Here is a 576,716-nt window from a genome sequence, read left to right as displayed (position 1 = left end):
CTCCGAATAACTAGTGCAACTTATATCCTTGTGAATTTGCTTTCTGTATTCATCTCTTGTTCTCCCTCTACGATTGTTAACCCCCACACTTCCCTTCATTAGTGATGCCATGATGCCTCAGAACACATTCTATCATCCTATCCCTCTTTTAGTAAAGTTATGCCACAGATCTAATTTCTCCTTAGTTCTATACTGTACCTCTTCATTAGTTACGCGATTTACCCATCTAATCGTCTGCATTCTTCAGTAGCATTACATTGCAAAAGTTTCTACTGTCTTCTTGTTTAAACTGTTTATCGTCTATGTTTCGCTTTCACACATTGCTACAATCCAAACAAATTCTCTTCTTCAGAAACGCTTTTCTTGTCTTCGCCAATCTACATTTTATATCTTCTCTACTTAGTCCATCATCAGTAACTTTGCTGCCCAAATAGCAAAAGTCATCTACTACTTTTAGTGTCTCGTTTCCTAATCTAATTACCTCAGCATCGCCTGATTTAATTCGATTACAATTCTTTATTCCTGTTGTGCTTTTGGTGAGGTTTATCTCATATCTTCTTTTCAAGACACTGTCCACTCCGTTCAGCAAACCCCCAAGTTTTTACTTCTTCTCTCAGAACTCTATGTCCTTCATCACAGTTTTCTGTGCTTTACTTTACCGCCTGCTCAATGTACAGATTAAATAACATCGGGGATAGACTCCAACCCTGTCTCACTCCCTTCTCAACAGCTGCTTCCCTTTCATGCCCCTCGACCCTTATCATTGCAGTCTGGTTTCTGTACAAGTTGTAAATAGCATTTCGTTCACTACATTTTACCCCTTCTACCTTCATAGATTAAAAGACAGTATTCCAGTCAACATTGTCAAAAGCTTTCTCTACAAATGTTGTAAATGTAAGTTTGCTTTTCCTTGACAATCTTTTAAAAGAAGTCGCAGGGTAAGTATTACCTCGCGTTTTTCGGCATTTCTCATTTCTCCGGAATCCAAAGTGGTCTTCCATGGGTCGGCTTCTACCAGTTTCTCAATTCTTCTCTAAATAATTCATGTTAGTATTTTGCAACCATGTCTTACTAAACTGACATTTCGGTAATTTTCACACCTGTTAGCAACTGCTTTCTTTGGAACTGGAATTATTACATTTTTCTTAAGCCTGAGGTATTTCGCCTGTCTCTACATCTTCCACACTAGACGCAATAGTTTTGTCATGTTTGGCTCTTCCAAGGATATCAGCAATCTGAGGGGATATGGCCTACTCCAGGAGACTCTTTTGGCTCAACTCTCTCAGTGTTCTGTCAAATTATTCTCGCAGTATCATAACTTCCATCTCATCTTTATCTACATCCTCTTCCATTTCTATACCAATGCCTGTAAGTTCATATACCTTGTACAGCCTCTCTATATACAAGGTGTACAACTTTGCTTCCGCCGTTTGCCGACAGGTGGCGACAACGGTAACTAGCGGTCGTAAGAAACAGATCGCAGACTTCAGGCAGTTAGCTTGGAACTCTGTCAACATAACCTCATTCAAACATTAGTCGATTTGTGTCTGCATCATAAAGTTGTTCTTAATTAAAAATGTCAGTTTACGAGCCTAATTCTCGTCATTTGCGGGAGGTGTTACTGTTTTGTTTCAATAACAACAGCGGCTGAGTCTCATCCAATACTATCAAGTACGTATATGGTATGGACCGTATTAGTGAAAGAACGTGTCGTGAATGGTTTCAACGCTTCAAGAACGGTGATTTTAACGTCGCAGGCCGTCATAGTGGTGGAAGAGAGAATGTTTTCGAAGATGCAGAATTGGAGACATTGCTGAGTGAAGACTTGCGTCAAACTCAAGAAGAATTGGCATGATTATCGGGAGTGACACAGTAAGCCATTTCAAAATGTCTCAAGGCTTTGGGCATGATTCAGAAAGAAGGAACTTGGGTCTCGTGTGAGCTGAAACCAGAGACGTTGAACGGCGTCCGTGAACAGTTGCTTCAGTGGCAAAAACGGAAGGGATTTCTGCATCGCATTATGACCGGGGACGAAAAATGGGTTCATTACGATAACCCTAAACGCAAAAATCATGGGGATATCCCGGCCATGCTTCCACGTCGACGGCCAAACCTAATATTCACAGTTCCAATATCATCCTCTGCATTTGGTGAGACCAGCTCAGCGTCGTGTACTATCAGGAGTTAAAACCACGTGAAACAATCACAGGCTTTCGTTATCGAACGCAATTAACGCGTTTGAGCAGAGCATTAAAAGACAAACGGCCACAATACAGCGAGAGGCACGATAAAGTGGTTTTGCAGCACGACAACGCTCGACCCCACGTTGCAAAAGAGGTCAAAACGTACTTGGAAACGTTAAAATGGGAAGTCCTACCCCAAACGCCGTATTCTCCAGACATTGCTCCCTCTGACTATCATCTGTTTAGATCAATGGCGCATGGCCTGCCTGACCAACACTTCCGATGTCATGAAGACGTCACAAATTGGATCGATTCGTGGATCGCTACAAAAATGAACAATTTTTTCGACGCGGGATTCGTACACTACCCGAAAGATGGGAGAAAGTAGTGGCCAGCGATGGAAAATACTTTGAATGATACATGTGTAACCAATTTGTTTCATTAAAGCCTCAAATGTTGGGGAAAAAACGGCGGAAGCAAAGCTGCACACCTTGTACTTCTTCCACTTTTCCACTTTCTTTTCTCTGCTTCCAATGGTTTTCCATCTGAGCGCTTGATATTCATACAGCTGCTTCTCTTTTCTCCAAAGGTCACTTTAATTTTCCTGTAGGCGGTGTCTATAATTTCCTAGTGATATATCCTTCTATTTGTTCCCCAACAATTCCTGCTTAGCCATTTTGCACTTCCTCTCAGTCTCACTTTTTACACGTTTGTATTCTCTTTTGCCTGCTATATTTGCTGCATTTTTATATTTTCACCTTTCATCAATTAAATTCAAGAGCTCCTGTGATATCCACGGACTTCTACAAGGCTTTGTCTTTATACCTATTTGATCCTCTGCTGACCTCAACTATTTCATCTCACAGCTACCCATTCTTCTTTGACTGCATTCCTTTCCCCTGTTCTATCAATCATTGCCTATTGCTTCCTCTGGAACCACCAATAACCTCTGGTTCTTCAACTTATCCCGGTCACGTCTCCTTAATTTCCTTCCTTTTGTAATTTCTTCATTTTTAATCTATAGCTCATAATCAATAAATTGTTGTCAGAGTTCACATTTGCCCCCTGGAAATGTCTCACAGTTTAAAATCTGGTTCCGAAATTTATCATTATATAATCAATCTGAAGCCTTCCAATGCCTCCTTCTACGTATACAATCTTCTTTGATGATTCTTAAACCTAGTGTCAGCAATTATGAAATAATGCTCTCTGTAAAATTCCCAGGCTGCTTCCTCTTTTATTCCCTCCCCCAAGTCCATTTTCACGGACTATTTTTCCTTCTCTTCCTACTATGAATTACAGTCTCTCATCAATATTAAATTTTCTCCTCCCACAACTATCTAACCAATTTCATTTGACTCTTCTCTAAGTGTTTCGACTTAGATATCTCAGTGCTCATCAAATTATTCTCGCACATCGTATCTCCCATCTCATCTTCATCTAAATCCCCTTCCATTTCTATAATACTGCCTTCAGGTTCATCTCCCTTGTATAGCCACGCTCCGATTCATAAGGGTGGTGGTAGGGGCACATCATGCTCATCCGCTACTTCTGATCCAAAAAGGCTTGGCCGACTATCACACCTGAAGGCATCCACTTCACTCAGGATTCCTGGAACTGCTTACACGATTGAACGCACGGCACTGGGGAAACAAAGAAAATATGGAATTTGTAAAAAAAAAAATAGCAGCTGACCGATATATTGCGCAACGGGCAAGGAGGAACCCACGTCAAACCGCGGTTGCAGCTGCAGCAACATTTAACAGGACTGCAAGGCATGCAATCTCACGCTCCACAGTAGCACGGCGACTGCATGGGGTTGTTTCTTTGCTCGACGACCAGAACACTGTATTGCTTTGACACCCGTACATCCGCGGCAACGTTTGCGACGATGCCAAGAACACAGGTACTGGACCAACGAGGAGTGGGGTGGCGTGTCCTTCTCGGGTGAGAGCAGATTCAGTCTGAGTAGTGATTCTGGACATATTCTCATATGGTGAGAGGCGCGAACACCAGGAACGAGGTCCAGCATGGTCATTTTGGTGGTCCAACTGTTATGGCTTGGAAAGGCATAATATTCCATGGGCGCACTGACCGCCAAATCTTTGGAAACGGGACACAAACGGGTCAAAGTTATTGTGACACAATGTCTTCCTTCCCTGGGGTGCACTCCACCCTGATTTCATTTTTATCGATGACGATGCGCGACTGAACCCAAAGGAGCAGGTGGAGGAGCTCTTGGAGTGAGAGAATATTCGGCGACTTGGTGCCCGTTCCCCCGACTTAAATCCTGTCGAGCACGTGTGGCATGCGTTGGGGAGACATACTGCGGCACGCCCACACGCACCAATGACCATTCAGCACAAGTCAACTTCACTGGTGGAAGAATGGAATGCTCTACCAAAGGAACTCCTTACCAACCATGTGGCCAGCACATTGCAAAGCATGCACTGCTGTCCGCAATGAACACATTTCCTATTAACAACCCTGTCCTGCCTTTTGTAATGTCCAGGGGATCATCATAAATCGTGGTGACTTCACTGTGATTACTGGTTTTGAATAAAAGTGTCATTTCTGTTGGTCTCATTGAGAATTTATTTTAGTAACGATCAGTGCTGTACTGTAGCAATTATTTCTACAAGGTGGTCCATTGATAGTGACCGGGCCAAATATCTCACGAAATAAGCGTCAAACGAAAAAACTACAAACAACGAAACTCGTCTAGCTTGAAGGAGGAAACCAGATGGCGCTATGGTTGGCCCGCTAGATGGCGCTACCATAGGCCAAACGGGTATTAACTGCGTTTTTTTAAATAGGAACCCCCATTTTTTATTACATATCCGTGTAGCACGTAAAGAAATATGAATGTTTTAGTTGGACCACTTCTTTCGCTTTGTGATAGATGGCGCTGTAATAGCCACAAACGTGTAAGTACGTGGTATCGCGTAACATTCCGCCAGTGCGGACGGTATTTGCTTCGTGATACATTACCCGTGCTAAAATGGACCGTTTACCAATTGCGGAAAAGGTCGATATCGTGTTGACGTATGGTTATTGTGATCAAAATGCCCAACTGTAGTGTGCTATGTATCCTGCTCGGTATCCTGGACGACATCATACAAGTGTCCGGACCGTTTGCCGGATAGTTACGTTATTTAAGGAAACAGGAAGTGTTCAGCCACATGTGAAACGTCAACCATGACCTACAACAAATGATGCCCAAGTAGGTGTTTTAACTGCTGTCGCGGCTAATCCGCAAATCAATAGCAGACAAACTGCGCGAGAATCGGGAAACTCAAAAACGTCGGCGTTGAGAATGCTACATCAACATCGATTACACCCGTACCGTATTTCTATGCACCAGGAATTGCATGGCGACGACTCTGAACATCGCGTACAGTTCTGCCACTGGGCACAAGAGAAATTACGGGACGATGACAGATGTTTTGCACGCGTTCTATTTAGCGACGAAGCGTCATTCACCAACAGCGGTAACGTAAACCGGCGTAATATGCACTATTGGGCAACGGAAAATCCACGACGGCTGCGACAAGTGGAACATCAGCGACCTTGGCGGGTTAATGTATGGTGCGGCATTATGGGAGGAAGGATAATTGGCCCCCATTTTATCGATGGCAATCTAAATGGTGCAATGTATGCTGATTTCCTACGTAATGTTCTACCGATGTTACTACAAGATGTTTCACTGCATGACAGAATGGCGATGTACTTCCAACATGATGCAAGTTCGGCACATAGCTCGCGTGCGGCTGAAGCGGTATTGAATAGCATATTTCATGACAGGTGGATTGGTCGTCGAAGCACCACACCATGGCCCGCACGTTCACCGGATCTGACGTCCCCGGGTTTCTTTCTGTGGGGAAAGTTGAAGGATATTTGCTATCGCGATCCATCGACAACGCCTGACAACATGCGTCAGCGCATTGTCAATGCATGTGCGAACATTACGAAGGCGAACTACTCACTGTTGAGAGGAATGTCGTTACACGTACACACGTGTATTCTCATCCCACCTCTGATTGCTGCATTGAGGTTGACGGACATTATTTTGAGCATTTATTGCATTAATGTGGTATTTACAGGTTATCACGCTGTAACAGCATGCGTTCTCAGAAATGATAAGTTCACAAAGTTACATGTATCACATTGGAACAACCGAAATAAAATGTTCAAACGTACCTACGTTTTGTATTTTAATTTAAAAAACCTACATGTTACCACCTGTTCGTCAAAAATTGTGAGCCATATGTTTGTGACTATTACAGCGCCATCTATCACAAAGTGAAAAAAGTGGGCCAACGAAAACATTCATATTTCTTTACGTACTACACGAGTATTAAATAAAAATGGGGGTTCGTATTTTAAAAAAAGGCAGTTGATATCCGTTTGACTTATGGCAGCGCCATCTAGCGGGCCAACCATAGTGCCATGTAGTTTCCACCTTGAAGTTAGACAAGTTTCGTTCTTTGTAGTTTTTTCGTCTGACGCTTATTTCGTAAGATATTTGGCACGGTCACGATCAATGGACCACCCTGTATATACAGTCCAAGCTACATGGAGCTATGTTGCTTGGCAGTGACATCATGCCAAAGTTACTTTCGTCCTTAAGTTAGGCACAACACTGTAATATTTGTGTACAGTAACGGCCCTACCAAAGTTCCGTAAGGTAGTCCTGACAATGTCACTCGTTTCTAGCCAATCTCTCACATAACGCACGAGTGGCATTCTCCACAGTGACATAACTCATTGCAAAGGCACCTCGTATGGTATGATATCATTGTATTCTCATCCCACCTCTGATTGCTGCACATACGGTTGCTACTATTGCTTACAGGGCATGCTACAAAAGCCACTGGCATAACTTACCAGTTCTTCGATTATTCGCTCTTAGAAATTCAAACACAAATACTGGCCCACACCAGGAAATTTCCACGTGCCGCTTTACCCCGTTTCTGCAGAAAGAACACAGGATATTCATGATGTTCTGGATGAAATTCTCTACGAGTACATTCTCTGAGTAGGGGCTGTTGTGGTGGTGCGAAGTGACGTGTGCGCAGCGTCGACGCTGCCGTGTCCCCGACGCCCTGCGCGCCTTTACAACAGGAAGGGGCGGTGTCGATACGAGGCGACGGTCGGCTGCCCGGAGCTAAGGTCATTCGATAAGCGGCTGGTCTGGGCTGCCGCCTTACGAGTACAATGCTTTTGCTGACGACACCACAGGCCGCGCAACCTTCCGGCTCCTACAAGCACAAGGTTCCATCGATAAGCTCGCCTAAGGGCTAAGACAGGACACAGCTCGAGTGCTACAAATGTTTTTGTAGGCCTGCACTGCCTAATATTTTCCACGCAACACCCTCGCAGCTAACATGGCTGACTTTCGTTACCTTTGAGCTGCAGCTTACGTTTTACACTTGGGTAATGGACAGCCTGGGTGGCTGACTAGTGGGATAAGGATATCATGTAGAACAAAGCGGGAATTATATCAAAATGTTAGAAGCAGTCACAATCAAGCTACAGTAGCCCGTTACAAACAGTATTGTAAGGTGCTTAAAAATGTTATTAGGAAGGCAAAGAGTATGTGGTATGCAAATAGAATAGCTAATTCACAGGATAAAATTAAAACCATATGGTCAGTTGTGAAGGAAGTGTCTGGTCTGCAGCACAAGGTCGACGATATAAAGTCAGTTCGCAGTAAAAATATTTCTGTTACTGATAAATCAGACATATGTACAGTATTTAACCATCATCTTCTGAGCATTGCTGGTGAATTAAATAAAAATTTAGTTTCTACAGGGACTCATATAACTTTCTTGGCAAATGCCTTTCCGAGATTGATGTCTGAAATACTCCTCTGTGATACAGACAAGAGGGAGATTGAGTCAGTAATTAAATCACTGAAGACTAAGAACTCTCATGGTTATGATGGAGTGTCTAGCAGAATATTAAAATACTGTGCTGCACATGTTAGCCCTGTATTAAGCCATATTTGTAATTTTTCCTTTAGGAATGCTCAGTTTCCTGAGCGATTAAAGTACTCGGTAGTAAAGCCACTTTATAAAAAGGGAGAAAGGGATAATGTACACAATTTTAGACCTATTTGCTATCAAATGTACAGTTCGGCTTTAGAAGTCGTTTAACAACTGAAAATGCTATATTCTCTTTTCTCTGTGAGGTACTGGATGGGCTAAACAAAAAAGTTTCGAACGCTTGGCGTATTTTTTGATTTAACTAAGGCATTTGATTGTGTTGATCACAAAATATTGCTCCAGAAGTTGGACTATTACGGAATACGGGGAGTAGCTCACAGTTGGTTCACCTCTTACTTTAGCAACAGGCAGCAAAAGGTCATTATTCACAATGTTGATAACGGCTGTGATGTGGGATCTGAGTGGGGTACTGTCAAGTGGGGGGGGGGGGGGCAGGGATCAGTGTTGGGGCCGCTCCTGTTGCTTATTTATACAAATGAGATTCCCTCTAGCATTACGGGTAACTCTAAAATATTTCTGTTTGCTGATGGCACTAGCTTGGTAGTAAAGAATGTTGTGTGAAACATTGGCTCGGTTTCAAATAGTGCAGTACATGACCTCAGTTCATGGTTTGTAGAAAATTAACGTTAAATCACTGTAAGACTCAGTCCTTACAGTTTCTAACACACAATTCAACACAACCTGACGTTTTAATTTCACAGAACGGGCATATGAGTAGTGAAACTGAACAGTTCAAATTTCTAGGTGTTCAGATAGATAGTAAGCTGTCGTGGATAGCCCACGTTCAGGATCATGTTCGAAGACTTAATGCTGCCATTTTTACTATTCGAACGGTATCAAATGTGAGTGATACTTCGACACGAAAATTAGTCTACTTTGCTTATCTTCATTCACTTACGTCGCATGGTATTATATTTTGGGGTAGTTCTTCCCATTCTACAAGGATATTTTTGGCTCAGAAACGGGCGGTTCGGGCAATGTGTGAGTTCACAACCTCTTGTCGACCTCAGTTCACGAGTCTGGGTATTTTGACATTGGCCTCTCAATACGTATATTCCTTATTGTCGTTTCTTGTTACCAATATTAGTTTATTCCCAAGAATAAGCAGCTTTCACTCAGTTAATACTCAGCGGAAATCAAACCTGCATTTGGATCAGACTTCCTTAACTCTTGGGCAAAAAGGTGTGCAGTATACTGCAGGATCCATTTTCAATAAGCTGCCACTCGAATTCAAAAATCTTAGCAGTAATCCAAGCGCTTTCAAATCGATCCTGAAGAGGTTCCTCATGGGTCACTCCTTCTATTCCGTCGAGGAGTTCCTTGAAAATTAAGCTGATTTTTATTGTATTGCTGACAGCGAATACTTAAACTTATGGACTGACTTTTTTCAGGTTCATGAACATTTATTTTTATCTGTTATTACTTTTATGTTGTAATTTCATGTACTGACACGTTCCGTTACCTTGGAGATTTGCTCCTCAATTTGGTCCTACGGAACTTGATGTGTAAATAAAAAATAAATAAATAAATAAAAGTCACGGTATAGCGATATGCACATATACAGATGGCGATAGTATCATGTACACAAGGTATAAAAGGGCAGTGGATTGGCGGATCTGTGATTTGTACTCAGGTGATTCGTGTGAAAACTTTTCCAGCGTGATTATGACCGCAAGACGGAAATTAACAGACTTTGAACCCGCAATGGTAGTTGGAGCTACATGCTTGGGGCATTCCATTACGGGAATCATTAGGTGATTCACTACTCCGAGATCCACAGAGTCAAGAGTGTGCCGATAATACCGAATTTCAGGCATTACCTCTCACCACGTACAGCGCAGTGGCCGACGGCCTTCACTTAACGACCGAAAGCAGCGGCGTTAGCATAGAGTAGTCGATGCTAACAGACAAGCAACACTGCGCGAAATAATGGCAGAAATCAATGTGGGACATACGATGAACGTATCCGTCAGGACAGAGCGGCGAAATTTGGTGTTGAGGTCTACGGCAGCAGACGACCGACGCGAGTGCGTTTGCTAACAACACGACATCGTCTTCAGGGACTCTCCTGGGCTCGTGACCATATCGATTGGACCCTAGACGATTGGAGAACCGTGGCCTGGTCAGACGAGTCTCGACTTTAGTTTCTAAGAGCGGAAGGTAGGGTACTAGTGTGGCGCATATACCACGAAGCGAAAGACCCAAGTCGCCTACAGTGCATTGTACAAGCTAGTGATAGCTTCATAATGATGTGCGCTGTGTTTATATGGAATGGACTGGGTGCTTTGGTCAAACTGAACCGATCATTGATTGGAAATGGTTCTGCTCGGTTACATGGAGACCATTTGCAGCTATTCATGGACGTCCTGCTCCCGAACAGCGATCCAATTTTTACGGATGTAATGTAACAGGGGAAAGCAGATACGGCCTACACAAACTTTGTGAGTGCGTAATTCGTTCCGATTGGTCTATAAATGGAGCAAAAACATTAAATGATGCTGAAGGAATGAAAAATAGAGGTACACTACTGGCCATTTAAATTGCTACACCAAGAAGAAATGCAGATGATAAACGGGTATTCATTGGACAAATATATTATACTAGAACTGACATGTGATTACATTTTCACGCAATTTGGGTGCATAGATCCTGAGAAATCAGTACCCAGAACAACCACCTCTGGCCGTAATAACGGCTTTGATACGCCTGGGCATTGAGTCAAACAGAGCTTGGATGGCGTGTACAGCTACAGCTGCCCATGCAGCTTCAACACGATACCACAGTTCATTAAGAGTAGTGACTGGCGTATTGTGACGAGCCAGTTGCTCGGCCACCATTGACCACACGTTTTCAATTGGTGAGAGATCTGGAGAATGTGCTGGCCAGCGCAGCAGTCGAACATTTTCTGTAGCCAGAAACGCCCGTACAGGACCTACAACATGCGGCCGTGCATTATACTGCTGAAATGTAGGGTTTCGCAGGGATCGAATGAAGGGTAGAACCACGGGTCGTAACACATCTGAAATGTAACGTCCACTGTTCAAAGTGCCGCAAATGCAAACGAGAGTTGACCGAGACGTGTAACCAATGGCACCCCATATCATCACGCCGGGTGATACGCCAGTACGGCGATGACGAATACACGCTTCCAATGTGCGTTCACCGCGATGTCGCCAAACACGGATGCGACCATCATGATGCTGTTAACAGAACCTGGATTCATCCGAAAAAAATGACGTTTTGCCATTCGTGCACCCAGGTTCGTCGTTGAGTACACCATCGCAGGCGCTCCTGTCTATGGTGCAGCGTCAACGGTAACCGCAGCCACGGTCTCCGAGCTGATAGTTCATGCTGCTGCGAACGTCGTCAAACTGTTCGTGCAGATAGTTGTTGTCTTGCAAACGTCCCCATCTGTTGACTCAGGGATCGAGACGTGGCTGCACGATCTGTTACAGCCATGCGGATAAGATACCTGCCATCTCGACTACTAGTGATACGAGGCCGTTGGGATCCAGCACGGCGTTCCGTATTACTCTCCTGAACCCACCAATTCCATATTCTGCTAACAGTCATTGGATCTCGACCAACGGGAGCAACAATGTCGCGATACGATAAACCGCAATCGTGATAAGCTACAATCCGACCTTTACCAAAGGCGGAAAAGTGATTACCACGTTTTCTCCTCCCTACAGAGGCATCACAACAACGTTTCACCAGGCAACGCCGGTCAACTGTTGTTTGTGTATGAGAAATCGGTTGGAAACTTTCTTCATGTCAGCACGTTGTAGGTGTTGCCACCGGCGCCAACCTTTTGTGAATGCTCTGAAAAGCATCTTCTTCCTGTCGGTTAAATTTCGCGTCTGTAGCACGTCATCTTCGCGGTGTAGCTATTTTAATGGCCAGTACGGTATTTATAGGGTTGGTGCATAAGTTCGTAGCGTACTTACAAAACTGTAATAAACACAATAGATACATGTTAAAAAGTAAGTTCAGTCATCAATAATATATTATTCTTCGCTATCGGCAACAGCCGGTCGACGATGGTGTAACTTTTAGATTCCGCGTCTGTAGAAATCAAGTGGACTTGAAACGAGGAACTCGTCGAGCCTGGTTCGGAGCGCATTTACAGAGAGCGGAAAAGGTGAAAATCGGAGGGCGCAAGATCAGGTGAATAAGGTGGGTGCAGAATGAGTTCCCAACCCAACTCCTGTATAGTGTTTTTTTATCTGTCTAGCAGAATGCGGGTGGGCGTTATCGTGGAGTAGCATCACTTCACGCCGTCTTCCAGGTCGTTGTTCTTGGACTGCGTCTGCAAGATGTCAACAATTACGGATACACCTCTGGAAACCAATTCATAGGACACTACACCGTCTCCCGCGTAATGCATAATACACTACTGGCCATTAAAATTGCTACTCCACGAAGATGACGTGCAACAGACGCGAAATTTAACCGACAGGAAGAAGAAGCTGTGATACGCAAATGATTAGCTTTTCAGAGCATTCACACAAGGTTGGCATCGGTGGCGACACCTAAAACGTGCTGACATGAGGAAAGTTTCCAATCGATTTCTCATACACAAACAGCAGTTGACCGGCGTTGCCTGGTGAAACGTTGTTGGGATGCCTCGTGTAAGGAGGAGAAATGCGTACCATCACGTTTCCGACTTTGATAAAGATCGAATTGTAGCCTATCGCGATTGCGGTTTATCGTATCGCGACATTGCTGCTCGCGTTGGTCGAGATCCAATGGCTGTTGGCAGAATATGGAATCGGTGGGTTCAGGAGGGTTAATACGGAGCGCCGCGCTGGATCCCAACGGCCTCGTATCACTAGCAGTTGAGATGACAGGCATCTTATTCGCATGGCTGTAACGGATCGTGCAGCCACGTCTCGATCCCTGAGTCAAAAGATGGGGACATTTGCAAGACAACAACCGTCTTCACGAACAGTTGGACGACGTTTGCAGCAGCATGGACTATCAGCTCGGAGACCATGGCTGCGGATACCCTTGACGCTGCATCACAGACCGGAGCGCCTGCGATGGTATACTCAACGAAGAACCTGGGTGCACGAATGGCAAAACGTCATTTTTTTTCCGGATGAGTCCTGGTTCTGTTTACAGCATCATGATGGTCGCATCCTTGTTTGGCGACATCTCGGTGAACATACATTGGAAGCATGTATTCGTCATCGCCATACTGGCGTATCACCCGGCGTGATGGTATGGGGTGCCATTGGTTACACGTCTCGGTCACCTCTCGTTCGCATTGACGGCACTTTGAACAGTGGACGTTACATTTCAGATGTGTTAAGACACGTGGCTCTACCCTTCATTCGATCCCTGCGAAACCCTACATTTCAGCAGGATAATGCACGACTACATGATGCAGGTCCTGTACGGGCCTTTCTGCATACAGAAAATGTTCCACTGCTACCCTGGGCAGCACATTCTCCAGATCTCTCACCAATTGAAGACGTCTGGTCAATGGTGGCCGAGCAACTGACTCGTCACAATACATCAGTCACTACTCCTGATGAACTGTGGTATCGTGTTGAAGTTGCATGGGCAGCTGTACCTGTACACGCCATCCAAGCTCTGTTTGACTCAATGCCCAGGCGTATCAAGGCCGTTATTACGGCCAGAGGTGGTTGTTCTGGGTACTGATTTCCCAGAATCTATGCACCCAAATTGTGTGGAAATGTAATCACATGTCAGTTTTAGTAGAATATATTTGTCCAATGAATACCCGTTTATCATCTGCATTTCTTCTTGGTGCAGCAGTTTTAATGGCCAGTAGTGTATTATCTTTTGTACGGTTAGTTGGTGCTTTGTTTGGATTCAAACATTCCTATCTTTTTTTTCTGTTCTCATAAAGACACCATTTCTCGTCACAAGTAGCGGTACGGCCAATTTATGACGAGCAAGCAGAGATGCACAAATGGCTTAGAGCATGTTGTACCCATACATCCGATATTTGAACCTTCCACACTGCATGAAAATGTTGCACGATAGTGGAATGGTCACAGATAACAACATTTGCAGTTATCGAAAACACTGACGTGGATCATTGTGGATTAATGCATTTAAACGATCTTCAGCAAACCCCAAAGGTCTTCCTGACCATGGAGAGTCACTAATATGAAAACGATCCTCCTTAAAACAAGCCTTACTCTGTTCAATGGCATTATACCCCACACAGGGCGCAAATGTTTCTGGCTGCCGCCGCTGCTGTCACCCCTCTGTTGAACTCAAACGGAAGATTATGTTGGAAATGTTCCGAGTCTCCACTTGTCACTCCATTTTCTAGAATGTGCAATTCCATTACCTATCTCCAAACGACGAAATGTAAACTCAAATAGCAACAGTGAACTACAAATAAAAAATTTCAGTTGATGAATAGACCCACAGCGATCTGAATACCAACATACAAAACGAAAACACTATCAATTTATGTACCAAACTAATAACGTTGCAGCCGACCGCAGTGATAGAGCGGTTCTAGGCGCTACAGTCTGGAACCGCGCCACTGCTACGATCGCAGGTTCGAATCCTGCCTCGGGCATGGATGTGTGTGATGTCCTTAGGTTAGTTAGGTTTAAGTAGTTCTAAGTTCTAGGGGACTAATGACCTCAGAAGTTAAGTCCCATAATGTGCTCAGAGCCATTTTATTTATTATTATTATTATTTTGTATAACGTTGCCTAAAACTGTGAGCATATGAAATGAATTGACAAACGAAAAAGCTATCTGTAGTTGTTAATAACCGACGCGAAATACGAATGAAAAAGAGAAAGAATTTTATTTATTACGCTTTACCGCGGCATTCAATGCGCTGAAAAATTTTCAAAGTGAAAACTAATATGTAGAACACGCATAACTTTCTTTCGTTGAAAGTACTCTTCCAATTGAGGTCTCTGAATAAGCCTCGACTAGCAAGATAACGCCCCAACGTGGTGTAACTTCCGCCCATTCTTTCCTAATTCTATCTATGAAAATTAATGAGGCGTTCCACCGAAAGGAATTGTTGCATCATTTCGTAACGGTCTATGAAACACATTCATTATAACCAGCGTGAAACAAAACAGTCAAAGCTGTTATCTTTAGTATCCACAAGGCCGAAACGGCATATGTAGTGGAGAAGGTCTTTTCTTAAAATCAGATGGTCGTTCTCATTCTATACACTTTACTGACGTTTCGAAAAAGGGTTAAACAATAATTAGAAAATATCGTTAACATAACCTTTTAAGACAAAATATGGAGGCATTTCTACCTCTGTCTTGAAACATATCTCTCTTCAGTCGCGAAAATAAGCAAAGTTCCTCTCCTGCTGTATAGCAATGTTAGTGGAATTACTCTCTCAAGTATTGTATTCCGGATTTGGTTTACTAAGTTCGCAAGGTGCTCGCATTAAACAGAGTTTATTTCAATAATGAATTAACACTAATGTTTTCTACGCAACTGGCGAAGTTGTAATACACTACAGTGGAAAAGAGAGACACTGAAGGTGTTAGGAAAAAAAAGTTCAAATTTGTATGAATTCCTAAGGGACCAAACTGCTAGGGTCATCGATCGATCCCTAAACTTACACACTACTTCAAATAACTTATGCTAAGAACAACACACACACACACACATCCATTCCCGAGGGAGGACTCGAACCTCCGGCGGGAGGGGTCGCGCAATCCGTGACATGGCGCCTCAAACCGTGGCCACTCCGTGCGGCAAGGTGTTCGAGAAAGTAAAATTATGTAAACAACTTTTTCTGAAAATAATGATAGGGCCTTCGTTATTTATTTAGCGTGTCGCAGCAAACAAAATACAACACAGCTGCAGATCAGAACTTGGCAGCCTGAAGTGCACTGATGGTAGTTTTTGCGAAGTCCATCTTGCACTAGACGGAGCACGAGCGACACTGCAAGTGGGGTCATATCTGCTCAGCCTCAAAATTCAGGGAACACTGACTCCGCACTGAGATCTCACGTCTGAAAAAAAAAATGGTTCAAATGGCTCTGAGCACTATGGGACTCAACTGCTGAGGTCATTAGTCCCCTAGAACTTAGAACTAGTTATCCTAACTAACCTAAGGACATCACACACATCCATGCCCGAGGCAGGATTCGAACCCGCGACCGTAGCGGTCTCGCGGTTCCAGACTGCAGCGCCAGAACCGCGCGGCCACTTCGGCCGGCCTCACGTCTGGAAATTTGTTTTGACAACGTGACGCCAAAACAGATTTGGATGAATGATTTCCCGGTAGTAGATCCTTGTGTGAGTCCTTGAAAGACGTCCAGCGAATTCCATCTTTAACTTCTGATATTCTTTCTTTGGTCTTTTTTCTTACTCCTTGCCGCCGGGGGGGGGAGGGGGGGGGCTCTGAAATATCATTTGATACGCTTTTTATATACAGTCGGAAACCAGTTTGATGTCACTTCAAACTCTGCTCGGAAACACAGACACTAACGTGGGTAGTCTTGGAGCGCAGTTAACGTCTGTTTGAAAAATATCGTTTTGAAAGTTTCTCAACATACCCCTCCTCCAGCCTGAGGCGACTGTCTTCACGTCCCTCACCTCTGGTTCTTTAGAGGTATTTACCAACTCTGTTTGCGTTACATTGAGATTTTAAAAAAATACATCAATGTTTACTCCACTCCCAGTTATTTGATTGAACAATGGTACAAGTGTACTTAAGCGGCTGCTCGTAAGGTGCTGACTCAAATCGATACCTTACAATTTTCGGTGTTCCATACCACGCCTACGAATTTAGAAACTTAAACTTATTTTTCTTTTTAAAATATTTTGGTTATGGCTTAACATTTATTACGTATAAAAGCTTTGTTTAGAAAATTACAGTTTTTATTCACATTTTATGCGCGCATAAAGACTTGTTATTACCGCGTCCCGCTTCCCACTCTAACCCGCCACATTGAGAACTTCTGCAGTATCTTATGGGCGTCTTCCAGAAGTAATGAATTCCTTGGAATGAGACTGACACCGTTGTCATTAGCGACGAAGCAGCACTTACCTTGTCAATGATGGAGGTGCAAATGTCACGTAGTCTTGTTGAAGAACCATCACGGCATTCTCTCTGAATTTATTAACGGAAACCTTAAAACACAAAGTCCGAATTGTCTGTGTAGTGTGTTGCAACCCCTGTTGCGTCTTCCTGATCAAGGCCTTTTGTTGACCCCCCACCCCCACCCCCCAACCAAGTGAATGCTGGAATGATTCCTACGGCAAGTTCTGGTCTGTTCCCTTCGTCCCTTCTCTACTGAGCTTCACAGGACACTCAACATCAGCCTCTTTCTATTAACGGATCATCCACAGGTCATACTGATACATACAGAATGTCTACTTTTGATGCCAATGAATTCGTATCCTACTTTGTCATTATATTTAAGATCTGAATAAAGTCCAAAGCTCAAAAATATAAAGGAGGTTACACTATGGTATGCTTTGCTCACTCGAGAAATAGATACTCGTTGTCGTGACAAATTCAATATACTAACACATTTAACATGGTGGCAACGTAGAAGGCAACAAGCTTGTGATACTTTGCGATCAATATTCACTAAAACGTGTTTCGGAGCAAACCTTATTGCTGTGTAACAAAAGCTACTCATTGTTCCAGAAATGAAAGCTTTCGCTGTCGCAGACAGTTGAAAGGATATGGAATTCTCCAATGGAAGGGTAAAATTAAATATAGAAACAGCGAGAACATATAGGTACGGCTTGTATAATCTCCGCAATGAGGAAAGTGTTTTGTATTGAAGATCTGGAACTTCAGGACCATAATACACGCAGACGACGCCGGAACACCTAAGTCACATTTGTGAATTCAGAAAAAGCTTACGATTCTGTTCATAGGCAAACTCTGTTTAACAGCCGTGAAGAATTAGGAGTCGACGGATATGTCAGAGCCACCATACAGGAAACTATATCAGGAACCACGTCAAAAGTGAAATTAATGGGAGGAATTTCAAACACATTCAAAACTCACACAGGATTCCGACAAGTAGATGGCTTATCGCCAATCTTGTTCACCAGCGTACTGGCAAAAAATAATCAGAGAACGGGAAAAGCACGACGAAAATATCCAAACTGAAAAAGGAGTCACTGTGAAATGCCTGGCTTTTGTCGGTAACCTAGCTATATTTACGAATAACAAAGATGAAGCAAAAGTAACACTAGTAGATAAACTAGCCTACATAAAATCTCCTGTAGAACTAGACACCAGATTTCCTATGAAAACACTCAGTATATGGACACCAAACCACCCGCCGGAAAACTCCCACTGAAAACACAGTATGGAAAAATCTCACAGGTCACTCACTTCAAGTACTTAGAAGAAACCATCCAACCCACAGGGCTGAACAGAGTCTTTAACACAGAAACTATGTCCAAACTGCCACGGAATCACTACATCAAAAGAGCAATTCCTCGTAATGCAAAACTACGACACTACAAGACAGTTGTTTTACAAAAGCATTGCATACGGCACAAACCACAGTAATTAGATAGATGAACGATAAAAATCGTGCCACAGAGAAATAAGAACGAAGATTCACGGCGCTGTTCTCCGAGATGGAACGGTCAGACGAGCTACAAAGGAACTCGATGAACACACATCACGGACAACATTAGGAAAAGACACCTAAGTAAGTTGGATGAAAACAACTAAGAAAATTTTAACATCGTTAATGCAAGCAAATCAGAGACAAAGTTAGTTGAAAGTAAAACAAGAAAACATGCAACGATTTACAATTTGAGAGAGGACAAACTGAGGAAAGAAAGCAATTCAGAACCAAAATAAAAAAAAACAAGAAACTTGCAAAGTCTCAACGAAAGAAATTAGACGGAAAAAATGGGTAGACGAAAGGAAGGAAAAAAAACGTAGTGAATTAATGAAGCGGTTTGGGGGATAAAAGGAAAGAAGAAAAGGAAGTGCAGCAGTGTTTGGCTCAAAAGTTTACACACTCTCCTAAAGGGCAATAATCGAGAATAATAATAATAATAATAATATATACGACCAAAGATCTGAACGTCCAATATACTCAATCTAAACATGAAGATCAGTATTAAAAATGCAGGATCCACTGAGAGCAAAAGTTTCCAACACAAAAAAAAAAAAAAAAAAAAAAAAAAAAAAAAAAAAAAAAAAAAAAAAAAACAGTACAACTTCTGAAGAACACTTGTCTCCATCGTTACACTCGTCTTTCAACGAAATATGAATACATGTAACTCCAGGATCTAACAATGAAACACGAACAAAATTAAAAGTTAATTATATGATTACACCAATGAGAGATGGCTTTTTCAGCGCTTCCAGTCTTAGGTTAAGTTTGGCATAGTGTTTATGATCGCTGTCCGCCCAGCTGTTTTATGTAGCGTGAAACTGCCGTACACTATTAATATCTAAGCTCTGTACACTATTAATATCTAAGCTCTGCGGAAACGTTGTTGACATTTCGTCCACAGAGCGGCGTTTTATAACACGGACTGTTTCGTTTCACGTGTTTGAGAATCTTGTCTCTTATTAAAGGCGAAAAAATATTCAGTGGTTAATACAACATAATACAGTGACAGAGGTTCTGCGAACAATTAGGAGAGCAAATATGTATTACGAAATTATTAAAAAAATAATATTGCAACATACGCAAAGTTCAGTTATTCCCCGTCCTTCAGGACAGTAATTCATGTTACCCTTAACTACGTAATTGAGTGATAATTACAAATACAATTGAATAATAAAAAAACTACACCCTTGAAGTATTGGTCAGTTATTATTGAAGCCACACAGTACACAACTACACGAAGTATCAGGAGACTATTTTGATCCATGAGACAAATATGAAGGCCAAGGCAGAAATGTTCCGGTCATGCAAGATTTAAGAAGTCATAATGTAACCGCAAAAACAATATCGGAGGGTATGTCTTCATGTTAAGCGCTAATAGCAATATATTCAATTAAAGTTGGTAATTTCTAAGCACTACACATTGCCATGATATATGCTGTTATTAAAGGCGTCACTGACGCATTGTTGTACGTCACACGAACGATGAACTAAGAATGCGTTGACCTTACTCTAATAATATCAAGTTATATATTTGTAGAGGCCTAGATGTCACGCGTTATAAACACTCCAGCGATAAATATTTTTGGGTATATTTCTATTGGTTAGGATCGCATTTCATACGTAACGTCAATCTGTGAACACAAGTATTTTAATTCAACGATTTTCTTCTGCGAAACGCACCACAGCTATTACCTGCAACACTCATCTCCGTTCAGAGAAATACATCTGTTCCTGAGGACTTCGAGAAAGCTTCTTAGAAAATTATCGAGAAAGCAACTGCGATATTTCACATTATGCCTCGCGAAATAAAAAAAACCTGTTAAACCACCACCAAATGATAGTAACTAACCAAAATTGGAAGTCTTATCAATTGCGGTATCATAATTCAGTAACAAACAATTTAAAAAAAAATAACAAACGCGACTGCGGGCAAGGACCATGAGACTGGAACAGAGACAGCTAAAATTATGTCTGTTTATGAACGAAACATGAATCTTTATTTTACAAATGTATTCAAAACAACCACAGTGTCCTATAATTCATCATTTTCGACAGACTCTGCATATCGCCAGATCTCGATGGATTAGGTTTTCTAAATCACGCATAAAAAGCGCTTCAATGATTGGAAATTGACTGTATATCAACAATACACAAAACTGCATTCCCATTAATTTAACAGCAGACATTCATAATAGGACGAACTTTCACCAACTTCTGGCGCTTGTACTGTTCGGAATCTTAGACAAAAAAAGGAAAAGGAAATTTCGTCTTGAAGGCATGAAGAACACTGATTGATGCTGATTGTCAAAAATCATCTCACGATCACTTACCTGAAAAATTGTCTGGTTCAAGTCCTGAATCCAAATTCAGTCCACAAATAACAAAATAGTCCGCGAAGCGCTGGGATCCTTGATTGTGCGCATTCATTTTCGAAAACGAGAATTTCACTCACTTAAAACACAGATCACCCTACCGCACACATGCTGCTTGCAGCCATCTTTCGCTTCTGCTCAGCTGACGGCTATGTGATACACAATTGATTTGAGCGCTTGGCGCGCCATCTGTGAGGGAACGCAAGAGTTTCCTTCGGTGAGACTCTATGGCTACCTAACATCTTTGCTTGCGGAACTTCCGAGAAGCAGACTGAACCTGCTAGATTGCTGCCTGAGTTCTTACAGCGGTGGCAAACTTAATATATTCTTTCAGAGCGTTGGATACCCTGCAAAAAGTTTTGATCTATACGTACCGTGAATATAAAGTTAAAGCAAGGTTTTCTGTGTATCACTTTTCTGCTACACAGCTTAGCGTAGGTGTCTCTTTTATCTTCACAAATCTATTTACATTTTTCTTTAATACGCACCACGCATGTTTTGTTAATTGTTTTGTAATACGTGGAATGCACTGCGTGAGACTTACATGCTACCACTAAATTCGAGTTGCAATTACTTTTTCGAACGGCCTGGGTGTTAAATTAAATATTATTGTACAGGTCATTCATCAGTCAGTATGTTTACTTGTACATTTTCTGTGTAACACTTCCACCGAAAACCGCTCACGCATACCTCAAAGGAGCCGCTCTACATTTTGTTTATTATCGAATGAGTTTCTCTTTAAACATAATAGGGTACATACTGAGTCGGGCTATATGCAAATGAAGGTTAGAATTTATAGTCTTGTTGAAAGCCATATTACTTGTGTTAAGAGCAACACCGTAGGTATTTAAATGAGAATTTGGAAGAACAGCAGTTTCACTTTACGTCATAAAACAATAAATTCATTTGCTGATGATAATCTATAAGAGGCAGTCAAAGGAAAAGGAGACACACGAGAAAAAGTAAGTAAACTGTTCATTATTTCAAAAGTAGTTACAATATTTACTAATACATTTATCCCACTGTGAAGCAAGATGGTCAATGCCGCCTTACGGAAATGTTTGTGGTTGCCTACAGATCCATGACTGGCACGCACTGATTGGTCAGAAGTAAACCGACGACCATGAACGTCTTTCTTCTAGGTTCCAAAAATACGGCGAGAGATCGGAATTATATGGAGGATGTGTAAAGGCTTCCCAGCGAAACTTTTACAGAGTAGTCGAAACCGGTGAGGAAAGACATTCGAGGCGGTCGATTTGCTTCGGTCTAAAAGGTTCTCGTCTCGGTATAACCGTGGTTCCGTAGGCAATCGAAACATTTTTCCATGAAGGCATTGATCGTCTTGTCTCACATTGGGACAAAAGTATTGGCAATTACTTTCGAAATTACAATTTGCTTACTTTTTCCATTTGTCTCGTTTCCATTGGACTGCCTCTTCTATAGGCATCTTAGTAACGGAAGTATTTTTATGTGTAAGAATCGGAACAATAGTAAACCGTAAGGATCAGGGGTACTGGTCGCATGATTCAACCCAGATCTGGGCGGTGTGCGGTAATACATTTTCGAGCTGCAACAACACTTGGTTTAGTCTTTCCAGTTGTTCAACTGGTGAGACTGGTCGAATGAGCGAATGACAATAACTATGAACAGTTATAGTACGTTTTCCGAGAAGCAGTGTGTATCTTGTACACGATACCTTTTTAATCTCTATATGTTTGCAAAATCTACAGTGTATAGGCAGAAACTTTCGTGGTTGTTCCTTTTTTATTAGGGGATACCCACTACTTTTATACTGATACCGTCGCAGGTTCGAATCCTGCCTCGGGCATGGATGTGTGTGATGTCCTTAGGTTAGTTAGATTTAAGTAGTTCTAAGTTCTAGGGGACTGATGACCACAGATGTTAAGCCCCATAGTGCTCAGAGCCATTTTTTTTTTTTTTTTGCCTAAAGCCATAATTTTCGTTGAGAGAAAATCTTGGGTACAAGAGATTTATGTGGTTTATTAGTTTACGGAAACGAAACACCAGAAGTGGGCAGGCCTCTCATTCATCCCGATTTTTCTGCGGCAGTCCCAATCTTTGACAAAATGTCTCCGTGTCCCCAAAACCTCGTTGGACGTCACGGATTTTCGTCTTTCTTAGCGCGAGTTTTTTTTCCTAGACTCATCACCTGTCCTGTTTCAATACTTTGCTCGTCCGAAGTTTCGGAACGCGGATGTTACGCTTCTCTCGCTCGAAAAACTAAACTGCCGCAAACACGATGATACCACGATCTCGTAAACAATTGCGCGCTCTCTAATGTCATTGTGTTAGTGTTGTACGGTATTTTAACCTTTCCAGTGCTTGTGGCAGTGACTTTGATAAACTTAATATTACCTGTGTTAATAATGGGAAAACGCAATAGCAAACTAAACAGTATCACGCTGCAAGAATTCACGGAATTGTGGAATTCTCACGGTGAGAACGCTGAACGGGGTCGGGCTATAACCAAATTAGGTTACAGTTTATTGTCTTGTCGAAGCCGGCCGGGGTGGCCGAGCAGTTCTAAGCGCTACAGCCTGGAACTGCGCGACCTCTACGGTCGCAGGTTCGAATCCTGCCTCGGGCGTGGATGTGTGTGACGTCCTTAGGTTAGTTAGATTTAAGTAGTTCTAAGTTCTAGGGGATGTATGACCTCAGAAGTTAAGTCCCATAGCGCTCAGAGCCATTTGAACCATTTGTCTTGTTGAAGGCGATATTACTTGTGTTAATAACAGCACCGTAGGTATTTAAATGAGAATTTGGAAGAACCGCATGATCATGTTACGTTATAAAACAATAAAGGAGCAGTCAAAATAAAACTAGAAATTTAGCACTGGACACGGAGGACGCAGCTTGGCAGTACCTCACGCAAATGTAACAAACATACAGCTACTCTTCAGGTTAACTCTTCAAGATCAAAACTGATAGATGCTTATCAGTGAACGTTGTTTCAGACATGGATAAGCACTTTTTGGTGCAAGAAGCGATATTTACATACCACACAGCGATGGATGATCAGAGTTTAAGTCAATGGACTGTACCAGCGACATAATTAAGTCACTGTTTAACGAGAAGTTCTCGTGCATGTACAGGGCTATTACAAATGATTGAAGCGATTTCATAAATTCGCTGTAGCTCCATTCATTGACATATGGTCACGACACACTACAGATACGTAGAAAAACTCATAAAGTTTTGTTCGGCTGAAGCCTCACTTCAGGTTTCTGCTTCCAGAGCGCTCGAGAGCGCAGTGAGACAAAATGGAGTCAGGAGCCGAGAAAGCGTATGTCGTGCTTGAAATGCACTCACATCAGTCAGTCATAACAGTGCAACGACACTTCAGGACGAAGTTCAACAAATATCCACCAACTGCTAACACCATTCGGCGATGGTATGCGCAGTTTAAAGCTTCTGGATGCCTCTGCAAGGGGAAATCAACGGGTCGGCCTGCAGTGAGCGAAGAAACGGTTGAACGCGTGCGGGCAAGTTTCACGCGTAGCCCGCGGAAGTCGACGAATAAAGCAAGCAGGTAGCTAAACGTACCACAGCCGACGGTTTGGAAAATCTTACGGAAAAGGCTAAAGCAGAAGCCTTACCGTTTACAATTGCTACAAGCCTGACACCCGATGACAAAGTCAAACGCTTAGAACTTTCGGCGCGGTTGCAACAGCTCATGGAAGGGGATGCTTTCAGTGCGAAACTTGTTTTCAGTGATGAAGCAACATTTGTTCTTAATGGTGAAGTGAACAGACACAATGTGCGAATCTGGACGGTAGAGAATCCTCACGCATTCGTGCAGCAAATTCGCAATTCACCAAAAGTTAACGTGTTTTGTGCAATCTCACGGTTTAAAGTTTACGGCCCCTTTTTCTTCTGCGAAAAAAACGTTACAGGACACGTGTATCTGGACATGCTGCAAAATTGTCTCATGCCACAACTGGAGACCGACAGCGCCGACTTCATCTTTCAACAGGATGGTGCTCCACTGAACTTCCATCATGATGTTGGGCATTTCTTAAACAGGAGATTGGAAAACCGATTGATCGGTCGTGGTGGAGATCATGATCAGCAATTCATGTCATGGCCTCCACGCTCTCCCGACTTAACCCCATGCGATTTCTTTCTGTGGGGTTATATGAAAGATTCAGTGTTTAAACCTCCTCTACCAAGAAACGTGCCAGAACTGCGAGCTCGCATCAACGATGCTTTCGAACTCATTGATGGGGACATGCTGCGCCGAGTGTGGGAGGAACTTGATTACCGGCTTGATGTCTGCCGAATCACTGAAGGGGCACATATCGAACATTTGTGAATGCCTAAAAAAACTTTTTGAGTTTTTGTATGTGTGTGCAAAGCATTGTGAAAATATCTCAAATAATAAAGTTATTGTAGAGCTGTGAAATCGCTTCAATCATTTGTAATAACCCTGTACATTAAAACGAAATCGTGATTGTGCCGCTTGCTAGGAAACACATAAAGAAGGAACTGAAAAAAGGACAGTTTATTTCAGTGATGATAGATTCTTCCAGCAACGTTGACTTCAAGCTGATTCGTTTAGTGGTTAGATTTTATCATCCTGATAAAGGCATTGTACTGAGACTGTTGGAGGTGGTGAACTTTGGTGTTGAAAGTGTAGGGCATTTGACTTCGCTTCTCTTAGGGGTGTTGTAAAAGAAAAGGTTGTAGCAATTTCGGCTGACAATACAAATAACTGTCAGAGAGGGAAGAAAGGAAGGGTACAAAAGATCTTCAAGTTGGAAGAAAAGAATCAGAAAACTTTAACAGGTGTAGGATGTCCTGCTCATATTGTCCACAATGCTGTTCAAACTGGAGCTGATGGTTTACCCACTGATATAAAGCTCGTAACTGGCAAAATCTACATACACTTCCACATTTATGCTGCACTTGTTAAAAAAAACTAAAACCATTCTGAGAGATCGCTGAAGTATAATAAGAGAAACTATTAAGTCATAGTAAAACTAGATGATTACCTTTCTACTACCTGTTGAAAGAGACATTGATGTTTTCCAGGCATTAAAATCCTACTTCTTGTCCCTTGGTAAGTGTCCTATTAACCTGAAATTTTTTTTTCGAAAATGAGCTCCCCTTAATTTCTCTTTTGTTTCTTTCAAGCCCGTTACGTATTTTCCCCACCAGCATTCTGCGCACTGAAAAAGAAAATTTAACTATAAGAGGTGATCAAAAAATTTCCGTTCGAAGGCCGTACAGTCCCGAATCGGTATGACAATTAGGCAAAATTGCCGTGATCATTGAGGCAAACATCCGACTGGCACCAAGCTGCTAATACCCGTTTTGTAAAACAACATGTCATGCTGCGTGAAGAAGTCCGTTACTACTTGCTGTATGTCCTCGTCCAACGGGAATTGTCGACCCTGAACGCCTTTTTTAAGGGACCGAAGGCGTGATAACCGGAATGGGAGATCAGGATTATAGTGCGGGCTCTCGAATCTCACCCATTTGAGTTGTCCCAACTTCTGTCTTATGACATTTGCGATAAGGGGACATGCTTTATCATGAAGGAGCAGCACCCCTTGTCGCAATTATCCCTGACGTTTCGTCTTAATTGCACCCCGTAATTTCTCCAGTGCTGCACAGTTCCGTTCCCCAGTGAAGGGCCTCGGTAATCAAAGAACGGGTTGATTATCACCTTTCCAGCAGATAGATGGCTCTTAAACTTCTTGGGACGGGGAACGATGAATAACACCTCTGCATCCTCCACGCACATTCTTCATTCTCCGACGAATGACCGGTGTTTTTCCTTCAGTAGCCAAGAAATAGGAGATATGGTACTGCGGGAAGAGTTTGACAGAGCACTGAAAGACATGAGTCAAAACAAGGCCCCGGGAATAGACAACATTCCATTAGATCTACTGATAGCCATGGGAGAGCCAGCCCTGACAAAATTCTACCGTCTGATGAGCAAGATGTATGAGACAGGCGAAATAGCCTCAGACTTCAAGAAGAATATAATAATTCCAATCCCAAAGAAAGCAGGTGTTGACAGATGTGAAAATTACCGAACTATCAGTTTAATAAGTCACAGCTGCAAAAATACTAACGCGAATTCTTTACAGACGAATGGAAAAACTGGTAGAAGCCGACCTCGGGGAAGATCAGTTTGGATTCCGTAGAAATGTTGGAACACGTGAGGCAATACTGACCCTACAACTTATCTTAGAAGAAAGATTAAGGAAAGACAAACCTACATTTCTAGCATTTGTAGACTTAGAGAAAGCTTTTGACAATGTTGACTAGAATACTCTCTTTCAAATTCTAAAGGCGGCAGGGGTAAAATACAGGGAGCGAAAGGCTATTAACAATTTGTACAGAAACCAGATGGCAGTTATAAGAGTCGAGGGACATGAAAGGGAAGCAGTGCTTGGGAAGGGAGTGAGACAGGGTAGTAGCCTCTCCCCGATGCTATTCAATCTGTATATTGAGCAAGCAGTAAAGGAAACAAAAGAAAAGTTCGAAGTAGGTATTAAAATCCATGGAGAAGAAATAAAAACGTTGACGTTCGCCGATGACGTAATTCTGTCAGAGACAGCAAAGGACTTGGAAGAGCAGTTGAATGGAATGGACAGTGTCTTGAAAGGAGGGTATAAGATGAACATCAACAAAATCAAAACGAAGATAATGGAATGTAGTCGAATTAAGTCGGGTGATGCTGAGGGTATTGGACACTTAAAGTAGTAAATGAGTTTTTCTATTTGGGGAGCAAAATAACTGATGATGGTCGAAGTAGAAAGGATATAAAATGTAGACTGGCAATGGCAAGGAAAGCGTTTCTGAACAAGAGAAATTTTTTAAACATCGAGTATAGATTTAAGTGTCAGGAAGTCGTTTCTGAAAGTATTTGTATGGAGTGTAGCCATGTATGGAAGTGAAACATGGACGATAAATAGTTTGGACAAGAAGAGAATAGAAGCTCTCGAAATGTGGTGCTACAGAAGAATGCTGAAGATTAGATGGGTAGATCACATAGCTAATGAGGAGGTATTGAATAGAATTAGGGAGAAGAGGAATTTGTGGTACAACTTGACTGGAAGAAAGGACCCGTTGGTAGGACATGTTCTGAGGCATCAAGGGATCACAAATTTAGCATTGGAGGGCAGCGTGGATGGTAAAAATCGTAGAGGGAGACCAAGAGATGAATACACTAAGCAGATTCAGAAGGATGCAGGTCGCAGTAAGTACTGGGAGATGAAGAAGCTTGCACAGGAAAGGGTAGCATGGAGAGCTGCATCAGACCAGTCTCAGGACTGAAGACCACAACAACATCAACAGCCAAGAAAAAGATAATAACTTGTTGGTCCTGTTTGGACACGTTTGGTAATAGCGTCTCCGAAGTTCACGTTTCCGCAAAGACGCGGATGCCACACCAAACCATTGCCTACATGTTGGTACTGATAGAGGACGTCCCAAAGAAACACCGACAAGCTCTAGGGACACTTTCCTTACACAAAAATAAGAAAGCATTCGTTGAGAGAAATGAGCACTTGTTCATCTTCGATGCTATGGAACACATATTTTTTACTGCAAGCTCTTTGTTTTTCATTTTTAGGGAAGGGGTAATAGACTCGAACTCGGGACCTTTGGAAGGTAGGAGGCGAGGTACTGGCAGAAGTAAAGCTGTGAGGACGGAGCGTGAGTCGTGCTTGGGTAGCTCAGATGGTAGAGCACTTGCCTATGGAAGGCAATGGTTCCGAGTTCGAGTCTCGGTCCAGCACACAATTTTAATCTACCAGGAAGTTTCATATCAGCGCACACTCCGCTGCAGAGCGAAAATCTTATTCATGAGGTAATATGGCCCAAAACAAGAAAAAAATTTGAAGTAAACATGGCCTTTAAAATGCATACCTTAAGACCTGTGGTCACTTGTTCAGTAGACGAGATGTGTTTCACACTAGCGAAGATGAACAAGTGTTTGTAATGGGAAACAAACCGACACTGCCTGTCGCTACTGTGCGCCACGTGAAAGACGGAAGAGGCAATTTTTGATTGGGCTAACTCCAAGGCACATAATACGAACACAAAACTGCAGAAACCTGGTGAAACACCGGGGAAAATGCGCCTGACGACTGTTAGGGTTGGGTTGTTTGGGAAAGAGACCAAACAGCGAGGTCAGCTATCTCATTGGATTAGGAAAAGATGGGGAAGGAAGTCGGCAGTGCCCTCTAAAATATACCATCTCGGCATTTGCCAGAAGCGATTTAGGGAAGTCACGGAAAACATGAATCAGGATGGCCGGACGCAGGATTGACCCGTCTTACTATAAAGTCGAGCGTTGGAATCCAAATTAGCACTCTCGGGAATCAGGAATGTGAGAACTTGAATGACTCGTGCAATTAAGAGGCATGATAAACTTAAAATGAATGTACGCTACTGGCCATTACAATTGCTACACCAAGAAGAAATGCAGATGATAAACGGGTATTCATTGGACAAATATGTTATAAAATGGTTCAAATGGCACTGAGCACTATGGGACTTAACTTCTGAGGTCATCAGTCACCTAGAACTTAGAACTACTTAAAACTAACTAACCTAAGGACATCACACACATCCACGTCCGAGGCAGGATTCGAACCTGCGACCGTAGCGGCCGCGCGGTTCCAGACTGTAGTTCCTAGAATCGCTCGGCCGGCAACAATTTATACTAGAACTGACATGTGATTACATTTTCACGCAATTTGGGTGCATAGATCCTGAGAAATCAGTACCCAGAACAACCACCTCTGGCCGTAATAACGGCCTTGATACGCCTGGGCATTGAGTCAAACAGAGCTTGGATGGCGTGTACAGGTACAGCCACCATGCAGCTTCAACACGATACCACAGTCCATCACGAGTAGTGCTGGCGTATTGTGACGAGCCAGTTGCTCGGCCACCATTGACCAGACGTTTTCAACCAGTGAGAGATCTGGAGAATGTGCTGCCCAGGGTAGCAGTGGAACATTTTCTGTATCCAGAAAGGCCCGTACAGGACCTGCATCATGTAGTCGTGCATTATCCTGCTGAAATGTAGGGTTTCGCAGGGATCGAATGAAGGGTAGAGCCACGGGTCGCAACACATTTGAAATGTAACGTCCACTGTTCAAAGTGCCGTCAATGCGAACAAGAGGTGACAGAGACGTGTAACCAATGGCACCCCATACCATCACGGCGGGTGATACGCCAGTATGGCGATGACGAATACACGCTTCCAATGTGCGTTCACCGCGATTTCGCCAAACACGGATGCGCCATCATGATGCTGTAAACAGAACCTGGATACATCCGAAAAAATGACGTTTTCCCATTCGTGCACCCAGGTTCGTCGTTGAGTACACCATAGCAGGCGCTCCTGTCTGTGATGCAACGTGAAGGGTAACCGCAGCCATGGTCTCCGAGCTGATAGTCCATGCTGCTGCAAACGTCGTCGAACTGTTCGTGCATATGGTTGTTGTCTTGCAAACGTCCCCACCTGTTGACTCAGGAATCGAGACGTGGCTGCACGATCCGTTACAGCCATGCGGATAAGATGCCTGTCATCTCGACTGCTAGTGATACGAGGCCGTTGGGAGCCAACACGGCGTTCCGTATTACCCTCCTGAACCCACCGATTCCATATTCTGCTAACAGTCATTGGATCTCGACCAATGCGAGCAGCAATGTCGCCATATGATAAACCGCAATCGCGATAGGCTACAACCCGACTTTCATCAAAAGTCGGAAACGTGACGGTACGCATTTCTGCTCCTTATACGAGGCACCACAACAACGTTTCACCAGACAACGCCGGTCAACTGCTGTTTGTATATGAGAAATAGGTTGGAAACTTTCTTCATGTCAGCACGTTGTAGGTGTCACCACCGGCGCTGACGTTGTGTGAATGCTCTGAAAAGCTAATCATTTGCATATCACAGCATCTTCTTCCTGTCGGCTAAATTTCGCATCTGTAGCACGTCATCTTCGTGGTGTAGCAATATCAATGGCCAGTAGTGTAGAACAGTCCAAAAATATTAGCGTAGTTCAGACGGGAAAAAGTAGGTAACTATGCATGAAATTCATGGACCAGAGTAAGTAGTACAAAAGTAGAAGAATAAACACTGTTGCTGCTGATGTATGCAGCGTCGCTGGTTGTCGCGTGATTCGACTTTGACAGCCGCGATAACACCACCATTCACACAGCAGACGACAACTGTCAGGCGCTATAGGAGCCCCCGAGGCTAAAGCTAACAAGGGGAGGCCGCCAATTGTGAAATTCAGATTCGATTCATACTGCGCGTAATAACAGCTCATGGCCAGAGGTGTAATGTGGCAAAGCACCGAGATGCACTTCTCAGCCGTTGTCGAGAAAATAGACAGTTAAAAGAAACCGTTGCGGTGAAATACTCTCTACGATTAATAATTTCCTCCAGCGTCGTGGCGTAGCGGTAACCGCTCGGGTTTGTAACCCGAATGTCGCCGGATCGAATCTCGCGCCATCAAACTTTTTTTATTATTTGTTTTTTGTAATACAAATGTATACACACATACACACACACACACACACACACACACACACACACACACACACACACACAAAGGCTGTCCTGGTAACCCGACAGGACATGAACAAGGTGACGCATTCGTATACGGCACAATATTCAATCACGATGACTGTACGAGTCTTGCCACTTGTTTTCGTATGCCTCCAAGAGTCCACAGGTACGTTTGGACCCAGAGTACAGAAGACAGTCGACGAGTACGCCAAGGAGTATACCAACGTTGTTATTACATCCTCCAAATCCGGTAAACTAACAACGGGTTTGTTCATGGACTTCTTGCGTAATGCTTTGCAACCATACGATGAGTATACGATGAGATGTTCCAGGACGATAAGAAGTTACCAACGTGCACTATAAAAGTCATTCCTCCAAAGAGCACTCCTCTCGTCCAACCGTGTGACGTGTATTTTTACCGGCAGGTAAAAAATTTGATCAAGCGCCTTCAAAATTGTGCTTTTTTAATCGAGCGAAACCGTGACATCAACTCCAGAGACGATTGTATAAAAATCCAGTCCATCGTCCACCACCAATTCTCTTCTCCGATTTTTGCCGATATGATACGATACGCGTGGTATGCATCAAACCTGACGAACGATGGAACAGTTTTTCAGAATGTCAATCAGGTGTGTTTCTCAACAGATAATTTAAAAAACAATTATTCTTGTAAAAACGCATCGTTCATCAGATGTGCTCGATGTCGTGCTGTTTTCTGCTTCCCATGTTTCTATGATAACTGTCACTCTGGTTCGTGTGATACTCCAGCTACTTCTGGTCACTAATTGTTAATTATGTGCGAGTGTATACCGAACTTTTCAATACATTGTATCCACTTGAATATTATTTGTGATATTGTGTTTTATTTCAAGTATTATTTTTCCACGACAAACGACTTTCAACAACTTATTATATGCATAATTGTTACAACTGATTACCGGGAATTTTATATATATATATATATATATATATATATATATATATATATATGAGTGAGTGTACACATTTGAATTACCAAAAAAATAATAAAAAAATTTGCATGCCGCGAGCTTCGATCTTGCGACATTCGGATTACAAACCCGAGCGGTTACCGCTGCGCCACGATGCCGTAGGAAATTATTAATCGTAGAGGGTATTTCACCGCAACGGTTTCTTTTAACTGTCTATTTTCTCGACAACGGCTGAGAAGTGCATCTCGGTGCTTTGCCACATTACACCTCTGGCCATGAGCTGTTATTACGCGCAGTATGAATCGAATCTGAATTTCACAATTGGCGACCTCCCCTTGTAAGTGTCGTCGAGAAAACGCATAGAAAAATTCATGGCGACATCCAGAACGAGTCGCGCGCACTGGATGCGGTTGTGCATCAGCTGGTTGTTTCCTCCGTGCTTGTGGTACTGGTACCGGAATATGAATCTGTCTTCTTGGTGATTCAGCTGTAAGCGTCTCCTGAAAGATATTGGCACGCTTGGCGCTATCGAGAGAGATGGTTGCGTGTATTCCATTCAACCAATGCCTAAAGTTCGCGTATCTCGTCTTAAAACACAGTTTGGACCACTATAAGGAACCTGTAACGATGGTTTCACGCCGTCCGTACGCAACATTAGTGTGAGCAATCGTCCAAGCCATGATGTTCGTAACTACGGGGGGTACATGAAGTTCGGGAACATTTTCAATTATTTATTGCACAAGAACCAAACATTGTACAGATATCATACGTATGTCATTTTGAAGAGAAACCCTGAAAGTTATTTTTCATGTATACCGCCACAGCGTAGTTTGGTAATTTGCCGATAGTCAGCGCTAGCCGCAAACATGGCGAGTTCAGGTGCGGAGCGAGCTGTTTCATGAAGTGGCCTCCCCGATCACCACATCTCACTCCGTGTGACTTTTTTCTGTGAGGACACATTAAAGATCTGGTGTATGTACCGCCTATGCCACGTGATGTAGCAGAGCTCCGGGAGAGAATACGGGAAGCGACTACCACAGTCGACATTACCATGCTGGGACGGGTATAACGTGGAAAGTCCTACGACAGAAGCTGTCTATGAAACCATTCAAATTGGAGCTAGTGTTCAATGACGACGACAAAGACAAGTGTTTTGAGTTTTGTTCGCATTTGCAACAGTTGAATGAGGATGGGGGTAGCATTGTCGATCGCTTAATTTTTGGCGACGAAGCCGCTTTTCACACTAATGGGAAAGTGAACAGACATAATTGTCGATTCTGTCCTTGTCACGTCGAAAACTGTACGGGTCATTATTCTTCGCCGAGAGCACTGTCACTGGATATTCCTACTTGGACATGTTGCAGCTGTGGCTGATGTTTGAAATGCAATTGGACTCTCCGCTCATCTCTTCAGCAGGATGGGTCTCCACTCCTTTTTCATCGTAGAGTTCGTGGGTACCTGAACACGGAGCTGCCGCATCGATTGTTGGCTGTGCTACAGAAGGGGGTCGGTCGCGGTGACCGAGCGGTTCTAGGCGCTTCAGTCTGGAACCGCGCGACTGCTACGGTCGCAGGTTCGAATCCTGCCTCGAGCATGGATGTGTGTGTTGTCCTTAGGGTAGTTAGGTTTAAGTAGTTCTAAGATCTAGGGGACTGATGACCTCAGATGTTAAGTCCCATAGTGCTCAGAGCCATTTGAACCATTTTACAGACGGGGACAGCTGTTCCATGAAATGGCCTCCCCTATCACCAGATCTCACTCCGTGTGACTTTTTTCTGTGGGGACGCATTAAAGATCTGGTGTATGTGCCGCCTCTACCACGACATGTAGCAGAGCTCCGGGAGAGAATACGGAAAGCAGCTGCCATGCTTGGACGGGTATGGCAAGAATTCGATTATCGTATTGACGTGTGCCAGGTCACTCATGGTTCGCATATCGAATGTTTGTAAAATAACTTTCAGAGTTTCTCTTCAAAATGCAATATGTATGCCATCTGCACAATGTTTAGTTCTTCTGCAATAAATAATTGAAAGTGTTCCCGGACTTTATGTACACTCTGTATATAGGATGATTCAAAAGTGACTCTACACACTTTGTGCGTGTAATGTATACATCAAAATAAAAGTAAAACGTAAAATAAAGTTTGGTCTGGAACTGGTTTATTTCCGAGATATGATACGCAACGTCATTTGAGGTAGGCATTATATCATGGCCAGTACAGGATTCTGGAGTGTCTTGTTCGGCTGCATGTCGATTGATGTTACTATATACACCACTCTGCACTGCTCGGTTGATTCTGGCACGAAATGTCTGTGTAATTGACTCCTGTGTCGACCGTTGCACTCCGCGACGCTGTTCTAATGTAGCGCCACCGACGTAGTACGCACATTCGTTGTGTTGGTAGTTTAGTCATAGTGCACGGCACGATGGCGTACTCAAACGGCGAATGTGTAGATGTGCACCTCCTTTACGGCGCAGGAGAAGGCATTGCAAGAGCATCAATACGGCGTTATATGGAAAAGTTTCCAAACAAAAGAGTACCAAAACACCAGACATTTACAGCTGTGGACAGCCGTTTAAGGCAATATTGCATTCGTGGTTCGCCACGGTTAGGTCGGCCTCAACTGGATTGAGAGATTGTTGAGAGCATCCTGAGAAGAGTAGACGCAGATCTGACCAGAAGTTCCCACAGTAGAAGTGCCACTGTAAGGTTTCCTCAACTAACCGCATGGCGCTTACTTCGCAGACAGCAATTAACCACCATTTCACCAGCAGAGGGGACAGGAGTAGACACCTGTAGACTACCTTAGATCACAGAATTTCTGTTATGAACGCTAGTAACACGCACACCTTGCCGTAGGTGAATCCTTGCGTAACTACAATACTAGGATATCAACATCGTTTTCCAGTGAACATTTGGTGTGGTACAGTGGACAATCGCTTGTAACCTCCTCGTATATGGTTCCATATGAAATTTAGCCCAAATTTATCTCCCATTCTTCAAAAGTCTACGAGTTACCAAAACTATGTACCCCAAACTGTTATTCAACTATACTAATCTTTGACTAAGCAGAACCTAATTTGAGCTGAGCTACGAGGTGTGATTGGAAAGTTTTAAGAGTGGATGCGCTACAGCTTCCTGGTTTGGTTGGCAGGTAAACGGAGGGTGGGGACTGAATCAATGCTTTGTCATTGAACGCCCTCTGACAGGAAACAGCGTTTCCTCTATTCAGTTAGTTGAGGCAGCTGGTCGAGTGCGGATCTGTTAGGGCTTGTTGCCAGATACTGTCTGTGTGAAAATGGACGTAAAAACGGAGCAACGAGTTTGTGCGAAATTTTGTTTTAAAACCGGGAAACCAGCTTCTGAGACTTAAGAACTATTAAAAACAGCTTTTGGAGATGCTTATATGAGTCAGTCAGATGTTTTTGTCTGGTTCAACAGATTCAAAAATGGCCGCGAATCATTTGAAAATGAACCACGGTCTGGCCGTCCTTCCACCTCAAAAACGAATGAAAATGTTGTAAAAGTTCGCAACTTAGTGCGCTCTGATTGTAGACTGACAGTTAGGGAGATGGCTGATGAACTTAATTTAAGTTTCTATGCAGTTCAGGCAATTTTAAATAAAGATCTGAACATGCGTCAAGCGTCCGCAAAATTCATTCCAAAAGTGTTGTCAAGTAACCAGAGACAATACCGACTTGAAGTGTGCCAAGAACTGACTAATCGGTCTGAAAATGACCCAGATTTGTTAAATAGGGTAATTACAGGTGACGAATCGTGGGAAAAAGATATGGTCCTGAAACCAAAGTGCAGTCTTCACAGTGGAAGACTCCAGGTTCACCATGACCGAAAACATATGGCAAAGTCGATCGAAGGTGAAGACAGTGTTCGCGAGTTTTTTCGATTCTAGCGGTATTGTGCATCATGAATTTACCCCTGGACAATTAACCGGTCGGCCTGGGTGGCCGAGCGGTTCTAGGCGCTACAGTCTGGATCCGCGCGACTGCTACGGTCGCAGGTTCGAATCCTGTTTCGGGCATGGATGTGTGTGATGTCCTTAGGTTAGTTAGGTTTAAGTAGTTCTAAGTTATAGGGGACTGATGACATCAGAAGTTAAGTCCCATAGCGCTCAAGGCCATTTGAACCATTTTGAACAATTAACCAGGAATACTACAAATGTGTGCTTGAGCGTTTGCGCAGAAAGGTGCGGAAGAAAAAGGCTTGCATTGTGGAAAGATAGAAGCTGGGTGCTACACCATCACAATGCTCTGGCTCATCGTGCCTTCTCCAGCGTTGAATTTCTGACCATATTCAAAATTCCTGTGCTTCCACAACCGCCATATTCTCCTGATTTGGCCCCTGAGGACTTATACCTCTTTCCTAAACTGAAATTTTCACTGAAAGGGAAGCGATTTGACTCGATTGAAGACATCCAGGCAAGTACGGAGAGCGTCCTTAACACACTTCAGGAAAAAAAATTCCAGGAATGCTTCCAAAAGTGGAAACACCGTTGAAGTCGGTGTGTTCAGTCAGAAGGGGACTATTCTGAAGGAGATGCACCAGGGTAGCATGTAAGTACCACCATTGTAGAATTACAAGCCCATTCTTAAAACTTCCCCATCACACCTCATACACCTCGTATAACTGTTATGAATACAACGTGTCTTTACATTAAATGCGCAACTGAAGTAAAACAGTTATCTGGCCATAATCAAATTTTCCACTTACCTCACGTCTTGACAATACTGTTTCAGATTTCTCGAAAGCCTAATAGCAAATAGCAAGCAGGCAGCGTCTAAGCTAGATTTCTATTTGTAAATAAATATTCAAACTGCTGGATACCATATGGTGCCATGTGGTAACGCGTAATGATAAACCTTCTTTAAACAGTAGGGTGGTGAGAGTAATTGTTCTTATGAAATTACATTCCAAGACAATGATTTTAGAAAAAAGTATGTATTCGAAAAGACAGAGTAAAATTTCGCGTGAACTTCACACAAAACATTGGCCTGAACAATGCTGTTCTTAACAAAGTGAACAATGATTTGAAAAAGGTACAATGTTAACAGAGAACTTCTACAAAAACCACACATTTTAATCATTTGATATGTTAATGCATGATACAGAGAAGTGGGGTAGTATTCCTCTCAGCTCTGAGCAAGTTAACTAGCTGAAAAATTTGAACTGAAGTGTATCAGAGTGTGCAGAGGCAAAGACTGTGCCACAACAAGACCAAAGGTTGTTTTACAGTAACATAACTTACTCTCTCTCTCTGAAGTGCACATCGATAACTTACAAAAATAAAAAATGACATGCTCACCTTACATATCTTCCATCTTCCCCGAGAAGAATTTTGTACGAGAGTCATTTCGGATGGGAAGGGGTTCGAGGACAAAATTCTAAACGTTAAGATTAGGAACATACAAAACACGCTACAAATACAAGGAGCCAAATAGCTTTACAAGAATATGAGTTAAAGAACCGTAAGTAAAAATGAATGTGAATGAAGTAATCAATAGAACTTACCACAGCTAGGTTACCATGTTTTATGATGTCTACAAGAACATTCCGCACTGGCCTATTTTGAAAGTTTATATGTCACATTTTGTATTGTAGTAATATTGGTGATCTACATTGTTCTTGTAGCACACACGAATTAGGTTAGAGTGTCTGCATTACACATCACCTACATTTCTGAAGCACAGTCACATATGGTAGTAGTAATTGGCACAATGAAAGTAGGTAGAAGAATGCCTGCCACAAACGACCAATTTTCTTTAGCTCGTTGCGATAATGTCACTGTTGCACTAAGCACATTTCTCAGCTGAAATTCCACACATGCACAAACAGTAAAATATGTTGTAGTATCTGCTTGAAGCAGACTGTAGATCCACTGACAATTCAAAACCGTCTTTTAGTATTGAAGAATTCCTTATAAAAGTCAAATGCACTTTGTATCAGTGAAGTATGCCAACAATTGACAGAGAATATTTCAGTATATAGTCAGTAGACATATTTCGTCTGCTCTGGCAAGTCACAGTCATTTGTGGTGTATCGTCAATCAGTTACAATTTTTTACATTTTCAATAGACAATTACCAATATCAAGCAGGAGTAATAAGATTTTACATAGTTCTACATATGGACTGCACATGTAGTGTAATGGTAACAACAGATTTTTGTGTCTATAAAAATAGTAACAAAAATTGTGTAATGGTTTTACAATAATGAATGACAGAAACATCAACAAGGAAATCATGCGAAACAGTGTAAGTAATAGGCATGATAAGAAACAATTATTATATGTATCCAGAATGACCTACAGAAAATTCTAAAGCTATTGAAATAAATATGTTTATGTGGTTATTAGTGAAATACATAAAAGTATAGAGAGTAGGGTAGAAAGAGACACATGAGGATAGTGATCAGACACAAGAAAGAAACACAAGAGGTTGTTGGTCACAGAGATAAGGACACAAATATACAATTTGGAAAAAACATGGATTAGGGAGTAACCAAGGTTCACATCAAAGAATACTTTACACAATCAGTGAAACGTTAGTCTATTGTTGTACCAAATATGGTCAGTAATTAGCATGATATCCAGTTATATTTCATCCTTTAGTTTGTGTACCTCTTAATAATTTTTCCCAAAATTTCATCAAACTTCCAACAAATACTACTCTTTACCTTATCTCTTTGCTTACTTCTTCATACACTTCATAAAGTCTCATGAGTTCTCTTTGCTTACTTCTGTCATATACTTCATACAGTCTCATAAGTTTGGCTTAGTTGCCCTACTTTAACCATTCATCATCATTTCCCTACCTAACCAATTCTCATATTCTTCCCACCTAACCAATTCTCATCTCAAATTCATCTCTGAATCATTTCTTTGGTCATATATATATATATATATATATATATATATATATGTTGTACAACTTCCTTTCTTACCTTTGTCTCTTTGCATCCTAATTACATCTTTCATGACTTCTTACAAATATTCCATGACTTATGAGAGCTCACTACAGTACTACACTTGACATAATTGTTACACCGATGGAGCTGGATCCTATAATAACAATTTACACAGAGAATATGCATTATAAAAATCTCAATAAATAACATAATAGCCTGAACATTCCTCGACCTAAAGCAATGCATTTTATTGTGTTACATCATATGTAAATGCAAGAAGACAGTTAGTCTGCAGTGCCACACGATAGTAGGTATATAAAAGCTTCTTATCCTATACCACGGGAAAAAATAAGCTGTGAAGTAAAAATGATCATCATTAGTATCCCACATACTTCCTGCATGTCCTTTCTCTCTTTGCAGTGCAGTGTCTATCCATGTCCTCTTCTTTTCCCAAATTTCCCAAACACGTAGACCAATGAACAATATCGTTCTGATCATTTCATTCATATGTAAGGTTTATCTGTTAGACAAAGAAAAGGCAGATTAGTTCTACAGAATTCAGTAGAAGTTAAATACTGCATGAATGTAGGTACATACAAATCAGAAAAAATGTCATTCATCAATACAAACAAGAAAATAGACACTATCACAAAGACAAGTCACTAAAGTTCAGTGAGGTACCATGTGCTAAATGAGTGTTTCACAGTACAGAGGAGCAATCTATGCTGAACCAAAGGTTTACAGATTATTTTTCGTGCACAAATGGAGACAAAAATAAACACATCTCGAATTACTGTAAAATCCGTATAACTATTATAAGTTTTGTTGTTCCCATGAAAAAAGTGACACCATATGTTTAGTAAAAGGTTGAATAATTTGCATAAGATAATCATAAACTTAACCTCAGAGAAATAACTGTGTTGCCTCAAGTCACATTACCTTCATTCACTACTGTCACCTAGTCACATCTTATCAAAAACTTACCCTTTACACTTGTCAACACGAAATAAATCCATGTGGCTTAAAAACTGGCTACAGCAAGAAACAGGGACAATATGCCCTAAACATTACTCATTCTTTCTCTGTATTAATCATCGTAATCACTGTCTCATTCTATTACAGTATGCATCATAAATCTCATAATTAACGTCTCATATACCTAACCATCATAAATCTTACTATCCTCTCACAAAATTAATCATATTCACTGTCTTCATCACAATGTACACTTGATATAACAGTTTCCTGCTCTATTTTCGTCCACTTATTTCGACACAAAGAGCACCTCAAAGCTCTAATCGTAAATAATTCACTTCCATAAACACAACTTCACTACCTCACAACAGATCTTGAAAAACTTCTTATCAAAATACCTATCTCTCTTCTTTCCAGACAACACAGTTACCATCCAAAAATACTGTATATCTCATCAAAAGTGGTAGAAAATGTTATATGTCTGCGTCTTATCATCACTGTGTACAGCCAAATTAACAACACATCTGAAAACCTGTGTATCCTATCAGAACTGGTTTAAAAAATACTGATAATGTTCATTTTAGATGAAATTATTTATTCTTATTCGGATTCTAGATGAAATTTCTATGTTCATAGCAGTTTGTTTACATCATGCATCGTGACAGCAAATCGCTCGATTTGTTGTGTGATGATAAAGTTTGTTGCACGTCAAAAGTTGCCCAATTTTGTCAAAAGCTGCCTGTTGCGCGACGGGAGTCGCTCTGGCATGCTGTGCAATATCATTGTTTATTGCTAAGTATTTCTGTGAGCTATAATGCAAGAAATGTTTTAGAAATAGGTAACATGTATTTCAATCATCTGGTTACAACTTTAGTAAATAGAATTATTCTATACATGGTTTGTTATGAGAAATATGATAAAGTCTCTTGCTTTTGTGTGTCAGAATAGTTTCAATGTCGTCCTGTATTGCTTCGTCGTTGTTGATTAGCTCATGGATTTGTTGATCTGACTTCAATTATTTCTATTTGTCGCGCTGGACTTGCCCTTACAGAGTTTGACATTGTGAATTATGATAGTGATTACTGTGACGGTGTTGGTTTAGATTGTGTTGCCTGCTGTTTGCAAAATTGTTGTTGTGTCATGTATTTTGGAAATGTGATGTATCTGAATTGTGCCCATGAAAATTTGCATGATTATCAGCTGAATTAGAGTGTTGTATGGGATTACTTTGATTGCTACAATACTTATGATTACGCCTGTTCTCCTTACCGTAATTTCTGTAATGTCTGTAATTATGTTCATAGTCAGAGCTATGGAAATTACTTCTATCACAATTATCATTATTGAACTGCGAGGATTGTCGAGACGCTGTCGATTATCCTGTCTGTGATTGTTATTGTGTTTGTTATGCGAGTCCCCATAGTTTTAGTTTTCAAAGGGTACAAAAGCCTCTTCCGTGTTATAGATTCTGTTCTGATTGTTATTGTGTATTTTCGTTAAATCGTTTCACTGTCTAATTCCAATTCCTGAAGTAATGTTTGAAATGCTTCTAAATTATCTTTACATCTGCCGGTCAAGATCACGTGTCTCAAATGGGAAGATAACTTTGTTAAACAAATGCGAATTAGTTCTGACTGTATGGGCTTCACAAGTACTGATTTCTGCGTACCATGTCATCAAAGTATTTTGCTGGGCTAGAGAAATCAGACTATTCAAAGTTTCGTAACATTATAATGTTATGTTTTACCTGATCTTCTGTGGCCTGCGACCAGGAGGCTGACAAATCTGCTCGTTAGGAATCATTAACTATTGGGCGCTTTCTTACTGCAGGTTCATTTTCCAAATAACCGCAGAGAAATTCTAATTTGTGGGCAATTTGGTGATAAAGAATATAGGAACTGATCAATCCAAGCTTGGGGATAAATTTCGTTACTGTAATTCCTGCAAACTTTGAATTTAAGTACTGCCAAAAAGTGTTTATAATCGAAGATGCAATTTTTGTGTGAAGCACGTCTATTGCATCACGTCAGCGGTTCGGTGTCGTATCCAGACGTGTGGTACTGTTCTCGTGCAAAATCACCGAGACGCCATAAATTTATATGGTCACCAAAGTTTTTTGAGTATGATTGTAAACCGTCAGACTCGTCCTTTCGTCGTCGCGATTATCCTTTTTTTCAATACGCTCGACTTTTTCATTCATAGTATTCCTATAACGCTTATTTTTCCCTATTAATTTTCTCCTTGTTGGGTAGCTGTTCTGAAAATTGTGCTGACATTGCGTCATTCCAATCTCTGTCTGCGCTGGTTGACAACTTTGCGATTTTCATTGTTAAGTCATCACTTTTTCCTTTAATGTTACTTAACTGTTCTTTCTGCTCCTCGGAATTTAATGACAAACTTTCCACTTGTTCGCTAATTTCTTTTACCGTTGTGTTAAGCTTTTCGTTCTGTTCTCTTATCTGTGTAACCATCGCACTCGAAACTACAGTGTTGATTTTTGCTAACAATTCGTCCCTGTCATTACGCTGGTTTTTTCGTGTTGTGTTTCAAGGTCACATAATCTAGTTGCGAAGCTGCTAATTATAGGGTGATAAATTTTGTATTTTCAATTTCATTTGTACCTGTGATTTTCTGTTCTCTTTCAGTGATTTTCTTATTTCTTCCCTAAGTGATTTGCTATTTTCTTCCTCTGGTTTCCTATTTTCATCTTGCGTTTCTTGAAGCATCTGTCGAATTGATTCTAGAAAATTTGTCGGATTCGAGCGGCGTGGTTCTTTGTAATTGTTCACTGAAGGCGATGTCTATTCGTTCAAAAGACATTGACGCAAAAGTTGATTCTCATTTTTCTGTTACCAGTTGAAAAATTTCGCACGACTATGGCGACTCTGGTAAGCTTTCGCTTGCTGTGTCAACTTATCACCGACCGACTCACCTTCATAATTTACGTGTTCATTACCCATCGTTTGTTCTGTTTCATTACTGTTCGCTAAATTAGCTAATAGTTGTGGATCCGCGCAATTTCCTGCAGTCTCATGTAAACTGTAGGTAGTTACTAATTGCTCAACGTGGTTTATCTCATCGTGTGCCGAATCGTTATTTAGTAACTCACTTTGTCTTATCTTGTGCTACGATGGACTTTCATACTGTTTACTGTTGTGCCGAAGATGATGAAACACTGTTTATTGGACAAACAAAATTGCTACAATGACCAAACAAATAAAAACAAAAACTTTACTATAAAACACGCAAATACTAAAAAATGAATGAAAGTCACACAGAACTTGTACTATTATGCCCACAGTTAATGTAATAAAGTAGTCGATAATCTCACACGACACAAAATTTCACAAATTGAACACAAATTTTAAATGAATTGTCTGAAAAAGAAGTAAAATATTGGTAAAATTGGCGTAGCAGATTTTTATTGCTTTTGAGAAATCCAACACTATCTGAGGAGTACATATTAGCAAAGTAACCAACGAACTATCCTGTCAGGCCGCCCGATGTGGCCAAGCGGTTCTAGGCGCTTCAGTCTGGAACCACTCGACCGCTACGGTCGCAGGTTCGAATCCTGCCTCGGGCATGGATGTGTGTGATGTCCTTAGGTTAGTTAGGTTTAAGTAGTTCTATGTTATAGGGGACTGATGATCTCAGATGTTAAGTCCCATAGTGGTCAGAGCCATTTGAACTATTTTATCCTGGCAGAAAAGTTCGACATATGTAACTTCCCCACTATAGGTTTCTGTGTGAAATTTAGCCGAAATTTACGTACCACTCTATTAAAGTCTACGTATTAACAACACTACGTACCCACGAACTGTTATTAAAATTAAACCTTTGACTAAAGAGAATCTAATTGGAATTGAACCTCAACTGGTCTGAATACAACTTTCATTAAACGCGCAACTGAAGTATAACAATTACCTGGCCCTAATCAAAATTTTCACTTAATTCACGTCTTGACAACATTGTTGCAGGTTTATCGAAAGAACAACAGCAAACTGCAACCAGGCAGAGGCTAAGCAAGTTTTCTGTTTCTAAATAAATATTCAAACTGTTGCATACCATTTGGTGTAATGTGGTAACGCGTAATGACAAACCTTCTTTAAGCGGTGGGATGGAAAGAGTAACTATCCCTATGAAGTGATATTCCAAGACAATGAATTTGGAATGAAGTATGTATTCAAAAAGACAGAGAAAATTTCGCGTGACCTTCACATATAACAATGGTCTGAACGATACTATGCTTAACAAAGTGAAGAACGATTTGAAAAAGGTACAATGTTAACAGGGAATTTCTATAAAAACCAAACAGCTTAATCAGTCGATATCTTAAGGTATGACTCAGGGATGTGGGGTGGTCTTTCTCCCTCAGGTCTGAGAAAATTAACTAGCTGACAATAATCATTTCTAACTGCGCAGTGCTGCAGTCTTACCTCACACTTGTTCTTTTCAAAAATTATAACATTATTCAACATTCATGTTCTTTTCGCCTTCCAATTTATATACCGTATTCATCCTTGCTATCCTTTACAATAAATCTTTCTTCATCTAACCGACACAATCACAAGTCAACACGGCACCACTGAATACGTTCATCACCTACCACACTACAACTAAGAATATATCAGACAGCACAGAGGCAAAGACTATGCCACAACAGACCAAAGATTGCTTAATAGTAACGTAACTTGCTCTCTCTCTCTCTCTCTCTCTCTGACGTGCACATAGATAACATGCAAAAATAAAAAATTATATGTCGATCTTACGCACTTACTATAACCTCATGTGATTTAATAGTGCCTGACTCACAATGTGTATCGATAGTTTTTGGAACATGATTTGGGTGGTCTACTTCGTGACGTCTCACTCGCTACAAGAACCAACGTACGGTTTACGCACGACGGTGCCCCTGCAGATTTCAGCCTGGAGGCAAGAGATTATCACAGCGGGGGATCGGTGCTCCAGGACTAGTTACTAGGCCCGCCAGATCTCCTGATCTTAACTTCCCTGGATTTCATCTCAAGAAGCTCATATGTGGTATTGGAACTGAGAATGCAGCACAACTACAGAAGGGAACTGAAAATGGTTGTGCAACTATGCAGAAAGAGATGAACGAATACGGCAACATTCCGAGAGCGGTAAGACGTCGAGCACGTCACTTTCTTCATCTACCTGGACATTGTCTTGAGCAGCTTCTGGAATAAATGTACAGACGTAGTTATGTTGAATTTCAGGTCCCTTGGTGTCGTTGCTTTCATAGAAAAATTAATTTTGTGGTGTGAATCCTTCTACTGCACAACAAGCAATTTCAAACAAACTTTTATTTAACATGTGTTTTAACATTATACCCACGAAGTGTGTACAGTTACTTTTGAATGACCCTGTATAGGTGGTGCCCCATGGCTGCAGGATCCGAACTATGTTGTGCTGCAAAAGTTTATATATAAAGTTTGGATAATCACGAGATGATAAATTCTCCCGGAAGACGTAATGCTTCGTCACAACGAATTCTGCTGCGGAGGAATCCATGTCTGGCTTTTAAGTGTTCCGCAGACCAAGGAGGACTATGGGAAGAGCAGTCATCCGGCTGATGTCATGACAGACAAGTGCAGCTTCGAGAGAGCAGTCCCTTCGCTGGATCATGACATTGCTCGCTGGCTAATAACTGGAGGTCTTATGGTGCACATATTCACCGAACCTTGCGAGCTGGCGAACAAATCAGTGCCGGCCGCTGTGGCCGAGCAGTTCTAGGCGCTTCAGTCTGGAACCGCGCGACCGCTACGGTCGCAGGTTCGAATCCTGCCTCGGGCATGGATGTGTGTGATGTCCTTAGATCAGTTGGTTTTAAGTAGTTCTAAGTTCTAGAGGACTGATGACCTCAGCTGTTAAGTCCCACAGTGCTCAGAGCCATTTGAACAAATCAGTCTCAAATTGTCATCCATGGTTGGCTGTAATGTGCAGAGGACAACCAGACTTACCTAACCAAGTCGACACGATAGCAGAAGCTAATGTTTCTGCTGAAATATTTTCCACCTGCACCGCTTTCGGCCAACGAGTGGAATGATCTATCACAGTTAGTAAGTAGCATTGGCCGTTAGATGGAGGCAATGGTCCTGCTACGTCGACATGCAGGTGTGCAAAACGCAAGGACAGAGAAATCACCGACAGGTGCGTGCACGTGGCGAGACACTTTGTTACACTGGCATTGAAGGGTACTGTAGGTGTGTACGTGTCCCGCCACAACAATCTTTTTCCGTACCGTTCTACTCAAGACGTGCCTACTCTAGGTGAAAAGTTGGATGCATTCCAGGTGACGCAAGTTGTGTAGGCTGCCGGAAGCTTGACTACGGAATACGGCTGGTAAGAAGAGGCGAGATCATCCCTGAGAGACATTACAATACAGTTTGACTTCCTCTCCAGGCACGCTGACCAGCTGCAACTGTACCACAGATGTGTCATCAAGTAAAAATCTTTGGAACTCTTGATCGTCTTGTTGTGCCTGGGCGAGTTCCGTGAAATCTATAGATCGTGAGACACTGTTGACACGTAAGAGGCAATCAGCAACTACGAGGATGAGTCAAATGAAAACCTTAAATATTTTTTAAATATTATTTATTGTGCAGCAGTGGTACAAAGCTGTATCACTGTTCAACATAATCTCCCCCAAGCTCAATACAAGTCCTCCAGCGCTTACAAAGTGCATAAATTCCTCTAGAAAAAAAATTCTTTTGGTAGTCTGCGCAACCACTCATGCACCGCGTGGCGTAGCTCTTCATCAGAACGGAACTTCTTTCCTCCCATTGCGTCTCTGAGTGGTCCAAACACATGGAAATCATTTGTAAATAATAGATTTCAGCTATCAGTCGTCCTTTGAAATTTTATTGGCAGATCTAGATTTCAGCTAGAAACTAGCCATCCTCAATGCACTATCATTTTTGATCAATTGGGCTTCATCCACAGTTCATACTATAGTATTCAATGAACTGTGGATGCAGCCCGACCAGCAGGCATTACATGCATTGATCAAAAATGATAGTGCATTGAGGATGGCTAGTTTCTAGCTGAAATTTAGATCTGCCAATAAAATTTCAAAGGACGACTGATAGCTGAAATCTATTATTTACAAGTCAATATAACAGTCGCTGCGTGCAACAGCCTCTGAATGGAGGGTAACCTGATATGGAGATCACTTGGGGCAAGGTCTGGTAAGTATGATGGATGAGAAAGACACTCAAAATGCAGGTCTGTGATTGTTGCCACTGTTCTACGGGAAGTGTGAGGCCTTGCGTTGTCATGTTGCAAAAGGGCACCTGCTGACCGCAATCCACGTCGCTTTGGTTTGATTGCAGGCCACAGATGATTTTTTAGGAGGCCTGTGTATGATGCGCTGGTGACAGTGATCCCCTAGGCATGTAATGCTCCAAAATGACGCCCTTTTCGTCCATAAAGAGAGTCAGAATAACCTTCCCCGCTGATGGTTCTGTTCGAAACTTCTTTGGTTTCGGTGATGAGGAATGGCGCCTTCCTTGCTCGCTCCCTTCGTTTCCGGTTGGTGGAAGTGAACCCAGGTTTCGTCCCCAGTAACGATTCTTGCAAGGAAGCCATCACCTTCTCATTCAAAGCGCCGAAGAAGTTCTTCACAAGCATCAACAAGTCGTTGTCTCATTTCAGGAGACAGCTGCCGTGGTACCCATCTTGCAGACACTTTGTGAAACTGGAGCGCATCATGAACAATGTGATGTGCTGACCCATGACTAACCTGTAAACATGCTGCAATGTCATTCAGTGTCACTCGACGGTTTTCCTTCACTATGGCTTCAACTGCTGCAATGTTCTGTGGAGTCACAACTCGTTGTGCCTGACCTGGACGAGGAGCATCTTCCACTGAAGTCACAGCATTTGCAAACTTCCTACTCCATTCGTAGACTTGCTGCTGTGACAGATATGCATCACCGTACTGAACCTTCATTCGTCGATGCATTTCAATAGGTTTCACACATTCACTACGCAAAAACCGAATAACAGAACGCTGTTCTTCCCTGGTGCAAGTCGCAAGTGGGGTGGCCATCTTTATACTGATACTGCGACGGTATGTGTGCATCTGCACTATGCTGCCACCTACAGGCCATTCTGCACGCTGTTTGTAGCACACTTACCAATTTACAAGATAACGGCGTGAAATTTCGATTTGTTATTGCAAATTTAAGGTTTTCATTTGACTCACCCTCGTACATTGTCAATACCCGAAATGTGCTTGATGTCTATGAATTCCAGATGATTACGCTGACGAGGTGAGCAGTTGTTGCCGTTCTGCCTGAAGGCGTACGACAACGGTTTATGATCACTATAGATGGTGAATACTCTTGATTATAACTATGGCCGGAAGTACTTAGTTGCTTCGTGCATGGCAAGCTCGAGCGAGGTGGCGCATTGGTTAGCACACTAGACTCACATTCAGGAGGACGACTGTTCAAACCCGCGTCCGACCATCATTATTTAGGTTTCCCATATTTTCCTAAATCGCTTCAGGCAGAGGCAGGGCCACCTTCCTTCCATAATCCGACGAGACCGACGACCTCGCTATTTGGTCCCTTCCCCCAAACCAACCAACCAACCATGGCAACAAGCTCACAGCCGTAGGCACTCCACCTTTCCTGTGTCGATGAGAGTTTGTATGCTAGTACACAAGTGGTTGCCATGAGTCATCTGACCATTGTTCCAACACTGAACCAAAACCCATCTGACTTGTGTCCACCACTAACGCTAAGGGTGCATCCAGCGTGGGGTGCGCAAGAAGTGCAGCGTTTGCTGTACTCAGTTTTGCGGCTTCAAACGTGGAACTCAACGTGTTAGTCCACTGACTGGGATATTGTTTCTAACTTTTACCGCTGTGGGCGACCGGTTCTAGGCGCTTCAGTCCGGAACCGCGCGACTGATACGGTCGCAGGTTCGAATCCTGCTTCGGGCATGGATGTGTGTGATGTCCTTGGATTAGTTAGGTTTAAGTAGTTCTAAGTAGGGGACTGATGACCTCAGATGTTAAGTCCCACAGTGCTCAGAGCCATTTGAATCATTTATCTTTTTTTTGTGGGAAGTCGTTAATGCCTCCCTGCGCCACATGTCAGGATGAATCACAGCTGGACCCCAAACTACTCAGTTTATTTTAGATTACTCACTCAAAGGCAGACTGAGTGTCTGACGTGATTATGGCCTCACGACTGGAATTAATAGACTTTGAACACGGTATGGAGTTGGAGCTAGATGCATGGGACATTCCATTACGGAAATCGTTAGGGAATTCAATATTCCGAGATCCAAAGTGTCAAGAGTGTGCCGAGAATACCAAATTTTAGGCATTATCTCTCACCACACAACAACACAGTACCCGACGGTCTTCACTTAACGACCGAGACCAGTGGCGTTTGTGTAGAGTTGTCAGTACTAACAGACAAGCAAAAATGCGTGAAATAGTTGAAGAAACCAATGTGCGACGTACAACGAACGTATCTGTTAGAACACTGCGGCGAAATTTGGTGTTAATGGACTATGGCAGCAGACGACCAACGCGAGTGCCTAACTGACGCTGGGAATCTCCATTGGTGATGGTGGCGGAGGATCCCATACCCACTTGAAAAGGGAGAGGAGTGCTGTTCAATTGCACAGTCAGAGTGACTGCTGCCGCTGTGTGTGGAAAAACGGATTATATGAAGGAAATTTGCAGCAGCGGGTCCGTCTCATCCACCACGGGTTCGGAGGAGTCCACAGCAGTGTAGTCCACAGCCATCAACGATGATGACCAATAGACCTCAGCTTTGTTACCCAGCTTTCCACAGGCCGAACAGGTCACCCGCCGGAAGCAATAATCTTGCCTCTGATGTGTGACAAAGCATTGACTACAGGAGGGCAACGGTTGTCACTGCTGCTGCTGCTGCGGCCGCCGTTGGTGCGGGTGGGGACCGGCGCCCTGGTCGTGGAGGGCGGGTGCGGCCTCCGAAGGGGACCCCTGGCGCCGCTGTGGGAACTGGAATCGTGGGGGTGGGCGGCGAAGGCGTGCACCAGGTTCAAATGGCTCTGAGCACTATGGGACTTAACTTCTAAGGTCATCGGTTCCCTAGAACTTAGAACTACTTCAACCTAACTAACCTAAGGACATCACACACATCCATGCTCTAGGCAGAATTCGAACCAGCGATCATAGCGGTCGCGCGGCTCCAGACTGTAGCGCCTAGAACCGCTCGGTCACCCCGGCCGGCCCTGCACCAGGATCCGCAGCGTGGAAGTAGAGCGAAAGGACTGCTCATGAGCGCCGATAATGGATAAACAAGTGTCTAAAGAGGGATCTTTCAGCTTCAGAAGATCTATCTGTAAGGTATCGCCGGCCGTAGTGGCCGTGCGGTTCTAGGCGCTACAGCCTGGAGCCGAGCGACCGCTACGGTCGCAGGTTCGAATCCTGCCTCGGGCATGGATGTGTGTGATGTCCTTAGGTTAGTTCTAAGTTCTAGGCGACTCAGAGCCATTTGAACCATTTTTTTTGTAAGGTATCATCTGGGGCATGGACAAGAATCATATCATGAATGAGTGCTGAACCATAAGACTGCTTGCAGTGAGGGCTGTCACAGAAAAAACAACAGTCACGGGAGAGACTTTGCAGGGTAGAAATCCATTCCCTGTGTGACTGCGCGGGAAGCTTCTGACAACAGAACTTGTGCTGCCGTCACTTGAACCTGAGAGTGAAAATAATCCAATTGGCTAGAAATCAACGCCTTTTAGGATAGAGCATTTGGTTCTGTATCAGGATGCAACTGTTGCAGAAGGTGGTAAACTTCCGGGGCCATGAGCTAAAGTGTTGCTCCAGATGAGCCACGTAGTTGCCCCGATGCTTAACGGATCTGTCGAACTTCAGAAACACGGAGCCCCAGAAGTGGGGAAACTGGGTGGGACCCCTTCAGAGGCGCCTCAACAGGCGGGGGAGTGGGAGGGGGGGGGGGGGAGGAGGCGGCGGAGAGTGAACATCGTCTGTAAACGCTGAATACTGAGCTCGTTCGTTTGTTGTATACGTTACAGCAACGCTATGACTCGCGCTGACAGTTCATCAATACCTGGAATACCTTCTGCCAGTGACAACAACCTAGCAAACGCAGGAAACTCGTAAACCAACTTGTCGCCACTGAAGGCTCTGCACTAGCAAAATAGAAATGCGGAAAACAGTTTATTTACCTACAAAAACAGAACAATAATATAATCTGCAAAAGAACAACAGCCTCGATCCCAACTGCAGATCGACACAAATATAAAATAACAAATAATAATAATAGTAATAGAAGAGAATCGATCATCACGGGGAGCAATAACAAAAACAGTTCTACCATGCAAAGAGGTTCGTCAACTGGGTAAAGTCCATCTGCAAGAGATCGGCCAGCTAGAAGAGGCGTCTAGCCATGTCTGCCCAGGTGGCAGCTCTGTACACTTCCAATTTTTTTTTTCTTTATTGTATTTCAATTCCCCATCGGGGCGGGCTGGCAGCAGCATATGCGCTGCTCTTCAGCCGAAAGACATAGAAACAAACAATAGAAGACATTTAAAAATAACAAAGGAGAGAATATGGTGAACATAGATATAAAAAAAGGGGGAACATCATGGAAGGCAATATAGAAAAAACGTGGTGACTGTAAAATGGAGATAAAAAACTGTTTATAAAAGTAGCACACACAAAAAGCCACACACTGCGACAATTAAAAGAACACAAGGCACAGTATGACTGGAGCATAAAAGGTATCGACGGATGGCGTAGCACATAACAAACACTGACGGCGAACCTCAAGGCAGTACACAATTAAAATCACACCTCTTGACGCACAGGAGAAACGGCACTAAACACAACACTGATGTGCACACTGACGATGATCAAAACGGAGGATCTGCCAGGCACAAGGAGATGAGGGAGACCGGAAGAAGGGAGGGAGGGGAAGAGATGGGGGAGACAAGCGGGGGGCGCGCTGAGGAGGGCCAGGTAGGGATACGCTTCCAAGTGGTGCGTCGAACTGTCTTTTGCCAGCAGTGCACCGCCTTATAACGCCCATTTGGCAGATGCCGGAACTATTTGCGATCATGTGCCTGGCGTCTCGAAGTAGTTCCTGTGCTAGCTGCGACATCTGGTGAAGGTGTTCTGCAGGATTCGCGAACGGGTAGCGGTCCCTGGCGGCCGTTGGTGGAGACCTGGTGTTGTGTTGTGGCCGCTGGTAAATATTTGTTGACAACACGGTGTAGGTTTTCCTAGTGAATATACGCCTTGTGATGCAGGCATCCCATGTTGATTGGATGTGGAGTGTGATGCCGATGCAGTAGGCGCCACGATGTATGAAGTGGGCGGCCACAGCAGTTTATTTCTCTCGATCGACGAATGCGGGAGACTGGCACATTGGAATATATAAACGAGTGATCTGGCAACATGAGGACCACTTGCACACTCGATTTTGAAGAGGAGGTGCTGGAAGATGTTGCAGTGGGCCACACAACAAGTACCCGTCGAGTTGCACGTGAAATGGGCACTACACATACCAGCATATGACGAGTACTCCACGAACAACAGTTACACCCATATCACCCACAACGAGTCCAGGTAATACTTGTGACTGACACTGCACCAAGGGTCGCATTGCATCAGTGGTTACTCCAACAATGGATTGATCTATTTCCTCCCGATCGTGCTGTTTACTGACGAGGCTCATTTGATCCTGATGGTATTTCAAACAGCAGTAATAGCTATGTATGGGACGAGAAAAACCCTCACACTGTATTAGAGTCACACCAGCAAGTACGTTTTGCTGTGAATACCTGGGCCACAATTTCATTGGATCATATCTTCTACCTGGCCTTCTGAATGTCCGCCTCTACTTGAGGTTCGTGCAAAGACTTCTACCTGAGTTGTTGCAGAACGTACCCTTGGCTGTTCGTGAGAGAGTGTGGATTCAGCTTGATGGTGTATCGACTCACTTCAGTGTGGATGTCCGCCACCATCTCGATGCTGTATTTCCTGGTCGCTGGACTGGAAAGGAAGGTCCTATTCCGTGGCCTGCGAGGTCGCCTCATCTGAATCCTGGTGGATACGGCGCTGGAATTAGTTGCCGGAACTGTAGCTGTATGTGATGTGATTCGAAACACACTAGGCATATTTGACAGCGTGCGTCAGAAACTTGTTCGCCGATGTCATGCTTGCATTGAGGTTGGTGTCCGTCAGTTTCAGGACATTTTGTAAGAGACAGTACAAATGGTACGTTCAATGCATCAGTGGTGGTATTTGCAGTACTGTAACTGATATAAATAAACAAGTGCACAGTAATGTGATTTTATTCCTATAATCTCCTTAAGCTGACTTCTCCGACCCCAGGTACCCTACCTCAAATTGTTAAGTGGAGCATCCTCTGTGGCCTGTTAATTTTTTGCACTCTCTTACGGAAACACACTGTATATATATTGGACGGACTTAGACTACATATTTTTAATATACATGACATATAAAGATACATATAATATATAAAAGGGGAAGATTGTCAGCAAAAACCTCGAAACCAGTTTACTTCAGATTTTTATATGATACTCTAATAAACATTTCGACGGACATAGTATTGATATTTTTAATGTGTATAGTATATAAATAAACAGGATGTATCTGAAATGAATATAGACAATGAGATGGCTGGTAGGGTGGGTGATAACACGCATAATTCACGTAGAAATCCCGTAGGCGTCGTTGAGTAGCATCCCGCGCACATTAAATGCCATCCGGGCCATCGTGGTAGCAGGTCTGCAGGACGACGTTCTCAGTTTTGTGGCATCAAGTTACATGAGAAGCCGGGGTAAGGTTTATAACCTTTATTTGAAAACAGTTAGAAAAAGTGATCGAAATTACGCCCTCCTCTTGAATGCACGCCGTGCAACGAGGCTGCAGTGACCGTCCCACTCTTTCAAACACTTCTGGTGATATGGCTGCCACAATGCGGTTTATCAGATCTTCATCAGCCTCAATAGGCGTTTCACAGACAACACATTTTTGGTGGCCCCCGAAGAGAAAAACCAATGGGCGTCAATTCGGGAGAACGTGCGGCCATATCCAGTTCTCACCAAGGTTTTCATCGCAATGCATTCACACTGCATGTACGAAGTGTGCAGGCACATCATCGTCTTATTATCACATTCGCAGTCACGCGTTGAGTGGAATGGTTTCTAACAACTCTGACAGAGTTTCTCGTAAACTGGTTAAGTATCTAGAATGAAATTTTCACTCTACAGCGGAGTGTGCGCTGATATGAAACTTCCTGGCAGATTAAAACTGTGTGCCGGACCGAGACTCGAACTCGGGACCTTTGCCTTTCGCGGGCAAGTGCTCTACCAACTGAGCTACCCAAGCACGACTCACGCCCCGTCCTCACAGCTTTACTTCTACCAGTACCTCGTCTCCTACCTTCCATACTTTACAGAAGCTGGGGGCTGTGGCTAAGCCATGTCTCCGCAATATCCTTTCTTTCAGGAGTGCTAGTTCTGCAAGGTTCGCAGGAGAGCTTCTGTAAAGTATGGAAGGTAGGAGACGAGGTACTGGCAGAAGTAAAGCTGTGAGGAGGGGGCGTGAGTCGTGCTTGGGTAGCTCAGTTGGTAGAGCACTTGCCCGCGAAAGGCAAATGTCCCGAGTTCGAGTCTCGGTCTGGTTAAGTATCTGTTTGCGTTCAGTCGCAGAGATAACATCTATGGACCGGTCTGATTATCGCCTAGCAAGCCGATCAAAATGTTGACAGCGAAGCGATCTTGGTGACGACGGACAAAGTCGGCCGGCAGATTTTCCCGTGCCCACATGTGTTGATTGTAGTTGTTGAACATACCCTCTTCAGTAAACAGTACATGGTTCGGAAAGTAGAGCTTGAATGGCACATCTTAGCAAAAACCACTGGCGGAATTCAGTTCGAGGTGGAAACTCGTCTGGATTAAGGGCGTGAGCCTTCTGTAGGCGCCGGCCGGTGGGCGAGCGGTTCTAGGCGCTTCAGTCTGGAACCGCGCGACCGCTACGGTCGCAGGTTCGAATCCTGCCTCGGGCATGGATGTGTGTGATGTCCTTAGGTTGGTTAGGTTTAAGTAGTTCTAAGTCTAGGGGACTGACGACCTCAGATGTTAAGTCCCATAGTGCTCAGAGCCATTTGAACTTTGAACCGTTTGTAGGCGGTAGAGATGCAAATCATCTTCATGCCACACACGCCAAATTGTGGACTGACTTAACCCATTTCCGGTGCAACACGCAGCGACCTGTCGAGGTTATGTTTTCCAGGAGTGCTAACGCCTCCTCTTCAAGTCCTGGTGCATGTACTGTGCGTTAACGACCACGTCCGTCAGGTCTTCGCACCTGTAACACAAAATGAATACACGGGTTTCGAAGTAGGCATTAAATGCAGATGTGCCATTACGAGAACGCGAACCTGTCTCTCGTTGGGACCTGTGGATGGCAGTAAATTTACATGGATCCGGCACTCGACGATTCGGAAACCGCCTGAGAGACGTTGGGCAGCGTGAGCTTTTCCATCCGTCACCCAGGAAGCACAGTGTATTCTGTCTTTTCGTCCCTAGAATAGCGCTCCATATGCTGTTCTCTCCACACAGTAACAAACACAAGAGTGTCTCCGTCTGATGACAAGTTGACGCAGGGCGAACCAGACTCTGCAGTGTGCACAGATGCTGCTCTCAATGTATCTATCAAACGGGCATTTGCGCAGACAAAAGCAATGCGTTCACGTCCCAGTAAGGCGCGGAAAACCCGAAGTGTTTTCTCACCTGAAATATGCGCAACTACGTCGACTACAGCGTTTTCAGATAAAGGTTATAAAACTTCAATCCTACGTCTCTTTTACCTTGATGTCACAAATACACTGAAATCTTTGCCCTGTAGATCTGCTACCACGACAGCTCGGACGGCATGTTGTGTGCCTACCCTCTTGGCGGCGCGCGACGCTGTTTAACGACGTCTAGCGCCGTATGCTGAGTGATGCGGACATGAGTTGCTGCGTGAAATATGCTTGTTATGGCATACTCTGCCAGCTCTCTCATTTTCTGCATTGATTTCAGATGCACTCATATATACAGGGTGGTCCATTGATAGTGACCGAGCCAAACATCTCACGAAATAAGCATCAAACGAAAAAACTACAAAGAACGAAACTTGTCTAGCTTGAAGGAGGAAACCAGATGGAGCTATGGTTGGCCTGCTAGATGGCGCTGCTATAGGTCAAACGGATATCAACTGCGTTTTTTTAAATAGGAATTTTTATTACATATTCGTGTAGTACGTAAAGAAATATAAATGATCTTGTTGGACCACTTTTTTCGCCTTGTGATAGATGGCGCTGTAATAGTCACAAACGTATAAGTACGTGGTATCGCGGAACATTCCGCCAGTGCGGACGGTATTTGCTTCGTGATACATTACCCGTGTTAAAATGGACCGTTTACCAATTGCGGAAAAGGTCGATATCGTGTTGATGTATGGCTACTGTGATCAAAATGCCCAACGGGCGTGTGCTATATATCTTGCTCGGTATCCTGGACGACATCATCCAAGTGTCCGGACCGTTCGCCGGAAAGTTACGTTATTTAAGGAAACAGGTTCAAATGGCTCTGAGCACTATGGGACTTAACATCTATGGTCATCAGCCCCCTAGAACTTAGAACTACTTAAACCTAACTAACCTAAGGACAGCACACAACACCCAGTCTTCACAAGGAAACAGGAAGTGTTAGCCATATGTGAAACGTTAACCACGATCTGCAACAAATGATGATGCCCAAGTAGGTGTTTTAGCTGCTGTCGTGGCTAATCCGCACGTCAGTAGCAGACAAATTGTGCGAGAATCGGGAATCTCAAAAACGTCCGTGTTGAGAATGCTACATCAACGTCGACTGCACCCGTACTATATTTCTATGCACCAGGAATTGCATGGAACGACTTTGAACGTCGTGTACAGTTCTGCCACTGGGCACAAGAGAAATTACGGGACGATGACAGATTTTTTGCACGCGTTCTATTTAGCGCCGAACCGTCATTCACCAACAGCGGTAACGTAAAACGGCATAATATGCACTATTGGGCAACGGAAAATCCACGATGGCTGCGACAAGTGGAACATCAGCGACCTTGGCAGGTTAATGTATGGTGCGGCATTATGGGAGGAAGGATAATTGGCCCCCATTTTATCGATGGAAATCTAAATGATGCAGTATATGCTGATTTCCTACGCAATGTTCTACCGATGTTACTACAAAATGTTTCACTGCATGACAGAATGGCGATGTACTTCCAACATGATGGATGTCCGGCACATAGCTCGCGTGCGGTTGAAGCGGTATTGAATATCATATTTCATGACAGGTGGATTGGTCGTCGAAGCACCATACCATGGCCCGCACGTTCACCGTATCTGACGTCCCCAGATTTCTTTCTGTGGGGAAAGTTGAAGGATATTTGCTATCGTGATCCACCGACAACGCCTGACAACATGCATCAGCGCGTTGTCAATGCATGTGCGAACATTACGGAAGGCGAACTATTCGCTGTTGAGAGGAATGTCGTTACACGTATTGCCAAATGCATTGAGGTTGGCGGACATCATTTTGAGCATTTATTGCATTAATGTGGTATTTACAGCTAACCACGCTGTAACAGCATGCGTTCTCAGAAATGATAAGTTCACGAAGGTACATGTATCAAATTGGAATAACTGAAATAAAATGTTCAAACGTACCTACGTTCTGTATTTTAATTTTAAAAACCTACCTGTTACCAACTGTTCGTGTAAAATTGTGAGCCATACGTTTGTTACTATTACAGCGCCATCTATCACAAAGCGAAAAAAGTGGTCCACCTAAAACATTCATATTTCTTTACATACTACACGAATGTGTAATAAAAATGGGGGTTTCTATTTTTAAAAAAAAACCGCAGTTGATATCCGTTTGACCTATGGCAGCGCGATCTACCGGGCCAACCATAGCGCCATCTGGTTTCCCCCTTCAAGCTAGACAAGTTTTGTTGTTTGTAGTTTATTCGTTTGACGCTTATTTCGTGAGAAATTTGGCCCGGTCACGGTTAATGGACCACCCTGTATATAATACATAACAGGGGAGCAAAAATCTCGAAATTTTTTGACTGATTTACTTCAGATTCTTACACGATAATCTAACAAACTTTCGGTCAGCTTCATATATTTTTTCAAATAACAATGTAAGTTTTTCTGCAGGGCCGTCTTTAACCTATTGGAGGCGCTGAACACATTAGGATAATGGGGCCCCTATGACCTAGAAAGAACACTCTTTTGTAAGAATAAACAAAAAAAGGAGATAAGCGAGGTTTTTATTTCTTTACAGTCACATTAAATGGATAACATAATAGAATCCACAAAAATAGCTACTAGCATGCACAGGTTAGTGCTTAAAAATCTCTGTTGGTTGTAGAGGTACCCTTCCTGATTTGAGATGGGTAAAATCGTTAATCACTTCTTCTAAATCTGTGTTTTTGAGCATATCAAATTCTATTGACATTAGCGATAAACTGGTTAATCTCTCTTGAAGCATTGTACTTCTTATTTCATTTTTTATCCTTTTCAAATTGGACAAGGAGCGCTCCGTACTGCAGTTCGTTACCATGATGCTGAAAAAGATTCCGAATGCGATTTATACATATGGAAATGTCTTCAATTTTGTTTTCTTTCAAAATGTGATATATACTATTAGTTCCCGCAATTTTACTATGAACAGTTTTCAAGTATTCTGGTAAATGCAGGCATTCCGTTTCCAGCTCTTGCTCGTTAACGACTTCATAATAAAATAATTGAAAAGCCACAATCGCTTCAATATCGTCTACTAGATGACCGGTTTCAGCACTCTGAGGGTGCCATCATCGATGATGGCACCTCCACAGTGCTGAAACCGGTCATCTAGTAAACGATATTGAAGCGATCGTGGCTTTTCAATTATTTTAAAAACAGAGTGATCGCCCCACGACACACCATGTGTTCACTGCAAGACTTCATAATAAATTTCAGCAAATTCTTTGCAATTTTGTCCCAGCCATTCGGAATTCAGAGTTTTCAAGCGAAAAAGAAACCAAGACGTTGACTAATGTTCTCATACGAGCTTAATCGCTGCTTTAGATGAACGCTCAGGGTATCAGTTATGGGAATAAAGGTTTCTACTTTGAATTTATCTTTTCCATTCAGTTGGACTGACAGTGCAGAGACATAAAACAATCTGGCATAAGCTTCTACGTTTTGTTCTTTGAGATAGGTCCTTATAGTCAGACACCGGTTTTCTTTCTTTGGCGGACGATTCGAAGTCATCAAATTTATCCCTAAGGTTAATGATAAAATTATCAAGAGAAGCGAGCAAATTATTTGCAACTTGCAGTGTTATTGTTTTTTTCTGAAGTTAATTACTTGTTTTGTTTATTATTTTAAATATAGAGCTCCAAATTTCAGTAAGTATAATAAATTCTAGCTTTCCCATTTTTCCGAACAGACTGAGGGCTTTGTCTCCAGTTTGTTTTGGCTGTTCTGTATCTTCTGCGATAGACATCAAAGTTTCTATAATTTGTTATGACCTTCATGCAAGGCACTTACTGCACCAGCTCAGGCTGACCATTTGGTTTGTGAGAGACTTTTAACAACTCTGTCAATATATACCACCGGTGGTTAGAGCTCGACAAAAAGTTTTACACATCCTGAACCATTTCAAAAAACATTTTTGCCTCTGTTACACACCCAGCAGCTTGGACACCTATCAAATTTAGTGAATGCCCCGCACATGGTACAAAGGTGGAAAATTCACATTTCTACTTGATTCTTGCTTGTAGATCAGTATACTTCCCCGACATATTTGAAGCATTGTCATAGCGTTCTCCTCTGCAATATTTTATGGGAATTGTGCTGGCGTAAGCTGGCACCAGCACACTAGGCGGCAAAGAGGTTGCCAGAAGATCAATGGAGGCCAAAAACAGACGCACAGGAAACGCGTCGCCAACGCCCCCTTGGCTGCCAGTATTTAGATCTCCGCCGCGCCGAGTGAGTTCCAGTCTGTCATCGAGTGACTCACCGAGACATCAGTCGCAACGCTGTCGCAGGAAGTCGCAGGCAGCTCATTGCAGCCACAGTAGTGTACATAGCGGACTTGTGTTTAACCAGCAGTGAGGTTTGCGTGGACTAGGCGGAAGAGCTTGTGTCACAACGACTATCCTGAGTTAAATAATTTTCTATTCTTATGGATAAAGAACCCAGTTAATATATGCGTGCTATTTGTGTTACAGAAAGAGGATACCGGCCACCAAGCAACATCCTCTCCTTGCTTCCCAAGGTACAGCTACAGTGACGAGATGACACAAAAGGAATATTATGATTGTCTAAAAAATGCAAGATGGTTTCCGCTAAATATTCAGATGTATGGTCTTTAATAGGAATTCACTCAATAGTTCCCCACATCCCAAATAATTCCCATTGATGGGAGATCCTAGGATTTCATTGTCACAGTGAAATGGAAGCCCTCTCGGTGTCAAAAATTTTACAACAGTTACGATCCGTTTAAGTACATTTCTCTAGTAATCCACTTCTTTTTGATGTTGAGGTAATAAGTCTGCATCTGTTCTACCACCCACTTTACTTCGTGCGGGATAAGTCATCATAGATTGCCCATGTGCAGAGCTATTTTCATGTGTTTAATTTTAACACATGGAAATATGATTAATGTGCTTCCAATCATTACATCCACTCGGATTTACATCAGAAGAGTTAAATAAGCAGCATGAAAAACAAAATGCAGAGCTTTTCGAAGGCGAATACAACAACCAATTTCTTTCGTCGCTTTCATTGTTCTTTAATTTGCGAATAAATAATGCTTTGTTGAAATAGCTAGCTACTGATTTATTTCCGTCTTTGTAGGTTCTGGATGCCTCGGAAAAGTCAGAATATTTTGAAAATATACAGGTCCCTAATGAATCAAAATTTCGCGAATTCTCTCTGTAAATTTTCATGGAAATAATCAGCGGGATAGTGTGATATTTCTTCTGGGTTGGAAAACTGTTGTTCGACTGACACAGTTGTCGGTGTTGGTGAAGTCAATGAAGTTCTTGCACTTTCGTCATAGAGAGGATCGCTTTCTGATTCAATCTTTTTTCGTAAATTGGTAGAAATCGGAAATTGGTGTAGAACATGAACAATGAGAAATTCCTGTAATTTATGATCGAGACGACTCATCACGTGGAAGATTTATTATTTGATTGCTACTTACAGAAGTTGCTCCAGTAGTTAGTAGTAAAATATGCTGTTAATTTTGGTAACTTCTCAAGTACTTCCTTCTGAGGCACAGATTTTTTCGTTTTTGCAGCTCTACTAGGATATGACCGTTTCGATATTTTATATTGTAATTCAGTATTTATTTTTACACCGAAAATAGTTGCTAACACAAAACGAAACAGCCAAACGACGATTTAATCAAAGAATACCTCAGAGCACAGTCAGGAACAACTACAAACAAAACAAACGTCACAACATCGGAGACAAATACAGGGGAATTCCCGATCGTCGAGTCGTTTTATTTAAGTCGGTGGGTCACGTTTAATTTTACGTCGCTATTCGCTCCGTGCAGAACTGTGCACCGCGCAAAGCTAATAAGCAATTGTCAGTCATTATCATTCGAAATAAATTTGTTGTTCGGTGGTAATTATCGGTTATCGTTAGGTGATCTGGTAGGATCTAGGGGGGTCCCTATCGATCGCGGGTCCCTGGGCACGTGCCCAGAGTGTCCAGTGGGAAAGAGGGGCCAGGCTTTCTGTTACAACGAAGTGCAGGGGAGAAAATGCTGTGCTATCCCTTTCAGACCCTCTGGCTACAATTGTGTACATTAACTTTTACTGTGTCTTAGCTGCAACAGAAGTATTTTTTCCAATGGAAACCTGAGGTACTCATTTGGAATGTTCAACTTTTTCACCATGTGCAAGTGCTCCCAACTGCTGGGCACCAGTACGGAAATATCAGCTAGTCAGTATAGCAGTGCTCAGCAGCTCGTGACCACCAGAATGCACGAATGTGGTTGGTTCGCTATATTCCACTGCATAATTTAATACTGTTATTGTTATTTTGCATGGTAATTATCGAATGATCATTTTACTATTTATTACAATAGAGAATATTTCGTAATTAGTCCATAAAATGAAGTCAAGTGTGCAAAACATGTTTTGAAAACGGGTACATATTTCCGTTTAAATCTTGCACCTAAAATCGTTCCAGAATCGTCTAACTGCATTATCACATAAAGAAAAATTTTCCTTCCTCCAGGAAAAATTCGTGACTGAAAGGGCTATGCCGGCCGGTGTGGCCGAGCGGTTCTAGGAGCTACAATCTGGAACCGCGCGACCGCTACGGTCGCAGGTTCGAATCCTGCTTCGAGCATGGATGTGTGTGATGTCGTTAGTTTAGTTAGGTTTAAGTAGTTCTAAGTTCTAGAACATTCCAAATGAGTACCTCTGATGACAGCAGACATTATGTCCCGTAGTGCTCAGAACCATTTTTTTGAAAGGTCTATGCTGTGCTGAAAAAAAGAGATGCGGTTTCGTTTGCTTTGTCGCAGTCGCTTTAAGTACGATAAAAGCTCATGTAAACATTAGACAAATCGTTTCTCCCACATATATTATTTCTCCTTACTTATAGTTTTATGCTCTTGTATTTAGGGCTTATCGGCTTATGACTGAAATACTAGCACGGAATCTAATCCGACGTGTTTCAAGATTAAAATTATGCGAAACAATGTCACTGAAGCTAGTATCCTCATAGATCTAGCAGCATGAGATGTCCCAACCATTTACCCATTCATTTGAAATGACTTCAACTCCCAGTCAAAGTTTCGTTGACGATAACAATAAACAGGGCTCAAGGTATTTTTTTTTTGTTTTTTTTTGTTTTTGAAATTTGTGGTAAGGTACATGGGAGCAAACTGCTAACGTCATCGGTCCCTAGGCTTACACACTACTTAATCTAACTTAAACTGACTTGTGCTAAGGACAACACACACGGCCATGCCAATGGGAGGACTCGAACCTCCGACGGGGGAAGCCGTGCGGACTGTGACAAGGCGCCTAAGACCGCGCGGCTACCCCGTGCGGCTCAAGGTCAATGAGAGGGGTAGGAGAGGATATGGGCAGACGTGAGGAGGGGGGGATGGATGGACAGGAAGGGGAGGAGGTGGTGGAGAGAGATAGTGGGGAGAAGGGGATGGACAGAGAACGAATTTAGGACGCATATCAGACTCTCATACATATTTAGCAATTGTGAAGCACTTCCGGGTTCACTAGATATAGATATTATAGTGTGAGTGTATAATGTATGTATTTTTATCTGTTCCTATTTAACTGGCGCTTGGAGTGACATCTTGTATCAATGCTGGGAGCCACCCAGGGGGGTGAAACTCATATAGTGATTTCCGGTAACACGATGTTGGTTTGGTCCCAGGCCACTTGGAGCGCTGCAAGTTTAGCAATTTATAGTCTCGTGTTCCTATTGGATGACGTAGTCTTCCACAATTGTTTTGGTATCGTAGCAACGTGATCGAGATTTTTCGTTTAAACTGCTGTGTAAGTATGTTGCTATTATTCTGCTTAATTTTTGGATGCATTCGTAATATTTGATGGTATGATGATTCAGTATTTACTTTTTTACTTTTGTTTCATATAGAACACGGGGTCGTATCATCACATTACGTTCTGTGGACTCTTGTATATTTTTTTCTGCAAAGAAATACAATTTCCGTTGCTCAGTTTACTTAAAGGGTAAGTATATTTCTTATTTCTGTTCATATTTCCTTGTATTTCATAGAGAATCCCATGCTAGCAGCTTTTGACGTAGTTGGTATTCAACTTTCCGAATCCTGTAATGGAATATAATTCTGGCTTTGATTCATCTTCCTTTTTGCCACGAAGTACTCTTACAAGGGGAGGCCGCCAATTGTGAAATTCAGATCCGGTTCATACTGCGCATAATAAAAGCTCATGGCCAGAGGTGTAATGTGGCAAAGCACCAAGATGCACTTCTCAGCCGTTGTCGAGAAAATCGACAGTTAAAAGAAACCGTTGCGGTGAAATACTCTCTACGATTAATAGTTTTCTACAGCGTCGTGGCGCAGTGGTAAGCGCTTGGGATCGTAATGCGAAGGTCGCCGGATCGAATCTCGCGCCATGCAAATTTTTTTTTTTAGTATTTGTTTTTTTGTAATTCAAATGTGTGTACACACACACACACACACACACACACACACACACACACACATATATATATATATATATATATATATATATATATATATATCAGTTGCAACAATTATGCATATAGTAAGTTGTTGAAAGTCGTTTGTCTTGGAAAAACTGGCGACTTCGAACATCATTATGTTTTCCGCAAACAAAGTTGTATTTCACAAATGTTATTAATTGTCTTCATAATGTTAACCATGTATAGTTAATGGAAGACGTAGAAACGATATTCCGAAACGAATAAGCATAGCGTAAGTCAAACGTTCGAATTAGAATAGAGACCCCACGAACACAAATTTGCTGTGGCAGGTATGAAATATAAACTCCGTTACTCGCTCGTTACACTTGAAGGACAGATGCTGAATGGGCCGAAACGAGCCGCCTTATAACAGCGTAGTTGCCTGCTAACTTCGAAAGAAGGTAGATGCGGCCCCTAGCGCAACTTATACAAAAAACTAATAATGAAAAAAATTGCATGGCGCGAGATTCGATCCGGCAAACTTCGGATTACGAACCCGAGCGCTTACCGCTGCGCCACGACGCTGTAGAATATATTTAATCGTAGAGAGTATTTCACCGCAACGGTTTCTTTTAACTGTCGATTTTCTCGACAACGGGTGAGAAGTGCATCTTGGTGCTTTGCCACATTACAGCTCTGGCCATGAGTTTTTATTATGCGCAGTATGAATCGAATCTGAATTTCACAATTGGCGGCCTCCCCTTGTTAGTGACATAATAAGTACCACTTATTGTGCCGTTTACTACATACCAAATATTGGACGTGTTACAATTGATTCGTAATGGCTCGAGTGTGTTCTATTTCCCGTTTTCGACAGTAAATATTCTGTATAGTACATAACACTCTATCCAGGTAAAAAGTGTTTGTCGCTGTTGTATCGACAAAGGTTGTGTTCTCACATAATAAGACATTTGTTTGGAAGTCACACAAAGCAGGTCATTCAAGCAGTTGGACATTTACACGTATTATTGTGGCGATATCCAATGCAGTAGAAATCTTCTCGCACTTTAATGCTCAACACAATGTAATACAGATTTACAGCTGTAACTGTTACTGATAATGTACAGTTGAATTTGGTATCTTCCATGGTATCTAGATGCTGAAATATACTGAAATGGTACAATAAGCAGTGTTTCTACTGCCTGATAGCACTGTTAAACGAAGTAGTGTTGAATATAGAATATAGTGCAACTACGCTCACGCAGTTATATATAGAGTGATGTGCATATCCGTAGTAGAAATGAGAATTTGTTTCGTTTTTTTACTATTTTGTAGCAATACCACATCAGATTACAAGCCATGGTAACAGTTATCAATACTTCAGTACAAATTGGTTCAAATGGCTCTGAGCACTATGGGACTTAACATCTGTGGTCATCAGTCCCCTACAACTTAGAACTACTTAAACCTAACTAACCTAAGGACATCACACACAACCATGCCCGAGGCAGGATTCGAACCCACGACCGTAGCAGTCGCGCGGTTCCGGACTGAGTGCCTAGACTTCAATACAGGATAGCTGCATTTAGACATAAGCTAATATGATTTTTGATAGTGAAATTAATTTCACATCGAGTTTTCTTTAACATTAATCAATGTAAACCATACCTGATCTTTTTTATCGTTCCTAATTTTTGGTTTGAATAACATTTCAGACACATGAGGATGGATCATACAGGAAGAGAAGAATCCAGTTTGAGATTGAAATTGAAATACTCGTGCAAGTTTCCCGGATGCAGGAGTAGTTATTATGCAAAAACAAATTCCAAACATAAGAATAAACATTTCTATAAGTTTCCAGCTGCATCAAAAAGTGAGACCTTAAAGAAGTGGAAATAGATCTGTAATATAGATGGGTGTCATCTGTAGTTATTATTATGTGTGTGAGGGTCATTTTTATGAAGCTGATTTTGTGAACTTTACTAGACACAGGCTAAATCCTGGTGTTATACCAAAGCACATGGAATTGGTGTTGTATCACCCTCCCCCCACCCATCTGCGTTACACTGGTGGTGGTGGTGGTGGTGGTGGTGGTGGCGGCGGTTTCACCACATCGGGTGCAAATATAAGTGTGCACGAGACAGGTCCCATTGCAAAATCTACAGTAATACAAAGAAACAGTCCCCCTTTACAGAGCACAGATGATGGTGAGTACAGCTTTTTATCCTCACCTGTTTATGATGTTGAAAGTAGTCCAGGTGTAATGAGATCTGGCGTTTCTAAACGTGATTTAACTCCAAGAAAACACAAAATGTATAAACTGCATAAAATTACAGTTTCCAGAGTGTGTAAATTGAAAAAACAGCTACAGAATGAGAGGAATAAATTGAAAATTCTAAAAGAGTTGTATGATGACAGGAAATTTCAGTTGATTGAAGAAGAGTTGAATGATGTGACTAAAACTTTTATTGATAGTCAGTTAAGAAATGCCAATATGCAGCCCACAGCAGTACGGTGGTCTGTACAAGATAAGGCATTTGCTTTATCTATTTATAAGCGTAGTCCCCGGTTGTACAGATATTTGGCCACATACTTCTCCCTTCCATCTGTCAGGCTGCTCAAGGAAGTGCTTTCCCACTTGATACAGGACTTAATCCAGCTTTATTAACTTTTTAGAAAGGGAAGTAAGTAATATGCATGAAAATGACAAGTACTGTGCTCTACTTTTTGATGATATGTCTCTGGATGATGGTATGTACTATGATGCACACAAACAGCTAATCTATGGGTATTAGGACTTGGGTCATTTAGGACGTTCACCTGTAGCTGCTAGTCAAGCATTGGTTTTTATGCTGAAAGGCATTCACAGAACTTGGAAAAAAGTTCTAGCATATTACTTTACCACAACCACTTTCCACTACACCCAGTTGAAATCACTCATTGTTCACATCATAAGTGAACGATAGAATATTGGGTTGAAAGTGGTTTGTACTGTATGTGACCAGAATGCAACAAATCAAAAGCCCCTTAAGCAACTGTGTGAAGCAAATTTGTTGAAGCCCAGTATATTACATTTTGTTGTCAATAATCAACCAATTGTTACCATTTATGATGTACCACATCTGCTCAAAAACACTAGAAATGCTTTGATAGATAATCAAATTCAATTTGAACCTCACAAAGCAGCAAAGTTTGAGTACATCAGTACAGTGTTCTTTTTGGATAAAAAAACGGTTCAAAACTCTACCCAAATTAAAAGCACAACACTTTAACTTTTCTGATTCCTATGTCAAAATGAAGGTAAAAGTTGCTGCTGCACAAATGAGCCATACTGTTGCAGCTGCAATTGAAACATATATTTCTACTCACACATTACCATCTGAAGCTATACACACAGCTGAGTTTGTGGAAAAGGTAGATAATCTCTTTGATTCACTCAACAGTAATGAGCAATATCCCAGGGATGGAAAACAATTTAGATGTGCTTTATCAGAAAATTCGCCACATTTAGAAATGTGGTATAGCATATTAAGGGAAATACGCAGCTGGCAAATAATAGATTTAAAAACGGGAAGAAACAAGACTAATATGTTTAGCTTCATAAAAGGTTGGCAGATTACATTACAGTCTATTATTTTCTTGTGGAAGACCTTGAAAGTGGTTGGCTTTAAGTACTTAAATTTAAAGGCGTTCAATCAAGATGCTTTAGAAAATTTCTTTTGTTGTATAAGACAACATGGTATTGCTAATACAAACCCAACTTGTTTTCAGTTTGTACAAGCTCTGAAGACTTGTGTTGTCAATCATATGACTTTGCCTTTCAAAGCCATGAGTGTAAGTAACTGTGAAAATGATGATTACACTCCCTTGAGCAGTTTGTGTCACTTTTTGGCAGCTAGTGGTAGGAGTGAACATTCAAGTGAACGTGAGATGAATGACACTGATACACCTGAGCAAATTTATTCTTACTCAGATGGTATCATCGAGTCTGTAGAAGATCAACAATCCTTAGCCTATGTAGCAGGCTATGTACTAAAAGCCATAGGTGTACCAGATGATTGTGAAACATGTAATACCAGTCTCTACTCCTCTGTTGTGACTGAAAATCATTTGTTTACCTCATTTAAAGAGAATAGTGAGGAGCAATCTCATTCGAAGTATGCAAGTGAAAGAGTCATGATTTTCCTAAGGGCACTCCATGACCACCTGTATGAGTATCTAAATAGTCATGGTCACACAACAAGACTACATGATAATTTAAAAAAAAACATTTGTTCTGTCTCATACAACAATTTGTAATAAACATGACATTGAAGAGAGACTTCTGAAGACAAGTATTCCATTTATAATATACAAGTATGTGAAAGAAATGAAATTTACAAACAAGAGGAAATTGTGTATGCAACAACTTAAAAAGAAGTTCAAATCATGTAAAAAGACTTTGTATTTTGTTTATTACGTGTAGAATGAGAGTAAGCTCCCTATACATATACAAATGTTGTGTTAAAAGCAGAGAATTACATGTTCTTGTATCAAAATCATGCCTTTGATTTGTTATGACAAAATCTGGTAATTCAGCAGGAACATAACTTAACACTTTCTAGACATGATGACTGGATTCTAAAAGTATAATGAATAAAGTGCTGTCAAGGGGAATTTGTGTTAATTTTCAGTAGTGTACCAAACAAAGTTTTCAAAGAGGAAGTAAATAAATAAAAATGTTAAAAATGAATGTTGTACCAGCGTCTTCTTTCATTATTTAAACATGATGGGTGTTGCCAAAATAACAGCCAAGTTGAGGAAAATAGAAAAAAAAAATGTTATGTTTTGCAGTTCATTTTCTTTGTATGTCTCATTGGCAAAAACATTTTGGCTTCATTCATGGAGTGTCTACCTGCTCTGCTCTCAATTTGTTTTTCAGTTGATGTAAAGTAGTATTTTGTGTGTTTCATAAATTTATTTGAACTGTGCAGAAGTTCAGTTTCAGATGACTGAATATCCATAAATAACAATCAACAGAAAAAATAATAAATCGGATTTTGTAGACTTTACAGTACATCCTTGGTTTATAGCACAGATTTTTTTGTAAATGACCTCTTGATTATCCATTAGCTGTTTAGTTATTTATTTGTGTAACCTACTATTCCACTTTCGATCATGCGAGTGGATATAATGTGCTTTTGGATATGTGGAAACGTAAAAATCATTTATATATGCATGCAATGTCAGATGATGTTTTAGTCTGACATGTGCTAAAGCTCGTTTATTTCCACATGATAATGGCCACACGGCCAAAATCGCAATATTGAGTTTTACAAAAAAAATTCACAGTCTAAAGGTGACATCGTAATTTACGAGCTACGAGTAGTTAATGTTTGTTTTTGATTGAGATTTCTTTTATATATTACTTTGCAAGATCTCAAAAACCTTTACTACTGCACTATGCAGCCAACATTCAAAGATTAAATGAAAAATATTGTCATCTAATTCGCGTATTTAGAAATAAACATAAGAGCTTTTCGCGCCACATTTTATCGTATTGAAGTTCACAGCCAGGCCACAAGTAGCGCTGGTGTCGTTCTGTGTTTCCGCATAATAACGTGGTCTTTGCACTTCTACTATATTGGTGTTCTGTGGAGCTACCAGCTGGTCAGCTACAGAGGAGGCGGTATCTGGTGGGGAAATCCATAAACAGCCGCCACAACTCAAGAGAGAAGCGAAGCCTGACCAGAATCGATATATATCTATCTATACAGCTATAAATCTATAGTTATTGCTAAATGAAATTCCCCTTTCGCATTTTGCTGTCTTCATGTGAAGCCTGATTTTAGTAACTGCTGTAGTGATTTTGATTCGATTTTCACTGATAGACTGATTCACGAGGAATGTTGGTGTATGTAATTTATTATCGCCGCGCCAGACATGTCGTCCAGCTGTATATGCACAGTACTACCCCTGTGAAGCCGGAACAGATCGCTAGTACGGTATCTAATTTATCGATATCTACTGCATATCACAGAGATGATTAAAACAACAACGACATGGATGAGTGAAACATAAGTCAAAATCAAGTAAAATCAATTTTCTGATCAGTCTGTAAATGTTTAAACCACACTGCACTTTTGAGATGATACAGCGGAATGTTGAATGTTTTTACAATTGTTTTGAAACAGTTCATTTTGACCTCCTCTAGAAATGTGGATCAACCACTGTAGCCGCGCGGTCTAGATCGCCTTGTCATGGTCCGTGCTGCTCCCCTGTCGGAGGTTCGAATCCTTCCTCGGGCATGGGTGTGTATGTTGTCTGTAGTGTAAGTTAGTTCAAGATAGATTAAGTAGTGTATAGGCTTAGGGACCGATGACCTCAGCATTTTGGTCCCATAAGACCTTACCACAAATTTCCAAATTTTCGAACCCTTGTAATAATAGATTCATAACAGTGTAGAGTTTGAAAATATTTTTTATGGCGTTCAAGTTGAATTTTTTGCCTATGTATCACATGAGAACCACCGAGTGCTAGGTTACCTGGCTGGAACACCCCCAGCAGTTGCAGTTCGTCATCCACCTTGTGTTGAGAGCTCTAACTGCGTGCCACTGACAGATTTGAAAACCACTTTTACTCGAGTCCCTCTCTTTTTTTCAGTTGTCTTCTTATGAAAAGTGAGTCTACTTCTCCGCCCTTAGGAAGTCATTCCTATACCGAGTCTCACCCATCGTTGAGTGCTCATTTCTTCGTTTACAAATTGCATGTTTGTGACAGCTGCCTCCAGAGCAGTTTTTTTCCCGAATGGTGAACGTGAGGTTACAAGGGACTGTCCTTTTTACAGGAAGTCGAAATATAGTAACATAATTAAGAAATTGGCAACGACGAAAGGGGTTTTCAACTTCCAAAGCAATATCCATAGAGGATGCTTTTGACGAAGATCATACGGTACTGCTGAAAACTGAGAGGATAGGCAAAATTTCGTTCAAACATTTCAAAACATATACAATTATTTCCTCCAGAGATAGTTTGTACCTTCGTACACTTCTCCGACCTTCGCCTCTAGCCAGCCCTGTAACAGAGTTCATTATACAGGATGTTTTAAAAAGAATGACCTGATTTCAAAACCCCATATTTATTGATAAGAACATACTGCAAACATGGGATGGATTGCAAAATACTTACAAAATCTTTAAGTTTTAGCTATGCTGTTACAAATTCTCTACGTGTCCATCAGCAGCAGCACGAACAACATCTACACCGTAGCTAAATTCGTCATAAGCTTTACACAATGTATCTGCTTTTACAGAAGTTATGTCAGAAGTTATTCTGACCTTACGTCACGAAGTAAACGGGAGATGAACACACTTTCCTTTACATATACATTGAGATACTGACGTACGTTGTTGTGCCAGTGTGATGAAGCTCCATTCTGTTGGAAAATGAAGTAATTGGAGTCCTCCTGAAGTTGTGTATAACATTTGAAGATAGCTCAGCGCTGGATAGGGCGCACGGGACCAAGACACTGCCCAGCATTCTTGGCCTCAAATATCGCCAGACATGAGCCCATGCGATTTTTTCTTGTGGGGGTATGTGAAGGAAAATGTATTCATTTCCCCCTTACCTGGTGACACACAAGCAGTGAAGAACAGAACAACAACCGCCATAAATTCTGTAAAGTTTATCAAGAATTTAGCTATCGTCTAGACGTCGCTTGTGCTGCTGGCGGACGCATAGATAATTTGTAATAGTATAGCTAGAACCCTAAGATTTTGTGAGTATTTTGCTATCGAACCATGTTTGTTAAATGAACTGCATTTGTAGCGAGGTATCAACAAAATTTCATTTACATGTCTTCTTGGAAACACCTTTGAAATTATGAAACAGTCGTACAAAGAAATATGCATATTGTACAAATGTATAAGTACAGTGTCTAAATTAAGAAGCCTGATCGCGGACAATTCATGTGCCAAGAAGCCTGCATAGCGCGTAACAGTAAGACACAATGTGATCAAAAGTATCCAGACACCCCCAAAAGCATACGTTTTTCTTATTTCATTGTGCTGCCACCTACTGCAGGTACTCCACATCAGCGACCTCAGTAGTAATCAAACATCGTGAGAGAGCAGAATGGGGCGCTCCGCGGAACTCGCCGATTCGAACATGGTCAGGTGATTGTGTGTCACTTGCCATACGCCTGTATGCGAGATTTCCACACTCCTCAACATCCCTAGGTCCACTGTTTCCGATGTGATAGTGAAGTGGAAACGTGAAGGGATACGCACAGCACAAAAGCGCACAGGTCGACCTCGACTGTTGACTGACAGAGACCGCCGACAGCTGAAGAGGATCGTAACGTGTAATAAACATCTATCCAGACCATCACACAGGAATTCCAAACTGCATAAGGATCCACTGCAAGTACTATGACAGTTAGGCGGGAGGTGAGAAAACTTGGATTTCATGGTCGAGCGGCTGCTCATAAGCCACACTGCATGGGGGTTTAATTATATATAATGAATGCAAATTCTTTTTAATTTTTTAAGTAGCTAGCTGTCCGGTTACGCAGTCTCGTAAACGGTTGGCCCTGACTAGTTTTAGTACGCAATCTGACTGCATAGAATAACAACAAAGAATGAAAGAAAATTTCCGTTAACACAAATAATTAATTAAGTCCCCAGCAACTATAAAACGTACGAAACCAAAGCACAAGTGTAACTGTTCTGTGTGTGGAAGTGTGATTCAACGCACACATCTGGCACGGTTCTTCTTCAATAAGACAAGATATTTTGAACACCATTTATACTGCAGCAATTAAAAAAATATAAATACTATAATTGCGTAAGGAAACCAGAATTACACTCTAAAACAAGAACACAAGCCAGCTGCTTTGTTGACTGAACCTGTAATGACGCATTATATAAGACATTGAAATAATGAAAAAAAGGGAATTTTTTTTACCTTCATATATATTGACGAAAAGCACTCTGATCATTACAATATCTCCATTCGAACAACATCTGCTGTCTAGCCCATCAAACAACTGCATAAAACATGACCTCAAATAGTACAGCTATCAATATCCTCTCAGCAAGATCTGCACAAGCACTCACTACGACGACCTCTCAACAACGACTGACTCCCACTACTTCTCAACAAGCACTGACTACTGCCACATCTCGACAAGCACTGCCAGTGGAGGCGGCGGAATAAAACTCTTTGGCGCAATCTCTGGCGCTGTGGCTCAGTGTAGCCACCTTTCATATGCCCTTCCTCCACGGGCCAGAATTTGATGGTATTTTTGCCAGAATTGGTGGTGAAAATACCACCAAATTCGTCCACAAAAATACAGACAAAAATAAAAGATAATATTAATACGTAAATATCACATAATTAGATAAAATTTTGGCTTTGCACTGACCTTTCAATAACCTAATATATAAAATACAGTAAGCAATACAAATTCTTTCATACATGTGACTTTACATAATAGTTTACACAATACACAAAAAATCAGTTTATACAAATGTTCACATAAAATGCTTTCAATGATTCAAAAAACAAGTAGTTGATAGTTCCAGCAGTAGCACCCAGCAATGGTCAACAGGTGCAAACAGCAACAAGTAACATCATTACAGTTGAAGTAATTCCATCAGTGGCACCCTGCAATGTTGAACAGGTGCAGACACCAACAAGTGACATCATTCAGCAGAAACAGTTCCATTAGTGGCACCCAGCAATGTTGAGTAGGTGCAGACACCAACAAGTGACATCATTTCAGTAGAAGCAGTTCCATTAGTGGCACCCAGCAATGTTGAGTAGGTGCAGACACCACAAGTGACTTCATTTCAGTAGAAGCAGTTCCACCAGTGGCACCCAGCAATGTTGAGCAGGTGCAGACACCAACAAGTGACATTTTCAGTATAAGCAGTTCCATTAGTGGCACCCAGTAATGTTAAGCAGGTGCAGACACCAACAAGTGACATCTTTTCAGTAGAAGCAGTCCATCAGTGGCACCCAGCATTGTTGAACAGGTGCAGACACCAACAAGTGACATTATCTCAGTAGAAGCAGTCCATCAGTGGCACCCAGCAATGTTGAGCAGGTGCAGACAGCAACAAGTGACATCATTTCAGTATAAGCAGTTCCACTAGTGACACCCAGTAATGTTGAACAGATGCAGACAGCAGTCCATAATATTCACTATCACTAATCACACAGTTCATCAGCAGAAATTAAACATTTCTAAGTGTCACACATCAATGATGAACAGGTGCAGGTGTGAACAACAGTTTGAATGCACACACAATTGCTTTTACAAAATTATTATCAATGCTCTTACACTAAACATACAAATTATAATAAACACACAAATGATATCAGATAATTGTCATATTAACTATTACAAATACACAAAATATCAGTAAACCTATAATATTTATGGGTGTCAGTGCAAGCCACAACAAACAAGTAAAATAATATTTAGGAGATAGGTCGGTACCAATTATTTGGGATTAGGAAGGGAAAACACACAAAACACACTCACTCATTTTTCATCCACATTAAGTACTACTGTGTAATTGAATAGTGTTAACTGTGTAAATGCAATTCTGTCAAAATTTGATGTTTATCATGTGTATCAAGTAGTAGTGGCAGCAATGTATAACAGTCAATAATAGTTAGTCAACGTCATAGTCATCATGTCAAGACCAATGTTTGTCAAGCCAAATCAAAATGTACGGTTGCTGAACAACTGTCAGTGTACCAAGATATGCAAATACTTCCTCTCTCCAAAAAAAAGTATATACTGCTTAGTGATTTAACAAAGTGTGTGTAGACAATCTTCCTTCCACTTTAGTGTTCTAGTCTGCCATCTTCGTCCTCCTTGTTCCACATAAACCAACAAAAAAAAAAAAAAATATGCCCCTCACTTACTTTGCCTCTTATCCACCAAAACTCCAATAACCATCAGCATCATATAATCTCAATACTTCAATAATACCTCTTACGTCGATACATATAAACCTGATGATCAATATCATTTACCTTACCTCTCGTCCACCAAAACTCCAATAATCATCAACTTCACATTATCTCAATACCTCAATAATACCTCTTCAATACGTCGATACATATAAACCTTATTACCAATATCATTTCACTTCCATAACAACTCTTTCCTCTAGTCAGTCTCCTCGAACAAGTACAGATAAAATCCTAGTGCAAACTTCAATTCATCATCCCATACAATCCGAAGACACAATGTCCACACACAGCCTCTGTGTAATCCATCTGACCCATATCTTCTACTCATTATGAATCATAAAATACAATTTGATTACTTTGTCCATCATTAAATAAAAGAAATGCCTACATGACCTCTAACAGCCTTTAGTTTGAATAACTTTCAGTAAGTAAGTACGAGTACGGAGTGTGAATGATCATAATATTTCACAGTGTGTACACCACTTCAAGAATCATGGCAAAACATAAGCAATTTCTTGTGTCAAGTGTCACTTGCTATTTCAATTGCTCACGAAGAATGTAGTGTAATAACTGTCAATGGTCTAACCCTAGTGTTGGTATGTCATGTCGTTAGCTTCCTTCCTATTAGCATAAATTTATACAGCTTCCATAAAACCTCCAGCTCATGTGACTTCTATGAAGTTTCTTGTACTAATGTCGTTCGTCGAATTATAGCAGCTCATTTTCTTATCTTAAAAATATAAGGCACTGAGCGTAAGCAAAACATGCAATAGCGGGTAAATATACCAGTAGAGAACAGAATGTCAACAAGTGGATGCAGCACAATTCCTACAACGAGGCTCTGCCAAGCAAACAATCTATAATTAATACCATAGTGTGACCTAAACTCCATGTTCGTACACCATATATCAGCATTTCTATATACCAAATTGAAGTGTAGTTATGACAACAAAACAGAAATGTGTAAATATGCAATCCATACGCACAGCAGCAAACAAATATCTTACGTAATAAACAGGTCATTAGCATCATATCAGCATAAGCAAATAAATGTTAGTATGTAATCTTAATAAGTAAACATGAAGGCGCAAGCAGATAAATCACAAAGTATAACCTACATACATAACCATATCAGCACAACTAATCAGGTGACAATTATAATTTAAATAAATAAGCACAGCAGGCACATAATAAAAAATATGACGTCAGTGAAAAAGCATAGCAGCCAAGCGATGCATAATATACACAAGTAACAACCCTGTTCATTAATCAATCATTGTCAAAATCAGTTAATGTACGCAAGCACGTCGCTTCACAAGTAAATTCATAGAACATGAAATTTAGTACAAAGTCTGAATCACGTAATCGCGAGCAGCAAATTACGTCTAAAGTACGTACCTAAGTGGAAATATGTTACCTGAAAAACAAACTCAATTATAGTTACCGTTTTAGTTTATTACTTTCTTCTTCGAAATTACATTCTTCCTGAAATTTTCTCGATAGCAAGTCCTCTTAACGTCGGACACACACAGAATTTACCTGAAGTTCTTAAATATTTTATACAACCGTATCCTGAAAAATACTGAACGTTAATAACATAATTTACCAAGTCACTATGGCTTTATACTGAATTGAATGAGAGAAATTAGACTGTATATTTGTTTACGGCTGTCAGTGCATTCGCACTGAGCGCTCGATCAGCTGTAGGCACGTGACGTGAGAAGTGATAGTTTGCGGTCAACGACTGCCTTGTGCGGCGCGCAGACTTGACTGTTGCTTTGAGTATGTGCTGCCGCCAAAACACAGCGCGGTATCCTTGTATTCTCTGCATGTTTACATGTAGCTGTTAGTTTCTCAAAAGTATGTCATTCCACAAAAATTTTAACGTTAGATATATGATGTATTCCCTTAGAGCGCCGAGATTTAAGAGTTTCTACTTCGACAGTGTTATCATGAATAATTTTGCGAATTCTATATGGACCGTTATAAAGCAGAAAAAATTTGCAACACAAGCCCTTTCCTTTGTGAGACAAACGATGAGACTTAATTAACACCTTTTGACCAACTGACAAGGTTTTTAAACGACCAGGACGTTTAGCTGATTTCTCTCTTCTAGCAGCCGCAGATGCAATATTTCGTAGAGCCAGGTTGACAACTTCAGAATGCCGCAGTTTCCATGTAGGCGGAAAAGGAACGATTTCAGAAATGCGATTTGTCGGTGCTTTATTTTTTAATATCAATAGAGGCGGTAAAGAAGTTGAATCATTAGGAAGTTCATTCAGAATGTTTTGAAAAATATGAAGATACTGATCCCAAGTTCTGTGATTCTGATGACAATAAAGTCGACACAATTTATTGATTTCCTTCATCCATCTCTCTGAAGCGTTAGATTGAGGGTGAAAAAGTGAAATGAAAATTGGTTTAATATTACGACGCCGTAGAGTACGAAGCCAAATTTTAGAGCGAAACTGTGATCCATTATCTGATATAACCTTATCAACATGACCCACTTCTTTAAGAAAATGTTTGATGAAAGCATTAGATACTGAACGAGCTGTTGCTTTGCGTAAAGGTGTAAAACACACATATTTTGATGTCAATTCCACTGCTACGAAAATGTTCGCAAAACCATTAGTAGAGCGAACCACTGGACCGAACAAATCGACTGCAGCCATCTCCTTTAATTTCGCTGGAATGATAGGAAACAACGGTGCTCTGTGAGAAATAGTTGGCGGCTTAGCCTTTTGACATAATTTGCATTTGGCAAGAACAGATCGAATGCGTTTTTCCATATTACTGAAGTAGCAATTTTCTCGTAATTTATGAAAGCGTTTTCTGGGACCAAAGTGTGCATAACTGAAATGTGTGTACCAAATCAATTTATTGTCCCACTCATCAGGAATTCAAACTAACCAAACAGAGTTGTCGACCGATTTTCATTTAAAAAGAACTTTCCAGACAGTTCGCAAAAACGAGGTGTGGCCAAATTGTCCAATCTAACAAAGCGTCTAAGAAAATTACAGACACCAAGGAAACTACGAACATCACGTTTTGTGGAAGGAACAGCATAATTACGAATAGCGTCTAATTTCTCTGGATCAGGAAGAATACCTTCTGTAGAAATAATGTGACCAAGAAGTTTCACCTGAGAACGACCAAATTCAGATTTTTCCAAGTTCACTGTAATGCCAACTCTTGCAAAGATACGTAATAACGAATCCAAAATTTTGTTGTGCTCACTCCAAGAACGTTTAGCAATAAGGATATCGTCAACATATGAAGTAATATTGTCACGAAGATAAACAGGTAAAATTTCGTTTTAACTACGAATGAATGCTGCTGAAGATACAGTAAGTTCAAATGGTAATTTCCGAAATCACTTTTGGGTAAAATAGTCATATCCGGTTATTGTTTACTGACTCTCTAGATAGATTGATAGTCGAAGAGTTGTTTTTATAGATTCAAAGAATAGTAAAAGAGTAGGCAGCGGTGCAGAAAACTAAAAGGGAAATAGCACCACTACAGCTCGGGGCCCTATGAACGCTACGGCACATATTCATTTAGTGTAGTGAATCCCCTGAGGACTTTAATAGCTGCACATAATTTCAAGTTGTGACTTAGTGGCAAATTTGGCGGGAGTGCGTACATAAATTGATCTAACCATGAACATGGATGTATGTCATTCTTAGAATTGCGAAAGATCTTAAATTTCCGAACAGTCAAAAAGTGTTTATAATCAAAGTTTTCGCCTCGTGGCGACAAAGGCCTACCGCGTCTGTCCCAGTCCGAATGTCGATTATTGTCAAGTTCGCGCGCCTGGCGCTCTCTTGTTGCTTCTCGTAAATGAAATAAATTACTTTCTTCAAACCCCTCTGCTATCTGTGATTCTAAATTTCTTTTGCTGTCTTTTCCTACGATTTCGCCTTCAATTTGTTTGACTTGCTTTTGTAATGCCTCAAATTCCCTTTTAACGCGTTCATTAAATTTTCCCTGATTTTCAACATGCTTATTTATGTTCTGGGAATCTTCGGTTTCTGCAAATGGCAATGGAGCTGTATCATCTGAATCTCTGTCCCCATTTAAACTAAGACTTGTCAGTTTATCTGAAATCCCCTCAACTCTTTCCGATAAGTCACCTATTTTTTCTTTCTGTTTATTTACGTCTTCCGTAAGTGTCACGACTCGGTTTTCGGTATTGACACATTTAGTCGTTAACTGTTCATATTGTTGTGTTAGGTTATTTATTCTGTCATTTGGTACGGATTCCTCGATTCTCTCAAATATTTCTTTTTTATCGTGTGCACATTGTAAATTTAACTCTGAAAATTTCTGTACTATCACGCGATCTCTTTCGTCCTGTTCTCTATCCTGTTCCTTTTGTCTGATTTCTATTGAAATTAATCTATTATTGTGAGCATTCAAAATCGGTTGTACTTCTTCTCTAATTTCTTTCTTTAATTCATCTTTCATGTTTTTGAATCATGTCCCTATTCGTGAGTCTAACCGTGTTTCCATTGTTTCCATCTATGTTTTAATTGTTCCTATCTGTGATCCCAGTGAGTCTAACCGTGTTTCCATTGTTCCCATATCAGTTTTAATTTCAGATCGTAATTTAATATTGCACCCATCAACTGCTCCATGTTAACTGGTTCAAAATTCTTTTCGCTCCTAACATTTCCCGTAAAACTAACTTCCTTCGGCATATCCATAAAGCTATTTGTGTTCGATACTATTCCAGAGTCTTCTATCGTTAATCTCGTATTCTGAAAATGTTGTGATTGTGAAAAATTTTGAATTGGTTCCGGACTATTTTCCTTGCTTATTAAATTATTTTCTACTTCATTATTCATCATACTGTTCTCCTGTGTTGGCGAGTTCGCCATGTTAACAATTTCGTCATTCTCACTATTCATCATTTTCGCCTTTTTCATCGATCGCGTAATCATTTACAAAACATGCAAAACTCGTCACAATACGAAAATTACAGAGAATATAACACGTTATCACCAACAATACCATTCACACGAAATGCTTCCCTCAAACACGATTAACGAACAATTGAAATCTTCATAATTGCACAAAATTGTCAAACCCATGTACAAGAGAACAAAAATTAAATTCTGCAAAAAATAGCATTAGAAGAATGACAATTACCAAATCTACACATGCAATATAGACTACAATTACTAAACTACGAATTACTACAACAATACTATTGTCTGCTATTTATACAATCAGAAGAATTCCAAGGGACGATCCTGGCAGGGTCGCCACGTGCATGGGGGCTTAATTATATATAATGAATGCAAATTCTTTTTAATTTTTTAAGTAGCTAGCTGTCTGGTTACGCAGTCTCGTAAACGGTTGGCCCTGACTAGTTTTAGTACGCAATCTGACTGCGTAGAATAACAACAAAGAATGAAAGAAAATTTCCGTTAACACAAATAATTAATTAAGTCCCCAGCAACTATAAAATGTACGAAACCAAAGCACAAGTGTAACTGTTCTGTGTGTGGAAGTGTGATTCAACGTACACATCTGGCACGGTTCTTCTTCAATAAGACAAGATATTTTGAACACCATTTATACTGAAGCAATTAAAAAAAATATAAATACTATAATTGCGTAAGGAAACCAGAATTACACTCTAATACAAGAACACAAGCCAGATGCTTTGTTGACTGAACCTGTAATGACGCATTATTTAAGACATTGAAATAATGAAAAAAGGGAATTTTTTTTTACCTTCGTATATATTGTCGAAAAGCACTCTGATCATTACAATATCTCCATTCGAACAACATCTGCTGTCGAGCCCATCAAACAACTGCATAAAACATGGCCTCAAATAGTACAGCTATCACTATCCTCTCAGCAAGATCTGCACAAGCACTCACTAAGACGACCTCTCAACAACGACTGACTCCTACTACTTCTCAACAAGCACTGACTACTGCCACATCTCGACAAGCACTGCCAGTGGAGGCGGCGGAATAAAACTCTTTGGCGCAATCTCTGGCGCTGTGGCTCAGTGTAGCCACCTTTCAACACATCACGCCGGTGTAAGGAGCGTAAACATTGGACGATTGAACAGTGGAAAAACGTTGTGTGGAGCGACGATCACGGTACACAATGTGGCGATCCGATGACAGGGTGTGGGTATGGCGAATGCCCGGTGAACGTCATCTGCCAATGTGTGTAGTGCCAACAGTAAAATTCGGAGACGGAGGCGTTATGGTGTGGTGGTGTTTTTCATGGAGGGAGCTTGCACCCCTTGTTGTTTTGCGTTGCACTATCACAGCACAGGCCTACACTAATGTTTTAAGCACCTTCTTGCTTCCCACTGTTGAACAACAATTGGGGGATGGCAACTGCATCTTTCAACACGATCGAGCACCTGTTTATAATGCACGGCCAGTGCCGGAGTGGTTACACGACAATAACGTCCCTGTAATGGACTGGCCTGCACAGAGTCCTGAACTGAAGCCTATAGAACAGCTTTGGGATGTTTTGGAACGCCGACTTTGTGCCAGACTCACCGACCGACGTCGATAACTCTCCTCAGTGCAGCACTCGGTGAAAAATGGATTGCCATTCCCCAAGAAACCTTCCAGCACCTACTTAAACGTATGCTCGCGAGAGTGCAAGTTGTCATCAAGGCTGAATTCCAGTATTCCTATGGAGGGCGCCACGAACTTGTAAGTCATTTTCAGCCAGGTGTCCGGATGCTTTTGATCACATAGTGTATTTTGTCATTATCCTGCGCTCAAACTCTCACTCATTGTTCTGTCTCAGTTCTCCATATGGACTGGAGGGAGGACATGGACACGTGGATGGAGCGTGATAGCATGTGTACGGACCTGAGTCAGTTTTCTGAACACACTGAAGGGACTGAAGCGGTATAGCAGCATTTCCTTTGGTTCTGGAATCCCTAGCGGGTGTCTTAGTGAGTGCAGTGATGCAGATGAAAATTAGTATTATAGGTTAACTGGTGCATATTGTGTGGAAGTAACATCATACAATAGGGAACACTCAATTGAGGCAGTGCAGTTTTTAAGGCATTGACCTCATATTTGTCTGTCCAGCCATCTTGATTTAAGAAAGTTTGGGATGGTTTCTTCAGCAAGGCCACAGCTTGTCACCTGTGCTACATACTTATATATTCCATGTGCATGTATATTTGAGTTAGTATTTTCATTGTCTTATGATCACAAGTCCTGTATCATTCTGATATGCTCCCTGAATGAATAATCAGATAAATTTATTTACGTTCTCATTTATGCACAGTGCAGGCTTTGTCACTGTACAAGTGTTGTGAAACCTAATTACCTTTTTCCTTTGAGATATTTGGTCTGTCATGTGGAAGAACACTAGTAGGAAAAATATCACGTCCTCGTGTAACCTTCGCACTAAGTCATGAAAATGAATAAAAGCAATAAAATGAAGATCAAGAACACACAAAATCACTTGCTATAACAATAATAAGCGAGGCGAGAAAAGTTTAACTGCTGATGTTGCCACAGACCCCTGTTTCCGTGCAAGGGCAGTCTGCAGCATAGTCAAAATTTCTGAACTCTCTATTCGGGACTGTCAACCGATAACTGTGACTGAGCCACTAGCTACGTGTTTGGTGGCTGATTTACACGCAGGAAAGAGACGCGCACCCACCACAGCCAGTCGATTTCGCTCCGAAAGTCTGTTGAAGCAGACCATCTACTTGCATCGAAAGTTAACAGGAAGTGTTTGTACAAGCCTTGTTACATTTCCTTGTCGGTTAATTTTCGATTTAATTTGGATCTGAGGGAGAAAAAATACTCAAAGGATGAAGTAAAGAGGCGCCGTTTGCTACCTTTTAAATACTGTCTGATATGCATATTTATATAGGCAGAAAAACGTGGCTTCCGACTGTAATTTATTCATCGGTACAGCACGGAAGTGCTGTGACAAATATGAAAGAAAAAGCCGCGCGCAGAATCATGGTTTGAGGGGGTGTTGGCAATCGATTTCTGTTTAAACTAGGAACATGGGGTGAAAAGATTTTGATTTAGCCTCAACCAGTGGCCATTTGTATAGCCACACGAATATCTGTCTTACTGTAACTATGTCACAAGCAATGTTTGAACGGCGAACCGGAGCTGGCATCCAGGCAAATTTTGTGAACCAACTAATTCCTTTTGCAAAATATATTTTGAGGTGAAATTAATGCTCAGTTAATGGCATCATTTGTATGAGCATTCTTTGGAGTTTACGTGCGAAAAAATATGTTTTTTCTGGGACGTTTCTGAAGCTCGATATAGCGATTTACAGTTCCATACAAAATGGGCGTGAAATCTGGTTTTACATGAATCGCACATGCTGACACGATTTCAATTGATACTTATGATAACAAAAAAGAGACATTTGCAAAAATCTTTCATTGTTCGGATTTTACTTGCGAAAAATCACGCGTTTGCGCATGAAGTTTTGTACCATAGAAATGCGTTGCATTTTAAGCGCTGCATTTGGATTTAATTAAAAAAGTATTTATTACAGCTGATTATCCTTTCGTTGTTTATACGTTGACCAGTTGCTTCAAATAATCGGAAAATCTTTGGAAGTGCAAAATAATGCATATACCAAACCAGAATTATGCCCAGCTGTGTACAAATGATATACTGTTTGATCGAGCATTTAAAACATTATCGATGGTTACGCAGAAAATTAAACTAACCCGAAAACTGCTACAAAGATAATTTTCAGAAAAAAGATCACCTTATTTCTAACCAAAACGAAATGTTCGACTGCGTTTTCTTTAAAAACTAATATGCTGTCTTGTAGAAGATTTATTTTTGGACATAACAAGCTTAAATTCATCAATTTTCGTACAGGATCGAAGATTTGATAGTATTTTATCGTGTATACCTTGTTTTGCAGTTGTTCTGCTTATTTCAATCAATCATACTCATACTAAATCCGGATTGGTTGTTGCAACATTTCTCGCCAAAGCATTCACAAGAGTCCTTCTAGCGCCGGATTCTTAATTTTCTATTTTTGTTATTGCATGCTTTAAATAAACAATGACAAGAATTTTTAGATAAAATAATAACAATATATATGCTTTTCATTAGTTTATAATTTGTTGAGTGAATAGTTCAGCTTGCTATACAGTATGCTTTTTGATAGGTTTATCTATGTAATATGGTAGTATCGTAAGTTGATGTTCGTAATATAAATTACTTAGATATATTATTATCACAAAATTCACACAGTACTTAATATTTCGTTCGATATCGTGTTTATGTTTGCTGTTATTTTATTTACAACTGTATCCCATATGTTTGCGTATACAGTCGTATGTGAATAAAATGAGCGTAACTATAAGACAAAAAAATCACAAAAAAACCTAAAAAATAAAACAAAAGTAAAAATATAAAAAACGACCGAATAACAAAAAATATGAAAAAATTACAAAAATAAAAAAAAAACGCTCACAGGCATGTGACCACGACGTGGAGGTGAGGGTGTCCTCTAAGGAGGCAGTAGGCTGCACTGGACAGGTTCAACCACACCAAGCAGATAACCATAGTGGAGCCAGACTAACGATGCTCAACTCAAGCAACACGGTTCGAAAAATAATAAGAAAACCTATACTGGATCTGTCGTGGCCCGAGTCAGTCTACACCGGTTGTCAACCTGTCGCGATCTAACGTCAAAATTATGGCAGAGTAAAAGTTGGGAACCGGAATGAAAAATGCGCCTAACAAAGCACAAAAAAGGCGAATATGTCTTGGGCAGAGTTAGGGAAGTAAGAATAGGGAACTAGCGGTTCGACTTATCTGTCAGCTTCAGAGACATTTAATTCAAAACAATTTGACATTTTTACGCTTTTTCACGAGGTAACCCCATTTCCCCAGCGCAGTGAGCTCTCTTAGCTGCAAAGTGTTGGCATCCTACGCCTTGAAAACTGATCATGTGATGAGGGGTGTAGTAACAAATAGATGGGAATTTGTGTGCTTCTGGATTGTGGTACGCATCTACAATAAGAAGTATCCGAGAGTGGGGGTGCATCTGTAAGAGGAAGTATCCGAGAGTCGGGATGCATGCATCCTAAACTTTAATGAAGCGTAGTGTCGTACTGTGCGACATGACAAATGTCATTTTTTATGTGATGATGGCATCTGTCATGTTATACGACATGACACCATATATGACGTTACTTTACTTTACATGATGCTTTATACACTCCTGGAAATGGAAAAAAGAACACATTGACACCGGTGTGTCAGACCCACCATACTTGCTCCGGACACTGCGAGAGGGCTGTACAAGCAATGATCACACGCACGGCACAGCGGACACACCAGGAACCGCGGTGTTGGCCGTCGAATGGCGCTAGCTGCGCAGCATTTGTGCACCGCCGCCGTCAGTGTCAGCCAGTTTGCCGTGGCATACGGAGCTCCATCGCAGTCTTTAACACTGGTAGCATGCCGCGACAGCGTGGACGTGAACCGTATGTGCAGTTGACGGACTTTGAGCGAGGGCGTATAGTGGGCATGCGGGAGGCCGGGTGGACGTACCGCCGAATTGCTCAACACGTGGGGCGTGAGGTCTCCACAGTACATCGATGTTGTCGCCAGTGGTCGGCGGAAGGTGCACGTGCCCGTCGACCTGGGACCGGACCGCACCGACGCACGGATGCACGCCAAGACCGTAGGATCCTACGCAGTGCCGTAGGGGACCGCACCGCCACTTCCCAGCAAATTAGGGACACTGTTGCTCCTGGGGTATCGGCGAGGACCATTCGCAACCGTCTCCATGAAGCTGGGCTACGGTCCCGCACACCGTTAGGCCGTCTTCCGCTCACGCCCCAACATCGTGCAGCCCGCCTCCAGTGGTGTCGCGACAGGCGTGAATGGAGGGACGAATGGAGACGTGTCGTCTTCAGCGATGAGAGTCGCTTCTGCCTTGGTGCCAATGATGGTCGTATGCGTGTTTGGCGCCGTGCAGGTGAGCGCCACAATCAGGACTGCATACGACCGAGGCACACAGGGCCACATCCGGCATCATGGTGTGGGGAGCGATCTCCTACACTGGCCGTACACCACTGGTGATCGTCGAGGGGACACTGAATAGTGCACGGTACATCCAAACCGTCATCGAACCCATCGTTCTACCATTCCTAGACCGGCAAGGGAACTTGCTGTTCCAACAGGACAATGCACGTCCGCATGTATCCCGTGCCACCCAACGTGCTCTAGAAGGTGTAAGTCAACTACCCTGGCCAGCAAGATCTCCGGATCTGTCCCCCATTGAGCATGTTTGGGACTGGATGAAGCGTCGTCTCACGCGGTCTGCACGTCCAGCACGAACGCTGGTCCAACTGAGGCGCCAGGTGGAAATGGCATGGCAAGCCGTTCCACAGGACTACATCCAGCATCTCTACGATCGTCTCCATGGGAGAATAGCAGCCTGCATTGCTGCGAAAGGTGGATATACACTGTACTAGTGCCGACATTGTGCATGCTCTGTTGCCTGTGTCTATGTGCCTGTGGTTCTGTCAGTGTGATCATGTGATGTATCTGACCCCAGGAATGTGTCAATAAAGTTTCCCCTTCCTGGGACAATGAATTCACGGTGTTCTTATTTCAATTTCCAGGAGTGTATTACATGACATGCTTACTAATACTACCAAGTAAAAAAGCGTGAATACGTCAACATGTTTAGATTTAAATGTGTTTGAAGCTGCCAGATAGGTTGAAAAGCTAGCTCCCTTCTTCTACATCCCTAACTCTGCACAGGACATATTGACCTTTTTTCCTATAATAGGAGCTTTTCTCATTCTGGTTATATGTGTGAAGATATGGAGCCAAACTTTGTTGCTCTCTGCAGTTGTGATGGCTATTTAATTTATTGGTTTTTCCCACCAAATACCACCTCTGGGTAATTGATCAGCTTGTAACCCCCAACATTTTCACGAGATGTCACTCTAAAAGCCAGTTAAATATAGATCAGATAACAATAATCATGATTTAAATAATGAAACCTGTACCAGTTACTTATTTTTTTTATGCTTAGCACAACACGTTTAGAGAATTTATTCTGATTTTCAAATGCATTTGTTTATATGAATATCTTTGCATGTGTGGTTTTCTGTCTCTCTTGCGTCGCTTTGTGCTAAGCATAAAAATAAGTAACTTTAGCAGGTTTCATTATTTAAATCATGAATGACACAGTTTCAGACTTTCCTGAATCATCTAATATGGTGAACGAAATTAAGTTAACATAATAATACTGCACGCTCTCCATTAACGTTATTATAGATTATATACACAAACGCTCCTCGTGAATCAGTCTCTATTAGTGGAAACCGTATCAGATCTATAGAGCCGACCACGGTGGCCACGCGGTTCTAGGCGCTGCAGTCCGGAACCGCGCTACTGCTACGGTCGCAGGTTCGAATCCTGCCTCGGGCATGGATGTGTGTGATGTCCTTAGGTTAGTTAGGTTTAAGTAGTTCTAGATTCTAGGGGACTGATGACCTCAGATGTTAAGTCCCATAGTGCTCAGAGCCATTTGAACCATTTGATCTCTAGAATATTTACTGAGATTAGGCTCTACATACGGACAGAGAAACGCACTGGGGAACTCTTGTATTTTCGAGCAAATGCCTATCTTGAAATGTGAAAAAGACTGGTCGAGATAGTGACTTGGCAGAGTGTGAAGTTTTTAAGGAGAATCATTTTTCGGGCATTTAGTCACTGAACGGAAAAGTCCAAAGGACAGCTCAGTTCTCAGAAGAATTATGTAGTCTGTACGAGAATGGCTCGGAAGCGTTACAGATAACAGCTTACGTTTCACGACGTGACGCACTGGTTGTGTCTAGACTGAGCATATCTTCGAGTCTCATTCATTACACAAGATATTGTAATTCTTTCAGAGAGAGCAAAAGACTCGGAACGTCAGTTGAATTGAGTGCAAAAAATAAGGTAGTAAGATGAACATCTTTAGCTATAAAACAAGAGCAATGGTGACTAATGGAACTATATCAGGTGACGCTGAGAGAATTAGATTACAATGAGATTATGAAAGCAGTAGAGAAGTTACAATACTGGAGCAGGAAACTGGCGATCGAAGAAATAAAGAGAATACGTAGATTCCCAATAGCACGAAAAACTTTCCTTAACAAGGGAAATATGTCACAAATGAATACAATTTTAACTGACAGGCGGCCTTTTCTGAAAGTATTTGTGTAAGGTGTAGCCAGTACGGCATGGTGGCCGGCAAATGTTCCACAGAACAAATGCAGGCATGCCTCAAGAAAGCGTAATAGTACTGCTGATGTACTGAATACACACAAGCGAATTATCAAAAAGGTTAGCAGCCCTGTAGGATCCTTCGCTGACGATGCAGCTGCTTACAGCCGAGTATTACTGAATTTAAGAAAATCCAAAAAAGATGTGGACAACGTTCCACTTCTTGTAAAGACTACAAGCACTACTACAGCGTAGGCTTTTCCGGTGTAATAATTCTTGATAAACTCCTCCGGTTTGTCGCCAGGCCGTAAAATCAATCTGACTCGATATTTCGGCGAACCATCTGTCCGCAATCTTCAGGGGAAATGCTGCCTTCTGAAAACTTATGCCAAAGCTGGAAACCGTCGTCGTGTATAGGCTCCCATACGTAGAAAAGTTGTATGGGCGCCTACACGAGTGTAGGCCAACGCTCTCCTTATTTTCAGCGGGACTCAGGAACAACGTTTCTCCTGAAGATGGCGGGCCGGTGGATCGCCGAAATATCGAGTCGTGTAGATTTTAGGATCCGGCAGCAAGCTCAATGAGACTACCGCTATCAGAAGTCTTTAACTTTGGAGTAATGCAAGAAAATGCCCTTAATAGGAAGATAGAAACCGATGTATGCGATTGAAATAGTGATGAACGTCTTGGACACGTCATGTCGTTTGAATATTTGGGGCTTTCATTAAGAACAGATATGATGTGAGACAGACAAGTAACATCCGTATTAGGGAAGGTAAGTGGAAGAGGTAGGTATGTTGGAAGGATTCTGAGTAAGCACAGGACATCTATAAGGAAACCACAGACAAGACGCTAGTGCGACCAATTATAAAGCCACTGCGTTTGGAGTTGTTATTAAATTGGCACGACAGTCTGGGGTTTGCTAGTATCCCTTTGGGCGCCTCCTCAAATGGCGGATAGCGGACTGTTGTCCACATATTGAGGGTCCTGGGCAAAATACCCATGGAGAACCAAAACTAGCACGAGCAGAGGCTAGGCAAGCCATGGTGAAGCAGCTCTCCTAGGGGTAGGGCATCTCTAAATCAAGACTCCTGGCTGACCAGGTTGGTTGTTTTGCAGAGGGCTGCCAACCCACTTCCGTAAAGTACTGACCGATCAGGATACTCAACGCAGGCCTCGGAAAAAGTACAGAATTTACTTGAACAAAAGTTGGCAAAGTTACAAGGATTTATCTTTTGGTGCTTAGAATATCGGAAGTCTATACCACGTTGGAAGTGTGCCAATACTAGTAAACGAATTAGGAAAATAGAGACTACAACTGGTAGCTCTCCAACAAGTAAGATGGCAAGGGAAGGGGTCACTGAAAACTGGAGACGAGTCAATAAAGTGTCGAGGTTGCACTCAACGTCATGAATTTGGAACCGGATTCTACATTCATGAATCAAAAAAATGACTTAATAAAGGAATTCGAACTTGTTAATGATCAAATACCATACACTACAATTCAGACATAGTGGTTACACATTACATTCGTAAATGCACGTATACCAACATAAGGTACAGATGACGACATGAAAGAAGAATTCTACAGTCAACTGCATTATACGCAAAACTCAATAAGTGAGCATAGTGTAAATGTAGTGTTCGGAGGTTTTAATTCCAAAATAAGAAATAAATAAATTTACAAATCAACCAGTGGCAATTTTAGGTTGCACGAAAGAAGTTCAGATAATGGGGTTCACTTATAAACTCTCACCCCAAGCAGCCCGAAATTTAAACACAAACGCATTCATTTAGCGACGTGGATATCACCAGATGGACAAGTAGTATATCAGATTGATCATGCAGCAATCCAAAAAAGATTCCAAAATACACACGTCAAAAAAGTTTTGTATCACCCCGGTTCACAGAACTCCTGAAGACAGACGTTGACAGTGGATATTGTATCACAGACACAGTCCCTTTGACTGTTCAGAGATGTCATTAAACCCACCCAAAGATGTAAACAACCATGCGTGAGCAGTGCCTATTAGACGGAGGGGTTCCGACAGCCGATCAGTTCCAGTCACTGCACCAGGAAGGAGGTACACGGCCCTTGTTGTCTGTAGTTCAACCATGCCCAGAAGGTCAATACCGCTGTTCGATTGCGTCCACATTGTTACTTTGTGCCTAGAAGGGCTCTGAACAAGGGAAGTGTCCAGGCGTCTCGGAGTGAACCAAAGCGATGTTGTTCGGACATGGAGGAGGTACAGAGAGACAGGAACTGTCTATTGCATGCTTCGCTCAGGCCACCCAAGGGCTACTACTACAGTGGATGACCGCTACCTACGGATTATGGCTCCGAAGCACCCTGACAGCAACGCCACCATGTTCACTAACGTTTTTGGTGCAGCCACAGGACGTCGTGTTACGACTCAAACTGTGTGCAAGAGGCTGCATGATGCGCAGCTTCACTCCCGAGGTCCATCTTTGGAACCACGACACCATGCAGCGTGGTACAGATGGGCCCAACAACATGCCGAAAGTACTGCTCAGGATTGGCATAACGTTCTCTTCACCGATGAGTGTCGCATATGCTTTCAATCAGACAATAATCAGAGACGTGTTTGGGTATTTGGAGGCAACCCGGTCAGCCTGAACGCCTTAAACACACTGTCCAGCGACTGCAGCAACTTGGAGGTTCCATGCTGTTTTAGGGTGGCGTTATGTGGGGCCGACGTACGCCGCTGGTGGTCATGGAAGGCGCCGTAACGGATGTACGATACGTGAATGCCTTCATCTCACCGACAGTGCAACCATATCGGCAGCATATTGGCGAGGTATTCGTGTTCATGGATGACAATTCGCGCCCCATCGTGCACATCTAGTGAATGACTTCCTTCGGGATAACGACATCGCTCGACTGGAGTGGCCAGCATGTTCTCCAGACGTGAACCCTATCGAACATGCCTGGGATAGATTCAAAAAGGGCTGTTTATAGACGACGTGATCCACCAACCACTGGAACCGCGTGACCGCTACGGTCGCAGGTTCGAATCCTGCCTCGGGCATGGATGTGTGTGATGTCCTTAGGTTACTTAGGTTTAAGTAGTTCTAAGTTCTAGGGGACTGATGACCTCAGATGTTTAGTCCCATAGTGCTCAGAGCCATTTGAATTTGAACCACCAACCACTCTTAGGGATTAACCCCGAGTCGCCTTTGAGGAGTGGGACAATCTGGACCAACAGTGCCTTGATGAACTTATGGATAGTAAGCCACGACGAATACAGGCATGCATCAGTGCAAGAGGACGTGCTACTGAGTATTAGAGGTACCGGTTGTGTACAACAATCTGGACCACCACGTCTGCAGGTCTCGCTCTATGGTGGTACAACATGCAGTGTGTGGTTTTCATTAGCAATAAAATGGGCGGAAATGATGTTTAGTTGATCTATATTCCAATTTTCTGCACAGGTTCCGGAACTCGCGGGATCGAGGTGATGCAAAACTTTTTTTTATCTGTGTAATATTAAAGATGTTAAAACCTCTAGGGGTGGGCTTGTGACATGTATGTTAATCATATTCAAAATGAAAATAAAACTCAAAAGGGAAGTAAATAGAAACAGTGTGGAAATTATTAGATAGAACGTAGGGAATCTTGCGAAGGAAAATATAAAAAAAATTTAGAAAAGAAATTGGAAGTAACCTATCAAAAAATAAACTGACCAGTAGGAATGGCAAGATATCGAAAGCAGATGGAAACGGCTGAAGAACAGTATTAAAACAGTAACTTACAAAGTTATAGAAGAAAGAAAACGATCTAACAAAATTTGGTTTAACATAAAGTGCCAAGAAAAAGTGCCGGAGAAAAGAAATGAGAGGAAAGCATGAAGAAAGGAACAATATGACTCCTGAGGAAAGATGCTAAAAAATCCTCCAGCAAACAAAACGCACCCTAAGACAAGAGAAATGGGATTACTACAGCAATATGATAAGAGAAGCAGAGGATGGTTTGAAGCAGCACAGGGCAAGGCAGATGTATCAAGATATTTTAAAATCTGTTGATAAAGTGAAGTAAGTGGACACTGAAAATATTGAAACAGACGCTGCTGTGATCGTAGCAAGTTGCTATAGTCTATACGAAAGTGTAACAAGACGCTGTTCGAACTTAAATGGAAATGGGAGAAAGGGTTAAATTTGGAGAACTTTAGAGAATAGGTTCGGTGCAGCAGTTGTGCTGCCACCATTGAATATTTGGCGTAGGGAACATGGCAACAAGACGAGAGGGACCAGGGCGCGTACGAAAGCATTTAGACTGCCATTTTTCCCTCGCTCATTGTGCAATGTTCTGTTTCCTCATTATTCGACATGGCATATAAGGGGCAGTCAAATGGAACCGAAAAAGAAGGAAAAAAAGAAAGTAAAGTGTTTGTCTCATGGAGGGTTCGTTATGCGCAGCACGTGATCATGTGGTAGCGCTCTCGCTTCCCGCGTTCAGGGTCCCGGGTTCGATTCCTGGCGGGGTCAGGGATTTTTTTTCCTGCCTCGAGTCGACTGGGTTTTGTTATGTCGTCCTCATCATCATCATCATCATCATTCATCCCCATTACGGTCGGAGGAAGCAAAGGCAAACCACCTCCAATAGGACTTTGCCTAGTGCGGCGTTGCGGATCTCCCGCATCGTCCCCTACACTCCTCGGAGTAAGGGGCCTCATCATCATCAAACTGTTTATTATTTCAAAAGCATCGCCACAACTGTTAATACATTTATCCCATTGTGAGACAAGACAGTCAGTGCCTCCATGGAAAGATGTTTGCCGCTGCGTACGGAACCATGATTGTACCCAAGCGTGAACCTATTCGTCCGAAGCGAATCGACGGCCACGAGTATCTTTGTGTATGTGTGTGTGTGTGTGTGTGTGTGTGTGTGTGTGTGTGTGTGTGAAATCTTCTGGGACTTAACTGCTAAGGTCTCAGTCCCTAAGCTTACACACTACTTAACCTACATTATCCTAAGGACAAACACACACACCCATGCCCGAGGGATGACTCGAACCTCCGCCGGGGCCAGCCGCACAGTCCATGACTGCACGAATACCTTTCTTCAGCGCTCCAATAATGAGGAAATCGCATGGAGAGGGATCGGGGCTGTATGGAGGATCTGCAAAGGCTCCCCAGCGAAACTTCTGTAGCGTTGTCGAAATAGAATCTTTCTGTTGCCAAAGTTGATTCGTCGACTCTGCAAAAGTTTCGCTGGGAAACCCTCAGCATCCTCCATACAATCCCGATCTCTCCCCATGCGATTTCCATATTTTTTTAAAACCCTGAAGAAAGGCATTCATGGCTGTCGGTTTGCTTTGGACGGAGAGATGCACGCCTGGTTTATAGTCGTCGTTCCGTGCACAATCGCAAACATTTTTCTATGAAAGCATTGTCCGTATTGTCCCACAGTGGGATAAATGTTACAGCGATTACTTTTGAAATAATAAACACTTTTCTTACATTTTTCATCTCTCATTTTCATCTGACTGACCTTTGTATTTCATTACTTGGATACGAAATCAAGTTCTTTCGCATAACACAGCAATCTGTTGCATTTTCAAAACACATTAATCCTAAATCTAAATACTGTAATTACTTCGACGATAGTAATCGGACTTCGAAGACTGAAACACCGCTGAATTCATCTCTTTTAGAACTACTATACCAGTAGAGGAAACTAGTATAGTTCCATTTGAAAAAGCGAAGTTGGTACTGATATCTCTGCAATTAATACGGCTACGAAAAGTATTTATACGTTGTTTATTGAGGTCTTACAATTATTTTTGGTGAACGAATCCGGAGATATCTGACGTTAACAGCCTAACTGAATCACCCTGCATGCGTAGATGTCGAAAAAGCCATAAATATCGCCGGCCGGAGTGGCCGAGCGGTTCTAGGCGCTACAGTCTGGAACCACGCGACCGGTTCTAGGCGCTACAGTCTGGAACCACGCGACCGCTACGGTCGCAGGTTCGAATCCTGCCTCGGGTATGGATGTGTGTGATGTCCTTAGGTTAGTTAGGTTTAAGTAGTTCTAAGTTCTAGGGGACTGATGACCTCAGAAGTTAAGTCCCATAGTGCTCAGAGCCATTTGAACCATAAATAACCAGCAACAAAAACAATTTGTATATCTTTTACAGAAACAAGGAAGAAGCTGTGTGAGTCGAAGGACATGAAAGGGTGACAGTAATTGAGAAGTGAGTGAGATATCTTGCAGCCTGTCCCTTGTGCTGCTCCATCTCCAGATTGACAAAGTACAAAATAAAAGTAAGAAGAAACTAGAGAAAGATATTAAAGAAGATATAAAGAGTTGAAAATTGACCGATGACACTATTATTGTGTGGCAGACGGTGAAGGAAGAGAAGCTGAAAGGAATGGTTAGCATGTTTGAAAGAGGTTAAAAAATTGATGTCAACGAAGGTGAAACAAGGGTAACGGAGTATAGTCGAACGACATAACGTGATGATGATGGAATTTGATTAAGAAACGAGACATTGAAAGTAGTAGACGAGTTTTTTTTCTTTGGGTAACAAAATAAGTGAAGATGGTACAAGTAAAGAGGATATAGAATGCAGGCTGGCCACTGCAAGAAAACCTTCTCTGGAGAAGCGAAATATGTTAAGTTTAATGCAAATGCAGTTGTTAGGAAACATTTACAGAAAGTACTTGTGTGGAATGTGCTGAAACATTTAAGATAAATAATATACACAAGAAAAGAACAGAACTTTTGAAATGTAGTGTTGCAGAAGTATGCTGAAGATTAGATGGATAGCTCTGATAGCCAGTGAATAGATACTGAATCGAATCGGGGAGACAAGAAATTTATGGCACAACTTGATTAAAAGAACGGGTCGTTTGCTGGGGCAAACCCTGAGCCATCAAGGAATCGTCAGTTTGGTAAGTGTGTGTGTGGGTGGAGGGGGGGGGGGCGGTGCAGGAATGGGGGCGGGAGGAGAGAAAAGGGGAGATGTAAAAATTATTTGGAGAGATCAATCGTTGACTACAGTAATCAAGTTCCAATGCCTGCAGGTTACAATATTTATGTAGTGATGAAGAGGCTTACATAGGATGGAGAAGCGTGGAGACCTGCATCAGACTATTCTTCAACTAACGACAACACAACACAAGAAAGCTGCTTAGCACCGAACAAAGTCTGAATTTATCTGTGACTGGGTATGAGGTCGTGGCTCTACTAAACTTGAAAACTAAAATCACAAGAAAGCTTTTTAGCACCGAACAAAGTCCGAATTTACGGGTGATTGGGTATGAGGTCGTGGCTGTAGTAAACTTGAAAACTAAAATGTAGCTGCAATCAGTCACAACGCAATAGCTTTAATTTAACGCGTTTCCAAGGTACATATCTTCATCAGAAATATCTTCACATGATAATGTTCATCGCATGAAAATCATTAGCAAACGTTCATTCAGGCAATGAAGATTATTATCTGAAGATATCTTTTATGACTAAGGGATGTACAGTACCTTCGAAACGCGTAAATTAGTACTTCTGCATTGTGAGCGGCTGATCCTAAATTTTAACTTTCAAGCCGAAAGATGTGTTTGACAAATAGAAAAAGTGGTCTGAATCATAGGAGGGCATTGCAGTACTGACTTAAAATAAGACAAGAAGAATAATATTATTGACTACTGAAGATGTATACCCCTTAGACCGAAGATACATATTATGGACCGGGCACGGACCTATCTGTACCGCAACGTGACTAAGGGCAAAAAGACGTGTTTCTGTCATTACGTACTATGTGAAGTGGAGCTGACAGTTACATTTATCCTTACTTATAGCTCTGAATACAAGCATCAATTTTAACGGAAAGACCTGTTGTACGCATGCAGTAATGCTGTTAACCTAATTTCTCGAAAAGTCCCAATATTAATGCTTTGGTTATTACTTTTACATTTGGTCAGGTGAAAGCGTAGAAAAGATTTGGACAAGAAGGTGTATTGATAGTTTTTTCTTTTTACAGGCGATATAATTACCGTTCGTCAATGATTTGCTGATTTGTTGCACTGCGAGTCATTTGCCTTACCGCTGACATGGGAGATGAGGACAAAATATTGGTTTGGTGGGGAGCAGTTAATTTTCTGATGGTTCCTTGACAATACGTGTGACACGTTTCACTGTGCTTTCATAAGAAATGACATTTATTTGTATCCATAATTACCGCTTTGTTGCATAAAAAACCGTTCGTGTTCAACAACTTTAGCTGAATCGAGCACAAAGAGTGAAATAGTGTGCAAATTGTAAGCACAATACTATATCAGAAAACGTTCGTCATAGAGAAAGCTCTTGTAGCGTGCTACATATCAATATTTTGCTGTCTCGAAGTCTTCGTCAACCACCGAATTTTAGATCTGAGGTACAACGTATTTTTACAACGTAGATATATGATGATCCATATCATTCAGTTCGCAGTATTTAGCCACACAGAAATACACTCAAACTTAACATCGTTCGCATTTGTTTGGTAACATCACTCCTTGACATCAGCCTGTAAATTCACTGACATAATCTCGAGAAAGGTGCTTGCAATTTTTTTTAAGAAAAAGGGAAGACTACGGTTGAATAACATTACCTGAATTACTGTGGTAACCCGTGTGTAAATTTCATCCTGTTTGCGATATTATTATACCGTATCTGTTCGTCGATATGAAACAGATGTAATTCAGTAAGGGACTTACAGTTTCAGTGGAACTGGACAGACTTTATACCTTTATAAAAGGTTTTTACTTGGCAAATTAAAATGTAAGCACAGTAAATTGCGTATACTCAATTACTTTGTTGATTTTTACTTATAAATCTATATTTATCTTCATGCGGACTGACAGTCCGCAGCAATTGCTAACGGTAGGAAACATGGTGCGCCTACTACAGGATTAAACAAGTTTGCCTGTGGAACGAAACATTACTTCCTTTCGTGTATCTTTCGGTGCAACCAAAAACTACACAAGATTTAACCATCGAAGAAAAATTTTTCTAAATATGCTGCACGTGAGGTAAAAATAAATTGTAGAGTACCCCAGAAGACGCCTGCAAATGGATGCGCCATCAGTCGACCGACCGCGGTATGATAACGACAACTGTCTATATTATGTGTGTGTGGGCTAACCCTCTAAAGTGCCTCTTACAGGATCGAACTCGATTGCCAAAATCGCTCTTATCTAGCAACAGATTTCTCAAGCAGCCTCAGTTTTGAAGCAGACGTTGTTTGTGTATGCTGCATTTTGACACTACTGAGAATGGTTACAAACGTAGATAAAGCATTTATAACATTAACTCTGGCACTCTCTTTTAACGAGGAAAAGAAGAAGAAGAAGAAGAAAACGAGACGCTGGTCCAGGAGATGGTTCAAACTGAGAGAGAAACATAAACAGGAAAACCTGTTACAGGAAAAGTTACTCTCGGAACCTGATAAATCAACTTTCTGCTAATGGACAGTGAAACATTTGATAACTCGTTTAGAATTATTTAGACTTCAAACTGAAAAGGAAGATACGAGTATGCGGAAATTTATTATGTTCTCTTTGGTCTTTCAATCACAGATCAGTAAAATATATAGGTTACATCGTGCGTGAGTGCATAACCAACTTTATTTATTTCATTGCGCTTTCATTTTTATGTTGTTGCGTAGCATACTGATTTTTATTGTTAACCTAATCCTGCGTAACATATGGGTGAGAAAGCTGCGATACCTCCACTAATTTTGTAAGTTTCAGTGGTGCTATGTTTTCATCCACGACCGTAGTTTCCATAGTTATGGAAATACTATAGAGTAAGATGAATGGCTCTAAGCACTATGGGAGTTAACATCTGAGGTTATCAGTCTCCTAGACTGAGAACTGCACTACTGGCCATTAAAATTGCTACTCCACGAAGATGACGTGCTACAGACGCGAAATTTAAAAGACAGGAAGAAAATGCTGTGATATGCAAATGATTAGCTTTTCAGGGCACTCACACAAGGTTGGCGCCGGTGGCGACACCTATAACATGCGGACATGAGGAAAGTTTCCAATCTATTTCTCATACACAAACAGCAGTTGACCGGCGTTGCCTGGTGACACGTTGCAGTGATGCCTCGTGTAAGGAGCAGAAATGGGTACCATCACGTTTCCGACTTTGATAAAGGTCGGATTGTAGCCTATCGCGATTGCGGTTTATCGTATCCCGACATTGCTGTTCGCGTTGGTCGGGATCTAATGACTGTTAGCAGAATATGGAATCGGTGGGTTCAGGAAGGTAATACGGAACGCCGTGCTGGATCCCAACGGCCTCGTATCACTAGCAGTCGAGATGACAGGCATCTTATCCGCATGGCTGTAACGGATCGTGCAGCCACGTCTCGATCCCTGAGTCAAGAGTTGGGGACGTTTTGCAAGACAACAACCATCTGCACTAACAGTTCGACGACGTTTTCAGCAGCATGGACTATCAGCTCGGAGACCATGACTGCGGTGACCCTTGACGCTGCATCACAGACAGGAGCGCGTGCGACGGTGTACTCAAAGACGAACGTGGGTGCACGAATGGCAAAACGTCATTTTTTCGGATGAATCCAGGTTCTGTTTACAGCATCATGACGGTCGCATCCGTGTTTGGCGACATCGCGGTGAACGCACATTGCAAGCGTGTATTCGTCATCGCCATACTGGGGTATCACCCGGCGTGATGGTATGGGGTGCCATTGGTTACACGTCTCGGTCACCTCTTGTTCGCATTGACGGCACTTTGAACAGTGGACGTTACATTTCAGATGTGTTACGACCCGTGGCTCTACCCTTCATTCGATCCCTGCGAAATCCTACATTTCAGCAGGATAATGCACGACCGCATGTTGCAGGTTGTGTACGGGCCTTTCTGGATACAGAGAATGTTCGACTGCTGCTGTGGCCAGCACATTCTCCGGATCTCTCACCAATTGAAAACGTCTGGTGAATGGTGGCCGAGCAACTGGCTCGTCACAATACGCCAGTCACTACTCTTGATGAACTGTGGTATCGTGTTGAAGCTGCATGGGCAGCTGTACCTGTACGCCATCCAAGCTCTGTTTGACTCAATGCCCAGGCGTATCAAGGCCGTTATTACGGCCAGAGGTGGTTGTTCCGGATAGTGATTTCTCAGGATCTACGCACCGAAATTACGTGAAAATGTAATCACATGTCAGTTCTGGTATAATATATTTGTCCAATGAATACCCGTTTATCATCTGCATTTCTTCTTGATGTAGCAATTTTAATGGCCAGTAGCGCACTTAAACCTATCTAACCTGAGGACATCACACACCTTCATGCCCGAGGGAGGATTCAAACCTGTGACCGTAGCAGCAGCGCGGTTCCAGACTGAAGCGCTTAGAACCGGTCGACGATACAGTGAGATAAATTGTAATAAAACTATTTTTCACGACACGAATACCACGAAACAGCAACACGAACAACGTCCGCATTGTTGTCAGTTTTCTGGCAATCAAAATTTCTGGCAAACACGTCGAACACGCTGTATGTTTGACAGACGCGTCAAATAGCACTGGACACGGTTAAATATTTCTCTAACATAGTAGAATTTGACAAACTGTTCGTGTATGAGGAGACAGAGAGGAGAGAGTATATGCGTGTGGGTTGCGAAAGCGGGCTGAGGAGCAGGCGTGGCGGCGCGGTGGGGCGTCCGCTGCGGCCGCGTTCTCTGGCCGGCGGTCTGCCCGTCCGCTGCCGCGGCCCCAGTTGTCCACAGATCGCCGCGCTGAGCGCAATGGACCGCACCGCCCCGCTGCTGTCTCTGCTGCTGCCTCTGCTGCTGCTTGCTGCTTCCGCAGAGGGCGCGCCCCGGCGCGCATCGCGCAACTTCGACGGCGCTGCGCGCTGCTTGCTCGACTGCCAGGTCAGTTCCTCGCTGCTGCTCCGGTGAGCAAGTGACAGGAGTTCATTTCCACAGACACGACGCTGTGATGTTAGGTCACCGAAATTTACGGTGTGAATTCGAATTCCACTGACAAAATTTCTGAAGTTGGTCAAGCATATTCTCTGACAAGGTGTTGTGTTGGCATAAGAGCCAACACCGTGTTACGAGTGGAGGCCGAAATGCACGCGTTTTAGCTTACGCAGGCTGGCTTGAGGAGGAAAGAACTATACTGACGTGACGTCTGGAACATGACAAGGAATTAGAATTCAGAAAGCGGACGAAATTAGTTTGATACTTAACTTTAATCCATTAATGATGAACGTCGCTCTTGACGGTACATGATTCACAATATTATCAGTTCAGAATACATTCTTGAAGAATATGGCGCCTTGCTAGGTCGTAGCAAATGACGTAGCTGAAGGCTATGCTAAACTGTCGTCTCAGCAAATGAGAGCGTATGTAGTCAGTGAACCATCGCTAGCAAAGTCGGCTGTACCACTGGGGCGAGTGCTAGGGAGTCTCTCTAAATTAGACCTACCGTGTGGCGGCGCTCGGTCTGCAATCACTGACAGTGGCGACACGCGGGTCCGACGTATACTAACGGACCGCGGCCGATTTAAAGGCTACCACCTAGCAAGTGTGGTGTCTGGCGGTGACACCACACAAGGGAAACTCCCCATCGCAAATCGCCTGAGATATAGTGGTAAAATGGCACAGTGGATAGCCCGTCAGAACCTGAACACAGATCAAGCATGAAAGGGTGAAAGGAACTGTGGATAAAGAAGCAAAACAGGAACAGTGAACGGTCCAAGGCAGAGATGTGCAACATTGAGCGAATTGCAAGAAACACTGCGTCGTGGTTGTGTGATCACGGTTTTGAACTGCAAAGCGGAAGACCCGTGTTCAAATCTCCCTCTCCCCTCATTTTTTTTCCACAAAATTATGAATTTTCCGTCCGCTCATTGACATGTTCGTTATCCTTCCGTAGTCTTGTCAACTGCAGTACTATACATTGCTTACAGACAGAATATGGGTCATGTGGTAAGAATATATTACTGTTGTAAGTAAACTTTATGAATAGTGAGAGCAGGCGAGATGCAGCACAGACCTCTTCAGAGAAATGAAAACAGCAAATAAACGGATGTGAACAACAAAGAGTTCTAGAGTCAAAACTTCCACATCGAAACGCAAGAGTCGTAACATGTGGTACTTGTGTAGAACGAATAGGACGGCCCTTCCTTACACCTCCCTGTTAGAAATGGACGTTACACCCCGACACAAATACTAATCTGAATACAGCGACAGACACGTAAAAGGCAGGACGGACAGCTCATAATTTTGAGTGAAAAAATATGGGGCACTAAGGATATTTGAAGATCGATCTCCCCTTTGCCGTTCAACACCGTGACCTTATAACCACGACGCTGTGGCTACCCGAACTCGCTCGGTGTTGCACATCTTGAACTTGGATCGTTCACTCTTTCTATTTTGCTTCTTTTTTCACAGTTCAGTACACTTTCTTCCTGTTTGCACGCTCGATCTGTGTTGTCGTTTGACAGGATATGAACTGGGCTATCTACCACTAAATCTGAGGGGGATGCGATGGAGAATTTCCCTTGTGAGTATTTTGGCACAAGGGGCCTCTGGCTTTGGTTGCTCATTACACAGTGATTGCATTTCGTTTTATTTCTTACGCCCAGATGCAATGAAAATACTTGCACAACAGTGCGAATGTCGATGGTGTGCGCTGTGATTCTTATTGGGAAACAGCCTTATTCCTTTCACTCATGGTAGTTATTCATCGTATGGCGTTATTACAAATCACACCATTGAACATAAATTAAGAATAACAGCCATATGGAAACATCTACGTCAGAAATACAGTTAAATGAACTATGAGTTGTATTCAAGAAGGCTTCAAATTGCCCGGTGTAGCCTGTTAGTGAAGATGTCTGCACTATATGCTGGAGTGTCTGCCTTTTTGCTTCACGGTCGTACTTAGAAGGTTTAATTATATCGCCGCTACCCTTTCCGGCTGCTCTATAATGCATTTCTTGAGCTTGGACCGTTCACTGTTTCTATTATGCTTCTTTTTTCACAGTTCAGTACAGCGTTGTCCTGTTTTCACGTTTGGACGGGCTGTCCGCTGGGCGCTCTTACCACTAAATCTGAGGTGGGTGCGATGGGGAGTTTCCCTTCTCAGTAGCGCTGCAGCTAGCACGGGTTAGGGCAGTGTTCTGGTTATTCTTCGAATTTTACTGTGCCTGTTAATGCGTATAGAGAAAACAAATATCGCACTAATCTGGGGCCGCTCTATAGAATGAGCAAGTAAAGTTCCGGTTTAAAAATAATTTTGTTCGTAACGTGAAACAAACCGATTCCATCCGTCGACAATGGGTGTCGCGTGAAAGACACGATAAGCACTACTTGTCTGGGCTGACTCCGGCTACACAATGCAAACACTAAATGGCAAATATCTGTTGAACCACCAGAGAAAATGTGCCTGATGTCTCTTAGGAGAGGCAGCCTGCAAAATGAGAAAGCAAATTTGCCATGGTTGGCTCTAATTCGGTTTAGAGTTACCCAGGACTGCTTTTTGGGTGGTCAAAGTCAGTCGGTTTTTCAGGGATGAATCGGAATTTGTTGAGATCTGCAGTTACACTATTTTCCCAGGCTTTCTTTTGATGTTGCACAATATCAAGGTTGTAATTTCTTAGGCTCAGAGCTTCAGCAAATGGTTTTCTAGAATGGTCAGCAAATGGTTTTCTAGAATGGAGTCCTTTAATATTTATGCAATCAGAGGACGAATCAAAATGAAGTTGTTGATTGTTTTGAATTTTTATAAATTCTTTAAGAAGTCCTTGTTATCTTCGCAGTTGTGGTGGAGATATAAGACTAACGACTGACAGCCAAAAGACGGGAGTTTCTTTGGTAGAGCATCTACCCGCGAAAAGCAAAGGTACCGAGTTCGAGTCTCGGTCCTGACCACAGTTTTAATCTACCAGAAAGTTTTAATCATATGGTATGAGAAATGGTTGACAACATTACCGAAAGATTAAATCCTGAGACGCCAAATAGTGTGTTGAAAACCTGGAAATAATAGTGAAGAAATAAAATAATTGATCGAAGATAAAAGAAAAGCAACAGAAGCAGACAGGAAAGAAAAATGCTGGGAGTGTGATGACAATGTCAGTGATACTGATTCATTGGTGGATAGGAGCGGATCACCTAGGATGAGTACCTGTAATCCCCTCCAGAATTCCGTATGGTTTCGCATTAGCAATGGTTTTCTGGGTAATATGTTCAACAGGCAACCGACGAAAATGGGAAATGAGGTATTTAGATGCAGTTTATTGTTGAAAAGAAGGAAAACATTTAAGATACGCCAATATGGACCCTTGCTGATGTGAATACGTGACAATATGATTTAACCACCTCTTGAATACAGAGCAGTTTTAGATAAGACGAAGGTTACTATTAAGTTGCTCCACAGTCGTATCGCTGAAACAGACAAGGAGACAAAGTATAGTCATACATAGTGTTATGTATAGATGTTTCCAAGACGCTAACACGCATACAGTATTGTGTAGCAGTTAAAGAATGACGAGAGACATTTAATGAGCGGGGAGAGATACTGAGTGGCAAAGAAGCTAATAAAGAAAATTGAGCGGGTAAAATTAATTTACGCTATTTGGTCACATGTACCTTAAATGTGCCCAGGAACGACTAACACCATCAAACAATCGAATGTCACACACACTTTATACAAAAGCGTTCAGGTCGTCAGGAATGTATTGCACTACATCACAGTAGTTGACATTTGGCTATGCTAACGTCTGAGCTAGTTTTTATTTTATTTTAGGTGGCAACATTTTTTAACCTTTTGAATATCATATAAATTAGAGACAGATTTTCTGTATGCTGTGACAATCTATTCTCCTCAATTTACATGTTTATACATGATTAGCTGAAATATTTTACCGTCTTTTGATCGAGGAACTGGGTACATCAAGGATTGCAGGAAGAAGTGCTTGACGAAAATGTTTGTTGATCAGCTTTATTTGCGGCATAAGGGCCACCTATGGCTTCGTAGGTATTAGTCTGAGACCGAGGTTTTGTGATCCTCTTGACTGGTTTCACGGTAAATGATAACAGTCAAACAGTTGCAGTATAAAGATTTGTTGAAATCCTTGACCACGGTTTCGGTATATCTAAATATACCTTCATCAGAAACAAAAAATACGCCTGAACAGGAAGACACCTTCATTAGCAAAAAAACTTGACACCATAACAGAGAGAGGGTGTGGAAGCCCTAGGGCAGACAGTTTCACCGAGAGAGGGCACTTGGGGTATGCGCCAGACACTCGCGCTCATTGAAACCCGGGGATACATACTCATACGCATCAAAATTTTAATAGTTGTGCTAATTCAAATCCTCTGTCTTAATAAATAAAACATATCAGAACCATTTAAGACCCTACATACAATAGAAAATATGAAACCAACTTGCCTGTGTCTTAGAGTCAAGCAGGCGAAGTTTGCGCTAAGGAACACATCTAACGAGAGAGGGCACTAGTGTTATGCGCGGCAATCTCGCGTAACTTAAAGACTAGGATACATACTAGCGAAAACGCACAAAATGTTGTAGTAAAACGAAGCCATCTGTCGTCGTGAATAAAAAACATAACAGAATCATTTAAACCACACATACACATCGAAAACCGTGAAGAGCAAGCATCATAAATACAAAAAATTTCAACAAACCAGGAAAGGAGCATCTCAGCAGCATCAACAGACAAGAAAACTAGCCCCTAGTCAGCCACACTATATTACATTAGAGCAAGGAGGGGTTCGAAACTATCCAAATTTTTTTTTTGTTTCTAAGCTGCGCCTGTCCGATAAAATAAAACAATCTTTTTGAGACAGATGCTTGAAAATCTCTAATTCCTCGAGCAGGTCCAGTTTGTAGCCCTTACTCACTTCGTGTAGCAATTCTACGTCACCCAGTTTGCGTGGTGTATGCTGTAAGAGCAATAGATGCTCAGCGAACGTGGAACTGTGCACGTTTTCCCCGTTTTTACCTAACATGTGTTTCTTATATCTTACTTTAATGGGTCTACCTGTCTGTCCAATGTAATAGTTGGGGCAGTCGTTACAAGTAATTTTGTAAACTCCGGATTTAGTGCCAAGTTCTTTCTGTGCCCCAATAGTATGAATCACTCTTTGTTTCAAGCTATTATTTGCGGAAAAGGCAACTCTGTAACCGTATTGCTTGTGTACAAGTCTTCCGTATCTTGTATGATAGGTTCCTCAAAAATGGAATAGAAATAAAGTTATTACCCTCACTCTTTTTCACCCTGTTAGATAGTTTTGATACTAAACAGATGTCATCTTTCACGCTTTAAAATAGAACTGATATTCTTGGAGCTGGCACTCGGGTAGAGTTGAACATGGTTACAATGTGTCACAGTCGTAAAATTGTAACGGAGATGAGGTATCATTGATAGAGGGAAGCAGCCCAGTAAGGACTGAAGCCTGGGGGACCGTGGAGAGCACCTTTTTCCGTGATGACTCCTCCAACACGTGGACGATACCCATTTATCAGGTATGTTTTAATTTTTCGAGAGTAAGATACTGAAGCCAACGTTATCAGAGTCTACGCCAAAATCAGTCTTAAGATGGCCGCTTCTCGCCTGTCCGCGGCTTATTTGAGACAACAGTCAGTGATTTATTGGTACGATAATGCGAAAATAAAGTCTATGTGCCAACGAAATCTCCTTCAAAACACTTACGAGACCTGAAATACTGTTAAAGTTTGTGACATCCAAATCTGGTTGGTCTCACTGGGGGCATCGTGAATGTACAAAGGGCAGTTAGCAATCGTAGGCCGATTTGCTTCACGTAAAAGTGTAACACAGGTATTGAGAAATATCAGCTGGCAGACGTTATAAGAATGAAGCCGAACATGTAGTGAAATATTGAAGACCCGGATTTTTTGGTAGAAAACACAAACACAATAACAGAATAAAAATACTCGTTGACACGCAATTCATAACGGTTCGCACCGAAAGAGATGGATCAGTGATAAGGTACTGCGTTAGCATTCGGGAGGACGGCGATTCAAATCCTCGACCGGCCATCCAAATTTATATCTTTTGTGATTTCCCTAAATCGTTAAAGGCAGATGCTTGGACTGTGTAAACGTCCGATTCCGCGGCCGTTGTCACAGTCAATAAAATTCTTCTGGGTTTCAGGCCGCATTGCCAACTATAAAATTCCGACGTTTCGGCGACCATTGCCGACGTCTTCTTCAGGGTGTACTGATAAACTGCTGAATGAGCATTTTTTCCCTTTATTGTATTTCAGCGCCCCATCTGGGGCGGGCTGGCAGCAGCATATGCGCCGCTCTTCAGCCGAAAGACATGAATTATACAAAGTAAGACATTTGAAAGAACAGAAAGGAGAAAATACGGTGTACATATACACAAAAAGGGGGTAACAGTACGTAAGGGAACAGTCAAAAAGGGGGCGACTGTAAAATGCAGATAAAAGCCGTAAAAAATTAGCGCACACAAAACAAAATAGCACACACTGGATCACAAAAGTACTGAATGAGCACTAGTCTGGTTACTTATGTACTATAGAGGAGTGCTGTCATTGGATATGTGGGTGAGGAGGAAGGGTATTAGGCGCTCTTTTATTGGTCCAAAATGTCCAAATGTGTGTGAAATCTTATGGGACTTAACTGCTAAGGTCATCAGTCCCTAAGCTTACACACTACTTAACCTAAATTATCCTAAGGACATCACACGCACCCATGCCCGAGGCAGGATTCGAACCTGCGACCGTAGCAGTCCCGCGGTTCCGGACTGCAGCGCCAGAACCGCACGGCCACCGCGGCCGGCACGGTCTACCACTCTTTCATTTCCCCGACGATACAAATCCGCTCCTTGGTCACGGAGCCATTCGAGAATTCTTGTACGAGCTTCCTCATCGGAAAATATCGTTAGAAAATATATCCTCCCCCCCCCCCCCCCCCCCCGATAAGTTCCTTCAGATTGCCGTAAAGACGGAAATAACATGGTGTAAGAACTGGACTTCCCGACCAACAATACCCACGCCTGTGCGGCGTTGGTCACTATTTCATTACGAATGTGCTGCATATACGAAAGTCATTTTTAAAGTAAGAACCGACAGGCCATCGTGTCCGCACATCCTGTCACGTAACGTCCGTTGACGGTCGGCCACTCTTGGCCGGTCTCTCACTACGCCGCCATAACGTTTTACGTCTCTGCCGGTGTTGGTGCTTCGTTTCTCGCCATGTCAATAAGTAATCCCGCCGATTGTGATGTGCGCTCGGTTATTCGGTTCTTAAATGCAAAACAAGTTCGTCGTACTGAAATTCACCAGCAGCTTGTTGAAGTTTATGGTGAAGGTGTAACGGATGATGGAGATGTGCGTAAATGGTGTATGCTGTCTAGTGGAGGAAGGACAAATGTTCATTATGAAGAACGGTCTGGACGGTCTACTGTCATGAGTGAACACTTGATACAAAAAGCTAACGACGCAATTGACCAAAACAGGCGCTTCACTATTGACGAACTGCATCAGAAATTTCCACAAGTTTCAAGATCAGTTGCTTATCACATTATTACTGACAAACTTCATTGTTCCTGTTGAAGTGCAGTGATTTCTTACAACAAGCTTGTTGAGCGAATAACTATACTGTGAAACGAGTACAATGCTACTCACACGCCGAGCAGATGGCAGTCACGACGAAAAGCGTATTCACATAAATTTTGAGCCAAAGCCTTCTTCAGAAGGGAAGCACAGCATACACAAACATTCATACAATCACACACACAAAACTCAACGCTCACATGACTGCCGTCTCCGGCTGTTTTAGCCAGAATCTTTTTTGAAGAGGGAGGAAATGTGAATAATGAATAGTAATTATTGGCAAGAGGAATTTACAGCATCAGATGATGCCACAACCATCATCACGGTTACGTAGCCGTGTGTTGTGCGGGGATGAGACCATTTTTACACTGTGGTTCGGATGCTGGAGCGTTTGCGACTTGGGAGGGAATGAGAACCACAGGAAAGCAGAGAACGGACACTGAGTGAAGTAAGGCAAATCTAAAGTGAAATGACAGAAATAAAACCATTACAATAGAAGTAAACAGTGCAACAATAATTTATGTAGGCTATACGAAAGAAAATATTGCTTGAATTGCTCCATTTACGAATGAAACGTGATTTCTTTAAACTTTAGATTACGACTGGATTGATTAGTACACCCATAAACAACGCAAGCTGCCATTTTTGACGAAATAACTATGTCTCCAGACAATCAAAGCACCCAACACGCTCGAAACTGGGCACGGGAACGTCAGAGTGACGTCACGGGAAAGTACTGCAGTGAACTATGGAGGTATGAATGCGGTGAACCTTATGTTTTGGGCTAGTTAAGATGGTGGACATCGGCTTCAAGTTCGTGACGTAATGACACCTCCCTACTCTTTTTTACCTCCATGTTGCCAGTCTAGTAATGTTTGCCTGTGAACAAACTTGCACTCTCTCCGATGTGGTCATTGACAACTTACAAAAATCAAAATGACATCACTACCTTACAGCCTCTGTGTTATATAGCAATAATTGTAGAATGTGAACAAATACCGAAACTGAGGATAGCAAATAACATAGCATTTTCCGGCGGAAGGAAGGAAAATTAGACGAACTGTGGAATGAATGGCTTACTGCCGGCCAACACGCTCTCACGTGGGAGATACTGCGTTGGCGGCGTCCCGTGCAGACGCTACGTCAGCCCCAGAAGACGACGCTCAGCGCCCTTGCTGATGTAGCAGCTGTTGAGACAGCTGGAAGGTCAGACGTGTCGTCCACACAACACTGAGGCTCTCTTGCGTCTAGACCAGTCGTCAAATTTTTATGCTCAAGAGCCAACACTGATACTGCGAGGCGGTACCTCAGGCCGCATATGTACCGTTTTTATTATTAATTGGTGTCCTACGTAAATTATTAGGTTATGAGCCCCCAGTAAACTAGCTATAGTAAGGGCGCGATAACTTGGCCGCCGACCCGCGGTGTTGATCGTTAAAGATCGGCGCCGTTCGGGACACTTCGTGTTGACTATTCTCTGTTTGAGATTGTTGCTGCCCTCAGCGACCCCGAACTTGACGCTGTATTTGCCTGACGAAATGTTGTTATGTTGTCTGTGAGAGAGGATGATGACATAATAACAGTAAAAAAATGTAAATGTCGTGTAACGAGGGCCTCCCATCGGGTAGACCGTTCGCCGGGTGCAAGTCTCTCGATTTGACGCCACTTCGGCGACTTGCGTGTCGATGGGGATGAAATGATGATGATTAGGACAACACAACACCCAGTTCCTGAGCGGAGAAAATCTCCGACCCAGCCGGGAATCGAACCTGGGCCCTTAGGATTGACATTTTGCCGCGCTGACCACTTTGCTACCGGGGGCGGACAATAACAGTAATTGTACTTATATTTAAACACATTATGCAGCCTGAGACACGATAGCATGTGTTTACCAAATATTTCAGTGTCAATTTCTTCTACTGACTGCGTTGTACTACAGCAGCCTTAACCAAAGGGGGAAATAATGTTACATTACCGCAAAACCATCGTAAATTTTACTGCTCCAAATTTTATTCAGAGGAAGTCATAATTTATAGGTTATACACTAGTTAATTACAATTGTTAAATCTCCAGTTGGACGTTACATGCAAAATAAGTACAAAATGTCCTGAGAATTTTACTGCTCGAAATGTTGTGGGAAAGAAGTAATAATTTACGCTACGCACTAGTTACAAATTACTGTAATTCTTATGACTCCAGGAATATTTTGTATACAAAATGAGTAGAGCGTCTTGTGATTGCTTTGACAGTCACCGAGGAGTTCTTCATTCGATTCCTCCCAGTATGTTAGCGTCAATATCAAACTCAGTACTACCCATACTATGTTAATTTCAGTAGCAAAAGACGAGATTAGCACTGAATAAGGCCAATGTGATACAAGCTAATACCCTTCTAACTATAACTGCATGATATTTTGCACCTACGATGCCAAACTGGATAAATTCTAAGTGATAAAACACGTGTGCCGACTATTAGAAAAGCAATATTTACAAGGACATCTCTACCAGCGAACCGATGGAGCCGGCCGGTGTGGCCGAGCGGTTCTAGGCGCTTCAGTATGGAACCGCGCGACCGCTACGGTCACAGGTTCGAATCCTGCCTCGGGCATGGATGTGTGTGATGTCGTTAGGTTAGTTAGGTTTAAGTAGTTCTAAGTTCTAGGGGACTGATGACCTCAGAAGTTAAGTCCCATAGTGCTCAGAGCCATTTGAACCATTGTTTTGAACCGATGGAGGCAGGCAATAAATATTTCAGCCATTGTTAACAACTGTGTTTTCCAAAAAGGTACTCAAGAGCACGTCCCACTAATATGTTCACATTGTCGGAAACCAAGAAGAGATACCAACTGCAATCGTAAACTTTAGGAGGGTTTAGTAATAAAAAAAATGGTTCAAATGGCTCTGAGCACTATGGGACTAAACATCTGTGGTCATCAGTCCCCTAGAACTTAGAACTACTTAAACCTAACTAACCTAAGGACATCACACACATCCATGCCCGAGGCAGGATTCGAACCTGCGACCGTAGCAGTCGCGCGGTTCCGGACTGAGCGCCTAGAACCGCTAGGCCACCGCGGCCGGCGATTTAGTAATCTAGGATTAATTTAATGCCATATTCCCATCTGCATTTGAAGATAATCATCTATATCACGCGCATTCACGAATCCATGTTTTTTCCGCTTGAATTTAACGCCATAGCAGCTTATCAATACTGTACGAGTCGCGCATGTTCGGGAGTTGTCGGAACTGGATGACAAAAAATAAAACATACCCCCTCTCGCATCTTCTGACCCTGCAGCAGCCGGACTACTTACCCTCTTCCCCTGAGGTAGCGTTCAACTGTACTTAGCCCAAGCCAATTAAAATTAAGTCCGTCTTAAAACATTACTTTTTCTGCAAGTATTTTTGTTTGTTGCTGAACATAAAAGCTACACTCTGAAGAAGCTGTAAATGGTAGTCGACGAAAAATGGTTCAAATGGCTCTGAGCACTATGCGACTTAACTTCTGAGGTCATCAGTCGCCTATAACTTAGAACTAATTAAACCTAACTAACCTAAGGACATCACACACATCCATGCCCGAGGCAGGATTCGAACCTGCGACCTTAGCGGTCGCTCGGTTCCAGACTGTAGCGCCTAGAACCGTACGGCCACTCCGGCCGGCGGTAGTTGACGTTTCTGGATTCGGCTGTTAGTTGCTAGAGGCGTATTATTATAAAATACGGCTGAGTGAGGCGTCTCGCACGAGCACTAGACTCGGGCCGCAAGTGGTTGGCGGACTGCAGTTTTACAACCACTGGGCTAGACTGTTATTTTTTTTTCTTCTTTCAAGCTGCATTATGACTACTAGGGCCTGCTGTCTTATTACTTTTACAGGCCGTGGTGTTCCACACTGACCCCTTAGCCAGTACCATGGCCACCATGCGCAGCAAAACTGTGCTACGCAGTTCAGGCCACCTGCACTGTTGTCCATGCGGCACCACATGGAAGTGGGGCTGCGGTGAGTTCTTTTCCTGCACATTGATGTTAACTTTTATTTACTTACTACAGTTAGACTTATTTCTAAAGGAAAATACGGGTATTTGGACGCAGGAATTTATAAATTTATGATATAAATTAGGAAGTGAATGAATGAAGATAGGAAGGAGTAAATACAGATATCCCTTCAACAGCATCACTCGGGGAAGAGGATTGGGTATTGAACTTCAAGTCCAGTGCCCACGTGTGGTGCTGCCCATTTTAGTATTGTCCACATGAACATCGCTCTTCCGGAAAACTCGATTTGTTCAGTCCATGCGGATCTACTCTGTGTCGGTATTAAACTTCCTGGCAGATTAAAACCGTGTGGAAGTGAGGTGAAGCTGTGAGGCCGGGGCGTGAGTCGTGTTTGGGTAGCTCAGATGGCAGAACACTTACCCGCGAAAGGCAAAGGTCCCGAGTTCGAGTCTTGGTCCAGCACACCGTTTTAATCTGCCAGGAAGTTTCATATCAGCGCACGCTCCGCTGCAGAGTGAAAATCTCATTCTGTGTCGGTATTGTTTGTTAGAGTGCTATGTGAGTTGATGTTTGTTAGGTTACATAACAACTAATACTATTGAGTAAGTTAGTAAAAAAATTCTGCATGGCTTTGGAACAATATCCTGCCGTAATCTAATTATGTTATATACTGTTCATAAATAGCTGTAGGAGAAATAACAACCCGCCACTAACCTATTATTAATGTTGTAAAAACTTTTTTGTAGAACAGAACTAGACTTTTTTGAATAGTGGACCCATTATTTTTGTATAATTGTGCGTTATGTGTTCTAGTGCGTATATCTAATGCATTTCAAAAGGAAATGTTCCGGGGAACCAATTTCCCCGCATGTGCAACGATTGCTTTCTGAAAGCGACGTGGGATAAGCGATGTCCAGTCACAAAATGAGCCATGGCTCGGCCGGGGTTGACATGGCACAATCGTAAACGCTCCCTGATATTGGGGGAAAATGAACAGACTCGACGGCCCGTATCACTCTCGTCCCATTCTTTTTGCAACGACTGCTCTCGACTACAGCGGACAGGACACAACTCGTGAACCATCAACGTTTCTACGCCGCCCACCAGAGCAAGGGTAGTCAGCCTTTTTTAATTACCACCCACTTTTGTATCTCTATCAGTAGTAAAATTCTCCAAAGTGCAATTGCATACCAGTTCTGCTGTAATACTGACTCATAAAGTAAGAAAGTAATGCCACGATATAAAATTTGCAAAGTGTAGTTGCAGCAAGTTCAAGCACATAATAAAATTCGGTTACCAAATACTTTAAATCAAAATTTTATGAAAACCTAATGAAATTATTTTAACCGCCCTCTCCCACCGACCTGCCGTCCACCATGAAAGCTGGAGCGCCCACTACTGGGCGACAGGGATCATGTCGACTCACACTGCACCAGATGATCGTAATTCAAGTTTCCGTTAGGGCATTCAGATCTATTAAAAAACGTCTTGCTCTTCGTCATGAGTTGCTTTTCAAATATGTAATTACAAGGCTCGTATTCGTACGTATATCGATAATCAACAGGGGCCAAACAAATGAATGTATACATATCCCCTTCTACAACAGTAAGTAGGCTGTTTAGGTTTTTATGTTGGCAACGCCACGTAGCGCTCTGTATTAATATGGCTGAATGCGCTGTGGCTGGTTGGACTCTTTGTTGGAAGTTAATCGTGCAGTGTTGGGCAGTTGAAGGTGAGCCACCAGCAGTGGTGGATGTGGGGAGACAGATGCCAGAGTTTTGAGATGTTAATATGACCGGACGTGTGTCCGTCAGAAAAAGGAAATTTGTCGAAGTGGAGTGACTTTTGAACACTATTAAGGTAAATATATTGTTTGTTCTCTATCAAAATCTTTCATTTGCTAACTATATGCTTACCAGTAGTTATTGCCCTCAGTAGTTAGAATCTTTTATTTAGCTGACAGTATTGGCGCTCGCTGTATTGCAGTAGTTCGAGAGTAACGAGGATTTTTGTGAGGTAAGTGATTCATGAAGGATAGGTTATTGTTAGTCAGGGCTCTTCTTTTGTAGGGATTATTAAAAGTCAGATTGCGTTGCGCTAAAATATTGTGCGCCAGTTTAGAAATGATCAGAACAAATAAAGATAAAACAGTCGGAGTACGTTCAGTTTCACTCAGCTGTTTCAGTATCAAATAACGCAGAAGTTTACTAGCACAGTCTTTCTTTGCATTCAAAGGGGAAGTTTCACAACATAGAACATTTTGTACAGTTACAAAAGAAATAAGAGGTTTACATATTGTTTACTTCTGCATCTAGTGTTGTCAAGTTTGAAATTTTTTTTTTTGTTAAGATTGATGTGGATCTAGAAAACGCAGAACCCGATGGATATTTAAAGTGTTATTATAACAATGTTTATGCGATTGCGATAGAGTCCATTGTGTATTTTACCTCTGTGGTACACAAGGAGTTGTCGTGTGTAATGTTATACGCTATCTGATCAAAGCAACCCAAAACCTATTAGTAGACATTATTATGAGGTGTCCACCGTTCGTCTTTACTACTGCTTGAACTCTGCGGGGGAGACTTTCAGTGAGATGTTTCAATGCTGTGGACGAATTGCAGTCCATTATTCATCACGAGCAGAAACCAACAAAGGTAGTGATGTTGGACACTGGGGTCTGGAGCAAAGTCAACGTCCGAGCTCATTCCAAAAGTGTTCCGTTTGGTTCAGGCCGGGACTCTAGGCAGGCCGGCCAATTTTATGAAAGTTATTGTCCACAAATTGTTGCCTCACAGATGCTGCTTTGTGACAGGTTACGTTGTCATACTCATGCAAACAGTAGTTGTCTCCGAACTGTTCCTCAGTACACAATGGCTGTGAAGTGTGTTCATGATCCTTCCACGTTTAGAGTTCTATTAAGGCAGTAAGTGGACCTCACCCTAACCACTAAATATACCCCTTTACACCACCCGCTTTGTGCTTCACTTTAGGCACTATACACTATGACAGGCACTGCTACACGCCTATGTCTTAATACGAGGTATGTCCACAAAGTAAGTTCCGTTTGGTTACATAAAACAAACGTGTGCAGATACAGAAAAAATATTTATTTTACAGAAAACTGCAACTGTTAAACTACTTTTCTACACAGCTTCTGAAATTTTGTAGGCACTTGTCACAGCGTGGCACAAGTTTCTGTATGCCTTCTTCATAGAAGGTTGCCGCCTGTGCGTTCAATCATGTGGTACAAATTCTTTCAACTCGTCATCATCGTTGAAGAGTTGACCACCAAGAACAGATTTTAGGTGTAAGAAGAAATGAAAGTCGCTAGGAGCGAGGTCCGGGCTGTACGGAGGATGATCAAACGTGTCCCAGTGAAATTCCCGTAAGAGTTGGTTGGTCACATTCGCCGTGTGAGTTCGGGCATTATCGTGAAAAAAAAAAAAAAAAAAACCTTTTGACAGTAATCCTCGGCGCTTGTTCTGTACTGCGCGGCGCAATGTGTTAATGGTCTCGCAGTAACCATGTGAATTGATTGTTTGGCCTCGTGGTAAGAAATCAATCAGCAAAATGCCTTTTCTGTCCCAAAAAACGGTGCAAATGACTTTTCGAGGCTTTAAGATTTGCTTTGACTTAACCTTCGTTGCGGATGAAGTATTGTTTCCTAAGTTTCATCCCCCGTGACTATCCGAGAAAGAAAACCATCGCCTTCTTCATTGTAGCGTGTCAAAAACTGAAGTGCACTGCCCATGCATTGTTTTTTGTGTTGTTCAGTAAGAATTTTGGGTACCTAACGTGAGCAAAGTTTTTGAAATTTCAGTTTTTCAGTAACAATTTCATGAATTAGTGATCGTGGGATTTGCGGAAGTGTGAACCAATTCATCAGTAACCACAGACGGGCGTTCGCTTCGTTCTTCATTGTGCACTTGATCATGTCCTCCATTGAACAGTCTAACTCATCTTCTAACCATTGCATCACTCATAGCATGCCGGCCATGGTGGCCAAGCGGTTAAAGGCGCTACAGTCTGGAACTGCGCGGCCGCTACGGTCGCAGGTTCGAATCCTGCCTCGGGCATGGATGTGTGTGATGTCCTTAGGTTAGTTAGGTTTAAGTCGTTCTAAGTTCTAGGGGTCTGATGACCTTAGAAGTTAAGTCCCATAGTGCTCAGAGCCATTTGAACTGATAGCATTTTGTCCGTAAACATCGCAGATATGCCGATGAATTTCCTTTGGTTCAACTTTCTTTGCATTTAGAAAACGAATCACAGATCTGATATCACACGCGGTGGCATTTTCAAGTACTGCTGACATTATAAAGAAGCACTATAAAGCACACGTCGACAACAGCGATCTGAAAATGGCGTACATGTCTTCTTCTTGAGTCAGAGTAACTGCCGCGCATGCTCGGAACTGCTATTGTAGCGCTGCCGTGGATAGAAATAGAAAAGGAACTTAATTTGTGGAGGACCCTCGTGTCTTTCCGCATTTAGCGTTTTCTTAAGCGCAATAAGGGTCCCATACCCCAATCACGAAACCCCCCTCCCCATATCGTAACAGCAACTCCTCCATACTTCACTAATGGCACTACACACGATGGCAGGTAGCATTCTCCAGGCATTCGCCAAACCCAAATCCTTCCATCGGATTACCACAGGGCATGACGTGATTCATCACTCCTAATCACTCGATCTCAGTCATCCCTTGTCCACTGGCGTCCCTCTTTACATCATCTCAAGCATTACTTAGAACTAAAGAAATGGATGTCTTATGAGGAGCTGCTCCATCATTACACCCCATTCTTTTTGACTCCATCATCATCATCATCATCGTTTTCCAACTCCAGTTTCCCAGGTGTGGTTTTTAACTACTTACGGACAATGAGTATCCTTGCTGGACTGCAGGTAGCAGTGATTCCTTCCTCTGATTTTATGCAATTTTTTACAGTCACCCTCCACAATGCTCAATGGTCCCTATCCGTCAGTATATGAGATCTGCCTGGTCTCGATTTAGCTATGGGTGTTCCTTTGTGTTTCTACTTCACAACATACTAGAAACACTGCCCAACACATTAGTGCAGAGAGGTTCACCGGATTTCTAGAGTGGTTTCCATTTCGCGCCAAATCGGACCTTACTTTCCGAATACACATGGATTTCAGGAATAGTATCGCAAATGCTTGTTAATTTGCTACAGCTTTTAATAATTTAGTGGTTACTTTCTGTTAGAACAAGAGAGCAAGCAAAACTTTTAACTTCTGTAAAGGAAGGAACTATTCTCGTAATGTAGCAAGCATGTAACTAAATACTGCGCTGTTGTGCTTATCCAGTAGTATCCCGATACGGATACTGTTGCAGTAAAAGACAGTAGATTCTTGTCTATAAATAAATAATCCTTCATCACACATGGACGATCGAAATTATTTGCCGAATTGCGATATAGTCTGTTGTTACTTTGTGTTTTAATTCGTAATGGCTGCTGGATGAAAATACTGTCTGTCCTTTCCGACATGTTCAAAAGGATATACAATTAAGGCTAGGATGGCCAATGATCTCTTCAGTGCAATTGCACACCAGACTCTAACTATTATCGGAATCGGCGAAACGCCATAAGTGATGAGAAGAATGGACAAGGGACACTACGTTAGTATTGTCTACATAAGCTGAGAATTCGAGTGTGACGGGAGGCGTGCTACTGTATTCCATGCATTGCGATAACCCCTGTGTCTGGATGGTGCAGTGGTTACTGCATCTGCCTAGTAAGCAGGAACCCCGGGTTCGAATCCCGGTTCAGCGCAAATTTTCAACCTTCCCCACTGATTTGCATCAATGCCCACTCGCAGCCAATGTCTGTAATTGCTTTGTGTCTTAATTCATAGCGGCTGCTGGATCAAAAGATGGTGTGTGTTATTTCGGACATGTCTGAAATTTATATAAAATTCAGAATGCTGTACGAGATTGTAGATCAGTCCCGAATAATAATCATGGAGTAAAAGAGAGAGAATGAGCAGCAAACAGAGTTAGGAGTAGGGCCTAATCCGTCTACACTAAAACTAAAAACTCCTCTCGAACAGGTCGTGAAGGCCCAACGGTACCGACCGGCCTCCGTGTCATCCTTAGTCCACAGGCGTCACTGGATGCGGATATGGAGGGGCATGTGGTCAGAACACCTCTCTCCCGGCCGTATGTCAGTTTACGAGACCGGAGCCGCTACTTCTCAATCAATTAGCTCCTCAGTTTGCCTCACAAGGGCTGAGTGTACCCCGCTTGCCAACAGCGCGCGGCAGACCTGATGGTTACTCATCCAAGTGCTGGCCTAGCCCGACAGCGCTTAACGTCGGTGATCTGGCGGGAACCGGTGTTACCACTGCGGCAAAGCCGTTGGCCAATCCATCTACACTGCCTGACAGAAATAAATGAAGCACCCAAAAAGAGGACGAGGAAATGAAACGAAACTTCACCGGTTGAGAGGGTCCTGTTGCGGAGTAAAATCGAGTACCGCCACGCCTGTCGGGAAGGAGAGAGCAAAGAGGAGTGTGAAAAAGACATCAGCCAACTGCATGCCGACCGACCCCTCTCTAGCGTCCTAGAGCGACAGCAGCGGCCTCTATGCGAAGAGAACATACGTTCTATGCAGCTCAGTCTTGGAATTGTTATACTGAAGAACATTGTTTGTTTCGGATGTTGCCCTTTGCTTGCCACACATTTATGTAATTCTCAAAGTATGTCATTCACTTTTCGTAATAAAACTCATTAATACGATTTGCTTGAATTGTTGTCTAGCAATTAGAGAAAGCAGGTTTTCTAGACACTCCATAATTGTACAACTAGGCAGGATTTAACAGGTCCGACATGTTATTGCAGTGGTTAGAAAATCGGTTCAAACTGTTATAGGTCCCGGCGGAGGTTCGAGTCCTCCCCAGGCATGGGTGTGTGTGTGTTTGACTACGTCTATATCTACATCCATACTCTGCAAGCCACCTGACGGTGTGTGGCGGAGGGTGCCTTCAGTACCTCTATCGGTTCTCCCTTCTATTCCAGTCTCGTATTGTTCGTGGAAAGAAGGATTGTCGGTATGCCTCTGTGTGGGCTCTAATCTCTCTGATTTTATCCTCATGGTCTCTTCGCGAGATATACGTAGGAGGGAGCAATATACTGCTTGACTCCTCGGTGAAGGTAAGTTCTCGAAACTTCAACAAAAGCCCGTACCGAGCACTGAGCGTCACTCCTGCAGAGTCTTCCACTGGAGTTTATCTATCGTCTCCGTATCCTTGGGATAATTTAGGTTAAGCAGTGTGTAAGCTTAGGGACTGATGACCTTAGCAGTTAAGTCCCATAAGATTTCACACACATTTGAACATTTTGAACAAACTGTTATATAATTTGACCGTTTGATGACCCCTTTGGCCTGGATGCATGCACTGGTTTGGCTGGAAATGGTGTCATAAAGCCACTGTATTCTCTCCTGAGGCAAGGTGGTCCACAACTGTTGTAACTTAAGTCCGATCAAAATTATTCGGTGGTTGAAGTCTGTCACTTGCCGCTACAGCGTTCCCGCGTCGGTTGCAGCTACCGCTCGGTATGTAAGTAGGGGAACTACAGCTGTAATTATGAATGAAACACACACAACAATGGTTGTAAATAGGCTGTTTAGGTTTTTATGTTGGTAACGCCATGTAGCGCTCTATATGAAAATCACTGACTGTGCTGTGCGCAGCCTGTGGCTGGTTTACATTGTTTGAATTTGCTATTGTAGTCAGTGTTGCCAACTCTAAAAAACCCGAGTCGCTAGATTCGATATCAAAAGTCGCTAGAAAGTCTCTAAAACTGATTTTACTAGGAGTATACTGGAAATTTCGTGCTGTGAATGGTGCAATAAGCCAGTGAGTGGGGGGTGGGGGGGTGGGGGGGGGTGGGGGGGGTGTAATAGAATATTAATAAAAATTGTCTCATACCTAATTGCTATATTGTTTTAATTAAATGATGCATCGCTTGCAACAACATACATATAAAATACGCTAATGTTTAATTAAACATGTTATCATAATTGATGCAACACATAAATTGTAGTTTCAATCACAGTAGTCGAATACACTAGAAATATACAACTATATTTGTAACAAAAGAAAGCAAGAACTCAAATTAGGTTTCAAAATATATACATACCGCTATGTGAGCTATTCATCGTCGTCACTCAGAAGATCGAATAACTCTTCTGTTTCATGCTCTGACAGAACTGTAGTTGGTATTCACCAGGCGTGCGAAACTGCAAGCTGAAGAGAGTGACAAATGCAACGGATCACTACCAAATGCTTCAAACCATATTCTCTCTTGAGTTGTTCGAAAAGCCCACTGTTTATTCCAACAATTGCAGAAGCATTATCTGTGCCAATTCCTACCATATTAGCGATTGGAAGTTTGAGATCTTTCAAAGAATTCACAAGAACAGCAGCCAGATTTCTTGCATCTGCAGTTTCTACTACAGCGAGTTTGAGAAATGCTGATTTAATGGTTTGGTTCTTTACACTATAGCACCGTGTAACGATACCTAGCATTTTAGATATTGATATGTCTGTGGATTCATCTATTAGTACACTGTATTTTTGGTCACCTATATCTTCAACCAATTATTGTTTAAAATATGGAGCCAAAACTTCGGTTATAATGTTAGTGCACTTTGTACGATGTAATTGCATGTTTTTAGCGCCCTCATCACCGAAAAACACCTTCTTGCACAGTATTCCTAAACGATCTACAGCTAAAATAGAACAACGTTCAGCAATAAATAAAGAAAGGGCGCCTTCCTCTCTGCTTGCTATTTTAACTGTAGTTTTCGGAACAATTTTCACAGGTGAGATGATTTGTGTTGTTTTAAAATCAATTTTTTGTTTATGCTTAATAGTTTTCGAATGCTTTCTAATATCACACAATTTAGCATAAAACTCTGTTGCACATACTTGACATCTTGCCTTGGATAAGTCTCCAACGACTGGTTTCAGCCACCCATTGAATTCAGGTTCTGCTTCCCACGCAACCCGGTATTTTTGAGCGTACTGCTTCTTCTTCTGCGGTAAATCCATTATGTAAGACACCACAACATAAGTTTCACCAATTTATAATCAATGAAAATACATTAAAACTCAGGCGAAATAGAGGACATGAAACAATCTACTCACTCGCCAACTCGATATCAGTCCTATTATTCATTGTTTAAAATGTAATAATGTCTGAGATACCCCCACCGAATTGTTCTTGTGTTACCACTGTGCATGTGTTAATAATTTGACTGCGAGTTAACATTTCGAAAAATTAGAGGTTGCTGGACAGAAATGTATTTTATTATACTTAATATTACGTATGTTTTTTTGTCAATTCGAAAAATAAAGGGAGTTCAAAAGTTGAAGAATTATAGATCGATACGCTATCGACGATAACAGGCTAGCGGGTAATGAATAATGAATTGTTCTATAGTCAAGGGTTTCTTACTCTGTAGGCAATTCCCACATTCAGGTTTACTAAATGCTGAACAATGCTACATGATCTGCTAAGAACTTAATTTGACTTAGTAAATCTAGAACAAACTCAGTGTAGTACCCATTCTACAGTTAAAATCTTAGTTTTGCCAATGAACATACAGGCACAAAATAGTTTTGATTTGTACTTCAAAAGTCGTCAGTACTCAAAAAGTCGCCAGATAAGTCGCTAAATAATTTTTGTCGCTAAAAAGGTTTTTTTTGACTAAGACGAAGGCAATAGTCGCCACTTCTAGCGACAAAGTCGCTAAATTGGCAACACTGATTGTAGTGTTGGGCAGTTGGCTGTTAACAGCGCGTAGCGTTGCGCAGTTGGAGGTGAGCCGCCAGCAGTGGTTGATGTGGGGAGAGAGATGGCAGAATTTTAAGAGCGGACGATCTGGACGTGTGTGCGCCAGAAAGAGTAAATTTGTAGTACTGGGTATCATGAAATGATATATATATATATATATATATATATATATATATATATATATATATATAATGACTTTTGAACACTATTAAGGTAAATACATTGTTTATTCTTTATCAAACTCTTTCATTTGCTAACTACGCCCATCAGTAGTTAGAATCTTTTATTCAGCTGGCAGTACTGGCGCACGCTGTATTGCGGTAGTTTGAGTAACGAAGATTTTTGTGAGGTAAGTCATTCATGAAAGGTATAGGTTATTGTAGTCAGGGCCATTCTTTTGTAGGGATTTTTGAAAGTCAGATTGCGTTGCGCTAAAAATATTGTGTGTCAGTTTAGTGTTGTTCAGAACAGGTAAAGAGCGAAATGTCTGAGTACTGCTCAGCTGTTTGAAATCAAATAATGTAAGAGGTTTATCAGCACAGTAATTCATAAATTTTTCTAAGGGAACGTTTCAGGTAATAGGTGACACACAACAACAGCGAGTCGCGTCAAAGATGCTGTCACATATGCTGTTAATGTGTAGTGCGCACCAAAGTTGGAAGCGGCGGCCGCGAGGTATGAGGGAAATGCGAAATGCTCTGTCGACATCTGATTTTAAGCGACCAGTGACTGAACTGCGGCGTACGACACGTTTTATAGTCCTGAATTTACGCTCATGTCCTAACCTAACCACACCCTAGAGATGTGCAATGTATCTGAAAAAACGGAGGTCAACAGTCAGCGGCAGAACTAAAATTACGGCGATTGAAGCTAATTTATACGCGCAGACTCAAGACAGAAAAAGTTCAGTTTCAGCGCTAAACAGCAAAACAGTAATTTCTCTCTGTCATTCACTAGTTGCGTGAAACTATCCTCACACTGGCTACACGAACTGCCGCTTCATCAGCCGACGAGCAGTACTAGTCGGCACTTGGTTCTAGATTATGGAAGATACAGGCAGATTTCAAACGAAAAAAGAATGGTAGAAAAAAAAAGATCAAATGAAAAAGTCAGTACGAGAATGAAAATGACTCTATGAAGTATTAGACATTAAAAATTACAGTTAAATCGGTTAACTGAATAAAAATAATAATGAATGTAATTAAGTCGGAACTCATCAAATACAGTGGAATGTCAGGTCTTAAATGGCTACACAGGATAATTGAAATGGCTTGGGAGTCGGGACAGGTTCCATCAGACTGGACAAAAGCAGTAATCACACCAATCTTTAAACATGGAGACAGAAAAGATTGTAACAACTATAGAGGTATCTCTTTAATCAGCGTTGTGGGTAAAATCTTCTCAGGTATTGTTGAAAGGAAAGTGCGAGTATTAGTTGAGGACCAATTGGATGAAAATCAGTGTGGGTTTAGGCCTCTTAGAGGTTGTCAGGACCAGATATTTAGCTTACGGCAAATAATGGAGAAGTGTTATGAGTGGAACAGGGAATTGTATCTATGCTTTATAGACCTAGAAAAGGCATATGACCGGGTTCCTAGGAGGAAGTTATTGTCTGTTCTACAAGATTATGGAATAGGAGGCAAACTTTTGCAAGCAATTAAAGGTCTTTACATGGATAGTCAGGCAGCAGTTAGAGTTGACGGTAAATTGAGTTCATGGTTCAGAGTAGTTTCAGGGGTAAGACAAGGCTGCAACCTGTCTCCACTGTTGTTCATATTATTTATGGATCATATGTTGAAAACAATAGACTGGCTGGGTGAGATTAAGATATGTGAACACGAAATAAGCAGTCTTGCATATGCGGATGACTTAGTTGTGATGGCAGATTCGATTGAAAGTGTGCAAAGTAATATTTCAGAGCTAGATCAGAAATGTAAGGACTATGGTATGAAGATTAGCATCTCCAAAACGAAAGTAATGTCAGTGGGAAAGAAATATAAACGGATTGAGTGCCAAATAGGAGGAACAAAGTTAGAACAGGTGGACGGTTTCAAGTACTTAGGATGCATATTCTCACAGGATGGCAACATAGTGAAAGAACTGGAAGCGAGTTGTAGCAAAGCTAATGCAGTGAGTGGTCAGCTACGATCTACTCTCTTCTGCAAGAAGGAAGTCAGTACCAAGACCAAGTTATCTGTGCACCGTTCAATCTTTCGACCAACTTTGTTGTATGGCAGCGAAAGCTGGGTGGATTCAGGTTACCTTATCAACAAGGTTGAGGTTACGGATATGAAAGTAGCTAGGATGATTGCAGGTACTAGTAGATGGGAACAATGGCAGGAGGGTGTTCACAATGAGGAAATCAAAGAAAAACTGGGAATGAACTGTATAGATGTAGCAGTCAGGGCGAACAGGCTTAGATGGTGGGGTCATGTTACACGCATGGGAGAAGCAAGGCTACCCCAGAGACTCATGGATTCAGCAGTAGAGGGTAGGAGGAGTCGGGGCAGACCGAGGAGAAGGTACCTGGATTCGGTTAAGAATGATTTTGAAGTAATAGGTTTAACATCAGAAGAGGCACCAAGGTTAGCACTGAATAGGGGATCATGGAGGAACTGTATAAGGGGGGCTATGCTCCAGACTGAACGCTGAAAGGCATAATCAGTCTTAAATGATGATGATGATGATGATGATGAATGTAATTTGATTAGCTTTAGATATATAAAAAAAGACTTTCGCTGAGTTTTACGAGATGTGAACCTGCGACCGTCTTCACTACAGGTTTTAGTGCTAACCAATGCGCTACCTCACTACGCTGCGTGGAGGTATCACATTTATGACTCTGTTAGCCCAGTAGCAATGATGAATTGCAGTTTCCATGCCGTGCGAAACTTATCTGATGTAAGCAGATCTCTGTGATTATAATAACTGTCTATGTGATGCTGAATCGTGTGTAGTCGGAAGGATCCAGTAGTATGAGTTAGTGCTATGAATGGGACGCGTGTGTACTGTTAGCATCATTCCGTGTGTGTGAGCGTGTGTATGGGTGTGTGTGTGTGGTGTTTTTGGCATGGTTATAATTTCTGATGAACTACGAAATAAAAGCGCCAGACCCAGGATTCAAGAAGCATCAAACAAGAAAGCCGGATAAGGAATTGAAAGTGAACTAATTGTTGTGGCAGTTTGGCAATGGAGAACGATCCGCGATAGACGCTGTTCGCTCTGATTGGAGGAAAACAGCTCCAGCACGTGAAATGTCAACTATCAGGTTATTTTAATCGGACTATAGTCCTTGCTACCCCGGGTACAGAGTTGACGTTTGAGCTTCTCCCATATATATTCTGTCGGGGACACAACTGGGGATCTTCCTGTCCATGGGTGCACATCAACATCACGCAGGCAGTTGATAGAGACACGTACCATTTGTGAAGCATTGTCCTGTCGAAAAATGGCGTAACGATACTGTCGCATGAGAGATAGTACATGAGAATGCAAGATGTCTGGTAGTGGTGATAATTTCCTATGGGACCAAACTGCTGAGGTCATCGGTCCCTAGGCTTACACACTACTTAATCGAACTTAAACTAACTTACGCTAAGAACAACATCCATACCCATGCCCGAAGGAGGACCCGAACCTCCGACGGGGGGAGCCGCACGAACCGTGGCAAGGTGCCTGAGACCGTGCGGCTACCACGCGTGGCGCAAGATGTCTGTGACGTATCATTGTGCCATCACTTCCCTCTACCAATAGCAGCCCCGATATAATTCATACCCAATGGGTCCCCACAACCACTACGCCTCTCCAAAACATTGGATGACTGAGACCTCTCCGCAGGTCGCAACCATACTCGCCGACGATGCTCATCAGGCGCAGTGCAGAACTGCGATTTATAGCTGAACACAATACGACACCATTCACCACCAGCAGTCCATGCTTCCTGGTCACTGAACTAAAGATGAAAATGTTTCTGTTTTGGCGTCTACGGTGGATTACGCGTGGGACCATATTGTTGTAGTTGGCAGAAGAGCCAACACCGTGTTACTAGAGGAGGCCGAAATGCACGCGTTTATCTCACGCAGGTTGGCGTGAGGAGGGATGAACTATACTGACGTGAGGTCTGGAACATGACAAGGAATGAGTATTCAGAAAGCGGACGTAATTAGTTTCATACTTAACTTTAATCCATTAATGATGAACGTCGCTCTTGACGGTACATGATTCACAATATTATCTGTTAGTAACTGAATATGGCGCCTTGCTAGGTCGTAGCAAATGATGTAGCTGAAGGCTATGCTAAACTGTCGTCTCGGCAAATGAGAGCGTATGTAGACAGTGAACCATCACTAGCAAAGTCGGCTGTACAACTGGGGCGAGTGCTAGGGAGTCTCTCTAGACCAGACCTGCCGTGTGGCGGCGCTCGGTCTGCAGTGATTGATAGTGGCGACACGCGGATCCGACGTATACTAACGGACCGCGGCCGATTTAAAGACTACCACCTAGCAAGTGTGGTGTCTGGCGGTAACACCACAGATATTTCTGAAGTCCGGAAGTTCTTAGTTTCCCTCCAATGGTGCGAAATAACAGAGAATGTTCCAGGGAGACCATTATTTGTTCTCGGATGGTATGTGGAGATGTTCATGGGTTACTATGTGTCTGGTGCACAATACAGCGATCCTCACTTGTGGTGGTCAGACGTCGTTCACTGGAACGTTAACAATGAGTATACTGGCTCTCACATTCCCTTAGAGTCCACCTTCGGGCCACTGCCACATCCGAATGCGCAACAAATCTGGATATTGCACGATTGAACTGGCCAACAAAATGGAGACCCGCTGTGAGATCCTTTTATAGCTGATAACGCTGTCTCACACTAGTACGCATCATCTCCTCCTTCACAGTGATCATTCAACATCTGAAGATGTTCACGCCTCTTATGTACCATATTAGGCCTGGTAAAAACACTAAAGGCTATCAAGAATATGCAAGTTGGTGACTGTTCTTGTGGTGTGCGTACTGTAAGACCTTCGGTACACACACCATCAGATTATTTGACTTGTCGCTCTAACAAAGTAGGCGAGTGTCAGCAAGATGTCTCTTGGTCTTACTGTGGTGTGTTTATCTTCTGCCGTTAGGTCAGGCGATAGAAATGCCACTTGCACGGTTAGAGTAGCAGAATGACAGTGACCAAAATTGACAATCTGAAGTTCCTTTGCTATTGGTACGTTACTCTTATTCTCACATATATCTCTGATACTTGACAAAAGTGTCTATACATTTATCTTCATGGCTATGTACAGGAATATGGTAATCTTATTAGGCGCAGACTGAAACATGACTATACAGACTAATGTAGACTCGTACAGACTAATGCAGACTGGTACGGACTGTGCAGACAAATGCAGACTGACTAATCGGAGGTATGTACGCTCATTATAATACCTCGCGCGTTCAGGTATCACTGCGCGATTGTGATCTGCGAGGAGAAAAGGTTCTACGTTAGCAGCAATCTCATTGGCTGCGTTGCATATTAATACGCAGATCGGCGGAAGCAGAATTTGGTCCGTCTCTAAGGCAGCGCCATCTCGTAGTGCGGAGACGGACGAGTGCTGCGCTTGCGCTGTTGTGCTTAGCGGGGCGCGCTCTAGTGGGAAAGTTGTGTACGCGCCGACTACGCGGAACTATGTACACATCAGTTCTACCTGTGACAGAGAATACCAGCTGTTTGCTGATGGTGTATTGATGTATGAAGTTAGAATGACGTCTTACCACGTCTTGTAGCTGCTTAACCTTTTTTGTGAGGCAGTTTATGTCTGTCTGTCATAAGAACATTTTTATTAACATTTACGATCTTGTTTTCTTGACTGAATTGTAGCAAATTACCGATTTTGCTCTCTTACTCTCCTAAACAGATACACAAATTCGCTTAATATTTTTGCCTAGCACATGATGACCCCGATGTAAATTAAAAATAGTTCAAATCCCCCCAAATCCGATTAATGCTTCGGGAGGTTGCACTTGGTTGCAATGGCGGAACTGAAAGTACTCTCCCAGATATTCCAAATTGGGACCAGCTATGCACCACCACCAGTTGCCTAGCATTTGGCTGGAAACAACTGAGCTCGGCAAAGGGGCTGATTTCAGGCAACCAGCCCTGCCCTCTACGCTGGAGAATGGAAGACAAAAGCTCGCGAATCGCTGTGGGCCATCACATGCATGGCTGAACAGGCATCGCCTTGCAGTTGCGCACTGCAGCTGTGCAGCTTGGAGCCGTGACTTTCTTGGCTGCACCCTTGACACACATTCGTATTTCGGTGCTGGAGGAGCCGCTAGTGCAGCTGGTTATGCATGCGGCCCGGGTGGAGGCTGCGACCCGTGGACTCTTGACAAGATCGCCCAGCTAGCCGGCGAGACAAGGGAGCCGCCAGCTGGTGACGCACAACTCTGTGTGCAGCGGGCGGAGCACCGGCTGCAACGTTCTCGGCCCACGTATCTGCACTTACACCTAACTACCAGGACACTGCGGCGCATGTGCCAGTGTCTAAGATGTACCGGTATGAGATGTTGCGGCAAGTGAAAAACACCTGTTGCATTACCTGGTAAAGTGGAATTTGCAGCAGGAATAAGCACGCTTATAAATGAAATGAACATACTAAAAATTAATTAAATTGCTTTGATTCTCATTTAGGAGGTAACTTTTCACTTAGTTAAATATTACAGTGATACACAAAATGCAAAGGTATAAGCCTCTAAAATTCAGCAAACAAAATACACTACTAGGCCATTAAATCTGCTACACCACGAAGATGACGTGCTACAGACGAGAAATTTAACCGACAGAAAGATGATGCTGCGATTTCCAAATGGTCAGCTTTTCAGAGCAGTCACACAAGGTTGGCGCCGGTGCCGTCATCTACAGCGTGCTGACATGAGGAAAGTTTCCAACCGATTTCGCATACACAAACAGCAGTTGACCGCCGTTGCCTGGTGAAACATTGTTGTGGTGCCTCTTGTAAGGAGGAGATATGTGTACCATCACGTTTCCGAAGTTGATAAAGGTCGGATTGTAGCCTATTGCGATTGCAGTTTATCGTATCGCGACATTGCTGCTCGCGTTGGTCGAGATCCAATGACTGTTAGCAGAATATGGAATCCGTGGGTTCATGAGGGTAATACGGAACGCAGTGCTGGATCTCAACGGCCTCGTGTCGCTAGCAGTCGAGATGACAGGCATGTTATCCCCATGGCTGTAACGGATCGTGCAGCCACGTCTCGATCCCTGAGTCAACAGATGGGGACATTTGCAAGACAACAATCATCTGCACGAGCAGTTCGACGACGTTTGCAGCAGCATGGACTATCAGCTCGGAGACCATGGCGCGCACGGAGGCTTTCAGACAGTCGTTCGTCCCGCGAACCATACGCGACTGGAACAGGAAAGGGATGTAATGACAGTGGCACGTAAAGTGCCCTCCGCCACACACCGTTGGGTGGCTTGCGGAGTATAAATGTAGATGTAGATGTAGATGGCTGCGGTTACCCTTGACGCTGCATCACTGACAGGAGCGCCCGCGATGGTGTACTCAACGACGAACCTGGGTGCACGAATGGCAAAACGTCATTTTTCGGATGAATCCAGGTTCTGTTTACAGCATCATGATGGTCGCATCCGTGTTTGGCGACATCGCTGTGAACGCAAATTGAAAGCGTGTATTCGTCATCGCCATACTGACGTATCACCAGGCGTGATGGTATGGGGTGCCATTGGTTACAGGTCTCGGTCACCTCTTGTTCGCATTGACGGCGCTTTGAACAGTGGACGTTACATTTCAGATGTGTTACGACCCGTGGCCCCACCCTTCATTCGATCCCCGCGAAACCCTACATTTCAGCTGGATAACGTACGACCGCGTGTTGCAGGTCCTGTAGGTCCTGTACGGGCCTTTCTGGATACAGAAAATGTTCGACTGCTGCCCTGGCCAGCACATTCTCCAGATCTCTCACCAATTGAAAACGTCTGGCCAATGGTGGCCGAGCAACTGGGTCGTCACAATATGCCAGTCACTACTCTTGATGAACTGTGGTCTCGTGTTGAAGCTGCATGGGCAGCTGTACCTGTACACGCCATCCAAGCTCTGTTTGACTCAATGCCCAGGCGTATCAAGGCCGTTATTACGGCCAGAGGTGGTTGTTCTGGGTACTGATTTCTCAGGATCTATACACCCAAATTGCGTGAAAATGTGATCACATGTCAGTTGTAGTATAATATATTTGTCTAATGAATATCCGTTTATCATCTGCATTTCTTCTTGGTGTAGCAATTTTAATGGTCAGTAGTGTATATATGCGGAGATAATAGCAAATAGAATGAGAAATATCGTAGCATATTACTCGAAGAACAAACAGGTTTTCGGAAATGAAGGACCTGCTCAGATAACATTTTCTCGTTGAAACAAATAATCGAAAAAAGAAAGGGATACAATTTAAAAAACCTACATAATCTTTGTAGATTACACTGGTGTCCAAAATTAAAGCAACAAACCGTTATTTGCCCCACCTATGTCTAGGGTACGATATAATCACACCAACTGTCAACAGATGTCCGTACGATCGTGTTCTGCACGTAGGATGGCATTCTGGTCAATGGACAACCACGCCAGCGATGACAAAAGGGCACCCATCAAACGGGGTAGTATTTGTTGGGTAGTCCCACATCCACAATCGCTGTGTACACAGTCACAGACGGTGTAATACAGCAGAGAGAAGACGCCTGCCAGGTTTTCTGCAGTGGAGAGACGTAGGAGAAATGGAAGCAGGACAGTCGCAAACTGATGTGACCCGATGGCTTAAAGTGAATCGTTCTGTTGTTTCTCGGATACGGCAACAGTTTGTAGGGACCGAAACTGTATCCGAAAGGTTGGGACGACCAAGATTGACATCAGAAGGAGAAGACCGTTATTTGGCTGTAAGGCTCGAAGCACTGTGGGACTTAACATCTGAGGTCATCAGTCCCCTGGACTTAGAACTACTTAAACCTAACTGACCTAAGGACATCACACACATCCATGCTCGAGGCAGGATTTGAACCTGCGACCGTAGCAACAGCGCGGTTCCGGATTGAAGCGCCTACAACCGCTCGGCCACAGCAGCTATTTGGCTGTAAGGGCACAACTGTACTGCCTTAATACTGCACAGTAACTGACTTCTCACTTTGCAGCAGTCGACTGGATGCGTTATATCGAGGCAAATGGTGTACATAAGGCATCGGCAGTGTCGAAGACTTGCTGTGTGTATACCTCTGACGCGTCTCTGAACGTCCTAGAGTGGTGTCCTCAGGATGCCACCTGGACAGCCAAACAGTGGGCCAATGTTCCTTTCACAGATGAGTCCCAAATTGTTCTGGAGAGTAATTGTCGACGGATTCGCATGGACCCAAACTTTGTGGAAAGAGACCGATATCGAGGAGGATCCCTAATGGTGTGGGCAGGGATTATGTTGACCACTCGAACAGGTCTTCATGAAATTGTACGGATGAATCGGCAAGGTTCATCTGGTGTCAGGTATCGTGACGAGATCTTGGGACCAATGTGCGGTTGTTGCGAGATGCTGTGGGCCCAGACTTCGTATTCATGGACTATAATGCTCGACATCATAGCGCAGGTGGTTGATATTTTCTCGGAAGCGGAAAATATTGCACGCGTGACGTGGCCTGCTCGCTCTTCCGATTGGTATCCCATAGAGCTTGTCTCAGATGCGCTTCGGAGACGGGCTGCATCATGGCAGCATCCACCAACCACACCCTAAGACTTGCGATCAGCTCTACAGGAAGAATGGGCGTTATTGCCTCAACGTGAGATTGATGATATCATTCACAGCATGACCCGTCGTTGTCAGGCCTGTGTTGCTGCCAGAGGTGGTCACATCCCGCACTGAGCACATTAACCAGTTGTCGGAACGTGTGTACAAATCCGTTAAGACGGAAAAAACGAATAACGTTTTTGTCTACCTTCATGCTTGTTGCAATTGATTACGTTCTGTATTCTTTACATTGTTTCTAATTTACTATCATCCGTTTATACTGTTTTGTCGCAAAATAAACGCAACCTTGCAAGGAAACTGTCGAATATTATGAAAGTGGAAACTGGACTATGAGCGCTAGAACATGTAATACATTCCAAGCAGACGAGGTGAGAGTTTTGAGAATAGTCCAGGGAGTAACAAGAATAAGCAGATTAAATATGAGACCATCCGGAAGAGTGTAGAAATTTTCACCTGAATTGAAGAGGTTAAGGAACACAGAAATGAATGAAAACAACATACAAAAAGAATGAGCGATGAACGGAATCCAAAACGACTGCTACAGTGAATTACTAAAGGAAGAAGAAACTTTGGTAAACCCAACAGGGAAAATGGATGCATTAGGAAGTTGCAATGGACAAACTGGTCCAAAGCTTGAGGCAGAAGAATAAGAAGAAGAAGAGGAAGAAAAACACAAGAAGCACTCTCAGCTGCCAGAGTCTGAGGCAGTTCCATCCACACAGGACGCAACAGCTCGTTACCTTGGTGTCACGCTAGACAGACATCACATGGCGCCAATGCATTAGCAAGCTGCACTTGAAAGCGTTGGGGAAGTTGAACGCCCAGTGCTAAATCCCAGGTCAACATCGTTGTCACCAATCGGCCTCGTCATCAACAAAGCCTCAGAGGACCGTTACTGGAGTATTCGGCGATTGTATGATGAAATGCCGCTGATACCCAATCAGCAATCTTCACTGTATGCAAAACATGGTCGGAATCTGTAGTATGTCACTGAAGGTGATCATAGCAACTTCTACGACCTACACTGATGATTCAAAACCTTGCGACCACCCGCTTCATAGCGTGTTATTCCCCCTTTGGAACGCTATACTGAAGGGATATTGCGAGCACAGATTCGACAGGGTCTTGGTAGGTATGCGGAAGTAAGTGGTACCAGATGTCTATACAGGGTGAAAAGTATTTAAACCGACAAACTCTTGGAGGTTGCAGGGGACATCAAAACAAATATTTTTCCCAATGTCATTTTTTCCTATGAGGATTATTTAACTGCTGTCCATCAATGTAGTACCGCATTGTCTCTGTCTACTAATGGAGCGATACACCTGGAGTGAGTACACTGATATGGTTGGTGCGTACTGCGTAGCGCACCATGACGGACGAGCTGCTCAGCGGGTTTATCAACAACAATATCCTAATCGCCGTATCCCGGATCATACGATCTTTGCTGCTGTGTACCAACGTCTGCGTGAGACCTGGTCATTTAGCAGATTACCTGGACAGGGACACCGTCGCACGGTAAGAACGCTGCAATTTGAGGAAGCTGTCTTGCAGCATGTGGAGCGGGATCCTTCAATCAGTACTCGTGCAATTGCACACAACATGGGGACGAATCAGACGAATGTAAGAACAGTCCTTCGAGAGCAATTGCTACGTCCATTTCACTTACAGTGTCTCCACAACCTGGAACCAGTTGATTATCCACCCACATCACAGTTCCTCTACCGGTTTAAATACTCGTCATAGGAAAAAATAACACTAGGGAAACATATTTGTTTTGATGTCCCCTACAACCTCCCAGAGTTTGTCGGTTTAAATACTTTTCACCCTGTATACAAGTCAGGCAGCTCTCGTAAAGTACGGGACGTTTTGTGGGCACGGAGCCGGCGCCGCATATCAGCTCAAATGTGTTAAGTTGGGTTCAGACGGGGCGAATTTGACAGCAGTGACATCAACATGGATTCACTTTAATGGTCCTCAAACTACTATGGCACGATTTTGGCCTTATGAGATGGACAGTTACCTTGTTCGAAGAAGCCATTTTTGCGAACAAAGACATGAAGCATGAAGCGATGCAGATGGTCTACAATGTTCATGTAGTCAACAGCTCTCATTGTGCCTTTGATTAGTACAACAGGATTCATGGAAGACCGGGTGAAAGTCTCCCATAGCATAATACTCTCCCCACCAGCCTGCATCCATGGCGCAGTCCATGTTTCCAGTAGCTATTCGCTTGGAGGACCCACATCAGGCCACGATCATCATCCTGGTGTAGCAAAAAACATGATTCATCTGACCAAGTGATACGTTTTCATTTATCTGTGGTCCAATCTCGATTGATCCTGTGCCCATTGCAATCCCGATTGACGTATCATTGGGTCAACATGAGAATGCATAGGCATTGTCTGCTGTGGAGCTGTATGAGCAACAAAGTGCACTGCACGGTGTGCTCCAAAACCATTATGCCTCCACTAGCATAGTACTCTGTCGTGAGATCTGCCACAGATTGACGCCTATCCCGTTTTACCGAGTGGGCTAGCCTCAGAACTGCACATTCTGTGGTGAGGCGCGGTCTTCCAACACCTTGTCGTCAACTCTTGGTTTCACCATTGTTCAACCGCTTTCCATAGATACGTACGACAGTAACATGTGAAGAGACGACCAGTTTCACCCTTTCCAATATGCTCGTTCCTAGGCGCTGGGACATAACAATGTTCCCAACGTCAAAGTTGCTTATGTTAGTGGGTCTGTCCATTTGCAGCCTGTATTGTCGCTAGAATGTGCTGTGTACGACTTCTTACACAACGGGAAGCAGAGATTGGCGACAGACTTTTGCGGCAACTGCATGGTAAGAAATCTGGATAAGAACAGAAACGATTAGCGAACAAGTTAACCCAGTAAACGGAAGATTTACTTGTATTTCTTCAAGCATACAAAGACTCATTACAAACAATGCAACAAGAAATACAGGGTGTTTCAAAATGAATATACGAGTTTTAAGGCTTTGTAGCACGTATTACGTTCACCTTACAATTATAAATAATACACCAAATGAAAGAGAAACGCAAACAGTTTTTCTTTCAATTATTCAGTGTGAACACCGATCACACATAGAGTCGATAGGCGAGTTGTTCCGAAATCTTGATCGATGTGTCAGGAGTAACTGTTGCAATAACACTGTTTCTAAAGTCGCATAGATCAGCTGGAATCGGAGGCACATACACATTATCGCGTCAGATCGTGTGTGAACGTGGAGGACATGCATAAAACACTGTGTCCACCGGCCCCTTGCGCCCAATCCACCGGTCGGATACAACGTCGCTTAACCAGTCGCGTACTGAGTTATGCCAGTGAGATGGCGCACCATCTTGCTCCCAAATAAATATGTGTTGTTCAGCTTCTTCCCATTGAGGCACGAGCCATAGCTGTAGCACATAAAATAAAAAACATCAGTTACAGTTGATTCACCGAAAAAGAAAGGCCCATAAACTTCCCACAGGGATATTTCTTGAGGCTAAGCGTGAAAGACCCGCACTCGTTCAACACGTTTTTCAGGCACGCTTTGTCATTCCATACTCTTCCCATTGCGCACAGGTATACAAACAAAACTGTTTGAGTTGGTCTTTCATCTGGAGTATTATTTACAATTGTAAGTTGAACGTAATAAATGCTACAGCGCCTTAAAACCGGTATGTTCATTTTGAAACACCCTGTATAATCCATTGCACAAAATAGCAATAAAGATGAGGCTCTCTGAAATAAGCACGAATGATGGTGACGAAACTGACTAGGCAGCGTCTGCGTAGCGTGTCATAGCCAACTAGCCCCGAGTGCGAGTGGACTGTGTGATAGCCACCGGCCATCCTACACTACTGGCCATTAAAATTGCTAAACCAAGAAGAAATGCAGATGATAAACGGGTATTTATTGGACAAATATATTATACTAGAACTGACATGTGATTACATTTTCACGCAATTTGGGTGTATAGATCCTGAGAAATCAGTACCCAGAACAACCACCTCTGGCCGTAATAACGGCCTTGATACGCCTGGGCATTGAGTCAAACAGAGCTTGGATGGCGTGTACAGGTACAGCCTCAACACGATACCACAGTTCATCAAGAGTAGCGACTGGCGTATTGTGACGAGCCATTTGCTCGGCCACCGCTGACCAGACGTTTTCAATTGGTGAGAGATCCGGAGAATGTGCTGGCCAGGGCAGCAGTCTAACATTTTCTGTATCCAAAAAGGCCCGTACAGGACCTGCAACATGCGGTCGTGCATTATCCTGCTGAAATGTAGGGTTTCACAGGGATCGAATGAAGGGTAGAGCCACGGGTCGTAACACGTGTGAAATGTTACGTCCACTGTTCAAAGTGCCGTCAATGCGAACAAGAGGTGACCGAGACGTGTAACCAGTGGCACCCCTAACATCACACTGGGTGATACGCCAGTATGGCGATGACGAATACACGCTTCCAATGTGCGTTCACCGCGATGTCGCCAAACACGGATGCGATCATCATGATGCTGTAAACAGAACCTGGATTCATCCGAAAAAATGACGTTTTGCCATTCGTGCACCCAGGTTCGTCGTTGAATACACCATCGCAGGCGCTCCTGTCTGTGATGCAGCGTCAAGGGTAACCGCAGTCATGGTCTCCGAGCTGATAGTCCATGCTGCTGCAAGCGTCCTCGAACTGTTAGTGCAGATGGTTGTTGTCTTGCAAACGTCCCCATATGTTGACTCAGGGATCGAGACGTGGCTGCACGATCCGTTACAGCCATGCGGATAAGATGCCTGTCATCTCGACTGCTAGTGATACGAGGCCATTGGGATCCAGCACGGCGTTCCGTATTACCCTCCTGAACCCACCGATTCCATAGTCTGCTAACAGTCCTTGGATCTCGACCAACGCGAACAGCAATGTCGCGATACGATGGTACGCATTTCTGCTCCTTACAGGAGACATCACAACAACGTTTCACCAGGCAACGCCGGTCAAATACTGTTTGTGTATGAGAAATCGGTTGGAAACTTTCCTCATGTCAGCACGTTGTAGGTGCCACCACCGGCGCCAACCTTGTCTGAATGCTCTGAAAAGCTAATCATTTGCATATCACAGCATCTTCTTCCTGTCGTTTAAATTTCGCGTCTGTAGCACGTCATCTTCGTGGTGTAGCAATTTTAATGGGCAGTAGTGTATATCGCCACAGTAAAGAGTCCTTGCGCTACAGACCCGCTGTAGACGTGGCTAGCTGGGCATGTGCCATTGGGGCCGTCAGTTGCACACGATTTCTGTCAGCATCTGACGTAAATTTTCATTTCTGTTGGCAGTGTTTGCCAACACTGAGACGTTGGTAGAGTAGTATCGATATGTGGTTCCACAAAGTGGTTCCATATTTGTCTCTGTTCCACTTATATTCTTTCCCTACTGCATCACATCCCTGGGCAGTGATCATAATGTTCTGGCTCGTCGTACATGTGAATGCTTTCCAAGTACTTGGGATTCACATTAATTTTGAACAGTTATCGATATTGTCATCAAAACACTAATTATGTACTTAGCGAAAGTAAGGGCATCTGAGGAGGAGCTTCTGTTTACTACCCTTGAGTGGTGAGTTTACCCGTATGTAAACGGTTCGAATCCTGGTGGCGTAAAGAATATTGATTGCCATTATTTGATTGGAAAGAAGAGGAGAGGTTGTGGTGTAAGATTCTTGATCGCTAGACTTTGCAACAGTGTCCTGGATATTCCAAACCTTTCTACAGTGTCTTATGAAGTGAGGGCTCATCACAAATAATCTACACCGCACGTATACACACTGAAACTATGCGAAGGAAATGTTTTTCAGTTAAACATCCTCTTGTGGGTCTCCCAGACAAACAAAGCCATATCATTTTATACGTCTTAGCTTAACGCCAGGGTCGATGTTTCCCAGTTGGCTCGCCAGCGGACAGATGACGGATCTGGGATAAATATTCTCTCTGCTGAATTATGTAGGAAGCTAGGCTCTTATGCCACAAACTTGATCTGCTGCCAGACGCGATAAATCAGAGATTAGCATTTTCTTTGTTGGAATACACTGGCGTTGAAAGACCACGGAGATTGTCTTCTCCACGGAACGCCGTGTCACGTCGTCACACTCTGACGTAAGACAAAAAGCACAATTCTTATACACTGGCGGAAAAAAACACAACACCAGCGAGATTTTGTGCGACGTAAACGAAAGTTGGTGAGCGTGTTTCTACACCTGATAGATGATGTGTATTCAAATTTCGCGCCAGTCGCATAAGAGTGGAGCTAGTAACGCCACTATGAGAACGCAAACCAGATTTGCTTTAAGTACACACTGCAACGGTCGTGAGCGTTAGTTACCTTTGAGATTGGATGTGGTGGATTGATATTAGTCAAGAATGCCTTTAAGGCGGCAAAGACACCAATATCTATACCTCACTGAGTCTGAACGAGGTCGTGTAATAGGAATACGAGAAACTGGATGTTGCTTCTGTAGAAAGACCTAGCGGGAATGTAGCATTGTACGTGATTGCTCGCAGCGGTGGTCACGACTATGTGCGGTCGCAAGAAGACTGGGCTCTGAACGGCCACGTGGTACTACCGAGAGGGAATAGCATCGTGTTCGGCGTATGGCTGTGACGCATCGTATTCCGTGTGCGGCAGCACTTTGAGCAACGCTTGACACCGCAGTGACACAGTTATTACTTCAACGGTGTCGAGCGAGAGCTCATTGGAGGACAGAAAGGAGGTATGTTGTGTTTTCTGATGAAAGCTGATTATGCCTCGGTGCCAGTGACGGCTGCGTGTTGGTTAGAGACAGGCCAGCTGCATGCGAGACACACGGGACCTTCACCTGGGGTGCGATTTCGTATGACAGCAGAAGCGCTCTCGTGGTTATCCCATGTGCCCGGACTGCAAATTTCTACGTCAATCTGATTACTCGTCCTGTCGTGCTTCCATTCATGAACAGGGGGTGTTTTCAACAGGGAACGCTCGCCCATATACTGCTGTTGTAACCCAAAAAGCTCCACAGAGTGTCGACATGTTGTCTTGGCATCCTCGATCACCAGATCTGTCTCCAGTCGAGGACATATGGGAGATAATCGGACGACAACTCCAGCGTCATCCACAAACAGCATTAACAGTCCGTCTATTGACCGAGCAAGCGCAACAGACACGGAATTCCATCCCACAAACTGCAATCCGGCACCTGTACAACACAATGCATGCATGTTTGCGTGCTTACATTCAACATTCTGGCGGTTACACCGGTTATTAATGTACCAGTATTCCTCAATTGGAATGGCTTATCTCGTGCTTACATTAACCCTTGATCTTGCAACGTTAATCAGTTAAATATGTTACCTACACATATGTATTACCGATATTTCATTACTCAACATTAATTATTTTTTGATATTGCGTTTTTTCCGCCAGTGTATGTGCTATATTCATAGTAGTTTTACTTCAATTTAGAAAAATTTAATCTGTCAAAAGTAGAAGAAACAGTTGTATACAAAACTTCATTTACTGGTATAACGCACACAACGGGGAAGTGAAACAGATCCGGATCGTGGGGTTAACGATCGTGGGTTTACTCCATCCCTAGTTAGTGTGTTGGTTGTAAATGGTTTCCCACACGTCCTAAGGTAGTGCCAGTCTACGGTTGGAGTAACGAACGACGATCGTCGAGTTTGAGCATGTTCTGTGCATTCCCCGACATCCAGTGAGCATTCAGTAGTGTTCTGAGAGCTCAGCTATGACTGTAGTAGCCAGGCGAACATTAAATGTGATCGTAGCCACTTATTTAGTGAATTTTTGTTCCATGATGGTGGTAACTGACAAATTCTACATAAGCAAGCGAGAGGCATAATTTGCAGAATATAGATTTCTTCACGGGCAAAGCCCCTCTACGCGCGCATCGCAATTGTCGCTTGGAATCGGCAATACGGCAGTTGCCGTGCGTGCCTCGATCTGCGCAAAACCGCCATCGTTCGTGAATCAGACTGTAGTCGTCCGGCGTCTAAAAAACATGCAAACAGCCGAGAGCAGTCATTATTCGAATGACGCATAGCCAACATTTGTGTGCAATTTTCTCTAGTGTTACTGAGTACTGAAATGCACTGTTTGCCGCTAACCTCCGAATATGTGCGGGCAGAAAGTGTGCAAGGAAATTCACGATACCTCCAGTGTTTCAGAAGATGAATGCACGGAAAGCACAAGACATACAGAAAAATGACACATATCAGTGGATAAGATGTCTCTCCAGGATCCGATTAGTAAAACGTACTGAGTAGTTGCAGAGCAAGTCGGTAGGGGGCAGGCAAGTCAGAACACGGAGTGTATTGGAGCGATGTGTGCGTTTTATGTCCTTGATTCGCTAGATCTGAGTCAATTGTGGGGATTCAGAGGCGATTTTGTATCAAATACCAGGTAAAAACTCAAACAGACAGAACAATACATTGGTGGTACAACTGGTGGCTTATGTGGTGCAAAGGAAACAGGTTGCCCGGTACCGTGAGGAGAGAAGTTGGAGCATGTGCGGGAATCATTCTTCAGGAGCCGGAAAAAATCGACGACATGTGGAGTACAGAACTGCAGGTATCACAGTCAACTTCTGGCACATTCTATGCAGACGACTGCATGCAAAAGCGTACTTGCTGTATATGCCATCTAATGATTTCCTCACCTACTTTTAACTTGTAGATTGTCGTCACGGGTCACGTCGTAAGTTCATACCTTGAGAGAGGGCCTCACAGCAAACTAGCTCTGCGAGCACACGCTGAGCGGAGTACTGCGAGCAGCGAATACCATAGCCCCTCCATTGTCTCAGGGTACAAAGTGGGGAAACTTGTGCAAAGCAGGAAATCGATCCTGAGGAAAATCTAGATTGTCTTCAGATTCCTAGTCGATTTACAGGGCAATTACTTCAAGCTTCAGATCAGTGCAAATTGAGTACTGGAAGCTATTTCATTTTCCTATTGAGATGCGCTACGATTCCTGATATTTTTTTCCGAACATGTCTGGCAGTCCGTCTGTAGACACACAAACTAATAAACTAAACGACGAACCCATATTTTTTACACTTTCTTCGACACTGCTAAGAATGTTACATCCATCTGCCTGCCTGCGATGTCTACGCTTTCGTACAAAGCTAAATAATGTGCAACCTACTCTTTACACAGACATTGCACGCTGGCTGTAAACGTTGTCTGCCATAACCTATGCGGGACGCATGATTGTCATATTTGGTAACAACACCACGCAGAATTGTTCTACATGAAGTGGACATCAATATTCATCTGCAACTACCAAGTGTCTTTTTATTAAATTGACATTTGCGAAAGGACGCGAGAACTTTGCTACAAGCAGTGCAGTTTTGTAGCACATCCGAACAGCACACTCACATGACTTATCCTTCTTCTTCTTCTTCTTCTTCTTTTTCTTCTTCAGAGGGATTTAAGTTTTTAAAACTCTTGTACACGCTCCGGTCCTTCACATTTTCCGTTTCCGCACTCTTTGGTTTGGTAATTAGTGTAGAGCCTTTGTAAATTGAACTTCCTGAAAGTACTGAGCGTTTTACGGCATACTAACGTTTTGCGAACCCATTTTCTGTGTAAAACGGTAAGATCCTTCGCATTGTTAATTTGAGTGCGAAGACTTTGCCGGTGTTACACAATGCCGACTCGCCATTGCTGCTGTTAGATGGCACCGCTATCAAAACTGACCTTCCCATATATCACAGTTAGAGCGTCTCCCGTGTTGATTGCGATCACATGATGCGCGTGCATTTCCCTTTTAGTGTTGGCAGAAGAGCCAACACTGTGTTTCTAGAGGAGGCCGAAATGCACGCGTTTAATTACACGCTGACTGGCGCGAGGTCTGGAACAGTTAAAGGAATTAATAGTAGCAAATAAAGTAAGTAGATGATGTAATACTTAACTTTAATCCACAATTGTAGAACATCTCTCGTTACGGTACATGCTTCATAAGATTAATTATCAATTGAATACGGCGCCTTGCTAGGTCGTAGCAAATGTAGCTGAAGGCTATGCTAACTATCGTCTCGGCAAATGAGAGCGTATTTGTCAGTGAACCATTGCTATGAACGTCGGCTGTACAACTGGGGCGAGTGCTAGTAAGTCTCTCTAGACCTGCCGTATGGTGGCGCTCGGTCTGCTATCACTGACAGTGGCGACACGCGGGTCCGCGGCCGATTTAAAGGCTACCACCTAGAAAGTGTGGTGTCTGGCGGTGACACCACATCCCTCACTCCCCATCAACGCCGCAAATGGTCCGCTCGCGAGGAAGAGCGTGAAAGGCGCTAGTGCTAACGCTCAAAATCAGCGAGTTATTAAGCTCTGCCTTAAGAGCTATGAACACCTTGTTCATCATCGCTTCTGTAAAAAAAGTCTCTTCTACTCAACAAATGCCCGTAGCTCTTAAGGTATGCATTTTATATAGCCTATGTTTACATGACTTTTCTGCTTCGAATGATCGTTCCTGTCATATGCCAGAATACTGACAATTCCTACATAGACATCCTATATACCTTTCGTCGGAGTGTTGCGAATAAATGTCATGTGTGTTATTATCCGACAACGTCGAAGGGAAATTCCCATCGCACCACCCTCAGATTTAGTGGTAAAATGCCACGTTGGTTAGCGCGCCAAAAACTGAAAACTGATCAAGCATGAAAACAGGAACAAAGTGTACTAAACGGTGAACGAAGGAGCAGAAAAAGAAGCAGTGAACGGTCAAGCTCAGAATGTGAAACATCGAGTGTATTGCAAGAACCACTGCGTCGTGGATGTGTGGCCAGGTGTTGGACTGCAAAGTGAGAGATGCGTGATCAAATCTCCCTCGTGCCCCATTTTTTTCACAAAATCATGACCTTTCCATCCGGTCATTGACATGTCACTTCTCCTTCTGTAATCTTGGCAACTGTCATACTATACATTGGTTATAGATTGTGAGTCATATGGTAAGTATGTACTACAGTCGCAATCAAATATTATGAATAGCGAGAGCAGGCGAGATGCTGCATAGGTCTCTAACAGAAATAAAAACGACTAATAAACGGGTGTGAACAATGTTGCAACAAAGGAATTCAGAAGTCAGAACTACTAATATGGAACGCAAGAGTCATAACATGAAATGAATACCCCTAGCTGCATACAGGCGTTGATATGTCACCGGGGACAGCTGAAAATGTGTGCCCCGACCGGAACTCGAACCCGAGATCGCCTGCTTACATGGCAGACGCTTTATCCATCTTTTTTTTTCCTTTTTCTTTCGTCATTGTTCGCTGAGTTTGGTCTGGGCGGACGTCACAAGACATCCGTTCAGGTTGGTCATTGATTCCTTTACTCAGCTGCTCGCCCTCTGACCGAACACGCTGAGCTACCGTGCCGGCAACCATCTGAGCCACCGAATCAACCTGGGTTGAATAACGTTGTTTGCGGTATATTATGAGGTTTTACATTTATGTGCGTATGCCACTGGAGCAGTAATACTATTTTAAAGCGTTGACCAAGACGGAAAGTTGCTCTCGTTCGTGTTTATAGCGACAACTGTTGCGTATTATAATAATAGGCAGTATGCACCCACAAAGGGGGACTATAAAAAAATTACGAAAATGGCAAACAGCCGAAATCAGCTGATGGCGTATAGAAATGTCAGTGATTGCATAACAGCCAGGGTGGAAAATGGAATTGTTCTTCATTTCAGTGTTTTTAGATCAGTGTAAGAGTTACTAGTGTCTTGATGAATCATCTGCTTCCGAAGTTGATTTTCATAGTGAATTCTCTATATGTCTTTTATTTCAGCTGTCTCGATGTACTCCATGATTTATTGATATTGGCAGCCATATGGACGTATGAGTTACGTAGCTCCATAATCGATAACATAATGACCTATATCTCTGACGTCGATCTGTTGTAGAATTTTAGAACATGTTTTTTGCTCGCGTATCATGTCATTTCTGGAAACCCAGAATCTACTATGTAGGAATCAACATGGATTCCGGAAACAGCGATCGTGTGAGACCCAACTCGCTTTATTTGTTCATGAGACCCAGAAAATATTAGATACAGGCTCCCAGGTAGATGCTATTTTTCTTGACTTCCGGAAGGCGTTCGATACAGTTCCGCACTGTCGCCTGATAAACAAAGTAAGAGCCTACGGAATATCAGACCAGCTGTGTGGCTGGATTGAAGAGTTTTTAGCAAACAGAACACAGCATGTTGTTATCAATGGAGAGACGTCTACAGACGTTAAAGTAACCTCTGGCGTGCCACAGGGGAGTGTTATGGGACCATTGCTTTTCACAATATATATAAATGACCTAGTAGATAGTGTCGGAAGTTCCATGCGGCTTTTCGCGGATGATGCTGTAGTATACAGAGAAGTTGCAGCATTAGAAAATTGTAGCGAAATGCAGGAAGATCTGCAGCGGATAGGCACTTGGTGCAGGGAGTGGCAACTGACCCTTAACATAGACAAATGTAATGTATTGCGAATACATAGAAAGAAGGATCCTTTATTGTATGATTATATGATAGCGGAACAAACACTGGTAGCAGTTACTTCTGTAAAATATCTGGGAGTATGAGTGCGGAACGATTTGAAGTGGAATGATCATATAAAATTAATTGTTGGTAAGGCGGGTACCAGGTTGAGATTCATTGGGAGAGTGCTTAGAAAATGTAGTCCATCAACAAAGGAGGTGGCTCACAAAACACTCGTTCGACCTATACTTGAGTATTGCTCATCAGTGTGGGATCCGTACCAGATCGGTCTGACGGAGGAGATAGAGAAGATCCAAAGAAGAGCGGCGCGTTTCGTCACAGGGTTATTTGGTAACCGTGATAGCGTTACGGAGATGTTTAGCAAACTCAAGTGGCAGACTCTGCAAGAGAGGCGCTCTGCATCGCGGTGTAGCTTGCTCGCCAGGTTTCGAGAGGGTGCGTTTCTGGATGAGGTATCGAATATATTGCTTCCCCCTACTTATACCTCCCGAGGAGATCACGAATGTAAAATTAGAGAGATTAGAGCGCGCACGGAGGCTTTCAGACAGTCGTTCTTCCCGCAAACCATACGCGACTGGAACAGGAAAGGGAGGTAATGACAGTGGCACGTAAAGTGCCCTCCGCCACACACCGTTAGGTGGCTTGCGGAGTATCAATGTAGATGTAGATGTAGATGTGAATATACACTTTTAAAACAAGACAGCTAGGTGGAATATTCGAAACATATCTGTTGAGAAATCCATCTGAATGCCCATGAGACCTGTCAGGAGAGCTCACACACACACACACACACACACACACACACACACACACACACACACACACACACAATTATAGTTAACGGTTTGCCATGGAGTAGTGTTGCTGCTGCGTTGTAGTTTATTGATGGATGGTGTGGACCTTTACAACAGTGAAGGCCGACTGCACCAACGTTGATTAAACCGCTGTTAAGTCGGCAGTTAACCCTGGTCAACGCAAATCTACTGCACCAACCCTAGTTAAAGTCAAACGAGGGAGTTGATCATGGTTAAAGTTGACCGAGGTTGGAGGGTCGTCTACTTTGAACTGATCATGGTTAGAATAAAATAAATATGTACAGCATTAAGTTGACGGCGTGTTTCGATATTTTAGATGAAAAATGTTATATCTTGACCATGTAAATCGTCTCCGCAATTGTATTGGTGTACTTGTCAAAAGGAGAAATCCTTCTGAAGATTACGGAGACAGAACACTTGAAGATAGATTTCGTCATTCAAAAGAAACAGTGTGATGGTTATTTGGTCAAATCAACGAGAGGGCGGAATTGCATACTTATCGAAATAACCCTGCAACGCCCATGAACAGACATTAAGGGCTCTTGCAACTGATGCATTTAATATAGTTTTGATACAATTTGTCACAGTTAAATATCGAATAATGACATTTGTAGATGCGATCTTTACGCAGTATCGATACAGAGACGTAACTGGTCTGTTGAAGGGCAATTTGTAGCGTCATGTGCTGCGAAGAGAGAGGTTGCAGGTTCGTGTCCATCTCCTTCTAAATTTTTTTCATCTTTTGTTTTCCATAATATTTTTGGTATGTCTTCTTAATTTAATAGACGTATTACATGAAGTAGTCGATGTTATTTATTACAAAAATGTATTTGCTGCAATTCTTGTTGCAAAGGCCAACGTTTGCAATGTTACCCCAGTGGGGAGAAAACGTAACGTTCAGTTTATATCAGAAAGTAAACACCAGTTACACACTGGAAGTTTTTGTTATTATGAAACTTCGTGCAAAATTTGTGTCCCCATCTCTCGGTTTTACGAGCTGCCTCACGTTTGTATCTTGTAGGCAAATATCTTTTTCAGTGATGAGCAGCTTCGAAAATATGTGCTCTTCCATTCAAATGAAATTACGAAACGAATCGCGATCTTGAAATCTATCTGATGAAATACGTTACTTCAGAGTGATGGTAGTCAACGCAACATCGGAAACCTAGATATTATGCAAGTGCAATCTGACACTAGACACTATAATTTAAGTACATTCAATTTAAAATCGAAAATGGTGTGAAGCTTGAATTGTGTTAACGAAAAGCTTCTACAAGTACGAATGCCAGATCATTGTACAGCATTATTCGCTGTTCAAACTATCGACAAGTCTAAAACCTTCTTAACACCATACCCGTCCGTTTTTTTTTTTAATTCGAATTTTCACATTACAGCCAACCATTTCTAAAAGGATATCAGTTTCAAATGTTGAGAAGCTAGGTCTCCTTTTCTTGCTCTCCATAGCGCAGTAACAATACCCACGTTCACGACAACGAACTGCGAATCACCTGTAAGTACCATAGGCAACGATTAACATTAACTTTGTATGTACGCTGATGAGCCAAAACATTATGATCATCTGCTTAATAGCTTTTTTGTCCGTCTTTGGAACGAAATACATCACTGATATTGTGTATCAGGGATCCGACAGTTTGTTAGCAGGTTTGCGCAGGTATGTGGCATTAGGTGTCTACGCATAGGTATTGTAATAACGGGCCTTTGATCTGCGTGTTCTTTGGTGGGGCCCGATAGCGGCCAAGATGGGTTCAACAGGATTTACATCGGGCGTATTTCGTCGTCGAGACATCAACGTGAGTTCATCATAATGCTCCTCAAACCACTGTAGCATGGGTTTTGGGTTGTTTGGGGGAAGAGACCAAACAACGAGGTCATCGGTCTCATCGGATTAGGGAAAGACGGGGAAGGAAGTCGGCCGTACCCTTTCAAAGGAATCATCTCGGCGTTTGCCTGGAGCGATTTAGGGAAATCTCGGAAAACCTAAATCAGGATGGCCGGACGCGGGATTGAACAGTCGTCCTCCCGAATGCGAGTCCAGAGTGCTAACCACTGCTCCACCTCGCTCAGTACTGTAGCATGGTTCTGGCTCTGAGACACGGACAATTTTTCTGCTGAAAGATAAACGACGTCGCCGTCGGGGAAGACATCAAGCATGAAGGGATGCAGGCGTTGTCTTCGATTACTACCAGAAGTCCCATGCAAGGGCAAGAGAATGTCTCCCATAGCGTAATAACTGCTTCAACCATCGACCTAGCGCAGCACATTTGTGATTCACCCGAAGAACCAACACGTTTCCGTTGATCGACGGTCGAACCGATGGTCCCGTGCCCACTGCAATCGTAACTGACGATGTCGTTGGGCCAACATGTGAGTCCGCAGCTCGTGGTCGTGCGGTAGCGTTCTCGCTTCCCACACCCGGGTTCCCGGGTTCGATTCGCGGCGGGATCAGGGATTTTCTCTGCCTCGTGATGACTGGGTGTTGTGTGATGTCTTTAGGTTAGTTAGGTTTAAGTACTTCTAAGTTCTAGAGGACTGATGACCATAGATGTTAAGTCCCATAGTGCTCAGAGCCAGAGCCAACATGTGAACACGTAGGGGTGGTGTGCTGCAGTTCTCCATGCTCAACAATGTACGATGAACGGTGTGATCCGAAACACTTGTGCATACACCAGCAGTGTGCTTTTGTGGCAAAGGTGCCACAGATCAGCATATATCCCCCTTTACAGATCAGACAAGGCCCCGAAACCTACGTTCTGTGAAGAATCGTGGACGTCCTACCATTTAGCCCCTATGGTAGTTTCACTGTCCCTCTACTTCTTTCCGTTGATTCTCACGACAGTAGCACTTGAACATTCGACCATCTTTTCCGTTTTCGACATACTCGTTCACAGGCTCTTCCCTTTGTCAAAGTCGCTTATCTCAATGGATTTCCCCATTTGCAGCCCATTCCCTCGCTAGAGTGATCCCCCATGCGCGCAACGCCACCAGGCGGCATCCAACGTCGCGGTGGGTAGTGGTCGTAATGTTTTGGCTGATCAATAATGGGCGTCCTTTGTAACACACGAAGTTAACCGTAGTCAAATTCCTGGTTAGCTGAACGTGTTATCCAGCATTTTACGTTAATCGCTGTTAATCTTTAACCGTGTTCAGGAGATCCTCGGTTATCTTCCTTTTTAATCGATGTCGGTGCAGTCGCCCGTGAGAGGCAGAAGAGGTCGGTGGCGGGCGTCAGTCTGGTCGTAGTGGCGGCAACCCCGATCTCTGGAGCGTTATTAATGACGGAAGAGGAGCCAGCTGGCAGCCCGGGCCGCGGCCGTTAATGTGCATGAGCGGCGGTGGCCGCGATCAGGGCATCTCTGCATGGCGAGCAGCGCATACGACTTGCAGATGCGGCCGCTGCGCCGTCTCGCCAGCGCCGCTCACCCGCGGCCCGACAGTCTCCTACTCCGCTTTGACTTCCTGCAACATCATCGCCAGAGGTTTCGATCCTGAGCACCTCTAGCGAAAGAGAAAAGAACGTGGTTTGGAATTCATCCCCTCCCCCCATCCCATTCCTATCATCCTCCTCTCTCCCGACATAAGGTCAAATTGTTCAGATGGCTCTGAGCACTATGGGACTTAACATCTGAGGTCATCAGTCCCCTAAGAACTACACTACTGGCCATTAAAATTGCTACACCAAGAAGAAATTCAGTTGATAAACGGGTATTCATTGGACAAATATATTTTACTAGAACTGACATGTGATTACATTTGCACGCAATTTGGGTGCATAGATGCTGAGAAATCAGTACCCAGAACAACCACCTCTGGCCGTAGTAACGGCCTTGATACGCCTGGGCATTGAGTCAAACAGAGCTTGGACGGCGTGTACAGGTACAGCTGCCCATTCAACTTCAACACGATACCACAGTTCATCAAGAGTAGTGACTGGCGTATTATGACAAACCAGTTGCTCGGCCACCATTGACCAGACGTTTTCAGTTGGTGAGAGATCCGGAGAATGTGCTGGCCAGGGCAGCAGTCGAACATTTTCTGTATCCATAAAGGCTCGTACAGGACCTGCAACGTGCGGTCGTGGATTATCCTGCTATTTTATTCTCGAATCAGAAACATACAAATTTACAGTAGCCATACACATCAATAAATATGTAACTATATTCATCGATATGATGGTCAACTGTGGTCCTGAAAAGTACCAAGATGATGTTTCTGGTGTGAAACGATCAGCCGCCAGAGAAACCTGACGCCCAGGGTACGCCCGATTGCAAGTCTTATCTTGGTCGGAAATCATTGCAATCTTCGTGAAGACTCCTTTCATGTACCCCTGCTGAGATGTAGGGTTTCGCAGGGATCGAATGAAGGGTAGAGCCACAGGTCGTAACACTTCTGAAATGTAACGTGCACTGTTCAAAGTGCCGTCAGTGCGAACAAGAGGTGACCGAGACGTGTAACCAATGGCACCCCATACAAAACGCTGGGTGATACGCCAGTATGGCGATGACGAATACACGCTTCCAATGTGCATTCACCGCGATGTCGCCAAACACGGATGCGACCATCATGATGGTGTAAACAGAACCTGGATTCATCCGAAAAAATGACGGTTTGCCATTCGTGCGACCAGGTTCGTCGTTGAGTACACCCTCGCAGGCGCTCCTGTCTGTGATGCAGCGTCAAGGGTAACCGCAGTCACGGTCTCCGAGCTGATAGTCCATGCTGCTGCAAATGTCGTCGAACTGTTCGTGCAGATGGTTGTCGTCTTGCAAACGTCCCCATCTGTTGACTCAGGGATCGAGACGTGGCAGCACAATCCGTTACAGCCATGCGGATAGGATGCTTTTCATCCTGACTGCTAGTGATACGAGGCCGTTGGGTTCCAGCACGGCGTTCCGTATTACCCTCCTGAATCCACCAATTCCATATTCTGCTAACAGTCATTGGATCTCAACCAACGCGAGCAGCAATGTCGCGATACGTTAAACCGCAATCGCGATAGGCTACAATCCAACCTTCGGAAACGTGATGGTAAGCATTTCTCCTCCTTACACGAGGCATCACAAGAACGTTTCACCAGGCAACGCCAGTCAGCTGCTGTTTGTGTATGAGAAATCGGCTGGAAACTTTCCTGATGTCATCACTTTGGAGGTGTCGCCACCGGCGCCAACTTTGTGTGAATAGTCTGAAAAGCTAATCATTTGCATATCACAGCATCTTCTTCCTGTTGGTTAAATTTCGCGCCTGTAGCACGTCATCTTCGTGGTGTAACAATTTTAATGGCCAGTAGTGTAATATTCAACACACTTCTGTTGCATCACATCTCAAATCCCTCGATTTTCTTATTTTCCAGTTTTCTCACAGACAGTGGTTCCCAGCTATAGGTGCTGTGCACCAGTATCAGAAATTTCTTCCTCAGATTAATGCCGATGTTTGATACTAGCAGACTTCTCTTGACCAGGAATGACCTCTTTGCCTGTGCTATTCTGGGTTTTATGCCCTCCTTGCATCGTCAGTGATATTTTATGTGGTTTCGAAGGTAGCAGCACTACTTAACCTCGCTTCCGTCGTGGTCACCAATTTTTATGTTTGTCTCTAATCTTATTTCTGCTACTCCTCATTACATGATTGTTCATTCTGTTGAACACGTCATTTAATTATTCTTCACTTTCACTGGGAATAGAAATTTCATCAACGAGTCTTACATTGATATCGTTTGACCCTGAATTTTAATCTCACTCTTGAAAGTTTCGTTTATTTCTCTCATTGTTTCCTCGATGTATAGACTGAACAGTAGGGGCGAAAGACTCTTTCCCACCCTTACACCTTTTCTAATGTGAGCACTCCGCCTCTGATCTTCCATTCTTTACGGCAGTGAAATTGTGCAGAAAATCGTTAATATGGAAGGAAGTTCCCTAGTCATGCACTGTACAGTGACTTGCGAAGTATATATTTATATGTCGAATCTTGCATTTTTGCTTTGGGCAAAATGGCTGTAGGTTTCGTTTGGCAAATCCTTCCTCTGACCTTTTTATGGGATTTCGAGTATAGTGGTTGTCTGTGGTGGGAACTTAGGTTATGGAAGGGTCGTATGTTTCCCTCCACAACGCACTCATAACATTGTGCGTTGAACGAACAGGGTTTTATGCAACCGAATTTCACTCTTTTCATCGCTGTTGATTTAATTTATTTCATTTCAGCGAATTTAATTCAACTGATGTACATCCTCAGGGTAGTATAGGCGACGATCTGCCGTCATATTGTTTCTTTGATGGCGCTATTGCCGAACTGATAACCACTAGTTGTCTATACGGAAAACCAGGACTAAGACAAGTGATACTAAATGTTTGGGTCGATCCTAGAGGTGTGTCCAGATGGCGTAATAGATGAATGTGGCTGCTCACTGGAAGTAGGAGACCCGTTTCGGATACTGGTTTGTCACAGTGTTTATATGCCCGTGCACATGAATTACAGCGCGAGTGCAACATTTCTGAGCAGATTTCAGTGATAACATTTCACGTTACTGAATTTCACTGATTTCATCCCCATTTCATTCCAGTGAATGTAATTCAATTGGAGAGAGAATTGTTTGTGAACTTCGTGATCGTACCGTCTGGCATTTACCTGTCGTCATTTAAGGCAATCACGTTAATCTGTAAATCCGATCTTGATATGAAATTTTCTCATTGTGGATACAAATCTAGTGTCTTATGCACATCACCAACTCGACTAGCCGTCAATGTGTGTCTGTTATTGCCTTTTTTTTAAATAATTGAAAAGTTTGGCTAATACTGCTTTGTCCAACGTGTTTGCCCACTGAAGGCGTGGGTTGGAACTAGTTTGGCGGGGGGTTGCCAGTATGCTTGCACTGCACTGACTGGGCTTTGGTCTCTGGTTCATGGCAGTGGAGTCAAGTCTTGTCGACGGTCACGAGTCTGGATATGAAACATTCTGGATCCTGGCGGAGGCGTTGAAGGAGATCACTACACACGTCTTTGTGCGGTTGTATTTGTGCCGCATTCAGGGCTTTGCGGTTACACCTGTTGGACACATTGCAGAACTTAATGTATTCGCACACTCTGCGGTGCAAACTGCTTCTGGCAAGTCCTGTGGCCACCTCCAGTTCCGTGAACGTGACGCACGAATTCTCATGAGTGTGCTTTTCTACTCTTGAAATGTTGCCTGGTGTTACCACAGTTGCTTTCCTTCCAGAACTGGTCCCTTTCTCTATTGACTTGCTGCCTCTTTTCCAGCCAGCCATCCAGTTGTATACGGTTTTTCGTAATTGTGCACTCTCTCCACACACTGCCACCAACGACCAGTGAACATCCTCCTACCAGAGACATCACGTCGTTCGATGTTGTTCTCGATGCTCACACTCAATGTTGTCCACTCACGTGATGTCAGCAGTTGTGAAAATGAGATTTACTGTGCAGGGATTACGCTTCCAGTGATTAGTTACTTCCTTCTTACAGATGAGGGAAAGCCATCCGACGTGAAAACAATGAAACAGCAATGACAGCAAAGACGTCGGCGGGGGAATTTTGTCAGATCGTGAGCTCTACTCAATGCTGGTTATCAAAAATCCTCGATATAGTGATATAAAAGTTATATTATCCGTGGATGAGTGGATTCGCCTGTGTGATACTTCAGTGAAAATTGCTACCATGTTCAAGGTCTCTCAGTGTTACTACCTGATCATACGATCTCTGTTGGGGGTTTTCCACGAATGGTTTAACTTTAATGAGAAAAAATGCTCTCATCTGCAGGAGCAAACATTGAAAAATGTAACGTGTACCAGTTAAGTGAACCAGCATACTCTAGACAAGCGGCTAAGCTGCCAGCCATATGTGTACAGATGTAGACTCATTGGTCGGAGTTACCGCACCAAACTTCGCATCCACTGGAAGAAATTCTCGTTCACCTGTTTGGAAATATGTAGGAACCAGCCATGCTAGATGTAGACACTGAACTACGTTTTTTATTTAAGCATGTACATATATATTAACTGTATTTAAGAATTTATAAATACAACATAATTGTAAGACCCACAAGCGTTTCTTTTTTCTCTCTGTAAAATCCGCTGCATGCTAATGTAAACCTATAGTCATCACCATGACCATATGCATGAAACGCCCTCATGACAAGGACTTTGTCGTAACCAACTAGTCCCGCAATGACACTGAAAACCAGAAGAAGAAGAAGAAGAAGAAGAATGGACCATTCCTGTCCAACAGTATACGAGCCAAAATTGTACCTCCATTGGATAGCAGCAGACGAACGCAGTTCCGATATTGCTAACACGTCCTGATGGTATTCGCTTCCAACATGTGTACATATTTTCAAACACATTATTTCAGCCCAAATAACAGCTGTTACAGGAGATACTGACCAGCTCTGATGGTGTAACATACACGTCATTCAGCAAAAATGGTGATATCAAAATGTTCAAATGTGTGTGAAATCTTATGGGAGTTAACTGCGAAAGTCATCAGTCCCTAAGCTTACACACTACTTAACCTAAATTATCCTAAGGACAAACACACACACCCATGCCCAAGGGAGGACTCGAACCTCCGCCGGGACCAGCCGCACAGTCTATGACTGCAGCGCCTGAGACCTCTCGGCTAATCCCGCGCGGCCAATAGTGATATCCCCCCACCAGAAAGAGTGAAGATGAACACTGTTTTCATATTTGGCGATATAGCTGTGGAAAACTAGGATCACTCACATAGTTCTCTTTCGGTCACGATATTGGGGCTGATGTCATTTATTTGAGCCAAACATACTCTAGGATTCCGAAGCACTTAGCAAGAGATAACATAAACCTTATTATTGCTTTCAAACAATACAGTTTAAAACACACGTAGGTACTGACACGAAACTGAATGAATTTATAACCATACGTGGAGACTGCTAGAATCACACACAGTACGGGTTTCTGATTATTGATAGAACAATAAAACTGAGTGACAGATGATATAGACGAAAATTCCAGGAGCTCTTTTTAAAAGATAATGCACCAACACATTAAAGTGCCAGTATATTGTATACTATCGACTAGTTCGTACGCATGTCATGCACATATTCCGAGGAGAGCGATGCGTCATGCCCTGCCTCAGCTGGTGCGGCGTTTATCGTTAAGACGAGCTTTCTTTGCGGCGTGGCGCCCTCTAGTGACAGTGAACAAATTTCTTTTAACGTGTCAGTAAGTGAACTGTAAAGAATTGGTAAAGAAAAGATGAGTTCTTTAAAAGATTCTAATATGTCAGTAAGTATAGAACACACTGATAATGTTAGAACTATTTCATTAAAGAAGTTAAAATTATACGTTAGTGCTGCGTTGGTGTGTTTTCTGGTAGTTGCATGTTATATCACAAAACTACTCTAATGACAAAATGTCTGACCTCATTTCTTGGGTCATAACCCAAAGAAATTATAACAATTCAGTCAATAGAGAAACATCAATTTGAGTTTCCCGCCATTTTTGGATCAAATAATTGTAGCTAAGATAACTCAGCCATTAGGGTGGCACCCATTTGAATTTCCCACCATTTGCTTTCAATCAATAGCAAAAGAGAAGCAGGGGTGGGGGTAACAACTTCAAAGTGCACAGTTTGTTTACGTGTCAAATTACGCTTGTGCAAACATAACTTACGAGCGCATATGAACGTTTTGATGATCTACTAATAAAGCAGGCTGCACTTGAACACAGTATTCACCCCCCACCCCCCTCACTACTCACGCATGCACGAGACACCTGTAGATATTACAGAGTATTTCCTAGCAAGAAGTCTCGCCGTCGATGACACTGTTCAGAGTTGATTTAACGGTTTGTGTGACGTTTCCTACCAGTGGAAAGCGAAAACGACGTGTGATGTACAAGGTAAACTCCAGGAAAGAGAGTGAGTAGCAATTACGATCCCAACTGCAGATTTCCCAAATCCTATCTTACGCTTCAATGACGTGAAACCCCTACATCTAAATTTAGATTCTATTATGTAGACCAATGACAGTACATGATGTAGTAGAATATCTATTTGTCTTTCCTTGGGAGTGTATTGGACGGAAACTGATCTGCGTCTACTTGTGGAACTCATGATGTTATCACCAAGTCCTAGATGCACTGTGAGAACAACTGAGTTCTTAGACTCCGTGCTGATTTCATGTTTCTGCAACTTCCAAAGCATTTCTTGATCAGAATAGCGACATCTTTTTGTTTATTGTTTCCCATCCAGGTTATGAAATATGCACATTCTTAATGAAGAATTCAGCATATGCGCCCTATTGAAATTTGATTTTTTTGTTTCATTTTTAAGTCACCCACTGATGCTCCGAATGGCTGTGAGTTGATAAAAACTGATTTTTGAATTGTAAAGCGCTGCATCACTCATTCATTTTTGCAAATTAATTCGTTAACTGTATGATTCATGCTTGTTCAGGAAGGTGCTGAAATACGTCTACAACCTGTTTTCTTCCTGCCTGCTGTAGCCTCTTTTATAATTTCACTGTTTCATTATCACAAGGTGACTGTTAGTAAGCTATCTGTTCATGTTATACACTACTTTAATGAGTTAGGGACTTCCTCGTCTTTCCTTTGACGTTCCAAAAAAGGTGTATGCAATTATTTATTTGATTTTTATCGACATACAATACGAAAATGAACAAAGTAAGAATTCGAGAACACAGCAGGGTACAATTGCAGTCGACTATCAATGATTCCAACATCAAGAACCTAACAAAAAGTTCGGATGATTGAGAGTTCGATTTAATGCGAATTTGACTGCTCAAGGTGGCATCGGGTAAAATTAGAAGTAAGGGTATAAAGTTGAAAGATAGAACTGTTGTTTCAATAGTGTATGTATGCCTATGTTAAAGGAAGCAGAAGGTAACAACTATAATTCAAAATGAAGTTTAATTTTTACAGCTTAATTATTTTTTATTTTAACAATTAAAAGGAAAGACAAACACAAATTTCCGCGCATACATAAGAAATTCCTATATCATTCATTTTTCCATGCTAAACAAACTATTTCATCAACCATCGTTTTTGTTCCAAAAATCTTCTTAAAATCAAGTTACCGATATGTCTTTTTTTTTAAGTTAGTGGCCGGCCTGTGTGGCCGAGCGGTTCTAGGCGCTTCAGTCTGGAACTGCGCGACCGCTACGGTCGCAGGTTCGAATCCTTCCTCGGGCATGGATGTGTGTGATGTCCTTAGTTAGGTTTAAGTAGTTCTAAGTTCTAGGGGACTGCCGACCTCAGATGTTAAGTCCCATAGTGCTCACAGCCATTTGAATCATTTTTTAAGTTAGTGATCCACTCTTCACTTGCGGCAAAGCGGGCAAACATTTTATCTTATAGACTAACAACGAGTGGCTTGTGTTTTTTTTAAATGAATAACCTCCAAGAGGGATATTTTATTCTTGACATTGATTCAACCATTTCAATATGCATTCTTCAGGAGTTGGGAACAGATCTCGCACTGCTTGCTTCCCCCTGTTTATGATAACCAAGCTTACCTTTCTGTTTCACGTTTGTCGACAGCATGGATGACGCAATTCAGAAATCTTTCGTTATATACTAGTTTTTTTCACTCCACATTCTACTCGCTCAATAACCCGCGTTTTCTGCAAAGTCAGTTTTACAGCTGAATTATGAATTGTAGTAAGCTATGCCCTGTTACGAAAACAAAAGAATGTCGCCAAGAGTTGAAGCTGAAAGACGAAACAATTATCTGAAGAACTGACGAAATAATTCGAATTATTGAGTTTTAGATGGCCGCACACTTGAAATTATCGTGGTGCAGTTGCTCATGACAAAAGCTTCGATTTATCGAGTGTACTAATACAAATAAGATTTCCTCGATTTTTCAAAGATTTTTCAAGGGACTTGACAAGTTCGACTTATCGAGAAATTTGACGTATCGAGGTTCAAATTAGCAAGAGGAGACTGCATATATTTCCGTTACCAACTGTAACTGTACGGTCGAAGATTAATGTAAAAAGTCTCATATATACACCGACCTCTGGCAATCAGCAGCAATTTAAAAAATAAATACATACAGACAAATGTATTTCACAACATCAGTATGCTAACATTACTCGTAGAAGACCAATGAATTATCAATGGTTAGACGGTAGTATTTTATAAAACAAAAGCGTACTGCTACTGAGTTGCTTGTGTGTACTAATTTCAGACAAAAATACGAAAAGAGCTCTGCCAGACTTTGTGCCTGCAGAGTTCTAGGATACACTTTACATCAGTGGTGACATTTTATTAACCCAAGAACGTAACATGCGGTTTAATTCTCCTAATGAACTATGAGCTGTTGTCACAGTTGCAGAAACTGAAATATCTACGCACTACTAGAATACAAATTCTATCAGTGGAAACACGTATATTCCACTTCTGAGATTAACAAAAACATATAATTTGATTTTCGTAATGAACTATCAACTGTCGTCACAGCCGAAGAAACTGGATTGCCTACAGACTTTTAGAAAATGTTTTGTCAATGGGAACAGATATATACGATCTCTGAGGTTAACAGAAATTTATTTGGGACATACTCTTCAGACAAAAAAGTAACATATGGTTAAATTCTACCTACGAGGGCAGTTCAATAAGTAATGCAACACATTTTTTTCTGAAACAGGGGTTGTTTTATTCAGCATTGAAATACACCAAGTTATTCCCCAATCTTTTAGCTACACAACACTATTTTTCAGCGTAATCTCCATTCAATGCTACGGCCTTACGCCACCTTGAAATGAGGGCCTGTATGCCTGCACAGTACCATTCCACTGGTCGATGTCGGAGCCAACGTCGTACTGCATCAATAACGTCTTCATCATCCGCGTAGTGCCTCCCACGGATTGCGTCCTTCATTGGGCCAAACATGTGTAAATCCGACGGTGTGAGATCGGGGCTGTAGGGTGCATGAGGAAGAACAGTCCACTGAAGTTTTGTGAGCTCCTCTCGGGTGCGAAGACTTTTGTGAGGTCTTGCGTTGTCATGAAGAAGGAGAAGTTCGTTCAGATTTTTGTGCCTACGAACATGCTGAAGTCGTTTCTTCAATTTCTGAAGAGTAGCACAATACACTTCAGAGTTGATCGTTTGACCATGGGGAAGGACATCGAACAGAATAACCCCTTCAGCGTCCCAGAAGACTGTAACCATGACTTTACCAGCTGAGGGTATGGCTAAACTTTTTCTTGGTAGGGGAGTGGGTGTGGCGCCACTCCATTGATTGCCGTTTTGTTTCAGGTTCGAAGTGATGAACCCATGTTTCATCGCCTGTAACAATCTTTGACAAGAAATTGTCACTCTCAGCCACATGATGAGCAAGCAATTCCGCACAGATGGTTCTCCTTTGCTCTTTATGGTGTTCGGTTAGACAACAAGGGACCCAGCGGAAACAAACCTTTGAATATCCCAACTGGTGAACAATTGTGACAGCACTACCAACAGAGATGTCAAGTTAAGCACTGAGTTGTTTGATGGTGATCTGTCGGTCATCTCGAACGAGTGTGTTCGCACGCTCCGCCATTGCAGGAGTCACAGCTGTGCACGGCCGGCCCGCACGCGGGATATCAGACAGTCTTGCTTGACCTTGCGGCGATGATGACACACGCTTTGCCCAACGACTCACCGTGCTTTTGTCCACTGCCAGATCACCGTAGACATTCTGCAAGCGCCTATGAATATCTGAGATGCCCTGGTTTTCCGCCAAAAGAAACTCGATCACTGCCCATTGTTTGCAACACACATCCGTTACAGACGCCATTTTAACAGCTCCGTACAGCGCTGCCACCTGTCGGAAGTCAATGAAACTATACGAGACGAAGCGGGAATGTTTGAAAATATTCCACAAGAAATTTCCGGTTTCTTCAACCAAAATTGGCCGAGAAAAAAAATGTGTTGCATTACTTATTGAACTGTCCTCGTAGAATTATGATCTGTTGACACAATCGCAGAAACTGGAATGTTTTTTGAACAGTTTAATACGATTAACTGGAAGAACATGTAACTGAACTGCATCCTAGTGGTTGATGTGATGTTCCTTATGGGTCTAAAATTATGGAACAATCAGAGACTTGTCAGGTCTCTTTGGACAGATGAAGGAAATTGATATTTTCTCTTTATTAATTATTATTTACTCAACATTTTGTGTGGATTCTTTTATTTACTCTTGTACGAAAATATGGCATATGAATAATTCTAACGCTCATAACAATTCCGTTAACTTTTTCATGTACTAATATTTTATTCACACAAGGTTTCATATTCTTTCTCGCCAGTATTATTTTTCCGTCTTTTTAACAATATTCAGTCCTGTATCTGCTTTTGGCGTTCTTCCAGTTAAGATTCTGAAAGCGCTCTGTAAATCGAATAAAATGAGATATGAATTAGTTCACTGCAATGAAATGAATGGAAGTAGGAGGATGAAATCCTTGCAGACGCAGTGGCATGAAATGACGTCACTGGAAAATAAGAATATCCGACGATTATGTATTGTGAATTCTGTTGTGCCTTCATTATGGTTCAATGGTTCAAATGGCTCTGAGCACTATGGGACTCAACTGCTGAGGTCATTAGTCCCCTAGAACTTAGAACTAGTTAAACCTAACTAACCTAAGGACATCACAAACATCCATGCCCGAGGCAAGATTCGAACCTGCGACCGTAGCGGTTTTGCGGTTCCAGACTGCAGCGCCTTTAACCGCACGGCCACTTCGGCCGGCCCTTCATTATGTCTATGGCTTCTGAAGTACATATTGACTCGCCTTATGCTTTTTGTACTGTTCTTCATGAATAATTTTAGGTTACGATGTAGATCATCCTATCAAGTTTTATCCTATGATACTACAAATATCAGCGTGTATATGCAATGAAGTGAGATAATTTTATTCTTTACAGTTCAAGAAACCGATATGTGGATTTACATTACACGACTGGATTTTGTTTCCATACGTTAATAAACTGGAAGCTGTTTCACGTTCTTCGTTTACACGGAGCTCACAAATCCAATTTATAACTTTGGAAGAGAGAGCAATTACAGTCGTGATGATGCAATATTAGTGCAGAAATAATACACAATTAGTAGCAGTAAAGAAGACAACGTATATGTTGCTGAAAGATAAACTTACCGTTAACAGAAATACAGCTCTGAAGTTAGAAGACAATTCGATCCATGGATAGGCTGTGTGCACAATCTGGGCATATACCAAGAAGAAAACTTAATCTATCCATAGCGCATCATCAACGCAGCTCCGAAGTGTCTGAAGTGAAAAGTAATAGCAGCAGGAACTACCTACCGCCTACAGACTTCCATTGTTGGCAATCAGTAGCTAACAAAATGTTATATTTGCGTCCATCACTTGCTTCATGGCCAGTGTTTGGGTGGCAAGAGTTGAAACTGAAAGACGAAACAATTATCTGAACAACTGACGAAATAATTCGAATTATCAAGTTTTAGATGGCCTCACACTTGAAATTATCGTGGTGCAGTTGCTCATGACAAAAGCTCGATGTGGAAATATCTTGCAGTAGACGCTGAGGGGCTCGTCAATAAGGCTAACTAGAGCATTTGGAACCGCTCTGGTAGGATAACTGGTTGTGATTTTAGAAATATTACAAACAGATATTGTTGCTCTTGTTGTTGTATGGTCTTCAGTTTAATGGAGCTCTCCATGCTACTCTATCCTGTGCAAGCCTCTTCATTTCCGAGTACCTACTGCAACCTACATCCTTCTGATTCTGCTTAGTGTATTCATCTCTTGATCTCGCTCTATGATTTTTACCATCCACGCTTCCCTCCAATACTAAATTGATGATCCCTTGATGTCTCAGAACATGTCCTACCAACCGATCCCTTCATCTAGACAAGTTGGGCCACAAATTCCTCTTCTCCCCGGTTCTATTCAGTACCTCCTCATTAGTTACTTGATCTACCCATCTAATCTTCAGCATTCTTCTGTAGCACCACATTTCGAAAGCTTCTATTCTCTTCTTGTCCTAACTACTTATCGTCCATGTTTCACTTCCGTTTCATGCTACACTCCATACATATACTTTCAGAAATGACTTCCTAACACTTAAATCTATACTCGGTGCTAACAAATTTCTCTTCTTCAGAAACGCTTTCCTTGCCATAGCCAGTCTACATTTTGTATCCTCTCTACTTCAACCATCATCAGTTATTTTGCTTCCCAAATAGCAAAACTCGGCTACTACTTTAAGTGTCCTACTTTCTAATTCCCTCTGCATCACCTCAATTAATTCGACTATATTCCATTATCCTCGTTTTGCTTTTGTTGATGTTCATCTGACATCCTCCGTTCAAGACACTGTCCATTCCGTTCACCTGCTCTTCCAGGTTCATTGCTGTCTCTGACAGGGTTACAATATCGTCGGCAAACTTCAAAATTTTTGTTTCTTATCTACGGAATTTCTTTTATTTCCTTTACTGCTTGGTCAATATACAGATTGAATAACATCGGGGATAGGCTACAGCCCTGTATCACTCCCTTCTCAATCACTGCTTCCCTTTCGTACCACTCGACTTTTATAACTGCCATCTGGTTTCTGCACAAATTTTAAATAGCTTTTCGCTCCTGTATTTTAGCCTTGCCACCTTCAGAATTTGAAAGAGACAACAACAACAACAACACAGATACTGAAAGAGAGTCGATGTTACCATCAAAAGTTCCAGGTTTAACGCATGGAATTTGCAATAAGGTCCAGCTGACGCCCTGGCCGATGGATAGCTGCCAAAGCAACTGGAACTCACCTGATAAAGTTTGGCAGGTCTAGGGAATCCCTCCAAACATCCGGGAAAGGCCGTAGCTACATTATATCTCACCCAGACGAGGCATTACATTCAGCTGTTGACTCGGCGCGGCCCTTATTGAGAGCGCCTTTCAAGAATACAACGCCAGCAGAGAGGTGAATGTGATTGTGGAGTGGATGACTCTCCAGAGTAAGCTACATAGAGAAGAGGTAATAGGAGAAAACCGACTACATGTAACTTTTAAGGACCACTGTCGGGGAAGACTGTCAACAGTATGGCAGATGCGATTTCCTGATAATTTTAAAATGTAAATTTCAACAGGTGTCTGGGAAATCACCAAAACAGGCTTAGAGCACGCAACACACACAGTCTGAGTGGTAGTTACTGACATACTACGTGAAGCAGATTCGATGCATCGAATTAAATTGTGACTTTCGCCTACATCACCCACATCGTTAAGACCATCACCTATGACCATTGTTGATTTGAACAGCTGCAAGGCAGTGTAGCGGACGGTATCTGAACGTTTACCCAAATGTTATTCAGTGGTTAAGGGATAGTAGCTTTTAATGTAGTTGTTAAGGGTCACAGCGGTTTCGTTTATTTTGAAAATATAAGCCACATAGATTATGTGGCATTTAGAATTGCAGTTTCGCTTAAAAAAATTCGGGAATTCCACAAATTTAGTGAAATATACTGGTGGCAGTAGGCGTAATTGTACTTTCCATAGGTGCAGCGTAATATCCACCCCTCTTATTTTGTTAGATATAATTTACGATACGAGCGACACAGTAAAGGCAATTGAATGTGGGGCAGATCTTATAAAAATAATTTTGACTGCCGATTTGAAGCGGGATCTGGGGAAACAACTTCAAATAGTATTAGCATCGTTTGTAAAATAATAATACAAATGTTTTATATACTTTTTCTTTATTTTGTACCATGTCTCATATAATAACATTTGATTATGCGAAGTCTAATCTTTTAACTTTTCAAAACAATCAGTCTTAATTAATATAAATTATTTGAGCTTAATGCAGTAGTTTGGTAGAATGGAAACTTTAGATCTTTTATGAGCGCTTCTCTCTAATAACGGACTGTAACTCTTTTTCCAAGATATGGATGCATGTTGTCTTCCTCTACGGAAGTAAGAATATGAGAAGACTAGCACAGATGTGCATTATTTAACCCTTATCTCTGACTTTACGTAAACTCAGTTCGAGGTCACTCACTGATTTACCAATTAATGTTTTATAAAAAATTTACAACATAATTTCTACCCACGATGGAAAATGGAAAGCATACGAGATGTTACAGTAGTAACAGCTTCTAACTGGCTGTAGATCCCTGACGGTGTGCGAGCAAACCTCGAATCTTTTCCAGGAGAGTCACATAACCAGCGGCTGTTGAGGGGACTCTGTATGTTAACTTAGCCTTTTTTAAACCAATTTCCATTTTTAATTTTGTTAATGAATAACTATTTCCTGTTAGCTTCTTAGACTTTATTGTTCTTTCGTACTATAAGCTTATAGTACGAAACAACAATAAAGTTTAAGCAGCTGACAGGAAATAACTATTCATTAAAATGTCATAACGTGACCTGTATTACGCTGGAGGCCCTACAATGTGGAAATTTCTATGCTGTGTTAATAATGAGTTTCTAATAATTTTTAGATTACATTTAGCTATGAACTGATCCAAAAAAAGAAACAACAAGTATAAAGCAAATTTTCGGAAAGGTGGTGTAGATTGCAGCCCATGGAGAATGGATTTAATAAACACAACAATAATAAATAATAAATGATAATAATAATAAAATACTAAATTTATAAGTTTTCACGGTACAAGAAATAAGAAACCAAGAACAACAAGGACAGAAGAATGGAAAACACAGCATGGGGAGGAGATGAAGGAGTAATGAAAAAGTAGGAAACAACAAAGAAGGAAGAAGAACTGCAGTTTTACATTGTCCTGATTGGTCGTATAAAACAAAACTGTGCATGTCGATACGTGTCTTACTGCAAACAAACCCATTTTCTAGACAAAGACACGCGAAGTGGCTTTATGATGCTGAATGACAGAATGGACAATGCGCTGTCCTCTCGGGCGCTAGTCGCATGGAGCTGCTGAGATTCTGCATTGATTGAGTATGGTCCTCCTGAACTCATCGACTCCTTACTTACATGACAATCGTGGGATACTGACCGACGCTAATAGCACTATCACAGAACAAAAGACCGCAGTCTCAATGGGCCACAATCCTCCCACTGCCACAAACAACCGACATTCAAATGCAATTTCTGACTGAGAAACCTGCTGTATTGTCTTTCCTTCTATGCATAATGTAGATGACGTTGTTAATACCTAATTTGTACGGTTGTGCTCTAAGACCAATCATTTGCATGCCCACACATGCTGTACGCTTCATGCCATTTTGACGTTTGTTATATGCGTCTTCAAGGTACTATGGTTTTAATAGCCAGTGGTGTAATACTGTTATGTGCAAGAAGTTCGTGAAAGTGGGTGTCTCACCGCAGTACTGTTCGTAAGTGAAATGTGAACCACAGGAAAACCATAGAAGAAGAACCGAGAAACATTTGAAATGTTGTGTTGTTGAAGAGTAGTAAAAATTATGTAGGCAGACAAAATACAAAATGGAAAGGTTACTAAAATCATAGGTGAAGAAAGAAGTCTATGGAAGATATTTCCAGGAGAAGGAGTGTGTTAGTGTGAAATGTCCTACGACATCAAGGTATTGGTAGCTTGGCGCTGGAAGGAGCAGCAGTGTGGAAAATAGTAGTGGCAGACATGCAGAGTTACAGCTGATATTGAGTGTAGTACGTAGACGTCAAAAAACTAGGACGACATGGTACAGGTTTCTGTTTAGCTGTAGGACTGCTAGCGTCAAAGAAAATAATGGATTGCTAACTTTACTCTTGAGCCTAATGAAATGATGGTTCCTATGGCTCCGAGCACTATGGGACTTAATATCTGAGGTCATCAGTCCCCTAGACTTAGAACTACTTAAACCTAACTAACCTAAGAACAGCACACACATCCATGCCCGAGGCAGGATTCGAACCTGCGACCGTAGCAGCAGCGCGGTTCCGGACTGAAGCGCCTAGAACCGCTCGGCCACAACGGCCGGCTGATGAAATGAATTCTGCAAATTTCTTCTTAATAATTCTGCCTAAGGACATCGGTAGGGAAACGCGGAAATGAAAACTCGTTCAAAGTCGCCTATCTGGAGAAGCTCGTAGCTGCTTTATGCATCACCATTTGACTCCCTCATTCGAATTTCATGAAGCGACGACCTGCGGCCGCGTTGGCTTCCGGTGAGCATTTATTTACATCTCCAGTCAGGAAACGAATGATCTCCTTCCTTGATTTTTACGAGATTTTTTATTTAGTGACATCGCGTGTTGTGGTCTGTGAGCCACTGCCCAGCATCGTTGCCCTCGTTTGATTTTCTTCCAAGTTGCCTTATGCTTTACTAACGGATTTTCAGTAGACGTGAATATCATTAGGAACATAAAAGAGGTCGGAAATTTTCAGTTTCAGATAATTTAACAAGAAACATATGATGCGGATGTATTTACAGAAGTCGGTGTGGTTGGTTTATTTGCAGTATTTTTTCTCTAGAAAGAGGCCAGATTTCTACGACGAATCACTTAAGGGCAATTTACAAGAATTATTGCCTATCGAAGTGGCGGGATCCAAACGATACATATCTAATGTGCGATCGTAAATCGGCCATGCGACTCTGGTGGCGGGCGTTATGAGTATGTTTACGGTGGTCGCTACAGCAACGACAAAAGAAGAGCGTTACAAAAATACTTTCAATTGCAAAGCAAACGACTTACCTTACTCGTCGTCGGTGTTGGAATCTTGTGAAAGTCCATTAGGTGGTCTGGATGGCTAATTTGGAAGAGCCGAACCATATATTCTTCCTGATACTCGTTCGTTTTCCACACTGTCCACAATGAAATTGTAAACGGTATTTCAGCATCGAAACTGTACTTACGAAGTTTTACACACTTCGCACCGCCACAGTGTACACAGTCCCTTCTTTCCTCGTCCAGTAGTACTCCATATTTGCGACAATAAGTCGAACAATTTTCTGCGCTGGATAAACATAGAATTACATTTTTTCATGTGAGAGAATCCGCCATGGAAACGTCAAGAACACCAGACATCCCACTCACTAACCACATAAATCGTCTGGGATTCCCTAGCAACTCACAAATAATTCGCGGAGGTATGTAATTTAGAGCAACTAAGGGAACGACGGAAAACAGATAAAATTGACGATCACAAATAACTGATCACGCCCACCACCAGAGTCACATGATCGACTTACGATCGCATGTTCGATATGTATCGTTTGGACACCGCAACTTCGGTACGCAATCATTCTTGGAAATTTATTTCGTAAGCGACTAGGAGGATCAATATGTGACCTGTCATTATTTATTTTCAAGAAACTTACAATCATTCGTATTTATCCAAGAATAAGCAAGATTCTAGAACTTCCGTTTTGGACATTATTGATTTGTTGAGCTTAAGAATTTGTCGCGTCCCCAAGAATGTTATATGACAGGTATTATAAAAAACTTATTTCAAAGATTAAATATTTTCATATCATTACTTTTTTGGAGGTAGAGTACTGAAATACCAAAAAGATAATCATAATTCAATAGTAGATACAAAGTACGTCTTTTAATCTTATTAGTATCAATATGGATGTCACCTTTTTGATTTGACAATCTGAAATTACACACACATGTGAAGATATCCGGCAAGCCCAACGAGTTAGGCAACAAAGTAAGAAAACATATACAGAACATTTTTTTTCATTGATATTGAAAATTAAAATCTGAAATGGAAAAACAATCATATCATTTCAGGAAATCCTATAGATATAGAAATAAATATGCAACAAAAAATGCTCTTAATTGTACACAAAGCTGAGAAATAGGGAGTAAAATTTTAAAAAAGCTTATTGAACTTGGATTTGATCTGTAACAATTTTTTTGATTACAATGCTACGCATCTGATTATAATAATCGGTTTATTGCATTATTATCATGTCATGTATTTTTTGATGTTGAGCGAAATGTTAAAAGTTGAACTGAATTTGTTTTGAAAGCTATGATTCTTGTTGTGTTTTACTAACATGCAACCCATATCCGACATCTGACGAGATGAATGTGGGAAACCTTCCAAAAGAAATTGACTATTAGAACCGACTCTAAAGGTTTTACAAAGGGATCACGAAGATCCTTATCTTCGTAGTTTGACACATTATCTTGCAGCCTTGCCAACTGCAATTCGGAAACACAGTATATAACGGATACGTGTACAGATATTTTCATGCAGTATGTGCTACGTTAATATGTGTACATATCAGTGTGTTGGTTGCTTTTTTCTGTGCGTCGAACAGTCTTCCCACAAACACGTCACATAATATACATCCTGACGTTTTCCGCACGGTCGTAACTGCATCACTGATTGTTAAGTTGACTACTCCTGTCAGTATAGACTACCCTTTAAGCGTGCACCTCATCTGCTGTCCAGGGGAAAATGAGAATTACTGGTTTGCTCTTGCCACACGTACCTGGAAGCACTAAGAAACGTTAAAACATACTACTCGTAACAGCTATAGTTATTAGTCTACAAATGACGTAAATACTGACGTAAAGTTGTTCAGTACAACGTCCTCAGTCACCACCAACTGCACTTATGCCCAGTGTTTCGCAACACATAAATTTATACTTAACGTTGACATATTTCTTTTCTCCATAAAAGTTTTCCTTGCTATTGTTAGTCTTTATTTCATATCCTCTTTACTTCTCCCACAGTCACTCATTTTTCTTTCCAAATAGCAAAACTCGTCTACTGCTTTTCGTGTCTCATTTCCTAATCAGATTTGCGCAGCGTCACCTGATTTAATTCAACGACACTCAATTACTCTTGATTTAGTTTAGATGATTTTGCGCATTTAGTTAAAACAGGAGCCGACGCAGTATCAGTCGCAGTGAAATACCGCATAAAAACTGCACTCCATTGGATAGGAGTACTAGATGAGCTGTAATCCGTTTCGTGTCTTAGCATGCAACTCACTGTCTTCCTGCGGCTGTTCTTGATAAATGTATCTCGCATTACTATCATGTAGGCCACATGGTACAAGCCAACTAAAAAGTAATAAATGTTGCAGGACCACTGGAGAGTTTGCGCCAAACGCTGCTTGCCGCCACAGCCGCCGACCAACTTGACCATTCTCGAAGGTAAGTGTGTTGCAAGCTTTGCTTGCATGTAATAGATCAACCCATCTTCAGAACTACTCAGTACTCTTTAGTAATGCATGCCATTCACTACGAAGACTACGTTATCTACGGAAGACCAATATTTGGTGCTCATAATTATTATAAATACGTAAACTTATAGTCATCTGTATTTCTCTTTCGCAATATACACAATGTGATCAAAAGTATCCGGACATCCCAAAAACATAAGTTTTTTTATATTACGTGCATTGTGCTGCCACCTACTGACAAGTACTCCATATCAGCGACCTTAGTAGTCATTAGACATCATTAGAGAGCAGAATGGGGCGCTCCGCGGAACTCACGGACTTCGAACGTGGTCAGGTGATTGGGTGTCACTTGTGTCATACATCTGTACGCGAGATTTCCACACTCCTAAACATCCCTAGACCCACTGTTTCAGATGTGATAGTGAAGTGGAAGCGAGAAGGGACACGTGCAGCACAAAAGTGTACAGTCCGACCTCGTCTGTTGACTGACATAGACTGCCGTCGGTTGGAAAGGGTCGTAATGTGTAATAGGCTGACATATATCCAGACTATCACACAGGAATTCCAAACTGCATTGGAATCCACCGGAAGTATTATCACAGTTAGGCGGGAGGTGAGAAAACTTGGCTTTCATTGTCGAGCGGCTGGTCATAAGCCACACATCAAGCCGGTACATGCCAAACGACGCCTCGCTTGGTGTAAGGAGCGTAAACATTGGACGATTGAACAGTGTAAAAACGTTGTGTGGAGTGACGAATCACAGTACACAATGTGGAGATCCGATGGCAGGGTGTGGGTATGGCGAATGCCCAGTGAACGTCATCTGCCAGCGTGTGTAGTGCCAACAGTAAAATTCGGAGGCGGTGGTGTTATGGTGTGGTCGTGTTTTTCATGGAGGGGGCTTGCACCTCTTGTTTTGCGTGGCACTATCAGAGCACAGGCCTACACTGATGTTTTAAGCACCCTCTTGCTTCCCACTGTTGAAGAACAATTGGGGGATGGCAATTGCATCTTTCAACACTATCGAGCATCTGTTCATAATGCACGGCCTGTGGCGGAGTGGTTACACGACAGTAACATCCTGGCCTACACAGAGTCCTGGCCTGAATCCTATAGGACACCTCTAGGACGCCTATAGGACGCCTATAGGACGCCGACTTTGTGCCAGGTCTCCCTGACCGACACCGGTACCTCTCCTCAGTGCAGCGCTCCGTGAAGATTTGGCTGCCAGTCCCCAAAAGACCTTACAGCGCCTGATTTAACGTATGCCTGCGAAAATGGAAGCTGACATCAAGGCCAACACCATACTGAATTCCACCATTACCGATAAAGGGCGCCACCAACTTGTAATTTTCAGCCATGTGTACGGATACTTTTGATCACATAGTGTATCAGATATTTGTTGACTCAGGCGGCTGTGGCGTTTGTTGAAGCAGCGCCTTCTCTGGAAGTTTGAAATGTAAACAGTGTGAAGAAATAATGTTTTTGTTAATAACTCAACTGACAATCAATTCGAAGTAGAGAGGAAAAAGAAATAATCACATACGGAACGGAACAGGTTTAAAGTGTTAATGTCTTAAATGACAATCCAACAAATATATGGTTGTATTATTTTTATGTTCAAAGTATAAAAGAGTTATTTTCATTTTGTATCTTCATTATAAAGTACTTTTATCATTTTTGTATTCACAAAGAAAATTCAGCAGACAATCAGGCACAATTATTTGTCGAGACGCTTGTCATGCTCACTGTAGTTGGAACAACTCAGTTTTTCGTAAAATTCCTATCGATAGAGATAAGATAAGTTACTGTGGACATTCGGAACATTACATACCGGTGCATCATACATTATACGCATGTGTGTATGTTCCTGTCACTAATAATACTCCACCTTAGATAAGGAGACTGAACACGCTTTAAATAGTGGTAAAGTCCAGCGTGGACGCATAACAAACGATTAAATGTTTCAGGCGGTCGAAGGTACTGAAATGAACAATGCATTTGTTGCGCGTTGAGTAATAAAAAGTTGTCTGCCGGATGAACCGACGTGGATTGTTCATTTCAATACCTTCGAGCGCCTGAAACATCCTCCACCGTCTGTAAAATGCTTTTCCCAAGCTTTTGAGAGACTCAGTGTACATAATACCATTCAACCGATTTCACAGGACTAAATAAATTCATATATGAAGATGATACCATTGTATAGGTTAAAGTTAGATATAGTGGGAATTAGTGAAGTTCGGTGGCAGGAGGAACAAGACTTTTGGTCAGGTGAATACAGGGTTATGAATACAAAATCAAATAGGGGTAATACAGGAGTAGGTTTAATAATGAATAAAAAATGGGAGTGCGGGTAAGCTACTACAAACAGCATAGTGAACGCATTATTGTGGACAAAATAGACACGAAGCCCACGCCTACTACAGTAGTACAAGTTTATATGCCAATTAGCTCTGCAGATGACGAAGAAATTGAAGAAATGTATGATAGTGAAAGGAGACGAAAATTTAATAGTCATGGGTGACTGGAATTCGGTAGTAGGAAAAGGGAGAGAAGGAAACGTAGTAGGTGAATATGGATTGGGGCTACGAAATGAAAGAGGAAGCCGCCTGGTAGAATTTTGCACAGAGCACAACTTAATCATAGCTAACACTTGGTTCAAGAATCATAAAAGAAGGTTTTATACATGGAAAAAGCCTGAGGATACTGACAGGTTTCATATAGATTATATAATGGTATGAAACGTCCCCTTTTGAAAAATTATACAAGACTGTGCTTATCCTGACACACAATATTTTTAGCGCAACGCAATCTGACTTTCAAAAATCCCTACAAAAGAATGGCCCTGACTAACATTAACCTATACGTTTCACAAATCACTTACCTCACAAAAATCTTCGTTACTCGAATTACTGCAATACAGCGAGCGCCACTACTGCCAGCTAACTAAAAGATTCAAACTACTGAAGGCACTAACTACTGATAGGCATAGTTAGCAAATGAAAGATTTTAATAGAGAACAAACAGTGTATTTACCTTAATAGTCATAATATATATAGCAGTTCATGACATCCAGTCTGACAAATTTCAAAACTCTGCCATCTCTCTCCCCACATCCACCAATGCTGGCGGCTCGCCTCCAACTACGCAACGCTACGCGCTGTTCGCATCCAGCTGCCCAACACTACAATGGCAGACAACAATGTAAACTTGCCACAGACTGCACACAGCACAGCCAGTTATTTTCATACAGAGCGCTACGTGGCGTTACCATTAAAGAAACCTAAACAGCCTACTTACAATGGTAAGACAGAGATTTAGGAACCAGGTTTTAAATTGTAAGACATTTCCAGGGGCAGATGTTGACTCTGACCACAATCTATTGGTTATGAACTGTAGATTAAAACTGAAGAAACTGCAAAAAGGTGGGAATTTAAGGAGATGGGACCTGGATAAACTGAAAGAACCAGAGGTTGTACAGAGTTTCAGGGGGAGCATAAGGGAACAATTGACAGGAATGGGGGAAAGAAATACAGTAGAAGAAGAATGGGTAGCTTTGAGGGATGAAGTAGTGAAGGCAGCAGACGATCAAGTAGGTAAAAAGACGAGGGCTAGTAGAAATCCTTGGGTAACAGAAGAAATGTTGAATTTAATTGATGAAAGGAGAAAATATAAAAAATGCAGTAAATGAAGCAGGCAAAAAGGAACACAAAAGTCTCGAAAATGAGATCGACAGGAAGTGCAAAATTGCTAAGCAGGGATGGCTAGAGGAAAAATTTAAGGATGTAGAGGCTTATCTCACGAGGGGTTATACTGCCTACAGGAAAATTAAAGACACCTTTAGAGAAAAGAGAACCACTTGTATGAATACCAAGAGCTCAGATGGAAACCCAGTTCTAAGCAAAGAAGGGAAAGCAGAAAGGTGGAAGGAGTATATCGAGGGTCTACACAAGGGCGATGTACGTGAGGACAATATTATGGAAATGGAAGAGGATGTAGATGAAGATGAAATGGGAGAAATGATACTGCGTGAAGAGTTTGAAAGAGCACTGAAAGACCTGAGTCGAAAGAAGGCCCGGGAGTAGACAACATTCCATTAGAACTACTGACGGCCTTGGGAGAGCCAGTCCTGACGAAACTCTACCATCTGGTGAGCAAGATGTATGAGACAGGCGAAATAACCTCAAACTTCAAGAAGAACATAATAATTCCAATCCCAAAGAAGGCAGGTGTTGACAGATGTGAAAATTATCGAACTATCAGTTTAATAAGTCACGGCTGCAAAATACTAACGTAAATTCTTTAAGACGAATGGAAAAACTGGTAGAAGCCGACCTCGGGGAAGATCAGTTTGGATTCCGTAGAAATATCGGAACACGTGAGGCAATACTGACCGTACGATTTATCTTAGAAGCTAGATTAAGGAAAGGCAAACCTACGTTTCTAGCATTTGTAGACTTAGAGAAAGCTTTTGACAATGTCGATTGGAAAACTCTTTTTGAAATTCTGAAGGTGGCAGGGGTAAAATACAGGGCTCGAAAGGTTATTTACAATTTTTACAGAAACCAGATGTTAGTTATAAGAGTCAAGGGACATGAAAGGGAAGCAGTGGTTGGGAAGGAAGTGATACAGGGTTGTGGCCTCTCCCCGATGTTATTCAATCTTTATATTGAGCAAGCAGTGAAGGAAACAAAAGAAAAATTCGGAGTAGGTATTAAAATCCATGGAGAAGAAAAAAACTTTGAGGTTCACCGATGACATTGTAATTCTGTAGGAGACAACAAAGAACCTGGAAGAGCAGTTGAACGGAATGGATAGTGTCTTGAAATGAGGATATAAGATGAAGGTCAACAAAAGCAAAACGAGGATAATGGAATGTAGTCGAATTAAGTCGGGTGATGCTGATGGAATTAGATTAGGAAATGAGATGCTTAAAGTAGTAAGGGAGTTTTGCTATTTGGGGAGCAAAACAACTGATGATGGTCGAAGTAGACTGGTCGAAGTAGATTGGCAATGGCAAGGAAAGCGTTTCTGAAGAAGAGAAATTTGTTAACATCGAGTATAGATTTAAGTGTGAGGAAGTCGTTTCTGAAAGTATTGGTATGAAGTGTAGCCATGTATGGAAGTGAAACGTGGACGATAAATAGTTTGGACAAGAAGAGAATAGAAGCTTTCGAAATGTGGTGCTACAGAAGAATGCTAAAGATTAGATAGGTAGATCACATAACTAATGAGGAGGTGTTGAATAGGATTGAGGAGAAGAGAAGTTTGTGGCACAACTTGACTAGAAGAAGGGATCGGTTGGTAGGACATGTTCTGAGGCATCAAGGGATCACCAATTTAGTATCGGAGGGCAGCGTGGAGGGTAAAAATCGTAGAGGGAAACCAAGAGATGAATACACTAAGCAGATTCAGAAGGATGTAGTTTGCAGTAGGTACTGGGAGATGAAGAAGCTTGCACAGGATAGAGTAGCATGGAGAGCTGCATCAAACCAGTCTCAGGACTGAAGACCACAACAACAACCATTGGTGATCCTGCAGCTTTCGAAGAATGAAATTACAATGAAATCTAGACCATTAGCTGCTTACAGGCGTTGATAAATATCAACGGGGACGGTTGAAAATATGTGACCCGACTGGGAGCTTCTGCTTATATGGCAGACGCTGTGTCCGAGTGAGCCATCGAGGACACAGAGGACAGTGCGACTGCAGGGACTTATCTCTGGCACGCTCCCCGTGAGACCCACATTTCCAACTTACTCTTCACACACTACATTTGTCGTGCTCCAGCCCACTATACTCATTACTCGAGGCAGGCAATCTACCGACATGTCCCAAAGAACAGATACCATCTTCATGCACACAAGGCTTACAAGCCAATGATCTTCTTCAGTGCGGATGCACTCATATTGCTCAAACTCTTTCGGGAAGCGGAAGACTGACTGCTGCAAGTAATGAGTGTAGTGGGCAGGGGCACTACAAATGTAGTGTGTGGACAGTAAGTAACGTGGGTCTCACGGGGAGCGTGCCAGAGATAAGTCCCTGCAGCTGTAGTATCCTCTGTGTCTTCGATGACTCAGTCCAATAGTGTGTCTGCCATGTAAGCAGAAGGTCAAGGGCTCGAGTCCCGTTCGGGGCACACATTTGCAACTCTCTCTGTTGATATTTATCAACGCCTATAAGCTGCTAATGTCTGGATTTCATTGTTAATTCATAAATTATTTCAAGTGGTCGTGGTGATCTCGTGAGTGCCGGCACGGTAGCTCAGCGTGTTTGTTCAGAGGGTTGGCTGCCCTCTGTAATAAAAAAAAAAAAAACGGAGTGAAGTATTCAACGATGAACTTGATCAGGAGTCATGTGATGTCCGCCCAGACCGAAGGACAAGGAAAAAAAAGAAAGCGAGTAGAACGCTAGACTGGCCATTGAGATCCGGTGTTCAATCACAGTTGAGGGATTTTTACTTGACCCAACCTCTCCAGCACCGTCCCATTTCCAAACAGCCTACTGTCAACATGAATACCGTCGGTAAAATGCGGCCGCATGACTAACACGCCACCCCTCATCCTGCGAATAGGAAAGCGGCAGTCTACTTGCTGTGAGGCCTATAATCCGGTCATGGGCTTGCTGTATAGACTTTATCTTTTACAGCTTTTTCATGAATCAAGTTAGAAGGTTGAAGCGAATATTGATTTTATGCAAGAGCTTAATTTCAGCTCACGATTTGTTTTTAAAAGCGTTTACGCATCCGCCGTGGACAAAAATATGGAAACATCAAAAAAGACATTACTAGGCCCAATACGTTGTAGGAATGCCGTTGGCATACAAATCAGCGCCGGCCGCTGTGGCCGAGCGGTCAGGGCGCTACAGTCTGGAACCGCGCGACCGCTACGGTCGGAGGTTCGAATCCTGCCTCGGGCATGGATGTGTGTGATGTCCTTAGGTTAGATAGGTTTAAGTACTTCTAAGTTCTAGGGGGCTGATGACCTAAGAAGTTAAGTCCCATAATGCTCAGAGGCATTTTTTTTTTTTCAAATCAGCTTCCAGTCGTCTCGGACTGGATAAATACTGGTCATGTATGGTTCTCAAGCGAATTTTATACCATTCTTCCAGCAAAATAATGGCAATTTCAGGTATCGATGCTGGAGGTGGAGAGCGATGACGCTCCTTCTCAAGGTTCAATAGTATTGAGATCTGGTGCCTGTGGCGGCCAGGGAAGATGCGACAATTCGTCCTCCTGGTCAGAAAACCAGTCCTGGACGATGCGAGCTGTGAGAACAAGAGTCCTGTCGTCTTAGAACACAGTATCGCCATTGGCGAACAAAGATTGTGCCACGTGATGAACATGATCGTCCAAAAAGGTCACATCATCCTTGGCAGTAACGATGAGGCCCATGAAATATCTACATCTACATCTACATCCATACTCCGCAAGCCACCTGACGGTGTGTGGCAGAGGGTACTTTGAGTACCTCTATAGGTTCTCCCTTCCAGTCTCGTATTGTTCGTGGAAAGAAAGATTGTCGGTATGCCTCTGTGTCGGCTCCAATCTCTCTGATTTTATCCTCATGTTCTCTTCGCGATATATACGTAGGAGGGAGCAATATACCGCTTGACTCCTCGGTGAAGGTATGTTCTCGAAACTTCAACAAAAGCCCGTACCGAGCTACTGAGCGTCTCTCCTGCAAAGTCTTCCACTGGAGTTTATCTATCATCTCCGAAACGCTTTCGCGATTACTAAGTGATCCTGTAACGAAGCGCGCTGCTCTCCGTTGGATCTTCTCTATCTCTTCTATCAACCCTATCTGGTACGGATCCCACACTGGTGAGCAATATTCAGGCAGTGGGCGAACAAGTGTACTGTAAAACTTCCTGGCAGATTAAAACTGTGTGCCGGACCGAGACTGTAACTCGGGACCTCTGCCTTTCGCGGGCAAGTGCTCTACCAACTGAGCTACCCTAGCACGACTCACGCCCCGTCCTCACAGCTTTACTTCCGCCAGTACCTCGCCTCCTACCTTCCAAACTTTACAGAAGCTCTCCTGCGTACCTGCAGAACTAGCACTCCTGAAAGAATGGATATTGCGGAGACATGGCTTAGCCACAGCCTGGGGGATGTTTCCAGAATTAGAATTCTCATTCTGGATGTGTACTGTAACGTACTTCCTCTGTTTTCGGATTGCATTTCCTTACGATTCTTCCAATGAATCTCAGTCTGTTATCCGCATTACCGACGATGAACTTTATGTGATCATTCCATTTCAGATCACTCCTAATGCCTACTCCCAGATAATTTATGGAATTAACTGCTTCCAGTTGCTGACCTGCTATATTGTAGCTAAATGATAAAGGATCTTTCTTTCTATGTATTCGCAGCACATTACACTTATCTACATTGAGATTCAATTGCCATTCCCTGCACCATGCGTCAATTCGTTGCAGATCCTCCTGCATTTCAGTACAATTTTCAATTGTTACAACCTCTCGATGTACCACAGCATCATCCGCAAAAAGCCTCAGTGAACTTCCGATGTTATCCACAAGATCATTAATATATATTGTGAATAGCAACGGCCCTACGACACTCCGCTGCGGCACACCTGAAATCACTCTTACTTCGGAAGACTTCTCTCCATTGACAATGACATGCTGCGTTCTGTTATCTAGGAACTCTACATAACGATATAGGTTCCCAAACGGGCACCGAACCTCCCGCCATTTTTCACTCTTGGGACGTAAACTCGTCCAGAAATTCGAAAAAGTGTGAAACAAGACTTATCCGACCAAATGACTTTCTTCCATTGGTCCGTAGTCTAGACGTTATGTCATCGGCACCACGGTTTCCTATTATGGGTATCTGCGACGCTGGTGAGCAGCTTGGAATCCAGCTCGCCGTGCAATTCCCTGATTATGGAGATCTCTTCGTGTCGTTTTGGTGCCTACACGGTTCACGAGTGCATTTAGTTCTGCAGTAACTGTTGCAGCTGTTGTCCTCTTATTTTTCTTCACAGTTCTCTTCAGTGACCGTCTGCCATGATCACTCAACATAGACTTTCGTCCACTTTGTGACTTAGCGGTTGATTTTTTTTCTACTTTCCCTGTATGCCATATAAATTTTCTGTACGATGCCTCTTGAAACACCAAACACTTCGACTCTCTTGGTTACGGAAACACACACCATACGAGCACCAAGAATTTATCCACGCTCGAAGTGACTTAGCTCCGACTTAATACACTGACAACTACACATAACAACGTTCTGATCAAGACACATCTGCAGCCTAGTAAGGATGCTGCACAGCTACCTTTCGTGGTCAAACACAACAGCGCCACCTGCAGGCTTAGCCGTCATCTGCATTTATGTTCAAGATTAAATTTCTCGCGATGTTTCCATATTTTTGTCCAGCGCCTGTAAAACGTCAGCGTACTTCATTCGATTATGTTTAGGACCGGACTTTTAGAAATGTTGAATGTATCCTGTAACGAACGCAAGACAAACATAAAGACGTTTGTCATTCTCGCTCCACAATTTTGCGAGCAAGTCTGGTGTACTGCATTCATTGCTGTTTCTATTCGGTGTATCAGTTTACCCAAAGTTGAAAGAAGGGCAGACACACCTCGTCCCCCCTTAAAAAGAGAGAGAGAGAGAGAGAGACAGAGAGAGAGAGAGAGAGAGAGAGAGAGAGAGAGAGAGATCAGACGACGTTACAGGTCAATGGTGCATTGCAGATCTGTACAGATCTTATGGCCACTTTTGAGGCAGCTCATTGCCGTGCTATAGACGAAAATCACGCCACACGGTTGTAACTGAATTGTTGCTGATGAAGTAGAAAACGGGAAACACTTTTTGCTGATGTGTTATCACCAACGTTACTCTACGCACATTGGGGGGATAATAAATGGAAAACTGAACGAGCGAGTGAGCTAGCTGCGCCAGAGAGACTCCGACCAGTAACCAAGTGAGCCTGGAACTTACAGCTAGCGCCCCGGGAAACTTTTAATTTCGATCCGTAGGTTGAAATGTACCCAAAGGTTATATTTTCGTTCATGTGGAAGAGACAGTCTTGTGAAATCGGATAAATCTTTTTGAAACAATATGTGTTAAGGTAAACATGAAGCGTCTGTCTACCGTAAATAGAAATTTATACATCACATTTGTACATAAAGTATTATTTAGTTGTTGGCTTTCACAGATTACTTTGTAATACAGGATTATTCATAAGTACCTCTCGGATTCCAACTGCATGGCAACTGTAAGGCATAATCGAGTGACTGTCTGTGAGATCACTCTCTAAGTTTTTATATATTTTTAGGTTTCAGATACATATTTTAACGGCTTTTGTGATAATATTTACTATATAAGTGACTTATTAGTGGTTTCTTCATTCACCTCTGCATTTCTTGTGTTGTGTCCTGACATCTGTGAGTGTTTCGTATCGAGCAACGTAACCTCTTACCTGTGTTTACATTCCGCGCTGACCAGTTGCAGCTGTAGCGGCGCATCGAAAGCTAAGTACTAATTAATTGTTTGTGTATAGTGGTTTACTTAGGAACTTTAGTAGTCTTCAACCGGAGCTTTTTGTGTTTTCTGGTGAAATAATTTCAGAAGAACCTTTTGGGAACTGTTTTCAGCTTCGTTACTGTGTCATTAGACGTTTGATTCTCTTTCTGTATAAGTCTTTTGTTATATTCACATTTGTTGCTTATTAATACTGTTAATAATAGTAGTTACTTCCCTTGTAGAGTAAGTTTGTGATTATTGTAGTCAGGTTTTTAACATCATCTTATTGTAGTAGCGGAACTTAGAAAAAGTAAAATTTTACCATGAGTGAGAAGTGTGGGCTTTGCCGTAGGTTCGTGAGTAGTGGATTGCGGTGTGAGACTTGTTCGAAGTATTTTCACTGGAGGGAATGCAGTGGGGAAGCCAGTGGGCATTCTGGTGAGATCCTCTCCTGGAACTGCAGGTTATGTAGCAAGAGTAAGTTGATAGGGGAGCAGGAGCGTAAGATCTGTGCCCTTCAGGTGCAGTTGAAAAACGCACAGGAGGAGCTAGATAGGATGAGGAGGGAGAAGGGAGTTGGGGAATGGAAGCTGGCTGTTGGCAAGAGATCTGCTAGGAGAAGATTTTCAGATAGTTTTACTATTGGTGTTTACAATAGATATGACCAACTGTCAGAGTCTAGTGGAGACGAATCTCTAGTAGCTGTAGATGTAGGAAGTATGCAGCAGACCTCAGTAGTTACGGTGGCTAGAAGAGTTGCAAAGTCGAAGAGGAAGAAGAAGGTTCTGCTGTTAGGTAGTTCTCATGGCAGAGGTATAGGCCAGCAGTTGCAGAAAGTGCTGGGGAGAGAGTACCAGGTCACCAGCATTGTGAAGCCTAATGCAGGACTGGCTCAGATGACTTAACATAGGGGGGTTATGTAGGGATTTTACTACAGAGGATCATGTAGTGATTGTGGGTGGGGCTGGTAATAGTATTGATAGGTATAGGGAGCATGACATAGATGGTGACCTGGAAAAGATAGCCACTCAGACTGACAACACGAATGTGCATTTCGTGGAACTGTTTCAGCGTCTCAATCGGCCTCATCTTAATACAGCCGTCAGGCTTAATAACATGAGACTTGGGGGTCCGCTGATGACAGAAAGCATGGGTCACATTTCAGTGGTGTCGGTGGAATCTATCAGTAGGACGGGTTTCACTAGACATGGCCTGCACCTCAACAGGTATGGGAAGGGGAGGTTGGCAAAGCTTATAGGTGACAGCATAGGTGTGGTTGGTGGGATCACTCATGGGAAAATTCCTGCAGTAGTGGGTGTTAGAGCTGCACCTTTTTTAGATTGAAGTCAGCTGACAGGTATTCCTGCTTAAGGGAAGTCTCTCTAACAAGGGAATCACTTTTGACAAAGCTTAGGTATCCGAGTAATGAGGGAATTAGTATACTTCATCAAAATATACAATGGTATTAGAGATAAAGTTAGTGAACTGCTTGTAGATGTTGACTCTGAAATTATTGGTATATCTGAACACTTCTTAAATAAGGAGATAATTCAGAGGCTTCCTTTACCAGGATACAGGTTGGCTGGCAGCTTTTCGAGGAGCTCTTTGCGGTGTGGGGGAGTAGCCCTGTATGTGAAAAACGGCATCCAATTTGAGTCAATTGATGTTTCAAATTACTGCACTGAAAAGGTGTTTGAATGTTGTGCAGGTATGGTTAAATTTAATGGAGCTTAACTTCTAACTGTTGTTATTTATAGATCCCCAGACTCCGATTTCACAACATTTTTGATAAAGCTAGAGGAGGTTCTTGGTTCACTTTATAGGAAATACAAAAAGTTAGTTATATGTGGTGACTTCAATATTAATTGTATAAGTGATTGTGCAAGGAAGAGGATGCTGGTAGACCTCCTTAATTCATATAATCTTATGCAAACCGTATTCTTTCCAACGAGAGTGCAAGGGAACAGTAGAACAACCATAGACAACATTTTTGTTCATTCCTCATTACTAGGGCATTCTGTTAGCAAAAAGGTGAATGACCTTTCAGATCATGATGCACAAATTTTAACTCTAAAAGATTTTTGTGCTGCAACACGTGTTAAATATAGTCATCAGCTGTTTAGGAAAGCTGATCCAGTTGCTGTAGAGACCTTTGTAAACCTTATCAAGGAACAAGAGTGGCAAGATGTTTATAGCGCTGATACAGTAGACGATAAATATGCTTTTCTCAAGACTTTTCTCGTGCTCTTTGAAAGTTGCTTTCCGTTTGAACGTTCAAAATAGGGTACTAGCACAAACAGACAGCCTGGGTAGCTGACTAGAGGGATAAGAATATCTTGTATAACAAAGTGGCAGTTATATCAAAACTTTAGAAACAGTCAAAATCTAAATGCAGCAGCCCATTAAACAGTATTATAAGGTGCTTAAAAATGTTATTAGGAAGGCAAAAAGTATGTGGTATGCAGATAGAATAGCTAAGTCTCAGGATAAAATTAGAACCATATGGTCAGTCGTAAAGGAAGTGGCTGGTCTGCAAAGACAGGTCGAGGATAAAGAATCAGTGCGTAGTGGGAATGTCCGTGTTACTGATAAGTCGCATATATGCACAGTATTTAATAATCACTTTCTGAATATAGCAGGTGAACTAAATAGAAACCTAGTCCCAACAGGGAATCATATAGCGCTCTTAGAAAAAAGTGTTCCGAGACTTTTACCTGAAATGCTCCTCCATGATACTGATAAGAGAGAGATTGAGTTAATAATTAAATCACTAAAGACCAAGAACTCTCATGGATATGAAGGGGTATCTAGCAGAATACTGAAGTATTGTTCTATGTATGTAAGCCCAGTGCTTAGCCATATCTGTAACTTTTTCTTTAGGAGTGGTCGGTTTCCTGGCCGATTAAAGTACTCGGTAGTGAAGCCACTTTATAAAAAGGGAGACATTGATAATGTTGACAATTTTAGACCTATTTCTATGCCATCGGTGTTTGCTAAAGTTATCGTGAAGGTTGTATATACAAGGTTACTGGAGCATTTAAATTCACATAATTTGCTGTCAAATGTTCAGTTTGGTTTTAGAAATGGTTTAACAACTGAAAATGCTATATTCTCTTTTCTCTGTGAGGTTTTGGACGGATTAAATAAAAGGTTGCGAACGCTATGTGTTTCCTTTGATTTAACTAAGGCTTTTGACTGTGTTGACCAAAAAATATTACTGCAGAAGTTGGACCATTATGGAGTAAGGGGAGTAGCTTACAATTGGTTCGCCTCTTACTTTAAGAACAGAAAGCAGAAGGTAATTCTCCGCAATATTGAGAGTGGTAGTGATGTTCAGTCCCAATGGGGCACTGTTAAGTGGGGTGTTCCCCAAGGGTCGGTGCTGGGGCCACTGCTGTTTCTTATTTATATAAATGATATGCCTTCTAGTATGACAGGAGATTCAAAAATATTTCTGTTTGCTGATGACACCAGCTTGGTAGTGAAGGATCTTGTGTGTAATATGGAAACAGTATCAAATAATGTAGTTCATGAAATAAGTACGTGGCTTGTGGAAAATAATTTGATGCTAAATCACTGTAAGACTCCGTTTTTACAGTTTCTAACTCACAATTCAACAAGAACCGATATTTTGATCAGACAGAATGGGCATATTATAAGCGAGACGGAACAGTTGAAGTTCCTAGGCGTTCGGATAGATAGTAAGCTGTTGTGGAAAGCCCATGTCCAGGATCTTGTTCAGAAACTAAATGCTGCTTTATTTACCATTAGAACAGTATCTGAAATAAGTGACAGTTCAACACGAAAAGTAGTCTACTTCGCATATTTTCATACGCTTATGTCGTATGGTATTATTTTTTGGGGTAATTCATCTGATTCAAAAACGGTATTTTTGGCTCAAAACGGGCTGTTCGAGCTATATGTGGTGTAAGTTGGAGAACCTCTTGTCGACTCCTATTCAATAGTCTGGGAATTCTGACATTGCCCTCACCGTATATATTTTCTTTAATGTCGTTTGTTGTTAGCAATATTAGCCTATTCCCAAGAGTTAACAGCTTTCACTCAGTTAATACTAGGCAGAAATCAAATCTGCATGTGGAATGCACTTCCTTGACCCTTGTGCAGAAAGGAGTGCAGTATTTTGCTGCACCCATTTTCAATAAGCTACCACAAGACTCAAAAATCTTAGCAGTAGCCCAAACTCTTTTAAGTCTAAACTGAAGAGTTTCCTCATGGCTCACTCCTTCTATTCTGTCGAGGAGCTCTTGGAAGAGCTAAAAAATTAAGCAAATTCCAGTGTTACATTGTTGATTTTCTTTATTGAAACTTACGACTTGTCACCTGAATATGTTTTTTTATATTTCATTTTTTCTGTTTATAATATCGTGTTATAATTTCGTGTATTGACTCGTTCCATGACCACGGAGACTTCCCCTTAATTTGGTCCCACGGAACAATAAACAAGCAAACAAACAAACAAACAAACAAAAAACAGACACGTGTCTATGGACAGAGCATCTCTACACGATTTTAACCAACACTGCAGGTGCTTAATATGGAAACCGTTTGTGACGCGGTGGACGTCAATTCGTGCGTGCGACATGCGTACTGCGAAACGGCAGCAGCTCGCTTTGGAAATGGGTTCATTGGGCTGGCTATCTGCATGCGTGAACTAATACGAAGCGAAAATACGGAGCGGATGATGTGTCTACATGTTGTGACATGCTTACCGCCCACTGGTGTTCTCTACAACTACATCATGGCGCGTATTACGAATAGAAACTTGAGACATGCTCTATCCACTGAGATGTAGTTAACATATTCGCGAAAAGTATGATGAACTTAAGAGAAACATGTATGTAATGGTCACAAAAAGAAAGGAAAAAAGTTATGCAAGTAAGGCACGTCCTTCTTTCACGCTGTTGTTGTTGTGGTCTTCTGTCCAAAAAAATGGTTCAAATGGCTCTGAGCACTATGGGACTCAACTGCTGAGGTCATTAGTCCCCTAGAACTTAGAACTAGTTAAACCTAACTAACCTAAAGACATCACAAACATCCATACCCGAGGCAGGATTCAAACCTGCGACCGTAGCGGTCTTGCGGTTCCAGACTGCAGCGCCTTTAACCGCACGGCCAACTCGGCCGGCTCTTCTGTCCAGAGACTGGTTTGATGCATCTCTCCATGCTACTCTATCCTGTGCAAGCTTCTTCATCTCCCAGTACCTACTGCAAGCTACATCCTTCTGAATCTATTTAGTGTATTCATCTCTTGGTCTCCCTCTACGATTTTTACCCTCCACGCTGCCCTCCAATACTAAATTAGAGATCCCTTGATGCCTGAGAATATGCCCTACCAACGGATCCCTTCTTCTAGTCAAGTTGTGCCACAAATTTCTCTTCTCTCCAATTCTACTCAATACCTCCTCATTAGTTATGTGAACTACCCATCTAATCTTCAGCATTATTCTGTAGCACCACATTTCGAAAGCTTCTATTCTCTTCTTGTCGAAACTAATTATCGTCCACGTTTCACTTCCATACATGGTTACACTCCATACAAATACTTTCAGAAACGACTTCCTGACACTTAAATCTATACTCGATGTTAACAAATTTCTCTTCTTCAGAAACGCTTTCCTTGCCATTGCCAGTCTACATTTTATATCCTCTCTACTTCGACCATCATCAGTTATTTTGGTCCCCAAATAGCAAAACTCCTTTACTACTTTAAGTGTCTCATTTTCTAATCTAATTGTCTCAGCATCGCCCGATTTAATTCGACTATATTCCATTATCCTCGTTTTGCTTTTGTTGATGTTCGTCTTATATCCTCCTTTCAAGACACTGTCCATTCCGTTCAGCTGCTCTTCCAAGTCCTTTGCTGTCTCTGACAGAATTACAATATCATCGGTGAACCTTAAAGTTTTTATTTCTTCTCCATGGATTTTAATACCTACTCCGAATTTTTCTTTTGTTTCCTTTATTACCTGCTCAATATACAGATTGAATAACGTCTGGGAGAGGCTACAACCCTGTCTCAATCCCTTCCCAACCACTGCTTCCCTTTCATGTCCCTCGACTCTTATAACTGCCATATGGTTTCTGTACAAATTGTAAATAGCCTTTCGCTCCCTGTATTTTACCCCTGCCACCTTCAGAATTTGAAAGAATTCCAGTCAACGCTGTCAAAAGCTTTCTCGAAGTCTACAAATGCTAGAAACGTAGGTTTGCCTTTCCTTAATCTATTTTCTAAGATAAGTCGTAGGGTCAGTCTTGCCTCACGTGCTCACGCTGTTAGTGGTTGAAAAATTGTTTACATTTTAAGGCTTGAAATGTTTAGCGTGCCTCACTGTATACTTCACGCTAGAATAGCAAGCTGGGCCCTTTGCCAGTGGGGTTACAACAGGCGGTGGATGTATACTGCGCCAATCGCTGAACACGTATTTCCTTAAACCAGACTGAACATAACGATGGTTGCAGGCGAGGGTCAAGTATTCGTCTGTGGAGCACATGAGCGTCAAGAACACTAGTATCTAATCTTCGAATAACAAACTACATAAAATTTTGACTGTTCGCCGAATTCACTCTCTCGTAGTGAAACTATTAGGGATATTCACCAAACAGGTAAACAAGGTTCCGTAGTGGCTCTGGAATGCTATTGTACGACGAGATCTGAGATGTAAACAGATTTCAGCCAGCACGCACCTATCAGATTTGAAATTCTCCCTGCAATTATATGTAATGAAACACAAAAAAACATAAAACTGAAAATTTTGTGTCACTGCAGATGAATGTACAGCGCACGTAAATCTCTGTATATAAAAAGCAGTGTCCCGACTGACTGACAGATTCATCATCGCCCAGTCAAAACCACGAAGGATAGAACTTGAAATTTACAGCAGATGTTGATCTCATACTGTGTGCGTCGCTCAAGAAAGAATTTTTTGAAATTCTACCGTTAAGGGGTGAAATAGCGGATGAAAGGTTTTTTGAAAATATGTCGCTATATGACATTTTGAGAAAAGGACTACAAAAATTGGTGTTGGTTTTTTCAGGCAGAAATAAAAAAGTGTCTCAGCAATTTTGGAAATTCAACCAATGAGGGAGTAAAATATCGAGTGAAAGGTTTTTTGAAAATAAATAGTTGTTGCAGAACTAGTAAAGCAATTTCAAAGCTACATGTATGAAAATTAGTATTTGACTTCTCGGCTGGAGATATAAAGCATATCTTTCAGCGTTTTTCCAAGTTCAACCCGTTAAGGGAGTGAAGTAGGGGATGAAAAATTCTGTGTAAAGGGAAAAGTTGGAAAGTTGTGTTAAGTTCCTATGGGATCAAACTGCTGAGGTCATCGGTCCCTAAGCTTACACACTACTTAATCTAAGTTACACTAAAGATAACACACACACACACACACACACACACACACACACACACACACACACACACACACACACACACACACACACACACACACACACACACCAATTCCCGACGGAGGACTCGAACCTTCGACGGGGGAATCCGCGCGAACCGTGACAAGACGCCAGAGACCACGCGGCTACCCAGCGCGGCGAAAAGTTCTGTGAAATTATTCATTATCAAAGCCTTCTCAAAATTACATCTGTGAATATTTGTATTTGAAATCTCTGTTTGAAATTAAAAATGACGTGTTTCACTGTTTTTGAAAATAGGGATTGAACATTTTTAAGAAAAAAAGTTAAATCCAAGGAAGTTGATATTTCACTTCTCGGTTAAGTATAAAGAAATGTGTGTTAGGGGATGAAAGTTTCTGTGGAAATATCACCGCAAGAACGCAAAAGGCATGATTAACAAAAACCTTGGACTCCAGCTATCAGAATCGCTCCTTGATCACGAGTACTGAAACCTCCCCCTTAGAAAAATTTATGAATGATTGTGCTGGTAAACCTCTTACGTTATTTCATTTTCAAACAGCCGAGCAAAACTGAACGTACTCAAATGGTTCAAATGGCTCTGAGCACTATGGGACTTAACATCTGTGGTCATCAGTCCCCTAGAACTTAGAACTACTTAAACCTAACTAACCTAAGGACAACACACAACACCCAGTCATCACGAGGGGGAGAAAATCCCTGACCCCGCCGGGAATCGAACCCGGGAACCCGGGCGTGGGAAGCGAGAACGCTACCGCACGACCACGAGCTGCGGACTGAACGTACTCAGACATTTCTCTCTTTACTTATTCTGATCATCACTAAACTGGCACACAATATTTTTAGTGCAACGCAATCTGACTTTCAATAGTCCCTACAAAAGAATGGCCCTGACTAACAATAACCTATACCTTTCATGAATCACGTACCTCACAAAAATCTTCGTTACTCTACTGCAATACAGCGAGCGCCAATACTGCCAGCTACATAAAGGATTCTAACTACTACAGCACAGTCAGTGATTTTCATACAGATCGTTACGTGACGTTACCAACATAAAAACCTTAACAGCCTACTTACAGTACATTAGCAAAAGACCATGCTTTAGAAGCCGTAATTAGCGTGAAAGGTTTAGAAGGTATTGAAACTTGTGAACTAAATCAAAGAAATCTATTTAACAGTCACAACGACAAATTGATTTGTCAAAATTGCATGGAAGAGGAAACGACTCATTAATACATTAATTTTTCCGTGGGCCTAATATATGTTTATAAAATTATTTTTGATGTAATTACTACGCAAATGCGAGCGAAGGAGGTGGCGCTAAGCTAGTGCTATATAAATGGAAGAAATGCCAAAAGAGACAGTTATCGCAAATACTGTACATAATATTTTCCTACGAAAAAGCATATAATAAAAGAAATCAGTTTCAATTTAACCTTTTTAAATTACTTTTCAGTACCATTTAAAGTACATTAAATCTGTACACTGAGCAAGCAATAAAGGAAACCAGAAAAAATATTAAGGCCAAGACTTAAATATCTGAAGGAAGAAATAAAAAATCTGAGGTTTACCAATGAGATCGTAGTTCTGTCAGAGATGACAAAGGACTTGGAAGAGCAGTTGAACGGAATGGACAGTGTCTTCAAAGAATATAAGACGAACATCAACAAAAACAAAATAAGGATAATGGAATGTAGTCGAATTTAAGCAGGTGACTCTAAGGGAATTAGATTAGGAAACGAAACACTTAAAGTACCGTATGAATTTTGCTATTTGGGCAGTAACATAACTTATGATGGCCTAAGTAGGGACGATTTAAAATATAGACTGGCAATGGCAAAAAAGCGTTTCTGAGGAAGAGAAATTTGTAAAAATCGAATATAGATTTATGAGTTAGGAAGTCTTTTCTGAAGGTACTTGTCTGGAGTGTAGCTATGTATGGAAGTGAAAGGTGAACAATAAACAGTTTAGGCAAGAAGAGAAACAAAGCTTTCGAAGTGTGCTACAATAGAATGCTGAAGATTAGATGCGTAGATCACATAGCTAATGAGGAGGTACTGGATAGAGTTGGGAAGAAAGAAATTTGTGGCACAGCTTGACTAGAAGAAGGCATCAAAGGTTACCAATTTTAGTCTTGGAGGGAAGTGTGAGGGGTAAAAATGTAGAGGGAGGCCACAGGGTGAATACAGTAAACAGATTCAGATGGATGTAGCTTGCAGTAGTTATTAGGCGATGATAAGGCTTGCACAGGATAGAGTAGCACGTAGAGCTGCATCAAGCCAGTCTTCGGATTGAAGACCACAACAGCAACACGATGTAGTGTCTGCGAATGAAGTTACGTGAGATGGATAACAATAATGAGAAATCGTAAAATTAACTTCAGCAAAATAATTATATATTTTTTACATGAATTCTTTTGAAACAAATTCACGAGAAGGGCCCTACACACTCACCATCCGACCTACAAATCTGACTTGTGTAGGCACTTTGGCCAACTGTCTTACCAATTTTTCTTGTCAGGATGTCGATCGGATAGTACCATCCGGTAGCCGACCCCCCCACCCCCCTCCCCAAATCAGTCCAACCGAGGGCTTTTTATTTTTTTGTGGCGCTGTCGTGACAGCCGCTCGACAAAGTTCGTCTTTTGTCACTGTGCGTGGGACTAAACGCTGTTCTTGGAAATATGCATGACAGAGTGCTGCGCGCACGAAGTTTTAATGACAGAGATTCTGGAGAAAATTAAAGACTGCCGATGTTTGTGAGAAACGCCGTACGAGGAGCATAGCAATAGAGATGCAAGAAATGAAGCATTTTTTTTAACGAATCGATTTTTGTTTCATATGGAACACATAGAGATTAAAAAATATATATTTTATGAATAAAAAGTCCATCGAAATTCTGTACATCGGTTTTGTGTTTTATTCGGAGGTTAGCTCTTACAGTTCATTTCCGATACGAAATATAGACAGTCAGTGGACGTTTATTCATAAAATATACTTGCTTCATTGTCATAAATGTTAAAAAAGTCCAGCAAGCCATCTGCTATGAAGAGCAAAGTGTGCGGTATTTTTTACAGTTCTGACCGTTGCTAAAGGCTTCGTTTTTTATGTATCTGTCGTTGTATTTATTAGCCGCTGTGCGCCACCATCATTTGTAGTCTTTCTTTTTCTAATTCGAAGTACCTTTCGTAAACTTACAGGTGCATGTTTTATTCTACATAAATAATTAAATGAATGAAGTGTATATGAACATTTTTGTTTTATTTAATTTGCTTTACCGTGGTGTATTTCATCAGGAAACTACAAATCACGCTGCAGGTTTCAGGAATCATTTTAGATAATAATTGTTGGGATGAAAATGCACTGAATCTGAGATCCTCGTAACTTCAGTCAGCGGCTAGAAACCTTACTGTACCTAACAGTCTCGTCGCAGCCAACAGCCTTTCTATGACTGTATTCTTTTTCGTTAACAGTGTTTTGGTGATGTTCAGCAGCTCATAAATTCATATTTCATCCGTTCCTAGATAATTACGAAAATCATGGGCTCCCAGCTCGTTAAGTACCAGAGCGTAGGTGAATCTTTGCATTAGCCATTTCTTTGTCCACAGCTTTCTCTCGACTTTTTTGCCCTTGTTACCTATAAAACAGCCGGTCGGAGTGGCCGAGCGGTTCTAGGCGCTACAGTCTGGAGCCGCGCGACCGCTACGGTCGCAGGTTCGAATCCTGCCTCGGGCATGGATGTGTGTGATGTCCTTAGGTTAGTTAGGTTTAAGTAGTTCTAAGTTCTAGGGGACTGATGACCTCAGTAGTTGAGTCCCATAGTGCTCAGAGCCATTTGAACCTATAAAACAACCAAGGCAAACACCTGCTATATTTCTGAGTGAAACTAAGCGGGGCGTCGTAGAACATAAACGCAATGAGCTTAAGATAAACGAATGACAACAACAGAGAGGCGCTGTAACCGCCGAGCGCAGTTAGTCAGGACATGGGTAGGTTGCCACGAAATTGGTCGGTCGGTCGTTAGTTCGACCTATAAATTGGTGCGTTTGAAGAGGCCTTAGGCGAGTTTTCTTTAATGTCTGAATCTGGCCAACTAGGACCGCAAGGAACATAAGATTTCTCAGCGTCTCTGCTCTTCTCCTCCCAGAACCTCTTCATTCTTTCGTTTTTTGTGTCTCTCTCCCCCTCGGAAATGATACGTTGTGCCTCCTTTTTGGTGATTCTCTTGAAATGATTTTATATTGTTAACTGTTCTTCCGAACTCACTTCTATTGTGGTCCATCTGTAGCATAATTCCAACTTCCACTGCATCCCTCTTTTCATCTACCTATTCACATGTGGCCTTCAAACACACGCAGTAGCTGAAGATCCTTTTGGTCAGTCTGCATTCATCCATCCTTAGTAGGCGTCCGTAGAACGTCAGCCTCTGCACCCACACTGTGTCCGTGATCTTTCCAGTGTATTTGTAGAGTTCTTCATTTTTTCTCTTCTTCGAAGCCCCATCAGTAGAGTTCTGTAATTTGAGTATTTTCCTCAGAATCTTCTTTTCTTTCTTACAAAGTTCTTGAACCTCTCCTTTTTTTATTTAAAAAACACACTCCAAAGCGTGCATTCCCTCATGTTGTACAACCAATTTACAGTGTCTGATTTTGCCATTGTCGGATAACGCCCGTTTATTGTTCTGTGTTAGCTCGTTGACCTGGTCTAGTTTCCTGGCTCCTCCTTTGTTTGCCTCCTTATCCAATCCCTTGGGTTGGATCTGTTGTGTCTGGACAAGACAGCCTAGACACAATGAGAGGAAGCCGAAAGCCATGCGTTTAGCTAAAGCAGGATGGCGTGAGGTCTGTAACAGGATACGTAATGAATGCTATAAAGAAAAGTACGTAGCTTCTGGAATACTTAATTTTAATCCATCCTTGGTACATCTGGAGATTGTGGCGATACAAGTGAGACTCTTTAGATACATGCAATGTTACTAATGGCGCCTTGCTAGGTCGTAGCCATTGACTTAGCTGAAGGCTATTCTAACTATCTGCTCTGCAAATGAGCGAGGCTTCGTCAGTGTGCGTCGCTAGCTACGTCGTCCGTACAACTGGGGCGAGTGCTATTCCGTATCTCGAGACCTGCCGTGTGGTGGCGCTCGGTCTGCGATCACACAGTGGCGACACGCGGGTCCGACATGTATTAATGAACCGCGGCCGATTTAAAGCTACCACCTAGCAAGTGTGATGTCTGGCGGTGACACCACAGGATCCATGCCCCAGGTATTTAAACTCTTCTGTCGTCTTAATCTTCCCATGATTTACTTCCATGCATCTGTCACTTCTGTGTCTATGCTCCATATATTCTGTCTTTTCATAGGAGATTTGAAGATATGTATTTTTCTACGATTTCATGAAGACTCTCAAGCACCTTTCGAGGGTCTTCTCGGTTGGTGTATAAGAGAGCAAGGTCGTCGGCAAAAGCTAAACACTTGATTTCCAGGTTCTGTCTTTCCCTCCCAAGGCGTATTGCTTCCAAATTCGGAGCCACGTCCCAGGTTTTCACTGTTTTCTCCAGCCAAAGAGCGTTGGAGATAATCCATCTCCTAGTGAGACCCCTGCCTTAATTTCAAACGGATCAGCAGTTTAAGAACTTGACTTTCGAGATGGCATCTGTCAGTGTTTGTTTAATGATTTCTCTAGTTTTTTGTCAGTTCCAAACTCTTACAAGGTACTAAATAATGTTTGTCTGTTTACTGAGTCGAATGCCTTTTTCAAGTCGCAAAGATCAGCTGAGTTATGGCTCCTTAGCGCTGTTTTTCGCAGAATGCTTTTTAGGTTGAATATCTGTCTGGCACGTGATCTTCCTTTCCGGAAACCCAGCTTGGTATTCTCCAATGAGGTAATCAGCTTGTTCTTCAATTCGCCTCAACAGAGTTTCAGCGAGTATCTTATAGGCGACTAGAAGTAGAGAGATCCCTCTATAATTATCTGGACCCGTTCGGTACCTTTTTCATAAAGCACGTGTGTGACCGCACATTTCCAGTCATTTGGTATCTGTCCAGTGTTCCATATTCTGCTGTAAGGTGATGGATCATTTCTGCAGCGATCTCTTCTGCGTTTTTCCACATTTCTGCTCAAAAAATTTTCAAATGTGTGTGAAATCTTATGGGACTTAACTGCTAAGGTCATCAGTCCCTAAGCTTACACACTACTTAACCTAAATTATCCTAAGGACAAACACACACACCCATGCCCGAGGGAGGACTCGAACCTCCGCCGGGACCAGCCGCACAGTCCATGGCTGCAGCGCATGAGACCGCTCGGCTAATCACGCGCGGCCACATTTCTGCTACAATGCCATCTTCCTCTAACGCTTTGTTATTATTGAGCACTTTGGTTATTTGCTCGATCTACTCCACACATGATGGTTTGGAATCTGGGTGTGTTTCTTGGCATCCAGTGTTACTAAAGGTTCTTCATCAGTTTATTATTCTCTGTTCCCACCCATTGCTGTCAACGCCTCTTTTAACATGCCTACGATTTTAATAATAACAAAACTATAAAGTGTTTTAATATTCAACTAATAATAAATTTTTAGTGACAATAAAATGTGTAATGTAATTTAGTATAATAATGGTAATTATTATTTGTTTGCAACAGTACGTAGTAAATCGCTTCAGCACAACTTCCAAGAAATTGCAAATCTGAATAAAAACAACATTTGAAAACGATTCACCCAAAAAATTGAGAAGTGCGTGTGCCATGCAATTAAGAACACTAATAGCATCTCCCTCTCAAAACTTTGACAACTTCACAGTTTACACGACATAAATTCGTAGTATACAATCATCCTCATCAGTATCTCAATGAACGCTACGATTACCAATACACATCTGCAGACTATGGGTTAAATGAGAGGAATGCTGTTTCTTTCAGTGATTTCTGGATGTATCTTTCTGTTATTTTTTTCTTCCCCGTTCTGTTTTGCCATAAACAAACTTCCTTCCTCTTCCACCTGTGGATTCACGAACTGTTTCGGATTTGTTGTTGGCAGAATGTATGGTCAATCTGGAATGTTTTCTGTCTTCGTGAGACCGCAAGTCCATCCACGTGGACAGACCCTCAGTCAAACAGCTGAAAAATATCTTCCTTGGCGTTTTCGAGACTCTTCATTTTCATTCTACATCATTCACCGAAACTTACCGAGAAATAGAGGAGCGTTTTCTTTTAAAAACTCGATATATGCAAAAAAATTCAAAATTGAGTTAGGCATGGTAATGCCATAATGTTGATCTCTTACATCAACCCCTGAACCAAGTTTTACCAAAAGTCGACTACTGCTGTGCGTATGAACACTCCAAATCACAAGGTTTCAGCAAAACACGAGTATGCATTCTTACAGTGACAGCAAGCAGTTAACAATAATGGAATATAATGGTTGCTTTAAACGATGTTATTCATTGTTGTAATAATACAGTATTTACTGGGGGGAAATGTATTGCAAGTAGACTTTATTGTCGTCAGAACACTTGCAACTGACTTTTAGACAAGTATTCACTTGACAATCACGCGTATGTCTACAAAGAAGCAAAATAGATGATGATTCTTCTGATTCTGAAAACGGCATACAGGTCAAAGAATGTTCCGATGGGAGAAAATTCCGATTCGAGAAGAGCTTGCAAAACAAAAAGTGTAAAAAGAGTATATCACTAAATTCAATAATAGATTTAAGGTTACGCTTCCAAAAGCTTAAGGAAAGAAAGAATGCAAAGCTGCTGAACTCAGCTATGAAGATATTTCCCGAATTTATCATCACGTGACATCATTAAATAAAATGGATCAAGATAAGTTTGTATTAAAATTTCTTCACCTCAGCGCAGAGTGGTGGACAAACAGAATGCAAAAAGGGAGAAAACAGTGACAGTGAAATATACCATTAGAAAAATGAATGGTAAAGTATTGCCTGTTTGTGCTGCCACTTTCCATGGAGTACCTGGCATGTCAAAGGACAGGTTATCCTATCTAGCAAGCATGTTCCATGAAGGAGGAAGGTTGCCAGAGGAAAGGAGTGGAGGTGACAGAACAGAAAAGGTTCAAAGAGAGGTAACTATTGCCTTCAAGAATAATATAAAAAATATAAACGTAGAGAGATTCACCATGGAAGGCGAAGTCTACGAGTGGTTATTTGTCTTTAGGTCTCACAGTCAATAAAATGTTCTAGACATTCTGTGAAGAAAGAAAGAAATTAGGACTGAAACAATGCTCCTTATCAAAATACAAGCATATATTTTACGAACATTCCGATCTGTCACTAGTGCAAAGAGAGTACTAAACTCCAAGCTACCATTTAAAATGAACAGCCAGCGTGTCATCTAATACAAGAAAGCAAAGAGAATTGTTAATGTATCACAGTGGTACTCTGGAGACCCAGTACAAGTTGGCATCTGGAGAAAAAAGAAACCACGCCATCCAACGTTATTAACATCCACCTTTTTACCAAAACAAAATATGTTAAGCAAAATAAGGAAGAAAGCTGGGTCTGCCCCGCTAAAATATTTTGAAATTCCAGATGATGCAAAGGAGTTTTACAAAGATGTCTCAGATGAATAATGTATAGATTTAAGGGGAAAAACTTGACAATAAAAATGTGATCGTTACATGTAACGTTTTTGGTGTTATTAATTTCATAATTCATATAGTATTAATAATAATTATATAAGCTAAATAATTATGTTAAAACAGTTATCATTGCTATTATTGTAATATGATACCATATTTCCATTATTACTGTTTGTGTTATCAAGAAAGTAAAAATCTATAAATTTAAAAAATGCGTATTGGCAACAGCCTGCTGCAGTGGCTACATCGGTTCCGTGAGATCACCGAAGTTAAGCGCTGTCGGGCGTGGTCGGCACTTGGATGGGTGACCATCCAGGCCGCCATGCGCTGTTGCCATTTCTCGCGGTGCACTCAGCCTCGTGATGCCAATTGAGGAGCTACTCGACCGAATAGTAGCGGCTTCGGTCAAGAATAGCATTATAAGGGCCGGGAGAGCAGTGTGCCGACCCCGCGCCCCTCCTATCTGCATCCTCCACTGAGGATGACCTGGCGGTCGGATGGTCCCGGTAGGCCACTCGTAGCCTAACAATGGAGTGCTGTATATAGTAAGATATGCATTTTACAACAATCCAGGAGTATAATAAACATTGCAGCATATAACAAATTAGTTGTAGAAAAAAATACATAGAAGTAAAGGAGGCAACTTAACTGATACTAGCAATAATAATAAGCATTTATCGACTTTTGCAAAAAAAAAAAAAAAACTGGAAAAATCTCAACTTAATATACTGCTATAATAATTTGTATACATTTCATTACAATGCTTTACTAATGTCATTGAAATCTAGTACTCACGTAAAAATGCAAACTGTCAGCTATGCCTAGGTGAAAGTGGAAAACGCATTTTGTGAAAAACCGTATGAGTTGCATTTATCAAGGTTTGAAAAAATGCTCCACAACTTGGAAATTTGTACACGTATGTCAGTAAAATGTTATTTTGAGGGGTAGCGGAGTCACGTCAAGCATGACTCATCCCCTCCCCTCCCTCTCACATACACGGCTAATGTGGGTGTCATTTACGACGGCGGCCGAGTTTAGGTTCGTTCTGCGCATCTGACGTCACAAAACACAGCCAACCAGTGAACAAAGAACGACGTTGCCAGAGCTCGACTGCAGTGCAGAGCATGGACGAGTGTCTTCAGTTTTAGAAACGTTCGGTCATAAATAAAGTAATTGAACAAAAGTAGTGTCTTGATAGCAGACTTTCTATAAAAGAAAACTTGGAAAAAGCGTTCTTTATACCAATTGCTTCATATTCTATTAATTAATTAAACCAAACAAGCAATAAGGCTCCTAATTCAGGCGGTAGCAGTTAAATTCATTTTCACTAACTGCTTTTTCGCAATAAAGAACAGCGGTAATTGTTTATTTCCTATTGTACTTCGACGAAACGTGAGTAATTCAAAGTCATACTAACAGTGTTTGTCGGTATTTTGCGTGATTCTTTAAAGTCCTCCAGGACTTCTGTTGAATGACGAGCTGCGTTAGCATAAGGTTAAGGTGTTTGGCTGCTAAGCAAAAGGTTCTGAATTCAAACCTTGTTAGACACTAAATATTTTCCTTATTTAAAAACAATATCGAAGTGTCTTACTTCATGAATTTTATTGGTTTGAATGTAATTTATTGAAATTTCTAGTGGCAACTAAAATCGACCATATGGAAAGTATATCCGCTGTGGACTTTTACCTCTACAAACTCATCAAAATTTCGTGTAGTGCTTTACTACACTACTGGCCATTAAAATTGCTACACCAAGAAGAAATGCAGATGATAAACGGGTATTCATTGGGCAAATATATTATACTAGAACTGACATGTGATTCCATTTTCACACAATTTGGGTGAATAGATCCTGAGAAATCAGTACCCAGGACAACCACCTCTGGCCGTAATAACGGCCTTGATACGCCTGGGCATGGACTCAAACAGAGCTTGGCTGGCGTGTGTAGGTACAGCTGCCTATGCAGCTGCAACGAAACACCACAGTTCATTAAGAGTAGTGACTGGCGTATTGTAACGAGCCAGTTGCTCGGCCACCATTCACCAGACGTTTTCAGTTGGTGAGAGATCCGGAGAATGTGCTGGCCAGGGCAGCAGTAGAACATTCTCTGTATCCAGAAAGGCCCGTACACGACCTGCAACATGCGGTCGTGCATTATCCTGCTGAAATCTAGGGTTTCGCAGGGATCGAATGAAGGGTAGATCCACGGGTCGTAACACGTCTGAAATGTAACGTCCACTGTTCAAAGTGCCGTCAGTGCGAAGAAGAGGTGACCGAGACGTGTAACCAATGGCACCCCATACCATCACGCCGGGTGATACGCCAGTATGGCGATGACGAATACACGCTTCCAATGTGCGTTCACCGCGATGTCGCCAAACACGAATGCGACCATGATGATGCTGTAAACAAAACCTGGATTCATCCGAAAAAATGGCGTTTTGCCATTCGTGCGACCAGGTTCGTCGTTGAGTACACCATCGCAGGCGCTCCTGTCTGTGATGCAGCGTCAAGGGTAACCGCAGCCATGGTCTCCGAGCTGATAGTCATGTTGCTGCAAACTTCGTCAAACTGTTCGTGCAGATGGTTGTTGTCTTCCAAACGTCCCCATCTGTTGACTCAGGGATCGAGACGTGGCTGCACGATCCGTTACAGCCATGCGGATAAGATGCCTGTCTTATCGACTGCTAGTGATACGAGGCCGTTGGGATCCAGCACGGCATTCCATATTACCCTCCTGAACCCACCGATTCCATATTCTGCTAACAGTTATTGGATCTCGACCAGTGCGAGCAGCAATGTCGCGATATGATGAACGGAAATCGCGATAGGCTACAATCCGTCCTTTATCGAAGTCAGAAACGTGATGGTACGCATTTCTCCTCCTTACACGAGGCATCACAACAACGTTTCATCAGGCAACGCCGGTCAACTGCTGTTTGTGTATGAGAAATCGGTTGGAAACTTTCCTCATGTCAGCACATTGTAGGTGTTGCCACCGGAGCCAACCTTGTGTGAATGCTCTGAACAGCTAATCATTTGCATATAAGAGCATCCTCTTCCTGTTGGTTAAATTTCGCATCTGTAGCACGTCATCTTCATGGTGTAGCAATTTTAATGGCCAGTAGTGTACATTTATTGCTGCACAATAACTGCGTTGAACAACGAAACAAAATTAAGCCATTTATGGGGGGAGGGTATCAGTCAAGAAGATGTGTAAAAATCGAATTTTTGGGCCAAATAGTTTTTGTGAAATCGAATGATAAGTGTGTGAAAGCAGCCTGAACACCATGTGTCTGCACAGGCGAGCAGTGGAGTGGTGACAAAATCGCGCGCAGCGCGGAATGCGGGGAGCACGTCTCTGAAGCAGCGATAGGGTTAATGCGGCCGCGGTGGCTTTCCTTCATAAACTGCGCGCTACCCCCGAAACGTAAGTTTGCGAACTATACTATACTATGGCGCTGCTTCTCTTGGCGCGTGCAACTGGCAACGCAGCAGTCTCCCGCGTCTGTGCGGGCATGCGCGAGCCGCCAAGATGAAAGAATTGAACTTTCGTGGCGAATGATTTTTGTGGTGGCAGGTGCGTCCCGCTCAGGAGCGCTGTCCCCGCGTCTTCTGCGGCGCGTGTGCCGCGGAGAGGACCTGCTGCGCGTCGCCTGGGACCCTCCCCCAACACAGCTGCCAGCCCCGGACCTCTACCTGGCGCAGGCCACCGACGACCGCAGCCGCCGCGCCACGGCCAACTGGGTGAGCACATCGAGTCACCAGCTGTTCACTTCGTCTGCCATAATACACTGTCTGAAAAAATAAAGTGAAGCACCCAGTATAAGTGATTAGATCCAAAAACAGCTTCAAACACGCACACACCATAAGGGATGTATAAATGATTAGAGTCAGCAATTCTTTGTAATGGGCAGAATGGCCACCACAGTGCAGTGGTGTCATTTGTATTTAGTGTCTGCACAGAGCATAACTTAATCATAACTAACTCAAATAGGGGTAGTACAGGAGTAGGTTTAATAATGAATAAAAAATGGGAGTGCGGGTAAGCTACTACAATCAGCATAGTGAACGCATTATTGTGGCTAAAATAGACACGAAGCCCACGCCTACTACAGTAGTACAAGTTTATATGCCAACAGCTTCAAACACGCACACACCATCAGGGATGTATAAATGATTAGAGCCGGCAATTCTTTGTAATGGGCAGAATGGCCACCACAGTGCAGTGGTGTCATTTGTATTTAGTGTTTGCGCAGAGCATAACTTAATCATAACTGACTCAAATAGGGGTAATACAGGAGTAGGTTTAATAATGAATAAAAATTGGGAATGCGGGTAAGCTACTACAAACAGCATAGTGAACGCATTATTGTGGCTAAAATAGACACGAAGCCCACGCCTACTACAGTAGTACAAGTTTATATGCCAACTAGCTCTGCAGATGACGAAGAAATTGAACAAATGTATGAAAGTGAAAGGAGACGAAATTTAATAGTCATGGGTGACTGGAATTCGGTAGTAGGAAAAGGGAGAGAAGGAAACGTAGTAGGTGAATATGGATTGGGGCTACGAAATGAAAGAGGAAGCCGCCTGGTAGAATTTTGCACAGAGCACAACTTAATCATAGCTAACACTTGGTTCAAGAATCATAAAAGAAGGTTATATGCATGGAAGAATCCTGGAGATACTAAAAGGTATCAGATAGATTATATAATGGTAAGACAGAGATTTAGGAACCAGGTTTTAAATTGTAAGACATTTCCAGGGGCAGATGTTGACTCTGACCGCAATCTATTGGTTATGAACTGTAGATTAAAACTGAAGAAACTGCAAAAAGGTGGGAACTTAAGGAGATGGGATCTGGATAAACTGACTAAACCAGAGGTTTTTCAGAGTTTCAGGGAGAGCATAAGGGAACAATTGACAGGAATGGGGGAAAGAAATACAGTAGAAGAAGAATGGGTAGCTTTGAGGAATGAAATAGTGAAGGCAGCAGAGGATCAAGAAGGTAAAAAGACGACGGAAGTCGTTTCTGAAAGTATTTGTATGGAAAGGAAACATGGACGATAAATAGTTTAGACAAGAAGATAACAGAAGCTTTTGAAATATGGTGCTACAGAAGAATGCCGAAGATTAGATGGGTAGACCACATAAATAATGAGGAGGTATTGAGTAGGACTGTGGAGAAGAGAAGTTTGTGGCACAACTTGACTAGAAGAAGGGATCGGTTGGTAGGACATGGTGTGAGGCATCAAGGGATCACCAATTTAGTATTGGAGGGCAGCGTGGAGGGTAAAAATCGTAGAGGGAGACCAAGAGATGAATACACCAAGCAGATTCAGAAGGATGTAGGTTGCAGTAGGTACTGGGAGATGAAGAAGCTTGCACAGGATAGAATAGCATGGAGAGCTGCATCAAACCAGTCTCAGGACTGAAAACCACAGCAACAACAACAGTCAAATGGTGCAATATCTATATTTTGGGGTACTCGAATGTGACAGTGGTCAGATGTTCGGCTACATAAGAATGTAAAGGCAGGCACACTCATGGTCATGGTTGTGGTCGACCATGTATGACCACACACAGCAGTATCGCCATATTCTGCACCAACCACATCGTAACCCTTCACTTATATGCCTGGCGTCCGAGAACAAGTAATGGCGCCCCTGCAAGATTCTGTGTCTTCCACACCATTGGTCAGAGACTAGCAGCAACCAAACTAGGGAATTACTGTTTCATTTGTCGGCTGCTGCTACACCACAATATGAACGGCTGCGTTTTGAGTTGATCCTTGACTGGGAAGCATGACTGCTAATGAATTGCATCAAACAGTGTTTTGTGATAATTCATGGTTCTGCGCTACCATAGATGACCATCATTGTTGAGCATGGCAGTGACCTGGAGATATGTCCCATCTTTCCAATGTTTTACTCTTTGCATCATGGTGCTGAGAGCTATCGGATATGACTTCCGGCCACGGCTGTTAGTGAGTGAGGGAACTCTGGCAGCACAGCGATATGGTACGGACGTCATGCGTCCTGATGTATTATATCTCATGTGACAGCATCTTGGTGCAATTTTTCAACAGGACAATGCTTATACACATATGGCATATGTCTCTGTGAACTGCCAGCGTGATGTTAAGGTGCTCTTATGTCCAGGAAGATTCCCAGATCCCTCCCTAATAGACTGTATGTGGGACCAGCTCAGACATCAAATTGTCCCAGTGTCAGTATCAGGGATGTAAGGACTGTGCAAAGGCTTAATGACACTTTTCTCAACGGAAGCAATGCATGCATACTCATAAATGGACTTTTACTGCCACGTTATTTGTAAATTTGACTCTATTTTATGATATCTCCTGAGAGTCAGAACCAATGAACCGTCATAAGTCCACCAAATGTGGCAAAGACTATTCTGAATGAAAATATACTCCTATCATAAAACAGAAACTCCCATTTAAAGGTGTGATCTATAGTCCTGACTTACTGTTTAAAGATGTAGACTTCATATACCATGTATTAACGCTGCCCATTCTCCTTGGCATACTGATATAGTAAAGGAAACTGTTGTGTTATTAAGAGGAAATACTGGACTTCCTATTTTACTTGCATGGTTCATCAATCCCACTTATTAATTGGATTTATCGTGAATTTGGTACCATATTTCATGTAGGAAAGTAATACTACGAACAAGATAATGATATTGACCCTTATTAGAACAAATAAACATAAATTCTCAGCAATAAAATATACAGTTACACAGCAACCTCAGAAACTTAATCGGAACGAAGAGGACAGTAAAAATGCCAACAAATAATAAATAGTGGAGAACACAAATGGAATGAAATGATATGAAAAACATTACAAACAAATGCAAGTAGTCACTCAACTCTGCCTCTTTAACAGTGGGCAGGAACAAAATTAAGATGAAAGATTAAAGGAAGAGATTACTGTGAATAACGTACCAAAGAAAGAAGGTGACACTAATTTATGGCCCTTATGTAAACAAACACCACCCACCACTTTCAGTGTCACCCCCCCCCCCCCCCCCCCACGCCTCTCTGGTAAAGTAGGTCCATTCTCTCTTTATGTAAATAGACTGGTCGCTTGGCACAGCACTCTTATGTAAACAAACTGTTTACTTGTAGTCTTAGTTACATTTATGCAAGTCTATTGTATGACCATAGGCTTTTACCACAATCTTAACAGCCGTAATTTATGACGCAAAAAATGGCTGCCTTCACCGTCCCGCTATGCCCTACTCCTGCTCTCCTAAGTTCTCGATTCATATCGGTAGAAAAAAAGGCGGGAAGTTATCCCACTGGCGGGATTTGACCCCTCCAACGGCCCCCTACCTCTCATTGGGGTATGGCAGCCATCATAATGAGATAGGCACGTTATTTGTGCTCTGTATGTTGGTTGATCAGTGTGAAACCACAGCTGCTGCAGCGGAACTCAGTTTTTGGGCAATTTGTTACAGTTTTGAAGTAATTTCTTACAATTTTTGCAGAAACCTTGCCACTTTTCTCCAAGCGTTCCAAATACCCACTTTCAACTACTCTTCAAGATCGTCATCAAAAAATACATACAGATTACATTGAAAACGTAACTTTTTATGATTAACACGTACCACAGTGCATTATTTAAACAAATACACTGATATCCCACGGTTTAATGTTTAACCTTTACCACAGTGCATTATTTAAACAAGTACACTTTTGTAGAGTACCAATTTGATTAATGTAGGAATGTTTCACTGTAAGGACCTTATCCTTACCTTACTAATGTATTAATAACAATACAACACTATCAAACGTTGTGTAACTACACACATCACCCTTATCTTAATTTGCATAATTTATGGCCCAAAAACTGTCCGATACAGTATGACATCACTATCACGCTGCTTCAGAGGAGTATGACACTATAAACTTACTGTGGATTTGTAACACACACAAGACATCATTAAATTACACTAATATCACAAGTTTTTAAACGATTTCACACACTTGTGTTGTTACCACCAGCACCGCTTGAATACGATGGTATGGGTGCGATAACGATGACTTTATTTGGAAATACGAGGGCAGTTCAATAAGTAATGCAACACATTTTTTTTTCTGAGACAGGGGTTGTTTTATTCAGCATTGAAATACACCAGGTTATTCCCCAATCTTTTAGCTACACAACACTATTTTTCAATGTAATCTTCATTCAATGCTACGACCTTACGCCACTTTGAAATGAGGGCCTGTATGCCTGCACGGTACCATTCCACTGGTCGACGTCGGAGCCAACGTCGTACTGCATCAATAACTTCTTCATCATCTGCGTAGTGCCTCCCACGGATTGCGTCCTTCATTGGGCCAAACATATGGAAATCCGACGGTGCGAGATCGGGGCTGTAGGGTGCATGAGGAAGAACAGTCCACTGAAGTTTTGTGAGCTCCTCTCGGGTGCGAAGACTTGTGTGAGGTCTTGCGTTGTCATGAAGAAGGAGAAGTTCGTTCAGATTTTTGTGCCTACGAACACGCTGAAGTCGTTTCTTCAATTTCTGAAGAGTAGCACAATACACTTCAGAGTTGATCGTTTGACCATGGGGAAGGACATCGAACAGAATAACCCCTTCAGCGTCCCAGAAGGCTGTAACCATGACTTTACCGGCTGAGGGTATGGCTTTAAACTTTTTCTTGGTAGGGGAGTGGGTGTGGCGCCGTTTTGTTTCAGGTTCGAAGTGATGAGCCCATGTTTCATCGCCTGTAACAATCTTTGAAAAGAAATTGTCGCCCTCAGCCACATGACGAGCAAGCAATTCCGCTCAGATGGTTCTCCTTTGCTCTTTATGGTGTTCGGTTAGACAACGAGGGACCCAGCGGGAACAAACCTTTGAATATCCCAACTGGTGAACAATTGTGACAGCACTACCAACAGAGATGTCAAGTTGAGCACTGAGTTGTTTGATGGTGATCCATCGATCATCTCGAACGAGTGTGTTCGCACGCTCCGCCATTGCAGGAGTCACAGCTGTGCACGGCCGGCCCGCACGCGGGAGATCAGACAGTCTTGCTTGACCTTGCGGCGATGATGACACACGCTTTGCCCAACGACTCACCGTGCTTTTGTCCACTGCCAGATCATCGTAGACATTCTGCAAGCGCCTATGAATATCTGAGATGCCCTGGTTTTCCGCCAAAAGAAACTCGATCACTGCCCGTTGTTTGCAACGCACATCCGTTACAGACGCCATTTTAACAGCTCCGTACAGCGCTGCCACCTGTCGGAAGTCAATGAAACTGTACGAGACGAAGCGGGAATGTTTGAAAATATTCCACAAGAAATTTCCGGTTTTTTCAACCAAAATTGGCCGAGAAAAAAAAAAGTGTTGCATTACTTATTGAACTGCCCTCGTAAGTAAACTGCAGGACATTTCCTTGACAGTCTACGCAATGGACTGTAATCGTAGCTGTACCTGGCTACATCTACATCTTCATGGATACTCTGAAAATCACTATTAAGTGCCTGGCAGAGGATTAATCGACCCATATTCACAATAATTCTCTATTATTCCAGTCTGGAACAGCATGCGGGAAAAACGAACACCTACATCTTTTCCTTGCGAGCTCTGATTTCCCTTATTTTATTATGATGATCATTCCTCCCTATGTAGGTCGGTCTCAACAAAATATTTTCGCATTCCGAGGGGAGAGTTGGCGATTCCACCACAACGAAAAACGCCTTTGCTTTAGTGACATCCACCCCAGACCTGGTATCACGTGAGTGACACTCACTCCCCTATTTCTCGATAGATAGTACAAAAAGTGCTGCTCTTTTTTGAACTTTCTCGATGTATTCCGTTAATCTTATCTGATAAGGATCCCACATCGCGCAGCAGTGCTCCAAAAGAAGACAGACCAGCACAGTGTAGGCAGTCTCTTTAGTAGATCTGTAGGATCTTCTAAGTGCTCTGCCAACAAAATGCAATCTTTAGTTCGCCTTCTGCACAACATTTTCTATGTGTTCTTTCCAATTTAAGTTGTTCATAATTGCAATTCCTAGGTATTAACTGGAATTTACAGCCTTTAAATTTGACAGATTTATGGTGTAACCGAATTTTAACGGATTCCTTTTAGGACTCATGTGGATGATCTCACACTTTTCATTCTTTAGGGTCAATTGCCAGTTTTCGAGCCAGACAGATTTAGAAATCGTTTTGCAATTTGTTTTGATTTTATGATGACTTTAGTAGACAATAAACGACAGCATCATCTGCAAACAACCTTAAAGGGCTACTCAGATTATCTCCTAAATCGTTTATATACATAAAGAACAGCAGAGGGTCTATAACACTGTCTTGGTGAACGCCAGAAATCACTTCGGTTTTACTCGATGACTTTCCGTCAGTTACTGCGATCTGTGACCTCCCTCACAAGGAAATCACTAGTCCAGACACATAACTGACGCGATATTCCATAAGCACGCATTTCACTACAAGCCGCTTCTGAGGTGTAGAGTCAAAAGCCTTCTGCGAACCGCCCTGTCTCTGCATGAACCTGTGTTGCCTTGCCACCGCTGCCACAGCCGAAATACGCGCGAAATGACTATTGCTTCCCCCTCTGAGGGACACAGTCAGCCGTCACCCCTTCTGAGTTGAAGTGTAGTATGATTTTAATACTGAGATGAGGGTGGAGGCGACCAGCAGAATACTAACATCAGGCACAGGGTGCATAAACAAGCGGTGGGCAAACAGATAGGTCTTTGTTCAAGCCAACGCACCGGCTGCCACAAGGATCTGCAGTCTTAAAATGATTGTTAATACCCAGAGAAAGTGATGTATGTAACTTGTACGGAAAGTAGCCTCCATCATAGCAATGTGCGATCTACAGTCTGCATGGACTACCTAATCAAAAGCATCCAGGCACCTACTAACAATGCTACCACTATCTCATTGATCAGAGATACAGTGTGTCCCTCATATGAATCGCCAAATGCATTTTCTCAGTAGTTTCAGTGTATATTTGCAATTTCGATTTTGCAATTTGTAGATGGAGTCTGTACAAACAGTTACTGCTGATCTTGTTTTTAACATGCTACCCGCTATTGATGGAAAGCGTTGATTTGTTTCCCATTATGATCTACATGATTTTAAATAGGAATGTAATGCGGTCGAGAGTGGTCCCAGGTTGGTCTAATGGGATATTCGTTTAATCAGTATGTATTAACAGAGACATCAAAACACAAATAATAAATCGGTAGGAGAGAGGGCATGGGACAGGGCGAAGGCAGCCCTTTTATGAGCATAAATTATTGTTATTAACATTGTACTAAAAGCATGTGGTTTTAAGTTAGACTTGCATTAATATAAATAAGAGCACAAGTAGTGGTTTGTTTATGTAAGGACACGAGGCCGCCGGCAGCTGTGACCGAGCGGTTCTAGACGCTTCAGTCCGGAACCGCGTGGCTGCTGCGGTCGCAGGTTCGAATCCTGCCTCGGGCATGGATGTGTGTGATGTCATTAGGTTAGTTAGGTTTAAGTATAGCGGACTGATGACCTCAGGTGTTAAGTCCCATAGCGCTTAGAGCTATTTGAACCATTTTTTTTTACATGAGGCCAAATGACCAATGCGTTTATGCAAGGAGAACAATGGAGCCATTGATTCAGGGAGGGGTGATGGCTGACCTTGATAATGGCAGGTGATGTTTACGTAAGAGTCATAAATAACTAGCCCCATTCTCTCCTTGGTCCACTATTTATCTGGGCAAGTGCTGGGGATAGATTGCAGCGTAGCTTACAGATGGCTTCATCATTTCTCTGGCTGTAGGTCAAGTAGATATTTTCATAAATGTAAAGGAGCCACTGTTAACGGACCTTGCCGTCGGCGGGGCGGCCTGCGTGCCTCAGTGATACAGATAGTCGCACCGTGGGTACAAACACAAGTGGGGTATCTGTTGAGAGGCCAGACAAACGTGTGGTTCCTGAAGAGGGGCAGCAGCCTTTTCAGTAGTTGCAGGGGCAACAGCCTGGATGATTCACTGATCTGGTCTTGTAACACCAAACGATGCAGTGTTGCTCTGCTGGTACTGTGAATATTTGCTAGTTAGGGGAACTAGAGCTGTAATTATGAATGAAACATTCACAACAATGGTTGTAAGTAGCCTGTTTAGGTTTTATATTGGTAACGCCACGTAGCGCTCTGTATGAAAATCACTAACTGTGCTGTGTGCAGTCTGTGGCTGGTTGACCTTGTTGGAATATTCGCTTGTGTAGTGTTGGGCAGTTGGATGTGAACAGCACGCAGCGTTGGGCAGTTGGAGGTGAGCCGCCAGCAGTGGTGGATGTGGGGAGAGAGATGCCAGAGTTTTAAGAACGGACGATCTGGGGCTGTGTCCGCCAGAAAAAGGGAATTTGTAAAGATGGATGTCATGAATTGATTATATATATATATATATATATATATATATATATATATATACATATATGATGACTTTTGAACACTATTAAGGTAAATATATTGTTCTCTGTCAAAATATTTCATTTGCTAACTATGCCTATCAGTAATTAGTGCCTTCAGTAGTTAGAATCTTTTATTTAGCTGGCAGTATTGGCGCTCGCTGTATTGCAGTAGCTCGAGTAACGAAGATTTTTTTGAGGTAAGTGATTCATGAAAGGTATAGGTTATTGTTAATCAGGGCCATTGTTTTGTGGGGATTATTGAAAGTCAGATTGCGTTGCGCTAAAAATATTGTGTCAGTTTAGTGATGATCAGAATAATTAAAGAGAGAAATGTCTGAGTACGTTTAGTTTTGCTCAGCTGTTTGAATAACAAATAACGTAAGAGGTTTACCAGCACAGTAATAAATAATTTTCTAAGGGGAAGATTCATGGTGTAATATTCTACACTATATTATTTGTTATACAAACCGATTTTCGGCTGTTACGCCTTAAACCGATACAAAGAAAAGTATGTGGTACAGTGAAATTTCTTTGGATCAAAGACTTTTAACTAGTGCAAATCTTTGATCCAACAAAATTTCACTGCAGCACATACTTATCTTTGTACCTGGTGATGGTGTAACAGCCGAAAATCGGTTCGTCTAGCAAATTATAAATGTTGTATAATATTTCACCAGTGTTATGTGTGTTTCATTCATAATGTACAAAATATTCTACCAAGAATCGATGGAACAATCAATCAATACAGACGTAATTTTTCCTGAGAGCATGCAGCTCCACTGAAACGTTAAATGTTGATGGCGTTCTGTTGGATAAAATATTCCAGAGGTAAAATAGTCCCCCATTCGGATCTCTGGACGGGGAATACTCAGGAGGATATCATTATCAGGTGAAACAAAACTGGCGGCCTATGGATCAGAGCTTGGAATGTTAGATCCCATAATTGGACAGGAAGACTGAAAAATTTAGAAAGGGAAATGGATAAGTTGAAGTTAGTTGTAGTGGGAATTAGTGAAGTTCGATGGCAAGGGAAACAGGACATCTGGTCAAACTGTATATAGTGTTATAAATACAAAGTCACATAAGGGTAATGCAGTAGTGGGTTTAATAACGAATAAGAAAATAGAAAGAAGGGTAAGCTACTATAAACATCATAGTGAACGGGTTACCATATCCAAGATAAACATGAAGCCCACACCTATCACAGTAGTACAAGTTTATATGTCGATTGGATCCGCAGATGATGAACGGACTGAAGAAATGTATGATGAGATAAAAGAAATTGTTCAGGTAGTTAAGGGAGACGAAAATTTAATACTTGTGGGGGTCTGGAATTAGTAGGAAAAGGAAGATAAGGAAAGATAGTACATGAATATGGACTCGGGGAAAGGAATGACAGAGGTAGCCGCCTGGTAGAATTTTGCACAGAGCATAATTTAATCATCGCTAACACTTGGTTTAAGCCTCATAAAAGAATACTGTATACGTCGAAGAGACCTGGAGACACAAGAAGGCTTCAGACTGGTTATATAACAATAAGACACAGATTTCGGAACCCTATTTTAAATTGTAAGATATTTGCAGGGGAATATGTGGGCTCTGACCACAATTTGTTGGTTATGAACTGTAGATTATAACTGAAGAAATTGCAAAAAGTTAGGAAAGTAAGGAGATGGGATTTGAAGAAGTTGAAAGAACCAGATGTCGTTGAGAATTTCAGAGAGCATTAGGCAACATTTGATTTGAACATGGGAGGGAAATACAGTAGAGGACTAATGGGTAGCTTTCATAGATGAAATAGTGAAGGCAGCAAATGATCAACCAGGTAGAAAGACAAGACCTAGTAGAAATTGTTGGATAACACGGAAGATACTGAGTTTAACTGACGAAAGAAGAAAATATCAAAATCTGCAAACGAAAGAGGAGAAAGGGAATACAAAAATATAAAAAATGAATGTGAATACATAAAATGCAAGAAGTCACTTTTTGAATAATTATTTATTATTCCATGAAGATGTTTTGGAACGTCTTCAGGTTCATCTTCAGATGGTTTTCTGGAAGTTGCATCACTATTTCTAGCATAATTATAGTTGCTGGATTGCGACAATATGGGCGGCTTTTTCGTTAGTTCATCTGTCTGCTTCCATTTTGATGACCAGTTACGTAACTAATGAGGAGGTACTGAATAGAACCAGGGAGACAAATTTGTGGCATAGTTTGACTAAAAGAAGGGACTCGTCGATAGGTCACATTCTGCGATGTCAAGGGATCACCAATAGAGTATTGGTGAGAAGTGTAGGGGGTAAAATTCGGAGAGGGAGACCGAGAGATGAATAAGGCAATCAGAATCAGAAATATGTTGGTTGCAGTAGTTATTCGGAGATGAAGACGCTTGGCCAGCACAGAGTAACATGTAGAGCTGGATCAAACTAGTATTCGGACTAAAGACCACAACAACAACAATAACGTAATATTATTTAATGCGTCACTGCTTTTCTGACATGAAAGTAATCTGTGAATATTTATCGTGATGATCGTATTCACTGCATCCTTGTAATGTGGTGAAGTCCTTTAAATTAGTACGGATGTATGTGTTGTACCATTTCTTCTGCATGCCATTGTTGTCACATGTTTTGTCTTCTAATTTTGTACCTCAGATATCATCAACAAGTTGTGCTAGTCTAAATAAATGATTGTTTTGCGACATATTTCCATCTATTGCATCATCATTCTTGGATAAACCTCGTCCCTAGAAGGTAATTTACAGGGATCTACAATCAAAATTTTCAGGTCTTTTCACATGCCTATAGCTGTATTAGATAACTTAAATATAACGATTATGTTACCATCTATATCCACTCTAGTGAATCCAGTTCTTTTGTACACTGTCACAACCTCTGTTAGTACACATTAAATCAGGTTGTAGGACGGTTTTCATGACACTAACAATGTTTAACACTTCATTATCAATTTTGTAATCTTGTAATGAAATTTTCTACTTCCGCTAGTCTGTAGAGAAGGATTAGGTTCTTTGACAACTCCTGCCACTTAAATTTCTAGGTCCTGACGTAAATACTAACTGGGGAGGGGGACGTGTTTCTCCAGATACACTGGTATTCGATTTACTTCCTGTTTGCTGATAATTGTCGATTGCATGACACGGCGCTGGATGAAATCTGAAGCAGCTTGAGGAAAAGGGGAGGGGGATGGGGCGAGGGAGGGCAGCGGATTGAGACTTCTACCAGGTAATTATTTATTTCAAGTTTCTGCTACCAGTCACTTTTTATTTTATGCTTAATCTAACATAATGCAACGCGTTTAGAACATGTTCTGTTCATCTTCAAAGTTTATACATACATACATAGAGAAATGTTACTTAAAAATAAAGTCTTAAACTACATTAATCTAGAACACTTTGTCCATTGTTTTTTACTGTAGCTGCTGGTGTGGCATTTGGGGGGGAAGGAGGGGGGCAGTGTATATCTAGAAATCGAAGGCAGTGATGTCTTCTGCTGGTTTTCTTCTTTGTTGTTGACTGTGTATATCACAGCCTGTATAGGATGCAGATAGATTTGCATCAGTTATGTGTTACGAAAATTGTGTGAAAGGCTTTTATATGACAGTTGATCACTTACAATTTCATCAACTTGCTGCTTCACTTGCATCACTGGTGTAATGGCGGAGCTGTTGATTGACACTACACTATTGCACATCATGTTTTGTCACTGATTGCCACTGCACAAATTGCTTCGATGTTATACACACAACACAAGATGGCGGACTGTAGCATGTGAGGCTGTATCGATTATCGAGGATTTCTATAGATATTCTTGGTTCTAGTCAATTGTTTACATTGACATTTCTTGAATCTGTTGAGTTAGAACTGGATTAAGACTGTTGAAGAATGTTGAGTTTTTGAATACGGTTATTTCATTAAGAATGTTATCTCCATGCTTTGTGTTATGTATGAAAATTTCCATTTCTTCCATGATATCCATTCTTTTACGTTTTCCTGTTTTGTGTAAAATTTCGAGGTTGTCTTTGATTTTGAAAGGGTGGTCTGTGTCTTTAATGTAAGTTGCTACTGCTGATTTGTTACATCTATCAAGCCTGTAGCAGTCTAAATGTTCTTTGAATCGGGTTCTGAAATTTCTGCCTGTTTGGCCGATATAATATTTATTACATTGGCTGCAGGTAATTTCTTGTGGGAGGAGGGATGTGTTGAGGAGTTTGGTATAGTGGTGTTATCCCACACAGTCACGGTTCACAAACATAGCCATTATGGCTGAAAATAATTCTACCAGGTAGTTGGAAGCGATGAAGCAGATGTGAACGGCGAAACGGCAGACCTGCACCACGTGTCATTGCTTTTGGCTCTAGTGGCTGGAAATGGGCGCAAGAAGTCCAGATGCATAGCATCGTCTGGCGTGGAACGTTGGAGCTGCGAGATGAAGATTCAGCTGAGAAGGCGAGAGTGTTGACAATTGTGGAACAAGAAAGGTGGTCTGGTTCCCTTACTGGCCTCGGCGATGATAGCGATCCACTTTCTGCCGGGTCATCTAATTAAAAAAGGAGCAAGTTTAACGTCCTATCGACACTGAGCTTGCTCAGGTGGATAGAGGGAATAGGCCTCGTCGAAGGAACAAGGTCAGCTGTGGTGTGCTACTTCTTGGAATCCATCGCAGAGCTTTCGATGACAGGCTATTTCTGCGGCGTCTTTCTAGCAGAAGTGGCCATAATCGTCGAACATTCTCTCCATTACTGTGGGCGGATCGGAATCGAACGTGCGTCTGAGGATTACGTGTACCCATATCTGTAGCGCTACTAATATTCGCCATGAATAGGAAATACAACTCCCTTATATACAGGAAAGCAATGGGGATGCGGAAGCGCAGTTAAAGATTGAACAAGAAGAACGCCTCAAAGGAAAAGGAACCTGTATTTCCGATGAAGGCAACTTCCGTTGGTGTAGTACAGTTTGCCACTTGTCTTTTTGTATTTTTTTATGTTTTCAGTATCGGTAAAACAGGCACGACGCAGCAAGGAAGATATATCTGTAAATACACTGCCTGACAAAAGAATTTACACTCGGAGAGGGGGAGGAGGAAAAAAATAATACTTCACGGGCTGAGATTATGTGTGACGTTACCGCAGTGATTACAAAATCGAGTCAAATTCACAAAGAATTTGGCAGTGTGAGCCGACTTATTTGTATGACGTTAAACCACCTCTGGCCTGGATGTATGCACTGATAGCGGCTGAGAAGGGCGTCATAAAGCCGTTGCATCTTCTCGTGAGGCAAGCTGATCTAGAACTGTCGCAAGTGGTCGTTGATATCCTTGATACTGCCACTGGGATGAAGTTTTCCAAGTTGGTCCCACATATGTTCTGTCGGGGACAGATCTGAAAAACTTGCTGGCCACGAAGGTACCTCTACGTCACGCAGACACCTCATAGAGACATGTGACTGTTCGAAAATGGCACTGAGATACTGTAGAATCTTAGATAAAACATGAGGACGCAGCACGTCCGTGACGTAGCGTTGTGCCGCCAGAGTTCCCTCTATCACTAACTACTATGATTTGAAGTCATGTCCGATGTCTCCACATACACTACGTGATAAAAAGTATCCGGACATCCCCAAAGACATACGTTTTTCATATTACGTGCATTGTGCTGCCACCTACTGCCAGGTACTCCATATCAGCGACCTCAGTAGTCATTAGACATCACGATAGAGCGGACTGGGGCTCTCCGCGAAACTCACGTACTTCGAACGTGGTCAGGTGATTGGGCGTCACTTGTGTCGTGAGTCTATACGCGAGATTTCCACACTCATAAACATCCCTAGGTCCACTGTTACCGATGCGACAGTGAAGTGGAAACGTGAAGGGACACGTACAGCACGAAAGCTTACACGCCGACCTCGTCTGTTGACTGACAGAGACCGCCGACAGCTGAAGAGGGTCGTAATGTGTAATAGGCGGACATCTATCCAGACCATCAAACAGGAATTGCAAACTGCATCAGGATCCACTGCAAGTACTATGACAGTTAGGCGGGAGGTGAGAGAACTTGGATTTCATGGTCGGGAGGCTGCTCATAAGCCACACATCACGCTGGTAAATGGCACACGACGCCTCGCTTGGTGTAAGGAGCGTAAACATTGGACGATTGAACACTGGAAAAGCACTGTGTGGAGTGACGAATCACGGTACACTATGTAGCGATCCGATGGCAGTGTTTGGGTATGGCAAATGCCCGGTGTACGTCATATGCCAGCGTGTGTAGTGCCAACAGTAAAATTCGGAGGCGGTGGCGATGTGATCGTGTTTTCCATGGAGGGGGCTTGCACCCCTTGTTGTTTTGCATGTCACGATCACAGCATAGCCCTACATTGATGATTTAAGCATCTTCTTGCTTCCCACTGTTGAAGAGCAATTCGGGGATGGCGATTGCAATTTTCAACACGACGGGGCATCTGTTAATAATGCACGGCCTGTTTCGAAGTGGTTACACGACATTCACATCCCTGAAATGGACTGGCCTGCACAGAGTCCTGACCTGAATCCTATAGAACATCTGTGGGATGTTTTGGAACGCCGAATTCGTGCCAGGTTTCACCGACCGACGGCGATACTTCTCCTCAGTCCAGCACTCCGTGAAGAATGGGCTGCCATTCCCCAAGAAACTTTCGAGCACCTGATTGAAAGTATGCCTGCGGGAGTGGAAGCTGTCATCAAGGCTAAGGGTGGACCAACATCATATTGAATTCCAGCATTACCGGTGAATTGCGTCACGAACTTGTAGGTCATTTTCAGCCAGGTGTCCGGATACTTTTGATCACATAGTGTATCATGGCGTCAGGAATAACACCACTGTGCCTCTCCAAACCACGAAAAGAATCCGACCCCTTCCTAGGTCGCCACCATATGCACCAACGATGGTGATATACGGCATGTGCAGAACTGCGATTCATCGCTGGAAACAATGCGACGAATTCATCTGCAGTCCACGCTTCCCGGCCACAATACCACTCTAAGCTGAGCCCTCTATGTTGTGGTGGTGCCTGCAGCCTACGTCTTTGGCGGTGTTTTCCTGTTCCACCTATTGCTAGTGTCTGAACAACAGTGTGGGATGACAGAAGTTGGTGGGAGTCTTTGGATGGCAGGCGCCAAACGCAGATGTTAAGAGGTTACGATATGGTTAGTGCACAATACGGTGATCCTTCCTTGTGGTGTTCAGCTGTGGTCTACCAGAATTTTAACGACAAGTATATTTGTATGTGCCCTCACGTTCCCATACAGTCCAACATTTGGGCACTCAAACGTCAGAGTGCCCAACAACTCCGGATGTTACACGAGTCATTCAACTGCCCAAATGGAGACCCACAACGGGACCCCCTCAATCGGTGTCAGCTGCTCATAACGCTGTCTCACATGAGTACGTGGCATCTATGAGTCCTTCAGTGATTATTTACCACCTGATGCTGTTCACGACCCTTATATACCTTACCAGGCCAGGTAACAACACTAAACATCAACAACACTAGTGTACTCTGGTGGCAGATCAATTACATATCCGACGATGGAATGTACGTGTACGAAGTTACAGTGATATCAGACCATGTCTTCTTGGTGCTTCACATGTTTGTGAGACAGCGTATTAATTATCCTTTAAAATTTAATCCAGATTCCATTATGCTTCGTTAGGCTTGAAGGTAAGCACGTTAGTGGAACATATATGAACCAGCGTCCGCCTGCTTAGCTGGGTGGTAACGTGCTCGCCTCCCATGCAAGCGGGCCCGGGTTCGATTCCTAGCCGGGTTGGAGATTTTCTCCGCTCGTGGACTGGGTGTTGTGTTGTCCTCATCATCATTTCATCCTCACCATCGGCGCGCAAGACGCCCAATGTGGCGTCGAATGAAATAAGACTTGCACCTGGCGGCCAAACTTCCCCGAATAGGGGCCTCCCTGTTAACGATGCCATACGTTCATTTCCATATGAACCAGCTTCGTTTTGGTGATAAGGGTTTAGTGATTGCCGTTAACTTAAAAAAAAACTTAAGCAACGAATGGAAGAATGGAATACAGCAGTTTTGAAAATAAGACTGATAATCTCTTACGATGAGACTGAAATATCGAAAAAAATAGCACAAATTAACGTCATAGATCCAGTTGACAAGATTCTGTGTTCAAGGCAGTTGAAGACAGAGTTTGGAAGGGTAGTTAAGGAAATGAGAAGGAGTGTATAAATATTCTGGAGTGTGTTGCTAAACTAAATGAGGTTTTCAGAATTAAGCCTTCAAAGTGTCCGAGAAGGAAAGTTTACAACCATAGATACCACAGACTATAAATGAGCACCACTACTGTTCACAAATTGTTTTTCGTATTCATTTATGACCAGAGTTGGGATGCCAGCCTTACACAGGCGTTGCGGAAGAAAACATGTTCGTCGTGGATTGTCTCGGGGCTACCAGCACAGATTTTTGTCCTTGACGAGAGACAAGTGTCTCGAACGATTTGCAACGATGATTTCTCGAACACGCTCCACCTTCACTGGTGTTATAGCAGTCGCACGAATGTTCCTATGTGATTCCTTTGTCACCATCGTAGGACCTTCACTCCACTGTATATGTGCCATTTGTGCACAAGTGACGTTGACAAAGCTCGTTTTCCATCATGTAGTTTTCACATTATCAGCTACACTGCTTTCCGTCGTGATTCATTTCTTTACCGCACACGCGCATTCGGCATAGATGTGGACGTGGTATTCTGAGGTAGCTCTGGGGCAATTCTGTCATACTCCGTGTATTCTTACATCTTCCACATTAAAATCGTAAGACCTTCTTGAACGAGACTTGTATAATACTTGCTTTCGATGAAAGAGTTACACAGTACGTGAACTTTTCTGAATCGATCCTTTACCAATTCAGCCGCGAGCGAAATGCATTCTTTCTTCATGCACACTCATGTTCAGAAATAAACAGAACTCCTTGAACGACTAGAGATAGGACGTTTATATTCACAGGATATGTACATTAGGATGTTCTACAGAAATGATTAGAAAATGAGTCACTTCAAATGGCTCTGAGCACTATGAGACTTAACATCTATAGTCATCAGTCCCCTAGAACATAACTAACCTAAGGACATCACACAACACCCAGTCATCACGAGGCAGAGAAAATCCGTGACCCCGCCGGGAATCGAATCCGGGAACCCGGGCGCGGGAACGCTACCGCACGACCGCGAGCTGCGGACTGAGTCACTTCGGTTCAACATGTGTCATCCGCCATGAGTCCTGATAACTTGTTCCAAGCGTGAAGGAATCGACTCGTATAAGGCGCGAATGCCATCCATGCTGTATTCACCTGGTTCCAAAATTCATATGTGGTGGTTGGCAGTTGGCCACAGCGCTGCACCCACCCTTTGACCATATCGCTCACATTTTCGATTGGCGACAAGTCTGGTGATCTGGCGGGCCAGAGCGAAAGGCTGACATTCTGTGACACCAAGAAGGCACGTGTTCATGTAGCAACATGTGGTCCTGGGTTGTCTTGCTGAAAAATGGCGTCTCGAGTGTTGTGCAGAAGGGGAGTGTCTACCGGTCGCAGGTTGTCATTCACACTGGTCACAGTGCCCTGGACACGCACCATAAGGCCTTGAGTTGGCGCCGTGTGTCGTCTGCGAATGCACTAACTGTGATGCCGCTCCCCCTGTCTGTGGCGAACTAAAACGAGGCCATCATTTTCAAAAAAACAGAAGGTGGACTCGTCCTAAAACACTATCTGATGCCACTCATGTCCCCAGTGACGTCGTTACGTACACCATTGCCGTCTGGCATGTTTCTGCACATTCGCCAAAGCTAGGTGGATTCGTAGACGACGCGCATGTAATCCCTTGCCGTAATAAATGGCGACGGATTGGCACCCCTGACAGTGTGCGACGCGGTACACTGTTAAGCCAGAGCCGAGGAGGACGCAGATCTGTCCTGCAATGCCATTCGGATGAGGTGTAGATTTTCTCGGGGGTGATCTGGCTGGTACGACCCAACTCGTCGTTTTCTATCGGCCTTCCGTGAGCCATTCTGCACACACCCGTCTCACACGAGCAGCAGTTTCCCGGATTGAAACATTCTCCCATGCCACTAACGCGTCTTCTTTTAAACCCACTGATTTGATGGTACGGTTATCGCATACGTCCACGAGGCATCCTGCACATCTGCACAAGTGACACTCAAGGCACCTTCGGTTTATAGCGCATTTTACCGGTAGGTGGTGTTGCGCCGCGATGTCGATGAAGACCTTAAGCCCGATGGCCGACATGGTCCAAATGCTACTCATTTCTGCAGAACATACTAATGTTCATGTCCTGTGAATATGGACGTCCTATCTCTAATGTTCTATTTCTTCTGAACATGAGCGTACATCTGCCAAATCAGCGTACATAATATGACAGATTGTGAAATACGTCCTGAAGACTATCAATCTTATAGCTTGTGGCACTTCTGAGATCAGATGGCCTGTCAAAGTGTTGGTGGACGTAATATCCCGTCACTGTTGGCTTTCCCCGCAGACGCGACACAGGGACGTAATACTGGACATGCTGAGTCCGGGCCGCGACTACGTCATCACGCTGCGGCCACTCTGGCTGGAGCCCGCTGTCGGCCGCCTCTCCAGCGCCGATGCAGACATAGACGGCGCTTCCGACGCTACGGTGGCCGTCTTCAGAGACGCAACGCTGCCTGGTGAGTAAGACGCCGCTTGTGACCGCTTTGCGATAGGAAGCTGAGCAGTTCTCGGTCTGGCACAAAGCTGGGGTTGATGTTAAGGAAGTTGGTTTTTGTTGTGTTCATACAATGTCTCCTAGAGATCAGAAATGACCACTCTGTACTCGCTTTAAATTCCCCATTGGTCCTATAACGTCATCTGCGAACTCCCCGTCTCCGTGCGCTCGGAGACTTAATTCATCAGTTTCCGCCTCTGCCCTTTACCAGAAAATCATCAGTAGAGTCTGTTGTTGGGTACAAATGGATTCTACCCGCATAGAATACACGAGTACGCAAGTATAACCGCGGACTCAGGGCATCCCTGCTACATACACAACAGCTGGACGTTGCAGCGCCACACCTCTCTTTATGTTATTATTTAAACATACCTCAGTAAACGTGGTACTTAACACACAGCCGCGCGGGATTAGACGAGCGGTCTGGGGCGTTGCAGTCATGGACTGTGCGACTGGTCCCGGCGGAGGTTCGAGTCCTCCCTCGGGCATGGGTGTGTGTGTTTGTCCTTAGGATAATTTAGATTAAGTAGTGTGTAAGCTTAGGGACTGATGACCTTAGCAGTTAAGTCCCATAAGATTTTACATAAATTTGAACATTTTTTGAACTTAACAGACAGTTGACGTAACCTTTCAATCAGGTAAGTACACTGATAAACCAAAATATTATGACCACTGACCACTGCCCACTGCTACGTTGGATGCCGGCTGGTGGCGTTGCTGGCACGTGACTCGGTGACAAAAGTATGTAACCAGAGCAGACACGGCAGGAGATCACCCTAGCGCAGATATGGGCTGCATATGGGGAAATTTATTGAGATAAGCCACTTTGAAAAAGGGCAGATTATTATTATACAGAGCCTGTGAACTGTGGTGTGCATCTGCGGAAAGAGGTAGGACAGTGAAACTGCCACGAAGCGCAAAATGGTTGGACGTCCACGGCTCTTCACAGAATGTGGGGTTCGGAGGATCATCTGCTCTATGAAGTGGGGTAGATTGTGCTCTGTGGGATCTCTGCCGAAAGAGCACAACGCTGGTGCACGCACATGTATTTCGGAGCACACTGTTTATCGTACATTGTCCAACACGGAGCTCCGCAGCAAACCACACCTACGTGCTCACATGTTGACCCAACGATATCGTCAATTACGATTGCAATGGGTACGGGACCATCGGAACTCGACCTTCGAACACTGGAAACGTATCGGCTCTTCGGGAGAATCACATTTGCGCTACACTGGGTCTATGGTCGTTTCTAAAAACGTGGCTCGAAACATACAGCACGTCACGGACATAGGCTGGTGGGAGCAGAATTGTGCTATCGGAGACATTTTGCTTGCTTGCTTGGGACCTGTGGTAGTAATCGATGACAACTGCTATACACCTTCATCCCCTCATACTTGATGTCTTCTCCGACGGCGATGTCATTTTTCAGCAAAATAATTGTCCGTGTTTCGGAGTCAGAACAGTGCAACAGTGGTTTCAGGAGCGTTATAGTCAAATCACGTTGATACCTAGGCAACCAAATTCGCACGATGTCAATCCCATTGAACCCATCTGGGTCGCAATGGGGCGCCACCACCGCGTACGCAAATCAGCGGCCCGTTATTGACGCGAATTCCATGACTTTTGCGTACATCTAACGCGACATACTTCCACAAACCTATTAACAAGCTGTCGGATCCCTGATAAGCAGAATTACTGATGTATTTCGTTCCAAAGACGCACAAACACGCTATTAAGCAGGTGGTCATAATGTTTTGGCTCATCAATGTATAGTAATTCAACTTGACAGTTTCAAACTCCTCACCAGTTCCATAAAGGTTCTATGCGTTCCCAAAAAGTAACAACTGGAGATCATCTCTATACTTTCCTCTAACTATCGATCACCGATTCAATTCAAACTACAATAACTCCAAAATACTCAACAAGACTTGATTATAAAAAAAAGCAATGTTCTCTTTATGAAGTTATATTTAAATTCAAATTATTATTGCAACATATGCATTCACTTTAGAAAATCACTTGCATCGATGTATTTTATCATAGATTAAGTTTTACATTAACATCGATGTTAGTCGTGTGAGATCAAGACTAGAACTAACTAATTATCTTTACATGTTCAATTTACAAAATTGATCGTCTACTGTAATGTTTGTTAAAGACAATTGAATGTACACTACTGGCCATTAAAATTGCTACACCAAGAAGAAATGCAGGTGATAAACGGGTATTCATTGGACAAATATATTATACTACAACTGACATGTGATTACATTTTCACGCAATTTGGGTGCATAGATCCTGAGAAATCAGTACCCAGAACAACCACCTCTGGCCCTAATAACGAATTTGATACGCCTGGGCATTGAGTCAAACAGAACTTGGACGGCGTATACAGCTGCCCATGCAGCTTCAACGCGATACCACAGTTCATCAAGAGTAGTAACTGGCGTATTGTGACGAGCCAGTTACTCGGCCACCATTGACCAGACGTTTTCAATTGGTGAGAGATCTGGAGAATGTGCTGGCCAGGGCAGCATCCAGAATGGCCCGTACAGGACCTGCAACATGTGGTCGTCCATTCTCCTGCTGAAATGTAGGGTTTCGCAGGGATCGACTGGAGGGTAGAGCCACGGGTCGTAACACATCTGAAATGTAACGTCCACTGTTCAAAGTGCCGTCAATGCGAACAAAAGGTGACCGAGACGTGTAGCCAATGGCATCCCATACCATCACGCCGGGTGTTACGTCAGTATGGCGATGACGAATACATGCTTCCAATGTGCGTTCACCGCGATGTCGCCAAACACGGATGCGACCATCATGATGCTGTAAACAGAACCTGGATTCATCCGAAAAAATGAGGTTTTGCCATTCGTGCACCCAGGTTGGTCGTTGAGTACACCATCGCAGGCGCTCCTGTCTGTGATGCAGCGTCAAGGGTAACCACAGCCATGGTCTCCGAGCTGATAGTCCATGCTGCTGCAAACGTCGTCGAACTGTTCGTGCAGATGGTTGTAGTCTTGCAAACGTCCCCATCTGTTGACTCAGGGATCGAGACGTTGCTGAACGACCCGTTACAGCCATGCGGATAAGATGCCTGTCATCTCGACTGTTAGTGATACGAGGCCGTTGGGATCCAGCACAGCGTTCCGCATTACCCTCCTGAACCCACCGATTCCATATTCTGCTAACAGTTATTGGATCTCGACCAACGCGAGCAGCAATGTCGCGATACGATAAACCGCAATCGCGATAGGCTACAATCCGACCTTTATCAAAGTCGGAAACGTGACGGTACGCATTTCTGCTCCTTACACGAGGCATCACAACAACGTTTCACCAGCCAACGCCGGTCAACTGCTGTTTGTGTATGAGAAATCGGTGGGAAACTTTCCTCATGTCAGGACGTTGTAGGTGTCGCCACCGGCGCCAACCTTGTGTGAATGCTCTGAAAAGTTAATCATTTGCATATCACAGCATCTTGTTCCTGTCGGTTAAATTTCGCGTCTGTAGCACGTCATCTTCTTGGTGTAGCAATTTTAATCAGAGGGCGATGACACACTCTGGCAGAATTTTCTTCCACACGACGGCCTTCGCTTTTTGAACAGTACCCGTCAGCTTTCTGTTTGGCGGCAATGACGAAGATGCTGCCGACTTCGTGTTACGACAAGGAACAGATGCAAAAAACTTTTAAATATACTAATCCAAACTTTACAATAACACAAATTGCACTGACAATAATGCTACTAAATATTTAACGTCATACACGTATAACACATATAGAGTACTATTACCTGCCAACTGACCTCTAGGAGACATGATGGAACTGTCTAGATATTCGGTTACACTAAAACATGACTTCTTCTTTCTCTTGTGCCTTTGGCCAACATCGACGCGCATGGTCAGCATGGTTATTGGCGGGATTGGCATTCTTAGTTTAAGGGGCGGCCGGATGCCTTTCCTATCACCACCCTGTTACCCTCCAGCCCGGCACTCGCCTTGTGATATGTGGGAAACTGCCGAAGAACCGCATCCAGGCTGGCCTACACACTAATCTTCATCGTTAATCCGCCGGGCGGATCCAGTCAAGGGCTGGCGCACCCTCCTGTCCCAGAAGTGGCGCTGTAACACACACAGCTATCCATTCGGATTATAGTTGGGCGTGACGATTATTATATACTAAGACAATGTCTGATCGGTCAGCAGTGAATGTTGCTCTGTTTATACACACACACTGAAGAGCCAAAGAAACTGGTACAACTACCTAACATCGTGTAGGGCACTCGGAGCAGTACTGTGTTTGACATGAGCAATCCTGATATACAATGTCTGTACTGTACATATTTCGATCAGCCCTAATCAAATGGAGTTGTACACGTTGACGGAACTTACAGGCATGGTTTTCGTGTATGGACAAGCAAGTGGAAGTAGCAGAAAAGCTGAAAGGTTGTATAGGACCAAATATTTGTGCAGAAGACATCATGCTCACACCACGTTTCCAACGATTAAATGGAACAGGCTGTGGGTCAACAGAACAGCGACCGAAGAGGATGAGCTTGGATTTCATAGTTGAAGAATTGCGGAACTTCACACGCTGAACTACGAAATCCTTGCTTGAATATGACCAGCCCTGCTTGTGCAGCAGTGAAACGCGTGCCTGAATCTCGGTCCGACCAAGCACTGTTTCATTCTGCTTTTAACCTAGCCTTCACCTCTGAACGCTATGAAGATCCGCAAGGACCAACCAGTGGTTGGGATTCCACGTTTAGCCGTAGAGTCCTTTCTCTGGTAGGATTAACGGGGTGGGTTAGGGACGCGCAAGTCGCCGGCTTCGCGTCCAACTGAAAGACTTTGTCAGGCCTTGGAGTCACAAGGGTTATTACCGCTACGGAAGACTACAATACCTAGCGTCCTTCTTCCGATTTTGCAACTAAGTTACTGACTTTGTAATGGTCTCCGAAATGCAGTACACATTTTCCACATAATGAGAGACATTAGCATCTCAGTTGGCTTGAACACAATTGAAGCAGGGGCGTTGAAGCAGCATTTATCGACGGGGCTACGGTACAAGGTGCACTGCCTTAAACACGCATTTGCCATTGGAACAGCTTATTGCTAGGTACTTCCCGTAGTACATATGCACGTAACGAGTATGAAGTTGGTAGGTTCTCACTGTCAAAGAAAGAAAGGGCGGGCAACAGATTCCGAAACTGCGCTGAATGAATCTACTGAAGATAAATTGAACTTCTGCTTTAATTCGTCTGCAAGAACAGCTGTCGCGTATTAGGGTCAAAATACAGTGACAACAGTGACATCTATCGGTGACGTGGAGAAAGTTGGAGCCGAGACGTGTGTTCGTACATATTGCGCAATATCTGAGTCAAAAGTTTACTTGATTTGCGGACTGTTTTTGTTTGCACGGTTTTTAGGCGTTTTTTTTTAGTATTTCGGTAAAATGGGTAAATTTTAATACTGTACAAAAATAAAGTTACTTTTTTTGAGAGTTTCCCCTTTCTGGAAAAAGATTTGTCAGGAGAATGTTCCTTCTTTATTGACACTAACGAAACAGGCTTGGTTACCGTCACGTACAGGAAATTGGCTACACCGCAATAGAAATCGTTCTGTTTTCTCGAGTTTTCGAAGTGTAATTCCATGATAACAGTGCAAAGACATTTCAGGTTGAGCTACCGAAACTGATCCTCAGAGTGGATGAAACATTCGCAGTTGGTACTGACAGTTTGTAGACACAGGATGTGTATTTAAAGAGAAGGGCCCAGACCGCCATCGTGTTTCTGACGAAAATGTCGCACGAATTCAAACTGCGTTTCATGAAGTGCTACAAAATCAACTCAACATACCAGTCGGGAGTTACAGCAGCCTACAACAACAATTTGGTATGCTTTAAGAGGTCGGTTGATTACGAAGCCGTACAAGTTACAGGCTGTACGTCGTGATGACAAACGAAAACATGTATTTTCTGACGAGCTTCAGAATGCTACTGACAATGATAAAACTTTCGCAAAATGCATCATGTTCAGGGACAATGTGACTTTCACCTTAGTGGGAAAGTAACGAACAGAATGTTCGATTTTGGGTCCTACAGAACCCACATGCACGCAGTGAACATTACAAGATTTACGCAAAGTCAGTGTTGTTTTTTGCGAAATCGCACTCATCTGTTTGTGGCCGTTCTACATAGATGGATTCACTGGTAACACCGAGTGAGGTGGCGCAGTGGTTAGCACACTGGACTCGCATTCGGGAGGACGACGGTTCAATCACGCATCCGGCCATCCTGATTTAGGTTTTCCGTGATTTCCCTAAATCGCTCCAGGCAAATTCCGGGATGGTTCCTTTGAAAAGGCACGGCCGGCTTCCTTCCCCATCGTTCCCTAATCCGATGAGACCGATGACCTCGCTGTTTGGTCTCCTCCCCCAAACAACCCGTGTCAACCGAACGGTTAACGATCTTGTTATGTGATAAAACTGGTTGTTTCCGAGACTGAACGAGGACAACTTCATTTTTCAACAACACCCGACAGCCCCCTCCTTGGAGTCGCCAAATTCGTGAATATCTGGATGAAACGCTAACGAGTCACTGGATTGGTCGTCCTACAGCCGGCGATTTCGGACATCTCAGCTGACGCCCTGTGACTTCTTCCTGTGGGGTTTCATTAACGACAACATTTATGCACCAACACTACCATAGAACCCAGAAGAGTTGAAGAATCGGATCTATACTGCCATATCATCAGTGACAGTGGGCATGCTTACCTGTGTATGGGAGGAATTCGAGTATCGCTGTGATATTGTTATTGTCACTGATCGAGAACATAACTGAATGTCTGTAATCTGAGCTTGAGAGATTCATAAACATATATCCCAAACTTCATAGATGTATGTCTTACAGTTTAATAAATATATGCATCCAGTCCATTCCCTGTAAAAACAGCGCACACCATTATGAAGTCATCACCTGCTTAGTGCCTAGTTGACAACCAGGGTCGATGGCTTCAGTAGGGTCTGCACTACACCCGAAACCTGTCGTCAGGTTTTACCAACTGAAATCGTGACTCATCTGACCAGGCCAACGTTTTCCAGTCGTTCAGGGTTCAACCTATATGGTCACGAGTCCAGGAAAGGTGCTTCAGCTGATGTCGCACTGTTAACAAAGGCACTCACGTCGGTCATCTGCTGCCTTAGCCTGTCAACGCCACACTTCGCCACACGGTCTTCGTGCGTCCCACATTTATTTTTGCGGTTATTCCACGCAGTATTGGTTCTCTATTAGAACTGACAGCTCTTCGCAAACACCGCTGCTCTCGGTCGCTAAGGAAGGCCGTCGGCCATTACGTTGTCCGTGGTGGGAGGTAATGCCTGGAATGTGGTATTCTCGATACACTCTTGACACTGTCGATCTCGGAATATTGAATTCCTTAACGATTTCTACATCTACATCTACATGGATACTCTGCAAATTACATTCAAGTGCCTGGCAGAGGGTTCATCGAACCACCTTCACAATTCTCTATTATTCCAATCTCGTATAGAGCGTGCAAAGAATGAAAACCTGTATCTTCCTGTACGAGCTCTGATTTCCCTTATTTTATCGTGGTGATCGTTCCTCCCTATGTAAGTCGGTGTCAACAAAATATTTTCGCATCCGGAGGAGAAAGTTGGTGATTGGAATGTCGTGGAATGTCGTGAGAAGATTCTGTCGCAACGAAAAACGCCTTTCTTTAAATGATTTCCAGCCCAAATCCTGTATCATTTCTGTGACACTCTCTCCCATATTTCGCGATAATACAAAACGTACTGCCTTTCTTTGAACTTTTTCGATGTACTCCGTCAGTCCTACCTGGTAAGGATCTCACACCGCGCAGCAGTATTCTAAAAGAGGACGGACAAGCGTAGTGTATGCAGTCTCCTTAGTAGGCCTGTTACATTTTCTAAGTGTCCTGTCAATAAAACGCAGTCTTTGGTTAGCCTTCCCCACAATATTTTCTAGGTGTTCCTACCAATTTAAGTTGTTCGTAATTGTAATACCTAGGTATTTAGTTGGATTTACGGCTTTTAGATTAGACTGATTTATCGTGTAACCGAAGTTTAACGAATTCCTTTTAGCACTCATGTGGATGACCTCACACTTTTCGTTATTTAGGGTCAATTGCCACTTTTAGCACCATTCAGATGTCTTTTCTAAATCGTTTTGCATTTTGTTTTGATCTTCTGATGATTTTATTAGTCGATAAACGACAGCGTCATCTGCAAACAACCGAAGACGGCTGCTCAGATTGTCTCCAAAATCGTTTATATAGATAAGGAACAGCAAAGGGCCTATAACAGTACCTTGCGGAACGCCAGAAATCACTTCTGTTTTACTCGATGACTTTCCGACAATTACTACGAACTGTGACCTCTCTGATAGGAAATCACAAATCCAGTTACATAACTGAGACGATATTCCATATGCACGCAATTTGCCAGGTTTCGAGACAAAGTTTCGTTGTGGAAACTGTTATAGGCGTCTCGCATTGAAGTCCGTGCTAAATTTCGAGGTTCTGTAAAAGATCGCCAATCTTGGGGATTTTGCGTCTCAAATGGAAGGTCCCATGCATCTAGCTACAATTACCATTGCGCGTTCAAAGTCTGTTAATTCCCTTCGTGCGGCTCTAACCACGTCGGAAACCTTACCACATGAACCACCTCGGTGCAAATGACAGATCCGGCAGTGGTACTGCCCTTTATACTTCGTGTGGGCGATTCTACCGTCATCTGTATATGAACATATCGCTTGTGTAACCTCAGTGTATTATTGTCTCTCCAAGTTTATTTGTTTGTTACTACCGTTGTTTCACGCTTTTGGAATCGAATGTTAGTCGCGAGAAGCACATCTGAATCGGGCTGCATACTGCCGCGGGCCGCAGTTTGACGACCATTGAACTAAAGGCTATACGGTTCCCCAAGCTACCCTGCAAACCCCCCTGAAAATTCGTTTAGTAGTTTTGGATATCAGCTTGTTCAAAGAGAAACCAAAGACACGACGGTTTTTCAGGTTCAGTTATTACTATAGAGATACAACTTAGCTGAGTCATCCTGCATATTTTCCACAAACCGCACTATGGCCTGAGGCGGAGAATGCTTCAAGTATCACTGTTATTGCTCTGTTTCCTGTCTTATTCGCGAATGATGCGTTGGAAGCCTCTGTGTTCACTGAGCCATATGTCTGTGAGAGGAAGTAATATGCTGCATGACTTTTATTGAAGCGCGAGTTATCATAATTTTAAATATAAACCTGTCCCTTGTGCACAACGCTCCACTTATCAGCGTCTGCCACTGGAGTCTGATGAGCGCAATTAGTAATGGTCATGCGCTTACTAATGAACCTGCGCAAAACGTGTTACTCTTATTTGGACGTTCAGTATCTCTTCCATTAAACTGCCTGGCAAAGCATCCAGGCGGACGAGAAATGCATAAGACTCACTCAAACTATGGCTCTGTTAGGTATAGATTCCTTGGGATTCTTCTGATGACTGTCTCACAAGTAACTACCGCAGATAGTTTCCGTGTGTCGCTCCAGTTTAAGTCGCTTGAGCGTATACTCCTAGATACTTACTTATAGAGACTCATTCCAAAGACTGAATGCCAAACGTATAATTGAACAATAATTCGCTTTTCAGGTTTTTTTGTACGCAGTACGCTGCTATATTGGCTGAAATTAGAGTCAACTGCCAATCTCTGCAAGGAGTGTCAATAGTGTGTTTCGTTCCACTTATCTGGCGTTACAACTTCACTATATACGAGGTCTGTTCAAAAAAAATTCCGAAGCATTCGTAATTTCGCACCATTGGTGTACTGGAGCGAAATGCGGTTGGCATCCCTGCACATCCTGTGTTTTAATGTGTAACTGCCGGAAGTTTCATTATTGTATCTTTGTTAGTTATTTTTCAGTGCTGTATTGAGTAGAACGTTGTGTTGCACAGTTTGCGGATTTCGAGAGGATAGAGCTAGAGGAGCAACTCGTTTGCACTAATTTTTGATGAAACTCGTGGAACTCTTTACAGAGACGCACCAAATGATACAGGAAGCCTACGGTCATGAGTGCTTAAGCCGTACTCGTTGCGAATGGCCGGACAGAAGTTAAAGGTGACCCTCGTTCACGGCGCCTTTCGACGGCTACCGATGACGCTCACGTTATGAACATCAACGAAATGCAGGTGCCAATCGAAGACTGACTGTTCGAGAGATTGTAGAAGAATGTGACATTGCAGTTGGATCATGTCATGAAATCCTGACACAGCATTTTGGAATGCATCGTATTACCGCAAATTTCGTCCCACGTTCATGAGTCAAGACCAGAAAGACCTTCGCCTCACAATCTGTGAAGCGCTTTTGGAGCGCGCAAATGAGGACGAGATGTTCCTTAAGAGAATCATAAGCGATTATGAGACATGTTGTAAGTAGCCTGTTGTCAGCGCTATAGACTGTGTTAATATCGCTGACAGTGCTCTGCGCCCTCGGCAAGAGATTCTGTGGTCGGACGGACTAACAGACAGCGAGTGGATAGGGAAGTGTATGGACATGATTTTCTTCGTGGAGACTCTGTTTTGCAGGACACGCAATGTAAAGTGAGATGAAATGATGTGTTTATAAGAAAATGTGCAAGGAAATGTATGTGATGGATGGTTGATAATGCTTGGGCAGTGGAATTATTGACAACTCTATAATTTTTGGAACTGGATGTCACAGGAATAAGGTAAAATTTTCTAAATACACTGTTTGCTCCTCAACAAAAATCTTTCTTTTGCTAACCACATGTCTCCTAGTAGTTAGAGTCTATAGTAGTTAAAATCTTTTTATTGAGCTGGCCGGTGTTGCTACTTGCTGTAACTGCTGTAGTTCGCGTTATCAAGATTTTCTGTGAGGTAAGTGACTTAGGAAAAAGAATGAGGTTTGTATTATCGGGATTCGTGATTGAAATGAGTTTAGACAATTAACAGAGTTGGAGGTAGTTTCATATTTCTTTAATTTCATGTTTTTGGATTTGTATTATTGTTAGGATTTTTTGCAATTCAGGGCCTTTCTTTGTGTTAATTATTGGAGGTCATGTTGTCAATGTATAGCTGTCAGATTGCGTTGGGCTTGTATATTGTGGGTTATAAATGAATGGGTTAAGTTTGAGTTGTCTTTGGCAGGGAAAATTCGGTAGGTCAGTGCTTAATAAAAATAATTAATTCAGTGTGTCTATGGTTATGGTGTTGAGTTCTGAATGGGTCGGGAAGGGTACTCCAAGACGAAAGAAACCTCGTCAGATCAGGTCAAATATCAAACCTATGCTGATAGTTTTAACTTTGAAGGATCAGTTCACCATGAATTCGTTCCACAGGGACAGGCTGTTAATCGATGGTTCTATTGGGACGTGCTGCGACGTCTGCGAGAAAATGTGAGAAGGAAACGGCCTGAAATGTGGCGATACAATTCATAGCTCTTCCATCACGAGAACGCACCCGCCCATTCATCCCTATTGGTGAGTGACAAAAAACGCAATCACTGTGCTGCCTCATCCTTCGTACTCTCCAGACCTGGCCCCTGAGGACTTTTTTTATTTCCAAAGTTGAAAACTGCATTGAAAGGACGAAGATTTACAACGATAGACGAGATAAAAGAAAATTCGCAAACGGCGCTTCGTGCGATCCGGCAAGAGGGGTATGCAGGGTTGGGGGAGGGCGGTGGGCGGGAGGGGGGGGGGGATTAAGTGGAAGAGACCAAACAGCGAGGTCATCGGTCTCATCGGATTATTGAAAGATGGTGAAGGAAGTCGGCCGTGCCCTTTCAAAGGAACCATCCTGGCATTTGCCTAAAGCGATTTAGGGAAATCACGGAAAACCTAAATCAGGATGGCCGGACGGGGGATTGAACCGTCAACCTCCCGAATGCGAGTCCAGCGTGCTAACCACTGCGCCACCTCGCTCGGTCCAAAAGGCGTACTAAGATTACTTAAGGAAGTGGAAACGGCGATGGGAGCGGTGTATCAACTGTGGAGAAGCGCATTTCGAAGGAGATCATTCACAATAAGTATAATGAAGAGCCAAAGCAAGTGGTGCACCTGCCTAATATCGTACAGGGCCCCCGCGAGCATGCACAAGTGCCGCAACACGACGTGGCATGGACTCGACTACTGTCTGAAGTAGTGCTGGAGGGAACTGACACCATGGATCCCGCAGGGCTGTCCATAAATCCGTAAGAGCACGAGGGGCTAGAGATGTCTTTTGAGCAGCACGTTGCAGTGCATCCCAGATATGCTCAAAAATGTTCATGTCTGGGGAGTCTGGTGGCCAGCGGAAGTGTTTAAGATAAGAAGAGTGTTCCTGGAGCCAATCTGTAGTAATTCTGGAAGTGTGAGGTGTCGCATTGTCCTGCTGGAACTGCTCAAGTCCGTCATAATGCACAATGGACTTGAATGGATGCAGGTGATCAGAGAGGGTCAGTCAGAGTCGTATCTAGATATATCAGGGTTCCCATATCACTCCAGCTGCAATTGCCCCACACCATTACAGAGACTCCACAGCTTGAACAGGCCCCTGCTGAAATGCAGGGTCCATGGATTCATGAGGTTGTCTCCATACCCGTACACGTTCATCCGCTCGATACCATTTGAAACAAGATTCGTCCGACCAGCCAACATGTTTCCAGTCAACAATAGTCCAATATTGGTGTTGACGGACCCTGGCGAGACATAAAGCTTTGTGTCGTGCTGTCATCGAGGATACACGAGTGGGCCTTCGCCTCCGAAAGCCCGTATCGAATGGTTCTCACGCTGACACTTGTTGCTGGCCCAGTATTGAAATCTACAGCAATTTACGGAAGTGTAACGCTTCTGTCACATTGAACGATTCTCTGCAGTCGTCGTTGGTCCCGTTCTTGCTGGATCTTTTTCTGGCCGTAGCGATGTCGGAGATTTTATGTTTTACCGGATTCCTGATATTCACGGTACACTTGTGAAATGGTCGTACGAGAAAATACCCACTTCATCGCTACCTCGGAGATGCTGTGTCCAACCGCTCGTGCGCCGAATATATTACCACGTTCAGACTCACATAACTCTTGATAACCTGCCATTGTAGCAGCAGTAACGGATCTAACAAATGCGCCAGACACTTGTTGTCTTATATAGGCGTTGCCGACCACAGCGCAGTATTCTGCCTGTTTACATATCTCCGTGTTTGAATACGCATGCCTGTACCAGTTTCTTTGGCGCTTCAGTGTAATAGATAAACGTAGAAAAATTTTGTGGACGAAGTTCCAGAATTTTTTGAACAGACCTCGTAGAATAGAATCATCCACCAACTTGACAAACAACAATAAGATGCAGAACTGTCTGTTGCAGCGAAGCACAACGTGTCGGGCGTGGTGGACGTGCGCACACGTGTGATAGCGCGACCGGACGGCACCGTCGGCGCCTTCGTCTCCTGGCTACCTGGTGAAGGTGAGTCAATCATAACATTCTAGCCACGCTTAAAATATGTGCTTGATCCATTTCTGTTGCCCATTTCTGTTTATTTAATACTGGTACTCTTTTTGACGTACTACACTCATTCATCTTGTTGAACTGCCGAAGATTACTTTCGGCATGCAAATTTCCTCGTCAAATGCCCATTCAGTGCGCTTTTTCAAAGTTATACTTAAGTTTTTGAAAACGATATTAACAAGTGTTTATAGGGTAATTACCGTATCGGGAGACCTACGAATGAGTAAGGCGCAATAGCAGTCTCAGTTCCGCTGTGGTGCAGCCGAATGATGTACCTCATCTCAAACATCATACATGGAAGCTCAGTAGGGTTTCTGAGCAGGCTGAAGTGAGATAACAAATATTATCACATCCACATGAAATAAGAAAGGGAATGAAAATGTATTCTGCACTTGCATAACTTTCCTCATTTCTGACAGGTACGTGAATTATCATTATTTTTATGACTTTCCCTGGTCCTTAGAAACCGAATGTGTGTAAATCACGTTCAAGTCACGCAGTTAATATAGCGGACAAACTTTTCGCCTGTTTCCTTGCGCACTGGGCGTGGCTCACTCGTCTGCTCTGTTTTGATTTCTCACACAAAACTGCATCGTCTTCCCGTCCGTCATTTTCCTGTTACGAGGGCCAGTATACCAAAACCATATTTTTTAAAATATTTGTTAACACGTGACATAAAGCCGCGTCATTCCCACGATCAATTTAAGTTTGCCTGTCCTTACAAAGTGCCTGAATTCCACAGAAGATCGTTTGGCAGTCTGTACAATGTAGGGTACGGAGGATCTAATGACTTAGATAACATAATTTCCAAAATAAAGCAAATGCAAAACTGTATAAGCACGCATGACGACGACTCATTTCCTCGTTTACTTGCTTGATAGAATGTTAACTACACAGGTCATTACCTGTTCACGACTTTTGCTATTCAGACTACATTTGGGCCTTAATACTATTAGGCTATCTTCAATTTGTGTGACATTGAACCGTACGTTATAGTCTTTATTGTGTGTTTCCACAGCGTCAGTGTAATAACCGAAATAAATTGTACTCGTAACTGCAGATTTCTTCAGCGGTGACGAATTCAAAAATCAAAGATTGCAGTTGCAGGAAATTGAAAAAAAATCCAAGATGCTGTCGGTGGGAAATTTTAAAGAAATCCAAGATGGCGAAACTAGCTCAGCTGTGCTTCATAATCCCATCCTGTGATGTTACAGTGTAAGATGGTGCCTAATACAAAATTTTTTATCAAATATTGTACCTGCCACTTCACAGTCTGCACTCACAGCAGAAAAAAATATACGTAAGCTTCACCTTAATTACATAAGGTGGTACCGTGTTCAAAGATATTTGCGAACACTACAGTACTTTCCAAAACATCACGAAAACATCACCTGAATTACATAAAATGGCGCCATGTTCGAAAATATTGTCAATACTACAGTATTGCCATGTTGAAAAATACTCAAACTTCACTTGAATTAGCGCCACGTTCAAAATAGATATTGACAATATCTTAGTACTTAAAAAAAAGCATAAGCTTCTTCACCTGATTTTCGTAAATCGGTGACAGTCTGCACATGCTCACACACGTCTGTATTTCATCTCACTTTTAAAAAATGTTTATGTCAAATACTGTACACTTTTCACGTGTCATCTCTCTCTTTGTCTCTCTCTTACAAAGTAATCATGGAATTGTGTGTTTTTTTAATCAAAACCCAACAATTTTTTACAAATACTCCCTACCCACCCCTACACACATACACACGGACACACGCAAGTATATGCACACACGAACACCTGACTTGCATTAAGTCCAAAAGTATCCGCAGTACCAGTATTTCCATCGTCAAAAATATGTAAGCATCCATAATTCTGACCCATAAGTTTTGTTTATTTTCTATAAAAGAGTGAAGACCGGAGATTATTTGTGATTCCTAAAGTGGAATATAATTGTGCAGCACGGAACTACAAAAAACAGATAACCATCCACAGTATTTAGTTGAAAAAATCGTATGTAGAAAAGGAAACTAAACTTTCGTAAAATAACTGGATTTTGACAAAACACACACCCCTGTGTGTGTGTGTGTGTGTGTGAGAGAGAGAGAGAGAGAGAGAGAGAGAGAGAGAGAGAGGGGGGGGGGGATATCATGTAAGATGTACAGAATTTGATATTAACATTTTTCTTCGAGTGAGATGAAATACAGATGGTACAAGTACATGTGTGTGCATGTGCCGACAGGTGTGAATTTACGCAATACAGCTGAAGAAGACTTTGTAATTTTTTAAAGACGTCATCAATTCAAGTGAAGTTTACGTATTTTCCGACATGTAAACACTGTAGTATTGACAATATCCTTTACACAATATAAGTGAAGCTTATGTAATTTTTGAAACTACTATAGTACTGGCAAATATATTAGACGTGGCACCATTTTATACAAGTTAGGTGAAGCTTACTCATTTTTTTATGCTTTGTGCATACATATGAGATGATGGGTTCAAATGGTTCAAATGGCTCTGAGCACTATGAGACTTAAGATCTGAAGTCATCAGCCCCCTAGAACTTAGAACTACTTAAACCTAACTGCCCGAGGCAGGATTCGAAACTGCAACCGTTGCGGTCGCGCGGTTCCAGACTGAAGAGCCTAGAACCTCTCGGCCACAACGGCCTGCTGATGATAGGTACTGGTACAATATTTAATATAAACGTTTGGAACTTGACACACTCTTGGATCGTAAAGTCAGAGGGATCACAAAGCACAAGTGTGTTGGTTGAGCTGTTTTGGAGCTTGTTGGTTGAGTTGTTTTGGAGCTGGAGCTTTTTGTATGTTCCACCTCCGCTATCTTGGATTTTTTCAGTTTCCTGCCAACACCATCTTTAAGTTTTGAATTTCCCACACCACCATCTAATATTATATTTCGTACCAACACCATTATTCATTCTTTTTAATTTCCTACTACTGTCATTGTGGATTTTTCGGCGACTGCAGCGCTGACTAGTGGTCGACACTTGAACTGTGTCCCAGAAGCCCTATAGACAGACTAATGCCAATAACATAATTTTCTCAGTGACGGAGCAGTGAAAGGACAGTGCTTTGGAAAGAGATTATGAGAAAATCAGCAACAAAGTAAAACGATTGTAGTTCAGGCGAATGAAATCAGGCAATGCTGAGGGAACTGCATTAGGAAATCAGTTTCTGAAAAAAACAGATTTTTAAATACTTCAGATATTCTTTTATGAAGTTATTTGTGTGTAGTATAGTCTAGTACTGAAGTGAGGCGTAGATGATAAACAGTGCAGAGAAGAAGGGTATAGAACCAACTGAAATGCAGTGCTACAGAACAACGCTGCAGATGAGATGAGTGACTCAGATAACTAATGATGAGATACTGATCTGGAAGAAAAGGGATTTATGGCAAAACTTGATTTAAAGTAGGGATTGGTTGATTGGACACATCCCAGACCACAGGTTATGGAGAAAAGTAAGTGGATTAGAATTATAAAGGGAGATGATGACGTTACTACAGCAAACAGATCCAAATGGCTGTAGGTTGTTGTAATTATGCAGAGATGTGGAGGCTTTCGCTGGGGGGACTAGCGTAGAGGGGGACATCAAATCAGTCTTCGGACTGTATATGAGAATAACACTAACAATATTTCAAACGGTTTTTTTTTTTTTTTTTTTTTTTTTTTTTTTTTTTTTTTTTTTTGTAGATAACGTAGTCATTGTTGTTGTGGTCTTCAGTCCTGAGACTGGTTTGATGCAGCTCTCCATGCTACTCTATCCTCTACAAGCTTCTTCATCTCCCAGTACCTACTGCAACCTACATCCTTCTGAATCTGTTTAGTGTATTCATCTCTTGGTCTCCCTCTACGATTTTTACCCTCCACCCTTCCCTCCAATACTAAATTGGTGATCCCTTGAGGCCTCAGAACATGTCCTACCAACAGATCCCTTCTTCTAGTCAAGTTGTGTCACAAACTCCTCCCCAAATCTATTCAATACCTCCCCATTAGTTGCGTGATCTACCCATCTAATCTTCAGCATTCTTCTGTAGCATCACATTTCGAAAGCTTCTATTATCTTCTTGTCCAAACTATTTATCGTCCATGTATCACTTCCATACTTGGCTACACTTCATACAAATACTTTTAGAAACAACTTCCTGACACTTAAATCTATACTCGATGTTAACAAATTTCTCTTCTTCAGAAACGCTTTCCTTGCCATTGCCATCCTCTCCACTTTCTACCATCATCAATTACTTTGCTCCCAAATAACAAAACCCTTTACTACGTTAAGCGTCTCATTTACTAATCTGATTCCATCAGCATCACCCGACTTAATTCGACTACATTCCATTATCCTCGTTTTGCTTTTGTTGATGTTCATCTTATATCCTCCTTTCAAGACACTGTTCATTCCATTCAACTGCTCTTCCAAGACCTTTGCTGTCTCTGACAGAATTACAATGTCATCGGCGAACCTCAGAGTTCTTATTGCTTCTCCATGGATTAGAATACCTACTCCGAATTTTTCTTTTGTTTCCTTTACTGCTTGCTCAATATACAGACTGAATAACATCGGGGAGAGGCTACAACCCTGTCTCACTCCCTTCCCAACCACTGCTTCCCTTTCATGTCACCCGACAGTACAAATTGTAAATAGCCTTTCGCTCCTTGTATTTTACCCCTGCCACCTTCAGAATTTGAAAGAGAGTATTCAAATAACGCAGTCATCACACATTAATTTCCGTGCCTTTCATGAGAATTATTAATGCTGCAAAGATAATCTTGGAATTTTACAGCTAATTTAGTACCCTGAAGAAGTGCAATTTTATTTTTTCTATGTAATCGGGAGAGAGCAACGCATTTCCGATATCTATGTGAAAGTCTTTGCCAGCAGTAAGACATTTTGTCCCTGATACTTTTTCCATTAGTGGCAGCGTAATGTTTTTTTTGCAGACGCGACCTGTTTCAGCGACATCTGGCGAGCGCCGCCGGAGGACGTCAGGGTACATCGCGCCCACGAGGTAAGACACAGCAGGATTTAGAAGCTCTGCTGAGTCGTACATCTTGACATCTGACTTGAAAGAAAAGCTTTGATTCGCGCGCGGAAGAACACTACCTACAGGGTGTTTCAAAAATGACCGGTATATTTGAAACGGCAATAAAAACTAAACGAGCAGCGATATAAATACACCGTTTGTTGCAATATGCTTGGGACAACAGTACATTTTCAGGCGGACCAACTTTCGAAATTACAGTAGTTACAATTTTCAACAACAGATGGCGCTGCAAGTGATGTGAAAGATATAGAAGACAACGCAGTCTGTGGGTGCGCCATTCTGTGGGTGCGTCGTCTTTCTGCTGTAAGCGTGTGCTGTTCACAACGTGCAAGTGTGCTGTAGACAACATGGTTTATTCCTTAGAACAGAGGATTTTTCTGGTGTTGGAATTCCACCACCTAGAACACAGTGTTGTTGCAACAAGACGAAGTTTTCAACGGAGGTTTAATGTAACCAAAGGGCCGAAAAGCGATACAATAAAGGATCTGTTTGAAAAATTTCAACGGACTGGGAACGTGACAGATGAACGTGCTGGAAAGGTAGGGCGACCGCGTACGGCAACCACAGAGGGCAACGCGCAGCTAGTGCAGCAGGTGATCCAACAGCGGCCTCGGGTTTCCGTTCGCCGTGTTGCAGCTGCGGTCCAAATGACGCCAACGTCCACGTATCGTCTCATGCGCCAGAGTTTACACCTCTATCCATACAAAATTCAAATGCGGCAACCCCTCAGCGCCGCTACCATTGCTGCACGAGAGACATTCGCTAACGATATAGTGCACAGGATTGATGACGGCGATATGCATGTGGGCAGCATTTGGTTTACTGACGAAGCTTATTTTTACCTGGACGGCTTCGTCAATAAACAGAACTGGCGCATATGGGGAACCGAAAAGCCCCATGTTGCAGTCCCATCGTCCCTGCATCCTCAAAAAGTACTGGTCTGGGCCGCCATTTCTTCCAAAGGAATCATTGGCCCATTTTTCAGATCCGAAACGATTACTGCATCACGCTATCTGGACATTCTTCGTGAATTTGTGGCGGTACAAACTGCCTTAGACGACACTGCGAACACCTTGTGGTTTATGCAAGATGGTGCCCGGCCACATCGCACGGCCGACGTCTTCAATTTCCTGAATGAATATTTCGATGATCGTGTGGTTGCTTTGGGCTATCCGAAACATACAGGAGGCGGCGTGGATTGGCCTCCCTATTCGCCAGACATGAACCCCTGTGACTTCTTTCTGTGGGGACACTTGGAAGACCAGGTGTACCGCCAGAATCCAGAAACAATTGAACAGCTGAAGCAGTACATCTCATCTGCATGTGAAGCCATTCCGCCAGACATGCTGTCAAAGGTTTTGGGTAATTTCATTCAGAGACTACGCCATATTATTGCTACGCATGGTGGATATGTGGAAAATATCGTACTATAGAGTTTCCCAGACCGCAGCGCCATCTGTTGTTGAAAATTGTAACTACTGTAATTTCGAAAGTTTGTCTGCCTGAAAATGTACTGTAGTCCCAAGCATATTGCAACAAACGGTGTATTTCTATCGCTGCTCGTTTAGTTTTTATTGCCGTTTCAAATATACCGGTCATTTTTGAAACACCCTGTATATACAATACCGGAAAGAACAGTAGCAACACCACTATTATTATTTGTGGCCATATTGGCTACATTCGGGGACCGTGACTGTGTGTAATAATTACTTACTTGTATTTTCTGCTACCAGTCACTTTTATTTGTTTTTACGTTTAATTTAACTTACTGCAGCGCGTGTCGAGCATATTCTATTCATCTTAAGGCGTTTATACGAGGGCGAGTCAAATGAAAACCCATAATTTGTAATAACAAATCGAAATTTGGCGCCGTTATTCTGTAAGTTGGTAAGCATGCTACAAACGTTGTGCAGAATGGACTGTAGGTGGCAGCATAGTGCAGGTGCACACACACCGTCGCAGTATCAGTATAAAGATGGCCGCCCCACTTGCGACTTGCACCAGGGAAGAACAGCGTTCTGTTATTCAGTTTTTGCGTAGTGAAGGTGTGAAACCTATTGAAATTCATCGACGAATGAAGGTTCAGTACTTCAGTACGGTGATGCATGTTTGTCACAGCAGCAAGGCTACGAATGGAGTAGAATGTTCGCAAATGCTGTGACTTCAATGGAACATGCTCCTCGTCCAGGTCGGGCACAACGAGTTGTGACTCCACAGAACACTGCAGCAGTTGAAGCCGTAGTGAAGGAAAACTGCCGACTGACACTGAATGACATTGCAGCATGTTTACAGATTAGTCATGGGTCAGCACATCACACTGTGCATGATGTGCTCCAGTTTCACAAAGTGTCTGCAAGCTGGGTGCCACGGCAGCTGACTCCTGAAATGAGAGAACGACGTGTTGATGCTTGTGAAGAAGTTTTTCGGCGCTTTGAACGAGAAAATGATGGCTTCCTTGCAAGAATCGTTACTGGGGACGAAACCTGGGTTCCCTTCCATCAACCGGAAACGAAGAGAGCGAGCAAGGAATGGTACCATTCCTCATAACCCAAACCAAAGAAGTCTCCAACAGAACCGTCACCAGGGAAGGCGTCATTTTGGATAATTACATGCCTAGAGGGACCACTGCCACCAGTGCATCATACACAGATCTCCTAAAAAATCATCTGCGGCCTGCATTCAAATCAAAGCGACGTGGATTGCCGTCAGCAGGTGTCCTTTTGCAACATGACAATGCAAGGCCCCACACTGCCCGTACAACAGTTGCAATAATCACAGACCTGCATTTTGAGTATCTTCCTCATCGACCTTACTCGCCAGACCTTGCCCCAAGTGATTTCCATATGTCTGGACCACTCAAAGACGCAATGGGAGGAAAGAAGTTCCGTTCTGATGAAGAGGTACGCCACGTGGTGCATGAGTGGTTGCGCGGACTACCAAAAGAATTTTTTCTAAAGGAATTTATGCACTTTGTAAGCGCTGGAGGACTTGCATTGAGCGTGGGGGAGGGGGGGGGGCGGATTATGTTGAAAAGTGATACAGCTTTGTACCACTTCTGCACAATAAATAATATTTAAAAAAATATTTAAGGCTTTCATTTGACTCACCCTCCTATATACAGAAAATTGTTACTTAAAAATAAAATTAACTTAAGAATTTTTGTGTATTGTTCGCTGCTGGTGTTGCTATTGGGATATTTGGAGGGAGGTAGGAAGGGCAGTGGTTGGCAGAAATTGAAGTCTAGTAATGTCTTCTGCTTGTGTGAAACTATTTCTCGTTGATTATTATGATTGACACAAAAGTCTGTGTAGGATTAGATAGTTTTCCATCAATTGCTACTGCGCAAAAATCATGTGATACAGTTTTTTATTTGACAGTTGTTCACTTGCAATCTCGGCGTCCCAAAGCTTCTTTTGCATGATTGGTACCTTGGCGGAGCTGTTGCCAGACGTTACACTATTGCACTGTTTAATTTGGCACTGTTTAATTTGGCACTGTTTAATTTGGCACTGTTTACACTTAACACAATATGGCGGTCTTGCACCGTGTGAATGAGTATTGACTAAGGCATTTTACATCGATATTCGCGATACTTACAGTCTGTTAGTAGTTTGTTTCACATTGGCACATCTTACATCTATTGCATTAAAATTGGCAAGGACTGCAGAAGAATTATGAGTTCTTAAAACTCATCATTTCACTGAGAATATTATCTCCAATATTATGCACTTTGAATGAAAATTTCCATTTCTTCCATGATACCCCCTCTGCAGAAAAATTTGTGCAGTGAATTATTTAGACAGTTAGTGGCAGAATCCACTGAAGAGGCAAAGAAGCTGGTAGACCTGCCGAATATCGTGTAAGACCCCCGCAAGCACGCAGAAGTGCTGCAGCACGACGTGGCATGGACTGGACTAATATCTGGAGTGGTGCTGGAGAGAATTACACCATGAATCCTGCAGGGCTGTCTATAAATCCGTAAGAGTGCGAGTGGGTGGAGATCTCTTCTGAACAGCATGTTGCAAGGCGTCCCGGATATGCTCAGTAATGTTCATGTCTGGGGAATTTGGTGGCCAACGGAAGTGTTTAAAACCAGAAGAGTGTTCCTGGAGCCACTCCGTAGCAATTCTGGACGTGTGGGGTGTCGCATTATTCTTCTGGAATTGTTCAAGTCCTTCGGAATGCACAATGGACATGAATGGATGCAGGGGATCAGACAGCACGCTTACGTCCGTGTCACCTGTCAGAGTCGTATCTAGACGTATCAGGGGTCCCATGTCACTCCAGCTGCACACACCCCATACCATTACAGAGCCTCCACCAGCTTGAACTGTCCCCTGCTGAAATACAGGGTCGACGGATTCGTGAGGTTGTCTCCATACCCGTACACGTCCATCTGCTCTACACAATTTGAAATGAGACTCGTCCGAACAGGCAACATGTTTCTAGTCATCTACAGTCCAATGTCGGTGTTGTCGGGCCCTGGTGAGGCGTAAAACTTTGTGTCGTGTTGTCATCATGGGTACACGAGTGGACCTTCGGCTCCTAAAGCCCATATCGATGATGTTTCGTTGACACTTGTTAATGACCCAACATTGAAATCCACAGCAACTGGCGCAAGGGTAGCACTTCTGTCACGTTGAACGATTCTCTTCAGTCGTCGTTGGTCCCCTTCTTGAGGCATCTTTTTCCAGCCGCAGCGATGTCGGAGATTTGATGTTTTATCGGATTCACTCGCGAAATGGTCGTACGGGTAAAGCCCCACTTAATCGCTACCTCGAACATGCTGTGCCCCATCGCTCATTTGCCGACTATCGCATCACGTCCAAACTCACTTAAATCTTGATAACCTGCCATTGTAGCAGCAGTAACCGACCTAACAACTGCGCCAGACACTTGTTGTCCTATGTAGGTGTTGCCGACCGCAGCGTCGTATTCTGCCTGCTTACATATCACTGTATTCGAATACGCACGACTATACCGGATTCTACGGCATTACAGTGTAAATAGTTCAATAGTATAATGTCTCATAACAGCTCCGCCACGTGTCAGTGAGGCAAACGAAGATTTGGGATGCCAAAATCGTAAGTGAACAACTGTCAAGTAAAAAAGTGTATTACACTATTTTCGCGCAATAACAATTGATGCAAAACTATCTACATCCTACACAGGCTGTCGTGTCAGTCATAACAAACGAGACAGAGCTGCACGGCAGGAGAGGACGTCACTAGACATCGTTTTCTGGCCTATCACTGCTCCCCACCCTCCAAACACCCCAACAGGCACTTTAATACATTTTATTTTTGAGCGATTTTTTGTATATATAAACGCCTGAAGATGAACAGAACACGCATGAAACACATTGCAATACGTTAAATTGAACTTAAAAACAAATAAAAGTGCATGGTAACAGAAAATACAAATACGTTAGTTGTAACATCACTGCTATACTAGCAGTTCCCTTGTTGGTTTCAGCGAGGGGTTTAGTACTGTTAACTTAGATATTTTACTTTTGAAAATGAAACTGCAGAACTGATCAAAGAGTGCTGTACAGAGATCCGACAGCTACGTGGAAAATAAATGAGCCCAATCATCCGTGTATTAGAGAAGCCATCACATTAAGAAAAAGTGCTCTGAGAGATCTCACAAGGGAGCACTTGCTCCGTTCTTGGTCCGTTGCTTTTCTGCCTGTACATCAATGATAATCTATCTGCAGTCTTGTAGCTATCATTTATCTATGGACGACATCTAGGGTCGTTACCCGTGAACCAGTATTTATTAGCAGCATTGTTTGATCAGATGAGGGGCAAGTCAAACTTGATGGAATTGTCAAGAAGCGCAATTGTGTACGTATTGAGCTATAGATAATTGCCACATTACTACTGAAAAGGCTTTGACTATGCCTGGTGCGGATTTGTGGTGCAGTCCGTGTCCTAGGGAACTCATTGACGTTTCCATTATGGAGGTAGTGTAACTGGAGAGCAGTACCCGACAACGTGTGCTTAATTTATTTTATTGGCAATTCGTACAGTGTATTGTAATGACAGGTTTTGCTACAAACAAGATAGTTCCCCGCCACACTGTCATAGACATATGTGAGCTTACCGGTATCAGAAAGCGGGGGCCCAATTGAGTTTCCTGCAGGTTCTCCTGATCTTATGGCTCTCGATATTTGTTCTTATATGGCAAAGAGGGAGAGTCTACCGATGTAGATCGTGTAACCTGGACACATTTTTGGATGGGTCTCAAGAGGAGTGTGTAGAAATTCCATTAGTACAATCTATGAAACCTGTCGTGAAGGCCAACAGTTTAAAGATTATTTTTAACTACCATTTGAATCATTTAGTTCAACCCGAAAGTACTCTCGTTGGTATGTGGATATATTTATTTTTGGTTCACCCTGCATTAGTAGTACGTAACAACTGAATGTGTTTTCTGTGAATGTGTTTCTTGTGCTGTAAATCGCCCTTGGCATTCAGAAGATTTAGTCTACTGTCGGTGTAACTTCGTACTTTTACGCACCATGGGAGAGAATGTAATTGGTAAGACTTACAATTCTCTTCGGCACTTAGAACGGCTACCAGAGTGCATTAATGTTGTTTGTGTTTAGAGTTATCACTAAGACTGATAGGGTATCCATCAGATGTTGACTGATCACTGTGAAGGGTTCGGAGGTGCTGCAAACTCGCGTGAAGCAGCGTTATCAACACCTGACGGAGTTTGAAAGTGGCCTTGTTGAGGGTCTCCATTTGGCCGGCTGGACTAATCGTGCAATATCAGATCTGAGGGGCATTCGATTGTGACAGTGGCCCGATGTTGAATCGTATGGGAACGTGAAGGCATTTATAACTCGTCGCCAAGACCACATCTGACCATCACGAGAGAGGATCGCCATATATGCACCAAGCACATCGTACCCTTCGCATCTGCCCCTGCCATCCGAGAACAAGTGATATACTCCCTGCAACATTCTTTCTAACCCTCCACCATTGGTCAGACACTAGCAGCAGGTGGACTAGGGATTACCGTCCCATACGTAGCCTGCCGTTAACACCAGAACGCAAGCGACTGCGTCTGAAGTGGTGAGTGGCCAGAAAGTAAGGATTGCTTATGAATGACGTCGTATTGTGTTCAGTGATGAATTGCGGTTCTGTATTGCTTCGGTCCACGAATGACCATCGTCAGCTAGTATGGCGGCGACCTAGGGCGATGTACTATTCTTCTAATTTTTTGGAGAGCGACAGTAATGTTACGCGTGGCACCATGGTTGGGAAAGCCACTGGGTATGACTTGAGGCCACGGCTGGTGGTGACTTAGGGAACTCTGACAGCATAACGGTGTGTCTCGGACAGCCTGCATCTTCACGTGTCAACAGTATCGTGGCCCCAGTTTTCAACAGGAGAGTGCTCGTCCACACATAGCATGTGTCCTTATGAATTGTTGTCGTGATGTTGAGGTAGTCACCTGGCCAGCAAAATCCCCAGAACTGTCTCGAATAGAATATGCATAGGACCAGCACAGATGCTCTGGTTTTCCGACAAAAGACAGTTCTCTGCTTGGAACACACATTTGTTACAGACGCCATTCTGAAGACTTCGTATACCGCCACCATGTATCAGAATATCAGAAAACTATAGGGGCCGAAGCGTGAATATTCCACGATGTACCACAACAAAATGTGCATTTTTCTAACCGAAAGTTGGCGAGAAGAAAATGTCTTGCATTACTTATCAACGCCTCTCCTCTATTTATGCACTAAGCACTCCCTCTTCAGGCCACGAGTGGCCTACCGGGACCACCCGACCGCCGTGTCATCCACAGAGGAGGATGCTGATAGGAGGGGCGTGGGGTCAGCACACCGCTCTCCCAGTCGTTATGATGGTATTTTTGACCGAAGCCGCTACTATTCGATCGAGTAGCTCCTCTTTTGGCATCACGAGGCTGAGTGCACCCAGAACAATGGCAACAGCGCAAGGCGGCTGGATGGTCACCCATCCAAGTGCCGACCACGCCCGACAGCACTTAACTTCGGTGATCTCACGGGAACCGGTGTATCCACTGCGGCAAAGCCGTTGCCTCCTCTGTTTAAGGAGTCGCAATAATTTTTCCTGCTGTTCTTTCTACGTTCTCTTGACTTTCATTGAACTCTCGCTGTTGTCTTCTTGTACGCAGTGACATTTTCTACATTTTGTTGTTTCAGAAAAAGTTTTTGTGCACTAGCTGTGCGATAGCTCTAGTGGACTCTGGTCACCACCAGGTTGGAGGCTGTTGCTTCAAAACGGTTGTGTGTATTGAACCTGGAACCTAGAAACGACGGAGAGGCTTCGTCTCGCGTAGTCCTCAGTTGTTCACAACCCCACAACAGGCCACAGCGGTCCACCCACCCCACCGCCTCCCCACACCCAACCCAGGGTAATTGTGCGGTTCGGCCCCCATGCAGTTATTTCTGCAAAGGTATCTTCTTTAGATAATGCTATACCAAGATGGCGCATTAACTCCTGGCCTCTGTGAGAAAACTATGAAAGTAAACCTCCACACTTTTTTGCCAGAAGTCATCAAAACTCTTAATCCGTTTGGTAACTACCTAGTTTTCGTTTCAATTTTATACCTGCTTCTACCACTAGTTGAAATATTAATAATTTCACGTCGTAAATTGTTACTTTCTTTAAATAGCATTATTCGTCGGGTCATTGGATGTAACTCTCCCACATTACCATTTTCTCCCTCTACAAAGTCAACATATGGGCATGATATGTGTTATCTTTGCTAGCATGTTTCCTGATGCTAGGAAACATTTTACTTCCTGCAGGAGTTACAGCCGTGACTCTTAGGGCAACCAAACTTTTGGGGAGCAGGTTGGCCATTGGAATTTATTTCTACTGAACTAATATACAAGTGCTAGGTATACAGCTTCTACAATGTGATCTGCATCTACCATATCTACGTCCACTACGACATTACTACTAAGCGTTTCACTATGTTTCGGCTTCTTTGGTACATTTGTGTCAGGAGTCGGTACATATTGTGATGGTGGTGAGGGTTACCTTGACTTTGGTCGCTGGACGTTGTTTATATAACACTGAGATGGGACTAACGTATATGACAACTGATGTTCCACCTTCGTCCGATAATTCCGAGGGCAGTGAAATGGCGGCATATTTCGGTGGTACCCAATTTATGCTGATCTGTAATTAGCACTCTTGGAGGAGATTGCATCATGAGTGGCGAGATGTTTTGGCACGTATGCAGTGCCATAAAAGAACGCTGGCCAGTATCGGCTGGCATCTCGTCATTAATTTCCATTCTAATTATAGCAGAGTAGGCTCCCAGCGACTTTGCTGTAACACAAGTTGCAAGTGATTTGTTTTCTACAAAGCAGAACTCGTGAAAAACTTATGAATCTACACCACACTACTGATATAGGAAAAGTATGTTGCTGCGCACTTCTCTTACTGCAGTGTTACATGTTGCTTTCGTATCCTGTACGATAAACATTATATGTAACGGTACTGGTAAACTTACAGGTGCGAATGATTATGTTTAATTTCCGTAAGGACGAACAAATATTGTACCAGAAAGTAGTAGTAATTAAAATAGTGAAGAATTAGGTCCCTAAAAATATTTCAGAGTGAGATAAGTAGGTAATTTATTGCATACTTGCTCAAAACTTTAAGTTTTTCGCGGCACTTTCACTTTGGTTTATTAGAAAGCCATTACACAATGTTACCGCAGCATCTATATTACTCGTACTATGTATGGAATAGCCCAGCTCATAGTTCACGGTTCACAATCTGAGTTGCAGGTTACCTGTCTAACGGCCACGAACGTGTCTTTTCAGGGCACCAAAAATACGGAAATCGCTTGGGATGTGATAGTGACTGTATGAAGGGTGTGTAAGAGCTTCAGAACTTCTGCAGTGTAGTCGAAACAAAGGACCCGTTACTCATTCACTTCCTGGAACACCGCACCACCATTAATGCATAGTGGTACGTGGACACTCCACAAAAATTAACGTGCACCTGCAGATCCAGACGCCCAGGAATCTTAAGAACGGCATCATTGTGTTGCAGGATAAAGCCCCCTCACACGTTCCTACGCTGGGAAGGCCTTACACATCGCCCGAACAATCCCGATATCCCCTCGTGCCATTTCCATATTTTTGGTGCCCTGGAGAAAGACGTCGTGGCCTTCGATTTTCTCCGAATGAATACGTGCACGGCTGAGTACAATCATGGTTCGTAGGCAACCGCGAACAGTTTTCCATGAAGACATTGACTGTCTGGTCTCGCAACAGACTGAATGTACACTCCTGGAAATTGAAATAAGAACACCGTGAATTCATTGTCCCAGGAAGGGGAAACTTTATTGACACATTCCTGGGGTCAGATACATCACATGATCACACTGACAGAACCACAGGCATATAGACACAGGCAACAGAGCATGCACAACGTCGGCACTAGTACAGTGTATATCCACCTTTCGCAGCAATGCAGGCTGCTATTCTCCCATGGAGACGATCGTAGAGATGCTGGATGTAGTCCTGTGGAACGGCTTGCCATGCCATTTCCACCTGGCGCCTCAGTTGGACCAGCGTTCGTGCTGGACGTGCAGACCGCGTGAGACGACGCTTCATCCAGTCCCAAACATGCTCAATGGGGGACAGATCCGGAGATCTTGCTGGCCAGGGCAGTTGACTTACACCTTCTAGAGCACGTTGGGTGGCACGGGATACATGCAGACGTGCATTGTCCTGTTGGAACAGCAAGTTCCCTTGCCGGTCTAGAAATGGTAGAACGATGGGTTCGATGACGGTTTGGATGTACCGTGCACTATTCAGCGTCCCTTCGACGATCACCAGTGGTGTACGGCCAGTGTAGGAGATCGCTCCCCACACCATGATGCCGGGTGTTGGCCCTGTGTGCCTCGGTCGTATGCAGTCCTGATTGTGGCGCTCACCTGCACGGCGCCAAACACGCATACGACCATCATTGGCACCAAGCCAGAAGCGACTCTCATCGCTGAAGACGACACGTCTCCATTCGTCCCTCCATTCACGCCTGTCGCGACACCACTGGAGGCGGGCTGCACGATGTTGGGGCGTGAGCGGAAGACGGCCTAACGGTGTGCGGGACTGTAGCCCAGCTTCATGGAGACGGTTGCGAATGGTCCTCGCCGATACCCCAGGAGCAACAGTGTCCCTAATTTGCTGGGAAGTGGCGGTGCGGTCCCCTACGGCACTGCGTAGGATCGTACGGTCTTGGCGTGCATCCGTGCGTCGCTGCGGTCCGGTCCCAGGTCGACGGGCACGTGCACCTTCCGCCGACCACTGGCGACAACATCGATGTACTGTGGAGACCTCACGCCCCACGTGTTGAGCAATTCGGCGGTACGTCCACCCGGCCTCCCGCATGCCCACTATACGCCCTCGCTCAAAGTCCGTCAACTGCACATACGGTTCACGTCCACGCTGTCGCGGCATGCTACCAGTGTTAAAGACTGGGATGGAGCTCCGTATGCCACGGCAAACTGGCTGACACTGACGGCGGCGGTGCACAAATGCTGCGCAGCTAGCGCCATTCGACGGCCAACACCGCGGTTCCTGGTGTGTCCGCTGTGCCGTGCGTGTGATCATTGCTTGTACAGCCCTCTCGTAGTGTCCGGAGCCAGTATGGTGGGTCTGACACACCGGTGTCAATGTGTTCTTTTTTCCATTTCCATGAGTGTATTAACAGTTACGTCGATTGCTTTTGAAGTAATAAACCGTTTACTTAATTCTTTCCCTTCGTGGAGACTGCCCCTTGTAGCTGTTTACTGCTAACTCTATTCGCAACACAATTTGCAGGCAGCATCCACATATATCACTGAACGCAAAATTATATCATTTTACAATAAACAGTTCAGGGGTACAACGTCGTAAACAATCAGATGCCTGAAAAACTAGCTTTTATTCCGTAATTAGAGCACTTAGTTACTTCCAACTTTTTCTTAACTGTTTGTCGCTTACATGATTAATGTCAAATACACTCTAAGAAAACAACGGACGCACCTCGAAGGAATTATCCGAATTGGACAGAAATCAGTAGATGTGATGTACGTGTGCAGACAACCCAAAGATTAAAATTTCTGAAAAATTGTGGGATTTATTCAAGAGAAAGAGCTTCACAAACTGAGCAATTCAATAACGCGTTGTTTCTCTTCTGGCCCTTATGCAAACAGTTATTGTTCTTGTTGTTGATTGATAGAGTTGTTGGATGTCGTCCTGAGCGACACAATGCCCAATTCTGTCCAATCTGCGTGTTAGAGCGTCAACATACTGAGCTGATTGGAACAAATGTTCTCAGTTGGGGAGGGATCTGGCGACCTTGCTGGTCATGGCAGGGTTTGGCAAGCTCGAAGAGAAGCAGTAGAAACTATCGCCATGTACATGTGGGCATCACTGAACCGTAATTGGCGGATGGCTTGCCATAAAAGGCAACAAGACTGAGCGCACAATATCGCCAACGTACCGCCGTGCTTTAAGGGTGCCGAGGATGACAGCCAAAGAGGTCCTGACCATCACTCCTGGCTGTCGGAGTGTATGGCGGGCGACAGTCAGGTTGGGATTTGGTATGCCACCGCTGTTCGGGGCGGCTCCAGACATGTCTTCGGCCTGGAATCTCACTGACTGGAGTAGACTTGTCTTCAGAGATGAGTCCCTCTTCGAACTGAGCCTCAGCAACCAGCCACAGAGACGCCCCAGGCGAGAGTGCTATACTAACCTGATGGATCTAAGCGCTGAGGTACTTAACATCTGAGGTCATCAGTCCCATAGACTTAGAACTACTTAAATCTAAGTAACCTAAGGACAGGATTCGAACCTGCGACAGTAGCAGCCGCGTGTTCCGGACTGAAGCGCCTAGAACCGCTCTACCACAGCGGCCGGGTATACCAACCTGACTGTTACCCGTTATACGGCCCGACAACCAGTAGTGATGGTCTGAGGTGCCATTTCTTTTCATAGCAGGACCCCTTTGGTTGTCATGCTCGGCACTTAAAACACAGCGATACGTCGACGATATTCTACGCTCCGTTTTGTTGCCCTTCCTTTCAAACCGTCTTGGGCTTACATTTCAACACATGGCGAGAGATTCTTCTGCTTGCCTTACAGGGGGAAGCCACGACGTTGGGATCACAGATTTACTTCGAACTTTGTACACGTTAAACAACATAATGTGCAAGTAGTGTGGTGCATTGCCCTGGCAATTCGTAGATTATCGCAAGAGAAGTTTTACGCATTTGTTATGTGGCTTATGCTTTGAAACGCCGCCTAAACCCGCTGGGCAGAACAGGTTATTAGGATTGTGGAAAGGGCCAAATAAGGTGTCGGTCAGCTTCACTTAAAATTGTAATTTATTGTAATTTAATAACACATTTACAACCAAAGCGGCACATAGCCGAACTTTTACAACTACGAGTTTCAAACTCCAATTATTTCACGGCTGAAGGCCTCCAAACAAGAAATCTTAAAAATCGACAAAGTAAATTTCAAGTGACTGAAGACACACAGTTAAAATTACAAATAAGATTATTAAAATATACAAGGTGGTCCATTGATAGTGACCGGTCCAAATATCTCATGAAATAAGAATCAGACGAAAAAACTACAAAGCACGAAACTCGTCTAGCTTGAAGGGGGAAAGCAAATGGTGCTATGGTTGGCCCGCTAGATGGCGCTGCCATAGGTCAAACGGATATCAACTGCGTTTTTCAAAATAGGAACCCCCCCATTTTTATTACATATTCGTGTAGTACGTAAAGAAACATGAATGTTTTACTTGGACCACTTTTTTCGCTTTGTGATAGATGGCGCTGTAATAGTCACAAACGTATAAGTACGTGGTATCACGTAACATTCCGCCAGTGCGGACGGTATTTGCTTCGTGATACATTACCCGTGTTAAAATGGACCATTTACCAATTAAGGAAAAGGTCGATATCGTGTTGATGTATGGCTATTGTGATCAAAATGCCCAACGGGCGTGTGCTATCTATGCTGGACGACATCATCCAAGTGTCCGGACCGTTCTCCAGATAATTACGTTATTTAAGGAAACAGAAAGTGTTCAGCCACATGTGAAACGTCAACCACGACCTACAACAAATGACGATGCCCAAGTAGGTGTTTCAGCTTCTGACGCGGCTAATCCGCACATCAGTAGCACACAAATTGCGCGAAAATCGGGAATCTCAAAAACCTCGGTGTTGAGAATGCTACATCAACATCGATTGCACCTGTACCATATTTCTATGCACCAGGAATTTCATGGTGAGGACTTTGAACATCGTGTACAGTTCTGCCACTGGGGACAAGAGAAATTATGGGACGATGACAGATTTTTTGCAATAACCTTTCAGCAAATATCCACTTGCCGGAATTCAAACTTACTTATACCTGGCTGAAGGCCTTAGATTTACATAAAACACAGTAAAACCAAAAATTTTTTAAATCATTGGCTATGATAACAGACAATTAAACACTGGTGAGAAAGATAGTAAAGACAACGGCACTCAGAAGCCTCCAGGGTGTCGGTCTGCCCTCGTTCACTTAGGTGAGACAGGTAGTTAGCCGTACTACACTTGATCCGTCGGTAACCCAACCAAAAGACAGTCACGGACCGACCGACCAAACGACTTGCTAGCCACCAATCGGTACATAAAAACTGAAAGACCAAACTGTTACGGACGTGATTATCCACAATGAAGTATGTATTAAGCTGTCAAAACTACACACCATGTTGGACAGCGACAACAGGTGAGGAAAAGACGCTGCCTGAAATTAAGTTAGTGGCCAGGGCAGGTAAGCGGAACACTAACGGCCACAAGGCAGAAAACTTCGCTGGTGCATTTGAATTGTAGTGAACCAGTATAGTTAATTCCACCGCACCGTGGCTCGATTTCACCACTACAAACACTCGGTGTTGCTCTCAGGAAAACGTCACCAAAAGCGAACCACCGAAACGAACGAGACAACATGAACGGACATGGCTTGGGTACTTAACACTCCACTCAACTTTGACGTCCTGGGTGAGCCTCGAAGCTCAAAGCGATCAGACAGCTTCACACACGCTCCGACACTGCGCAGGGTCCGCCAGCGGGCCCAGCCGACTGCACTGCACGGGATATCCTCCCTGCTCCGCACCAACCGACCGACTCCCTCAGAATGCCGACAACATCTAAAATAGTCGTAAGTGGAAAAAACGCCAACTGCATACACAACCTGACAAACACTTGCAGGAAGACCTGAACGATACCCAACAGTAACTAAGCACGCACGAAGACAAAGCGGAGTCAATGCACACACACACACACACACACACACACATACACACAGCCGACTCATGAACGATCACCGAGCCAAAACGCGTCGTCCGGTAGGACGACCTACCAACGATCCACCAAGACCGTGGCCCGGCTCAAGTGATGCGTGGCGGCAATGGTCGGGCAAGCCATGTCGACGCAGACCTCACTGCTCCAACCCGACTGCACTAGTGCCGCATTGCAACTCCCCGACTGGCAGGTCCGGACTGCGCTCCAGACGCATCTCAACTGACTGGCAGCCCGAACTCTCGACCCGACCTGGCTTACAACAGACAACGACCGGGAAGTAATAGCGGTGGAGCAAAGATACTACGAGAGGGGGTAGTTGATACGCGCTGCTAGCGCCGCTCACGGTCATGCAAGGCAGCAACTCAGTGACACCAGTAATTGAAATTAACGTAGTGAGGTGGAAATACTTTAAAAACAGGGTGTAAAATACAAGAAGGCTGGAACATGAGCCACGCACGGCTCATGTATCTGTGTGTAGGCGTCGGCCGTTAGAGTTTATGGTGGTCAAGTGATTTGCGTTCGAGCTTCGTAAGACGAACGTGTATGAGGCGACGGTTCGACTCCCGCTCAAACGAATTATTAATCTGTCTTTTTCATCACTAGTTATATTACGTAATTTATGACATTTGAGAGGTAATATAATGAAAAAATCACGTGTATTTGCGTGAAGTGTCTGTCTGTTTTCCATGTCTGTATGACAACTTCCTGCAGCGTGTGATGTCGAGAGCACATCTGAGTAATTGTACGTTACTCTTGTGACATGATGTATAACTGATTGTGAATAACGTCATTCGCATGATTATTTATCGAAGTTTGACTTTCGCTTCCCAAGCCTGTCCCTCGTCCTTGGAAATTTAATTACAAATATTAAATAATCCAATAACATATGAAATTCACTAAGTCTTCATAAAAATGCGCATGGTTTTTTTTCATTACATTGCCTCTCACTTGTCATATAAATTGAGTAATGTGACCAGCGATGAAAAAATATGGATTATAAAATACTTTTCGGCGGGATTCGAACCGTCGCCTCATCCAGGACCCTCTCGCACAGCGCGAAGGTTCACTTCTTTTTTTTTTTGCCTTTTGTTCCTTAATGTTCGTTGTATTTAGTTGTGGCGGCCGTCAGATGACATCCGGTGAAGTTCGTTGTTGATGCTGTCACTCAGTTTTTGTGTTACAGAGAGCAGCCAGCTCTCTGACCGACCACGCTGAGCTATCGTGCCGGCTCCACTTGACCACAACGACTCCTTACGGCCGGCACCTTCGCACAGATACATCAGTTACATAGCAGACGCTTAAAACTTCTCTTGCGATTTTCTCGGAATTGCGATAGCAGTGCACCTTACTACTTGTACATTGTGTTGTTTTAATGGCCCTGCAAAGGTGTACAAAGTCTGAAGTAAATCTGTGATGCGAACGTCGTGGCCTCCCCCTGTTAGTGCTAGCCAAACCTTACCTTAGTCAGCAAGGTCTCCGGATCTCTCTCCAGTTGAGAACGTTTGGAGCATTATGGGCATGGCCCTCCAACCATCTCGGGATTTTGAAGATCGAACGCATCATTGGGACAGAATTTGGCATGATATCCCTCAGAAGGACAGCCAACAACTCTTCCAATCAACACCAAGCCTAATAACTGCTTGCATGAGAGCCAGAGGTGGACCATCGCGATAATGACTTACTCAATTTGTGAAACTCTTTATCTTGAATAAATCATCCAGTTTTTTCTGAAATTTTAATCATTTGTCTGTCTTTATATGTACATGACATCTAACGTTTTCCGTCCCATTCGGATCATTCCTTCGTGGTGTGTCGTTCTTTTGTATTAGATTGTATTTAACACATTAACTCATTTGTAAAGTAATCTGGCATTTGAAGCTGTTTTATAGATGGGAGTTCTATTCTTTAAAAAGTCTGGAGATTACTGTTAATTTATTAACACAGAGGCTCAGCAATTCTAACTTTTAGTACTTGAGAATGCGATATTTTAGTCGTGAAACATATTGTGGTCAATATATCGCTCATTCTCGACAGCTGGAGCGAACCATTCTCTGTACTGATGTATTCATGTGCTTCTTACCGCTGTGGTTTTGACTTGTTCGGTAAGGGGCAGTGTTGTGTACATAGTTCCGCGTAGTCAGCATGTACACAACTTTCCCACTAGAGCGCACAACAGTGCAGGCGCAGCGCTCGTCTGTCTCCGCACTATGAGATGGCGCTGCCTTAGAGACGGACCAAATTCTGCTTCCGCCGATCCACGTATTAATATGTAATGCAGCCAATGAGATTGCTGCTAACGTAGAACCTTTTCTCCTCGCGGATCACACTCGCGCAGTGATACTCGAATGTGCGAGGTATTAAACGAGTGTACAGACCTCCGATTAGTCAGTCTTCATTTGTCGGCACCAGTCTGTACCAGTCTGCATTTGTCGGCACCAGTCTGTACCGGTCTGCATTAGTCTGTAGCAGTCTATAGTCGAGTTTCAGTCTGCACCTAATAAGATTACCATATTCCTGTACATAGCCATGAAGATAAATGTATAGACACTTTTGTCAAGTATCAGAGATATGTTAGAATAAGATTAACGTACCAAGACCACAGGAGCTTCAGATTGTCAATTGTAAACAGCATACAGAATCAAGTTATGTAATGTCTATGCTTTTTGTTATTTTAATAAATGTGTGTGAAAATTAAACAAGTTCTGTTTAAAGTTGGTCACCGTCAATCTGCTACTCTAAGCGTGCAAGTGGCATTTCTATCGTCTGACCTAACGGCAGAAGATAAACATGCCACGATAAGACCACGAGACATATTGCTGACACTCGCCTACTTCGTTAGAGCGACAAGTCAAATAATCTGATGGTGTGTGTACCGAAGGTCTTACAGTACCCACACCACAGGCAGCAAGGTAGCTGTGATACGGGAAACGTGGCTTGTCCACAGCCGCTGTACCTGCCAGAGGATCAGAGAGGAGGCGGCGCCTGGCTGTCGTACAGGCTGGACGGCCTGTCCTTCGACACTAGGTACGAGCTGCGGGTGATTCCTCGCGACCGCAACGAGACACGTGAAGGACCCGACCGCCTTGTGGAACTTGTCGTCCCTCCCTGTGTGGACATCTTCCCAGGCAACACACAAGTTTGTGGTAAGTACTGCGGCCTCGCCAGCCCTAAGCTTTTAAGTTGGCATGACTGATATATCTGACCACGGCCTACTCGTTCTCACTGTGTCCAACGGACATAGGTATCCGCAGTATTCTTGGCTTGTAGCAGATGGGAATGACGAGTTGCAGGCCGGCAGGAGCTGAAATGCTACTAGTTAATGCTTTCTCTAGTAGGTGGTGCGTCTCGTCAGTGAAGATAATGTGTCCTCGGCCATTTATATCGTTTTTCTTTGTTCTGTTGGTGAGGACACAAATTATGGCAATCATTACTCTGAAGAGAAAACAATTTCTAGAATAAACATGGAGGTTTTCCGGATTTGCTTAGAAATTGTTACTGTATTTACTTGTACAACCCATAGATTAATCCAAATTTGGTTGAAAAACTAATTAATAGGAAAATCGACTATATCGACACTCCGCCCACCCAAGTTCTGTAAGTCCCTCCAGATCCCAGAACGCCGAACAGTCCACCTCGCTTACAGCATCCACTTACCTTCCCCCAAATGGATCCTTTACCAACTCGCCAGATTCCCGCTTCTCCTCGCACACTGAACACCTCCGAACAAACTACACCATCCGAAACTCGACTCCAATAATCCTGTAGTTTCCCCTCAACGTTCCAATCCTCGTACGCTGTTGCTCCTTCACCAATACATCTCACCAACCCTACACTTATACACCCATCACATACTCTCCTAAAGAAACTTCAACCATCCCCCTCCCAGATTATGTTCTGCGCCCTGACATTTATGCTCCTAGTAGCTATAAGTGCACCTTGCCAATTTCACCTCATGAGGGCTACATTTCCGTCCCCTCCCCACGTTTACTTACCCCCCATTGCCTCCCCATCTCTCTCTATATACCCCCTCCCTCTAATCCATCCCTCATCTGTCACAATAGCCACTCCCACCCCATCGATACTGTGCACCAGTCCTTCATCCTTATACCACCACTTCTCAATTCAATAAACTTTACCAACAGCCATAAACAGCAGGTTCGAATCCTGCCTCGGGCATGGATGTGTGTGTTGTCCTTAGGTTAGTTAGGTTTAAGTGGTTCTAAGTTCTAGGGGACTTATGACCTCAGCAGTTGAGTCCCATAGTGCTCAGAGCCATTTGAACCATTTTTGAACAAAGAAAGAAAATGTGTAATGTGGACATGTGTCCGGAAACGCTTACTTTCCATGTTAGAGCTCATTTTATTACTTCTCTTCAAATCACATTAATCATGGAATGGAAACACACAGCAACAGAACGTACCAGCGTGACTTCAAACACTTTGCTACAGGAAATGTTCAAAATGTCCTCCGTTAGCGAGGATACATGCATCCACCCTCCGTCGCATGGAATCCCTGATGCGCTGATGCAGCCCTGGAGAATGGCGTATTGTATCACAGCCGTCCACAATACGAGCACGAAGATTCTCTACATTTGGTACCGGGGTTGCGTAGACAAGAGCTTTCAAATGCCCCCATAAATGAAATTCAAGAGGGTTGAGGTCAGAAGAGCGTGGAGGCCATGGAATTGGCCCGCCTCTACCAATCCATCAGTCACCGAATCTGTTGTTGAGAAGCATAAGAACACTTCGACTGAAATGTGCAGGAGCTCCATCGTGCATGTGAACCACATGTTGTGTCGTACTTGTAAAGGCACATGTTCTAGCAGCACAGGTAGAGTATCCCGTATGAAATCATGATAACGTGCTCCATTGAGCGTAGGTGGAAGAAAATGGGGTCCAATCAAGACATCACCAACAATGCCGGCCCAAACGTTCACAGAAAATCCGTGTTGATGACGTGATTGCACAATTGGGTGCGGATTCTCGTCAGCCCACACATGTTGATTGTAAAAATTTACAATTTGATCACGTTTGAATGAAACCTCATCCGTAAAGAGGACATTTGCACTGAAATGAGGATTGACACATTGTTGGATGAACCATTCGCGGAAGTGTACCCGTGGAGGCCAATCAGCTGCTGATAGTGCCTGCACACGCTGTACATGGTACGGAAACAACTGGTTCTCCCGTAGCACTCTCCATACAGTGACGTGGTCAACGTTACCTCGTACAGCAGCAACTTCTCTGACGCTGACATTAGGGTTATCGTCAACTGCACGAAGAATTACCTCGTCCATTGCAGGTGTCCTCGTCGTTCTAGGTCTTCCCCAGTCGCGAGTCATAGGCTGGAATGTTCCATGCTCCCTAAGAAGCCGATCAATTGCTTCGAACATCTTCCTGTCGGGACACCTTCGTTCTGGAAATCTGTCTCGATACAAACGTACCGCGCCACCGCTATTGCCCCGTGCTAATTCATACATCAAATGGGCATCTGCCAACTCCGCATTTGTAAACATTACACTGACTGCAAAACCACGTTCGTGATGAACACTAACCTGTTGATGCTACGTACTGATGTGCTTGATGCTAGTACTGTAGAGCAATGAGTCGCATGTCAACACAAGCACCGAAGTCAACATTACCTTCCTTCAACTGGGCCGACTGGCGGTGAATCGAGGAAGTACAGTACATACTGACGAAACTAAAATGAGCTATAACATGGAAATTGTTTCCGGACACATGTCCACATAACATCTTTCCTTTATTTGTGTGTGAGGAATGTTTCCTGAAAGTTTGGCCGTACCTTTTTGTAGCACCCTGTATGGGTTATGTTATTTTATTTCGAACGTAACGAGTTTCGGCAATTCATTTTGCCATGTTGAGGCCCCATACGCTTTTGTCGAATCAACGAAGTTATTGAATAGCGCCATAAAACTGGATACAGTGAATCCCAATCTTTGTGCATCTGATTCACACGAAAGGGTGAGTTGGTGTCACCCTTCCGTATGAATCAGTTGCACAACGATGTGACCTGATGACGGCAAAATGAATTGCCGAAACTGGTTGCGTTCTAAATAAAATAAAATAACCTAAAGTATACCGCTGTTGGTAAATTTTATTGAATTGAGAAGTACGTCATAGCCAATGTCCCCTGGCCATAATGGACCGACAGAGACTTACACCACCACATTCGCACCCTGCTCACTGGCCAATCTCTTTCTCTTCAACAACTGACTCCCTATTTCAAGGTAAGTATTTGAGTATTTCCATTTTTTGGTGTCATATCGGTGTTTTGGTATCATGTTTGAAATGTTTTTAATGTGCTCTTATTATGTTTTCATTTTATTTTTACTGTTTTTAGCTACAAGTGCAAAAAGCCTTATCTCGTATATACAAAATGTTTTGTTTTTCAACCTTTAAAAAGTTTTAAATTAATTGTTATTTCTCATCTTTTTGTTTCTTGTTTTTTCGTCTGAGTAACTTGAAACGTCCCCTTAGAAAAATTACAAATGACTGTGCTTAACCTGACACACAATATTTTTAGCGCAACGCAATCTGACTTTCAAAAATCCCTACAAAAAAATGGCCCTGACTAACATTAACCTATGCGTTTCACAAATCACTTACCTCACAAAAATCTTGGTTACTCGAACTACTGCAATACAGCGAGCGCCACTACTGCCAGCTAAATAAAAGATTCAAACTACGGGAGGCACTAACTACTGATAGGGATAGTTAGCAAATGAAAGATATTAATAGAGAACAAACAATGTATTTACCTTAATAGTCATAATATATATAGCAGTTCATGACAAATTACAAAACTCCGCCATCTCTCCCCCCACATCCACCACTGCTGGCGGCTCACCTCCAACTGCGCAACGCTACGCGCTGTTCACATCCAGCTGCCGCTGCCCAACACTACAATGGCAGACAACAATGCAAACTAGCCACAGACTGCACACAGCACAGCCAGTGATTTTTATACAAAGGTGGCGTTACCAATAAAAAAACCTAAACAGCCTACTTACATAGCACTCATGCTCCCCACAAAAAATTTTACAAATTGTTTTGGGCAGTGGCCAATAATGATTTGATAAAATTTTTCATAATTACAATAACAAAGATATCAAATGCACACACTTATTGATACAATATTGGTCAAAAGCTAAACTTTCTCACAGTCCATAAAGACAGTCCTGATCATTCATCACATTAAAATTGCAGTGTTTTTCTCAAAGTCTGAGCAGTAAAAGAAAATGCACACGGAAGTAGTGGATTTCCATACAGTCTTGAAGAAGTAGTGTTGTCCTTCCAACAGAAAGACAGTGCTGACTCTTGACATGCAGACAGGTAATGGGCCACAACAGAGCAAACCCACAGCAGAGTCAGTCGAAGTTTTGAAGAATATTAGTAGGTAGGTCATCACAGAGTAGACCCACTGTAGTCCTGGTAGAGAGTATGGTATTGGTGGGCCACCAGAGGTGCAGACCCACTGTAGTCCTTGTAGAAATAATGGTAACGATGGGCCATCAAAGATACAGACCCACTGCAGTCCTTGTAGAGACGGCCAGCAGTCATCTGTTGCAACTGTGCAGGTACACAATCACCATTGAAGAGTCTTGCGGATAATGTAGCAAGTCCATAACCACCACTTGTGCACTCACAAAGATTTTGGAATTGTCCTCAGAACCAGCAATGCTGTTATCCAGTCCCTTGCTGAATTATTAACACACGTGCAAACACTATCAGACCCTACTTCTCACATATTGTCCATATACTATGACCAACAGAAACGTGTGCAGTGAAATGTAACTTACAAGTTACTTAATTTGATGAACTGATGTCAATTACAATTTTATAACATAAGAATACAATAACAAAGGTACAAAATACATCATTAAAAAACATAACAATACAGATAACATTTGTAGTACAGGCTTTACAAAAAAATCGAAGTAACATATACATCAGTGTTACAGGAATTATGACATGAGTACATACAGAAAAGATCAGAATAACTTTTGAAACACCAACTTCACACATGAGCATGAAAACAAAACAGAATCAATAATGTCTAACATCTTTACAAAGTAAATAAGATATTATTAATGCCAGTTATATTTGAGGATAACAGTATTCCTCATCATAGTGAATGTAGCTTAGTATTAGAAGAGAAAAAAAATTCTATGAAACAGTACACAGAGACAGGAAGAAAACAAATACACAAGGGTACACAAACACATAGCATAATAATACAAAAGCAAAGGACAGGGTTTGTTTTACTGCAGTATTTTGCAAACAAAACTTTCTTTACTTCTTGGAGATCTCCCTTTGTTCTTCATTATTTCAAAAAGTGCTATCTATATCTGCTTTCTGTATTCTATTCATATTTCTTTCAAAATAATGATTTCTCAGTGTACAATACTCATTTTGGCCCAAATCTTTTTCATATAACTTCTCAATGCATTTTTTTCCTATTGTCCATAGTCAGTTTCTTATGTAGTCTACCCCCACTTAAGCTAACTTAAATCTACTGAGCTCAGATGCTAAATTAAGGGACGAGGCAATGCAGCAGCACAAAACAATTAACACAAACATCAATGACAAAAAATTCAAACTGGCAAAGCAATTGCAATATTACCACTAATATAAGGCACCGTGCAGCAAACAAGAAAAATAAATGCGTAGTAAACTGGCTTAACAGCGTAATACAAAGTCAAATTCAGTAACATTATGCCTGGCAAACAGCAACAGCAAATAAAAAAAACATATATCTAAACATGACATAGCTCAAGCAGAAAAAAATAGTACACTAAAAATGGCCATGTCTAATACCTATGTCACATCTTAACACTAGAGTGATACATCACAATTTATTCTACAAAAGAAATTACCAAGTACTTGAAAAGAAAATTATGAATGCAGTTCCTGTGACGGTAAATGTCTTTTTGTGCTCCCTCATTTTTTTGAAAAAAAATTATTATTTACTCGATCTGTAGGCAGAAAATATTTATATTAGTACATCTATAAAATTTTATTTTAACCAATGCTGCAGTGCCGCTACAAACTAGATATTAAACAAAATGAGCAATCTCTCAACTAGAAAGACAATGGATGTAAAATGTTTCTCATCATTTCATTAGGCATTTTAGTAAATATCATAAATTAAGAGCTCCACAGTGTAATCATATGTTTTCAATTTCGAGCGTGTCGTATTTGCGATGCTTTCTACAAATGAATGTCAATAGCGAGGATAATGGCCTTCTTTTTTTTTTTTTTTTGCACCTAATTGCTTTCTTTTGTCAGACGTCTACCTCTCAGCTGGGCGCCCAAAACGCATTACGTGCAGGTGGTCACTTAACGTTCTTATGGAAATATTTACGACAGCAGTTTCCGCTACAGTGGCAGTCTCATACAAAAAATTTCAGAGGTCGAGAATTTTCATTGCAAATGTGTAGATACAAAATCTTATGAATATAACAGTGTCCCAAAAATTTTCGCCGGCATTGTGATACATTCACGCATTTACACACATTTCATAACTCTTAAAGTACGATTCTTGGTTTCCAACAACCTTTTTCACAAACCAGAGTCTCTAACCACTACTCATTATTCCTTACCTTATTCGTCAACACTTCTTCAATATTTCATCATAACAGATATGTAGCATAATCAAATAACTCATATAGCATCAGCTTACTGATCATAAACATACCGCAACAGCATAATACACATAGTCATCGTAATAATATCATAACACCTCAGTCAACTCTCAAAATCGTCGTAGCTTCCTCCAATAATTTCAAAACCTAAAAAAATTCTCTGCTCATGTCAAAAGTGTCATCTGCCTCAAACGTACTTTAAAAATCATGATCCCATACCAAATACATCATTCAAAGCTCTCGTAGTATCACAATGGTTCCGAAAAAATATGAGCATTTCACAAAGTACAGACAAAATACAATTTCATAAGTGTGAAGTTATCCAACTGTGTAATTACGTAAACATCTGTCACTGATGTAGTAAAAAAAAAGTTTCTTTCTCTGTTAAATGATGAGATAGGTGTGTAATTTGTGTGTTAGAGAAATATGGTACCGGTGTGTAGAGTTGTATAAGCAAATACCATATTAGCTAGGGCTCCTTATGCTTGCCAAACATATGATACACAAAGTAAGCGTGTACCCCCCTGAGGATTAATGTAATTATACCCTCAGGTGTTACAGATTACAGCAATGGAATAAAATGTATCATGGAAAAACTTCGTATCATTGTACTTCAAATATCTTTAAAAATAAATGTTTTAAGTACAAAATTAATCACTCAAATGCGTGTCCTGTAGCGCTAAATGTGCATCTTGCTGTAAGATAATTTTGTGGAAGTGTCGTAATTATCGTCCTCCGAAAGCTAAGTTCTGCAGAAGTCAATGTACTTACCCCATCATAAACGAAAGTGAAATGCTTTGTGTATAGATATCGTAGTTATTACGTACATTACTGTGATCAAGAAAGTACTATACTGTAAAGTATTGTTGTGCTACGAAAAAGGCCCTCACATTGTAGCTTACTACTAAAACATGTTTTGCTTTCCAGAAGAATTCAGAAAAACTGTGCGGATATAAAACAGATACACCGCAAAAACAACATTGTAAATTGTCACTCATTAGTAGCGTCGTGATATAATCGTGTATCTGTCAAAGAAACCAAATGCTAAGTCATCATTAATTTCACAGAAAGTACTTTAAATCCAGAATGTATTTTCAAGTAAACCAAAATGTTGCATTATCATCTCATTAGCAGTACTGGTAAATGTTCTAAGTATGTGAGCCTTATAGTCGTTACGTAATCATGCAACTAACAAGCAAGAATGTACACACACAATAACACTGTGTCGTCTGTTCACAATAACAATGCATTCGTAATTTCTGTTTAAATAAGTTCTCTTGGTTCTTGACTGGATATTTAACTTCAAACATCGTTGCATGTTAACAGTTTCTTAAGTCTGACAAAGCATACTAGAAATGTGAAGTGAAAAGTTTTATAGCAAAGACTAAGTTAAAAAGCAGATTATCTCTCAATAAACGGTTTTACATGTGAAATGTGGTGTAAACCTTTACTCTTCCTAGTATGCAGAGTTTCAACTTGAATGCAATTATCATGCGGTATTCGTCCGTAAAGAATACTGGAATTTTGCTCAACGTTAGCGTCAATGTTATTTTTCCCTGAGCCAGCGGGCGCAGGTGGCTGCCTGCGGTGCGAGTCATTGTCTGTTTCTTTGTTAGCGCGCATCGTTACTGGAATATGGAGACCTAACTTCTACAAATTCACCGTGACGAGAGGGCCCTGCCCTGTTTAAATCCCGCCAGTTCTGATGCAATTCAGGTCTGTCTTTATGATCATATCGTCTGTCATCATGTCGGTAGATGCCATAGTTTCTTTCTTGTCGGTCACGTGGTGGAGAATTTCTCCCTGAATCGTAACTGCGCGCTGGACCGTTGCGTCTAAAGTTATTCTGTCTCCCTTGATAATAATTATTTTGGTTCCCATATTGTCTGTTTCTCTGATTGTCTCTGTGATAGTCATTACCGCGGAGAGGTGATCTTTCCCTGTAATTGTTACTACTCTGCCAATGGTTGTCATACGGGTGGTGTCTGTTTCGGTCACGATTTACGTTGAAAGAATAGCCTTGTCGTATATTACTTCTGTCATCGCGGAATTGTGACAGATGTGATCTGTAATTGTTGTGCTCCTGTTTCCGCATTCCCCGATTGTCAGTGTCAATTTCCAGTTCTTGTAACAGTCCCTGAAAAGCCTCAATGTCTTCTTTGCAACGTCCTGCTAAAATAATATGTCGTAAATGTTCAGGTAATTTGATTAAGCATATGCGGATGAGTTCTGAGGGGCTGTATGGGTTTGTCAGGTACTGATTCTTGTGCAACATGTCTTCAAAATATTTCACAAGACTGGAAAATTCAGATTGTTCGAAATGTTTCATCATTATGATGCTATGTTTTACTCGGTCTTGTGTAGCTTGAGACCAATATGCTGAGAGGAAGGCATGATAAAAATCTCCTTCATTGTGGCAATCGTGAATCACCGATCGCATTCTTACAGCTGGTTCATTCTCCAAGTAGCCACACATAAATTCTAACCTGTGCTCCAATGACCAGTTGGGAGGAAAACAATGAGAGAATTGAGGGAGCCACGCTTGTGGATGAATGTCGTTGCCAGAATTCTTAAATGTTTTGAATTTACGTGTAGTAATGAACAGCTTATAGTCAAAGTCATCATGTCGGCGAGTCGCATATCGGTCATTGTTACGTCGTGTCGGCGGTTCCATCTCAAAATTCGGTGCACCTTGCCAATTTCTTTCATAATTTCCGAAATGCCCTGTGTTATTATTTTGTGGATTTTCCGTATTTCTAAGTTCCTCTTCCCATGTTGGAGCGCGAGTGTCCTCTGAAATATGAAATTTTTGTATTACTTGTGCAAATTTGATTCTGATTTTGTTTGAATTTCTTAATTTGTTCATACTCTTCTGTGTCAGTGATGGCTACAGGTCTTGTGTCATTCAGGTCATCATCTACCTTTGCAGATAAGTTAGTGAACTGATCTGAAAGTTCGGCTACTTTCTCCGATAGTGTACTTATTTCCTCAGTGTGTTTTTCTGAACCAAGTTTCAGAGTGTCCATTTGTGTTGAAATCGTATCTACTGTGTCCTTCAAGTTTTCTTGAGTTTTTGCAAGTTGCGTAACCGAATCGGTAGATGCAACTGAGTCAATTTTAGCTTGCAAGGTGTTGTGATTTTCATGAACAATAGTTTGCAGTTCTTTTATGGCTACTTCATGATTCCGTAATGCATTTTCATGACGCGAAAAAATAGGTTGGAAATGCTCACAAATTTGTGTTTTTACGTCATTACAGACTTTTTGACATTTCGATTCGATGTTATGTAACTCAGTAGTTAAATCTTCACGTGTTTGTTCAAGCGTGGTGTGAAGATTTTGTTCCATTGCGTCTAACTGTTGCTGTGTTTGTCTCTGGTGTTGTTCCATTGTGTCTAACTTTTGAAGCTTTTGCTGTGTTTGTCTCTGATTTTGTTCCATTGTGCCTAACTTTTGAAGCTTTTGCAATGTTTGTCCCATTTGTTGTATTAATTGTAATAACAATGCATTGGTGTCTGAAACATGTTCCTCAGTGCTTTTCGGCAGTGAATTTGCACCGGCAACATTCACATTTTGACAAGCGGAAAATGTGTCTTGACTCATTTGAGAAATCGGTGAGAACCCAAAACCTGAGTCTACAGTATTTGCAATATTGTGTTCTGTCATTCCCGATTCCTGAGACGAGCTGTTGCCGACCGATCGATCGATAATGCTTCCCTGTTCGCTACCTGTTTCACTGTCTACACCATTATTTGACGCCCGCTCCATTTCCCTATACACAGTTACCAAATTACTACTTTGAACACTAGTAAATTCATTACTCGGCGGCGCTGATAAGCTACGCTCGTCGTCACTATTATTTCTCAGTTTACTTTGGAGCCGAGTGTTACGTTTTTCACACGCCATTATTGCCACAATATTTCACACGATAACACAGAAAAGCACAATTTGAAGAGCAAAAATAAGAGAACACATTAACATACACTGAAAAAATATCTAGTTAATTGCACGCGCTGCTGAGAAATACTTGGTGTAAAACTGCATGCATGCTACAACTGTTTTACTGTACCACAATGAAAGACTGCAACTACAAAGGAGATTCTCTCTGCAATTACGCGCTAGCAATAAACAAAAGCTACACTAATTACACAAACTACAAGAAAAAATCAGAAGATTCCAGTGAGGTATCCTCGGCTAAGGGTCGACATATGAAACGTCCCCTTAGAAAAATTACAAATGACTGTGCTTAACCTGACACACAATATTTTTAGCGCAACGCAATCTGACTTTCAAAAATCCCTACAAAAAAATGGCCCTGACTAACATTAACCTATGCGTTTCACAAATCACTTACCTCACAAAAATCTTGGTTACTCGAACTACTGCAATACAGCGAGCGCCACTACTGCCAGCTAAATAAAAGATTCAAACTACGGAAGGCACTAACTACTGATAGGGATAGTTAGCAAATGAAAGATATTAATAGAGAACAAACAATGTATTTACCTTAATAGTCATAATATATATAGCAGTTCATGACAAATTACAAAACTCCGCCATCTCTCCCCCCACATCCACCACTGCTGGCGGCTCACCTGCAACTGCGCAACGCTACGCGCTGTTCACATCCAGCTGCCGCTGCCCAACACTACAATGGCAGACAACGATGCAAACTAGCCACAGACTGCACACAGCACAGCCAGTGATTTTTATACAAAGGTGGCGTTACCAATAAAAAAACCTAAACAGCCTACTTACAAACTTTATCGTCAATTGGCGACAGAGTGGGTTGACTGTGCCGTTGGTGGCTTCCCCCCCCCCCCCCCCCCCCCCCTCCCTGCCGACCATATGCGGCGCAGGGGGATAAAATAAAAATAAAGAAAAAAGTTATCGGCACAATGTGACAATACAGAAGGTAGTTCCTTGACTTCATGAAAACGTGAAACTGAAGAAGGGCGAGTATGTAACTGTTCAGAAATTAACAGGGCAACAGACAGTCGTGATCGTCAACACGTTCATTGACGATTCACTTTAAGAAGTGAATACCAAGAATGGTATCGTGCAAAAGCCAAGTGTTGTCATGGACTACAAGAAGAATATGGGAGACGTGGGCTGGAGCGGTTCCCCATTGGAAAGCTGTTAGAGGGCTAGGAGCAAACTGAAAAACGAAATGCTATCAGACGGTTTCTCTCCATGTATGGAATGCTGCATGCTTCACTGCATTCAAGGCATGGCGGCGAAAACAGCAGATTGGAAATGGTGCTGAGTTCCGGTATATACTGGCCGTATCCTATCCACAACCAGGCCCATCAAGTGGACGTCCACATCGAACATCAAAAGCGACACGTCTTATGGCCACACATTTTCCAGAATTTTTGCCATGCACGACAAAGAAAAGACCAACAAGATCGTGCAGAGTAAACGCCAGAAGAGGCCTTTGAAATGAATCACCTAGATTACGTTCGTGGAGGTGTATTGTCTGCTCCGTTCTCAGCCACCACCTACATCGTGTGCGTCTGAAGATGGTCTAAAACAGACCGAAATCGGTAACCTTATGTTAAAAAAAAGTTTATTGCGGTTATGAATGTTTATATTCAATTTCAAATCGTAAAAAAATAAGAGAAATCAGAGTTCATACGGGAAGTTTTAAGTGTTCATTTTTCCTACTCGCTTTTAGAGTGTGGAATGGTAGAGAAACAGTCTGAAGGTGGTTCGAAGAATCATCTGCCGGACACTTAAGTGTGAAGTGCAGAGTACTCATGTAGACGTAGATGTAGATGTCTCAAGAACGAATTTTCACTCCTCAGTGGAGTGTGCGCTGATACGAAACTTTTCGGCAGGTTAGGCCCTTAAGACATGCAGAACAACTTCTGTACAGTTTGGGAGATAGGAGAGAGGAGCTGGGGCAAGTGAAGCTATGATATGAGAGGGGGCAGGGGAATCGTAGGTCTTGCCTGGATAGGTCAGTGCGTAGTGCAATTGTCCGCGAAAGGCAAAGGCTCCGGATTCGAGTCTAGGTGGGGCACGCAGTTTCAGAGTGCCGGAAAGTTTCAAAATTTTGGTTGAAAAAGTGCGCCCCCCCCCCTCCTTCGCAGCCAGCCGGTGTGGCCGAGCGGTTCTAGGCGCTTCAGTCCGTAACCGCGCTGCTGCTACGGTCGCAGGTTCGAATCCTGCCTCAGGCATGGATGTGTGTGATGTCCTTAGGTCAGTTAGATTTAAGTAGATCTTAGTTCTGGAGGATGGATGACCTCAGATGTTAAGTCCCATAGTGCTTAGAGCCATTTGAACCATTTGAACCCCCTTCGCCCCCTTGGGTCAGCGACTACTGCCATCCATTGAAAAAAAAAAAAAAAAAAACTCTGAACCGAGCCAGAAACGGAAATGTTGCACCTGTGTCAGGACTTCTCAAGCCACCTAATCGCTATGGACGAATGTAGGGCGGATAATTTTGAGCCTGAAATAAAGGAGAAAATCGGGCAGTATAAACGTGGGTACGCCACTGCCGAGAAGGGCAAAGGTCCAACCATCATTAGGGGAAGGTGAACTTTTTGATTTTGTGCTGACGGATTATGCTCGTAAGGGGCAAATCGTCGTCTTGTAGCAGGGTCTCTATTGTTGTCGCCGCATCCGACATTTATGTCAACAAACGCTTCGATCTCACCATTCTGCCTAGTCATTTTCTATTCCCCTTGTCTCCATCGCTTCTCGAATATCACTTAGCAACATTTCGCGTGGTGTTCCTCACCTTCTCTTTCCCCTCAGGTTGTCGTGGAAGTACTTTTTAGTCGTCCGTCTTCATCCATTCTTTTGACATGTCCAAAGTATCATATCTGTCTTCCTTCTATTTTGTCCGTAATACTATAATGTGTCTGTGTGTTTCCTCTTAGTTCCTCATTTCTTACCTGATTAAGTCGAGAAATTATACTTGCTCCATTCAAATGGGCATTTCTAAAGCTCTAATTACCTTTTTTTCCGTTTCTTTGAGTTCCCAGCACTCACTCCCATAGTTTGTTATTGGTTGCACGACGGATTTGTGTATATATATTTGCAAATCGTCATAACTAAAATCTCCTGAAGAGGTCATAGGGTTATGGCGGTCTCCTGCCATCCGTTTGTCCTAGGTTATTATTACCATTGTAAGACTGCGGCAAACTATTCCCATTTTGTTACCATTACCGTTTTCATTGAGATATTGGTAATAGTTATTACTGTTATTGTTTGGTACTTGAGCATTACTGCCCCCGTTCAATTTCGCTTCTTCATGCTACAGGTCGATAGAATCAAGCATTGACATGAAAAGTTCTAAGTCTGAATCTGGTATATGAAGCAGTTTTTTCTTTTATTGAGGCTGGTAATTTTGATTTTAAAAGCCGTATGACTTCTTGTTTGGGCATTAGTTCATCCAAATATTTCGTCTTATTTACACTCCTGGAAATTGAAATAAGAACACCGTGAATTCATTGTCCCAGGAAGGGGAAACTTTATTGACACATTCCTGGGGTCAGATACATCACATGATCACACTGACAGAACCACAGGCACATAGACACAGGCAACAGAGCATGCACAATGTCGGCACTAGTACAGTGTATATCCACCTTTCGCAGCAATGCAGGCTGCTATTCTACCATGGAGACGATCGTAGAGATGCTGGATGTAGTCCTGTGGAACGGGTTGCCATGCCATTTCCACCTGGCGCCTCAGTTGGACCAGCGTTCGTGCTGGACGTGCAGACCCCGTGAGACGATGCTTCATCCAGTCCCAAACATGCTCAATGGAGGACAGATCCGGAGATCTTGCTGGCCAGGGTAGTTGACTTACACCTTCTAGAGCACGTTGGGTGGCACGGGATACATGCGGACGTGCATTGTCCTGTTGGAACAGCAAGTTCCCTTGCCGGTCTAGGAATGGTAGAACGATGGGTTCGATGACGGTTTGGATGTACCGTGCACTATTCAGTGTCCCCTCGACGATCACCAGTGGTGTACGGCCAGTGTAGGAGATCGCTCCCCACACCATGATGCCGGGTGTTGGCCCTGTGTGCCTCGGTCGTATGCAGTCCTGATTGTGGCGCTCACCTGCACGGCGCCAAACACGCATACGACCATCATTGGCACCAAGGCAGAAGCGACTCTCATCGCTGAAGACGACACGTCTCCATTCGTCCCTCCATTCACGCCTGTCGCGACACCACTGGAGGCGGGCTGCACGATGTTGGGGCGTGAGCGGAAGACGGCCTAACGGTGTGCGGGACCGTAGCCCAGCTTCATGGAGACGGTTGCGAATGGTCCTCGCCGATACCCCAGGAGCAACAGTGTCCCTAATTTGCTGGGAAGTGGCGGTGCGGTCCCTTACGGCACTGCGTAGGATCCTACGGTCTTGGCGTGCATCCGTGCGTCGCTGCGGTCCGGTCCCAGGTCGACGGGCACGTGCACCTTCCGCCGACCACTGGCGACAACATCGATGTACTGTGGAGACCTCACACCCCACGTGTTGAGCAATTCGGCGGTACGTCCACCCGGCCTCCCGCATGCCCACTATACGCCCTCGCTCATAGTCCGTCAACTGCACATACGGTTCATGTCCACGCTGTCGCGGCATGCTACCAGTGTTAAAGACTGCGATGGAGCTCCGTATGCCACGGCAAACTGGCTGACACTGACGGCGGCGGTGCACAAATGCTGCGCAGCTAGCGCCATTCGACGGCCAACACCGCGGTTCCTGGTGTGTCCGCTGTGCCTTGCGTGTGATCATTGCTTGTACAGCCCTCTCGCAGTGTCCGGAGCAAGTATGGTGGGTCTGACACACCGGTGTCAATGTGTTCTTTTTTCCATTTCCAGGAGTGTATATACTTCTCAAAATATTTACACAGTGTACTTGCTTTTCTGTTGTACGTCTCGGGATTATACACCTTACGATTTAAACGTTCTTGTATTTTGGCTTACCAATACTTGTTTAGAAAAGCTTTCTCGAATTCCTCATCGGCATGGCAATAATTATTACTTCACTTGCCCATAAGGTTCCATCACCTTGAATACGTGTAGTGACAAACTGTATTTCCTGTTTATCAATCCATGATTTTGGTAGTATACCACGGGGTGCTATCAAGACGAAGCGTCGCGGGAAGCTATTCAAGGGGATATTTTCGCTTAGCAGCAATTCCCAAGCTCTTTCTGGAGAAGATAGTCACACAAGTTGCTTCTTTGGCTTGCCAAATTTAGGCTCACCCCACCCATTCACCTGACATGGCACACTCTGACTTCTTCATCTTTCCTCTAATGAAGAAACTGTTGCGTGGCAGGCACATGCATAGTAACGACGAGGGGATTTTCGAGGTGGAACCTTTCCTCAACAGGCAACATGTAAAATCATACAACCAAGGTCTCCGCCTAGTCGTCCGTCGTTGAGAAAACTGTGTCACATTGAAAGGTCAATACATGGAGAGGAACTGACACCGTCACCTAGCTTCATTGTCGCAGCTGATTTGGTCTACGTTCTAATTGAAACTTTACAGATACTCATTAGAGCTTATAACTGAGAAAATTGATTCAAATGGCTCTGAGCACTATGGGACTTAACTTCTGAGGCCATCAGTGCCCTAGAACTTAGAACTACTTAAATCTAACTAACCTAAGGACATCACACGCATCCATACCCGAGGCAGGATTCGAACCTGCGACCGTAGCGGTCGCACGGTGCCAGACTGTAGCGCCTAGAACCGCTCGGCCATTCCCGCCAGCTTTATAACTGAAATGAATATAAAAACGAATATTGAAATATAGATAAGATCATTTCTGTTAGTAACATCCCGACAGAGAGTGACGCTTCGATGTGCGCAGACATCAAATTATCTACGGATACTGATGACAGGAACCGAAAAGTTATGTACAGTTTTTTGACGGAACAATTTATACAGATCTAGCCTATTTTTCTGTAGCTCACAAACAGCAAGTAGGAGAAACGGAAAACTAACTAATTCAGGCATAAAATTGTGCACTTTATAAATGTTGCAAGGAGCTGCTTCGTCTAAGCGCCAGTCTGCATACCTAGTCGCCAGTCCCCACTAATTGAAAAGTGGGACTGTGAAAATAACAGTTACATTTTGTACTGTATGTATTCGGCACTGACGAAGCACATACTCGTTACAAAGTATTCGTTACTCGTCCCTTTCATAACTGAATGTCATTACTGACGTAACCGTGACTACATACCGATGAAGAATCACCATGCCGTTCTGACAAGTGCTGAAGATTGCAAGTGTTGCACTCGTTGTCATATCAAATAATACCGAAGTAAATTGCCAAGCCACTACATCACGTAGGCCTGTATAGCCCAATGGAGCCTTATGGCCGTCGGCGTCTGCGGTGACGAGGCATGGCGAAACACGGTCACCGGGCGGCAGTAACTGTGGTCCGGCCATTTGCCGTAGCCCTGCTACTAACCCCGTTTAAAGCTCTGCGTTATCCAAAAGTCGTCGATTTGCCGTACGGTGGAGAGTGTTTCGAGTGAAACGAAGGAATTAGAGGATTGCCAGCCGTTGTGGCCAAGCAGTTCTAGGCGTTTCAGTCCGGAACCACGCGGCTGCTATGGTCGCAGGCTCGAATCCTGCCTCGGGCATGGATGTGTATGGTGTCCTTAGGTTAGTTAGATTTAAGTAGTTCTAAGTCTAGGGGACTGATGACCTCAGATGTTAAGTCCCATAGTGCTTAGAGCCATTTGAACCAATTAGAGGATTACGATTACTGTCGACTCCGCCCGAGTCAGATCCGCATGCGGGCTCGAAGAAAAGGCCAGTAACAAAATTTAATTGGTACTTCGGTTTCCGAGTGCATTCCTACAAACAAGAAAGTGGAATCAGAGTTTTCATCTGAAAATTATCTGTCTTTATGCAAGCATCGAAAGCTAACGCGTATAAAACACTGATCATAGTTATATGACTGATCCTGTGATGAACATGACAAGGCAACGTCTAGAGAGATGATGGGCATCGGTGTACATGTTGGGGCGTAGAGGGATGAGAAGCACTGTGGATGGGCCGCTATCAAGGCCTTGCGCGGTGTCGGTCTATGCAGCGTTCGCGCCGCCTCGTTCAGTGTTTCCGTTTCAGCGCTCAGGCACTGCATAGTGCTGGTGTTTCTACACTGACCAGCCAGAACATTATGACCACCTACGTAATAGCCGGTGTGTCCACCTTTGACACGGATAACAATGGCGACGCATCGTGGCTTGGAAACAATGGGGCCTTGTTAGGTCGCTGGAGAGAGTGGGCACCACATGTGCTTACACAAGACACCAATTCCTGTAAATTCCGGGGAGAGGAACGATGACTGTGACGCCACGTTCAGTCACATCCCAGATGTGTTCGATCGGGTTCAGATCTGACGAGTTGGGAGGCCAGCACATCAACTGGAACTCGCCACTGTGTTTCTCGAACCACTCCATCACGCTCCTGGCCTCGTGACCATTATCTTGTTTAAAAATGCCACTGCCTTAGGGAAACATGATCGTCATGAAGGGGTGTACGTGGTCTGCAGCCAGTGTACCGTACTCCTTGGCCGTCAAGGTGACTTGCGCGAGCTCCACTGGACCCATGGATGCCCACATGAATGGTCCCAAGAACATAATGGAGTCACCGACAGTTTTTTCCTTCCCGCAGTACAGGTGTCAAGGAGCTGTTCCCCTGGAAGACAACGGATTGCGCCTTCCCATAGGCATGATGAAGAAGATATCGGTTTTCATTAACCATGTAATGCTCTGCCAATGCACCAACGTCCAGTGACGATGGTCTCGTGTCCATTTCAGTCGTAGTTCCCGATGTCATGGTGTTAACATTGACACATGCATGGGTCGTCGGCTGTGGACGCCCATTTTTAGGACTGTTAGATGGACTGTGTGTCCAGACATCGCACAAACCTTATAAGAAGCTGCAAGTATCTTGATAAGAAGAGTTTCTTCGTCGGGATCTGGTGTCATGACCGCGACGCTTCTAATATACAAATACTAAAAAACCAACAGGTGTCAGATCAGGGTACCCAGGGGAAGCTGCTATCGCCTGGACGTGTTTATGTCGGTAATAGGTCGGTGGTCATCATGTTCTGGCAGACCAGTGTATACATCCCCATCCAAAGCCACACTTGTTCTCTGCCCAGCATTTAAGTCTTATGTTAGTTCTTCCGCAGCTCGCTGCCCGTCCTATTTTACCAGTGTGCCCAGCCTACGGCGTCCTACATCTGTTATGAGGAATGGCCGCCCAACCTCATGACGTCTGAATGTGTTGGAGACACTCACCACAGCATTCCTCGAACACCCGAGAAGTGGTGCTGTTTCCGAAATGTTCGTACTGAGCCTCCAGGCCATCACAGTCTGCCCTCGGTCAAACTTAGATCGCGCGGCTTCTCCATTCTACACACAGACAGCACGCTTACTGATACTACATGCACCATGCATGTGTCTGACTAGCAGTCATTACTTGCCAGGTGACGCTGCTATCGCCTGGACGTGTTTATCTCGATAATATGTAGGTGGTCATCATGTTCTGGCTGACCAGTGTATACATCCCTATCCAAAGCCACACCTCCCAGGCGTTGGATCGGAAGGGGAGGTCCAATTGCATGGTCACCTTGCTCCCTGATCTGACACCTGTTGATTTTTTTGTGTTTGTATATCAGAAGCGTCGTGGTCATCACACCAGAGCCCAGCGAAGAAACTCTTCTTACCAAGTATTTGCAGCATCTGATTTGTGCGATGCCTGGTGCACTTGGCAGAATGCCCCCGAGTTCTCTACGACAATTTCATGGCTGTATCGAATTTTGCGATCGCCTTTCTGATCACCTTCAGTAATGCACAACGTTGTTGATTATACAGTACATTGTATTTGTTGAACTTAAGGTATCATTTGTTCATTCTTGCAGGCGACAGCGGCACGACCACTCCAGAAGTCACTCCTTTCATGACTGGCGGCTACCCAGCCCTAAATGCACCATTTCCTGACGACAGTCCGGTGAGTATCAATACAGGTTACACGAAGTGTAATGCAACTACTTGTTACTATGCGTCGTTGTCTCGCACATCGCAATGCAAAATGTAGCTTTCGACTGCAAAATTTGCATAAATGTACACTCCAAGGGAATAAGTGGTTTCACTTACGCCCTTTATGCTACCTCCGTGTCGATTCGGAGCGGCAGTATGTCTGAAATGTTTTCCTCAGCCACCCATATGAAAACAGAAAAACCGCTTGATTTTAACGCTGGGTCGTGGTTCTGAGCTCCATCGTGTGTGTGTGTGTGTGTGATAGAGAGAGAGAGAGAGAAAGAGAGAGAGAGAGAGAGAGAGAACGAGAAAGAGAGAGAGAGGATATTCCCATCGTGTGACACATCCTTCTTGGCGTTGAACAGAATTGTGGTGCCAATGTAACATCATTAACCAGACTTACACTTCACATGATCTTCTGAACTCTGGCCTTCATTTGGCATGTTTGGAGCGTCGTCGAGCCCCAGGGTGACGTAGCAGGGTACCACGCTTTTGTACTATTACAGAGGGAGGTTGTAGGCACCTTTGAATCAAATTTCAAACTTCTGCGTCGCAATGGGGAAAGTGGCGGGGTTTTAAAAAAGTGACCCTCAATTTTTTTGTGCAACGTACATACATAAGAATGAAAAAATTGGTAGAAGCAGACCTAGGGGAAGATCAATTTTGGTTCAGGAAAAACGAAGGAATATTTGGGTAATACGTATCTTACGGCTTATCTTAGAAGATTGGTTAAACAAAGGCATTTGTAGATTTCTAGAAACCTTTTGACAATGTTCACTGGAATGTTAAGGAAGCAGATATAAATCCAGGGAGCGAGTGGTTATTTATAACTTGTACAAAAATGTGACTGCAGCTACAGTAATCGAAAGACGTGAAAGAGAAGGGAAGCACTGGTTGGAAAGAGTGAGACGGGGCTGTAGCCTATCACCTATGTTGTTAAGCCTGTGGAGTCAGCTAGCATTGAAGGAAATCAAGAAGAAATTTCGAGAGAGAATTCAAATTCAGGGTAAAGAAATAAAAACTTTGAGGTTTGCCGATGACATTTTAGTGCTCTCTGATACGCCAAAGGCCTTGGAAGAGCAGCTGAATGGAATGGGTAGTGTATCGAGTAAGAGGTTAGAAGATGAACATCAACAAATGTTGGTTGGTTGATTTGCGGGGAGGGGACCAAACAGTGAGGTCATCGGTCCCATCGGATTAGGGAAGGATGGGGAAGGAGATCGGCCGTGCCCTTTCAAAGGAACCATCCCGGCATTTGCCAGAAGCGATTTAGGGAAATCACAGAAAACCTAAATCAGGATGGCCGGACGAGGGTTTGAACCGTCGTCCTCCCGAATGCGAGTCCAGTGTGCTAACCACTGCTCCACCTCGCTCAGTATCAACAAATGTAAAGCAAGGGTAGCGAAATTTTATTCGAATTAAACCTGGTTATGCTGAGGGAATTAGGTTACCAAATGAGACAGTAAAAGTAGTAACTAAGTTTTGGTATTTGAGCAGCATTATAACTGCTATGGCCGTAGCAGAGAGGATATAAAATGGAAACTGACTATGGAATGAAAATCTCTTCTCAGAAACAGGACTTCGTTTACACCTAGTATAACTTATGTCTTAGGAAGTCTTTTTTGAAGGTGTGTATGCAGATTATAGCCTTGTCCGGAACTGAAACGTGAATGATAACAAGGTTGCCACAAGTTTCCCCTAGTGAAATTCCCTGATATTTCCCTGATTTCCAGACAAGTTTTAGCATTTTTCCCTGACAAAATTTTGAGATCTCAAGGGTAAATTAAGACGTAAGTTGAGAATCTGTCTTTACAGATACGGTACCAGAAACAATAGTGCAAATGGGGAAATATTTAAAAAAGCTAGCAATCAGACGGGGTTCCCTGTGTGAGCAAACATTTTAAGTACTAACATCAACATCTTCTGTAATGAACTGTTTTTAGATGGAGAAAGGAAGCCAAGTGATATATGTGTTTCATTAAGACCACTGATGTTATTTTGTTTCAATAAAACGAAACACATTTTGCGATAAAAATACGCATTTCCTTGGAGTCGCAATACAGATTTAAAATACCTTGACTAATTTCAGAGGCCGGCCGCAGTGGCCACGCGGTTCTAGGCGCTTCAGTCTGGATCCGCGCGACCGATACGGTCGCAGGTTCGAATCCTGCCTCGGGCATGGATGTGTGTGATGTCCTTAGGTTAGTTACGTTTAATTAGTTCTAAGTTCTAGGGGACTGATGACCTCAGATGTTAAGTCCCATAGTGCTCAGAGCCATTTTGAACTGATTTCAGAAATAACCTCAGAAAAAAGTAGGCCTCTTGAAAGAAGTTTATAAGATGCAAAAGAATTGTGTAAACCAACACTGCAGGTGACCGCCAATAAAATGTTGGTTTACTTTGTTCATTATTGTCGGTTATTACCCACTGTCCTATATCTACTATTTTACAGGTATTGTGTGATTTTTCTTTCAAGAAATATATCAGTACACAGCGTACAAACTGCCAGAAATTGACACAGTTTTCTTCTTCTTATTTTCTACAATTTCTAACTTATAAACTACTTTTGAAGTGCCAAAATGTACAAGAAGAAATAAAATGTCTGTAAAACACCACGCTGCCAAACGTATTTGCGGTGAGACGGTCGCAATTACTGAAATCCATCGCCCATGGCCTCTGGTCTGCTGAGGACCACCGCAGTCGTGGGTCTGTGGATAAACCATGAAAATGTGCTGCATTACGCCACACACAAACAGACCGGCCTGTGGGCAGGACAGTGAGACTATATCCAAAGGTCAGGGCCTGCAAATTAATGGGAGCCGAATGGCTATAGATAGGCAGGCCCGATCCATTACAGGTACCCGCAGAAACAGCCTGCAGTTTTGGCCCGTCTCGGAAATCCACTCGTGTGGCCAGCTATTCACGAGCCGCAGACAGCTAGTTGATGAAATGAGACCACGGTGATCAAGCCATGCAACAGATAACTTGTACGCCGGCCGGAGTGGCAGAGCGGTTCTAGGCGCTGCAGTCTGCCGCTGCCCGACCGCTTCGGTCGCAGGTTCGAATCCTGCCTCGGGCATGGATGTGTGTGATGTCTTAGGTTAGTTAGGTTTAAGTAGTTATACGTTCTAGGGGACTGATGACCTCAGAAGTTAAGTCCCATAGTGCTCAGAGCCATTTTTTGAAGATAACTTGTACAAATTCTCTGAGAATCAATAATAACGAGGACAGGTAGCAACTCACCATAAAGATGATTGCTGAGCCGCAGACAGGCACGTAGAAAAAACAATCACACTCTCACAGCTAAATTTTCAGCCATAGCATTTGTAAAAAAAAAAAAAAAACGAGGCACACACACATCACACAATCACTCAGACACAACACAATCTCACATGACCTCTGTCTTCGGCCATTGCATCTAAAGTCTCTGAGAATCAGATACAAAGAAACCACTCCTCTTGCCTCCCTGGCTCTCCTCGGCAGCTGCTAGGTTAGCGGCAAGAATTGGTGGCAGCACTGACTGCAAGCTGAGGGGAGTCGTAGGAAGGGGAGAAGCGGTAAGAACGAGGGAATAAGGAAGCGGCGCGCGTACTCGGCTGCACCCAGCCACCGACGATGCATGACACCTCAGTAAACAAACCATTTCATCTACTGGGTCCGCCCCCGGTAGCTGAGTGGTCAGCGCGACAGACTGTCAATCCAAAGGGCCCGGGTTCGATTCCCGGCTGGGTCGGAGATTTTCTCCGCTCAGGGACTGGGTGTTGTGTTGTCCTAATCATCATCATCATTTCATCCCCATCGACATGCAAGTAGCCTAACAAGGGGAGGCCGCCAATTGTGAAATTCAGATTCGATTCATACTGCGCATAATAAATGCTCATGGCCAGAGGTGTAATGTGGCAAAGCACCAAGATGCACTTCTCAGCCGTTGTCGAGAAAATCGACAGTTAAAATAAACCGTTGCGGTGAAATACTCTCTACGATTGATAAATCTCTACAGCGTAGTGGCGCAGCGGTTAGCGCTCGGGTTCGTAATCCGAAGGTCACCGGATCGAATCTCCCGCCATGCAACCTTTTTCTTTTTTTTTTTTTTTTTTTTTTTTTGGTATTTGTTTTCTGTAATTCAAATGTGTGTACACACACACACACACACACACACACACACACACACATATATATATATATATATATATATATATATATATATATATATATATATATCCCGGCAATCAGTTGCAACAATTATGCATATAATAAGTTGTTGAAAGACGTTTGTCGTGGGAAAACTGGCGACTTCGAACATCATTATGTTTCCCGCAAACAAAGTTGTATTTCACAAATGTTATTAATTGTCTTCATAATGTTAACCACGTATAGTTAACGGAAGACGTAGAAACGATATTCCGAAACGAATACGTATAGCGTAAGTCAAACGTTCGAATTAGAATAGAAACCCCACGAACACAAATTTGCTGTGTCAGGTATGAAATATAAACTCCGTTACTCGCTCGTTACACTTGAAGGACAGATGTTGAATGGGCCGAAACGAGCCGCCGCATAACAGCGTAGTTGCCTGCTAACTTCGAAAGCAGGTAGATGCGGTCCCTAGCGCAACTTATAACATCGTCGAAAATCAGTGCGGACGTGAGAGCTTTGGTACACCCTGTTAAACAAACGGAAAAATGGAGGCGGTACAATTGGAGAGCGATCTGCCTTCACCAACATGCATAAGCAATTCATTAATAGTATATATATATATATATATATATATATATATATATATATATATATATATATATATATATATACAAAAAACTAATAATTAAAAATAATATTGCATGGCGCGAGATTCGATCTGGCGACCTTCGGATTACGAACCCGAGCGCTTACCGCTGCGCACGACGCTGTAGAAATTTATTAATCGTAGAGAGTATTTCACCGCAACGGTCGATTTTCTCGACAACGGCTGAGAAGTGCATCTTGGTGCTTTGCCACATTACACCTCTGGCCATGAGCCTTTATTATGCGCAGTATGAATCGAATCTGAATTTCACAATTGGCGGCCTCCCCTTGTAAGTGGCGTCAAATCGAGAGACTTGCACCAGGCGAGCGGCCTACCCGACGGGAGGCCCTCGTCACACGCCATTATTATTATTATTATTCATCTACTGAGACAAAAACGAGATTTTTCCAGTGTTTCATTCAATTTTCCCTGATGTGTATGAAATTCCCTGATTTCCCTGATTTCTAGAACCTGTGGCAACCTTGCATAAGCATTTCGGACGACAAGACAATAACGCCTTTTGAAGTGTGGTACTACAGAGTGCTGAATATTAAATGGGTATATCGAGTAACTAATGAGGTGATAATCGGATTGAGGAAAAAGAAATTCGTGGCACAACTTGACTAAAAGAAGGGATCAGGATATCCTGAGGCGTCGAGGAATCGTCAGTTTTTCACTGGACTCGCATTCGGGAGGGCGACGGTTCAATCCCGCGTCCGGCCATCCTGATTTAGGTTTTCCGTGATTTCCCTAAATCGCTCCAGGCAAATGCCGAGATAGTTCCTTTGAAAGGGCACGGCCGAATTCCTTCCCCGTCCTTCCCTAATTTGATGAGACCGATGACCTCGCTGTCTGGTCTCCTTCCCCAAACGACCAAACCCAATCGTCAGCTTGGCAGTGAATGGAAATGTGGGGGTAGAAGCTGCAGAGGGAGACCGAGGAACGCATTAAGCAGTCTCAAAAGGATGTAGGCTGCAGTAGTTACTCGGAGATGAAGACGCTTACACAGAATACAGTAGCATAGAGAGCAGCATCAATCAGTCTTCGGGCTGAAGACCTCAACAACAATGAAAGCATCATCTTTCTACAGACTTAAAGAGGCCACAAATACTGGAAGTTCGTTCCAAATTTTATAGTCTCTACGCATTAGTTAAGGCTATATGAAGATGATGTAAATGCTTCAGTTTAACCATTTTATGTTTTTTCACATATTCCCGATGTACTGTGCGTGGGAACAGCGACCAATACAATCAGAAAAAAATATTTATATAATTCTGTAATTGCACTGTTTACTTTGCCTACTGGCTACTGTTTTTGGTACCAAGTATCTACATCAAGCCATCCCCTGGCGCGTAATCGCCAAGCTCGCTTGCCAAGTGGGTGTGTCATATACTTTTTGTGTTAAACTGGGACTTTAGTCGTAACGTGTGTCTAATATAAGTGTCTGATACCGCGACTTTAGCCTCGAAACTGGTTATGGCTCAACTGGCTCTGAGCACTATGGGACTAAACTGCTGAGGTCATCAGTCCCCTAGAACTTAGAACTACCTAAACCTAACTAACCTAAGGACGTCACACACATCCATGCCCGAGGCAGGATTCGAACCTGCGACCGTAGCGGTCTCGCGGTTCCAGACTGTAGCGCCTAGAACCGCTCGGCCACACCAGTCGGCGAAGCTGGTTATGAAACAATGATGAAATAAAGAAGTCAACTGTAGATATGGAAGATTTATTTTCTTGAATAAATACTACGTGAAAATTAATATTGCCTACTCACAAATGTCTCAATAACTGTACTCAGTCTCTTTAGACGTTCTGCTCCCTGTTATCACACAAACCTGCAGTATTGTTGAGCTATCTTTACACCTCAGCACATTAATGAAGAATCACTGAACGTAATCCAGTTACATAGCCAAATTACTGTTAAAGTTCTTATTTATATCGGTGTGCGAATGTCAGAATTAATTCTGAAAATACTATAGTGATCAGTCAGAGCATTATGACCTACTGTCGATATCATTCCCCTCACGCAATAGCAGCGTCAGCTGGTGAGAAACGACTGCTAGTCAGACACACGCACGGTGTATGCAGTAAGAGTCGGCGTGCTGTCCGTTTGTAGGATGGGGAAGGCGTGCGATATGTCTGAATGTGACCGAGGCCAGATTGTGATGGCACCAAGGCTCGGCACGAGCTTTTCGGAGACTGCACGACTTGTCGGGTGTTCGAGTAGTGCTATGGTGAGCGTCTTCAACAGGTTGCGAAACCAAGGTGAAACCAAGTCCTGACGTATTAGGGTTGGACGGCCACCCCTCATTACAGATGTCGGACGTCGTAGGTTGAGCAGACTGTTAAAACAGGACAGGCGGCGAACTAACATCAGACTTTAATGCTGGGCAGAGTGCAATTGTGTCTGAACACACAGTGCACCGAAAATTCCTCACGATGGACCTCTGCAGCCGATGACGCATGCATGTGTCAATGTTAACACCACGACATCGGCAACTACGACTGAAATAGACCCGTGACCACCGGCACTGGTCGTTGCGCAGTGGCAGAGCCTTACATGGTCTGATGAAACCCGATACCTTCTTCATCATGCCGATGCGAGACTCGAATCCGTCGTCTTCCAGGGAACAGTTTCTTGACACCTGTACTGCGGGACGGAGACAAGCTGGTGGCGGCTCCGTTATGCCCTGCGGAACATTCACGTGGGCATCCATACGTCCAGTGGAGCTCGCACAATGCACCATGACAACCAAGTAGTATCGTACCCTGGCTGCAGACCATGTACACCCCTTCATGATGATCATATTTTCTCGACAGGAGTAACATTTTTCAGCAAGATAATACGCCACGTCACAAGGCTAGGAGTGTGATGAATTGGTTTCAGGAAGACAGTGACGATTTCCAGTTGATCTGCTGCCTCTCCAGTTCGCCGCACAGTCCATGACTGCAGCGCCTTAGACCGCTCGGCTAATGCCGCGCGGCTTTGAAGGACAGTAACAGGTGCAAACATGTAATTCTTTTGTATCGGTTGTGAATAAATAGTTGACACTATTCAAATTCCAACCCTCGTACATTAACTGTTTCTGCAGCATATTGTTCAACTGACAGAGTTATGGTTTTCGTGAATTTGTTTTATAGAACCAATAACAGTTACTGCAGTGGCACTTACCTTAGATTGAGAGCATCACAAATGTTATGGGGAAGGCAAAACAAAAACTTCGTTTTATTGGGAGAACACATACAAGGTGCTACACATCTACTAAGTAGAGTGACTATACTACGCTTGTCAGTCCTCTTCTTGGAGTATTACTGATCGGTTTAGGATTCTTACCAGACAGGACTGACGGAGGATATAGTAAAAGTTGAACAAAGGGCATCTCATTTTGTACTATCGCAAAGTATTGGAGAGAGTGCCTCGTGCATGACAAGCGAGTTGGGTTGGGAATCGTTAAAACAAAGGCTTTTTTTCGCTGCAGCGAGATCTTTTCAGGAAATTTTAATCACTAACTTTCTTCTCCGAATTCAGAAATATTTTGTTTACTCCCACGTACATAGGAAGAAACGACCATCGTGAAAAAATAAGAGAAATCAAAGTCCGCAAGAAAAAATTTAGATATTCATTTTCTCCCATGTGTTGTACGAGATAGAACGATTAAGAAACAGTCTGAAAGTAGTTCTACAGTGTGTGTGTGTGGTTTGAGGTTTTCGGGCGCTAAATAGTTCTACAAATCCTCTGCCAAGCACTTAAAGACCGGAACATTCATGTAGATGTACATGTAATAAGAATATCTCAGGCGCACCGTTTTAAAGCCGCTGATATTCAGAGAGGATGATCAAAGTGCCGTGTGACGAATACTGTTTTAGAGATGTTGCTGAACTCCTGTGGAATTACTTTTGTGGGGGAAGATGAAGCGTTTGGTGTACGAGATGCCGATAGACACCCTAGGCGAACTGGTTGGCCGTTTAATTGGACTTAAAGCACCTGCTTGTTTTGAGTGCGTTAGACAATCATTAACACACAGATGCCAGTTGCGCATTAATGTAAACGGACAATACTCTAAATGTTCATCAGTCGGCAGTTTGAACATCAGCAGCATCAAAACTCCCAGCGCTGAAACTGAACATCTGTGACATTTTTGTCACGTCACAAAAAAAAAGACTATTCCTTTTTATCTCTTCTAAACACTGACGGAAAAAGTCGTAACACTAAAGAGTTATGCGAGGTAAACGACCATTGTTTCGACATCTGAAAGATGACGTCTACTCAAACTTCGCGCCAGTAGCTTAAGTGTGGCGCTGGTACCGCAACTATGAGGATGCAAATTAGGTTTTCTTTAAACACGCGCTGTAATGGTCGCGAGCGTTAATACTCGTACCTTCGAGATTGGACTTAGTGAGTCGATGTTGATCAAGAATGCCTTTAATGTTGGAAAAAATTCCGAAAAAAGTAAGAGACGTCTTACAATTACGAGCAACTTAAATTCAAAGACCACATAGATAATATTGTGGGGAAGGCGAAACAAAGACTGCGGCCGCGCGGGATTAGCCGAGCGGTCTCAGGCGCTGCAGTCATGGACTGTGCGGAAGTCCCATAAGATTTCACACACATTTGTACATTTTTTGAACGACGAAGACGCCAGTTTCAACAGCTCACTGAGTTTGAACGAGGTTGTGTAATGGGCTACGGGAAGCTGGATATTCCGTCCGTGATATTGCAGAAACTCATTCATTTCCGTGTCCGGTCAGCATTTCCAGAAGGTAGCAACTCCGATAGCCTTGTTGTTTGCCTCGATCAGGTCCTGTGTTGTGCAGGGTCGTTCAAGTTGAAGACAAATTAGCACGTGGGCCGGGTCTTGTATTGCTCCGCACTCGCAGGATGTATCTCCATCAGCTGAAAGAATGCCCCATTTTCGCATGTTGGTCTTGCAAAGAGGAACGCCCACCCTCAGACGATTGAGCGATCTCCAAAAGGGGATGAGTTAGCTTGCTTTTCCACCTGGTGATACGGTTAGATTCTGGTGTTCCCTCTAGTGGTTGAGTCCTGGCGATGAAGCTCTTTCTCGACTTCAGTCGACGGACCTTAGTCATGCAGTGGATGTCGGGGATCATAAGTATGCTTAGCCCTCTCTACATCAGCTGCAACAGCCCTTCTAATATTGGGGGGAGATATTCTAACAATCGGGTAGATTTTATCGACTGGAGTTGGCTTCATACATTCCGACGAGATTCGGACGGTCTCATTGATTGCAATATCAACCTGTTTGGTGTGAGTAGATGCTCTCCACACAGGTGAAGCATACTCTGTAAGCATACTCTGTAGCGGACACACACAAAGCAAGAGCCGTAATTCTCAGGACGGGAGGACTTGCACCCCAGGCGGTGGATGTGAGCTTCCTCAAGATGTTATTCCGTGATCTAACTTTCAGCCTGGTGTTATGGCAATGTTTTTTGAAGGACATAGTTCAGTCAAGGGTAACACCCAGATATACTGTACATGATTGCTAGCTGCGGTGGTCACGGGAAGGTATGGTCGCAAGAAGACAGGGCTGCGGACTCCCAAGTGGCACTACCGAGAGGGAAGGCCGTCTTTTTTGGCGTATGGCTGTGGTGCATTGTATTGCGTCTGCAGCACCAATTCAAGCAGCGGTTGGCACCGCAGTAACACAACAAATTGTTATAAATCGGTTACTTCAAGGACAGCTCCGATCCAGACAGTCTGTAGTAGATGTTCCGCTGACTTCCAAACCATCACCGTTTGCGACTTTAGTAGTGTCAAGCGAGAACTCATTGGATGGTATGGTGGAGGTCTGTTGTGTTGTCTGGATGAAAATTGGTTCTGCCTCGGTGCCAGTGATATCTGTGTGTTGGTTATAAGGAGGCCAGGTGAGCGCCCGCAACCAACCTGTCTGCGGCCTGGATACGCTGGATCTACACCTCGAGTTATGGTCTGTGGTGCGATTTCGCGGGTAGGCGCGCCCGCCTCGGATCGAATCCACCCGGCGAATTAACGTCGACGGCCGCCGGCCTGGACGTGGTTTTTAGGCGGTTTTCCACATCCTACTAGGTGAATACCGGGCTGGTCCCCACGCCCCGCCTCAGTTCCACGACTCACAGGCACTTGAAACACATTCACACTATTTCACGATTTATACTAGACGCAGACAGCTGGGGTACACTAATTCCGGCCCGGGGGGTATGGGGTGGCGGCAGGAAGGGCATCCGGCCACCCCTTAAAGTTAACCATGCCAAATCCGTGCTTAACCCTGCCGACCCTGCGCGCACTGCGGGATAAAGGAAAAAAAATAATCAAGTGAGTTTCCCAACAGATTAACGTTCGCCCACATGCCGCTGTTGTAATCCAACATGCTCAACAGAAATGTTGCCTTGCCCTACTCGATCACCAGATCTGTCTCCAATGGAGCATGTATGGGACATCATCGGACAACAACTCCATTGTCATCCACAACCAGCATTTACTCTCCCTGCATTGATCGACTAAATGCAATAGGCGTGTAACTCCATCCCACACTGACATTGGGCACGTGTATGACACAATGCATATACAGGGTGATTCAAAAAGAATACCACAACTTTAAAAATGTGTATTTAATGAAAGAAACATAATATAACCTTCTGTTATACATCATTACAAAGAGTATTTAAAAAGGTTTTTTTTCACTCAAAAACAAGTTCAGAGATGTTCAATATGGCCCCCTCCAGACACTCGAGCAATATCAACCCGATACTCCAACTCGTTCCACACTCTCTGTAGCATATCAGGTGTAACAGTTTGGATAGCGGCTGTTATTTCTCGTTTCAAATCATCAATGGTGGCTGGGAGAGGTGGCCGAAACACCATATCCTTAACATACCCCCATAAGAAAAAATCGCAGGGTGTAAGATCAGGGCTTCTTGGAGGCCAGTGATGAAGTGCTCTGTCACGGGCTGCGTGGCGGCCGATCCATCGCCTCGGGTAGTTGACGTTCAGGTTTCATAACTAACCTTTTTCGTAGGACTCTCCATACAGTTGATTGTGGAATTTGCAGCTCTCTGCTAGCTCTGCGAGTCGATTTTCCTGGGCTGCGAACAAATGCTTGCTGGATGCGTGCTACATTTTCATCACTCGTTCTCGGCCGTCCACAACCTTTCCCTTTGCACAAACACCCATTCTCTGTAAACTGTTTATACCAACGTTTAATACACCACCTATCAGGAGGTTTAACCCCATACTTCGTTCGAAATGCACGCTGAACAACTGTCGTCGATTCACTTCTGCCGTACTCAATAACACAAAAAGCTTTCTGTTGAGCGGTCGCCATCTTAGCATCAACTGACGTTGACGCCTAGTCAACAGCGCCTCAAGCGAACAAATGTACAACTAAATGAAACTTTATAGCTCCCTTAATTCGCCGACAGATAGTGCTTAGCTCTGCCTTCTGTCGTTGCAGAGTTTTAAATTCCTAAAGTTGTGGTATTCTTTTTGAATCACCCTGTACATTTGCATTCAACATTCTGGCAGTACCATCATTTCACATTTGCAGTCACTTTTCTTGCGCTTATATTAACCTGTGTATGATCCTCCAACGTTAATCGCTTAAATGTGTTGTCTAGATAAATGGATTCCCGTGATTGATTATTTCCTGCTGTTGTGCTTTTTCTCCCGTCATACGTTTGTGTGTGTGTGTGTGTGTGTGTGTGTGTGTATATGAAAGAGAGAGAGAGAGAGAGATAGAGAGAGAGAGAGAGAGAGAGAGAGAGGTATGACAAGTGGCGTGTTAGTTGTCAATTTGTGCATTTCCTTTACGTTTACTGGTTCAAGTATGTTTGTGTTGATGGCTGTATGAGAAAAAAGTTTCAACTGTTCTGTCAGGAGACACCTGTCCTCTGTCGCAGGAGCTGCCGCCATCACTTTCTGCGAGAAGAGCTACTGCCGAATCGCTGCACACGACACAGCTTATCAGACGTGAGTACCGGACATAAACTTTTTCTTCCTAATTTACTTTTCAAAGTTGTAAACCTTCTTGCTTTCCACGCTTGCTAAGCAAAATTTATAACATGTGAAATGGCGGCAAAAACCTTGTAAATTGTTGATAAAATACCTGGTGTCTCAGATGATTACTAATGTTTTAAGGCTGTGTGGCATTTCTTACATTAACTTGCAATTATAAATAACACATCAAATGAAAAGGCAACGGAAACAGTATTTCTTACAGATGTTGGATGTGAGCGCCATTCACCTCATGGTGCTCAGCCAGTTGATAGGCGAGTTCTTCGCAAACTTTAATCAGTGTGTCTGGAGTAATTGTTGCAACAATTGCTAAATCCTGATTCTTCAGTAGGGTAGGTCGGCTGGTAGCGTAGGCACATACGCATGTTCCTTTATGAACCCCTTAAGGTAAAACTCACATGGCGACAGATCGGTTGAACGTTGGGGTCATGCAAAACAAGCTCTGTCATCTGGTCCCTTGCGGGCAGTCCAGCGGTCGGGAACGACGTCGTCTAACCAACCACATACTGAGTTATGCCAGTGAGGCGGCGCGCCATCTTACTGCTAAGTATTGTTCTGTGGTTCACCTTCCTCCCGTTGAGGAAAGAGCCATAGTTCTAGCACGTCAAGATAAACAATACCAGTAACCGTTGCTTCGTCGGAAAAGAAAAGCCCATAAGCTTTCCGTCAAGATTTGGAACAAAACACATTCAATTTAAGAGGGGTAGGGCGTTAAAAATTAAAAAAAAATTGATTTTTCAAAAATATGCCTATTTTGTAGCGCACATCTTCCTGAATAGTTTATTGTATAAAACATATATATTTGAGAGATTATAAGGCACGTTATTTAGGCTTAAGTGTACCAAGATGCAGCGCCACACCTCTTTGCACAGCATTCTTCTGTCATACGTATTTCGCTCTGTAGAATTCGAATGTTTACATTTGCGCCAGAGACTGTCACATGTGAAACCAAAGACCTTGTAAAAAATAACTAGACTCACTGATGGCTCTGCAGTCGCGGGATAATTTGAACCTTCGGCTGGACGCCATTATAGTGGTTGTAGTCTGATGTGTTGTGTAGTATTGTTGTTTATGAAGATCCTGATTCAACGTTGTATATTTGTTGGGGCGTACTTACAGTATTTGTTACTCGTAATTCTACTGTCTGTACATCCCAATCAAAAGAAGTACAATGGTGAAGAGTTACGCAGCGATTAATTGTACAAATAAATTCGAGAAAGGAACGAATAATACATTTCATATGTATGTGAATATTTTAAGTTGTTTCGTATGTCAGTGCACTTGCTTAAGAAATGTTTTTGTAACACGGTATTAGCATAATGTCTGTGCATCTATTTGCAGGTTTCCTTTCTCAAAACCACAGCTGTTACAAAAATGGTTACACGCTGTCAGGAGGCAAGATTTCCGACCGACAGAATACCATTTTATATGTTCTGATCATTTTGAAGAAAGTTGGCTGATCGGTAGTGTTTTCATGGTCTAGGTTAGGTTGAAACTTGATAATTTGGTCGTGAGTTGCCAAAGCACTATGCCATATATAACGCACTTCTCGTCATAAAATCTAAAGCAAGGTAGAGTCAGAAAATATCTATTAATATAGTGGGCAAATCTTCGAGTATTTTGATGCATTTTGCGTACATTTATCGTAAATGAACTACGAAAAATGCTAGGGGTCCAGTACATAACTTTTAGCTACGGCAGATTCCATGTAGTATGTAAGATAAATTCGTAAACAGTGACTATTTGCTGTTTGTTCATAAATTAAAAAGTCTGTTGTAGTAACGTATTTAAATGAGGCATTATGTTTGTGACCTAACTCAAGGGAAGGCATTTTATAACCAAAAGCTATGTATAAACATTCGAACTCCGCGCGTCAGTTTACCACTCTAATGGCCGCCGCCCAGCTATTCAATTTGTCCGCTCTTCACAGTAGACCACTCGTGAGGTTGTGGGGGCCTGCGTGAAACAAAGGACTATTGATGTCGATACTTTCTCTGCTGCTATCGACGTGCATTGTTTTGACCGCTAATTTTGTATGTTCTCTGTTTTGAAAGGCCTGCAGTGTGGTGGTGTGAATTTCGAAACGATTTTCATTTGGCTGTGTTGTTTTGTGTTATTTTGTGCCATATTATCGCAGAAGCTGCCTAGAATGCGTTGCTTCAACCGTGAACAACATCACCAGGACAATAGATACACAGTAAAGAGTGTGGCTACACAACAAATGTTATGCCAGTGGCTCAAGGCTGCAACCTCCTAGAGCCAGTGGGAAGAATATCATCACAGGAATTCTCTACCACTTGCTGTAATTGAAGCCATCAAACCTATATTCACGGACCTTGCGAATGAAAACTTATTGAAGAAATGTCTTCATGGCGGTACCCAGAACCCGATGTGTATGGGAGCGTGTAGTGAAAGCAGATAAATCAGTTTTTGAGGTGATAAAACCAAGAAGAGTGCATCATAAGAATGTGAAAAGGAAGAAAACTGATTTAGAAAATGAAAAAGAACCTGCTTATGGTGCTGGACAGTTCTAAAAGAATGCCAAATAGAAGCAGAAACTTTAACGGCCTGTTTCTGCAAAACACAAATTTCTGTACTTAGGTACATGTAACATCCAAAATAAATATCCTATTACTTTCAAACTTGGTTTGCTTATTAAACACAAACTCCTTAATGCAAGACTCACGAATTTTCCAAATCTATTAAAATCTTTCGTAAAAATTGAGACACTCAACTATAAATTTTTTTTAAACATTAAGTTTAAAATATAACAGCTCATTCATTCTTCATAAATTAAATAAATTCTAGAGTTCCGTACACCTGTAAGTATGGTCTGTATGCTATGAAGAAAAGTGTACCTATAGCAACAAATGCAGCCAATAGTAAGTGAAAGAATGACGAAATTTCACAGGTAAAAAAAAATTATTTTGTTATGGTTTTGGACTTTCACTGCTATGAGTGTGAATCCTGAATCCTTCCTGGTCATGCTGACATTTTTGTATATTTATTTGTAAAAGTATAGACAGTGGAAATTAAAATTCCCTATGGTGCCTCTCCTGCTCAAAGTCGGCCATTTGACGTCCTACCTCCCTTAAGGAACTTTTCGTTGCAACTATACCATGTCATGGCGACCTGCTTGTGGACCAAGTGTCGCTAGATGCAGTACCGGTGTTGCTGGCGGGAATGACGGTAATTTAGTAATCGGTAACGAAACATTTACGAACCCGAAGGTTCTTTATGTTTTAGGTTCTTACAGTGCACTGCCTCGTGGTATCCATATCATATTGCTTCTTATAACGTACATTATTAAGATATGTACACAAATAAACACTGTCTGTAGCTACACTTGGCTTTACACTGATTCACAGAATGCAAACATTCGACGTTTTTGCAAAGAATATGGATATGATAGATATTACACTTTACTACATAATAGTCTTAAACAAGAGATACATTATATTATGGTACAAATAATACTAGTACAGATTTTACATTTCAGAAAATGTTGCTATCTGCAGGAGTGTCTTTACATTGGCAAAAAAAAAAAAAAAATTATGTGGGTAACAGTTATACAGAAGATAAACAACTCGAAGGGTTTTTAATACATAACTAAAACCTTTTTGTAAATTACAGAATACCATAGTCTTTACATGCCAAGAAGAATAAGATTTATGTAGGCAAATGAATATGTGTTATTATTGTCATTTTGGTTGTTTGGGAGCCAGGATATCCTGGAAATTCTGGAAGAAAAGGTTTTGTGTTGACTCAGTCTGCCCATTCAGGATTTTTTGGGGTGATTTTAGTTTGTGGATGTAAATTTCTAATTGTTCAAAGAGGTCCACCTGTATTCCTTTCCCAGCAATGTGTAGCACAGAAAGCTGGTCACTGATATCACCAACAGAGTGTTCATGATGAGCAACATGTGATGCAAAACTGGACTTATTTAAGTTCTTGAGTCGAAGGGCATCCATGTATTCTTTGTAGCCGGTTGCAAAATTTCTCCCTGTTTGGCCTATGTAGAAGCAAGAACAGAAAGATCTGAGTTTGTATATGCCAGAATTTTTATGCCAATCTCCAGTGGATTTATTATTGTGAACAATTTTATTTTGTCGTTTATTGTCAGTGTGGAAGGATATTTTTATGTTGTGTAATTTGAAAAGATTTGCAGGTTTATATGACACTTTGGCAAGGAATGGAAGACCGACAAATTTTGGCATCTCTTTCTTAGTTTGTAATGGAGTTGGTGGATGCTTCAGTTAACCTGGGATTTTTTAAAACTAGAATGTTTATCAAAGAGCTATTGTAACTATTATGTTGGGATATAGATTTAAGTATGTTCATTTCTGTACATGCATCTTCTTCACTTACAAGGGTGCGGAGCATATGGTTTACAGATGATCTGAAGAAAGCAGTTTTTAGTTGGTTCGGGTGGCATGAGGTACTGTTAATGGCAACATCACTGGTATTAGGTTTTCTGTATATTTGGAAGGTACGCTTGTTATTGTGAGTGGAGATAGTCATGTCAAGGAAGTTAATTCCTTCAGTGGTCTGGTTTTCAACTATGAATTTGATATTTGGGTGCAGTCCAAGTGTAGCTAAATGCAGTGTTCATTTGTTTTACATATATTAATAATGCACGTTATAAGAAGCAATCTGATATGGATACCACAAGGCAGTGCACTGTAAGAACCTAAAACATAAAAAAACTTACGGGTTCATTGATGTTTCGTCACCGATTACTAAATTTCCGTCATTCCCGCCAGCAGCACCGGTACTGCATCTAGCAACACTTGAGTCCACAAAATAATGTTCTTGTAACACCTCCACCTGATGATGAGCCTGCAGTGGCTTTAAAATATGTTCATGGTTGAACAAATCGTAAAAAAGCGACTGGTTACATATTTATTACCATATGAAAGCCAATTTAAACCGCAGTCGCAGTTCGTCGTCCACAATGGCTATACTAAAATCTGGTACTCATTTGAGATGACAAAAAGTAATGAGGTAACTCTTAATATCGTTTTGCCTCTCCTTTCGCTCCACGTAGTGCAGCAGCTCGACGTGGCATGGACTCCACAAGTCGTTGGAAGTCTCCTGCATAAATATTGAGCCAGGCTGCCTCTGTAGCTGTCCGTTATAGCGGAAGTGTTGTCGGTGCAGGATTTTGTGCACGAACTGACATCTCGATTCTGCCCTATAAATGCTTCATGGTATTCACGTCCGGCGATCTGAGTGGCCAAATCATTCGCTCGAACTGTCCGGGATGTTATTCGAACCAGTCGCGAACAATTGTGGACCAGTGACATGGCGCGTGGGTATCCGTAAAAAATTCTATCGTTGTTTGGGAACACGAAATCCATGAATGACTGCAAATGATCTCCAAGTAGCCGAACGTAATCATTTCCAGTCAATGATCGGTTCATTTGGACCAGAGGACCTAGTCTATCCCCTGTAAACACAGCCCACACTGTTATCGAGCCACCACCATCTTGCACAATGTCTTGTTGAGAACTTCGGTCCATTGCCTCGTCAGATCTTCGCCACACTCCAACCCTCCCATCAGCTGCTTTACCAACTGAAATTGGGACTTATCTGACTTGACCAAGACTTTCCAGTCGTCTAGGGTCCAACCAGTAAGGTCACCAGACCAGGAAAAAGTGCTGCAGGCTATGTCGTGCTGTTAGCACTCGCGTCGATCGTCTGCTGCCATAGCCCATTAACGTCAAATTTCGACGCACTTTTCCAACGGATACGTTTTTCGTACATCTCACATTCATTTCTGTGGTTATTTCACGCTGTGTTACTTGCCTGTCGGTACTGACAGCTCTACGCCAACACCGCCGCACTCGGTCGTTACGTAAAGGCCGTCCGCCAGTGCGTTGTCCTTGTTGAGAGGTAATACCTGAAATATGATATTCTCGCCACGTTCTTGACACTGTGGATCTTGGAATATTGAATTCCCTCACTATTTCCGAAGTGCAATGTCCCATGCATCTAGTTCTAATTACGATTCCGCGTTCAGAGTCTGTTAATTCGCGTCGTGCTGTCATAATCACATCGGACATCTTTTCACATGAATCAGCTGAGTACAGATGTCAACTGCACCAACGCACTGCCCTTTCATACCTTGTGTACGCGATATTATCGCTATCTGTATATGTGCATATCTCTGTCTCATGACTTTTGTCATCCCAGTGTATGATAATATGTGTGCTGTTCAATTCTATTTGAATATTCAGTTGTTTAGCCTGTACCCATACAAGACGTAATACGAAATGAATGTTGTGTGCCGGCCGCTGTGACCGAGCGGTTCTAGGCACTTCAGTCCGGAATGGCGCTGCTGCTACAGTCACAGGTTCGAATCCTGTAATGGCTCTGATCACTATGCGACTTAACTTCTGAGGTCATCAGTCGCCTAGAACTAATTAAACCTAACTAACCTAAGGACATCACACACATCTATGCCCGAGGCAAGGCAGGATTCGAACCTGCGACCGTAGCGGCCGCTCGGTTCCAGACTGTAGCGCCTAGAACCGCAGGGCCACTCCGGCCGGCTTCGAATCCTGCCTCGGGCATCGATGTGTGTGATGTCCTTAGGTTTAAGTAGCTCTAAGTCTATGGGACTGATGACCTCAGATGTTAAGTCCCATAGTGCTTAGAGCCATTTGAACCATTTTTGAATGTTGTGTGTGTGGTCATACGTTCGATAATGCCTAATTAACACAACACACACTATTTGTGTTATTCATCCACCTTTGCAACAATGCAAAAGTGCCAATCACACTGCCGGAAAAATACGCAACATCCACGAGGACAAGGTGATTTTATTGACAAATAATGTGAAAGGTAGTTAATCATTGTAGGGGTATTTTATAACAAACTCACAATCAGACCAAATGAAACAAAGGTCACTTAAAGGGCGTCCAAAGAGTCGCTTCAATACACAGTGCACCAGTCTTTGGCGCCACTGCAGCCGTGTATTCTCAGACCAAATGACCGTAATGGTGCGAGAGATTGTCCCAAGCATCTTGCGACTTTTGTTGCAGTTAACCAATGGTTCTTGCAAGCTCTGGAGAACGAGTAATTTCCAGGTTCAGTGTGTACCGTAAGTGTTCAGTTGGTGATACTGCTGATTCTACACAGAGTACGCGAAAGAACTTGCCCCCCTTCTAACAGCCGTGTACCGCAAGTCTCTACAGGAACGGAGGGTTCCAAATGATTGGAAAAGAGCACAGGTAGCCCCAGTCTTCAAGAAGGGTCGTCGAGCAGATGCGCAAAACTATAGACCTATATCTCTGACGTCGATCTGTTGTAGAATTTTAGAACATGTTTTTTGCTCGAGTATCATGTCGTTTTTTGAAACCCAGAATCTACTATGTAGGAATCAACATGGATTCCGGAAACAGCGATCGTGTGAGACCCAACTCGCTTTATTTGTTCATGAGACCCAGAAAATATTAGATACAGGCTCCCAGGTAGATGCTATTTTTCTTGACTTCCGGAAGGTGTTCGATACAGTTCCGCACTGTCGCCTGATAAACAAAGTAAGAGCCTACGGAATATCAGACCAGCTGTGTGGCTGGACTGAAGAGTTTTTAGCAAACAGATCACAGCATGTTGTTATCAATGGAGAGACGTCTACAGACGTTAAAGTAACCTCTGGCGTGCCACAGAGGAGTGTTATGGGACCATTGCTTTTCACAATATATATAAATGACCTAGTAGATAGTGTCGGAAGTTCCATGCGGCTTTTCGCGGTTGATGCTGTAGTATACAGAGAAGTTGCAGCATTAGAAAATTGTAGCGAAATGCAGGAAGATCTGCAGCGGATAGGCACTTGGTGCAGGGAGTGGCAACTGACCCTTAACATAGACAAATGTAATGTATTGCGAATACATAGAAAGAAGGATCCTTTATTGTATGATTATATGATAGCGGAACAAACACTGGTAGCAGTTCTGTAAAATATCTGGGAGTATGCGTGCGGAACGATTTCAAGTGGAACGATCATATAAAATTAATTGTTGGTAAGGCGGGTACCAGGTTGAGATTCATTGGGAGAGTCCTTAGAAAATGTAGTCCATCAACAAAGGAGGTGGCTTACAAAACACTCGTTCGACCTATACTTGAGTATTGCTCATCAGTGTGGGATCCGTACCAGATCGGGTTGACGGAGGAGATAGAGAAGATCCAAAGAAGAAGGGCGCGTTTCGTCACAGGGTTATTTGGTAACCGTGATAGCGTTACGGAGATGTTTAACAAACTCAAGTGGCAGACTCTGCAAGAGAGGCGCTCTGCATCGCGGTGTAGATTGCTCGCCAGGTTTCGAGAGGGTGCGTTTCTGGATGAGGTATCGAATAGATTGCTTCCCCCTACTTATACCTCCCGAGGAGATCACGAATGTAAAATTAGAGAGATTAGAGCGCGCACGGAGGCTTTCAGACAGTCGTTCTTCCCGCGAACCATACGCGACTGGAACAGGAAAGGGAGGTAATGACAGTGGCACGCAAAGTGCCCTCCGCCACACACCGTTGGGTGGCTTGCGGAGTATAAATGTAGATGTAGATGTAGATGTAGACCATGCAGTTGTACACCACAAAGGGCACGTTGCTTCGCAAGAGCCGTACGTGGATTTCCATTATCCTGCGGCAAAGGCACATACCTTTCGGTCGGAGAAATAGCTGTAGCATGCGGATAATAGCCTGTGCAATGTAGCCTACACAAGTTAGAGAAACGCTCAAACGTGGCCGCGAATTGCATCTGATTGCCCCCCCCCCCCCCGCCCCCCCCCCCTACACACACACACACACACACACACACACACACACACACACACACACACACACACACACACACACACACACACACACCATGAAGGCTGGGACGGGACTTGTGTGTCGTCGGCAAATGCACTATGGAATACGCAGCTCACAAGGTCTACGCCAAACAAAAGTACGTCCATCAATCGAATACAGAGGGAACAGACTCTCATCGCTGACGACAACAAAGCGCCATTTCACTCTCCAGTCATCTCTTTACCGACACCGGAGTATCGACGCATAGTGGTGCCGCAGTGTTACTGGTAGCCTGGCCATAGTCACAGGTGATCTATGTCCTGCTGCAAGCAGACAGTTCCCAATGGTCGGTGATCACGCAGCAGGTGGAACATGTCCCCAGATTGCGTCCCTGGTTGATGTTCGGTCGGCCACCGCTGCTCGCATAATGCGTCGATCTTGAAGTACGCCGACCTCCAGAACCTCTTCTACGAGTGAAGGTATCTTCCACAGACCACTGTGGAAAGCGGTGACACACCACCGATATGCTGGGTTCAACATGTGCGGCAGTCCGTCTGTAAGTCCATCCAACTCCATGCAAGCCCACAATTTGACCGCTTTCATGTGGCTAATGCTGCTCAACAAAAGTGTGCATTCGTTGATGGGGCGTGGTTGCTCCCTAGAATGAGTGTTACAAACACTGTTCACCTCGAAACTTAGCACAGTACTGCCTGATGAGCCAAAACAAAGGGTGAACAGACAGCCCGCCTGAGCACCATCAGATCGCGGATGACCGTGACAAATGAGTCACTAGATTGTGTTACATTTTTTCCAGCAGTGTATAAGGGGTGAAGAAAAATTTGCGCATTCGTACTTCGTAGCGCGACTCCTGACGTTGTGCTGTATTGTATGTTAACCGGGGACCTAGAAACGACGGATAGACTCCGTCCCCGCCGCAGCCGCAGTGGTACGCAACCCCACGACGACTACCGCAGTCCATTTCACCCCTCTGCCGCCCCACACCGAATCCAGGACTATTGTGCGGTTCGGCCCCCGGTGGACCGCCCTCCAGGGAACGTCTCACACCAGACAAGTGTAACTCCTATATTTGCGTGGTAGAGTAATGGTGGTGTACACGTACGTGGAGAACTTGTTTGCGCAGCAATTGCCGACATAGTGTAGCTTAGGTGGAATAAGGGGAACTAGCCCGCATTGGCCGGGGCAGATGGAAAACCGCCTAAAAACTATCCACAGACTGGCCGGCTCCCCGGACGTCGACACAAGTCCACCGGACGGATTCGTGCCGGGGACCAGGCGCTCCTTCCCACTGCGGAAAGCCGTGCGTTAGAGCGCTCGGCTAACCGGGCGGGCGATTCCTCACATACTAGCAATATAAAAGTGTTTCACAAAATCCTCCTGCACAAATTTCAGGCAGTAAATGGACGTTAAAGATTGGCAATCTGGCAAAACTGTGATCACATGTATGGTAACTACCTCTGTCGTGTAGGAGCAGAGTGCTGTGCAGTTGGTGCAGTGGTTAGCGTTTTGGGTTAACAAACAAGAGGTCAAGGGTTCAATTCTGGGTTGAGGCTTATTTGTTTTTATTTGCTAAATGTAGTCTACCTGGTACTGTATCTGGCGTATTAATCAACATACAGCGACTTCAGTTGGTTTTCTGCAAAACATTTGCAATTACGTACCACGAACACACAAATGTAAGGACAATTGTTTTCATTGGTCAGCTTTTAAAGAAGCCTTTTGCACGTGTTGGACGCGAATTGTTTGGCGCCACTGCATCTACTAGATTCAGAACCTGTTTCCTGTGTACCCTCCTCCCCCCCCCCCCCTCCCCGCAATGGTCCCATCGATTATTTGCAAAGCACTTTTCTAGCCCTACTGCTCACGTAAGGTCCAAATGAAATGCAATGGGGCCGCGCTCGGGGTAGACGCGCAGTCTCGGGCGCCTTGCCACGGTTCCCGCGGCTCGCCCCGTCGGAGGTTCGAGTCCTCCCTCGGACATGTGTGTGTGTGTGTGTGTGTGTGTGTGTGTGTGTGTGTGTGTTGTCCTTAGCATAAGTTAGAGTACGTAGTGTGTAAGCCTAGGGACCGATGACCTCAGCAGTTTGGTCCCATATGAACTTACTGCAAATTTCAATGTCAAATGTAATGTACCTCAACGCGACAAGAATATTTATTCGTATTAATCTATGGGACAGCTGGAGGGAGGGCACCCACAAAAAATGTTTGAAATCTGGTTGATGCAGTGGTGCGAAACAATTTTCTTCCACGATGTGATAAGGCTCCTTTAAAAGCTGACTACTGAAAACGACTGTACCTCCAGTTCTGTGTTCGTAGTACTTCACTGCAAAGGTTTTGTAGAAGACCCAGTGTAATCGCTGTATGATGATTAAGACGCTATACACCGTACCACGCAGACTACATTCAGCAAATAAAAACAAATACGCCTCGACACAGAATCAAACCCTCAACCTCCTGCATGCCAACCCGAAACACTATGCTTTGCACCAACTGTACAGTACTGATGCTGTAACCTGGACAGAACTAATTACCGTACGGGTGATTACGGTGTTGCCAGATTGCCAATCTTTAACGTCCATTTACTGTCGCGCGGGACGAAATTTTGTGAGAGACATTTTTGTATTGCTAATATGTGAGAAATCGCGCTGCGAAGTCCGAGTGGGCGAATTTTTCTTCACTCTGTATATGCAGTTGCGCGAGTTCTCTTTATTAAAAAATCTTGTTCCACATAGTTTAGAAGCACACTCAAGTATATTCCGGAAAACTTCAGTTTGATTAGCTAACTGCACAGCACATATGAAATAACTATTCTTCCACATATGTTAACCACATATCTACGGCCAGGGCGCATTGTTGATCATTAATTACTGGACACATAAATTCTGAATATTGTTCGAAATCGTCCCGAAACACAGTTTATAGATACCAGAACCGAGTTGTCATTTAAAATGTTTTAGGAGTACTGGGACAGTTTAGCTTGTTGATATTACAGAAGTTCATCAAAAGAATCGTTACACAGCTCGATAACGATTCATGACTGCGTACACATTAGGTTTATTTTAGTACATTCCAGTACCCTTTATTTACTTTCATTGATGTTCATCTTACAACCTATTTTTTAAGATACCATCCCTTCCGTTCAAGCGATCTTGCTAGCTCGTAGCCATCTCTGAATGTCAATAGCAAACATTATCCTTTATTTCTCCTCCCTGAACTTAACTTTCTTTTCCAAATTTCTACTTGGTTTCTTTACTGTAGGCACAATGTATAGATATAATAACGCTGGGTATAGCCTACAACCATGTCTTACTCGCTTCTGTATAATTAACTTTCTTTCATGTCTCTCACAACTACAATCTGATTATGCACAACTTGTTACTTGTAGTCAACTTTTCGCTCCCTTTATTGATGCGAAAACGTCTATTCGCTCGTCAATCGAACTTCCTTGTGTGACAAAATAATGTCAGTTTGGAATCGGTGATAACAGCGAGATTAATGATTAGAAAGCAACCGTTGAGCCCACAACGGATAGATTGTATCTGTGCGTATTTGTCGCGCAGTATTTGTTTGCTTGTGAAGTCATCGTACTAGTCTAGGCGCATGCACGTGATTATTACGAATTAGCTTTGTGTAAAAATATAAATTGGTGCAGCGTGGAAAGGCGTTTAGCTTGGACATTGGTACGGATGTCATTGTGAAGAGGTTACAGAGCACTAAGGAACCCAAAGTGAGACAATAAAAATATTCGCCTGAATATAAGTGCAAATCGGTATTAAATTATGAAATATGTCGTCTCATACAACTCATAAACATGCGCGGAAGTACAGAAAACGCCATCACAGAGGAGCCTGCGTCGAAGGGAATCCAAAAAGCCTAAAAAGTTCAGTGCAGAGCGAATGTGAGAACTACGGGAGCGTCGAAAAGGGAACGAATTCGGTGGAGGGCGTAGTGTAGGTGTGTTACTTCAGCTGCCACATGCTTTTTTTTTTTTTTTTTTTTTTTTTGGTCATCAGTCTACTGACTGGTTTGATGCGGCCCGCCACTAATTCCTTTCCTGTGCTAACCTCTTCATCTCAGAGTAGCACTTGCAACCTACGTCCTCACTTATTTGCTTGACGTATTCCAATCTCTGTCTTCCTCTACAGTTTTTGCCCTCTACAGCTCCCTCTAGAACCATGGAAGTCATTCCCTCATGTCTTAGCAGATGTCCTATCATCCTGTCCCTTCTCCTTATCAGTGTTTTCCACATATTCCTTTCCTCTCCGATTCTGCGTAGAATCTCCTCATTCCTTACCTTATCAGTGCACCTAATTTTCAACATTCGTCTATAGCACATCTCAAATGCTTCGATTCTTCTCTGTTTCGGTTTTCTCACAGTCCATGTTTCACTACCATACAATGCTGTACTCCAGACGTACATCCTCAGAAATTTCTTCCTCAAATTAAGGCCGGTATTTGATTTTAGTAGACTTCTCTTGGCCAGAAATGTCTTTTTTGCCATAGCGAGTCTGCTTTTGATGTCCTCCTCGCTCCGTCCGTCATTGATTATTTTACTGCCTAGGTAGCGAATTCCTTAACTTCATTGACTTCGTGACCATCAATCCTGTTGTTAAGTTTCTCGCTGTTCTCATTTCTACTACTTCTCATTACCTTCGTCTTTCTCCGATTTACTCTCAAACCATACTGTGTACTCATTAGACTGTTCATTCCGTTCACCAGATCATTTAATTCTTCTTCACTTTCACTCAGGATAGCAATGTCATCAGCGAATCGTATCATTGATATCCTTTCAACTTGTATTTTAATTCCACTCCTGAACCTTTCTTTTATTTCCATCATTGCTTCCTCGATGTACAGATTGAAGAGTAGGGGCGAAAGGCTACAGCCTTGCCTTACACCCTTCTTAATACGAGCACTTCGTTCTTGATCGTCCACTCTTATTATTCCCTCTTGGTTGTTGTACATATTGTATATGACCCGTCTCTCCCTATAGCTTACCCCTACTTTTTTCAGAATATCGAACAGCTTGCACCATTTTATATTGTCGAACGCTTTTTCCAGGTCGACAAATCCTATGAAAGTGAAAGTGCCTTGATTTTTCTTTAGCCTTGCTTCCATTATTAGCCGTAACGTCAGAATTGCCTCTCTCGTCCCTTTACTTTTCCTAAAGCCAAACTGATCGTCACCTAGCGCATTCTCAATTTTCTTTTCCATTCTTATGTATATTATTCTTGTAAGCAGCTTCGATGCATGAGCTGTTAAGCTGATTGTGCGATAATTCTCGCACTTGTCAGCTCTTGCCGTCTTCCGAATTGTGTGGATGATGCTTTTCCGAAAGTCAGATGGTATATCGCCAGACTCATATATTCTACACACCAACGTGAATAGTCGTTTTGTTGCCACTTCCCCCAATTATTTTAGAAATTCTGATGGAATGTTATCTATCCCTTCTGCCTTATTTGACCGTAAGTCCTCCAAAGCTCTTCTAAATTCCGATACTAATACTGGATCCCCTATCTCTTCTAAATCGACTCCTGTTTCTTCTTCTACCACATCAGACAAATCTTCACCCTCATAGAGGCTTTCAATGTATTCTTTCCACCTATCTGCTCTCTCCTCTGCATTTAACAGTGGAATTCCCGTTGCACTCTTAATGTTACCACCGTTGCTTTTAATGTCACCAAAGGTTGTTTTGACTTTCCTGTATGCTGAGTCTGTCCTTCCGACAATCATATCTTTTTCGATGTCTTCACATTTTTCCTGCAGCCATTTCGTCTTAGCTTCCCTGCACTTCCTGTTTATTTCATTCCTCAGCGACTTGTATTTCTGTATTCCTAATTTTCCCGGAACATGTTTGTACTTCCTCCTTTCATCAATCAACTGAAGTATTTCTTCTGTTACCCATGGTTTCTTCGCAGCTACCTTCTTTGTACCTATGTTTTCCTTCCCAACTTCTGTGATGGCCCTTTTTAGAGATGTCTATTCCTCTTCAACTGTACTGCCTACTGCGCTATTCCTTATTGCTGTATCTATAGCGTTAGAGAACTTCAAACGTATCCCGTCATTCCTTAGTACTTTCGTATCCCACTTCTTTGCGTATTGATTCTTCCTGACTAATGTCTTGAACTTCAGCCAACTCTTCATCACTACTATATTGTGATCTGAGTCTATATCTGCTCCTGGGTACGTCTTACAATCCAGTATCTGATTTCGAAATCTCTGTCTGACCATGATGTAATCTAATTGAAATCTTCCCGTATCTCCCGGCCTTTTCCAAGTATACCTCCTCCTCTTGTGATTATTGAACAGGGTATTCGCTATTACTAGCTGAAACTTGTTACAGAACTAAATTAGTCTTTCTCCTCTTTCATTCCTCGTCCCAAGCCCATATTCTCCTGTAACCTTTTCTTCTACTCCTTCCCCTACAACTGCATTCCAGTCGCCCATGACTATTAAATTTTCGTCCCCCTTTACATACAGCATTACCCTTCCAATATCCTCATACACTTTCTCTATCTGTTCATCTTCAGCTTGCGACGTCGGCATGTATACCTGAACTATCGTTGTCGGTGTTGGTCTGCTGTCGATTCTGATTAGAACAACCCGGTCACTGAACTGTTCACAGTAACACACCCTCTGCCCTACCTTCCTATTCATAACGAATCCTACACCTGTTATACCATTTTCTGCTGCTGTTGATATTACCCGATACTCATCTGACCAGAAATCCTTGTCTTCCTTCCACTTCACTTCACTGACCCCTACTATATCTAGATTGAGCCTTTGCATTTCCCTTTTCAGATTTTCTAGTTTCCCTACCACGTTCAAGCTTCTGACATTCCACGCCCCGACTCGTAGAACGTTATCCTTTCGTTGATTATTCAGTCTTTTTCTCATGGTAACCTCCCCCTTGGCAGTCCCCTCCCGGAGATCCGAATGAGGGACTATTCCGGAATCTTTTGCCAATGGAGAGATCATCATGACACTTCTTGAATTACAGGCCACATGTCCTGTGGATACACGTTACGTGTCCTTAATGCAGTGGTTTCCATTGCCTTCTGCATCCTCATGTCGTTGATTATTGCTGATTCTTCCGCCTTTAGGGGCAATTTCCCACCCCTAGGACAAGAGAGTGCCCTGAACCTGTATTCGCTCCTCCGCCCTCTTTGACAAGGCCGTTGGCAGAATGACGCTGACTTCTTATGCCGGAAGTCTTCGGCCGCCAATACTGATTATTTATCAAAATTTAGGCAGTGGCGGGGATCGAACCCGGGACCGAAGACGTTTTGATTTATCTATTCTGCAATTCTTATACTACTCTGTGTAACTATTGTATTAAAGACGTTGATAATTAAATCAGATATTAATACAAAACACTTGTAATGATTTTATCCCAACGTTTTCGCGATAAATGTATACAGCGGATCCGAATTGCGCACACAGAATTTTTTATCCCTGATATCGTCAGAGTTTCAAACAGTGTACTGCAGTTAGCATTCTCCTTTTTACACTCGCCCAAGTCATGCAACCTGCTTTGAGTGAAAAATGGGTTCAGCCGCCGCGAAAATATTCGTTTGGCTTTGCAAAACATGGCTCTCTATACTACCCCGCAGTAATAAAAATAAAACAAATGCCCATCCAGTGTGTCAAGCAACGTCACAACTTCTGCGAGCACGTCAAATGCGTGGAGCAATACAGGATGATTCCGTGATGATGTTAGAAACTTTTCACGGATGCGGGGAAGGATAAATGTATCAATATGACGTACGGGACCGTGGTCCGGAAACCATCTAGTGGAAAGTTATAAGTGAAAATCGTTCGATACCTCTGACTGCACTCCTCTTCAAGTGGTCATAACACTTCAGGTATGCACTTTAGAGCCCACATTTATTGGACACTTTTTATCTTGTTTTGGTCTATACTGTCTCCTCCTAAAATATGGAAAGCAGCGAGTTTGCAAGGTCCGTTGTCAGAGGCATCACAACAATTTTCTATTATAACTTTAGACTCGTTCATTTCTGGACCAGATTCTTTTACATCAATTCATACATGTAGCTTGCTCCATCATCCCTGAAAGTTTGTAACATCACAGAAGCACCCTGTATACATTCTAAACCCACCTGACAAGATATCATAGCGGTCGTCACGAAAATAGACATCTCAAGGTCATTTCGGTGACCTACAGCATTGCCAGCAAGCAATAATGTGGAATGTTCGAAAAAATTCCGAAAAAAGTAAGAGACGTCTTACAATTACGAGCAACTTAAATTGCAAAGACCACATAGATAATATTGTGGGGAAGGCGAAACAAAGACTGCGGCCGCGCGGGATTAGCCAAGCGGTCTCGGGCGCTGCAGTCATGGACTGCGCGGCTGGCCCCGGCGGAGGTTCGAGTCCTCCCACGGGCATGGGTGTGTGTGTTTGTCCTTAGGATAATTTAGGTTAAGTAGTGTGTCAGCTTAGGGACTGATGACCGTAGCAGTTAAATCCCATAAGATTTCACGCACAAAGACTGCGCTTTGTTGGCAGAACACTTAGAAGATGCGACAAACCCACTAAAGAGACAGCCTTCATTACACTTATCCTTCCTCTGCTGGAATATTGCTGCGCGGTATGGGATCCTTAGCAGGTAGGATTGACGGAAGACTTCGAAAAAGTGCAAAGAAGGGCAGCTCGTTTCGTCTTATCGTGCAATACGGGTAAGAGTGTCACTGATATGATATGCGGGGTGTGGTGGCAGTCACTGAAACAATGGCAGTTTTCTTTGCGGCGAGATCTATTTACGAAATTTCAATCACCAACTTTCTCTTCTGAATGCGAAAACATTTTGTTGATACCCACCTACGTAGGGAGAAATGATCATCATAATAAAATAAGAGAAATCAGAGCTCGAACGGAAATATTTAGGTTTTCCTTTTTCATACATGCCATTCGAGAGTGGAATTGTAGAGAAGTAGTATGAAAATGGTTCAATGAACCCTCTGCCAGGCACTTAAGTGTGAATTGCAGAGTAAACATGTAGATGTAGATGTATTTTTAGTCTAGAATATCATGGAGTACTTTCCAAAAGAACATTCTTGCCAGCTGCACGAAAAAAATAGTAATAAAAACTAGCGTTACAAGAAACTTTAAACAAAAATATTTTTTTTACTTCAACCTGTGGGAAAAAAAAACAGAACCACTGGCATACATGGCCTGAAAAATATATATGAACATTTTCAAAGTTTATAGATGCGTGTGATATATATTTTCTCGTGAATACATAAAACTATTCCGAGATAAAAAATAAAATATGGTTAGAAGTGTGAGACTGTTCCTCCTGTGTAACAAAAAGTGTCGTCGCCGATGAATTTGCGGCCTGTTGGATCCTGTAGAGACTTCCAGCATGAAAGAAAACTATGAAATTATTTTTGTTAACTTGTGAGACATCATTACTGTATAGTGTCACATATGAACGCATTTTACCTATGAGAGCCTCCGTGCGCGAAAGCGCGCTAGTCCTTGTATGCCGCCACCAGGATTTTAGTTTCGACGCGACGTAATACGAGTACGGCCGAGAATATTGCCTGCCTCCTGAAAATTTTTTATTTGCAGCTGTTACTGACTATTGGTCTCTGCTCCCGTCACCCAAATCGCCGATATATGCTGTACAAAAGTAACTGTAGGTACTTTCAGGCCAGTATTTCCGTTGAAGTCGTGCAAAATAGATTCTTGCGTGTGGTTTTGTGAAACTCACATTTTAACAAAGTATACTAAAAGACTATTGTTCCCAGCACGCAGTAAGAGCATTTTAAACAAAACTTCGTTCCTGCTGCTACAACGTCTCTTCATTCCATGAAAATTTTTGTCGATAATTATACTTTCTGAATCAAAAACAAGTGATCATGGAGGACAAAAAACAGAGTCTGAGCCAGAACAATTTTTTATGGAGATCACCCCGTATTTTTCTAGCCTTCGGATACTCTTCTCTGTCGTATTATCGAAGTACAATTCTATGCAATAACTTTTTGTCGTAATCGTCAAATTCGATTATTTCCGTTTTCATTTACATCCTTTTCTTGGAGAATCAAAACACATGTTCTCATCTAGAAATTCTGGCGATGTTACTGCACTGAAAATACTAAATACAGTCGATTCGGAAATTACTGTCATTTTATGAAATTGTGCAACATTTATATTATTCGTGACACCGAATCCTCAGTATATTCCATACGGCAGTTTTACATTATTCTCGAATGTCATTTCGCCCTTCGAGTAGCACTGCACGGAGGTCCGTGCTCCTGCATTTCGCTCACTACCAAATATGTGTGAATGCACCTTTCTGCGGAAGACAGAAACCACACGTGAACATACGATATTGCACGGAAACACAGAACATTCAGATGGCGCTGACCTGTTGCACTGGTAACAGTGTACATGCGGCAACAAAGCAAAGAGACGAACGAATGCCATCACTGAGCGCCAGGGGACCGTAGGGAGTGGGTGTGACCTTGAGATGGCTAATTTGGTGATGGCCACTCTACTCAGCCTTTTAAAATATCACCCTGGTTGCTTTGGAGTGCTGTAGATGACGCAGCACTAGCACCAGGCAGTCACGTGGCTGCCCCTCTACTGCTGACTTAAGTCATGGCAGTGAAGTGGTTTGTATCCACCAGTAGCTTGTATGGAATCACAATAGGATGGATCGATGTAGACACGGTAGAAGGGAGCTGCCGTTTTAGCACGGTTCTTTGACGAAATAGTGAATGAAGTTGGCTAATTTGTTGGTGTATCAGTGCAGACAGTCAAGTGGTTCAAGTGGCTCTGAGCACTATGGGACTTAACATCTGAGGTCGTCAGTCCCCTAGAACTTAGAACTACTTAAACCTAACTAACCTAAGGACAACACATACATCCATGCCCGAGGCAGGATTCGAACCTGCGACCGTAGCAGTCGTGCGGTTCTGTACTGAAGCGCCTAGAACCGCTCGGCCACACCGGCCAGCTGCAGACAGTCAAACGCATCTGTGAGGATAGTGTACCACTCGCAGCTGTGTAACACTGTATAAGTGATCTAAATGATTAATGGAAAATCTCATATAAGATGTGAAACAAATACTAACAAAGAGATAGAGGGGCTGGCCAGTACTTACCTCAGCTCAGTACAGCCGATAGATACACATAAAACAGAACTGAACATTTACATTCCTAGCTTTCGGAACTTTGTTCCTTCATCAGGGAGGAGAGAGGGGAAAAAAGGGGAAGAAGGGAAAGTGGATTCAGTTACTCACAACCAGGTTATGAAGCAACAGGGAAAGGTAAACAGGGAGGGTAGCAAGGATGGAGGCATGGTTGTCAGAGGGAAGCCAAAGTGCTGCGTCATCTACAGCACTCCAAAGCAACCAGGGTGATATTTTAAAAGGCTGAGTAGAGTGGCCATCACCAAATTAGCCATCTCAAGGTCACACCGAATATCTTTGGCTTCCCTCTGACAACCATGCCTCCATCCTTGCTACCCTCCCTGTTTACCTTTCCCTGTTGCTTCATAACCTGGTTGTGAGTAACTGAATCCACTTTCCCTTCTTCCCCTTTTTTCCCCTCTCTCCTCCCTGATGAAGGAACAAAGTTCCGAAAGCTAGGAATGTAAATGTTCAGTTCTGTTTTATGTGTATCTATCGGCTGTACTGAGCTGAGGTAAGTACTGGCCAGCCCCTCTATCTCTTTGTTAGTATTTGTAACACTGTATAAGGACAGTTATGATAAAGAGGTACCAAGCAAAAGGTACTGGCGATGAATATCACGCCTTATCAATGATAATTGGCTTCAGTTGCTGCTGTCAGTGAATGATGGGCCTCCTCAACCAGTGTCTGAGGACAGACTGCAGTTGACATTTGGAGCAGGTACCTCACAAAAGGGCACTGCTCAATTTGCACGTTGTTTGCAGCCATACTGAGGTGAATACACCAGTTCCCGTCAGAATACCTAAGTTAAGCAAAGTTGGGCATCAGCAGTAGTTGAATGAGTGACTGTCCCTGTACGCTGTTGACATATTTCCCTTAGCCTTTATGGCAGAGGGGACAGAAGGGGTAGTGGTGCAAAGTCCCTGACCACCAGTCTGAACGCCATTGTCCTGGATCGGATTCCAAACCTCTGTGCAGTGTCTCATGAAGTGAGGGCATGCGAAACTGTTAATGGTGATCTGTCCATTAGATAGGAACGTTAAGATCAGCGGTCCCCCTGGTGTTCTTCGAAACGACTAGGCTATCAATCATTACTGGGTTTCACCGTCTCCCTTATCTCACCATCTCCAATACAAGTATGACACTGCACTACCCACACACCCATTACAATCACCTACACTTAACAAATACACGTACGCACACAGCTTTCCACTTAGCAAAGTAAAGGTGCCTGCAGGCACGAAGGATAGGGAAAACCTTTCCAGTGAAGCCGCTGAACCTTTCCGTTTGTGATATTCCAGCTGCTCATGCTCTCGTACCGAGCATCGCCGGTTTCGAATCGCGCCAGACGACATGGACCTCGATTACCACTAGAGGTTTCTGGAGCACCGTAACACTAGGAGGACCGCAAGCGGGCTACTACCTGCAACAACCGACAGGGCCAAATTGGCCCCATGTTTATTTTTGTTTATTTGATCAGATTGGTGATAGGTAATGGAATGTAACACACATATATACCTTTTGTTTATTTTTATTAATAAAATAAATACATTATACACACACACTCCACCGTAGTTCACTGCTGTTTACTGCTGCACTTGTTTACATCTACATCTACATTTATACTCCGCAAGCCACCCAACGGTGTGTGGCGGAGGGCACTTTACGTGCCACGGTCATTACCTCCCTTTTCTGTTCCAGTCACTTATGGTTCGCGGGAAGAACGACTGTCTGAAAGCCTCCGTACGCGCTCGAATCTCTCTAATTTTACATTCGTGATCTCCTCGGGAGGTATAAGTAGGGGGAAGCAATATATTCGATACCTCATCCAGAAACGCATCCTCTCGAAACCTGGCGAGCAAGCTACACCGCGATGCAGAGCGCCTCTCTTGCAGAGTCTGCCACTTGAGTTTGCTAAACATCTCCGTAACGTTATCACGGTTACCAAATAACCCTGTGACGAAACGCGCCGCTCTTCTTTGGATCTTCTCTATCTCCTCCGTCAACCCGATGTGGTACGGATCCCACATTGATGAGCAATACTCAAGTATAGGTCGAACGAGTGTTTTGTAAGCCACCTCCTTTGTTGATGGACTACATTTTCTAAGGACTCTCCCAATGAATCTCAACCTGGTACCCGCCTTACCAACAATTAATTTTATATGATCATTCCACTTCAAATCGTTCCGCACGCATACTCCCAGATATTTTACAGAACTAACTGCTACCAATGTTTGTCCCGCTATCATATAATCATACAATAAAGGATCATTCTTTCTATGTATTCGCAATACATTACATTTGTCTATGTTAAGGGTCAGTTGCCACTCCCTGCACCAAGTGCCTATCCGCTGCAGATCTTCCTGCATTTCGCTACAATTTTCTAATGCTGCAACTTCTCTGTGTACTACAGCATCATCCGCGAAAAGCACCACACTCGTCTTCTCTTTTCACATTTGCACATACTGCTTTCTCACAACCTGAACAAATAGTAGCAGTATGGTTCCCTTTACATGAGGTACGAATTTTACACTTCTCTCTTAGTTGCCCTCTGTAGTCCGCCTTTAGTGTCTGCATGATTCTGCTCTGGCTCTTTTTTTCTTGATGATACATACTGCGCTCGAAGCTCTTCACATAAATCAAAAATATACTTCTGCCTGTTAAGTCGCGTACCAGTCACTTCCTTATACAATACCCACGAATTTATGGCAGCCGAAACAAGAATGTTGTAAAATAGATGCATTGTACCAGCTTTTGTGGAGTACATCCTTGTCATTTGATCGACAACGTCGACCCCAAATTTTGATTCATTGTAGAATTGCACTGTTTCAGTAGTCTTCTTCTGACTATCGGACAAGGATACATGAGAGAGAAGTGAACTCAGTAACAAAACATTCTCATTTGTTTTCCCATGATAAACTGTTAGTGTTGTTCCATCATCATTTTTATACACAATACTCGATTGGAGTGGTTGTTTTCTGGCCTTTGCAGCAGGAGGCACCTCCCTTCGATTACGGTTCAAAGTACCTACTAAAGTTGTGGATGCTGCCCTCAGACAGTTTGCAAAGCATAGCGAAATAACTGTCAGTAGTGACATTCAAACTTTTGCCTAAGTATGGTCCCATAAGCTAAGAACAACATTTTCACCTACGCCTTGGTCAGCTGGTCGAAGGGGATCAGCACCAGGGTATGGGAATCCATTCAGTATGTATTTACTAGAAGCACCTACAAGTAACCAGAATTTTATGCCAAACTTATCTGGCTTGCTTGCAATATATTGTGTGAATTGGCATCTTGTTTTAGACGGCAAAAGTTGTTCATCAACTGTAAGATATGGTTCTGCTTTATAGCATGACGCGCTGTTTTCTATGAAAGCATTCCAAGTATCTGAGACAAGAGCAAATTCGTCAGCCTTGAGGCGTTCAGATCTAGTGGACTTGGTGTCAAACCTCATATACTTCATTATTTCGATAACTCTGTTTCGTCCGATAGTTTGTCTGAAAAACGGAGGGCCCCATACTGTTGACCAAACGCTTTTGAGAGGAAAATTCTTTGCCCCACACACTCCTCTTGGATACATTACGGCGACAAAAGCATCCAGTTCTTCAGTGTCTACCGTCCAGGAATCGTCTTGTGTTGGACGACGAGCCTCAGCTTCAGCTTGATGTGGCGCATCATGGAAGCACTGAAAATTAACCGCCAAGCACCAAGAAATTTCCAACTTTGAATTTTCCTTTTAGCATATGATGCTAGTCTTGAGCTCTCCCGTAAAATGTTATGACTTTGTAGACGACCTGAAAACATATGAAAAAAGAACAGTATTTTTAGAACGTGTAATGTACTGATATTATACGAGTACAGGGTTATTACAAATGATTGAAGCGATTTCACAGCTCTACAATAACTTTATCATTTGAGATATTTTCACAATGCTTTGCACACACATACAAAAACTCAAAAAGTATTTTTAGGCATTCACAAATATTCGATATGTACCCCTTTAGTGATTCGGCAGACATCAAGCCGATAATCAAGTTCCTCCTACACTCGGCGCAGCATGTCCCCATTAATGAGTTCGAAAGCATCGTTGATGCGAGCTCGCAGTTCTGGCACGTTTCTTGGTAGAGGAGGTTTAAACACTGAATCTTTCACATAACCCCACAGAAAGAAATCGCATGGGGTTAAGTCGGGAGAGCGTGGAGGCCATGACATGAATTGCTGATCATGATCTCCACCACGACCGATCCATCGGTTTTCCAATCTCCTGTTTAAGAAATGCCGAACATCGTGATGGAAGTGCGGTGGAGCACCATCCTGTTGAAAGATGAAGTCGGCGCTGTCGGTCTCCAGCTGTGGCATGAGCCAATTTTCCAGCATGTCCAGATACACGTATCCTGTAACGTTTTTCTCGCAGAAGAAAAAGGGGCCGTAAACTTTAAACCGTGAGATTGCACAAAACACGTTAACTTTTGGTGAACTGCGAATTTGCTGCACGAATGCGTGAGGATTCTCTACCGCCCAGATTCGCACATTGTGTCTGTTCACTTCACCATTAAGAAAAAATGTTGCTTCATCACTGAAAACAAATTTCGCACTGAACACATCCTCTTCCATGAGTGTCAGGGCTTGTAGCAATTGTAAACGGTAAGGCTTCTGCTTTAGCCTTTTCCGTAAGATTTTCCAAACCGTCGGCTGTGGTACGTTTAGCTCCCTGCTTGCTTTATTCGTCGACTTCCGCTGGCTACGCGTGAAACTTGCCCGCACGCGTTCAACCGTTTCTTCGCTCACTGCACGCCGACCCGTTGATTTCCCCTTACAGAGGCATCCAGAAGCTTTGAAGTGCGCATACCATCACCGAATGGAGTTAGCAGTTGGTGGATCTTTGTTGAACTTCGTCCTGAAGTGTCGTTGCACTGTTATGACTGACTGATGTGAGTGCATTTCAAGCACGACATACGCTTTCTCGGCTCCTGTCGTCATTTTGTCTCACTGCGCTCTCCAGCGCTCTGGCGGCAGAAACCTGAAGTGCGGCTTCAGCCGAACAAAACTTTATGAGTTTTTCTACGTATCTGTAGTGTGTCGTGACCATATGTCAATGAATGGAGCTACAGTGAATTTATGAAATTGCTTCAATCATTTGTAATAGCCCTGTATATCTGTTCTTGTAATTTTACAAACTAAAACTCTACACAAAGAGCAGAAATATTACTGACCTGCATTAGAACCCACTGGTACAATTTTACACACAGTCCCATCTTTTGCTGTTTCTTTTTCTACAGTAGGTTGCCCAGAATTAGTTTTTGACCGACTTCCGGGGGAAGCAAATATTGCCCGGGTTGTTGATCTTATAGAGCTAGAATTTGGAACATCGGAAGGTATGCTGGATGTAGAAGTTTCATTTTCCCCTAAATTTAGCGGAAAACTGTCGTGGGCTGTGTTACATCATCACATTCGTTGTACGAATCACATTCTTCATCTGCACACACTGGAACTACTACACTTTCTTCATAGTCCTGATCGCTGTCGGAAAACTCAAATACTTCATCTGAACTTTCATCTTCTGTTTTTCTCAGTTCTGCTAGTATTTCAGCGTCTGTTAGCCGCTTCTTGTATTCGACTCTCAGGTACCGTCACAACAGACAATAACTGAAATCCTTGCGTCAACTAATCAACAATCATCGCTGGATTGAATGACATTGTTGTCGCATATTTGAACAACAAAGGGACAACAGTTGATGTGATTTCATATGCAGTATTGCAAAGAAGTAGCCTCTAAATACAGAGAAATGTTGGAGTGGCCAAATTGGCCCCGCGTTCCTTCTAGGTGGTTGTTCTTGTTGTTGTTGTGGTCTTCAGTCCTGAGACTGGTTTGATGCAGCTCTCCATGCTACTCTATCCTGTGCAAGCTTCTTCATCTCCCAGTACCTACTGCAACCTACATCCTTCTGAATCTGCTTAGTGTATTCATCTCTTGGTCTCCCTCTACGATTTTTACCCTCCACGCTGCCCTCCAATACTAAATTGGTGATCCCTTGATGCCTCAGAACATGTCCTACCAACCGATCCCTTCTTCTGGTCAAGTTGTGCCACAAACTTCTCTTCTCCCCAATCCTATTCAATTCTTCCTCATTAGTTATGTGATCTACCCATCTAATCTTCAGCATTCTTCTGTAGCACCACATTTCGAAAGCTTCTATTCTCTTCTTGTCCAAACTATTTATCGTCCATGTTTCACTTCCATACATGGCTACACTCCATACAAATACTTTCAGAAATGACTTCCTGACACTTAAATCAATACTGGATGTTAACAAATTTCTCTTCTTCAGAAACGATTTCCTTGCCATTGCCAGCCTACATTTTATATCCTCTCTACTTCGACCATCATCAGTTATTTTACTCCCTAAATAGCAAAACTCCTTTACTACTTTAAGTGCCTCATTTCCTAATCTAATTCCCTCAGCATCACCCGACTTAATTAGACTACATTCCATTATCCTTGTTTTGCTTTTGTTGATGTTCATCTTATATCCTCCTTTCAAGGCACTGTCCATTCCATTCAACTGCTCTTCCAAGTCCTTTGCTGTCTCTGACAGGATTACAATGTCATCGGCGAACCTCAAAGTTTTTATTTCTTCTCCATGAATTTTAATACCTACTCCGAATTTTTCTTTTGTTTCCTTTACTGCTTGCTCAATATACAGATTGAACAACATCGGGGAGAGGCTACAACCCTGTCTTACTCCCTTCCCAACCACTGCTTCCCTTTCATGTCCCTCGACACTTATAACTGCCATCTGGTTTCTGTACAAATTGTAAATAGCCTTTCGCTCCCTGTATTTTACCCCTGCCACCTTTAGAATTTGAAAGAGAGTATTCCAGTCAACATTGTCAAAAGCTTTCTCTAAGTCTACAAATGCTAGAAACGTAGGTTTGCCTTCTAGGTGGTAAGCTTGATATTTCACAACCTAATACAAATAGGACACTCCAAAACGCTGTGATTAATATTTCATATGACTGATGAAAAGTCACAAAATATCAAGTCAGTCGAACTTACGATTTGCTCAGAAAACAAGTGAAAAGATCGAAAAGGGGCCGGCCATTTGGCCCCTCGGTCCTTCTAGTGGTAAGCTGTGGCTGCGCCCGCTTCTGGCCCGCGCCACTGTGGAGCACGTGGTCCCATCGGCCAATAGCGACGTACCCTATCATGTATTTAACCGCCTGCCCTCACTCATCGAGGCAGTCTGATATTCGTGTGAGTGTCTTGATATCTCGCTTACAGACATCATGTTTACTTTGTTTGTCTCCGTGTCCGAGTGGACGTCGTTGATGTTGTGACTTGGCAAGACAGCCAAGTCACTATGAGAGGAAGCCGAAAGGCACGCGCTTAAGCTCACGCTGGCTGGCGTGAGGTCTGGAACAGTTAAGGGAATTTTTAGTAGCAAATAAAGTCCGTAGTTGATGTAATACTTAACTTTAATCCACAATTGGTGTACATCGCTCTTGACGGTACATTAATAATAAGCTCAATATAACTGGTAATGGCGCCTTGCTAGGTCGTAGCAAATGACGTAGCTGAAGGCTATGCTAACTAACGTCTCGGCAAATGAGAGCGTAATTGTCAGTAAACCATTGCTATTAACGTCGGCTGTACAACTGGGGCGAGTGCTAGGACGTCTCTCTAGACCTGCCGTGTGGTGGCGCTCGGTCTGCAATCACAGACAGTGGCGACACGCGGGTCCGACGTATACTAATGGACCGCGGCCGACTTAAAGGCTACCACCTAGCAAGTGTGGTGTCTGGCGGTGACACCACAGTTGATACCGTGAGGTTTTCGCTCGTGACGCCGTTACTTCTTGCATTTCTTGATGTCTTGTTCGGTCGTCTGTCGTTGTGTGTGTCCATCCTTTCCCATTCGTCCGTCTTGTTTGTCCGCGGGCTGCTCCCGTTAGGTCCCGTCGCGCTTACGTTCACGGCCACCCCGCGACCGTTCCGGTCGTGGTTACAACACATGCCATATGAATTTACTTTAATCTGCACGTCTTCAATTTATCTAACAGCACAGAAACAGTACAGTGGCACACTGAGGGCGTGTAGTGTGGGCTGATGGGTCATGATCCTGCTTATTTTCAAATTATGCAAGGAGTCGATTGCACCGACTGGCCAATGAGGTGTTTAACCCGCAGTATGTGGAAGGTATAGTTCAGGCCGGGAGTGCTTCTGTAACACTTTTCGTACAAAGCCTCTTACCACTCATTCAAGTTAGCGTGAAGGTGAACCAAGATTTTTATTTCAACATTCTTGGTGCCCAAGTGTTGCCCTTTCTTCTACAGTTTTGCGGGGAGTGTGCAGTAGACACGCCGGCCGGGGTGGCCGTGCGGTTCTAGGCGCTTCAGTCTGGAACCGCGTGACCGCTACGGTCGCAGGTTCGAATCCTGCCTCGGGCATGGATGTGTGTGATGTCCTTAAGTTAGTTAGGTTTAAGTAATTCTAAGTTCTAGGGGACTGATGACCACAGATATTAAGTCCCGTAGTGCTCAGAGCCATTTGAACCATTTGAGCAGTAGACACTCCCGTCAACCAATATGACAACAGTTGTATTGACACAGCTGCATGCATATGTTCTGCATTTGACCAATACTCATGTATCCTGTCAGACCTTGACTGGCCCCCTAACTCACCCAATCTTAATGTCACTGAAAATGTCTGGGGCTGATTGAAACAGTGGGTGAAACGTAGCAGTTGATATCCTTGCATGATTTAAACATCAGTGTGAGCCTCAATTAGATACGGCATACCTGGAGAATCTTGTGGACTCTCTTCCTCGCCGAAATGAGGCCGTTATCGTGGGTAGAGCTGATGTTGTTGGGTCTTTTTTGATGACGTATTTTGTCTAGTGTGCACATCCACCGTTGTAACAGGGGCTCAGTTGTGAGGTCCCCGAATTTGTACGACGCAAGCAGTGCGCCTTACCAGCTGTTCTGGAGGCACGACCTGGGGTTGCAGTGAAGCGGACGCTCCTGACGCGGCGTGACGAATCCGCAGGGGCGGCGCCCGCGGTGGGCGGCGCTGGAGGCGCGCCGACAGAGCGCGGGATGCCGCCGCTGCCGTCGCCCTCGCCGTACGCGCTGGCGGCCGCTGCCCTCGCAGCGCTGGCCATGGGCGGCGCGGGGGCGGCGTTCACAGCGCGCTGCCTCTCCCGCAGGGTTCGACGGAGGCGCGCCAAGCTCTGCTTCCAGGTAATGCAGCCTCACCCCACTCTCTCCCTGCAACTAATCACTACTTATCTTCCACGTCTGCTTACGTGCTGAAGGACCTGTAAGTGCACTGATGGCCATTAAAATTCCAACGCCAGGAAGGATAGTAAATAAAGAAAATTTTACTTAGCCTGCATTTATAACATAGTAGAAAGAATACACCGCGTGCCAAAAGAAGAGGAGCACCCTGAAGACGTAGTCAGATGCTAATGTAACTGTAGAGGTACGCAGCATTAACGCGTATCTCAATGATCAGAGTTGCACTGCTCTGTCACAGGTAGAAAGACCACCAGGGTGCTTTAATGTTGTTACTAGGTCTGGTAGAACACCGTGCAAAAATAAAAACTACTTACGTGTTTGGGATAAACCTTTTTTTATTGTTCGACATAGTCTCCTTTTAGACTTATACACTTCGTCCAACACTGTTCTAATTTGTTGATTCCTTCCGAACAATAGGAATTGTCCAAGTCTGTAAAATAGCTATTAGTTGCTGCAAATCTCTGTCCCACTAGCCATTTCTTCAAATTGGGGAACAAATAGTAGTCCGAGGGAGCCAAGTCTGGAGAATAGGGGGGATGTGAAAGGAGTTGGAATCCTATTTCCATTAATTTTGCGACCACAACTGCTGAGGTGTGTGCTGGTGCATTGTCGTGAAGGAAAAGGACATTTTTGCGGTCCAATCGCCGGCGCTTTTCTTGCAGCTCGGTTTTCAAACGGTCCAATAACGAAGAATAATATGCACATGTAATAGTTTTACCCTTTTCCAGATAGGCGATGAGGATTATCCCTTGCGAATCCCAAAAGACAGTCGCCATAAATATGTGAAGACAGTAACTGTTCTCGAAAGAACAGATTACTGTTGTTGACCGTGCAGCTTTTCCCTGGAATAAATGATTAGACATCATTTATTCCAGGGAAAAGCTGCACGGTCAACAACAGTCATCTGTTCTTTCGAGAACAGCTACTGTCTGTGATATATATAGTTAAAGGCTACCCAGCCATTGACCTTCGTCTGTGCGAATGCGCACAGGTTGCCCAAACTCTTACGGGAATCGCCGAAGCGTGCGCGAGTGATGAGTGATTGGGCAAATGTCTGTAAGGTACATAACATATGTAGAATTGTGGACAGTTGGGAATGTGAGTCTCACGGGAAGCGTACAAGGGATAATTCCCTGCAGTCGCGCTATTCATCTGTGTCCTTGATGGCTCAGATGGATAGAGCGTCTGCCATGTAAGCAGGAGATCCTGCGTTCGAGTCCCGGTCGGGGCACACATTTTCAGCTGTCCACATCGAGGTATATCAACAACACCTGTCGTCATTATTTATTCGCCATAAACTTTCCGGGCGAAGGAATGGTCTTCGCCTTTTTTGGTGCAGATTCTCCCTTGGTAACCCATTGTTTAGATTGTTGTTTGGTCTTAGGACTATAGTAATGTATCCATGTTTCATCCACAGTGACGAAACGACACTTAAAGTCCTGCGGATTCTTCCTGAACAGCTGCAAACCATCCTTGCAATACTTCACACGATTTCGTTTTTGGTCAAGCGTGAGAAATCGCGGAACCCATCTTGCGGACAGCTTTCTCATGTCCAAATGTTTATTCAAAATATTATGCACCCATTCATTCGAGATGCCCACAGCACTAGCAATCTCACGCACGTTAACTCTTCCGTCGTCCATTACCATATCATGGATTTTATCAATGATTTATGGAGTCGTAACCTCCACAGGGCTTCACTTGTGCCCATATGGCCACTCCGAAAATTATGAAACCACTTATAAACTGTTATAATCGAAGGTTCAGAGTCACCGTAATGTTTATCAAGCTTCTCTTTAGTCTCCTGGGGTGCTTTGCGTTTCATAAAGTAATGGTTAATCACCACACGAAATTCTTTTTTGTCCATTTTTTGACAATCACTCGAGTTCCTTGATTCACACGAATGCCAGACACAAAGAAATAGAGCAATATGTCTGAAACTTGGTGTTCGTTCTTTCCAAAGATGCTACTAAGTAAACATGACCTCGATACGCGCCGGTGGTGCCATCTCAAAAACTTTGCACGGACTTCTCAAACGCCCCTCTTATTTAAGGACTGTGAATAACATCAGATGTTGAGTGATCGCTGAGAAGTACACGGAGATGTAGCTTACTCACGTGAGACTGCGTCACCACAAACCGACAGTGTGATAGAGGCCACATTGTGGGCCTCTCTTTTTAGCCAACTGGGCGACTCGTGCAGTATCTAGATTTGCGGGGCATTCGGATGTGACAGTGGCCCTATATTGGACCACATGTAAATGTGAAGGGCGGCGTGCTTGTCATCAAGTTTCTGGTTGACCCCGTTTCACTGCCACAAGGAAGGATCATTGTGATATTGTCCAAAGTGGCACACCAAAGTCAGCGACACACATTAATACCATAGACATTATGATGTCTCATTGCAATCCGCAACAACGGGTGGGAAGTGCTTCAGAACGCAACACCTCTCCCTCAGCGAAGTATCACCCTCGCATGGTGGTCAAAATAGAGGTGCGCATGGAAGTGCTGTATAGGATGAAGAGTTACGGAAGTCGCAGGTGGATATGTACTGTTGTAAATGTTGAACCCTGTACTTCAATAGAACACTTTGTTAATTACAGCATCTAGTGATGCTTCAATAGTTAACCACTATTGTAAATTATCAAGCACTCCCGTGGCAAAGGACTGTATCAGTTTAAGTAAATCTTTTCACTATTCACGTAATAAAGTGAACTAATATTTTATACACTGTAGTTTAGTTGAACGCTCTCCCCGAACAATCAAAGAACCCACAGTCAGAGCCAGGCGATAGTTGTTTCTTATGATGGTATATGGAAATGTCGTGTGGCTAGGGCCTCCCGTCGGGTAGACCGTTCGCCTGGTGCAGATCTTTCGATTTGACGCCACTTCGGCGACCTGCGCGTCGATGGGGATGAAATGATGATGATTAGGACAACACAACACCCAGTCCGTGAGCGGAGAAAATTTCCGACCCAGCCGGGAATCGGGCCCTTAGGATTGACAGTCTGTCACGCTGACCACTCAGCTACCGGGGCGGACTCTTCTGATGGTGACAGAATTATGCGCCAAACGCATCGTAACCGCTTTACATCTGCGCCTGCCAGCCGAAAACGAGTACTGGCCTCCCTGCAATACAATGCATCATCCGGCACTACTGGTCAGAGACTGGCAGCAGCCAGCCTAGAGAATTACCAATCCATGTGTACAATACTATGATCAACACAACATGAACGGCTATTTTTGGCGTGGTGCTGTGATTGGAAAGCATGAACTGTTGATGAATAGCATCGCAATGTATTCAGCAATGAATTGCAATTCTGCACTACCCCAAACGATCATTTTTAGCGGAACATGGGAAGAGGTCACATTCTTCAGTGTTTTGGAAAGGCACAGCGATGTTATTCCTGGCGTCATAGTCTGGGGAGTCATCGAATATAACTTTTCCTCGAGGTTCGTGGTGGCTGAGGAAGCTATGACGGCAAAATGGGACATCACGGACATCCTGCGTCCTCATGTGTTATCTCTGATGCTACAGTATCGTTACGTAATTTTTCAACAGGACACTGCTGGTCCACACGTGACACATGTCTCTACGAACTGCCTGCATGATGTTGAGGTGCGCCCTTGGGCAGCAAGATCCCCAGACTGGTTCCCTTTAGAACATGTGCTGGATCAGCTTGGATGTCAGCTCCTACTGCTCGAATCCAGCATGTCAACGACCACGTGCAAAAGTTGTGGACTAGTTTGCTTCAGGAGAGGATACAGCAGCTTAATGGGCATATGCATTGGGGCCGGAACAGGTCCAATGTCATACTGGTAAGTCGGCCCATACTACCAAATTCTTTGTATCTTTGACTGGAATTTGGAATCACAGAAACAACATCACATACCTTCTCACCTTGGGAAGTTTCACTTTCCCCTTCTGGGTGCTTCACGTTTTTTCTGAAGCAGTGCACATGACTAAATTTGTAGCTGATTTGGTACACAGAGCAGCCACATCTGGCAGCAACAACGGCTTTAGCCCCGCTGGGCATAGAGCTAGAATGCCAGAGAGATGTGCGTCATTCCATACCGCTTCAGCTCTATGCCAGAGTTTATCAATCATAGCGGCTGGTGAATGGTGGCATGTCAGTGATAACATCTGTAGGAGGTGCTGGTGAGAGTCGGACACGCTCAGTATTGAGGAAGGTCAGGACAGCAAATGCAAAGTGCAATCTTTCGTTATCTTGTTGAAAGACAATGTCGTGGAGATATCGAACTGGCCTTGATACGTTAGCTCTGCAAAACTTGCTGTCTAAATTGCCAGGTTTACAAAACATAGGTCATTGTGTTGTATAGCGATGACACCCAAAGTAATCGTTTCAGGTGCTGGACTCTTATGACGAATGCAATCTGGCAGTATCCCTTCACCTCAGAGAGGTCACATGCTGTTACTTTCCCAGTTCTGCTATGTACAGAACAGGGACTTGTCTGAAAGAAGGCTTGATGCCAGTGTTTTTCGGCACATCACTGTCAGTGCATCTCTCTGTGCTGCCGCGTCAAAGAGACCCTCAGTAATGGTCGCCGTGTTCACAGTCCGTGGTGCTCTGAAGTCGTCAGATTGTCCGTGTGGATGCTTGACGTGCTGCAAAAAAGCTCATTTACTGATTCAAAGTACATGATGTGGCTGTACGACTTTGCATAGCAGAACGAAAAGTACGTCTGTTTTCTCGGCCACTAGTCGCATATAAGATGCTGCATGGCCCTCTGAACCCATTAGTTCCATATTTGCATGACAGTCATGTGATCGTGACCAATACGAGCATTAATATCGCAGAATGATAAACTGCGGTCTCGAGAGGCCACAATGCTGGCAGGATCCAATTCCGACAAGAAGTGGTAGACATTGCGTTGCTCCTTGTTACAAAATCCATACGACTGATCTCACAAACAACCAACATTCAGTTGAGATTGCTCAATGAGAAAAGCACTACATATTTTTTCTTTCTATACAGAGCATAGATGCCGCTACTCCTACCAGTTCGTGTGGTTGTGCTGAAATGCTTCTCATTTGCATTCCAAACCATGTAGTACATTTCGCGTCTGACTGACGTCTGTTGCCAGCCGTCTTCATGATGTTGCAATTTTATGGTCAGCAGTGTTGATATACTTTGTCCACCACAAGAATAAACCTGTTGTAAACAAATATAAACTCGATGATGGGTCAGTAGCTGTAGCCTATTAACACTTGGTGTTGTCACACTCTTGGAAATCGATCCTACTTACATAAGCGCAAGTGCGTGAAGTAGTGAAGGTTTTAAATTGAGTTCACTTATTTATTTTTAATAAAAAATTAACATATCACACTTTCTAAAAATGATTGATATTCAGTTTACATGTTGTAAAAAAAACAGAGTCATAATGCAATTATTTAGTACACCACAACTTACGCCCGTCTCGCTACTTTAAAATAAACGAGCTTTTCAATATAATTGTCCGGAATTAATGCCACTACTGTACGCTGAGATAACAAAAGTCATGGGATAGCCATATACACATATAGAAATGGCGATAGTATCGCGTACACAACGTATGAAAGGTCATTGCACTCAGGAGATTCGTGCGAAAAAGTGTCCGACGTGACTCTGGCCATACGATGGGAATTGACAGGCTTAACGTGGAGTGATAGTTGGAGACAGACGCATGGGACATCCGGTGTGGGCTGTGTTTACTTGGAATGTACTTGGTCCTCTGGTCCAACCAAACCGATCGTTAACTGGAAATGGTTATGTTCTGCTACTGGGAAAGCCGGCCGGGATGGCCGAGCGGTTCTAGGCGCTACAGTATGGAACCGCGCGACCACTACTGTCGCAGGTTCGAATCCTGCCTCGTGCATGGATGTTTGTGATGTCCTTAGGTTAGTTAGGTTTAAGTAGTTCCAAGTTCTAGGCGACTGATGACCTCAGAAGTTAAGTCCCATAGTCCTCAGAGCCAATTTTTTGCTACTGGGAAACCATTTGCAGTCATTCATGGACTTCATGTTCCCAAACAACAGTGGAATTTTTATGGGTGACGATGCGCCATGTCACTTGGCCATAGTTGTTCGTGGTTCGTTTGAAGGACATTCTGGACAGTTCGAGCGAATGATTTGGTCACCAATCGAACAATTGGGGGGCACAATGGAGAGCTCAGTTCGTGCACAAAATCCTGCTCCATCAACACTTTCGCAGTTATGGCCAGCTCTAGAGGCAGCATAGCTCGGTATTTTTTCGGGCGGCTTCCAACGACTTGTTGAGTCCACGCCATAGAGTTTCTGCACTACGCCGGGCAAAAAGAGGTCCGACACGGTGTTAGGAGGTATCCCATGATTTCTGTCAACTCACAAGGGAACCTCCCCATCGCACCCCCCTCAGATTTAGTTATAAGTTGGCACAGTGGATAGGCCTTGAAAAACAGAACGCAGATCAATCGAGAAAACAGGAAGAAGTTGTGTGGAACTATGAAAAAATAAGCAAAATATACAAACTGAGTAGTCCATCAACAACATCAAGAATAATATGAGCTCAGGAGCGCCGTAGTTCCGTGGTTAGCGTGAGCAGCTGCGGAACGGAAGGTCCTTGGTTCAAGTCTTCCCTTGAATGAAAAGTTTACTTTCTTTATTAGCGCAAAGTTATGATGTGTTCCATGAAAACACGGGAGAACTGCCAGATATCAGTAACGTCCTGCCACGATATTTCGGCGCAGAGTCTTCTGGCCATCTTCAGGTGAGTGCCACTGTCGTAGTATTGGCGAGTACGCTTTTTGTTCTTTATTGTGATTTCATTCCCCTGCTCCATATGGGCAGGGGAGGGCTGTCAGCAGCACAATCCGCCGCTCTTCAGCCGAGTGACGTAACAACTAAGACAAGAATAAAATAATACATACATAAGGAGGTAAAAAAGGGGAACATAAAACAGAGTAAGGGGAGAAAATGGAGGTAAAAATACACTTACATGTAGACGTTCATTGGGGACAGTTAAAAAAGTCACCAGAAAGTTAAAAAAACGCAGGTGGTGATTCTTAAAACACAGAGAAGACACTGGATGCGCATGCACAGGTTAAAAGTTGGCCACAGTATTAAAAACACTCCGAAACAACACACTTAAAACCCACTTGGAGCACACACGACGAAGAATAAAACCACCAGGTGGGACCTGCCGAGGGAAAGGTCAGAGGGGATGGAAAAGGAGGGGAGAGCATGGGGCAGCTGGGGAAGCGGCGGGATGAAGAGGAGGGGCAACCGTGGGTTCACGAAGAGGCAGGAGACACATGAGGTGGGAGAAGAAAAGGGAAGACAGGGCAGGAGGGAGCGCAGAGACACTGAAAGAAGGCACAAGAGATGGTGGGGGAGTAGGAGGGGAAATCCGCTCAGAAGGAGGGAGGGGGAGGAGAGGGAGCCCTGAGGAGGAGGCAGGAAGAGGGGGTTAGAGTTCGTAGGTAGATGGTGGAAGTTGTGTTGGGAAAGGAGATGGAGGGTGTGGAGATGGAGAGAGGGAGGGACACAACGGTAAAGGCACGGCAACTGGTTGGGAGTGGAGAGGAAGGGAGACAACAGGGGGTGAGGGGGATCAAGGCGGCGGACAATATATAGTGTGCGGATGTGTTCCAGGAAAAGGAGAAGGTGGGGGAAGGGGATGAGGTCATAGAGGATGCGCGTGGGGGACGGAAGGCGGATGCAGAAGGTGAGGCGGAGTGCATGGCGTTCGAGGATTTGGAGGGCTTTATAGAACCGGGGAGGGGCGGAAATCCAAGTGATGCTGGCATAACAAAGGATGGGGCGGATCATGGATTTGTAGGTGTGAAGGATGGTGGAAGGATGCAGACCCCACGTCCGGCCGGACAGGAGTTTCAGGAGGCGGAGGCGGTTGTGGGCTTTGTTTTGGATGGTATGGAGATGGGGAGTCCAGGTGAGGTGGCGGTCGAGTGTGAGGCCAAGGTATTTGAGGGTAGGAGTGAGGTGGATAGGACGGCCATAAATGGTGAGGTAGAAATCATGGAGGTGGAAGGAGCGGGTGGTGCGGCCTATGATGATCGCCTGGGTCTTGGAGGGATTAACACGGAGGAACCACTGGTTGCACCAAGCGGTGAATTGGTCAAGGTGGGTTTGGAGGGTACGTTGGGACCGTTGAAGGGTAGGATAAAGGGCTAGGAAGGCGGTGTCATCAGCGAACTGGAGAAGATGAACAGGAGGGGGAGGTTTGGGCATATCAGCAGTGTACAGGAGATAGAGGAGAGGGGAAAGGACAGAACCTTGGGGCATGCCAGCAGAGGGGTAGAAAGTACGGGAGTTGGAATTGTGGATAGTCACATAGGAGGGACGATGGGAGACGAAGGAAGCAACGAGATGGACGAAGTTGATGGGGAGAGCATAGGTCTGGAGTTTGAAAAATAGCCCGGGATGCCAGAAACGGTCATAGGCGTTCTGGAGATCAAGGGAAACAAAGATAGCAGAGCAACGGGAGTTAAGTTGGAGGGAAAGAAGATGGGTAAGGTTAAGGAGCTGGTCATCAGCAGAGAAGGAAGGCCGAAAGCCACATTGGGTAAGAGGAAGGAGGCGGTGCTGGTTAAGGTGGCGGTGGATATGGCGAGAGAGGATGGCCTCAAAGACCTTACTGAACACGGAGGTGAGGCAGATGGGACGATAGGAAGAGGTAGCAGAGGGGGGTTTGTTAGGCTTAGGGAACAGCAGGACACGGGAAGTCTTCCACAGGTCAGGGTAAAATCCAGTGGAGAGGAGGACATTGTACAGGGTAGCAAGGACAGACAGGAAGGATGTAGGGGATTCCTTGAGGTGACGGTAGGTGACGCCATCATGACCAGGGGCGGTGTTTCATTTGGAGCGGAGGACGAGTGTGATGTCTTGCATGGTGATGGGAGTGTTGATGTTGGAGGGGGGTAGCCGATCCAAGTACTGGAAGCTAGGGGCGAGCGGGGGGAGAGAGGTGTCAGTGCGGTCAAGGACAGTGGGGAAGAGGGAGTAATCAAAATGGGGATCGTCAGGAATGGAGAAGACCTCGGACAGGTGGGAAGCAAATTGGTTAGCCTTACTGAGGTTGTCAGGAAAGGGTTGATCGACATGGAGGATGGAGTAATGCGGGGTGGGATGGCTACCAGTAAGGCGGTGGAAGGCTGACCAGTACTTGGAGGAGTTGACAGGGAGGGTGGAATTGAGGCGTGTGCATGTCTGACGCCAGTTCCGGCGTTTCTTTGCTGTAAGGAGGTTCCGGATATGTCGCTGTAATTGCCGGTGGCGGGTGAGAGTATCCCAGTCATGAGTGCGGAGGAAGGAGCGGTAGAGCCTGCGGGATTCATGCAGAAGAAGGACGGCCTGTGGAGGAAGCATAGGGCGGTGAGGGTGGATGAGTTTGGTAGGGACATGAGCCTCCACAGCATCAGTGATGGTCTTCTGAAGGAAGGAAGAGGCATGGGTGATGTCAGCAGGGTGGTGGAAAGTGAGGGGGTGGCTTTCGACCTGTAAGCAAAGGATTCCTGGTAGGCATCCCAATTGCCACGGTGGTAGTCATGGACAGACTTGGGAGGGGCAGTTGGGCGGGTGGCTGCAGTGGCAGGACGGGTAGAGGAGATGGTGAGGACAGGGAGATGGTCACTACCGACGGGATCGAGGACATCAACGGCAGTGCGACCAAGGAGGTTGGGGGAAGCGAGGATAACATCGGGGGTGGAGTTACTTTCAGGACAGGTGTGCTGTGGGAGAGGAACAAGGTCACCATGGAGGGTGTCAAGGAACTGATGCCACCGCCGAAGGGTGGCAGGGTCACGGCTGTGGATGTTGAGGTCAGCGGCGATCACATAGGTGGAGAAGGTACGGTCAACATGGGAAATGAAGTCAAAGGGGAGAGGAGCTGCGGGGCGAATATAGATAGTGGCACAGGTGACGGTGAGGGAGGGAAAAAAGAGGCTGAGGAGAAGGTGTTCGGTTGGGTCATTGAGGAGGGGTTGTGGCCGGACAGGGAGATGCCTGAGGTGGCCGATAGCGACCCCGCCTCGAGCTAGGGGAAGGGGATTGTCAGTGCGGTGAAGGAGATAAGGGACGATGCGGACCACATGGTGGGGTTGGAGGAAGGTTTCATTAAGGATGAAGGAGTCAACCTGGTGCTGGGAGAGGGTATGCATGAAGAGGTATTTGTTTGCAGGGAGGGAGCGAATGTTGAGGTAGAGGAAACGATACTGTTGACGAGCCATGGGGTGGGGTGTGGGAAGGGGAGAGAGGGGCTTAAACGAGGGTGTCTAGGTGGGTGAAGGTAAAGTGGGCCTGGTTGTGGGAGTATGTGGTGTAGGTGTTTAAGTGGAAAACAGAGCGGGCAGCGAGGGAAATCTGCTGGAGTGTGTGGGGGCGCTGTAAGGGGTGGATGTTCTGCAGGACGATGGTGAGGAACCGGATGGTGTCTTCTGCTGTAGGGGGAGGGCGGAGGGAATTGTTAGGGTGGATAGGTGGGTCAATGGGGCGAACGGGGACAGTGAGTTCAGGGTTGGTGGGAGGGGGCTTGGCTTTGCATTTGGAGGAAATAGGTGGGGTGAGGTTCATTGCAGGTGTTGCAGGATGGGGGGGAGGCGAGGTTGGGACACTGTTTGAGGAAGTGGGAGCCTTTACAATGGGGGCAGGTGGGTGGGTTCTTGCAGTTTTGGGTGAGGTGGTCATTGTACAGAAGACAACGCTGGCAGCGGTAGGACTGAGGAGGGGAACGGGACGGGTCAACAGGGTGGCGGCGGTTGAAAATCAGGGCTCCCTGCGTGAGGAGGTGGTCGATGGAGGAGGTGGACTCTGTAAAGATACGCATGAGGAAAGTAGGGCCAGAGGAGTTGTAAATACGGCGGGCAGAGCGGACTTCCTGGGAGGGGTGGGCATTCAGTTCCGCCAACACCTCAGCCTCCGTGACCACAGGGCTGAGTTTTGTGATGACAGCAGTGAGGGTCGGCAGACGACGAGGCGGTTGGGGTTGACGAGGAGAGGAGGATGTAAGGAATGGGGTGAGGGATGCACGGGGCCCAAAGGTGATGCGGGGAAGGCGCCAGAGGAGATCAGTATGGAAGGACGGAGAGGGAGATTTGATGAGGACAGAGTCTCTGCGAGGGATAAGTTGGGTGATGGGTGCACTGGGGATGTACTTCCGGATTTCAAGGGTGAGGGTGCGGGCATCAGGGTTGGCGAGGACAAAGGTATACAGGGAGGGGGCTGGAGAGGAGGGAGGGGGGGTGGTATCCATAGCGGGGTCAGTGGGAGGTGGGGTGGGCAGTGGCTTTTTGGAGGAAGGAGTAGAGGAGAGGTTGCCACTGGGCCGTTTGGAACATTTTTTGGCGGGTGTTGCCTGGGAGGAGGGATGAGGGACTGGAAGGGTGGGGAGGTGGTGGGAGGCAAGGCCCTCCTGTGAGGCAGTAGCACCAGATGAGAGGGTAGGGCGCTCTGTGGCGGCGACTGTGGCGCGGCGGGCGGAGACTCTGGCAGGGGAAGCAGCGGTAGTCGCAGGGGGGAGAGGGGGAAAGTCGTCTCGGCGGGCGACAGGAGCGGGAGGGGGGTTGGGAGCAGGGACAGAGGCAGGAGCGGGAGAAACAGCAGGGACAGTAGCAGGGGTAGGAGCAGGAGTGACGTACAGGTGGGGATACATCGATGGAGAGGAGATGGATGGGGAGGAGACTGTGGGTATGGGAGGTGCATGAGACGGGTGAATCCCAGAGGAAGCACTCCATGACGTTACAGTGGGGGCAGGTGAGGGAGAGGTGTTGATGATGGTGGTAGTTGGGGCGTCCATGATCGCAGGCGGCAGCGAACACCGAGAGACGGCGGCAGAAGAAGCGGCGAGCACCGACAGACGGCGGCAGCGGCTGAAGAAACGGCGACCAGGTGGCGGCGGCAGAAGAGGAAGCGGCGAGCACCGACAGACGGCGACCAAGCGGCGGCGGCGGCGGCGGCAGCAAGCAGCAAGCACCGGGCGGCGGCGAACAGACGACGACGGCGGCGGCGGCGGCGGCGGGCAGCAGTGACGGCGTGCAGACGGGCAACAACGCGACAAGCACGGTTGGGGCTCTTCCACGTCGAAGATGCACCCTGAGAGTAGCCCAGGCAGTGCGAGTCCTCGATGAGGAAGTGAGGGAATCCAACCCTCGAATAGCGAGTACGCGCTGAGCTCCGTTATTTAAAGCCTTCTGAGGTGACATTGAGCATGCGCTGCTCAGCGTGCGCGTTCGTAACGGCTCCGTGCGCTGCACCTCGCTCCCTCCACGGTGAAAGCCTGGCGTATCGGTGTCAGGTCGATTTCCATCTTTATGCAGATAACTACGTCGACTACGAAGTTTCTCTGTAACAGGATTCCAAGCAGAGTTCAGCTGATAACCGTTATCTCGATTGATGAGAGTCTTGTTGTCAGACAATCGTATTTCCACAGATTCATTGATAATCGAGCTCCAAAAGGTTGATGAATGGGCAAAAATTTTTGTGTCACGGCTTTAAATAGCAGAACTCAGCGCGTACTCGCCAGTACTACTGCAGTGGCACTCACCTGAAGATGACCAGAAGACTCTGCGTCGAAATATCGTGGCAGGACGTTACTGATATCCGGCAGTTCTCCCATGTTTTCATGGAACAGATCACAACTTTGCGAAAATAAAGAAAGTAAACTTTTCACTCAAGGGAAGACTTGAACCAAGGACCTTCCATTCCACAGCTGCTCACGCTAACCACGGGACTACGGCGCTCCTGAGCTCATATTATTCTTGATGTTGTTGATGGACTACTCAGTTTGTATATTTTGCTTATTTTTTCATAGTTCCACACAACTTCTTCCTGTTTTCTCGATTGATCTGTGTTCAGTTTTTCAAGGCCTATCCACTGTGCCGACTTATAACTAAATGTGAGGGGGGTGCGATGGGGAGTTTCCGTTGTCAGTGTAAGTGCCTGTTAAAGCTGTGACACTGTCGCTCACTCGGCGACAGGAACTGGCGGAGAAGGAGCCGGGCCCAGGGTCGGCGGCCGCTTCTGCTTCGACGCCTGTGCCGGAGGAGTGGGAGTCGTCGCTGGACGCAGAGGAAGCCGGCGACGGGTGGGAGGTGTCGGCGGGCCGGCTGCTGCTGGCCGACCAGCTGCTGGGAGAGGGCGCCTTCGGGCTGGTGCGCCGCGGCCTGCTGCGACAGCCCGGCCGGCCGCCGCTGCCCGTCGCCGTCAAGATGCTCAGGGGTCAGTCTGGCAGTCTGGCTGTGCTCAGCGCTCCGCTGGCGGCGTACGCCACATTACACTATCTGATCAAAAAACCCGGACACTCCTGTGAAACCGAGTGAGGTGGCGCAGTGGTTAGACACTGGACTCGCATTCTGGAGGACGACGGTGCAATCCCGCGTCTGGCCATCCTGATTTAGGTTTCCGTGATTTCCCTAAATCGCTCCAGGCAAATACCGGTATGGTTACTTTGAAAGGGCACGGCCGACTTCCTTCCCCACCTTTCCCTGATCCGATGGGACCAATGACCTCGCTGTCTGGTCTCCTTCCCCAAACAACCCAACCCAACCCAACTCCTGTGAAATGAGAGACTGGTTACCAGATGTCACGAGAGGCTCTCCCACCAGTTTAAGCGGAAGCGGGGAGTATTGTGTTGTCAGCAGAGAGGCAATAACAGCAGAATGGCTCCATAAGGATAGCTCAGTTGTTTCTAACGTCGACTGTTCTTTCAATGTCACCTGAGTAACAAATCCGACAGGGACATTTGAACCCTTCTAAAGCTGGCTAGTTCAACTGTTGGTGTTGTGACAGTGAAATGGAAACGCGAGGAAACAACCAAAGCTAAACTGAGATCGGGAAGAATTCATGCACTAAAATATGGGGACTGTTGACTGCTACACGAGTTGGTTATAAAATGTTGTCTACAACTCCGTATACAATGGTAAGGAACGGTGGGGGCTGCTACGGTCACAGGTACGGATCCTGCCTCAGGCATGGGTGTGTATGTGATGTCCTTAGGTTAGTTAAGTTTAAGTAGTTCTAAGTCTATGGGACTGATGACCTCAGATGTTAAGTCCCATAGTCCTCAGAGCCATTTGAACCATTTGAAAGGTAGGCTACAGAGTGGAGCAGTGACTGCAGTCGTAGGAATGCTGGACAGAAGCGGAAATGCTTAGCAAACAAGTTAATACAACAAACAGGAGATTTAATTATATTTCTCTAAGCGAATGAAGACTCATTACAAATATTGCAGTAAGAAATAAAGTCTAGTGCTCATTGCCCACAAGCATAAGGCTCTCTGGATGCCGGCCGAAGTGGCCGTGCGGTTAAAGGCGCTGCAGTCTGGAACCGCAAGACCGCTACAGTCGCAGGTTCGAATCCTGCCTCGGCATGGATGTTTGTGATGTCCTTAGGTTAGTTAGGTTTAACTAGTTCTAAGTTCTAGGGGACTAATGACCTCAGCAGTTGAGTCCCATAGTGCTCAGAGCCATTTGAGAGCTCTCTGGATAAAAGCACAAACGAAGTTGTGAGAGCTGCGACTAGGCAGTGTCTGTGTACCATCACGTAGTGAAGAGGCTCCCAGCACGACTGGGACGTCTGGTGGCCACCAGCCACCCCATATTGTTGCGGCAGAGAGCGCTCGTGGTTCCGAGCTGCTGGAGGCGTGGCTCAGCGGGCACGCACCATTGGGTCCGCCAGGTCCCGCATGACCTCTATCAACCTCTGACGGAAACTTGCAATTCCGTTGCAGACTTTGCCCGCGGGATGGTATTGACATGCGATACTGCATACAATGTCGTACGAAATCAGTATCACAAATCACTCTTTAGTTCTGAAGTAGTACCAGCAGTGCAGCTAGCACACTGACTGGGCGTATGGAGTAAAAAACACTGGCTACAATCGTTGAGCAGCTCCAGACAAGCCGCACATTTCTGCACTCAGTACAGTGCTTAGTGACGCTTGCGATGGTGTAAAGAACTAACGCACTGGACAGTGGATGACTCCGAACGAGTGATTTGGGGTGATGAATCGCGGTATGTGCCCTGTGGCAATCTGGTGGTAGGGTTTCGGTTTGGCGAATGTCTGGAGATCGTTATCTGCCGTCATGTGTAACGCCAACAGGGAAATACATAAAGGTGATGTTACAGTATGGTGGTGTCTTTCATTGTCTGAGTGTGGTCCCCTTATTGCACTTAAGGAAAAGTTGTGTCGAAGGATATGAGCACATTTTACAGTATTGTGTTTTTCATATCGTAGAAGAAAAGCCCAGAAACGATGAGTGTCTGTATCAGGATGGCAGTGCACCCCGCAATAAAGCAGCATATGTGAGGCATTGGTTTCTGGACAATAACATTCCTGAAATGTTCTGGCCTGCCCAGAGTCCCGACTTGAATCTAATGGAACACCTTTGGGATGAGTTTGAATGTCGACTTCACTCCAGATCCCAGCATCCATCATCACTACCTTCTGTTCCGGCTCTTGGAAGAATGAACTGCCATTCCTCCACAGACATTCAGAAAAGTCACTGAAAGTACCCCCTGCAGAGTTCAAGTTGTCATAATGTGTCGACCCACCCCATATTAATATCCAAAAATAGGTGCCCGGATACTTTTGGTCAGATAGTGTACGTGTCTGTACAACACATCACTGCTTATAGCCATCTCATTATACCCTGATTTGTGTTAGCTGGCGTCTAATGTATAAGAGTGAAGTTGCGACGTTATCCTAGGAATTACAGTTTGTTCACAACGTCCTGACTAAATTTTCTAGGTAGTGTGAGCTGTGGGGGGTAGCAAGCACTGCCTACCGAAACCCAATACATTGTCAGTCTCACGAAACACATGTTTAAGGGGGCAATGAGCTGCACGTTCCTCGCGCAGTGCAAACACAAAGCATTCGTGGCGTGCAGTCGACCAGCTTCTATGGCTTCGGCCAACCCAGAACTAGGGAGCCCTCGTTCAGGACGTTGTGAACCGACTGTGCTGTTTGCAGTGCTCCGCTCCCCTCGGCAATAGAAAATCAATGTCGACTCCTCTTCTTCTCGGCAAAACTTGTTTTTTGGGTACCAAAACCCAGCCGCGGATTCCGAGACAGCTGTGCACAGAAAATGGCTGTAATTTTTACAATGTACTCTTAAGATCCCATCTCGAACAACCTGAACATTTTCGTCATATCTTTATCTATTTCCGAGATGCAGAGTTTCAAAGTCGCCCTACCTGTACACTTAAAATACGCACGTATAATCCGGTGTGAGGCGAAAGCGAAGCTTATACGGTTAAGGTGACGTAGAGCGGAGAAGTGTGCTGTAAAGTGTCTCCACAGTCATCTGGGAAACCCATGTAGTAGCACTCAAGCACTTGCAGAACTTATTTACAAATAAATCCGGGCTGGGCTATAAAATTAGTTCCGTGTTATTTCAAATGCGCGTAAGTAAACTGTCAAAATTTCTATTTGTATGAATTTCATGCCCTCCTGTAGCAGGGAAAAGAAGGGAACCAGCGGAAAAATGCACCTATCAGAGCACAAAAAATGCGAATATATTCCTTTTTATTTAAAAGACCCTGACTGAAAAGTGGGGTACCAGTTGCGTCATTCCACCTTCCTCAGAACCTTTCCTAAAATTTTGGCGTATGAATATATTCGCGCTTTTTATGCCTGAAAGAGAAGACAGTGGCAGTGGCAAAGAAATGGGAAAGTAATAAATTTTTTTTTTGGAGGGGGGAGGGGGGAAGAGACGAAACAGCGAGGTCATCGGTCTCATCGGGTTAGGGAAGAAGGACGTGGAAGGAAGTTGGCCGTGCCCTTTCAAAGGAACCATCCAAGCAATTGCCTGGAGCGATTTATGGAAATCACCGAAAACCTAAATCAGGATGGCCGGACGCGGGATCGAACTGTCGTCCTCCCGAATGCGAGTCCAGTGTGCTAACCACTGCGCCACCTCGCTAGGTAAGTAATATATACTGGAAGACAGTAGATAGTGGTTGTGCTATAGAAAGAGAAAGGGGGAGACTGGCAGCGTGAGAGAGGGAGACTCTGGCAGTGGGACATAACTGACAGGACGACTGAAGGAGACAGTGCCAGGCAGGGGTGGGGTGGGGGGAGGGGGGGGGGGATAAAGAGAAAGAGAACCCAGAAGTGAGTGACAGACATTGATAATGAGAGACAGATTATAAGACAGCGACAATCAGAAAGAGAGAAATAGTGAGAAGAGACAGAAGCAGTAGGTAGGAAGGAATGAGATATTAGTAGTAAGCGAGTGGAGACTGCAGTAGTAGGACAGATCCAAGGGGAAAGTGGCTGTCACACAGGAGACAATGGCAGAGAGGCACAAAGCGATAATGACGATAAGTTGGGCTGAATGAATGAGTGAGAGTGAACAGCTGGGAGCGGATGAGTATGAACGATTTACAGCAATGAACTATTGGTTGTGAGTGAGTTACAGTTAGGGGAGTTTGAGGTGAGTTTCATGTTTAAAAAAGCGCGAATATGTTTGCATGCCAAAATTTTTGGTAAACGTTTTAAAGGTGGTGTGGAAGGTAGAATAAGGCAGCAGGTACCCCACTGTTCAGTCAGAGTCTTTAAAATAAACAAAAACATAATCCTTTTTTTGTGTTCCGATAGAAGCATTTTTCTGATTATAAAAAGTTTTATTGTGTTTAGAATTCATCATTCTGGGCAAATAACCCATCAAAATAGCAGGACAGCACCACCAGTAGCCGATACGCGAGCTCAGAAGCCTAGGAAAGGAAGAGGGGAGGAAGATTGGGTTCAGTGTCCCATCGACATCGAGGCCATTAGAAACAGAGCACAAGCTCGGACTATGTCAAGAATGCGGAAGGAAATCGGCTGTGCCCTGTCGAAGGAATCATGCCGGCGTTTGCCTTAAGCGATTCGGTAAAATCACGGAAAACCTGAATCTGGGTGGACGGTCGCAGGTTTGAACCCGTCGTCCTCCCGAATGCGCGTCCAGTGTGCTAACCACTGCGCCATGTCACTCAGTTTAGGGACCGAGGCAGCGAGAACCAAAACAACGCTTACTTCGCCGACCGGCAGAAGCTTGATCAGCCCTACAGTCATGGCGGCGGAGAAAGATCCCTGACAGCTTGCAGCACTGTTGCCAACTTCCAACTGCGAAGCGCTAACGGCTGCAAGCGGAAACAATAACCGCCTGTAGAGCTGCGACAACACTGGGGCGTTACCATGGAGACATTTACAAAATAGCGTTACGCTATTGGTTGAGGTAGGTGCACGAAGCTGCCGCACTCTGCCCACTGCAACTATCAGGGATCAACTAAGGTCGACTCAAATATAGCACACGCAGCAAGCATGGACCCATTTTCTTCCGTGGCCGCAAATAGTAGGCGACAGATTCTTCCGACGGCACTCCGCTTAAGAAGTTGCACAGCCAGTGCCGGGCAGTTGAAACTCTCTCAGGCGCCCACCAGCCAGGGAACGCCGCCGATGGACCCTACTTCGATTCGCTGGGCGTCCATGACTTCACTACACTATGACATGGCTTCACAAAGCTCTGACACACGTACTTTGCTATCACAGCTTGTTACTTTGTTGAGTTCTGGGACAGGCGTCCTCACACTGTGGTCCTTCTGGGCACAGGCTTTTACCTGTTTCGGCTCAGTGAAATTGTCTTCTACGAGAAATAGTTACAATCCTTGATTAGACTACTTTATTTATTTTATTTTTATTCGTGTGGCTAGGGCCCACTGTCGGGCAGACCGTCCGCCGGGTGCCGCTCTTTCAATTTGACGCCACTTCGGTGACCTGCAGTCGATGAGGATGATAGGATGATGATGAGGACAGCAGTCCCTGCACGGAGAAAATTCCCCGACCCATCCGGGAATCGAACCCGGGCCCAGAGGATTGAGAATTCGTCACGCTCACCATTCAGCTACCGCAGGCCGATATTAGACTACTTAAGTGTCCGAACAGAGACAGTTACCTTGTTGTTGTTGTTGTGGTCTTCAGTCCTGAGACTGGTTTGATGCAGCTCTCCATGCTACTCTATCCTGTGCAAGCTTCTTCATCTCCCAGTACCTACTGCAACCTACATCCTTCTGAATCTGCTTAGTGTATTCATCTCTTGGTCTCCCTCTACGATTTTTACCCTCCACGCTGCCCTCCAATGCTAAATTTGTGATCCCTTGATGCCTCAAAACATGTCCTACCAACCGATCCCTTCTTCTAGTCAAGTTGTGCCACAAACTTCTCTTCTCCCCAATCCTATTCAATACCTCCTCATTAGTTACGTGATCTACCCACCTTATCTTCAGCATTCTTCTGTAGCACCACGTTTCAAAAGCTTCTATTCTCTTCTTGTCCATACTAGTTATCGTCCATGTTTCACTTCCATACATGGCTACACTCCATACAAATACTTTCAGAAACGACTTCCTGACACTTAAATCTATACTCGATGTTAACAAATTTCTCTTCTTCAGAACGATTTCCTTGCCATTGCCAGTCTACATTTTATATCCTCTCTACTACGACCATCATCAGTACTTTACTCCCTAAATAGCAAAACTCCTTTACTACTTTAAGTGTCTCATTTCCTAATCTGATTCCCTCAGCATCACCCGATTTAATTTGACTACATTCCATTATCCTCGTTTTGCTTTTTTAGCCAGCAGAATATGTTGTGACTTTTTCTTGTGTGTAACTCTAGTTGCTCTGGAACAGAGAAGCGTGATTTTAGTTGTTATTAATAAATGTTATGTTCCATGTTTACCTGGGAGTGAGTTCTTGCCCTGAAAGGGCCACTTCAATTATGATCGCAGGCTGTGTGAGAGAAATGAAATATACGTAATTGCATATTCTTGATGTGTTCATTGCAAATGTTAAGAACATAGTAAGTGATTTTGTTTCTCACAGTACTCCCTATAAGTAATGTTAGGTGGTCCTCAGCCTGCCTTTAGAGTGCATGTTTATGCTGTAGTCTCGCTGGTGAACATCAGCACCACACCTGTTTAGGGTAAACAAACTCACTGCTCACTAGCAGGCCACACGGGCACATTTAACCTGCAACTGTAACTTCATCACTTTAGGTGCTTCTCTCTAGGTGAGAATGGAATCACTCAGGTGCAGACGAGGAAGACTCATGTACGAGTGTTGGAACTTAAATAGCGGCAACTATTTATTCTCAACCGATACAAAAGAGTTACATGTTTGCACCTGTTACTGTCTTTCAAAGTAGTCACCAGCGTTGTGTAGACCCGGTTGCCAGCGATGAGGAAGGCGTAGTATACCATCAGCAGAGCCTGTTCTGTTCACGGTGCGAATGGAGCGGTCTACTGCCTGTCGAATCTCTGGAACAGATCTGAAGCAAATGCCACGAAGTGGTTCCTTCATCTTCGGAATCAAATCAAAGTCACAAGGACTTACGTCCGGGTGAGTATGGTGGATGGCATAGTGTGGTGTCACCGCCAGATACCACACTTGCTAGGTGGTAGCTTAAATCGGCCGCGGTCCATTTAGTACATGTCGGAACCGCGTGTCGCCACTGGGTGATCGCAGACCGAGCGCCACCACAAGGCAGGTCTCGAGATACGGACGAGCACTCGCCCCAGTTGTACGGACGACATTGCTAGCGACAATACGGACGAAGCCTTCCTCTCATTTGCCGAGAGACATTTAGAATAGCCTTCTGCTAAGTCCATGGCTACGACCTAGCAAGGCGCCATTAGCCTTACCTAGTTTGAGAGTTATCGTATAAGTGTCTCAAGAAGAACGTTGTAAACCAACAAAGAATAAAGTTAAGTATATTCCAAAGCTACGTATTTTCTTTATAGCAGTCATAACGTATCCTGTTCCAGACTTGACGCCAGTCGGCGTGTGTGTACGCATGCCTTTCGGCTTCCTTCTCAGTGTGGCGTAACTAGCTTGGTACGCCACAACACATAGTACTTCCCTTTCCCATCGACCGACAAAGCAGCCATAGCTTGAGCTGTATGCGCCCGCGCATTGTCGTGAAAAATGATGGGTGGGTTGCGCAGAAAGAGTCGCCGCTTCTTTCGCAAAGCTGGTCGAGGTGATGCTCCAAAAACGAACAGTAATACTGTGCATTGACGGTCTGCTGTTGAAGAACGTAATGCATTAGGATAACACCATCACAGTCGTACTCGAGAATCACCATAACTTTAGACGTCTCCATTCGCACCATCAACAGAACAGGCTCTGCTAACGGTATACTGCGCCTTCCACATCGCTGGCAACGGGGTCTACACAAAGCTGGTGACTACTTTGAAGGACAGTAACAGGTGCAAACATGTAACTCTTTTGTATCGTTGTGAATAAATAGTTGCCACTATTTAAGTTCCAACCCTCGTATACATCTATGTGCGTGTGGGACAAGCACAGGCGTAAAACGACTAGGCACAAGGCAGGCAGATGTAAATGCAGCTTAAGATGGTGGTACCCTGAAGACTTTGGACCATTAGTGATTTATGTCTGGCTCCTGCTAACTTTACAGCTCAAACAGTACGTGTATTTCAGTAGTTGTTACATGTTGTAGTAGGTAGTGAATGTTATATTGTGCTGATGGACATGGTTGTTTTAGACTTAGGCTTCACACAAGGAGGACAGAAAGAGTATTACTTGAAGGGCCTCTCCGCCTCCCTTCCCTGGAATCTGGAGTGCAGAGATTTTATTCATTAAGAGTTCTCAAAACCAATGATAACCGTCAGTTCTCTGAGATGTACGTTTTTATTTTGCGTCGCCTATAAAATTTTGTTCTTGTGGCAGGCCACATATCGATAAAATATACAAAAAAATGGCAGTTTTGTGTCTTCTCCCCCCCCCCCCCCCCCTAGGATAAATTTATGCTGACGCCCATTGTTTCAAAATCCGCAAACAAACAGCTCTGAGTACAACGAGCTACCTAACGGTCCTTGGAGGAGGTGACGGTTGGTTAGAATTGAAAGTGAAGCAAGGAAAACAGTTAACAGTGCAGCCGAATGCTGCTTTTCAAAACTGACACAGATTTTGTAGCAGTAAGAGCCATTATTGATAAGGAACGTGCCATTCATTAGTTCTGAGCGTCAATTCTTCTTTCATACCGATGATGCTCAGTATAAAAAAATACCAGATGTGCAACACCAGCAGTCTTCTTCTATTACAGCCACTATAGGAGCCTGCATAGCTCCTTCACGGAATCTGTTTTCTTCTTCTCCTCTCAGAATCTCTTCATCCTTTCTTTTCTCCCGCTGTCCTTTCGATATCTTCAGGATCCTCTTTACCATTCCACTGATAACCCTCCAGATTTCTTCTCTGTCGTTGATCTCTGGCATATTGGTCGGTGTGTACTTGCAGCTCCAATTTACCTTCCCTTCCAGTTTGACCCTATGTTCCGACCAATCCTGCCTCATTTCAACAACTCATTTGGTTCATTTCTTTCCTCTCGTCTTTCCCGTTATTTCCTATGCTGTTTTACGCCATTTCATCCATATTCATCCTGATCACATGCTTAAACGCTATACAGATCTCTACCACAGCTGAACTTCTGATTTTTGCGTATTTTTCCAGGAGATAAAGATATTAAAGTGATTTTTTACAGCCACTGGCTGCAGACAGCACTTATCGCATCAACGTCGCAACTTTGGATCTTAAAGTCAGCTGCCAGATAATGTAAATCACAGCTGGTGGATATGCACTCAACACACCACTTGCGTTATAAGTTATGCTCAATACACAACATTTAACATCAAAAAGTAAAAAATTTATATGTGAATAAAGACAATTTTGGTCAGCTAGTTGCACTGATCCCTTGGGGTCTTCCAACTAATAGTGCCACAAGATTTGATTTTTTAAAGTGTTCCATCAGAGTAATTGTGACATCCATTTTTGTTAACAGAACAATAACTGCAGACTGTGACAGTGCAACTTTGCTTACTCCGCAGATGACCCATCGCCAGAGGACGTCCGCCAGTTCGAGCGCGAGATCGAACTGATGAAGTGCGTGGGCCGGCACCCGCACATCGTGTCCATGGTGGGCTGCGTCACCAACCCCACGCGCCTCATCGTCGAGTACTGCGAACTCGGCGACTTGCTGCACTTCCTGCGCAGGGCGAGTTCTCTTCCTTGTTTCCTTTCAGCCTACTTAGACTCTGATTGGGAGAAGCGCACTTCGTAGATATTGTCTGACATATATGTGTTTACGTTTGTGAAAATCTACACTAGAGATAGACCTTCTCTCATATTCCAGTTCAATCATCACTTTTATTATAAGGCGGTTGGCTTCTGTACCATTAACCTAGTTAAGATATCTGACACACAAGGAACGAAGCTTCTGTCATTTCTGATAAACAATTTACTGTGGCATATTAGTGACTGATTTTCGATCTTGAACAGTATCCTTATTCATAGGCTGGTTTCATCAAAACTGATCAACTCAATGACAGTGGACGAGCAGTCTACCAAAAACGTTTTCTTGCGAGTGGTAGCCAGTAAGGCTAAAACACTGAGATTGTAGTGATAGTAGTTAAGCAGTACTTCATTAGAATTTGAAGTTTGCACCCTCATCACCCATGATGAAATATGGCAAGTTTTCGATATATGTACAGGAAATAATTTAACACAATTTGTACACTTCTTATCAAATCGATTGTCCATAAAGTCTTGCTGTTATTTCCAAAAATCATAACTTGGAAAATATTAAAGAGAGAGCAACGTTGTTTGTTGTGAAACTTTTAGTAAGTCTCAGTTTTTTCTTAGTATTAAGAAAGCAGTCTTAATAGCGTTTTTTATTTATTTAGTGCAGACCGGTTTCAGCCCATCGCAGGGGCCATCTTCAGGGCGAACATACGGTAGACTGCTGGTGGCGTCACGTCTACCAAGGTGTGGCACGAGACTGTCGGCACTAAATAAATGAAAAACGTGATTAAGACTGCTTTTTAATACTAAGTTAATTTATATTAATCGCTGTTAATCCAGAACCGTGTTGTCCAAACATCTCAGTTTTTTCTGTTATGCAAGAATTTCAGTGTGTGACCCACCTGTCACTCGAAGAACACAAGGCAGTATTAGAGTTGTGCCCATGTATAAGTCAGCATTGTGGCATCAACAGTCCTCTTTGCTTCGTTGACTCTTGCACGAAAGATAACAATGCCATTGACTGGTGTTGTGTACATTTCATTCTTGATGTAACCAGACAAAAACAACACTAATGGTGTGACACTGGAAGTGCGTAGAGGTCACGAGATGGGACCATCACGACCCATTTACCTCTGAGGAAGTGGTTCATTCAGAACATACTGCTCGTTCAAACTCCACTATTGGTGGGGATGGTTCATCATCGTCGTGGAAGATGGTGGACGGCTGCATCTCTTCGCTATTATTTTCTCTGTGAAGAAAATGGGCCGATCGCCAGATCGTACATTAGGCTACATCAAACATGAAGCTTCGGGCAACCACGAGTACATTCAAGTGTGTTCTGGTTGTTTCCGGAGCTCCAAATCATAAATTTATGGCGAGTCATATGTTAGAAATGTAGATTGTTGCTTCATCTGCTCTTTTTGATCAAATGATGATTGGTGCGAAAACAAAGACTCTCTGTAAATTACTCAATGGATTTTAGCCCGAATTTTCGTAGCCAAACGAAGAGCGGGAAATGAACCAATTGACTAGAATGAGGCCTAATTATGAAAAAAAGTTTATTTCCTTAAAAGTAATCAGGGTAACACAGAAAAAAATAGTGATTTGAGGAAATTTTTTTGACCGAATTTTCATATCCAAAAGGAGAATGATAAATGGACAAATTTGGCATGAAATTGACCAGCATGACGTCCAGTTTTGCAAAAAAATATTTAATTGTTTTAAAGTAATCATGGAAATTAAGAAAAACATAACTAGTTATTTGAAGGAAAACTGAAATATTTCCTGTACAGCTGCTGTTAGCTAGGTAAATAAAGTGTCAATAAGTTCATCTCTTCAAGGCCTGCAGTAGCTGCTTCGCGCACAAAAGGTAACATTGGCTTGATATTTAATTGTCAAAAAGGCTTTCTTCGAATCAAGTATTTTATTTGTGACATTTCTACAACAGATGACTCTAGCAAGACAAATAGGTGCCAACAAGATCATGCTTACTGAACAAAATATGAAAATAGAGAATAAAAAAATGAGAAAAGAAATTAGTGAAATGTTTTGTGAAATTATTTGTGCAAAAAAAAAAAAAAAAAATTAAACATATTAGAGAAACATTTGACGTGCCTTTCAATGAAGTTCTAAATCACGCACAGCAAAGGAGATGTGTCAAATTTTTATAGTTTGTTTCATTTCTTACTTTTAGAAAAATAGTTTCACAAAACATTTGACTTCTTTTTTCAAAATTTTCTTAATTCAGGTACTCACTGTCAGTATCCGTAGAGGCCAGCATGGAACATGCAAGTGCATGCAGCACAGGACTATCGTTTTGTTGCAGTGCTTGGACCATGGTACGCAAAATGGGGTAACCGCTTATGGAGAGTTGCTCTTGCTTCCTGCAATTCGCGTGATGCACGACGAATTGACTTCAGGAGCTGCAATGAAATGCAGCTTGTACTCTGTGAACACGTGTTTGAGACACTGGCGGACGTCGACTCGGAGGAAAATCTTTGACACTGTGTGCCTGTTTAAAGTTTTTGAATAACTTCATTGTGCTCGTTTCTGCTGGTGGTGTACTCCTATATCAGCATCGGTAACTCTGCTGTCACACTGCACTTTCTCCTGATCTGTCGCCGTTTTGATGCCCTCCAAGTCAAATATGCAACAAAGGACGAAGGAAAAGTCTTTGAGGGATGCTAAACGTTTTATAAACCACGTTTCTCTATCTCGGATGGTTTACAAGTTACGATTTTTTGAATTGATAGGAGGCTTTGTGAATACCCTGTATTTTTATTCCCTGAACTGCGCGGGGTACATAATGGAAAATAGACTACTGACCATTAAAATTGCTATACCACGAAGATGACGTGCTACAGACGCGAAATTTAACCGACAGCAAGAAGATGCTGTGAGATGCAAATGATTAGCTTTTCAGACCATTCACACAAGGTTGGCGCCGGTGGCTACACCTACAGCGTGCTGAATTGAGGAAAGTTTCAACCGATTTCTCAAACACAAACAGCAGTTGACCGGCGTTGCCTCGTGAAACGTTGTTGTGATGCCTCGTGTACGGAGGAGAAATGCGTACCATCACGTTTCCGACTTTGATAAAGGTCGGATAGTAGCCTATCGCGATTGCGGTTTATCGTATCGCGACATTGCTGCTCGCTTTGGTCGAGATCCAATGCCTGTTAGCAGGATATGGGATCGGTAGGTTCAGGAGGGTAATACAGAACGGCCTCGTATCACTAGAAGTCGAGATGACAGGCATCTTATCCGCATGGCTGTAACGGATCGTGTAGCCGCGTCTCGATCCCTAGGTCAACAGATGGGGACGTTTGCAAGACAATAACCATCTGCATGAACAGTTTGACGACGTTTGCAGCAGCGTGGACTATCAGCTCGGAGACCATGGCTGCGGTTACCCTTGACGCTGCATCACAGACAGGAGCGCCTGCGATGGTGTATTCAACGACGAATCTGTGTGCACGAATGGCAAAACGTAATTTTTTTGGATGAATCCAGGTTCTGTTGACAGCATCATGATGGTCGCATCCATGTTTGGCGACATCGCGGTGAACGCACTTTGGAAGCGTGTATTCGTCATCGCCATACTGGCATATCACCCAGCATGATGGTATGGTGTGCCATTGGTTACACGTCTCTGTCACCTCTTGTTCGCATTGACGGCACTTTGAACAGTGGACGTTACATTTCAGATGTGTTATGACCGTGGCTCCACCCTTCATTCGATCCCTGCGAAACCCTACATTTCAGCAGGATAATGCACGACCTCATGTTGCAGGTCCTGTATGGGCCTTTCTGGATACAGAAAATGTTCAACTGCTGCCCTGGCCAGCACATTCTCCAGATCTCTCACCAATTGAAAACGTCTGGTCAATGGTGGGCGAGCAACTGGCTCGTCACAATACGCCAGTCACTACTCTTGATGAACTGTGGTATCATGTTGAAGCTGCAGCAACATTGCCGGAGTTTCATGGATCTACGTGCACAAAAAAATTTGAGGAAGCATGCACAGTAGATGCAGATCTCTAATATTTGGACATTTTATGAATGCATATGAAAAACAAATTGTGAAAGTAAGTGTACTAGATTTTTATATATAAAAGTGTATTTGAAAAAAGTGACTTGTTGACTATTTTTCCACATAATCGCTATCCCGTTCAGTGCATGTGGTGAGCTGTGGCACAAGCTCCTTTATGCAATCCTTGAAGAACTCTCCCAGCAGCTCCTCTCCCTTTTCCAGAACCTCTTTCTGCACCTGCTCATTGGTTGAAAATTTAATTCCACTCGTGTGGCTTCAGGGAGGCGAAAATATGATTATGTAAAGGCGCCAAGTCTGGGGAGTATGGGGGGGTGTTCAAAACATCACAACCAAATGAGTCCAAGAGAGTCTTTTTGTCCAAGGCTTTGCGAGACGGGCCTTGTTGTTCAACAGGTGCACTCCTCTTGTCAGCGTTCCCCTCCTTTTGTTTGAATCCTCCTTTCGAGTTTTTTGGGTCTCACAATGTTTTTTAGCAGATGGGGAATTGGTATGACACATTGTGATTACTTGTATTTTTGTCTCAGGCATGTAACCAACGTTTCATCTCCAGCACAATAGAACTCAGAAAATCCTCACCTTCCAAGTCAGGTCATTCAAGCAACTCTTGGGTGCAACTGACCGGATTTTTCTTTGACTGCTCTGTCAGCTGTTTTGGCACCCATCTTGTGCACAGTTGCCAGTATCCCAGCGTTTCTGTGAGTGTCTCGTATAAGAAAGTTCTGGAGAGTTGTGGTAACATCGCAGAAATTTCGTCCACTGTCAGTCAGTGATCTTCACGAACAGTTTCCTCGATTTTTGCAGCAACTCATCTGTCAAGGTGATAGTTCTTCCAGTTATCTATTCGTCATGAACATTTGATCTGTCTGCACTAAACTTCATACACCACTTAAACACACTCATTCTGTTCATAACACCTTCACTTTACATGTTCTTCTTTTGAGGAAAAAATTTCGATAGGTGTTAATGTTTCCGTGAGTAGGAAACAGATTACAGCTCACGGTTCCCACTTGGGAGTATTTCTTTCCCCATCTTCCACACAATTATTTTGCGCATGACAAGCACTGTCTTCTTGCAATGCTTGATCTGGTCTTGAGATACCCCCCCACCACCACCACCACCACTCTCTCTCTCTTTTTTATTGGGCTACCACTCAGCGTTGCCAAAACTCATAAAATTTTGTGTATCATTCGCATATACTGATAACTGCTTCAGCTGTTAGAGAAGAACAGTGATAAATTATCCTGTAGCTATTTTTATTTAACACAAGTTCAAGCAAGTTAAGATTTTAAATTATAAATATCCTTATGTTCATGTTGCAGGCCTGGGTAGCAGTGTCACAGAGAGAATCCTGCTGTGACAATAAAATAAAATATGCACAGCTTCTTGCAACTCCAGGTATTTTATTCATAACTGATAATTTGTAGATAGAGCCAAAGTGTTTTATTGTTGGATGTGCTATCAATTATGTAATTGCATGATTTAATTGTAGTTAATGTTATCATTTCTCATGTTATATCATAGAAAATTAAAAATTTCTTTCATTTAAAATTTTACGAAGTATATTTGTTGTTTCAGATGTTCCCAGTACACAAATGACTCACATTTTTATACTGATCCATTATATTTGAGAAAAAAACATTAATTTCTCCTTCTGGTCTGGCAACATCAATATTTTAAATGAAAAATTAAATGTACACAGCACAAAACATCATTTAAATGTAGTAATATCCCAATAACCACACACTTAAACAAGCACCTCAACCATAATGGTGTAGTCTGCAATGAATAATATTGTTTAAACAGGCTCATGTTACATTGCAGTGTAAATTTTGAGAGTGTGAGATCCAAGAGTTAGAGTGAGATATTAGTATAATAAATTGAAGAGTTATGGATAACAAATTTTCCAAAAATCTATTTTATCTTCTTTTCGTATATTTTGACCTCAATACACTGATGATACTATAATATGTATTAGTTTCATTACTTTCGGAGAAAGTTAACAGCTTTCTCATAGTAGTACACTTTCGTGCCATGGTTTGACTCTCATTTAAGAGCTGCTCATTTGTTCATTCATTCATTCACGGCCCCCAACTGTACCTTACCCGACACACCAGAATGATAGCTGAATGGGCCTTCAACTAATTCTTTGTTTGATCTTAATCTCACCAGCACTCATATCATGCGATTACAAACAAGCAAAAATGATCAGCCAGTAGACATTAATGGCCATACACTAAATGAAACACTGTACAAAAAATTCCTTGGATCCAGATGGATAATAAATTCAACATATCAGATAGACTAATCACAAAGCTCAGTTTGGTATGTTTTTCACTCAGAAATATCTTGTTGTATATTGACCTGAACACAAAGGTATTGGTTTATTTTGTATGTTTCCATTCTCTGTTGTCTTGTGAAATTATTTTTTTTGGAGCATGCAACCTTTATAATATGCTCACTTAAACAGATAAGTTATAACTTCATCTGTGAATTAACATCCTGGTTGCAGAACTTAATCTCACATTTGCATTTGAAATAACGTCTTTCGCTTGAAAATAACTACATAGTGTATGATCTTGAACCAGTGCAAAACTGTTCCCTTTTTTAAATTAAAATTCATGTACTGTAGTTAACTTGTAGAGCTTGTTAACAGCAGAATTAAATGAATGTAAGTAGGTGGAGTTGACTGATTAAACTAGAAAACATTGTAGTTTATAGTTTCAAATTAAAAAGTTTATCTGAAATAAAACAGAAGTCCTTTTCCAGCTAAAAAACGTACAAGCAAGCTGGTAGCCAATGTACTCAGTGCTTTGCAAATACTTCACTGAATGAAGAAAAACGTTCATTTTCTTTGCCTATTATTTCTTTTGTCTAGGCTCTTTGTGAAATCTTTGGAGTTCACAGTATAAAATGCTTCACAAAAACAGCTTAAGTCCTACACAGACTACTCTAACAAAATTTATAGCTTTTGACTACACAGCTGTAAACCACCCAGAAACTAAAAAGACCACCTCATCTTCACTGTGTCCCTACATGAAATCTTCTCTCAACCCTCTACCAGCATGAAGTCTTTTTCCATCCCCAAACAACTACTCCTGTCCAACCCTTCCATCCTGTGTGCTCCCCTGCTACTGCAGGTATCTAGCCTGTCATTGACTGCCACTTTTACTGCCTTTCTTCCAGCCAGTCTGTCACCAGCAGTGTATTTTATTACAATATAAAATTTACAACTCTTGTGCATATTAGCTGAATGACATAAATGTCTTATATGAAGTGTGCTAAAATGCACATAAGTTGATGTTATACAGTGTATAAACTATTGATTATTTCTTATATAAAGTTAAATTAGTAGTCTGCAACATTTCTGAGTTATTTTCTCATAAATAGTAAATTAAACCAAAAGATATGTTTTTTTTTGTGTGGCCCATCTTCCACAGCAGCAACTACGTATAAATTATTGCAATTAAAATCTTAACCTCTGTGAACAAAGAAGGAAAAGGAAGTGGACTTCAGAATATGTGAACAAGAGGCAAAAACACCACGAAGTAAATTGTATGCCAATTTTATTTTAAAAAAATGCTGTTTTCGACCTAATATAGAGACTTATTATGTACACCATACTTCCATAATGAACACAGAAGATGCTTTATAAATGAAAGTGATACATGGTTGCTGAAAAATATTCTTTAATTGTATTAAGCTCAAGAGGTAAAAGCCAATAATAATTTATATAAACCACAAGAAATTATAGATACAACTCATTACTAAGGTGCTATATATAGTACCACTGATAGTTTATTTTATCTGTACCATTTCTTGTACTTAGAACTGTAGGTAGACATTTGAGAAAGAATTTTGTACTGGTCTTACTTTTACATAATTGGTTAAAGGTAATGAGATTCTTAATTTTGCATGCCATGGTGTGGTTTCATATGTTATTCTGTGCATCTGAGCAATAACTCCATTCAAACATCTACATGTAACTTTTCCTAAGATTTTCCTATGTGGAACCCACTTTGCTCAATATACTAAGCTCATTTTAACTGTGTTGGGCACTCAGAGCTAAGTGACACAGAGATAACATGTGTATACTTCTCCTGTTAGAATTTCATAGAATACTCAAAGCCAACAAAAGTGCTCACTGTGGAAAACTCTCTCATAGGCCAAACTTTCTAACAGAAGGCTACAATATTGTCCAGCATTTAGATTTCAAATGGGGAGAGACCACCCCTTACTTCCTTTGATTAATTTTTGGCAACATTCAACAAATAAGATTTTTCAGAGGTTGCTATAAAAGTCCCCAAAAGTTCCTCTTTCTTTTTTAGCCCCATCTTCAAAAAAATCGAATTATATGCTGAGACTATACAAAACATCCCTTGCAACATGACTTTAATGCAAACTGTAGCTAGGGTGGTGAAATGTGCTTTGAAAGCTTCATCTGCTTTTCCATGAATTACAATTTTCTTACAAATAATATCTTTCTTCAGGTACTCCAGATGGATACTATAATCAGAATGCATGTATTGCCCATAACCACATGTATGACATGCAAAATGGTAAGTGGCACTGAATTACACTATTATTTTACTGGCAAGTAAGAAAGCATATCTTTTCACTTCATATTTCTTCCAAATTTACAAGTACATTGCAAAGTAATGCCTGATGAAGGCAATAAAGCTACTACAATAAAATATCAAGTAGCATACTGTTTTCCAATTCTCTGCATAGTTTATTTTATAATTCAAGGACAATAATAGTGATGTGAGTAACAGCATTGCTTTAATACACTCCTGGAAATGGAAAAAAGAACACATTGACAACGGTGTGTCAGACCCACCATACTTGCTCCGGACACTGCGAGAGGGCTGTACAAGCAATGATCACATGCACGGAACAGCGGACACACCAGGAACCGCGGTGTTGGCCGTCGAATGGCGCTAGCTGCGCAGCATTTGTGCACCGCCGCCGTCAGTGTCAGCCAGTTTGCCGTGGCATACGGAGCTCCATCACAGTCTTTAACACTGGTAGCATGCCGCGACAGCGTGGACGTGAACCGTATGTGCAGTTGACGGACTTTGAGCGAGGGCGTATAGTGGGCATGCGGGAGGCCGGGTGGACGTACCGCCGAATTGCTCAACACGTGGAGCGTGAGGTCTCCACAGTACATCGATGTTGTCGCCAGTGGTCGGCGGAAGGTGCACGTGCCCGTCGACCTGGGACCGGACCGCAGCGACGCACGGATGCACGCCAAGACCGTAGGATCCTACGCAGTGCCGTAGGGGACCGCACCGTCACTTCCCAGCAAATTAGGGACACTGTTGCTCCTGGGGTATCGGCGAGGACCATTCGCAACCGTCTCCATGAAGCTGGGCTACGGTCCCGCACACCGTTAGGCCGTCTTCCGCTCACGCCCGAACATCGTGCAGCCCGCCTCCAGTGGTGTCGCGACAGGCGTGAATGGAGGGACGAATGGAGACGTGTCGTCTTCAGCGATGAGAGTCGCTTCTGCCTTGGTGCCAATGATGGTCGTATGCGTGTTTGGCGCCGTGCAGGTGAGCGCCACAATCAGGACTGCATACGACCGAAGCACACAGGGCCAACACCCGGCATCATGGTGTGGGGAGCGATCTCCTACACTGGCCGTACACCACTGGTGATCGTCGAGGGGACACTGAATAGTGCACGGTACATCCAAACCGTCATCGAACCCATCGTTCTACCATTCCTAGACCGGCAAGGGAACTTGCTGTTCCAACAAGACAATGCACGTCCGCATGTATCCCGTGCCACCCAACGTGCTCTAGAAGGTGTAAGTCAACTACCCTGGCCAGCAAGATCTCCGGATCTGTCCCCCATTGAGCATGTTTGGGACTGGATGAAGCGTCGTCTCACGCGGTCTGCACGTCCAGCACGAACGCTGGTCCAACTGAGGCGCCAGGTGGAAATGGCATGGCAAGCCGTTCCACAGGACTACATCCAGCATCTCTACGATCGTCTCCATGGGAGAATAGCAGCCTGCATTGCTGCGAAAGGTGGATATACACTGTACTAGTGCCGACATTGTGCATGCTCTGTTGCCTGTGTCTATGTGCCTGTGGTTCTGTCAGTGTGATCATGTGATGTATCTGACCCCAGGAATGTGTCAATAAAGTTTCCCCTTCCTGGAACAATGAATTCACGGTGTTCTTATTTCAATTTCCAGGAGTGTACTTTAAATCTTTAAAAAGTCTGATGCAGAAAGTGGGAGATAGGAAGAACTAACAGTCATGAAAAATGGCTATGGGGACTTGTCGTATGAATAATTTGATGAGGGAGCAAGCAAAATGGAAGTTATGTTATGGCTTAACATCTTGTCAGTATTAATATTATTAGATAAAGAGCAAAATTTTAGAAGTGGACAATGGTAGGGAGGACACTGGAAAAGCTTTTTCCCAGGAACACACACTTCAAGAGACTTAGCAAAACAATGGGAAACCTTAATTGGGGAAAAGCTAGATCAGGTTTTGCATTCCAATCAGCCTGAAGGGGTGGAAGAGTAATGTAAAATTTCGAATGGGGGAACTTGTTAGAAATGGCACACTGTATACTGCAAGAATGAGGACCAGTTTAAGGTGAAATCAGGTTGAAGCTAATTGATGAAAAGGGTTAACACCAAAACACAAGTGCATTTATTTAATTAAATACAATTGTAATGACAAAATCACTAATATAATATGATATACTTCTTTTTATTATTATTAGATAATTTGATTGATATGTAATTCAGCAAGGTTAGTTTTGAAATCTTAAGGTTTAAAAAAGTACCTCCTTCTTAGATTAGTTGTTACATTTCTTTCAATTTATTTTAATGAAAATAAAGTGTATTATATTCTAATGCAATATTTTATCATGTTTTAACAAATAAACAGAACTAAGCTCAAATGAAGCACAAGAAGAAGACAATGAAGTTGCTCTGAAGCCCTCAGACCTACTGTCCTTTGCACGGCAGATTGCAATGGGTATGGTAAGCAAGTCACAATGGTCAGGAATAGCTATCATACTTTTATAATCATTTCATTTTGTTTCTTGTTCTAAAACAGAATAATACTACAAATACCTTAGATTATTTACAAGGCACAGCATCTCCTTTGGTTGTTTCATCAACCATCAAGTGATGATGCTGTCACTTTTGAAGTAAAAAAAGGAAGGAAGATTAGCATTTAATGTCCCATCAACACTGAGGTTGTTAGAGATGAAGCACTAGCTCGAATGGAACAATCGTGTGCAAGTTAAATCACTAGGTCCTTCTCAAAGAAATGACCATGAAATTTACTTTATAAATATAGGAAAATCAAATTCTGGATGGTCCTGATTGCAGCAAGTCTCAGTCATTGTGCCATTCTCCTCACATTGTGATGAAGAAGTAGAAGATTGCTATGAAAGGTTACAGAGACTGTGTACAACAGTACACCTCACTAAAAGATTTAGGATGGGAAGGTAAAACAAAAGTGGATAAAAACCTAGAATTTTTTCTTTAGAAAATTTTTTGATTGGATAGTACAAATAACAGAGGCCATATATTAGTGAAATTAAGCAAGGGAAATTGATTGTTTTTCCTAGACCAGTCTTTCTAGAATGAAAAAAAAAGAAAGAAAAAAATGAAAAACACAAATGGAAGGACCAAGTGGAACCAAAAATGAAATTGCACCTAATGAAAGAAATTGTACAGAATGTGATAGTCACAGACAACTTTAGAATTTCTTGTAATCATAAATCAGTAGGAAGCAAAACAATCAGGTAAGAAATGTAGATTATGAGAATCTATTTAATAGTAGTTGGACCATATTAAAATAAGCAATAAGTTAATTGTCTTAGAATATGAAAATTATACAGACTATAATGTCTCTGACCTGGATTTTCCGCTCTCTGTGGCTGCTTTTCTTGGTGTCGTTTTTTTAGTGAGCACTTTGTTAAATAACGAACAGTATAGGCAGAAGTCAACCTGAGATCTCCTCACATTTATTGATACCAGAAATACACCACTTTTTTTTTCTTTCTTTCTTTTTTTTTTTTTTTTAAAAAAAAGTGCATTATGAAGGAGTTATGGAAATTGGTCACAAACTGATATTCATAAGGTATCAATGGATAACAGAAAATTGTAAACTTTGGGACATGTCAATGATGTGTAAACACTACACACAGATTTCGGCATTTGAGAGAGGACCTATAGCTGGGCTCAAAGAAGCAAGTTAGAATAATTATCAAATCACGCGATATTTGAACAGGAGTGTTGTCACTATTTGACAATCTTAGCAGCAATGGGTGAACCATGGTCAAACAGTGTTAAGAAGGAAGCAGCCGACCTACAGAGATGACATAATGTGAGGACCAAGCAATCATCAGAGGGGCACTCAGAGCCCTGGGTTTTTCATTAACAGCAATCCAGTATGCAACTGGTGCTTCAATGACCACAAGGAGCATAAATATATGGCTCTCTGAAAGTGAGCTGAGTTCCCGGCACTCTGTATGCCAACTAATATTGACCTCTGTACACCAACAACACCGTCTACTGTGGTGTCAGGCACATTCAGCCAGGAATCTCATTGACTGGGGTAGAATTGTCTTTAGTGATGAGTCCTGCTTCTAATTGAGCCCCAATAACCAGCCAAGATGTGTCTGGAGACACCCCGGACAGCAGTGGGATAGCACCCTGACTGTCACCCACCGTAAGGCCCGACAACCAGGAGTAATAATTGTCTGGGGTGCCATTACATTTAATAGCAGGGCACCTTTGGTTGCCATCTGTTGTATCCTTACAGCACAGCAGTACGTCAGTGATATTCTAAACCACGTTTTGTAGCCCTTCATGGTAAGCCATCCTAGGCTTACATTTCAGCAAGATAATGTCCACGTGCATACGGCGAGAGTTTTCTTTGTGCTTGTCAAATCCCACATTGGCCAGTAAGCTCACTGGGCTTTTCCCCAAATGAAAATGTTTCAAGCATTGTGGGCAAGGACCTCCAACCAGCTTGGGATTTTGCCAGTCTAACACACCAATTGGACAGCATTTGTCATAATATCCTTCAGGAGGACATCCAACAACTCTGTCAATCAGTGCCAAGCTGCATAACTGCTTGAATAAGGGCCAGAGGTGGACCAGTGCATTATTGAGTTGCCCAATTTGTGAAGGTCTTTCTCTTGAATAAAATCATCCAATTTTTCTGAAATTGTAATCATTTGTTTGTCTGTACATCCCATCTATCAATTTCCATCCCATTCAGATAATTCCTTCATGGTGCTTCCTTTTTTTATGTGTTAGTGTTTTACAATGTTCAGCTTGTATTTATGGAGCTAATGGAGCTATTGGAGCTATGTAGTTTGCATATTACTAGCCTGCACATCACTCCCACTCTGATTTGCAGAATGGCATCATATTTACAGTGCACATTCAGTACTGAGTCCTTTCTGATTAACAACTTGAAATTTACAATTTGGTGACTAACCGCAGACTGAATCACAACATAATTGTATATTTTGACTCACAGAGGCCTATAGGTGTTATCAAACTGACGACTTAGCACATAATATATGCAGTAGCTGGAATTATCATCCCAGAAGAAGTTCACTTTAAATGATGATTCAACTTCAGAATGGCATGATGGGAAAGTTTCTCAAAAGAATTTGACAGTGAAGTTGTAAAACTTAAAGTGACTTCAAAATTGTATGAGGATTTTGTAGCCGTAGCAAAAAAGATCTCTTAGAAACACATACCTCATAGGTGCAGAACACGATTCATGTTTGGTCTCAGTGAAGACAGCTTACTTAAGATCTGTCAAGACAAATGCAAAAGAGATCCACTAGCTGAAGACACCACTGAAGCAGGTGAAGAGCTGATTACATGTATCACAGAAGGAAAGGTAAAAATGCCCACATCTTTTAGGGAATCTAGATATGGCTCAAAACAGTAGTGGGGCATGTAAACTAATTAAAAATCTAAGCAATGATCCTAAAATAATTGTTAGAGGAATTCCCTTTTTTAACACCAAATGAATAACTCACCAAACATTTAAGAACAGTGAAACCCAGAAGAAACCACAAATTAAGAAATTTTCATGATACATTGAGGAAAATAACTTTCTGAACTTGCCTTTTACAACAATAGAGTTGATAGTGCCATAACGCAAATGAAAAGTAACAGGGCTACAGGCCTAGATGATATAAGAAGGGAGCAGCTGAATAAGTTTGGACCTAAGACTATAAAGTGGTTGGTTAAATCAATGAATGAGTGTGTTAAATCTGCTCATATATCTGAAGTGTAGAGAAAAGCACATGCCATTGCTAATGTCAAACTGGGTAAAGAACATAAAGATCCAAAGACTTTTTGTCCTACCTTTCTTTGGTGTCACCTGTATACAGTCTTTGATTATACTGACAAGGATTTCATCAAGTGTGGATGGACCAGGTTCTTAACTTCGAAGATTGGTATAAGAAAAGCTTATCACTGGTGAAGTTTTTGTAGAGCTCAATGCTGCGTAGGACATGGTGAATCACCAAAGACTTATCCAAAGCTATATGAGATAGCACAAAATTTCAGACTGACAACTGTAATCAGAGGTATGCTCCATGGAAGAAGAGGCTGTTTAATGTCGCAAGGTAAGAAGAGCCACTAGGGAAACCAGAAAAGTGGACTACCTCAAGGCAGTGTGTTGTCACTGAATCTCTACATCATATATATGAATAATCAGCCAGATTTTCTAGTTCAAAGGCAATTTATCTGTATGGATGACACAGCTGTGATGGTCCAAGGCAGTAGCTTTGAGGAAGAAAAGTCAAAGTAAGCAACACTCTTGAAAGGTTAGGAGAATATCATGATCTGACATATCTCAAGCCCAATCCAAGAAAGACCCAAATATATGTTTTCTACTTAAGAAACAGAGATGCCAAAAGAAAACTGAATACTAAATGGAGAGACTAAGAAAGTCATTACTGCGACACACCAAAACATATGGGAATTACTCTGGCTCGCACCATATGTTTTAGAATGCACCGTATGGGTTTGAAAGGAAAAATCTGCAGTAGAAACATCTTGAGAAAGCCGCTAAGTTATGTGTGGCCACCAGATCCCCATTTTCTCCAGTCAACTGTGCTGGGACTTAGTTTTTCTATGGAAAAATACAGATCACCAGTTTGGTAAGCATTGGTCCACACCAAGCATGTGGATGTTGTCTTAAATGAGTCAGTCTGCATAGCTACTTGGTGTCTTAGACTAACCCCAGTCCCAAACCTTGTCCAGCACCACACCACCACCCATAAGATGCAAAGTGGTGGGAGAAATAAAATGGAAGAAGCAGATTGAAAACCCAAAATACTTTATGTGCAAATACCGAGTGATCAAAAAGTCAGTATAAATTTGAAAACTTAATAAACCACAGAATAATGTAGATAGAGAGGTAAAGATTGACACATATGCTTGGAATGACATGGGGTTTTATCAGCAAAACATTAGTGACTGCGCACGATAATCGTGTATAAAAGGAGCTGTAATGAGAGAGAGAATCAGATGCGCCAGCAGCCACAGCTTGTTGACGTTACCTGAAAAGGCGCTTTTAGTGAAGCTGTATTATTAGAATGGGGAATGTGGTAGTTCAGCATTACGATCCTATCGCCATAGGAAGAGGATTCAAATGGGTGAAGGTCCGTTGACAAATGCAGCTGTGGCGAGAATGATTTCGAAGTTCGAAGCCACGGGTTGTTTGGACGATAGACCCTGTAGTGGCCAACCAAGCACAAGGCGTAATGCTGCTGAGACAGTTCAGCAAGAAATGAGACTGTCGTCTATGCACGGGGAAGTCAGCGCTCGTGCAGTCGCACGTTGCATCGGCATTCCATATCACTTGCCTGCGTAAGGCAAAGGTCCCGAGTTCGAGTCTCGGTCCGGCACACAGTTTTAATCTGCCAGGAAGTTTCATTCCATATACTATTGTTTGGTTGGCACTTACGGACACCCTCCGATGCCATCAGTACAAAATCCATCGGCATCATGGACTGTTACCTGGCGATTTAGTGAAGTGGAGGGCATTTGCGGTGTGGGCGTTTCAAAAGATGGCGGAAGATGACGATTGGTTGAGTAACATGTTGTGGACCGAAGAAGATCTGTCAACGCCCACGACTGCAGAATTTGGCCTACCAAAAATCCTAGAACTGTCGTGGAAACTCCATTGCACAACGAGAAAGTGACTGTATGGGTTGGATTTACCATATCTACCATTATCGGGCCTTTTTTCTTCGAGGAAATGTGTGATTCTGGTTTTGTAACTGCTACCGTGATGGGCGAGAGGTACGCTGATATGTTACAGAATCGCATCATCCCCAGCCTGGCTGATAAACACCTGCTGGAACGTACGATGTTTATGCAGGATGGCTCTCCACCCCATATTGCTAGATGTGTGAAAGATCTCTTGCGCTCGTCGTTTGGTGATGATCATGTGCTCAGCTGCCACTTTCGTCATGCTTGGCCTCCCAGATCCCCAGACCTCAATCCATGCGATTATTGGCTTTGGGGTTACCTGAAGTCGAAAGTGTATCGTGATCGACCGACATCTCTAGAGATGCTGAAAGGTAACATCCGACGCCAATGCCTCACCATAACTCCGGATATGCTTTACAGTGCTGTTCACAACATTATTACTTGACTGCAGCTATTGTTGAGGAATGATGGTGGACATATTGAGCGTTTCCTGTAAAGAACATCATCTTTGCTTTGTCATACTTTGTTATGCTAATTATTGCTATTCTGATCAGATGAAGTGCCATCTGTCGGACATTTTTTGAACTTTTGTATTTTTTTTGGTTCTAATAAAACCCCATGTCATTCCAAGCATGTGTGTCAATTTGTACCTCTCTATCTACATTATTTCATGATTTATTCAGTTTTCAAATTTATACTGACTTTTTGATCACACGGTATAAGCTTCAGTACATCATCTCAGATTTATAAAAAGCTTTTTTTGCAGCAAATTTTACCATTAAACATCAAGCCAGATTTATATGTGTTTTTCTGAGGCAAGAAAGTGCTTCTAAGCAAGAGAACTGCACTCCAAGGGAAGAAATGTACTGCAGTTGCCACCTACCTTAAATTATTTGGAGAACTGTTAATAGATTAGGAACAGGAGGCTCTTGGTGCAGAATGAACTTGGTCACATGGTAGTATGAGGAGGATGTTACATCCAGCTGCAGAGTAGTCCAGGCACTAACTACCCTACTAGTATCCCAAAACATGGATGAATCCTGTACTCAGGTAGAGATTTTAAATGTCACCATAAACAGCAGAAAGGTTGAAGAATTTTGGAGAGGAAAAATGTGATGTTTTTCTTCTGGACACGGAAAATAAAGTAAACAGAAGCAAAGACTCTCTTCAGTAACACATAGATGTTAACAATATAAACTACTGTTGCTGACTGACTTGCGCATTGTCCTGTATTTCTACTTATTGATGTGCATATAAATAAAAATTTTTGTTATATTTTCATATTGTCACAGAAGAGAGCAAAATAAGACAGCATAAAGTTATAGTAAACAAAACATAGTCTGTTAAACACATCACAGTTGGGCCCCAGTGACCGATGCAGTCCCCCAGATATAATAAACTTCTTAGTGTGGCTCCTACTTATAAGAGCAAAAAGGAAAGCAGATTACTTTCTTTTTCAGAAATACTGCCATCAATCTAAAAACCATTATCATTCATTTTTGAACCAGATTCTTTAAGTAGCCTCAAATTTCTTCATCAGTCAAACTGTCCCCCATTTTATGGCAAACTTTTGTGATCAAGACAACTATGGAAGTGCTCTGCAACAACAAGTGTGCAGGAACTGATCATGCATGTAATATGGTTTTCAAGTCATATACCACTATGAGGAAGTGGGAACATCTGTTTAGCAGCTCTCCAAAGTACTAAAAGAGTGAACATCTAACTTCAAGCCATCAGTGATCGAAAATAATGCATCGTGAAGTAACAGTCAGGAAAGCTGTGCTCAAAGATTCTTCAAGCACTGACTGTTAGGAAAATTATGATGTGTCCATAATTTCTACAGGCAGCAACCAGAATGTGTTAACTATATCTTTTTCCAATCATCCAATTCAAATTTACAAGTACTACTTTATGCATATTATTTCTGCTTTTGTGGCTGCTCAAAGAACCTGCCTAAAATGGATAAAAAATGTTTTCAGGATTGGAAAGTTGAAAAACTAACAGGTTCTCCTAGTGAATGAAGGCAATAATGAAACAAAAAATTCAGCTACCCAAGACTGCGACACCGAATTTTGGGGATAACCATTACTTAAAATTCGAATGTTCTGGAACATGGGAACATTGATTACGAATAGTTTTAATATATGATGTTTTTCAATAAAGTAAAATGCTAAGAGAGAAGAGATGAATGAGGGCTTACAGATTAGGTGTATCAGTTTATAAACAAATAACTATTTTCTCACTAAGATTCCTTATAAATTTTATATTGTTTATGTATCTTTACAAAAATTACTTCCTGTTAAACTAAGTGCACTATTATAGTCAGTAATTGGGAAATTATGCAGTGGACAAGAAAAATTTATGAATTCCTGTGTGAATAAAAAATTATCAATTTTATGTAACTGTGTTGTTCACAAAATGGGATCAAATGAAGTAAAAAGTTATATTGATTTCAGGAGTGATACAAGAACAAGTATGATGGTTCCATGCTGCTCTATTATAAGACATAAACAAAAGGAAAAACTGCCTCATAAATGAACTGATGAAAAGAACAAAAAATTTTACTAATATGGAAAAGAAATGAAAATGAAGTCTTAAATGTAACAAAGCAACTATTAAGGAGAAAGTGATAATTTTAAGTAAACTACTATAGGAGTGTGACATAAAATGCTGATTGAACAAAAAAACTATTTGGTAATGACTGCCAAATAATGTGATAACATGAGTCATGCTGTTTAGAATGTCTGCAATTTGTACATGATCCTTGCTCATCAAGTGATAGTTACACAATGAAGTTGAAGACGTACTCTCACATCAATATTCCTGGGCAGATAGATCCCTTGGAGTTACACTTTAAGTATTATTTGTTTGCTGCAAGCACTGAGAACACAGCATGTACAGGGTGAAATCTGATCTGCTGTTCTCTATCTGTAGATGATAATTTTTATTTTGTGCTTCAGCTACCCAAACATCAATTGTCAGCTGCAACTTGTTTAAATTTCAATTTTTAAAAGTGTCTGACAAAAAGGCAGCATTCTTAATTTTAAAAATTCAGGGAAGTTCTTAGGCCATGTTGTTGTGGCGTAAAATTCAAAGACTGGTTTGATGCAGCTCTGCATGCTAGTCCATCCTGTTCAATTCCAGAGTACTGTGGGAGACAATACAGCTGTATTAATTTATGACACAATGATAGACCTTTTGTTCTTGTAATGTTTTGTAACAGTGGCAAAGCCTATTTCTGCTATGTGAGTTTACTGATTTATTTCAATGTTTGGGGATCCTTATTTCATATGTCATTTTTATTTATCTGCTTTATTTCTGAAAATGTATGTTTTCGTAGTGTCAAGTTGTCAGGGTGAAACATTGATAATCATATGTGACTAATTAAGTTTCCACCTATCAGTTATTAGCAGAGAATTTTGAGCTTACCAACATATAAAACTGTTAAAACCCGTTATAATTTATTGTTTCTAAAAATAATTGATTATTTGAATTTAACAAAACTGCAATTTGTATATACACTCAGATATTTACATTTCTGTAAGAATGCGATGGCTCCTTGATGTTTGTTTTAGTGCAGATGCACTATTATCATCTGAACTCCTAAGGGAGTCAATAATTTGTGTGTAGGGGGTTAATAGATGAGGGACAGTGCATTGCAGTGTATGATAAATTGTGAATTGGCTCAGATGGAAGGTGTGTGTGGCTGGCCAAGGCAATTAAAGCAGTCATTCTAGAGAAGTGGAGCATCCAGGTTTGAGTCCAAGTCTGGCACAAATTTTCAGTTTTCGCCAGTGCATTACCACAGTGCCCTCTGTGGCTGAAAGCAATGTGTTCTCCACCCATCCTTTCCCTTTACTTCCCCATCCTCTATTCCACATTTTTTTTTAAAACTTGCAGTTATTATTCAGTGTAAACTATTCAACATATATGTAATCTGCGAACAAATATCGATATGAATGATACTTGTATGAAGTCATATTGTAACTGTGTTGTTGATTGGATATGAGGAAATAAGACTGTAACTTGACTGCATAGCACACATGTGGAATTCATTCAGATGTATGAAGAAATATGAAAAATAGTTTTGTGATTATTCACAAGTGGAAGAATATATACTATGATGATTTCAGTTGGTGTTTCATTTGAAAGAATTTCATTTTATGCCAAATTATATTATTTTGAGAACATGACAGGATTGCATTATTGACAATTTTATTGGATTAAAGAATTACGCCGGAATATTGAGCCCAAGAGGAAAATCAACATATTGTTCTTAAACACTTTCGAGACCCAGGCACCATCTTATGAAATCATACCCCCTTTTATGTCAGGACAATGAGCAGCAACAACAACACCTAGATCCTAACACTTGTGCCCTGCAATTTCTTTTAATCAATTCTATGTCTTGTGTGCACAGACTGGAATCTGACTGTTCTTTTTTTTTTTTTTTTTTTTTTTTTTTACAACAGTTATTCAACAGTATTTTATTTTAATTATATGGTAGGACAGGATGGCTTTAGACTGTCTAAGTCTTCTCATCCCAGCATAACTATACACCTACATCGTGTTAAACCTGTTCACTGTGGTGAAGTGTAGGTCCTCCTCTATGGTTGTTATCTTCCACATTTCCCTCCATTACCAAATGAAGTATTCCTTGTGCCGCAGGATGTGTTCCATCAGCTAGTCTCTTCTTTTAATCAAGTTATGCCATAAATTTCTTTCCTCTCCATTTCAAACATTGAGAAAAGACTCCCAAATGTTCAAATTTATATTCAGTGTTGACAAACATCTCTTCTTCAGAAATGTTTTTCTTACTATTGCAAGTTAGCTTCTTACATCCTCCCTACTTCGGCCATCAACAGTTATTTTTCTGCACAGATAGATCTACTACTTTTAATGCCTCATTTCCTAGTCTAGTTCTCTCAACATATCCTGATTCAGTTAGCATATATCCCATAGGCCATGCTTTATATTTTTTATGTTCATCTTATAAAAATGGTTCAAATGGCTCTGAGCACTATGCAACTTAACTTCTGATGTCATCAGTCACCTAGAACTTAGAACTAATAAACCTAACTAACCTAACGACATCACACACATCCATGCCCGAGGCAGGATTCGAACCTGTGACTGTAGCGGTCACGCGGTTCCAGACTGAATTGCCTAGAACTACACGGCCACACCGGCCGGCTCATCTTATAACCTCGCATTAAGACACTATCCACTCCATTCAACTGTTCTTCCAAGTCCTTTGCCATCAAGGACAGAATTATTATGTCATCTGCAAAACACAAAGTTTTTATAATTCTTTTCCAAAGTTCCTCTTGATTTCCTTTACAGTTTACTCCATGTACAATTTGAATTACGTCACGGATAGGCTACAACTGCCATTCTTATAACTGCATTCTGGTTTCAGAGCTGCATCAGAGAGGGAAATTATCTAACTTGTTCACAAAGCTAGTGTAAAGAAATGAACTCTATTGTGACAACCCTTCTTTACTTTGCAACATGTGTTTCATGTTTGAAGCAAAGCACTGACAAAATTGTAACAGTGTTTGCTTTTTAATATGAGGGAAATTTTTACAAGTGCAGACTACATTAAATCAACATGTACTAGTACCCTATAGGTCTCAATATTTTCAAAAGCATTTTTAATTAAATTATTTATTTTCTAGCTATGGGGGTTCATTAAGATATGGCATCACCTTGTTTCATAATTACCTATTCAAGTTTAGCATCTTCAACAGCAATCCATATTCTGAACCACATATCAACATACTTGTGCTATTATATATTACAGAACAAATCTATTCTCTATTGAACTACATCATACTTTCAACATTATCAAAACATGCTATTCCTCAACAATTCATATCCATAACTGACCATCATCATCATCATTGCTTCAACAAATTACTTGATAACTTCAGTATTACCACAACATGTCTTCACTGCTATAAATTCCATATGTCATTACGCAAATACTTCAGAATCTCACATGTACCTAACATCATCAATGTGGCTTAATCTGTACTGCTATAAATGAAAATCTATGCCTCTCCTGTATTCTGTGCTGCTGATTCTATATGTTTTCTTTATGCTTGTTCATAGGAGTGTTTTCCGACTCTTATGTATATGCATTAGTACAATAGTTTTTCTTGTGCATACTGTGCAGCATACTGGGGGTCTTGCCCTGGGAAATGTTCTAAATTTTAGATGAAAAATAGTGAGTTTTAAATTTTTTTAAACATTTTAAAGTCATTTGATCAGTGAATATATAGCTCTGAAAACACTGAAATGATATTTAAACAAATCCTAAACTATCATTAAAAGAATAAAACATAAAATATTGCTGTTACACAGTAATAGCACGATTAATAAGTGAAAAAGCTAATTTAAGCTTTCTTTGAATAAGGCTCCTGGTTCATTAAATAAAAACAAAATCTAACAGTTAATGCTTTAACACAGTTAATAAAGCTAATACAGTATGCCTAATACTTTCAGTCAAAATGTAAGTAAATAGTGGGTTTTAATTGGGTCTTACACCCAAAAAATATTTAAGTATTTGAAAATAACTAATACAGTATTACAGTAATATAGTAATACAGTACTAAACTAGTACTAATATTTTGAAACTGAAAATTTAACATTATGTAGGTATGTAATTCCCTATTTTATAAAGATTTCTAATATTGCTCTAAATGCCATTATTAGGGCTAGAGTGTCTTTAGAAAGGTGCAAATGTCGACCATCTGACTGGATTTCTGAATATGAAGTCGTTGATGACTGGTCGGATATCCAATTCATCCAAAACATCTCGGTGGGCATGAAGAACAGCCAAGTTGTTCAATCGTTTCTGTCCCATTGTTGATCGGAGGTATGACTTCAGATGTCTAACGGCGCTAAATGTCCAGTCTACTGTTGCTGTCATGATTGGAACTACTTGGAGAAGCTTAATGCACTTCACTACTTCACATAACAGTTCTCCAACTGCACGCTCTTGTGTAATGTACTTTCTTGCATCACAAATGTTTTTTAAGACCAGTTGTTTTTTATTAGCGATATCGGCTAACTTATTCAAGTGTAAGCGCAGTCTCTCAATGTCTAGGTCATTTTTGAAAAACTCAGTTGATTTTTCCCAATTTGTTTCACTACTGTTTACTAAAAGCAAGCACTCTTGTTCGACTGCAATGACCTGTGTGAGTCCAGTTGAAGCAAACTGCTCAGTAAGGCAAGATTGCACCATTTCGCAAACTTAAATGTAAATAGCTTAGTAGTATTCCTTTGAGGTTTTTGTTTCCATACTTCTTTGGTATACTCCAATTCCGAGGAACCGAAGGATCATCAACTTGTGAAGGTTTCTCTTTTAAACACAATTTCCAAAAGCATTTAGAACTACCATACCTTCCATTCAATATACAAATCAAGCCCTCATATATTTTTTCCATATCAGCTACACTTAGATGAGGGCACTGAATTTTTTCATTAATATCCTCTACTGGGTTCATTGCATGGCAACAATGCCATAAAAAGAAATAAGTCTTGAATTGTAACATTGACTCAAGGTAGCCTGCACATTTGTAATCGGCCTCTGTTTTGTCCTCTGCAGAAAATGTTTCATGAAACTCTAGAAGTTCTTCAAAGTTTTTCAATATTCTCAATATTCTTGCATAGTCCATCGAGTTGGGCAAAGGGGTCGTAGACCAGCTCGGTCATTGGCACTCTCTCAGCGTATGCTTCTGAAAAGTCACATACTTTTGTTGGATTCCCTTACGGTGTTTATTAAGTCCTAGGCTAAAGCCATAATATCCCTCATAGACATAAGATGGTGGAGACTGTCTACAACTGCCAAGTTTTAACTGTGAGCAGTGCAGTGCACATAATGTGCTTTTGGTTGTATATGCAAAACTATCTTTTTTAGTCCGTTGAACTTACCTCTCATATTCGAGGCACCATCGTAGCACTGTCCTCTTAAGTTATCCATTGACAACTCAAGACGAGCAAAAATGTCTTTTAAAATACTAAACAGAGTTTGTGATTCAGTGTTCGGGGTCTCGTATAAGCCAATAAAGTCTTTGTTGATGATTAAGGAATCATCGACAGTACGAATACAAAATGACACTTGTTCGTGAATCGAAGAATCACTTGTTTCGTCAACCATAATGGAAAAATGTTCAGCCTTCTTGATTGAAGCCAATAACAGACTTTCCTAGTAGATCAATGATCTCATTTTGAATATAGTGGGATGTCCACTTATACCCCGAATGCCCTAACCAAACATTAATCTTAGGTATGTCATTCTTTCAGAGTTCCAGCAACTGAAAAAAAAAATTGAGTTTACATCTTAGTGGCCTCTGATTGCTAGTCCTTGTCCACATAGAAATCGCACGGTAGTAAAAATTGTCCCAAGAGCTAAACAGCCTTTCTTCATATCACTATCTAACTCTTCATTCAATTTGGAGGCCACACTTCGGTCGGTGATAGAATTTAGTTTTAGAAACCTTCTTTATGCACAAATGTATTTTCATGAAGACGTGATAGAATTTAGTTTTAGAAACCTTCTTTATGCACAAATGTATTTTCATGAAGACAGAATTTTTCCAAAGCCTTTTTCCAGTTAGAAAACCCTACAGAAGTAAATGCATATTCTTTTTTTGAAGAAAATTGTAATAGATTTTTAGCATGTGCCTATTTGCAGGTTTCGCAAAGAACTTTTTCGGTAGATGCTTCATATTCTAGCCATGTATATTTGATCAACCAAGACTTCTGAAATGATCTTCCCATACCGGATTGTCCAGGTTTTGGTTGTGAATAGTTTTTGTTTGAAGACAACGAAGCAATTGACAACACAATAATTGTTGGAGGTTGACTTGCAGTATCATCATCTTCCAAGTGTGCCTTTTTGGTAACAAATTTATCCATTGCAAACTTAATTCACAATACACTAAGAGACTAAAGTAAACAAATAAAATATAGTCATATAAAATAGTCCGCTAGATACTAAAGTCAGAACACTAAACACGTCTCCAGCATGCACTGAACGTAACTATTAACAACTGAATGACTGCGACAGCAGGGTGGGCTTTATGTAGCCGCATCGTCGTAATGTCTCGAAGCATCAAGGCGATGCAAGGCAATGAGTTCCAGGCACTTCTGCTCCAGTCCTTTTGATGTTGCTGTGGCCGCAGCACTGGCCCGCTGGTGCCAGACTTTACCCGATGGTTCAAGCACCAGGAAAAATTCTAAGTGTGCCTGCAGCACCATAACACTATCGTGGTTCACACCACTCGTTTTCAGTTAACCTGCTTACTACCATAATAATTATTTGTTTTAACTCATTACTGAATGTATTTTAAAAGGTAACTATCGTCAAATGAGGAAAACAAAAAAATTCCAACATAATTTTATGATTTTACAGATCATAGTATCACTGATAATTTTCTTAAATTATTGGGGGGCTCCCCACCCCCAAATGAATTTTTGAGGGGGCTTGGGGCCCCTCAGGCCCCATGGAGTCGGCACCTGTGTGTATGCTATAGGGCATCTGGCTCAGAGCTACATTTCTGCCAAGTACTTCAATGGTATCACAGAAGGAACATCCAGCTTCTTTATAGCCCAATTCCGTGAACTTGTTCAAACTCAGTGAGGTGTTGATAATGGCATCTTTGTTGTGTTAAAGAATTTCTTGACTAACTCACCACATCCAATCTCATAGGCAAATAATGCTCATGTATTTAAAGCAAATCTGATTTGCATCCTCAGTGTGGCACTTCTAGCACCACTCTTATGGGGTTGGTATGAAACTTGGGTGACATCATCTTTCAGATGTAGAAACACACCTACCAGCCTTTGTTTATGTCACATAACTCATTCTTGGTGTTAAGATTTTTTTCCATCTGTGTGTGTGTGTGTGTGTGTGTGTGTGTGTGTGAGAGAGAGAGAGAGAGAGAGAGAGAGAGAGAGAGAGAGAGAGAGAGGAGAGATATGTGCTGAAATTATAGTATAGCTAAAATCAGTAATACCTAGAAGTTCTGGAAATGAATATTTAAGAACAAATTTGTAACACATATTTGGAGTATATTGTATGTCTAATATGTATGTCTGTATTGTACTGTTATCAAATGCTAAATAAAATAAAATAATAATTGTAACAGTAATAAAACATGAAAATCTATGCCTCAGCTGACAAGAGGTTCTTTGCTGTTGATTTTATGTATTGTAAAATAGAAAAACAAATTGCCTTCAGCCACAAATCATGATTGTTATTTCATTGTATTGAAATAAAACTCATGATTTGCAATTGAACAGGCTTGTTGTTCTTTTATTACACAAGTACTACAGTCACAGAAGTAACACTAACACCAGTGGATAAAATTAAGGTTCTCTAGTGTCCCATGTGTCAGTTCCATGCTCTCACATAAAGTTGCAGTGTTGTGCAGTGACAGTGCAGTGTTGTATGTGCATAGCAGGTGAATCACAATCGAGTAGTTCTACACCTGGCCATTAGGATCACCACACTGCATGTACAATTCATTTCTCCATGCGTGTGGTTACTCTTAGATTTAAAATTTATCCCTGTTGTTTTTCTATTTGACTACTCTCTGGAACAATGCTATGAAGTCTTCTAGCGCCCATTCTGATTCAAATTGTAATTCTAGAAGGAGGCTAAATCTTCAATCAAGTTATCCTTCAGGTATAATGTGGAGAGTAGACTTACATGCTGGAATCAATAAAATCTCTTCTCCAATTCCTGAGGTTATTCCTCCTAAGTATAGAAAACATTGAGCAATATTTTGGCAGCAATTCCCTGCAAGGACCGACAAGAGGTGACCCCAACATGAGTGGGAGGAACAGTACTGCATCAGAGTCTCTGTGAATTATGTAATGGTCAAAGAGTGGACCATTTCAAAATTAGCAATCCACCTTTCACCATTCCGACCAGACAATCCTGTCCTTTGGTTCATACAAACAGAGGCAAGTTTCTGTTGCATGGGAGTAATGGCTGACATGAGTAAGTATGCCCTCATCATAAGTCAATTGTATCATAAGTCAATTTGCAGCCAAGATGCAAGACATCGTTACTGAACCACCTGAGATGGACTCATACACTAATCTCAAGATAGAACTGATAGGACGTATGGCTGCCTCCTAGGGGTATCACTTTAGGCATGTGCTAAGACAGGAAGAGATTGGTGATAGGAAGCCATTGCAGTCCCTACATCAACTGTGCAGTGAAATTGTCACAGTCATGGTAACGGCTAACTTGCTACATACATTACTGGGTAGCCACTTGGCATCACAGATCATCGTGCAGGTGGACATGCCGCTGGATGCTGTTGTGGAGCTAACTGACTGCATTCTAGATGCAGTTTCACCCATGCAGGTTAGGGCAGTCGTGGGGCCAGATAACTGTGCAACAACCACATCAACAGTACTGCAGGCTGACCCTGACTCGCTTGTGGCAAAAGGCGAAATATTGTCCGCCCAAGTCTGCACACTGTCATCACATGATGGCACCAGAAACAGTAGAGAATGATACTGATGACATTTGATGAGTAGGACTGCCAGCCGCACCAGGACTCAATCGAGTGATACACAGATATGTTGGTACCATCGCCAATTTGGTGATCAGGTAAAGAGGTTTTCACCACGTTGTTCATTCTAAAATGCTGCCAGCATTAGGTAGAAGGCAGAACTGACTGCCAAACATCCTCTAAGTGTTGTCTGATGGTTACTAACAACTCTCCAATTGCAGCTTATGACACTCAACAGTTAGAGCTTAGCTTAACCTTGGACTGCAACCCATCCCCCCCCCCCCCCCTCCCAAATACAAGTGGGATATCACTGTCACAGACATGACAGAGGCCATCATTGGAACAGACCTCCTGGCACACTTTTGGCTACTACCCAGTGTGACGAGTGCCCACTTGGTGGACAGTGTCACCGGCCTCGCTGACACTAGCTTTCACTGTACAAGTTGATGCAGGCTTCTGGTGGTGAGTATATTGCATTGCTGAGTGACTACCTGAATTTGACAAGGCCACTTGGTGGCCCAAGATGCCTACCACATGATACAGTGTGTTATATTAAAATAACAGATGGATTCAATATGGTGGGCAGGCCTAGATGCTTGGCTCCAGACCATTTAGCAGTTTTGAAAGCCGAATTTGATTCAATTGTACAGTAAGTCATATGGCAAAGAAAGGTAGACCCTGGCATCCATGCAGTGACTATCATGCATATAACTCTCAAACAATTTGTGACAGATATCCTGTACCACTGTTAAGGGTCTACAATTGCTTGCTACATGGTGCAGCCATTTTCACTGTTTTGGACTGTGCATAAGCAAACACCCAGATACCTGTAGCTGCAGAAGACATTCCAAAGACCACCATAATCACAACTTTTGGTTTATACGAGAGCATGTGTACGACCTTCGGCTTACACAATGCAACTCAAAAGTGGCATATCTATAGAATATCTATAGATTCCGTTCTTCAAGGACTACCATTCTACTTTGCATATCTCAACAATATCCTGGTGTTCTCCACCAATTCAGAGCAACATTGCCAGCACTTGTGTGAGGTATTTGGATGACTAGAACAATATGGAGTTGTACTGAACATAGCCAAGTGTGTTTTTGGGGAGCCAGAAATGACATTTCTTAGTAATAAGATCTCAGTTGTGGGCTCCCTTCCTCTGATGGAGAAGGTAGAAGCAATACTACAGCTATCCAGGCCAGCTCCATTAGAGGAATTATGATGGTTCTTGGATACGCTTAATTTCTAGATGCAACACCTTCCGGATGCAGCAGAGTTACATGAACCTTTGACAGAAGCATTGTGAGATCTTAGTGTTAATGACAAATCTCTTGTGCACTGAGCAGATAATTTGTGCTTCATGTTCAAGACTCCAAAGAAGAGCACGGCTCATGCAGTGCTTTTAGCACACTCGAAGCTTGATGCACTGCTAGCTACTGTGGATGCGAGCCAGATAGCCACTGGTGCAGCTGGTGTCAGCAGTGGGTGGACAACACCTGGCAGCCAAGTTATGCCATCCAGGTGTTCAACCAACCTTCCGTCTGGGACTCAGCACTATGTGAGTCTGGACACGCAGAAAGACTTCCACGAGTGGATCAGATCCTGTCTCAAGTACTAGTGATGCAAGATTTGTCAGCAAGTGCATTCCGCCAATTGGCTATTTCCCAGATACCACCACATGTTCACCAATGTGTATTTGGTTGTGGTTGGCTCACTTCCCCCATCAGACGGACAGCAGTATTTGCTGACCATGATTGACTGTTATACCTGTTGGCATGAAGCAGTACTAACGGAGAGTATCACAATTGAGACATTAGCTTCCATTTTTGCAGTGACATGGTTAGTGAGATTTGGTGCCCACTGGATGTTAATATGACCATGGATACCAGTTTGAGTCAGACTAGTTCACTCAGCTGGCCGAGTTTTGTAGATACACCTGTCACAAGAACACAAGCTACCACCTGGAAGAAATGGCATGATTGAGTGCTGTTACCATTTTCTGAAGGCAGCGTTAATGTGCCATGATGAATCTTGGATGTTGGCACTTCCCACGAGCTTATTGACAGCTTTCAAGTTAGACATCAATGCATCAGCAGCAGAATTAGTTTATGGCAAAACATTTGCCTTCCTGGTGATTTTGTCAACGCAGAAACTATCAAAATGACCATACAAGACCAACTAAATTTTTTATGGTGCTTACAACAGCATGTGCCCAAAATCCGGTCACCAAAGGTTTTGCAATATGATACACCACATTCTTTTATGCACCAAGACCTCAAGCACTGTACACATGTGATGCTCTGTGCAGAGGGCATTAAACCTTCACTTTAAGCGCCAGGCCTATACAAAGGTCTCCAGAGACATGTGCAAACAATAGACATTCTGCTGAATGGTAAGACAGCAACTATCTCATTGGACTGAGTAAAGCCAGCATATATCTTCCTCGAGACACAATAACCAATGGTCCAGCATAGATGATGGCAAGCCTCCCATCGAGACTCCACGAGATGTCCACCGCCTCGTAGAGTGCAGTGTCCACTGACTGCTACAGTACCTCCTGCAGCATGGACAACGCGGTCTGACCACCAAGTCCTCTTCTCGGTGAGACTCTTCGATACCAGTGCTTCGCTTCCACAGGGGGATGATGGTGGTGGGGAGGGGGGCGGGTGCTGATGTAGTGCCCTGTGAATCTGCCCTGAGAAGTGATAGTCCAGTGTCGTGTGTGGATAGCAAGTGAATCGTGATCAAGTAGTTCTGTGTGTGCAATACATTTTTCCATGAGCACAGTTACTCTTATATTTAAAATTTATCACTATTGTTGTTCTATTCGACTACTCTCTGACACCTTGCTACGAAGTTTTCTATCATCCTTTCTGATTCAGATTGTAATTCTGTAAGGAGGCTAGTGCTTAAATTAAGTTACACTTTTGTTACTATGTGGAGAGTACTCTTACGTATTGGAATCAATAAAATCTGTTCTCCCATTCCTAAGTTTATTCATCCTAAGTACAGAAAATGTCAATTAAGGGTTGGGCAGCAATTCCCTGCAAGAACCAACAATTCTATATTTGTTTTATTCTTGTTCATATATGTGTGTTCTGAATATCATGCAAGTGCAATAATATAATAAAATGTTTTTCTTTTGTACCATGATCGCAAACCATCCATTCATCTTTTGTTTCTTGCACCAGCTACTTGCGCAGTAACTAATGTCTTCACACCAGCCCCCCATCCTCCCCTTCTTTTTAAAGCTGGGTACACAAGAAATATTGGAGTACTGGTGCTTAACCTGTCAGCCAGTGCTCGTTATGATTGACTGGGAGGAGGTATGTTGTGGCAGCAGCTGGCAGAGTAGCGTGGGCCTCCTGAGCCTCTGGGAGGTTGCAGTGTTACTTGGTGTCGTAGGCTTGACCTTATCGGGTGGAAAACTTGCAGGGTGGTGCTGCAGGGGTTCCTTCTTGTAGAGGTAGGCAGGTTTAGTCACTCTGTGGAGAGAGTTTTATGCCTGCCATTCAGAACAATCTTGGAAGCGTTCTACTCTTTGAAAAGCACTGTGTAGTGACCAGTATATGATGAACATAGCAGTAGGCCTCAATATCATCTCTGGGTCAGACATGTGATGCTGTAAACAGATCTTTATGGGTGAAAACGTTTCTCTCTCAGTGCCTGACTGGTAGGTTTCCATGCAAATGTCTCATCTGGGACCTGAACTGTTGTTAAACTTTGTCTCTCTTTCTTGAGTGGTCAGCTAAAGCTTTGCTGGTACAATGAGATCATCAGGCATGTGCAACAGCTCGGCAAAGACCAGTTGGGTGGGTAAATATTGCAGATCCTCCTTCACTAATGTGCACAAGCCTAACAATACCAACAACAAGGAATCTGTCCATGTTGCAGCTCTCCATCTTTCTATTACTATCAGGATGTCAGTTAGTGGTGCAAAGATGGTAGCAGCCACACAGCTGACAAATCTCATTAACAGCTATGACATGAATTGGCATCCACAGTTAATTGTAATGGTTTGAGGAATGCCAAACCTCGAAAACTATGTAAGCAATGATGCCTTTGCAACTGCCTCTGTGGGGAGTCAGGCTCCAGCGCTCAGTTGATACACATCTACAGAGCAGCAAGTTGAGTATTTATCATTTTCTGTGTTTTCCCCATGCTGTATTTATTGAATTCCATGCATGTTTTTCTGTTTAAGATTTTTAATCTTATGTTTTTGTAAGAGTAAAGTCATTTACTCTAGCACAGTAGCTGCTTACTGAACGGCCAGCTGTATAGCTCATTAACGTATCAGCATCCATTAATGACACATCAGGAGGGTGGAAAGTTGCATTTCTAGGTTCTGTCTGCTTTTATAGTTTACTTTTTCAGTTAACCTTGCTAGGATGGTTAGGATATGTGCATGCTGTGTGCAATTGCAGGAGGAGCTGGTTGCAGTTCATGAATAGGTGAATACATTTTTTGCTACAGTCAGTCAGCTTCAGGTTACCTTGGGGTGTTAGCTGTTAGCACTGAGAGCTCTATGCAAACACAGCTGCTATTGGTCACTAAGTGAAAGCCATCGGCCACTGCATTGTCAGTGGTGAAAGGTAATGTCTAAAATTTGGCATTCTCAGCACCCTCTTGACATTGTGGATCTAAGAATATTGAATACCCTAATGATTTCTGAAGTAGAATGTCCCTTGTATCTAGCTCCAACGTCCAGCCTGCATTCAAAGTCTGTTAATTCTGATCATGCAGTCAAAATCATGTAGGAAACCTTTTTACATGAATCACCAGAGTTCAAATGACAGTTCTCCCAATGCACTGACCTTTTATACCTTGTGTACACAATACTACTGCCATCTGTATATGTGCGTATCGTTATTCCATGACATTTGTCAGCGTAACACTGAAGAAATTGCAGAAAGATAGAAAATGAAGCACATGGGCTCTGCATAAGTTCAAAGAACCAGATGTTGTTGAGAGTTTCAAAGGGAACGTTAAGCAATGATTGACTGAATAGGGGAAAGGAATATGGTAGAAGACGAGTGGGTAACTTTGAGAAATGAAATAGTAAAGGCAATTGATGATATAATAGGTAAAAAGACAAGGCCTAGTAGAAATCCTTGGATATCATAGGAGATGTTGAATTTGATGGATGAAAGGAGAAAATATAAAAATGCAGCAAATGAAGTAGGTGAAAGGGAATATAGACATCTAATAAATGAGACTAACAGGAAATACAAAATGGCTAAGCGGGAATGGCTAGAAGACAAACACAAACCTATAGAAGCTTGTAAAATTAGGCAAAAGATGGATACTGCCAACAGGAAAATTAAAAAGGGCTTTTAAGAAAAGAGAAGCAGCTGTATGAATATCAATGGCTTATATGGAAAACCAGTACCAAGGAAAGAAGGAAAAGCTGAATGTTGGAAGGAGTATGTAGAGAGGCTACACAAGGAACATAAGCTTGAAGGCAATATTATAAAAAGGAAAGAGGAAGAAGAAGAAGACAAGATGGGAGATATGAAACTGCAAGAAGAATCTGATAAAGTGCAGAAAGACCTAAGTCAAAACAAGGCCCCTGTAGTAGACAACATTCTCTCGGAACTGCTGATATCCTTGGGAGAGCCGGCCATGACAAAAGTATTCCACCTGGTGTGCAAGATGTTTGAGACAGGTTAGATACCATCAGTTTTCAAGAAGAATGTAATAATTCCAGTTTCAAAGAAAGCAGAGCTGGCAGGTGTGAAATTACTGAACTTAGTTTAATAAGCCATGGTTGTTAATATTGACATGAGTTGTTTACAAAAGAGTGGAATAATTAGTAGAAACTGGCTTTGGGGAAGATCAGTTTGGATTCTGGAGAAATATAGGATCAGGCAAAGCAATACTGATTCTATGATTTATCTTAGAAAATAGGTTAAACAAAGGAAAATGCACACTTACAGAATTTATGTACTTTGAGAAAGGTTTTGATGGTGTTTATTAGAATACACTCTGTGAAATTCTTAAAGTAGCAGGGCTGAAATATGAAGGTCAAGATGTTATTTACAACTTGTACAAAGACAGACTGTGGTTATAAGGGTTGTAGGACATGAAAGGGAAGCTGTAGTTCAGAAGGGACCGAGACAGATTGAGCCTATCCTGCTGCTCAATCTGTACATTAAGGAAGCTATAAAGAAACCAAAGAAAAAATTGGAGAAGGAATAATGTTCAAGGAGAAGAAATAGAAACTTTAATGTTTGCTGATGCCATTGTAATTCTGTCAGTGACAAGTAAGGACTTGGAAGAGCAGCTGAATGGAATGGGTAGCTTCTTGAAAGGAGGATATAAGATAAACATCAAGAAACGCAAAACAAGTATAACAGAATATAGTTTAATCAAATCAGGCAATGCTGTGGGAACTGTATTAGGAAACGAGACATTGAAAGTAGTTGGGGAGTTTTGCTGTTTGGGCAGTAAAAGAACTGATGATGGCTGAAGCAGAGAAGATATAAAATTTAAATCAGCAGTGGCAAGAAAAGTGTTTCTGATAAAGAGAACACGTGAAAAATTCAGTTTAGGAAGTATTTTGTGAAGGTATTTGTCTGGACTGTAGGCTTGTATGGAAGTGAAACATGGACAATAAGCAGCTCAGACTAGAGGAAAATGGAAGCTTCTGAAATGTGGTACTGCAGAAGAATGGTCAAGATCAGGTGGGTGGACTGTGTAACTAATGAGGGATTACTGAGTAAAATTGGAGAGAAAAGAAATTTCATTCATAACTTCTCTAAAAAAACAGATTGGTTAATAGGATGCATTCTGAGACAACAAGGAATCATCATTATAGTATTTGAGTGAAGTGTGGGGGGTAAAAATCGTAGAGGAAAGACAAGAGATAAATACAGTAAGCAGGTTTAAATAGATGTATTTTCGCAGTTGTTTTTTAGAGAAGAAAAGGCTTGAACAGTATAGAACAGTTCGGAGAGATGTATTACACCAATCTTCAGATAGAAGACCAAATCAACAACAAATATTTATCGTGTTCTAAGCAAAACGTATCAGTGAAACCCAGGTAACAAGTCGAGGATAGGAAAGGATCAAACATCAACATGTGGGAGGGAGACCCATCAGATAGTTCATCATTTGCACCAAATTAACATTTATTTAAGAAAAACATACTGATCAGTTAAATTCCAGGTTAATAACAATCATGAAAACTATCAGAATTATAGTGAAATATAAAGTGACAAACTACTGAAATTTACCAATATAAGCAAAAGAATACAGTATTCAGTAAACACAAAGCATCCAAGTTTATAATATTAGTAATGAAATTTGAAACATAATTTACAAAATTCATGAGTTTATCCCACCAAACTCCACAGCCTACAACCCTGGCGGCAGTTGCACAACCCAGATATAGCTCCAAGGAACAAGACAACTACTCACTTTTGCTAGGTATGACAGGTGACGCAGCAAAGCGCTCCGACGGCAATAACTTAGACCTCGGACTTTAGGCAGGATGCTGCCAAGGTAGCGGCCTGGACGTCACGGCTGCAAACACCAAGGTAGACTTGTGTTTTTTGCAGTCAACTATAAACATAAATCACATACGAGGCAGCACTCTCAAACAATAACAGAATATTCACTCACAAATGGTGAGACTCGCTTTAGCAAGGTAAATTCAACTCCTAACCTTTGATAAAACAAATAGTTAAAGCCAAACTTAAATTTGCTAAGACTGACAGGGATAGTTAGAAAGGATATTGTCGTATACAAATACATACGCTTCTGTCTAGGTAAGATGATAAGCAATTACATGTGACGGAGAAGGTGCAGGTATCAACAGACCAGTCGCAGTTAAATCCTTAAGCAAGGAAGAAAATTTCTCTCTGTAGTAGTCCTACATAATTCAGTTATGACTAAAACACATTAACATAGATTAGAATAAACACATTTTACTAAACCACAATTAGATTTCAAATTCATACCCAGTACCTGTACAACTGGGTACAGTGCCACTCACCAGTGTTTCCACTTCAATCCATAACATTGCACCCCAGGTGGGTGCACACAAGTGGTTTACCAGTTAATAGAATCACATGCCTTCAAAAAAGACACACTAAAAACCATCGGCCACTCGCAAGCCAAGTCACACCTCAGAACAAACAAATACATATTATTCAGTGAACATGACACAAAATATTGTGCCAATTTTCCTTTAAACAACAACACCACACAGTCAGAATGTCCATAGGCAGTATGTTATAATGCACTCTCCCCACATCAATTATCCTTTTAACTCCTTTTCAAAAAAGCAGGAAGAGGCCCCCATCACCAGAGCTCCAGAGCATGACCTTCGTCACCTTCTTTAGCAGATGCCCAATTTATTTGACAAGTGCACAGCGATCTGGCTGGGTACATGCATTGTCCATATCAAACCTGCCCAACCAAAGCCCACTGCCAGGCACTGCTGCTCCAGCCCTCCTCCTTCTGTCATGTGCTGTTCACAACTCGCTCCAATGTGCCGAGCCTCCGCGACTCAACCAGGAAAACCAAAGATAAGTCTCAAGGCAGGTGACTATTGATACCGGTGCCAGAGGTAGTTAGGCCAACAACCCGAGCCACCATGGCTCAATCAGTTGTATCATACGTAGAAAGTAGTCAACTCATTATAAATCACTTCAAAGCATAGTAACATTCAAGTGAAATAATTAGTTTCTTGGCAAAATATAAGTAATATCATGTGTGTGAGCATCATCTGAACAAACTGATCCAATTACACAGTCAAATCCTTTGCAAAAATATTACAATAGCATAATACAAACTATATTCAGATGTAAATGTAAGCATCCAACTAGGCAAATAGCAATAATAATCATAAGCAACGAAAGATATTAATAAATATGAGGCAGAATTGCTGACTAATACTTACCTTCAGGATGTGGGATGTTTAGTAGTGCTGACAGATGCACATAAAAGAAACAGTGAAAATGTTATCATAGCTTTTGGAACTATTAGTTCCTTGCTCAGGGAGGAGAGAAGGGTAGTGTGAGGTGGTTTAAATAGGAAAGGCAGGTCTCTAAAACCATAGAATGAGAGGACCTGCCTGTAGTGAGGACAAGGGTAAATGAAGATGGAAGGGGAGGCCTCAGAGAGAGTAGGAGGTAAGAGACGGAACACTGATTTAGTGATCATCCATTTTATCATGTACACTGATATAGGACTTGCCATATGTCAATACACAAAAAACTTAAATAATAGTGCCTGTGTGCAACTCGTGCAGATAACTAAGTATATAAACAGACTGGTAAATGCTGTGCCAGCTTCAGTCCAGAGATGATAAGAGCAGAATGAGAATTGAAGATACACTCCTGGAAATTGAAATAAGAACACCGTGAATTCATTGTCCCAGGAAGGGGAAACTTTATTGACACATTCCTGGGGTCAGATACATCACATGATCACACTGACAGAACCACAGGCACATAGACACAGGCAACAGAGCATGCACAATGTCGGCACTAGTACAGTGTATATCCACTTTTCGCAGCAATGCAGGCTGCTATTCTCCCATGGAGACGATCGTAGAGATGCTGGATGTAGTCCTGTGGAATGGCTTGCCATGCCATTTCCACCTGGCGCCCCAGTTGGACCAGCGTTCGTGCTGGACGTGCAGACCGCGTGAGACCACGCTTCATCCAGTCCCAAACATGCTCAATGGGGGACAGATCCGGAGATCTTGCTGGCCAGGGTAGTTGACTTACACCTTCTAGAGCACGTTGGGTGGCACGGGATACATGCGGACGTTCATTGTCCTGTTGGAACAGCAAGTTCCCTTGCCGGTCTAGGAATGGTAGAACTATGGGTTCGATGACGGTTTGGATGTACCGTGCACTATTCAGTGTCCCCTCGACGATCACCAGTGGTGTACGGCCAGTGTAGGAGATCGCTCCCCACACCATGATGCCGGGTGTTGGCCCTGTGTGCCTCGGTCGTATGCAGTCCTGATTGTGGCGCTCACCTGCACGGCGCCAAACACGCATACGACCATCATTGGCACCAAGGCAGAAGCGACTCTCATCGCTGAAGACGACACGGCTCCATTCGTCCCTCCATTCACGCCTGTCGCGACACCACTGGAGGCGGGCTGCACGATGTTGGGGCATGAGCGGAAGACGGCCTAACGGTGTGCGGGACCGTAGCCCAGCTTCATGGAGACGGTTGCGAATGGTCCTCGCCGATACCCCAGGAGCAACAGTGTCCCTAATTTGCTGGGAAGTGGCGGTGTGGTCCCCTACGGCACTGCGTAGGATCCTACGGTCTTGGCGTGCATCCGTGCGTCGCTGCGGTCCGGTCCCAGGTCGACGGGCACGTGCACCTTCCGCCGACCACTGGCGACAACATCGATGTACTGTGGAGACCTCTCGCCCCACGTGTTGAGCAATTCGGCGGTACGTCCACCCGGCCTCCCGCATGCCCACTATACGCCCTCGCTCAAAGTCCGTCAACTGCACATACGGTTCACGTCCACGCTGTCGCGGCATGCTACCAGTGTTAAAGACTGCGATGGAGCTCCGTATGCCACGGCAAACTGGCTGACACTGGCGGCGGCTGAGCACAAATGCTGCGCAGCTAGCGCCATTCGACGGCCAACACCGCGGTTCCTGGTGTGTCCGCTGTGCCGTGCGTGTGATCATTGCTTGTACAGCCCTCTCGCAGTGTCCGGAGCAAGTATGGTGGGTCTGACACACCGGTGTCAATGTGTTCTTTTTTCCATTTCCAGGAGTGTAGATTAGGGGGAAGAGGAATGAATAGTGCAATTAAGTTTTGGAAAATGAACATACATATAAAGAAAGGAAAATGCCCTTGCAAAAACTAGCATTATGAGACAATGTTACTTACCTTCAGGAAGCAAAAAATTTAGTACTGCTGATAGGCATACATAAAACTGACAATACTATCCTAGTGTTCAGGTCTATCAGGTCCTTACTCAGGGAGGGAGAGGGATTAGACTGAGGGAGGTTGAAAAGGAAGGACAGGTCACTCAGACCCCAGAATGAGAGGGACTCACTAGTTTTGAAGACGAGGGAGACCTCACAACAGTTTGGTCCCCTCATACTTGCTTCTGAACATCCTGCCCTTTCTTTTTAACCTTCCTCACTCTATCATTTTCTCTGCCCCAAGGAAGGAACTAATAACTCTGTAGGCTACTATAGTGTCACATACTTTTATATGTGTCTCTCAGGAACACTAAATCTTTTGCCTTTTGAATATAATAATTTCAAATATTTCAGAGTTACAAAATAAATTACTGAATCCACATACATTTATAAACTATGTAATACCTTGCCACTAGAAGATATAAATGAACAAACTGATACTTCACATATCACAAAAATCACACTGCAAAACATTATGGCACTGTGAAACCCTAAACAGAACCTACTGATATCACTGATAACATTTTAGTCTCACTTCAAGATCATAGAAACTGAAGCATGGGAATGCTCCCATTTTATTTCCATTGCCAATACTGACTGAATACTAAGTGTAGCACAATAACACAGGCTGTTGTCATGAATTGTTGGAATTTGAATCAGTAGATTAGAATTAATGTTTCTATAGGAAGCCTTTTTGGAATGCTATGATGAACAATAACTCAGTCATTCCCAAAACTTACAGAGTTATCTACTGATAGCCTTACTGTTGAAATGTCATAATATGATACCACCTGTCCATAAATCCTGTTAGTGCAACAAAATGTACTAGATAGCACTAGTTATTTATTGATTTCTGTCATGAGTTCTACTTGTGTGTTTAAAAAGATTGAAATAACATAATGGTGGTAACAGGTCTCAAATTTGGAAGGATCACTACCTTGATTCCATTGTTTTCACAACAGAAAAAAAATTTCATCTATAAAAAAACACAATGATAAGATTTCATCAATCATTTATTGATGGAAGTTGTGTTTGCCTTCTTAAGTCATTGCACACAGAAATACATCTTCTTTCAATTATACTGCTTACTTTAACTTTATAGTACTTCCTTGGGAATGTACCTAGATTTTAAATGTTAAGTATCCCCAAATTAATTAATAAAAATTTGACACAGGGATCTTCTCATGTCAGGACTTGAGGACAACATTGTAGAATTTCAGTTGGCCCTTTGAATGTGATGTTGCTATTCAAGAATGTTCCTGTACTAAAAGCAGTGAAATGGGGGAAAAGGAAAGAGAAAAGAAAATGCCATTGACACTGAGAAAACTTTCCCAAATAATTTATGGACAGAAAATGTAAAGCATTGTATTTCCTTAAGGATGACCTACAAGCCCTACACTGTATTCTGTAAAACTGGAACAAACATAAGAAGTATTGAGAATTTATATTTGTTTATTAGTTTTGTTTGATCTTTGTTGCCTTTCCAACAGTAGGATTTATTCCTCAAAATATGGAAATTATGTATCAAATGGTGTCCATAATGATCTGACATTTAGCAACTTCAACTTATTATTATTCCTCCTTGAATAAAATATTCATGCTTCATTTTAATATATTAATTAAGTAGGGTAAAAATATGTTGCTGAAGCAGAAATATTAAATGATATAACAGTTTATCAAAGGCTTCTATTATTCTCTGTATTTGTACACCTATGAATGTGATGCTTCATTATTATTGGTACACACAGCAGCTTGCATCTATGCATCCATTTCTGTTCTTTATTCCTAATGTTAAACCAGTTCTCTTAAGCACAAAAGTAACTAGTTAGTTCTTGCATCCCATTATTATTGGTCATTTACGCTTTGCTCATGTTACCTCTTTTTTTTCATCATATTCTAGGTGACTTAAGAAATATATCTTCTACATCTGTTAATATTACAGAATATTTATTCTTCCTTATCATTTCTTTTCTAAAACTCATTTAACAAATTGAACTGTCTGACATGCTGGTACTCAGAACTGAGTGTGCATTTTTATGAATAATGTTCTGCCAGATAAAAATCCATAACAAACAGAGTCAAAGGTCCTTATCTTGTGACAGATGAACCTTATAACAAGAAATCTGAGTAATTTTCTCTGCACCAGCTGCACTTCTGTAGTTTGTAAGGATTAGTACTACACTGGTTTGTTAATTTCTTCCTAAGAAATACACACCCAGCACAATAATATCTCATCTCAATGTTCTTCACAGTAATGTAGATGTGACAAATATGAATTTGTCTGTAGGGGTGAGTCCCATGTATGACATTTGTTTGAAACTAAAATTCTGTTGTTTGCTTGCAGTTACTTCATATTCAATCTAGTTCTATAATTCTGTAGTTCATGACCCATTCATTCTTAATAAATATTGCTGCTGATGTTTTGCTATGCTACTGTATCACTGTGCTATTTGTATTTTAATAGCAACTGCACAAATAACTTATCTGTTCCATAATCAAGTAGTTTATTTATTTATTTATTTTTTATTTGTATGATCTGTATTATTAAAAGCATAAGTATACAATTGCACTCTTTTTATTAGACATTTCACCAGATCAACTTATGTCATTGCGCAGGAATATCTTTCATCAAATCATGTGGTACACCGAGATTTAGCGGCTCGAAATGTTCTTGTCTGCTCCAACCGTACTGTGAAGATATCTGACTTTGGACTAAGCCGTGATATTTATGAGCAGAACATCTATCGCAAGACTGGATCAGGTCGCCTACCAGTGAAGTGGATGGCCATTGAATCACTTGTTCATCAGATATATACATCACAGAGTGATGTGTGAGTAAGAACTCTTTCCTTACTCTCATGTATGTTGTGTGGTGGATGGTAAAAAAAGTGAATACTTCAGAATTTCATGTAATTATGTTGGTGCCGTTCCAGTGTGGCAGGAACTTGTTTCCATTTTTATGATGGCAACATGCAGAGAACTTGAAAACTAATGCTTATATCACTAATAAATACTGATTCTGTTGACAAGTTGTATATTCTGAAAGACATTATTATCATATAATAGCAAAACTATGCTCTGCATCTTGAGTTCATCTAACTTCTCTTTCCTGTATATTTCTTCATTATATCTGATTTGTTAATTGACCTCCCTGCCTGGCTAACTTATCGAGCGTTTTCACTTTCTTTCTTGCTGACATTTCAGTGTGTATTTCCCTCTTCTTCTCACCTGCCTCCTCTGTTCATCTCGAGTCATGTGACTTTTTCCCTGATTGTGGACTAGTTCCTTTCCTCTCAACTCTGTTTAACCAGCTGAAAGAAACCTACAATTTTGGAAACTACAGTTTCTGTCGAATGTTTTATGTGTCTTGTTAATTTCTGCCACCTTACAAGTAGAACTATTCTCTGTCTTTATTTTTCTATGAGGAGGAATAGTATATTTCTTTGAATATTATCATTTTAGGTTAGGCTTTCAAATAACTAATTATCAACTGAAAGAACATGTTTGCTGTTCACAACAAACATGCTGCTTCAGTCAATACTATATTTCTCCATAAGGACAAATAAAGGTTGAGAATAGTTCTACAGTACTTTCAAGGCAAATATTAATACGTCAGTCATAAAATATGGAACAGTTTACACACATATAGCCAAATGTTACTATAGATATGTAAATAAAAGCCTTTTCATACCTAGGTAAATAAGTACATTATGCTTTATATGTAAACTTTTTCATTTTCCATGATATTCACACTGTCCATGGTATACTTTGAAACAATATGGTACTCCTGATGTACTGTTTCAGAAACTTTTCTCTCAATTCTGTGTCAATAATTGACATTATTTGTTAAGTAGCATAACTATTCCATTCAATTTTTTAAAAAACATTCCTGATTTTCAGCAATATGCATAACAGTTAATATCTTACATGTTATTATCTGTCTAAGCTATGGCTATGCATTAAATAAATAAATAAACCAATATTGTTGCCATTAAACATAGCCTTTCCCAGTATCATCCTCACACTGAACTATCCATCTTATTCCTAATTATTTTGGCAAACACATCCTCACCCATAATTACTTCTCCTTTGAAACCCAAATTTACAAAATAGTCCTCAGAACTGTCACGGGTTGTCATGCGCCTGTTCTGTATGTCAGAATACTTATGGATTGCTTAGAGAATCCCTCCCACCCGACACCTTAAACCCCTTACTGGTGGGGATTTAGTGATGACATCTTCATGATCCTGGATCCATAGCAAGGACAGCCTCCATTCTTTCCTCCAGAAACTTAACTTCTCCTCCCACATCTGCTTCTTCTGATATTTCTCCACTAAACAAGCTACTTTTTTGAACGTTGATCTCCACCTCAGATCGTCCAATAAAAACCTATTCATATCCCATATCAACCAACAAAAATAATTGTCTTTCGGCAATGTCACCCATTTCATTCTGAAAAGTTCCTTCTTACGCATTAACACCTGTGGGTGGCACGCCTGTCATGGGAATCAAGAGTTATCCAAATATCTTGATGAGCTAGTCCAGGAACAGATTTTTGGGCCCCATCATACTAACAAACTCAATACTACTGTGAATCCAGTCAGTAACCCCTACTCCTCTTTATCCCTCAGTTTCAACCAGACATGGATGCCATGACAAATAATGTGGCTTACTTTCTTGAATACTTTTTTGTGCTTTGAAATAAGCTATATTCTATGCAAAATCTTATTCTCATCCTGCCAAATGATATTCTGTTGCCCGCCTGACTTATACAGTATCATGGTCTGGCCCTATTTCACTGCTGGTTCCATTTCTGGACTTCACGGGTCTTTCCCATGTGAATGACCTAAGAGCAAGAGCCATTTACCACATCCTAGTTTAGTCCAGTCACAGCCATTTTCTATGTCATGAAAGATAAGGCCACATATGAAACCAGTCACATTGTACACCATCAGGTATGTGCAGCATTTTGTTTGTGTATCAGCTATGTATCTGTGTGGATGGTCACTGCCGCACTGTTGCTTATCACAAATCCAAGTCACCCACTTTCTCAACATGCTGCACACCACAGCATCATTGACTTTGGCCTAAGTCTCTACTAGTCATCATTCACAGCTGCCACCCCCAACCCCTCCCCCACTGACATAGCATTGGATCAAGTTTACATTTGCCTTCTGAACTCTGTCTACAGTGAACACATGCCACTCAATACAGATTTGGAGGCTGTGACTCTTCAAGTGCGGGTGTCTCTGGATTTAACTGTCTCTAATGTGTATCCCCCTCCCAATGGTGAAGTGTCTCAGACCACACTGTTTGCATTGATTTCTCAGCTTGCCTCACCCGTCTTCATTTCGGATGACTTCAGTGCCCATGATCATTGTGCTCTGCATTATGCTCGAGCATCTGCATCTGAGAATTATCAGCCATTATTTCCTGTCCTCAAATAATGTGTGGAGAAAATTCATTTACCTTTCGTTACACATCACTAGAGCCGTATAATGCTCTGTCCAGTGAATAGGAATTCCTCATTGCCCCAGTCCTTCGCCCTGACACAGCTCCAGGGCTAGACTGCATCCACGGCCATATGCTCGAACACCTTTCAGTGGAAACCTGATAGGACTGTAAAATACCAGCCAACCAGTTGCAGCATTAAAGGTTTATTAACTTGGTTGTGATTAATATAAGTTTATGTTCTTGAGAAGGAAAATGGACTGCGACACTATGAGCTACTCAGTAGCTGGAATCCATCTGGCGGCTTATGTCGTGACTACAGATTGGCCACACATCACTCAAATTCACGATCAATGAGTATAAGTATAAAATTCTTTCCTGGGTTAAGTCTCAGCCAATGTTACTTGCCACACTATAAGCCAATGTTTAAAATTTTAAAACCTATCAGTGTACTGCCAATGTCATGTCCTTGCCATTTTCACCCATATCTGGAGTGATGATGTGCTCCCATCTCCGTGGGGAGGAAGCGTGGTTTTCCTGGAACTGAAGGCTTGTAAATGCCCCCTTGAGATAGACAGATATAACCAAATTAGACTCACTAATGGCCGCCAAAAGTTGAGACAGATACTGTGTGGTACTTTGAGTCTCAGGGTCTTTTAGCTCTGTCCCAGGGCAGTTTTTGCCATGGCCGTTCTACTGCTGGCAATTTGGTATGCCTGGAGTCTGATATTCAGTGGGCTTTTACCTGAAGTCAACACCTAATCGGTGTCTCTTTCGACTTGCAAAAGGCGTATCGGTGTATGACACCACTTGGCGGTCTCCAGAGCCTACTCCCAATTTTTGTCTAGAACTTCTTGTCACACCATATTATGTGGGTTCCAGCTGGTGCTTTCTGCAGTACCCTCCTCCCCCCTATTTACAAGAGAATGGGATGCTGCAGGATTCTGTATTGAGAGTACACCTTTTTCTAATGTCTCTCATAGATATAGCTACGGCTGCAGGGTCTACAGTGTCACATGCTTTGTATGCTGATGATTTTTGTATTTACTATTGCTCCTTCACTGTGGGTGCTGCTGAACACTGACTGCAGGGTGACACACACAAGATGCAGTGGAGTATTATCACTTTCTGGGATGAGTCTTCAAGGCCCAATTGACGTGGTTCCCCATCTTGGACAACTTAAGCAAATGTGCTATTCGTACCTGAATACCGTTCACTGACTTGGTAAGGTGAGCTTGGAGCACAGACCACTCTATACTGTTGTGGCTTTACGAAGCTCTGATTCTGTCACATCTTGATTATGGGAATCTGAGATATGGCTCGGCCTCACCTTCAGCTTTTTGGATGCTTGACCTGATACACTATTATGGGGTCTGACTTGCAACAGATGCCTTTCAGTCCAGCCCTGTGAACAGCCTCCTTATGGATGCTGCAGTCCCTCCAGCATATCAGCATATGACGTAACAAGTCCTTTTTTGTGGTAGGGAGATCCACCTCCCACAGTGGCAGTCCAGGATTGGAGTCTTGATTGCAGTTCACATATGGCATCTCTATTCTCAACTCCAACCTTCCTCATTGTCACCTCTTGTCAGGGAGCAACGGTGCACACCTCCAAGGTGTGTACCCCATCCTCATATCTATCTCAACCTACCCTTTCGACTGAAAGGCTCTGTTGACCACATGGTTTTTCATAACCTGTTCCTGGCTGTCCGCGATGCATTTCTGGGTTAAGAAGTGGTATGCACTGACAGCTCTATGGTCAATGGATGAATCGATTTTGCCTACACACATGCAGGGTACAGTAAACTACACTCCCACACAAATGGATGCCGTGTATTCACTGTAAAATTGGTGGCCATTGCTCAAGCCCTCAGTCATGTTCGTTTTTACATCAGCGAGGCAGTCTTAATCAGTAGTGATTCCCAGAGGATTCTTCAGGCTATCAATCAGTGCTACCCTTGACACACATTGGTTGTGGTTATCCAGGATATCCTTTCTCAGCTCCGTAATGGAGGACAGTCAGCCATCTTTGTCTGGATTCCAGGTCATGTTGGGACCCCAAGGAATGAACGTGTTGACCAGTTGATGAAGTTGGCTGCCAGGATGCCAACTCTGGAGGTGGGGTTACTGAAACTGGACCTTTGCTTGATTCCGTGCCATCAATTGTTGGAGGCTTGGAATGTGGATTGGTGTGCCTTGGTTTCTCTGAACAGACTGTGAGCAATGAAGGAGACCATGAGTATGTAACAGTCTTCCCTTCATGATTCATTCAGGGAATCTACTGTTCTCTATCAGCTTTGCACTGGCCACACTTGGCTGACTGATGGCCACTTCCTATGACATGGGGATACACCACACTGTTGGTGTGGTCCACAGTGGTCCACCTCCTACTGGACTGCCCCAATTTGGCCACCTTTTGCCAAAACCTTAACCAAGCTGATGTGTTGCCTCTGGTGCTGGTGGATGCCACCAAAGCTGCTGATCTGATTTTTCATTTTATCTGTGAAGGTGGCTGATTGATGGCCACATCCTAGGACATGAGGATACACCATACTGTCAGTGTTGTGCTTGTCTGATGGTGGTTCACATCCTACTGGACTGTCCCAGTCTGGCCACTATTCTTCTCTTTGAGGTGGGGTACAGGGCCTTGTCGGCCACTTGAGGGACTGGAGGGATGCTCTGTCACCTCCCCTGAGCCATAGCTGTCCTGGTTCCGTGGTTCAATCTGGCTCCTATCCTTCCCGGCATTTTAGTTCTTCTTTTTCTTTTACATCTGTCATTGGTTTATTGTCTGATTATCGTTGTTCTCTTTCCCAAGATTTTATCAATTTGTCCATGTTGCAATTTCTTGTGCAAATTGGGAGTGATGCAGAGGGTGTGTCTCCTGTTGCAAAAAATGCCCTGGGAGCCTCCAGCTGATTTCTCGGTGGAGGAACAGAATCTTATCTGGCACAGCAAGAATTTGCTTATTAATGATCCTTTTATATCTTTCATCTGGTGTGGGTAAAATTTTATGCTCAAGACATTACCACAGGGCAATTAACATTTTCCATCATTTTATTTAGTACTTTAGCTACTGCTTTGTTTGATGGCAAAGACTGAATGTTGAGAATGGGATTGAAAGTGCCTATTTATCAGGGGAACATGAGGTTGAAGTAAGTTATGTTTTCACTGGTTACAACCCATCTCCAAATAATCTAGTACATCATTAGTTATTTTCTCTTTCCCTCTTTTTGCTTGACAGGAATAGAGAAATTTTCGTTTACATTACCAACATGTTTGGCATTTCTGTTCTTCATGTCCATAAAATATGTTAGTTATGCTTGTTCCTAATTAATGAAAACTGAGGTATTTTAATAATCATTTTACAAATCAAGTATGTTAATGTATCAATACAAAGTAGCTACTTCTACTTCCATCTTTGCTAATAACGCCTTACTCAGATGTTGAATACATGATTTTCACTAGGAAAGACAGCAAAAACAGTCAATAAGTTTTCTCAATTTTGCACAGGTGGTCATTTGGTGTACTTCTTTGGGAGATAGTGACATTGGGAGCAACACCGTATCCTGGGACACCAACTGGACGTGTGCTTAGATTGCTGTGTTCTGGCTATCGCATGGAGTGCCCACCAAACTGCAGTCAGGAACTGTAAGTCTGAGGGGCACATATCATTCCTTTATGTTCATGAACAGTGCCTACCATGAACAACCTTTTTAAGTGATTCACACATGACATTTACCCAAAACTCCCACACATTAACACAGAGGAAAAATCTTGAAACTTTTTATTTTCTTACGTGCCATGTTCCTAGGTAATTATGGGCACGACTGACATAATTGTTTAGTTAGTTGATTATTATTTCATGACTCATAATTCTGATCTCTTGCTGTTATGTGGAACAGCAGTTTACACTTATAACACACTTTATGAATGAATATATGGTAATACCATGACCATTGACATGATTGTCTATTACATTAACTTTCTGCTACTATTTGCACCACACTATTAGTCATTAAAATATTTTCCTAGGAAGTAGAAGGAACCATCAGTTTTATATGATTTCAGTTTGTGTTGAAGTTACTTTTATCATCTGTTAAATTCTTTATCTGACTGGGTAGGCGGCCAAAGATTTTTATGGCTGAATATGTCACTTCTTTATGTGCCATACTTAAGCTGAATGATGGGTAACATAAGTCATTTCTCCTTCTAGTATTCTATTTTTGAATGTAACTCTTGTTTTTGAATTTGAGATTAATTGTTGGCAAGTGCTAAGGAATTATGGGCTAATTAATCTAAAATGTATATTTTATTCATGAAAAGTGAGCATTAAAATATACAATTAACATAAAAAATCAATTTTTCCACTCCAAAGGCTTTCTTCAAGGCTTGTTCAAAAAGCATCCAACTTTTGTACTATAGGGCCCCCAGTGCAAAATATATCTTTCAATGACATGATTATTGTGAATAATAGCCAACCACACTCCTATGTAAATTGCTTACATTTTATCTCATTCACGATGAACCCGTATGGGCAAATTACCATCATCAGGTGCTCTGTAAATACATAAATAAGCAATGGTCTTCATATAATGGTCTTGTAACTATGATCTAAAAAGCTATAATATATCATTAGGTATTTTTACCCTACATGTGACACTGTTGCTGTCATGTCTTGTCTGTTTTACAATTATTACTTTCTCCCAGGTGTACAATGGAGATGTGTATCGGATATTACTTGTTTTCCATATATGCTACTTTTCTGACAGCTTGGATGACAGTGGGTCAGCAATATTACATGTTCACATACTTACCATTATAAATAAGTGATGTGTGAAATTCAGTTGTTTATTATAATTTTTTATATAGGTTTGTTTCTAATTATATTTTTGCCTAAAGTTTGTTTTAGTGTTATTTGAGATTTTTATTTTATATTTTTAATTCTTTTGTAATAATTATTGTCTATGACTTATGTTGGTGTTCTGTCTCTGTTTTATACTACTCATGTTGTTATCGCTGTTACTATGGGTAGGTGTTGCAGATGATTTTATCATTTTACCCATTTTCCTGATTTATAATGTGAATAAAGTTTTCTGTATACTTTTTGTGCTTTAGGTCGGTTTGTTCATTCAGTAAATTTGTTGGGTTGCTGTATGCATGTGAATATATCTCTATTTCCTCAAGGATGTTCATGCACGTTCCATTCTGCGTAATATGGAGGATTTCTAGAATATGGATCGGTTGTTTCCCCTTTCTCTGGTGTGCTCTTTATATATAATTTTGAAGTTTCTAACAATTTGCCCTATGTAGAATTTGTGGCATGTGTTATATGAAATTCTGTAAATGCCGGGATTGCTGTGTATGGGAATTTTTGAGCTGTCTTTTTGAATTTTGTGTCTGATGCTTTGTGTGTTTTGAAATGCAAATGTGATGTCAGTTTTATTGAATAATTTGTTGATTTTGTTCAAGATGTTTCCTAGATAGGTTGTGATTACATGTTTTATTTTCTTCTTTTTCATTGTATGTATGTTTAGTGTTAATCCTTTATGTGTATTGTGCTTTTCTGGTTGTATTGTTATTGTGGTATAGATATAAAGAGCACGCCAGAGAAAGTGAAAACAACCGATCCACAATTTTTCAATGTTTACAAGCAGAGAAACGTGACGTAAAACCCACAAATGAAGCACTAGAGATTCTCCATATTACACAGAAGGGAACATTCATGAACATCCTTGAGGAAATAGAGATGTATTCACATGCATACACCAACCCAAGAAATTTACTGAATGAACAAACCGACCTAAAGCACAAAAAGTATACAGAAAACTTTATTCACATTATAAATCAGGAAAATGGGTAAAATGATAAAATCATCTGCAACACATACCCATAATAACAGCGATAACAACATGAGTAGTATAAAACAGAGACAGAACACCAACATAAATCAAGGACAACATCAATTATTCCAAAAAAAAAAAAAAAAAAAAAAAGACAAATGAAAATCTCATATAACACTGAAACAAACTTTAGGCAAAAATATAATTAGAAACAAACCTATATAAAAATAATAATAAACAATTGAATTTCACACATCACTTATTTATAATGGTAACTCTGTGAACATGTAATATCACTGACCCACTGTCATCCAAGCAAAGTAGCATATATGAAAAACAAGTATTATCTGATATACATCTCCATTGTACACCTGGGAGAAAGTAATAATTGTAAAACAGACAAGACATGACAGCAACGATGATATATTATAGCTCTTCAAATCATAGTTACAAGACCATTATATTAAGATCATTGCTTATTTATGTATTTACAGGGCACCTGACAATGGCAATTTGCCGAAATGGGCTCATTGTAAATGAGATAAAATATAAACAATTTACATAGCAGTGTAGTTAGTTAGTATTCATAATAATCTTCCAACTTTTGATTATAAAATAAATCAGTATTCAGATGCACTTGTTTGACATTAGTCACATTCAGAGTAGTCCCCTTCAGCTTCTACACACCTCTCCCAATGCTGCTGCCACTACCGGAAGCATCAGTGGAAAGCCTCTTTTGGTGTGGTATACAGCTGCTCTGTTAATTTCTGCATAATGTCTTCCCCGCCTGAGGTCACACAGTGCTACGTCAGGGGAACTGGGAGGACAACAAACCACAGCTGTGTTGTGTTTGGCCCAAAACTCTGAATTAACTGAGAATGATGAGTGGGTGCATTTTTGTGGTTAAGGTGCCAATTGTTCGCTGCCCACAAGTCAGACTGAATCTCACTGCTTCAAGAAGTTGATGCAGAACCTTTTGGTAGTACTCCTTATTGACATTATTATCTTCTGGGGCATACTCATGACAGACCATGCCACTGGAGTAAAAAAGACAGTCAGTATGACTTACACGTTACTGCGGACCTGCCTAGCCGGTTTGGGTCTCGGGGATGATGGATGCTTCCATTGCAATGACTGGATCTTTGTTTCTGAATCATACTCAGAAACTCAGGACACATAACCAGTGATCACTGTGTTAAGAAAGTTTTGATTACTGTTCACTGTGCCTAGTATGTCCTGTGGAACCTCTGAATGAAGTTGCTCTCAGTTTTACCAACTTTGGCACAAATTTTGCTGGGAGACTTCTGAGGTGCAAATGTTCCATTAAAATGTAGTGAATGGATCCAATCCTAATTTTTACCTCATTTACAAGTTCTCTGATCATGATTTGTCTATCCTGCACAAACAGAGTCCCTACATGATCGATAACAGCTTCATCTGCGGATGTTGAGGGCCTACCAGGATGTGCTTCACTCTTCACTGATGAGCAGCCATCTTTGAAGTGCTTATACCACTCCTTTATCTGTGTGATATCCTTTGCTTCACCCCAAACACTTGTCAAATCTTGCAGAGTGTTTCAACTTGAGGATCACCAAGTTTAAAACAAAATTTGATGCAATAACATTGTTCTACTGGTGCAGTCCCCAACAATCAGTCTTTCATTCTCATCCCATCCAGTAAGTCTCCTCTGACTCATGGTTCAGGTTGACTTTTCCAAAATATACCCCTTTTCCTAAACCTCTCCAGTCCTTTTCCTTCGCCCCTCTTCCTTCTCCTTCAGCCCATCTGCTGGAAGAAAGATCCACTGGATCTGAAAGCTTGCATAAGTATAACCTTCTTTTATGTGTGTTTTCTTGTGCTACCACTTGGTGAGTAGATATTTTTATCTATACAATATCTTGTATTAACAATATTAGAAGGGTAGATTTCTGCTAATCCATAGAAGAGGCACTGAGTAGCCAGCAGGTGCATTGAAAAAATACTGCTAGACATTATTAGCTATGAAATTAAGTCCTTTATCAAATGATTAATACATACACACATTCGCACCTCACACATACAAGGCTGCTGTCATCTCTGAGTACTGAGGTCCAACAGGACTGAGTCTGAGGTGAGCAGTGATCTTTGCTATTTCCAGAATGAAATTTTCACTCTGCAGTGGAGTGTGCACTGATATGAAACTTCCTGGCAAATTAAAACTGTGTGCTGTACTGAGACTCAAACTTGGAACCTTTGCCTATCATGCTCAAGTGCTATACCAACTCACCTACCCAAGCACACCTCATGACCCACCCTCACAGCTTTACTTCCACCAGTATCTTGTTTCCTACCGCCCAAACTTCACAGAAGCTCTCATGTGAAACTTGCAGGACTAGCACTCCCGAATGAAAGGATATAGCGGAGGCATGGCTTAGCCACAGCCTGGGCTATGTTTCCAGAATAAAATTTTAACTCTGCAGTTAAGTGTCCACTGATACGAAACTTCGTGGCAGATTAAAACTGTGTGCCAGACTGAGACTTGAACTCAGGACCTCTGCCTTTGGCAGGTAAATGCTCTACCGACTGAGCGACCCAAGCATGACTGATGACTTGCCCTCAGAGCTCTACTTCTGCCAGTACCTCGTCTGCTACCTCCCAAACATCACAGAAGCTCTCCTGCGAAACTTTCAAGACTAGCACTCCAGTCTTTGGAAGCAGTAACATCCGTATCTGGGTGTCACTATTCGAAATGATCTCAAATGGAACAAGTAACAGGCAAACTCTAGATTGCGGTTTATTGGTAGAATCCTGAAGCAATGCAGTCCTTCAACAAAGGAAATAGCTTACAATATGTTAGTTTGTCCAGTCTTAGAGTATTGTTCATCTGTATGGGACCCTTACCAGTTGGGTCTGATTCAAGAGACTGAGAAGGTCCAAAGAAGAGCGGCGAGATTCGTGACTGGTACATTTAGCCACCGCGAGAGTGTTACAAATCTCATAGAGAGTTTGAAGTGGGACACACTTGCAAACAGATGGTGTGCTAAATGGAATGGGCTGCTCACTAAATTCCGAAATCTGATCTTCACCGAGGATGTAGTGCATATATTATCACCACCAACTTCCAAATTGCGCAATGATCACCCTTCAAAGATAAGGGAAATTAGAGCTTGTACTGAGGCATTCAGACAGTCATTTTTCCCTCGCAGAGGGAGGGGGGGGGGGGGGGGGGAATTATGACTTTGGTGCGAATTGTGCCCTCCGCCACACACCGCTTGGTGGCTAGCAGAATGTATATGTGGATGTAGGAAGTAGCAGATGAGGTACTGATGGAAATTACGAGGGCTATCCACAAAGTATATTACGTTTTGGAATTAAAAATAAATCAAGTATTGGAAAAATTTTGTATTATACACAGAGGAAAACCACTATTAAATACTACTTTTCTACATAGTTGCCATTTAAATTAAGGCACTTATCGTGGCGATGGATGAGCTTGGAAATTCCTTCGTCGTAAAATTCGGCCGCTTGCGCCTTCAACCACGTGGTTACCTTGAAGCTGTGGGTCGTCATCAAAACGCTGCATAGCCAACCACTTCTTCATTGCTGGGAATAAGTGGAAGTCGCTCGGTGCCAGGTCAGGACTGTACGGCGGATGAGGAAACAACTCCCACTTAAAAGATTTGAGAACTTCACGAGTGGCATTTGCCGTGTGGGCCCGGGCGTTGTCGTGAATCAGCAAGATCTTTGAGCCCAACTTTCCCCTGCGCTTGTTTTGTATTGCTCTTCTGAGGTTGTGCAGAGTTTGGCAATACCTTTGAGAGTTTATTCTAGTGCCTCTTTCCAGGAAATCCACAAAAATCACACCTTTTCTGTCCCAAAAGAGGTAATCACGTGGTTGAAGGCGCAGGCGGGCGAATTTTACGATGAAGGAACTTCCAAGCTCGTCCATCGCTATGATAAGTGCCTTAATTTAAATGGCAACTATGTAGAAAAGTAGTATTAAAGTGTGGCTTTCATCTGTATATAATAAAAAACATTTCCAATACTTTATTTACTTTTAATTCCAAAACGTAATGTACTTTGTGGATAGCCCTCGTAAGTTGTGAGGACAGGTAGTGATTTGTGCATGGGTAGCTCAGTTGGTAGAACACTTGCCTGTGAAAGGCATATTTCACAGTTTCAAGCCTCGGTCTGGCACACAATTTCAATCTGCCAATCCTTGGTGTGTTGAAGAGTGGAGTTAGAGAAGAGGCGTGGGGTGGGCAGGGGGAAGTGTATCACAGTACGGGCATGGAAGATTCTAGTGCTGTCTGTGAGACTCTTGGAGAGACATGGTGGGGCAGTATAGTGTGCTGATGAGAGCAACACTGAGGGGATGGGGGGTGGGGGTTGTGCAAGGGGACAGGGGCAGGCGGAGTGGAGATGTGAGAAGAAGTATGATGAAGGATTTAGTCCTACAGCTAATAATATCTGGCAGCTCTGTTTTCAATGTACCTTTCACCCACCACTCAATGCCTCCTCTATGTGGCGAGTAGCAATCTATTATTTTTATATTGTTATTAACTGAAGTATAGCTATACATAATGCTCTTCACCTCCCGCTCTCCTTCCAGTCCTTCTTCCTTTTTCTGCTGTTTCTCCTTCCTTCTGATCACTATTCATACCTTCTTTACATATTTTCCTATCTCATTTTACTCCCCCCCCCCCATTTCCCATCACTCATTGCCTCATTCCTATTGTTATTAACTGAAGTTTAGTTATACATAATGCTCTCCACCTCCCACACTCCTTCCAATCCTCCTTCCTTTTTCTGTTTCTCACTATTCATACCTCCTTAACATATTTTCCTATCTTGTTTTCCTTTTCCCCTATTCCCCATCATTCGTTGCCTCATTCCTGGAGTAAAGACAGCTACAAATGCTTGCACATAAGGAAGTTTCTTCATTTTAGAAGATTAATGTAATTTGTTAAAGAACTGCTGTCTCAAATTTTCTGTTATGTGACAATATCATAATCTCTCTTTTCACTATTTTAACGTGACTTTTTTTTTAAAGAACTTGTTTTTGATCATGTAAGATGTTCACAGTTAAATGTAGTAAAGGACCATGTTTAAATACAGCAGCTCATTTCTTCACTGCAAAACCAATGAGTACGGCTATGTCAAAATAAAAATGAGTTCTTTTTATTTATATTATCAGTAAATGTTTGAAAACAAAGTATTTACGTACCATGTATAATGGCATTCCATAACATTGATAGCTTGCCCTCCTATCCTTGTCACAACAAATTATCTCTGTTTTGAAGAAATTGTTTTGAACAGTCAGTATTCTATCCCTTATTCCTAAGAGGTGTTATTGATGCACACTTTTTATTTCAGGTATGAAATCATGCTCTGTTGCTGGAAAATGAAGCCCAAAGATAGGCCAACATTTACGTACCTACGGCAGCAGTTAGATTCACTACTTGAGAATGCTTCACCACAAGAGTATTTGAACCTGGATTCCATGATGAACATTGAGAACCTTCAAACATCTACATCTAGTACAGAGAGTCATGACAGGTTTACCTTTGACACATTCTTGCCTATATTCATTGAACTTCAGCTCTGATGCAACTGGTTCCTCAAGGGTGATTTATTCGTCAAAGCATGAAGAATATTTTACTCTTACAGATGCCAGTTGAGATTGGTTCTTTTACTTGTTGTACTGTACTATATGTGAGGTTTAATATGTAATGACTATCCTTCTGATTTCAGACAAAGTTTTACCGGTGAGAGCATTCTAAATGAATTCCAAGATCCTGAAATTCCTATTGATTATCTGGAACCAATGTACACTGCTGGCTCTCTGCAAGCACATTCTATGCCAGCTGTTGGAGTTTAACAGAGACAAAAATGTTATACACTCCTGAAAGTAATTGAAAGAGAGGTAAGGCTCAACAGTGGACGACATATGTTGCATGATGTTGAGACTCATGGGAAGTGTATTGATCTACTGCTTTATTGTTGCACATTTCATAGGAAAAGATTTATTCACATGCAGTCCACTTTGCAAATAAATTTTCCAGACATTTATTACAAAAGTGTAGTAATGTAAAAAACTGCTAGTGCTGGGAGAGTGAAAAGTATCATCAATTATTTAAAAAATCCATAATTGTAATATTATTAAGTGATCTTTGGTAGCAAGCAATTCATTATATATGATGCTGTTACCAGCAAATGGTTACATGAAAATCGTTACACAGCAAGTAGCACTTCAGTTAGAAAATTGTCAAATATGATCCTCTGTATTAAAATTGTAAAAGATGCAGTATTGAGCAGTCCATGGCAAATGTCTGTATAATGTGATCACTGTGACTTGTATATTGGAGCAATCTGCTGCAGATGCATGTTGCTCTTATCCCGTGTGCATGCTATTCCGTTGTGCTTTGTTTTAATTACTTCATTGAATCTCTGCACTTGTTTATTAATGGCAAATAAGAGAAGGACATACGACAACAAAGGAAGTTCTGTTTTGAGATGTCTCTTGTTTCAAGTAAATGTTTAGCTTGTTATCAGATTGTTGTTGTTATTGTGGCCTTCAGTCCTGAGACTGGTTTGATGCAGCTCTCCATGCTACTCTATCCTGTGCAAGCCTCTTCATCTCCCAGTACCTACTGCAGCCTACATCCTTCTGAATCTGCTTAGTGTATTCATCTCTTGGTCTCCCTCTACAATTTTTACCCTCCATGCTGCCCTCCAGTACTAAATTGGTGATCCCTTGATGCCTCAGAACATGTCCTACCAACCGATCCCTTCTTCTAGTCAAGTTGTGCCACAAACTCCTCTTCTCCCCAATCCTATTCGATACCTCCTCATTAGTTATGTGATCTACCCATCTAATCTTCAGCATTCTTCTGTAGCACCACATTTCGAAAGTTTCTATTCTCTTCTTGTCTAAACTATTAATCGTCCATGTTTCACTTCCATACATGGCTACACTCCATACAAATACATTCAGAAACGACTTCCTGACACTTAAATCAATACTCGATGTTAACAAATTTCTCTTCTTCAGAAACGCTTTCCTTGCCATTGCCGGTCTACATTTTATATCCTCTATACTTCAACCATCATCAGTTATTTTGCTCCCCAAATAGCAAAACTCCTTTACTACTTTAAGTGTCTCATTTCCTAATCTAATTCCCGCAGCATCACCTGACTTAATTCGACTACATTCCATTATCCTCGTTTTGCTTTTGTTGATGTTCATCTTATACCCTCCTTTCAAGATGCTATCCATTCTGTTCAACTGCTCTTCCAAGTGCTTTGCTGTCTCTGAGAGAATTACAATGTCATCGGCGAACCTCAAAGTTTTTATTTCTTCTCCATGGATTTTAATACCTACTCCGAACTTTTCTTTCATTTCCTTTACTGCTTGCTCAATATACAGATTGAATAACATCGGGGAGAGGCTACAACCCTGTCTCACTCCCTTCCCAATCACTGCTTCCCTTTCATGTCCCTCAACTCTTATAACTGCCATCTGGTTTCTGTACAAATTGTTAATAGCCTTTCGCTCCATGTATTTTACCCCTGCCGCCTTTAGAATTTGAAAGAGAGTATTCCAGTCAACATTGTCAAAAGCTTTCTCTAAGTCTACAAATGCTAGAAATGTAGGTTTGCCTTTCCTTAATCTTTCTTCTAAGATAAGTTGTAGGATCAGTATTGCCTCACGTGTTCCAACATTTCTAGGGAATCCAAACTGATCTTCCCCGAGATCGGCTTCTACCAGTTTTTCCATTCGTCTGTAAAGAATTCGCGTTAGTATTTTCCAGCTGTGACTTATTAAACTGATAGTTTGGTAATTTTCACATGTGGAAACATCTGCTTTTTTTTTTGGGATTGGAGTTATTATATTATTCTTGAAGTCTGAGGGTATTTCGCCTGTCTCATACATCTTGCTCACCAGATGGTAGAGTTTTGTCAGGACTGGTTCTCCCAAGACTGTCAGCAGTTCTAATGGAATGTTGTCTACTCCCGGGGCCTTGTTTCAACTTAGGTCTTTCAGTGCTCTGTGAAACTCTTCATGCAGTATCATATCTCCCATTTCATCTTCATCTACCTCCTCTTCCATTTCCATAATATTGTCCTCAAGAACATCGCCCCTGTATAGGCCCTCTTTCCATCTTTCTGCTTTCCCTTCTTTGCTTGGAACTGGGTTTCCATCTGAGCTCTTGATATTCATGCAAGTGGTTCTCTTTTCTCCAAAGGTCTCTTTAATATTCCTGTAGGCAGTATCTATCTTACCCCTAGTGAGATAAGCTTCTACATCCTTACATTTGTCCTCTAGCCATCCCGGGTTAGCCATTCTGCACTTCCTGTCGATCTCATTTTTGAGACGTTTGTATTCCTTTTTGTCTGCTTCACTTGCTGCATTTTTGTATTTTCTCCTTTCAACAATTAAATTCAGTATCTCTTCTGTTACCCAAGGATTTCTACTAGCCCTCGCCTTTTTCTTACTTGATCCTCTGCTGCCTTCACTATTTCATTCCTCAAAGCTATCCATTCTTCTTCTACTGTATTTCTTTCCCTCATTCCTGTCAATTGTTCCCTTATGCTCTCCCTGAAACTCTGTACAACCTCTGGTTCTTTCAGTTTATCAAGGTCCCATCTCCTTAAATTCCCACCTTTTTGCAGTTTCTTCAGTTTTAAACTACATTTCATAACCAATAGATTGTGGTCAGAGTCCACATCTGTCCCTGGAAATGCCTTACAATTTAAAATCTGGTTCCTAAATCTCTGTCTTATATAATCTATCTGAAACCTTTAAGTATCTCCAGGGTTTTTCCATGTATACAGCTTTCTTTCATGATTCTTGAACCAAGTGTTAGTTATGATTAAGTTACGCTCTGTGCAAAATTCTAGCATATGGCTGCCTCTTTCATTCCTTATCCCCAGTCCATATTCACCTTCTACTTTTCCTTCTCTTTCTTTCTCTGCTATCAAATTCCAGACCCCCATGACTATTAAAGTTTCATCTTCCTTAACTATCTGAATAATTTCTTTTATCACATCGTACGTTTCTTCAAGCTCTTTGTAATTTGCAGAATTAGTTGGCATATAAATTTGTACTGCTGTGGTAGGTATGGACTCCGTGTCTATCTTGGCTACAATAATGCGTTCGCTATGCTGTTCATAGTAGCTTATCTGCACTCATATTTTTTTAATTCATTATTGGACCTACTTCTGCATTACCCATATTTGATTTTGTATTTATAACCCTGTATTCACCTGAGCAGAAGTCTTCTTCCTCCTGCCACTGAACTTCACTAATTCCCACTACATCTAAATTTATGTTACCCATTTACCTTTTTTAAATTTTTAACGTACCTACCTACCCACTTAAGGGATCTGACATTCCATGCTCCGATTCGTAGAATGCCAGTTTTCTTTCTCCTGATAACATCCTCTTGAGCAGTCCCCGCCTGGAGATTCAAATGGGGGACTATTTTACCTCCAGAATATTTTACCCAAGAGGACACCATCATCATTTAAACGTACAGTAAAGTTGCAGGCCCTTGGGAAAAATTATAGCTGTAGCTTCCACTTGCTTTCAGCCGTTCGCAGTACCAAAACAGCAAGGCCATTTTGGTTAGTGTTACAGGGCCAGATCAGTCAATCATCCAGACTGTTGCCCCTGAAACTACTGAAAAGGCTGCTGCCCCTCTTCAGGAACCACATGTTCATCTGGCCCCTCAACAGATACCCCTCTGTTGTAGTTGCACCTATGGTACGGCTATCTGTATTGTTGAGGCACGCAAGCGTCCCCACCATCGGCAAGGTCCATGGTTCATGGGGGAGGGGTTATCAGATATAACTAATTTATGACACTAGTGAATTTGGTGCTCACAGTCATCTGTTAGATGCTGTAATTTTATTCAGTGACATGTACTTCTGCAGTATTTGTGACTTTTTCATCTTGAAACACTTATTGTACATGTAGAGATTTAAAGATAAATGGCCTTAATGGTGAGAGAATGGATATATCTCTGTGTGCAAAAAATAAATAAATAAATAAAAATAAAAAATTGGGTTTTAGCTGTATAAGCAGTGGTTACCCCCTGCGATAGATAGTTTCTGAATGTGATGTTACAACTAAGCCATTCCTTTCTTTCATTTAACACAATCTGTACTATGATGAACCATTGCCTCTGATTCTGTATCTTTTGAATTCACAGAGCTATAAGGACACAGCCTAACATAACAATCATGATACTCTGTCTCATTTTTGTTAGCCCCTGTGATAGTAGCATGCCAAGCGGCCAGCAAGTTACACTTCTGAGTACAATTTTGACTGAGTGTGAAAGGTATGGTTTATATTGATTTGTAAGATAGTTTTTACATTAGGGAGTGTACATTGTGCCATAAAAATCCACAATAACTATTAAATGACATCACATTTGCCTTTCTTTAATTTTCTAAGGACCCTGGGACACATGAAACAGTATAATCAGGACAGTTTATTTATGAATCTCTTATAACTTACCAATCTTTACTGAAGAATACTATTTTCTTTTAAGAATTAAGAATAGTAAGTACCAAAAGATCTCTCCTTTTGCAGAAAGATGTCATATATCTACTAAATGATGTGAAGTTTTCTTCACTACACTTCCAGCCACATCTATGAATGTGAAACATAGGAAACACCTATGCACAGTAGTTAATGTACCAAATAAAATGCCATCCCTGTAGTGGAAGGGAGAGTCACACAGACATGACGATAAAATGTCAAACGTAATAAAACTGTTTCCCAATCCAGAAGAAACCAATTCTGCAATTGTTGCTATAATCTGAGCCACAGACCACAAGAATCTTCAAAACATTCGTTTTTATAGCAAAAGTAATTAAATTTGCAAAAATACTTGTATTTGAAAGTTGAATGAAGTGTAAGAAAGGGCAGATCATTAGACTCTATACATAATTTTAAGCGGCAAGTAAAGTGCCTATCATAATAAGAACAGACAACAACACAATTATAAGCTTTTAATGTATGAACTATGTGTTTATATATTCTTTCCTTCAGTGGAGAAAGCTGTAATTCTGTGCATATTCAAAAGTATTTCTTCATGAATAAGCTGTACCTTACATTATTTAATCAGTAAGATTTGGCTTCTTTTACATTTTTCACATTAATTCATGTCTCTTGGTAATTTGCTAATGCATTGAATGCAAAATATAATAATTATTTCATTAATTATGTATAAAAATAATTAAAAACAAGCATTATCCTTATGATATATGTGACTGTGAGCTTTCACACCACTTGGAGCACTGTGTTGCTCCAGCTGTCAAACAGTAACAACTTTTGTGGCAGAGAGTGCCACAACTGTATGTGTTAGACTTTGGTGGAGAGTGGTTCAGCACTCAGATTTATTTTTGAGGCCATAGAAGATTTTTATGTTGTTTTGTAACTTGTAAAAGATAAAACAATTTACTCTTCAAGTTCATTGATGGCACCTATTTTGTTCTTGCCTTTTTGAAAGTCGAACCAATTTCTTGCAGTAACATGAAATTTTTGAATAAAATCATGAATCTGAGTTGCAGCATTTTCTTCAAATATTTTTAACAGCATTGTGGGAAGAGAAATAGAGCAATAGGTTCACAGGAAGATGTAAGACTCTTCCTTAGATAATGAGGAGAGGAGGCTATGAACAGGCAAAGGGGTGAGGAGGAGACAGAGAGTGGGGGAGGAGGATATGGACAGGGAGAGTGTGGAGAAGGATGGGATTGACAGAAGGGGTGGGGATAAAGGGACAGACAGAAAGAGGGGGGAAGAAGGGGAGGGACAGACACTGGGGGAAGGAGGAAGTGGACAGAGAGAGGAGTCATGAGGGGATCAACACAGAGAGAGGGGAGATGAGACGGACAGAGTGTGGGACGCAAAGCAAACGGATGGAAAGAGGCGTGAGGAGGTTACGGACAGAGAGAGGGAAGGGGTAAATGGAGATGGTGCATGCAGCAAAAAATAGGTGTCCAAGCAGCATTGAACAATAGAAATTTATTTATATAAGAAAGCTACAAGAAAACATGAACAACAGAATACTGATTCTCTATGAAAGAACACAACAGATCATTGTGATCTAATAAGAATAATTGTCACTCATTGAGCACAGTTCTACAAAGGTGCAAGAGAAAGCACACTGTCTGTCACCATAGGTTACTTTGCATGGTTAGAATTGGTCAATCTCACAATTGGTGGTGCACTGTCATTGCCTTGGTGGACTCATTATTTACTCAGAATCAGATTCAGCATCAGACACAGCACACAGCATTAGACTGCTGGAGAGCTGCAGGCAGCACTCCTATAAAGGCTGTCCGGTATATGGACACCAGGAAGTGGCTGGTGTCACATGGCTTCGCAGATGTGAAACAGTACCAGCTGTGTCTGGTGATTGTGGCGCCCTTCTTACTGTAGCAGATGTAGCAGTGAAGTCGAGCAGAGTCAGCTGCAGGCGTCTGGCTGCATGGTGAGTGTGCCAGGTCATCAGGCACCAGCTGTATACAGCATTCCTCGTCTCTTTGGAGGGAGATGTCAAAGCCATCTTGATATGTGGACAGTGGCTGTGGCAGAGACAACAACTGGGAAAACATCAGTCTTCTTTCCCATGGAGGCAGTTGGCTGGGAGAAGCAGACAGGAGGAAAGGGCCACTGGTGGAGAGAAGATCTGACCCTGACCCTGGACAGCGGAGAAGATGGTTGGGGGGCTGTGGTCAGGGCTGAACTGTGCGGAATGGCAGTGAGAAGTGGCCATGTGGTGCCCTGAAAAGTTGCCTGTCAGGAAAAAAAAACTGATGCCTGAGAGAAAGCAGATGTTTGAGGGTAGCTGTATGGAGCTGAGGATGAGGGAGGAACACGGGCTTCAGGCAGGAGAGAGGATGGTGAGTAGACCATATGTATGCATGGATGGCATATGCAGGCCAGTGGCCAGCATGCAATGTGTAGTGCTTCAGCAACAGGTGCAGTCTGAGCAGGCAGGTGCGGAGGGGAGTGCCAGGGCCAGCAGTGAGTGTGCTGGTGGGTCTGGAGTAGGCAATAGCAGCTACTCAGCACAGGGCTGCACAGTGTATGGGGGCAGCTAGATGAAGGTTGCCCAGGAGGAGGCCTGGAATTCAAAAGTCAGGCAGGGACAGCACTGACAAGGGAAACTCCCTATCACACAACCCTCAGACTTATTGGTAAGAGGGCCCAGAGGACAGGCTGAACCTAGATCAAGCATGAAAATAAGGAGGAGGTCTACTCATCTGTGAAAAAGAAAAAAAAAATAGAAACAGCGAATGGTCCAAGCACAAGACGTGCAACATGGAGCACTGAGGAAAGCCATGGCATCATGGTTATGAGGCCAAGAACCACGTTCAGAGCTCCCTCGTGCTATTTTTTTTTTCTTTTCTTTTCTTTTCTTTCTTTCTTTTTTTCACTGTTCGCTGCTTTCAAATTCATGTCTGTGTGATGGTGCAACATCCACGTGAAACAGCGAGGTGTAAGAAAGGGGCCTAAAATGAAAGTTGATTCTGCTTAACTCCTCTATTAGCAGCCAAAAGGCTTTAGGATAAGAACTGCAAATGCTTGATGACAAGCTGACCAAATCCTCCACATGAAAACACATCTGTTGTGTCATATATGGCATTAGCAACAGTACCTGTGTCATATGATAGGAATATTTTATTGACACACATTTTGTACATTGTCTGGTGAGTGAGTGAGTGAGATATACCTCCTTGCCGGATCTTAGTGTCTGAATGAATGTGAATATAATCACTCAAAAGGAAATTATGAAAACATAATAGTTACATAAGCTGCAACAAATAAATACAACAGTTTCACATTCACACAGTTTTCCCTGTGCTGTGTCAAAACATAAGTTTTTAACATTTTTGAAGTTATGTTCCATTTTGAAAGATTTGACTGTTGAATTCCTTTGTTGTAATGTAGTTCACACCCATTTAATTGTTGTTTTCATTTCTGTGGTATCTCGCCTGCTCTCTCTATTCATCACATTTACTTGTGATGGAAATGTATTCTTACCACATGACTCTTATTCTATGACCTATGTAGAATATGACAATTGCCAAGACTACAGAAAAAGAACAAACATTTCAATGACTGGTCGGACAGTTCGTAATTTTGTGAAAAAAATAAATAAAAATAAATGTTACGAGGAAGTTCTGATAATGGCTTGTCCACTCTGCAGCCCAACACAGTGACCACTTAACCATGATACCGTGGCTATTCAACTTTGTTCGATGTTGGACTTGTTAAGCTTGGACTGTTCACTGGTTCTATTTTGCTATTTTTTACAGCTCAGTACACTGTCTTCCTGTTTTCATGCTTGATCTGTGTTCAGTTGTGAGAAGGGCACCCAGATCACCGAAGATGGCAGGTCAAGGAACGGCCAGGCGTGGTGAAGAAACTTCCATAAGGGATGGACAGAAGGCACAGGGAAGTCAGTGAGACTGCCAGAGAGAGTCACGGTGAAGGATGGGTGGGGCGGTGACCAATAGGAAGCGGTGCCAGACAGGGTCCATTCGAAGGCAGGAGACAGGGTCCAGGAGGAGACAGGACCAGAGCTGCAGAAACAGAAGGAAGATGAGCCATGGTAGCTGCAGAAGGAGCCAGGAAGAACATGGAATGGATGGACATTTAGGGCACTGAAGGCCAATAGTGGGTCGGACGGAGAGGGCCATCGACCACGCCAGCTGCAGTGTTGGCAGTAGTAGAAGCCACCGAGAGGGTGGCAGGTATGCTGCAAGTATGAGAACCACCAGAGCTGCATTGGGTGGAGATGCCACATTGGTTGTGTGTCATGAGGAGGCACTGCAGCTGGGGCAGGTGCCATAGCTAGCATAGGAGCTGCAAGGGGAGGCACCATGCGAGGTGTAGAAGCCATATCAGGAGGCGCCAGAGTGGTCCTAGGAGTCGCGTCAGGATGCACTGGAGTGGGTGGAGGCGCCACTACATCGGGAGGTACCATGCCACATCAGGAAGCAGCAGAGTGGTCGTAGGAACCATGCTGGGAGGTATCAGAGTGGTTGTAGGAGCTGTGTCAGTAAGCACCAGAGTGGACAGAGGCACCACCTCAGGAGGCATGGGAGAGGTCGTAGAAGCGGCACAGGAGCCGCATCGGGATGCGCCACTTCAGGAGGTGCCTGAAGAGCCATGGTGGATGAGTCTGAGATAACAGTGCAGGATGTGAGTCTATGAGAAACTGAGTGGGCAGGGGCCATAGGTCAGGGTCGGGGGCTGGGGTGGAGGTAGCGAGCAGAGAAGCATCGGAATGAGCACAGTTGTGGAGTAGGCGGTCCAGTGCAACCAGGAAGGTGTGCCAAGAATCCAAGGCTGCATCAAAGTTGGAAGGAAGCAGATGTAGTGGTGTGTCAACCTGTGCTGGGAACATGTCAGTACAGGAAAGGTGCCATCAGAGGAGCTCTGAGGTATGCAGGAAGTGACAACCATGAAGCAGAAGCTGTGTTGTCTCAGTTGTAACACCGGAGGATGCCACCACTGGAAGCACTGAAGCAAATGAGCAATTTCCCTGTTCAGATGGAGCTACTGCTTACTCCACAACTAGACAAGAAGCAGAAGTGTAAGTTCTGGTGCAAAAGCCATGGGAAAAGGGCAAGCAAAAAGAGACAAGAAGAGCGTCAGTTGAATGTGAGTGCAAATGCACTAATGCAGAGAGAGAGCTACCTGGATGAGCACAGATACTGGAACAAAATTCTGAAGACACAAGAAGCATGAAAAGTTTATCCTCATTGTCAACTGAAGTATCCCTTTGTGAGATGGTGTACACGTAAAAGAAGTAGGTGCCTAGGTGGCACTGAACAATAAAAATTAATATCTATAAGAAACCAACAAGAAAACATGAACAACAGAATACTGATTCTCTATGAGACAACACAAGACATCATCATGATCTAATAAGAATGTCGCTTATTGAGTACAGTCCTACAAAAGTGGGAGAGAAAGCACACAGTCTGCCACCATAGGTTTCTCTACAGGTTCAGACTTGGTTGTGGTCACAATCAGTAGTGCACTGGCATTACCTTGGTCCAGTAACACTGCGTCTTGGACTCTTCATTTACTTGGAATCAGACTCAACATTAGACTACTGGAGAGATGGAGGTGGTGGTCCTATAAAGGGTGCCCAGCATATGAATACCAGGGAAGTGGCTGGCATCACATGGCTTCATGGATATGAAATCATTTCAACTGTGTCCAGTGCTTGTGGCACTTCATAAAATAAAGGAAAGGCAACCATTCACCACCTTTAGATGAATGATGCATGGCACTTAGACACACACAACAGGAAACACTATTTATACTAGCTTATGAGCTCTTGCTCTTCATCTTTTAGAAATGCACACATTCATACACACGACCACACAGACAGCCAAACAGGTCCATAGCCATGGTGAGACTGACTGTAGATTATTGATTGCAGTTGTGTGGGCAGATGGTGGAGGGGAGAGGGTAGGGAAAGACACATGAGGCAGGGAGGGGATAGTGGAATATTGTGGAGCAGGTCCTTTGACAGGTGACTCAGTGGTCATACAACAAGACGAAAGGAGTTCAGATGGTAGAGCATATAAGAAGTAGAGAAGGTGGGGAGAGGGAGGGAGCAGAGGGGAGGAAGATGGAGTTGAGGGGGGAGACAGGGATTATTATAGAAATAGCATTAAGGAAATCATTGTCACAGAGTGAAAGGATTTTGTGACAGCATTATGGTTTGAGTGAGAATATCATTATGAAGGACCAGACTGGTGACGATGAGGGGCTGATGGAACTGAAAAAGGTGAAGGTGCTTGCAGTAGGATGATTGACAGCCCTAGATGCCAATTTTAATGTAAGCCCATTCGGTGGGATGCCATGCGCAGGCAAGATTTCAGAAAGAGGAAGCGTGATTTGAGTTTGGCTCGTAAAAAAGGAGAGTTTGTGGAATTGGTGGAAGTAGAATGGACAGGGATTCATGATCAGATGGATAGGAGACAAAAGGAGTGACTGAAAAAATACACATAGTTAAAAAGATTGAAAATAGGAAGGTGAAAATTAGTGTTCGAGGTATTATATTGGAAATAAATAGTAGGTGTTACATAAAGAGTTATTTGGGAAGCTATAAGGAAGGTCATATAATATTTCAAAGTAGGAAGTAAGAGGCACATTTATAAATAGATATGTTTGATCACAAATTGACATGCAACACAGTAAATAAACGCATTTGATGTTCTGCATCTAAATCTACATTTATACTCCGCAAGCCACCCAACGGTGTGTGGCGGAGGGCACTTTATGTGCCACTGTCATTACCTCCCTTTCCTGTTCCAGTCACGTATGGTTCGCGGGAAGAACAACTGTCTGAAAGCCTCCGTGCGCACTCTAATCTCTCTAATTTTACATTCGTGATCTCCTCGGGAGGTATAAGTAGGGGGAAGCAATATATTCGATACCTCATCCAGAAACGCACCCTCTTGAAACCTGGCGAGCAAGCTACACCACGATGCAGAGCGCCTCTCTTGCAGAGTCTGCCACTTGAGTTTGCTAAACATCTCCGTAACGCTATCACGGTTACCAAATAACCCTGTGACGAAACGCGCCGCTGTTCTTTGGATCTTCTCTATCTCCTCCGTCAACCCGATCTGGTACGGATCCCACACTGATGAGCAATACTCAAGTATAGGCCGAACGAGTGTTTTGTAAGCCACCTCCTTTGTTGATGGACTACATTTTCTAAGGATTCTCCCAATGAATCTCAACCTGGTACCCCCTTTACCAACAATTAATTTTATATGATCGTTCCACTTCAAATCGTTCCGCACGCATACTCCCAGATATTTTACAGAAGTAACTGCTACCAGTGTTTGTTCCGCTATCATATAATCATACAATAAAGGATCCTTCTTTCTATGTATTCACAATATATTACATTTGTCTATGTTAAGGGTCAGTTGCCACTCCCTGCACCAAGTGCCTATCCGCTGCAGATCTTTCTGCATTTCGCTACAATTTTCTAATGCTGCAACTTCTCTGTATACTACAGCATCATCCGCGAAAAGCCGCATGGGACTTCCAACACTATCTACTAGGTCATTTATATATATTGTGAAAAGCAATGGTCCCATAACACTCCTCTGTGGCATGCCAGAGGTTACTTTAACGTCTGTAGACGTCTATCCATTGATAACAACATGCTGTGTTCTGTTTGCTAAAAACTCTTCAATCCAGCCACACAGCTGGTCTGATATTCCGTAGGCTCTTACTTTGTTTATCAGGCGACAGTGCAGAACTGTATTGAATGCCTTCTGGAAGTCAAGAAAAATAGCATCTACCTGGGAGCCTGTATCTAATATTTTCTGGGTCTCATGAACAAATAAAGCGAGTTGGGTCTCACACGATCGCTGTTTCCGGAATCCATGTTGATTCCTACATAGTAAATTCTGGGTTTCCAAAAACGACATGATACTCGAGCAAAAAACATGTTCTAAAATTCTACAACAGATTGACGTCAGAGATATAGGTCTATAGTTTTGTGCATCTGCTCGACGACCCTTCTTGAAGACTGGGACTACCTGTGCTCTTTTCCAATGATTTGGAACCTTCCGTTCCTCTAGAGACTTGCGGTACACGGCTGTTAGAAGGGGGGCAAGTTCTTTCGCGTACTCTGTGTAGAATCGAATTGGTATCCCGTCAGGTCCAGTGGACTTTCCTCTGTTGAGTGATTCCAGTTGCTTTTCTATTCCTTGGACACTTATTTCGATGTCAGCCATTTTTTCGTTTGTGCGAGGATTTAGAGAAGGATCTGCAGTGCGGTCTTCCTCTGTGAAACAGCTTTGGAAAAAAGGTGTTTAGTATTTCAGCTTTACGCGTGTCATCCTCTGTTTCAATGCCGTCATCATCCCGTAGTGTCTGGATATGCTGTTTCGAACCACGTACTGATTTAACATAAGCCCAGAACTTCCTAGGATTTTTTGTCAAGTCGGTACATAGAATTTTACTTTCGAATTCACTGAACGCTTCACGCATAGCCCTCCTTACGCTAACTTTGACATCGTTTAGCTTCTGTTTGTCTGAGAGGTTTTGGCTGTGTTTAAACTTAGAGTGAAGCTCTCTTTGCTTTCGCAGTAGTTTCCTAACTTCGCTGTTGTACCACAGTGGGTTTTTCCCGTCCCTCACAGTTTTACTCGGCACGTACCTGTCTAAAACGCATTTTACGATTGCCTTGAACTTTTTCCATAAACACTCAACATTGTCAGTGTCGGAACAGAAATTTTCGTTTTGATCTGTTAGGTAGTCTGAAATCTGCCTTCTATTACTCTTGCTAAACAGATAAACCTTCCTCCCTTTTTTTTTATATTCCTACTAACTTCCATATTCAGGGATGCTGCAATGGCCTTATGATCACTGATTCCCTGTTCTGTACGTACAGTCAAAAAGTTTGGGTCTGTTTGTTATCAGTAGGTCCAAGATGTTATCTCCACGAGTCGGTTCTCTGTTTAATTGCTCGAGGTAATTTTCGGATAGTGCACTCAGTATAATGTCACTCAATGCTCTGTCCCCACCACCCGTCCTAAACATCTGAGTGTCCCAGTCTATATCTGGTAAATTGAAATCTCCACCTAAGACTATAACATGCTGAGAAAATTTATGTGAAATGTATTCTCTCAGTTGTTCTGCCACTAATGCTGCTGAGTTGGGAGGTCGGTAAAAGGAGCCAATTATTAACCTAGCTCGGTTGTTGAGTGTAACCTCCACCCATAATAATTCACAGGAACTATCCACTTCTATTTCACTACAGGATAAACTACTACTAACTGCGACGAACACTCCACCACTGGTTGCATGCAATCTATCCTTTCTAAACACCGTCTGCACCTTTGTAAAAATTTCGGCAGAATTTATCTCTGGCTTAAGCCAGCTTTCTGTACCTATAACGATTTCGGCTTCGGTGCTTTCTATCAGCACTTGAAGTTCCGGTACTTTACCAACACAGCTTCGACAGTTTACAATTACAATACCGATTGCTGCTAGGTCCCCGCATGTCCTGACTTTGCCCTGCACTCATTGAGGCTGTTGCCCTTTCTGTACTTGCCCAAGGCCATCTAACCTAAGAAACCGCCCAGCCCACGCCACACAACCCCTGCTACCCATGTAGCTGCTTGTTGCGTGTAGTGGACTCCTGACCTATCCAGCGGAACCCGAAACCCCACCACCCTATGGCGCAAGTCGAGGAATCTGCAGCCCACATGGTCGCAGAACCGTCTCAGCCTCTGATTCAGACCCTCCACTCGGCTCTGTACCAAAGGTCCGCAGTCAGTCCTGTCGACGATGCTGCAGATGGTGAGCTCTGCTTTCATCCCGCTAGTGAGACTGGCAGTCTTCACCAAATCAGATAGCCGCTGGAAGCCAGAGAGGATTTCCTCGGATCCATAGCGACACACATCATTGGTGCCGACATGAGCGACCACCTGCAGATGGGGGCACCCTCTACCCTTGATGGCATCCGGAAGGACCCTTTCCACATCTGGAATGACTCCCCCCGGTATGCACACGGAGTGCACATTGGTTTTCTTCCCCTCTCTTGCTGCCATATCCCTAAGGGGCCCCATTACACGCCTGACGTTGGAGCTCCCAACTGCCAGTAAGCCCACCCTCTGCGACCGCCCAGATCTTGCAGACTGAGGGGCAACCTCTGGAACAGGACAAGCAGCCATGTCAAGCCGAAGATCAGTATCAGCCTGAGACAGAGCCTGAAACCGGTTCATCAGACAAACTGGAGAGGCCTTCTGTTCAGCCCTCCGGAATGTCTTTTGCCCCCTGCCACACCTTGAGACGACCTCCCACTCTACCACAGGTGAGGGATCAGCCTCAATGTGGGCAGTATCCCGGGCAACCACAGTCGTAGTCCGATCGGGGGATGCGTGGGATGAGCTGGCCGTCCCCGACAAACCCCCATCTGGAACCTCACAGTGATGCCCATTGGCAACAGCCTCAAGCTGTGTGACCGAAGCCAACACTGCCTGAAGCTGGGAGCGAAGGGATGCCAACTCAGCCTGTATCCCAACACAGCAGTTACAGTCCCTATCCATGCTAAAAACTGTTGTGCAAAGAACGTCTGAACTAATCTACAGAGAGCACAAACAAATCGACACAAAATTTAAACGGTTATTAAAATACAAGATTGCCTAGTAAATGCAGTAATGCTGCTACTTGCGCACTGCTGACACACTGCTCGGCGGTGGAAGGAGACTACGTGATTTTACACTATTCAGGTACTAAAACACGATGCTACAACTCTCAAATACTATAATACGCCCGAAATTTATGAATTAAACAATGCAAGTACCAAAAACACGCAAAGAAATTAAGAATTAAACTATGTAACAAATGAGTGAGCTAGGAGTATACGACTTGCTGCTGCAGCTGCTTATCCAACGACACCAGGGAGCACACTGCAACTCAGTTGGTTAACAGTCAGGTTTGGCAGCACAAGTCAAGAGTGGGGAACGTGTTAAAAACAGCACTGGAATTAAATGTTCGAAAAGGGGCCACCACTGTGAGAGACTGAAAATATACTACAGCACTTATGAGCATGGTGGGTTATTACAACTGTGGGCATTAAAACTGAGCAACAGAGGGTGGCCAGTGTGTACTTTGGCTGCAGGTACTGTAGAGGAGAAGAAATTATGGACACATTAAGGAATAAAGAATTGGCAGATGAGTTGTACACTCCTGGAAATGGAAAAAAGAACACATTGACACCGGTGTGTCAGACCCACCATACTTGCTCCGGACACTGCGAGAGGGCTGTACAAGCAATTATCACACGCACGGCACAGCGGACACACCAGGAACCGCGGTGTTGGCCGTCAAATGGCGCTAGCTGCGCAGCATTTGTGCACCGCCGCCGTCAGTGTCAGCCAGTTTGCCATGGCATACGGAGCTCCATCGCAGTCTTTGACACTGGTAGCATGCCGCGACAGCGTGGACGTGAACCGTATGTGCAGTTGATGGACTTTGAGCGAGGGCGTATAGTGGGCATGCGGGAGGCCGGGTGGACGTACCGCCGAATTGCTCAACACGTGGGGCGTGAGGTCTCCACAGTACATCGATGTTGTCGCCAGTGGTCGGCGGAAGGTGCACGTGCCCGTCGACCTGGGACCGGACCGCAGCGACGCACGGATGCACGCCAAGACCGTAGGATCCTACGCAGTGCCGTAGGGGACCGCACCGCCACTTCCCAGCAAATTAGGGACACTGTTGCTCGTGGGGTATCGGCGTGGACCATTCGCAACCGTCTCCATGAAGCTGGGCTACGGTCCCGCACACCGTTAGGCCATCTTCCGCTCACGCCCGAACATCGTGCAGCCCGCCTCCAGTGGTGTCGCGACAGGCGTGAATGGAGGGACGAATGGAGACGTGTCGTCTTCAGCGATGAGAGTCGCTTCTGCCTTGGTGCCAATGATGGTCGTATGCGTGTTTGGCGCCGTGCAGGTGAGCGCCACAATCAGGACTGCATACAACCGAGGCACACAGGGCCAACACCCGGCATCATGGTGTGGGGAGCGATCTCCTACACTGGCCGTACACCACTGGTGATCGTCGAGGGGACACTGAATAGTGCACAGTACATCCAAACCGTCATCGAACCCATCGTTCTACCATTCCTAGACCGGCAAGGGAACTTGCTGTTCCAACAGGACAATGCACGTCCGCATGTATCCCGTGCCACCCAACGTGCTCTAGAAGGTGTAAGTCAACTACCCTGGCCAGCAAGATCTCCGGATCTGTCCCCTATTGAGCATGTTTGGGACTGGACGAAGCGTCGTCTCACGCGGTCTGCACGTCCAGCACGAACGCTGGTCCAACTGAGGCGCCAGGTGGAAATGGCATGGCAAGCCGTTCCACAGGACTACATCCAGCATCTCTACGATCGTCTCCATGGGAGAATAGCAGCCTGCATTGCTGCGAAAGGTGGATATACACTGTACTAGTGCCGACATTGTGCATGCTCTGTTGCCTGTGTCTATGTGCCTGTGGTTCTGTCAGTGTGATCATGTGATGTATCTGACCCCAGGAATGTGTCAATAAAGTTTCCCCTTCCTGGGACAATGAATTCACAGTGTTCTTATTTCAATTTCCAGGAGTGTAGATAAGAAAGAATGACAGTAACAAAGACAAAAGGGAATAGGATGGGAGAGAACTGAATCAGCAATGTATAACAACGAGTTCCTGAATGGCATCATAAGTAAAATAAAGGTAAGGCAACTGCTCACCTACAGCTGGCTGATGTGTGGTACATAGATAGATGCAATAGAAAACAGTATTTATACTAGCTTTGGAGCTCTTGCTCTTTCTCTAGCAGAAGTACACACATTCATGCACAGAACCACACAGACACCCAAATGCACATGCCCTTGGCCTCTGTGAGACCCATGTCCACCTTCCTCTCCTTTCCTCCCTTCCCTCTCCACCTCTTATATGCTCTACCCTCTGAACTCCTTTGGCCTTGTTGTACAGACATTGAGTCATCTGTCAAAAGACCTGCCTCACACTATCCCACTATCCCCTCCTTGCATCATGCATCCTTCCCTACCCCCTCCCCACCTCCATCTGGCCAGGGAACACCTATTGATAATTGACCGTTGGTCTTGCCATGGGCATGTGCATTTGGATGTCTGTGTGCATGAATGTGTATACTTCTACTAGGAAAGATCAAGAGCTTGAAAGCTAACATAATTATTGTTTACTGTTGTGTGTGTCTATGTGTCACATATGTCAGATATAGGTTAGTGGTTACCTTTCCTTTATTTTACGTATTATTCCACCCAGGAATTTCTGTTGTTGTTACAAGCTTATAGTTTGATGTAGTCCCATTTAAGGTCACTTTGTCCAACAATTGTCCAGTGATTAGATTCCATCTTTGAAGTACAGTTCTGGAAAATCTGCAAATTGTTCATCTTTGCCTGCTGTGACCTCTTCATTGGACAAAACAAATTCTAACATCAAATTTTATTATATGTGGAAATAGGCAAAAGCTTAGAGGGTACGAATGATTTGTACTTCAGAACCCTCAGTTTTTCCATTGCCAGTACACCTTTTACATATAGGTACAATAGCCTGTTGAAATATGATTTTTTTAAATTTGTGGTTCATGTCTCTTCTCATGGGTTTTTTCATCCATTTGGTCCAAAAAAACTTACATAGAATTTATCAGGTTTTTTTCCGCTTTCCAAGCAATATATATGATGAATCCATATTATACCAGAGGAAAAACTGGATATAACCTTTGTGACAGATGAAACTGAGTTATTTACTTTAAACATTTACTAGCGTTCCTGGTCAAAATAAATTTTGGTGTGTGTTCATACCTCAAGCAGCCAAATCACTTATCCTCTGAGCCTGTTGTAACCAAAACACACAAAATTTTACTTACTCCAAACTTGTTAATAAGAGTTTCAGCAACTCAAAAACAAATTATAGTCATCATCCTGTAAGTGACATATCCACCAGATCTTTCCCTGGTCCAAGAAACAATGCCTTTGCTCATGGTATTGTTACAGTCATATATCACATAGCTTTCCTGGCAGTTCTGAGAGACCATTGGATTTTGAATCAAATACCTTATCATAAACACATGAGTAAGACTCTCACATAAAAGGAAGGCCTTGTCATTATTTTTAGGGTATAGAAATTTAAAATATTTCTATATGACAATACATTTCAACTAATTACTCACCACAAACATTACTGTCAAGTTTCAGGCCTAAATTCAAATTGCCCAATTGTAGTGCACACAAGCTCTAATCATGGGCAAGCTTTAAAAAGGTGGTCTCCTCTTAACATATAAAAATGAAGTATGCAGGTTTGTTATTTCTTCCTTCCTGCAATACTGCTTTTGAACTCACTTCACAAATCATATTGGGGGATTGCAAGGATGAACTATCTTTCTAGGAAGTATGTTCATTGGCCAAAAACAACTGAAAACATTACAAACTTTTTTGTTAATTATGAAGCATGTAGACTGCATCAACCAGTGCCTTCACAACCTTTTTCCTGCTGGAAGAGCCATGTGACTCATTGTAATAGATGCATACTCCCATTTCCCATCTGTGGCAAAGTTTCAGCTTATCATCATGACAGTCACCACTATGGCTTTATTTAAAATCTTCTCCTCATAGCCTTGTGACTGACAAGTGGCCACCTTTAAGTGGTTCTGCTCGATGGCAGCAGACATCTAGCCAGCCCTCATTCCATCCTGCATCTGCATCCAATGACACTGTGGAGAGATTTGTGCATATTTTTATAATCAAATGCTTAAAGAATTATAAATGGCCACTTCTGAGATAGCTTTAAAAAGTTTTCTAGCAACATACAGAGCAGTGGCCATAGTCCAGCTGACCTGCTCCAGGGCCATATTCTTTAGATCACTGTAGCAATTTTGTCAAACTTCAGCTACAAAACAATACTTAGGGGAAACCATTTAAACTTCTAACAAATAAAATAAAGATGCCGACAGTGCTGTCAACTCTTAGGTGCACAGATGGCACTACTACCAGGGGCTAGAGATGTTCAGCACAGTACCTGTTGCACAAGCTTATCTCTGATGATGAAAAGGTGAATGACCAGCAACATCACAGAGACTTACAAAGACAATGAAGGACATCTACACATATGGCTCTGTTACTGTCCCATTTTCCCAAGAACATCTGAGAAACTAACAGCAGGGTTTCACACTATACATGGTGCAACCAAAAGTATATTGATAAATTTTGAGGCATTGTAGATGGTGTGCTGAGGAAAAAACTGTGAATAAGAAAATATGTAATGCAACAATGCTAAGCATATTGAAAATATAGGGAAAAATGCATGTTACTAGCTATCCCTTGGACAGCAAATATGAATTTGATGGTGACAAAGTGCAAGCAGAAATCTAAGCAGAAGCTTGATGGTATTTGGGTATATCAGGTGGCATATAACAAGTCTACATGTGACTCAACAAGACTGCAGAGTCTACAAACTCAAGTTTTCTGCTGGAGGGTTGACCTATAACTTTGACAATTTTTATCATCATTGGATACTGATTCAAGATATGGATTCCTACCCTAAAATTGTTGCTTAATGCTCCATCTATAACTCCTCAAATTTTGACAGTATATTCTTGTAACAACTTATATACAGCTGAGGCTAACCATATTTCACAATGCTGGAGATCATAATTGGAGAGATATTGAGTGCTTCATTGCTTGAAAATAAATCCTACCAAAGGAAACATATTTTGCTTGGAATGATAAACTAAACGCAAGGGTCACTCTGTACATTGTGAAGAGGAGCATAAGAAATAGCAGAATGAAGATCATATAGTGTGCTTATTTGGGAACAAAGTTCAGGAATACTCTTGCAGAACTTCTTCTATGGATTTGAAACCATGCTTTCAGATGATTTCTTTCACCTTTTTGGAAGAGAAATATGAATGTAAAATTTCTCAGTTTGACACAGATATGAATCCAAATTTCTCAATTGCTTCAACGTACTCCTTTGTTGACTAGAGACTTTTCTTGTTTAGGATGCACCCCACTTATAGGACACTTGTTTGTAAAATAGAATATTTGGAAATAATGGTGTGGAAAACGTAAGGATGAAAGTACATTTCACTTTTATGTGTCACTACCAAGTAACATAGCTTGGTGAAACATGAATCATACATAGAAAGAACTGCTACAATGTAGTACAAAAGGTAACTGAATGAAATGAACAATGAGGCAAGCAGAACTGGCACTTTTATTTAAAGACAAAAATTACATTAAAGTCATCATCGTTCATGATGCCCCCCTGGATATTACATAAGACAGGACATGGTTCATAATATGGTATGTGATCACCACTGATGGCAGTGAATGGCCAGCAGTGTGGTACCAAGCTGGCCACAAGGTTGATAAAGAATTCTTGTGGAAGCGTCTTCCATTTCTTCATGAGCACAGGCGTCAGCTATTGGATGGTCATTGGTGCACATGAATGTGCTACAATGCATCTCCCTAATGTATCCCACACTTGCTCGGTGGTATTTAAGTCTGGGGAACTGGCAGGCCAATTCATTCGCCAAAATTCTCTCATTCCAAGAGTTCCTCCACCTGAATTGTTCGATGTAGCCATGCTCAGCATTCATTTGCTGGGTACAGGCTTGGCGACCCCGAGGTTCCTGAGCTGGGGACTGGTAAGTGCCGCCAGTCTCCTGTCACCGTAAGCTCTGAACATACTTCAGCGACCACCGTGCAGCGGGGCGGTGGAACGTTGTGTGTCTCAGGGAATGGGGATCTTGGCTTGACCGCCTGGATCGCGAGGATAGAATAAACCTCTATAAACAACCCCTCAATCTCAAGGTGTGCTGCACGCTGATGAGATGCATGGCTGTTGAGGTGGAACAGTCATTAGCGGGCAACCTCTGGGGAACCTGCCACACCTCAGTTGTATAATTCTTACCTAGGCACGTGGGGCTCTGTCTAGGTGGACTTCTAGTTCCCTAGCTGCTCGTGGAACCGAGATGGAACCCTCGAACTTTTCTTCTCCTCCCAGCGGAAAGGGTGGGCCGCTGGTAGGTTCTAACACCCAATCTAACAAGAGGGCTCGTGTAGCCAGTCCTCCTGATTCTGTTAGTAGTAACAGAACGCATGCTGCTTCACAGAATGTGTTTCTTATAATTAAAAGAAAAGATGGGAGTTTTCATAAAGTTTCACGATTTTATACACAGAAGGGCTTAGAAGGTATTGCTGGCACATTAAAATATGTAAATCACTTGCAAAATGGCACCTTGTTGGTTGAAACATCTAGCTTCCAGCAAGTCCAGAACCTTCAGAAGGCAAAATTTCTTGGGGAGTTTGCGATAGAGACTGAATTTCACAACAGCTTGAACTACAGCAAGGGTGTTGTGACTTGCAGAGATCTCGTTGACATTCCCCAAGACGAACTGAAGGCTGAATGGTCCCGGGAAGGAACTATCAACGTGCAACACATGAAACGGGTGGATGGTGCTCTCATGAAATCTGACTCTTCTATCCTTGCGTTTAGCAGCACCAAATTGCCAGAGCATGTGAAGGTAGGATTCCTACGTCTCAGTGTACGTCCTTATTACCCCAACCCCATGCGATGTTTTAAATGCCAACACTTTGGACACACTACTCTCGGCTGTAGAGGGGAAGCCACTTGCGGGAATTGTGGTAAAGCCGCCCATGAGGGAGTTGGTTGCTCCTCTCCTCCCAAGTGTGTCAATTGCTCTGGGGATCACCCTGTGTGGAGTAGGGAATGCAGAGTTTTCCTTGAGGAACGGAAGATCCAGGAGCTTAAAACCACAAAACGCATCCCGTATGGTGAGACAAAGAAAATTTACAAGTCCATGCAGCCGCCCACGTTCGCTGCTTCCTTTTCTCCCGTTCTGAAACAGCCAGTCTTGAAAACCGATGCCGCTACACAAATGGAGGTTGCTACTGTCAGCACTAGCACCTGCGTTTGTCAATGTACGTGTGCTGCTGCCGTTCCTGTGTTCCTGTGAAGCCTGCTGCTCCACCCCCCCCCCACCCCCCCCGGCCTTCTGACCAGGCCATGGTAGCTGACATCATGGAAATTCCTGTCCCTTCTCGGGTCCAGTCTTGTGCACTCCCCAGCGCTGCTACACCCCCTACTGCTTCTGAGGTTTTGTCTCCAATGCCACCTCAGGCCAGAAAATCAAAGCCAAAGCCAAAGGTAAAAACTCAGCCACTAAAGGAGACTGAAGTTATACAGTCTGCTGATGTTGATGTCATTCTCTCTGATGTCTCTCTCAACTCCTCTTCAGAGGCAATGGAGGTTGATGTCAGACAGGGGCAATCATCTCGCCCCAAAACTGAGCCTCCACCTGTTGTGGGCTCTCCTCCCCGACAGAAAGTGAGAATGAAGGTACTCCCACCCTGATAGATGGCTCCCATTATACAGTGGAACATGAATAGATTCCGGGCACATGTGGAGGAACTGAACCTCCTAGCATGGCAACGCCCCCTGTGCTTGTGTTTACAGGAAATGCATTTCAAACCATCTGAAGCTCCTGTACTAAGGGGCTATACGTTATATCGCAAAGATGACCTGACTGGAGAAAGGGCCAAAAGTGGAGTCGCCGTGTTTGTCAATAATGACCACCACTCCTCTGCTCTCCCCCTGGATACTGACCTGCAAGCAGTTGCAGTTGAAATTCATTCACGTCGGAGGCTTACCGTTTGCTCCCTTTATTTACCCCCTCTGGATGCAATGACCTTAGATGCTCTCACAGATCTTATCGACCAACTCCCCCACCCATTTCTCCTCCTGGGAGACTTCAATGCCCATCATGTCCTGTGGGGCTCCACTTCTCTTTGCACTTGAGGTCGAATTTTGGAGAGCCTCCTAACGTCTCAAGTGTTGTGCATCCTCAACACAGGTACTCTGACTCATTTCTCTACTGCTACTGGGTCATTCTCAGCCATTGACCTATCTTTCTGCTCTCCAACCCTCACTGACTCTGTTCACTGGGAGGTCATTGACGACCTTCATTCCAGCGATCACTTCCCCATCCGCATTCATCTCCTGGATGGTGTATTGCTGGAGCAGAGGCCGCCATCGTGGATGATTGGCAGAGCTAACTGGCCACTGTTCACTCGGTTGGCTGTCTTTGAATGCCACAACAGCCTACAGGAATGGGTGGATCACATCACACTTGTGATCCATCATGCTGCTGACCTGTCGAAACCACAGTCTTCTGGCCCTCTTAAGCGCCGCCTTGTGCCTTGGTGGACAGAAGAGTGCCGTTCAGCCATCCGGGACAGGCGTGCGGCTCTTCGCCAATTTAAATGCTGCCCAACAGCAGTCAATCTTACCGCCTTTCGAATCGCGAGAGCCAGGGCACGCCGTGTCATTAAAGAGAGCAAGAAAAGGTCATGGCAGGAGTTCCTGGACTCCATCAACCGTTCCACTTGTTCCACAAAAGTATGGGAAGCCATCCGGAGGATTTCCAGTAAACGCAGCCGTTTACCAATAGCTGCAGTCCTGAACCAGGGATGCCTCCTAACGACACCCAGAGCCAATGCTCAGACACTGGCAGAGAATTTTGCACAAAGTACTGCCACTGCAACCCAGGATCCAGTGTTTCGTCGCTACCGTGCGACTGTCGAAAGAGCGAACTTGGATTTTCGGTCGAACAGTTCTGAGGCCTAAACTCCCCTTTCTCCATGTGGGAACTTGAATCGGCAGTTACTGAGACTTCTGACACTGCACCAGGTTACGACCACATCCGGTACTCCATGCTTCGACATCTGCCAGCGGTGTCAATGGAAATCCTCCTCGAATGTTTTAATCTCATATGGCAGACAGGAGTGTTCCCCACCTCGTGGAGGGAGGCAATCCTCATCCCTTTCTTCAAACCAGGAAAGGACTGCACATGTCCCAGTAGTTATCGTAGTATTGCCTTGACAAGCTGTGTCGGAAAGACCCTGGAACGGATGGTTAACCATCATCTGGTCTGGCTGTTAGAGGCCAGACAGCTCCTTAGCCGCTTTCAGTATGGATTCTGCAAATTTTGGTCCACAGTCGACAACGTGACCCTCCTAGAGGCGGCTATTCAGCAGGCTTTCCTCCGTCAGCATCACTGTATCGGTATCTTCTTTGATATCAGTAAGGCATATGATACTACTTGGAGACACTGTATTCTTGCACAACTGCATCAATGGGGCTTTCATGGCCGCCTCCCTGTTTTCATTCGGTCTTTCCTGTCTCAGCGGTTTTTTCGGACCCACGTTGGTAACACACTGTCTGATCGCTTTGAGCAAGAGAACGGTGTCCCCCAGGGCAGTGTTTTAAGCGTTACCCTCTTTGCCATAGCCATCAACAGTATAACATCTACAGTGAGGAGTCCAGTACAGTGCTCCTTATTTGTGGATGACTTTGTTGTTTTCTGTTCCTCCTCCAGTGTTGCAACCGTGAGCCGTCAGTTGCAGCTAACAGTGCGGCGGTTAGAGGAGTGGGCTACAAAGACTGGTTTTTGGTTTTCTGCCGATAAGTGTGTTTGTGTTCATTTTAATCATTCTCGTTGTCTTTTTACTTTGCCTGCCTTGCATATGGGGAATACTGTCCTACATTTTAGAGACACAGTGCGGTTTCTGGGCCTAATTTTTGACTCAAGGTTGTCATGGCTGCCACACCTACGTGACTTGAAAGCCAGAACCCTGAAGGCACTGAACATCCTCAAGTGCCTCAGCCACAGGTCTTGGGGAGTGGACAGGGCACGTCTCCTTCTGTTTTATCGAGCTTTTGTGCGTTCACGGCTGGACTATGGGTGCATAGTATATGGGTCAGCAAGGCCGTCTTATTTGCAGATCCTTGACGCTGTTCACCATGCTGGGATTCGACTGGCCACGGGTGCTTATCGGACCAGTCCTGTACCCAGCCTCTGTGCTGAGTCTGGCGAACCACCACTTACCATCCGGCGGCAGCTCTTGCTGGTGCGCCAGGCTTGTAAGTTTCTTGCAGCTCCCACCTTGCCTGCTCACCATCTTGTTGCTCATCCACCTCTGGACCGCCTTTTTTCCCGCCGTCACTGGGCTACATTGCCGTTTGGGATCCATGTGCAACGTGTGCTAGAGTCCTTCGGTGTGGAGTCTGTACAACCCCAAATCCAGGGTTTTAACCGCCTGCCACCCTGGTTACTGAAGAGGCCCGGAGAGATTTTAAATTTATTGCAGTACAAGAGAGATTGCACTCCTGCCACCGTTTTTAATGCAGCATTTTCTGCCATTTTATCTGAGCACCACGACTATGTAGCTGTTTTTACGGATGGGTCGAAACAAGGGGATTCCGTTGGTTGCTCAGTTGTTTTTCCGGATCGTGTCCTCAAGGTCCGACTGCCTCAGACTTTTACTGTCTTTGATGCAGAATTGTCTGCGATCTTGCGGGCACTGGAGCAGATGAGACATTCTTCCTCTCCTAAATTTCTTGTCTGTTCCGATTCACTCAGTGCCCTTCACTCATTGCAACGTTTGTATGCGGCAGACAAAATAGTCCAGACCATCCAGGATGCCCTCCTCCGACTACAGCGACTGGGGAAGGTTGTAGCTTTCTGCTGGGTTCTGGGGCATGTCGGCATTACTGGGAATGAAAGGGCAGATCTCACAGCCGAGGAGGTGTGTCTCGATCCACAAGTATCTCAGTGTGTTATCCTCTTGCACGCACTCACCTTGCTGTTGAGCTCACGAGTCATGCGTCGGTGGTAGGATGAGTGGCTGGAAGTGACTGACAATAAGCTCCGTATAGTCAAGCCCACAACGCGTGTGTGGTGTACTTCCTTTCAGCCCCATTGACGGGACGAGGTTCTCACTTGGCTTCGAATAGGCCACAGCCCTATGACGCATGGCTTCCTGCTCCAGCGAGAGGACCCTCCAATGTGTGATGCTTGCGGTGTCCAGGTCACTGTGCGCCACGTTTTATTGGATTGCGTTTTATTTTCTGACCAGCGGGCCGCTGCTGACTTGCCAGCAGACCTGCCATCTCTTTTAGGCAACACTCGGACGAATGTAGTTAAAGTTTTAAAGTTCTGTGACATGTCAAATGTTTTTACAAAGATTTTAGGGAGAGGGTTTTAATTTGCTCACTGCGTGACAAGCTCGCCCATATTTTATGTAAGTGGCCAGCCAATGACAATTTCCTGTGGCATTCTTGTTGCTATGTTTTCCCTTTCCTTAGGTTTCACTTTCTTATGTCACATTTTCCTTCTTTTCCTGCTTTCTTTGAGTGTGTGCTTCAGTTTTATTAGGTCTGTCCACATTCGTTCCTTTTAACGTGTGTCAGGGTGCTGATGACCTCGATGTTGAGCACCCATAAGCCCCAACACACCACCACACCACAGTAATGTTGACTGGTGAGTGTACCATGTTCAGAGAATTGGAGGTCAGTACACCCATGCAACATTACGGCTCCCAATACCATAATGCATGGACCACCAAAATGATCATGTTTGATAATGCTGCATATACCCTTATGTGGCGAGAGGTGGGAACATGTAATGCATCCTAGAAACTTTATCAGACACAATCTTTTTGGTGGTGTGGGTGTTGTGGAATGTGGAGGCATAATGTTGCATAGGATTATTGATCTCCAAATCTTTGGGCGCAGTAAACTCACCATACAATCTTATTATGACACTGTTCTCCTTCTACAGGTGTATCTTCTTAGGTGTGCGTTTGGCCCTGGCTTAATTTTTATGAACAGCAGTGTGTGACTGCATCAAACTAGGAAGGTGGAGGAACTCTTGGAATGAGAGGATATTTGGCAAATCGACTGGCCATCCAGTTTCCCTAACTGGAATCCTATTGAGCACATCCAGGATGTGTTGGGGCAATGTACTGCAGCAGGTCCAATGCACCAATGACCATCCAGCTGGTGGAGGAACAGAAAGCCCTACCACAAGCATGCCTTACCAACCTCATGGCCAGCATGGGAGCAAATTTAAGAGTATGCATTGCCATGTGCACTGACCACCCACCCTGTTATGAACCACGTACTGCAACTTGTAGTACCTAGGGGACTATCATGAGTCACAGTGACTTCAGTGTAATAATTTGAATAAAAGTGTTATTTCTGTTCATCTAATTGCTTATTTCTTTCAGTTACCTTCTAAGCTACACTGTAACAGTTTTTTCTATGTGTGACCCAAGTTTCGTCAAGCTATGTGACCATAATATGTCTGCTTGTGTCTGTATGTGTGGATGGATATGTGTGTGTGTGCGAGTGTATACCTGTCCTTTTTTCCCCCTAAGGTAAGTCTTTCCGCTCCCGGGATTGGAATGACTCCTTACCCTCTCCCTTAAAACCCACTTCCTTTCGTCTTCCCCTCTCCTTCCCTCTTTCCTGATGAGGCAACAGTTTGTTGCGAAAGCTTGAATTTTGTGTGTATGTTTGTGTTTGTTTGTGTGTCTATCGACCTGCCAGCGCTTTCGTTCGGTAAGTCACCTCATCTTTGTTTTTATATATAATTTTTCCCACGTGGAATGTTTCCTTCTATTATGTTACTTGACCGTGACACATCAGATGAAAGTTACTTTCTTTTTAAGTTTTGCATTCTGGTGTATTATATTTAAGGCCATGCTGTGAAAGTGTTTCAAACACAATTCTCAAATATACTGATGTCCAGTGTTTGTTTTGCTCGTGAGATTCTCACCATTTAGCTAATTTACACATTTTAGATCATCCTGGGGCTCTATGGAACATGATGAATGAATGATTACAGCTGAAGACTTCGAGCCAGATGCAGCCTATATGTCATTGAACTGGAGCCTGACATATATAATGGCAGAATTGGCTTCCAGAGGTCTTGTGAAATTGATGGGATGGTCTCTTGTAGTGAAATTAAATACTAGCACCTAACATCATGATTTTCTTTCTGTGGTCAGTCAAATAGAATATGCTCTCCTACACTCTAGCCATGGACATGCTACTTGTTATATCATATGTGATATTTATATTCCTCCATGCAGCACCATTATCCCATATCTTCACAGATGGAAAGTGGTTTGCTTCTCAGATTTCCCTCAAAATATTCCAGTTTCTCATTCACTTCCATGTCACTGTTACCACTGTTTCAATTTATTTATGTTTCCTTTTCATCTTTCTTTTACATCTCATGGCTACTTCCCCTTTTCTTTCCTAGCTGCTGCTTCTCCACTATAGCCTTCCCTTTCTTGCCACTTCATATAATCCATGTATAAATCACTTTCATGTTGCAGATGCTGGAAGGTGACATACACAAGATAATATGGACCCCAGCCTTTGAGAATTTTATGCTCCAAGGAGAAGCAATGGACTACACCTACTGTTTGCATTAGCAGACTATGAGCTTTCTTGTCTTCAATCATCCCAAAATGGATACATGTGTCTTGAGAGTGAAATACTTACATAGGAAATTTGTAATGTAATAATCCTGTAAATACTGGGTTTACAGTATAAAATGCACAAAAATACAACTTTGAAGGGGAAACAATTACTGTGCAAGCATTTTATAATGCAGTTAGTGCATAATTCAATGAAAACTATATGCTGACAGGATTTTTTCTTGATTTATATCTAAAACTAACTTCTGTGTGCTGTCAGCAAAACTAAAGTTATGACTGTCCATGTGTATTACTCTCAGTCATTTGCTTGTAGCTTGCTTTTCTGATACAAATGGACAGTCAGAGGTGGGCAGAAAAGCAACAAGGGTGAACACAATGAAGGACGTCCACATACAGCAACTTAGCATGGTACATTAATACCAATGCTGTCAATATTATTGCACAGTCAAATTCAAATGTACTTTAGTTTTTTATGCAGTAAACAGGTTAAAATATAAAAAAGTATTGTAGAGAAATATATGTTATTCTGTTCTTGGAACTATCCTGTCGAAACTGGTTAGCAATCAATAAACAACTTAGCAGTTTGGTGGGCAGATAGTAAAAATTTCCTGCTTTCACCTTTTACTCTCAAGTACAGCAAATACTTTTCTGCATTATAAGTGTTCACTGCAAAATATATTTAATCGCACATTACATCAATGACTAAAACTGCAATTACTTGATAAATATGTATTAGTTTTTCTTTTAGCCAGATACAAAGAATAGAAATTAATTGTAATCAAGTACATACATAATCAACCAGTTCCATTTGAAATTTAACAACACAGCTCTCTGCAGTGTTGCACAATCTGTATCTGAAATAACAATCTGATCACTGAAAACTGCCAAATTCTTGTTTGCAGTAAAGTAGAACTAAAGTTTCAATCAACTAGTGACACTAGTCCATAAAAAAGGATATGAAGGAAATAGCTACTGGAAAGCACTGCCCACATAAACAGCAGATACTATATTACAGATTTGTGCAGAGTTCAATCATAATTTGCTGTACACAGAGTTTGAAACCCACTTAGGTGTAGTTTTCATAAGCACACTTATCTACGTAATCCTACAAAAAAGTTCTGAAATTTTGCCTCACCTGGTCTGCATACCAACATATGCATCGCAATTCTTGTTGCATGTATGTTTATATACCTCAAACAGATGAATCTCCAAATATTTTTCTTACTGCAACTATCAATTTGACTAGCGTGAATGATAAGGAACTGTAACCAAAAGGAAAAAAAGTACAGTAAAGCAGTGACGGAAGAGAGATTGAGAGAGGTGCTGCAGTCTGAGGCACTGGACTTGTATTTAAGAAGGGTGGGATTCATATTCTTATGGATGGCATATTTAGATTTGCAGAAGTTTCCCTAAATTTGTTACAGCTAATTCTAGAGTAGTTCCTTTGAAAAGCATATGGTCAGTTACCTCCCTACCTGTAAAAATATGATCAATGTTTTGACTAATCTGAAAGATTTTTCTCAGTTTCAGATCATTTTGAGGAATTTCATTATTGTTCGCTTTAGCAAAGAGATGTAAGAGGTTCAATAGATAAAAATAATCGGTCTATATTTATATTACACTTTTTTAATTATTTGTCAGTTGCAGTATTTTATTTTATATGGATAGGTTCGAAACAGATAAAAGTGGTAAATATTCCACAACACCACCTTTGGGTAGACTGTGAACTGTATTTTCACCAGTGATAACAAAAAGGGGTCAGAATTTTGTGAACGTATGAAACAATGTGATAATTCTTAAAATTTATTCAGTACAAAACTAATCTAAAAATTAAAGAAGAATGTAAAAATATAAAAAAAATGTTTCTCATTTTATGTTAATGATAATTCATCTCTATCTAATTATTCATATAAGTTATATGTGCTCCTGCCCAAGTTACTATGGCTACTCATAAGATACCAAAATATTAGTTTATGAAATGTAACTTGCAGAATTTGATTTTCTTAGAAATGAGAATAAATACAATTTGAGCTGAAAAATGTTTTGAGTTAGTAATTAGGCTTACCATTAAAATTTTGAAAAACCAGTATTGAATTAAAAGCAAACTCTCAAATTTATCAATTTTGATTTACTTGCTAAAGACTTGTTACATTACAGAATCATAAATATACAATGTAGAAATTTTTTTAACAATAATTAAAACAAAATACGGTCTTACTGGATATATAATTGGTAGTAATTACTATCCACCCTCTGTGCACACAGCCTAGATACAAAAATTGATAATATTTATCTGTACAAGAAGTAAACAACAATGCATTTGCTATGTAATCCACCTTATGTAGTCACTGACACTATCTGTTTAAAGAATTTTAATGAAAAACACAGATAAGGTCCCCAAAGAGAGAAGCAATCAACTACTAATAACAAAAATTAGTGCTTAATACTATTTTAGTTTCAATGTTTCAATCATTCTCACGTTCAATTAAACATAATACAGAACAGTGGCAAAGGGAAACAGCACTGGGTTGTTTCCCTTTCTTACTGCCCTCCACATGTTTTTATTATTCTATCTTGAATGTATTGTTGTTATTCCATCCTGGAGATAATGTTATTCCATCGCAGATTTTCCATTGTTTGGTTTCACATTCAGTCTGATTACTGAAAAGACAAAGATGTGGAAAGGAGAAGTTAGAAGACATCTCCAACAAGCACAAAAGTGAAATAGAGATGCAGGTAGGTAATGCATCAGTCCCATATCTTGGTCTAAAATTTGCTGGAAGTTCAGAATCCCAATTTGGTTTGAAAATTTTGTGTAATGGATTTACAGGACAATTGCCTCTCAGATACAATGTGGAATTTAAGTATTACAGAATTTAAATAATTACGAGGATACAAATGAGAACATTGTGGATTAAGGCAAAATCATAGCAATAATAAGAAACAAAAACTGCACAAAATAATGTAATAATGAATTTTTAAGCACAACCACCTATGATGTTGTCAAGAAGTTCTGCTCTTATAGGGAGCCAGTTAATGAATCTAAATTTACAATGCCACCTTTTGTTAAATGTACATGTATCAGAATGAAATCTGGTACTGTATAGCAAATACTTGCATTCTGTTTTGTGAAAGTGTTTTAAAGAAGAAAACTGTATCACTGCATTTTCTTTCTTTCAAGGCACATATCAAAAAACAATAGGTACATGGATAAATGATTTGACAGCTGCATATGTGTAAAGTGACTTAAGGATAAGGATATTGGATCAGGTAGCTTGGTACCTTTTAGACTCTACATCCAATTCACAATTTTATGAGAGTACAAGAGCAATTTCTTGCATATCTACTCTATTGTCCTTCAGCTCACTGGATTCAATGAACAAAGTGACACAACACTCTAGATAGTGTGAAATATGAGTCCTTGAATCACTTTCAGTCTTTTGTGAGGAGTAACTGCGACTGGTATGTCACCAGAGTGAAGTGCCTCTGATTGAATGACATTTTGCGTCCGTTTAATAAAGACTCGTTCCTCATCTTATCATTATCTGTGACTTCACTAAATCTTTGATGTATTTGAGATACAACAGTGTTCTCCACCAGATGTTAAAAGCTCCAAGTACTGGGCAAATTGCTGGACTTCACTTCTTCTCACCTGTCTCTGTTCCCATGCTGTTGACAAGGACAGGAATGCCAGGGAATTAAAATTCTCTGTTTTAAAATTCTTACTTCTCTATAATGAGACAGCCAATTCAGCATGGCCATCACTTTTATTTAGTTTTATCTGCTTCATTTCAGATAATTTACTCTGATGCTACTCATTCCAATCACTGATCAAAGGGTCTTCCCATGGATCCCTCACTCACCACAGCAATAGCTACCTGGCATAGTACCTATTATCTGGGGTCCTAATGCCCCAGTTTAGACAGGCAGCTATTCCTTGGCATACATGACGAGTTTACATCTCAGGCATCAGCAGTACAATCACTGCATTGTAAGGTGACTGTAAAGATATGGGTACATGATTTGGAAAACCTAAAGGACAGAGAAAGGGAAAGACGCAGATAAAGGAAAACAGAAATACAGTAAATAATTTAGTAAAATATTAAATTCTACAAAAGAGGGAGAAGTAGGAGGAAGGGAGGGTGGGGTGGTGGGGGTGGGGGTGGGGGAGGGGGGGTTAGGGGGGGGGGCAAGTGGGAGTTACTAACTGATGTTAAGTCCAAGAGGTGTTTGAGAGTATGTTGGTGAGCAAATCTCCTTGCATGGAGTACTGGATGGCAGGATCCAAATGGCCCATGTAACGTATCAGGCACCCAGGTTCCTTGTGTCATGCTTTCGGCCAGTTAAGTCGTGGTCATTACTGCATGAAATGGTGTGCAGTGAATAATGTTAATTGGTCAATAATTTGTGTGTTTCACATGTTTCTCTGGATTTGTTTGTTTACAGCAGCACAAAGACTGCCTGTTTTCCATAGTAATCCCACAATTTGTTTATAGGTCTGGCCTTAAACGTAATGTAGTTATAGGTGAGGACGACACTGAGTATGGCTTTTAGGAAGTCTTTCATGTAGCTAGTGAGAGAGGTGGTATTCTATGGCTGAGAGGCCAAGAGTAAGTGTGTGTAGAGTGAGACCACACCAGTATTAACAATGAGTGTTCCAGGAAAGATAGGAATGGATTTGAGCAATTCAAAGAAAAGATGCATTTGGTAGGTGCTTTAAAGCCAGCAAAAGTGGGACTGCTAGGATGACTGTTTTGTTTGTTGTGGAAAGTAAGTGGAGGCTAGCATAGTGTGGAACAGTAATTGTATGGAGGCAGTTGTGTGCCCTACAGGGCTAGGGTTTCTGGATTTTTTACAACTTAGTATAGAAGGAAGGCAGGAGCGGAATCACTAGGAATAATTTTTTGTCTCATGGAGAATATGATGATGAATCCACAAAAGCTGCCCATGTACTCAGCCACTATCACTTACTCCAGCCCTATTATTATCAAAGGCAGAGCAACACATCAAAGGCAGAGCAACACATAAAACCATATGTTATTTATTGACTGAAATATATTCACTGCACAACATTTTATATAGAAATGACCACAATTCTGAGAACATGAAGAACTGTCTGCCTTGGGGACACCCAGTACCCAGTTGGTTAGTGCACTCTACAGAATGACTCAAGGGATCTGAGTGCCTGCTACACTACGCAAGCCTTATGTATCCTCACAGTTGCAATGTTTCTTGAACTCCACAGATGGGACATTAATCTCCAACAATCCTCCCATAAACACCTTTCCTTCCTTTCTTTTTTTTACCATTATTTTCTCTGGTACCTTGTACCTTTTTATATTCATTTCCATTGTCCCTAGTTGTATTTTTTCCCATGTTCTTTTTCACTCTCCTCTTAGTTCTTAATTCTTTTAACTTGTCATGTCTCTTCATTTTAATCCATTTTTACTTCTCACTCTGTTTCATCACATTTGGACTGAAGCTAGCACAGTGCTTGCTAAGGTACTATCTTCAGTCTCTTACTTTCTCTGACACCTCCTGCTACATCTTTATGTCCCCGTGTCTTTGCTGCAACAGCTGTCATCCTCATCTTTAGCCTGCTCCTACTTTCTATCCCTCCCCAATTTATCCCTCTTTCCTCTCTGAGGGAGTAATTATCAGTTCTGAAAGCTAGGATAATTTTTTGTATCTTTATGTGCATCTGCCAGCAGCAATTAGTGTTTTGCTTCCTGAATGTAAGTATTGACCAGTCATTCTGTCTCCTTGTAATTTCAATGCAGTTTTTTCAATAGATACATTTTTTTTTTTAAATGGAAGAAATGAGTATACAAGCTCATTTCATGTTCAGTGCGTGATGACTCTCAAACAGACTGTCAGTCCATCATGGTGAGAGGACAGGAACCAATGTGAGATTAACCAAATCTTATGGACATGCATAAAAGAATGCTTCTGAATGATAAAGTGTGTCTCATGTGTATTACATCAGCACCAGCACATGTAAAAGTCTGATTCTCATGTACCATACATGTTATAGGAATGGGTAACAAGTGAACAAAGTTCTTGACCTGCTACAGGAGGTATACTCATATACCATTAGCATCCCACTCTGGCATCATGTGAATGGTGCTGTCTACAGTCAGACGACTTGTCTGGTATAGTTGTAATTTTGTTTGTGGGCCAGTGCACTGAGTTATGATTAAAATTCAGAGAAAATAACCACTTTCATATAACTTACTGAAAACCACATAACAATGCACGCTGCACGTAAAATGGTAATTTGTTGTTGGGATGGTCACAGGCTCACTTTGTGCCCTATACTGGCTGCAGCTCCCATAACTGCCATGAGAAGTCACTCCAAGTGCCAATCAAATATGGCATGGGTAACAGCAGCGGAATGCCTGAATATCAAAATCCCTGCAGTAGTTCATGATAGTAGCCTTCTCATACAAACAGAAAAAGACTGTGAGAGACTCAGTGGCCTGTAGCAACTGCTTCAATTGGGCACCACTTCAGTGATTTGTGTGTCTATAACCAGTTATCCAAGTGTGGAAAGGGACCAACAGTTTAATATGGAAACTATACCACATTTCATTTCTGGCAAATCTCCACATCATTGAGAGGTGAATGGTAGGTTATAAAGTAGAGTGAAAAACAAACAGTCCTCCCAGGATATGATCCCACAGTCTTTCACTCTGCATGCACGTGCTTTACTGCTGGATCAGAAGGCAGGCACTGATCATTTTCAGAGGTGCAGGAGTCTTGAATTAATCGTAGGTCATCCAATTTTCATGAAATATTTATAAATTATGTACATGTACCTTCCTCATGAGTCATTCCATGTATTAGTCAAAGCCAGATCAAAATCCCAACAGTAGCTCAAATGTACTAGGGGCAGATATTCAGAGGTAGTAGATGAAGTGACATTTCACCAATATTTTTACCTTGCCACTCTTTAAAAAGAGTTCATTTATCATACCACATAAGCTGGTTTTTACTTCGAATGTAATTACTGTTTTGTACTGTGGGGAACTCTCTTGTACTAGCAAGCACGCAATTCTGACTGTGAGAAGTGAAATAGCCTTCGTTGCTTGCAGCTTGACCTCATGGATGGAGCCACAAGTTGAGCATAACTAGTGGTTACTACTACAACCATGACGCTGCCTGCTTGAGTTTGTATGTGGAGGGTGGCATTGGGGAGGTAGATGGAAATTTTAATTCCAGACTGTAAAGCAGCAGTTGTGTAGTTGAAACTTCTGCTACAGTTATACAAAAATTTTTATTATTGGTGTCTTACACAACCTGGTTTCAGGGTCTCAGTCCCATTTTCAGGTGCAACTAAAATCAGTACAAACTGTACATGTTGAAGAAAAGTTAAAGGGCAGCACATTTGCTGTGCATAGTTCATCAGAGTGAATATGAAAAAGTGACCATGCTAGAATTGCCTTTCAGATCTGCCTGATGTAAGTCAGCCATACAAGGTGTGACAAAAAGTAATGGAAATTTTTTTGATTTTGTGGGCTTTACACATCAGATTTTCATTTTTTTATCTCGTTGGTACACATATTCCTGATGTATGTTTGTATTTTCTACACAAACCCTTCCTTGCCCTTGATGTAGATCAGTTTCTTGTCTTTGATTCCAGTGAGGATTCACTTAGCCACTTGCCAGTGAACAAAATTATGACCATTACTGTACTGGTTTAGCCTACTGAATGCACAACATGTGTCAGGTTGAGTACCGATGGCAATGTTCCAATGGTCCAACCAGTTTTCTGAATGGACAATGAGTGCCATCATCTGTGTTCATAGCTATTGCATCCAACTTGTTGCCAGTGGAGTTCTTACTGGCTTGAAGCTGTCCATTCTGAATTGGTGTTTGACTTAATGTAATTTTGTCAACAGACTGATTTTCCTCGATGCTCAGATAGCACCAAGATTACTGACATCAAATATCGCAGTTAACTCATCCTTGATTTGTTTTACCTTTCTGTGTCTGCTGAAGTGATTTTAATGTCATCTGTGTACATAAATGAATAGAAAGAATAGATGTTTTTCTATACTGTCTACACAGGCATATGGATCTGAATTTGTGGGCTGCAAGCCAATTGATGTTAGGGTTGCGTTCAACTTGGCATACCACTGTCGACCAGCTTGGCACAGCCCATAAAAGGCTTTTCTAAGTTTACACACTTTATCACTCTATTTCAATGTTTGAAGCATGTCACTTGCCTTCTTGACTATATGGTAACCCTTCTGACCACTTTTCACCTTTTGTAAAAATTCATCCAATGAGTCCAGCCATTTCATGAATATTTGTATGTCAATTTCATCATTGGTAAATGCAGTTGTGAAAGCTAGCTGTCAGAACACACAAATTAAATTTGACTGACAAAGCCGTTAGTAGTCAAAATGATTTGATTCTGACAACTGGAGGCAATATTTTGACAAAGTCAACTCCAGGCTGTTGGTTGAATCCTCGTGCTTCTTGCTTTTCTCCTCAGCAAAGATCCATCATTTCTGTATTTATTTCTCAAAACAGTCCCACAGACAATTACCCTTTCATTTGTTGGCATGTACACAATGTCCCAAGTATCATTTTTCACCAGTGACCTGATTTCATCATATATAGCCTCGAATTCCTCTAGATGACCTGGACCAAGTAATGTATCATTGACATTGTTGGATACGACATGAAGTTAGCATCATGAACTGAAACAGACTGTGAAGCAGGTGTGACACTTCAAGAATTATTGTCATCACTACAAAACTCATCATCAGGATATAATTCTTGGCCAGTAGTGATTAGAAGCCTGTCTTCTTCAAAGCTGTACAGTGGCTCATTATCTGATTCGAAGTTGAAATCTCCTCCAATGAAATCAATGTTGATGCTTCTTCTTTGGTGTTGATCCAGTTCCATTTTCATATAAGTCCACATAAGTTTGTTTGGACTCAAAATGGTCATGATCCAGAAACTTTACATCCCTTGACATGTGAATCTTGTGATCTCTTGTACCTACACATTATAGGCTTTCGAACAGTCAGAACAGCCTGCAAAAATCCCTTTTTTACCTTTAGGATTGAAATTTTCGTTTAGCTATTTAAATAGGATGCCAACCTTTTGACCAAATGTATGAATATGAGGTAGATCAGATTTTCGCTTCAGCCACTTCTCATATTGAGTTTCATTGGACAGCCTTTAGCATCAATTTTAGATGTATTTGGTTGCATTGTTTTGACTCTCTCTGGTTTCTGGCAGCAGCTATCTGAGTTGGTGAAGACTGCCAGTCTTGCTAGCAAGATGAAGGCAGAGCTCACCATCTGCAACATGGTCGACAGGACCGATAGCAGACCTTTGTTACAGAGCCGAGTGGAGGGTCTGAACCAGAGGCTCAGACAGTTCGGCAACCATGTAGGCTGCAGATTCCTTGACTTGCGCCATAGGTGCTAAATAGGTCAGGCGTCCACTACACACAGGAGGTGGCTACATGGGTAGCAAGGGCTGTGTGGTGTGGACAGGGCGTTTTTTTTTTAGGTTAGACAGTCTCGGGAAAGATCAAAAAGGGCTCCAGTCTCAAAGGTTACAGAGCAAAGAAACGGCGAGAATCGACCAAGCAACAGTTGGTATTGTAGTTGTAAATTGTCGTAGCTGTGTTGGAAGGTACCAGAGCTTCAAGCACTGAAAGAAAGCACTGAAGCTGAAATCGTTATAGGAACAGAAAGCTTCATTATAGGAACAGAAAGCTGGCTAAAGCCGGGGATAAATTCTACCAAAATTTTTATAGAGGCACAAACCGTGTTCAGAAAGGATAGATTAAATAAAGTAGGTGGTGGTGTTGGCTGGTTGATTTGGGAGAAGAGACCAAACTGCGAGGTCATCGGTCTGGTCGGATTAGGGAACCATCCCAGCATTTACCTGAAGCGATTTAGGGAAATCATGGAAAACCTAAATCAGGATGGCCAGATGTGGGATTGAACCATCGTCCTCCCGAATGCGAGTCCAGTGTGCTAACCACTGCGCCACCTCTCTCAGCAGGCGGTGGTGTGTTTGTGTCTCTTGTAGTGAAGTTGAAATAGTTCCTACAAATTACTATGGGTAGAGGTTATACTCAACAGCCATACCAAAATAATAATTGGCTCCTTCTACCAACCCCCCTAACTCAGATACTATAATAGCTGAATAGTTCAAAGAAAACTTGAATCTCATTACAAATAAGTACCCCACACATACAGTTATAATTGGTGGAGACTTCAATCTACCCTTCATTTGTTGGTGAAAATACATGTTCAAAGCTGGTGGTAGACAGAAAACATCTTCCAAAATTGTACTAAATGCTTTCTCTGAGAATTACTTTAAACAATTAGTTCATGAGCCCACAGGAATTGTAAATGGTTGTGAAAACACACTTGACCTCTTAGCCACAAATAATCCTGATCTAATAGAGAGGGTCATGACGGATATGGGGATTAGTGAACACAAGGTCATTGTAGCGAGGCTCAAAACCGTGTCAACCAAAACCACTAAAAATAAATGCAAAATATATCTATTTAAAACAGCAGATAAAAATTCTCTTGGTGCCTTCCTAAGAGAGAGTCTCGATTCCTTCCAAGCTAATTACGTATGTGTAGACCAGAAATGGCACAAATTCAAAGATACAGTATCGACAGCGATAGATAGATTCACACTGCATACATTAATAAAAGATGGGACTGATCCACCATGGAACACAAAACACTTCAGAACACTGTTGCAGAAGCAACGAAGAAAGCATGTCAAATTCAGAAAACGCAAAATGCCCAAGGCTGGCTAAATTTCACGCTCGAAATTTATTGCTGACATCAATGCGAGATGCTTTTAATAGTTTCCACAACGAAACATTGTCTCAAAATATGATAGAAAACGCAAAGAGATTCTGCTCGTATGTAAAGTACACCAGTGGCAAAACACAGTCAATACCGTCACTGCATGATAGCGATGAAATGTTACCGATGATGGTGCCACTAAAGCGGAGTTACTAAATACAGTTTTCCGTAATTCCTTCATGAAAGAAGATGAAGTAAATATTCCAGAATTTGAGACCAGAACAGCTGTTAGCATGAGTGACATAAAAGTAGATATCTTAGGTGTTGCAAAACAACTCAAATCACTTAAGAAAGGCAAGTCTTCCAGTCCAGATGGTATACCAATCAGCTTCGTTTCAGAGTATGCAGACACAATACCGCCTTTCTTAGCAATCATACACAACTGCTCACTTGACGAAAGGTCTGTTCCTAAAGACTGGAAAGAAGCGCAGGCCGCACCAATATTCAGGAAAGGAAATAGGAGTAATCCATTGAATTAAGACCCATATCACTGACCTCAATTTGCAGTAGGATTTTGGAGCATATACTGTACTCGAACATTATAAATCACCTTGAAGAAAATGACTTACTGATACATAACCAACACAGATTCAGAAAATATCGTTCTTGTGCAACGCAGCTAGCTCTTTATTCCCATGAAGTAATGAGTGCTGTTGACAAGGGATCTCAGATCAATTCCATATTCCTAGATTTCCAGGAGGCTTTTGATAACATTCCTCACAAGCTACTATTAATCAAATTGCATGCATATGGAGTATCATCTCAGTTGTGTGACTGGATTCATGATTTCCTCTCAGAGAGGCCACAGTTCATAGTGACAGATGGTAAATCATCCAGTAGAACAGAAGCGATATCTGGTGTTCTGCAAGGTAGTGTCATAGGGCCTCTGCTGTTCCTGATTTACATAAATGACCTAGGTGATACTCTGAGCAGTCCCCTTAGATTGTTTGCAGATGATGCTGTAATTTTCCGTCTAGTAAAATCATCAGATGATAAATTCCAATTACAAAATGATCTAGAGAGAATTTCTGTATGGTGCGAAAAGCGGCAATTGGCACTAAACAAAGAAAAGTACAAGGTTGTCCACATGGGTACTAAAAGAAATCCAATAAATTTTGGGTATACGATAAATCACGCAAATCTAAGGGCTGTCAATTCGACTAAATACCTAGGAATTACAATTATCAGCAACTTAAACTGGAAAGACCACATAGATAATAATGTGGGGTAGGCGAAAGAGAGACTGCGCTTTGTTGGCAGAACACTTAGAAGATGTGACAAACCCACTAAAGAGACAGTCTACATTTCACTTGTTTGTCCTCTGCTGGAATATTGCTGCGCGGTGTGGGATCCTTACCAGGTAGGATTGATGGAGGACATAGAAATAGTGGAAAGAAGAGTAGCTAGTTTTCTGTCATTGTGCAATAGGGGTGAGAGTGTCACTGATATGACACGCGAGTTGGGGTGGAAGTCACTGAAACAAAGGCGGTTTTCTTTGCGGCGAGATCTATTTGCAAAATTTCAATCACCAACTTTCTCTTCCGAATGTGAAAATATTTTGTTGACACCCACCTATGTAGGAAGAAATGGTCATCATAATAAAATAAGAGAAATCAGAGCTTGAACAGAGAGATTTAGGTGTTCCTTTGAAAATGGTTCGATGAACCCTCTGCCAGGCACTTAAGTGTGAATTGCAGAGTAACCATGTAGATATAGATGTAGATGGGTTTCCTGCCTGAGCAGCATCCAACAAACCACTTTGGCCAACGATTGATTCTTTCATTCAGCAATACCATTCTGCTGCGGTGTGTACGGAACTGTTGAACACCACTGTATTCCTGCCATTCTGAGGATGAAGTCCATTCTTTCATTGCAGTACTCCTTACCATTGTCTGACTGAAAGGATTTGATTTTTTAACCAGTCTGATTATCAGCTAGGTTTCCAAATTCAACATATTTGTCGACAACTTCTCATTTATGTTGAAGGAAAGAGACTTAACACCATCTGCTGTAGTTACCTATAAAGGTAACAAAAAGTTCACAGCACCTCGAGATGTTTCATTGGCCCACAGACATCAAAGTTTATTAACTCCAGTATTTCGTCTGAGTTCCCTTGTCATTTGGCGACGGGAGTGGACATGATTTTTCCTTTAACAAATATAATACATCTAGTGAGACTGACATCACTGAATTTTAAACCTGACACATACTTGTTCCTGAGCATTTTGATCACGTCTCATGAGTTCATGTCGTCTAATCAAGCACAACAGATTTGCACTCATTTTTTGTAACTTTTGGGTCAGCAATGACATATAACTTTGGACTATTCTCTTGAAAAGAAAAGAAATTATCAACTCTGTTTGCAATCACATTGACTTTATCGTTAGTATCTCATACAACTACACCAATTTTCTCAAATGTCACTATGTGCAGGGTGGCTGCCAAATCTTAACTTTAAAATTCAAGGTTTTTTCCAGATTAAAATAATCATTTTTCATGTTGTCATGTAGCTTATTTTTACCCAAATGAGGTTAGCAAGCATACTGTGCTGGAAATAACATGTAAAGTATTTTTAAGAGATATGTCATACAAGCCTCCCATGAAACATGGACCTTGCCATTGGTGGGGAGGCTTGCGTGCCTCAGTGGTACAGATAGCCATGCCATAGGTGCAACCACAATGGAAGTGTATCTGTTGAGAGGCCAGACAAATGTGTGGCTCCTGAAGAGGGGCAGCAGTCTTTTCAGTAGTTGCAGGGGCAACAGTCCGGATGACTGACTGATCTGGCCTTGTAACACTAACCAAAACGGCCTTGCTGTGCTGGTACTGCGAATGGCTGAAAGTAAGGGGAAACTACAGCTATAATTTTTCCCAAGGGCCTGCAGCTTTACTGTACATTTAAAAGATGATGGCGTCCTCTTGGGTAAAATATTCTAGAGGTAAAATAGTCCCCCATTTGAATCACCAGGCGGGGACTGCTCAAGAGGATGTTATCAGGAGAAAGAAAACTGGCATTCTACGAATCAGAGCATGGAATGTCAGATCCCTTAAGCGGATAGGTAGGTAGGTTAGAAAATTTAAAAAAGGGAAATGGGTAACTTAAATTTAGATGTAGTGGGAATTAGTGAAGTTCGGTGGCAGGAGGAACAAGACTTGTAGTCAGGTGAATACAGGGTTATAAGTACAAAATCAAATATGGATAATGTAGAAGTAGGTTCAATAATGAATTAAAAAAATATGAGTGCAGATAAGCTACCATGAACAGCATAGTGAACGCATTATTGTAGCCAAGATAGACATGGAGTCCACATCTACCACAGCAGTACAAATTTATATGCCAACTAACTCCGCAAATTACGAAGAGCTTGAAGAAACGTACGATGTGATAAAAGAAATTATTCAGATAGTTAAGGAAGATGAAACTTAAATAGTCATGGGGGTCTGGAATTTGATAGCAGAGAAAGAAAGAGAAGGAAAAGTAGGAGGTGAATATGGACTGGGGATAAGGAATGAAAGAGGCAGCCATCTGGTAGAATTTTGCACAGAGTATAACGTAATCATAGCTAACACTTGGTTTAAAAATCATGAAAGGAGGTTGTATAACTGGAAGAGGCCTGGAGACACTGAAAGACTTCAGATAGGTTATATAATGGTAAGACAAAGATTTAGGAACCAGGTTTTAAGTTGTGAGACATTTCCAGGGGCAGATGTGGACTCTGACCACAATTTATTGGTTATGGACTGTAAATTAAAACTGAAGAAACTGCAAAATGGTAGGAATTTAAGGGGATGAGATCTGGATAAACCGAAAGAACCAGAGGTTGTAGAGAGTTTCAGAGAGAGCATTAGGGAAGAATTGACAAATACAAGGGAAAGAAATACAGTAGAAGAAGGATGGGTAGCTTTGAGAGATGAAACAGTGAAGACCACAGAGGATCAAGTAGGTAAAAAAAAACCAGGGCTAGTAGAAGTCCTTCAGTAACAGAAGAGATATTGAATTTAATTGATGAAAGGGGAAAATATAAAGATGCAGTAAATAAAGCAGGTGAAAAGGAATACAAACGTCTCAAAAATGAGATTGACAGCAAGTGCAAAATGGCTAGAGGACAAATGTAAGGATGTAGAAGCATATATCACTAGGGGGCAAGATAGATACTGACTATAGGAAAATTAAAGAGACCTTTGGGAAAAAAAGAACCACCTCTATAAATATCATGAGCTGAGATGGAAAACCAGTCCTAAGCAAAGAAGAGAAAGCAGAAAGGTGGAAGGAGCTTATAGAGGGTCTATACAAGGGCAATAAACTTGAGGGCAATATTATGGAAATGGAAGAGGATATAGATGAAGATGAAATGGGAGATGTGATACTGCATGAAGAATTCGACAGAGCACTGAAAGACCTAATTCAAAAAAAGGCCCTGGGAATTGAAAACATTCCATTAGAACTACTGATTGCCTTGGGAGAGCCAGACATGACAAAACTCTACCTTTTGGTGAGCAAGATTTATGAAACAGGCGAAATACCCTCAGACTTCAAGAAGAATATAATAATTCCAATCCCAAAGAAAGCAGGCGTTGACAGGTGTGAAAATTACAGAACTATCAATTTAATAAGTCATGGTTGCAAAATACCAACACGAATTCTTTACAGTCAAATGGAAAAACTGGTAGAAGCTGACCTTGGGGAAGATCAGTTTGAATTCCATAGAATTTTTGGAATATGCATACCAATACTGACCCTACAACTTATCTTAGAAGATAGATTAAGGAAAGGCAACCTACATTTCTAGCATTTGTAGACTTAAAGAAAGCTTTTAACAATGTTGGCTGGAATACTCTCTTTCAGATTCTGAAGGAGGCAAGGGTAAAACACAGGGAGGGAAAGGCTATTTACAATTTGTACAGAAACCAGACGGCAGTTACAAGAGTCGAGGGGCATAAAAGGAAGCAGTGGTTGGGAAGGGAGTGAGACAGGGTTGTAGCCTATCCCCAATGTTATTCAATCTGTATATTGAGCAAGTAGTAAAGGGAACAAAAGAAAAATTTGGAGTAGCCATTAGAATCCATAAGAAATAAAAACTTTGAGGTTTGCTGATGACATTGTAATTATGTCACAGACAGCAAAGGACCTGGAAGAGCAATTGAACAGAATGAACAGTGTCTTGAAAGGAGGATATAAGATGAATATCAACAAAACCAAAGTGAGGAAAATGGAATGTAGTAGAATTAAATCAGATGATGCTGATTGAATTAGATTAGGAAATGAGACACTTAAAGTAGTAAAGGAGTTTTGCTATTTGGGGAGCAAAATAACTGATGATGGTCAAAGTAGAGAGGATATAAAATGTAGACTGGCTACAGCAAGGAAAGCGTTTCTGAAAAAGAGAAATCTGTTAACACCGAGTATAGATTTAAGTGTCATTAATTCTTTTCTGAAAGGTATGGAGTGTAACTATGTAAGGAAGTGAAACATGGACGATAAATAGTTTAGAGATGAAGAGAATAGAAGCTTTCAAAATGTAGTGCTACAGAAGAATGCTGAAGATTAGATGGGTAGATCACATAACTAATGAGGAGGTACTGAATAGAATTGGGGAGAAGGGGAATTTGTGGCACAACCTGACTAAAAGAGGGGATTGGTTGGTAGGACACATTCTGAGGCATCAAGGTATCACCAATTTCGTATTGGAGGGAAGCGTGGAGGGTAAAAATTGTAGAGGGAAACAAAGGCATGAATACACCAAACAGATTCAGATGGATGTTAGTTGCAGTAGTTACTCAGAGATGAAGAAGCTCACACAGGAGACAGTAGCATGGAGAGCTGCATCAAACTAGTCTCTGGACTGAAGACCACAACAACAATAACAACAACAACAACAACATTATACAAGCTGAACCATGTCATGTTATGATGTGCAATTCATAGCCTACAGTGTAATGATCATAGTCGAGTTGTAACATTTACAGGATACTGCACATTATAATGCGATATGATTGTACTCGAATTTCTCATGAACTAGTGGCTGTTGCAAGAACTTTCTGCCACACGTACTGTTTTTCTAAACTTGTCTACACGCCTACACTATGCAATATGAAGTGAAAGATCAGTGCAAGGGTTACTTTAGAGCAAATTTTGTCTGCATTTTGTATGATGTACTGTACTTTCAGTAAAGGAACAACTATTTTTTGTTTCAATGTTTCTTTTATATTTTTCCCAATGATGGTTCTAAAACATCCGTGTATCAAACAAGTTTAGTCCTGCAACACTCTAGCACCACATCAATGAATTTTAATGTCTTAGTGTGCGTAATAACACATTGGCCTAATGAAGAATGCTGGAAGTTTAGAGTTCTGGAATTCAGAGGAGATGAAATGGGAAAGGAAAAACATTTCAGGAACAAGGGACGTGGATAATTCGGTCTCACAGAGTGCCTGGCAGTAATACATCCGTTACCAGTAAATGCTCAATAGTGAATTTCAAATGGAAAAATTGTTTTGTTCTAATTATGATGCTTCATCTTTTTGTCCTTACAGTTTTAAAAAGACACTGAAATACACACAGATAATCTGCAAGCCACATAACTACGAGTTTGCTATACTTGTGTAACTTTACATTGTTTACTTTTTATCAATTTTAATAATATTGTATGAAGTCACTTAACATATACGCACATCTAACTACATTTCATGAACTTCAACAGATTCATCTTTTGGCTCTATAAATAACAAGTTTCACAAACAAACAACTTATATTCTGTCTACTTATTCTATCTACCATAAATTGGGGCTACTTTGCTCCAATATTTAGACACTTTGTACCGATGCTTGGAAATACCTACATTGGCGTTAACAAATAGATTTGATAATTTCCTAGCAGTTAACTAAAGCACAAAGGAATAATGTCTGAGTGAAGAGGTCTTTGGATTTTTATTTCATAATGAGTTACACAATTTTTAAAAGTGGGGCAAAGTTTCTCATATGGGCGGGTTACTTTGCTGCACTTTCAAAATCAATTTAATTCTAATGGACAAATTGTATGGGGCACAATGTTAGACACATAGTAACGTTAGACACATAGTAAAGTTAGGCACATAGTAAAGTTCAAATTTTAGATTTATTAAACAGAAAAAAATCCACATATAAAAATACAGTATTTATTTTTCAAAATTACAAAATTATTCTTAGATTTTCTTGGATATACCATATTCACTAAAAATATATCATCTTTATATAATCTAGGTACCATAACCTAATTACCACACAATTCAGCATTGTCACTCAACACCACTCAGTTCAGGAATTTGGAAAAAGCCCCTTTTATTCACCACATCTGGTGGATCTATGCCTCCTACAATATCTTTCCATCCATAAAAGAGTTAATCTGGTTTTGATGGCCATTTCCATGACTTTTTTGGCTTAGTCGTACCGCCAGCTCATTAAAATTTTGAGTAGCACCTGGATCCAGATGATCATCATAATGAAAGATCACAAAACCACCAACTTTTCTCTTCACTGGTTTAATTTGTGGTCCTTGAGAATTTTGTAAGTTTTCCTCATCTTCTTCATACTCTACTTCTTGAAGACATCTCTTCCTGTAAGACTCCCAGGATTCTTCGCCAGAAGAGTCTTGTGTATAAAGATCTTCACTTCTCTTAGAATACCAAATTTGTTTTCTTTTACGTTTTCCTGATTGGTGGCTAGGTGTTTGTGAAGCGGTTTCTGCTGTAACACCGACATTCTCCTCTATTCTGCTACTGGTAGTAGTTGCAAGGGGGGCACTTTTTCCAGTTGAGACTGGAATCTTTCTACTTTTCATGTGACCTTTATCCCCAGGAATGTTGAGAGTTCCGATTACCTTGCGCCAATTGTGTAGCACGTTCATTTGTTGCTGAAATATCCAAAAATTAGTAATCTGCAGGAATATTATCCTTGTCTTCAAGTTGTTTGCCATCATGCTGCCTGACAAAATTATGAAGTACACAATACGTTTTTAAATGCTTTCACAAAACTCAGGATTTGTGTCGAGGTCGATGTAATATCCTCCACTTATTTGAGAGAATATCAAAAGCACACTCTACCATTCTGCGAGCTGTACATAGTCTACAATTAAGGATTCGCTCCAGATGTGTCAAATTTCTTTTGCATACGGCCTTAACACGTATTCTGACGATGTAAATGCCTTATCAGCATGAAAAACTTATGGCATTGCTGTTCCATTTGTCTCGTCTGGTAGCTGAGTTCTTTCTGGAATATTTAAGTTATTATTTGACAGTCGTCTCCAAAAAGCAGTATTTTTAAATATTTTGGAGTCACTGCAACTGCCATTAGCTACTATGTCGACCATGGAGAAACAATCATTACTGTCCATAATCGCCATTAGTATCATTGAACAAAATTGTTTGTAATTAGAATACTGGCGTTTGATTTCTTTAGACGTATGTGTTTTCCGTCAATGGCTCCCAAACAATTTGGAAAATGCATTCCTTCATAAAATCCTTGTGCTACATTTAGCCAATTTCCCAATTTAGTTTTTTTTTGGCATATAAATAGGTTGGAGGTATTTCCATAACTTATCACATGTGTCACTACTTCTCTGACAGTCGTAGCACCAAGTAAATATTCGAAGTGTAATGACTGGAAGCTGTTTCCTGTTGACAAACATCTGTGAAAAAATGAAAATATCGTATGAATAATTTGCAAATGTGTTCAGTTGAAGACAATATGTTTTCTTTTTCAGTGAACAAAGTGCAAAGCAGGTGGCAAAACCTGCGTACCTCATTTAAAAAAGAATATAACATGCAAAGAAATGGTAAGTCAGGCGAATCAGCAAAAAAAAAAAAAGGAAGAAGTATGAGTACTTCGACCAGCTATTGTTCTATCTACCGACGCTTAAGCAGGGTTCACACAGGCAACGAAAGTATCGCCACTGCTAATGGCGAAATGCAGTTGCTTTGTAGTTGCACATGCAACAAAAGTATCGCCACTGCTAATGGCGAACTGCAGTTGCTTTGTAGTTGCATGTGTGAACTCCTAGTTTTCGGTGGCGCCATTTAAGAAGCGCAACTTTTGTCACGTCACAAAAAGTTGAACTTGGTTCTACTTTGTTGCGCCATTTTGCCTTCTCCACAATCGAATAACGTCATTCGATTGCTACCTCGCGGTTGGATTCAAACCTGTCTAGTGCGTATTCGTTCGCAGATAGTGCTCTTGTTTGTGGGTTTGCTATTAATATGTCGAAAAAGTGGTCAACAGCGACAATTATGAGATTCTTGGAGGTGTATCAAGAACGAGAATGCCTTTGGAACCAAAAAAGCGAATCATACAAAGACAGAAATTTACTTTCACTTTTGAGAACAGCAAAAGGGGCTATGTTTTATCACTTACCTTCAAATGATACTTAAGGGCATCGTAAATAGCATCCAGCACTTCGCACAAGAATACTGAAATAGTATTTTTCGGGACACGGTAGGTGTACTGGAGAGATGACATGGAATTACCAATTACCAAATATCGGAGAGTTACTTGAAGTTTCACACGAGCAGGGATTGCGTCTCTCATGTGTGTATCCGATCTTTGAATAGAGCTTGATACGCAGCTCAACAAGTACTCGAAATTCGTCTTCCACATCCGAAAGTGGTTTACGAATGAATTTTCATCTTCGAATGCTAATTCTTTTATGAGCGTATTTGTTGCTCCCATATAATTTCTGCGCGATATCCACTTACGGATCCATTTGCGTTTCTGTTTCTTTGTTGTTAACTCTTCGCTCAGTTCTAATGCTACAATTTGCGCTACAACATTAAACGCAGGCCTGAATCGTTTCAGCTGAGACAGGTGACTCCATTTTGCAAACTGCGCAATTACGAAGAATTTGTGGCGTCCTGTGTGAACGGTAGCTCACAGCGCCATTCCAGAATGGCTTTACTTACGGCGATACTTTCGTTGCGTGTGTGAACCCGGCTTTAGCGAACGGCAAACTAGCAGCAACAGGGAAGAATCTGATACCTCAGATACAATTTGCATTCCGGCATCCGAAACTTAGGAAATACCACGGAATACAGATGCAGATATATGTACAGAAACCAATATGAATACAGATACTGGCAGTGCAAGCCCTGCAAGCAATGGAAGTACTTCTCAACAGCCTCAATCAAAGAAAAAAAAGGGAAAGACTTTTATGAGGAACGCATTCTCAAAATTTTAGAAATGAAGGCCGTCCCTTAGAAGACTCAATCACAGGCAGAAATTAAATGTTAATATGAAATTCCTGCAAGCAATAGCACAAGAAGAAGAAACAGCTCAACAACAACAACAATAACAACAAGAACCTGAAATGAAAACTGAATTACACATAATAGACAGTGAAGAATGCAATGATGGCATGACTCTGTCATAACATGCAGCAACTTCTAATACATAAAATTCAACTAAATGTTCAAATAAATAACAAAATAAAATCACATTTTCTAAATTACAGTGAATGTTTTACTTTTTTAAATGAATTTATCTGAAAGTAACTAAAAGCCTTTCAGTACTTGAAATACTATCACGAACAACATTCTGATTCGTAATGTGGGATGAAATAATATCAAGCAATGTATCAAAACTGTTGACAGACATTCTAGTATACTCCTAAAATTTTGAAGGGTGTGATCTCAATTCTTTATATGACCTGTTAAATTGTCCCTTTACTCGTCTTGCACTAATAACTTGATGCACCCAATATTTTGGCCGCTTTTTCTTCTATCTACGTTTTAAAAGAAGAGCACAAACACCCACAACCATTTCGAAGTCCATGTTTATATCAGCTGTTGACCGATGATATATCAGCCATGCGCGCACACAGCTATTGGCCGATTCACGTCAGCTCGAAGCTCAAGTATCGGCCAAGCAAAATCGGCCGATCGAAAAATCGTCCATGAGCACCTAGCCTCAAAGTACTGGAAGGAAAACTGTGATGCCACCTGTTATTTAAAGCTGTAGCTTTTGATTTTAGTTGAAAATTTCTCTCCTGAGGGCTTTGAAACTTTTTCATTTCATGAGCAATGTAGCCCCAATTTACGATATCAATCTACTCTGTACATACGTACATACAGTAATACTTGTTCCATAGATCATGAATATGAAATTTCGTAATGACGTGGAACGTGTCACTTTAACACAAGTTTTCCATACACAAAATATTTTTTTTTATTTTGTTTACAATTGCATATTCATACCTAAAAGTTCATCTATTGAGTAGGAGTTGTCATTCAGAAATTCTTTTAATTTGGTTTTAAATGTTGGTTGGCTATATGTCACACTTCTAATGCTTTTTGGTAAATGACCAAAGAGTGTTGTGGCAATATAATTCACCATTTTCTGTGCCAATGTGGGATTTAATTCATAATAGTGAAGATCATCCTTTCTTCTAATGTTGTAGCTATGCACTTCGCTGTTATTTTTGAACTGGGATAGGTTATTAATAACAAATTTCATAAGTGAATATATATATTGCAAAGGTACTGTGAATATCCCGAGTTCCTTAAATAAATGTCTGCAGGGTGATCTTGGGTGGGCTCCAGGTATTATCCTGATTACACGCTTTTGGCTTTTGTGCAATGAATACTTTTTGTCTTAATGATGAACTGCCCCAAAGTATGATACTACATGAAAGAAGTGAATGAAACTAGGCATAGTAGGCTAACTTACTGATATGTTTATCACCAAAATTTGCAATAACCCTAATGGCATAAGAAGCTGAACCTAACCGTTTCAGCAGATCATCAGTGTGTTCAATTTCTCATCAATGCACACACCCAGAAAGTTTGAATATTCTGCCTTGGCAACAGACTTCTGTTCATAGTCTATATTTATCAATGGTGTTATGCCATTTACTGTACAGAATTGTATAAACTATGTTTTCTCAAAATGTAGTGAAAATCCATTTGCAGAGAACGACTTAATAATTTTCTGAAAAATTGATTCTTGATTGTTGGGTGTGATTATTATACCTGTATCATCAGAAAAAAGAGCTAGCTTTGCATCTTCATGAATATAGTGGCAGGACATTAATATTATATTAAGAACAATAACGGACCCAAGGCTGAACCCTGTGGGATACCATTCTTGATACCTCCCCCTTCAGAGGACTCTGCTGATTTTTGCAGACTATATGTACTGTTAATTTCAGCCTTGTGCATTCTTCCAGTTAAATATGAATTAAACCATTTGTGCAATGTCCCACTCATACCACTATACTTAATCTTATCTAGAAGGATTTCATGATTCACACAATCAAAAGCCTTTGAGAGATCACAAATATCCCAATGGGTGATGTTCAGTTATTCGATGCATTTAATATTTGACCAGTGAAAGCATCTATAGCATTTTCTGTCAAAAACCTTTCCTAAAACCAAACTGACATTTTATCAGTACTTCATTTTTACAAATATGTGATTTTTGGATAAAGCTGTCAGAAATGAGATTGGACAGTACTTGTTAGCATCAAACCTGTACCCTTTGTACGCAATGGTTTAACAATAGCGTATTTAAGGCTATCTGGAAAAATGCCCTGTTTCAGTGAGCTACTATATATGTGGCTGAGAATTCTTCTTATTTCTTGGGAACAAGCTTTTAGTACTCTGTTGGAAATGCCGTCAGTTCCATGTGAGTTTTTACTTTTGAGTGAATTTATTATTTTCCTAATTTCAGTAGGAGAGGTGGGTTGAATTTCAATTTTATCAAATTGCATATGTACTGCCTCTTACATATACTGCCTTGCATTTTCTAATGTATAGCTGGATCCTATTTTCTCGAGAATACTTAAAAAATTATTATTAAACTATTTTCTACTTCTGACTTCTTGTTAACAAACTTTTCATTGAGTTTGATAGAAATACAGTCTTCCTGTGCTCTCAGTTGCCCTGTTTCCATTTTGGCAATACAGCATTCCAAATTATTTTAATTTTACTATCAGATGTGCTAATCTCAGACATAATGTGCATACTTCTGGACTTCTTAATAACTTTTCTTAATACTGTGCAGTAGTTTTTATAATGCTTCACTGTTTTGGGATCATTACTCCTCTACCTATATTCCATGAACATAAACAAATTCTGCTTTTGGCTCTGTAAATAACATGTTTTACAAACAAATAACTTGGATCATTTATAAAGTATTATAAGTCAAATTGTACTATGAACAACATGACCAAAAACCAACAAAAACATTTAGATGAAAACTACTTTCTCAAATGTTTCATTTCTGGCCACAGTTTTGTTTTATTAGGTTCTAACATATTAATTTCAGACTGCGTTCTTTTTCTGGCAAATGTTTATTCTTGTTCTTTTTCAGTTTCACTTAGTTGTTTCGTTTTACCTTCTTTATGCAACGAACTTGCATTACACATAGACAGAATTAAATTTTCGTCGATTTTGAAATTGTCAACACTGACAACAACAAGGATCGTGGCATAAATATGTCTTTAAGCAACAATACTTTTTTCATTCTGAATCTCAATAATACATTTAGCATTTATTGGAAAATCTCGTTCCACTACAGCATTTCGGTTCCATCTGAAAGTGTAAAAATGATTTTGAGGAAATCTACAATGTTATAAAATTCTTTTGTGACAGTTTAAACACATTCATCCAAAATTCATCCAAATGAGTTTTACTTTTTTTGAACAGTCTCATTTCTTTGTGAGTACGAGTATTGCTACAAATATTGGCAAATTCCTGTTTAATGTGATACGATTTTTACATCATTAACCTTTCACCAGATACGATAATTTCAAGGCACAAAGTCAACCTTTTTACCGCCATTTCTTGATTTAATGCTATTGAAGGTTCCAAACATGAAATAACACATGTAAGTTTACATTTTAGTGGTGATCTTTCAAGTAGCTTTTGTATCACGACAACAACACAAGAACATGTGTCTTCTTTAAACCTCAAGATGTTAGTTGGATCTGTATCTTTCTTTAGGGCATCTTGTGTAGGTAAATCCAATACAGAGCACTGTGCAGTCATCAGATTCTTCTTATCCTTTGTGTCGATCTTCGTGGAGGATCTTTTACTTACCAAAATGTCTGATATGACAACTCGCTCCATTAAAGAGGAGGTAAGAGTGAACAATTCGTTGTACATAAAAGGAGCCATAGGTCTTCACTTGGGAAATCACATAAAACAATCTTCAAATGCACATGCAGATGCAGCAAAAAGAGCGAATTTTAGAACTAAGAATTCGTTTTTAACTGCTTCAGATACGATTTTAAAACTCAAAGTATAATACAGAGTTTTATTTTGTGCCAATTGACAAACGTATTTTCTCAGATGAGGGACAATTTTTAAAGCTCATCTGGCTACATTTGCATTTTCGATCCAATTAGTGCCACAGAATTCAAAGGAAAATCCGAGGTGTCAGTATATTCTGTATATTGACTTCTTCGTGAAAGCAAATTGCGAAACAAATAATATAAGGCTCTTAAAAATTGTGCAATTTCACAATTACTTGTGACATGTTAGTTTTGTATGCTCTGTGAACTAAATGCGGGCTGCACCTATCCCAACTGTAAGAGTTCCGCATTATTCAAGCCCTTCCAAACTTTAAAACTCACTTTTGGCCCATCTGTTGACAATTGCAAAAAATTTTTGAAGATTATGTAAATCAAAAGATCCTTTCAAAGCATCTTGTACATCACTGACTCTTATGCGTGAATAAAAGCTGAGTCAAAATATCAGATTGAAACCTGTGACTTATTTCGATCCCAAAATCTAACATGAATATCCATTTGTGTTTTTAGACAAACAGTGTTTAAACTGTCGTCAAATTCAAGAACAACATTGTCACACTGTTTAATCATGTTAGTAAGTTTCCCATGAATATAAGGAGCAATACCATAAACATTATGGTATGCAATTTTAGTTCATTGCAATTGATTTTTTGCTGCAATTTGACTATCTGGGAACATTTCCTAAAATGATGATATGCAAGCATACAACTCTGGATTGCAAAAAATAAATTGTACATAAGCACTACAAAATTTCAGCTTTTGTGACATTTTTGATAATAAAAATGAATGCACTGAAGACTGATTGGATGCTCAGTTTTTTAAGTTGAAAATATCACACCTGCTTCTGTAGTCCCAGTTGCCTTGGAAGAATTGCTAGATGCTGAAATTCCCATTAAATTTAAGTAGTGTTTAACTTATCCTATTCTATAAGACCAATTATGTGCTAGAATGTATAATTACAATTAGATATTATTATGAAAATATTGGGTTGTCGACACAATATCCTCACCTTAAAATAATAATAATCCAATGCTAAATTTCTTTGTTAAACTATGTTCTTTCGGTCGCTGTGAGTCGGTGTAGCGTGGAAAAATCTCGAAAAAATTCTTCCATCAAAAATGATATTCTAAAACTCTTAACTGCACATCATAATAGATCATATGCCGAGGCTATTTGACATGCATTCCAGCCAATTATGTGAAAATACAGCAAAAATCGTCCTAGCAGACCCAATGCAATTTCCAAAATCAAAACAAAGAACATATTAAATTAATTTAAAAAAAGACTCCAAAAACAATTTGCATGGTTACAAAGAAGACAAAATAAAAAACAGTGATCATCAAAATAGATCACTGCACTCTAAGAAAAATCTATTGTTTCGTGATGGCTCATGTTTACAGAAGTTGACGTACTCGAGCATAAAAGGTTTAGAGTATCATTTTTAACGCATAGATAATTCCAATCAACATCTTCCCTTATGTCAGCTCAGAGTATCAAGGAATACAGTTCAACGGAGATTTCATTTCGATTGTTCATCCAAGACTGTGACAGTACTGTGCACAATGTGCTGTCGCAGCGACAATTGTGTCGTAAAGACATTTAAAACAAAAAATGTGGAACGAGAAGTGAATTTTGCGATGGAATAAGTGTACACGAACTGTATGTGTTTCACCGACCGATCACGCGGCGTAAAACATCCATGTTTTATAGTAAATATTAAATTTAATCTTAGTAACAAGGAGTAAACGTTTTGAATGTAATAACTTCCATGATATTAATAAGGGTGAAGAACGCTCCCACATTGTTCTTCTCTCTCTTTCTCTTTCTTCGCTTGTTTCTAGTGTTAAGAAGCAGATGTCTTATAGCAGAAAAGTAATGTAAGTACTTATGCTGTTAACCTTGTTAATATAATAAGTTAAAGTTTATATTTGAGTTATTTCGATGTACACTGAGCCCTCTGTAATGTTCCTCGTACTGGATTAATTTTTCTTAAGACGTTTACAGCTCCACAATAACAGCGGCCGCTGCTTCAACGTACGCCATTACGCGTCGATTTAAAAAACGAAATCATAGCGGAAGCGCAGATATCTCGCGCTTTAACAATAACCATTTTTTCCGCAGCGGAGAGCAACATTAGATTAAGATTTTACTCTTCATCTTACGCCGAGTACCGCGATTCAATGACCTCAGCCTGAATATGATAGTAAGGGTATTCGAGTATTGTGTGGGACCACAATAATTTCAATATTTGAGTCCATGCTCTTTAAAGTACAAATACATCGAGGCTAATTATAATACTGTTACATTTTCATTTGCAAGTAATATTCTTGAAAGCAAATCATTTAACAATTTTTGCATATTGGATCACACAACTAAATTCACTCGTGTTTTTACAAACACCGAACAAATAAATAAGTATACTCCTCTAGAACAGCAGATTTGACAATTTTTGCTCTTTGCGATTGCTTTTTTGTTGCAATTTGACTATCTGGAAACATTTCCTGAAATGATGGTATGCAAGCTGAACAACTTTGGATTGACAAATAATAAATTGTACATAAACACCACAAAATTTCAGTTTTTTGACATTTTCTGATAATAAAAATGAATGCACATATGATCGATTGGATAGCCAGTTTTTTGAAATTGAAGGTGTCACACCTGATCCTGTAGTACCAATTGCCTTGGAAGAATTGCTAGATGCTGAAATTCCCGTAAAATTTAAGTAGTGTTTAATGTAACAGCAAATCTCACAAAAAACTGGCTTACCTTGTTAACTGCTTTGTGGCTGAATTTTCTTTGAGTCAGGTTGTTGGTGTTGCATAAATATACTTTTTGAGAAAAGAATCCGTTTGTCTGCGAAAAGTTTATGTTTTTGGCTGTTAGCAAAGCTGTTCAAAGCACTTTACCCCAGCTTCATCGGTGTTGCACCAAGAGCATAGTGTATTCGTTGTAATTTAGTGTCACACGTAACCCATGGGTAAACTGACTCATATGTACTCTGGTATCGAGTTATACTCAGTTTAGGCATGACTGAAAACAGTGCCCTCTGAAAATGTTATGAACTTGTTTAACTGCACGGGCGATTCACACCCTCTGTCTCCGTTACTGTCCTTCAGTCTCGGAAAGATGTAGATGGCACTAAGCTCGGAATTGGTGTAACAATGGGTTTGTTAAAAGGTACTTTCGCACCAACTCCAACAAACTCAATTGACAACCGTTCTCAACTCTTAAGTTTGACTTAGTTTTCAACTGTTGTCAACAGTTGTTGACAAGTTGTGGGAAGTTTTGTCTCGAGTTTGTAGTTTATGATCAGTGAGCAAAAAGACGGCAGAGTTGTGTGACTTGCGCATGCGCATTTGCCGTGTCACTTGCTGTTTCTTTCTTCGTCTGCTGTGTTTCTTTCGACAATGGCAGCTCACGAGTCGTCAGCAAATCCAACAATTCAGTTTTTGTTAGAAATTGAAATGAAACCTCTGAGGATACTTCTGATTCTGCATATAAAGACAGATATAAAAGGAAAGATTTGCTGAAACGAGTTTTGGATAAAGTTGGTGTACTGCTGGTGGAATGTGAAAGGAAATGGACAAATATGAAAACACAGTTCAATCGTGAGCATTGTAAAATGCGCAAAACTAAAAATGGGTCTGGGACAACTGAGCTCTATCTTCCCAAATGGATATTTTACGAGCGTGTGAAGTATTTAGGAGGCGTGAACAAGCCAGGAAGAAAAATATTTACAATCATAAGTAAAATGTCATTTACTGGCGTAACTGAAACTAAGACTGTTGGTCGGAAATTTTGTAATTATAACTGTACTTTCACGGAAAATTATCTATTTCTGTTGTATCATTTTGTCAAAAATCTGATACAAAGTAGTCTGAAAATTAATGGTTTACATTGTTAATTACTAAAGCTGTAAGGGCTTTGTTCGGAATTTTTAATTACATTTGTCTTTTCACTCAATAATTATTTATTCATATTCCTCTTGCCGTTTCACTTTACAAGCATCCGATACAAAATAGATTGCATATTCATCCCTTATATAACTTGCGGTTCTTCCTGTGTTGCCTCACTTTCTCTGAAGACATTTATTTTGCGGAGATATCCTCCAACTGTCATCCGAAACCCTACCTGTTTCTGGCTCTTCCACATCAAACTCCCAGGTGGGAAGTTAACTGTGGCACTTTCTTTATTTCTTCTAAGAAAACTGTGCAAAGACACAGTCTGCAGAAGTCACTAATGTTGCTTTTTCAGGACGTAAGTGCATAGTTGTTCTAAGACACCGAAAAACTGTTTACAATATTCCAAAAAATTCTCCACAATTCTAGCGCGAGATATTCGGTAGTTAAACATTCTTTCCTGTCTGCCTTTCTCTTGCCATCATGTGTATAGTTTCATCATGTACTCTGAAAGAGCAAAACATCATCTTCCACCATAACAAATGGCAAACTTCTGAGTCAGAATCCATTTACATTGCTTGTCTGCAATAAAAAATAAAAACGCCAAACGTGTGTTAACAAGAGTTTGAAACTGTTGTACGCTTTTGTTTGTTGGAGCTGGTTTTCGGTGTTAAGCAGACAGTAGCCAGACAGCTACTTAAGTTTGTGCATCTGCGCAGCTACGACGACGTAGAAACTAGCGTTTGGTCTTTGTACTGCTTAAACGCTTCTCATTTCATTTCACGGTAGGTTCCTACGATAGTGGTGTATAAACATCTGATGTATTTACCTTACTATTGTTGTGGTCTTCAGTCCTGAGACTGGTTTGATGCAACTCTCCATGCTACTCTACAATGTGCAAGCTTCTTCATCTCCAAGTACCTACTGCAACCTACATCCTTCTGAATCTGCTTAGTGTATTCATCTCTTGGCCTCCCTCTACGATTTTTACCCTCCACGCTGCCCTCCGATACTAAATTGGTGATCCCTTGATGCCTCAGAACATGTCCTACCAACCGATCCCTTCTTCTGGTCAAGTTGTGCCCCAAACTTCTCTTCTCCCCAATCCTATTCAATACTTCCTCATTAGTTATGTGACCTACCCATCTAATCTTCAGCATTCTTCTGTAGCACCACATTTCGAAAGCTTCTATTCTCTTCTTGTCCAAACTATTTATTGTCCACGTTTCACTTCCATACATGGCTACACTCCATATAAATACTTTCAGGAATGACTTCCTGACACTTAAATCTATACTTGATGTTAACAAATTTCTCTTCTTCAGAAACGCATTCCTTGCTATTGCCAATCTACATTTTATATCATCTGTACTTCGACCATCATCAGTTATTTTACTCCCCAAATGGCAAAACTCCTTTACTACTTTAGGTGTCTCATTTCCTAATCTAATTCCCTCAGCATCACCTGACTTAATTCGACTACATTCCATTATCCTCGTTTTGCTTTTGTTGATGTTCATCTTATACCCTCCTTTCAAGACGCTAACCATTCTGTTCAACTGCTCTTCCAAGTCCTTTGCTGTCTCTGACAGAATTACAATGTCATCGGCGAACCTCAAAGATTTTTTTTTTCTTCTCCATAGATTTTAATACCCACTCCGAATTTTTCTTTTGTTTCCTTCACTGCTTGCTCAATATACAGATTGAATAACATCGGGGACAGGCTACAACCCTGTCTTACTCCCTTCCCAACAACTGCTTCCCTTTCATGTCCCTCGACTCATATAACTGCCATCTGGTTTCTGTACAAATTGTAAATAGCCTTTCGCTCCCTGTTTTTTACCCCTGCCACCTTTAGAATTTGAAAGAGAGTATTCCAGTCAACATTGTCAAAAGCTTTCTCTAAGTCTACAAATGCTAGAAACGTAGGTTTGCCTTTCCTTAATCTTTCTTCTAAGATAAGTCGTAAGGTCAGTATTGCCTCACGTGTTCCAGTATTTCTACAGATTCCAAACTGATCTTCCCAGAGATCGGCTTCTACTAGTTTTTCTATTCGTCTGTAAAGAATTCGTGTTAGTATTTTGCAGCTGCAACTTATTAAACTGATAGTTCGGTAATTTTCACATCTGTCAACACCTGCTTTCTTTGGGATTGTAATTATTATATTCTTCTTGACGTCTGATGGTATTTCGCCTGTTTCATAAATCTTGCTCACCAGATGGTAGAGTTTTGTCAGGACTGGCTCTCCCAAGGCCGTCAGTAGTTCCAATGGAATGTTGTCTACTCCGGGGGCCTTGTTTCGACTCAGTTCTTTCAGTGCTCTGTCAAACTCTTCACGCAGTATCGTATCTCCCATTTCATCTTCATCTACATCCTCTTCCATTTCTATAATATTGTCCTCAAGTACATCGCCCTTGTGTGGACCCTCTATATACTCCTTCCACCTTTCTGCTTTCCCTTCTTTGCTTAGAACTGGGTTTCCATCTGAGCTCTTGATGTTCATACAAATGGTTCTCTTTTCTCCAAAGGTCTCTTTAATTTTCCTGTAGGCGGTATCTATCTTACCCCTAGTGAGATAATCCTCTACATCCTTACATTTGTCCTCTAGCCATCCCTGCTTAGCCATTTTGCACTTCCTGTCGATCTCATTTTTGAGACGTTTGTATTCCTTTTTGCCTGCTTCATTTTTATATTTTCTCCTTTCATCAATTAAATTCAATATTTATTCTGTTACCCAAGGATTTCTACTAGCCCTCGTCTTTTTACCTACTTGATCCTCTGCTGCCTTCACTACTTCATCCCTCAAAGCTACCCATTCTTCTTCTACTGTATTTCTTCCCCCCATTCCTGTCAATTGTTCCCTTATGCTCTCCCTGAAACTCTGTACAACCTGTGGTTCTTTAATCATATAGTAAAGCTGCATGCCCTCGGGAAAAATTACGGGCGTAGTTTCCCCTTGCTTTCAGCCGTTCGCAGTACCAGCACAGCAAGGCCGTTTTGGTTATTGTTAAAAGGCCAGATCAGTCAATCATCCAGACTGTTGCCCTTGCAACTACTGAAAAGGCTGCTGCCCCTCTTCAGGAACCACACATTTGTCTGGCCTCTCACCCCTCCATTGTGGTTGCACCTACGGTATCTGTATCGCTGAGGCATACAAGCCTCCCCACCAACGGCAAGGTCCATGGTGGGAGGATTTACCTTACCTTACTATTAAAAATAAAGTGTAAATGTTAAATAGCCGAATGCGGGAACTGCAATAGATTCGCAACAATTGAAAAACGCGCCACAAACAAACACGAATCACGTGAAGTTTACCCCACTCCAACTCAGACAGACATGCGCATGAACGAATCTGGCAGCGCTAGATACCAATTTTCCGTGTAGATTCTGGCTGGCTATCTCTCACTGCCTAGGCCTATACACCAACCAGTTATACCACAGTCTAGGTTATGCTCACATCTTTTTTTGGTCTACAGTTAAAAATGGCTACCAAGACTACACGAATTTGCGTTTACAGTTAACACTGCCAGTGTAAGGTCATCCACAGAAACTATCATTATTACTAACAAAACATTAGTGCTAAATTGTACTAAGTTTTAATTATCAAAGTCCTCAAATGAAAAGACTTTCCAACACAAGAAAAACCTTACCTGTGATGAACAGATCTCATACTGGGGAGGTGTCGTAAAATAGGTGTGTGTGGGTCATTTATCAAATAAGAGAATTTAGTGTAGATAAATAAAGCCTTTAATTCAGGCTGCGATTTCGCACAAACGCACGCTCCGATGACATGGCGTCTCTTGAATAGAGGGCCACCATTGAGAAAGAAATTACGTCGAGTCGTATAGAAGAAGACATGGGGATAAAAGTGGAAATACTCAGATAATGTAGAAATATATGGTCTATTATTTGAATGCTTCTTAAAACGACCATAAATTGATTTAAAAATGTGTTAATGTACGAAAATGAATTGATGAATATTATTATAAAAATCCAAGTTTCCCGTGGAAATTCGAGGTCTTTTCCAGTTTTTTTTTTTTTTTTTTTTTCCAAATTAAATGCTTTTTCCCAGTTTTCAGGGTTTGGTGGCCACCCTGTTTGTGATTGTCGTCCACAACCTTCACGACTGGAATGGGGTTGGTGCCGAGTTTAAGCATGTAGGAAGTGTTTTTCAGAGTTATGGAGATGATGCGACTGGCCATGGATGTGTTACTTACCTAGCACTGTGGTCTACCAGCATTAAATTCTCTTGCGTTTTGACATGAGTGAGCACTTTTGGATTTCAGCACATGTGCGATGTACGACCACTGTCTATGTGTCAAAAAATGTTGGAAACTCCAGAGCAGGCTCATTCACAGAACAGCAATGAGCTTTGCCAACATTGTCTGCAGCTTGCGCACTTTGTTCCTTCTTGAAAAGCACTCATCTTCTGTGTGCCCCTTCTTGTTATGAAAGCTGCATTTGTGCATGGATTTAAGCCCATTCTGTCCATTTTGATTTTTGTTCCGATTTGTCACTGTCGGAGCACTTTTTGGCTTGTTCATGAAATGTTTACCTGATTTAACAAAAATTGCAGCATTCACCAAAAATTGCAGCACTCACACTTTACTGTCTTTCTGAATCCTTACGTAGTGTTCTTCTCAGAATTTTACTTTTAGCATCTCAATATCTCATAGACTGTTATCTAAAATTGTCATAGCTATGTGAATGACAGTAGAGCAACATTGTTGCCAATAAACCACCATTTATGCTGACATCTAACTTGTCCATGATGTGTGACACCATTTTGTGAAGCATGAGGCATTTGAGCAGAACTGCTTTGCAATAGGTCTTTTAGATGCACAGATTGATTCAAACTTAAGCCACACCTGACATGATGTAGTGCAGTTCCTTACTAGCTTCAGCATGATGGGAGAGATGGATGAAATCAACTCTGATTTTGCTTTTCTGTCTGGTACTAGCCACCATTTGTATGCAGCTTTTGCAACAGTGAGCACTTAACCTTGATCAACCTCTGTAGGTTATGTCACATTTGCAGATACCTATAGGCCTACCCAAGTGTCGTTTCTGATGAGTAGTGCTTTGACTTTTATTCTCCATGTGTCACAATTATCATGTGACAGCATCTCCTTTCAAACACTGTGTCCAGCAGGCATATTCACCATGGTAACGCACTTGTATAAGGGGCAGCCAAACAAAAACAAGACGGATGGTTAAAAAGTAACTACACTGTTTATTATTTTGAAAGTAATCACTATAACTGCTAATATATTTATACCACTATGAGACACGATGGTCGATATCTTCATGGAAAAATGTGTGTGCGCTTGGGCACGCACCACTTCATCCAAAGCCATGAGTGCCTTACTTCAGATCTCCAAAAATATGGAAATCACATGGGGAAAGACTGGGACTGTACGGAGGAAGTGTAAGGGCTTCCAAGCAAAACTCCTGCAGCGTTGTCGAAACAACCTAGGCAACATTAATTGGTGTGCCAGAGATGATGTTACTGGCTATCAGTCAAGGGCCAGAAGATGATACTTTGCACGGGACAGCCTAGACCCAGGGGTATGGAGTATTCTTAATATTTTGGAAGATGAATGGCAACTTTTAAGTAGCCATAAAAAAAGGTTCCAGTTCCGACACTGTTAAAGACCTGCGAAATACCAACTTAAAAAATCATTTTCTTGTAAGAAAAATACCTGACTACAATATATTTTTTTCTTGGCCCCTGGGTTTGTGTGCCCTTGCTATTAGTGGTTTTGATGGGCAGCGCAATACGCCAGCAGAGCTGTGGAAATGGAAGATCAACTTTAATTACAACTGACTGTGTATTAAATGTTACAATGATGTTAATGAAGAACAAGATGAGGTGAAAGTCAGTCACTGCCACATCTCATAAAGATAACTTATAATGGTGAAGTTGTGTGACCTGTAACTGTTCATGCCGTTAAAATCTTTATATTAAGTTCTTGGTGTTGGTTTGAAGCAAGGTCATCACAACATACTATGAAGATAAAGCAAATGTTCCCGAAATATTGTGTGAGGAATATTTAGCTTTTTTGTGGTGTATTATATTGCAAACCCAGTTGGCAGTGTATGCTTAATGCCTGCATAATGTTGAATGTGATGAATGTGACCATCCTTAAGTGTCAACACACTTGAACTGTTGGAATAGTATGTGAAATGGCTACCAATTTTTTTATTTAATTATATTTTACATAATCAACACACAAACTGATGTGCAAGCTATTGCATTTACAATGGAAAAAAACACAAAATATGAAATGGATTAGAACAGTAAATACAGAATTACAGTTCTAAAAGTAGAATAGATAATAACTCCAAATCTGTGGTTTTTGGGGGGCTCAACTGCGTGGTCATCAGCGCCTAAACAAAGTCCCATTTTTTACACAGTCCAATTTAACCACTGTCACGAATGATGATGATGACAACACAAACATCCAGTCTCCGGCCAGAGAAAATTCCCATCCTGGCCGGGAATCAATATGTAGGGAAGTTACATCATAAAGAATAAAGTGCTACCTTTTATAATTTACAACATGGACAAAAATTTAAATTTAGAATATTATCAGACTAAAAATTGTTTCAAGTTACTGAAACAGTAAAGCACTATTAGCAGCAATAATGAATGTTATGTCAGTTGAAAAGTGTGTTGTACAAATGTATTGACACTGCTGCAATTTTTTTCCTTAGGGTAAGCCAAAACTGATTAATAATTATTCTTTATAATACAGAAAAACTATCATAAATATATGTTAAACTGAGGGGGGCACAGAACTAACAGACTCATACACAACTGTTAAGTGCTGTTGATGGGCACCTTTTATTTTTTTTATTTATTATTTTTTTGTTTTTGCAAGTATTACGTCTTAATTAAATACTGTAATTCAGCTAGTAACTTACAGTGTCTTGCATTCATGTATGACAAACAGACATCTAACATTTAATAACAGTATTTTGTTTGTATGTTACATAATTTTGGAGATTTACAAATCAAATATAACATTTTGGGCATGATCCAGAATTTGCTTAATGCACAATTCTACTGACACTTTATTGCACACATCAGTTTGTGCTACTATAACAATAGTTTTCCAATGAGCATCCCTCAGGCACTAAGGGATGTGTAGACACATGCAACCTTTGATAACTAATTCAGTCCCTCCATTCAAACAAGAACCATAGAAATTCTCTTAATTTCTCAATTAAAATACAATATCCCACATGTCTGTATTTTAATGTTAGAAAACAATGTGTGTTTGCAGCAATTACTAACATGTAATAGATCACCAATCTGGAAATATCTTTGTAAATGTGAAACAACATAATCCTCATTTAACTGTGTGTGACTTCTCAGTAACATTACTATATGGTCTCAAAGCAGAAAAACTTATATTTATTTTTAAGATGACTGCCATGAATCAGTATAAGAGACTTGTTTCATATTGCAAATCACATGCACACCGTACATGCTCGTCTTTGATGGCACAGGACACTGTATTCATATATTATTTCTTAAACAAATGAAAGAAGGAAAGGAGAGCATGATAGTCAAATAATATATATATTCTTTTCATTGTTCAACAAATATCTCAGCATAAATATTACAATACTGTCTCAGATCATATGTATAAACAAACATATACAATATATCATAACAACAAAAACAGCTATAATGCATCAAAACATTACATTCAACAGAATATCAAATAGATATATAAAGACTAGCTGCTACTCTCAGCATTCATTTGTAGACTGTTGCAGTCATTTGTACTTCTCTCTGGAACAACTGAGTCTGTTGAGGTGCCTGTTTCTATAGAATTAGTAGTATCAGCAGGTGAAGCCTGGTTATTTGCAACAGACACTGGCATTGTTTGACTATTATTTGATACCATGAACACCCTATATATCTGATGTCCTGGATTGTCTGGCGATTCTGTAGCCAAAACAATTAATGTTCCAGGTTTCACATTGGAATAAACACTACCCAAATTCACCTGATTCTGCTCCACAGTCAATGCATCTTCAGCAATCACAAAGTTTTGCTCATTTTCACTGTCATATGAGGCCACTGAATCTTCATTAACCATGGCATTCTCTGACACTACCAATTCCTCATGATCACTTGGATTATCATCTCCTACAGGCTCAGAATCGCATATATCCTCCACAGTCACACGATCACATATTTCAGTAATCTCAGTACGATCACAGATTTCAGTAATCTCAGTCTCTTCATATATTTCTTCCATGTCTTCAGTCATGAAATCCTCAAAAATCCGTGGCCGTGGTATTCTGCCAGACCTCGTCGGTCTGACTCGATTCATTAAACAGGTGGCCTCAGGTACATTAGTCTCACTGTCAACATGTCCATTCACTGGATTACTATCACCACCATCAGGTTTGCACTCCGAAGTTGTCCCTTTGTCATCTGTTCTTCTCTTCGAATTATTAACATCACTTTCAAGTGTATACTCAGGAGGAGCCTTTTTAGTGTCAGCTTTTCTCTTTTTCTTATGGTGAGTTTCTTCTGAGTCTTTAGGCTTATCAGACTTCCTTTTGACTGGTTTCTCTTTAATTTTCCTCTTTACAAGATTCTTTCCTTCAGATCTCACCTCTCCTCTATCTGTTGAGTCAAGCACTGCAAATAATGAACCTGTATATACAGAAATGAAAGAAAATGAGAAAAATAAGCAAAAAGTGTGAGTCAAATATAAAAAAATAAGCAAAGTTCACATACTTAAAAAAAAGTAAATACTAGAATACACTCGAAACTAAAACAATCTACTGAATTACACACAGGCAGGAAAAGTAACTGAAATGCAAGGTTATTCATAAGGACATGCAGTATTTCAGGAGATGAATATGCAAAAACTGCAAGGCATACAGAAAAATGACACACATCAGTGGAAAGAGTATCTCTCCAAGTTTTGTTTTGTATTTCATGCTGTGGTGTAGCTGCAGAGCACACCGCATGGGAACACAGCATACAATGGGGTGACGTGTGTGTTATGTCTCCTTGAATCCACTAAATGTGAGTTAATTATGATGGTTCAGTGAGAGTTTAATACCAAATCTCAGGCGTAAGCTCCAGCAGACACAACAATCCATAGAGGTGGTACAACACACTTCACAAGTCTGGCTGCTTATGTGGTGCGAAGAAAACAGGTCGGCCAGGACCACCAGCAGAGAAGGTGGTGTGTGTGCAGGTACCATCTGTCATGAGCCCAAAGAAATTGATGACACTTGCAAGCACAGGACTGCACATATCACAGTCAAATGTCTGGTGCATTTTTTGCAAATGTCTATATGTAAAGTCATACCGGCTGCAGTTGTTACATGTGCTGACTAATTGGAACAATGAACAATGGCTTGCAGCAGCTATTAAAGGAAGATGGTTTTTCACAGTAGTAGATTGTCAGTGTTGAAGTCACATTTCATGTGTTTGAAAAGGTGAATCTTCACAATGTACATGTCTTGGGAACAGAACATCCACATGAGATTGTGGAACAACTCAAGATTCACTTAAAGTTAATGTCTCTTGTGCAATGTTCTCTTCAAAAGTTTACAGACAAAAAGGAGGAAACTATAGCTAGTTTCATCTACCTCCCAAAGCTGACTTATGCCACAATTACAGCAATACTGTAGAGACTTTAATTTAAAACAAGACTGTGCTCCAACATACTTTTTTCCAACCTTTCATGGTTACCTCAATGCTGACCTGCCTCTGCACCGGATTGCTGTGCTTCCTATTGCAGCTCTCACCTTCTTCTGTACCCCCCACAGTCACCTCACGTAACTGCACTTGATTTTTTTCTTATGGGGTTATGTTAAAGGTCTTGTGTTCCTGTCTCCACTGCCACTTAATTGGTTGTCTGGAGGCAAGGGACTAAACAACAAGGTCATGAATCCTTCAGTTACGGGTTTGTTCATCTGGAGTACACCACGTGTGTACTCGGATTAGTACATAGGCGAGGTAAAAGTGAAGCACTAAAAGCAATACTGATGCCAGAGCTGAAAAACAAATTATGGAGTAGTAAACGTATACGGATTGAATTGGTATGAAGGTTAGAACAGACAAGTGGTCTTCCAGGGCTCGGTCATGCTGAGAGAAACCCCTCTTGCAACTGACTCCTGCCAACCTGATTATGGATGAAGACAATTACAGGGTAAAGATTGCTTTCTAGTCAAGAGACGCAAACTGTAAAAAGGAAAAGGTTAAAATGTAATGGCCATCAGCTGGACCATTAATAATACAACAAGGTGAGAGAAACAGTTAGGGCCGCACACGGGCGATGGGAGTTCTGAATGCAAATGGTGCAGCCCCCCCACCCCCCCACAGCTGTCCCAACCCATTATAGGCTAAGCATTAAAAATGGGAAACAAGGTGCAGGAGAAAAAGAGCCAAACCCCTTAAAAATAATTAAGGCAGAGGGAAGGAGCTATGGTGAGGAGCAGGCAAAGGAGGCAGAATCAATGGTCGTCCTGACCCAGCATGTGGCATGAGATGCCCCAACATGCCCCCCCCCCCCCTTTTCACTCCCCTGTCCTAAAGGTAGTTTAAAACATTGCATCTGAGAATAAAAACTACCGTCATGGAGAAAACAGAGAACCAGTTCAATGGCCATACACCAACATACAACTGTCCATGAGTTGTCCACCAACATGACATGCAAAGAATTTGGAAGCATGGAGAGCCAGAAGGAGTGGGCATTCCACTAGATCATGAGTAACTGTCAGCAAGGCTCCACAACCACAATTTGGGGATGGCTCGTTACATAAAATAAAACTATGGGTCAGTCTGGTGTGACTGATGCAAAGATGATACACAAAGGTGGATTTTTTTCTGAGAGGAACAGGATGAGGACTGCCAGGCAGCATTAGTCTCCTTGACAGTGCAGAATTTGTTAGAGGACACAGTAGCCCATCAGATATTGTTCCATCTCAGAGTGAGCAGAGGCCTTAGCTGCACCTGCAAATGCTTGCATAGGATCGTCAAAGAAAACTGAGAGGGGCAATTAACCATTTCTATAACCAATTCTATATCCCAATGGTTGGCCAGTCCATTCCCTGGGAGACCAATGTGACTCAGGGCATGATTAATTTCAGACGGTTTAGCAAAAATCAAAGGGTGACATGAGTAACATCAGTCAGTGGCCTGGAGACTGCTCACTGAATCAACAAGTATTAATATGCAGTTAATGGCCATTAGTTCTACAGTAAAAACACATCACGTTGCTGGCAATGATTGGAGTTCCTGACTGCTGGAAGGTGTGAAAGCACAACCCGTCCTATCCCTGGCTTTAGAACCATCAGTGTAAAAGATGGTGGCACACTGATACTCCTAAAGAACTGAAAGGAACAGACACTGAAAAGATGTGGGGACAAGTGAAACTTTAGGTCCTTGAAATAGGCTGTTTCTAATTAATGGCATGGATACCAACCAAGGTGACATGTGCGAGAAATTCCAAGGAGTGCAATCTAAGGAGGATAGGTGGAGGTCCTGGCAGAGGGCCGTGACGTGCATTCCAACTAGTAATCCCAATCAAGAGCGAGTGTCAGGATCGATACCCCTCGAATGCAAAAAGAATAGGATAGCTTGGGTGATAATGAAATTGTGAAATGGCAATTGCATAGGTGAGCAAAAGTTAGTGTTATCAAAACTGAAGAGGGAAGATCCTCGTCGGGCAAGGAGACTGTCGAAAGGAATAGTCAGGAAGGCACCAGTGGCCTGTAGAACTGGACTGGGACAGACCTCGCCGAGCGACCAACTTTGGCAATTATGGTCCAAATGGGATCGGATCTGATCCCAGTCGATACGAAGGAAAATAGCATGACTGCACCCCAAGAGGTGTAGACAAAGAAGCAGAGAGTGTTAAGGTTGCACATACAGCTAGTATTTAGTTGATGAATATAGGAGAGCCAAGTCGGCTTCTTGTCAAAGAGGAGTCCCAAATATCAGGACAGTCTAACAAAATCCTAGCACTGGGTACCCAAGTAGAGTTCTGGATCAGGATGGGCGTTGGTACTACAACAAAAATACATGATCCACATTTTTGCAGGAGAGAACTGGAAACAGTGGGAAAGAGCTCACTGACGGCTGCTTTGAGCTGGCATTCAGCCAAGGCAACAGAGTTGAAGCTGCACCAAATGCAGAAGTCACCGACATGGCACTGGATTGACCAGTGGCATGACAGTGGTCACTAGCCCATTTATCGCAATGAGGAAGTGTGTGACATTCAGCATGGCGCCCTGCAGGATGTCGTTATCTTGGACCCTTGAAGAGCCATGTGAAGTACCAACTCTAATCCGGAAGAATCAGTGGGGTAAAAACTGAGAAATAAATATTGGTAGAAAGCCTTGAAAGCCCCAGTCATGAAGGATAAGTAAAATATGAGGGTGCTAGGCGATGTTGTCTGCCTTATGTACATCAAAAAGGACTGCAACGAGGTACTGGAATTTAGAAAAAGCCTGTCGGATTGCCTTTTCTGTAGTAACAGACTCTGACAGTGACCTGGAGCTGTTGGAGATTGATCCCTATCTCCAGCCCTCACCACCAGTGGCACTGCAGTCTATGAGCTGTCTCTGCAAGAAGTGCTTTGGAAAGAGGCCACGGCCCCTGAGCTAACATATCACCTGGGGGGACCCCATGATCACAAACTGGTTAACTTCCATAGTTTCTAACTTAACCAGATGGTAGGTTGTGGATCATCCCTCCCAGATATCACATTGATAGTGGGACAAAAGGCTCTGCGATTCGAGAACCCAGTGTAATTGGTGGGCAACCATCCTTTCAAGCAGTTTGCAGAACATGCTGATGGCCTAATCAGCAGGTAACTCTCCAGCTTAATGACTGGAACAGTAACACTATCTCTCCATTGTGAAGGTAAGACAGCCAAATCAACCTGACCTTCAGGAGATAGAGCCATTGGGTAACAGTCAGATGTATCACCTGATTGTGAATGGCATAAGGGCTGAGGGCCATATTGTGAGATGCGGTAAGAACTTGAAGCAGTTTCCAATCAGTGTAAAGCTCATTATATAATTCGGCAGTCTTTAACATCTTTCCAACTTATAAATTAATATGTTGAAATGACGTAAGAACAGAATGCCAATCCACCCCAATATGGATCGCAAGATGTTCAGCAAAAGCGAAAGAGCCAGTACAGAGACCATAATGAAGGAACAGACCAGGTACAGTTGTGGATCTTTGACAGCCCAGAAGACTACAGAGCTCGGCCCATACCTTTGATGGAGAGGCGTACATTCCCAGCGAGGTGACATAGCGCACCCAGCATTCCTTCTTATTTCACTCAATTAGACAGTGAGCATTAGCATGAAGTCAATTAAAAGTGAGAAGGTTTGTCTACGAAGAGTGTCACCTGAAACACTGCAGGGCTCTCTGGCAATCCTGAACAGCTGCTGCAATGTCTTTGGTCCTCCATGGTATCAGCCTGTGATAGAGGGGACATGTAGAAAGGGGAATAGCAGTTCCAGTGGCATAGGTGATCACATCAGAGACACTTTGCACAGCCTCGTCGATGCAATCTGACAAATAGGTAGTTGATCTGGCGACAATGTAGCAAAGCTATAAGACTGGGGGAAAGATATTATTAGGTCAGTAGCTGAAAAGGAGCTTTGAGTGGCACTGAAGTAGAAAGTATTACCATCACTGAGGAAATACAGGTAGTCAAGTAGATGGCCCATTCCAGATGTAGTGATACTCCCCCACAAGGGCTGGTTTACACTGCAGTACACATGCAGGAGAAAAGGGGGAGGGGGGAGTTTTTGAATTAAAGTGGCCAACTCAATGTAAGCAAGTGACTTGCTTGGAGGTAAGTAAAAGTTGCATATGATGATCGTTTGCACCTGCATTGCTACTGATTCCAAAATGGTATGAAGAGGAATCCACTCACTGATGAGATCTGTGCGAACCAATATAAAGAACTCTCCAGATGCTCTCTGAGGGCAACCATGGTTCTGACAGAATGCACAATAGCCACGGAGCAATGGAGAATGGTCATCAGTGAAGCATGTTCCTTGTATAGCAATGCAAGCTGCAGAAGAAGAGGAAATAATGTGTTGTAGTTCCAGCAGGTGACAGTCAGAGCAATTACAGTTCGACTGAATTATCATCTTACGGGTTTTCAGGTTAGGTGTAAAGGAGCCAGGAGGGCCAGTCATGTTCCAGGATCACTGCCTATTGCTGATTGGGATGAGAACATATTAATAAGTATCAGTTCAGAATACGATGGCATGGGGGATCTGGCACTTCCAGAGCCAACGGAGTAGCCTTGTCCCGATTCTCCTCCTCCTCCTCCTCCTCCACAGCCTGGGTTTCTTGCACAGGTCTATCCTTTGTCATTTCAACATATCAATTTATAAGTTGGAAAGATGTTAAAACGATGAAGATTGTTGTAACTTTATTAATGTTATGTAACTATATCATTTTTGTCAATATGTTGTTGAAAAGTGAACAAATTCCATGCTTAAAAGTATGAGCAAGTTGTGGCAAAGACACTCTGTGCACTGGCAGCAGAAGCCAATAGGTGACTGCTCCAGAGATTCCATCTCATCTAGCTGGCCACTACACGACACAGCGGAGGCTGCAGAAGAATAAATATTTAATTGTTTAAAAGCAATGGAATTGTAATATAACTGTTAAAAAATTGGTTCCCCTATGGTCAATATGGGATAAACAGTCAATTCTGTTTGAGATGGTGTAGAGGAAAGTCACCATTTAGACATCGCGTGTAACAGTCACCTGAGAGAGACAGATGATCGGTGATTTAGCCGAGTTCACGAACAGTTAGTTTGTAGGGAATAGTGTCGATGAACTGGTTTGATCCGAGATATCGACTTCGATGTTGTTGGGAATTTTGATCAGTTAGTTAATCTGATGGGTTATTGAATACAAGTTTTGTAGTGTGTCTGCCTACAATAGATTTTGTTCCTCGAGAGAGGATCAGGGTACATTGTGAAGGTAGTCAGTTTTAGATTTTCTGGTCATAAGTTTTTGAAAAGTTTAGCTACAACACTTCATGTGGTAGATGTTACAGTTATCACTATGAAGGCATGATTATTACGTGTTAGGGGTCCCGGAAGCAATAAGTGATGAGTTATCATGCTGGGCAAAAGTTGATGCAGGAATTTTAGAAGCAGTGTTCTATGTTTCGAAAAGTTGGATGCTTAGAGGAGTTGTAATCAGTCATGAAACTGGACTATTAGTTGCGATATGTGGTTATGCTGGTGCACACATAACATTGATAGTCTTTATGCCTATATTTGGTGGTTTTAGAGTTATACAGAATCTAAGGTAATTGAGTCTATGCAATAATTTTGTAACTGGTACATGACACACACTCAAAGGTAATTGAGCATTTTGCACTTGTTATTGCTGAGGTTTTAATATGAACTACTTGGTTAATGGTGTAACATATATTGGGTATATGCCAATGAGAAATAGTCTCGATTGGTAATTGATAACAGCCACAAACCAGAATTTGCACAGTGTATACTTTGAGAGAATACAGCTATTGTATCCCACGAATATGTGATTGTAAATAGTGTGGATAGTTTAGTACCCTAGCGCACCCAATAAACTCAAAAGCTGACGATATTCCATTGTGTGTTAGGGTGAAGAGAGACATTTCAAATAGGGACTGTTACTGGGAACACGCGTCAAACACCTGAAGAGGCCGAGTTTTGCTTTATAATTAAATTTAATTTAGGATACAAGTGTGAGCTGACGTTAATGAAATAATTTGACATTATCTGTTGTAGAGTATCTCACCAATCAATGGCATTTGTCTGTTATAAGAGACCAACAGTTGCCGAAGTTATCTTGCACAGAGAAGCAAAGAAAAATCTTAATGTATTGGAAACTTCAGTTGTCCTATTTGATACTTTAATAGTTTGCATAATATTGCATGAAAATAATTCCTATATGATTTGCTGATGTACCGATTACCACACCAACATCTTGTATAAATGAGTTAGAGTTCGTAATTAACAAGTGGCAGGGGCATGGGGTTTATTTAATCAATATTTATTATCAGAGAATATACTAGTTCCAACACATAATATCAATTTACCATTACCAATGCACCTTAATTTTACTGACAGTAACAGTTAATTGCAGTCATAGCAGTTTGACATTTTATGCACATACTGATTGTTTACACCTGGTCCTTCTGTATTACCACAGCAGATGCATTAATTGCATGCAGCCATGAGGATGTAAATGCAATAAATAATCCTGGATTAAAATTTAACTTTCTACTTGTACTGGAAATGAGGTGTTGCTAATTGTAAAGGCAGTGCTGGAGTCTTATTAACAGGTTAGCATAGGATCTCACCACGACACAGTACAAGTGACAACAGACTTTCACACAAACAGTCATCCTATAAACAGTATGTAGGCATTTTTTTATGAAAGCAGAGCATGGTGTTTTGTGCAATTGACACACAAAGGTGGTTGTTCACAAAGATTACCTTCATGGAATGATCATCTGCAGTTGCATCATTTTGGCTACTCTATGCAGTGTGACATCATACAACCAAAGTGTAAGCATTGGAAGTACCTCATAGGTGGTGGGACGTAAGGTTTCACATCAGCACTGTACACAATGACTAACTTTTTGCAGGAGGACTAGTCTAACTTTCAGTCCTTCAAAGGCTAAGATAAAGCTTTTTAAAATTGTTTATTACATTGTTCCAGGACAAACAGCTATCTATTAATTTTATAACATATTTAATGAACACACTCATTATCACATTTAAGTTGATAATTTTTATTTTTGGATGACCAGTTTCAATTTTCTAAGAGACCATCAGCGGATCTACATTCTTTGATGGCAGTAGGTTTCGCTGGCGTGGAGCAAGTCCGTCTGGCCAGGCATGTTCTCCATGCAAGTGATTCCTTCTGTCATCACAGAATGTAGATCTGATGATGATCTTTTAGAAGATCGAAACCAGTCATCTAAAAATAAAAATTAACAACTTAATTGTGATCACAACTGTGATCATATTTTGTACGGGGCAATTGTCACTGGTATGTTACCCAGACATTCACATGACTTGAGAGCTGTAGATTGTGCAGCAAACGAAGCTTTAATCAATAGTGATACATTGCGCATATTTCCCAATGCCTCAACTTTTCCAAATTTATTTTCAGTGTGTTACACAAATAATAATGACTGTGTTGCAGTCAAAGTATCCCCACCAGTTCAAGCACATATTAAATATTGGATAAATTGTTTCACTCCCACCCATTTGGCTAGTCCCTCTTCCCATGGGGCATCCAGGATAAGGAAAGCAGTTGGTTACAACTGCACAGAAATTTTTATATCCATCTAACAAGATGACTGGATTAGAACAGCCATTGTTTCGGTGTAATTTAATATATTTCATGTGCAAAATGTCGGGTCTGATGCCACCTACTGCAATCAAGAGCTCTCCTCACAAATGCCAGACAGACAGACAGACAGACACACACACACACACACACACACACACACACACACACACACAAAGGGCATCTAGCACACTGGTTGTTGCCGGGAGTCCTGATGTCCCAGGACGATTGGCATCTTCTACTTGGCAGGTGTGGGGAGCTAGCAGTTCGAACATCAGCAATAAGGTGCCTTTGTTGTCAGACAGCTGAACTGAAAGGGTACATAATTAACACACCACAGCAGTTTGACTACCATGTTGGTTTTGAAGAGAATATGTGAGCTTTCACTGGTATTGTGCACAGATGATCTTTAACACTACAGGCAGTAGGCACTATTTAAGGTGTTCTTCCCCCATCAGTCGACACTATAGAAAAAAATTTGGAGAACGAAAGTCAAAACCAGAAGGGCACCAACAGTTACTTCAGCCAAAAGCTGATGAATGAATGAATATTCAGAGAAATGAAAGCAAAACCTAGGGAATAGCCTGGCTGACATCAAAGGTTGCCATTGTGAGGAAGAGAGTAAGACAAGGTAGGATAGCCAGAGATGAAAGGTTGCAGCACATCAAAAGGATGTTGGTGTTGCAATTGCTTGTGGTTCCATGTTTGCCATGCACATACTCACAAAAGAACTCTTGAGCGGCCCTGAGGGGTTAATAAGAAGGGTTCCATAAATGATAGATAATGCAGTTGCTGATGTTGGGAGATGCATCACAAGAATCTGATCATCATATCGATGTTTGTTGTGTTGTAAATGGTGTCCATACTGAGCATCTTAGCAATGAGTTACACACTTCTGTATATCTTGTATTTTTCATGCAGCCGTCTTACAAACCCCTGGAGGTACTTGCAAATAATTTTGCTTGCTTTCCTCCACTGACTTTTGTTTATTTATGATCTCTCTGACATACAATAATTTATTTCTCATTATTCACTGAAGCCAACATCTGGAATCTCTATCTCATCAGTCCATGTTACTGAAGTACACAGTTTATCTTCAGACACCATTAACACTTAAATATTGGACAAATAAAAAAGAGAGCAGGGATTAGTAATTGCTCAAGTTATCTTAGCCCACATCTCTTTATGAAGTATCAATACTCAACATTAAAAGGCCAGATACACAAAAATCAGTGGAAATATCAATTACTTGATAAGCTCTCATTAGTGTAAGAGGTCAATCACTATGCTCTTAACTCCTGATGAGACTGTCTTTACCCCAAAACAGTTTCATGTTTTGCATTTCAATAAGCTTTACTATAATAGAACCTAGACCCTTATTTCAGTACAAAATCATGTAGGTATTCCATCTGCAACACAAGTGCTTTGTTCCTATCACACATACTTTTTTCCTAAATAATCACTGTGTGTGTGTGTGTGTGTGTGTGTGTGTGTGTGTGTGTGTGAGAGAGAGAGAGAGAGAGAGAGAGAGAGAGAGAGAGAGAGAGAGAGAGAGAGATGTATATGTCTAGAAATACTTACAACTTCGGCGAGCACTTCCTTTCCTTTTTGGCTTTTCTGCCTTCTTATGTTGCTCTTCCTCCAGTCGTTCCACCTCTGTAATTTATATGGAAATATTTTAATGGTGTCAAGATAATAACTATAAGCCAACTATTAACATTTTATTGTTAGACACTCTCTTCTTGTTTTAAGTATTTTAACAATGTTTACGAATAGTAAATCTGTTACATTTCATGACAAAAACTCATTTTATTTTTTGAGAAAAATTAACTTGAGTGGAATTCAATTTTTGCTCTTGGAAGAGAGGTAGAGGGATAGTTGGGAATGAGGGGGATTTGGGGGGGGGGGGGGGGGGGGGGGACACAGAGTCATCCAGTTATGTGTGCGTTACACAAACCACTATATATGTATTTACTGGACCACAGTATCTCTTAATTTTTTTCGTCTTCTCTCTTGTTATGTTTTTTCATAGAGTTCTTATCTCTGTAAACACTTATACCACTTTTTTTCACTAATATATCCTACAGAACAAGACAAGCTTATTTAGGTGATTTCCTTCCTTTCTTTTCTCGCCACACACTCTGCACCTTCTTGCAAAGACTATCTTTTCCCGAGCAGGGTTTACTAGATATCATTTACTGAACCCACAAACCATACACTGTGTTTCCACAAAGATATGATACAGATGATAAGAAGGTAAATAAACAGTAAAAAGTTTATATAAGAAGATAGTGCACTTCCAACAACAAAACGTAATCAGTAGTTGCAACAATAAAAAGTACTATTAACCTTAAACAACTCATAAATAAAAGTAAACATAACAATTCTGCATAAATATTGTGCTGAAAATGGCAGTAGCTATGAAATATCGAAAGATGAAACACACCATGTTTATAATGATATGCAAAAACTACATACTAATACATCTACAGAATATAAAACACATACAGTTTTATTTATTTGTTCTGTGCATCTTATAATATACAGCCGTACACAATATAGGACAACTACAATACTAATGCTTACAACAAGATACAAATACAAAATGCAATTAAGTGAACTGTTGACCACTGTGTACATAATATTTTGAGAAGATGGTTTTCTTGAGATTTAAATTATGTGGGGGAGAGGATGGGGTCACATAAATAACGCAAGTTTGCCTTCCAGTACCATCCAACAGAATAAAAAGTATGTTGCAATTCCTTTACATTCTTCTTAAGAGTACTGCTTTTATTTCTAGTATGTCAAAGAGTAGGCTGCCCATATTTCTCATTCCGTCATGAGTTCTGCTTAATCTTTAGCTCATCAGAAGAATCTTTGCCTTGGTTCATGTGTTATGGTTGTCCTTTTCTCCACTTATTATGAAAATATCAAGGTTTTTTTGTTCTTAACAAAAGACTGTTTCTATAATACAGATACTGAGAACTAGTAATACATCCAATTTCTTTGCACATGGGATTGGTGGCTGATCATATTGGTTCAGTTTTCATTATTTTTATTATTTATTCTTCACATAAGGACCATTTTTCTGAGAGTAACCCCCCCCCCCCCCCCCCCCCCAATATAGGGATGGCATATTATTGAGTGTACAAGCCCATGATACAAAGTTTTCAGAATACACTCCCACAAACGTCTCTTTTACTTCTTAAAATTGTCAATTTTATAATTTTGGGATGAATAGAAGAACATATGTGCTGTCTTGTTTGTGTTTAGCTACAATTTATTCTCATGTAGTCAGGAGAAAAAAGCCTTTCATTTCTTCATTAATCTCCTACTTCAGTTGCATAGCTGAGTCAGAGCTCATTATTACTTCTGGGAAACACACTCTGCTTATTGAGTCATTTATCACATTACTTAGAGTGCGACAATTTCCAGACAAATGTTCTGTAATAAGCAATCTGGGATACCATCAATTCCATGTGACTATGATGATTTTTGGCTCTTATGATTTTTAAGACTTCTTGTTCAGTTACTGGTGTCATGAAAATTGACCTGCCTGGTGTTAGAAAAATAGTTTTGTATGATTTTGCTCTTCCAGTGAGTCCTGATGCTAGATTATGAACAATCTTTGAAAAATGCAGGTTAAATAGTTCACTCATTTGTTTTGCATTGAAAATTTTGTTTCATTTGGCTGAAGGTGTTCAGGTACACCTTGTTTGGCTGTGGTTCCTACGGTACCGATGACGATGATGATGATTGGTTTGTGGGGCACTTAACTGTGTGGTTATCAGTGCCCGTACAATTTCCCAACCTTTGCTCAGCCCAATTCTGCCACTTTCCTGGATGCTGATGAAATGATGAGGACAACACAAACATCCAGTCATCTCGAGGCCCCTAAGGTACCATTGACAACTTCCTCAGTGCTGCACTCTTACTTGAATTTACTATAAACTGGTGGTTTGAGATTTGCTTTGTGTTTTTGGTTGACTTTTCCATTAACAGATGATAGTCTATTACAATTTTGAATTATAGCTGTCCACCACAGCTATATCTGCAATGTCTGTTTAATGGAGGCAACTTTCAATTTCAGTACCTTGCTGTTTTGACTTGTGCTGAGAGTGAGGATAGAGGGTTCTTTTGGTTAATGCTGATGTTCATTCAAGGATGTAGATATAAGATTTCAATGCCGATTTCTTTTGTTGTAGCGACACTGCTGTAAGGCGTACCAAATGACACTATGGCATAATGAGAGAACGTACTGCTACCTCACATATGATATGGATATTAGCCCTTTCCAATACAATTTGTCTATACATTTCATTCTCCCCAACTCTTATTTATTTTATGCATCCCCAACTCTTCTTTATTTTGTGAATGTAAGGATGTAAGGCATTATGGGTTATTGTTTAAAAAAAATTAAATGCAATATGAGACCACTTGACAATTACACTATTTTTCACACTAGTTTTTCAAACTACACATTGGTGTCTGTTTATGGTTGTTTATAATTTTTCTACATGATACTTCCTAAAATAATCTTTTGGATGAAGTCCAGGCTTCGTCTTGCATGTTTCACAGAAAAACATTGGTTCTCTTTTTCCTCCTTTCTCCTAGCTCTTGCTGCAAACATTCATTAATTTTTTTTCTTCGTTTCATTCTGTGGTTCATGGTGTAGGTTCCTGTAGTCATGTCCTAGTTCATGAACCATGGGCAACGTATGAGTGGCCAAGTAAGTGGTCCCGACAGTCGGGATATCAGTTACTTTGGAATAAGGCTGGGCATCTCGGACATATTCTGAGTCATGGTCACCTTTGTGCTCATACGTCAAAGACTACCAAATCCACCGGTTAGTCCCTCAACCGTTAGGGGTAAAACTCAATGGGACTCGGGGCAAGTAAGGCTAGCAACCTGCTTCCCTGGTACTTTAAATATGATGCTGGCAACAATCAGAGCAAAATGCCTCGGACCTTTGGAGGTGACAGAGTACCACCTCTAACTGACAAACCAGGGACTCCTAAGATACGACTTGACAAACAAATGGTAATGAGATGGGGAGCTATTAATATCAATGGCGGCTACACTGGGAAGAAGGTAGAGCTGGCAGAGGCTGCAAGTAAGATGGGGCTGGATGTTTTAGTGGTTAGTGACATTTGGGTAAGGGGTGAGAAAGAAGAGGAAGTGGGAGAATACAAGGTCTACCAGTCAGGAGTCAAAGCAGGAATAGCACAATGGGGTGTAGGGCTTTACATCAAGAAAGAAATGGAACGCAGCATAGTTGCAATAAGGTATGTAAACGAATGACTGATGTGGATAGATTTGACAGTGTCTAGCAAGAAAATTAGGATTGTGTCAGTATGTTCGCATTGTGAAGGGACAGATCAAGATAAGATGGATAGTTTTTATGAGGCACTCAGTGATGTAGTTGTTAGAGTAAAGGACAAGGACAGTGTTCTGCTCATGGGTGATTTTAATGCCAGGATTGGAAATTGAACAGAAGGGTATGAAAAGGTTATGGGTAAATTTGGAGAGGATATGGAGGCCAACAGGAACGAGAAACAACTCTTAGATTTCTGTGCCAGTATGGGCTTAGTAATCACAAACTCCTTTTTTAAACATAAGAACATTCACAGGTATACTTGGGAAGGCAGGGGAACCAGATCTGTCATTGACTATATAATAACATATCAGGAATTCAGGAAGGCTGTGAGGGACACACGTGTATTCAGGGGATTCTTTGATGACACTGATCATTATTCAATCTGCAGTGAAATTGGGACTGTGAGGCCGAAAGTGCAGGAAGTCAGGTCCATATGTAGGAGTATAAGAGTGGAGAAACTTCAGGATAAGGAAATCAGGCACAAGTACATAACAGTGATCTCAGAAATGTACCAGTTAGTTGAATGTAGTCAATTACAGTCATTGGAAAAGGAATGGACAAGGTACAGGGACACAGTGGCTAAAGAATGTCTTGGAACAGTAGTAGTAGGAATAGCACAATGTAGTAGTAGGATGAAGCAAACAGCTTGGTGGAATGACACAGTCAAGGCAGCCTGTAAAAGGAAAAAGAAGGCATATCAAAAATGGCTACATACTAGAACTCAGGTAGACAGACAAAGTTATGTTGAAGAAAGAAACAAAGCCAAACAGATAATTGCAGCATCCAAGAAGAAATCTTGGGAAGACTTTGGAAACAGGTTGGAGACTATGGGTCAAGCTGCTGGAAAACCATTCTGGAGTGTAATTAGCAGTTTTCGAAAGGGAGGTAAGAAGGAAATGACGAGTATTTTGGACAGGTCAGGAAAACTGCTGGTGAATCCTGTGGACTCCTTGGGCAGATGGAGGGAATATTTTGAAGAGTTGCTCAATGTAGGTGAAAATACGATCAGTAATGTTCCAGATTTCGAGGTACAATGGGATAGGAATGATGATGGAAATAGGATCACATTTGAGGAAGTGGAGAAAATGGTCAATAGATTGCAGTGCAATAAAGCAGCTAGGGTGGATGAAATTAAGTCGGAACTCATCAAATACAGTGGAATTTCAGATCTTAAATGGCTACACAGGATAATTGAAATGGCCTGGGAGTCGGGACAGGTTCCATCAGACTGGACAAAAGCAGTAATCACACCAATCTTTAAACATGGAAACAGAAAAGATTGTAACAACTACAGAGGTATCTCTTTAATCAGCGTTGTGGGTAAAATCTTCTCAGGTAATGTTGAAAGGAAAGTGAGAGTATTAGTTGAGGACCAATTGGATGAAAATCAGTGTGGGTTTAGGCCTCTTAGAGGTTGTCAGGACCAGATCTTTAGCTTACAGCAAATAATGGAGAAGTGTTATGAGTGGAACAGGGAATTGTATCTATGCTTTATAGATCTAGAAAAGGCATATGACCGGGTTCCTAGGAGGAAGTTATTGTCTGTTCTACGAGATTATGGAATAAGAGGCAAACTTTTGCAAGCAATTAAAGGTCTTTACATGGATAGTCAGGCAGCAGTTAGAGTTGATGGTAAATTGAGTTCATGGTTCAGAGTAGTTTCAGGGGTAAGACAAGGCTGCAACCTGTCTCCACTGTTGTTCATATTATTTATGGATCATATGTTGAAAACAATAGACTGGCTGGGTGAGATTAAGATATGAGAACACAAAATAAGCAGTCTTGCATACGTGGATGACTTAGTTGTGATGGCAGATTCGATTGAAAGTTTGCAAAGTCATATTTCAGAGCTAGATCAGAAATGTAAGGACTATGGTATGAAGATTAGCATCTCCAAAACGAAAGTAATGTCAGTGGGAAAGAAATATAAACGGATTGAGTGCCAAATAGGAGGAACAAAGTTAGAACAGGTAGACGGTTTCAAGTACTTAGGATGCATATTCTCACAGGATGGCAACATAGTGAAAGAACTGGAAGCGAGGTGTAGCAAAGCTAATGCAGTGAGTGCTCAGCTACGATCTACTCTCTTCTGCAAGAAGGAGGTCAGTACCAAGAGTAAGTTATCTGTGCACCGTTCAATCTTTCGGCCAACTTTGTTGTATGGGAGCAAAAGCTGGGTGGATTCAGGTTACCTTATCAACAAGGTTGAGGTTACGGATATGAAAGTAGCTAGGATGATTGCAGGTACTAGTAGATGGGAACAATGGCAGGAGGGTGTCCACAATGAGGAAATCAAAGAAAAACTGGGAATGAACTCTATAGATGTAGCAGTCAGGGTGAACAGGCTTAGATGGTGGGGTCATGTTACACGCATGGGAGAAGCAAGGTTACTCAAAAGACTCATGGGTTCAGCAGTAGAGGGTAGGAGGAGTCGGGGCAGACCAAGGAGAAGGTACCAGGATTCAGTTAAGAATGATTTTGAAGTAATAGGTTTAACATCATAAGAGGCACCAATGTTAGCACTGAATAGGGGATCATGGAGGAATTTTATAAGGGGGCTATGCTCCAGACTGAACACTGAAAGGCATAATCAGTCTTAAATGATGATGATGATTTCTCTTTTCTTTTAATTTGTATTTCTTACCTGGCAGACCAGATGTCTGATTAGATTTCTTTGTACGAAAGGTGAATCTGCAGTTCTCCACATTCGTTTTTGTGTATTGGGTAAAGAATATAACTGGCCACAACAGCAATTTCAATCAGTGAGAAGAATAATTTTTTCCACCACTTGTACAACCACCTTGTAAAACCATAGCAACCACAGTACTGATAAGCCCTGTCCACTCCTCCCATTAACCCATTAACTTAGTATACTTCAAAATGACAGTGGGTTTCAGGAACTGCACAGGCTACTTCTTACTATACCCAGTGATCAATTGGCTTTGAGGACCAAAGAATGTACTCAATGTAGTCAGTAACCTCTTGTCATGGAATGAACGTAACTTTCATCCTACTTTGATAGGCACATAGCTCACATTCAGCAAGTTTTATCTTCTTCGAATTGCATGGAAAATCCTTTCCAGAAGGCATAGCTATATCTGTTAGATAAAATTTCGCTTCGTGATGTTCCCGAGCAAGTTGAGGGATTGTGTAGAACCTGTCAGTAAAATGTGATGGCCTGAACCAACTGCACAAGCTAGCAATTGCTATGCCAAATGAATCACTATTCCGATTGCAAAGTGTAAATCAGGGTGAATTAAGACTTTTTGCCATTGTCTTTCCATAATACTGAATGTGAGAAAAAACATAACCATTTCCTGAATCACACAGAAACCTTGAAAACTCCACTTCATAAGCTTCTCTGGGTTCCAGCACTTTAATGGAATTCTTCCTTTGAATCCTACTGTGCTCTCATCTATGGCCACATTTCTTTTCAGAACATAAAGATATTTGCATTTACTGTCAACATACTCACCAACGTTCTTCACCTTGCTCCCTTAGATATACTGATATTCCTGAGGTATTGTGACAGGCAGAACTAAATGCAGCATCCAAAATATTTGGGAAACAACGCGCGCACACACACACACACACACACACACACACACACACACACACAACATCCTCCTTGAAAAACGGAGTTCATTCTAGCCAGTCTTCTGTAAAATAGTCATCTAATTCTGCCTTCAAATTAAAGGCCATATTCAATATTACACCACGAAAGCCTTCAGTTCTTCTATTGAAGTATACCTCCACGAAAGCAACATTAAGGGTTTTGTAAGTGGAGTGACTTTCTGTGTCTTTTCTTTAGTGTACATACTTGTAGCATACGCATTTTCAATATTATGTTCTAAGTGAAGAAAAGTTGAAAATATTCGAGTTCGGCTTTTTGGTCAATCACCACAAGGAATGGTGAAACTTTGTTGCGTGACACAAAAAGGAAACTTCACGAGTTCACTGTCACCATCGCGATTAACTTTCTAGGCATTTGCTACAGTTTGTGTGTCTGTCACTTCCACTACATCCGTAGATTTTGATTCTTCCCAATCACTTTCATCACTAAATTCTCCTTCGTCCTCCATGTCTTCGAAAAGCTACCTGCCAATATCGTACCCATTTATGTGTGTTTTACCAGCCATTATCATACTATAAATGTGTGAATACGACACGCTTTGAGTTGTCAGGTCTTTGTACTAAGTGCTAGCAAATTCAACAATGGAGCAGACAGAAAGCACAATAATGGAAACATGTAACACATCATCTGACATTGGAGCTGAAGCAGAAAATTGTAATGTCGGACATTGTTTGACAGTGGATTGGAAAAGGTTAATATCGAATTAGTGCAGATTTTCTTCAAATGTTTATATAATTTATGAGATTTTCTTTTCACCCAGAGATTCCCTTGGTGTAAACTAGGTCAAAAATGATTTTAGCATATCTTCAAATAAAAATCTGCCCCCAAAAATTGAGGTTTCCAATGTTTGTAATGCTTCAGGCTACACTACACTACTGCTAGTTTTGAATTCCACCTTGTCAATTTTTGTGGGAACTGTACCCAACAATTCTACTGTCTTATATTCGTATGTTCTCTCATTAGCAGCTTCATGATTTAATTCTGGGGTATGGTTTATCTCTCCTAATATCTCAAATTAGGTACTTAACTATTTTGCTGCAGTGAGTTACTAAAGGTGATCACCTGAGGTATTGCACATATTCTCCTCATATTTGGTTTTTATATACCAAATTTGTAGTTCAGTACTGGCTGCAATCAGTTAGGTTTCTTAGGTGAGCAGATGATTTTTTGACCATTTTTTGAGAAAGACTGTTAAATGTTTCTTTGTTATTAAAAGTATTTTTAATGAAGTCTATTGTGAATTACAAATCTCTGTGATCTACATAATGTCCAATAAACAGCTCATAAATCAAACAGTGGAAAATCCAGGATGTAATGTAATAATATTACGAAAAGGAAAGTTGCTACTCACCATATACCAGAGATGCTGAGTCGCGGATAGTTACAAACTATCTGTGACTCAGCATATCTGCTATATGGTGAGTAGAAAACATGTCATAAATCTATAACGCCTTCTTTGCTCGCAATCTTGGAACCGGCCATTTACTACTTGAAAGCTCTGACTTTTTTTCAGTTACCAAAGGCAACAAATGCAGAATCACTGCTCTGGTTTTGTAAGTATAATAGCAGGGTGTATACGCGGACAAATAAAAACATTCCCGGATCTCCTGGTTAAAAATACATTTTCTCCCAGGTGAAAATACACTTTTTACATGTTAAGTGACAGTATACTTTCCCTCAAAACTGTAAAAGTTATCAATCCTTTGAATGGCTATGGTGTTATACAGCAGCGTAGAGTTTCCCGGCACTTTAGAAAACTAAACTCAGGGGAAAAAACATGTTTTGGAAAGATCTTTGATGTGCAGCAACATGTGTGCTGCATATTTTTGTATTATGAAAGTATAAATTCGAATTCCACCAACAGGTAAATTTTAAATTAATGTACATAGTGTTGCTACAAGAAAAGCAAAGCTTTCGCATATAATATTTGTCTCGAAGATTAATAAGCTACATCAGAAGCTAAGCTTTCACATATAATGTTGATTTGTTTAGTGCATGTTACACTTTAAGATACATCACACAAACACGCCAGTAAAATTTTTTATTACCGACATAAATCTCTGATTGTCTGGGCTCGAAATTCTTCTAAATGGCTCATGACAAAAGAGTTGATTTTTAAAAGAGGGCAAACACTCTGTGATTTAGGAAATTCTTCGACCATTCTCGCACATAGTTCATTTTGCGTATAAGGAAATTTACTTTGAACATAACACTTTTCGAACAACAATTCGCAATATTTTCCCGAGACCTGTTAGAAACAGATTCATTTCAGCAGTTGCCAGAGAGCGCCAGATTTAAGAGGCGTCACCACGCTTGCGCAGCTATGGTGATGTAGGAAGCCCGTATGTTTGTATGTGTAAAACATTAAAAGATCTTACATTATGTCATAAAAGAAACGACATCAGAGGATACTCCAAGAGCGTCAGAATTTCGTGAACCATACTATAATGCATAGTTCGCCTTACAGTGCATATTTGTATGTAGAGATTCCCAATGATGTAGACCTCAACCTGATATGAAGCTTTTCAGTGTAGTTTTCGGGAGGTAAATTTTCTTGTAGTACCAGTACTGTATTATCCCATGTTTGGTTCTTTGTTATGGCATAGTGCCATACGTGCTAGAAGATTGAAATCGTGCACTTGAAATGCAGCAAAGAGTTGAAACTAGCCATAGTGTGGAATTAAACCCTTCGTTTCAAATAAATTCACTGCATCAGCAGGAAAGCTTAATAAAAGCCAAATTTCTTTAGCAAACTGACAAAAATAACTTTATTGGTCTGCAAGGCGATTAATGCTTGACTGTCAAGACAGATGGAAATAAAAGAAAATCTGAAACTAGTAACATTTATTAGCCTTCCTTAATTATATGAATGTATTTCAATTCACTTGAAAGCTCCCAGCCACAGAAATCCGTCTTGTTTCTATTTGACATGATAATGGTAAACAAAGAGGAAACAGAAAAATCATCAAATGTAAACATGGGTCACGTGGAGACGACCCCTCCCTCCGCCCACCACTGTAACTCAGACTACTCTGCGCATCAGAACGTCAAAAAACGACTTTTCAAAAATAAGTTCATTTTGTAGCGCACATCTTTCTGAATAGTCTGATACGTAAAACATATACCTTCAAGGAAATGTAAGACATTGTAATGGTTCTTTATTTACGTGACCATTACGGCACTCCAACCCCAGTTCTCGATACCAGTAATATCGTACTACTTTTCTGCGAAGTAACACACATATTTTTGTGACAATATTCACATTTGGTTTTATTAATGTATAGGTACTCCGATGTATTGATATATTACAGTGATATGGTTCTTGTGTGTATTCATTTCTGTGAGACTGTCATAATCTTTTATTTACTCGTAACCGTTTTGGCGCGAATGCGCTCAGGGCAGTCTTTGTTTCACTTTGCAGAAGTTAAGTTGTTATTTCGCTTTGTAAAAGAACAGTCAAGTCTTGTGTTTCGTTAAAGTGGAAATTAAATATATGAAGATTGATACAAAACTGTTTTCTTGATGATGTGACAATTAAGAAGTAGTATATGTGAATTTACAAGAAGTTTAATAAAAATGTGGATAGTGAACACCAAGTCAAAAATTATTTCTACCATACCATTGCTCTGATCTGGGATTGTTTGATCATTAAGAATTTCCTGAAAAACGCATTTGTTAGGTCTTCAAATATTGCTAAAATACAGATCTGGACCTTCTAGCAGCCAAAGTGGAATCACCCTAGAATCAACATGATGAGCCATAACAACTTCGACGAAATCTACATGGGAATCCATTCAAGGTAAGTGCCAAAATTAATGACTTTTTTACAGTGATTTCATTATTTCCATTCTGACGATACCATCCACAGTCAACAACTTTGTTGTTGCCCGATAAAGTGAACATATGCTGCGTGAGCAATATTATTAATCTGATTTCTAACCTACTTTGCAAGTGGTGCTATTGTTAGAACACCTCTTCAAACAACATTCTTATAGTGCACATCACTGTATTTCGATCTGTGGAACTCAAACGTGTATATTTTGTAATGGATGCCAGCCAACTATTTCAGGACAGTGGAAATTAAAATGTTCTGTAGTACCTCTCCTGCTCCCAGTCGGCCAATTTGACATCCTGCCCCTCTTTATATATAACCTCTCGCAATTAATACTGGATAGGGTTATTTGTAACCAGGAGAACAAGAACTCTTCAGAAAATCTGGATTCTTTATTGCCTATTAGCTAATAACTTGCTCTTCTGTGTGACATAAAATTAAATACAGGATACCTAAAAGCAGTAAAGACAGTACACATTTCTTCACTCCTTACGTCCTAGCGATTTTTCTCTCTAATCTTGCTACAGCTTGACACGGTGTGCTTTCCTTTCTATGAAAGAACTATTACCTCATCAAAATTCGTCAAACGTTTTGCTACATGAAAAATGGAAATGTCATTGTCTAATACTGAAAAAGCTGTTAATACAAACAGTACCCAAGACTGGTGTGGTTTCTCCATTTGATTACATCTATTTTGTCACTGTGTGCTGGATAAAACAAAATAGGCCTTTCTAATATTGCGGCAATTGTAACACACAAAAATAAGCAAGACTGTTTTGGCAATAATGAACATTTTTATAATATGACAGAATATATAATTCATGAAGTACCAATACGAAATACCTATTTGGCCTACTACAAGCAAAAAGCTTTGCATTAGGAAATAGTTTCACATTTCATTCATACGCTCCAGTTTCTCATGCTCGAAACCGAAAAGTAGTAGAACGAAATTTTTTTATAAATTTGGAATCGTCATATTCTTCCATAATTTGCGTGATGTCCCCGTTTCTTCTCCTTCCTCGTTCTAACAAACAGTCCTGTCATCACTAATTCTGTAACTATTCCTACCACTGTCAAAACTCACTCTCCGGTTAACTTTACTAACCCTGCCACAATCACTGGTTTAGTTGTCCAGCAATTATTCTCTGGTTCGGCGTTATTACGAGTTTGTATAATGTGTTTCCTGCGCTACTCCCAGAATGGAACTTAAGCGGACTACAACTGGCCTTGTCTAGTGCAGCGATCAGGCCAAAAATTTTCTGTCAAAATTTCACTTTCTTGGGTACCCCTAGAATATAATACTAATATTTCTTACCTATTATTCCTGTTAGTCATTTATTTCCACTCTGCTAATCTGAATCTACGGATTTCACTAGTAATTATAACAATGCTGAACATTCGCGAACTGAATCAACCACATAAACAAGCAGCAGTTAGCATTCACCGGTTTGATTTCATTCCGCTCAGCTCGTATAGCCCCGTCCCGTTCTGTCTGCAGGAAAGTTTATTTCTAGATGTGACAGAGACATCACCCACATATGCACGCATTCAAAAATCAACTTATAATTCATTCAGAAATCAACTTAGAATGTGTTCAAAAAACAGCAGGGGTGCATTTCAAATTCATATGAATAATTGAGCAAGCAGTAAAGGAAACAAAAGAAAAATTCAGAGTAGGTATTAAAATCCATGGAGAAGAAATAAAAACTTTGAGGTTCGCCGATGATATTGTAATTCTGTCAGAGACAGCAAAGGACCTGGCAGAGCAGCTAAACGGAATTGACAATGTCTTGAAAGGAGGATATAACATGAACATCAACAAAAGCAAAACGAGGATAATGGAATGTAGTTGAATTAAATCGGGTGATGCTGAGGGAATTAGATTAGGAAATGAGACACTTAAAGTAGTAAAGGAGTTTTGCTATTTGGGGAGCAAAATAACTGATGACAGTCAAAGTAGAGAGGATATAAAATGTAGACTGGCAATGGCAAGGAAAGCGTTTCTGAAGAAGAGAAATTTGTTAACATCGAGTATTGATTTAAGTGTCAGGAAGTCGTTTCTGAAAGTATTTGTATGGAGTGTGGTCTTGTGTGGAAGTGAAACGTGGACGATAAATAGTTTAGACAAGAAGAGAATAGAAGCTTTCGAAATGTGGTGCTACAGAAGAATGCTGAAGATTAGATGCGTAGATCACATAATTAATGAGGAGGTATTGAATAGAATTGGAGAGAAGAGAAATTTGTGGCGCATCTTGACTAGAAGAAGGGATCAGTTGGTAGGGCATATTCTGAGGCATCAAGGGATCACCAATTTAGTATTGGAGGGCAGCGCGGAGGGTAAAAATCGTAAAGGGAGACCAGGAGATGAATACACTAAACAGATTCAGAAGGATGTAGGTTGCAGTAAGTACTGGGAGATGAACAAGCTTGCACAGGATAGAGTAGCATGAAGAGCTGCCTCAAACCAGTCTCAGGACTGAAGACCACAACAACAACAACATTAATAAATGATAGACCAATGTGAGCTGGATGCTAGGTGCTTTGTGAAACAAGGTTTGTTTCCTCAAGAATATGAATTTGCCTCCTCCCTCTGTAATTGCCACCCGCTTCAGATACCCCCGGTTTGCCCCCACCCCCCACTAGATCTGGGCCTGCTCCGCAAGCGTGAATCTGGCAGCTGGTTGCTGCTACTGCTGCTTACACAGCCAACAGCCACATTTCTGTAGCCAGAAGCGGGAGAAGGTACTACTCATACGCAACTCAACTGCACGTGAGCATGAGCCCACTCGCAACTGATTAAATGAGTCTAATGTAAACAGTTGTGATGTTACGCCCATCGGAGGCAATTTGTTGTTGTGAAGCATTGCATAGTGTTCTGAAAGCCTCTGACACATTTTGCTGTTGGTAGACACTTGTACGAGCACTGTGTTATTTTATATGGCACATTTCCTTTGCAATTTAATTTTATTTTCGTTTTTTTCTCTCGTTCATGTTTTAATGCTGCAGTATTATTCTGCAATGACGGGATACAGTAATATCCTTTGTTTGAGTATTGGTTCTAACCAGTCAAAATTACAGAAATTTAACTGAAAACTAAAACAACGAAAAATTCCCGTACTTCTAAAAAAATCCCGGGTTTTTCCTGGTTTTCTTCCAGATGAAAAAATTCCTGGGTTTTTCCCGTTCTCCCAGGTCGTATACACTCTGAATAGATTATTAAGAGTGGTTAAACTGTAAAACAGGAAGAATATTTAGGTAGCAAAACTATCACCTTTAACAGCACTGTTTTACACACACACACACACACACACACACACACACTACTACTTAATTATATTCTGCAAATAACATATTATCCTTCACATTGCTTTGATTTATGATAAGAGTTACACAATTTCAAGAGAAAAGTTAATTAACAAATATGAAGGAGTAGCTTTCACCCATATGGAACACATCAGACATTAATGATGTGAGGGGAAAAGTAATGGATTTTGTGAACACTTACCAAATTCCTTCTGCAGTTCTGTCAAATCAAAAGTAAGTGGATTTCGTAGAGCTTTTTCCACTAATTCCCTATTAATTCTTTCTTCTTTTTTATATCTGTCCTTTAGATCCTTGCGAGTGAATTTGGGAAACAGTGATTGCATCACAAGGAAGTCTGTTCCCACAGTGTGAAGAGCCCGGTAAAATCTTAATGTTTCTAATTAAACAGAAAAGGACATGGGAAAATGATTAACAATAACTATAAAACTATATAAGAATTCTTGTAATTATCTGTGGAAAGAAAATATTACAGAAAAAAACCATCAGTTTGAAAAACAGTTTTCCACAATTAATTCTTTGAAACAGAAATCAACACATATAAATAACCCAATCAAAATATCCCAAAAGATCAAGCAAAGAGTGTGCCCATAGATTAGGATAGCCCTGTGCTATGTTGTATTGGAAGGAAACTGACAGTTCTATCCATGCAGTCTTTCTTATACTTTATTATGTACCTGTTTTCTTCACAAGAGAAAGAATACAAAAATCTAAGGGGCATACATGCATAATGAACAATTAATTCCAGAATGAACAATTGATTTTCTAAGGAACAGGCATCAGTTGGACAGCATTCGTTACATTTTATATATTCTCCTTCTCCCTAGGACATGTTTGCAGGATTGTAATTAATAAAGTATGTGCTAGAACACCATCTGAACTTCAATTTAAGGATGTTTTCACACCACTAGAATATCTATTGCAGCATATAGCTCAATAACAAGGGGACATTTCACTATGGGCTGATGACCACTACCTATCACTGTCCTCTAAACACAGGTTGGGCAATGATGCAGAAAGCATAAATGCCTTTTTTTTTTTAACACACTATTTATTTATTTATTTATTTAAATTGAATTAATAATATATCATTTTGACACATTACATCCTTTTTACTTAACCTAACATTCAATTTTAAAGCCCATCAACTGACCTATGCTATACTAAAAGATTTATTATATTAAAAACGGAAAATCCAAGATGGAATGCAACATCTATCCATCTGCGACTCAGCATCTCCACAATATTATTGATTAATTATATTAACAAACTAAAAAAGTTCTCAGTAATTAAAACTTCCGGTCTAACAGGCCGTGGTCCAATAGTAGAAATACTTCTCCCTGTCGTTTCGTTGCCAGCTGCGGGCAACATCATCTGAGGTGAGTCTACGACTGGTTGCTAGGCCGTGGAGGTCCTGTTTATATAGAGCGCGTAGAGGGCACCACCACTCGTCACGTGTTGTCAACAGTAAAACTATCTCTGGCTGGCGTCATTACTCTCGATCGAAGGTAATCAATTGTCACATCTTTGGTACAAAGTCGACCGCCATATCTTATCTAACTTCAAGCCTTCTTCTTTCCTGTTGTGGTGTTTAAAAATCTCTACAGCCTCTCTATACATACATGCATAATAATGCGATGTCTTAGCTAGCACGCTTGTCTCACAAAATTTTATTTCATGGTCACCCGTTTCAAAAACGTGTTCCGCTACAGTCGATTTGTCCGTGTGTCCCAGTCGACAGTTCCTTTTGTATTCAGTTAGGCAAGTATTGATACTTCTTTTTGTGGTTCCAATGTAAATCTTCCCACAACTACACGGAACTTTACACACACCAGGAGTAGCTAAAGGGTGTCGTGCATCTTTCGCCGATCTTAAGCATTCACTAATCTTCTTGGTGGGTCTGACGATTGCTTCAACTCTGAACTTGGCCAGCACTTTCCCGATACGGTCCGTAATATTGTGGATGAATGGAAGAAAAACTTTCCCCACCGATGGTTGTTGTTGTTGTTGCACGTTTTCGGACATTTTTCTTCTGGGATGGAGTGCTCGATCTATCTCCTTGCCAGCGTACCAATTTTTCTGGAAAGTGGTTCACAAGTGGTTTAGTTCCTCTTGCAAATAAGCTGGCTCACAGATTTTATTAGCCCTGTCCACCAATGTCTTGATAATACCTCTCTTCTGCCAGGGATGATGGTTCGAATCCTTATGAAGATAACGATCGGTATGCGTATCTTTTCTGTAGACTTTGTGACCCAGAGTCCCATCTGCTCGTTTAATTACTGAGACATCCAAAAAATTAATCTGTCCATTACTCTCTGTCTCCATAGTGAATTGTATTTTTGAATTGATGCTATTCAAAATGCTTCAAAAAAACGGTTCAGTTCTTCTTCACTGTGATTCCATATGACAAAAGTGTCGTCCACATACCGATACCACTTCAAAGGCCTTTTTCTGGCTGACTGCAGTGCTTGCTGTTCAAAAAATTCCATAAAAATATTAGCAACGGCTGGACTCAGAGGGCTATCCATTGCCACTCCATTAATTTGTTCATAGAACTCATTATTGTACTGAAAATAAGTCGTGGACAGGCAATGTATAAACAAAGCTACTATATCAGTAAGAAATGTGTCAGATATGCAAGCAAGAGCTTCGTTGACAGGAACCATGGTGAACAGAGACACCACATCAAAGCTGACAAGAATATCACTGGGACTGACGGTAATCTCCTTCAATTTTTCGATGAAGTGCATAGAGTTCTTAATATGATGATCAGTTTTTCCAATAAACGGTTGTAACAAGGTGGCAAGATGTCTAGCCAGCTCTTGAGTAGGGGATCCAATAGCACTTACTATCGGTCTCAGTGGGACATTAGGTTTATGCACCTTAGGTAGCCCATATAATCTAGGAGGATAAGCTTCCGTTTTGCAAAGATCTTTTTTATCCTCTGAAGGAATAGAAGACTTTTTTATTAATTGATTGGTAACTGTTAACACTTTCGTTGTAGGATCCTTTTTCAACTTTTTATAAGTGGTAAGATCCAAAAGGTCACTGATCTTCTTGTGGTAGTCTTCGCTCTTCATCAAAGTATCAAAACATGATGTGGTAAACATATCACACATTCAACAACTGATGTGTAACATTCTCATTACTGATTTGAGAGACAGTTGTAAGATGGTTTCACAGCAGATAACACGTCTTAGTCTCTACAGCAGGCTACTCTTTTTAAGGAATAACTATCCCTACATTTACATATATTGTGAAATGTGTGGCAAAAATTACTTCTCGTTCAATCATACATCAAGATTTACTCCTCTTTAGTTCACAGTTTTTTTCCTAATTTTATCTGCAAAATCTCTCCACGGGATAGAAACATAGAGGTACTGAAGAATATGTCTGAATCCTGCCCTGAAAGACAGAGCTTGAGGTTTTCTAATAAAGTTCTCACAATGTGTATGACATCTTTCTGAAGTGTATATCAAGCCTACCAACCACCAACAGGACCTGCATTTTGACAGCTTATGCCTCAACCAAACCAATAAATCACTCCTGTTTAGCCTGGCCACCTGTAGAGGGCATATCTGCAGTGATGAGAATCCCAATCTTCAGTCTCACAAAGGGCTCCACAGACAGGCACTATCCCCAAAGCCAGTCTACCAAAAATTTCCCGCACTGTATCCTCACACATCTCTGAACTTCTAACCACCTACGAGAACCAACTGCAAACACAATATCTTCCCAGACTGAAGCAACTGAATCATGTCCTTTGCCAGGGCTTTGACTGTCCCACACCTTCTAAGGTGGTATTTTGTGCTTACCTGTCCCACACCAACATCCTAGTCCATCCCTATGATATTTCCATTCTCTACCCCTTGCCACAGTGGTCATATCCCTGTGGGAGACCCAGGAGTAAAAACTGCCTGATTCACTCACCCACCACATCTTATTATAGTTCTGTCACATGCTTACCCTTTACCAATCAACGGCATGACCACCTGTGAAAACAGCCACTTAATATACCAGCTCTGCTGCAATTTCTGCACGGCACTGTGTGTGCATGACCGTGAACCAGCTGACCATCAGAATGACTGGCCGCTACCAAACGTTGTTTTGTGTGTGTGTGTGTGTGTGTGTGTGTGTGTGTGTGTGTGTGTGAGAGAGAGAGAGAGAGAGAGAGAGAGAGAGAGAGAGAGAGAGAGAGAGCATGCAGGAAAGAGAGAGAGAGAGAGAGAGAGAGAGAGAGAGAGAGAGAGAGAGTGGTGAGGGGGTAGGCCAACAACAACAACAACAACAACAAAGTCTTATAAATGTTCAGCACATATCCATATTTACAAATTAACTGTGAAGCAAATGTAACATGACTCATCCCTCATCATTACAATGTATCATAAAACTAAACCATGGAACGTGAAAGTAAATACGTCAGTAAGTAACTAGCTAGCTAACACAATGTGTTCGACTTCAAGGCCTACTTCAAAAACCCTGCTGTCTGGATCCTTGCCTCCAGCACCAGCTACCGTATTTACTCGAATTTAAGCCGCACTTTTTTTCCGGTTTTTGTAGTCCAAAAAACCGCCCGCGGCTTAGAATCGAGTGCAAAGTAAGCCGAAGTTCTGAAAAATGTTGGTAGGTGCCGCCACAACTAGCTTCTGTCATCGAATATATGTAGCGCTACGCAGGCATGCTTCACAGGCACAAAGACAAATACTGGCACCAAAACCTCTGCGTCAGTAAATAAATAAAAAAAAAAAAGGTGGAAGACGAGCTTTTTTTTTCTCTGCCCTGAGTTTCGACCACTGCATTTTCATACATTATCCAACGAAGTAAATACAAATTCCGTATTGTTCCTCTTCGAACGTAGCAGTATTTCAATGTACTACGAAAATACGACTGGCAAGACTGTTTGGGATATTTGTCAATATGGCTAACTCTGCTTTCTGAATTTTTTCCTAACTGTGAGAAGAAATGGTTGCTTATAGGAACTTTTATGAATTGTGAATCACATGCAGTATTCTCTTCACCATAAGAATAATACGAATATAAACATTTTGCCATGTATTCTTTTGTGTTTGCTGCTATCTCATTTAAATCCTGTCCGCCTAATAAACTACGAAACTAGAGTGAGACAACAGCAGACGCAGAAGAATATACATACCATGTCATGTTTATATTCGTATTATTCTTATGCCTAATAGTGATACAGTCAAAAATGAAGCACGGCAATTGACTAGATTTTTAAATCTAAGATGACTCTAATTTCTATGCACAATGTAATGTACTAAAGAGGCGTCTGCAAAGATTTTCAAACGGAAAAAATTTTCGCTAAATTCTCGTTCAGAACATCTTCTATCATACGCAGTCTATTATTTGATTCTTGTTGATCATTATCAAAGAAAGCAGCAGTGTAAGTAGCAACGAATAGCAGTCTAATGCCATTGTTTCGCTAATGAGACAATTCCTCTCTTTGTTTTTTTTTTAATTGTAAGCGGCGGTAGCGTGCACAAAAGCAAGCCATACCGTGAGCGGCGACAGGCCGTAAACCCTCATTTTCAGAATGCGACAAACAATGCATGACACAGTACAGTAATGCATTTTCAGCTTTGAGTGACGGAAACACCTATAACAAAGACAACTGCACTTGTCAGATCAAAGAAAAATAAGCAATCAATTCAAACCAGACGAAGCACGTGAAAAAGGAAGGGTACCCGTATAAATACGGACGGAGCGCCTGACGCATAACAACGGCTACCTGGTAAAGCTTAACTGCTAAGCTTACGACTCGAACCAAACTACTACAGCTGTATCGTCATTCATTCAACCTAAATTGTGTCTAATATTACAATGGACCAAGTTTGTTTCGATTTGGAAGAGCGGCCTAAAACTTTTCTCTCCCCTTGAATTTCGAGTCTCAGATTTCAGGTGCGTCTTAGATTCGGGAAAATTTTTTTTCCTCGATTTCGAGTCTCATTTTTCAGGTGCGGCTTAGATTCGAGTGCCGCTTAAATTCGAGTAAATACGGTACTCTGAACTGCACAGATGGAGTTATCCTCGCAATATAGGCCTACCCTTTGCTCCCATAATCCTCCTGGCCTCTTCGCTAACCATGTTCACATTCACCCTCAACCCAACAGATTCCTGTTCCTCTGTCATGTTACTTCCTCCCAACTCACACCTCCATGTCATCGCCCTCCTACACTGCACAACCCTCCTGACCCCAATGCCCATGCATCTTCTGTCTTTCCCTCCCATTTGCTTCTTACCATGTCTATCAATTACAATTTCTCAACAATTCAATTACAACTTCTCAACATTTCTATTACACTTTCTTGTCAGTCAGACTAACTTGAATCACTCACATTTTATCTGATTTGCCCTCTTAGTCCAACCTGTATGAGAAACATACACTTTTTAAGCAGTGTTCAATACAAGCTCTACAAGTGCTCCCTTTTGCAAACAAACTGCATTTCCACAGTATTCTATCAAAGAAGTACAGGCTGCCATTTGCTTCACCCACAACTGAGCCTATTTGTTAGTTTCACTTCATACCTATACATATTGTTATTCCCAAATATTTGTACGCCGTTACTGACACTATATGGGACTCACTAAACTTCCTGTCAAAGTACGCCATATTTTTACATTTAGTGAAATGCCCAACTCGGAAACTCTCCAGGTTAAGAGTTAGTTCCCAGGCCTTGCATCAGGCTGATATTTTGTACGTAGGGTCTATCTAACTGGACATTACTGCAATTTTTACCTTATGCAATTTCCTCACAAATAACTCCACTGACTGAGAAAAGCTTGAGCTTGAAACTAATGCTATCTGCTCAGTCATCAATGTATAATACAAATGGCAATAGTCCTATTATACTTCCCTGTGGCATATCTGATATAATCAAGGCATTACTTCATTACTTCAGTCTCTATACATGACTGTGGAAAACATGCTGTCTTGTCTTTTAGTAAATTTTTGACCAGTTCCAAAACTGATTAGATATGCCATGGACCACACATTTTCTTTAAAAGGCACTAATGGAATACTGAATGAAAGGGTTTTTGAAGTTCAGAAAACCTGAAGAAACTGGCTTTAGTTTATCCACTGGACTGGGGATAGCATGTGTGAAGAGCACGAGTTGGGTTTTGCATGCTTGATGTTTCTAGAACCCATGCCAATTTCCATGTAGAATATTATTTTACTCCATGTTCTAGAATTCCACTACAAATAGATGTGAGTGATATATGAAGGCAATTATACTGATAGGTTATATTTCTCTGTTGGAGACTGTTGTGACTTGTGCTCTTTACCAACCATGGGATATAGAATGGTGTGACCTTTTTCTCTTTTCCAAACATGGGAAACATACCTCTGCTCGAGAAATTTGCAGTAAATCATAGCAAAAAAAAGGTGCTAATTCACTAGAGAATTCTGTGTATAATTTGGCACACACTCAACAGCATTCAGATGCACAACTGCTCGCAGTTTTCCATCGGTGACCAGAGACAGTGGTCGTGTGTGTGTGTGTGTGTGTGTGTGTGTGTGTGTGTGTGTGTGTGTGAGGGGGGGGGGGGGGGGGGGGAATCACACTTGCACACTTGTGGGTGTGTTTGTCTACCTCAGGAGGTCTTTTGGCTGAAAGGTCACTTGTTTAGCATTCTTTTTGTTATGCCTGTCCGCAGCTCAGCATCTCCACTATATGGTGAGTAGCACTCTATCCTTTTCATAATATTGGCACTCAGAACTGATTACTATATTACTTGTCTCAGCAGCAATATAGCCACTGAATGATGGCAATATTCCTCAATTTTCCTTTGTTATTTTCTATTTCGGTTCTTGTCCCACCTACAAGTGTTTGGGCACTGATTTGTGCACTACTGACAGTTTAAGCATATGTCAAACTTTGCTTGCAGTTTGAGACAAGCCCTGTCATATTCTGCTACACTTCTGGTAACTAAAAACATTTCAATTAACATCCACCTACATGTTGATTTATGCTTTGTTTTGAACCTATTGTGCATTGGACACTTTTGCTTAAGATGCTTCCTGATATTATATAAACATCAAGTGGGATCTCTATCAACTTTAATTAGTCTGCTAGGTATACATCTTTCTAGAGGTTGGTTTGTTTGAACCTGAACAATAGCTGCTCTACATGTTACCAACCTGAATCAAATCATTCAAGTACCTGTCTAAGAGACGTGAATACCTACATTTTAGCTATGTATTGCCTGTTTGTTCTAGATCATAGCCACAATAATTTCTACCTGCAGCTCTTTCCATGTAGGTCACAGCACTTTCTTGTTTATAGTGTCATTGGTACCCCACCAATGCACCCACATCTTTCGTATCAACAATTTTGTTGTGAAGTATTAATACTAGCACAACCACATCAATACCTTAAATAAAATGTAGTACTACAGTTTTAGGACAATGAGTGTTGTGAACATTCTGGTAGTTCAAGCTTGCAATGTTTCAATTATTATGATAAGTTTCCAGAATGAAATTTTCACTCTGCAGCGAAGTGTGTGCTGATTTGAAACTTCCTGGCAGATTAAAACTTGGTAGAGCAATTGCCCACGAAAGGCAAAGGGCCTAAGTTCAAGTCTAGGTCCAGCACACAGTTTTAATCTGCCAGGAAGTTTCATTATGATAAGTGTTTGACTGTACATGAAGATTATATACACACATTGTTCCTGAAGAACAAGCAGCAAGTATGGGTATTGGCAAAGCAGATTTTTCCAGGTTTCAATATTTGTAATTTTTATCCATGAGAAAATTTAAAATAGAGTATTAAGGAAGCCATGTGTCCAAAACAAGTTCAAAAAGAACATAACTGGCACTTCCAACAGCATCACAATCAAAGAGTGTCTACGCCCTGTAACACACTCAGTATAACATCTGAAAGAACACCATGCAGTATTTATTATCATGTGTGAAAAGTCACTACAACTCTGGCTTTTCAGAGATAAAGTAATAGTTGCATCTACTGCAGCAGTGTAGTGACTGAAGGTTTTCAAAGGGGCAGAGAAGGACATTTTGATTGTTACATTCCATTGGCAATGAGGTCATTAAAATAGAGCACAAACTCAGGTGGACAAGGCAGAGACAAAAAAATCAGTTGTGGCATCACTGAAGAAACAACCTGTACCCTCCAACTAAAAATAAGGAAATCTAAATAGAGTTAACTAGATAATTATTTGAACACTACTACCCCCAAACTAGTCCAGTGCGTCATTTGTATTACCTTATTCAGTATGCAAATCCTACTTACAGGCATTATTAATATAAGCTCAACATTTCAAGGACAGCCTCCATTCCTTTAGTCAGAAATTAATCTGCAATGTGTGCAAGCCTCCTTATACAAGGGCTATTCATAAAGTAGCCTCCAATTACTTTTAAAAAAGAAGTGAATCAAATTACAGAATTTGTTTTACAATACTATGAAAGAACACACACTAATTTATTTTTCCACTTTGTTTCCAGGCAGAGCTTTGAAATTCCCCATTCATAGAATTCTGCCACTTGTAACTGTAGCCAACCTACAAAGCTGGTTTTCAACTCTCCTTTGTCCAGAATAGTACGAATAATCTGTGGAAAATGAACACAAAGCTCCCTGATGTGAATCTGCGGTTTTTTAATCAACCAAACAAATCAACTTTGCATTCACAATACTCGTGAGTGGGGAAGGTTGTCAACCAAGTATCATGAATGTAGATCTCATTTGTTTGGTTGATGAAATGGTTAAAGAAAACTGCAGAGTCACCATCACGGAGCTTTGTATTTTCCACAGATTATTCATACTCTTCTGTACAAAGGTGAGTTGAAAACCAGCACTGTAGGTTGGTCTCAGCCACAGACAGCAGAATTCTATGAAAGTGGAATTTCAAAGCTCATTAAACACTACAATATATCTCAATCTGGCTGGAAACTATGTGCAAAAATAAATTAGTGTGCACTTTCACAGAATAGTAAACCAATTTTTTTAAATAAACAGAAGTTACTTTGTTAATAGTCCTTGTATTTAGATGGCCATATTATCAGTAGTTGATATCATAATGGGAAGGATTTTATTACATACAATAAATTGCAATGTATGAGCAGAGCTTTCTCCTCTAAGCTGGACCCAAGTGACAGTAGACTCGGGCAGCAAAAATTGCCACACATGTTATCACTATAGCTATATTTTCATTTACTAAATGTTCAAAACTCACTGCATGTTTCCAGGTATTCACAATTATTTACTACAACAGGAGACTATTTAATGCCATACTTATGATACATCACAGAAGTGAATGTGTAGTGAAAGAATTCATCTTAAACTTGAATTTTATGTTAGGGCCTCAGAATTAATGCAAGTATTTAACTTTAAGAGCATCAACCCATACTGAAATTTTTTTGAAGTTTCTCATAATCTTAAAATCATTTAAAAAACAAAGATCTCTTGGCACTACGTTGCTGGGTCCTCACTTTATATGGAAAGATGTTTAGGATTTACAAATACATGTTATGATGGTCACCAAACATTGTATGAACAATTAATTTGAGCCCATACATCTCTACAAAAAAGTGATTTTATCAAAATCATGGAGATAAAGTAATTTCGGGGTTGAAGCAAGAAGCATTTACATACGATACTTTTTACTATTCTGCAATGGGATTTAAGTATGAATCATTAATATGGAGTTCTGATTTTACTATCTGGTGATTCTTCTCCCATGCTGCTCATCAGCTTTTGTTAGATAACCAATATTAGTTCAAAACTGAATATAATGATTAACATTACTGCCTACTTTCTTCATTCTGCACATCTTCTCAATGCTGCTCTTATGTCGTCATGCAACACCTTTCAGTTCCACTTCCTTAAATTAATGAAAATTAACATTCTTTTTTCATAGCCATATACTCACCTTCCCTGTTCCAATCTTTTGTCTTGCTTTTTCTTTTTTTACTGTAAGCATTGAAAGTTGTAGTGCCAGTACCATAATCCATAATAACTTCAGAGTTCTGAAGATCATTCCAATTCTTTTTGGCATCTGTTGTCTCAATAACCTACACATAAATACAAGACAATTACAATCCTGACTGACATATTCACAAATGAAGATATTAATAGTCACTGAAGCTGAAAATTGTGATCAGTTCTAAAAAGATGGAAGAATAAGAAAAGTCACCTATGAAAGAACTCTTTGTGTTCTCTTTACTCATTTGTGCACCCCATGCCTTTTACATTATTACGGCCAACATTAAATTGTCCACATGAATAAATGAATCAGTCAGCATCATCAAGACACAGTAATTAGTCAAAAAAAATTTGCTTCAATGATTTGGATTTTCTGTGTCTTCTAGACTACCTACATCAAAGTAAATGACTGGCATGCAACAGTGTTGAGAAGGCAACAACAAGCTACTCTTACTACTGTGACCCACCTTGAAACGTATGCAGAATCTGATTTACATTATCAGAACATATAAATATTTCTTTAATATAGTTTCCACTCTACAAGTCCTGCTGCAATAGTTTCATTGAAATAGCTTGTGGTTATTGTGGCGCCTGGGAATCCTATAGTCTGTTCGTGTTTGAATCTGTTACAATAATGTCACCTAGTTAACCAAGGTTTATTCAGCACTTGCGCATACAAGAGCGTGGAGCGAGCTGCCTCTGGCCAGAACACATACAGTATATATACAGCTACAGAACATTCCAGTACAATGATCCTTCACATTCGTGGATACTTCTAGAATGCACTCGAACCGAATACAAATTAAAATTGTACAGTCCAGGTGAGTTTTGAACTCACAACCCTCCATGCAACAGTTTAGTATAGTAACCACTAAACCACAGTGTTACTCAGCTTCTTCTGCGACAATATTAATGTAACTTTAATAGCCAAGACATCTCAGCAGATACAGGTTTTGTTAATTTATATGCACAGAGTGGTGAATATTTCCCAAGACAGCAATATGCTAACTTCATTACAGCACTCACCAAGCTTTGCTCATCAAGAATAATTTCTCCATTTGGTCCAACTTTTACTCGAGGCACTGGCACTGTGGAACTTTGTTCTTCAACTTCTAGTGCTTCTGGTTCATCGACAGATTCTTCAGCCAGACGATTCTCACTTAAGAATAGGTAAAATAAAGTTCTTTAGTATCAAATTAAAAATTCATATGTTAAGAGTGACACAATCTTACGCGTTATTTTGTACTAAGATTAACATGTTGATTTTCTTTTTATGTTGACAAACTTCACACTTTTCCCCTGCAAAGCACTGACTTGATTAAGAAAATGACAACGCACGCATGTTCAATTCTCAGTTAACATATTACCACAGGTTGCTGGCTTATGAGTGTCCAGGCAACTAATGAACTAATTTTGAAAGAAACAGTCAGTAAATGCAGAGGACTTAATACTCCAGGATTACTCATAACAAAGACATACTTTTCACAGTTTCATTGTTTACATAAAAGAATATACAGCATGACCCAAAGTCTATTAACATTTGAAAATTCAATACTTCAAGGAATAATGTAGGCAGAGGTAAAAATTGACCCTCGTGCTTGAAATGATATGGGATTTTATTGAAACCCAAAATAATTGCCCAAAATGACCAACAGATCACTTCTTACAATACAAAAGCAGTAATTAGCATAACAATTGATTTTTTGCAAGACAATGTTCTTTATAGCAAATGCTCAATCTGTCAGTCGTCATTTATCAATACTGTAGACGATGGACAGTTTACAGCACTGTACAGCATATCAGTAGGTACAACTACCATCAGATGTTGTCTTTTAGCACCCTAAATGAGATCGGACAATCACAGTAGCCTTGTGACTTCAGATAACCCCACAAACAATAATCACATAGATTGACGTCTGCGGACTTCGGAGGTCAAGCATGATGGAAGTGGCAGCTCAACTTGTGATCCTCACCAAATGATGTGCACAAGAGATCTTCCAGACTTGTAGCAATATGGGCTGAAACACCATCCTGCATAAAAGTCATGTCTTCCAGCAGGTGTTTACCATCCAGGCTACAGATGATGCAATTCTGTAATGTATCAACATACCTCACACCTGTCATAATGACAGTTTTAAAAGCAGCACCTCACTGGGCAGTGGCATCTGTTGGCCAGTTTTAGCACTCTTCTTAGTTTCAATAAAAATCCTTGTCATCTCAGATGTGTGTCAATTTTTACCTCTAAAGTGTAGAAAGAGTGAAATAAGGGAAACGATAACACAATGGAGGTGGAAGTGGAACAGGAAATATTGAAGATTGGGGCCAGAAGGACGGCTGAACTGAAGCGTGTGTTGTAAGGAAATTCCTAACTACATGATGTAGAGAAGATGGATTGGGACGGGGGATCCAGATGGCACAGTGCCTATCAGGCTGGTCAACTCTGATCTTAACACTTTGTGGTGATCAATGAAGAACAATGTACCCACAATCCTTCTCACCTCTCCCAAACTGTTATTTTGTCACACACCCAATCTACGAAATGTCCTGGTCCATCCTTTTACCACACCTATTTTCAATTTCTTGCCACATTGGTCACATCCCTGTTGAAAACTCAACTGCAAGACCTCTGTATACTAACCTCACACATCAGGGGCAGGGTTGCCTAAGAAAGCAGGCCAAATCATACACCTGCTTTGCTGAAACTTTTACACTGCCCTGTTTGTGAGCATGATCACCAACCATCTCCCAGAATGGCAAGGCCAAAGCTAACTACCCAGTAGCAGAACATGCTGCTGAGCACATATGCATCACTGCTTCACAACCGCTATCATCTGGAGTCTGATTTCTCATAATTAAATAGAACAGAATTGGCCTTACTACATACACATCAATCTCACAATCCTCAAGGCCTCAATCCCCAATGTCCCTCGCCCAACACTCATCTCCACATTTTCTCCCCATGCACCCATGTCCACTCTTTCACTCTACACTCATGCACTCGTTTCCACAGTCTTCCACTTCCTCTGTTCTATCTCCACTCTTTCACATCATTATGTGCCACATGCAACTCCCAATGCCTTCACATGCTAAGATCATCAGAACCACATTCCTTTCCCATTTTGTTGCTGCCTCTCTCTCCAAGCTGTCAGCCACCCATCCCTGCAACCCCTCAACCCGTAAATTCTTTTTCTTCTTACTCATTCCATCCGACACAAACCCTCATTCCAGCTGAGCTGCACAGAGATGGTCCAATGTTGTTAGCCTGAAAAATATAGCTGCCATGTGTGCACGCCTATGCGCGTGTGTGGGAACACATGCTTGTTTTCTGTATTAGGTATCTCTGAAGGACACGGTCCAAATGCTCAGCAATCTTGTTTATGTGCTTACTGAAAGTTCAATATCTAAACTGAAAGTGAGCTGTTGCCTTTACTTCTTCCATTACTTGTATTGTATCCAGGACTTTCCATCATTGTATGAATGGATATGTTCCCTTATTTTAATGAAAATCTGATTGTACAATTATTTGTAACTTGTTCTATTCAATGCCAATTACTTGATTTGATTTTTTATTTGGCCCTGTTTCTTACATTTTGCCTCGAGAATTTAGGAGTAAGTTCTAGAGACTCTCATATTTCCACCATCTCGAACACGCATTATTTTAGAGATGAGTGTGGTAAAGTAGAACTATGTCTACTGCACCACAATTACGTGTGTGCAGGATGGACGTGTATTGGACGGATGATCAGCACGGGCAAGTGGCCACCGAGCCCCCCTAAGAAGTTACACGTCCAGCTCAAGGAATAAATGTGCCGTACTCCATGCAACGTCAAACATTTCTGCGTGAACATTTGAATGTTGTTGAAAGAAGAGAAGAGACAATTATTATTCGTTAATTCTCTTACTTTTGTAAGGTCCAGACAGTTGTCTTGTTAAACTTGAAGAGATTTGTAGACTGTATTTATGGAAAAATGAATGTGATAGTTTCTGACGGACTGGAAGGTGTCGAGCTTACGAAAAATGTTTTAGTTGTATGAAAACTGTTGTGTGTGATGAAAATACAGTGAGATTGAGTTCAAAGTATTCTCAAGTGTACAGAGTTATTTTAAAAGTATAAAAAATTCCTCGAAAGTAGCATCTTATCTTCGAAGAAGAAGTTGTGCAGGACATCGCAGCCGGCGATCCTGAAAAGAAGATCGGCGAACCAACTCCAAGTAAGTTCGATAGGCAAAGGGGGAGTGAGAGTCTTGCACACCAGCACCACACTGCCACCCTTAATCACCAGAAACCTCCAGAACACATATACTATTTCACTTACACTGCTGGGCAAAAAAATTAGTACACCCCTTTAGAGGTTTCCAATTCACTCAAGATTCAATGTTGCAACAGTGCATATGGAGAACATGATATGATTACATTTTCACATGAATATCACAAGCAGTTCTCAGGTACCAAAGATCAACCCATATTGACTCTGGCATCCAGTCTTAGATGAGGAATACTGTTCTGGGGTACATTATGCCATGCCTGCTCGACCTGTTCATGTAGTTCTGTACGAGTTGTTGACCGATGAGTCGCAGAGTAACTTTTCATCCCATCATGTCCCACATGTGTTTGACTTGAGTCTGGAGATCGTGCTGCCCAAGGAAGTTGCTGCATGCTGAGTTTCATAGGCGGTGTGTGGGTGAGCAGCATCTTGTTCGAACGACACAGCACCTTCCTGTTGCAAGAACGGCAAAAGAATAGGTCTAACACCATCCTGAGCAAACCAAGCACTGGTTCGCATCCCATCCAGAAACACCAAAGGTGACTGAGAGCTGTAGCTTATTGTTGTATCCTAGACCATAAGGCCTGGGATGGGGTTAGTGTGCCTCGGATGAATGCACTCTATGCGACAGCACTCACAAGGTCTACGTCGTATGTGCAAACTTGCATGCAAGCAGAATCTGCTTTCATTGCTGAAGACCCTGCTGAACCACACCATCTCTGAAGTGATCCTCTGACGGCAGTCAAGCCATGCACATAGACACTGTGGCGCTAGTGGAAGATGGGCTAGATGTGTGCATGCCCATAGTCCCACTGCTAAAAATCGATTCGCAACAGTTCATGCTGACACACCTGCGCTGACAAGCCCTCTTATCTGTGCTCTGGTATCTGTATGATCTGCCACTGCTGCCCCTACAATATGACAATCCTGTCTGTTGTAGGTGCTGTGTGGACATTCAGAACCTCATCTATGGCTGTCAGAATGTTCACAGCACCACTGACAACAGCATTGTTGCACAACTGAAGCAGCACATCCAACTTGTGTGACAATTCTCCTAAAGGACCATCTTGCCATTCTAAAGCCCACAGTTTGAACCATTTCAAATTCGCTCAGTTGGCTGTAGTAAGCACAGGTGTGTCTCTGTGCCATGGTTGCCCGCTTGCTTCACGCATCTGCACAAGAATGAGCCTTCTGGCTGTGAGCATTCCCAATTAAAGAGTAGACACAGATGGTGAGTAGCTACCCCACTACGCTATTTGTTGGTGGCTCATGTTGAAACCATTAGCAATACATCTTCTAACCCCCTGGTGGCGTATGCCATCATTGAATCAATCAAAGTCATCTTTCTGAGTGCACTTACTTATTTATAATTTTTATTCATTTTTTTTAATACCCCCCATGAACCATGGACCTTGTCGTTGTTGGGGAGGCTTAAGTGCCTCAACAATACAGATTGCCGTACCGTAGGTGCAACCAGACCTGCGGGATGTTTGTTGAGAGGCCAGACAAATGTGTGGTTCCTGAAGAGGGACGGCAGCCTTTTCAGTAGTTGCAGGGGCAACAGTATGAATGATTGACTGATCTGGCCTTGTAACATTAACCAACACAGCCTTGCTGTGCTGGTACTGTGAACCACTGAAAGCAAGGGGAAACTACGGCTGTAATTTTTCCCGAGGGCCTGCAGCTTTACTGTATGGCTAAATGATGATGACGTACTCTCGGTTAAGATATTCCAGAGGTAAAATAGTCCCCCTTTCGGATCTCTGGACGAGAAAAACTCAGAAGGATGTTATCAGGAGAAACAAAACTGGCGTTCTATGGATTGGAGCGTGGAATGTCAGATCCCTTAATTGGGCAGGTAGGTTAGAAAATTTAAAAAGGGAAATGGATAGTTAAAGTTAGATATAGAGGGAACTAGTGAAGTCCAGTGGCAGGGGAAGAAGACTTTTGGTCAGGTGAATACAAGGTTACAAATACAAAATCAAACAGGGGTAATGCAGGAGTAGGTCTAATCATGAATAAAAAAATAGGAGTGTGGGTAAGCTACTACAATCAGCATAGTGAACGCATTACTGTAGCCAAGAAGGGCTAGAAGCCCACACCTACCACAGTAGTACAAGTTTACATGCCAACTAGCTCCACAGATGATGAAGGGATTGAAGAAATATATGATGAGATAAAAGAAATCATTCAGATAGTGAGGGGAGGCAAAAATTTAATAGTCATGGGGGACTGGAATTCGATAGTATGAAAAGGATGAGAAGGCAAAGTAGTAGGTTAATATGAAAAGGGGGTAAGGAATGAAAGCGGAAGCCACCTGGTAGAATTTTGCACAGAGCTTAACTTAATCATAGCCAACACTTGGATTAAGAATCATGAAAGAAGGTTGTATATGTGGAACAGGCCTGGAGACACTGGAAGGTTTCAGATAGATTATATAAAGGTAAAACAGAAATTTAGGAACCAGGTTTTAAATTGTAAGACATTTCCAGGGGCAGATGTGGACTCTGACCACAACTTATTGGTTATGAACTGTAGATTTAAACTGAAGAAACTGCAAAAAGGTACAAATTTAAGATGGGACCTGGATAAACTGAAAGAACCAGAGGTTCTAGATAGGTTCTAGATAGTTTCAGAGGGAGCATTAGGGAGCAACTGACAAGAATAGGGGAAAGGAATACAGTAGAAGAAGAATGGGTAGCTTTGAGAGATGAAATAGTGGAGGCAGCAGAGGACCAAGTAGGTAAAAAGACGAGGGCTAGTAGAAATCCTCAAAAATAAGATGAACAGAAGTGCAGAATGGCTAAGCAAATGTAAGGATGTAGAGGCATATATCACTAGGGGGTAAGATAGATACTGCCTACAGGAAAATTAAAGAGACATTTGGAGAAAATAGGACCAATTGTATGAATATCAAGAGCTCAGATGGAAAACCAGGTCTAAGCAAAGAAGAGAAAGCAGAGAGGTGGAAGGAGTAAATAGAGAGTCTATAAAAGGGTGATGTAATGCAAGGGAATATTATGGAAATTGGAAGAGGATGTAGATGAAGATGAAATGGGAGATAGGATACTGCGTGACAAGTTTGACAGAGCACTGAAAGACCTGAGTTGAAACAAGACCCCAGGAGTAGACAACATTCCATTAGAACTACTGATAGCCTTGGGAGAGCCACCCCTGACAAAACTCTACCATCTGGTGAGCGAGATGTATGAAACAGGTGAAATACCCTCAAACTTCAAGAAGAATATAATAATCCCAATCACAAAGAGAGCAGGTGTTGACACGTGTGAAAATTACTGAACTATCAGCTCAATTAAGTCAGTGCTGCACAAATACTAACACAAATTCTTTACAGACGAATGGAAAAACAGGTAGAAGTTGACCTTGGAGAAGATCAGTTTGGATTCTGTAGAAATGTTGGAACACGTGAGGCAATACTGATCCTACGACTAATCTTAGAAAATAGATTAAGGAAAGGCAACCTACATTTCTACCATTTGTAGACTTAGAGAAAGCTTTTGACAATGTTGACTGGAATACTCTCTTTCAAATTCTGAAGGTGGCAGGAGTCAAATATAGGGAACAAAAGGCTATTTACAATTTGTACAGGAACCAGATGGCAGTTGTAAGAGTCGAGGGGCATGAAAGGGAAGCAGTGGTTGGGAAGGGAGTGAGAGAGAGTTGTAGCCTATCCCCAATATTATTCAATCTGTATATTGAGGAAGCAGTAGGGAACAAAAGAAAAATTTGGAGTAGGAATTAAAATCCATGGAGAAGAAATAAAAACTTTGAAGTTTGTCGATGACATTGTAATTATGTCAGAGACAGCAAGGGACCTGGAAGGGCAGTTGAACGGAATGGACCGTGTCTTGAAAGGAGGATATAACATAAACATCAACAAATGCAAAACAAAAATCATGGAATGTAGTAGAATTAAATCAGGTGATGCTGAGGGAATTAGACACTTAAAGTAGTAGATGAGTTTTACTATTTGGGGAGCAAAACAATCGATGATGGTCAAAGTAGAGAGGATATAAAATGCAGACTGGTGATGGCAAGGAAAGCACTTCTGAAGAAGAGAAATTTGTTAACATCGAGTATAGATTTAAGTGAGAGGTTAAGTGTGAGGAAGTCCTTTCTGAAAGTATTTGTATGGACTGTAGCCATGTGTGAAAGTGAAACATGGATGATAAATAGTTTAGACAGAAGAGAATAGAAGCTTTTGAAATGTGGTGCTACAGTAGAATGCTGAAGATTAGATGGATAGATCATGCAACTAATGAGGAGGTACTTAATAGAATTGGGGAGAAGAGGAATTTGTGGCACAACTTGACCAGAAGAAGGGATCAGTTGGTAGGACATGTTTTGAGGCATCAAAGGATCATGAATTTAGTATTGGAGGGCAACGTGGAGGGTAAAAATCATACAGGGAGACCAAGAGATGAATGCATTAAGCAAATTCAGAAGCATGTAAGTTGCAGTAGGTACTTGGAGATGAAGAAGCTTGCACAGGACAGGGTAGCACGGAGAGCTGCATCAAACCAGTCTCGGGACTGAAGACCATAACAACAACCATTATTATTATTATTATTATTGCATTGTATTTTCAAGGAACAATTGCTGCATTTAATACTAAAACCTCAAGTTTAGAGGAATAAGTTTAAGTGAGTGGTTGAAATAGTAAAAGATATGGAAGTCCACATTTTCATCCTAATGACATACAAATAAATAAATTTGAATTTTATCATCATGATTCAAATTAGAAAACAAAATGAGTATCTTCATGACATGTTTAAGTGAATGCTTAACAATGTAAAATAAATGAGTGTGCACACTTTCATGCTAATGAAATAAACAAATTTACATTTTATCATCATAATTCAAGTTCAAAGACAAGTCTTTGTCTTTGTAACTGAAGTATTACATTTTTTCTTCAAGAATGGTTTGCTCTGCTGTTACACTCAAGGATGCCTTGTAACTCTAAAGAATTCATTCTTTTTATATGTTTCTAATTTTCTTTTGAATACCCGTACATTATTAAATTCCTTTTTTATATAGATGGGAAGCTTTGATACCTGACTCAGTAACTTCCCTGTATAATTTCTAAGAGTTGCAGAACCTCAGTGGAAATTTTTCACATCTTATATCATGGTTGTGAATGTCACAATTTTTCTGAATTAATTTCCTGTTGTTTGCTACAAACATCATCAGTGAATACATATAATCTGTAATAGTAAATATCATGAGAGTCTTCCAGAGATCCCTGCAGAATGTTCTGTTAGAGACCACGTATATTAATTTCACTGATTGTTTCTGATGTATGAAGATTTTTTTCAACTCCTCCAGCATTTCCCCAGCAGACTATATCATAGGAGAGTACAGAATGGACTGAATGAGACTGAAAGTGAGATATGGCTCTTAGTGTGAATCACGCTGCACTACATTTCTTGACCAGATGATTAATTTGCTCTTTCTATCTTAGCTGCCTAGGAATGCCTAGGAATTACGAGGGTAAGCCCAAAAGTAATGTCTCCTATTTTTTTATAAGTAGATAGACTTGTTTATTTCTACAATGGTTTACATCAGTTTACAGCTTTAACATTTAGCTATTTTTCAACATAATCAACATTTCTGTCGACGCAATTTTGTAGATGCTGTGGCAGTTTTTGTTTGTCCATGTCATACCAGCTTGCCGCCATGCTGTTCGGAAAGTTATGAACCTCTTCTTTCACCTCGTCGTTGGAGCTGAATCGCTTTCCGGTCAAATGTTCTTTTAACCTAGGGAACAGGTGATAGTCACTGGGCGCCAAGTCAGGACTATAGGGAGGGTGGGTGATTACGCTCCACTGAAACTGTTGCAGGAGAGCAAGGGTTTGCCGAGTGATGTGTGGGCGAGCATTGTCACGGAGAATATGTACGCCCTTGCTCAACATACCTCTTCTCCAGTTCTGAATTGCCCGTTTGAGTTTTTTCAGAGTCTCACAGTACCTGTCAGCATTAATTGTGGTCCCAGTGATTCAGCTCCAACGACGAGGTGAAGGAAGAGGTTCATAACTTTCTGAACAGCATGGCTGCGAGCTGGTATGACATGGGCATACAAGAACTGCCACAGCGCCTACAAAAATGCATCGACAGAAATGGTGATTGTGTCGAAAAATAGCTGAGTGTTCAAGCTGTAAACTGATGTAAACCATTATAGAAATAAACAGGTACTTATAAAAAAAAATAGTGGATGGGATTATCCTTGTACATGCGTGGTTTCATAAATTTTCTTGTTGTTAATATCCAGTTCAGGAACTTTAAGTATTTTTATTTGCTGTCTGAAACTGTATCACATTAGTTTTCAAAAAAAATATGGTTAAGCTATTGTCTGTGAACTATTTGTGTATATCGTTAGTGATTGTCAGAGCCATATCCCGCAGCATGCTTGTATCATCATCAAACATGATAATTTCTGCTCTGTCATTAATTGTAATCGGTAGATCATTAATACAAACCAAGAAAATCAGTGACCCAAGGATTAAGTCCTGGGGGACTTTTAATTTTACATTTTCCCAGTCTGAACTGGGGAATTACTTTTACACCTGGCTCTAAAAGACAACTTTGTTTGATGTTATATAAGTGAGATTCTACCCAGGTCGAAGGTTTGTTTTTGATGCCATAGTGTGGAACCTTTTTTAGCAAGATGATACGATTTACAAAGTCAAATGTCTTAGCAAGAACACAAAAGATACCTCCTAAAATTTAGTTCACTTAGAATTTCATCTGTTAGGCAAAATATTGCTCTCAGTGTGGAAAAACCCTTACAAAAGCCAAACTGTTTATGTGTCAGTGAGCCATTGGTGTATAGTGTGGCTATAAATCCTCTCAGATACTATTCTCTTAAATAGCTTTGAGAACACTGGTAGCAGAGAGATGGGATGATAGTGGATATTACATTCCTCACTCCACTTTTGTCGATTAGCATCACTATAACATGTGTTAGTCTATCCACGAATACCTCAGTTTTCAGTTATTGGTTATACCAATAGCACAATATTTGACTTACAAATTCTGCACATGATTTTAAAATCCTGCTTTATACACCATCATATCAAGAGAACTCAGAGCTTTTAAGTAACTTATTTTTTTTTTTTTTTTTTTTTCAATTTCTTTAGGAGTTGTGCTTTTGAATGAAGTGCCACATTTGGTGTGATTTGTATGGGATTAAGTAGCTCTATGGCTTCTTTGGGAAATTGTTTATTATGGTTCCCGTGTTTTCAGCTATGGTCAGAAAAAATTTCTTGAATTCTAAGGCTGCAATGGTTCGATTATTCTTGTTTGTACCATTACCAGAGAACTGTGGTACCTCACCTTGTTCTGATTTTATGTTCCTATTTGTCTCATTTTCTATGAGGTTCTATATTGGGATATAGTTCTTATTTTGTCTGACTTGCTAATTTTCTGGGCATAATTCATGTGTTTGGCCTTCCCGATTGTGTAATCAGGAAGGCCAAACACATGCATTATGCACAGAAAATTATCTCCCTCTTTTTGGCATATATTTCAATGCCAGTTGTTAACCAACCTTTCATTTCACTATAGGTTGGTTTGATTTTAATGTGTCTTTGGGGAGAAGCAGGCTTTAAAATGTGTGAGAAATAGAGTCCAGGAATGAACTGAATTTCTCAATTACTGTGTGTGCCCACTATACATCCTCACTTTGTTTATGATGAAAACAACTTCTAAACAAGCTAGCATATTCAGTATTTATTGTTCTAACATGTTTAACTTGGATGTGACCATTTCCTGTTTTTCTGCTGTCACATTATAAGGTTATCATTTAACCATAATGATCAGCAGACCATCTATTGCAGCCAGAGTTTTTACTTCACTGTAATTTATGGGGTCCAGGAACAGATTATGAATCATGGTCTTGCTGTGTCCATATACTGAAGGAAGGAAAGAGGACTTGGTTTAATGTCCTATTGACATTGAGGTCATCAGAGATGGAGCACAAGATCAGATTGTGTCAAGGATGGGGAAGGAGATTAGCTGTGTCCTTTCAAACGAACCATTCCAGCATTTGCTTGGAGTTAATTTAGGGAAATCACGGAAAAACTAAATCTGGATGGCCGGGTGCGGCTATGAACCATCGTCGTCCTGAATGCCAGTCCATTGTGCTAACCACAGCACAACCTCGCTTGGTCTATGTCCATATACTCTTTTCGGGAATGAGATGATAGGGAGTACCTTGAAAGCACACAATAATGATTCTAACTGTTTACAACTGTAATCATTTGAAAGAAAATTAATGTTAAAACCAGCACATAGTACACTGGAGTGCATGCATATTCAAATACAGAGATATGTAAACAGGCAGAATATGGCGCTGTGCTCGGCAATGGCTATATAAGACAGCAAGTGTCTGGTGCAAATGTTAGATTGGTTATTGCTGCTACAATAGCAGATTATCAAGATTTAAGTGAGTTACAACATGGTGTTATAGTTGGCACATGAGCGATGGGACACAGCATCTCTTAGGTGTTGATGAAGTGGGGATTTTCCCATATGACCATTTCAAGAGTGTACCGTGAGCATCAGGAATCTGGTAAAACATCAAATCTCCGACATTGCTGTGGCCAGAAAAAGATTCTGGAAGAATTGGCCCAACAATGACTGAAGAGAATCGTTCAGTGTGCCAGAAGTGCCACCCTTCCACAACATGCTGCAGATTTCAATGTTGGGTCATCAGCAAGTGTCAGCATGCGGACCATTCAATGAAACATCATTGATATGGGTTTTCGGAGCCGAAGGCCCACTTGTGAGCCTTTGATGACTGCACGACACAAAGCTTTACGCCTCGCCTGGGCCTGTCAAAACCGACAATTGACTGGTGGTGATTTGAAACATATTGCCTGGTTGGATGAGTCTCGTTTCTAATTGTACCGAGCTGATGGACGAATATGGGATTGGAGACAACTTCAATAATCCATGGACCCTGCATGTCAGCAGAGGACTGTTCAAGCTGGTGGAGGCTCTGTAATGGTGTGAGGTGTGTGTAGTTGGAGTGATATGGGACCCTTGCACGTATAGATACAACTCTGATAGGTGACACGTGCGTAAACATCCTGTCTGATCACCTGCATCCATTCATGTCAATTGTGCACTGCAACAGATTTCGGCAATTCCAGCAGGACAATGGGACACTCCACACATCCAGAATTGCTACAGAGTGGCTCCAGAAACACTCTTCTGAGTTTAAACCTTCTGCGGGCCACCAAACTCCCCAGACGTGAACATTATTGAGCATATCTGGGATGCCTTGCAATGTGCTGTTCACAAGAGATCTCCACCCTCTTGTACTCTTATGGATTTATGGACAGCGCTACACTATCCATGGTGTCAGTTCCCTCCAGCACTAATTCAGGCATTAGTCGAGTCCACGCCACATGGTGTTGCGGCACTTCTGTATGCTCGTGGGGGGCCCTACATGATTTAGGCAGGTGTACCTGTTTTTTTGGCTCTTTAGTGTATAATGTTTCTGATATTCCTATACAATTTTATAAGAACTGAGTGTAGCTGACAAAGGAACTTTTGAATGTTTTCCACATGTGCTCCATAAACTGTTGTTATTATGAGGGACTGAGTTTCCAGTTCCAATCTGACAGCACAGCATTCAAAATGTTGTTCAATACAGTACTTCTATGACTTGTGACCTAAGGGTACTGTGCATGTAAATTGCCACCACACCATGTCTTAAGTTGGTACTACAGTAGTAAAAACAGATTCTGTTACTACTGAAATGCATCTGGTTAATATCTGTTGTTTTCAGATGACGTTCAGTTAAGCAAGGGGCATCAGCAACTGCTTCATCTCTGTCACCTGTTGTTCTAGAAAAACAGCAGTTCTTCTTCTTTATTTAAAATACTTCTTAACGTTACATTTGACACGAGCTATATTATTATCAAAAAATGCAAGTTGTTGGGTGTAGTTTCATTATGGTACTATCCTCTGCTAAACAGAGCAATGAAATTTAATGTAAGACATGACTGTTATTGGGTATACACAAAAATGAAATTAACTTTATTTTTAAAATTAGTATCCAAGGACAACTGCCAAAACATATTTGTGGATAAAACATGACAGTTTTTTTCCCATGTGCTGAGCAACAAGTTGTCCAATAGGATGCTGAGTGAGGTGTTAGTATCAGTCTTGCTGAGACCATCATTTGGATGTGGTAATGGAGAGCATCATTAGCTATTATCCTAATGGAGAAATTTACAAAGTACTGACATCTGAGCTGATAATACAGATTTGCTCACAGATGGCTCTTCTCTTGGCTACCTACTGTCAATGGTCTATCGGGACACACTTTAATAAGCTGACTCACAAAATGTATCTTTCTGTCAAAGGTAGGATCAGAAATTTGATCATTTGAATAAGGACATCACAATGTTTTCTTAACACTTCCATTCCGTACAACTATTTGTCATTTCATAAATCTGTTTGAATACAAATCCAGGATGCTCCTCCAGTGTAAACAGTTGTTTGGTCTGTCTTCGATTCTTCAGATTAAAATAAATGCATTGTGAATTTAAAAAATTACAGCTACATTCTAAGTGTACATGAGGATAGGTCTGTGATCACCTCACCAATTACATTTTCAATAGTGTCTCACCCTAGGCATAAGAAATTTATATTCTTGCATAATCCATGCAGTGGGAATGCCTTCTTGGAAAATGTATTCAGTTCATCAATATTTGCAGCTGAATAAAAAGATAAAACCACATTGGTTGTAACAAGCTGATGAAACATTTGCATATACGAGAAAGCAGTGGACAATCATAAAGCTCACAAATATTTAAGTTTACTAGTGGAATGGCTGTTATTAAAATGAGATGATGTTTCATGCAATTCAGGAGTTATATGGGCAGAAGGGCTTGGTACTTTAGTTTCCACAGCAATTATGTAATCTAAGAGGCCACTGCATTAAAATTCTCTCTGAAAGGAGGGATTCTATCCGATGAGATGAAAAATCATTTGTGATGTGGATGGATTCGTTACACGATATCAGTGTTACAAAAAATCACACAGGTTTATTTGTAACAAATTCCTTCAGTACCTATGCTAGAATTTTTTAATGCATGTGACAGATAAATTTGTATAAAGCAGTTCTCCACAGAGCTTCATGAAAACCATATTTCTATTTTAAGATTAACTATCAGTACTACACAATGCAACACATTAACAAAAAGATTCCAAAGTTTATCACGTTATTGGGAAATGTATATGTACATTACATTAGAGAGACACCTGAATGAACTGAACAGATCTCTGCTCTGGTGAAACAAGACAAGAAACTTACATTACATTAAGTTGTTTCTAGTCATCTTCGTTCACAATTTTTCTGGATATGCACTTATGTTGGTCACTACTTTGGGAAAGTTTGAAACTGAATTTTCAAATCAAATATTGAGCGAAAGAAAATAATTCATCTTTGGAATTTTGGTCACAGCTTAACGTCAGGAACATTTTACAACACTGGCCAAGGAGCAGTCGTGCAAGAGGTAATGTCATTTCAATTGAAATCTGAAAATAGTTTATTGGCATTTGCATCAACTAAGGTAATGACTACTGGTATCCTAGCAGACAGTGACAGAAAGACGTCAGCATCAGGCCAGCAATGTATGTGATGCTAACACTTTTGCAAGCATTGTCGTCCTCTCCCACTCACACGACAGTCATGTTAGTGGCATTATATCCAATGCACCAATGATATTCAAGGAAATAAAAATTAAAAACCACATCGATTGTATATTACCATCAACATCCATCCTATTTTGATGCCCTCACCATAACTCACAATTTCTTGATAGTTATCTATCATTTCGTAACAGGGATGACTATGCATAAGTGATCTACTAGAACATTGAAAGTGGCCCTGATGGTGAAAATCTATAATGTACAGCCATTGTTGGAACGTAATGAAATGAGAGCTAAATTGTAGAAAGCCAAAGCGTATTCCAATGAAGTCATATACCAAAATAATATCACCATTATACTGATGAAAACTTGCAACAATAGTTGCATTTATATGATCACAAGTCAGTCAGAACTAGAGTAGTACCACTGCTGGAATGAATGTTCTCATGACTGCACCTGGACCACTTTTACAGCTGTCATGGGCTATGCAGTAGAGAGTGTGATTTTATTAACTTTTATCCAATTAGTTCCAACACTAAACAGAAACTAATGTCATGGAGAAGTATTGCTCATTTAATCAATTTAGCCTTCAATCTTTTAGTGTTATAACTGAAATGGACAACTGTGCAACCTCTGTTATATTTAGAATGTTGTTAACAGAATAGTCACTGATCTGATCAATTAAAGACAGGTTTCTTAGAAAATGTAGCTTTGAGAGAAATGTAACAACTCCTTCAATATCAGCGAGAGAGAGAGAGAGAGAGAGAGAGAGAGAGAGAGAGAGAGAGAGAGAGCTATTTTGGAAAATAACCTCAAAGCTCTTAAATCAGCTGACAAATTAATTGCACATACATACACTCTCTGCAAACCAATTTGAAGTGTATAGCAGAGGGTACCTAGTCGGTACCTCATATTGGAATCTCTTCTCATCCCTAATGCATATGGAGCATGGGAAGAGTTATTGTTTAAATGCCTCTGAGCATTCTGTAATTAGTTAACATGGCAAATATGAACATTGTCTAGCCTTGTCTTCACAGTCCTTACAGAAATGATATGTAGGGGGATGAAGAATATTCTTATATTCTTCACTTAATACTGGTTCTTGAAATTATTTAAGTGATGTTTCATAGGATAATTTGCTTTTGCTTTCAAGAGTCTGCCAAGTCATGTTTTTCAACATTTCCAAGACACTCTCCCGCTAGTGAAACAAATCTGACTATTTCTGTTACATTTCTTTGTACACATTCAATACCTCATTATTCCTATGTTTAAGGCAAGCTGCCAATCTCTGAACTGAGTTGAAATCTTAGCAAGATGTAACTGACTATTTCTGCAGCTTTTTCAGACAGTACTCCATTACGGATAACTGCACCATCTATTAAAAGTATTAGTTTGCTATTAATATTGTCTGCCAAGTCATTAAAAATACAACATGAACAACAATGGTCCCAACATACTTCCATGAGTGACACCTGCATTTACTTCTGTCAATGGTGACGACGATGATGTTTGGGTTTTGGGGCGCTCAACTGCGCGGTTATCAGCGACCATTCTATCAATGGTTCTCCATACAAGATAACAAGCTGCATCCTGCCTACCAAGCAGTCCTCAACCCTGTCATAAAATCTGTTAAATGTAATCATACTTTTGTGAATAATCATTAGTGTGGTACCAAGTCTAATGCTTTTTGAAAATCAAGGAATACTGCATCTACCTGGTTTTGTTGATTCAGTGTGTCATATGAGAAAGCACAAGTTGAGTTTCACAAGATCGATGTTCTCGGAATCCGTGCTGGTCAGCATGGAGAAGGTCACTCTGTTCAAGATACCTTATAACCTCTGGATAAAATTCTGTCACCAAAGATCATAGTCACCCATGAGAGTATCTGGAAAATCTGACAGAGGGTAAGTGCAGGGAATAAAGCCACCTCTTCATATATATGAAAAGATAGAAATCACATAGAACACAGTCTTTGGTATAGGGCAGCTATTCAGATATGTTGAATTTGAACTAGCAACAATTTTTATGTTTGCTAGGCAGTGTATCACAGAATACTGTACTGTAATAACCTTGGACAATGGACCTACAGTTCAATGTTAAAGAAATAATTTCACTGACACACAAAACCATTGATCATATTTAACTGATATGCACCACAAATTTCATTATGAGTGACAACAGGTTTTAGTCCCCCCCCTCCAATTAAAAAACTATTACAGAATAATTCACACTGAAACAATCACAATTAAGAAAAAATGCAGGAATATGAGAAGTGGCAGGACCTTCCCATTATCGCAGCTCCAAGTGCACTGAACTACAGTGTGAGTTAACGTAGTGATTGTTTTGGCTGCGCCCTCCTCCTCCTCCCAATTTCTCATTAAATCCTAAAAAGGATACATCAAATATCCAAAACTATGCATCTCCTTCAGTAGTACTTGAACAATATTGCTGAAGGAATGCTTCAAATGATGAAACAGCTCTTACATCCTGAACATGTAGAGTTTTAGAGAAGACGAAGAAGCCATAGTTATGAAATTTTAACATAATAAACTGAAACCATCTGTATAGAATATGGAATGTTGGAGGTCATCTTAGCATGGCAAATAATGAGTGCATAAATATGACTCCAAAAGAAAGAAAGAGAAAAAGAAAAAGAAAATTGGGGAGGGGGGGAGGGGGGGGGGAGGGGGGGAGGGAGAAGAGGGAGGGAGGGAGGGATGATAAATTTTGATATTGACTTATAACAGAGTGGCAGGGAAATTAAAAGAGTGACCTCACTATGAAATTTTCTGATCCTCAAGCTACATGATATTTACGGGCACATAATGTTTCTCAGCCTCTAAAATGGCCAGAAATTAAAAGGAGGTGTACAACAAAGAGCCCCCCCCCCATGAACCATGGACCTTGCCGTTGGTGGGGAGGCTTGCGTGCCTCAGCGATACAGATAGCCGTACCGTAGGTGCAACCACAACAGAGGGGTATCTGTTGAGAGGCCAGACAAACGGGTGGTTCCTGAAGAGGGGCAGCAGCCTTTTCAGTAGTTGCAAGGGCAACAGTCTGGATGATTGACTGATCTGGCCTTGTAACAATAACCAAAACGGCATTGCCGTTCCGGTACTGCGAACGGCTGAAAGCAAGGGGAAACTACAGCCGCAATTTTTCCCGAGGGCATGCAGCTTTACTGTATGATTACATGATGATGGCGTCCTCTTGGGTAAAATATTCCGGAGGTAAAATAGTCCCCCATTCGGATCTCCGGGCGGGGACTACTCAAGAGGATGTCGTTATCAGGAGAAAGAAAACTGGCGTTCTACGGATCGGAGCGTGGAATGTCAGATCCCTTAATCGGGCAGGTAGGTTAGAAAATTTAAAAAGGGAAATGGATAGGTTGAAGTTAGATATAGTGGGAATTAGTGAAGTTCGGTGGCAGGAGGAACAAGACTTCTGGTCAGGTGACTACAGGGTTATAAACACAAAATCAAATAGGGGTAATGCAGGAGTAGGTTTAATAATGAATAGGAAAATAGGAATGCGGGTAAGCTACTACAAACAGCATAGTGAACGCATTATTGTGGCCAAGATAGATACGAAGCCCACGCCTACTACAGTAGTACAAGTTTATATGCCAACTAGCTCTGCAGATGACGAAGAAATTGAAGAAATATATGATGAAATAAAAGAAATTATTCAGATTGTGAAGGGAGACGAAAATTTAATAGTCATGGGTGACTGAAATTCGAGTGTAGGAAAAGGGAGCGAAGGAAACATAGTAGGTGAATATGGATTGGGAGATAGAAATGAAAGAGCAAGCCGCCTGGTAGAATTTTGCACAGAGCACAACATAATCATAACTAACACTTGGTTTAAGAATCATGAAAGAAGGTTGTATACATGGAAGAACCCTGGAGATACTAAAAGGTATCAGATAGATTATATAATGGTAAGACAGAGATTTAGGAACCAGGTTATAAATTGTAAGACATTTCCAGGGGCAGATGTGGACTCTGACCACAATCTATTGGTTATGACCTGTAGATTAAAACTGAAGAAACTGCAAAAAGGTGGGAATTTAAGGAGATGGGACCTGGATAAACTAAAAGAACCAGAGGTTGTACAGAGATTCAGGGAGAGCATAAGGGAGCAATTGACAGGAATGGGGGAAATAAATACAGTAGAAGAAGAATGGGTAGCTTTGAGGGATGAAGTAGTGAAGGCAGCAGAGGATCAAGTAGGTAAAAAGACGAGGGCTAGTAGAAATCCTTGGGTAACTGAAGAAATATTGAATTTAATTGATGAAAGGAGAAAATATAAAAATGCAGTAAGTGAAACAGGCAAAAAGGAATACAAACGTCTCAAAAATGAGATCGACAGGAAGTGCAAAATGGCTAAGCAGGGATGGCTAGAGGACAAATGTAAGGATGTAGAGGCCTATCTCACTAGGGGTAAGATAGATACTGCCTACAGGAAAATTAAAGAGGCCTTTGGAGAGAAGAGAACGACTTGTATGAATATCAAGAGCTCAGATGGAAACCCAGTTCTAAGCAAAGAAGGGAAAGCAGAAAGGTGGAAGGAGTATATAGAGGGTCTATACAAGGGCAATGTACTTGAGGACAATATTATGGAAATGGAAGAGGATGTAGATGAAGATGAAATGGGAGATATGATACTGCGTGAAGAGTTTGACAGAGCACTGAAAGACCTGAGTCGAAACAAGGCCCCCGGAGTAGACAATATTCCCTTGGAACTACTGATGGCCGTGGGAGAGCCAGTCCTGACAAAACTCTACCATCTGGTGAGGAAGATGTATGAGACAGGCGAAATACCCTCAGACTTCAAGAAGAATATAATAATTCCAATCCCAAAGAAAGCAGGTGTTGACAGATGTGAAAATTACCGAACTATCAGCTTAATAAGTCACAGCTGCAAAATACTAACACGAATTCTTTACAGACGAATGGAAAAACTAGTAGAAGTCAACCTCGGGGAAGATCAGTTTGGATTCCGTAGAAACACTGGAACACGTGAGGCAATACTGACCTTACGACTTATCTTAGAAGAAAGATTAAGGAAAGGCAAACCTACGTTTCTAGCATTTGTAGACTTAGAGAAAGCTTTTGACAATGTTGACTGGAATACTCTCTTTCTAATTCTAAAGGTGGCAGGGGTAAAATACAGGGAGCGAAAGGCTATTTACAATTTGTACAGAAACCAGATGGCAGTTATAAGAGTCGAGGGACATGAAAGGGAAGCAGTGGTTGGGAAGGGAGTAAGACAGGGTTGTAGCCTCTCCCCGATGTTGTTCAATCTGTATATTGAGCAAGCAGTAAAGGAAACAAAAGAAAAATTCAGAGTAGGTATTAAAATTCATGGAGAAGAAATAAAAACTTTGAGGTTTGCCGATGACATTGTAATTCTGTCAGAGACAGCAAAGGACTTGGAAGAGCAGTTGAATGGAATGGACAGTGTCTTGAAAGGAGGATATAAGATGAACATCAACAAAAGCAAAACAAGGATAATGGAATGTAGTCTAATTAAATCGGGTGATGCTGAGGGAATTAGATTAGGAAATGAGGCACTTAAAGTAGTAAAGGAGTTTTGCTATTTGGGGAGCAAAATAACTGATGATGGTCGAAGTAGAGAGGATATAAAATGTAGGCTGGCAATGGCAAGGAAAGCGTTTCTGAAGAAGAGAAATTTGTTAACATCCAGTATTGATTTAAGTGTCAGGAAGTCATTTCTGAAAGTATTTGTATGGAGTGTAGCCATGTATGGAAGTGAAACATGGACGATAAATAGTTTGGACAAGAAGAGAATAGGAGCTTTCGAAATGTGGCGCTACAGAAGAATGCTGAAGATTAGATGGGTAGATCACATAACTAGTGAGGAAGTACTGAATAGGATTGGGGAGAAGAGAAGTTTGTGGCGCAACTTGACCAGAAGAAGGGATCGGTTGGTAGGACATGTTCTGAGGCATCAAGGGATCACCAATTTAGTATTGGAGGGCAGCGTGGAGGGTAAAAATCGTAGAGGGAGACCAAGAGATGAATACACTAAGCAGATTCAGAAGGATGTAGGTTGCAGTAGGTACTGGGAGATGAAAAAGCTTGCACAGGATAGAGTAGCATGGAGAGCTGCATCAAACCAGTCTCAGGACTGAAGACCACAACAACAACAACAACAACAACAACAACAAAGAGTTCCAAAAAACTAAACTAAACTGTACACTATAAACAGTAAATACGTATAAGTAGTGCACTGGTATCTATACAAATCTTTTCCTACTTTCAAATTACAGCCTCACTGAAAGTTGGGTATAAAATGCATGTTTGACCGTCAGTTGCTTTTATATTTGCTTTTATATTCAAAACCCAAATATCGAGCAGTTTCAGTCGCAGACCATCTTTACAGATTAGGGTTAAAACACATCACATATATCATTACTTAAATAATGGCAATGTCTCAGGTGCAGAGCATATCATGAATTCCAGTATACAATATAGGACTTTTAAGACCAAACATACTAATAACAAGCAGTCAGTACTCTGTACCTGAAACCAGTTGATATTTGGGTTTTAAATAAAAAGGCAGCTAATGGTCAGACATGCATTTTATACATTATTTGACAGCTGTTAATAGTCACCTTCCAAAAATGTTATCGAAAGTTGAAAGAAAAATAACTCGAGTAAGGTCAGTGGCTAACAGAAACAATAGAACTTACACATCCGTAACTAATCATGTTGCATTGGTAGTTTTTTGGGTGTGGAGTGTAAGTTGCCAAGCACATTTTCAAGGCTCAGTGGTATTTATTATGGTGAAACTGGATGACACTACACTTTTGAGGCACTTAACCCATCACATACCAAATTTTTAACAGATAAGCTACAATTACACTCCATATAACTTGAAAGACAAGTCACAATCATCATCCTGAGCACAAATACCAAAAACGGTTAGACATAAAAACTACTGCCTGAAAATTAAAGAAATGATATGAGCTTAGAAGAATGTTTTGCTACGACAAATCAAGTGAGAATGCAATCTGAAACCATTTCTTTATGTCTCTGCTACTATCATACTACAGTGGCATGAATCATTTGGAGTAGCACTTCACACACAAAGCACTGAGCTGTATATTTAATTCCCTAATGATCACAATGCTTCGTGGACTTCCGGATCCATACCTTTCAACAAACATTTTGATAAACATGTACTTCTTCCCCAGGTGCTGATACAGAACATTTAAGACATAAACATTCACCTTGACTCAATGCCTACTATGACAACAGACAATGAAGAATTTAGTGCTTAAAATTCAGTCAAGCATTACATGGATGAATGTAATGTAAATGGTTGAATGTGAAATACTTTTCATTTATATGATAGAGCAAAATTCATCAAATACAGAGTGTACATAAATTCCAGGAACACTTTCAATTATTTATTGCACATGAACTAAACATTGTACAGATGTCATAAATATTGCATTTTGAAGAGAAACTCTGAAAGTTTTTTTTACAAGCATTCAATATGTGAACCACGAGTCACCCAGCAGACATCAATACAGTAATCAAATTCTTGCCATACCCGTCCCAGCATAGCATCGTCGACTGTGGTAGTCGCTTCCCGTATTCTCTCCCGGAGCTCTGCTACATCACATGGTAGAGGCAGTACATACTCCAGATATTTAATGTGCCCCCCCCCCCTCCAGAAAAAAGTCACACGGAGTGAGATCTGGTGATCGGGGAGGCCATTTCATGAAACAGCTGTCACCTTCTGTAGCACGGCTGATCCATCAATGTGGCAGTTCCGTATTCAGGTACCCACAAACTTCACAATGAAAATGGGGTGAAGCCCCATCCTGCTGAAAGATGAACGGAGAGTCTGATTGCATTTGAGGCATCAGCCATTGCTGCAACATGTCCAAGTAGGAATATCCAGTGACAGTGCTCTCGGCAAAGAAAAATGGCCCGTACAGTTTTCGACGTGTTAGGGCACAAAAAACATTTACCTTTGGGAAATCACACTCAAATTCAATGCATTCGTGGGGATGCTTTGTACGCCAGATTCAACAGTTACGCCGGTTCACTTTCCCATTAGTTTGAAAAGTGGTTTCGTTGCTAAAAATTAAGCGATCAACAATGCCATCCCCATCATCCTCATTCAATCGTTGCAATCGTGCACAAAACTCAAAATGTTTGTCTTTGTCATCGTCATTGAGCTTCTGCACTAGCTCCAATTTGAATGGTTTGATAGACAGCTTCTGCTTCCCACTTCCCACACTATCATTGGAGCCATTTCGAGTTCACGGGATGTATGATGCACTAATTTCTTTGGACTCTTTATGAATGTGTCTCGTATGCGCTCCACATTCACTTCACTCACACTGGGACGTCTGCTTCTCTTTGCTGGGCACAAGCAACCCATCGTAACAAATTTGTTGTGCCAGTGGTAAATGGTCATCCTTGTTGGTGGCTTCTTACCGTACTTGGTTCTAAACATCCGTTGAACAGCTGTAGCACACTTGTTTTCATCAAACTCCAACACACAGAAAGCTCTCTCCGCACCTGAACTCGCAATGTTAGTGACTAGCGCTGACTATCGGCAAATTATCAAACTATGCTGTGGCAGTATATATATATAAAAAAAAACTTTCAGGGTTTCTCTTCAAAATAACGTATGTATGATATGTGTACAATGTTTGGTTATTGTGCAATAAACAATTGAAAGTGTTCCCAGACTTTATGCACACCCTGTATATACTTACATTCAACAATTTACAAACGTGTGGACTTTTTTTTTTTTTTTACCTGTCTCATCTGTAGCAGATTGCACAATTTCACAATCCACTGCTTCTATGTAAGTAACAAGTCAGTTATTAGTATTACTGAATATGCACTAGATCAAGACATGTTGCCAAAATACTACAGCTGCAAAATAAGGCTTTGGTTCTCCAACTGACACCTTAGCGAGTCAGATTGATACAACTTACCCCATTTGTCATAAAATTGCATGCCTTACACAGAGTATCATCTTAAGTCATTAATTAATGATATCATAGGTAGTTTGAATTAAGAATGTCTCATACTATCAATTTTATTAACATTTTTATTTTCCCAAATTTCACTACATCAGAAAATGTCTAGATAAACATAAGCGCTTAAGTTATACCTTATCTAGTATTAAGAATTGCAACTCTGCTCACTATTCATATTTAAGATTGCTACTACAAATAACAAGACAGAAGGAGCATGCAAACTGCAAGGCATTAAAATGAATTACACATGTTAAACAAGAAAAAATACATACTTTTCAGTTGCATTTGTTGGGGCAGGTCCAGGATTTCTCACATCTGGTTCTTGTACAGACCTAAAAAATTTCATTTGACAGCATAAGACTTCCAAACATCTGACTTACTTCACAGTGATATAACATGATAGAACAGAAAAGTCTACTAAATATTTACACAATTTTGTTTTATGGAAAGGCAGAAGCACAAAGTTCATACAGCTATCATATAATGAGGCATTATTCCTCATAATTAACACAATTAACAGGGCTCTTATTGCATCATTTAAATGCTGACAAATGTCACTTTGACCTAAGCACCAGACAAATTCTATAAGGACTGCATTCTGGTATCTGCTTGCTGATGACAGAGGATCCTAAAGGCACAAGAATTGGAAATTAACTAGGGATGTGTGAAAAAAGTTCTTTTAAAATATGCACTGTTTCTATGCACGCTTTTGAGAAATGTGTAAAAGAAAGAAATCAACAATCTGCACTTCTAAGAAAGGTAATTCACAGCCGAACTATCATACGAATTCACAAGCACAATTTGCACCTCTAAGAAAGGTAATTCACAGCCAAACTTTCATATGAATTCACGAATTCACAAGCAACAAACAGGATGTATAAAATCGACAAATTATTAGGAGTAACAAATGGTCTACAATATTTTGGAAGGAAATTTCCAGTTTAATGTTCCATCACCACTTAGGTAACTGGTGATGGAGCACTAGTTCATTTGGAGAAGTATAGATGTGAACTTGATTAAGGACTCATTCAATCACTTAATATTATTTAGCAAAACTGCAAATGCCTTAAATTGCAATTAAAAGACAGATACCTGACCATTAATCTCCCAAACGCATAGCAAGTGGATTAGCAACTGTGTCATCTTGCTCAGGTCAAAAATTCCAGCAAATGACAGAAAATGAGTATGTGGTGCTAATACCTAATCATAGAAAGAAGAGACAAAGGCAGAAGTCAGCAAATCAGTGAGGTTCATAACTACTAGCAACATACCCAAAATATACAAATCCAAAATACAGTGTCCAGATCTGAGAAATAATACATATAAGAAAACTGGATGTGGCTCAATGAATAAGCACCAGATTACAAGTCTAATGATCCAACACACAGTCAAACCTGGGATTATTTGTCACAGTTTCTTTTGCACTGACAATGATTTGTTGATATGAAAATACCATGTTACACTGCAATCCAGAGTCCATGTTAAATTGTGGGTTCCCCAATAAATAGTTGTGTAAAACTAAGTTAAAAGGCCAGAGGGAAGCAAGTGCATACAACTGCCTACAGGAGACTCATGTACAATACTGCACTGTAATAAAGAACTTTGGTACTGAGGACAGCTTTCCTCTATTTAAGGGAATTGGAAAATGTAGATAAGTTGTCTTCTTTTCCATTTTGCTAATGTGAGGCAGTGAGTACTAAGTACAAGGAGCATTACGATGAACAGTTCTGCCTACTTTCTCCTCTTGTTGTTATATTTTGTTCAAATATTCTATTCCAGTTATGTAACTGTGAGCATCAATGAAATTTCCAAACATACTAATTATGAAATAATAAAATTTCCAAACATATCAATTATGAAACTACCTTTTGTCATATTCTGATAATGTCCCACAGTTCCAAGTCTAGTGCTTATTCAGCTAATGCCTTTTTCTTTGTTTTACTTCGTCAGATCTTTCTTACACCACTGTCTTACCCCATATCTACTTTTTCATATTCTGTTATTCCAGTTCATTGTTAAAATCTTACAGGGTACTATACATGTAATGCTTCCAGCTTCTTTTCTTCTACTTTTCCCATTTTCTTTTTTCTACTTCAATATGATAATTACAGCCACATCTACAATTTCAATATATTCAACTTCACACTTTTAACAATACTAATAAGCAGAGAAAAACTTATTTTATGCCTGGGGCATCTTTTACATCTACATGCACTCTCTCTGCATGCTGCAGCATGGTACACGGTAAAGGTACCTTGTACCACTACTAGTCATTTTCTTTCCTGTTTTACTCACAAATGGACCGAGGGAAAAACAACTGTCTATATGCCTGTGTACAAGCCCTAATTTCTCTTACCTGCACCGTCCTTGCACAAAATGCATGTTGGTGGCAGTAGAATCAGTCTGCAATCAGCCGCAAATGCCGGTTCTCTAAATTTTCTCAAGAGTGCCTTGCAAAAAAATTTTGCCTTCCCTCCAGGGATTCACATTTGAGTTCATGATACATCTCCATAATACTTGTGTGCCAATCAAACTTACTGGTGACATATCTATCAGCACGCATATGACCTGCTTATGTCTTCCTTTAATCAGACCTGGTGGGGCTCCCACACTCTCACGCAGTGCTCAAGAACTGGTTGCACTAGTGTTCTATATGCAGTCTCCTTTATAGATGAGCTAAACTTCCTGATATTCTCCCAATATATGGAAGTCAGCCACTCACCTTCCCTACTACCATCTGTACAGGCTTGTTCGATTCAGAATCGATTTGCAACTTTACGCCTCAATATTTCATCAGTGTGGCTGTGTCAAGCAGCACACTACTAATGTTGCGTTCAAACATTACAGGTTTGTTTTTACTCCTCATCTGCATTAACTTACATTTTTATGCATTTAAAGGAGGCTGCCATTAGTCACACCAATTAGAAGTTTTGTCCAAGTCGTCTTGTGTCCTCCTACAGTTACTTAGTGACAACACCTTTCCACACACCACAGTTTCATCAGCAAACAGCTGCAAATTGCTACTCACCCTGTGCACCAGATCACTTATGTATACAGAGAGTAAGAGCAGTCCTACCACACTTTCCTGAGGCACTCCTGATGTTGCTCTTATCCCTGATGAACATTTGCCATTGAGCAAAACATACTGTGTTCTATAACTTAAGAAGTCTTTGAGCCACTCACATATCTGAAACTTATCCCATGTCCTTAGATTTCCGTTAACAGTCTGCAGTGGAGCACTGTGTCAAACGCATTACAAAAATCAAGTAACACTGAATCCACATATTGCCCAATATCCATGGTTTGCAAGATATCATGTGAGAAAACAGCAAGCTGAGTTTCACGTGAGTGATTCTTTCAAAATCCATGCTGATTTGTGGATAGAAGCTTTTCTGTCCAAGGAAATTGAATTCAAACTCAGAATAGGTAAAAAAATTCTATACGAAACCAATGTTACAGATACTGGTCTATTCTTTTACCCTTAATCAGTCCCCACTTCACCACCTTCTGTGCAAGCATTGTGTAAATTAAAACTCTTCTTCTCTAATTATTTCCCACTCATACTAAAATCCAGTGAAATGATTAAATCTCCTAAAGTTTTTATTTGCATGAAGTCAGTAGTGAGATTACTTCACTCACACAGTACCTTACTTCTTAAATCCAAATAAAGTTTATATATATATATATATATATATATATATATATATATATATATAAGATTTCTCCGTGACAATTAAGTGACATCAATTTTCATAAAGAATGGACAAAATTTTATTGCTGCCTGTATTGTATAAATTCTCTACAACAATCAGAGATTTTGACAATCTCAACCATTGACTACATCAGGAAAGCAACTGATCTTCATACAGAATTAACAACACAAGTGTAACAAAAACATTTAATGCAACAAACCCACAGACAAAACCTTTGGCTTACATCATTAGAATGGTTTACCACTTCTCTTATGACATTAGCCCTTATACACTTGCATGTTTATTACTCTTCACCACTCTGTGTGCAATTCTTTCCCTTCTTGTACTTTAGTTGCCAAGTTCACTATTTCCACAAAAAAGCAGCACACAAAATGATTTGACTCCCATCCTTACATGGAAATATTTTAAAATAAATCTTGCCGCCTCAATGTCTTTATACCCACAGTATCCCTAACTTAGAACTTTTTCCTCATACTAACATTTTTTTTTGTAAAAGATGTGCTTTCCAGAATTTTTAACTTCCAACTGGGAGTATAAGCATAAACATAATAGTTCCTGTAGCAGCATTAATGTGGCAGAATCTTTGTGAATAGTATATTTTCAATTGGAACCTTGCCAAGATGAAGATGTGCTCACACCGTTTATTATGTCTCATCAGACTCTCAAAGTGTGTCATTCAGTTCAGTATGGAAATTGGCCACTGATTCTGCAAGAAATGATTGAGAATGTAATGAGGAGCTTCAGCAATGCATCACCAAAGGTAGAAGCTATCTGTGTGTTGTCATTTTTATGAAGCTATTTGTGTGTTGTTATTTTTAAGAAACAAACTTGTGTTTGGCTTTACAATAATGGCAATAAGTGTATAACAGTTATCTGTACATTATATTTCTGTAAATATATGCTAAACATCATAATAACCAAATGAAAATGTAGTACTTCTTGTGGGCCACTCTGTAGATTATATAAGTAGTGAAATATTGTATCATCATTCATTGATTACAAAATGAGGATTTCATTGCCTCATCATGTATACATATAAGACTTGTTTAATATACATGATTATCTTTAAGAATATTGTTAAATAAAGTCGTATATTTATTTTGACTGCCATGTTTCTTAACACCTTGGTGATCAAGCCTGAGCATAGCTCAGACTACAACTATGTGTTCAAGAGACAATGCCCAAGTATAGCTCGGGCTGTGATTTTCTCGATGCATGAGCTACTTATTGCTAAAAAACTGGGCTCATTTCATATGAGAACAATGTTCACACACACCTCACTACCCGTCCCTTGATATATGCTGCCTTCAGTCATCAATTTCTAGAATTACTTAAAAAAACATTAGTAAACTTAACAGCTGTTGGTATGAATGGCTGAGCCAATATGTGATTGTGTTTGCATAATTTTGTGCGAGTACTCATTAGGTTCCACAGTTTCCTATAATTCTACTACAAATACGTCACACTGTTGAGTGAGCAAGAGATTTTAGAAGCTCAAGAAAAAGAAACTGCTCAATAATTCACCTCACACTTTTTTCTGGAAGGATAATTATACTTTCTGTTATTGTTATTCTAAAATTTGTAATCTATCAAAGAACTAAAGTGAACAAGAAAAATAAATCTTGATGCCCAATCTCTTTTTAGTATGTATTGCTCTTGAAGATATATCAATTACATATGTGCCAGGAACACTTTAAATAATAGCACAAATGGCTTGTTTTCTAGGCCCAACATTCTTCTAAGTGGTCGGTCTTCAAAGTATCGAGATATAGTATATTACGTGGTAAATTTGTCTCAATAAAAGCCCATAACAGGGACAGTGCCTTGCCTTGTGTGATTTGCAGAGCAATGCTTGCTGTGCTCACAGTGAAGTACAATAGGAATGCAAGAGGGAGTGACTTGATTATAACCATTAAATGTGTAATGCATTCCCAAACCAGTAATTGTAATCTAAAAAGTTTGCAAGGTACTAACAGCAGTAAGAAGTTTTGTGGCACCTGTTATTGTTGTTATAATTGTTGTCTTCAGTCCAAAGACTCGTTTGATGCAACTCTCCCTGCTACTCTATCTTGTGCAACCCTCTTCATCTTTGAATAACTTCAGCAATTCACATCCTCCTGAATCTGCTTACTGTTTTCACCTCTTTATCTCAACTACAATTTTTATGCCCTACGCATCCTTCCAATATGAAATCAGTGATCCCTTGACATCTCAGAATGTGTCCTATAAACCGATATCCTTTTGTAGTCAGGATATGCCACACATTTCTTTTCTGCCCCATTCTATTCAGTACTATCTCATTAGTTTTTTGATCCACTCATCTAATCTTCAGCATTCTCCTGGCACACCACATTTCTAAAGCTTCTATTCTCTTCTTGTCTGAACTGTTTATTATCCATGTTTTGCTTCCATATAGGGCTACACTCATGCAAATTCTTTCAGAAAAGACTCCCTGACACACAAATCTATATTCAATTGGAACAAATTTCTTTTCTTCAGAAAGACTTTTCTTTCCACTGCCAGTCTACATTTTATATCCTCTCTAATTTGGCCACCATCAGTTATTTTGTGCCCAAATAGGAAACCCATGAACTACTTTAAGTGTCTCATTTTCTAATCTAATTTCCTCAGCATCACCTGATTTAATTTGACTACCTTCCATTATCCTTGTTCTTCTTTTGTTGATGTTCATGTTATATCCTCCTTTGAAGACACTGTCCATTCCATTCAACTGCTCTTCCGCGTCCTGTACTGTTTCTGACAGAACTGCAATGTCATTGTCAAGCCTCAAAGTTTTCATTTCTTCGCCCTGAACTTTAATTCCTACTCGAAGTTTGTCTTTTGTTTCATTTATTGCTAGCTCAAAGTACAGATTGCATAAGACTGGTGATAGACTGCAACCCTGTCTCACTTCCTCCTCAACCACTGCTTTTCTTTCATGCCCCTCAACTCTTATAATTGTCATCTGCTTTCTGTACAAGTTGCAAGTAGCCTTTCACTCCCCGTATTTTACCCCTGCTACCTTCAGAATTTCAAAGAGAGTATTCCAGTCGACACTGTCAAAAGCTTTCTCCAAGTCCACAAATGTTTTGCCTTCTTTAACCTATCTTCTAAGATCAGTCATACAGTCAGATGTGCCTCATATGTGTTCCAACATTTTTCCGGAATTAAAACTGATCTCCCCCAAGGTCGGCTTCTACCAGTCTTTACATCCTTCTGTAAAGAATTTGTGTTAGTATTTTGCAACCATGTCTCATTAAACTGATAGTTCGGTAAAATTCCACCTGTCAGCAGCTGCTTTCTTTGGAATTTGAATTATTACATTCTTATTTAAATATGAGTGTATTTGGCCCATCTCATACATCTTGCACCCCACATGGAAGAGTGTTGTGATGGCTGGCTCTTCCAAGGCTGTCAGCAGCTCTGACAGAATGTTGTGTACTACTTGTGTTGATTTAGATCTCTCAGTGCCCTGTCAAATTCTTCACACAGTTTCATATCTCCGATCTCATCTACATCTATGTCCTCTTCCATTTCTACAATAATGCCTCTTCCCGTCAATTTCATTTTTTAGAGATTTGTATTCCCTTTCTCCTGCTTTGTTTGTTGCATTTTTATGTTTTCTCCTTTCATAAATTCAATTCAATATCTCCTTTGGTCTCCAAGGATTTCTAGTAAGTCTTGTCTTCTTATATCTTTGATCCTCTGCTTCTTTCACTATTTCACATCTCACAGCTATCTACTTGTCTTCTTCTGTGTTCCTTTTTCCTGTTCTAGTCAATCTTTGCCAAATGCTCCCTCTGAAACTCTCAACAACCTCTGGTTTGTTCAAACTATCCAGGTCCCATCTACTTAATTTCCTCCCTTTTTGCAATTTATTCAGTTTTAATCTACAGTTCATAACCGATAAATTGTGGTCAGGGTCCACATCTGCACCTGGAAAAGTCTTACAATTTAAAATCTGGTTCCGAAATCTCTGTCTTACTATTACATAAGCATCTGAAACTGGCTGGTGTCTCCGGGTCTCTTCCAAGTACACAACCTCTTTCATGATTCTTAAATCAAGTGGTAGTGATGATTAAATTATACTCTCTGTGCCAAATTCTACCAGGCAGCTTCCTATCTATTTTCTTATTCATTATTAAACCCATTCATCCATTATCCCTACTTAATTTTGTATTTATACCCCTGTACTCAACTGACCAGACATACTGTTCCTCGTGCCACTGAACTTCACTAATTCCCATTATATCTAACTTCAACAAATCCATTTCTCTCTTTAAATTTTCTAACATACCTGCTCAATTCTGCTCAATCATGGGATCTAGAATTCCATGCTTTGGTCCATAGAACGCCAGTTTTGTTTCTCCTGATTACATTGTCTTTCTGAGCAGCCCCCACCTGGAGATCTGAATGGGGACTATTTTACCTCTGGAATATTTTACCCAAGAGAATGCAGTCATCATTTAACTTTAGAAATGCACACCCACTGGAAAAATTACGGCTACAGTTTCCCCTTTCTATCAGCCATTTGCAGTACCAGCACAAGAAGGCTGTTTAGGCTGATGTTACAAGGCCAGATCAGTCTGCCACACAGACTATTGCCCCTGCAACTGCTGGAAAGGCTGCTGTCTCTCTTCAGGAACCATACATGTGTCTCGCCTCTCGAAAGATACCCCTTCATTGTGGCTGCACCTGTATGGCTATCTGTATCGCTCAGGCATGTAAGCCACCCCCACCAACAGAAAGGTCCACTGTTCATGGGGCTTATATAAAGATGAAAGTACTATTTGAAACACCCAGTAACTTTAGTCAAGCTTTCTCTCATGACATCAGCAACTGTAGAAAAGCTTTGATGATGATGATGATGATTCATGGGTGAGGGCACTAAACAGCAAGGTCATCTGTGCCCTTGCGTGAATGATATACAGACGAGTATGGTGAAAACCTATTAAAAAATAATAAAATTGGAAAACCATATTGCAATTACACACACACGAGTTTAAAAGACAACTCCAATTTGGTGAGCGTCAGAAAAGCCCTCAGTAAAAGTCACACGAAACACAGCAAAATAGTAAGACAAAATGAAGGATGACTACTTCGAAATAATGGGTGATCGTGCCACTTTCACAACAAATTGGGAAAATTCTGGATAACACACGAAATCTTAAAACATGAACCACACTTGATTCATTATCAGTTAAAATAGATGGCAGGTCCTGTGGGAGACCAAGGTCTGTATGACAGTGCGTAGCCGTCCAGGAACACCCACTGATAGAGCTGCAACAAAAATTATGCCTCCAGGTGTACGCCTTTTCCAAATTGAAGATGCCACCAATAAGGTGTTGCTCACGCAGAAAAGTATGTCAAATTGTTGCTTCAAGTAGGATCAGCTTACCGACAGTGGAGTGATACTTCCTGAAACTGGGATGGGAGCGACTTAGCAGGGACCTGGTTTGGAGGACCCACACTAGGTGCCAGTTGACAATCCACTGATGCACCAAAGGAACTGGTACAGGCATGTCAGGAATGCCTATGTAAGACAACAAGTATTTGGCGCAGTTGTTAGATTGGTTGCTGCTGCTACAATGGCAGGTTATCATGATTTAAGTGAGTTTGAATGTGGTGTTGTTGTCTGCACATGAGTGATGAGACACAGCATCTCCGAGATAGCAATGAAGTGGGAATTTTTCCTTATGACCATTTCATGAGTGTACCGTGAATATGAGGAATCCGGCTAAACATCAGATCTCAGACATTGTTGTGGCTGGAAAAAGATTCTGCAAGAATGGGACCAATAGTGACTGAAGAGAATCGTTCAGCGCGACAGAAGTGCCACCCTTCCCCAATTTGCTGCAGATTTCAATGCTGGGTCATCAACAAGTGTCAGTATGCGAACCATTCAATGAAACATCATTGATATGGGCTTCCACAGCCGAAGGCCCACTCATGTACTCTTGATGACTGAATGACACAAAGCTTTAAGCCTCACCCGGGCCGGTCAACACTGACATTGGACTGTTGATGACTGGAAACACATGCCTGGTCGGATGAGTCTTGTTTCAAATTGTATCGAGTGGATGAATGTGTCGGGTATGGAGACAACCTCATGAATCCATGGACCCTGCATGTCAGCAGGTGTTGTTCAAGCTGGTGGAGGCTCTGTAATGGTATGGGGCATGTGCAGTTAGAGTGATATGGGACCCCTGATACATCTAGACATGTCTCCGACAGGTGACATGTACGTAAACATCCTGTCTGATCATCTACATCGATTCATGTCCATTGTGCATTCCAACGGACTTCAGCAATTCCAGCAGGACAATGTGACACCCCACACATTCAGAATTGCTACAGAGTGGCTCCAGAAACACTCTTCTGAGTTTAAACATTTCCACTAGCCACCAAACTCCCCAGACATGAACATTATAGAACACATCTTATATGCCTTGCAATGTGGTGTTCAGACGAGATCTCCAAACTCTCATACTCTTACAGATTTATGGCTAGTCCTGCAGGATTCATGGTATCATTTCCCTCCAGCGCTACTTCAGACATTAGTTGAGTCCATGCCACATCATGTTGCGGCACTTCTGAGTGCCCATGAGGGGCCTACATGATGTAGGTGTACCACTTCCTTTGGCTCTTCAGTGTATGCTCTAGTGTCTTTCCCGTGCAGCTTGTGACACTAATGCTACGAAATCTACCAAGGTTAGTCTGATTCTTCCGTGATTTAAAAAAAAAGCAACAAGATTTAAATAGGCTCTTTCCACGAGTTGGTGAAGTCTCCTGTTATCCAAATTTCATTAAAAAACTGAAGAAGGACCACATTTGATGGTGGATCCAACTGTTTCACATGTTGTACGTTATCAGATTATGACTGGGCATAGTATCCCAAGCTATTGATAATACAGAATCCAACTCCCACAGAGAGAAAGGCTTGTTGTATTCCTCAATGTTGGCCATCATAACCAAACCTCTCCTGTGACTCCCGATAATGATGGAAAGCTGGATCCGCAAGAGGATCAGTTGTAATGGTATTGTACAACTGAGCCACTGTCTGAGCAATGTGTCGCAGTGATGTTTGGAGATACCCCTACTCTCGTAAAGCTGCTATTGGTGGTCACAAGTTACATCATAAGATCCTCCCGATGGCTTCCCATACATTACTTTCAGATGTGGACCTGTTGATGTAGTTCAGGAACTCTTGCCAAGACCTCTTCTTATTCTTGTCTTTGCCCATATCATTCGAAAGGTTCCAAGATTCACATCTGTAAGGCATCAATTGAATCTTTGCACAGCTGCCCTCCGGTCCCTGACTGCAGAATGACATTCATCATTCCGCTAGCGGATAAGCTGCCTCCTAGGTGTTAGCACTGACTTCGTGTTAGATGCATCAGTGGCGTGGTGGATCATGGCTGTAATGTGATCCACCCAGACCTGGATGCTGTCATACTCCCAGAAAAAATGCTAACTGCCTGTAAATCATTCAGTTAGCTTTCCTCAACAGCTATCGGCTTCCTTTCAGGATCTGCCCCTTTGGGCAAATGGATCCAGACAACAGGGTAGTGGTTGCTACCATTAAAGTCATCATCCACTCCCCATTGAGAGGTGTGTGCAAGGGCAGTGAGCAGGAGAAGAGGTCTATTTCCGCAGGTTCAGGTGGGGGGGGGGGGGGGGGGGGGGGGGGCACTAAAATGTGTAACTCGACCCACACTTATCAATAGGTGTCTGTAGTTCATATCAGATCTTCAAATAACTGACCCCTGGGCTAAGTGGGGTTAGAACCCCATAGCACACTGTGTGCATTAAATACCACAAATGCAAAAAGGGATGAGGTATTTCATCAAGAAGATGTGAGAGGACGTCACTATCAAGGGGCTCATAGGGTGGTAGGTACACAGAGCACACCATGACAGAAATATGAGCCACTGTCTGAACAGAAAATGCTTTTAGTGCTGTGGTTAAGGGCACAGGTGGGGAGTGGAATGTGTCCTTGATGAACACTACTACCCCACTTTTCACCCTGTTACCAGTAAGACTGTCTTCTCTGTAGTGATGGTAACCTAAAAGTACCGGTGTGTGTATCTGTTTCAAATGAGTCTCTGGTAGACAGAGGCAAAAAGGTCTATCCTTTATGAAGGGTCTCAGTTCCTTCAGATGAATCCAACATCCATTCATATTCCAATAAAGTAAGGGAGACATTTCAGTGGTGTGGTTTTGATTTACTCCTATCCTGGCGAGGCACTTGTACAGTGAAGGAGAGTTCGGTGGCGAAGCATTGAAATCCACAATATCCTCCTGATCAGACAGACATGCCAGAATGACATCGTATGGCGCCCAAAACAGCTTCTGATCTGAACGTTGCCACCCTTTGATGATGATTGGGGAAAGGGGACATGGAGATGCACTCTGCTTTTGAGATGCCTTTCTGATACTCACTGCGAAAATATTGCTGATCTCTTCTGTTGTTGCTGCCTTGATCACTATGTCTCTACTCAATTTGCTCTAGCATGTAAAGGTGCAAGTACAGGTGCTGCTGCTGGATAAAGGCATGCTGGATGTCATCTGCATCGAAGTGTCCAGCTTGATAACAGGTTTCTGCACCATGGACGGATATGAAATGCAATACATAAGGTCTTTGTTGCCTTATATTCTATTTCGGGTTCTGCATGGGGGATCTGCTCGGTCACTTTTGTCTCCTGAATTTTGCATTCTCAACAAAAACAGGGTAGTCTCAGTTCCAGACTTGGCGGCTCCCAGAGCAGTTAATGCCTACTGGTGGTGGTGGGCAGTCAGTCTCAGGTTCATGGGCTGCCTTTCCACACTTCCACAGGTCGCTTCACCTCCACACCTCAGCATTGTATGGCCAAATCACTGGCATGTATAGCCCCACACAGGTTTAGGAATGTAAGGCCTAACCTTAAATCAAAGGAATCCTTACATAATGTGTTCAGGCAGTGCTGGAGAATTGAAGGTGGTACTCTTCTCAACTTCTCTATTATTCCTTTGTGTCCTTTACTCCACATCCACTATCCTCCATCTCCATGCTGCCCACTCATGTTTGAGTTCTGGGATAGGTGTGTCCATAAAATCATGGCATGTGACCACACCCTTGCTTAAGTTGAGGGAGTTATGCAACTCAACAATAATGTCATTGTCACCCAATTTTTCCAACTTCTAAGATGTTCCACCTGCTTTGCCCTGTTAGTAGCAAATTTTGACTGCACATAACTAATGCATTACCCAGTTCCTGTACGAATTTGGAAGAGTACTCAAAGAGGCATGTATCAATAAAACTTATGCTGCTCCCCCCCCCCCCCCCCAGGAGGCTCACCTCTCTTTCATGAGTTGGGGTGTGGCACACAAGGATCTCTGAGCTTTTGTGCCCATTTCTTCCATCCCAGGCAGCGTCCCCCCTTTCCCGTTCCCCTCCCTGTCTGTCCTCACTCCTTCACCTCTGCTGCCTCCTTCCCATGTCTGTGTTCATGCATATTCGGCATGTGACTCAGCACCTCTTCCATCTTTCTTTGACACCACTGTCGTTTAACGCTATACAGCCAAGTACAGTAACCAGCCCATGTGATGGATTCATTATGTACTCGTTTGGTTGAACCCTCTGATGACAAAGGGTTGATGCCTCAGATACCTGAGCTGCTACCATCCACTGTATACCTAGGAGTGGTTGCTTGTCTTTCAGGAGCATTGGAACTCGCAGCAATGGCCACTGTGTCAGGTGGCCCTTCCTGTGGCTGGTTGACGCCTAAGGGGAGAGCCCCGATTTGAATGGGTAGTATTGGGGTGGACACTTTGCATATGAAACGCATTGAGCTTCAAATGCGATGAACATCAGCATCATACACGCCTTCATCAACCAGAAAAGTCAGCAATTGTTGAACACTGTCTGAATATAGGACATCGCACAGTTTATGAAAAGACGGAAGTTTTACACCCAGCATCATCTTTCTGGGATTGCGTCATTATGGAAGCAATACATATCTGTACAGCCGATACTCTCATCAACAGGGATGCGGGATTTCAACTGAGCACAGCTTGGAACCCTGCATTGGCCGCTATTACATCACGAAGTGAAAAATCAAGATTTTCGATAACAGATCTGAAATAACATTGGTCTACTACAGTCTTTGGTGAGTAACATCTGGCCGCACCGTTAGTAAACACAGCGTACAGTGCACACGCAGGAGAGCTGCCGTGTGATTTTCAGCAGAGGGTGTTTGAATGGGGCACCATCTATCTGCAAATCATTTGCACATGCACATTTTCCACTCCTGCACATTCTTCGCGTGCATATTCTAGAAATGGGGTGTCAACGTGCAGATACCATCAGTCATACCTAGCCACCAGCAAGGTTGAACCACCTGAAGATGTCGCCAGTTGCTCTGAGGAAATATTATGGAATTTACACAACATAATCCGTCAGCAAACCCGTGAAGACTATTTACAACATATCTGCCAAGAAAGCTTGAAGAGTGAGATCTGTAGTGTTTGCATAGTGTTGTCAGTGCTATTAAACAAGCAACACTGCATGAAATAAATGCAGAAGTCAATGTGGGAAATAAAATGTAATACAGTAAAGCAAAATTTGGTATTCATGGACTATGACAACAGACGACCAATGCAACTGCTTCTGCTAACAGCTCGACACCACCTTCAGCACCTCTCCTGCGCTTGTGATCATACTGGTTGGACCCGAGACGACTGGAAAACCATAGCCTGGCCAGATGAGTCCCGATTTCAGTTGGTAACAGCTGGTGGCAGCTTCATAATGGTGTGGGCTGCGTTTACATGGAATGGACTGGGCCCTCTGGACGTCCAGCTACTTTGAGACCAACTGCAGCCATTCATGGACTTCATGTTCCCAAACGACGACGGAATTTTTATGGATGATAAAGCACCATGTCACAATTTTCTGTGATTTGTCTAAAGAATATTCTTGACAGTTCGAGCGAGGCCACCAAGATCATCCAACATGCATCCCTCTGAACGTTTATGGAACATAATTGAGAGGTCAGTTCGTGGACAAAATCCTCCACCAGCAACACTTCCACACTTATGGACGGCTACAGAGGCAGCACGGTTCAATATTTCTGCAGGGAACTTCCAACAACTTGTTGAGTCCATGCCACATCGAGTTGCAGCACTATGTCGGGCAAAAGGAGGTCAGACACAATATTACGTGGTATTCCATGACTTTTGTCATCTCAATGTAAATAAGAGATAAAGTATTTAAAAGATGGCGCCTTCTGTTGGTGTCAAATGTAAGGACAAGACGTCCTTAAGAAGTATATGGACATAACAGCTTGTTTACAAAAAATAAAAAAATTACATAAGCCAAGCATAAAACGTAGGATATATAAATAAATTAACATCTTTATGAGGAGAATTATGCCAATGCTCAGTAATACCCTTTGCAATATTGTCATCATCGAATCATAAAATGTCTGATTCTTGGTTGTTCATAAAGGATTACGTTTTTAGCTACATGAGAGTGTTCCACAATCTCCAAACTCCAGCAAAATCAAATTCTTACTATTGGCACACGATACAAAGCCTGGAGCAATTCTAGTACAGGTTCTGCATGTTCACTAGCATTTAAACGTTCAGTGACTGAAGAATTATTTTTAAGTGCACCTTTTTAGTGAGCATATGCTCCTGAAATCTTGTTCTGAACATCTGGCCAGTCTGCCCCTATGTAAGACATAGGACACTGAGCACATAAGTTATAACCTCTGGAATGAGAGAATCTTTCTTTACATAGCTGCTCGTTACATATAAAGGGATACTGAATTTTATCATGAATGGAATAAGCTACTTTAACATTATAGCTCCTGAACAGCCTAGTGAGCTGACAGCTACCCAAGACCGGTAGGACAACAGCTTTTGCTTTTGGAATTACAAAATTAGCACCTGTTTAACTACCACTTTCTTTTACTTTTCATTTGTACAACTTATCAACATTGTTTGGGTCACATCCATTGCTACTAACTACTACCTGTAAATTGACTATTTCACCATCAACAGTAGCTGGGGTTAAAAGAAGTTCACACAGGCGATCTACCATGGCTCTGAAGAAATTCATTTTGTACTGATATGGATACCATGATGATGCACGTATTATTGAGTTGCTGGTGATTGGCTTGTGATAGGTGTCAAAATTAATTCCATTACTGGTGAGCAGAACCTTTACATCCAAATAATCAAACACTTTGTCTGGAGCCCTTACTTCATAAGTGACAGATTTTAGAATAATGTTGTTGTTGTTGTTGTTGTTGTTGTTGTTGTGGTGGTGGTGGTGGTCTTCAGTCCTGAGACTGGTTTGACGCAGCTCTCCATGCTACTCTATCCTGTGCAAGCTTCATCATCTCCCAGTATCTACTGCAGCCTACATCCTTCTGAATCTGCTTAGTGTATTTATCTCTTGGTCTCCCTCTACGATTTTTACCCTCCACCCTGCCCTCCAGTACTAAATTGGTGATCCCTTGATGCCTCAGAACATGTCCTTCTTCTAGTCAAGTTGTGCCACAAACTCCTCTTCTCTCCAATTCTATTCAATACCCCCTCATTAGTTATGTGATCTACCCATCTAATCTTCAGCATTCTTCTGTAGCACCACATTTCCAAAGCTTCTATTCTCTTCTTGTCCAAACAATTTATCATCCACGGTTCACTTCCATACATGGCTACAATGCATACAAATACTTTCAGAAACGGCTTCCTGACATTTAAATCTATACTCGATGTTAACAAATTCCTCTTCTTCAGAAACACTTTCCTTGCCATTGACAGTCTACATTTTATATCCTCTCTACTTTAACCATCATCAGTTATTTTGCTCCCCAAATAGCAAAACTCCTTTACTACTTTAAGTGTCTCATTTCCTAATCTAATTCCCTCAGCATCACCCAACTTAATTCAACTACATTCCATTATCCTCATTTTGCTTTTGTTGATGTTCATCTTATACCCTCCTTTCAAGACACTGTCTATTCCGTTCAACTGCTCTTCCAAGTCCTTTGCTGTCTCTGACAGAATTACAACGTCATCGGCGAACCTCAAAGTTTTTATTTCTTCTCCATGGATTTTAATACCTACTCTGAACTTTTCTTCTGTTTCCTTTACTGCTTGCTCAATACACAGATTGAATAGCATCGGGGAGAGGCTACAACCCTGTCTCACTCCCTTCCCAACCACTGCTTTCCTTTCATGTCCCTCAACTCTTATAACTGGCATCTGCTTTCTGTACAAATTGTAAATAGCCTTTCGCTCCCTGTATTTTACCCCTGCCACCTTCAGAATTTGAAACAGAGTGTTCCAGTCAACATTGTCAAAAGCTTTCTCTAAGTCTACAAATGCTAGAAATGTAGGTTTGCCTTTCCTTAATCTTTCTTCTAAGATAAGTCGTAGGGTCAGTATTGCCTCACGTATTCCAACATTTCTACGGAATCCAAACTGATCTTCCCCGAGGTTGGCTTCTACCAGTTTTTCCTTTAGTCTGAAAAGAATTCGCGTTAGTATTTTGCAGCTGTGACTTATTAAACTGATAGTTCGGTAATTTTCACATGTGTCAACACCTGCTTTCTTTGGGATTGGAATTATTATATTCTTCTTGAAGTCTGAAGGAATTTCGCCTGTCTCATACATCTTGCTCACCAGATGGTAGAGTTTTGTCAGGACTGGCTCTCCCAAGGCTACCAGTAGTTCTAATGGAATGTTGTCTACTCCCGGCACTTTGTTTCGACTTAGGTCTTTCAGTGCTCTGTCAAACTCTTCACACAGTATCGTATCTCCCATTTCATCTTCATCTACGTCCTCTTCCATTTCCATAATATTGTCCTCAAGAACATCACCCCTGTATAGACCCTCTATATACTCCTTCCACCTTTCTGCTTTCCCTTCTTTGCTTAGAACTGGGTTTCCATCTGAGCTCTTGATATTCATGCAAGTGGTTCTCTTTTCTCCAAAGGTCTCTATAATTTTCCAATAGGCAGTACCTATCTTACCCCTCGTGAGATAAGCCTCTACATCCTTACATTTGTCCTCTAGCCATCCCTGCTTAACCATTTTGCACTTCCTGTCGATCTCATTTTTGAGATTTCAGAATGCAAAGTGTTAAATTCATCTTTTGTTAAAGATATATCATCCATAGTGCCATCAAAAAAATGAACATGTTGTCAACATAACAGCAATAGAACACTTATTTTTTTGCAGAGATTAGAGGAGGAGATTAGTGTTTAACTTCCCATTGACAAAGACTTCATTAGAGATGGAGCACAAGCTTAGATTAGAGAAGGCTGAAGAAGGAAAGCAGCCATGCCCTTTTCAAAGGAACCATCCTGGCATGTATCTTACATTATTTTGGGAAATCACAGAAAACCTAAATCAGGATAGACAAACGTGGGTTTGAACCATTGTCCTCCAGAATGTAAGTCCAGTGTGCTATGCACTGCACTACCCTGCTCGGCTGCAGAGATCAGAAGATTGCTGAAAGTATTTACATTCTAGACTGGTCACAGATATATCTGCCAGCCAGCCAGCAAGACAACTGCCCACAGCAGTCAATCAGCTTTCTTGTACATACAATTACCTGAAAGAAAAGTAATTATGGGATGTTACCAATTTAAGAGTTAAAGTTAGTTCTCGAATCTCTTCAGTACTAAATTGACAGTTAGAAGACAGGTTTGCTTGGATAATATCGATCATCTCATAAATAGGAATGTTAGTCTATAAATTCTTTATATCAAGAGAAGCTAGACAACAGGATGATGTAAAGACCTTTTCTTGCAGTTTCTGAATTGATTTTTTCCTATTTGAAATAGAAAAACTCTGTTCTGTAAATGAACACTCTGTATATTTTCAGCAAAAACGTCACTGGGCAGACTGGAAGATCCTGTTCATGGATCTTAATCTGTGTGCGAAGTGCTGGTGCTCTAGGGTTTATTACTTTTGTTCTGTACAAATTCTCAGGACTGAGAATACTGCTACACTCAAGAAGAGATGTCCTAAGGTCCCTAATGTAAGTGTTAGTCAGATCTGATCAATTTGCATTATAGATGACAAGAGCTGTGCTACCCTTGTCTACCCTGACAATTAAAGCTTCGTTATCTTTAAGTTTTTTGTTAACTGACTCCGTCACAGACAGATCTCCATTGGAAGGAGAGGCACGTATCAATAAGTTGCAATCCCATTACTTTTTATTATTCTTGTAAATCTAGATTTTGGCTATAAATATCATCTTCAGTGCATTTGTGTTACAATTCAACAGAATCAAAGCAGTTCATGTCATGCTGTACATTCTTACAGATACACTTGTAAGAAAATATGGTTATTTAGAGCTGAAATCTAGATTTGCAAGAATAATAAAAACTAATGTTATTGGGACTTACTGTTGTGTGCCTCTCCTTCCTTCTAGTCTACAGTCACTGTGCACAATGGTTCCTGTGGAATCAAAATTGCTTAAGATCTCTATTTGGTGTCTCAGTTTGAGTTGCATTCTCTATACTGTCACTGGCTTTACAAGTCAACTTTACTTTATCCATCCTACTGTCATCCACTTTATCAAGTGCCATTCTCAAGTCAGCTACAAGGTTAGGAACCATTTTGTCATCTAATCGGGGTAGCAGATTGTGTTTAAGAACTTTGTTTATGAACCTCTTGCTGAACAATAAAGGAAATAGATGTTAAGTTGACCATGCATTCACCAAAGGGAAGCAAATTACTCTTACTATGATTAGTCCTGCAAATGGTTTTCCAGAAGACTTATTGCAATTTTTTTTAATCTTAGAGTAATGCCTTAGAATAACTGGGTGACTGCTCTCCCAAACCATGTAGTTCAACTCTATCATTAAATTTTCTAATTCTGAGTGGCTGAGCAAGATAGTGACAGACATGTAAACATCATAGGCCACCTCTTTCTCACTATGAAAATGCCCGAGTTTGTTATTCTTAAGAAATCTGGCACATTTCAGCAGTGATTTGTCCACGGGTTGGTACTTATGAATTTTAAGAAATTTATGTAAGTATACAGGGACAATATTTTCAGTACTACACTGACTGTTGAAATTACTGTTCACAAATATCTTCATAAGCCCAAGGAGGCAATTGGTTATATAAATCCCCCCCACTCTAAGGCCATGGTGCAGCAACCGTGATATAATTTCAATAGGAAAAAGATGCTCAATGTTGCAAAAATGATGTAAGCTTTATTGATGTGTTTCACCTTTCTGAGACGTCTTCAGAACTTTTATAGGAACCGCAGGTAATGCATTAGTCATAAGTAGTTGAAATTTTGGTGTGCACACGCAGCTATGCTTAGATAGGCCATACTTCCATCTTGACACAAATATTGATGTACAAATCGCAGTGGCCATGAATACATCACTGCACGTGTGCACGCTATATATAAGACTGGAAAACAGGACACTTCTGACGCAGCACATAGAAGCTCTGCTAGATGGTGTTCACAAGTTTGAAAATATAGTAACCAAGAATGAAGTGGAACATTTAGTGACAATTAACATCCATGCAAATGAAAAATAGTTTTAACACAGGTGATTAAAGTAAAAGATATGTAAAAACATTAAAGAAGAGATAAAGTATCTAAAACACGGCAAAGAAGAGATAAAGTATCTAAAACATGGCACTATCTCTTAGCGTCAAATGTAAGGACACAAAGTCTGTAAGAAATACATGGACATAACAGCTTGTTTACAAACAGACAAAATGTTCAAAAATTCCCATATGGCAAATATAAAATATATTAATCTTTACGAGAAGAACTATGACAGCGCTCACCTATCTAAGCATAGCTGCATGTCTTTGTCGAAGGTGCACACCAAAATTTTGACTACTTATAACTAATGCATTGCCCACAGTTCCTATACAACTTCTGAAGATGCCTCAGAAAGATGTAGCACATCAGTAAAGCTTATTGCTGTTTTTGTAAAATAGACCATATTTTTCCTACTGAAAATATATCACAGTTGCTGTGCCATGGCCCTAGGGTCTGATGATTTATATTAAATTTTTCATTTTCTACACCCAAAATACACTGTCCTTTCTTTACTTCTCTGTGGTTACCTAAAACTATCATCACATTGGCTACATACAACTGAAATTTTGTCACACTATACACGCTTTTCTTTCCTATCAGAAAAAGTAACAGAGAAAATTATGAGAGTATGAACAGGACACAGCTGTAGGAATTACATTAAGTCCACTATTAACATTGTGTGATCACCAGGGCCTGATAGAGTTTAGTTTTAGTTTTTACTTAACAGTCTTCTGTAAAGAAATATCAGTCATCACTATAATGGTCTCAAGAAAATGAATGATGGGGTTATTGACCTCTAAGTGTACAGTCTTAATGACTAGGAAGAAATCCTTCTCGATCAGTTAATTTGCCTCAAAAACTGAGGTTAATAACAGAGCTATATACTGAGAGGCAATTGAGCCTATTTGTGTTTCCAAGAGCTTCCCGAAACCCAGAAGTCACTGATCAGTACACCATACTGATGGTCACATTTGGAGTGGTACAAACAATCGGTCTGTGGAGCACTGGAAAAAGGTTTCACCGAGAAATGTATGACAGTATGCAATATGACACTTAGATTGACATGTGAAGACCTGGCAAATGGTACCCACCCGAATTTTCTGTACCAAAAGCAAAAGTGGATGGGCATTGTGTGGTGATCTGGTGCCGTTTATACTTAAGGTGTTGGATCATTATATTTAGTTAACACTGAAAATAATATGTGGACTTAAATGGATAATCCATGTAGGAGTCCAGATACAGGGACAAACTAGGGCAGAATAAGATAGAAATCAACAGTGTGACCAGTTGACTGCCCATGTGTGCTTGTCACTCCTGTAGCTTAGCAGGGAGTCATTTTTACAGTATTCATACGACTTCTCTTATTTTTATACTAGGCTGTCGCACATTTCTTCATGCCACTACTCTAGAAACAGATTCAGAGGAAGGTTACTGAGGGGGGCAGAATGCTTGGATCATCCTACAGAGATCAAAAGAGGACAGTGATTCATTTGGGTTGGTGGTAACTTGGACCGTGTTGTTAACTTTATCCATATAGATTTAGTGGCAACAGAAATACATATAAAATTATTTGTTGATTTCTGAAAGTGTTTTTCATTTATTTTCTATTTACGTACCTTATTTTTGTGTGTGTGTGTGTGTGTGTGTGTGTGTGTTTTCTCTGGGAGCTCCCTTTAGTTTGCCAATTTTTGTTATGTTAATGTCTCATTTTGTTGGTGACACGATCCATTGGTGAATTCTTGTGACTATCTTTTCACTACGTTGATGATGCCATCAGCCTGGTGTGTGTCATTTGCTACTTTGTAAAATAGCACTTTTATTACAGTTCAGTATTAGGTCAGGCACAAACTTCATTAAAAATGACTTAAGAAATAAATGCACACACATCTTGTGAAAATTGTCTTTATATTCACAAAGAAAGATTAAGGACGATTGCATAGTTTAACTATAGCTGGTTTCGTCAGAACTCAATTACATAAATCTCTTTAGTACAATTTCAACGATTTACTACTCCTCTATTTCATTACAGCTTATCTGTTGTAACTACTCATTACAAACAGCTGAAACTGACAAGAAGTGACAAGAAATGTGTGCTTCACATTCTCCTGACCACGATGAAACACCCGGTTCACAAATCATTTGTAATTGGTATACAACACGTAATACCAAAATATTCTAAAATTGACCTATGGCTGATATTTAGTAAAACCACTAGAAAACGTTAACAGCTCATCTTCAGTGCAAATGTCACCAAGCAGTATCAGCAAGAGAAAATGGCTGATAATAGCTTAATAGCAACAAAATAATGGTACAACCACCCTCTTTTGAAACTAATGTAGGAAAGTAAATAAATGAAAGCTATTACATTGTAGATCCATCATTGCAGTGAGAACCTGAATGACAACAGTAACTGACGAGAGATTGTAAAAATGTTTGTCAGCCCATTGGAAGGTTTCATACTGTGTTGTAACCCAATTATCTACACTGATGCATGAGACCTAAAAATTAATATAAAATATCAGCAATAATAGTTTATTAATCCACAGATGACATTTTCAATTGTTATATGTTTTATATATCCCATCAAAAAGAACAACTTTCAGGAATGTGAAATGAGTCAATATAACAATAACAAAAGACAAGCATTATCATATAAGCTTTGTCTGTACACATTATCAATAAAAAAACTATCACAATAAAGCTAAATCTGTATCAACAGTTAGAATCAGCCAACACGAGTACGTGACGTAGGAGGCTCAAGTTCTATTGGGCACCTACAACGAATGAACAACAATAGGCTTACCAAGAAGATCATCTCATTGGTTAAGCATGTGGCTTAACAAAGTACTAAAGAACTTGGATTCGGCTAGGATCTGTGATCTTGAGGTAGAAGATCGTTCCAAATTTTATGCTGTGGTAGAGTCTTGGACCCCTAGAGTCCCTAAACATGGGAAGCCGCTTTCACAGGAGAGGAAGGGCTCAAGAGAAATATTGAGAACAGAAGAGAGCACTCTCTCTCTCTCTCTCTCTCTCTCTCTCTCTCTCTCACACACACACACACACACACACACACACACACACACACACACACACACACACACTATTAAAAGAAATAAATGTGGATAAAAGAGCTAAAAATGTTGTCACATCATGAGGAGTCAACCTACAAAATGACACAAGAACAGAGTTGAAAGCAATGCACTGTCTCCTTTGTCAAGGAAGGAATAAAGTATTTTCTAGAAAAGAAACTACAGAAATCTTTCGGCAGGATGGTCATATACGGAAATAATTTAGTTACATGCTACAAGTTCTGACTCATTATACCTACAGTAAATACTAGATGAGAGACATGAAAAACCAGGCACAGGTAACTTGTGCACCATTATATCTTTACAACTTTGTTACATTGTTTTGTGAAAACAGGTAATGAATTATTTTGATTATATTTTGTATAACGAGATTGTCTTCATCTGTTCACTTCACGAATGTGTGACGTTATACCCTCCATTTTGCATTAGGATGAAACAGTGTTACCTGCCATCCTGATTGCATCACGGGTAAAATTCAACAGCTGGTACTGTGCATTTCCAGATTTTCTAATATTTCAAAAGACCAATGCAATATGTATAATCACAAACTTCCCTGCACCAATAGGTGACAAACTGATTATGACAATGGGGTGGGATTCAGTAACAAGAGTTTGAAATCCTAATAATTACACTGTAGGCTAATTACTTTAATACAAATACAGAGAGAGCTCCTCAAATCTGGTCATGCAGTGTTACCCCAACCTTGACTGGTTGATCTAGTGCTGTCTGACATTTGCATTAACCAGATTTTAAATGCTAGTCCCATGCCATAGTTTACTCTGGCACCCTTGAAAGAACACATTTTTACACTTCTTTACGTGAAAAATAATGACTGTCTTTTGCATTTAATAAATTCTTGGCATGGTATAGAACTTTTCCCTTGTTAATATTGTGTTATTTTTAGCCAACTCAGTCCGAAAAACTTCAGGACATAAAAGTATGAAGACAAAAAATGTTAATACCACTGAACATAACATAAAATGTATTTCATATGTGACTACTTACTTCATTGGATTTGTGACTGGATTGTAATAAATTAGATCAAACATGGTGAGACGACTCCTATTCACTTTGCCATCACTCACTTTATGTGAAATCTCTTTTTTTATCTCTATTATACGTCTCAGGTATTCTTTCCTTTTGGTTACCCGTTCTGGCTTAGCATAAGGTTTCTTTATGGGCGATGAACTTTCCTCTGATACCTCTTGAGAAAATTCACTATGTGAAGTATCACTTCCACTGTAACTTAAACAAAAAATGGATGTTATTACATATACTTCCGATTATTTTCGCACATGAATACTAAAAATGTATTCTATCTACTCCCACTTTGGAACACACAAAATTGACATACCTATCTAATCTTGCTATTTTCTTTGGTGGTGATATTGTTGCTGCCCTAGAAACTGAACTACGTTCATCCTCCGACTCATCAGTACTCACACCTGAAGCATTAGCCAGCTTGTCATTCTTCCTGGATTGCACATGGGTTAAACTAGTTCTAGATGTTTTAATTCTTGGTTTCCATGGAGGACTTACAGTCGTTGCTGATGACAAAGATTTCTTTTCACTGTCTGATTCACTAGCACTTCCAATACTACCAGTTCTGTTACGCCTTGCTGCTGATTCAAGGAGTGGCTTTGGTCTGATAAACCTCGACCTAAATGAATTCAACTGACTACAATCTTTTACTGACTGACTAACAGAACATTTTACTGAAGGTGAAGTCCCTTTGTCCTTTTCTGCTGATGGAGAATCACTCACTGGAAGATTTTCACAAGTGGGTGTGTTAACAATAGCACTAGTACATTGTTCTCCAACAGGCGTATCCACAGATATAACATCAGGTGCAACTTTATTTTTTCTTTCAGGGTTGCATACAGTGGTCTGTGAAAGAAATTCAGGACCAATTTTTCTATGAGCTTCACGTGACGCACTAGAACTTCCAGTTTCACAGCCAACAACTGGAATAGTTCTCCCGGAACCACCTGTTTCTACATCCTGGTGCAGATTAGAGCTTGTGTCAAAGGTCTGCAACTTTTTAGGAGCCTGAGCAGTAGAATGATCATCAGTTTTACTGGCACTACAATGTTGAATTACTTCTGCTGTACGATTCTCTTTCACTTTCTTGTTTACTAAGGAAAGGGAAACTACTGGTTTCATACGTTTACGTGGTAGTCTTGTGAGTGCAGATGATGTCTGAACTTCCACTGTGTCAGTTTTATGAACACTTGTGGCGCAGGACTCTCCTGACCTCACAGAATTAATACTCTCTTCACTTTTGAAACTGTGTTCGTCAGTTGAAGCTGTAATTTTTTCATCTGTTCTATTACAAAAAGACACATCATTGCTATCACAATTATCTGAATGCTGAACATCAGCATATCCAGGGTGTTGTGCCAAATGGCAGTCAACTATACTTGGCATACCCTCAGGAGTGGAACGATCGCTGCCATTTGCTTCCAAATAGGTCACCTCACTGACACTTGCAGAATTTTGGACTAAATGACCAACCGAAGTGTTTTCTAATGTCTCATTTACTGGATTACGCTGCTGAGTTATTTCTAGTATAGAACCTTCTTTCGCTTTCCTGTTTACTATGGAAAGAGAAACTGTTGGTTTCATACGTTTTCGTTGTAGTCTTACAGGCGCAGACGATACCTTGATCTCTTTCACATCTATTTCCTGAGCACTTGTGACACTGGAATCCCTCAACCCTTCACAATCGATACTCTTTTGAGCCTTTAAATGGTGTTCATCAGCTGAAGTTGTAACATCCTCATCTGTTCTTTCACAAAGAGATGCATCTTTGTTAGCACTATTGTCAGACTGATGTTGTGTCAAGTGGCAGTCAACTACACTCTGAGCATCCAAAGGAGTAGAAAAATCACCACTGTTTGCTTCTGAACAGGTCTGCTCACTCACATTTGCCAAATTTTCAACAAAGTGATGAACTGACGCATTCTCTATTGGAGGATTCTCTTTTGCTTTCTTGCTTACTGAGGAAAGAGAAACTGTTGGTTTCACACGTTTTCGTGGTAGTCTTAAGGCTGCAGACGATATCTTGGTTTCTGCTACGTCTATTTTCTGAGCACTTGCACAGGAATCCCCCAACCTTGCACAATCTATACTCTCTTGAGTTCTTAAATGGTGTTCATTGGTTGGAGCTGTACCACCCTCCTCTGTTCTTTTACAAAGTGACACATCTTCACTAGCACAATTATCAGATTGCTGAATGTCAGCATATCCAGTGTGTTGTGTCAAGTGACAGTCAACTACACTTCGTGCATCCACAGGATTAGTACCACCACCACTTGCTTCCAAACAGGTTGTCTCACTGACATGTGCAGAATTTTCAACTATGTTACAAACTGGAGAGTTTTCTACTGTAGGGTCCTCTTTTGCTTTCTTACTTAATAAAGAAAGAGAAACTGTTGGTTTCATACGTTTTCGTGATAGTCTTGTGGGTGCAGATGAGGTCTTGATTTCCATTGTGTCAGTTTCATGAACACTTTTGGCACCAGACTCCCCCGACCCCACAGAATTAATACTCTCTTCAATTTTAAAACTATGTTCATCAGTTGAAGCTGCAATTTTCTCATCTGTTCTATTACAAAAAGATACATCATTGCTATCACAATTATCTGAATGTTGAACATCAGCATATCCAGTGTGTTGTGCCAAATTACAGTCAACTATACTTGAGGTATCCTCATGAGTGGAACGATCACTGCCATTTGCTTCCAAATGGGTCGGCTCACTAACATTTGTAGAATTTTCGTCTAAGTGACCAAACAAAATGTTTTCTAACGTCTTGTTTAATGAACTACACTGCTGTGTTATTTCTAGTGTAGAATTTTCTTTCGGTTTCCTGTTTACTAAGGAAAGAGAAACTGTTGGTTTCATACGTTTTCGCGATAGTCTTAAAGGTGCTGACGGTATCTTCTTTTCTGTTGTGTCAATTTTCTGAGCGCCTGTAACACAGGAATCACCCGGCCTTACTGAATCAATGATGTCCTCAGTTGTAAAACTGTGTTCTCCAGCTGAATCTGTAATACCTTCATCTGGTCTATTACACAGAGATACCTCTTTGCTATCACAATTATCTGTTTGTACACTGTCAACATATCCTTGTTGTATCAATTTAGAGCTAACTACATTTGGTGCATCCATAGGACTAGAACAGCTACTGCCACTTCCTTCCAAACAGGTCGGCTCACTGACGTTTTCAGAATTTTGTACTGAGTGGCAAACTGGAGCGTTTTCTAACGTTTCATTTAATGAACTATCATTGTGCAGCTTTCCAACTACGGTAAACTCGCTTGCACTTTCGGGTAATATTGTTTCTCTCGGGCTAACTTCATGATAATCTGGCGTGGCTGAGGAGTTACTCGAAGTTTTCTCATCTATTTTTTCGTTTTCTCGGGGCTTTTCGCCACAACGTCCCCTTGAAACCGACACATTAGCAACTGCTTTTATCCTACAGCGTCTTGTAGCCATGGCTAACTACCTAAATATTATCAGTACAAAATATTACATCATTTATGCCATACGACAAATAATAAGACACTACACGGCACGAAAAATTAGCTCCATCCGCTGAAATCAATAATTGTATGAATAAATCACTATAAGTGTGTTCTGTTTGACAGAAGTTTATTATTCATTTCTTTATAATCAAACAATGAACTGACAGACTCCAACAGACACACGTTCACAGCTGACACAATGTTCGACACACAACAGTGACTGACAACACTAAACGCCAAAGCCATTTTAAACATATGGTCGATATACACAACTAAATAACACAGTAGTAATGCACGTCTCGCACGTGTACTTCGCCAACTTCTGAAACTCTTTGCAAACGCAGATTTAACATTGCCAAATTAAACTCGTTGGGAAAAGTAGTAATTTCAACGCCACCTAGATGGCGTTGGTTATTGGCGCAAAGTATCAGTAGGATTATTGGCGCAAAGCTCCAGCGGCAAGACATTGCCCTTCTGACAATTTCCTGAATGTATACCACACAGACAATTCTCGAAGCAATAGAAATGTTATGTTCCACCCTGATAATACTGTAAATAAAGAAAACAATGGACTGAACCCAAAATATTCATGCACGGTTATTTAGCTGAAACTGTTTGGGAATACAATAAATTCTCCATTAAAATCGAAATAGCAACAATTGTTATCAAAATCTGTCATCACATAATAGGGTAAACACAAAATTAAGTGTGCGTAACTATACATGTGTGCAAACAATAACCGGTGCACAAAAAATGCATCAAATTTTGCTTTCTTCGGAAAATTTAAGATCTTTCCTGCGTCATATATTTATATATGAACGAATCGGTTCTGATATTAGTTTTATTTTTGCAATCACCTCGAAGTTACATGTAGAGGGGTTGAAAAATATTCAGCTAACGGGATTTGAAAATTTTGAAGCAGGTTTTTGTGAAACATAAAACCTTCCTTTGATATCTGCCGATTGTAATTTTTCTCCATATCTGCTGCACTGTCGCGCTAGGCAGACAAGCCACTGTAATTCGTAATGCTTTTCATCACTCAACACGAGGGCGAATCCAGGGGAGGATGGGGGGAGGGGGGGGCGCTATGGGACTACAGCTCCCTCCCAAGAATTGCACCTTTTTCTTGGTAACAAAAAATTTAAAAAAAATTCTGTGCAACACAGCTTTCAGACCTAACAATCTCATCATTGTAGTTGGTAATGTAACAGATTAAGAAAACACCATCATTTAATCTAGAGAATTTGAAGTTGACCTGGTGATTCAATATTTCTATGAGCTCTGCCCCTCCCCCTCCTCTACCTGTCCAAAATCTTGCATTTGACTCTGACTAAACTTCTAAACTTGTTTTGTATGCATTTTCTTCCATACACCGACAGCAGTTTCCCAGTGTCCTGCCAGTTAATTGATGTCTGCAATTTGGTATATAGTCTGTTCACAAATAGATGAACAAATTCAGAGGTGATGCCAGAAGCAGAGAAAGCAAGCTACGCCAATTGACTGCCAGCATATTAGCTGCAGAAAGGTGCTTTCATCAAGCAGTGCTGGCACTACACCTGTGCTCACATATCAATCTATGCCACAAGCAACGCCAGGTTCTGATGTTTTCCCAGAACTATCTTGGCAAAAATTGTGAATTACTCTCACACAACTGAAGATTGTCCTTTTGTATGTATCTGATTTTCTCATTGGCTGAGGGAGTGGATTGAACGACTCTTTCTTCAGCTCGCAGCAGTCAGCTACATTATTATTTTGCTAGCACTAACCCCTTCTCCAAGAAGTGGAAAGATTATCTGGCCCTCCCTTTGATGGGTAGTTGCCAATGGTTGCATTTCGTGAAAATTAGACTATGTATTACCGCATTCTAAATTTCGTAACACTTTTTCATAAAGAACTACATCATCTACCAAATATATGACATTGCAACTAATACATTCTGAGTCACTGAAACAGAAATTACTTTTTTTATTATTTTTATTTATGGTTCATCCACCCTTACGTATTTGCATGTAGCTCATGCACGTAAGTTTTAAAACAACTTTTACGTTGGGGACTGGCGTGTTCGAGAAAACATGGTTACCAGTTTATAGCAAAACATACTAATACTACGTTATTACTGTGTCGTTTACGACATATGGCTGGATAGACTGCACCAAAAATTACCAAACTGTTATATGTAAAAAATACTTAACAATACAAGAAATTATAACATTAAGCATTTTACTATACATACATTTAATCTGCTTTTGACAATTGGCTTTTCTGAAAGATTCACTAGTTTTGGAGATAGTTCTGTAAATCCATTCATTGTCTTCACAGCAAAAAAATTCCTGTATGGAGTAGAGCAGACTTAATTTTATGTCCCTTGAAATTTCGTTCTTGAATCTCTCCCGTGACAGGACCTGCACTTCTATGGGTAGTGATCCAAACATTTTCAGAGCAATGATCAGAAAGCTACCTCTTATTTTGGACAGTCATCAAGTTGGTATGTTTATGCTCTCTTTGTTGCAGGTGTTGTTATCATGTCTGTCATGTCCCTTGCTGAAGGAATCTAGATTTTTCTTAATGTAAAGGAGACACAAAAATACATAATGACTATAAAAGTTATTATTCCCAATTTTCCGAATAATGGTCTGCAGTCCTCATGTCTCCTACTCTATGTTATGATCTTTATTGCTTTTTTTCTTTTTTTTTTGAGTAGTAATGCTTTCTTGCAACTTATGGAGTGACCCCAGAGTAACAGGACATGGCCAACTTGGCTGTGAAACAATGAATAATATCCTGTTAGGAGATACTGATCAGTTATCACGTTTCAATTTTCTAAGTGGGGAACTGGGAGGCTATTTCGGTTAGAGGCTCTCAGGAAACTACTGAAAGGGCGTCACTCTAAAAGGACGCAGGAAAAACACAAGAAAGAAGACATAGAAACAGTATTGTAGTTGTAAATTGTTGAAGATGTGTTGGAAAAGAACCAGAGCTCCAGATGCTAATAAAATGCACTGAAGCTCAAATTGTTATAGGTATGGAAAGCTGCCTAAAGCTGGAAACAAGCTCAGCCGAAAATTTTACATAGGACCTAACCAGGTTCAAAAAGGATAGATTAAACACCATTGATGGTGGTGTGTTTATGGTTCAGAAGTAGCTAACATTGCAGTGAATTTGAAGTAGATAATCCCTTCAGTTAGTAGGGTAGAGGTTGGCAACTGGAATAAACTAATAACTGGTTCCTTTTAGCGACTCTCCCATCACAGATGATACAGTTATTGAATAGTTCAAAGAAAATTTGGGTCTTTTTGGACGTAGGTACCCCACTCATACCATTATAGGTGGTGGTGACTGCAATCTGCTGTCAATATGTTGGTGAAAATACACATTTAAAGTCTGAGGTAGACACAAAACGTTGTTTGGAATAGTTCTGAATGTGTTCTCAGAAAATTATTGTGAACAACTAATTCAGGAGCCCACTCCAAATGCAAATGATTGCAAAAACATACTTGACCCATTATCAACAAATAATCCTGAACAAATAGGAAGCATCATGATGAACACAGGGATTAGTGACCACAAGGTTGTTGTAGGGAGACTGAATACCATGAAATCCAAATTCACCAAAATGAAATGCAAAATACATACATTTAAAAAAGTAGTTAAAAATTCGCTTGACACCTTCCTAAAAGACCGCATCCACGCTTCCAATCTGAATATGTAAGTGTAGACCACATGTGGTTTAAACTCAAAGAAATAGTATTGACAGCTATTGAGAGACAAGTACAATTTAATAAGAGACAGTACCAATCCCCCACAGTACATAAACAAAGTCAGAACACTGTTGCAGAAGCAACGAAAAGAGCATGCCAAATTTAAACGCAAAATCCCAAGAATGGAGAAGCTTTGCAGAAGCTCGAAATGTAGCATGAACTCAAATGCGATATGTTTTCAGTACTTTCCATATTGAAACTCTGTCTCAAAATTTGGTAGAAAATCCAAACAGATCCTGGTTGTATATGAAGTACATCAGCAGAAAGACACAATCAATCTCTTCACAGCGCGATAACAATGATGGTGTTACTGATGACAGCTTCCCTAAAACATGGTTACTAAGTACGGTTTTCCAAAATTCTTTCATGAAAGAAGACAAAGGAAATATTCCAGAATTAGATCCAACAACAGCTGCCAACATAACTAACCTAGAAGTACATATTCTGAGTGTAGCAAAGCAGTCTAAACCATTTAATAAAGGCAAGGCCTCTGGCCCTGATTGTACACCAGTCAGGTTGCTCTCAGATATGCAACAGCTCCATATTTAGCAATCATATACAACCACTAGCCCGTCAAAAGATCCGTACCTGAAGACTGGAAAGTTTCAGAAATCACACCAGTACCCAGAAAGGAAACATGAGTAATCCACTAAATTTCAGACCCATATCGCTAACGTCTATTTGCTGTAGGATTTTGGAATATATTCTGTGTTTGAACATTATGAGCCATAAAAAGCTTAACAAACAATGAAATTCAGTTGAAGTGAAGCCTAAAGGATTTATTGGTGGCCAACTCCTTCTACTCCATTGATGAATTTCTCAGTAGAGCCAACTGATTTGTATATATATATATATATATATATAATCCAACTTCTGCACAATTTCAGTGCAGTAATGTGTTCATTGTAAATAAGTATTGTAGCAATTCTGTTATATGTTGATTACCTTATGAATAAGAAACACATTTTTTATTTTAAATTCAGTGAATTAATACAATCTTAGTGAATGAGCGTTTGTAAAATGATTCTTTCATATAGTGTTCATTAAAAAAATGACGATCATTCCACTTGGGACCTGTGAAAGGTAAATTAGCTTATTTGTTTCAGTTGTAAATACTTGTCATGTATTATTGTTCTTCTGACATGTTTTACGTCCTGGAGAACCTCCTCACTACGGATCAGTTGGAATGGAAGTAAATCTAATCTAATCTAAAAAAAAAAAGATTTTTTGACAGACAGCCAACATGGATTCAGAACATTTCAGTCCAGTGAAACACAACTAGGTCTTTATTCTCATGAAGTGATGAGTGCTATCGACAGGGGATATCAAATTGGTTCTGTACTTTTATATTTCCAGAACGCTTTAGACACTGTACCTCACAAGCGATTTCTAATCAAATTCCATATATATGGAGTATCTGTGGCTCGAGTCTCAATCATGCAACTGGATTCGTGATTTCATGTCAGAAAGGTCACAGTTTTTAGCAATTGATGGAAAGTTATTGAGTAAAACAGAACTAATATCTGGCGTTCCCTGAGGAAGTGTTACAGGCCCTTGGCTGTTCCTGATCCACTTAAACATAGGCCTCTTATACTGTCATTTAATGTATAATAAAGTCATCAGACGATCAAAATAACTTGTGAAACGATGTAGACTAGATATCTGTATGTTGCAAAAAGTGGCAATTCACTCTAAATAATGTCAAGTGTGAAGTCATCCACATGAGTACTAAAATGAATCCGCTAAATTTCGGATACATGATATAACACACAAATCTAAAGGCTGTAAATACAATTAAATACTTGTGGATTACAATTATGAATAACTTAAGCTGGAACAATTATGCAGATAATGTTGCGGGTTAATCAAACCAAAGACTACAGTTTATTGGCGGAACAGTTAGAATGTGTAACAGGCCTACTAAAAAGACTGCTTACCCTATGCTTGTACTTCCTCTTCTGGAGTATTGCTGTGCAATGTGGGATCACATCAGATAGGGTCGACAAAGGACATTGATAAAGTTCAGAGAAGGCCAGCTCATTTGGTACTATCGCGAAATAGAGGAGAGAGGACCACAGATACGATATGTGGGTTGGGGTGGCTATCATCAAAACAAAGAGTTTTTCATTGTGGCAGGATCTTCTCATGAAATTTCAATCACCAGCATTCTCCTCAGAGTGTGAAAATATTTTGTTGGTGCCCACCTATGTAGGAAGGGATGATCATCATAATAAAATAACAGAAACCAGAGCTCCCACAGAAAAAGTTATGTCTTCGTTTTTTCTTCCTGCTATTCGATAGTGGAACAGTAGAGAAATAGTTTGAAGATGGTTCAATGGACCCTATGCTACGAACTTATCTGTGAATTGCAGAGTATTCACGTAGTCTTAGATGCAGATGTATATGACTCACTACAGTTTTTCACACACGTGCATGTGTGGTCTTGCCAAGGGAGTTTGCTGTACACTATGAACCACAGAAGTTTCAAGACACCTACATAGTTTAGGTGTCCTTTGTCACTGAGACTACATATCAATGTTTGCGTTTTTTCTCCATTTATTTTAATTTTATTTATAACAAACTATTCTTTTGTCACATCAAATAAAACATCTGCTTCTTCTTGAGACTTGCTGGCATTGATACTTCGTGAATAAAAAGTTGCCCCAACTGCAAACTGCAAGAACTGTCCATGAGAGCTTAAGTCATTTACAGAAACTAGGGACAGGAGGGACCTGGTAACTGTCTCTGAGGCACGCCGTATTCCAACTTCCATTCACATTGTAGCCTTCCTTGGACTGTATAATGCCTTCTGGTTTCCCAGGTAAGATTTGAGTGTTGCCAGAACAGTGCCTCCAAATCCATACTGACTGATTTAGTTTAGAAGGACCTTATGAGGAATGCAGTCACACACCTTACTAAGGCCACCAGGTCGCAGCTAAAGATTTTTTCCCTTCAAAACTGTGCTTTATCCCAGTATCCAGATCTAGTGTTGTCGCAGTTGTAGATTTCCCTTTCCAGAAACCATGCTATATATCTGAGAAGATTTCATTAATTGCAACATAATTTGAGACTGGTTCTTTCACTACAATCTCAACGGCTTTTGCAAAAATGGGAGTTATTGGGATTAGTCTGAAGCTTGCTACCACGCTTGCGTCATTTTTATTATCTGGTACTGCCCTTGCAAGTTTCATAAGGCCCAGAAATACTGTGGTTAATGGTTCAGCAACATCAGGGATAGTTTCCATGAGGATGTTGGCAGATGTCCCGTATACATCCTGACTGTCAGAAGGCCTATAAGATTTTGCTATCTTTATTATTTCGTTTTTTTATAATTTCCTCCAGTCCATCATGGTGTGCCTTTTCTCATTTGTTACATCAGCTGCACAGTCTATATTCAAGTCAGGGATTTCACTCATAATGTTACTTACAATATCAATAAAATAATTGTTGAAGCCACCTGGACTACATAGGTTTAATGGGGAGGTGGGTTTTTTCCTGTCTTTGTTGACCAGGAACCAGGCTGACTTGCATGGGTTGTCAGTTCCTTCAATGAACCTATAACTGCTTTTTTTACTAAACTATATGCAGCCAAATAAATAAATTCATACATATAAATCAAAGAAGACTACCCAAGAACAAACATATAATTTCTCAAAATAAGGTACAACCAGTGACATGAAGCAATTGGTAACTGAAGTCCTTAGCATTGTTTTCAAATTCTTCAAGCCTTTTCTTAGAGTGACTTTTGGATATTGTTTCTGAGGATATTTAGTGAGACCTGATATATATCTGCAGCCACATCTCAAACTTTGGCTTATCACTAAGCTCTAAATCTAATAGCAATGCTGGTTGATATCCTGTATAACAGTACCTCCTTTACAGTTATTAGTGTGGTACTGAGTCTAAGGATTTTAGAAAATCTAGAATATTGAATGCACATGATTACTCCCATTTGTTGCTTTTAAGAAATTTTTCCAAAACATATACTTGTTCTTGCAGCATGGATAATGTTGGTTTTCCAGTGGGTTATTAAATTTAACCTTAAAATATGTTCTATAATTCTGCTACAATTGGAAATAAATGATAAAGGTTGGCACTTATGGTACCCAAGTGTGGTGCCTTTCTCTCTGGATAGACATAACCTCTGCTGTTTTTCAATCACTTGGAATAGTTCTCTGTTAAAGAGATCAATGCTAAATTATTAAAATTCGTTAACAAAATCTAATGGAAGACAACAGAACTTTCTTTGTATCTAGAGATTTTGATTTGTTTCAGTAATTTCCTCTGCTTTATGGCAATAATCGTTTTTGTCGTGGCACAACGAAATAGTAATGGCAATATTCGTTCATTTTTTTGGCTGATCGCTCTTAGTTCTAGTGATATCTACTGTTTTATCATAATAGATGTAGATGTAAGATACTCATTTTTGTAGTGGCATAACAAAATAATTATGTCAATATTCTTTAAGTTTCTTTTGTTGATCACTCTTAGTTCTAGATTCATAATACTAATAATGCTCAGTCAATGAGTACATTTTATAGTGGTTAATTGTGTTACTTTCCTATTCTGTATTATCTGTTGTTCATCAAGTACACTCTCTTTCCAAGCATTTATCCCAGCTTGTTGGGTCTGCTGTGTTATCAACAGATTTGGCAGGGTTAGTTTGTGGGGTGGCCAGATACCCTTCCTGTCACCACCCACAAATGATGGTGATGACAATGATGAGGAAATGGTGAGGACACCACAAAAGCAAACACCCAGTCATCTTGAGGCAGATGAAAATCCCTTACCCTGCAGGGAATCGACCCCAGGACCCCGTGCTTGGGAAGTGAAAATGCTACCGCGAGACCAGAAGCTGCGGTCTGCTGTTCATCTAAGACTATACTGACAAAATTAAACTTTCAGTGCACTTAAATTAAATGTAGCTTTATTTTATTCAGTTCGAATAGTCACTGTAGACACCCATCCAGAGAAGAAACTGAAGATTTTACAGAGAACCGCTTATTACTGAAATGGATATTTACCAGTTACACTTCAGAAGTTAGAGAAAAATTTCAACTATTCAGCAACATATCAGGGATATTGCAGTTGAATTAGTGATGAGAAAGACAAAACTTCCTACACACCACTTCTAAAATTGTATTCAGGAAACCATACTGCCATGAAGAATATCACACCATAAGCAGTGTGGCTGGTCATGATTCAGTTGTGAATCTTAACAGCCAATCTACAAAATGTTACTGAAATGAGATATCAGCACTACTGTAAAATGGATTCACAGATGAATCTGCCAAACAAAAGGTAAGATAATTTGATCTTGATCAGAAACATGATGGAGCATAATGTTTTGGATGCTGGCGAAAAATTGATCAAACTTTGGAAAATCTGTAATCAGCAAAACAGTTGCTCTTCTAGTCATAATCTGTAATGCTGATCTGAAGCATTTCTACATCCCTGTCACTTGCCCTCCCTTTCAATATAACTGCAGTATCCCATATGTCCATATGTTGGACAGACTGTCTTATACACTTGTGTTTAGGCATGCTTCTCAATTTATTTGCTTCCATTATCGCCCCATCCACGATTTTCAGCAGTAATTGGCCAAAGAAACATCTGAAGAACCAGTGGCTGTTACACTATCTCTCTGGAATACAACTTTGTGTCAAAAGCATACAGGCTTCAAAACTAATGAAGCTGTACATTATCAAAAACACTTTTTAAAAATTCCAAGAAATTTTTACTATTTTTTTAAGATTGCCAAAACTCGTTCATGAAACATTGTGCTGGTAATGCTCGCAGTATACTACCAGAAAAAAATCGCAACACCAAGATGATGTCTATTCAAATTTCACTCCAGTAGCATAAGAGTGGCGCTAGTAATGCCATTATGAGGATGCAAATCAGGGCTGCTTTAAATATATCCTGTAGTGATTGTCAGAATCAGTACCTTGAGCTTGTATATGGTGAGTTGACGTTAGTCACGAATGTCTTTAAGGCGACAAAGACCCGAAAATCAACACCTCACTAAGTTTGTACAACGTCATGTAATGGCGCTGTGAGAACCTGGCTGTTCCTTCTCCAAAACTATAGAAAGACTTAGCAGGAATGCTGCCACTACACATGATTGCTGGCAGCGATGCTCACAAGAATGTACAGTTGCAAGAAGATGGTTCAAATGGCTCTGAGCACTATGGGATTCAACTGCTGAGGTCATTAGTCCCCTAGAACTTAGAACTAGTTAAACCTAACTAACCTAAGGACATCACACACATCCATGCCCGAGGCAGGATTCGAACCTGTGACCGTAACGGTCTCGCAGTTCCAGACTGCAGCGCCAGTTGCAAGAAGACCGGGGTCCAGACAGCCACATTGCACTACCAAGAGGGTGTTCTATGTATGGCTATGGGGCACCACACTGCATGTGGAGCAGCAATTTGAGCAGCAGCGACACAACTATTACAAACTGGTTCTTCAAGGTCAGCTTCGAGTCAGGCGTCATGTAACATACATTCCACTGACCCCAAACCACTGATATCTGCGACTTTAGTGATGTCAAGTGAGAACCCATTGGAGGGCGGGATGGAGGTATGTTTGTTTTCTGATGAAAAACTGAGTCTGCCTTGGTGCCAGTGTGTTGATTTGAAGGTGCTCAGTTGAGTGCCTGCAACCAAACAATTTGCGTGATACACTCACAGGATCTTGAGTTATGGCCTGTCGTGTGGTTTCATGTGACAGCAGGAGTGCTGTCAGCCATTTGCATGCGATAGTTACAACACTTATTAATATAATAAAATTTCACATTTTTAATGGCTTATCTCGCCCTTACATTAACATGTGACCTTGCAGCGTCAATCGCTTAACTAGGTTACCTAGGCCAATCCATTCCTGAAATTTTACTACTCTACATTCATTATTTTTTGTGTTGCGGTTTATCTTTTAGTCACAGAGTCTGATGGTCAACATGGCGAGTTGCATTTTAATTACCCCCTGTGTGAAACACAATTTATTAGAGATCTCTTAAACTGAAAGTTGTTTTCTATTACTGGAAAAGATCACAAGATGCACACACATAGGTCAAGCGCAGCATATATTAAATACATCAAATTTTGAGTCATTAATGATCATTATCATGGTTTTAAAAATAACTTAAATAGATAACTACTAGTCCCTTAGTCCTCATAAGGCATTCAAACACAAAGATGCATGATGTGTTATTACCATATGAAAATACCTCCTAAATTTGTCAAAAGAGTAATTGCCAACATAGACACATAGATTACCGTTATATTATCAAATTTTAATTTTCTATTGACCTTAGAGATAACAAATTTGAAGACAGCTGACTTAGGGCAAAAAGTATTGAAGTATAAGCAAAAGATATCAATCTGAATAAGAATGAAATTAAGGTACCATTGAATTTCATTCTACCCGAAAATATCTTTCATTAACATAAAAAATGCTACATATCATGTTAAAAAGAAATGCTTTAACGAAATTAATCGCAGAGTATGACTCACATAACATATGAGTCACTTGATGTGAGCAAACAAACATTTACACACAATCTGCGCATTAGCAATAAAGTAATGTTTGCATCAGTATAACTTATAGATGCTTGTGGCATGGGCAGCGGTGGTTGGTGCACGTCAGTTGTTGGTTGGAACAGCGATGCAATGTAACTTGGTCCCACAGATATCTGGCTTTAGCCGGAAATTCTGCCAGAGTCTTGTCTAGGGAATGATCTCTCTTGATTCAGCAAGAAGAATGATATTGATGAAGTAATCAGTATCGGTAGCCACCATCGAAATTCACGTAGAACGTGGTAGTTAGGTGCCTGTGATAATCATCACCCATCCTTAAGTAGCTTTTGGAAACGACTTGACCACAGCAGGATGTTCCTAACTTATTGAAATTATTGCAGTGTCAGAAGGTTCACATTATTCTCTGCACAGTGAGCGTTGCTGATGCAGGCTTTCTCCAAAGTTTAATCTTGAAATCGGTCAGCAGATTTGCTCAAGCAAATGTATCTCAAGAAGAAGTGAATGAGTGTCTGGAGGCCACAGCACAATGGCCATCATGTCACATTCCACATTGCATTTCAAATGGCGGCATTCACACAGACTGTCTATGGTGGATCAAGTCAGGTCACCTCAATGTTTCTCAAGAAGAAAGTTTTAGCTGTGTTATTGTCTACTAGCGTCAGAAGTTAATCTATTTTCACTACAGTTATTCATGTTATACTAGTGGATATCATGCTCCTGTACCTTTGTAACTTTTATTTTATTATTTTGTATTGTTTTCATGACAAAAATGTTCCATGATGGCTTGGATATTTTTACTATTAAATGTTCTTCCACAAGCGAGGTCAGATTTCTGAAAGTAGAAAATACTCTTATGTAAATGAGAACATAAGGTGATGAAACAGTTTTAATTAAATAACATTTTAAATGAAAAAGTCAGTTCTAATTAAGAAGAAATACAATTTGTGATGTTATTAATTACATAAGGAGAAAACATAATTGATAAGATAAACATTGTTTGTAGTCAGAATGAGATTTTCACTCTGCAGCGGAGTGTGCACTGATATGAAACTTCCCGGCAGATTAAAACTGTGTGCCGTACTGAGATGTGAACTCGGGACCTTTGCCTTTTGCGGGCAATTGCTCTACCAACTGCGCTGATATGAAACTTCCTGGCAGATTAAAACAGTTTTAATCTGCCAGGAAGTTTCGTATCAGCACACACTCCACTGCAGAATGAAAATCTCATTCTGGGAACATCCCCCAGGCTGTGGCTAAGCCATGTCGCTGCAATATCCTTTCTCTCAGGAGTGCTAGTTTTGCAAGGTTCGCAGGAGAGCTTCTCCAAAGTTTGGAAGGTAGGAGACGAGGTACTGGCAGAAGTAAAGCTGTAAGGACGGGGCCTGAGTCGTGCTTGGGTAGCTCAGTTGGTAGAGCACTTGCCCGCGAAAGGCAAAGGTCCCGAGTTCGAGTCTCGGTCCAGCACACAGTTTTAATCTGCCAGAAAGTTTCATTGTTTGTCGTGTTTGTATGTATATATTTTCTTAACCAATAAAAATCGATGTTTTGAAATGTTGTATCACTTTTCATCACTTTACCACACAACATGGATCAAGAACATGAGTTATGATGTTTGGTTTGAGCTCTAATAAACTCCTACTTTTTGTATCAAGAATGGTAACTCATAACCTCACTGTCACTGTTTGGTACTGGGCTACACAAACTGGTGTGACATGGCGTGGCATGACGCTACGTCCAGAGTCAATACGCCCAGAAATAGATGTGATGTGACGTGATGTTCTAGTGTGACTCGGCCTATACTCAGCAGATTAAATTAATCATCAGAATAAGATGAACAAGCTGATGAAGGTAAATCAGACTGTTCTGCTCGAGTGCAGAGACGTTAAGTTCTCTGATCTATATACATCTATCTCCCCTCTGTTTTATTGCATCTAGTCGGATTTTTTACATTTTTTCACTAAGCACAAGCTTTGTCAACTGGTTTTACCATCGCTGTCCCACACTTATTTTATCTATGCACCCTATTTAAAAATCGTCTAATGGTATTTTTTAACTCAAAAAGCATACTCACCAGCGGTTTTGCTGCTTGTTTATGAGGATAAGCAGTGTTGTCAGGTGAACTGAAAAGAGATTGCTTGGTTCACTGTATATCTCAAGAATCTGTTGACTCTTCATTGCACTGAATTCTTGGACGTCCATCTCACGTTTGAATCTTCTACATCTGTGATGGTGTCACCAGGAGATGGTTATGGAACATTAAGAATAGCAGGCTGTTGTCCAGGGTTTAAGAATTTCTGATGTGTACCAACGCTGTCGGGTGTGGTCGGCACTTGGATTGTTGTCCATCCACGTCGCCATGCACCGTTGCCATTTTTCGGGATGCACTCAGCCTCGTGATGCCAATTGAGGAGCTACTCGACCGAATAGTAGCAGCTTCGGTCAAGAATACCATCATAACGACCGGGAGAGCTGCGTGCTGACCCCACGCCCCTCCTATCCGCACCCTCCACTAAGGATGACACGGCGGTCGGATGGTCCCGGTAGGTCACTCGTGGCCCGAAGACGGAGTACTAAAAAAAGTGTTGTATACCAGAGCAGTTTTTGCAGGTGGTTCACTGTTAGGTGCACTTCACCTGCTGATTACTGTGAATGTGGGGCTGTATGTAAGACCAGGTTCACACGCACACAATTAAAGTGACACAACAGCAACAGGCACACTACAGTGGCATCACAGCAGCATGTTCAAATAGCCAGTTTTCAGTGGTCTCACTCACAGACGACATTTTTGTCATGCCATAAAAAGTGCACCTTGGTTGTACTTTGTGACACTATTTTCCTTTCCCCACTATTGAACAGCACTGTTCAACCGTTAACGTTCGGCTGAATTTCGAAGCACCATCACTGTATTTTGGTTTTCATGTTTGTAATTTTTTCGCGCGCGCGCCTGCGCCTGTGTGTGTGTGTGTGTGTGTGTGTGTGTGTGTGTGAGTGTGTGTGTATGTTTGGGCATGTGTTTTACATGAAACTGTGAATGACACTCAGGGAAACATCGCCATTTGGCATGTATGTATCGCAAAAGCTAAAATAAGAAACATTCACAATGCTTACAACAATAAACATAACGAAATGTTAAAATGTCGTAAGAGTGCTGCATTTCAGGTCTAACTGGCACCCAAAAAAACTGATTTCTGAAAATGCATGGCTGTATGTAACATAAACCATACTTTAAGAGCTTGTCCCTTTCTTGTATGAGTGTTTAAAAAAATCCTGAATTTTGTTTAAAATATATGTGAGATACTTTGTAAAATTTGGATAAAATTAATGCTATTACTGTACTTCTAGATACAAAAAAATGTAGTTATCATACAACAAAATAAGGGTGAGTATGGTTTCATTCTGTATGGTGACTACCAACCAATTCTGACAACATGTTGTGTGTATTTGGTCTTATACTAAACTGTTAATGCCCAGAACAATGACAAAGCGGTTTTTATTTTAAATAGGAACAATTTATCAACCATCTACATCCACAGTTGTTAGTAGTTAAAGATTTTGTCATTACACTTATGAGCACACAGTTTTAATTTATGTTTTGAACAAAATACGATATTTCTACAATCCAAAGATGGAAACGATTTATATATGAGTAAGTGAGTATTACCAAACAATTAGTGAAAGGTGGTTTGTAGCTTCACACCAGGCTACTTAATTCTATGAATGGTGAAATTACAATACTGGCAGTATATTCAGTTTCTAGTACTGGCTCTATAAGTGGTCTTAAACACCTGTGCATTGGATTTGAGAAAGGAAATAACAAGATTTCTGGAGGCAATACAACTTCAGCTTGGCTATAGTTGTCAATAAAGGAACATGAATATCTAATCACCAACTACATTTCAGTGTCTTTTTGTGTTCTTTCACAAAACATAACTCCAAAATTCAGTATGGAATAACTTTAAAATTTCATTTTACTGAACTGGTGTCAGATGCAAGAATGAAGATACACTCCTGGAAATGGAAAAAAGAACACATTGACACCGGTGTGTCAGACCCGCCATACTTGCTCTGTACACTGCGAGAGGGCTGTACAAGCAATGATCACACGCACGGCACAGCGGACACACCAGGAACCGCGGTGTTGGCCGTCGAATGGCGCTAGCTGCGCAGCATTTGTGCACCGCTGCCGTCAGTGTCAGCCAGTTTGCCGTGGCATACGGAGCTCCATCGCAGTCTTTAACACTGGTAGCATGCCGCGACAGCGTGGACGTGAACCGTATGTGCAGTTGACGGACTTTGAGCGAGGGCGTATAGTGGGCATGCGGGAGGCCGGGTGGACGTACCGCCGAATTGCTCAACACGTGGGGCGTGAGGTCTCCACAGTACATCGATGTTGTCGCCAGTGGTCGGCGGAAGGTGCACGTGCCCGTCGACCTGGGACCGGACCGCAGCGACGCACGGATGCACGCCAAGACCGTAGGATCCTACGCAGTGCCGTAGGGGACCGCACCGCCACTTCCCAGCAAATTAGGGACACTGTTGCTCCTGGGGTATCGGCGAGGACCATTCGCAACCGTCTCCATGAAGCTGGGCTACGGTCCCGCACACCGTTAGGCCGTCTTCCGCTCACGCCCCAACATCGTGCAGCCTGCCTCCAGTGGTGTCGCGACAGGCGTGAATGGAGAGACGAATGGAGACGTGTCGTCTTCAGCGATGAGAGTCGCTTCTGCCTTGGTGCCAATGATGGTCGTATGCGTGTTTGGCGCCGTGCAGGTGAGCGCCACAATCAGGACTGCATACGACCGAGGCACACAGGGCCAACACCCAGCATCATGGTGTGGGGAGCGATCTCCTGCACTGGCCGTACACCACTGGTGATCGTCGAGGGGACACTGAATAGTGCACGGTACATCCAAACCGTCATCGAACCCATCGTTCTACCATTCCTAGACCGGCAAGGGAACTTGCTGTTCCAACAGGACAATGCACGTCCGCATGTATCCCGTGCCACCCAACGTGCTCTAGAAGGTGTAAGCCAACTACCCTGGCCAGCAAGATCTCCGGATCTGTCCCCCATTGAGCATGTTTGGGACTGGATGAAGCGTCGTCTCACGCGGTCTGCACGTCCAGCACGAACGCTGGTCCAACTGAGGCGCCAGGTGGAAATGGCATGCAAGCCGTTCCACAGGACTACATCCAGCATCTCTACGATCGTCTCCATGGGAGAATAGCAGCCTGCATTGCTGCGAAAGGTGGATATACACTGTACTAGTGCCGACATTGTGCATGCTCTGTTGCCTGTGTCTATGTGCCTGTGGTTCTGTCAGTGTGATCATGTGATGTATCTGACCCCAGGAATGTGTCAATAAAGTTTCCCCTTCCTGGGACAATGAATTCACGGTGTTCTTATTTCAATTTCCAGGAGTGTATTAACTTTGAAATGCATCTTTAGGGCATCATAAGAGGCGTCCAACATATCACACAAGATATTTAAAATTTTACTTTTTGGGACTGATATAAATATTGGAGGGTGATTGGTAATTGCTAGTAGTCAAATATCGAAGTGTCGCTTGAACGAGAGCCGTTCAATAAGCAATTTTTTGCTTGGTGAACTGTGGTTGAAAAATACGAATTTGTTCTGGTACACCACGGAATATTCCCACTTCAGCCCCTACAGTTTCATGAAGTGACGATAGGTGGCTCTGCTATATATAATCTTAAAAATAGCGTCTTTAAGGGAGATGTGTTCCAAACAGAGAGCTGTCATCTAGTTTCTTTGGCAGAAAACCAGAGCATTGCAGATATTCAAAGGCGCTTACAGAATGTTTAAGGCGACTTGTCAGTGAAATAATGCTTGGTGAGTTGTTGGACGAGGCGTCTGTCATCATTGCAGCAAGGTCAAGCAAAGCTGTCCGATCTGCTTCGTACTGGGTGCCTGCATGAAGCTGTGGCTCCTGCAACGTTGGAACGTACATACACTCTCATTTGAGGTGATTAATGGATCACAATCAAACACCTCGCTGTAGAAGTTGGTGTCTCTGTTGGTAGTATTGACCCGCTCGTCCACCGGATGGGGTACTCAAAAGGTGCCTGGCCACTTGGTCCCTCATTGCAAACACAAGACCATAAAGAGCAACAAAGGGCAATCTGTACAGAATTGCTTGAACATTATGAGACGGATTGTAAAAATTTCTTGTCGAACATCTTCACGGGCAATGATACTTGGGTTCATCACTTCGAAGTAGAAACAAAATGGCAAACCATGGAGTCGCGCCACGTCCTTCTGGGACTCTGAAGGAGTTATTCTGTTTGATGTCCTCCCTCATTGTGCTATGATCAGCTCTGAAGTCTTCTGGGACTCTGAAGAAGTTATTATATTTGGTGTCCTCCCTCATGGTGCAACGATCAGCTCTGAAGTGTATTGTATTACCCTCAGGAAATTTAAGAAACGGCTTCAGTGTGTTTGTTGCCACAAATATGAAACGAACTTCTCCTTCTCCGTAACAACGTAAGGCCTCATATGAGTCTACACACCCAAGAGAATGTCACAAAACTTCTTTGGACTGTTCTTCCCCATCTACCCAAGCCCAGATCTCACATCTCCAGACTTCCCTCTCTTTGTCCCAATGAGGGATGCCCTCCATGGGAAGCAGTACATGGATGATGTGTCGGTTATTGGTGCAGCAAGGCGTTGGCACCGACGTCGACTATTAGAGTGTTACCATACAGACATACAGGCCTTCCCAGTAAGGTGACGTAAGGCCGTCGCACTGAACGAAGATCACATTGAAAAATAGGTTTTTGTAGCCAAAAGAGTAGGGGAATAATTTCATGTATTGGCATCCTGAATAAAATCAACCTGCTTTTAGGGAAAAAAAGTGTTACATTACTTACGTCCCCTGTAGTTTTGCTCAAACAAGTGCTGCGTCCGTAATGTTAGCATAAGGTTTTTTAATAGTGTTCAGTACACAGCTCAGGTAACCGAATTTTATTTTTGACATTCAGAAACGGTTCATGAACGAATTTGCGTCTTCAGTTGATAGTGTGTATTTGTTGCTCAATCGACTAATTTTTTTGTTGGTAAACCATTGTGTGTTAGAACCCGCAGGTCTTGTAGACTGTCTTGTTAGGCGGGCGGCCTAACTACAAGGGGCCCGTACTGACGAGACTTATCAAGATATGAGTAAGTGGGATGTTTGGGATGGGTCATTCATACTGACCCAACAGGTTTCTTTTTTGCTGTCATGTGCTTTATTAAAATAAAGGATACAGCTCTATGTCAACAGTTCAGAGGATGTACCACGAGGAGGGATCTGCTCCAAAGACGTTACAGTAGACTTAGCAGTAGTATGAATACGAATAATCGCAACAGTCAACCAACACTCACCGACAGGATTGTCAGTTACAGATAAAGTAAAATCAAAACGACCTCCTCGAAAAACAGTCTGTCCTTTCAACACATCAATCAAAACGGAAGAACTGACGTTCATGTTATACTCAGTCGCCACATCCAAAATAGATTTGTAAATAATAGGCTTCCATCGGAAGACACGATGTATCCTGCGACGAGGCAAGCTGCCGACTATGCTCCAGCTACCGGAAACACGCTATTTGTAGACGACACGTCACCCAAGGTCACGGACTTACAATAATTTCGACTTCGGCGGTGCGCTTATCCCGCCATCGCGCTGAGGAGTTCTAGTCAGCGCGACGGTTGGGCGCGGCTCGGAGGCATCCAAACAGACGGGCGGCCTAACTACAAGGGGCCCGTACAGACGAGATTTATCAAGATATGAGTAACTGGGATGTTTGGGATGGGTCATTCATACTGACCCAACAGGTTTCTTTTTTGCTGTCATGTGCTTTATTAAAATAAAGGATACAGCTCTATGTCAACAGTTCAGAGGATGTACCACCACTTTATTACATACTATTATATACAGTCATATCGCCAACTATTTTACATTTCATATCAACACCTCTACCACGGACAAAGACACAGATATTATCATCATGAGACAGTTTACAAGACCTACAGGTTCTAACACACAATGGTTTATCAATAAAAAAATCCATTTTCGTAGCCATCATTAGCGTTTTCTTTTCTTTGCATCTAACTCTTTTCTCAGTTCAAACGCCACAATATAAGCTTCTACATATAGTTTACTCATCATCAGCTAGTGCTCATGTCATGCTGAAAGCTTTACAACCACGAAGAATTTGTGGTTTCCTGTGCAAATGGTAGGTCACAGGCCACTACAGAATGCCATGAGATGTCGCATCACTTTACTTGTGTGTGTGTGTGAACTCAACTTAACATGAATTTCAGCACATCTTCAATGTTGATAAAATGGAATCCAGTAATCTGTGGTGTCAATAATATGTACTTATTACAGCAACCATTAAACAGAGAGAAGTAGTTAGAATTATGAATGCATTTCAGACAAGTGCAATTGAGTGCACAAATTGACATGGCAGAAATTCGCAGCCAGAGTCAAAGTTGGACACAATATTGACGCAAATGAAATGCAACGTGGTATGTTTCCTCTTTACATAGAGAAAATGGAAGAGGAACATGTAAGCTGTTCTCAGTGTAGCTGTATTTTCATTACTGTAAGGGCATAGGTTCGATTCCATATTAAGTTACAAAAGATTTTTTTCTATTTTTGCCTTGGTATAAGAGACCCACACAATACAGAAAACATACTTTTACTCTGATAATGTGCAGTTAATCTTCCACAGCTCATGTGACCGATTTTAGGCAGTGAATTAGAAAGAGTCACTTTTGCCTTCAAGTATCACAAATCTTGCAACACTGTGCACTGTTAGCCCACCTATATGAGATGGCCCTGAAATCTGCTAACAGTTACCTAATAAATAATAATAATAATAATAATGATAATAATAATAATAATACCCATAATAGTAATAGTAGCAGTAATATACTACTAATAAATTAATTGTATCACAGACTAGCAGAAGAGTTAAGATTATCAAAGGGTTATTATTCATTCTACAAAACAGTAGCAGTAAGAACAATGAGGCTTTCTTGTGATATCGTTATATTACTGAATTCTGGAAAGCGAGGCTACACCTGATGACCCACCAGTTTCTGTGTGCATTAATACACCGATCTGGGACCACTCAAAAATAACTCTTGTAGAGCGGTTAATCGTGACACATATAGTTTTGTATTATCATTCATGTTATTTCTTCCTGAATATCATCTTGACAGTGCATTGGGTGTTAAGTATCACAAAAGCATTCAAAATATAAATCTTCTGCGCCACACGTCTTGAATGAAAGACATATAATAACATGGACATTTCTTTGGACTAAGAGGGAGCAGGATTACATTCGTGAAAACACAGCTGTGTGTAATTAATTAGTATCAGACTGTTTGAATGATAATGCAAATGATATGCATTATGGTTATCTGTATCTGGATATTGCACTATTTTAAGTATACTGTTATATTATCCTGTAATTATTTCATTAAGTGAAGTCTATCTTCAGTTTTATGGAATACCATTAATTCTTTTTGTGAAAACAAAAAAGTAAAAGCAGGAAGGGTTTAGTATCAAAATTAGTTGTTCTGTACAGATTCTGCAATAAATCTACCTCAAAAATGACTTCGAACGTTGTGCATAATTCATATGATGTGAATATGAAGTTAGTGTACGCAATGAGTGCAATAGGAAAAGGAAAAAAAGGCTGTTCAAATATTTTGTGGTTTGATAGACCTTCCTCTTCCTCCCAGTAGGTTCAGGAAGTAATTAAAAGTACTTTCAGGTGCCATGAACGGTTGTGGCTAAAGCATCTACAAAACATGAACTGTAAATATTAGTGGAAGCAGGGACATATCTGTTACACTTGATGGGACATGGCAACATCGAGGACATTGTTCCTTGAATGGTGTTGTAAGTGCTACTTCTCTGGAGAATGAAAAAGTTGTTGATGTTGAGTGCTTGTCTAAGTACTGCCACATCTACCATGGTAACACTGAAGAACATATTGAACTTCAGTGTTCTAAGAATTATGAAGGTTACAGTGGAGGTATGGAGAGTGATGGAGCACTAAAAATATTTCAGAAGTCGGTGCCCATTTATAACGTTAGATATATGAAGTACCTAGGCGATGGGGACTCTAAAGCTTTCAATAAAATTAATGAGCTCAATGTTTATGGTGATACCTTGTTAACAAAACTGTAGTGTTGTGAACATGTTCAAAAGGGGATGGGTGCTAGATTGAGGAAGCTACGAAGAGAAATGAAAAGAAAGTTGCTATATGATGGAAAAATGTCTTTCTGGCCAACTCAGATTGACAGAAACTGAAATAGACCTTCTTCAGAGTCATTATGGACTGGGCATTAAACGAACTGCACCTCTGAATGATGTTACAGCAATAAGAAAAGCTGTATGGCCCATCTACTTTCATAACTTCTACACAGATGACCACACTGTTCACAGACTTTGCCCTAAAGGAGCAGAATCTTGGTGTGGTTACCAAAAAGCAAACAAAAGTGGTCAAATATACCATCATGAGTTTCAACCATTGCATATGGAAAAGATTATCCTAAAATGTTTTTGTAGGACTAAATACATTAAAAGGTAGTGTACCAGATGCAGTGATGTGTTTCTATGATGGAGTGATAGGAAGGTTGGAAGTCCTGAGAAATTTAGGTATAAAATGTGGCTATAATATGCAAGATCAATTGCTTGCATGTATCAGACAACGGGTGCATGAAGCTGAAAGATTAGCTCTTCAAGTTACCAAAAAAGCAAGAAGTGCTAAAAGGAATGCCAATAGGAAGCTTGAAGATGAAGAAATGCTGCAGGATGAAGACTATGCTTCAGGAATGTTCCGAGGTACAGTTTAATTGGACTCATATCTTCATTCGCAATTTCCCTCAAGTTGTATTTTTCAGAATTCAGGTACAAATATTTCCTAAAGTTTATAAAGGATTGCTCTAATTTTTTTCTGTAACTTGCAATAGTTCATACTTATGTAGAGCACCTAAGCTTTATTCCAGAATCAACTGAATTATAGAAAAAATAACATTTTTACTACGAAAAAATTATAAAAATTAAAATGTAAGATGTGACATTTTTTATTCTTGTATAATACATAATACCCCCCATGAACCATGGACCTTGCTGTTGGTGAGGAGGCTTGCGTGCCTCAGTGATACAGATAGCCGTACTGTAGGTGCTACCACAACGGAGGGGTATCTGTTGAGAGGCCAGACAAACGTGTGGTTCCTGAAGAGGGGCAGCAGCCTTTTCAGTAGTTGCAGGGGCAGCAGTCAGGATGATTGACTGGTCTGGCCTTGTAACACTAACCAAAACGGCCTTGCTGTGCTGGTACTGCGAATAGCTGAAAGTAAGGTAAAACTACGGCCATACTTTTTCCCGAGGGCAAGCAGCTTTACTGTATGGTTAAATTATGGTGGCGTCCTCTTGGGTAAAATATTCTGGAGGTAAAATAGTCAACCATTTGGACCTCCAGGCGGGGATTGCTCAGGAGGATGTTATCAGGAGAAAGAAAACTGGTGTTCTACGAATCAGAGTATGGAATGTCAGATCCCTTAAGTCGGTAGGTAGGTTAGAAAATTTAAAAAAGGAAAATGAGTAAGTTAAATTTAGACGTCGTGGGAATCAGTGAAGCTTGGTTGCAGGAGGAACAAGACTTCTGGTCAGGTGAATATAGGGTTATAAATACAAAATCAAATATGGGTAATGCAGAAGTAAGTTCAATAATGAATTAAAAAAATAGGAGTGCAGATAAGCTACTATGAACAGCATAGTGAATGCATTATTGTAACCAAGATAGACTTGAAGCCCACACCTACCACAGCAGTACAAGTTTATATGCCAACTAACTCCACAGATGACAAAGAGCTTGAAGAAATGTACGATGTGATAAAAGAAATTATTCAGATAGTTAAGGAAGATGAAACTTTAATAGTCATGGGGGTCTGGAATTTGATAGCAGAGAAAGAAAGAGAAGGAAAAGTAGAAGGTGAATATGGACTGGGGATAAGGAATGAAAGAGGCAGCCATCTGGTAGAATTTTGCACGGAGTATAACGTAATCATAGCTAACACTTGGTTTAAGAATCATGAAAGGAGGTTGTATAACTGGAAGAGGCCTGGAGACACTGAAAGATTTCAGATAGGTTATATAATGGTAAGACAATGATTTAGGAACCAGGTTTTAAATTGTAAGACATTTCCAGGGGCAGATGTGGACTCTGACCACAATTTATTGGTTATGAGCTGTAAATTAAAACTGAAGAAACTGCAAAAAGGTAGGAATTTAAGGAGATGGGATCTGGATAAACCGAAAGAACCAGAGTCTGTAGAGTGTTTCAGAGAGAGAATTAGGGAAGAATTGACAAATACAAGGGAAAGAAATACAGTAGAAGAAGAATGGGTAGCTTTGAGAGATGAAATAGTGAAGGCCGCAGAGGATCAAGTAGGTAAAAAAACGAGGGCTAGTAGAAGTCCTTGGGTAACAGAAGAGATACCTTTGGTAACAGAAGAGATATTGAATTTAGTTGATGAAAGGGGAAAATATAAAGATGCAGTAAATGAAGCAGGTGAAAAGGATTACAAACGTCTCAAAAATGAGATTGACAGGAAGTGCAAAATGGCTAAGCAAGTGGAGAAGGGATGCTTTAGCTATGATACTGAAATTGATAAACATGCTGTCACATAACTGGTTGGTGTTGAAATAACTGTAAAATTGCTAAAACTGTTCACACTATTAACTGTAATGTTTATTATTTCAGTACTCAGCGGTGTCTTTTCCATCTCATCCATCCATTGGTACACTATTGGTTACCACATAATGACTGACTGAAAACTCTTGTTTCAGTTTTGTGGAGGGGTGACACATTCTGGTGATGGCTAGCACCAAAACAGTGATCACGTACGTAACTGCAATATGAGGAATCAGTCGAATCGGAATGCAGAGCCATCGGCAGATGAGTTTAAATGTAGAGCTCGTGAATCACCTTTGGACTGCAGTTTGGAAGCCCCCCCCCCCCCCACTTAAAATTATCTAGTGTGTTATGGTAACAGCAGTAATAGAATGATTTACACCATGCAACGTCTGGTTTTCTGCGATAGGTCGTGGATCAGAACGTGTATATATCAGTTTAGAACCTAACACACACCTGGAAGTCGTGGCAGACAAACAAATGTTGGGTGGTGTACAAAGCGTGTTAGAGCAGAAAAAGTAACAATGTTTCAAACAATGAGATAGGGCCACAAGGCGCGTCTCTGGCGAATCGGAATGCAGAGCCATCGGCAGATGAGATGAAATGTAGAGCTCGTGAATCACCTTCGGACGGCAGTATACTCCGCGGGATATAATCATCCTCCTACAGTACAGGTGATGAAACATTAAACTGGTCTGTGCAGTTGATCAGTACCTCTATATTTAATAGGATCGTCACATATATTCGATGCCTGTATGCATACGGTATTTGTTTTCGATATATGGGAGGAGAGAGAGATGCGGTAAAAATCTTATCGAGTTCACTATCGGGTGAAGTTATTGGAGCTTTTATAGTTCGTAACTTTTGTCTGTTGGATTCTACAGAATAATCAAGACAACATGTTGAGGTAATAGACGTGAATGGCCCCTGAGGGACGCGGATCTGTAGTAGTTGTATGTAGTTTGGGGACGCACCACAGTGCATTAGCAAAAATCGTTGTCCTTCTCCCAGTTCCCGTTTCCACCAAATGGTC

The 576,716-nt window shown here is 41.8% G+C and overlaps 3 protein-coding genes across 6 annotated transcripts in view; 1 reads left to right on the top strand and 2 right to left on the bottom strand.

Annotated features, from left to right (window-relative positions):
* LOC126473351 (DENN domain-containing protein 5B) overlaps positions 1-21,258 on the bottom strand; it is a 483,519-nt gene extending 462,261 nt beyond the window's left edge. For both annotated transcript variants that reach the window (XM_050100349.1, XM_050100350.1), the window contains exon 1: positions 21,098-21,258. In XM_050100349.1, coding sequence (XP_049956306.1) covers positions 21,098-21,194 — 97 coding nt within the window. In that variant the 5' untranslated portion in view covers positions 21,195-21,258. The remainder of the gene's footprint in view (positions 1-21,097) is intronic.
* A 79,541-nt stretch (positions 21,259-100,799) lies between these two features.
* Positions 100,800-427,266, top strand: LOC126473350 (macrophage colony-stimulating factor 1 receptor-like). Of its 2 annotated transcripts, none has more exons than XM_050100347.1 (20): positions 100,800-100,945; positions 168,670-168,739; positions 198,866-199,032; positions 218,319-218,490; positions 231,919-232,017; positions 237,026-237,093; positions 255,443-255,641; positions 275,073-275,161; positions 287,873-287,942; positions 316,966-317,198; positions 330,224-330,464; positions 340,136-340,302; positions 345,702-345,777; positions 348,870-348,938; positions 351,291-351,385; positions 381,681-381,895; positions 388,029-388,166; positions 395,714-395,896; positions 396,092-396,263; positions 425,141-427,266. In XM_050100347.1, the coding sequence occupies exons 1-19, from the start codon at positions 100,817-100,819 to the stop codon at positions 396,216-396,218; spliced, it is 2,607 nt and encodes an 868-aa protein (XP_049956304.1). In that variant the 5' UTR covers positions 100,800-100,816; the 3' UTR covers positions 396,219-396,263; positions 425,141-427,266. The 2 variants fall into 2 exon arrangements, with proteins under 2 accessions (XP_049956304.1, XP_049956305.1); XM_050100348.1 differs by having other exon boundaries at positions 317,005-317,198; positions 425,141-427,265.
* A 34,582-nt stretch (positions 427,267-461,848) lies between these two features.
* Positions 461,849-551,972, bottom strand: LOC126473349 (titin homolog). Of its 2 annotated transcripts, none has more exons than XM_050100345.1 (8): positions 548,490-551,972; positions 548,141-548,380; positions 524,036-524,095; positions 499,807-499,939; positions 498,728-498,869; positions 488,010-488,204; positions 473,243-473,317; positions 461,849-462,961 (listed from the first exon to the last, which is right to left on the bottom strand). In XM_050100345.1, the coding sequence occupies exons 1-8, from the start codon at positions 551,633-551,635 to the stop codon at positions 462,030-462,032; spliced, it is 4,923 nt and encodes a 1,640-aa protein (XP_049956302.1). In that variant the 5' UTR covers positions 551,636-551,972; the 3' UTR covers positions 461,849-462,029. The 2 variants fall into 2 exon arrangements, with proteins under 2 accessions (XP_049956302.1, XP_049956303.1); XM_050100346.1 differs by having other exon boundaries at positions 548,141-548,374.
* Between the last annotated feature and the right edge of the window lie 24,744 nt (positions 551,973-576,716).

The sequence above is a fragment of the Schistocerca serialis genome, chromosome 4, assembly GCF_023864345.2.
Source record: "Schistocerca serialis cubense isolate TAMUIC-IGC-003099 chromosome 4, iqSchSeri2.2, whole genome shotgun sequence".
NCBI classification, from domain to species: domain Eukaryota; kingdom Metazoa; phylum Arthropoda; class Insecta; order Orthoptera; family Acrididae; genus Schistocerca; species Schistocerca serialis.
The sequence above is the reverse complement of the archived record's forward strand: the minus strand, read 5'-3'. Positions and strand labels throughout refer to the sequence as shown.

Excerpts from the sequence above, each read along its gene's own strand:
- LOC126473350 (XM_050100347.1), top strand. The coding sequence starts at position 100,817 with ATGGACCGCACCGCCCCGCTGCTGTCTCTGCTGCTGCCTCTGCTGCTG. Across the intron at positions 232,018-237,025 it reads CTCCTGGCTACCTGGTGAAG|ACGCGACCTGTTTCAGCGAC; the intron begins GTGAGTCAATCA and ends TTTTTTTTGCAG. Across the intron at positions 340,303-345,701 it reads TGCTGCACTTCCTGCGCAGG|GCCTGGGTAGCAGTGTCACA; the intron begins GCGAGTTCTCTT and ends TTCATGTTGCAG.
- LOC126473349 (XM_050100345.1), bottom strand. The coding sequence starts at position 551,635 with ATGGCTACAAGACGCTGTAGGATAAAAGCAGTTGCTAATGTGTCGGTT. Across the intron at positions 548,381-548,489 it reads AAAATAGCAAGATTAGATAG|TTACAGTGGAAGTGATACTT; the intron begins GTATGTCAATTT and ends TTTTTGTTTAAG. Across the intron at positions 462,962-473,242 it reads AGGAAGTGCTCGCCGAAGTT|GTTCATTATTTGCAGTGCTT; the intron begins GTAAGTATTTCT and ends CTGTATATACAG.